The sequence below is a fragment of the Chiloscyllium plagiosum genome, unplaced genomic scaffold, assembly GCF_037043375.1.
Source record: "Chiloscyllium plagiosum isolate Xiang-an unplaced genomic scaffold, Cpla_swu_hap1 HiC_scaffold_53Y, whole genome shotgun sequence".
Taxonomy (NCBI): Eukaryota; Metazoa; Chordata; class Chondrichthyes; order Orectolobiformes; family Hemiscylliidae; genus Chiloscyllium; species Chiloscyllium plagiosum.
Genome location: NW_028270192.1, coordinates 4,022,800 through 4,599,515, shown reverse-complemented (window position 1 = coordinate 4,599,515; position 576,716 = coordinate 4,022,800).

The following is a 576,716-nucleotide window of genomic DNA, read 5'->3' as shown; positions in this document are numbered from 1 at the left end:
TACGGGCTGAAACTGAAGGCGAGAAACAGAGGGCGAGAAACAGAGGGCATGAAACAGAGGGCGAGAAACAGATGGGCTGAAACAGAGGAGCTGAAACAGGGGGCGATAAACAGAGGGTGGGAAACAGAGGGGCTGAAACAGAGGGAGAGAAACAGAGGGTGAGAGAATGCGGGTGAGAAATAGAGGGCGAGAAACAGAGGGGCTGAAACAGAGGGGTTGAAACAGAGGGCGGTAAACAGAGAGGCTAAAACAGTGTGGCTGAAACAGAGTGTCTGAAAAAGAAGGGGTGGAACAGAGTGTGAGGAAACAGAGTGCGAGAAACTGAGGGTGCAAAACAGAGGGCGAGAAACAGAGGGCAAGAAACAGAGTGTGAGAACCAAAGGGGCTAGAACGGAGGGCAAGAAACAGGGTGCGAGAACAGAGGGGTTGAAACAGTGGGCGAGAAACCGAGGGCGATAAACAGAGTACAACAAACAGGGGCTGAAAGAGAGGGCGAGAAACAGATGGGCTGAAACAGAGTGCGAGAAAAAGAGGGGCTGAAACAGAGGGCGATAAACAGAGTGTGAGAAACCGAGGGGTTGAAACAGAGGGGCTGAAACAGAGGGGATGAAAAAATTGGCTGAAATAGAGAGCGAGAAACAGATGGGTTGAAACAGAGGGCGATAAACAGAGTGTGAGAAACAGAGGGGTGAAACAGAGGGGCTGAAACAGAGGGGCTGAAACAGAGGGGCTGAAAATATTGGCTGAAACAGAGGGCGAGAAATAGAGGGGCTGAAACAGTGGGCGAGAAACAGAGGGCGAGAAACTGTGGGCGCGAAACATAGGGCGAGAAACAGAGGGCGAGAAACAGAGGGGGTGAAACAAAGGGTGAGAATTAGAGGGCGAGAAACAGAGGTTCTGAAACAGAGGGCGAGAAACAGATGGGCTGAAACAGAGGGCGAGAAACAGAAGGCTAGAAACAGAGGGCGAGAAACAGATGGGCTGAAACAGAGGGCGAGAAACTGAGGGTCTGAAACAGAGGGCGAGAAACAGAGGGCTAGAAACAGAGGGCGAGAAACAGATGGGCTGAAACAGGGCGAGAAACAGAGGGGCTGAAACAGAGGGCGAGATACCGAGGGCGAGAAACATACAGGCTGAAACAGAACACGAGAAACAGAGGGCGAGAAACAGAGGGCATGAAACAGAGGGTGAGAAACAGATGGGCTGAAACAGAGGGGCTGAAACAGGGGGCGAGAAACAGAGGGTGGGAAACAGAGGGGCTGAAACAGAGGGAGAGAAACAGAGGGTGGGAAACAGAGTGGCTGAAAGAGGGGGCGAGAAACAGAGGGCAGGAAGCAGACGGGCTGAAACAGTGTGTGAGAAACAGAGGGTGATAAACAGAGTGCGAGAAACAGAGGGGCTGAAACAGTGAGCGATAAACAGAGTGTGAGAAACAGAGAGGTGAAACAGAGGGGCTGAAAAAATTGGCTGAAACTGAGGGCGAGAAACAGAGGGGCTGAAACAATGGGCAAGAAACAGAGGGCTAGATACAGAGGGTGAGAAACAGACGGCGAGAAACAGAGGGGCTGAAACAGAGGGCGATAAACAGAGAGTGAGAAACAGAGGGGCTGAAACAGAGCGGCTGAAATAATTGGCTGAAACAGAGGGCGAGAAACAGATGTCCTGGAACAGAGTGCTAGAAACTGAGGGCTAGAAACAGAGGGCGAGAAACAGAGTGCGAGAAACAGAGTGGCTGAAACAGATGGCGAGAAACAGGGGGCGAGAAACAGAGGGCGAGACACATAGGGGCTGAAACAGGGGGGCTGAAACAGAGGGTGCTAAACAAAGGGGAGAAACAGATGGGCTGAAACAGAGGGCGAGAAACAGAAGCCGAGAACCAGAGGGCGAGAAACAGAGGGCTGAGAATCAGAGGTGATGAAACAGAGGGGCTGAAACAGAGGTCGTGAAACACAACGGGCTGCAACAGAGGTGTTGCAACAGAGATGCTTCAACAGAGGGCAAGAAACAGATGGCGAGAAAAAGAGGGTGAGAAACAAAGGCCTAGAATCAGAGGGCGAGAAACAGTGGGGCTGAAACAGAGGGTCTGAAACAGAGGGAGAGAAACAGATGGGCTGAAACAGAGGGTCTGAAACAGAGAGTTGAAACAGATGGCGAGAAACAGAGGGCGAGAAATGGAGGGGCTGAAACAGAGGGACTGAAAAAGATGGGCTAGAACAGAGGTAGAGAAACAGAGGGCAAGAAACAGAGGGCAAGAAATAGAGGGCGAGAAGCAGAGTGTGAGAAACAGTGGGGCTGGAACGGAGGGCGAGAAACAGAGTGCGAGAAACAGAGGGGCTGAAACAGTGGGCGAGAAACAGAGGGTGATAAACAGAGTACAAGAAACAGAGGGGCTGAAACAGAGGGTGAGAAACAGAGGGGCTGGAACGAAGGGCGAGAAACAGAGGGGAGAAACAGAGGGGCTGAAACAGAGGGGTTGAAACAATTGGCTGAAACACAGGGCAAGAAACAGATGGGTTAAAACAGAAGGCGATAAACAGAGTGTGAGAAACAGAGGGGTGAAACAGAGGGGCTGAAACAGAGGGGCTGAAACAGAGGGGCTGAAAAAATTGGCTGAAACAGAGGGCGAGAAACAGAGGGGCTGAAACAGTGGGCGAGAAACAGAGGGCTAGAAACAGAGGGTGAGAAACAGCGGGCGAGAAACTGTGGGTGCAAAACAGAGGGCGAGAAACAGAGGGCGAGAAACAGAGGGGCTGAAACAAAGGGCGAGAATTAGTGGGCGAGAAACAGAGGTTCTGAAACAGAGGGCGAGAAACAGATGGGCTGAAACAGAGGGCGAGAAACAGAGTGGATGAAACAGAGGGCGAGGAACAGATGGGCTGAAACAGAGGGCGAGAAACAGAGGGGCTGAAACAGAGGGCGAGATACAAAGGGCAAGAAACATACGGGCTGAAACTGAAGGCGAGAAACAGAGGGCGAGAAACAGAGGGCATGAAACAGAGGGCGAGAAACAGATGGGCTGAAACAGAGGGGCTGAAACAGGGGGCGATAAACAGAGGGTGGGAAACAGAGGGGCTGAAACAGAGGGAGAGAAACAGAGGGCGAGAGAATGCGGGTGAGAAATAGAGGGCGAGAAACAGAGGGGCTGAAACAGAGGGGTTGAAACAGAGGGCGGTAAACAAAGAGGCTAAAACAGTGTGGCTGAAACAGAGTGTCTGAAAAAGAAGGGGTGGAACAGAGTGTGAGGAAACAGAGTGCGAGAAACTGAGGGTGCAAAACAGAGGGCGAGAAACAGAGGGCAAGAAACAGAGTGTGAGAACCAAAGGGGCTAGAACGGAGGGGAAGAAACAGGGTGCGAGAACAGAGGGGTTGAAACAGTGGGCGAGAAACCATGGGCGATAAACAGAGTACAACAAACAGGGGCTGAAAGAGAGGGCGAGAAACAGATGGGCTGAAACAGAGTGCGAGAAAAAGAGGGGCTGAAACAGAGGGCGATAAACAGAGTGTGAGAAACCGAGGGGTTGAAACAGAGGGGCTGAAACAGAGGGGATGAAAAAATTGGCTGAAACAGAGAGCGAGAAACAGATGGGTTGAAACAGAGGGCGATAAACAGAGTGTGAGAAACAGAGGGGTGAAACAGAGGGGCTGAAACAGAGGGGCTGAAACAGAGGGGCTGAAAATATTGGCTGAAACAGAGGGCGAGAAATAGAGGGGCTGAAACAGTGGGCGAGAAACAGAGGGCGAGAAACTGTGGGCGCGAAACATAGGGCGAGAAACAGAGGGCGAGAAACAGAGGGGGTGAAACAAAGGGTGAGAATTAGAGGGCGAGAAACAGAGGTTCTGAAACAGAGGGCGAGAAACAGATGGGCTGAAACAGAGGGCGAGAAACAGAAGGCTAGAAACAGAGGGCGAGAAACAGATGGGCTGAAACAGAGGGCGAGAAACTGAGGGTCTGAAACAGAGGGCGAGAAACAGAGGGCTAGAAACAGAGGGCGAGAAACAGATGGGCTGAAACAGGGCGAGAAACAGAGGGGCTGAAACAGAGGGCGAGATACCGAGGGCGAGAAACATACAGGCTGAAACAGAACACGAGAAACAGAGGGCGAGAAACAGAGGGCATGAAACAGAGGGTGAGAAACAGATGGGCTGAAACAGAGGGGCTGAAACAGGGGGCGAGAAACAGAGGGTGGGAAACAGAGGGGCTGAAACAGAGGGAGAGAAACAGAGGGTGGGAAACAGAGTGGCTGAAAGAGGGGGCGAGAAACAGAGGGCAGGAAGCAGACGGGCTGAAACAGTGTGTGAGAAACAGAGGGTGATAAACAGAGTGCGAGAAACAGAGGGGCTGAAACAGTGAGCGATAAACAGAGTGTGAGAAACAGAGAGGTGAAACAGAGGGGCTGAAAAAATTGGCTGAAACTGAGGGCGAGAAACAGAGGGGCTGAAACAATGGGCAAGAAACAGAGGGCTAGATACAGAGGGTGAGAAACAGACGGCGAGAAACAGAGGGGCTGAAACAGAGGGCGATAAACAGAGAGTGAGAAACAGAGGGGCTGAAACAGAGCGGCTGAAATAATTGGCTGAAACAGAGGGCGAGAAACAGATGTCCTGGAACAGAGTGCTAGAAACTGAGGGCTAGAAACAGAGGGCGAGAAACAGAGTGCGAGAAACAGAGTGGCTGAAACAGATGGCGAGAAACAGGGGGCGAGAAACAGAGGGCGAGACACATAGGGGCTGAAACAGGGGGGCTGAAACAGAGAGTGCTAAACAAAGGGGAGAAACAGATGGGCTGAAACAGAGGGCGAGAAACAGAAGCCGAGAACCAGAGGGCGAGAAACAGAGGGCTGAGAATCAGAGGTGATGAAACAGAGGGGCTGAAACAGAGGTCGTGAAACACAACGGGCTGCAACAGAGGTGTTGCAACAGAGATGCTTCAACAGAGGGCAAGAAACAGATGGCGAGAAAAAGAGGGTGAGAAACAAAGGCCTAGAATCAGAGGGCGAGAAACAGTGGGGCTGAAACAGAGGGTCTGAAACAGAGGGAGAGAAACAGATGGGCTGAAACAGAGGGTCTGAAACAGAGAGTTGAAACAGATGGCGAGAAACAGAGGGCGAGAAATGGAGGGGCTGAAACAGAGGGACTGAAAAAGATGGGCTAGAACAGAGGTAGAGAAACAGAGGGCAAGAAACAGAGGGCAAGAAATAGAGGGCGAGAAGCAGAGTGTGAGAAACAGTGGGGCTGGAACGGAGGGCGAGAAACAGAGTGCGAGAAACAGAGGGGCTGAAACAGTGGGCGAGAAACAGAGGGTGATAAACAGAGTACAAGAAACAGAGGGGCTGAAACAGAGGGTGAGAAACAGAGGGGCTGGAACGAAGGGCGAGAAACAGAGGGGAGAAACAGAGGGGCTGAAACAGAGGGGTTGAAACAATTGGCTGAAACACAGGGCAAGAAACAGATGGGTTAAAACAGAAGGCGATAAACAGAGTGTGAGAAACAGAGGGGTGAAACAGAGGGGCTGAAACAGAGGGGCTGAAACAGAGGGGCTGAAAAAATTGGCTGAAACAGAGGGCGAGAAACAGAGGGGCTGAAACAGTGGGCGAGAAACAGAGGGCTAGAAACAGAGGGCGAGAAACAGAGGGCGAGAAACTGTGAGCGCAAAACAGAGGGCGAGAAACAGAGGGTGAGAAACAGAGGGGCTGAAACAAAGGGCGAGAATTAGAGGGCGAGAAACAGAGTTCTGAAACAGAGGGCGAGAAACAGATGGGCTGAAACAGAGGGCGAGAAACAGAGGGTATGAAACAGAGGGCGAGGAACAGATGGGCTGAAACAGAGGGCGGGAAACAGAGGGGCTGAAACAGAGGGCGAGATACAGAGGGCGAGAAACATATGGGCTGAAACAGAAGGCGAGAAACAGAGGGTGAAAAACAGAGGGCATGAAACAGAGGGCGAGAAACAGATGGGCTGAAACAGAGGGGCTGAAACAGGGGGCGAGAAACAGAGGGCGGGAAACAGAGGGGCTGAAACAGGGGGAGAGAAACAGAGGGCGGGAAACAGAGTGGCTGAAACGGGGCGAGAAACAGAGGGCGGGAAGCAGAGGGGCTGAAACAGAGGGCGAGAAACAGTGGGTCAGAAGCAGAGGACAAGAAACAGAGGTCGAGAAACAGATGGCGAGAGAATGCGGGTGAGAAACAGAGGGCGAGAAACAGAGAGGCTAAAACAGTGTGGCTGAAACAGAGTGTCTGAAAAAGAAGGGGTGGAACAGAGTGTGAGGAAACAGAGTGCGAGAAACTGAGGGTGCCAAACAGAGGGTGAGAAACAGAGGGCAAGAAACAGAGTGTGAGAAACAAAGGGGCTAGAACGGAGGGCAAGAAACAGGGTGCGAGAACAGAGGGGTTGAAACAGTGGGCGAGAAACCGTGGGCGATAAACAGAGTACAACAAACAGGGGCTGAAAGAGAGGGCGAGAAACAGATGGGCTGAAACAGAGTGCGAGAAAAAGAGGGGCTGAAACAGAGGGCGATAAACAGAGTGTGAGAAACCGAGGGGTTGAAACAGAGGGGCTGAAACAGAGGGGATGAAAAAATTGGCTGAAACAGAGAGCGAGAAACAGATGGGTTGAAACAGAGGGCGATAAACAGAGTGTGAGAAACAGAGGGGTGAAACAGAGGGGCTGAAACAGAGGGGCTGAAACAGAGGGGCTGAAAATATTGGCTGAAACAGAGGGCGAGAAATAGAGGGGCTGAAACAGTGGGCGAGAAACAGAGGGCGAGAAACTGTGGGCGCGAAACATAGGGCGAGAAACAGAGGGCGAGAAACAGAGGGGGTGAAACAAAGGGTGAGAATTAGAGGGCGAGAAACAGAGGTTCTGAAACAGAGGGCGAGAAACAGATGGGCTGAAACAGAGGGCGAGAAACAGAAGGCTAGAAACAGAGGGCGAGAAACAGATGGGCTGAAACAGAGGGCGAGAAACTGAGGGTCTGAAACAGAGGGCGAGAAACAGAGGGCTAGAAACAGAGGGCGAGAAACAGATGGGCTGAAACAGGGCGAGAAACAGAGGGGCTGAAACAGAGGGCGAGATACCGAGGGCGAGAAACATACAGGCTGAAACAGAACACGAGAAACAGAGGGCGAGAAACAGAGGGCATGAAACAGAGGGTGAGAAACAGATGGGCTGAAACAGAGGGGCTGAAACAGGGGGCGAGAAACAGAGGGTGGGAAACAGAGGGGCTGAAACAGAGGGAGAGAAACAGAGGGTGGGAAACAGAGTGGCTGAAAGAGGGGGCGAGAAACAGAGGGCAGGAAGCAGACGGGCTGAAACAGTGTGTGAGAAACAGAGGGTGATAAACAGAGTGCGAGAAACAGAGGGGCTGAAACAGTGAGCGATAAACAGAGTGTGAGAAACAGAGAGGTGAAACAGAGGGGCTGAAAAAATTGGCTGAAACTGAGGGCGAGAAACAGAGGGGCTGAAACAATGGGCAAGAAACAGAGGGCTAGATACAGAGGGTGAGAAACAGACGGCGAGAAACAGAGGGGCTGAAACAGAGGGCGATAAACAGAGAGTGAGAAACAGAGGGGCTGAAACAGAGCGGCTGAAATAATTGGCTGAAACAGAGGGCGAGAAACAGATGTCCTGGAACAGAGTGCTAGAAACTGAGGGCTAGAAACAGAGGGCGAGAAACAGAGTGCGAGAAACAGAGTGGCTGAAACAGATGGCGAGAAACAGGGGGCGAGAAACAGAGGGCGAGACACATAGGGGCTGAAACAGGGGGGCTGAAACAGAGGGTGCTAAACAAAGGGGAGAAACAGATGGGCTGAAACAGAGGGCGAGAAACAGAAGCCGAGAACCAGAGGGCGAGAAACAGAGGGCTGAGAATCAGAGGTGATGAAACAGAGGGGCTGAAACAGAGGTCGTGAAACACAACGGGCTGCAACAGAGGTGTTGCAACAGAGATGCTTCAACAGAGGGCAAGAAACAGATGGCGAGAAAAAGAGGGTGAGAAACAAAGGCCTAGAATCAGAGGGCGAGAAACAGTGGGGCTGAAACAGAGGGTCTGAAACAGAGGGAGAGAAACAGATGGGCTGAAACAGAGGGTCTGAAACAGAGAGTTGAAACAGATGGCGAGAAACAGAGGGCGAGAAATGGAGGGGCTGAAACAGAGGGACTGAAAAAGATGGGCTAGAACAGAGGTAGAGAAACAGAGGGCAAGAAACAGAGGGCAAGAAATAGAGGGCGAGAAGCAGAGTGTGAGAAACAGTGGGGCTGGAACGGAGGGCGAGAAACAGAGTGCGAGAAACAGAGGGGCTGAAACAGTGGGCGAGAAACAGAGGGTGATAAACAGAGTACAAGAAACAGAGGGGCTGAAACAGAGGGTGAGAAACAGAGGGGCTGGAACGAAGGGCGAGAAACAGAGGGGAGAAACAGAGGGGCTGAAACAGAGGGGTTGAAACAATTGGCTGAAACACAGGGCAAGAAACAGATGGGTTAAAACAGAAGGCGATAAACAGAGTGTGAGAAACAGAGGGGTGAAACAGAGGGGCTGAAACAGAGGGGCTGAAACAGAGGGGCTGAAAAAATTGGCTGAAACAGAGGGCGAGAAACAGAGGGGCTGAAACAGTGGGCGAGAAACAGAGGGCTAGAAACAGAGGGCGAGAAACAGAGGGCGAGAAACTGTGAGCGCAAAACAGAGGGCGAGAAACAGAGGGTGAGAAACAGAGGGGCTGAAACAAAGGGCGAGAATTAGAGGGCGAGAAACAGAGTTCTGAAACAGAGGGCGAGAAACAGATGGGCTGAAACAGAGGGCGAGAAACAGAGGGTATGAAACAGAGGGCGAGGAACAGATGGGCTGAAACAGAGGGCGGGAAACAGAGGGGCTGAAACAGAGGGCGAGATACAGAGGGCGAGAAACATATGGGCTGAAACAGAAGGCGAGAAACAGAGGGCGAAAAACAGAGGGCATGAAACAGAGGGCGAGAAACAGATGGGCTGAAACAGAGGGGCTGAAACAGGGGGCGAGAAACAGAGGGCGGGAAACAGAGGGGCTGAAACAGGGGGAGAGAAACAGAGGGCGGGAAACAGAGTGGCTGAAACGGGGCGAGAAACAGAGGGCGGGAAGCAGAGGGGCTGAAACAGAGGGCGAGAAACAGTGGGTCAGAAGCAGAGGACAAGAAACAGAGGTCGAGAAACAGATGGCGAGAGAATGCGGGTGAGAAACAGAGGGCGAGAAACAGAGAGGCTAAAACAGTGTGGCTGAAACAGAGTGTCTGAAAAAGAAGGGGTGGAACAGAGTGTGAGGAAACAGAGTGCGAGAAACTGAGGGTGCCAAACAGAGGGTGAGAAACAGAGGGCAAGAAACAGAGTGTGAGAAACAAAGGGGCTAGAACGGAGGGCAAGAAACAGGGTGCGAGAAACAGAGGGGTTGAAACAGTGGGCGAGAAACCGAGGGCGATAAACAGAGTACGACAAACAGGGTCTGAAAGAGAGGGCGAGAAACAGATGGGCTGAAACAGAGTGCGAGAAAAAGAGGGGCTGAAACAGAGAGCTAGAAACAGAGGGCGGGAAACAGAGGGGCTGAAACAGGGGGCGAGAAACAGAGGGCGGGAAGCAGAGGGGCTGAAACAGTGTGCAAGAAACAGAGGGTGGTAAACAGAGTGCGAAAAACAGAGGGGCTGAAACAGAGGGGTTGAAAAATTGGCTGAAACACAGGGCAAGAAACAGATCGGTTAAAACAGAGGGCGATAAACAGAGTGTGAGAAACAGAGGGGTGAAACAGAGGAGCTGAAACAGAGGGGCAGAAACAGAGGGGCTGAAAAAATTGGCTGAAACAGAGGGCGAGAAACAGAGGGGCTGAAACAGTGGGCGAGAAACAGAGGGCTAGAAACAGAGGGCGAGAAACAGAGGGCGAGAAACTGTGAGCGCAAAACAGAGGGTGAGAAACAGAGAGTGAGAAACAGAGGGGCTGAAACAAAGGGCGAGAATTAGAGGGCGAGAAACAGAGTTCTGAAACAGAGGGCGAGAAACAGATGGGCTGAAACAGAGGGCGAGAAACAGAGGGGATGAAACAGAGGGCGGGGAACAGATGGGCTGAAACAGAGGGCGAGAAACAGAGGGGCTGAAACAGAGGGCGAGATACAGAGGGCGAGAAACATATGAGCTGAAACAGAAGGCGAGAAACAGAGGGCGAGAAACAGTGGGCATGAAACAGAGGGCGAGAAACAGATGGGCTGAAACAGAGGGGCTGAAACAGGGGGCGAGAAACAGAGGGCGGGAAACAGAGGGGCTGAAACAGAGGGAGAGAAACAGAGGGCGGGAAACAGAGTGGCTGAAACGGGGCGAGAAACAGAGGGCGGGAAGCAGAGGGGCTGAAACAGAGGGCGAGAAACAGTGGGTCAGAAGCAGAGGACAAGAAACAGAGGTCGAGAAACAGATGGCGAGAGAATGCGGGTGAGAAATAGAGGGCGAGAAACAGAGGGGCTGAAACACAGGGGTTGAAACAGAGAGCGGTAAACAGAGAGGCTAAAACAGTGCGGCTGAAACAGAGTGTCTGAAAAAGAAGGGGTGGAACAGAGAGTGAGGAAACAGAGTGCGAGAAACTGAGGGTGCCAAACATAGGGTGAGAAACAGAGGGCAAGAAACAGAGTGTGAGAAACAAAGGGGCTAGAACGGAGGGCAAGAAACAGGGTGCGAGAAACAGTGGGGTTGAAACAGTGGGCGAGAAACCGAGGGCGATAAACAGAGTACGACAAACAGGGGCTGAAAGAGAGGGCGAGAAACAGATGGGCTGAAACAGAGTGCGAGAAAAAGAGGGGCTGAAACAGAGGGCTATAAACAGAGGGCGGGAAACAGAGGGGCTGAAACAGGGGGCGAGAAACAGAGGGCGGGAAGCAGAGGGGCTGAAACAGTGTGCGAGAAACAGAGGGTGATAAACAGAGTGCGAGAAACAGAGGGGCTTAAACAGTGAGCGATAAACAGAGTGTGAGAAACAGAGAGGTGAAACAGAGGGGCTGAAAAAATTGGCTGAAACAGAGGGCGAGAAACAGAGGGGCTGAAACAGTGGTCGAGAAACAGAGGGCTAGATAAAGAGGGCGAGAAACAGAGGGCGAGAAACAGAGGGGCTGAAACAGAGGGCGATAAACAGAGTGTGAGAAACAGTGGGGCTGAAACAGAGCGGCTGAAATAATTGGCTGAAACAGAGGGTGAGAAACAGATGGCTTGGATCAGAGTGCTAGAAACTGAGGGCTAGAAACAGAGGGCGAGAAAAAGAGTGCGAGAAACCGAGTGGCTGAAACAGATGGCGAGAAACAGGGGGCGAGAAACAGAGGGCGAGGCACAGAGGGGCTGAAACAGAGCGGCTGAAACAGAGGGCGACAAACAAAGGGCGAGAAACAGATGGGCTGAAACAGAGGGCGAGAAACAGAAGCCGAGAACCAGAGGGCGAGAAACAGAGGGCTGAGAATCAGAGGTGATGAAACCGAGGGGCTGAAACAGAGGTCGTGAAACACAACGGGCTGCAACAGAGGTGTTGCAACAGAGATGCTTCAACAGAGGGCAAGAAACAGATGGCGAGAAAAAGAGGGTGAGAAACAGAGGGCTAGAATCAGAGGGCGACAAACAGTGGGGCTGAAACAGAGGGTCTGAAACAGAGGGAGAGAAACAGATGGGCTGAAACAGAGGGTCTGAAACAGAGAGACTGAAACAGATGGCGAGAAACAGAGGGCGAGAAATGGAGGGGCTGAAACAGAGGGACTGAAAAAGATGGACTAGAACAGAGGTAGAGAAACAGAGGGCGAGAAACAGAGGGCGAGAAACAGAGGGCGAGAAACAGAGTGTGAGAAACAGAGGGGCTGGAACGGAGGGCGAGAAACAGAGTGCGAGAAACAGAGGGGCTGAAACAGTGGGCGAGAAACAGAGGGTGATAAACAGAGTACGAGAAACAGAGGGGCTGAAACAGAGGGTGAGAAACAGAGGGGCTGGAACGGAGGGCGAGAAACAGAGGGGAGAAACAGAGGGGCTGAAAGAGAGGGGTTGAAAAAATTGGCTGAAACACAGGGCAAGAAACAGATGGGTTGAAACAGAGGGCGATAAACAGAATGTGAGAAACAGAGGGGTGAAACAGAGGGGCTGAAACAGAGGAGCTGAAACAGTGGGGCTGAAAAAATTGGCTGAAACAGAGGGCGAGAAACAGAGGGCTAGAAACAGAGGGCGAGAAACAGAGGGCTAGAAACAGAGGGCGAGAAACAGAGGGCGAGAAACTGTGGGCGCGAAACAGGGGGCGAGAAACAGAGGGCGGGAAACAGAGGGGCTGAAACAGAGGGAGAGAAACAGAGGGCGGGAAACAGAGTGGCTGAAACAGGCAGCGAGAAACAGAGGGCGGGAAGCAGAGGGGCTGAAACAGAGGGCGAGAAACAGAGGGTCAGAAGCAGAGGACAAGAAACAGAGGTCGAGAAACAGAGGGCGAGAGAATGCGGGTGAGAAATAGAGGGCGAGAAACAGAGGGGCTGAAACAGAGGGGTTGAAACAGAGGGCGGTAAACAGAGAGGCTAAAACAGTGTGGCTGAAACAGAGTGTCTGAAAAAGAAGTGGTGGAACAGAGTGTGAGGAAACAGAGTGCGAGAAACTGAGGGTGCAAAACAGAGGGCGAGAAACAGAGGGCAAGAAACAGAGTGTGAGAACCAAAGGGGCTAGAACGGAGGGCAAGAAACAGGGTGCAAGAAACAGAGGGGTTGAAACAGTGGGCGAGAAACCGAGGGCGATAAACAGAGTACGACAAACAGGGTCTGAAAGAGAGGGCGAGAAACAAATGGGCTGAAACAGAGTGCGAGAAAAAGAGGGGCTGAAACAGAGGGCGATAAACAGAGTGTGAGAAACAGAGGGGTTGAAACAGAGGAGCTGAATCAGAGGGGATGAAAAAATTGGCTGAAACAGAGGGCGAGAAATAGATGGCCTGAAACAGAGGGCGAGAAACAGAGAGCGAGAAACAGAGTGCGAGAAACAGAGGGGCTGAAACAGAGGGGCTGAAACAGAGGGGCTGAAAAAATTGGCTGAAACAGAGGGCGAGAAACAGATGGGCTGAAACAAAGGGCGAGAAACTGAGGGCTAGAAACAGAGGGTAAGAAGCAGAGGGTGAGAAACAGAGGATGAGAAACAGAGGGCGAGAAACATAGGATGAGAAACAGAGGGGGGAGAAACAGAGGGCGAGAAACATATGGGCTGAAACAGAGGACGAGAAACAGAGGGACTGAAACTGAGGACGAGAACCAAAGGGTCGGAAACAGAGGACGAGAAACAGAATGTGAGAAACAGGGGGCTGGAACGGAGGGCGAGAAACAGAGTGCAAGAAACTGAGTGGCTGAAACAGAGGGGAAGAAACAGAGGGGCGAGAAACAGAGGGGTGGAAACAGAGGGCGAGAAACAGAGGGCGAGATACAGATGGGCTGAACCAGAGTGCAAGAAACAGAGGGGCTGAAACAGAGGGTCTGAAATAGTGAGGCTGAAACAGATGGCGAGAACAGAGGACGAGAAACAGGGCGAGAAACTGAGGGTGGTGAAACAGAGGGGCTGAAACAGGGGGTTGAAGCACAGGGGCTGAAACAGAGGGCGGTAAACTGAGGGGCTAAAACAGTGGGGCTGAAACAGAGCGGCAGAAAAAGATGGGCTGGAACAGAGGGCAAGAAACAGATGGCGAGAAACAGATGGGCTGAAACAGAGGGCAAGAAACAGAGTGCGAGAAACAGAGGGCGAGAAACAGAGGGCGAGAAACAGAGGGGGTGAAACAGTGGGCGAGAAACAGAGGGCGAGAAACAGAGCACGAGAAACAGAGGGGCTGAAACTGAGTGCGAGAAACAGATGGGCTGAAACAGATAGTGAGAAACAGATGGCGAGAAACAGAGTGCGAGAAACAGAGGGGCGAGAAACAGTGGGCGAGAAACAGAGTATGAGAAACAGAGGGGCTGAAACTGAGTGCGAGAAACATTTGGGCTGAAACAGATGGCGAGAAACAGAGGGAGAGAAACAGAGTGCGAGAAACAGAGGGGCTGAAACTGAGAACGAGAAACATAGGGCGAGAAACAGATGGACTAAAACAGAGGGCGAGAAACAGAGGGCGAGAAACAGAGGGGCTGAAACAGAGCGCGATAAACAGAGTGTGAGAAACAGATAGGCTGAAACAGAGGGGCTCAAACAGAGGGGTTGAAAAAATTGGCTGAAACAGAGGGCGAGAAACTGAGGGCAGAAACAGAGGGCGAGATACAGAGGGCTAGATACAGAGGGTGAAAAACAGAGGGTGAGAAACAGAGGGTGAGAAACAGAGGGCGAGAAACATAGGATGAGAAACTGAGGGCGAGAAACTGAGGGCGAGGAACATATGTGCTGAAACAGAGTGCGAGAAACAATGTTTGAGAAACAGAGGGTCTGAAACAGAGGGCGAGAATCAGAGGGCGAGAAACAGATGGCGAGAAACAGAGTGCGAGAAACAGAGGGCGAGAAACAAAAGGGGCTGATACAGCGGGAGAGAAACAGAGGGGCTGAAACAGAGGGCGAGAAACAGAGGGCGAGAAACATATAGGCTGAAACAGAGTCCTAGAAACAGAGAGCGAGATACAGAGGGCAAGAAACACAGGGCGTGACACAGAGGGCGAGAAGCAGACAGACTGAAACAGAGGGTCTGAAACAGTGAGTCTGAAACAGAGGGCGAGAACAGAGGACGAGAAACAGCGCGAGAAACTGAGGGCAAGAAACAGAGGGGCTGAAACATAGGGTTTGAAACAGAGGGGCTGAAACAGAGGTCGGTAAACAGAGGGGCTAAAACAGTTGGGCAGAAACAGAGCAGCTGACAATGATGGGCTGGAACAGAGTGCGAGAAACAGAGGGCAAGAAACAGAGGACGAGAAAAAGAAACGAGAAACAGAGGGCGAGAAACAGAGTGCGAGAAACAGAGGGGCTGAAACAGAGGGCGAGAAACAGAGGGTGAGAAACAGAGGGCGAGCGTCAGAGGGCGAGAAACAGAGGGAGAGAAACAGAGGGGCTGAAACAGCGGGAGAGAAACAGGGGGGCTGAAACAGATGGCGAGAAACAAAGGGCGAGAAACATATGGGCTGAAACAGAGGGCGAGAAACAGAGGACGAGAAACAGAGGGCGAGAAACAGATGGGCTGAAACAGACGGTACGAAACAGACGGCAAGAAACTCAGGGCGAGATACAGATGGGCTGAAACAGATGGGCTGAAACAGAGGGGGAGAATTAGAGGGCGAGAAACAGAGGGTCTGAAACAGAGGGCGAGAAACATATGGGCTGAAACAGAGGGCGAGAAACAGAGGTTAGGAAACAGAGGGCGAGAAACAGAGGGCGAGAAACAGATGGGCTGAAACAGAGGGCGAGAAACAGAGGGCTAGAAACAGAGGGCTAGAAACAGAGGGTGAGAAACAGAGTATGTGAAACAGAGGGCGAGAAACATAGGATGAGAAACAGAGGGGCGAGAAACAGAGGGCGAGAAACATATGGTCTGAAACAGAGGGCGAGAAACAGAGGGTCGGAAACAGAGGGCGAGAAACAGAGGGCGAGAAACAGAGGGGCTGAAACAGCGGGTGAGAAAAAGAGAGCGAGAAACGGAGTGGCTGAAACAGAGGGGTTGAAACAGAAGGGTTGAAACAGAGGGCGGTAAACAGTGAGGCTCAAACATTGGGGCTGAAACAGAGTGGCTGAAAAAGAAGGGGTGGAACAGTGTGTGAGAAACAGATTGCGAGAAACAGAGGGCGCAAAACAGAGTTCGAGAAAAAGAGGGCGAGAAACAGAATGTGAGAAACAAAGGGGCTAGAACGGAGGGCAAGAAACAGGGGGGCTGAAACAGTGTGCGAAATACAGAGGGCGATAAACAGATGGTGAGAAACAGAGGGGCTGACAAAGAGGGCGAGAAACGGATGGGCTGAAACAGAGTGCGAGAAACAGAGGGGCTGGAACAGAGGGCGAAAAACAAAGGGAAAGAAACAGGGCGAAAAACAGAGGGGCTGAAACAGAGTGCGAAAATCAGAGGGCGAGAAACAGAGGGTTTAAATACAGAGTGCGAGAAACAGAGGGGCTGAAACAGAGGACGAGAAACAGGTGGGCTGAAACAGAGGGTGAGAAACAGAGGGCGAGAAACAGATTGCGAGAAACAGAGTGCGAGAAACAGAGGGGCTGAAACAGAGGGCGAGAAACAGAGGGCAAGAAACAGAGGGCGAGAAACAGACGGGCTGAAACAGAGGGGCTGAAACAGAGGGCGAGAAACAGAGGGCGAGAAACATACGGGCTGAAACAGAGGGCGAGAAACAGAGGGGGAGAAACAGATTGCGAGAAACAGAGTGCGAGAAACAGAGGGGCTGAAACAGAGGGCGAGAAACAGATTGACTGAAACAGAGGGCGAGAAACAGAGGGCAAGAAACAGAGGGTGAGAAACAGACGGGCTGAAACAGAGGCGCTGAAACAGAGGGTGAGAAACAGAGGGCGAGAAACAAACGGGCTGAAACAGAGGGCGAGAAACAGAGGGGGAGAAACGAAGGGCGTGAAACAGAGGGCGAGAAACAGAGGGGCTGAAACAGAGGGGTGGAAACAGAGGGCAAGAAACAGAAGGGCTGAAACAGAGGGCGAGAAACAGAGGGCAAGAAACAGAGGGGCTGAAACAGAGGGCGAGAAACAGAGGGCGAGAAACATACGGGCTGAAACAGAGGGCGAGAAACAGAGGGGGAGAAACAAACGGCGTGGAACAGAGGGCGAGAAACAGAGGGGCTGAAACAGAGGGGTGGAAACAGTGGGCAAGAAACAGAATGGCTGAAACAGAGGGGTAGAAACAGGGGGCGAGAAACAGAGGGAGGGAAACAGAGGGGCTGAAACAGAAGGTGAGAAATGGAGGGTCAGAAACAGAGGGCGAGAAAAAGAGTGCGAGATACAGAGGGGCTGAAACAGAGGGGCTGAAATAATTGATTGAAACAGAGGGCGAGAAACAGATGGGCTGAAACAGAGTGCGAGAAACTGAGGGCTAGAAACAGAGGGCGAGAAACAGAGTGTGAGAAACAGAGTGGCTGAAACAGAGGGCGAGAAACATAGGGCGAGAAACAGATGGACTGAAACAGAGGGTGAGAAACCGAGTGCGAGAAACAGAGTGGATGAAACAGATGGCGAGAAACAGTGGGCGAGAAACATATGAGCTGAAACAGATGGTGAGAAACAGAGGGTGAGAAACAGAGGGCGCAAAACAGAGGGCGAGAAACAGAGGGCAAGAAACAGAGTGTGAGAACCAGAGGGGCTGGAACAGAGGGCGAGAAACAGAGGGGCTGAAACAGTGGTCGAGAAACAGAGGGTGATAAACAGAGTGCGAGAAATGGAGGGGCTGAAACAGAGAGCGATAAACAGAGTGTGAGAAACAGAGAGGTGAAACAGAGGGGCAGAAAATTTTTTCTGAAACAGAGGGCGAGAAACAGATGGGCTGAATCAGAGGGCAAGAAACAGAGGGCTAGAAACAGAGGGCAAGAAACAGAGTGTGAGAAACAGTGGGCGAGTAAAAGAGGGCGAGAAACAGAGGGCGAGAAACAGAGGGGCTGAAACAGAGGGCGAGAATTAGAGTGCGAGAAACAGAGGGTCTGAAACAGAGGGCGAGAAACAGAAGAGCTGAAACAGAGAGAGAGAAAAAGAGGGCGAGAAACAGATTGCCAGCAACAGAGATCGAGAAACAGAGGGGCTGAAACAGAGGGCAAGAAACAGATGGGCTGAAACAGAGGGCGAGAAACAGATGGGCTGAAACAGAGGGTGAGAAACAGAGGGGCTGAAACAGAGCGCGAGAAACAGAGGGCGAGAAACATACAGGCTGAAACATAGGATTAGAAACAGAAGGTGAGAAACTGAGTGCGAGAAACATATGGGCTGAAACAGAGGGCGAGAAACAGACGGCGAGAAACAGAGGGGCTGAAACAGAGGGCGAGAAACAGAAGGTCGGAAACAGTGGGCGAGAAACAGAGGGCAAGAAACAGAGGGACTGAAACAGCAGGTGGGAAAAAGAGAGCGAGAAACAGAGGGGCTGAAACAGAGGGGTTGAAACAGATGGACTGAAACAGAGGGTGAGAAACAGAGTGCGAGAAACAGATTGGCTGAAACAGATGGCGAGGAACAGTGGGCGAGAAACATATGAGCTGAAACAGATGGTGAGAAACAGAGTGTGAGAAATGGAGGGGCTGGCATGGAGGGCGAGAAACAGTGTGCGAGAATCAGAGGGGCTGAAATAGTGGGCGAGAAACAGAGTGTGAGAAACAGAGGGGTGAAACAGAGGGGCTGAAACAGTGGGGCTGAAAAATTTGGCTGAAACAGAGGGCGAGAAACAGATGGGCTGAAACAGAGGGTGAGAAACAGAGGGCTAGAAACTGAGGGCGAAAAAAGAGGGCGAGAAACAGTGGGCGAGAAACAGAGGGCGAGAAACAGAGTGTGAGAAACAGAGGGGCTGAAACAGAGGGCGAGAATTAGAGGGCGAGAAACAGAGGGTCTGAAACAGAGGGTGAGAAACAGATGGGCTGAAACAGAGAGCGAGAAACAGAGGGCGAGAAACAGATTGCGAGCAACAGAGTGCGAGAAACAGAGGGTCTGAAACAGAGGGCGAGAAATAGAGGGGCTGAAACAGAGTGCGATAAACAGTGTGTGAGAAACAGATGGGCTGAAACCGAGGGGCTGAAATAATTGGCTGAAACAGAGGGCGAGAAACAGAGGGCGAGAAACATATGGGCTGAAACAGAAAGCGAGAAACAGACGGCGAGAAACAGAGGGGCTGAAACAGAGGGCGAGATACAGAGGGCGAGAAAAATACGGGCTGAAACAGAAGGCGAGAAACAGAGGGCGAGAAACAGAGGGCATGAAACTGAGGGCGAGAAACAGATGGGCTGAAACAGAGGGGCTGAAACAGGGGGCGAGAAACAGAGGGCGGGAAACAGAGGGGCTGAAACAGAGGGAGAGAAAAGAGGGCGGGAAACAGAGAAGCTGAAACTGGAGGCGAGAAACAGAGGGCGGGAAGCAGAGGTGCTGAAACAGTGTGCGAGAAAGAGAGGGTGATAAACAGAGTGCGAGAAACAGAGGGGCTGAAACAGTGAGCGATAAACAGAGTTTGAGAAACAGGGAGGTGAAACAGAGGGGCTGAAAAAATTGGCTGAAACAGAGGGCGAGAAACAGATTGACTGAAACAGTGGGCGAGAAACAGAGGGCTAGATACAGAGGGCGAGAAACAGAGGGCGAGAAACAGAGGGGCTGAAACAGAGGGCGATAAACAGAAAGTGAGAAGTAGAGGGGATGAAACAGTGCGGCTGAAATAATTGGCTGAAACAGAGTGCGAGAAACAGATGGCCTGGAACAGAGTGCTAGAAACTGAGGGCTAGAAACAGAGGGCGAGAAACAGAGTGCGAGAAACAGAGTGGCTGAAACAGATGGCGAGAAACAGGGGGCTAGAAACAGAGGGCGAGGCACAGAGGGGCTGAAACAGAGGGGCTGAAACAGAGGGCGCCAAACAAAGGGCGAGAAACAGATGGGCTGAAACAGACGGCGAGAAACAGAGGGCTGAGAATCAGAGGTGATGAAACAGAGGGGCTGAAACAGAGGTCGTGAAACACAACGGGCTGCAACAGAGGTGTTGCAACAGAGATGCTTCAACACAGGGCAAGAAACTGATGGCGAGAAAAAGAGTGTGAGAAACAGAGGGCTAGAATCAGAGGGCGAGAAACAGTGGGGCTGAATCAGAGGGTCTGAAACAGAGGGAGAGAAACAGATGGGCTGAAACAGAGGGTCTGAAACAGAGAGACTGAAACAGATGGTGAGAAACAGAGGGCGAGAAATGGAGGGGCTGAAACAGAGGGACTGAAAAAGATGGACTAGAACAGAGGTAGAGAAACAGAGGGCGAGAAACAGAGGGCGAGAAACAGAGGGCGAGAAACAGAGGGCGAGAAACAGAGTGTGAGAAACAGAGGGGCTGGAACGGAGGGCGAGAAACAGAGTGCGAGAAACAGAGGGGCAAAAACAGTGGGCGAGAAACAGAGGGTGATAAACAGAGTACGAGAAACAGAGGGGCTGAAACAGAGGGTGAGAAACAGAGGGGCTGGAACGGAGGGCGAGAAACAGAGGGGAGAAACAGAGGGGCTGAAACAGAGGGGTTGAAAAAGTTGGCTGAAACACAGGGCAAGAAACAGATGGGTTGAAACAGAGGGCGATAAACAGAGTGTGAGAAACAGAGGGGTGAAACAGAGGGGCTGAAACAGGGGGGCTGAAACAGAGGGGCTGGAAAAATTAGCAAAAACAGATGGTGAGAATCATAGAGGCTGAAACAGTGGGCGAGAAACAGAGGGCTAGAAACAGAGGGCGAGAAACAGAGGGCGAGAAACTGTGGGCGCGAAACAGGGGGCGAGAAACAGAGGGTGGCAAACAGAGGGGCTGAAACAGAGGGAGAGAAACAGAGGGCGGGAAACAGAGTGCCTGAAACAGGGGGCGAGAAACAGAGGGCGGGAAGCAGAGGGGCTGAAACAGAGCGAGTCAGAAGCAGAGGACAAGAAACAGAGGTCGAGAAACAGAGGGCGAGAGAATGCAGGTGAGAAATAGAGGGCGAGAAACAGAGGGGCTGAAACAGAGGGGTTGAAACAGAGGGCGGTAAACAGAGAGGCTAAAAAAGTGTGGCTGAAACAGAGTGTCTGAAAAAGAAGGGGTGGAACAGAGTGTGAGGAAACAGAGTGCGAGAAACTGAGGGTGCAAAACAGAGGGCGAGAAACAGAGGGCAAGAAACAGAGTGTGAGAAACAAAGGGGCTAGAACGGAGGGCAAGAAACAGGGTGCGAGAAACAGCGGGGTTGAAACAGTGGGCGAGAAACCGAGGGCGATAAACAGAGTACGACAAACAGGGGCTGAAAGAGAGGGCGAGAAACAGATGGGCTGAAACAGAGTGCGAGAAAAAGAGGGGCTGAAACAGAGGGCGATAAACAGAGTGTGAGAAACAGAGGGGTTGAAACAGAGGGGCTGAAACAGAGGGGATGAAAAAATTGGCTGAAACAGACGGCGAGAAATAGATGGCCTGAAACAGAGGGCGAGAAACAGAGAGCGAGAAACAGAGTGCGAGAAACAGAGGGCGAGAAACAGAGGGGCTGAAACAATGGGCGAGAATCAGAGGCGAGAAACAGAGGGTGAGAAACAGAGTCCGAGAAACAGAGGGGCTGAAACAGAGAGCGAGAAACAGATGGGCTGAAACAGAGTGCGAGAAACAGAGGGCGAGAAACAGAATGTGAGAAACAGAGTGCGAGAAACAGAGTGGCTAAAACAGAGGGGCTGAAACAGAGGGCGAGAAACAGAGGTCGAGAAACATATGGGCTGAAACAGAGGGCGAGAAACAGAGGGCGTGAAACAGAGTGCGAGAAAGAGAGGGGCTGAAACAGAGGGGCTGAAACAGAGTGGCTGAAAAAATTGGCTGAAACAGAGGGCGAGAAACAGATGGGCTGAAACAAAGTGCGAGAAACTGAGGGCTAGAAACAGACGGCAAGAAACAGAGGGTGAGAAACAGAGGATGAGAAACAGAGGGCGAGAAACATAGGATGAGAAACAGAGGCGCTGACACGGAGGGCGAGAAACAGTGTGTCGGAAACAGAGGACGAGAAACAGAGTGTGAGAAACAGGGGGCTGGAACGGAGGGAGAGAGACAGAGTGCAAGAAACAGAGTGGCTGAAACAGAGGGCGAGAAACAGAGGGGCGAGATACAGATGGGCTGAAACAGAGTGCAAGAAACAGAGGGGCTGAAACAGAGGGTCTGAAACAGTGAGGCTGAAACAGATGGTGAGAACAGAGGATGAGAAACAGGGCGAGAAACTGAGGGTGGTGAAACAGAGGGGCTGAAACAGAGGGGTTGAAACAGAGGGGCTGAAACAGAGGGCGGTAAACAGAGGGGCTATAACAGTAGGGCTGAAACAGAGCGGCAGAAAAAGATGGGCTGGAACAGAGGGCGAGAAACAGATGGCGAGAAACAGATGGGCTGAAACAGCGGGCGAGAAACAGAGTGCGAGAAACAGAGGGGGTGAAACAGTGGGCGAGAAACAGAGAGCGAGAAACAGAGTACGAGAAACAGAGGGGCTGAAACTGAGTGCGAGAAACAAATGGGCTGAAACAGATGGTGAGAAACAGAGGGCGAGAAACAGAGTGCGAGAAACAGAAGGGCGAGAAACAGTGGGCGAGAAACAGAGTACGAGAAACAGAGGGGCTGAAACTGAGTGCGAGAAACATTTGGGCAGAAACAGATGGCGAGAAACAGAGGGAGAGAAACAGAGTGCGAGAAACAGAGGGGCTGAAACTGAGAACGAGAAACATAGGGCGAGAAACAGATGGACTAAAACAGAGGGCGAGAAACAGAGGGCGAGAAACAGAGGGGCTGAAACAGAGCGCGATAAACAGAGTGTGAGAAACAGAGGGGCTGAAACAGAGGGGCTGAAACAGAGGGGTTGAAAAGATTGGCTGAAACAGAGGGCGAGAAACTGAGGGCAGAAACAGAGGGCGAGATACAGAGGGCTAGATACAGAGGGTGAAAAACAGAGGGTGAGAAACAGAGGGTGAGAAACAGAGGGCGAGAAACATAGGATGAGAAACAGAGGGCGAGAAACTGAGGGCGAGGAACATATGGGCTGAAACAGGGTGCGAGAAACATTGTTTGAGAAACAGAGGGGCTGAAACAGAGAGCGAGAATCAGAGGGCGAGAAACAGATGGCGAGAAACAGAGTGCGAGAAACAGAGGGCGAGAAACAAAGGGGCTGATACAGCGGGAGAGAGACAGAGGGGCTGAAACAGAGGGCGAGAAACAGAGGGCGAGAAACATATAAGCTGAAACAGAGGGCGAGAAACAGAGGGCGAGAAACAGAGGACGAGAAACAGAGGGTGAGAAATAGTTGGGCTGAAACAGAGGGCGAGATACAGAGGGCGAGAAACACAGGCCGTGACACAGAGGGCGAGAAGCAGACAGACTGAAACAGAGGGTCTGAAACAGTGAGTCTGAAACAGAGGGCGAGAACAGAGGATGAGAAACAGGGCGAGAACCTGAGGGCGAGAAACAGAGGGGCTGAAACAGAGGGGTTAAAACAGAGGGGCTGAAACAGAGGTCGGTAAACAGAGGGGCTAAAACAGTTGGGCAGAAACAGAGCGGCTGACAATGATGGGCTGGAACAGAGTGCGAGAAACAGAGGGCAAGAAACAGAGGGCGAGAAAAAGAGGGCGAGAAACAGAGGGCGAAAAACAGAGTGTGAGAAACAGAGGGGCTGAAACAGAGGGCGAGAAACAGAGGGTGAGAAACAGTGGTCGAGAAACCGAGGGCGATAAACAGAGTACGACAAACAGGGGCTGAAAGAGAGGGCGAGAAACAGATGGGCTGAAACAGAGTGCAAGAAAAAGAGGGGCTGAAACAAAGGGCGATAAACAGAGTGTGAGAAACAGAGGGGTTGAAACAGAGGGGCTGAATCAGAGGGGATGAAAAAATTGGCTGAAACAGAGGGCGAGAAATAGATGGCCTGAAACAGAGGGCGAGAAACAGAGAGCGAGAAACAGAGTGCGAGAAACAGAGGGCGAGAAACAGAGGGGCTGAAACAAAGGGCGAGAATCAGAGGGCGAGAAACAGAGGGTGAGAAACAGAGGGCGAGAAACAGAGGGGCTGTAACAGAGAGCGAGAAACAGATGGGCTGAAACAGAGTGCGAGAAACAGAGGGCGAGAAACAGAATGTGAGAAACAGAGTGCGAGAAACAGAGTGGCTAAAACAGAGGGGCTGAAACAGAGGGCGAGAAACAGAGGTCGAGAAACAGATGGGCTGAAACAGAGGGCGAGAAACAGAGGGCGTGAAACAGAGGGGTGGAAACAGAGGGCGAGAAACAGAGGGCGAGATACAGATGGGCTGAAACAGAGTGCAAGAAACAGAGGGGCTGAAACAGAGGGTCTGAAACAGTGAGGCTGAAACAGATGGCGAGAACAGAGGATGAGAAACAGGTCGAGAAACTGATGGTGGTGAAACAGAGGGGCTGAAACAGAGGGGTTGAAACAGAGGGGCTGAAACAGAGGGCGGTAAACAGAGGGGCTAAAACAGTGGGGCTGAAACAGAGCGGCAGAAAAAGATGGGCTGGAACAGAGGGCGAGAAACAGATGGCGAGAAACAGATGGGCTGAAACAGAGGGCAAGAAACAGAGTGCAAGAAACAGAGGGCGAGAAACAGAGGGCGAGAAACAGAGGGGGTGAAACAGTGGGCGAGAAACAGAGGGCGAGAAACAGAGTACGAGAAACAGAGTGCGAGAAACAGATGGGCTGAAACAGATGGTGAGAAACAGAGGGGCGAGAAACAGAGTGCGAGAAACAGGGGCGAGAAACAGTGGGCGAGAAACAGAGGGCGTGAAACAGAGTACGAGAAACAGAGGGGCTGAAACAGAGTGCGAGAAACATTTGGGCTGAAACAGATGGCGAGAAACAGACTGCGAGAAACAGAGTGCGAGAAACAGAGGGGCTGAAACCGAGAACGAGAAACATAGGGCGAGAAACAGATGGACTAAAACAGAGGGCGAGAAACAGAGGGCGAGAAACAGAGGGGCTGAAACAGAGCACGATAAACAGAGTGTGAGAAACAGAGGGGCTGAAACAGAGGGGTTGAAAAAATTGGCTGAAACAGAGGGCGAGAAACAGATGGGCTGAAACAAAGGGCGAGAAACTGAGGGCTAGAAACAGAGGGCAAGAAACAGAGGGTGAGAAACAGAGGATGAGAAACAGAGGGTGAGAAACATAGGATGAGAAACAGAGGGGGGAGAAACAGAGGGCGAGAAACATATGGGCTGAAACAGAGTGCGAGAAACAGAGGGGCTGAAACAGAGGGCGAGAAACAGAGGGTCGGAAACAGAGGACGAGAAACAGAGTGTGAGAAACAGGGGGCTGGAACGGAGGGCGAGAAACAGAGTGCAAGAAACAGAGTGGCTGAAACAGAGGGTTTCGAAACAGAGGGGCGAGAAACAGAGGGGTGGAAACAGAGGGCGAGAAACAGAGGGCGAGATACAGATGGGCGGAAACAGAGTGCAAGAAACAGAGGGGCTGAAACAGAGGGTCTGAAACAGTGAGGCTGAAACAGATGGCGAGAACAGTGGACGAGAAACAGGGCGAGAAACTGATGGTGGTGAAACAGAGGGGCTGAAACAGAGGGGTTGAAACAGAGGGGCTGAAACAGAGGGCGGTAAACAGAGGGGCTAAAACAGTGGAGCTGAAACAGAGCGGCAGAAAAAGATGGGCTGGAACAGAGGGCGAGAAACAGATGGCGAGAAACAGATGGGCTGAAACAGAGGGCAAGAAACAGAGTGCGAGAAACAGAGGGCGAGAAACAGAGGGCGAGAAACAGAGGGGGTGAAACAGTGGGCGAGAAACAGAGGGCGAGAAACAGAGTACGAGAAACAGAGTGAGAGAAACAGAGGGCGAGAAACAGAGGGGCTGAAACAAAGGGCGAGAATCAGAGGGCGAGAAACAGAGGGTGAGAAACAGAGTCCGAGAAACAGAGGGGCTGAAACAGAGAGCGAGAAACAGATGGGCTGAAACAGAGTGTGAGAAACAGAAGGCGAGAAACAGAATGTGAGAAACAGAGTGCGAGAAACAGAGTGGCTAAAACAGAGGGGCTGAAACAGAGGGCGAGAAACAGAGGTCGAGAAACATATGGGCTGAAACAGAGGGCGAGAAACAGAAACACTCCGAGTGTGAGAAACAGAGGGGCTGAAACAGAGGGGCTGAAAAAATTGGCTGAATCAGAGGGCGAGAAACAGATGGGCTGAAACAAAGGGCGAGAAACTGAGGGCTAGAAACAGAGGGCAAGAAACAGAGCGTGAGAAACAGAGGATGAGAAACAGAGGGCGAGAAACATAGGATGAGAAACAGAGGGGGGAGAAACAGAGGGCGAGAAATATATGGGCTGAAACAGAATGCGAGAAACAGAGTGACTTAAACAGAGGGCGAGAAACAGAGGGTCCGAAACAGAGGACGAGAAACAGAGTGTGAGAAACAGGGGGCTGGAACGGAGGGCGAGAAACAGACTGCAAGAAACAGAGTGGCTGAAACAGAGGGCGAGAAACAGAGGTGCGAGAAACAGAGGGGTGGAAACAGAGGGCGAGAAACAGAGGGCGAGATACAGATGGGCTGAAACAGAGTGCAAGAAACAGAGGGGCTGAAACAGAGGGTCTGAAACAGTGAGGCTGAAACAGATGGCGAGAACAGAGGATGAGAAACAGGTCGAGAAACTGATGGTGGTGAAACAGAGGGGCTGAAACAGAGGGGTTGAAACAGAGGGGCTGAAACAGAGGGCGGTAAACAGAGGGGCTAAAACAGTGGGGCTGAAACAGAGCGGCAGAAAAAGATGGGCTGGAACAGAGGGCGAGAAACAGATGGCGAGAAACAGATGGGCTGAAACAGAGGGCAAGAAACAGAGTGCGAGAAACAGAGGGCGAGAAACAGAGGGCGAGAAACAGAGGGGGTGAAACAGTGGGCGAGAAACAGAGGGCGAGAAACAGAGTACGAGAAACAGAGTGCGAGAAACAGATGGGCTGAAACAGATGGTGAGAAACAGAGGGGCGAGAAACAGAGTGCGAGAAACAGGGGCGAGAAACAGTGGGCGAGAAACAGAGGGCGTGAAACAGAGTACGAGAAACAGAGGGGCTGAAACAGAGTGCGAGAAACATTTGGGCTGAAACAGATGGCGAGAAACAGACTGCGAGAAACAGAGTGCGAGAAACAGAGGGGCTGAAACCGAGAACGAGAAACATAGGGCGAGAAACAGATGGACTAAAACAGAGGGCGAGAAACAGAGGGCGAGAAACAGAGGGGCTGAAACAGAGCGCGATAAACAGAGTGTGAGAAACAGAGGGGCTGAAACAGAGGGGTTGAAAAAATTGGCTGAAACAGAGGGCGAGAAACAGATGGGCTGAAACAAAGGGCGAGAAACTGAGGGCTAGAAACAGAGGGCAAGAAACAGAGGGTGAGAAACAGAGGATGAGAAACAGAGGGTGAGAAACATAGGATGAGAAACAGAGGGGGGAGAAACAGAGGGCGAGAAACATATGGGCTGAAACAGAGTGCGAGAAACAGAGGGGCTGAAACAGAGGGCGAGAAACAGAGGGTCGGAAACAGAGGACGAGAAACAGAGTGTGAGAAACAGGGGGCTGGAACGGAGGGCGAGAAACAGAGTGCAAGAAACAGAGTGGCTGAAACAGAGGGTTTCGAAACAGAGGGGCGAGAAACAGAGGGGTGGAAACAGAGGGCGAGAAACAGAGGGCGAGATACAGATGGGCGGAAACAGAGTGCAAGAAACAGAGGGGCTGAAACAGAGGGTCTGAAACAGTGAGGCTGAAACAGATGGCGAGAACAGTGGACGAGAAACAGGGCGAGAAACTGATGGTGGTGAAACAGAGGGGCTGAAACAGAGGGGTTGAAACAGAGGGGCTGAAACAGAGGGCGGTAAACAGAGGGGCTAAAACAGTGGAGCTGAAACAGAGCGGCAGAAAAAGATGGGCTGGAACAGAGGGCGAGAAACAGATGGCGAGAAACAGATGGGCTGAAACAGAGGGCAAGAAACAGAGTGCGAGAAACAGAGGGTGAGAAACAGAGGGCGAGAAACAGAGGGGGTGAAACAGTGGGCGAGAAACAGAGGGCGAGAAACAGAGTACGAGAAAACAGAGTGCGAGAAACAGAGGGCGAGAAACAGAGGGGCTGAAACAAAGGGCGAGAATCAGAGGGCGAGAAACAGAGGGTGAGAAACAGAGTCCGAGAAACAGAGGGGCTGAAACAGAGAGCGAGAAACAGATGGGCTGAAACAGAGTGCGAGAAACAGAGGGCGAGAAACAGAATGTGAGAAACAGAGTGCGAGAAACAGAGTGGCTAAAACAGAGGGGCTGAAACAGAGGGCGAGAAACAGAGGTCGAGAAACATATGGGCTGAAACAGAGGGCGAGAAACAGAGGGCGTGAAACAGAGTGCGAGAAACAGAGGGGCTGAAACAGAGGGGCTGAAAAAATTGGCTGAATCAGAGGGCGAGAAACAGATGGGCTGAAACAAAGGGCGAGAAACTGAGGGCTAGAAACAGAGGGCAAGAAACAGAGGGTGAGAAACAGAGGATGAGAAACAGAGGGCGAGAAACATAGGATGAGAAACAGAGGGGGGAGAAACAGAGGGCAAGAAACATATGGGCTGAAACAGAGGGCGAGAAACAGAGGGACTGAAACAGAGGGCGAGAAACAGAGGGTCCGAAACAGAGGACGAGAAACAGAGTGTGAGAAACAGGGGGCTGGAACGGAGGGCGAGAAACAGAGTGCAAGAAACAGAGTGGCTGAAACAAAGGGCGAGAAACAGAGGTGCGAGAAACAGAGGGGTGGAAACAGAGGGCGAGAAACAGAGGGCGAGATACAGATGGGCTGAAACAGAGTGCAAGAAACATAGGGGCTGAAACAGAGGGTCTGAAACAGTGAGGCTGAAACAGATGGCGAGAACAGAGGATGAGAAACAGGGCGAGAAACTGATGGTGGTGAAACAGAGGGGCTGAAACAGAGGGGTTGAAACACAGGGGCTGAAACAGAGGGCGAGAATCAGAGGGCGAGAAACAGATGGCGAGAAACAGAGTGCGAGAAACAGAGGGCGAGAAACAAAGGGGCTGATACAGCGGGAGAGAAACAGAGGGGCTGAAACAGAGGACGAGAAACAGAGGGTGAGAAATAGTTGGGCTGAAACAGAGGGCGAGATACAGAGGGCGAGAAACACAGGGCGTGACACAGAGGGCGAGAAGCAGACAGACTGAAACAGAGGGTCTGAAACAGTGAGTCTGAAACAGAGGGCGAGAACAGAGGACAAGAAACAGAGCGAGAACTTGAGGGCGAGTAACATACGGGCTGAAACAGTGGGCGAGAAACAGAGGGCGAGAAACAGAGTACGAGAAACAGAGGGGCTGAAACTGAGTGCGAGAAACAGATGGGCTGAAACAGATGGTGAGAAACAGAGGGCGAGAAACAGAGTGCGAGAAACAGAGGGGCGAGAAACAGAGGGCGAGAAACAGAGGGCGTGAAACCGAGTACGAGAAACAGAGGGGCTGAAACAGAGTGCGAGAAACATTTGGGCTGAAACAGATGGCGAGAAACAGAGGGAGAGAAACAGAGTGCGAGAAACAGAAGGGCTGAAACCGAGAACGAGAAACATAGGGCGAGAAACAGATGGACTAAAACAGAGGGCGAGAAACAGAGGGCGAGAAACAGAGGGGCTGAAACAGAGCGCGATAAACAGAGTGTGAGAAACAGAGGGGCTGAAACAGAGGGGTTGAAAAAATTGGCTGAAACAGAGGGCGAGAAACAGATGGGCTGAAACAAAGGGCGAGAAACTGAGGGCTAGAAACAGAGGGCAAGAAACAGAGGGTGAGAAACAGAGGATGAGAAACAGAGGGCGAGAAACATAGGATGAGAAACAGAGGGGGGAGAAACAGAGGGCGAGAAACATATGGGCTGAAACAGAGTGCGAGAAACAGAGGGGCTGAAACAGAGGGCGAGAAACAGAGGGTCGGAAACAGAGGACGAGAAACAGAGTGTGAGAAACAGGGGGCTGGAACGGAGGGCGAGAAACAGAGTGCAAGAAACAGAGTGGCTGAAACAGAGGGTTTCGAAACAGAGGGGCGAGAAACAGAGGGGTGGAAACAGAGGGCGAGAAACAGAGGGCGAGATACAGATGGGCGGAAACAGAGTGCAAGAAACAGAGGGGCTGAAACAGAGGGTCTGAAACAGTGAGGCTGAAACAGATGGCGAGAACAGAGGATGAGAAACAGGGCGAAGAACTGATGGTGGTGAAACAGAGGGGCTGAAACAGAGGGGTTGAAACAGAGGGGCTGAAACAGAGGGCGGTAAACAGAGGGGCTAAAACAGTGGAGCTGAAACAGAGTGCAAGAAAAAGAGGGGCTGGAACGGAGGGCGAGAAACAGTGTGCGAGAATCAGAGGGGCTGAAACAGTGGGCGAGAAACAGAGTGTGAGAAACAGAGGGGTGAAACAGAGGGGCTGAAACAGTGGGGCTGAAAAAATTGGCTGAAACAGAGGGCGAGAAACAGATGGGATGAAACAGAGGGCGAGAAACAGAGGGCTAGAAACAGAGGGTGAGAAACAGAGGGTGAGAAACAGTGGGCGAGAAACAGAGGGCGAGAAACAGAGGGTGAGAAACAGAGGGGCTGAAACAAAGGGCGAGAATTAGAGGGCGAGAAACAGATGGTCTGAAACAGAGGGCGAGAAACAGATGGGCTGAAACAGAGGGCGAGAAACAGAGGGCAAGAAACAGATTGCGAGCAACAGAGTGCGAGAAACAAAGGGGCTGAAACAGAGGGCGAGAAATAGAGGGGCTGAAACAGAGGGCGATAAACAGTGTGTGAGAAACAGAGGGGCTGAAACCGAGGGGCTGAAATAATTGGCTGAAACAGATGGCGAGAAACAGAGGGCGAGAAACAGAGGGCGAGATACAGAGGGCTGGAATGGAGGGCGAGAATCAGAGTGCGATAAACATAGGATGAGAAACAGAGGGCGAGAAACTGAGGGTGAGGAACATATGGGCTGAAACAGGGTGCGAGAAACATTGTTTGAGAAACAGAGGGGCTGAAACAGAGGGCGAGAATCAGAGGGCGAGAAACAGATGGCGAGAAACAGAGTGCGAGAAACAGAGGGCGAGAAACAAAGGGGCTGATACAGCGGGAGAGAAACAGAGGGGCTGAAACAGAGGACGAGAAACAGAGGGTGAGAAATAGTTGGGCTGAAACAGAGGGCGAGATACAGAGGGCGAGAAACACAGGGCGTGACACAGAGGGCGAGAAGCAGACAGACTGAAACAGAGGGTCTGAAACAGTGAGTCTGAAACAGAGGGCGAGAACAGAGGACGAGAAACAGAGCGAGAACCTGAGGGCGAGTAACATACGGGCTGAAACAGAGGGCGAGAAACAGAGGGGGAGAAACAGATCGCGTGAAACAGAGGGCGAGAAACAGAGGGGCTTAAACAGAGGGGTGGAAACAGAGGGCAAGAAACAGAAGGGCTGAAACAGAGGGGTAGAAACAGGGGGCGAGAAACAGAGGGAGGGAAACAGAGGGGCTGAAACAGAAGGTGAGAAACGGAAGGTCAGAAACAGAGGGCGAGAAACAGAGTGCGAGAAACAGTGGAGCTGAAACAGAAGGCGAAAAACAGAGTGTGAGAAACAGAGGGGCTGAAACAGAGGGGCTGAAATAATTGGTTGAAACAGAGGGCGAGAAACAGATGGGCTGAAACAGAGTGCGAGAAACAGAGTGGCTGAAACAGAGGGCGAGAAACATAGGGCGAGAAACAGATGGACTGAAACAGAGGGTGAGAAACAGAGTGCGAGAAACAGAGTGGATGAAACAAATGGCGAGAAACAGTGGGCGAGAAACATATGAGCTGAAACAGATGGTGAGAAACAGAGGGTGAGAAACAGAGGGCGCAAAACAGAGGGCAAGAAACAGAGGGCGAGAAACAGAGTGTGAGAACCAGAGGGGCTGGAACGGAGGGCGAGAAACAGAGTGGCTGAAACAGTGGGCGAGAAACAGAGGGTGATAAACAGAGTGCGAGAAACAGAGGGGCTGAAACAGAGAGCGATAAACAGAGTGTGAGAAACAGAGAGGTGAAACAGAGGGGCAGAAAAAAAATTATGAAACATAGGGCGAGAAACAGATGGGCTGAATCAGAGGGCGAGAAACAGAGGGCTAGAAACAGAGGGCAAGAAACAGAGGGTGAGAAACAGTGGGCGAGAAAAAGAGGGCGAGAAACAGAGGGCGAGAAACAGAGCGGCTGAATCAGAGGGCGAGAATTAGAGTGCGAGAAACAGAGGGTCTGAAACAGATGGGCTGAAACAGAGGGTGAGAAACAGAGGGTGAGAAACAGATTGCGAGCAACAGAGTGCGAGAAACAGAGGGGCTGAAACAGAGGGCGAGAAACAGATGGGCTGAAACAGAGGGCGAGAAACAGATGGGCTGAAACAGAGGGTGAGAAACAGAGGGGCTGAAACAGAGGCGAGAAACAGAGAGCGAGAAACATACATACTGAATCATAGGATGAGAAACAGAGGGCGAGAAACTGAGGGCGAGAAACATATGGGCTGAAACAGAGGGCGAGAAACAGACGGCGAGAAACAGAGGGGCTGAAACAGAGGGCGAGAAACCGAAGGTCGGAAACAGTGGGCGAGAAACAGAGGGCAAGAAACAGAGGGACTGAAACAGCAGGTGAGAAAAAGAGAGCGAGAAACAGAGGGGCTGAAACAGAGGGGTTGAAACAGATGGACTGAAACAGAGGGTGAGAAACAGAGTGCGAGAAACAGAGTGGCTGAAACAGATGGCGAGGAACAGTGGGCAAGAAACATATGAGCTGAAACAGATGGTGAGAAACAGAGTGTGAGAAACGGAGGGGCTGGAACGGAGGGCGAGAAACAGTGTGCGAGAATCAGAGGGGCTGAAACAGTGGGCGAGAAACAGAGTGTGAGAAACAGAGGGGTGAAACAGAGGGGCTGAAACAGTGGGGCTGAAAAAATTGGCTGAAACAGAGGGCGAGAAACAGATGGGATGAAACAGAGGGCGAGAAACAGAGGGCTAGAAACAGAGGGCGAGAAACAGAGGGCGAAAAACAGTGGGCGAGAAACAGAGGGCGAGAAACAGAGGGTGAGAAACAGAGGGGCTGAAACAGAGGGCGAGAATTAGAGGGCGAGAAACAGAGGGTCTGAAACAGAGGGCGAGAAACAGATGGGCTGAAACAGAGGGCGAGAAACAGAGGGCAAGAAACAGATTGCGAGCAACAGAGTGCGAGAAACAAAGGGGCTGAAACAGAGGGCGAGAAACAGAGGGGCTGAAACAGAGGGCGATAAACAGTGTGTGAGAAACAGAGGGGCTGAAACCGAGGGGCTGAAATAATTGGCTGAAACAGAGGGCGAGAAACAGAGGGTGAGAAAGAGAGGGCGTGAAACAGAGGGCGAGAAACATATGGGCTGAAACAGAGGGCGAGAAACAGACGGCGAGAAACAGAGGTGCTGAAACAGAGGGCGAGAAACAGAGGGGCTGAAACAGAGGGCGAGAAACATATGGACTGAAACAGAGGGCGAAAAACAGATAAACTGAAACAGAGGCGAGAAACAGACGGGCTGAAACAGAGGGGCTGAAACAGAGTGCGAGAAACAGAGGGCGAGAAACATACGGGCTGAAACAGAGGGCGAGAAACAGAGGGCAAGAAACAGAAGGGCTGAAACTGAGTGGCAGAAACAGGGGGCGAGAAACAGAGGAAGGGAAACAGAGGGGCTGAAACAGAGGGTGAGAAACGGAGGGTCAGAAACAGAGGGCGAGAAACAGAGTGCGAGAAACAGAGGGCGAGAAACATACGGGCTGAAACAGAGGGCGAGAAACAGAGGGCAAGAAACAGAAGGGCTGAAACTGAGTGGCAGAAACAGGGGGCGAGAAACAGAGGAAGGGAAACAGAGGGGCTGAAACAGAGGGTAAGAAACGGAGGGTCAGAAACAGAGGGTGAGAAACAGAGTGCGAGAAACAGAGGGGCTGAAACAGAGGGGCTGAAATAATTGGCTGAAACAGAGGGCGAGAAACAGATGGGTTGAAACAGAGTGCGAGAAACAGAGGGGCTGAAACAGAGGGGTGGAAACAGAGGGCAGGAAACAGAAGGGCTGAAACAGAGGGGCAGAAACAGGGGGCGAGAAACAGAGGGAGGGAAACAGAGGGGCTGAAACAGAGGGTGAGAAACGGAGGGTCAGAAACAGAGGGCGAGAAACAGAGTGCGAGAAACAGAGGGGCTGAAACAGAGGGCGATAAACAGAGTGTGAGAAACAGAGGGGCTGAAACAGAGGGGCAGAAACAAGGTGCGAGAAACAGAGGGAGGGAAACAGAGGGGCTGAAACAGAAGGTGAGAAACGGAGGGTCAGAAACAGAGGGCGAGAAACAGAGTGCGAGAAACAGAGGGGCTGAAACAGAGGGCGATAAACAGAGTGTGAGAAACAGAGGGGCTGAAACAGAGGGGCTGAAATAATTGGCTGAAACAGAGGATGAGAAACAGATGGGCTGAAACAGAGTGCGAGAAACTGAGGGCTAGAAACAGAGGGCGAGAAACAGAGTGCGAGAAACAGAGTGGCTGAAACAGAGGGCGAGAAACATAGGGCGAGAAACAGATGGACTGAAACAGAGGGTGAGAAACAGAGTGCGAGAAACAGAGTGGCTGAAACAGATGGCGAGAAACAGTGGGCGAGAAACATATGAGCTGAAACAGATGGTAAGAAACAGAGGGTGAGAAACAGAGGGCGCAAAACAGAGAGCGAGAAACAGAGGGCGAGAAACAGAGTGTGAGAACCAAGGGGCTGGAATGGAGGGCGAGAAACAGAGTGTGAGAAACAGAGGGGCTGAAACAGTGTGCGGGAAACATAGGGTGATAATCAGAGTGCGAGAAACAGAGGGGCTGAAACAGAGGGCGATAAACAGAGTGTGAGAAACAGAGGGGCTGAAACAGAGGGGCTGAAATGATTGGCTGAATCAGAGGGCGAGAAACAGATGGGCTGAAACAGAGTGCGAGAAACTGAGGGCTAGAAACAGAAGGTGAGAAACAGAGTGCGAGAAACAGAGTGGCTGAAACAGAGGGTGAGAAACATAGGGCTGAAACAGATGGACTGAAACAGAGGGTGAGAAACAGAGTGCGAGAAACAGAGTGGCTGAAACAGATGGCGAGAAACAGTGGGCGAGAAACATATGAGCTGAAACAGATGGTGAGAAACAGAGGGTGAGAAACAGAGGGCGCAAAACAGAGGGCAAGAAACAGAGGGCGAGAAACAGAGTGTGAGAACCGAGGGGCTGGAATGGAGTGCGAGAAACAGAGTGCGAGAAACAGAGGGGATGAAAAGTGTGCGGGAAACATAGGGTGATAAACAGAGTGCGAGAAACAGAGGGGCTGAAACAGTGAGGAATAAACAGAGTGTGAGAAACAGAGAGGTGAAACAGAGGGGCTGAAACGGAGGGGCTGAAACAGAGGGCGAGAAACAGATGGGCTGAAACAGAGGGCGAGAAACAGAGGGCTAGAAACAGAGGGCGAAAAACAGAGGGCGAGAAACAGTGGGCGAGAAACAGAGGGCGAGAAACAAAGGGTGAGAAAAAGAGGGGCTGAAACAGAGGGTGAGAATGAGAGTGCGAGAAACAGAGGGTCTGAAACAGAGGGCGAGAAACGGATGGGCTGAAACAGAGAGCGAGAAACAGAGGGCGAGAAATAGATTGCGAGCAACAGAGTGCGAGAAACTGAAGGGCTGAAACAGAGGGTGAGAAACAGATGGGCTGAAACAGGGGGCGAGAAACAGAGCGGCTGAAACAGAGGGCGAGAAACAGAGGGCGAGAAACATACGGGCTGAAACATAGGATGAGAAACAGAGGGCGAGAAACTGTGGGCGAGAAACTTATGGGCTGAAACAGAGGGGGAGAAACAGACGGCGAGAAACAGAGGGGCTGAAACAGAGGGCAAGAAACAGAGGATCGGAAACAGAGGGCGAGAAACAGAGGGCAAGAAACAGAGGGACTGAAACAGCAGGTGAGAAAAAGAGTGCGAGAAACAGAGGGCTAGAACCAGAGGGCGAGAAACAGAGGGGCTGAAACAGGGAGCGAGAATCTGAGGGAGGGAATCAGATGGACTGAAACAGAGGGTGAGAAACAGAGTGGCTGAAACAGATGGCGAGGAACAGTGGGCGAGAAACATATGATCTGAAACAGATGGTGAGAAACAGAGGGTGAGAAACAGAGGGCGCAAAACAAAGGGCGATAAACAGAGGTCGAGAAACAGAGTGTGAGAACCAGAGGGGCTGGAACGGAGGGCGAGAAACAGAGTGCGAGAAATAGAGGGGCTGAAACAGTGAGCGAGAAACAGAGGGTGATAAACAGAGTGCGAGAAACAGAGGGGCTGAAACAGAGAGCGATAAACAGAGTGTGAGAAACAGAGAGGTGAAACAGAGGGGCTGAAACAGAGGGGCAGAAAACATTTTCTCAAACAGAGGGGGAGAAACAGATGGGCTGAAACAGAGGGCGAGAAACAGAGGGCTAGAAACAGTGGGCAAGAAACAGAGGGCGAGAAACAGTGGGCGAGAAACAGAGGGGCTGAAACAGAGGGCGAGAATTAGAGTGCGAGAAACAGAGGGTCTGAAACAGAGGGCGAGAAACAGATGGGCTGAAACAGAGAGCGAGAAACAGAGGGCGAGAAACAGTGTGCGAGCAACAGAGTGCGAGAAACAGAGGGGCTGAAACAGAGGGTGAGAAACAGATGGTGAGAAACAGAGGGTGAGAAACAGAGGGCGCAAAACAGAGGGCGAGAAACAGAGGGGCTGAAACAGTGTGCGAGAAACAGAGGGTGATAAACAGAGTGCGAGAAACAGAGGGGCTGAAACAGTGAGCGATAAACAGAGTGTGAGAAACTGAGAGGTGAAAGAGAGGGGCTGAAACAGAGGGGCTGAAAAAATTTTCTGAAACAGAGGGCGAGAAACAGATGGGCTGAAACAGAGGGAGAGAAACAGAGGGCTAGAAACAGAGGGCGAGAAACAGAGGGTGAGAAACAGTGGGTGAGAAACAGAGGGCGAGAAACAGAGGGCAAGAAAAAGAGGGGCTGAAATAGAGGGTGAGATTTAGAGTGCGAGAAACAGAGGGTCTGAAACAGAGGGCGAGAAACAGAGTGTGAGAAACAGAGGGGTGAAACAGAGGGGCTGAAACAGAGGGGCTGAAAAAATTGGCAGAAACAGAGGTCGAGAAACAGATGGGCTGAAACAGAGGGCGAGAAACGGAGGGCTAGAAACAGTGGGCAAGAAACAGAGGGCGAGAAACACTGGGTGAGAAACAGAGGGCGAGAAACAGAGGGTGAGAAACAGAGAGTCTGAAACAGAGGGCGAGAAACAGAGGGCTAGAACCAGAGGGTGAGAAACAGAGGGGCTGAAACAGGGAGCGAGAATCTGAGGGAGGGAATCAGATGGACTGAAACAGAGGGTGAGAAACAGAGTGCGAGAAACAGAGTGGCTGAAACAGTTGGCGAGGAACAGTGGGCGAGAAACATATGATCTGAAACAGATGGTGAGAAACAGAGGGTGAGAAACAGAGGGTGCAAAACAAAGGGCGATAAACAGAGGTCGAGAAACAGAGTGTGAGAACCAGAGGGGCTGGAACGGAGGGCGAGAAACAGGGTGTGAGAAATAGAGGGGCTGAAACAGTGAGCGAGAAACAGAGGGTGATAAACAGAGTGCGAGAAACAGAGGGGCTGAAACAGAGAGCGATAAACAGAGTGTGAGAAACAGAGAGGTGAAACAGAGGGGCTGAAACAGAGGGGCAGAAAACATTTTCTCAAACAGAGGGGGAGAAACAGATGGGCTGAAACAGAGGGTGAGAAACAGAGGGCTAGAAACAGTGGGCAAGAAACAGAGGGCGAGAAACAGTGGGCGAGAAACAGAGGGGCTGAAACAGAGGGCGAGAATTAGAGTGCGAGAAACAGAGGGTCTGAAACAGAGGGCGAGAAACAGATGGGCTGAAACAGAGAGCAAGAAACAGAGGGCGAGAAACAGTGTGCGAGCAACAGAGTGCGAGAAACAGAGGGGCTGAAACAGAGGGTGAGAAACAGATGGTGAGAAACAGAGGGTGAGAAACAGAGGGTGATAAACAGAGTGCGAGAAACAGAGGGGCTGAAACAGTGAGCGATAAACAGAGTGTGAGAAACAGAGAGGTGAAAGAGAGGGGCTGAAACAGAGGGGCTGAAAAAATTTTCTGAAACAGAGGGCGAGAAACAGATGGGCTGAAACAGAGGGCGAGAAACAGAGGGCTAGAAACAGAGGGCGAGAAACAGAGGGCGAGAAACAGTGGGTGAGAAACAGAGGGCGAGAAACAGAGGGCAAGAAAAAGAGGGGCTGAAATAGAAGGTGAGAATTAGAGTGCGAGAAACAGAGGGTCTGAAACAGAGGGCGAGAAACAGAGTGTGAGAAACAGAGGGGTGAAACAGAGGGGCTGAAACAGAGGGGCTGAAAAAATTGGCAGAAACAGAGGTCGAGAAACAGATGGGCTGAAACAGAGGGTGAGAAACGGAGGGCTAGAAACAGAGGGCAAGAAACAGAGGGCGAGAAACACTGGGTGAGAAACAGAGGGCGAGAAACAGAGGGTGAGAAACAGAGAGTCTGAAACAGAGGGCGAGAAACAGAGTGTGAGAACCAGAGGGGCTGGAACGGAGGGCGAGAAACAGAGTGCGAGAAATAGAGGGGCTGAAACAGTGAGCGAGAAACAGAGGGTGATAAACAGAGTGCGAGAAACAGAGGGGCTGAAACAGAGAGCGATAAACAGAGTGTGAGAAACAGAGAGGTGAAACAGAGGGGCTGAAACAGAGGGGCAGAAAACATTTTCTCAAACAGAGGGGGAGAAACAGATGGGCTGAAACAGAGGGCGAGAAACAGAGGGCTAGAAACAGTGGGCAAGAAACAGAGGGCGAGAAACAGTGGGCGAGAAACAGAGGGGCTGAAACAGAGGGCGAGAATTAGAGTGCGAGAAACAGAGGGTCTGAAACAGAGGGCGAGAAACAGATGGGCTGAAACAGAGAGCGAGAAACAGAGGGCGAGAAACAGTGTGCGAGCAACAGAGTGCGAGAAACAGAGGGGCTGAAACAGAGGGTGAGAAACAGATGGTGAGAAACAGAGGGTGAGAAACAGAGGGCGCAAAACAGAGGGCGAGAAACAGAGGGGCTGAAACAGTGTGCGAGAAACAGAGGGTGATAAACAGAGTGCGAGAAACAGAGGGGCTGAAACAGTGAGCGATAAACAGAGTGTGAGAAACTGAGAGGTGAAAGAGAGGGGCTGAAACAGAGGGGCTGAAAAAATTTTCTGAAACAGAGGGCGAGAAACAGATGGGCTGAAACAGAGGGAGAGAAACAGAGGGCTAGAAACAGAGGGCGAGAAACAGAGGGTGAGAAACAGTGGGTGAGAAACAGAGGGCGAGAAACAGAGGGCAAGAAAAAGAGGGGCTGAAATAGAGGGTAAGAATTAGAGTGCGAGAAACAGAGGGTCTGAAACAGAGGGCGAGAAACAGAGTGTGAGAAACAGAGGGGTGAAACAGAGGGGCTGAAACAGAGGGGCTGAAAAAATTGGCAGAAACAGAGGTCGAGAAACAGATGGGCTGAAACAGAGGGCGAGAAACGGAGGGCTAGAAACAGTGGGCAAGAAACAGAGGGCGAGAAACACTGGGTGAGAAACAGAGGGCGAGAAACAGAGGGTGAGAAACAGAGAGTCTGAAACAGAGGGCGAGAAACAGAGGGCTAGAACCAGAGGGTGAGAAACAGAGGGGCTGAAACAGGGAGCGAGAATCTGAGGGAGGGAATCAGATGGACTGAAACAGAGGGTGAGAAACAGAGTGCGAGAAACAGAGTGGCTGAAACAGTTGGCGAGGAACAGTGGGCGAGAAACATATGATCTGAAACAGATGGTGAGAAACAGAGGGTGAGAAACAGAGGGTGCAAAACAAAGGGCGATAAACAGAGGTCGAGAAACAGAGTGTGAGAACCAGAGGGGCTGGAACGGAGGGCGAGAAACAGGGTGTGAGAAATAGAGGGGCTGAAACAGTGAGCGAGAAACAGAGGGTGATAAACAGAGTGCGAGAAACAGAGGGGCTGAAACAGAGAGCGATAAACAGAGTGTGAGAAACAGAGAGGTGAAACAGAGGGGCTGAAACAGAGGGGCAGAAAACATTTTCTCAAACAGAGGGGGAGAAACAGATGGGCTGAAACAGAGGGTGAGAAACAGAGGGCTAGAAACAGTGGGCAAGAAACAGAGGGCGAGAAACTGTGGGCGAGAAACAGAGGGGCTGAAACAGAGGGCGAGAATTAGAGTGCGAGAAACAGAGGGTCTGAAACAGAGGGCGAGAAACAGATGGGCTGAAACAGAGAGCAAGAAACAGAGGGCGAGAAACAGTGTGCGAGCAACAGAGTGCGAGAAACAGAGGGGCTGAAACAGAGGGTGAGAAACAGATGGTGAGAAACAGAGGGTGAGAAACAGAGGGTGATAAACAGAGTGCGAGAAACAGAGGGGCTGAAACAGTGAGCGATAAACAGAGTGTGAGAAACAGAGAGGTGAAAGAGAGGGGCTGAAACAGAGGGGCTGAAAAAATTTTCTGAAACAGAGGGCGAGAAACAGATGGGCTGAAACAGAGGGCGAGAAACAGAGGGCTAGAAACAGAGGGCGAGAAACAGAGGGCGAGAAACAGTGGGTGAGAAACAGAGGGCGAGAAACAGAGGGCAAGAAAAAGAGGGGCTGAAATAGAAGGTGAGAATTAGAGTGCGAGAAACAGAGGGTCTGAAACAGAGGGCGAGAAACAGAGTGTGAGAAACAGAGGGGTGAAACAGAGGGGCTGAAACAGAGGGGCTGAAAAAATTGGCAGAAACAGAGGTCGAGAAACAGATGGGCTGAAACAGAGGGTGAGAAACGGAGGGCTAGAAACAGAGGGCAAGAAACAGAGGGCGAGAAACAGTGGGCGAGAAACAGAGGGCGAGAAACAGAGGGTGAGAAACAGAGAGTCTGAAACAGAGGGCGAGAAACAGACGGGCTGAAACAGAGAGCGAGAAACAGAGGGCAAGAAACAGATTGCGAGCAACAGAGTGCGAGAAACAGAGGGGCTGAAACAGAGTGCGAGAAACAGATGGGCTGAAACAGAGGGCGAGAAACAGAGGGGCTGAAAAAGAGGGTGAGAAACAGAGGGCGAGAAACATACGGGCTGAAACAGAGAGTGAGAAACCGAGGGCGAGAAACAGAGGGCAAGAAACATAGTATGAGAAACAGAGGGGCTGAAACAGAGTGGTTGAAACAGAGGGGCTGAAACAGGGTGCGAGGAACAGAGGGTCGGAAACAGAGGGTGAGAAACAGAGGGCGAGAAACATTGGGACTGAAACAGCGGGTGAGGAAAAGAGAGCGAGAAACAGAGGGGCTGAAACAGAGTGGTTGAAACAGAGGGGCTGAAACAGGGCGTGAGGAACAGATGGAGGGAAACAGAGGGGCTGAAACAGAGGGTGAGAAATAGAGGGTCAGAAACAGAGGACGAGAAACTGAGTGTGAGAAACAGAGGGACTGAAACAGAGGGCGATAAACAGAGTGTGAGAAACAGAGGGGCTGAAACCGAGGGGCTGAAATAATTGGCTGAAACAGAGAGCGAGAAACAGAGGGGCTGAAACAGAGGGCGAGAAACTGAGGGCGAGAAACATATGGGCTGAAACAGAGGTCGAGAAACAGACGGCGAGAAACAGAGGGGCTGAAACAGAGGGCGAGAAACAGAGGGTCTGAAACAGAGGGCGAGAAACAGAGGGTCTGAAACAGAGGTCAAGAAACAGAGGGCGAGAAACAGAGGGACTGAAACAGAGGGGTTGAAACAGAGGGGCAAGAAACTGAGGGAGGGAAACAGATGGACTGAAACAGAGGGCGAGAAACAGAGGGTGAGAATTATAGGGCAAGAAACAGAGGTTCTGAAACAGAGGGTGAGAAACAGATGGGCTGAAACAGAGAGCGAGAAACAGAGGGCGAGAAACAGATTGCGAGCAACAGAGTGCGAGAAACAGAGGGGCTGAAACAGAAGGCAAGAAACAGAGGGGCTGAAACAGAGGACGAGAAACAGAGGGCGAGAAACATACGGGCTGAAACATAGGATGAGAAACAGAGGGCGAGAAACTGAGGGTGAGAAACATATGGGCTGAAACAGAGGGCGAGAAACAGACGGTGAGAAACAGAGGGGCTGAAACAGAGGGCGAGAAACATAAGGTCGGAAACAGAGGGCGAGAAACAGAGGGCAAGAATCAGAGGGACTGAAACAGCAGGTGAGAAAAAGAGAGCGAGAAACAGAGTGGTTGAAACAGAGGGGTTGAAACAGAGGGGCGGAAACAGAGGGTGAGAAACAGAGTGCGAGAAACAGAGTGGCTGAAACAGATGGCGAGGAACAGTGGGCGAGAAACATATGAACTGAAACAGATGGTGAGAAACAGAGGGTGAGAAACAGAGGGGGCAAAACAGAGGGCGAGAAACAGAGGGCGAGAAACAGAGTGTGAGAAATGGAGGGGCTGGAATGGAGGGCGAGAAACAGTGTGCGAGAATCAGAGGGGTTGAAACAGTGGGCGAGAAACAGAGTGTGAGAAACAGAGGGGTGAAACAGAGGGGCTGAAACAGAGGGGCTGAAAAAATTGGCTGAAACAGAGGGCGAGAAACAGATGGGCTGAAACAGAGGGCGAGAAACAGACGGCCTGAAACAGAGGGCGAGAAACAGAGGGCGAGAAACACTGGGTGAGAAACAGAGGGCGAGAAACAAAGGGTGAGAAACAGAGAGTCTGAAACAGCGGGCGAGAAACAGATGGGCTGAAACAGAGAGCGAGAAACAGAGGGCGAGAAACAGATTGCGAGCAACAGAGTGCGAGAAACAGAGGGGCTGAAACAGAGGGTGAGAAACAGATGGGCTGAAACAGAGGGCGAGAAACAGATGGGCTGAAACAGAGGGCGAGAAACAGATGGCCTGAAACAGAGGGCGAGAAACAGAGGGCGAGAAACACTGGGTGAGAAACAGAGGGCGAGAAACAAAGGGTGAGAAACAGAGAGTCTGAAACAGCGGGCGAGAAACAGATGGGCTGAAACAGAGAGCGAGAAACAGAGGGCGAGAAACAGATTGCGAGCAACAGAGTGCGAGAAACAGAGGGGCTGAAACAGAGGGTGAGAAACAGATGGGCTGAAACAGAGGGCGAGAAACAGAGGGGCTGGAACAGAGGGCGAGAAACAGAGGGCGAGAAACATATGGGCTGAAAAACAGGGCGAGAAACCGAGGGCGAGAAACAGAGGGCAAGAAACATAGGATGAGAAACAGAGGGCGAGAAACTGATGGCGAGAAACATATGGGCTGAAACAGAGGGCGAGAAACAGAGGGCGAGAAACAGTGGGGCTAAAACAGAGGGCGAGAAACAGAGGGTCGGAAACAGAGGGCGAGAAACAGAAGGTCGGAAACAGAGGGCAAGAAACAGAGGGCAAGAAACAGAGGGACTGAAACAGCGGGTGAGAAAAAGAGAGCGAGAAACAGAGGGGCTGAAACAGAGTGGTTGAAACAAAGGTGCTGAAACAGGGGGCGAGAAACAGAGGAATGGAAACAGAGGGGCTGAAACAGAGAGTGAGAAATAGATGGTCAGAAACAGAGGGGCTGAAATAATTGGCTGAAACTGTGGGCGATAAACAGAGTGTGAGAAACAGATGGGCTGAAACAGAGTGCTAGAAACTGAGGGCTAGAAACAGAGTGCGAGAAACAGAGTGCGAGAAACAGAGTGGCTGAAACAAATGGCGAGAAACAGAGGGCGAGAAACATATGAGCTGAAACAAAAGGTGAGAAACAGAAGGTGAGAATCAGAGGGCGAGGCACAGAGGACTGAGAATCAGAGGTGATGAAACAGAGGGTCTAAAACAGAGGTCGTGAAACACAACGGGCTGCAACAGAGGTGCTTCAACAGAGGGCAAGAAACAGATGGCGAGAAAAAGAGGGTGATAAACACAGGGCTAGAATCAGAGGGCGAGAAACAGTGGGGCTGAAACAGAGGGTCTGAAACAGAGGGCGAGGAACAGATTTGCTGAAACAGAGGGCGAGAAACAGTGGGCGAGAACCAGAGGGAGAGAAACAGAGGACTGAGAATCAGAGGTGATGAAACAGAGGGGCTGAATCAGAGGTTGTGAGACACAACGGGCTGCAACAGAGGTGCTGCAACAGAGGTGCTTCAACAGAGGGCGAGAAACAGTGGGCGAGAACCAGAGGTCGAGAAACAGAGGACTGAGAATCAGAGGTGAGAAACAGTGGGGCTGAAACAGAGGGTCTGAAACAGAGGGAGAGAAACAGATAGGCTGAAACAGAGGGTCTGAAACAGAGAGACTGAAACAGATGGCGAGAAACAGTGGGCGAGAAATGGAGGGGCTGAAACAGAGGGACTGCACAAACTCTGCTCACTGCACACTGCACAAACTCAGCACACTACACACTGCAAAAACTCTGCACACTACACAAACTTTGCACTACGCACAACGCACATTGCACAAACTCCGCACAACGCACACTGCACTAACTCTGCACAATGCACACTGCACTAACTCCGCACAACGCACACTGCACTAACTCCGCACAATGCACACTGGACAAACTCTGCTCAATGCACAATGGACAAATGACGCATAATGCACACTGGACATTATCTGCACAACCCACACTGCACAAACTCTGCACTACGCACACTGCGCACTGCAAAAACTCCACACTACACACACTGCTCAAACTTCGCACACTGCACACATTCTGCACTACACACACTGCACAAAATCCACACACTGCACACTGCACACACTCCACACTATGCACACTGCACAAACTCTGCACAATGCACACTGCACAAACTCCACACCACACAGTGCACAAACTCCTCACATGGCACACTGCAAAAAATCAGCACTACGCACCATGCACACTGCACAAAATCCTTACACTGCACAAACTCCGCACACCGCACACTGCACAAACTCCACACACCGCACACTGCACAAACTCCGCACAATGCACACTGCACTAACTCAGCACAACGCAGACTGCACTAACTCCGCACACTTCACAAACTCTGCAATACGCACAACGCACACTGCACAAACTCCGCACACTGCACACTGCACAACCTCCGCTCACTGCACACTGCACAAACTCCGCACACTACACACTGTACACTGCACAAACGCTGCACACTGCACAAACTTCGCAATACGCACAACGCACATTGTACAAACTCCGCACAATGCACACTGCACAAATTCCGCACAATGCACACTGCACTAACTCCGCACAACGCACACTGCAGTAACAGCGCAAAACCCACACTGGACAAACTCCGCACAACGCACACTGGACAAATGCCGCACAATGCACACTGGACAATCTCTGCACAACCCACACTGCACAAACTCCGCACACTGCACAAACTCTGCACACTGCACAAACTCTGCATTCCGCACACTGCACTAACTCTGCACTCCACACACTGCACAAACTCCACACTATGCACATTGCACACTGCACAAACTGCGCACGATGCACACTGCACAAACTCCGCACTACGCACACTGCACAGTGGACAAACTCTGCACGCTGCACAAATTCCACACTGCACACTGCACGAACCCCGCACACTGCACACTGCAAAAACACCACACTCTGCATGCTGCTAAACTCCTCACTACGCACACTGCACAAACTCGGCACACTGCACAAAATCTGCACTCCGCACACTGCACAAACTGCAGACTACGCACACTGCACACTGCACCAACTCTGCACTTCGCACACTGCACACTGCACTAACTCCGCAATATGCACACTGCACAAACTCCGCACTACGCACACTGCACAAACTCTGCACACTGCACACTTCACAAACACCGCTCACTGCACACTGCACAAACTCCGCACACTACACACTGCACAAACTCTGCACACTGCACAAACTTCGCACTTCGCACAACGCACATTTCATAAACTCCGCACAATTCGCACTTCACAAACTCCGCACAATGCACACTGCACTAACTCCGCACAACGCACACTGCACTAACTCCGCATAACACACACTGGAAAAACTCTGCACAATGCACACTGGACAATCTCTGCACAACCCACACTGCACAAACTCTGCACTACGCACACTGCAAACTGCAAAAACTCCACACTACGTACACTGCACAAACTTCGCATACTGCACACATTCTGCACTACGCACACTGCACAAAATCTGCACTGAGCACACTGCACACACTCCACACTATGTACACTGCACAAACTCCGCACACTGCACTCTGCACAATCTCCACACTACGCACACTGCACAAACTCCACACTACGCTCACTGCACAAACTCCGCACATGGCACACTGCTCAAACTCCACACTACGCACCATGCACAGTGCACAAACTCCGCACACTGCACAAACTCCGCACACTGCACACTGCAAAAACTCCGCACTACGTACCTTGCACACTACACAAACTCCTCACACTGCACAAACTCCGCACACTGCACACTGCACAAACTCCGGACACCGCTCACTGCACAAACTCCGCACGCTGCACACTGCACGTTCTCTGCACACTGCACACTGCACAAACTCCGCACACTTCACAAACTCCGCAATACGCACAAGGCACACTACACAAACTCCGCACACTGCACACTGCAACAACACCACACTCTGCACGCTGCAGAACCTCCGATCACTGCACACTGCACAAACTCTGAACATTACACACTGCACAAACTCTGCACACTGCACAAACTCCGCACAATGCACACTGCACAAACTCCTCACACTGCACAAACTCGGCACACTGCACAAAATCTGCACTACGCACACTGCACACTGCACCAACTCTGCACTTCGCACACTGCACACTGCACTAACTCCGCAATATGCACACTGCACAAACTCCGCACTACGCACACTGCACAAACTCTGCACACTGCACACTTCACAAACACCGCTCACTGCACACTGCACAAACTCCGCACACTACACACTGCACAAACTCTGCACACTGCACAAACTTCGCACTTCGCACAACGCACATTTCACAAACTCCGCACAATTCGCACTTCACAAACTCCGCACAATGCACACTGCACTAACTCCGCACAACGCACACTGCACTAACTCCGCATAACACACACTGGAAAAACTCTGCACAATGCACACTGGACAATCTCTGCACAACCCACACTGCACAAACTCTGCACTACGCACACTGCAAACTGCAAAAACTCCACACTACGTACACTGCACAAACTTCGCATACTGCACACATTCTGCACTACGCACACTGCACAAAATCTGCACTGAGCACACTGCACACACTCCACACTATGTACACTGCACAAACTCCGCACACTGCACTCTGCACAATCTCCACACTACGCACACTGCACAAACTCCACACTACGCTCACTGCACAAACTCCGCACATGGCACACTGCTCAAACTCCACACTACGCACCATGCACAGTGCACAAACTCCGCACACTGCACAAACTCCGCACACTGCACACTGCAAAAACTCCGCACTACGTACCTTGCACACTACACAAACTCCTCACACTGCACAAACTCCGCACACTGCACACTGCACAAACTCCGGACACCGCTCACTGCACAAACTCCGCACGCTGCACACTGCACGTTCTCTGCACACTGCACACTGCACAAACTCCGCACACTTCACAAACTCCGCAATACGCACAAGGCACACTACACAAACTCCGCACACTGCACACTGCAACAACACCACACTCTGCACGCTGCAGAACCTCCGATCACTGCACACTGCACAAACTCTGAACATTACACACTGCACAAACTCTGCACACTGCACAAACTCCGCACAATGCACACTGCACAAACTCCTCACACTGCACAAACTCCGCACACTGCACACTGCACAAACTCCGGACACCGCTCACTGCACAAACTCAGCAATACGCACAATGCACACTGCACAAACTCCACACACTGCACATTGCAAAAACACCACACTCTGCACGCTGCACAAACTCCACTCACTGCACACTGCACAAACTCTGAAACCTACACACTGCACAAACTCTGCACACTGCACAAACTTCGCAACTACGCAAAACGCACACTGCACAAACTCCGCACAATGCACTCTGCACTAACTCAGCACAACGCACACTGCACAAACTCCACAAAATGCACACTGGACAAACTCCGCACAACACACACTGGACAAACTCTGCACAATCAACACTGCACAAACTCCGCACACTGCACAAACTCTGCACACTGCACAAACTCTGCACTCCGCACACTGCACAAACTCCACACTCTGCACTATGCACACTGCAAACTACACAAACTCCGAACTATGCACACTGCAAACTGCACCAACTCCGCACACTGCACAAACACCACAAACTGCACAAACTCCTCACAATGCACACTGCACAAACTCCGCACACTGCACACTGCAATAACACAAACTCTGCACACTGCAAAAACTCCGCACACTGCACAAACTCTGCACACTGCACAAACTCTGCACTCCGCAAACTGCACAAACTCTGCACTACGCACACTGCACACTGCACCAACTCCGCACACTGCACAAACTCCGCAAACTGCACAAACTCCGCACTACGCACACTGCGCAAACTCTGCACACTGCACACTGCACAAACTCTGCTCACTGCACACTGCACATACTCTGCACACTGCACAAACTTCGCACTACGCATAACGCACATTGCAAAAACTCCGCACAACGCACACTGCACAATCACTGCACGCTGCACTCTGCACAAACTCTGCACGCTGCACACTGCACGAACTCTGCACACTGCACACTGCACAAACTCCTCACACTGCACAAACTCCACACACTGCACATACTCCGTACATTGCACAAACTCCACACTACGCACACTGCACAATCACCGCGCACTGCACACTGCAAAAACACCACACTCTGCACACTGCACATCTCCTCACTACGTACACTGCACAAACTGCACACACTGCACAAACTCCGCACAACACACACTGCACAAAGTCTGTACTACACATACTGCACACTGCACAAACTCCGCACTACGTACACTGCACACTGCACCAACTCCGCACACTGCACAAACTCCGCAAACTGCAAAAATTCCGCACACTGCACACTGCACAAACTCCGCACTACGCACACTGCACAAACTTTGCACTACGCACAACGCACATTGCACAAACTCCGCACAACGCACACTGCACTAACTCTGCACAATGCACACTGCACTAACTCCGCACAACGCACACTGCACTAACTCCGCACAATGCACACTGGACAAACTCTGCTCAACGCACAATGGACAAATGACGCACAATGCACACTGGACATTATCTGCACAACCCACACTACACAAACTCTGCACTACGCACACTGCACACTGCAAAAACTCCACACTACACACACTGCACAAACTTCGCACACTGCACACATTCTGCACTACACACACTGCACAAAATCCGCACACTGCACACTGCACACACTCCACACTATGCACACTGCACAAACTCTGCACAACGCACACTGCACAAACTCCACACCACACAGTGCACAAACTCCTCACATGGCACACTGCAAAAAATCAGCACTACACACCATGCACACTGCACAAAATCCTCACACTGCACAAACTCCGCACACCGCACACTGCACAAACTCCACACACCGCACACTGCACAAACTCCGCACAATGCACACTGCACTAACTCAGCACAACGCAGACTGCACTAACTCCGCACACTTCACAAACTCTGCAATACGCACAACACACACTGCACAAACTCTGCACACTGCACACTGCACAACCTCCGCTCACTGCACACTGCACAAACTCCGCACACTACACATTGCACAAACTCTGCACACTGCACAAACTTCGCAATACGCACAACGCACATTGTACAAACTCCACACAATGCACACTGCACAAATTCCGCACAATGCACATTGCACTAACTCCGCACAACGCACACTGCAGTAACAGCGCAAAACGCACACTGGACAAACTCCGCACAGCGCACACTGGACAAATGCCGCACAATGCACACTGGACAATCTCTGCACAACCCACACTGCACAAACTCCGCACACTGCACAAACTCTGCACACTGCACAAACTCTGCATTCCGCACACTGCACAAACTCTGCACTCCACAAACTGCACAGACTCCACACTATGCACATTGCACACTGCACAAACTGTGCACGATGCACACTGCACAAACTCCGCACTACGCACACGGCACAGTGGACAAACTCTGCACGCTGAACACTGCATGAACACCGCACACTGCACAATGCACAAACTCCTCACACTGCACAAATTCCACACTGCACACTGCACGAACCCCGCACACTGCACACTGCAAAAACACCACACTCTGCACGCTGCTAATCTCCTCACTATGCACACTGCACAAACTCAGCACACTGCACAAAATCTGCACTCCGCACACTGCACAAACTCCAGACTACGCACACTGCACACTGCACCAACTCTGCACTTCGCACTCTGCACACTGCACTAACTCCGCAATATGCACACTGCACAAACTCCGCACTACGCACACTGTACAAACTCTGCACACTGCACACTTCACAAACACCGCGCACTGCACACTGTACAAACTCCGCACACTACACACTGCACAAACTCTGCACACTGCACAAACTTCGCACTTCGCACAACGCACATTTCATAAACTCCGCACAATGCGCACTTCACAAACTCCGCACAATGCACACTGCACAAACTCTGCACACTGCACAAACTTCGCACTTCGCACAACACACATTTCACAAACTCCGCACAACGCACACTGCACTAACTCCGCATAACACACACTGGAAAAACTCTGCACAATGCACACTGGACAATCGCCGCACAATGCACATTGGACAATCTCTGCACAACCCACACTGCACAAACTCTGCACTACGCACACTGCACACTGCAAAAACTCCACACTACGTACACTGCACAAACTTCGCATACTGCACACATTCTGCACTACGCACACTGCACAAAATCTGCACTGAGCACACTGCACAAACTCCACACTATGTACACTGCACAAACTCCGCACACTGCACTCTGCACAATCTCCACACTACGCACACTGCACAAACTCCACACTACGCTCACTGCACAAACTCCGCACACTGCACACTGCAAAAACTCCGCACTACGCACCTTGCACACTGCACAAACTCCTCACACTGCACAAACTCCGCACACTGCACAAACTCTGGACACCGCTCACTGCACAAACTCCGCACGCTGCACACTGCACGTTCTCCGCACACTGCACACTGCACAAACTCCGCACACTTCACAAACTCCGCAATACGCACAAGGCACACTACACAAACTCCGCACACTGCACACTGCAACAACACCACACTCTGCACGCTGCAGAACCTCCGATCACTGCACACTGCACAAACTCTGAACATTACACACTGCACAAACTCTGCACACTGCACAAACTCCGCACAATGCACACTGCACAAACTCCTCACACTGCACAAACTCCGCACACTGCACACTGCACAAACTCCGGACACCGCTCACTGCACAAACTCAGCAATACGCACAATGCACACTGCACAAACTCCACACACTGCACATTGCAAAAACACCACACTCTGCACGCTGCACAAACTCCACTCACTGCACACTGCACAAACTCCGAAACCTACACACTGCACAAACTCTGCACACTGCACAAACTTCGCAACTACGCAAAACGCACACTGCACAAACTCCGCACAATGCACTCTGCACTAACTCAGCACAACGCACACTGCACAAACTCCACAAAATGCACACTGGACAAACTCCGCACAACACACACTGGACAAACTCTGCACAATCAACACTGCACAAACTCCGCACACTGCACAAACTCTGCACACTGCACAAACTCTGCACTCCGCACACTGCACAAACTCCACACTCTGCACTATGCACACTGCAAACTACACAAACTCCGAACTATGCACACTGCAAACTGCACCAACTCCGCACACTGCACAAACACCACAAACTGCACAAACTCCTCACAATGCACACTGCACAAACTCCGCACACTGCACACTGCAATAACACAAACTCTGCACACTGCAAAAACTCCGCACACTGCACAAACTCTGCACACTGCACAAACTCTGCACTCCGCAAACTGCACAAACTCTGCACTACGCACACTGCACACTGCACCAACTCCGCACACTGCACAAACTCCGCAAACTGCACAAACTCCGCACTACGCACACTGCGCAAACTCTGCACACTGCACACTGCACAAACTCTGCTCACTGCACACTGCACATACTCTGCACACTGCACAAACTTCGCACTACGCATAACGCACATTGCAAAAACTCCGCACAACGCACACTGCACAATCACTGCACGCTGCACTCTGCACAAACTCTGCACGCTGCACACTGCACGAACTCTGCACACTGCACACTGCACAAACTCCTCACACTGCACAAACTCCACACACTGCACATACTCCGTACATTGCACAAACTCCACACTACGCACACTGCACAATCACCGCGCACTGCACACTGCAAAAACACCACACTCTGCACACTGCACATCTCCTCACTACGTACACTGCACAAACTGCACACACTGCACAAACTCCGCACAACACACACTGCACAAACTCTGTACTACACATACTGCACACTGCACAAACTCCGCACTACGTACACTGCACACTGCACCAACTCCGCACACTGCACAAACTCCGCAAACTGCAAAAATTCCGCACACTGCACACTGCACAAACTCCGCACTACGCACACTGCACAAACTCTGCACAATGCACACTGCACAAACTCTGCTCACTGCACACTGCACAAACTCAGCACACTACACACTGCACAAACTCTGCACACTACACAAACTTTGCACTACGCACAACGCACATTGCACAAACTCCGCACAACGCACACTGCACTAACTCTGCACAATGCACACTGCACTAACTCCGCACAACGCACACTGCACTAACTCTGCACAATGCACACTGGACAAACTCTGCTCAACGCACAATGGACAAATGACGCACAATGCACACTGGACATTATCTGCACAACCCACACTACACAAACTCTGCACTACGCACACTGCGCACTGCAAAAACTCCACACTACACACACTGCACAAACTTCGCACACTGCACACATTCTGCACTACACACACTGCACAAAATCCGCACACTGCACACTGCACACACTCCACACTATGCACACTGCACAAACTCTGCACAACGCACACTGCACAAACTCCATACCACACAGTGCACAAACTCCTCACATGGCACACTGCAAAAAATCAGCACTACACACCATGCACACTGCACAAAATCCTCACACTGCACAAACTCCGCACACCGCACACTGCACAAACTCCACACACCGCACACTGCACAAACTCCGCACAATGCACACTGCACTAACTCAGCACAACGCAGACTGCACTAACTCCGCACACTTCACAAACTCTGCAATACGCACAACACACACTGCACAAACTCCGCACACTGCACACTGCACAACCTCCGCTCACTGCACACTGCACAAACTCCGCACACTACACATTGCACAAACTCTGCACACTGCACAAACTTCGCAATACGCACAACGCACATTGTACAAACTCCGCACAATGCACACAGCACAAATTCCGCACAATGCACATTGCACTAACTCCGCACAACGCACATTGCAGTAACAGCGCAAAACGCACACTGGACAAACTCCGCACAGCGCACACTGGACAAACGCCGCACAATGCACACTGGACAATCTCTGCACAACCCACACTGCACAAACTCCGCACACTGCACAAACTCTGCACACTGCACACTGCACTAACTCAGCACAACGCAGACTGCACTAACTCCGCACACTTCACAAACTCTGCAATACGCACAACGCACACTGCACAAACTCCGCACAATGCACACTGCACAAATTCCGCACAATGCACACTGCACTAACTCCGCACAACGCACACTGCAGTAACAGCGCAAAACGCACACTGGACAAACTCCACACAATGCACACTGGACAAACGCCGCACAATGCACACTAGACAATCTCTGCACAACCCACACTGTACAAACTCCGCACACTGCACAAACTCTGCACACTGCACAAACTCTGCATTCCGCACACTGCACAAACTCTGCACTCCACAAACTGCACAGACTCCACACTATGCACATTGCACACTGCACAAACTGTGCACGATGCACACTGCACAAACTCCGCACTACGCACACGGCACAGTGGACAAACTCTGCACGCTGCACACTGCATGAACACCGCACACTGCACAATGCACAAACTCCTCACACTGCACAAATTCCACACTGCACACTGCACAAACCCCGCACACTGCACACTGCAAAAACACCACACTCTGCACGCTGCTAATCTCTTCACTATGCACACTGCACAAACTCAGCACACTGCACAAAATCTGCACTCCGCACACTGCACAAACTCCAGACTACACACACTGCACACTGCACCAACTCTGCACTTCGCACACTGCACACTGCACTAACTCCGCAATATGCACACTGCACAAACTCCGCACTACGCACACTGTACAAACTCTGCACACTGCACACTTCACAAACACTGCACACTGTACAAACTCCGCACACTACACACTGCACAAACTCTGCACACTGCACAAACTTCGCACTTCGCACAATGCACATTTCACAAACTCCGCACAATGCGCACTTCACAAACTCTGCACAATGCACACTGCACTAACTCCGCACAACGCACACTGCACTAACTCCGCATAACACACACTGGAAAAACTCTGCACAATGCACACTGGACAAACGCCGCAAAATGCACACTGAACAATCTCTGCACAACCTACACTGCACAAACTCTGCACTACGCACACTGCAAAAACTCCACACTACGTACACTGCACAAACTTCGCATACTGCACACATTCTGCACTACGCACACTGCACAAAATCTGCACTGGGCACACTGCACACACTCCACACTATGTACACTGCACAAACTCCGCACACTGCACTCTGCACAATCTCCACACTACGCACACTGCACAAACTCCACACTACGCTCACTGCACAAACTCCGCACATGGCACACTGCTCAAACTCCACACTACGCACCATGCACAGTGCACAAACTCCGCACACTGCACAAACTCCGCACACTGCACACTGCAAAAACTCCGCACTACGCTCCTTGCACACTGCACAAACTCCTCACACTGCACAAACTCCGCACACTGCACACTGCACAAACTCCGGACACCGCTCACTGCACAAACACCGCACGCTGCACACTGCATGTTCTCCGCACACTGCACACTGCACAAACTCCGCACACTTCACAAACTCCGCAATACGCACAATGCACACTGCACAAACTCCGCACACTGCACACTGCAAAAACACCACACTCTGCACGCTGCAGAACCTCTGATCACTGCACACTGCACAAACTCCGAACATTACACACTGCACAAACTCTGCACACTGCACAAACTTCGCACTACACAAACGCACTCTGCACAAGCTCCGCACAATGCACACTGCATTAACTCCGCACAACGCACACTGCACTAACTCCGCACAACGCACACTGGACAAACTCTGCTCAACGCACAATGGACAAATGACGCACAATGCACACTGGACATTATCTGCACAACCCACACTACACAAACTCTGCACTACGCACACTGCACACTGCAAAAACTCCACACTACACACACTGCACAAACTTCGCACACTGCACACATTCTGCACTACACACACTGCACAAAATCCGCACACTGCACACTGCACACACTCCACACTATGCACACTGCACAAACTCTGCACAACGCACACTGCACAAACTCCACACCACACAGTGCACAAACTCCTCACATGGCACACTGCAAAAAATCAGCACTACACACCATGCACACTGCACAAAATCCTCACACTGCACAAACTCCGCACACCGCACACTGCACAAACTCCACACACCGCACACTGCACAAACTCCGCACAATGCACACTGCACTAACTCAGCACAACGCAGACTGCACTAACTCCGCACACTTCACAAACTCTGCAATACGCACAACACACACTGCACAAACTCTGCACACTGCACACTGCACAACCTCCGCTCACTGCACACTGCACAAACTCCGCACACTACACATTGCACAAACTCTGCACACTGCACAAACTTCGCAATACGCACAACGCACATTGTACAAACTCCACACAATGCACACTGCACAAATTCCGCACAATGCACATTGCACTAACTCCGCACAACGCACACTGCAGTAACAGCGCAAAACGCACACTGGACAAACTCCGCACAGCGCACACTGGACAAATGCCGCACAATGCACACTGGACAATCTCTGCACAACCCACACTGCACAAACTCCGCACACTGCACAAACTCTGCACACTGCACAAACTCTGCATTCCGCACACTGCACAAACTCTGCACTCCACAAACTGCACAGACTCCACACTATGCACATTGCACACTGCACAAACTGTGCACGATGCACACTGCACAAACTCCGCACTACGCACACGGCACAGTGGACAAACTCTGCACGCTGCACACTGCATGAACACCGCACACTGCACAATGCACAAACTCCTCACACTGCACAAATTCCACACTGCACACTGCACGAACCCCGCACACTGCACACTGCAAAAACACCACACTCTGCACGCTGCTAATCTCCTCACTATGCACACTGCACAAACTCAGCACACTGCACAAAATCTGCACTCCGCACACTGCACAAACTCCAGACTACGCACACTGCACACTGCACCAACTCTGCACTTCGCACTCTGCACACTGCACTAACTCCGCAATATGCACACTGCACAAACTCCGCACTACGCACACTGTACAAACTCTGCACACTGCACACTTCACAAACACCGCTCACTGCACACTGTACAAACTCCGCACACTACACACTGCACAAACTCTGCACACTGCACAAACTTCGCACTTCGCACAACGCACATTTCATAAACTCCGCACAATGCGCACTTCACAAACTCCGCACAATGCACACTGCACAAACTCTGCACACTGCACAAACTTCGCACTTCGCACAACACACATTTCACAAACTCCGCACAACGCACACTGCACTAACTCCGCATAACACACACTGGAAAAACTCTGCACAATGCACACTGGACAATCGCCGCACAATGCACATTGGACAATCTCTGCACAACCCACACTGCACAAACTCTGCACTACGCACACTGCACACTGCAAAAACTCCACACTACGTACACTGCACAAACTTCGCATACTGCACACATTCTGCACTACGCACACTGCACAAAATCTGCACTGAGCACACTGCACAAACTCCACACTATGTACACTGCACAAACTCCGCACACTGCACTCTGCACAATCTCCACACTACGCACACTGCACAAACTCCACACTACGCTCACTGCACAAACTCCGCACACTGCACACTGCAAAAACTCCGCACTACGCACCTTGCACACTGCACAAACTCCTCACACTGCACAAACTCCGCACACTGCACAAACTCTGGACACCGCTCACTGCACAAACTCCGCACGCTGCACACTGCACGTTCTCCGCACACTGCACACTGCACAAACTCCGCACACTTCACAAACTCCGCAATACGCACAAGGCACACTACACAAACTCTGCACACTGCACACTGCAAAAACACCACACTCTGCACGCTGCAGAACCTCCGATCACTGCACACTGCACAAACTCTGAACATTACACACTGCACAAACTCTGCACACTGCACAAACTCCGCACAATGCACACTGCACAAACTCCTCACACTGCACAAACTCCGCACACTGCACACTGCACAAACTCCGGACACCGCTCACTGCACAAACTCAGCAATACGCACAATGCACACTGCACAAACTCCACACACTGCACATTGCAAAAACACCACACTCTGCACGCTGCACAAACTCCACTCACTGCACACTGCACAAACTCCGAAACCTACACACTGCACAAACTCTGCACACTGCACAAACTTCGCAACTACGCAAAACGCACACTGCACAAACTCCGCACAATGCACTCTGCACTAACTCAGCACAACGCACACTGCACAAACTCCACAAAATGCACACTGGACAAACTCCGCACAACACACACTGGACAAACTCTGCACAATCAACACTGCACAAACTCCGCACACTGCACAAACTCTGCACACTGCACAAACTCTGCACTCCGCACACTGCACAAACTCCACACTCTGCACTATGCACACTGCAAACTACACAAACTCCGAACTATGCACACTGCAAACTGCACCAACTCCGCACACTGCACAAACACCACAAACTGCACAAACTCCTCACAATGCACACTGCACAAACTCCGCACACTGCACACTGCAATAACACAAACTCTGCACACTGCAAAAACTCCGCACACTGCACAAACTCTGCACACTGCACAAACTCTGCACTCCGCAAACTGCACAAACTCTGCACTACGCACACTGCACACTGCACCAACTCCGCACACTGCACAAACTCCGCAAACTGCACAAACTCCGCACTACGCACACTGCGCAAACTCTGCACACTGCACACTGCACAAACTCTGCTCACTGCACACTGCACATACTCTGCACACTGCACAAACTTCGCACTACGCATAACGCACATTGCAAAAACTCCGCACAACGCACACTGCACAATCACTGCACGCTGCACTCTGCACAAACTCTGCACGCTGCACACTGCACGAACTCTGCACACTGCACACTGCACAAACTCCTCACACTGCACAAACTCCACACACTGCACATACTCCGTACATTGCACAAACTCCACACTACGCACACTGCACAATCACCGCGCACTGCACACTGCAAAAACACCACACTCTGCACACTGCACATCTCCTCACTACGTACACTGCACAAACTGCACACACTGCACAAACTCCGCACAACACACATTGCACAAACTCTGTACTACACATACTGCACACTGCACAAACTCCGCACTACGTACACTGCACACTGCACCAACTCCGCACACTGCACAAACTCCGCAAACTGCAAAAATTCCGCACACTGCACACTGCACAAACTCCGCACTACGCACACTGCACAAACTCTGCACAATGCACACTGCACAAACTCTGCTCACTGCACACTGCACAAACTCAGCACACTACACACTGCACAAACTCTGCACACTACACAAACTTTGCACTACGCACAACGCACATTGCACAAACTCCGCACAACGCACACTGCACTAACTCTGCACAATGCACACTGCACTAACTCCGCACAACGCACACTGCACTAACTCTGCACAATGCACACTGGACAAACTCTGCTCAACGCACAATGGACAAATGACGCACAATGCACACTGGACATTATCTGCACAACCCACACTACACAAACTCTGCACTACGCACACTGCGCACTGCAAAAACTCCACACTACACACACTGCACAAACTTCGCACACTGCACACATTCTGCACTACACACACTGCACAAAATCCGCACACTGCACACTGCACACACTCCACACTATGCACACTGCACAAACTCTGCACAACGCACACTGCACAAACTCCATACCACACAGTGCACAAACTCCTCACATGGCACACTGCAAAAAGTCAGCACTACACACCATGCACACTGCACAAAATCCTCACACTGCACAAACTCCGCACACCGCACACTGCACAAACTCCACACACCGCACACTGCACAAACTCCGCACAATGCACACTGCACTAACTCAGCACAACGCAGACTGCACTAACTCCGCACACTTCACAAACTCTGCAATACGCACAACACACACTGCACAAACTCCGCACACTGCACACTGCACAACCTCCGCTCACTGCACACTGCACAAACTCCGCACACTACACATTGCACAAACTCTGCACACTGCACAAACTTCGCAATACGCACAACGCACATTGTACAAACTCCGCACAATGCACACAGCACAAATTCCGCACAATGCACATTGCACTAACTCCGCACAAAGCACATTGCAGTAACAGCGCAAAACGCACACTGGACAAACTCCGCACAGCGCACACTGGACAAACGCCGCACAATGCACACTGGACAATCTCTGCACAACCCACACTGCACAAACTCCGCACACTGCACAAACTCTGCACACTGCACACTGCACTAACTCAGCACAACGCAGACTGCACTAACTCCGCACACTTCACAAACTCTGCAATACGCACAACGCACACTGCACAAACTCCGCACAATGCACACTGCACAAATTCCGCACAATGCACACTGCACTAACTCCGCACAACGCACACTGCAGTAACAGCGCAAAACGCACACTGGACAAACTCCACACAATGCACACTGGACAAACGCCGCACAATGCACACTAGACAATCTCTGCACAACCCACACTGTACAAACTCCGCACACTGCACAAACTCTGCACACTGCACAAACTCTGCATTCCGCACACTGCACAAACTCTGCACTCCACAAACTGCACAGACTCCACACTATGCACATTGCACACTGCACAAACTGTGCACGATGCACACTGCACAAACTCCGCACTACGCACACGGCACAGTGGACAAACTCTGCACGCTGCACACTGCATGAACACCGCACACTGCACAATGCACAAACTCCTCACACTGCACAAATTCCACACTGCACACTGCACAAACCCCGCACACTGCACACTGCAAAAACACCACACTCTGCACGCTGCTAATCTCTTCACTATGCACACTGCACAAACTCAGCACACTGCACAAAATCTGCACTCCGCACACTGCACAAACTCCAGACTACACACACTGCACACTGCACCAACTCTGCACTTCGCACACTGCACACTGCACTAACTCCGCAATATGCACACTGCACAAACTCCGCACTACGCACACTGTACAAACTCTGCACACTGCACACTTCACAAACACTGCACACTGTACAAACTCCGCACACTACACACTGCACAAACTCTGCACACTGCACAAACTTCGCACTTCGCACAATGCACATTTCACAAACTCCGCACAATGCGCACTTCACAAACTCTGCACAATGCACACTGCACTAACTCCGCACAACGCACACTGCACTAACTCCGCATAACACACACTGGAAAAACTCTGCACAATGCACACTGGACAAACGCCGCAAAATGCACACTGAACAATCTCTGCACAACCCACACTGCACAAACTCTGCACTACGCACACTGCACACTGCAAAAACTCCACACTACGTACACTGCACAAACTTCGCATACTGCACACATTCTGCACTACGCACACTGCACAAAATCTGCACTGAGCACACTGCACACACTCCACACTATGTACACTGCACAAACTCCGCACACTGCACTCTGCACAATCTCCACACTACGCACACTGCACAAACTCCACACTACGCTCACTGCACAAACTCCGCACATGGCACACTGCTCAAACTCCACACTACGCACCATGCACAGTGCACAAACTCCGCACACTGCACAAACTCCGCACACTGCACACTGCAAAAACTCCGCACTACGCTCCTTGCACACTGCACAAACTCCTCACACTGCACAAACTCCGCACACTGCACACTGCACAAACTCCGGACACCGCTCACTGCACAAACACCGCACGCTGCACACTGCATGTTCTCCGCACACTGCACACTGCACAAACTCCGCACACTTCACAAACTCCGCAATACGCACAATGCACACTGCACAAACTCCGCACACTGCACACTGCAAAAACACCACACTCTGCACGCTGCAGAACCTCTGATCACTGCACACTGCACAAACTCCGAACATTACACACTGCACAAACTCTGCACACTGCACAAACTTCGCACTACACAAACGCACTCTGCACAAGCTTCGCACAATGCACACTGCATTAACTCTGCACAACGCACACTGCACTAACTCCGCACAACGCACACTGGACAAACTCTGCTCAACGCACAATGGACAAATGACGCACAATGCACACTGGACATTATCTGCACAACCCACACTACACAAACTCTGCACTACGCACACTGCACACTGCAAAAACTCCACACTACACACACTGCACAAACTTCGCACACTGCACACATTCTGCACTACACACACTGCACAAAATCCGCACACTGCACACTGCACACACTCCACACTATGCACACTGCACAAACTCTGCACAACGCACACTGCACAAACTCCACACCACACAGTGCACAAACTCCTCACATGGCACACTGCAAAAAATCAGCACTACACACCATGCACACTGCACAAAATCCTCACACTGCACAAACTCCGCACACCGCACACTGCACAAACTCCACACACCGCACACTGCACAAACTCCGCACAATGCACACTGCACTAACTCAGCACAACGCAGACTGCACTAACTCCGCACACTTCACAAACTCTGCAATACGCACAACACACACTGCACAAACTCTGCACACTGCACACTGCACAACCTCCGCTCACTGCACACTGCACAAACTCCGCACACTACACATTGCACAAACTCTGCACACTGCACAAACTTCGCAATACGCACAACGCACATTGTACAAACTCCACACAATGCACACTGCACAAATTCCGCACAATGCACATTGCACTAACTCCGCACAACGCACACTGCAGTAACAGCGCAAAACGCACACTGGACAAACTCCGCACAGCGCACACTGGACAAATGCCGCACAATGCACACTGGACAATCTCTGCACAACCCACACTGCACAAACTCCGCACACTGCACAAACTCTGCACACTGCACAAACTCTGCATTCCGCACACTGCACAAACTCTGCACTCCACAAACTGCACAGACTCCACACTATGCACATTGCACACTGCACAAACTGTGCACGATGCACACTGCACAAACTCCGCACTACGCACACGGCACAGTGGACAAACTCTGCACGCTGCACACTGCATGAACACCGCACACTGCACAATGCACAAACTCCTCACACTGCACAAATTCCACACTGCACACTGCACGAACCCCGCACACTGCACACTGCAAAAACACCACACTCTGCACGCTGCTAATCTCCTCACTATGCACACTGCACAAACTCAGCACACTGCACAAAATCTGCACTCCGCACACTGCACAAACTCCAGACTACGCACACTGCACACTGCACCAACTCTGCACTTCGCACTCTGCACACTGCACTAACTCCGCAATATGCACACTGCACAAACTCCGCACTACGCACACTGTACAAACTCTGCACACTGCACACTTCACAAACACCGCTCACTGCACACTGTACAAACTCCGCACACTACACACTGCACAAACTCTGCACACTGCACAAACTTCGCACTTCGCACAACGCACATTTCATAAACTCCGCACAATGCGCACTTCACAAACTCCGCACAATGCACACTGCACAAACTCTGCACACTGCACAAACTTCGCACTTCGCACAACACACATTTCACAAACTCCGCACAACGCACACTGCACTAACTCCGCATAACACACACTGGAAAAACTCTGCACAATGCACACTGGACAATCGCCGCACAATGCACATTGGACAATCTCTGCACAACCCACACTGCACAAACTCTGCACTACGCACACTGCACACTGCAAAAACTCCACACTACGTACACTGCACAAACTTCGCATACTGCACACATTCTGCACTACGCACACTGCACAAAATCTGCACTGAGCACACTGCACAAACTCCACACTATGTACACTGCACAAACTCCGCACACTGCACTCTGCACAATCTCCACACTACGCACACTGCACAAACTCCACACTACGCTCACTGCACAAACTCCGCACACTGCACACTGCAAAAACTCCGCACTACGCACCTTGCACACTGCACAAACTCCTCACACTGCACAAACTCCGCACACTGCACAAACTCTGGACACCGCTCACTGCACAAACTCCGCACGCTGCACACTGCACGTTCTCCGCACACTGCACACTGCACAAACTCCGCACACTTCACAAACTCCGCAATACGCACAAGGCACACTACACAAACTCTGCACACTGCACACTGCAAAAACACCACACTCTGCACGCTGCAGAACCTCCGATCACTGCACACTGCACAAACTCTGAACATTACACACTGCACAAACTCTGCACACTGCACAAACTCCGCACAATGCACACTGCACAAACTCCTCACACTGCACAAACTCCGCACACTGCACACTGCACAAACTCCGGACACCGCTCACTGCACAAACTCAGCAATACGCACAATGCACACTGCACAAACTCCACACACTGCACATTGCAAAAACACCACACTCTGCACGCTGCACAAACTCCACTCACTGCACACTGCACAAACTCCGAAACCTACACACTGCACAAACTCTGCACACTGCACAAACTTCGCAACTACGCAAAACGCACACTGCACAAACTCCGCACAATGCACTCTGCACTAACTCAGCACAACGCACACTGCACAAACTCCACAAAATGCACACTGGACAAACTCCGCACAACACACACTGGACAAACTCTGCACAATCAACACTGCACAAACTCCACACACTGCACAAACTCTGCACACTGCACAAACTCTGCACTCCGCACACTGCACAAACTCCACACTCTGCACTATGCACACTGCAAACTACACAAACTCCGAACTATGCACACTGCAAACTGCACCAACTCCGCACACTGCACAAACACCACAAACTGCACAAATTCCTCACAATGCACACTGCACAAACTCCGCACACTGCACACTGCAATAACACAAACTCTGCACACTGCAAAAACTCCGCACACTGCACAAACTCTGCACACTGCACAAACTCTGCACTCCGCAAACTGCACAAACTCTGCACTACGCACACTGCACACTGCACCAACTCCGCACACTGCACAAACTCCGCAAACTGCACAAACTCCGCACTACGCACACTGCGCAAACTCTGCACACTGCACACTGCACAAACTCTGCTCACTGCACACTGCACATACTCTGCACACTGCACAAACTTCGCACTACGCATAACGCACATTGCAAAAACTCCGCACAACGCACACTGCACAATCACTGCACGCTGCACTCTGCACAAACTCTGCACGCTGCACACTGCACGAACTCTGCACACTGCACACTGCACAAACTCCTCACACTGCACAAACTCCACACACTGCACATACTCCGTACATTGCACAAACTCCACACTACGCACACTGCACAATCACCGCGCACTGCACACTGCAAAAACACCACACTCTGCACACTGCACATCTCCTCACTACGTACACTGCACAAACTGCACACACTGCACAAACTCCGCACAACACACACTGCACAAACTCTGTACTACACATACTGCACACTGCACAAACTCCGCACTACGTACACTGCACACTGCACCAACTCCGCACACTGCACAAACTCCGCAAACTGCAAAAATTCCGCACACTGCACACTGCACAAACTCCGCACTACGCACACTGCACAAACTCTGCACAATGCACACTGCACAAACTCTGCTCACTGCACACTGCACAAACTCAGCACACTACACACTGCACAAACTCTGCACACTACACAAACTTTGCACTACGCACAACGCACATTGCACAAACTCCGCACAACGCACACTGCACTAACTCTGCACAATGCACACTGCACTAACTCCGCACAACGCACACTGCACTAACTCTGCACAATGCACACTGGACAAACTCTGCTCAACGCACAATGGACAAATGACGCACAATGCACACTGGACATTATCTGCACAACCCACACTACACAAACTCTGCACTACGCACACTGCGCACTGCAAAAACTCCACACTACACACACTGCACAAACTTCGCACACTGCACACATTCTGCACTACACACACTGCACAAAATCCGCACACTGCACACTGCACACACTCCACACTATGCACACTGCACAAACTCTGCACAACGCACACTGCACAAACTCCATACCACACAGTGCACAAACTCCTCACATGGCACACTGCAAAAAATCAGCACTACACACCATGCACACTGCACAAAATCCTCACACTGCACAAACTCCGCACACCGCACACTGCACAAACTCCACACACCGCACACTGCACAAACTCCGCACAATGCACACTGCACTAACTCAGCACAACGCAGACTGCACTAACTCCGCACACTTCACAAACTCTGCAATACGCACAACACACACTGCACAAACTCCGCACACTGCACACTGCACAACCTCCGCTCACTGCACACTGCACAAACTCCGCACACTACACATTGCACAAACTCTGCACACTGCACAAACTTCGCAATACGCACAACGCACATTGTACAAACTCCGCACAATGCACACAGCACAAATTCCGCACAATGCACATTGCACTAACTCCGCACAACGCACATTGCAGTAACAGCGCAAAACGCACACTGGACAAACTCCGCACAGCGCACACTGGACAAACGCCGCACAATGCACACTGGACAATCTCTGCACAACCCACACTGCACAAACTCCGCACACTGCACAAACTCTGCACACTGCACACTGCACTAACTCAGCACAACGCAGACTGCACTAACTCCGCACACTTCACAAACTCTGCAATACGCACAACGCACACTGCACAAACTCCGCACAATGCACACTGCACAAATTCCGCACAATGCACACTGCACTAACTCCGCACAACGCACACTGCAGTAACAGCGCAAAACGCACACTGGACAAACTCCACACAATGCACACTGGACAAACGCCGCACAATGCACACTAGACAATCTCTGCACAACCCACACTGTACAAACTCCGCACACTGCACAAACTCTGCACACTGCACAAACTCTGCATTCCGCACACTGCACAAACTCTGCACTCCACAAACTGCACAGACTCCACACTATGCACATTGCACACTGCACAAACTGTGCACGATGCACACTGCACAAACTCCGCACTACGCACACGGCACAGTGGACAAACTCTGCACGCTGCACACTGCATGAACACCGCACACTGCACAATGCACAAACTCCTCACACTGCACAAATTCCACACTGCACACTGCACAAACCCCGCACACTGCACACTGCAAAAACACCACACTCTGCACGCTGCTAATCTCTTCACTATGCACACTGCACAAACTCAGCACACTGCACAAAATCTGCACTCCGCACACTGCACAAACTCCAGACTACACACACTGCACACTGCACCAACTCTGCACTTCGCACACTGCACACTGCACTAACTCCGCAATATGCACACTGCACAAACTCCGCACTACGCACACTGTACAAACTCTGCACACTGCACACTTCACAAACACTGCACACTGTACAAACTCCGCACACTACACACTGCACAAACTCTGCACACTGCACAAACTTCGCACTTCGCACAATGCACATTTCACAAACTCCGCACAATGCGCACTTCACAAACTCTGCACAATGCACACTGCACTAACTCCGCACAACGCACACTGCACTAACTCCGCATAACACACACTGGAAAAACTCTGCACAATGCACACTGGACAAATGCCGCAAAATGCACACTGAACAATCTCTGCACAACCTACACTGCACAAACTCTGCACTACGCACACTGCAAAAACTCCACACTACGTACACTGCACAAACTTCGCATACTGCACACATTCTGCACTACGCACACTGCACAAAATCTGCACTGAGCACACTGCACACACTCCACACTATGTACACTGCACAAACTCCGCACACTGCACTCTGCACAATCTCCACACTACGCACACTGCACAAACTCCACACTACGCTCACTGCACAAACTCCGCACATGGCACACTGCTCAAACTCCACACTACGCACCATGCACAGTGCACAAACTCTGCACACTGCACAAACTCCGCACACTGCACACTGCAAAAACTCCGCACTACGCTCCTTGCACACTGCACAAACTCCTCACACTGCACAAACTCCGCACACTGCACACTGCACAAACTCCGGACACCGCTCACTGCACAAACACCGCACGCTGCACACTGCATGTTCTCCGCACACTGCACACTGCACAAACTCCGCACACTTCACAAACTCCGCAATACGCACAATGCACACTGCACAAACTCCGCACACTGCACACTGCAAAAACACCACACTCTGCACGCTGCAGAACCTCTGATCACTGCACACTGCACAAACTCCGAACATTACACACTGCACAAACTCTGCACACTGCACAAACTTCGCACTACACAAACGCACTCTGCACAAGCTCCGCACAATGCACACTGCATTAACTCCGCACAACGCACACTGCACTAACTCCGCACAACGCACACTGGACAAACTCTGCACAACGCACACTGGACAAACGCCGCACAATGCACACTGGACAATCTCTGCACAATCCACACTGCACAAACCCCACACACTGCACAAACTCTGCACACTGCACAAACTATGCATTCCGCACACTGCACAAACTCTGCACTCTGCACACTGCACAAACTACGCACTATGCACACTGCAAACTGCACAAACTCCGCACTACACATAATGCACACTGCACCAACTCCGCACACTTCACAAACTCCGCAAACTGCACAAACCACTCACACTGCACACTGCACAAACTCCGCACACTGCACACTGCAATAACACCAAATCTGCACTCTGCACAAACTCTGCACACTGCACAAACTCTGCACTCCACACACTGCACAAACTCTGCACTCCGCATACCGCACCAACTCCGCACAATGCACACTGCACACTGCACAAACTCTGCACTACGCACACTGCACAAACTCTGCACACTGCACATCTCCTCACTACGTGCACTGCATAAACTCCACACACTGCACTAACTCCGCACTGCGCACACTGCACAAACTCTGTACTACACATACTGCACACTGCACAAACTCCGCACTACGTACAATGCACACTGCACAAACTCCGCACACTGCACAAACTCCGCAAACTGCAAAAATTCCGCACACTGCACACTGCACAAACTCCGCACAATGCACACTGCACTAACTCTGCACAATGCACACTGCACTAACTCCGCACAACGCATACTGCACTAACTCCGCACAATGCACACTGGACAAACTCTGCTCAACGCACAATGGACAAATGACGCACAATGCACACTGGACAATATCTGACAACCCACACTACACAAACTCTGCACTACGCACACTGCGCACTGCAAAAACTCCACACTACACACACTGCACAAACTTTGCACACTGCACACATTCTGCACTACACACACTGCACAAACTCCGCACACTGCACACTGCACACACTCCACACTATGCACACTGCACAAACTCTGCACAACGCACACTGCACAAATTCCACACCACACAGTGCACAAACTCCTCACATGGCACACTGCAAAAAATCAGCACTACGCACCATGCACACTGCACAAAATCCTCACACTGCACAAACTCCGCACACTGCACACTGCACAAACTCCACACACCGCTCACTGTACAAACTCCGCACGCTGCACACTGCACGTTCTCCGCACACTGCACACTGCACAAACTCCGCACACTTCACAAACTCCGCAATACGCACAATGCACACTGCACAAACTCCGCACACTGCACACTGCAAAAACACCACACTCTGCACGCTGCAGAACCTCCGTTCACTGCACACTGCACAAACTCCAAACATTACACACTGCACAAACTCTGCACACTGCACACTGGACAAACTCCGCACAATGCACACATTCTGCACTACGCACACTGCACAAAATCTGCACTGAGCACACTGCACACACTCCACACTATGTACACTGCACAAACTCCGCACACTGCACTCTGCACAATCTCCACACTACGCACACTGCACAAACTCCACACTACGCTCACTGCACAAACTCCGCACATGGCACACTGCTCAAACTCCACACTACGCACCATGCACAGTGCACAAACTCCGCACACTGCACAAACTCCGCACACTGCACACTGCAAAAACTCCGCACTACGCACCTTGCACACTGCACAAACTCCTCACACTGCACAAACTCCGCACACTGCACACTGCACAAACTCCGGACACCGCTCACTGCACAAACACCGCACCCTGCACACTGCATGTTCTCCGCACACTGCACACTGCACAAACTCCGCACACTTCACAAACTCCGCAATACGCACAATGCACACTGCACAAACTCCGCACACTGCACACTGCAAAAACACCACACTCTGCACGCTGCAGAACCTCCGATCACTGCACACTGCACAAACTCCAAACATTACACACTGCACAAACTCTGCACACTGCACAAACTTCGCACTACGCAAACGCACGCTGCACAAACTCCGCACAATGCACACTGCATTAACTCCGCACAACGCACACTGCACTAACTTCGCACAACGCACACTGGACAAACTCTGCACAACGCACACTGGACAAACGCCGCACAATGCACACTGGACAATCTCTGCACAATCCACACTGCACAAACTCCACACACTGCACAAACTCTGCACACTGCACAAACTATGCATTCCGCACACTGCACAAACTCTGCACTCTGCACACTGCACAAACTACGCACTATGCACACTGCAAACTGCACAAACTCCGCACTACACATAATGCACACTGCACCAACTCCGCACACTGCACAAACTCCGCAAACTGCACAAACCACTCACACTGAACACTGCACAAACTCCGCACACTGCACATTGCAATAACACCAAATCTGCACTCTGCACAAACTCTGCACACTGCACAAACTCTGCACTACACACACTGCACAAACTCTGCACTCCGCATACCACACCAACTCCGCACAATGCACACTTCACACTGCACAAACTCTGCACTACGCACACTGCACAAACTCTGCACACTGCACATCTCCTCACTACGTGCACTGCACAAACTCCACACACTGCACAAACTTGGCACTCCGCACACTGCACAAACTCTGTACTACACATACTGCACACTGCACAAACTCCGCACTACGTACACTGCACACTGCACAAACTCTGCACACTGCACAAACTCCGCAAACTGCAAAAATTCCGCACACTGCACACTGCACAAACTCCGCACAATGCACACTGCACTAACTCTGCACAATGTACACTGCACTAACTCCGCACAACGCACACTGCACTAACTCCGCACAATGCACACTGGACAAACTCTGCTCAACGCACAATGGACAAATGACGCACAATGCACACTGGACAATATCTGCACAACCCACACTACACAAACTCTGCACTACGCACACTGCGCACTGCAAAAACTCCACACTACACACACTGCACAAACTTTGCACACTGCACACATTCTGCACTACACACACTGCACAAACTCCGCACACTGCACACTGCACACACTCCACACTATGCACACTGCACAAATTCTGCACAACGCACACTGCACAAATTCCACACCACACAGTGCACAAACTCCTCACATGGCACACTGCAAAAAATCAGCACTACGCACCATGCACACTGCACAAAATCCTCACACTGCACAAACTCCGCACACTGCACACTGCACAAACTCCACACACCGCTCACTGTACAAACTCCGCACGCTGCACACTGCACGTTCTCTGCACACTGCACAAACTCCGCACACTTCACAAACTCCGCAATACGCACAATGCACACTGCACAAACTCCGCACACTGCACACTGCAAAAACACCACACTCTGCACGCTGCAGAACCTCCGCTCACTGCACACTGACCAAACTCCGAACATTACACACTGCACAAACTCTGCACACTGCACACTGGACAAACTCCGCACAATGCACACTGCACAAACTCCGCACAACGCACACTGGACAAACTCCGCACAACACACACTGGACAAACGCCGCACAATGCACACTGGACAATCTCTGCACAATCAACACTGCACAAATTCCACACACTGCACAAACTCTGCACACTGCACAAACTATGCATTCCGCACACTGCACAAACTCTGCACTCTGCACACTGCACAAACTCCGCACTATGCACACTGCAAACTGCACAAACTCCGCACTACACATAATGCACACTGCACCAACTCCGCAAACTGCACAAACCACTCACACTGCACACTGCACAAACTCCGCACACTGCACACTGCAATAACACCAAATCTGCACACTGCACAAACTCTGCACACTGCACAAACTCTGCACTCCACACACTGCACAAACTCTGCACTCCGCATACCACACCAACTCCGCACAATGCACACTGCACACTGCACAAACTTGGCACTCCGCACACTGCCCAAACTCTGTACTACACATACTGCACACTGCACAAACTCCGCACTACGTACACTGCACACTGCACAAACTCCGCAAACTGCAAAGATTCTGCACACTCTGCAGAATGCACACTGCACTAACTCCGCACAATGCACACTGCACTAACTCCGCACAATGCACACTGGACAAACTCTGCTCAACGCACAATGGACAAATGACGCACAATGCACACTGGACATTATCTGCACAACCCACACTACACAAACTCTGCACTATGCACACGGCGCACTGCAAAAACTCCACACTACACACACTGCACAAACTTCGCACACTGCACACATTCTGCACTACACACACTGCACAAAATCCGCACACTGCACACTGCACACACTCCACACTATGCACACTGCACAAACTCTGCACAACGCACACTGCACAAACTCCACACCACACAGTGCACAAACTCCTCACATGGCACACTGCAAAAAATCAGCACTACGCACCATGCACACTGCACAAAATCCTCACACTGCACAAACTCCGCACACTGCACACTGCACAAATTCCACACACCGCTCACTGCACAAACTCCGCACGCTGCACACTGCACGTTCTCCGCACACTGCACACTGCAAAACTCCGCACACTTCACAAACTCCGCAATACGCACAACGCACACTGCACAAACTCCGCACACTGCACACTGCAAAAACACCACACTCTGCACGCTGCAGAACCTCCGCTCACTGCACACTGCACAAACTCCGAACATTACACACTGCACAAACTCTGCACACTGCACAAACTTCGCACTACGCAAACACACACTGCACAAATTCGGCACAATGCACACTGGACAAACTCCGCACAATGCACACTGCACAAACTCCGCAAAATGCACACTGGACAAACTCCGCACAACACACACTGGACAAACGCCACACAATGCACACTGGACAATCTCTGCACAATCAACACTGCACAAACTCCACACACTGCACAAACTTGGCACTCCGCACACTGCACAAACTCCGCACTACGTACACTGCACTAACTCTGCACAATGCACACTGCACTAACTCCGCACAACGCACACTGCACAAACTCCGCACAATGCACTGTGCGCTAACTCAGCACAATGCACACTGCACAAACTCCGCAAAATGCACACTGGACAAACTCCGCACAACACACACTGGACAAACGCCGCACAATGCACACTGGACAATCTCTGCACAATCAACACTGCACAAACTCCGCACACTGCACAAACTCTGCACATTGCACAAACTCTGCACTCCGCACACTGCACAAACTCCACACTCTGCACTATGCACACTGCAAACTACACAAACTCCGAACTATACACACTGCACACTGCACCGACTCCGCACACTGCACAAACTCCACAAACTGCACAAACTCCTCACAATGCACACTGCACAAACTCCGCACACTGCAGACTGCAATAACACAAACTCTGCACACTGCATAACCTCCACACACTGCACAAACTCTGCACATTGTACAAACTCTGCACTCCGCAAACTGCACAAACTCTGCACTACGCACACTGCACACTTCACCAACTCCGCACACTGCACAAACTCCGCAAACTGCACAAACTCCGCACTACGCACACTGCGCAAAATCTGCACACTGCACACTGCACAAACTCTGCTCACTGCACAATGCACAAACTCCGCACACTACACACTGCACATACTCTGCACACTGCACAAACTTCGCACTACACATAATGCACATTGCAAAAACTCCGCACAACGCACACTGCACAATCACTGCACGCTGCACTCTGCACAAACTCTGCACGCTGCACACTGCACGAACTCCGCACACTGCACACTGCACAAACTCCTCACAGTGCACAAACTCTACACACTGCACATTATCCGTACATTGCACAAACTCCACACTACGCACACTTCACAAACACCGCACACTGCACACTGCAAAAACACCACACTCTGCACACTGCACATCTCCTCACTACGTACACTGCACAAACTCCACACACTGCACAAACTCTGTACTACACATACTGCACACTGCACAAACTCCGCACTACGTACACTGCACACTGCACCAACTCTGCACACTGCACAAACTCCGCAAACTGCAAAAATTCCGCACACTGCACACTGCACAAACCCCACATTACGCACACTGCACAAACTATGCACAATGCACACTGCACAAACTCTGCTCACTGCACACTGCACAAATTCAGCACACTACACACTGCACAAACTCTGCACACTACACAAACTTTGCACTACGCACAACGCACATTGCACAAACTCCGCACAACGCACACTGCACTAACTCTGCACAACACACACTGCACTAACTCTGCACACTTCACAATCTCCGCTATACGCACAATGCACACTGCACAAACTCCGCACACTGCACACTGCAAAAACAATACACTCTGCACGCTGCACAACGTCCGCTCACTGCACACTGCACAAACTCCGCACACCACACACTGCACAAACTCTGCACACTGCACAAACTTCGCACTACGCACAACGCACATTGCACAAACTCCGCACAACACACACTGCACTAACTCTGCTCAATGCACACTGCACTAACTCCGCACAATGCACACTGGACAAACTCTGCTCAACGCACAATGGACAAATGACGCACAATGCACACTGGACAATATCTGCACAACCCACACTACACAAACTCTGCACTACGCTCACTGCGCACTGCAAAAACTCCACACTGCACACACTGCACAAACTTCGCACACTACACACATTCTGCACTACACACACTGCACAAAATCCGCACACTGCACACACTCCACACTATGCACACTGCACAAACTCTGCACAACGCACACTGCACAAACTCCAAACCACACAGTGCACAAACTCCTCACATGGCACACTGCAAAAAATCAGCACTGCGCACCATGCACACTGCACAAAATCCTCACACTGCACAAACTCCGCACACCGCGCACTGCACAAACTCCACACACCGCACACTGCACAAACTCCGCACAATGCACACTGCACTAACTCAGCACAACGTAGACTGCACTAACTCCGCACACTGCACACTGCACAACCTCCGCTCACTGCACCCTGCACAAACTCCGCACACTACACACTGCACAAACTCCGCACACTGCACAAACTCTGCACACTGCACAAACTCTGCATTCCGCCCACTGCACAAACTCTGCACTCCGCACACTGCACAAACTTCACACTATGCACATTGGACACTGCACAAACTGCGCACGATGCACACTGCACAAACTCCGCACTACGCACACGGCACAGTGGACAAACTCTGCACGCTGCACACTGCACGAACTTCGCACACTGCACAATGCACAAACTCCTCACACTGCACAAATTCCACACTGCACATTGCACGAACCCCGCACACTGCACACTGCAAAAACACCACACTCTGCACGCTGCTAAACTCCTCATTACGCACACTGCACAAACTCCGCACACTGCACAAACTCTGGAAACTCCAAAAACTAGGCACACTGCACACTGCACGAACTCCGTACTACGCACACTGCACAAACTCCGCACAATGCACACTGCACTAACTCCGCACAACGCACACTGCACTAACTCCACATAACACACACACTGGAAAAACTCTGCACAATGCACACTGGACAAACGCCGCAAAATGCACACTGGACAATCTCTGCACAACCCACACTGCACAAACTCTGCACTACGCACACTGCACACTGCAAAACCTCCACACTACGTACACTGCACAAACTTCGCATACTGCACACATTCTGCACTCCGCACACTGCACAAAATCTGCACTGAGCACACTGCACACACACCACACTATGTACACTGCACAAACACCGCACACTGCACTCTGCACAACCTCCACATTACGCACACTGCACAAACTCCACACTACGCTCACTGCACAAACTCCGCACATGGCACACTGCTCAAACTCCACACTACGCACCATGCACAGTGCACAAACTCCGCACACTGCACGAACTCCGCACACTGCACACTGCAAAAACTCCGCACTACGCACCTTGCACACTGCACAAACTCCTCACACTGCACAAACTCCGCACACTGCACACTGCACAAACTCCGGACACCGCTTACTGCACAAACTCCGCACGCTGCACACTGCACGTTCTCCGCACACTGCACACTGCACAAACTCCGCACACTTCACAAACTCCGCAATACGCACAATGCACACTGCACAAACTCCGCACACTGCACACTGCAAAAACACCACACTCTGCACGCTGCAGAACCTCCGCTCACTGCACACTGCACAAACTCCGAACATTACACACTGCACAAACTCTGCACACTGCACAAACTTTGCACTACTCAAACGCACACTGCACAAACTCCGCACAATGCACACTGGACAAACTCCGCACAACGCACACTGGACAAACGCCGCACAATGCACACTGGACAATCTCTGCACGATCCACACTGCACAAACTCCGCACACTGCACAAACTCTGCACACTGCACAAACTATGCATTCCGCACACTGCACAAACTCTGCACTCTGCACACTGCACAACCTCCGCACTATGCACACTGCAAACTGCACAAACTCCACACTACACGTAATGCACACTGCACCAACTCCACACACTGCACAAACTCCGCAACTGCACAAACTCCTCACACTGCACACTGCACAAACTCCGCACACTGCACACTGCAATAACACCAAATCTGCACACTGCACAAACTCTGCACACTGCACCAACTCCGCACACTGCACACTGCACAAACTCTGCACTCCGCACACCGCACAAACTCTGCACAATGCACACTGCACAAACTCTGCACTATGCACACTGCACAAACTCTGCACACTGCACACTGCACAAACTCTGCTCACTGCACACTGCACAAACTCCGCACAGTACACACAGCACAAACTCTGCACACTGCACAAACTTCGCACTACACATAACGCACGTTGCACAAACTCTGCACAACGCACACTGCAAAAACACCACACTTTGCACGCTGCTGAACCTCCGCTCACTGCACACTGCACAAACTCCGAACATTACACACTGCACAAACTCTGCACACTGCACAAACTCCGGACACCGCTTACTGCACAAACTCCGCACGCTGCACACTGCACGTTCTCCGCACACTGCACACTGCACAAACTCCGCACACTTCACAAACTCCGCAATACGCACAACGCACACTGCACAAACTCCGCACACTGCACACTGCAAAAACACCACACTCTGCACGCTGCAGAACCTCCGCTCACTGCACACTGCACAAACTCCGAACATTACACACTGCACAAACTCTGCACACTGCACAAACTTTGCACTACTCAAACGCACACTGCACAAACTCCGCACAATGCACACTGGACAAACTCCGCACAACGCACACTGGACAAACGCCGCACAATGCACACTGGACAATCTCTGCACGATCCACACTGCACAAACTCCGCACACTGCACAAACTCTGCACACTGCACAAACTATGCATTCCGCACACTGCACAAACTCTGCACTCTGCACACTGCACAACCTCCGCACTATGCACACTGCAAACTGCACAAACTCCACAATACACGTAATGCACACTGCACCAACTCCACACACTGCACAAACTCCGCAACTGCACAAACTCCTCACACTGCACACTGCACAAACTCCGCACACTGCACACTGCAATAACACCAAATCTGCACACTGCACAAACTCAGCACACTGCACCAACTCTGCACTCCACACACTGCACAAACTCTGCACTCCGCACACCGCACAAACTCTGCACAATGCACACTGCACAAACTCTGCACTACGCACACTGCACAAACTCTGCACACTGCACACTGCACAAACTCTGCTCACTGCACACTGCACAAACTCCGCACAGTACACACAGCACAAACTCTGCACACTGCACAAACTTCGCACTACACATAACGCACGTTGCACAAACTCTGCACAACGCACACTGCAAAAACACCACACTTTGCACGCTGCTGAACCTCCGCTCACTGCACACTGCACAAACTCCGAACATTACACACTGCACAAACTCTGCACACTGCACAAACTTCGCACTACGCAAACGCACACTGCACAAACTCTGCACAATGCAGACTGCACTAACTCCGCACAACGCACACTGCACTAACTCCGCACAACGCACATTGGACAAACTCCGCACAACGCACACTGGACAAATGCCGCACAATGCACTCTGGACAATCTCTGCACAATCCACACTGCACAAACTCCGCACACTGCACAAACTCTGCACACTGCACAAACTATGCATTCCGCACACTGCACAAACTCTACACTCTGCACACTGCACAAACTCCGCACTATGCACACTGCAAACTGCACAAACTCCGCACTACACATAATGCACACTGCACCAACTCCACACACTGCACAAACTCCGCAAACTGCACAAACCCCTCACACTGCACACTGCACAAACTCCGCACACTGCACACTGCAATAACACCAAATCTGCACACTGCATAAACACTGCACACTGCACAAACTCTGCACTCCACACACTGCACAAACTCTGCACACCGCACACCGCACAAACTCCGCACAATGCACACTGCACACTGCACAAACTCTGCACTACGCACACTGCACAAACTCTGCACACTGCACACTGCTCAAACTCTGCTCACTGCACACTTCACAAACTCCGCACAGTACACACTGCACAAACTCTGCACACTGCACAAACTTCGCACTACACATAATGCACATTGCACAAACTCCACACAATGCACACTGCACAATCTCTGCACGCTGACACTGCACAAACTCTGCACGCTACACACTGCACGAACTCAGCACACTGCACACTGCACAAACTCCTCACACTGCACAAACTCCGCACACTTCACACTGCATGAACTCTGCACACTGCACATTGCACATACTCCGTACATTGCACAAACTCCTCACTACGCATACTGCACAAACTCCGCACACTGCACAAACTCTTAACTCCGCATACTGCACAAACTCTGCACTACGTACACTGCACACTGCACAAACTTCGCACACTGCACAAAATCCGCAAACTGCAAAAACTCCGCACACTGCACACTGCACAAACTCAGCACAATGCACACTGCACAAACTCAGCACACTACACACTGCACACATTCTGCACACTGCACAAACTTTGCACAACGCACAATGCACATTGCACAAACTCCCCACAACGCACACTGCACAAACTCCACACAATGCACACTGCACTAACTCTGCACAACGCACACTGCACTAACTCCGCACATCGCACAATGGAAAAACGCCACACACTGCACACTGGACAATACCTGCACAACCCACACTGCACAAACTCTGCACTACGCACACTGTACACTGCACAAACTCCGCACTACGCACACTGCACACTGCACCAACTCAGCACTACGCACAAACTGGGCAAACTGCAAAAACTCTGCACAATGCACACTGCACAAACTCAGCACACTACACACTGCACACACTCTGCACACTGCACAAACTTTGCACAACGCACAATGCACATTGCACAAACTCCCCACAACGCACACTGCACAAACTCCACACAATGCACACTGCACTAACTCTGCACAACGCACACTGCACAAACTCCGCACAATGCACAATGGACAAACGCCGCACACTGCACACTGGACAATACCTGCACAACCCACACTGCACAAACTCTGCACTACGCACACTGTACACTGCACAAACTCCGCACTACGCACACTGCACACTGCACCAACTCCGCACACTGCACAAACTCCGCACGACGCTCACTGCACAAACGCTGCACACTGCACACTGCACAAACTCCGCTCACTGCACACTGCACAAACTCAGCACATTACCCACTGCACAAACTTCACACTACACACAACGCACACTGCACAAACTCCGCACAATGCACACTGCACTAACTCCGCACAACGCACACTGCACTTACTCTGCACAACGCACACTGGCCAAACACCGCACAACGCACACTGGACAAACGCCGCACAATGCACACTGGACAATCTCTGCACAACCCACACTGCACAAACTCTGCTCTACGCACACTGCAAAAACACCACACTACACACACTGCACAAACTCCACACACTGCACACATTCTGCAATAGGCACACTGCACAAAATCCGCACTGAGCACACTGCACACACTCCACACAATGCACACTCCACAAACTCCGCACACTGCACACTGCACAACCTCCACACTACGCACACTGCACAAACTCTACACTACGCACACTGCACAAACTCCGCACATGGCACACTGCACAAACTCCGCACTACACACCATGCACACTACACAAACACCGTACACTGCACAAACTCCGCACAATGCACACCGCAAAAAATCCGCACTACTCACCATGCACACTGCACAAACTCCTCACACTGCACAAACTCCGCACACTGCACACTGCACAAACTCCGGTCACTGCACACTACACAAATTCTGCACGCTGCACACTGCACATTCTCTGCACACTGCACACTGCACATACTCCGCACACTTCACAAACTCCGCAATACGCACAACGCACATTGCACAAACTCCGCACTACGCACACTGCACACTGCACAAACTCCGCACACTGCACAAACTCCTCAAACTGCACAAACTCCTCACACAGGACACTGCACAAACTCTGCACACTGCACACTGCAATGACACCAACTTTGCACACTGCACAAACTCCGCACTACGCACACTGCACACTGCACAAACGTTGCACTACGCACACTGCACACTGGACCAACTCCGCACCCTGCACAAACTCAGCAAACTGCACAAACTCCGCACACTGCACACTGAACAAACTCTGCTCACTGCACACTGCACAAACTCCGCACACTACACACTGCACAAACTGTGCACACTGCACAAACTTCGCACTACGCATAACGCACATTGCACAAACTCCGCACAATGCACACTGCACAAACTCTGCACGCTGCACTCTGCACAAACTCTGCACGCTGCACACTGCATGAACTCTGTGTACTGCGCAAACTCCTCACACTGCACAAACTTCGCACACTGCACACTTCACGAACACCGTACACTGCACACTGCACATACTGCGTACATTGCACAAACTCCGCACTACGCACACTGCACAAACTCCGCACACTGCACACTGCAAAAACACCACACTCTGCACACTGCACAAACTCCTCACTATGCACACTGCACAATCTCTGCACTCCGCACACTGCACAAACTTTGCACTACGCATACTGCACACTGCACAAACTCTGCACTACGTACACTGCACACTGCACCAAGTCTGCACACTGCACAAACTCCGCAAACTGCAAATACTCCGCACACTGCACACTGCACAAACTACGCACTACGCACACTGCACAAACTCTGCACACTGCACACTGCACAAACTCCACTCACTGCACACTGCACAAACTCAGCACACTACACACTGCACAAACTCTGCACACTGCACAAACTTTGCACTACACATGACGCACATTGCACAAACTCCGCACAACGCACACTGCACAAACTCCGCACAATGCACACTGCACTAACTCTGCACTACGCACACTGCAGTAACTCCGCACAACGCACACTGCACTAATTCCGCACACTTCACAAACTCCGCAATATGCACAACTCACACTGCACAAACTCTGCACTCTGCACAAACTCTGCACTCCACACACTGCACAAACTCTGCACTCCGCACACAGCACAAACTTCGCACTACGCACAATGCACTCTGCACAAACTCCGCACAACGCACACTTCACTAACTCCGTACAACGCACACTGTAAAAACTCCGCACAACGCACACTGGACAAATGCCGCACCATGCACACTGGACAATCTCTGCACAACCCACACTGCACAAACTCTGCACACTGCACAAACTCTGCACACTGCGCAATCTCTGCACACTGCACACTGCACAAACTCCGCACACTGCAAAAACTCTGCACACTGCACAAACTCTGCACTCCACACACTGCACAAACTCCGCACTATGCACACTGCACACTGCACAAACTCCGCACACTGCACAAACTCCGCACACTGCACAAACTCCTCACACAGGACACTGCACAAACTCTGCACACTGCACACTGCAATAACACCAACTCTGCACACTGCACAAACTCCGCACTACGCACACTGCACACTGCACAAACTTTGCACTACGCACACTGCACACTGCACCAACTCCGCACCCTGCACAAACTCAGCAAACAGCACAAGCTCCGCACACTGCACACTGAACAAACTCTGCTCACTGCATACTGCACAAACTCCGCACACTACACACTGCACAAACTGTGCACACTGCACAAACTACGCACTACGCATAAGGCACATTGCAAAAACTCCACACTACACACACTGCACAAACATTGCACACTGCACACATTCTGCACTACACACACTGCACAAAATCCGCACACTGCACACACTCCACACTATGCACACTGCACAAACTCTGCACAACGCACACTGCACAAACTCCACACCACACAGTGCACAAACTCCTCACATGGCACACTGCAAAAAATCAGCACTGCGCACCATGCACACTGCACAAAATCCTCACACTGCACAAACTCCGCACACCGCACACTGCACAAACTCCACACACCGCACACTGCACAAACTCCGCACAATGCACACTGCACTAACTCAGCACAACGCAGACTGCACTAACTCCGCACACTGCACACTGCACAACCTCCGCTCACTGCACCCTGCACAAACTCCGCACACTACACACTGCACAAACTCCGCACACTGCACAAACTCTGCACACTGCACAAACTCTGCATTCCGCCCACTGCACAAACTCTGCACTCCGCACACTGCACAAACTTCACACTATGCACATTGGATACTGCACAAACTGCACACGATGCACACTGCACAAACTCCGCACTACGCACACGGCACAGTGGACAAACTCTGCACGCTGCACACTGCACGAACTTCGCACACTGCACAATGCACAAACTCCTCACACTGCACAAATTCCACACTGCACACTCCACGAACCCCGCACACTGCACACTGCAAAAACACCACACTCTGCACGCTGCTAAACTCCTCATTACGCACACTGCACAAACTCCGCACACTGCACAAAATCTGCACTCCGCACACTGCACAAACTCCAGACTACGCACACTGCACACTGCACCAACTCTGCACTTCGCACACTGCACACTGCACTAACTCCGCAATATGCACACTGCACAAACTCCGCACTACGCACACTGTACAAACTCTGCACACTGCATACTTCACAAACACCGCTCACTGCACACTGTACAAACTCCGCACATTACACACTGCACAAACTCTGCACACTGCACAAACTTCGCACTTCGCACAACGCACATTTCACAAACTCCGCACAATGCGCACTTCACAAACTCCGCACAATGCACACTGCACTAACTCCGCACAATGCACACTGCACTAACTCCACATAACACACACTGGAAAAACTCTGCACAATGCACACTGGACAAACGCCGCAAAATGCACACTGGACAATCTCTGCACAACCCACACTGCACAAACTCTGCACTACGCACACTGCACACTGCAAAACCTCCACACTACGTACACTGCACAAACTTCGCATACTGCACACATTCTGCACTCCGCACACTGCACAAAATCTGCACTGAGCACACTGCACACACTCCACACTATGTACACTGCACAAACACCGCACACTGCACTCTGCACAACCTCCACATTACGCACACTGCACAAACTCCACACTACGCTCACTGCACAAACTCCTCACATGGCACACTGCTCAAACTCCACACTACGCACCATGCACAGTGCACAAACTCCGCACACTGCACAAACTCCGCACACTGCACACTGCAAAAACTCCGCACTACGCACCTTGCACACTGCACAAACTCCTCACACTGCACAAACTTCGCACACTGCACACTGCACAAACTCCGGACACCGCTTACTGCACAAACTCCGCACACTTCACAAACTCCGCAATACGCACAATGCACACTGCACAAACTCCGCACACTGCACACTGCAAAAACACCACACACTGCACGCTGCTGAACCTCCGCTCACTGCACACTGCACAAACTCCGAACATTACACACTGCACAAACTCTGCACACTGCACAAACTTTGCACTACTCAAACGCACACTGCACAAACTCCGCACAATGCACACTGGACAAACTCCGCACAACGCACACTGGACAAACGCCGCACAATGCACACTGGACAATCTCTGCACGATCCACACTGCACAAACTCCGCACACTGCACAAACTCTGCACACTGCACAAACTATGCATTCCGCACACTGCACAAACTCTGCATTCTGCACACTGCACAACCTCCGCACTATGCACACTGCAAACTGCACAAACTCCGCACTACACGTAATGCACACTGCACCAACTCCACACACTGCACAAACTCCGCAACTGCACAAACTCCTCACACTGCACACTGCACAAACTCTGCACTACGCATACTGCACACTGCACAAACTCTGCACTATGTACACTGCACACTGCACCAAGTCTGCACACTGCACAAACTCCGCAAACTGCAAATACTCCGCACACTGCACACTGCACAAACTCCGCACTACGCACACTGCACAAACTCAGCACACTACACACTGCACAAACTCTGCACACTGCACAAACTTTGCACTACACATGACGCACATTGCACAAACTCCGCACAACGCACACTGCACAAACTCTGCACAATGCACACTGCACTAACTCTGCACTACGCACACTGCAGTAACTCCGCACAACGCACACTGCACTAATTCCGCACACTTCACAAACTCCGCAATATGCACAACTCACACTGCACAAACTCTGCACTCCGCACAAACTCTGCACTCCACACACTGCACAAACTCTGCACTCCGCACACAGCACAAACTTCGCACTACGCACAATGCACTCTGCACAAACTCCGCACAACGCACACTTCACTAACTCCGTACAACGCACACTGTAAAAACTCCGCACAACGCACACTGGACAAATGCCGCACTATGCACACTGGACAATCTCTGCACAACCCACACTGCACAAACTCTGCACACTGCACAAACTCTGCACACTGCGCAATCTCTGCACACTGCACACTGCACAAACTCCGCACACTGCAAAAACTCTGCACACTGCACAAACTCTGCACTCCACACACTGCACAAACTCCGCACTATGCACACTGCACACTGCACAAACTCCGCACACTGCACAAACTCCGCACACTGCACAAACTCCTCACACAGGACACTGCACAAACTCTGCACACTGCACACTGCAATAACACCAACTCTGCACACTGCACAAACTCCGCACTACGCACACTGCACACTGCACAAACTTTGCACTACGCACACTGCACACTGCACCAACTCCGCACCCTGCACAAACTCAGCAAACAGCACAAGCTCCGCACACTGCACACTGAACAAACTCTGCTCACTGCATACTGCACAAACTCCGCACACTACACACTGCACAAACTGTGCACACTGCACAAACTACGCACTACGCATAACGCACATTGCAAAAACTCCACACTACACACACTGCACAAACTTTGCACACTGCACACATTCTGCACTACACACACTGCACAAAATCCGCACACTGCACACACTCCACACTATGCACACTGCACAAACTCTGCACAACGCACACTGCACAAACTCCACACCACACAGTGCACAAACTCCTCACATGGCACACTGCAAAAAATCAGCACTGCGCACCATGCACACTGCACAAAATCCTCACACTGCACAAACTCCGCACACCGCACACTGCACAAACTCCACACACCGCACACTGCACAAACTCCGCACAATGCACACTGCACTAACTCAGCACAACGCAGACTGCACTAACTCCGCACACTGCACACTGCACAACCTCCGCTCACTGCACCCTGCACAAACTCCGCACACTACACACTGCACAAACTCCGCACACTGCACAAACTCTGCATTCCGCCCACTGCACAAACTCTGCACTCCACACACTGCACAAACTTCACACTATGCACATTGGATACTGCACAAACTGCACACGATGCACACTGCACAAACTCCGCACTACGCACACGGCACAGTGGACAAACTCTGCACGCTGCACACTGCACGAACTTCGCACACTGCACAATGCACAAACTCCTCACACTGCACAAATTCCACACTGCACACTGCACGAACCCCGCACACTGCACACTGCAAAAACACCACACTCTGCACGCTGCTAAACTCCTCATTATGCACACTGCACAAACTCCGCACACTGCACAAAATCTGCACTCCGCACACTGCACAAACTCCAGACTACGCACACTGCACACTGCACCAACTCTGCACTTCGCACACTGCACACTGCACTAACTCCGCAATATGCACACTGCACAAACTCCGCACTACGCACACTGTACAAACTCTGCACACTGCATACTTCACAAACACCGCTCACTGCACACTGTACAAACTCCGCACATTACACACTGCACAAACTCTGCACACTGCACAAACTTCGCACTTCGCACAACGCACATTTCACAAACTCCGCACAATGCGCACTTCACAAACTCCGCACAATGCACACTGCACTAACTCCGCACAATGCACACTGCACTAACTCCACATAACACACACTGGAAAAACTCTGCACAATGCACACTGGACAAACGCCGCAAAATGCACACTGGACAATCTCTGCACAACCCACACTGCACAAACTCTGCACTACGCACACTGCACACTGCAAAACCTCCACACTACGTACACTGCACAAACTTCGCATACTGCACACATTCTGCACTCCGCACACTGCACAAAATCTGCACTGAGCACACTGCACACACTCCACACTATGTACACTGCACAAACACCGCACACTGCACTCTGCACAACCTCCACATTACGCACACTGCACAAACTCCACACTACGCTCACTGCACAAACTCCTCACATGGCACACTGCTCAAACTCCACACTACGCACCATGCACAGTGCACAAACTCCGCACACTGCACAAACTCCGCACACTGCACACTGCAAAAACTCCGCACTACGCACCTTGCACACTGCACAAACTCCTCACACTGCACAAACTTCGCACACTGCACACTGCACAAACTCCGGACACCGCTTACTGCACAAACTCCGCACACTTCACAAACTCCGCAATACGCACAATGCACACTGCACAAACTCCGCACACTGCACACTGCAAAAACACCACACACTGCACGCTGCTGAACCTCCGCTCACTGCACACTGCACAAACTCCGAACATTACACACTGCACAAACTCTGCACACTGCACAAACTTTGCACTACTCAAACGCACACTGCACAAACTCCGCACAATGCACACTGGACAAACTCCGCACAACGCACACTGGACAAACGCCGCACAATGCACACTGGACAATCTCTGCACGATCCACACTGCACAAACTCCGCACACTGCACAAACTCTGCACACTGCACAAACTATGCATTCCGCACACTGCACAAACTCTGCACTCTGCACACTGCACAACCTCCGCACTATGCACACTGCAAACTGCACAATCTCCGCACTACACGTAATGCACACTGCACCAACTCCACACACTGCACAAACTCCGCAACTGCACAAACTCCTCACACTGCACACTGCACAAACTCTGCACTACGCATACTGCACACTGCACAAACTCTGCACTATGTACACTGCACACTGCACCAAGTCTGCACACTGCACAAACTCCGCAAACTGCAAATACTCCGCACACTGCACACTGCACAAACTCCGCACTACGCACACTGCACAAACTCAGCACACTACACACTGCACAAACTCTGCACACTGCACAAACTTTGCACTACACATGACGCACATTGCACAAACTCCGCACAACGCACACTGCACAAACTCCGCACAATGCACACTGCACTAACTCTGCACTACGCACACTGCAGTAACTCCGCACAACGCACACTGCACTAATTCCGCACACTTCACAAACTCCGCAATATGCACAACTCACACTGCACAAACTCTGCACTCCGCACAAACTCTGCACTCCACACACTGCACAAACTCTGCACTCCGCACACAGCACAAACTTCGCACTACGCACAATGCACTCTGCACAAACTCCGCACAACGCACACTTCACTAACTCCGTACAACGCACACTGTAAAAACTCCGCACAACGCACACTGGACAAATGCCGCACTATGCACACTGGACAATCTCTGCACAACCCACACTGCACAAACTCTGCACACTGCACAAACTCTGCACACTGCGCAATCTCTGCACACTGCACACTGCACAAACTCCGCACACTGCAAAAACTCTGCACACTGCACAAACTCTGCACTCCACACACTGCACAAACTCCGCACTATGCACACTGCACACTGCACAAACTCCGCACACTGCACAAACTCCGCACACTGCACAAACTCCTCACACAGGACACTGCACAAACTCTGCACACTGCACACTGCAATAACACCAACTCTGCACACTGCACAAACTCCGCACTACGCACACTGCACACTGCACAAACTTTGCACTACGCACACTGCACACTGCACCAACTCCGCACCCTGCACAAACTCAGCAAACAGCACAAGCTCCGCACACTGCACACTGAACAAACTCTGCTCACTGCATACTGCACAAACTCCGCACACTACACACTGCACAAACTGTGCACACTGCACAAACTACGCACTACGCATAACGCACATTGCAAAAACTCCACACTACACACACTGCACAAACTTTGCACACTGCACACATTCTGCACTACACACACTGCACAAAATCCGCACACTGCACACACTCCACACTATGCACACTGCACAAACTCTGCACAACGCACACTGCACAAACTCCACACCACACAGTGCACAAACTCCTCACATGGCACACTGCAAAAAATCAGCACTGCGCACCATGCACACTGCACAAAATCCTCACACTGCACAAACTCCGCACACCGCACACTGCACAAACTCCACACACCGCACACTGCACAAACTCCGCACAATGCACACTGCACTAACTCAGCACAACGCAGACTGCACTAACTCCGCACACTGCACACTGCACAACCTCCGCTCACTGCACCCTGCACAAACTCCGCACACTACACACTGCACAAACTCCGCACACTGCACAAACTCTGCATTCCGCCCACTGCACAAACTCTGCACTCCACACACTGCACAAACTTCACACTATGCACATTGGATACTGCACAAACTGCACACGATGCACACTGCACAAACTCCGCACTACGCACACGGCACAGTGGACAAACTCTGCACGCTGCACACTGCACGAACTTCGCACACTGCACAATGCACAAACTCCTCACACTGCACAAATTCCACACTGCACACTGCACGAACCCCGCACACTGCACACTGCAAAAACACCACACTCTGCACGCTGCTAAACTCCTCATTATGCACACTGCACAAACTCCGCACACTGCACAAAATCTGCACTCCGCACACTGCACAAACTCCAGACTACGCACACTGCACACTGCACCAACTCTGCACTTCGCACACTGCACACTGCACTAACTCCGCAATATGCACACTGCACAAACTCCGCACTACGCACACTGTACAAACTCTGCACACTGCATACTTCACAAACACCGCTCACTGCACACTGTACAAACTCCGCACATTACACACTGCACAAACTCTGCACACTGCACAAACTTCGCACTTCGCACAACGCACATTTCACAAACTCCGCACAATGCGCACTTCACAAACTCCGCACAATGCACACTGCACTAACTCCGCACAATGCACACTGCACTAACTCCACATAACACACACTGGAAAAACTCTGCACAATGCACACTGGACAAACGCCGCAAAATGCACACTGGACAATCTCTGCACAACCCACACTGCACAAACTCTGCACTACGCACACTGCACACTGCAAAACCTCCACACTACGTACACTGCACAAACTTCGCATACTGCACACATTCTGCACTCCGCACACTGCACAAAATCTGCACTGAGCACACTGCACACACTCCACACTATGTACACTGCACAAACACCGCACACTGCACTCTGCACAACCTCCACATTACGCACACTGCACAAACTCCACACTACGCTCACTGCACAAACTCCTCACATGGCACACTGCTCAAACTCCACACTACGCACCATGCACAGTGCACAAACTCCGCACACTGCACAAACTCCGCACACTGCACACTGCAAAAACTCCGCACTACGCACCTTGCACACTGCACAAACTCCTCACACTGCACAAACTTCGCACACTGCACACTGCACAAACTCCGGACACCGCTTACTGCACAAACTCCGCACACTTCACAAACTCCGCAATACGCACAATGCACACTGCACAAACTCCGCACACTGCACACTGCAAAAACACCACACACTGCACGCTGCTGAACCTCCGCTCACTGCACACTGCACAAACTCCGAACATTACACACTGCACAAACTCTGCACACTGCACAAACTTTGCACTACTCAAACGCACACTGCACAAACTCCGCACAATGCACACTGGACAAACTCCGCACAACGCACACTGGACAAACGCCGCACAATGCACACTGGACAATCTCTGCACGATCCACACTGCACAAACTCCGCACACTGCACAAACTCTGCACACTGCACAAACTATGCATTCCGCACACTGCACAAACTCTGCACTCTGCACACTGCACAACCTCCGCACTATGCACACTGCAAACTGCACAAACTCCGCACTACACGTAATGCACACTGCACCAGCTCCACACACTGCACAAACTCCGCAACTGCACAAACTCCTCACACTGCACACTGCACAAACTCCGCACACTGCACACTGCAATAACACCAAATCTGCACACTGCACTAACAGTGCACACTGCACCAACTCTGCACTCCACACACTGCACAAACTCTGCACTCCGCACACCGTACAAACTCCGCACAATGCACACTGCACACTGCACAAACTCTGCACTACGCACACTGCACAAACTCTGCACACTGCACACTGCACAAACTCTGCTCACTGCACACTGCACAAACTCCGCACAGTACACACTGCACAAACTCTGCACACTGCACAAACTTCGCACTACACATAACGCACGTTGCACAAACTCTGCACAACGCACACTGCAAAAACACCACACTTTGCACGCTGCTGAACCTCCGCTCACTGCACACTGCACAAACTCCGAACATTACACACTGCACAAACTCTGCACACTGCACAAACTTCGCACTACGCAAACGCACACTGCACAAACTCCGCACAATGCACAATAAAAAACGCCGCACACTGCACACTGGACAATACCTGCACAACCCACACTGCACAAACTCTGCACTACGCACACTGTACACTGCACAAACTCCGCACTACGCACACTGCACACTGCACCAACTCCGCACACTGCACAACTCCGCACGACGCTCACTGCACAAACGCTGCACACTGCACACTGCACAAACTCCGCTCACTGCACACTGCACAAACTCAGCACATTACCCACTGCACAAACTTCACACTACACACAACGCACACTGCACAAACTCCGCACAATGCACACTGCACTAACTCCGCACAACGCACACTGCACTTACTCTGCACAACGCACACTGGCCAAACACCGCACAACGCACACTGGACAAACGCCGCACAATGCACACTGGACAATCTCTGCACAACCCACACTGCACAAACTCTGCTCTACGCACACTGCAAAAACACCACACTACACACACTGCACAAACTCCACACACTGCACACATTCTGCAATAGGCACACTGCACAAAATCCGCACTGAGCACACTGCACACACTCCACACAATGCACACTCCACAAACTCCGCACACTGCACACTGCACAACCTCCACACTGCGCACACTGCACAAACTCTACACTACGCACACTGCACAAACTCCGCACATGACACACTGCACAAACTCCGCACTACACACCATGCACACTACACAAACACCGTACACTGCACAAACTCCGCACAATGCACATCGCAAAAAATCCGCACTACGCACCATGCACACTGCACAAACTCCTCACACTGCACAAACTCCGCACACTGCACACTGCACAAACTCCGGTCACTGCACACTACACAAATTCTGCACGCTGCACACTGCACGTTCTCTGCACACTGCACACTGCACATACTCCGCACACTTCACAAACTCCGCAATACGCACAACGCACATTGCACAAACTCCGCACTACGCACACTGCACACTGCACAAACTCCGCACACTGCACAAACTCCTCAAACTGCACAAACCCCTCACACAGGACACTGCACAAACTCTGCACACTGCACACTGCAATAACACCAACTTTGCACACTGCACAAACTCCGCACTACGCACACTGCACACTGCACAAACGTTGCACTACGCACACTGCACACTGGACCAACTCCGCACCCTGCACAAACTCAGCAAACTGCACAAACTCCGCACACTGCACACTGAACAAACTCTGCTCACTGCACACTGCACAAACTCCGCACACTACACACTGCACAAACTGTGCACACTGCACAAAATTCGCACTACGCATAACGCACATTGCACAAACTCCGCACAATGCACACTGCACAAACTCTGCACGCTGCACTCTGCACAAACTCTGCACGCTGCACACTGCATGAACTCTGTGTACTGCGCAAACTCCTCACACTGCACAAACTTCGCACACTGCACACTTCACGAACACCGCACACTGCACACTGCACATACTGCGTACATTGCACAAACTCCGCACTACGCACACTGCACAAACTCCGCACACTGCACACTGCAAAAACACCACACTCTGCACACTGCACAAACTCCTCACTATGCACACTGCACAATCTCTGCACTCCGCACACTGCACAAACTTTGCACTACGCATACTGCACACTGCACAAACTCTGCACTACGTACACTGCACACTGCACCAAGTCTGCACACTGCACAAACTCCGCAAACTGCAAATACTCCGCACACTGCACACTGCACAAACTCCGCACTACACACACTGCACAAACTCTGCACACTGCACACTGCACAAACTCCACTCACTGCACACTGCACAAACTCAGCACACTACACACTGCACAAACTCTGCACACTGCACAAACTTTGCACTACACATGACGCACATTGCACAAACTCCGCACAACGCACACTGCACAAACTCCGCACAATGCACACTGCACTAACTCTGCACTACGCACACTGCAGTAACTCCGCACAACGCACACTGCACTAATTCCGCACACTTCACAAACTCCGCAATATGCACAACTCACACTGCACAAACTCTGCACTCTGCACAAACTCTGCACTCCACACACTGCACAAACTCTGCACTCCGCACACAGCACAAACTTCGCACTACGCACAATGCACTCTGCACAAACTCCGCACAACGCACACTTCACTAACTCCGTACAACGCACACTGTAAAAACTCCGCACAACGCACACTGGACAAATGCCGCACTATGCACACTGGACAATCTCTGCACAACCCACACTGCACAAACTCTGCACACTGCACAAACTCTGCACACTGCGCAATCCCTGCACACTGCACACTGCACAAACTCCGCACACTGCAAAAACTCTGCACACTGCACAAACTCTGCACTCCACACACTGCACAAACTCCGCACTATGCACACTGCACACTGCACAAACTCCGCACACTGCACAAACTCCGCACACTGCACAAACTCCTCACACAGGACACTGCACAAACTCTGCACACTGCACACTGCAATAACACCAACTCTGCACACTGCACAAACTCCGCACTACGCACACTGCACACTGCACAAACTTTGCACTACGCACACTGCACACTGCACCAACTCCGCACCCTGCACAAACTCAGCAAACAGCACAAGCTCCGCACACTGCACACTGAACAAACTCTGCTCACTGCATACTGCACAAACTCCGCACACTACACACTGCACAAACTGTGCACACTGCACAAACTACGCACTACGCATAACGCACATTGCAAAAACTCCACACTACACACACTGCACAAACTTTGCACACTGCACACATTCTGCACTACACACACTGCACAAAATCCGCACACTGCACACACTCCACACTATGCACACTGCACAAACTCTGCACAACGCACACTGCACAAACTCCACACCACACAGTGCACAAACTCCTCACATGGCACACTGCAAAAAATCAGCACTGCGCACCATGCACACTGCACAAAATCCTCACACTGCACAAACTCCGCACACCGCACACTGCACAAACTCCACACACCGCACACTGCACAAACTCCGCACAATGCACACTGCACTAACTCAGCACAACGCAGACTGCACTAACTCCGCACACTGCACACTGCACAACCTCCGCTCACTGCACCCTGCACAAACTCCGCACACTACACACTGCACAAACTCCGCACACTGCACAAACTCTGCACACTGCACAAACTCTGCATTCCGCCCACTGCACAAACTCTGCACTCCGCACACTGCACAAACTCCGCACAACGCACACTGCACTTACTCTGCACAACGCACACTGGCCAAACACCGCACAACGCACACTGGACAAACGCCGCACAATGCACACTGGACAATCTCTGCACAACCCACACTGCACAAACTCTGCTCTACGCACACTGCAAAAACACCACACTACACACACTGCACAAACTCCACACACTGCACACATTCTGCAATAGGCACACTGCACAAAATCCGCACTGAGCACACTGCACACACTCCACACAATGCACACTCCACAAACTCCGCACACTGCACACTGCACAACCTCCACACTGCGCACACTGCACAAACTCTACACTACGCACACTGCACAAACTCCGCACATGACACACTGCACAAACTCCGCACTACACACCATGCACACTACACAAACACCGTACACTGCACAAACTCCGCACAATGCACACCGCAAAAAATCCGCACTACGCACCATGCACACTGCACAAACTCCTCACACTGCACAAACTCCGCACACTGCACACTGCACAAACTCCGGTCACTGCACACTACACAAATTCTGCACGCTGCACACTGCACGTTCTCTGCACACTGCACACTGCACATACTCCGCACACTTCACAAACTCCGCAATACGCACAACGCACATTGCACAAACTCCGCACTACGCACACTGCACACTGCACAAACTCCGCACACTGCACAAACTCCTCAAACTGCACAAACCCCTCACACAGGACACTGCACAAACTCTGCACACTGCACACTGCAATAACACCAACTTTGCACACTGCACAAACTCCGCACTACGCACACTGCACACTGCACAAACGTTGCACTACGCACACTGCACACTGGACCAACTCCGCACCCTGCACAAACTCAGCAAACTGCACAAACTCCGCACACTGCACACTGAACAAACTCTGCTCACTGCACACTGCACAAACTCCGCACACTACACACTGCACAAACTGTGCACACTGCACAAAATTCGCACTACGCATAACGCACATTGCACAAACTCCGCACAATGCACACTGCACAAACTCTGCACGCTGCACTCTGCACAAACTCTGCACGCTGCACACTGCATGAACTCTGTGTACTGCGCAAACTCCTCACACTGCACAAACTTCGCACACTGCACACTTCACGAACACCGCACACTGCACACTGCACATACTGCGTACATTGCACAAACTCCGCACTACGCACACTGCACAAACTCCGCACACTGCACACTGCAAAAACACCACACTCTGCACACTGCACAAACTCCTCACTATGCACACTGCACAATCTCTGCACTCCGCACACTGCACAAACTTTGCACTACGCATACTGCACACTGCACAAACTCTGCACTACGTACACTGCACACTGCACCAAGTCTGCACACTGCACAAACTCCGCAAACTGCAAATACTCCGCACACTGCACACTGCACAAACTCCGCACTACGCACACTGCACAAACTCTGCACACTGCACACTGCACAAACTCCACTCACTGCACACTGCACAAACTCAGCACACTACACACTGCACAAACTCTGCACACTGCACAAACTTTGCACTACACATGACGCACATTGCACAAACTCCGCACAACGCACACTGCACAAACTCCGCACAATGCACACTGCACTAACTCTGCACTACGCACACTGCAGTAACTCCGCACAACGCACACTGCACTAATTCCGCACACTTCACAAACTCCGCAATATGCACAACTCACACTGCACAAACTCTGCACTCTGCACAAACTCTGCACTCCACACACTGCACAAACTCTGCACTCCGCACACAGCACAAACTTCGCACTACGCACAATGCACTCTGCACAAACTCCGCACAACGCACACTTCACTAACTCCGTACAACGCACACTGTAAAAACTCCGCACAACGCACACTGGACAAATGCCGCACTATGCACACTGGACAATCTCTGCACAACCCACACTGCACAAACTCTGCACACTGCACAAACTCTGCACACTGCGCAATCTCTGCACACTGCACACTGCACAAACTCTGCACACTGCAAAAACTCTGCACACTGCACAAACTCTGCACTCCACACACTGCACAAACTCCGCACTATGCACACTGCACACTGCACAAACTCCGCACACTGCACAAACTCCGCACACTGCACAAACTCCTCACACAGGACACTGCACAAACTCTGCACACTGCACACTGCAATAACACCAACTCTGCACACTGCACAAACTCCGCACTACGCACACTGCACACTGCACAAACTTTGCACTACGCACACTGCACACTGCACCAACTCCGCACCCTGCACAAACTCAGCAAACAGCACAAGCTCCGCACACTGCACACTGAACAAACTCTGCTCACTGCATACTGCACAAACTCCGCACACTACACACTGCACAAACTGTGCACACTGCACAAACTACGCACTACGCATAACGCACATTGCAAAAACTCCACACTACACACACTGCACAAACTTTGCACACTGCACACATTCTGCACTACACACACTGCACAAAATCCGCACACTGCACACACTCCACACTATGCACACTGCACAAACTCTGCACAACGCACACTGCACAAACTCCACACCACACAGTGCACAAACTCCTCACATGGCACACTGCAAAAAATCAGCACTGCGCACCATGCACACTGCACAAAATCCTCACACTGCACAAACTCCGCACACCGCACACTGCACAAACTCCACACACCGCACACTGCACAAACTCCGCACAATGCACACTGCACTAACTCAGCACAACGCAGACTGCACTAACTCCGCACACTGCACACTGCACAACCTCCGCTCACTGCACCCTGCACAAACTCCGCACACTACACACTGCACAAACTCCGCACACTGCACAAACTCTGCACACTGCACAAACTCTGCATTCCGCCCACTGCACAAACTCTGCACTCCGCACACTGCACAAACTCCGCACAACGCACACTGCACTTACTCTGCACAACGCACACTGGCCAAACACCGCACAACGCACACTGGACAAACGCCGCACAATGCACACTGGACAATCTCTGCACAACCCACACTGCACAAACTCTGCTCTACGCACACTGCAAAAACACCACACTACACACACTGCACAAACTCCACACACTGCACACATTCTGCAATAGGCACACTGCACAAAATCCGCACTGAGCACACTGCACACACTCCACACAATGCACACTCCACAAACTCCGCACACTGCACACTGCACAACCTCCACACTGCGCACACTGCACAAACTCTACACTACGCACACTGCACAAACTCCGCACATGACACACTGCACAAACTCCGCACTACACACCATGCACACTACACAAACACCGTACACTGCACAAACTCCGCACAATGCACACCGCAAAAAATCCGCACTACGCACCATGCACACTGCACAAACTCCTCACACTGCACAAACTCCGCACACTGCACACTGCACAAACTCCGGTCACTGCACACTACACAAATTCTGCACGCTGCACACTGCACGTTCTCTGCACACTGCACACTGCACATACTCCGCACACTTCACAAACTCCGCAATACGCACAACGCACATTGCACAAACTCCGCACTACGCACACTGCACACTGCACAAACTCCGCACACTGCACAAACTCCTCAAACTGCACAAACCCCTCACACAGGACACTGCACAAACTCTGCACACTGCACACTGCAATAACACCAACTTTGCACACTGCACAAACTCCGCACTACGCACACTGCACACTGCACAAACGTTGCACTACGCACACTGCACACTGGACCAACTCCGCACCCTGCACAAACTCAGCAAACTGCACAAACTCCGCACACTGCACACTGAACAAACTCTGCTCACTGCACACTGCACAAACTCTGCACACTACACACTGCACAAACTGTGCACACTGCACAAAATTCGCACTACGCATAACGCACATTGCACAAACTCCGCACAATGCACACTGCACAAACTCTGCACGCTGCACTCTGCACAAACTCTGCACGCTGCACACTGCATGAACTCTGTGTACTGCGCAAACTCCGCACACTGCACAAACTTCGCACACTGCACACTTCACGAACACCGCACACTGCACACTGCACATACTGCGTACATTGCACAAACTCCGCACTACGCACACTGCACAAACTCCGCACACTGCACACTGCAAAAACACCACACTCTGCACACTGCACAAACTCCTCACTATGCACACTGCACAATCTCTGCACTCCGCACACTGCACAAACTTTGCACTACGCATACTGCACACTGCACAAACTCTGCACTACGTACACTGCACACTGCACCAAGTCTGCACACTGCACAAACTCCGCAAACTGCAAATACTCCGCACACTGCACACTGCACAAACTCCGCACTACGCACACTGCACAAACTCTGCACACTGCACACTGCACAAACTCCACTCACTGCACACTGCACAAACTCAGCACACTACACACTGCACAAACTCTGCACACTGCACAAACTTTGCACTACACATGACGCACATTGCACAAACTCCGCACAACGCACACTGCACAAACTCCGCACAATGCACACTGCACTAACTCTGCACTACGCACACTGCAGTAACTCCGCACAACGCACACTGCACTAATTCCGCACACTTCACAAACTCCGCAATATGCACAACTCACACTGCACAAACTCTGCACTCTGCACAAACTCTGCACTCCACACACTGCACAAACTCTGCACTCCGCACACAGCACAAACTTCGCACTACGCACAATGCACTCTGCACAAACTCCGCACAACGCACACTTCACTAACTCCGTACAACGCACACTGTAAAAACTCCGCACAACGCACACTGGACAAATGCCGCACTATGCACACTGGACAATCTCTGCACAACCCACACTGCACAAACTCTGCACACTGCACAAACTCTGCACACTGCGCAATCTCTGCACACTGCACACTGCACAAACTCCGCACACTGCAAAAACTCTGCACACTGCACAAACTCTGCACTCCACACACTGCACAAACTCCGCACTATGCACACTGCACACTGCACAAACTCCGCACACTGCACAAACTCCGCACACTGCACAAACTCCTCACACAGGACACTGCACAAACTCTGCACACTGCACACTGCAATAACACCAACTCTGCACACTGCACAAACTCCGCACTACGCACACTGCACACTGCACAAACTTTGCACTACGCACACTGCACACTGCACCAACTCCGCACCCTGCACAAACTCAGCAAACAGCACAAGCTCCGCACACTGCACACTGAACAAACTCTGCTCACTGCATACTGCACAAACTCCGCACACTACACACTGCACAAACTGTGCACACTGCACAAACTACGCACTACGCATAACGCACATTGCAAAAACTCCACACTACACACACTGCACAAACTTTGCACACTGCACACATTCTGCACTACACACACTGCACAAAATCCGCACACTGCACACACTCCACACTATGCACACTGCACAAACTCTGCACAACGCACACTGCACAAACTCCACACCACACAGTGCACAAACTCCTCACATGGCACACTGCAAAAAATCAGCACTGCGCACCATGCACACTGCACAAAATCCTCACACTGCACAAACTCCGCACACCGCACACTGCACAAACTCCACACACCGCACACTGCACAAACTCCGCACAATGCACACTGCACTAACTCAGCACAACGCAGACTGCACTAACTCCGCACACTGCACACTGCACAACCTCCGCTCACTGCACCCTGCACAAACTCCGCACACTACACACTGCACAAACTCCGCACACTGCACAAACTCTGCACACTGCACAAACTCTGCATTCCGCCCACTGCACAAACTCTGCACTCCGCACACTGCACAAACTTCACACTATGCACATTGGATACTGCACAAACTGCACACGATGCACACTGCACAAACTCCGCACTACGCACACGGCACAGTGGACAAACTCTGCACGCTGCACACTGCACGAACTTCGCACACTGCACAATGCACAAACTCCTCACACTGCACAAATTCCACACTGCACACTGCACGAACCCCGCACACTGCACACTGCAAAAACACCACACTCTGCACGCTGCTAAACTCCTCATTACGCACACTGCACAAACTCCGCACACTGCACAAAATCTGCACTCCGCACACTGCACAAACTCCAGACTATGCACACTGCACACTGCACCAACTCTGCACTTCGCACACTGCACACTGCACTAACTCCGCAATATGCACACTGCACAAACTCCGCACTACGCACACTGTACAAACTCTGCACACTGCATACTTCACAAACACCGCTCACTGCACACTGTACAAACTCCGCACATTACACACTGCACAAACTCTGCACACTGCACAAACTTCGCACTTCGCACAACGCACATTTCACAAACTCCGCACAATGCGCACTTCACAAACTCCGCACAATGCACACTGCACTAACTCCGCACAATGCACACTGCACTAACTCCACATAACACACACTGGAAAAACTCTGCACAATGCACACTGGACAAACGCCGCAAAATGCACACTGGACAATCTCTGCACAACCCACACTGCACAAACTCTGCACTATGCACACTGCACACTGCAAAACCTCCACACTACGTACACTGCACAAACTTCGCATACTGCACACATTCTGCACTCCGCACACTGCACAAAATCTGCACTGAGCACACTGCACACACTCCACACTATGTACACTGCACAAACACCGCACACTGCACTCTGCACAACCTCCACATTACGCACACTGCACAAACTCCACACTACGCTCACTGCACAAACTCCTCACATGGCACACTGCTCAAACTCCACACTACGCACCATGCACAGTGCACAAACTCCGCACACTGCACAAACTCCGCACACTGCACACTGCAAAAACTCCGCACTACGCACCTTGCACACTGCACAAACTCCTCACACTGCACAAACTTCGCACACTGCACACTGCACAAACTCCGGACACCGCTTACTGCACAAACTCCACACACTTCACAAACTCCGCAATACGCACAATGCACACTGCACAAACTCCGCACACTGCACACTGCAAAAACACCACACACTGCACGCTGCTGAACCTCTGCTCACTGCACACTGCACAAACTCCGAACATTACACACTGCACAAACTCTGCACACTGCACAAACTTTGCACTACTCAAACGCACACTGCACAAACTCCGCACAATGCACACTGGACAAACTCCGCACAACGCACACTGGACAAACGCCGCACAATGCACACTGGACAATCTCTGCACGATCCACACTGCACAAACTCCGCACACTGCACAAACTCTGCACACTGCACAAACTATGCATTCCGCACACTGCACAAACTCTGCATTCTGCACACTGCACAACCTCCGCACTATGCACACTGCAAACTGCACAAACTCCGCACTACACGTAATGCACACTGCACCAACTCCACACACTGCACAAACTCCGCAACTGCACAAACTCCTCACACTGCACACTGCACAAACTCTGCACTACGCATACTGCACACTGCACAAACTCTGCACTACGTACACTGCACACTGCACCAAGTCTGCACACTGCACAAACTCCGCAAACTGCAAATACTCCGCACACTGCACACTGCACAAACTCCGCACTACGCACACTGCACAAACTCTGCACACTGCACACTGCACAAACTCCACTCACTGCACACTGCACAAACTCAGCACACTACACACTGCACAAACTCTGCACACTGCACAAACTTTGCACTACACATGACGCACATTGCACAAACTCCGCACAACGCACACTGCACAAACTCCGCACAATGCACACTGCACTAACTCTGCACTACGCACACTGCAGTAACTCCGCACAACGCACACTGCACTAATTCCGCACACTTCACAAACTCCGCAATATGCACAACTCACACTGCACAAACTCTGCACTCTGCACAAACTCTGCACTCCACACACTGCACAAACTCTGCACTCCGCACACAGCACAAACTTCGCACTACGCACAATGCACTCTGCACAAACTCCGCACAACGCACACTTCACTAACTCCGTACAATGCACACTGTAAAAACTCCGCACAACGCACACTGGACAAATGCCGCACTATGCACACTGGACAATCTCTGCACAACCCACACTGCACAAACTCTGCACACTGCACAAACTCTGCACACTGCGCAATCTCTGCACACTGCACACTGCACAAACTCCGCACACTGCAAAAACTCTGCACACTGCACAAACTCTGCACTCCACACACTGCACAAACTCCGCACTATGCACACTGCACACTGCACAAACTCCGCACACTGCACAAACTCCGCACACTGCACAAACTCCTCACACAGGACACTGCACAAACTCTGCACACTGCACACTGCAATAACACCAACTCTGCACACTGCACAAACTCCGCACTACGCACACTGCACACTGCACAAACTTTGCACTACGCACACTGCACACTGCACCAACTCCGCACCCTGCACAAACTCAGCAAACAGCACAAGCTCCGCAAACTGCACACTGAACAAACTCTGCTCACTGCATACTGCACAAACTCCGCACACTACACACTGCACAAACTGTGCACACTGCACAAACTACGCACTACGCATAACGCACATTGCAAAAACTCCACACTACACACACTGCACAAACTTTGCACACTGCACACATTCTGCACTACACACACTGCACAAAATCCGCACACTGCACACACTCCACACTATGCACACTGCACAAACTCTGCACAACGCACACTGCACAAACTCCACACCACACAGTGCACAAACCCCTCACATGGCACACTGCAAAAAATCAGCACTGCGCACCATGCACACTGCACAAAATCCTCACACTGCACAAACTCCGCACACCGCACACTGCACAAACTCCACACACCGCACACTGCACAAACTCCGCACAATGCACACTGCACTAACTCAGCACAACGCAGACTGCACTAACTCCGCACACTGCACACTGCACAACCTCCGCTCACTGCACCCTGCACAAACTCCGCACACTACACACTGCACAAACTCCGCACACTGCACAAACTCTGCACACTGCACAAACTCTGCATTCCGCCCACTGCACAAACTCTGCACTCCGCACACTGCACAAACTTCACACTATGCACATTGGATACTGCACAAACTGCACACGATGCACACTGCACAAACTCCGCACTACGCACACGGCACAGTGGACAAACTCTGCACGCTGCACACTGCACGAACTTCGCACACTGCACAATGCACAAACTCCTCACACTGCACAAATTCCACACTGCACACTGCACGAACCCCGCACACTGCACACTGCAAAAACACCACACTCTGCACGCTGCTAAACTCCTCATTACGCACACTGCACAAACTCCGCACACTGCACAAAATCTGCACTCCGCACACTGCACAAACTCCAGACTACGCACACTGCACACTGCACCAACTCTGCACTTCGCACACTGCACACTGCACTAACTCCGCAATATGCACACTGCACAAACTCCGCACTACGCACACTGTACAAACTCTGCACACTGCATACTTCACAAACACCGCTCACTGCACACTGTACAAACTCCGCACATTACACACTGCACAAACTCTGCACACTGCACAAACTTCGCACTTCGCACAACGCACATTTCACAAACTCCGCACAATGCGCACTTCACAAACTCCGCACAATGCACACTGCACTATCTCCGCACAATGCACACTGCACTAACTCCACATAACACACACTGGAAAAACTCTGCACAATGCACACTGGACAAACGCCGCAAAATGCACACTGGACAATCTCTGCACAACCCACACTGCACAAACTCTGCACTACGCACACTGCACACTGCAAAACCTCCACACTACGTACACTGCACCAACTTCGCATACTGCACACATTCTGCACTCCGCACACTGCACAAAATCTGCACTGAGCACACTGCACACACTCCACACTATGTACACTGCACAAACACCGCACACTGCACTCTGCACAACCTCCACATTACGCACACTGCACAAACTCCACACTACGCTCACTGCACAAACTCCTCACATGGCACACTGCTCAAACTCCACACTACGCACCATGCACAGTGCACAATCTCCGCACACTGCACAAACTCCGCACACTGCAAAAACTCCGCACTACGCACCTTGCACACTGCACAAACTCCTCACACTGCACAAACTTCGCACACTGCACACTGCACAAACTCCGGACACCGCTTACTGCACAAACTCCGCACACTTCACAAACTCCGCAATACGCACAATGCACACTGCACAAACTCCGCACACTGCACACTGCAAAAACACCACACACTGCACGCTGCTGAACCTCCGCTCACTGCACACTGCACAAACTCCGAACATTACACACTGCACAAACTCTGCACACTGCACAAACTTTGCACTACTCAAACGCACACTGCACAAACTCCGCACAATGCACACTGGACAAACTCCGCACAACGCACACTGGACAAACGCCGCACAATGCACACTGGACAATCTCTGCACGATCCACACTGCACAAACTCCGCACACTGCACAAACTCTGCACACTGCACAAACTATGCATTCCGCACACTGCACAAACTCTGCACTCTGCACACTGCACAACCTCCGCACTATGCACACTGCAAACTGCACAAACTCCGCACTACACGTAATGCACACTGCACCAACTCCACACACTGCACAAACTCCGCAACTGCACAAACTCCTCACACTGCACACTGCACAAACTCTGCACTACGCATACTGCACACAGCACAAACTCTGCACTACGTACACTGCACACTGCACCAAGTCTGCACACTGCACAAACTCCGCAAACTGCAAATACTCCGCACACTGCACACTGCACAAACTCCGCACTACGCACACTGCACAAACTCTGCACACTGCACACTGCACAAACTCCACTCACTGCACACTGCACAAACTCAGCACACTACACACTGCACAAACTCTGCACACTGCACAAACTTTGCACTACACATGACGCACATTGCACAAACTCCGCACAACGCACACTGCACAAACTCCGCACAATGCACACTGCACAAACTCCGCACAACGCACACTTCACTAACTCCGTACAACGCACACTGTAAAAACTCCGCACAACGCACACTGGACAAATGCCGCACTATGCACACTGGACAATCTCTGCACAACCCACACTGCACAAACTCTGCACACTGCACAAACTCTGCACACTGCGCAATCTCTGCACACTGCACACTGCACAAACTCCGCACACTGCAAAAACTCTGCACACTGCACAAACTCTGCACTCCACACACTGCACAAACTCCGCACTATGCACACTGCACACTGCACAAACTCCGCACACTGCACAAACTCCGCACACTGCACAAACTCCTCACACAGGACACTGCACAAACTCTGCACACTGCACACTGCAATAACACCAACTCTGCACACTGCACAAACTCCGCACTACGCACACTGCACACTGCACAAACTTTGCACTACGCACACTGCACACTGCACCAACTCCGCACCCTGCACAAACTCAGCAAACAGCACAAGCTCCGCACACTGCACACTGAACAAACTCTGCTCACTGCATACTGCACAAACTCCGCACACTACACACTGCACAAACTGTGCACACTGCACAAACTACGCACTACGCATAACGCACATTGCAAAAACTCCACACTACACACACTGCACAAACTTTGCACACTGCACACATTCTGCACTACACACACTGCACAAAATCCGCACACTGCACACACTCCACACTATGCACACTGCACAAACTCTGCACAACGCACACTGCACAAACTCCACACCACACAGTGCACAAACTCCTCACATGGCACACTGCAAAAAATCAGCACTGCGCACCATGCACACTGCACAAAATCCTCACACTGCACAAACTCCGCACACCGCACACTGCACAAACTCCACACACCGCACACTGCACAAACTCCGCACAATGCACACTGCACTAACTCAGCACAACGCAGACTGCACTAACTCCGCACACTGCACACTGCACAACCTCCGCTCACTGCACCCTGCACAAACTCCGCACACTACACACTGCACAAACTCCGCACACTGCACAAACTCTGCACACTGCACAAACTCTGCATTCCGCCCACTGCACAAACTCTGCACTCCGCACACTGCACAAACTTCACACTATGCACATTGGATACTGCACAAACTGCACACGATGCACACTGCACAAACTCCGCACTACGCACACGGCACAGTGGACAAACTCTGCACGCTGCACACTGCACGAACTTCGCACACTGCACAATGCACAAACTCCTCACACTGCACAAATTCCACACTGCACACTGCACGAACCCCGCACACTGCACACTGCAAAAACACCACACTCTGCACGCTGCTAAACTCCTCATTACGCACACTGCACAAACTCCGCACACTGCACAAAATCTGCACTCCGCACACTGCACAAACTCCAGACTACGCACACTGCACACTGCACCAACTCTGCACTTCGCACACTGCACACTGCACTAACTCCGCAATATGCACACTGCACAAACTCCGCACTACGCACACTGTACAAACTCTGCACACTGCATACTTCACAAACACCGCTCACTGCACACTGTACAAACTCCGCACATTACACACTGCACAAACTCTGCACACTGCACAAACTTCGCACTTCGCACAACGCACATTTCACAAACTCCGCACAATGCGCACTTCACAAACTCCGCACAATGCACACTGCACTAACTCCGCACAATGCACACTGCACTAACTCCACATAACACACACTGGAAAAACTCTGCACAATGCACACTGGACAAACGCCGCAAAATGCACACTGGACAATCTCTGCACAACCCACACTGCACAAACTCTGCACTACGCACACTGCACACTGCAAAACCTCCACACTACGTACACTGCACAAACTTCGCATACTGCACACATTCTGCACTCCGCACACTGCACAAAATCTGCACTGAGCACACTGCACACACTCCACACTATGTACACTGCACAAACACCGCACACTGCACTCTGCACAACCTCCACATTACGCACACTGCACAAACTCCACACTACGCTCACTGCACAAACTCCTCACATGGCACACTGCTCAAACTCCACACTACGCACCATGCACAGTGCACAAACTCCGCACACTGCACAAACTCCGCACACTGCACACTGCAAAAACTCCGCACTACGCACCTTGCACACTGCACAAACTCCTCACACTGCACAAACTTCGCACACTGCACACTGCACAAACTCCGGACACCGCTTACTGCACAAACTCCGCACACTTCACAAACTCCGCAATACGCACAATGCACACTGCACAAACTCCGCACACTGCACACTGCAAAAACACCACACACTGCACGCTGCTGAACCTCCGCTCACTGCACACTGCACAAACTCCGAACATTACACACTGCACAAACTCTGCACACTGCACAAACTTTGCACTACTCAAACGCACACTGCACAAACTCCGCACAATGCACACTGGACAAACTCCGCACAACGCACACTGGACAAACGCCGCACAATGCACACTGGACAATCTCTGCACGATCCACACTGCACAAACTCCGCACACTGCACAAACTCTGCACACTGCACAAACTATGCATTCCGCACACTGCACAAACTCTGCACTCTGCACACTGCACAACTTCCGCACTATGCACACTGCAAACTGCACAAACTCCGCACTACACGTAATGCACACTGCACCAACTCCACACACTGCACAAACTCCGCAACTGCACAAACTCCTCACACTGCACACTGCACAAACTCCGCACACTGCACACTGCAATAACACCAAATCTGCACACTGCACAAACTCTGCACACTGCACCAACTCCGCACACTGCACACTGCACAAACTCTGCACTCCGCACACCGTACAAACTCCGCACAATGCACACTGCACACTGCACAAACTCTGCACTACGCACACTGCACAAACTCTGCACACTGCACACTGCACAAACTCTGCTCACTGCACACTGCACAAACTCCGCACAGTACACACTGTACAAACTCTGCACACTGCACAAACTTCGCACTACACATAACGCACGTTGCACAAACTCTGCACAACGCACACTGCAAAAACACCACACTTTGCACGCTGCTGAACCTCCGCTCACTGCACACTGCACAAACTCCGAACATTACACACTGCACAAACTCTGCACACTGCACAAACTTCGCACTACGCAAACGCACACTGCACAAACTCCGCACAATGCAGACTGCACTAACTCCGCACAACGCACACTGCACTAACTCCGCACAACGCACATTGGACAAACTCCGCACAACGCACACTGGACAAACGCCGCACAATGCACACTGGACAATCTCTGCACAATCCACACTGCACCAACTCCACACACTGCACAATCTCCGCAAACTGCACAAACCCCTCACACTGCACACTGCACAAACTCCGCACACTGCACACTGCAATAACACCAAATCTGCACACTGCATAAACTCTGCACACTGCACAAACTCTGCACTCCACACACTGCACAAACTCTGCACACTGCACAAACTATGCATTCCGCACACTGCACAAACTCTGCACTCTGCACACTGCACAACTTCCGCACTATGCACACTGCAAACTGCACAAACTCCGCACTACACGTAATGCACACTGCACCAACTCCACACACTGCACAAACTCCGCAACTGCACAAACTCCTCACACTGCACACTGCACAAACTCCGCACACTGCACACTGCAATAACACCAAATCTGCACACTGCACAAACTCTGCACACTGCACCAACTCCGCACACTGCACACTGCACAAACTCTGCACTCCGCACACCGTACAAACTCCGCACAATGCACACTGCACACTGCACAAACTCTGCACTACGCACACTGCACAAACTCTGCACACTGCACACTGCACAAACTCTGCTCACTGCACACTGCACAAACTCCGCACAGTACACACTGTACAAACTCTGCACACTGCACAAACTTCGCACTACACATAACGCACGTTGCACAAACTCTGCACAACGCACACTGCAAAAACACCACACTTTGCACGCTGCTGAACCTCCGCTCACTGCACACTGCACAAACTCCGAACATTACACACTGCACAAACTCTGCACACTGCACAAACTTCGCACTACGCAAACGCACACTGCACAAACTCCGCACAATGCAGACTGCACTAACTCCGCACAACGCACACTGCACTAACTCCGCACAACGCACATTGGACAAACTCCGCACAACGCACACTGGACAAACGCCGCACAATGCACACTGGACAATCTCTGCACAATCCACACTGCACCAACTCCACACACTGCACAATCTCCGCAAACTGCACAAACCCCTCACACTGCACACTGCACAAACTCCGCACACTGCACACTGCAATAACACCAAATCTGCACACTGCATAAACTCTGCACACTGCACAAACTCTGCACTCCACACACTGCACAAACTCTGCACACCGCACACCGCACAAACTCCGCACAATGCACATTGCACACTGCACAAACTCTGCACTACGCACACTGCACAAACTCTGCACACTGCACACTGCTCAAACTCTGCTCACTGCACACTTCACAAACTCCGCACAGTACACATTGCACAAACTCTGCACACTGCACAAACTTCGCACTACACATAATGCACATTGCACAAACTCCACACAATGCACACTGCACAATCTCTGCACGCTGACACTGCACAAACTCTGCACGCTACACACTGCACGAACTCGGCACACTGCACACTGCACAAACTCCTCACACTGCACAAACTCCGCACACTTCACACTGCACGAACTCTGCACACTGCACATTGCACATACTCCGTACATTGCACAAACTCCTCACTACGCATACTGCACAAACTCCGCACACTGCACAAACTCTTAACTCCGCATACTGCACAAACTCTGCACTACGTACACTGCACACTGCACAAACTTCGCACACTGCACAAAATCCGCAAACTGCAAAAACTCCGCACACTGCACACTGCACAAACTCAGCACAATGCACACTGCACAAACTCAGCACACTACACACTGCACACATTCTGCACACTGCACAAACTTTGCACAACTCACAATGCACATTGCACAAACTCCCCACAACGCACACTGCACAAACTCCACACAATGCACACTGCACTAACTCTGCACAACGCACACTGCACTAACTCCGCACAACGCACAATGGAAAAACGCCACACACTGCACACTGGACAATACCTGCACAACCCACACTGCACAAACTCTGCACTACGCACACTGTACACTGCACAAACTCCGCACTACGCACACTGCACACTGCACCAACTCAGCACTACGCACAAACTCCGCAAACTGCAAAAACTCTGCACAATGCACACTGCACAAACTCAGCACACTACACACTGCACACACTCTGCACACTGCACAAACTTTGCACAACGCACAATGCACATTGCACAAACTCCCCACAACGCACACTGCACAAACTCCACACAATGCACACTGCACTAACTCTGCACAACGCACACTGCACAAACTCCGCACAATGCACAATGGACAAACGCCGCACACTGCACACTGGACAATACCTGCACAACCCACACTGCACAAACTCTGCACTACGCACACTGTACACTGCACAAACTCCGCACTACGCACACTGCACACTGCACCAACTCCGCACACTGCACAAACTCCGCACGACGCTCACTGCACAAACTCTGCACACTGCACACTGCACAAACTCCGCTCACTGCACACTGCACAAACTCAGCACACTACCCACTGCACAAACTTCACACTACACACAATGCACACTGCACTAACTCCGCACAACGCACACTGCACTTACTCTGCACAACGCACACTGGCCAAACACCGCACAATGCACACTGGACAAACGCCGCACAGTGCACTCTGGACAATCTCTGCACAACCCACACTGCACAAACTCTGCTCTACGCACACTGCAAAAACACCACACTACACACATTGCACAAACTCCACACACTGCACACATTCTGCAATAGGCACACTGCACAAAATCCGCACTGAGCACACTGCACACACTCCACACAATGCACACTCCACAAACTCCGCACACTGCACACTGCACAACCTCCACACTGCGCACACTGCACAAACTCTACACTACGCACACTGAACAAACTCCGCACATGACACACTGCACAAACTCCGCACTACACACCATGCACACTACACAAACACCGTACACTGCACAAACTCCGCACAATGCACACCGCAAAAAATCCGCACTACGCACCATGCACACTGCACAAACTCCTCACACTGCACCAACTCCGCACACTGCACACTGCACAAACTCCGGACACTGCACACTACACAAATTCCGCACGCTGCACACTGCACGTTCTCTGCACACTGCACACTGCACATACTCCGCACACTTCACAAACTCCGCAACACACACAACGCACATTGCACAAACTCCGCACTACGCACACTGCACACTGCACAAACTCCGCACAATGCACACTGCACTAACTCCGCACAACGCACACTTCACTAACTCCGCACAACGCACACTGTAAAAACTCCGCACAACGCACACTGGACAAATGCCGCACTATGCACACTGGACAATCTCTGCACAACCCACACTGCACAAACTCCGCACACTGCACAAACTCTGCACACTGCGCAATCTCTGCACACTGCACACTGCACAAACTCCGCACACTGCAAAAACTCTGCACACTGCACAAACTCTGCACTCCACACACTGCACAAACTCTGCACTCCGCACACTGCACAAACTCCGCACTATGCACACCGCACACTGCACAAACTCCGCACACTGCACCAACTCCGCACACTGCACAAACCCCTCACACAGGACACTGCACAAACTCTGCACACTGCACACTGCAATAACACCAACTTTGCACACTGCACAAACTCCGCACTACGCACACTGCACACTGCACAAACTTTGCACTACGCACACTGCACACTGGACCAACTCCGCACCCTGCACAAACTCAGCAAACTGCACAAACTCCGCACACTGCACACTGAACAAACTCTGCTCACTGCACACTGCACAAACTCCGCACACTACACACTGCACAAACTGTGCACACTGCACAAACTTCGCACTACGCATAACGCACATTGCACAAACTCCGCACAATGCACACTGCACAAACTCTGCACGCTGCACTCTGCACAAACTCTGTGCACTGCGCAAGCTCCTCACACTGAACAAACTTCGCACACTGCACACTTCACGAACACGGCACACTGCACACTACACATACTCCGTACATTGCACAAACTCCGCACTACCCACACTGCACAAACTCCGCACACTGCACACTGCAAAAACACCACACTCTGCACACTGCACAAACTCATCACTATGCACACTGCACAATCTCTGCACTCAGCACACTGCACAAACTCTGCACTATGCATACTGCACACTGTACAAACTCTGCACTACGTACACTGCACACTGCACCAACTCTGCACACTGCACAAACTCTGCAAACTGCAAAAACTCCGCACACTGCACTTTTCACAAACTCCGCACTACGCACACTGCACAAACTCTGCACACTGCACACTGCACAAACTCCGCTCACTGCACACTGCACACACTCAGCACACTACACACTGCACAAACTCTGCACACTGCACAAACTTTGCACTACGCACGACGCACACTGCACAAACTCCACTCAACGCACACTGCACAAACTCCGCACAACCCACACTGCACCAACTCAGCACCCTGTTCAAACTCAGCAAACAGCACAAGCTCCGCACACTGCACACTGAACAAACTCTGCTCACTGCATACTGCACAAACTCCGCACACTACACACTGCACAAACTGTGCACACTGCACAAACTTCGCACTACGCATAACGCACATTGCCCAACTCCGCACAATGCACACTGCACAAACTCTGCGCACTGCACAAACTCTGCACCCCGCACACTGCACAAACTCTGCACTATGCACACTGCACACTGCACAAACTCCGCACTACGCACACTGCACACTGCACTAACTCCGCACACTACACAAACTCCGCAAACTGCACAAACTTCGCACACTGCACACTGCACAAACTCCGCACTATGCACACTGCACAATCTCTGCACACTGCACACTGCACAAACTCCGCACACTGCACAAACTCTGCACACTGCACAAACTCTGCACTCCGCACAGTGCACAAACTCTGCACTATGCACACTGCACAAACTCCGCACTACTCACACTGCACACTGCACCAACTCCGCACACTGCACAAACTCTGCAAACTGCAAAAGCTCTTCGCACTGTGCACTGCACAAACTCCGCTCACTGCACACTGCACAAACTCAGCACACTACACACTGCACAAACTCTGCACACTGCACAAACTTTGCACTACGCGCAACGCACATTGCACAAACTCGCACTACGCACACTGCACAAACTCCGCACAATGCACAATACACTAACTCCGCACAACGCACACTGCACTAATTCCGCACCCTTCACAAACTCTGCAATATGCACAACTCACACTGCACAAACTCTGCACTCTGCACAAACTCTGCACTCCACACACTGCACAAACTCTGCACTCCGCACACAGCACAAACTTCGCACTACGCACAAAGCACACTGCACAAACTCCGCACAATGCACACTGCACTAACTCCGCACAACGCACACTTCACTAACTCCGCACAACGCACACTGTAAAAACTCCGCACAACGCACACTGGACAAATGCCGCACTATGCACACTGGACAATCTCTGCACAACCCACACTGCACAAACTCCGCACACTGCAAAAACTCTGCACACTGCACAAACTGTGCACTCCACACACTGCACAAACTCTGCACTCCGCACACTGCACAAACTCCGCACTATGCACACCGCACACTGCACAAACTCTGCACACTGCACCTACTCCGCACACTGCACAAACCCCTCACACAGGACACTGCACAAACTCTGCACACTGCACACTGCGATAACACCAACTCTGCACACTGCACAAACTCCGCACTACGCACACTGCACACTGCACAAACTTTGCACTACGCACACTGCACACTGCACCAACTCCGCACCCTGCACAAACTCAGCAAACAGCACAAGCTCCGCACAATGCACACTGAACAAACTCTGCTCACTGCATACTGCACAAACTCCGCACACTACACACTGCACAAATTGTGCACACTGCACAAACTTCGCACTACGCATAACGCACATTGCACAAACTCCGCACAATGCACACTGCACAAACTCTGCACGCTGCACTATGCACAAACTCTGCACGCTGCACACTGCATGAACTCTGCGCACTGCGCAAACTCCTCACACTGAACAAACTTCGCACACTGCACACTTCACGAACACGGCACACTGCACACTGCACATACTCCGTACATTGCACAAACTCCGCACTACCCACACTGCACAAACTCCGCACACTGCACACTGCAAAAACACCACACTCTGCACACTGCACAAACTCCTCACTACGCACACTGCACAATCTCTGCACTCAGCACACTGCACAAACTCTGCACTATGCATACTGCACACTGCACAAATTCTGCACTACGTACACTGCACACTGCACCAACTCTGCACACTGCACAAACTCTGCAAACTGCAAAAACTCCGCACACTGCACACTGCACAAACTCCGCACTACGCACACTGCACAAACTCTGCTCACTGCACACTGCACAAACTCCGCTCACTGCACACTGCACACACTCAGCACACTACACACTGCACAAACTCTGCACACTGCACAAACTTTGCACTACGCACGACGCACATTGCACAAACTCCACACAACGCACACTGCACAAACTCCGCACAACCCACACTGCACCAACTCCGCACCCTGCACAAACTCAGCAAACAGCACAAGCTCCGCACACTGCACACTGAACAAACTCTGCTCACTGCATACTGCACAAACTCCGCACACTACACACTGCACAAACTGTGCACACTGCACAAACTTCGCACTACGCATAACGCACATTGCACAAACTCCGCACAATGCACACTGCACAAACTCTGCACGCTGCACTCTGCACAAACTCTGCACGCTGCACACTGCATGAACTCTGCGCACTGCGCAAACTCCTCACACTGAACAAACTTCGCACACTGCACACTTCACGAACACGGCACACTGCACACTGCACATACTCCGTACATTGCACAAACTCCGCACTACCCACACTGCACAAACTCCGCACACTGCACACTGCAAAAACACCACACTCTGCACACTGCACAAACTCCTCACTACGCATACTGCACAATCTCTGCACTCAGCACACTGCACAAACTCTGCACTATGCATACTGCACACTGCACAAACTCTGCACTACGTACACTGCACACTGCACCAACTCTGCACACTGCACAAACTCTGCAAACTGCACAAACTCCGCACACTGCACACTGCACAAACTCCGCACTACGCACACTGCACAAACTCTGCACACTGCACACTGCACAAACTCCGCTCACTGCACACTGCACACACTCAGCACACTACACACTGCACAAACTCTGCACACTGCACAAACATTGCACTACGCACGAGGCACATTGCACAAACTCCACACAATGCACACTGCACAAACTCCGCACAACCCACACTGCACCAACTCCGCACCCTGCACAAACTCAGCAAACAGCACAAGCTCCGCACACTGCACACTGAACAAACTCTGCTCACTGCATACTGCACAATCTCCGCACACTACACACTGCACAAACTGTGCACACTGCACAAACTTCGCACTACGCATAATGCACATTGCACAAGCTCCGCACAATGCACACTTCACAAACTCTGCGCACTGCACAAACTCTGCACCCCGCACACTGCACAAACTCTGCACTATGCACACTGCACACTGCACAAACTCCGCACTACGCACACTGCACACTGCACTAACTCCGCACACTACACAAACTCCGCAAACTGCACAAACTTCACACACGGCACACTGCACAAACTCCGCACTACGCACACTGCACAATCTCTGCACACTGCACACTGCACAAACTCCGCACACTGCACAAACTCTGCACACTGCACAAACTCTGCACTCCGCACAGTGCACAAACTCTGCACTATGCACACTGCACAAACTCCGCACTACGCACACTGCACACTGCACCAACTCCGCACACTGCACAAACTCTGCACACTGCACAAACATTGCACTATGCACGACGCACATTGCACAAACTCCACACAATGCACACTGCACAAACTCCGCACAACCCACACTGCACCAACTCCGCACCCTGCACAAACTCAGCAAACAGCACAAGCTCCGCACACTGCACACTGAACAAACTCTGCTCACTGCATACTGCACAATCTCCGCACACTACACACTGCACAAACTGTGCACACTGCACAAACTTCGCACTACGCATAATGCACATTGCACAAGCTCCGCACAATGCACACTTCACAAACTCTGCGCACTGCACAAACTCTGCACCCCGCACACTGCACAAACTCTGCACTATGCACACTGCACACTGCACAAACTCCGCACTACGCACACTGCACACTGCACTAACTCCGCACACTACACAAACTCCGCAAACTGCACAAACTTCGCACACGGCACACTGCACAAACTCCGCACTACGCACACTGCACAATCTCTGCACACTGCACACTGCACAAACTCCGCACACTGCACAAACTCTGCACACTGCACAAACTCTGCACTCCGCACAGTGCACAAACTCTGCACTATGCACACTGCACAAACTCCGCACTACGCACACTGCACACTGCACCAACTCCGCACACTGCACAAACTCTGCAAACTGCAAAAGCTCTTCGCACTGTGCACTGCACAAACTCCGCTCACTGCACACTGCACAAACTCAGCACACTACACACTGCACAAACTCTGCACACTGCACAAACTTTGCACTACGCGCAACGCACATTGCACAAACTCGCACTACGCACACTGCACAAACTCCGCACAATGCACAATACACTAACTCCGCACAACGCACACTGCACTAATTCCGCACACTTCACAAACTCCGCAATATGCACTACACACACTGCACAAACTCTGCACTCTGCACAAACTCTGCACTCCACACACTGCACAAACTCTGCACTCCGCACACAGCACAAACTTCGCACTACGCACAATGCACACTGCACAAACTCCGCACAATGCACACTGCACTAACTCCGCACAACGCACACTTCACTAACTCCGCACAACGCACACTGTAAAAACTCCGCACAACGCACACTGGACAAATGCCGCACTATGCACACTGGACAATCTCTGCACAACCCACACTGCACAAACTCCGCACACTGCACAAACTCTGCACACTGCGCAATCTCTGCACACTGCACACTGCACAAACTCCGCACACTGCAAAAACTCTGCACACTGCACAAACTCTGCACTCCACACACTGCACAAACTCTGCACTCCGCACACTGCACAAACTCCGCACTATGCACACCGCACACTGCACAAACTCCGCACACTGCACCAACTCCGCACACTGCACAAACCCCTCACACAGGACACTGCACAAACTCTGCACACTGCACACTGCAATAACACCAACTCTGCACACTGCACAAACTCCGCACTACGCACACTGCACACTGCACAAACTTTGCACTACGCACACTGCACACTGCACCAACTCCGCACCCTGCACAAACTCAGCAAACAGCACAAGCTCCGCACACTGCACACTGAACAAACTCCGCTCACTGCATACTGCACAAACTCCGCACACTACACACTGCACAAACTGTGCACACTGCACAAACTTCGCACTACGCATAACGCACATTGCACAAACTCCTCACAAGGCACACTGCACAAACTCTGCACGCTGCACTCTGCACAAACTCTGCACGCTGCACACTGCATGAACTCTGCGCACTGCGCAAACTCCTCACACTGAACAAACTTCGCACACTGCACACTTCACGAACACGGCACACTGCACACTGCACATACTCCGTACATTGCACAAACTCCGCACTACGCACACTGCACAAACTCCGCACACTGCACACTGCAAAAACACCACACTCTGCACACTGCACAAACTCCTCACTACGCACACTGCACAATCTCTGCACTCAGCACACTGCACAAACTCTGCACTATGCATACTGCACACTGCACAAACTCTGCACTACGTACACTGCACACTGCACCAACTCTGCACACTGCACAAACTCTGCAAACTGCAAAAACTCCGCACACTGCACACTGCACAAACTCCGCACTACGCACACTGCACAAACTCTGCACACTGCACACTGCACAAACTCCGCTCACTGCACACTGCACACACTCAGCACACTACACACTGCACAAACTCTGCACACTGCACAAACTTTGCACTATGCATGACGCACATTGCACAAACTCCACACAACGCACACTGCACAAACTCCGCACAACCCACACTGCACCAACTCTGCACCCTGCACAAACTCAGCAAACAGCACAAGCTCCGCACACTGCACACTGAACAAACTCTGCTCACTGCATACTGCACAAACTCCGCACACTACACACTGCACAAACTGTGCACACTGCACAAACTTCGCACTACGCATAACGCACATTGCACAAACTCCGCACAATGCACACTGCACAAACTCTGCACGCTGCACTCTGCACAAACTCTGCACGCTGCACACTGCATGAACTCTCCGCACTGCGCAAACTCCTCACACTGAACAAACTTCGCACACTGCACACTTCACGAACACGGCACACTGCACACTGCCGTTTTTGCAGTGTGCATTGTGCGGAGTTAATGCAATGTGCATTGTGCGTAGTGCGAAGTTTGTGCAGTGTGCAGAGTTTGTGCAGTGTGTATTGCACAGAGTTTGTGCAGTTTGCAGTGAGCAGTGTTTGTGCAGTGTGCAGTGTGCAGAGTTTGTGCAGTGTGCGTAGTGCGGAGTTTGTGCAGTGTGCAGTGTGCCAAGTACGTGCAGTGTGCAGTGTGCGGAGTTTGTGCACTGTGCAGAGTTTGTGCAGTGTGTAGTGTGCGGAGTTTGTGCAGTGTGTAGTGTGCGGAGTTTGTGCAGTGTGCAGTGTGCAGTGAGCGGAGTTTGTGCAGTGTGCGGAGTTCCTGCAGTGTGCAGTGAGCAGAATTTTTGCAGTGTGCAGCGTGCAGATTTTATGCATTGTGCGTTGTGTGGAGTTGTGCAACATGCGTGGTTAGTAGTGCGAAGTTTGTGCAGTGTGCAGAGATTGTGCAGTGTGTAGTGTGCGGAGTTTGTGCAGTGTGCAGTGAGCGGAGTTTGTGCAGTGTGCAGTGTGCGGAGTTTGTGCAGTTTGCGGAGTTTGTCCAGTGTGCGGAGTTGGTGCAGTGTGCATAGTGCAGAATTTGTGCAGTGTGCAGTGTGCGTAGTGCGGAGTTTGTGCAGTGTGCATAGTGAGAAGTTTGTGCAATGTACGGAGTTTGTGCAGTGTGCAGTTTGCGGAGTTCCTGCAGTGTGCAGCGAGCAGAATTTTTGCTGTGTGCAGCGTGCAGATTTTATGCAGTGTGCGTTGTGTCGAGTTTGTGCATTGGGCGTGGTGCGTAGTGCGAAGTTTGTGTAGTGTGCAGAGTTTGTGCAGTGTGCAGTGTGCGGAGTTTGTGCAGTTTGCAGTGTGCGGAGTTCGTGCAGTGTGCAGTGTGCAGAGTTTGTCCAGTGTGCGGGTTTGGTGCAGTGTGCGTAATGCAGAGTTTGCGCAGTGTGCAGTGTGCGTAGTGCGGAGTTTGTGCAGTGTGCATAGTGAGGAGTTTGTGCAATGTACGGAGTTTGTGCAGTGTGTAGTGTGCGGATTTTGTGCAGTGTGCAGTGAGCGGAGTTTGTGCAGTGTTCAGTGTGCGGAGTTTGTGCAGTTTGCGGAGTTTGTCCAGTGTGCGGATTTGGTGCAGTGTGCGTAGTGCAGAGTTTGTGCAGAGTGCAGTGTGCGTAGTGCGGAGTTTGTGCAGTGTGCATAGTGAGGAGTTTGTGCAATGTACGGAGTTTGTGCAGTGTGCAGTGTGCGGAGTTCGTGCAGTGTGCAGTGTGCGGAGTTTGTGCAGTGTGGGGAGTTTGTGCCGTGTGCAGTGTGCGTAGTGCGGAGTTTGTGCAGAGTGCAGAGTTTGTGCAGTGTGCGTAGTGCAGAGTTTTTGTGCAATGTACGGAGTTTGTGCAGTGTGCAGTGTGTGGAGTTTGTGCAGTGTGCAGTGTGCAGAGTTTGTGCATTGTGAGAAGTTTGTGCAGTATGCAGCGAGCAGAGTTTGTGCAGTGTGCAGCATGCAGAGTTTGTGCAGTATGCAGATTTTGTGCAGTGTGCGGAGTTTGTGCAATGTGGGTTGTGCAGAGATTGTCCAGTGTGCATTGTGCGGCATTTGTCCAGTGTGCGTTGTGCGGAGTTAGTCCAGTGTGCGTTGTGCAGAGTTAGTGAAGTGTGCATTGTGCGGAGTTAGTGCAATGTGCATTGTGCGGAGTTTGTGCAGTGTGCGTTGTGCTTAGTGCGAAGTTTGTGCAGTGTGCGGAGTGCAGAGTTTGTGCATTATGTGGAGTGCAGAGTTTGTGCAGAGTGCAGAGTTTGTGCAGTGTGAGTTGTGCATATTGCGGAGTTTGTGAAGTGTGCGGAATTAGTGCAGTGTGTGTTGTGCGGAGTTAGTGCTGTGTGCATTGTGCGGAGTTTGTGCAGTGTGCATAGTGCGGAGTTTGTGCAATGTGCGTTGCGCGTAGTGCAAAGTTTGTGCAGTGTGCAGAGTTTGTGCAGTGTGAGGTGTGCTGAGTTTGAGCAGTGTGCAGTGAGCGGCGGTTGTGCAGTGTGCAGTGCGAAGTGCTTTTGCAGTTTGCAGAGTTTGTGCAGTGTGCGGAGTTGGTGCAGTGCGCAGTGTGCGTAATGCGGAGTTTGTGCAGTGTGCAGTGAGCGGAGTATATGCAGTGTGCAGTGTGCAGAGTTTGTGCAGTGTGCAGTGTGCGGAGTTTATGCAGTGTGCAGTGTGCGGAGTTTGTGCAGTTTGCGGAGTTTGTGCAGTGTGCGGAATTCGAGCAGTGTGCAGTGTGCAGAGTTTGTGCAGTGTGCATAGTGCGGAGCTTGTGCAGTGTGCAGTGTATGGAGTTTGTGCAGTTTGCAGAGTTTGTGCAGTGTGCGGAGTTGGTGCAGTGTGCGTAGTGCAGAGTTTGTACAGTGTGCAGTGTGCGGAGTTCCTGCAGTGTGCAGCGAGCAGAAATTTTGCAGTGTGCAGCGTGCACATTTCATGCAGTGTGCGTTGTGCGGAGTTTGTTCAATGTGCGTGGTGCGTAGTGCAAAGTTTGTGAAGTGTGCAGAGTTTGTGCAGTGTGTAGTGTGCTGAGATTGTGCAGTGTGCAGTGAGCGGAGTTTGTGCAGTGTTCAGTGTGTGGAGTTTGTGCAGTTTGCGGAGTTTGTCCAGTGTGCGGATTTGGTGCAGTGTGCGTAGTGCAGAGTTTGTGCAGAGTGCAGTGTGCGTAGTGCGGAGTTTGTGCAGTGTGCATAGTGAGGAGTTTGTGCAATGTACGGAGTTTGTGCAGTGTGCAGTGTGCGGAGTTCGTGCAGTGTGCAGTGTGCGGAGTTTGTGCAGTGTGAGGAGTTTGTGCCGTGTGCAGTGTGCGAAGTGCGGTGTTTGTGCAATGTACGGAGTTTTTGCAGTGTGCAGTGTGTGGAGTTTGTGCAGTGTGCAGAGTTTGTGCAGTGTGAGGAGTTTGTGCAGTGTGCAGCGAGCAGAGTTTGTGCAGTGTGCAGCATGCAGAGTTTGTACAGTATGCAGATTTTGTGCAGTGTGCGGAGTTTGTGCAATGTGGGTTGTGCAGAGATTGTCCAGTGTGCATTTTGCGGCATTTGTCCAGTGTGCGTTGTGCGGAGTTAGTCCAGTGTGCGTTGTGCGGAGTTAGTGAAGTGTGCGTAGTGTGGAGTTAGTGCAATCTGCATTGTGCGGAGTTTGTGCAGTGTGCGTTGTGCGTAGTGCGAAGTTTGTGCAGTGTGCGGAGTGCAGAATTTGTGCATTATGTGGATTGCAGAGTTTGTGCAGAGTGCAGAGTTTGTGCAGTGTGAATTGTGTATATTGCGGAGTTTGTGAAGTGTTCGGAATTAGTGCAGTGTGCGTTGTGCGGAGTTAGTGCTGTGTGCATTGTGCGGAGTTTGTGCAGTGTGCATAGTGCGGAGTTTGTGCAATGTGCGTTGCGCGTAGTGCAAAGTTTGTGCAGTGTGCAGAGTTTGTGCAGTGTGAGGTGTGCTGAGTTTGTGCAGTGTGCAGTTCGAAGTGCTTTTGCAGTTTACAGAGTTTGTGCAGTGTGCGGAGTTGGTGCAGTGTGCAGTGTGCGTAGTGCGGAGTTTGTGCAGTGTGCAGTGAGCGGAGAATGTGCAGTGTGCAGTGTGCAGAGTTTGTGCAGTGTGCAGTGTGCGGAGTTTATGCAGTGTGCAGTGTGCGGAGTTTGTGCAGTTTGCGGAGATTGTGCAGTGTGCGGAATTGGTGCAGTGTGCAGTGTGCGTAGTGCCGAGTTTGAGCAGTGTGCAGTGTGCGTAGTGCGGAGTTTGTGCAGTGTGCGTAGTGAGAAGTTTGTGCAGCGTGCAGAGTGTGGTGTTTTTGCAGTGTGCAGTGTGCGTTGTGCGTAGTTCGGAGTTTGTGCAATGTACGGAGTTTGTGCAGTGTGCAGTGTGCGGAGTTTGTGCAGTGTGCAATGAGCAGAGTTTGTGCAGTGTGCAGCGTGCAGATTTTATGCAGTGTGCATTGTGCGGAGTTTGTGCAATGTGCGTGGTGCGTAGTGCGAAGTTTGTGCAGTGTGTAGTGTGCGGAGTTTGTGCAGTGTTCAGTGAGCGGAGTTTGTGCAGTGTGCAGTGTGCAGAGGTTGTGCAGTGTGCATAGTGCGGAGCTTGTGCAGAGTGCAGTGTGCGGAGTTTGTGCAGTTTGCGGAGTTTGTGCAGTGTGCGGAGTTGGTGCAGTGTGCGTTGTGCAGAGTTCGTGCAGTGTGCGTAGTGAGGAGTTTGTGCAATGTACAGAGTTTGTGCAGTTGCAGTGTGCGGAGTTCGTACAGTGTGCAGTGTGCGGAGTTTGTGCAGTGTGAGGAGTTTGTACAGTGTGCAGTGTGCGTAGTGCGGAGTTTGTGCAGTGTGTGGAGTTTGTGCAGTGTGCGTAGTGCGTAGTTTGAGCAGTGTGCAGTGTGCGGAGTGCGGAATTTGTGCAGTGTGCGTAGTGAGGAGTTTGTGCAGCGTGCAGAGTGTGGTGTTTTTGCAGTGTGCAGTGTGCGTTGTGCGTAGTTTGGAGTTTGTGCAATGTACGGAGTTTGTGCAGTGTGCAATGAGCAGAGTTTGTTCTGTGTGCAGCGTGCAGATTTTATGCAGTGTGCATTGTGCGGAGTTTGTGCAATGTGCGTGGTGCGTAGTGCGAAGTTTGTGCAGTGTGTAGTGTGCGGAGTTTGTGCAGCATTCAGTGAGCGGAGTTTGTGCAGTGTGCAGTGTGCAGAGGTTGTGCAGTGTGCATAGTGCGGAGCTTGTGCAGAGTGCAGTGTGCGGAGTTTGTGCAGTTTGCGGAGTTTGTGCAGTGTGCGGAGTTGGTGCAGTGTGCGTTGTGCAGAGTTCGTGCAGTGTGCGTAGTGAGGAGTTTGTGCAATGTACAGAGTTTGTGCAGTTGCAGTGTGCGGAGTTCGTACAGTGTGCAGTGTGCGGAGTTTGTGCAGTGTGAGGAGTTTGTACAGTGTGCAGTGTGCGTAGTGCGTTGTTTGTGCAGTGTGTGGAGTTTGTGCAGTGTGCGTAGTGCGTAGTTTGAGCAGTGTGCAGTGTGCGTAGTGTGGAGTTTGTGCAGTGTGCGTAGTGAGGAGTTTGTGCAGCGTGCAGAGTGTGGTGTTTTTGCAGTGTGCAGTGTGTGTTGTGCGTAGTTCGGAGTTTGTGCAATGTACGGAGTTTGTGCAGTGTGCGTAGTGCCCAGTTTGTGCAATGTATGGAGTTTGTGCAGTGTGCAGTGTGCCGAGTTCGTGCAGTGTGCAGTGTGCGGAGTTTGTGCAGTGTGAGGAGTTTGTGCAGTGTGCGTAGTGCGGATTTTGTGCAATGTACGGAGTTTGTGCAGTGTGCGTAGTGCGGATTTTGTGCAATGTACGGAGGTTGTGCAGTGTGCAGTGTGTGGAGTTCGTACAGTGTGCAGTGTGCAGAGTTTGTGCAGAGTGAGGAGTTTGTGCAGTGTGCATCGTGCAGAGTTTGTGCAGTGTGCATTGTGCGGAGTTCGTTCAATGTGCGTGGTGCATAGTGCGAAGTTTGTGCAGTGTGCAGAGTTTGTGCAGTGTGTAGTGTGCGGAGTTTGTGCAGTGTGCAGTGAGCGGAGTTTGTGCAGTGTGCAGTGTGCAGAGTTTGTGCAGTGTGCGTAGTGCGGAGTTTGTGCAGTGTGCAGTGTGCGGAGTTTGTGCAGTTTGCGGAGATTTGTGCAGTGTGCGGAGTTGGTGCAGTGTGCAGTGTGCATAGTGCGGAGTTTGTGCAGTGTGCAGTGTGCGTAGTGCGGAGTTTGTGCAGTGTGCGGAGTTTGTGCAGTGTGCATGGTGCGTAGTGCGGAGTTTGTTCAGTGTGCCATGTGCGGAGTTTGTGCACTGTGTGTATGTGGAGATTGTGCAGTGAGCATAGCGCTGATTTGTGCAGTGTGCAATGTGCGGAGTTTGTGCAGTGCGCGTAGTGCGGAGATTGTGCAGTGTGCGTAGTGCCGTGTTTGTGCAATGTATGGAGTTTGTGCAGTGTGCAGTGTGCCGAGTTCGTGCAGTGTGCAGTGTGCGGAGTTTGTGCAGTGTGAGGAGTTTGTGCAATGTGCGTAGTGCGGATTTTGTGCAATGTACGGAGTTTGTGCAGTTTGCGTAGTGCGGATTTTGTGCCATGTACAGAGGTTGTGCAGTGTGCAGTGTGTGGAGTTCGTACAGTGTGCAGTGTGCAGAGTTTGTGCAGAGTGAGGAGTTTGTGCAGTGTGCATCGTGCAGAGTTTGTACAGTGTGCATTGTGCGGAGTTCGTTCAATGTGCGTGGTGCATAGTGCGAAGTTTGTGCAGTGTGCAAAGTTTGTGCAGTGTGTAGTGTGCGGAGTTTGTGCAGTGTGCAGTGAGCGGAGTTTGTGCAGTGTGCAGTGTGCAGAGTTTGTGCAGTGTGCGTAGTGCGGAGTTTGTGCAGTGTGCAGTGTGCGGAGTTTGTGCAGTTTGCGGAGTTTTGTGCAGTGTGCGGAGTTGGTGCAGTGTGCAGTGTGCATAGTGCGGAGTTTGTGCAGTGTGCAGTGTGCGTAGTGCGGAGTTTGTGCAGAGTGCGGAGTTTGTGCAGTGTGCGTAGTTAGAAGTTTGTGCACTGCGCGTTGTGCGGAGTTTGTGCAATGTGCGTTGTGCATAGTGCGAAGTTTGTGCAGTGTGCAGAGTTGGTGCAGTGTGTAGTGTGCGGAGTTTGTGCAGTGTGCAGTGAGCGGAGATTGTGCAGTATGCAGTGTGCAGAGTTTTTGCAATGTGCGTAGTGCGGAGTTTGCGTAGTGTGCAGTGTGTGTGGAGATTGTGCAGTGTGCGGAGTTTGTGCAGTGTGCATGGTGCGTAGTGCGGAGTTTGTGCAGTGTGCCATGTGCGGAGTTTGTGCACTGTGTGTAGTTTGGCGTTTGTGGAGTGTGCGTAGTGCGGATTTTGTGCAGTGTGCAATATGCAGAGTTTGTGCAGTGTGCATAGTGTGGAGTGTCTGCAGTGTGCTCAGTGTGGATTTTGTGCAGTGTGCGTAGCGCAGAATGTGTGCAGTGTGCGAAGTGTGTGCACTGTGTGTAGCGTGGAGTTTTTGCAGTGTGCAGTGTGCAGTGTGCGTACTGCAAAGTTTGTGCAGTGTGGGTTGTGCAGAGATTGTCCAGTGTTTATTTTGTGCCGTTTGTCCAGTGTTCATTGTCCAGTGTGCGTTGTGTGGAGTTAGTGCAGTGTGTGTTTGCGGAGTCAGTGCAGTGTGCATTGTGCGGAGTTTGTGCAGTGTGCATTGTGTTGAGTTTGTGCAATGCGCATTGTGCGTAGTGCGAAGTTTGTGCAGTGTGCAGAGTTTGTGCAGTGTGTAGTGTGCGGAGTTTGTGCAATGTGCAGTGAGCGGAGTTTGTGCAGTGTGCAGTGTGCAGAGTTTGTGCAGTGTGCGTAGTGCGGAGTTTGTGCAGTGTGCGGAGTTTGTGCAGTGTGCATGGTGCGTAGTGCGGTGTTGGTGCAGTGTGCCATGTGCGGAGTTTGTGCACTGTATGTATGTGGAGATTGTGCAGTGAGCGTAGTTCGGATTTGTGCAGTGTGCAATGTACGGAGTTTGTGCAGTGTGCATAGTGTGAAGTGTGTGCAGTGTGCTCAATGCGGATTTTGTGTAGTGTGCGTAGTGCAGATTGTGTGCAGTGTGCGAAGTTTGTGCAGTGTGTGTAGTGTGGATTTTTTGCAGTGTGCAGTGTGCGTAGTGCAGAGTTTGTGCAGTGTGGATTGTGCAGAGATTGTCCAGTGTGCATTGTGCGGCGTTTGTCCAGTGTGCGTTGTGCGGAGTTTGTCCAATGTGCGTTGTGCGGAGTTAGTGCAGTGTGCGTTGTGCGGAGTTAGTGCAGTGTGCATTGTGCGGAGTTTGTGCAGTGTGCATTGTGCGGAGTTAGTGCAATGTGCTTTGTGCGTAGTGCGAAGTTTGTGCAGTGTGCAGAGTTTGTGCAGTGTGTATTGCGTGGAGTTTGTGCAGTGTGCAGTGAGCGGAGTTTGTGCAGTGTGCAGTGTGCAGAGTTTGTGCAGTGTGCGTAGTGCGGAGTTTATGCAGTGTGCAGTGTGCGGAGTTTGTGCAGTTTGCGGAGTTTGTGCAGTGTGCGGAATTGGTGCAGTGTGCATTGTGCGTAGTGCGGAGTTTGAGCAGTGTGCAGTGTGCGTAGTGCGGAGTTTGAGCAGTGTGCGTAGTGAGGAGTTTGTGCAGTGTGCAGAGTGTGGTGTTTTTGCAGTGTGCAGAGTGCGTTGTGCATAGTTCAGAGTTTGTGCAATGTACGGAGTTTGTGCAGTGTGCAGTGTGTGGAGTTTGTGTAGTGTGCAATGAGCAGAGTTTGTGCAGTGTGCAGCGTGCAGATTTTATGCAGTGTGCATTGTGCGGAGATTGTGCAATGTGCGTGGTGCGTAGTGCAGAGTTTGTGCAGTGTGTAGTGTGCGGAGTTTGTGCAGTGTTCAGTGAGCAGAGTTTGTGCAGTGTGCAGTGTGCAGAGTTTGTGCAGTGTGCGTAGTGCGGAGTTTGTGCAGTGTGCAGTGTGCAGTGTGCGGAGTTTGTGCAGTTTACGGAGTTTGTGCAGTGTGTGGAGTTGCTGCAGTGTGCGTAGTGCAGAGTTTGTGCAGTGTGCAGTGTGCATAGTGCGGAGTTTGTGCAGTGTGCGTAGTGAGGCGTTTGTGCAATGTACGGAGTTTGTGCAGTTTGCAGTGTGTGGAGTTTGTGCAGTGTGCAGTGTGCGGAGTTTGTGCAGTGTGCAGTGTGCAGAGTTTGTGCAGTGTGCGTAGTGCGGAGTTTATGCAGTGTGCAGTGTGCGGAGTTTGTGCAGTGTGCGGAATTGGTGCAGTGTGCAGTGTGCGTAGTGCGGAGTTTGAGCAGTGTGCAGTGTGCGTAGTGCGGAGTTTGAGCAGTGTGCGTAGTGAGGAGTTTGTGCAGTGCGCAGAGTGTTGTGTTTTTGCAGTGTGCAGAGTGCGTGGTGCATAGTTCAGAGTTTGTGCAATGTACGGAGTTTGTGCAGTGTGCAGTGTGTGGAGTTTGTGTAGTGTGCAATGAGCAGAGTTTGTGCAGTGTGCAGCGTGCAGATTTTTTGCAGTGTGCATTGTGCTGAGTTTGTGCAATGTGCGTGGTGCATAGTGCAGAGTTTGTGCAGTGTGTAGTGTGTGGAGTTTGTGCAGTGTTCAGCGAGCAGAGTTTGTGCAGTGTGCAGTGTGCAGAGTTTGTGCAGTGTGCGTAGTGCGGAGTTTGTGCAGTGTGCAGTGTGCGGAATTTGTGCAGTTTACGGAGTTTGTGCAGTGTGTGGAGTTGCTGCAGTGAGCGTAGTGCAGAGTTTGTGCAGTGTGCAGTGTGCATAGTGCGGAGTTTGTGCACTGTGCGTAGTGAGGCATTTGTGCAATGTACGGAGTTTGTGCAGTTTGCAGTGTGTGGAGTTTGTGCAGTGTGCAGTGTGCGGAGTTTGTGCAGTGTGAGGAGAATGTGCAGTGTGCAGTGTGCGTAGTGCGAAGTTAGTGCAGTGTGCGGAGTTTGTGCAGTGTGCGTAGTGCGGAGATTGAGCAGTGTGCAGTGTGCATAGTGCGGAGTTTGTGCAGTGTGCTTAGTGAGGAGTTTGTGCAGCGTGCAGAATGTGGTGTTTTTGCAGTGTGCGTTGTGCCTAGTTCGGAGTTTGTGCAATGTACGGAGTTTTTGCAGTGTGCAGTGTGCGGCGTTCCTGCAGTGCGCAGCGATCAGAATTTTTGCAGTGTGCAGCGTGCAGAGTTTACGCAGTGTGCGTTGTGAGGAGCTTGTGCAATGTGCGTGGTGCGTAATGCGAAGTTTGTGCAGTGTGCAGAGTTTGTGCAGTGTGTAGTGTGCGGAGTTTGTGCAGTGTGCAGTGAGCAGAGTTTGTGCAGTGTGCAGTGTGCGGAGTTTGTGCAGTTTGCGGAGTTTGTCCAGTGTGCGGAGTTGGTGCAGTGTGCGTAGAGCAGAGTTTGTGCAGTGTGCAGTGTGCGTAGTGCGGAGTTTGTGCAGTGAGCGTAGTGAGGAGTTTGTGCAATGCACGGAGTTTGTGCAGTGTGCAGTGTGCGGAGTTCGTGCAGTGTGCAGTGTGCGGAGTTTGTGCATTGTGAGGAGTTTGTGCCGTGTGCAGTGTGCGTAGTGCGGAGTTTGTGCTGTGTGCAGAGTTTGTGCAGTGTGCGTAGTGCAGAGGTTGTGCAATGTACGGAGTTTGTGCAGTGTGCAGTGTGCAGAGTTTGTGCAGTGTGAGGAGTTTGTGCAGTGTGCAGCGAGCAGAGTTTGTGCAGTGTGCAGCATGCAGAGTTTTTGCAGTGTGCGTTGTGCGGAGTTTGTTCAATGTGCGCAGTGCGTAGTCCGAAATTTGTGCAGTGTGCAGAGTTTGTGCAGAGTGTAGTGTGCGGAGTTTGTGCAGTGTGCAGTGAGCAGAGTTTGTGCAGTGTGCAGTGTGCACTGTGCAGAGTTTGTGCAGTGTGCGTAGTGCGGAGTTTGTGCAGTGTGCAGTGTGCTGAGTTTGTGCAGTGTGTAGTGTGCGTAGTGTGGAGTTTGTGCAGTGTGCGGAGTTTGTGCAGTGTGCGTTGTTAGGAGTTTGTGCAGTGCGCGTTGTGCCGAGTTTGTGCAATGTGCATGGAGCGTAGTGCGAAGTTTGTGCAGTACGCAGAGTTTGTGCAGTGTGTAGTGTGTGGAGTTTGTGCAGTGTGCATTGAGCGGAGTTTGTGCAGTGTGCAGTGTGCAGAGTTTGTGCAGTGTGCGTAGTGCGGAGTTTGTGCAGTGTGCAGTGTGTGGAGTTAGTGCAGCTTGCGGAGTTTGTGCAGTGTGCGGAGTTGGTGCAGTGTGCAGTGTGCAGTGTGCATAGTGCGGAGTTTGTGCAATGTACGGAGTTTGTGCAGTTTGCAGTGTGCGGCGTTCTTGCAGTGTGCAGCAAGCAGAATTTTTGCAGTGTGCAGCATGCAGATTTTATGCAGTGTGCGTTGTGCGGAGTTTGTGCAATGTGCGTGGTGCGTAGTGCGAAGTTTGTGCAGTGTGCAGAGTTTGTGCAGTGTGTAGTGTGCGGAGTTTGTGCAGTGTGCAGTGAGCAGAGTTTGTGCAGTGTGCAGTGTGCGGAGTTTTTGCAGTTTGCGGAGTTTGTCCAGTGTGCGGATTTGGCGCAGTGTGCGTAGTGCAGAGTTTGTGCAGTGTGCAGTGTGCGTATTGCGGAGTTTGTGCAGTGTGCATAGTGAGGAGTTTGTGCAATGTACGGAGTTTGTGCAGTGTGCAGTGTGCGGAGTTCGTGCAGTGTGCAGTGTGGGGAGTTTGTGCAGTGTGAGGAGTTTGTGCCGTGTGCAGTGTGCGTAGTGCGGAGTTTGTGCAGTGTGTGGAGATTGTGCAGTGTGCAGTGTATAGAGTTTGTGCAATGTACGGAGTTTGTGCAGTGTGCAGTTTGTGGAGTTTGTGCAGTGTGCAGTGTGCAGAGTTTGTGCAGTGTGAGGAGTTTGTGCAGTGTGCAACGAGCAGAGTTTGTGCAGTGTGCAGAGTGCAGAATTTATGCAGTCTGCGTTGTGCGGAGTTTGTGCAATGTGCGTGGTGCGTAGTGCGAAGTTTGTGCAGTGTGCAGAGTTTGTGCAGTGTGTAGTGTGCGGAGTTTGTGCAGTGTGCAGTGAGCGGAGTTTGTGCTGTGTGCAGTGTGCCAAGTTTGTGCAGTTTGCGGAGTTTGTCAAGTGTGCGGATTTGGTGCAGAGTGCGTAGTGCAGAGTTTGTGCAGTGTGCAGTGTGCGTAGTGCGAAGTTTGTGCAGTGTGCATAGTGAGGAGTTTGTGCAATGTATGGAGTTTGTGCAGTGTGCATTGTGCCGAGTTCGTGCAGTGTGCAGTGTGCGGAGTTTGTGCAGTGTGAGGAGTTTGTGCCGTGTGCAGTGTGCGTAGTGCGGAGTTTGTGCAGTGTGCGGAGATTATGCAGTGGGCAGTGTGCAGAGTTTGTGCAATGTACGGAGTTTGTGCAGTGTGCAGTGTGTGGAATTTGTGCAGTGTGCAGTGTGCAGAGTTTGTGCAGTGTGAGGAGTTTGTGCAGTGTGCAGCGAGCAGAGTTTGTGCAGTGTGCAGCATGCAGAGATTGTGCAGTGTGCGTTGTGCGGAGTTTGTTCAATGTGCGCGGTGCGTAGTGCGAAATTTGTGCAGTGTGCAGAGTTTGTGCAGTGTGTAGTGTGCGGAGTTTGTGCAGTGTGCAGTGAGCAGAGTTTGTGCAGTGTGCAGTGTGCACTGTGCAGAGTTTGTGCAGTGTGCGTAGTGCAGAGTTTGTGCAGTGTGCAGTGTGCGGAGTTTGTGCAGCGTGCAGTGTGCGTAGTGTGGAGTTTGTGCAGTGTGCGGAGTTTGAGCAGTGTGCGTTGTTAGGAGTTTGTGCAGTGCGCGTTGTGCGGAGTTTGTGCAATGTGCGTTGTGCGTAGTGCGAAGTTTGTGCAGTGTGCAGAGTTGGTGCAGTGTGTAGTTTGCGGAGATTGTGCAGTGTGCAGTGAGCGGAGATTGTGCAGTGTGCAGTGTGCAGAGTTATTGCAGTGTGTGTAGTGCGGAGTTTGTGTAGTGTGCAGTGTGCGGAGTTTTTTCAGTGTGCGGAGTTTGTGCAGTGTGCGGAATTGGTGCAGTGTGCAGTGTGCGTAGTGCGGAGTTTGAGCAGTGTGCAGTGTGCGTAGTGCGGAGTTTGAGCAGTGTGCGTAGTGAGGAGTTTGTGCAGTGCGCAGAGTGGGGTGTTTTTGCAGTGTGCAGAGTGCGTTGTGCATAGTTCAGAGTTTGTGCAATGTATGGAGTTTGTGCAGTGTGCAGTGTGTGGAGTTTGTGTAGTGTGCAATGAGCAGAGATTGTGCAGTGTGCAGCGTGCAGATTTTATGCAGTGTGCATTGTGCGGAGTTTGTGCAATGTGCGTGGTGCATATTGCAGACTTTGTGCAGTGTGTAGTGTGCGGAGTTTGTGCAGTGTTCAGTGAGCAGAGTTTGTGCAGTGTGCAGTGTGCAGAGTTTGTGCAGTGTGCGTAGTGCGGAGTTTGTGCAGTGTGCAGTGTGCGGAGTTTGTGCAGTTTACGGAGTTTGTGCAGTGTGTGGAGTTTCTGCAGTGTGCGTAGTGCAGAGTTTGTGCAGTGTGCAGTGTGCATAGTGCGGAGTTTGTGCACTGTGCGTAGTGAGGAGTTTGTGCAATGTACGGAGTTTGTGCAGTTTGCAGTGTGTGGAGTTTGTGCAGTTTGCAGTGTGCGGAGTTTGTGCAGTGTGAGGAGAATGTGCAGTGTGCAGTGTGCGTAGTGCGAAGTTAGTGCAGTGTGCGGAGTTTGTGCAGTGTGCGTAGTGCGGAGTTTGAGCAGTGTGCAGTGTGCATAGTGCGGAGATTGTGCAGTGTGCTTAGTGAGGAGTTTGTGCAGCGTGCAGAATGTGGTGTTTTTGCAGTGTGCGTTGTGCCTAGTTCGGAGTTTGTGCAATGTACGGAGTTTTTGCAGTGTGCAGTGTGCGGCGTTCCTGCTGTGCGCAGCGATCAGAATTTTTGCAGTGTGCAGCGTGCAGAGTTTACGCAGTGTGCGTTGTGAGGAGCTTGTGCAATGTGCGTGGTGCGTAATGCGAAGTTTGTGCAGTGTGCAGAGTTTGTGCAGTGTGTAGTGTGCGGAGTTTGTGCAGTATGCAGTGAGCGGAGTTTGTGCAGTGTGCGGTGTGCGGAGTTTGTGCAGTGTGCGGAGTTTGTCCAGTGTGCGGAGTTGGTGCAGTGTGCATAGTGCAGAGTTTGTGCAGTGTGCAGTGTGCATAGTGCGGAGTTTGTGCAGTGTGCGTAGTGAGGAGTTTGTGCAATGTACAGAGTTTGTGCAGTGTGCAGTGTGCGGAGTTCGTGCAGTGTGCAGTGTGCAGAGTTTGTGCATTGTGGAGTTTGTGCCGTGTGCAGTGTGCGTAGTGCGGAGTTTGTGCTGTGTGCGGAGTTTGTGCAGTGTGCGTAGTGCAAAGGTTGTGCAATGTACGGAGTTTGTGCAGTGTGCAGTGTGTGGAGTTTGTGCAGTGTGCAGTGTGCAGAGTTTGTGCAGTGTGAGGAGTTTGTGCAGTGTGCAGCGAGCAGAGTTTGTGCAGTGTGCAGCGTGCAGAGTTTGTGCAGTGTGCGTTGTGCGGAGTTTGTTCAATGTGCGTGGAGCGTAGTGCGAAGTTTGTGCAGTGTGCAGAGTTTGTGCAGTGTGTAGTGTGCAGAGTTTGTGCAGTGTGCAGTGTGCAGAGTTTGTGCAGTGTGCGTAGTGCGGAGTTTGTGCAGTGTGCAGTGTGCGGAGTTAGTGCAGTGTGCGGAGTTTGTGCAGTTTGCAGAGTTTGTGCAGAGTGCGGAGTTGGTGCAGTGTGCAGTGTGCAGTGTGCATAGTGCGGAGTTTGTGCAATGTACGGAATTTGTGCAGTTTGCAGTGTGCGGCGTTCCTGCAGTGTGCAGCGAGCAGAATGTTTGCAGTGTGCAGCGTGCAGATTTTATGCAGTGTGCGTTGTGCAGAGTTTGTGCAATGTGCGTGGTGCGTAGTGCAAAGTTTGTGCAGTGTGCAGAGTTTGTGCAGTGTGTAGTGTGCGGTGTTTGTGCAGTGTGCAGTGAGCAGAGTTTGTGCAGTGTGCAGTGTGCGGAGTTTGTGCAGTTTGCGGAGTTTGTGCAGGGTGTGGATTTGGTGCAGTGTGCGTAGTGCATAGTTTGTGCAGTGTGCAGTGTGCGTACTGCGGAGTTTGAGCAGTGTGCATAGTGAGGAGTTTGTGCAATGTATGGAGTTTGTGCAGTGTGCGTTGTGTGGAGTTCGTGCAGTGTGCAGTGTGCGGAGATTGTGCAGTGTGAGGAGTTTGTGCCATGTGCAGTGTGTGTAGTGCGGAGTTTGTGCAGTGTGTGGAGATTGTGCAGTGTGCAGTGTGCAGAGTTTGTGCAATGTACGGTGTTTGTGCAGTGTGTAGTGTGCGGAGTTTGTGCAGTGTGCAGTGAGCGGAGTTTGTGCTGTGTGCAGTGTGCCAAGTTTGTGCAGTTTGCGGAGTTTGTCCAGTGTGCAGATATGTTGCAGAGTGCGTAGTGCAGAGTTTGTGCAGTGTGCAGTGTGCGTAGTGCGGAGTTTGTGCAGTGTGCATAGTGAGGAGTTTGTGCAATGTATGGAGTTTGTGCAGTGTGCAGTGTGCCGAGTTCGTGCAGTGTGCAGTGTGTGGAGTTTGTGCAGTGTGAGGAGTTTGTGCCGTGTGCAGTGTGCATAGTGCGGAGTTTGTGCAGTGTGCGGAGATTATGCAGTGTGCAGTGTGCAGAGTTTGTGCAATGTACGGAGTTTGTGCAGTGTGCAGTGTGTGGAGTTTGTGCAGTGTGCAGTGTGCAGAGTTTGTGCAGTGTGAGGAGTTTGTGCAGTGTGCAGCGAGCAGAGTTTGTGCAGTGTGCAGCATGCAGAGTTTGTGCAGTGTGCGTTGTGTGGAGTTTGTTCAATGTGCGCGGTGCGTAGTGCGAAATTTGTGCAGTGTGCAGAGTTTGTGCAGTGTGTAGTGTACGGAGTTTGTGCAGTGAGCAGAATTTGTGCAGTGTGCAGTGTGCACTGTGCAGAGTTTGTGCAGTGTGCGTAGTGCGGAGTTTGTACAGTGTGCAGTGTGCGGAGTTTGTGCAGTGTGCAGTGTGCGTAGTGTGGAGTTTGTGCAGTGTGCGGAGTTTGCGCAGTGTGCGTTGTTAGGAGTTTGTGCAGTGCGCGTTGTGCGGAGTTTGTGCAATGTGCGTTGTGCGTAGTGCGAAGTTTGTGCAGTGTGCAGAGTTGGTGCAGTGTGTAGTGTGCGGAGTTTGTGCAGTGTGCAGTGAGTGGAGATTGTGCAGTGTGCAGTGTGCAGAGTTATTGCAGTGTCGGTAGTGCAGAGTTTGTGTAGTGTGCAGTGTGAGGAGTTTTTTCAGTGTGCGGAGTTTGTGCAGTGTGCATGGTGCGTAGTGCGGAGTTTGTGCAGTGTGCCATGTGCGGAGTTTGAGCACTGTGTGTAGTTTGGAGTTTGTGGAGTGTGCGTAGTGCGGATTTTGTGCAGTGTGCAATGTGCAGAGTTTGTGCAGTGTGCATAGTGTGGAGTGTGTGCAGTGTGCTCAGTGCGGATTTTGTGCAGTGTGCATAGCGCAGAATGTGTGCAGTGTGCGAAGTTTGTGCAGTGTGTTGTGTGGAGTTTTTGCTGTGTGCAGTGTGTGTACTGCAGAGTTTGTGCAGTGTGGGTTGTGCAGAGATTGTCCAGTGTTTATTGTGCGGCGTTTGTCCAGTGTTCTTTGTGCAGAATTTGTCCAGTGTGCGTTGTGTGGAGTTAGTGCAGTGTGTGTGGTGCGGAGTCAGTGCAGTGTGCATTGTGCGGAGATTGTGCAGTGTGCATTGTGCGGAGTTTGTGCAGTGTGCAGTGTGCGCAGTGCGGAGTTTGAGCAGTGTGCAGTGTGCGTAGTGCGGAGTTTGTGCAGTGTGCGTAGTGAGGAGTTTGTGCAGCGTGCAGAGTGTGGTGTTTTTGCAGTGTGCAGTGTGCATTGTGCGTAATTCGGAGTTTGTGCAATGTACGGAGTTTGTGCAGTGTGCAGTGTGTGGAGTTTGTACAGTGTGCAATAAGCAGAGATTGTGCAGTGTGCAGCGTGCAGATTTTCTGTACTGTGCATTGTGCGGAGTTTGTGCAATGTGCGTGGTGCGTATTGCGAAGTTTGTGCAGTGTGCATAGTGCTGAGTTTGTGCAATGTACGGAATTTGTGCAGTTTGCAGTGTGCGGCGTTCCTGCAGTGTGCAGCGAGCAGAATTTTGGCAGTGTGCGGCGTGCAGATTTTATGCAGTGTGCGTTGTGCAGAGTTTGTGCAATGTGCGTGGTGCGAAGTGCAAAGTTTGTGCAGTGTGCAGAGTTTGTGCAGTGTGTAGTGTGCGGTGTTTGTGCAGTGTGCAGTGAGCAGAGTTTGTGCAGTGTGCAGTGTGCGGAGTTTGTGCAGTTTGCGGAGTTTGTCCAGTGTGCGGATTTGGTGCAGTGTGCGTAGTGCATAGTTTGTGCAGTGTGCAGTGTGCGTACTGCGGAGTTTGAGCAGTGTGCATAGTGAGGAGTTTGTGCAATGTATGAAGTTTGTGCAGTGTGCGTTGTGCGGAGTTCGTGCAGTGTGCAGTGTGCGGAGATTGTGCAGTGTGAGGAGTTTGTGCCATGTGCAGTGTGCGTAGTGCGGAGTTTGTGCAGTGTGTGGAGATCGTGCAGTGTGCAGTGTGCAGAGTTTGTGCAATGTACGGTGTTTGTGCAGTGTGCAGTGTGTGGAGTTTGTGCAGTGTGCAGTGTGCAGAGTTTGTGCAGTGTGAGGAGTTTGTGCAGTGTGCAGCGAGCAGAGTTTGTGCAGTGTGCAGCGTGCAGAATGTATGCAGTCTGCGTTGTGCGGAGTTTGTGCAATGTGCGTGGTGCGTAGTGCGAAGTTTGTGCAGTGTGCAGAGATTGTGCAGTGTGTAGTGTGCGGAGTTTGTGCAGTGTGCAGTGAGCGGAGTTTGTGCTGTGTGCAGTGTGCCAAGTTTGTGCAGTTTGCGGAGTTTGTCCAGTGTGCGGATTTGTTGCAGAGTGCGTAGTGCAGAGTTTGTGCAGTGTGCAGTGTGCGTAGTGCGGAGTTTGAGCAGTGTGCATAGTGAGGAGTTTGTGCAATGTATGGAGTTTGTGCAGTGTGCAGTGTGCCGAGTTCGTGCAGTGTGCAGTGTGTGGAGTTTGTGCAGTGTGAGGAGTTTGTGCCGTGTGCAGTGTGCATAGTGCGGAGTTTGTGCAGTGTGCGGAGATTATGCAGTGTGCAGTGTGCAGAGTTTGTGCAATGTACGGAGTTTGTGCAGTGTGCAGTGTGTGGAGTTTGTGCAGTGTGCAGTGTGCAGAGTTTGTGCAGTGTGAGGAGTTTGTGCAGTGTGCAGCGAGCAGAGTTTGTGCAGTGTGCAGCATGCAGAGTTTGTGCAGTGTGCGTTGTGCGGAGTTTGTTCAATGTGCGCGGTGCGTAGTGCGAAATTTGTGCAGTGTGCAGAGTTTGTGCAGTGTGTAGTGTACGGAGTTTGTGCAGTGAGCAGAATTTGTGCAGTGTGCAGTGTGCACTGTGCAGAGTTTGTGCAGTGTGCGTAGTGCGGAGTTTGTACAGTGTGCAGTGTGCGGAGTTTGTGCAGTGTGCAGTGTGCGTAGTGTGGAGTTTGTGCAGTGTGCGGAGTTTGCGCAGTGTGCGTTGTTAGGAGTTTGTGCAGTGCGCGTTGTGCGGAGTTTGTGCAATGTGCGTTGTGCGTAGTGCGAAGTTTGTGCAGTGTGCAGAGTTGGTGCAGTGTGTAGTGTGCGGAGTTTGTGCAGTGTGCAGTGAGTGGAGATTGTGCAGTGTGCAGTGTGCAGAGTTATTGCAGTGTCGGTAGTGCAGAGTTTGTGTAGTGTGCAGTGTGCGGAGTTTTTTCAGTGTGCGGAGTTTGTGCAGTGTGCATGGTGCGTAGTGCGGAGTTTGTGCAGTGTGCCATGTGCGGAGTTTGAGCACTGTGTGTAGTTTGGAGTTTGTGGAGTGTGCGTAGTGCGGATTTTGTGCAGTGTGCAATGTGCAGAGTTTGTGCAGTGTGCATAGTGTGGAGTGTGTGCAGTGTGCTCAGTGCGGATTTTGTGCAGTGTGCATAGCGCAGAATGTGTGCAGTGTGCGAAGTTTGTGCAGTGTGTTGTGTGGAGTTTTTGCTGTGTGCAGTGTGTGTACTGCAGAGTTTGTGCAGTGTGGGTTGTGCATAGATTGTCCAGTGTTTATTGTGCGGCGTTTGTCCAGTGTTCATTGTGCAGAATTTGTCCAGTGTGCGTTGTGTGGAGTTAGTGCAGTGTGTGTGGTGCGGAGTCAGTGCAGTGTGCATTGTGCGGAGATTGTGCAGTGTGCATTGTGCGGAGTTTGTGCAGTGTGCAGTGTGCGCAGTGCGGAGTTTGAGCAGTGTGCAGTGTGCGTAGTGCGGAGTTTGTGCAGTGTGCGTAGTGAGGAGTTTGTGCAGCGTGCAGAGTGTGGTGTTTTTGCAGTGTGCAGTGTGCATTGTGCGTAGTTTGGAGTTTGTGCAATGTACGGAGTTTGTGCAGTGTGCAGTGTGTGGAGTTTGTACAGTGTGCAATAAGCAGAGATTGTGCAGTGTGCAGCGTGCAGATTTTCTGTACTGTGCATTGTGCGGAGTTTGTGCAATGTGCGTGGTGCGTATTGCGAAGTTTGTGCAGTGTGCAGAGTTTGTGCAGTGTGTAGTGTGCGGAGTTTGTGCAGTGTGCATACTGCGGAGCTGGTGCAGAGTGCAGTGTGCGGAGTTTGTGCAGTGTGCGTAGTGCAGAGTTTGTGCAGTGTGCGTAGTGAGGAGTTTGTGCTATGTACGGAGTTTGTGCAGTGTGCAGTGTGCGGAGTTCGTGCAGTGTGCAGTGTGCGGAGTTTGTGCAGTGTGAGGAGTTTGTACAGTGTGCAGTGTGCGCAGTGCGGAGGTTGTGCAGTGTGCGGAGTTTGTGCAGTGTGCGTAGTGCGTAGTTTGAGCAGTGTGCAGTGTGCGTAGTGCGGAGTTTGTGCAATGTACGGAGTTTTTGCAGTGTGCAGTGTGCGGCGTTCCTGCAATGCGCAGCGATCAGAATTTTTGCAGTGTGCAGCGTGCAGAGTTTACGCAGTGTGCGTTGTGAGGAGCTTGTGCAATGTGCGTGGTGCATAATGCGAATTTTGTGCAGTGTGCAGAGTTTGTGCAGTGTGTAGTGTGCGGAGTTTGTGCAGTGTGCAGTGAGCGGAGTTTGTGCAGTGTGCGGTGTGCGGAGTTTGTGCAGTGTGCGGAGTTTGTCCAGTGTGCGGAGTTGGTGCAGTGTGCGTAGTGCAGAGTTTGTGCAGTGTGCAGTGTGCATAGTGCGGAGTTTGTGCAGTGTGCGTAGTGAGGAGTTTGTGCAATGTACAGAGTTTGTGCAGTGTGCAGTGTGCAGAGTTCGTGCAGTGTGCAGTGTGCAGAGTTTGTGCATTGTGGAGTTTGTGCCGTGTGCAGTGTGCGTAGTGCGGAGTTTGTGCTGTGTGCGGAGTTTGTGCAGTGTGCGTAGTGCAAAGGTTGTGCAATGTACGGAGTTTGTGCAGTGTGCAGTGTGTGGAGTTTGTGCAGTGTGCAGTGTGCAGAGTTTGTGCAGTGTGAGGAGTTTGTGCAGTGTGCAGCGAGCAGAGTTTGTGCAGTGTGCAGCGTGCAGAGTTTGTGCAGTGTGCGTTGTGCGGAGTTTGTTCAATGTGCGTGGAGCGTAGTGCGAAGTTTGTGCAGTGTGCAGAGTTTGTGCAGTGTGTAGTGTGCGGAGTTTGTGCAGTGTGCAGAGTTTGTGCAGTGGGCGTAGTGCGGAGTTTGTGCAGTGTGCAGTGTGCGGAGTTAGTGCAGTTTGCGGAGTTTGTGCAGTGTGCGGAGTTGGTGCAGTGTGCAATGTGCAGTGTGCATAGTGCGGAGTTTGTGCAATGTACGGAATTTGTGCAGTTTGCAGTGTGCGGCGTTCCTGCAGTGTGCAGCGAGCAGAATTTTTGCAGTGTGCAGCGTGCAGATTTTATGCAGTGTGCGTTGTGCAGAGTTTGTGCAATGTGCGTGGTGCGTAGTGCAAAGTTTGTGCAGTGTGCAGAGTTTGTGCAGTGTGTAGTGTGCGGAGTTTGTGCAGTGTGCAGTGAGCAGAGTTTGTGCAGTGTGCAGTGTGCGGAGTTTGTGCAGTTTGCGGAGTTTGTCCAGTGTGCGGATTTGGTGCAGTGTGCGTAGTGCATAGTTTGTGCAGTGTGCAGTGTGCGTACTGCGGAGTTTGTGCAGTGTGCATAGTGAGGGGTTTGTGCAATGTATGGAGTTTGTGCAGTGTGCGTTGTGCGGAGTTCGTGCAGTGTGCAGTGTGCAGTGTGCGGAGATTGTGCAGTGTGAGGAGTTTGTGCCATGTGCAGTGTGCGTAGTGCGGAGTTTGTGCAGTGTGTGGAGATTGTGCAGTGTGCAGTGTGCAGAGTTTGTGCAATGTACGGTGTTTGTGCAGTGTGCAGTGTGTGGAGTTTGTGCAGTGTGCAGTGTGCAGAGTTTGTGCAGTGTGAGGAGTTTGTGCAGTGTGCAGCGAGCAGAGTTTGTGCAGTGTGCAGCGTGCAGAAGGTATGCAGTCTGCGTTGTGCGGAGTTTGTGCAATGTGCGTGGTGCGTAGTGCGAAGTTTGTGCAGTGTGCAGAGATTGTGCAGTGTGTAGTGTGCGGAGTTTGTGCAGTGTGCAGTGAGCGGAGTTTGTGCTGTGTGCAGTGTGCCAAGTTTGTGCAGTTTGCGGAGTTTGTCCAGTGTGCGGATTTGTTGCAGAGTGCGTAGTGCAGAGTTTGTGCAGTGTGCAGTGTGCGTAGTGCGGAGTTTGTGCAGTGTGCATAGTGAGGAGTTTGTGCAATGTATGGAGTTTGTGCAGTGTGCAGTGTGCCGAGTTCGTGCAGTGTGCAGTGTGTGGAGTTTGTGCAGTGTGAGGAGTTTGTGCCGTGTGCAGTGTGCATAGTGCGGAGTTTGTGCAGTGTGCGGAGATTATGCAGTGTGCAGTGTGCAGAGTTTGTGCAATGTACGGAGTTTGTGCAGTGTGCAGTGTGTGGAGTTTGTGCAGTGTGCAGTGTGCAGAGTTTGTGCAGTGTGAGGAGTTTGTGCAGTGTGCAGCGAGCAGAGTTTGTGCAGTGTGCAGCATGCAGAGTTTGTGCAGTGTGCGTTGTGCAGAGTTTGTTCAATGTGCGCGGTGCGTAGTGCGAAATTTGTGCAGTGTGCAGAGTTTGTGCAGTGTGTAGTGTACGGAGTTTGTGCAGTGAGCAGAGTTTGTGCAGTGTGCAGTGTGCACTGTGCAGAGTTTGTGCAGTGTGCGTAGTGCGGAGTTTGTACAGTGTGCAGTGTGCGGAGTTTGTGCAGTGTGCAGTGTGCGTAGTGTGGAGTTTGTGCAGTGTGCGGAGTTTGCGCAGTGTGCGTTGTTAGGAGTTTGTGCAGTGCGCGTTGTGCGGAGTTTGTGCAATGTGCGTTGTGCGTAGTGCGAAGTTTGTGCAGTGTGCAAAGTTGGTGCAGTGTGTAGTGTGCGGAGTTTGTGCAGTGTGCAGTGAGTGGAGATTGTGCAGTGTGCAGTGTGCAGAGTTATTGCAGTGTCGGTAGTGCAGAGTTTGTGTAGTGTGCAGTGTGCGGAGTTTTTTCAGTGTGCGGAGTTTGTGCAGTGTGCATGGTGCGTAGTGCCGAGTTTGTGCAGTGTGCCATGTGCGGAGTTTGAGCACTGTGTGTAGTTTGGAGTTTGTGGAGTGTGCGTAGTGCGGATTTTGTGCAGTGTGCAATGTGCAGAGTTTGTGCAGTGTGCATAGTGTGGAGTGTGTGCAGTGTTCTCAGTGCGGATTTTGTGCAGTGTGCGTAGCGCAGAATGTGTGCAGTGTGCGAAGTTTGTGCAGTGTGTTGTGTGGAGTTTTTGCTGTGTGCAGTGTGTGTACTGCAGAGTTTGTGCAGTGTGGGTTGTGCAGAGATTGTCCAGTGTTTATTGTGCGGCGTTTGTCCAGTGTTCATTGTGCAGAATTTGTCCAGTGTGCGTTGTGTGGAGTTAGTGCAGTGTGTGTGGTGCGGAGTCAGTGCAGTGTGCATTGTGCGGAGATTGTGCAGTGTGCATTGTGCGGAGTTTGTGCAGTGTGCAGTGTGCGTAGTGCGGAGTTTGAGCAGTGTGCAGTGTGCGTAGTGCGGAGTTTGTGCAGTGTGCGTAGTGAGGAGTTTGTGCAGCGTGCAGAGTGTGGTGTTTTTGCAGTGTGCAGTGTGCATTGTGCGTAGTTCGGAGTTTGTGCAATGTACGGAGTTTGTGCAGTGTGCAGTGTGTGGAGTTTGTACAGTGTGCAATAAGCAGAGATTGTGCAGTGTGCAGCGTGCAGATTTTCTGTGCTGTGCATTGTGCGGAGTTTGTGCAATGTGCGTGGTGCGTAGTGCGAAGTTTGTGCAGTGTGCAGAGTTTGTGCAGTGTGTAGTGTGCGGAGTTTGTGCAGTGTGCATACTGCGGAGCTTGTGCAGAGTGCAGTGTGCGGAGTTTGTGCAGTTTGCGGAGTTTGTGCAGTGTGCGGAGTTAGTGCAGTGTGCGTAGTGCAGAGTTTGTGCAGTGTGCGTAGTGAGGAGTTTGTGCTATGTACGGAGTTTGTGCAGTGTGCAGTGTGCGGAGTTCGTGCAGTGTGCAGTGTGCGGAGTTTGTGCAGTGTGAGGAGTTTGTACAGTGTGCAGTGTGCGCAGTGCGGAGGTTGTGCAGTGTGCGGAGTTTGTGCAGTGTGCGTAGTGCGTAGTTTTAGCAGTGTGCAGTGTGCGTAGTGCGGAGTTTGTGCAGTGTGTGTAGTGAGGAGTTTGTGCAGCGTGCAGAGTGTGGTGTTTTTGCAGTGTGCAGTGTGCGTTGTGCGTAGTTCGGAGTGTTCATTGTTCATTGCAGTGCAGAGTGTGCAGTGTTCATTGTCCAGTGTGCATTGTGTGGAGTTAGTGCAGTGTGTGTTGTGCGGAGTCAGTGCAGTGTGCATTGTGTGGAGTTTGTGCAGTGTGCGTTGTGTTGAGTTTGTGCAATGCGCGTTGTGCATAGTGCGAAGTTTGTGCAGTGTGCAGAGTTTGTAGTGCGGAGTTAGTGCAGTGTGCGGAGTTTGTGCAGTGTGCGTAGTGCGGAGTTTGAGCAGTCTGCAGTGTGAGTAGTGCGGAGATTGTGCAGTGTGCTTAGTGAGGAGTTTGTGCAGCGTGCAGAGTGTGGTGTTTTTGCAGTGTGCGTTGTGCGTAGTTTGGAGTTTGTGGAATGTACGGAGTTTGTGCAGTGTTAAATGTGCGGAGTTCCTGCAGTGTGCAGCGAGCAGAATTTTTGCAGTGTGCAGCGTGCAGATTTTACGCAGTGTGCGTTGTGTGGAGTTTGTGCAATGTGCGTGGTGCGTAGTGCGAAGTTTGTGCAGTGTGCAGAGTTTGTGCAGTGTGTAGTGTGCGGAGTTTGTGCAGTGTGCAGTGAGCGGAGTTTGTGCAGTGTGCGGAGTTTATGCAGTTTGCGGAGTTTGTCCAGTGTGCGGAGTTGGTGCAGTGTGCGTAGTGCAGAGTTTGTGCAGTGTGCAGTGTGCGTAGTGCGGAGTTTGTGCAGTGTGCGTAGTGAGGAGTTTGTGCAATGTACGGAGTTTGTGCAGTGTGCAGTGTGCGGAGTTCGTGGAGTGTACAGTGTGCGGAGTTTGTGCATTGTGAGTAGTTTGTGCCGTGTGCAGTGTGCGTAGTGCGGAGTTTGTGCTGTGTGCGGAGTTTGTGCAGTGTGCGTAGTGCGGAGGTTGTGCAATGTACGGAGTTTCTGCAGTGTGCAGTGTGTGGAGTTTGTGCAGTGTGCAGAGATTGTGCAGTGTGAGGAGTTTGTGCAGTGTGCAGCGAGCAGAGTTTGTGCAGTGTGCAGCGTGCAGAGTTTGTGCAGTGTGCGTTGTGCGGAGTTTGTTCAATGTGCGGACTTTGTGCAGATTGCAGTGTGCGGAGTTCCTGCAGTGTGCAGCGAGCAGACTTTTTGCAGTGTGCAGCGTGCAGATTTTATGCAGTGTGCATTGTGCATTGTTTGTGCAATGTGTTTTCTGCGTAGTGCGAAGTTTGTGCAGTGTGCAGATTTTGTGCCGTGTGTAGTGTGTGGAGTTTGTGCAGTGTGCAGTGTGCAGAGATTGTGCAGTGTGAGGAGTTTGTGCAGTGTGCAGCGAGCAGAGTTTGTGCAGTGTGCAGCGTGCAGAGTTTGTGCAGTGTGCGATGTGCGGAGTTTGTTCAATGTGCGTGGAGCGTAGTGCGAAGTTTGTGCAGTGTGCAGAGTTTGTGCAGTGTGTAGTGTGCGGAGTTTGTGCAGTGTGCAGTGAGCGGAGTTTGTGCAGTTTGCAGTGTGCAGAGTTTGTGCAGTGTGCGTAGTGCGGAGTTTGTGCAGTGTGCAGTGTGCGGAGTTAGTGCAGTTTGCGGAGTTTGTGCAGTGTGTGGAGTTGGTGCAGTGTGCAGTGTGCATAGTGCGGAGTATGTGCAATGTACGGAGTTTGTGCAGATTGCAGTGTGCGGAGTTCCTGCAGTGTGCAGCGAGCAGACTTTTTGCAGTGTGCAGCGTGCAGATTTTATGCAGTGTGCATTGTGCAAAGTTTGTGCATTGTGTTTTGTGCGTAGTGCGAAGTTTGTGCAGTGTGCAGATTTTGTGCAGTGTGTAGTGTGCGGAGTTTGTGCAGTGTGCAGTGAGCGGAGTTTGTGCAGTGTGCAGTGTGCGGAGTTTGTGCAGTTTGCAGAGTTTGTCCAGTGTGCGGATTTGGTGCAGTGTGCGTTGTGCGGAGTTTGTTCAATGTGCGGAGTTTGTGCAGATTGCAGTGTGCGGAGTTCCTGCAGTGTGCAGCGAGCAGACTTTTTGCAGTGTGCAGCGTGCAGATTTTATGCAGTGTGCATTGTGCATTGTTTGTGCAATGTGTTTTGTGCGTAGTGCGAAGTTTGTGCAGTGTGCAGATTTTGTGCCGTGTGTAGTGTGTGGAGTTTGTGCAGTGTGCAGTGTGCAGAGATTGTGCAGTGTGAGGAGTTTGTGCAGTGTGCAGCGAGCAGAGTTTGTGCAGTGTGCAGCGTGCAGAGTTTGTGCAGTGTGCGATGTGCGGAGTTTGTTCAATGTGCGTGGAGCGTAGTGCGAAGTTTGTGCAGTACGCAGAGTTTGTGCAGTGTGTAGTGTGCGGAGTTTGTGCAGTGTGCAGTGAGCGGAGTTTGTGCAGTTTGCAGTGTGCAGAGTTTGTGCAGTGTGCGTAGTGCGGAGTTTGTGCAGTGTGCAGTGTGCGGAGTTAGTGCAGTTTGCGGAGTTTGTGCAGTGTGTGGAGTTGGTGCAGTGTGCAGTGTGCATAGTGCGGAGTATGTGCAATGTACGGAGATTGTGCAGATTGCAGTGTGCGGAGTTCCTGCAGTGTGCAGCGAGCAGACTTTTTGCAGTGTGCAGCGTGCAGATTTTATGCAGTGTGCATTGTGCATTGTTTGTGCATTGTGTTTTGTGCGTAGTGCGAAGTTTGTGCAGTGTGCAGATTTTGTGCAGTGTGTAGTGTGCGGAGTTTGTGCAGTGTGCAGTGAGCGGAGTTTGTGCAGTGTGCAGTGTGCGGAGTTTGTGCAGTTTGCAGAGTTTGTCCAGTGTGCGGATTTGGTGCAGTGTGCGTAGTGCAGAGTTGTGCAGTGTGCAGTGTGCGTAGTGCGGAGTTTGTGCAGTGTGCATAGTGAGGAGTTTGTGCGTAGTGCGGAGTTTGAGCAGTGTGCAGTGTGCGGAGTTCGTGCAGTGTGCAGTGTGCAGAGTTTGTCCAGTGTGCGGGTTTGGTGCAGTGTGCGTAATGCAGAGTTTGCGCAGTGTGCAGTGTGCGTAGTGCGGAGTTTGTGCAGTGTGCATAGTGAGGAGTTTGTGCAATGTACGGAGTTTGTGCAGTGTGCGTAGTGCGGAGTTTGTGCAGTGTGCAGTGTGCGGAGTTTGTGCAGTTTGCAGTGTGCGGAGTTCGTGCAGTGTGCAGTGTGCAGAGTTTGTCCAGTGTGCGGGTTTGGTGCAGTGTGCGTAATGCAGAGTTTGCGCAGTGTGCAGTGTGCGTAGTGCGGAGTTTGTGCAGTGTGCATAGTGAGGAGTTAGTGCAATGTACGGAGTTTGTGCAGTGTGCGTAGTGCGGAGTTTGTGCAGTGTGCGTACTGCCCAGTTTGTGCAATGTATGGAGTTTGTGCAGTGTGCAGTGTGCCGAGTTCGTGCAGTGTGCAGTGTGCGGAGTTTGTGCAGTGTGAGGAGTTTGTGCAGTGTGCGTAGTGCAGATTTTGTGCAATGTACGGAGTTTGTGCAGTGTGCGTAGTGCGGATTTTGTGCAATGTACGGAGGTTGTGCAGTGTGCAGTGTGTGGAGTTCGTACAGTGTGCAGTGTGCAGAGTTTGTGTAGTGTGAGGAGTTTGTGCAGAGTGCAGCGAGCAGAGTTTGTGCAGTGTGCATCGTGCAGAGTTTGTGCAGTGTGCATTGTGCGGAGTTCGTTCAATGTGCGTGGTGCATAGTGCGAAGTTTGTGCAGTGTGCAGAGTTTGTGCAGTGTGTAGTGTGCGGAGTTTGTGCAGTGAGCAGTGAGCGGAGTTTGTGCAGTGTGCAGTGTGCAGAGTTTGTGCATTGTGCGTAGTGCGGAGTTTGTGCAGTGTGCGGTGTGCGGAATTTGTGCAGTTTGCGGAGTTTGTGCAGTGTGCGGAGTTGGTGCAGTGTGCAGTGTGCATAGTGCGGAGTTTGTGCAGTGTGCAGTGTGCGTAGTGCCGGGTTTGTGCAGTGTGCGGAGTTTGTGCAGTGTGCGTAGTTAGAAGTTTGTGCAGCGCGCGTTGTGCGGAGTTTGTGCAATGTGCGTTGTGCGTAGTGCGAAGTTTGTGCAGTGTGCAAAGTTGGTGCAGTGTGTAGTTTGCGGAGTTTGTGCAGTGTGCAGTGAGCGGAGTTTGTGCAGTATGCAGTGTGCAGACTTTTTGCAGTGTGCGTAGTTCGGAGTTTGTGTAGTGTGCAGTGTGCGGAGATTGTGCAGTGTGCAGAGTTTGTACCGTGTGCATGGTGCGTAGTGCGGAGTTTTTGCAGTGTGCCATGTGCGGAGTTTGTGCACTGTGTGTAGTTTGGAGTTTGTGGAGTGTGCGTAGTGCGGATTTTGTGCAGTGTGCAATGTGCAGAGTTTGTGCAGTGTGCATAGTGTGGAGTGTGTGCAGTGTGCTCAGTGCGGATTTTGTGCAGTGTGCGTAGTGCAGAATGTGTGCAGTGTGCGAAGTTTGTGCACTGTGTGTAGCGTGGAGTTTTTGCAGTGTGCAGTGTGCGTACTGCAAAGTTTGTGCAGTGTGGGTTGTGCAGAGATTGTCCAGTGTTTATTGTGTGGCGTTTGTCCAGTGCTCATTGTCCAGTGTGCTTTGTGTGGAGTTAGTGCAGTGTGTGTTGTGCGGAGTCAGTGCAGTGTGCATTGTGCGGAGTTTGTGCAGTGTGCGTTGTGTTGAGTTTGTGCAATGCGCGTTGTGCATAGTGCAAAGTTTGTGCAGTGTGCAGAGTTTGTGCAGTGTGTAGTGTGCGGAGTTTGTGCAATGTGCAGTGAGCGGAGTTTGTGCAGTGTGCAGTGTGTAGAGTTTGTGCAGTGTGCGTAGTGCGGAGTTTATGCAGTGTGCAGTGTGCGGAGTTTGTGCAGTTTGCGGAGTTTGTGCAGTGTGCGGAATTGGTGCAGTGTGCAGTGTGCGTAGTGCGGAGTTTGAGCAGTGTGCGTAGTGAGGAGTTTGTGCAGTGCGCAGAGTGTGGTGTTTTTGCAGTGTGCATAGTGCGTTGAGCATAGTTCGGAGTTTGTGCAATGTACGGAGTTTGTGCAGTGTGCAGTGTGTGGAGTTTGTGTAGTGTGCAATGAGCAGAGTTTGTTCTGTGTGCAGCGTGCAGATTTTATGCAGTGTGCATTGTGCGGAGTTTGTGCAATGTGCGTGGTGCGTAGTGCGAAGTTTGTGCAGTGTGCAGAGTTTGTGCAGTGTGTAGTGTGCAGAGTTTGTGCAGTGTGCATGGTGCGTAGTGCGGAGTTTGTGCAGTGTGCCATGTGCGGAGTTTGTGCATTGTGTGTAGTGTGGAGATTGTGCAGTGAGCGTAGTGCGGATTTTGTGCAGTGTGCAATGTGCGGAGTTTGTGCAGTGTGCATAGTGTGAAGTGTGTGCAGTGTGCTCAATGCGGATTTTGTGCAGTGTGCGTAGTGCAGATTGTGTGCAGTGTGCGAAGTTTGTGCAGTGTGTGTAGTGTGGAGTTTTTGCAGTGTGCAGTGTGCGTAGTGCAGAGTTTGTGCAGTGTAGATTGTGCAGAGATTGTCCAGTGTGCGTTGTGCGGAGTTTGTCCAATGTGCATTGTGCGGAGTTAGTGCAGTGTGCGTTGTGCGGAGTTAGTGCAGTGTGCATTGTGCGGAGTTTGTGCAGTGTGCATTGTGCGGAGTTAGTGCAATGTGCGTTGTGCGTAGTGCGAAGTTTGTGCAGTGTGCAGAGTTTGTGCAGTGTGTAGTGCGCGGAGTTTGTGCAGTGTGCAGTGAGCAGAGTTTGTGCAGTATGCAGTGCGTAGAGTTTGTGCAGTGTGCGTATTGCGGAGTTTATGCAGTGTGCAGTGTGCGGAGTTTGTGCAGTTTGTGGAGTTTGTGCAGTGTGCGGAATTGGTGCAGTATGCAGTGTGCGTAGTGTGGAGTTTGAGCAGTGTGCGTAGTGAGGAGTTTGTGCAGTGCGCAGAGTGTGGTGGTTTTGCAGTGTGCATAGTGCGTTGTGCATAGTTCGGAGTTTGTGCAATGTACGGAGTTTGTGCAGTGTGCAGTGTGTGGAGTTTGTGTAGTGTGCAATGAGCAGAGTTTGTTCTGTGTGCATCGTGCAGATTTTATGCAGTGTGCATTGTGCGGAGTTTGTGCAATGTGCGTGGTGCGTAGTGCGAAGTTTGTGCAGTGTGCAGAGTTTGTGCAGTGTGTAGTGTGCGGAGTTTGTGCAGAATTCAGTGAGCAGAGTTTGTGCAGTGTGCAGTGTGCAGAGTTTATGCAGTGTGCATTGTGCGGAGTTTGTGCAATGTGCGTGGTGCGTAGTGCGAAGTTTGTGCAGTGTTCAGAGTTTGTGCAGTGTGTGGTGTGCGGAGTTTGTGCAGTGTTCAGTGAGCAGACTTTGTGCAGTGTGCAGTGTGCAGAGTTTGTGCAGTGTGCGTAGTGCGGTGTTTGTGGAGCGTGCAGTGTGCGGAGTTTGTGCAGTTTATGGAGTTTGTGCAGTGTGTGGAGTTCCTGCAGTGTGCGTAGTGCAGAGTTTGTGCAGTGTGCAGTGTGCGTAGTGCGGAGTTTGTGCAGTGTGCGTAGTGAGGAGTTTGTGCAATGTACGGAGTTTGTGCAGTTTGCAATGGGTGGAGTTCATTTACTGTGCAGTGTGCGGAGTTTGTGCAGTGTGAGGAGAATGTGCAGTGTGCAGTGTGCGTAGTGTGGAGTTAGTGCAGTGTGCGGAGTTTGTGCAGTGTGCGTAGTGCGGAGTTTGAGCAGTCTGCAGTGTGCGTAGTGCAGAGTTTGTGCAGTGTGCTTAGTGAGGAGTTTGTGCAGCGTGCAGAGTATGGTGTTTTTGCAGTGTGCATAGTGCGTTGTGCATAGTTCGGAGTTTGTGCAATGTACGGAGTTTGTGCAGTGTGCAGTGTGTGGAGTTTGTGTAGTGTGCAATGAGCAGAGTTTTTTCTGTGTGCAGCGTGCAGATTTTATGCAGTGTGCATTGTGCGGAGTTTGTGCAATGTGCGTGGTGCGTAGTGCGAAGTTTGTGCAGTGTGCAGAGTTTGTGCAGTGTGTAGTGTGCGGAGTTTGTGCAGAATTCAGTGAGCAGAGTTTGTGCAGTGTGCAGTGTGCAGAGTTTGTGCAGTGTGCGTAGTGCGGAGTTTGTGGAGCGTGCAGTGTGCGGAGTTTGTGCAGTTTACGGAGTTTGTGCAGTGTGTGGAGTTGCTGCAGTGTGCGTAGTGCAGAGTTTGTGCAGTGTGCAGTGTGCGTAGTGCGGAGTTTGTGCAGTGTGCGTAGTGAGGAGTTTGTGCAATGTACGGAGTTTGTGCAGTTTGCAGTGTGTGGAGTTCGTGCAGTGTGCAGTGTGCGGAGTTTGTGCAGTGTGAGGAGAATGTGCCGTGTGCAGTGTGCGTAGTGCGGAGTTAGTGCAGTGTGCGGAGTTTGTGCAGTGTGCGTAGTGCGGAGTTTGAGCAGTCTGCAGTGTGCGTAGTGCAGAGTTTGTGCAGTGTGCTTAGTGAGGAGTTTGTGCAGCGTGCAGAGTATGGTGTTTTTGCAGTTTGTGTTGTGCGTAGTTCGGAGTTTGTGCAATGTACGGAGTTTTTGCAGTGTGCAGTGTGCGGAGTTCCTGCAGTGTGCAGCGAGCAGAATTTTTGCAGAGTGCAGCGTGCAGATTTTACGCAGTGTGCGTTGTGAGGAGTTTGTGCAATGTGCGTGGTGCGAAGTGCGAAGTTTGTGCAGTGTGCAGAGTTTGTGCAGTGTGTAGGGTGTGGAGTTTGTGCAGTGTGCAGTGAGCGGAGTTTGTGCAGTGTGCAGTGTGTGGAGTTTATGCAGTTTGCGGAGTTTGTCCAGTGTGCGGAGTAGGTGCAGTGTGCGTAGTGCAGAGTTTGTGCAGTGTGCAGTGTGCGTAGTGCGGAGTTTGTGCAGTGTGCGTAGTGAGGAGTTTGTGCAATGTACGGAGTTTGTGCAGTGTGCAGTGTGCGGAGTTCGTGCAGTGTGCAGTGTGCGGAGTTTGTGCATTGTGAGGAGTTTGTGCCGTGTGCAGTGTGCGTAGTGCGGAGTTTGTGCTGTGTGCGGAGTTTGTGCAGTGTGCGTAGTGCAGATGTTGTGCAATGTACGGAGTTTGTGCAGTGTGCAGTGTGTGGAGTTTGTGCAGTGTGCAGTGTGCAGAGATTGTGCAGTGTGTGGAGTTTGTGAAGTGTGCAGTGAGCAGAGTTTGTGCAGAGTGCAGCGTGCAGAGTTTGTGCAGTGTGCGTTGTGCGGAGTTTGTTCAATGTGCGTGGAGCGTAGTGCGAAGTTTGTGCAGTATGCAGAGTTTGTGCAGTGTGTAGTGTGCGGAGTTTGTGCAGTGTGCAGTGAGCGGAGTTTGTGCAGTGTGCAGTGTGCAGAGTTTGTGCAGTGTGCGTAGTGCGGAGTTTGTGCAGTGTGCAGTGTGCGGAGTTAGTGCAGTTTGCGGAGTTTGTGCAGTGTGTGGAGTTGGTGCAGTGTGCGTAGTGCAGAGTTTGTGCAGTGTGCAGTGTGCGTAGTGCGGAGTTTGTGCAGTGTGCATAGTGAGGAGTTTGTGCAATGTACGGAGTTTGTGCAGTGTGCAGTGTGCGGAGTTCGTGCAGTGTGCAGTGTGCGGAGTTTGTGCAGTGTGAGGAGTTTGTGCCGTGTGCAGTGTGCGTAGTGCGGACTTTGTGCAGTGTGCGGAGATTGTGCAGTGTGCAGTGTGCAGAGTTTGTGCAATGTACGGAGTTTGTGCAGTGTGCAGTGTGCGGAGTTCGTGCAGTGTGCAGTGTGCGGAGTTTGTCCAGTGTGCGGATTTGGTGCAGTGTGCGTAGTGCAGAGTTTGTGCAGTGTGCAGTGTGCGTAGTGTGGAGTTTGTGCAGTGTGCATAGTGAGGAGGTTGTGCAATGTACGGAGTTTGTGCAGTGTGCAGTGTGCGGAGTTCGTGCAGTGTGCAGTGTGCGGAGTTTGTCCAGTGTGCGGATTTGGTGCAGTGTGCGTAGTGCAGAGTTTGTGCAGTGTGCAGTGTGCGTAGTGCGGAGTTTTTGCAGTGTGCATAGTGAGGAGTTTGTGCAATGTACGGAGTTTGTGCAGTGTGCAGTGTGCGGAGTTCGTGCAGTGTGCAGTGTGCGGAGTTTATGCAGTGTGAGGAGTTTGTGCCGTGTGCAGTGTGCGTAGTGCGGACTTTGTGCAGTGTGCGGAGATTGTGCAGTGTGCAGTGTGCAGAGTTTGTGCAATGTACGGAGTTTGTGCAGTGTGCAGTGTGTGGAGTTTGTGCAGTGTGCAGTGTGCAGAGTTTGTGCAGTGTGAGGAGTTCCTGCAGTGTGCAGCGAGCAAAGTTTGTGCAGTGTGCAGCATGCAGAGTTTGTGCAGTGTGCATTGTGCGGAGTTTGTTCAATGTGCGTGGTGCGTAGTGCGAAATTTGTGCAGTGTGCAGAGTTTGTGCATTGTGTAGTGTGCGGAGTTTGTGCAGTGTGCAGTGAGCAGAGCTTGTGCAGTGTGCAGTGTGCAGAGTTTGTGCAGTGTGTGTAGTGCGGAGTTTGTGCAGTGTGCAGTGTGCGGAGTTTGTGCAGTTTGCCGAGTTTGTGCAGTGTGCGGAGTTGGTGCAGTGTGCAGTGTGCATAGTGCGGAGTTTGTGCAGTGTGCAGTGTGCGTAGTGTGAAGTTTGTGCAGTGTGCGGAGTTTGTGCAGTGTGCGTTGTTAGGAGTTTGTGCTGTGCGCATTGTGCGGAGTTTGTGCATTGTGCGGTGTGCGTTGTTAGGAGTTTGTGCAGTGCGCGTTGTGCGGAGTTTGTGCATTGTGCGTTGTGCGTAGTGTGAAGTTTGTGCCGTGTGCAGAGTTGGTGCAGTGTGTAGTGTGCGGAGTTTGGGCAGTGTGCAGTGAGCGGAAATTGTGCAGTGTGCAGTGTGCAGAGGTTTTGCAGTCTGCATAGTGCAGAGTTTGTGTAGTGTGCAGTGTGCGGAGTTTGTGCAGTGTGCGGAGTTTGTGCAGTGTGCATGGTGCGTAGTGCGGAGTTTGTGCAGTGTGCCATGTGCGGAGTTTGAGCACTGTGTGTAGTTTGGAGTTTGTGGAGTGTGCGTAGTGCGGATTTTGTGCAGTGTGCAATGTGCAGAGTTTGTGCAGTGTGCATAGTGTGGAGTGTGTGCATTGTGCTCAGTGCGGATTTTGTGCAGTGTGCGTAGTGCAGAATGTGTGCAGTGTGCGAACTTTGTGCAGTGTGTGTAGTGTGGCGTTTTTGCAGTGTGCAGTGTGCGTAGTGCAGAGTTTGTGCAGTGTGGGTTGTGCAGAGATTGTCCATTGTTTATTGTGTGGCGTTTGTCCAGTGTTCGTTGTGCGGAATTTGTCCAGTGTGCATTGTGTGGAGTTAGTGCAGTGTGCATTGTGCGGAGTTTGTGCAGTGTGCGTTGTGTGGACTTTGTGCAATGTGCATTGTGCGTAGTGCGAAGTTTGTGCAGTGTGCAGAGTTTGTGCAGTGTGTAGTGTGCGGAGTTTGTGCAGAGTGGGTAGTGCGGAGTTTGTGCAGTCTGCAGTGTGCGGAGTTTGAGCAGTTTGCGGAGTTTGTGCAGTGTGCGGTATTGGTGCAGTGGGAAGTGTGCATATTGCGGAGTTTGTGCAGTGTGCAATGTGCGTAGAGCGGAGATTGTGCCGTGTGCGGAGTTGGTGTAGTGTGCAGTGTGCGTAGAACGGAGTTTGTGCAGTGTGCGGAGTTTGTGCAGTGTGCATAGTGTGGAGTTAATGCAGTTTGCGTTGTGCGGAGTTTGTGCAATGAGCGATGTGCGTAGTGCGAAGTTTGTGCAGTGTGCAGAGTTTGTGCAGTGTGTAGTGTGTGGAGTTTGTGCAATGTGCAGTGAGCAGAGTTTGTGCAGTGTGCAGTGTGCAGAGTTTGTGCAGTGTGCAGTGTGTGGTGTTTGTGCAGTGTGCGGAGTTTGTGCAGTGTGCATGGTGCGTAGTGCGGAGTTTGTGCAGTGTGCGTAGTGCGGAGTTTGTGCACTGTGTGTAGTGAGGAGATTGTGCAGTGAGCGTAGTGCGGAGTTAGTGCAGTGCGCAGTGAGCGGAGTTAGTGCAGTGTGCGTTGTGCAGAGTTAGTGCAGTGTGCATATTGCGGAGTTTGTGCAGCGTGCATTGTGCGGAGTTTGTGCAATGTGCGTTGTGCGTAGTGCGAAGTTTGTGCAGTGTGCAGAGTTTGTGCAGTGTGTAGTGTGCGGAGTTTGTGCAGTGTGCAGTGAGCGGAGTTTGTGCAGTGTGCAGAGTTTGTGCAGTGTGCGTAGTGCGGAGTTTGTGCAGTGTGCAGTGTGCGGAGTTTGTAGTTTGCGGAGTTTGTGCAGTGTGCGGAGTTGGTGCAGTGTGCAGTGTGCATAGTGCGGAGTTTGTGCAGTGTGCGTAGTGTGGAGTGTGTGCAGTGTGCAGAGTTTGTGCAATGTGCGTAGTTAGGAGTTTGTGCTGTGCACGTTGAGCGGAGTTTGTGCAATGTGCATTGTGCGTAGTGCGAAGTTTGTGCAGTGTGCAGAGTTTGTGCAGTGTGTAGTGTGCGGAGTTTTTACAGTGTGCAGTGAGCGGAGATTGTGCAGTGTGCAGTGTGCAGAGTTTGTGCAGTGTGCAGTGTGCGGAGTTTGTGCAGTGTGCAGAGTTTGGGCAGTGTGCGGAGTTGGTGCAGTGTGCGTAGTGCAGAGTTTGTGCAGTGTGCAGTGTGCGTAGTGTGGAGTTTGTGCAATGTACGGAGTTTGTGCAGTGTGCTGTGTGCGTAGTGCGGAGTTTGTGCAGTGTGTGGAGTTAGTGCAGTGTGTAGTATGCGGAGTTTGTGCAGTGTGCAGTGAGCGGAGATAGTGCAGTGTGCAGTGTGCAGAGTTTGTGCAGTGTGCATAGTGTGGAGTATGTGCAGTGGGCAGTGTGTAGAGTTTGTGCAGTTTGCGGAGATTGTGCAGTGTGGGAATTGGTGCAGTGTGCGTAGTGCAGAGATTGTGCAGTGTGCAGAGTTTATGCAGTGTGTAGTATGCGGAGTTTGTGCAGTGTGCAGTGAGCGGAGATAGTGCAGTGTGCAGTGTGCAGAGTTTGTGCAGTGTGCATAGTGTGGAGTATGTGCAGTGGGCAGTGTGTAGAGTTTGTGCATTTTGCGGAGATTGTGCAGTGTGCGGAATTGGTGCAGTGTGCGTAGTGCAGAGTTTGTGCAGTGTGCAGTGTGCGTAGTGAGGAGTTTGTGCAATGTACGGAGTTTGTGCAGTGTGCAGTGTGCGGAGTTCGTGCAGTGTGTAGTGTGCGGACTTTGTGCAGTGTGCAGTGAGCGGAGTTTGTGCACTGTGTGTAGTGAGGAGATTGTGCAGTGAGCTTAGTGCGGATTTTGTGCAGTGTGCAATGTGCGGAGTTTGTGCAGTGTGCGTAGTGCAGTTTGTGTGCAGTGTGCGAAGTTTGCACAGTTTGTGTAGTGTGGAGTTTTTGCAGTGTGCAGTGTGCGTAGTGCAGAGTTTGTGCAGTGTGGATTGTGCAGAGATTTTCCAGTGTGCATTGTGCAGCGTTTGTCCAGTGTGCGTTGTGCGGAGTTTGTCCAGTGTGCGTTGTGCGGAGTTTGTCCAATGTCGTTGTGCGGAGTTAGTGCAGTGTGCGTTGTGCAGAGTTAGTGCAGTGTGCATTGTGCAGAGTTTGTGCAGTGTGCATTGTGCGGAGTTTGTGCAATGTGCGTTGTGCGGAGTTTGTCCAATGTCGTTGTGCGGAGTTAGTGCAGTGTGCGTTGTGCAGAGTTAGTGCAGTGTGCATTGTGCAGAGTTTGTGCAGTGTGCATTGTGCGGAGTTTGTGCAATGTGCGTTGTGCGTAGTGCGAAGTTTGTGCAGTGTGCAGAGTTTGTGCAGTGTGTAGTATGCGGAGTTTGTGCAGTGCGCAGTGAGCGGAGTTAGTGCAGTGTGCGTTGTGCAGAGTTAGTGCAGTGTGCATATTGCGGAGTTTGTGCAGTGTGTATTGTGCGGAGTTTGTGCAATGTGCGTTGTGCGTAGTGCGAAGTTTGTGCAGTGTGCAGAGTTTGTGCAGTGTGTAGTGTGCGGAGTTTGTGCAGTGTGCAGTGAGCGGAGTTTGTGCAGTGTGCAGAGTTTGTGCAGTGTGCGTAGTGCGGAGTTTGTGCAGTGTGCAGTGTGCGGAGTTTGTAGTTTGCGGAGTTTGTGCAGTGTGCGGAGTTGGTGCAGTGTGCAGTGTGCATATTGCGGAGTTTGTGCAGTGTGCATTGTGCGGAGTTTGTGCAATGTGCGTTGTGCGTAGTGCGAAGTTTGTGCAGTGTGCAGAGTTTGTGCAGTGTGTAGTGTTCGGAGTTTGTGCAGTGTGCAGTGAGCGGAGTTTTTGCACTGTGCAGAGTTTGTGCAGTGTGCGTAGTGCGGAGTTTGTGCAGTGTGCAGTGTGCAGAGTTTGTAGTTTGCGGAGTTTATGCAGTGTGCGGAGTTGGTGCAGTGTGCAGTGTGCATAGTGCGGAGTTTGTGCAGTGTGCAGTGTGCGTAGTGTGGAGTTTGTGCAGTGTTCAGAGTTTGTGCAATGTGCGTAGTTAGGAGTTTGTGCTGTGCACGTTGAGCGGAGTTTGTGCAATGTGCATTATGCGTAGTGCGAAGTTTGTGCAGTGTGCCGAGTTGGTGCAGTGTGTAGTGTGCGGAGTTTTTGCAGTGTGCAGTGAGCGGAGATTGTGCAGTGTGCAATGTGCAGAGTTTGTGCAGTGTGCACTGTGCGGAGTTTGTGCAGTGTGCGGAGTTTGGGCAGTGTGCGGAGTTGGTGCAGTGTGCGTAGTGCAGAGTTTGTGCAGTGTGCAGTGTGCGTAGTGTGGAGTTTGTGCAATGTACGGAGTTTGTGCAGTGTGCTGTGTGCGTAGTGCGGAGTTTGTGCAGTGTGTGGAGTTAGTGCAGTGTGCATTGTGCGGAGTTTGTGCAATGTGCGTTGTGCGTAGTGCGAAGATTGTGCAGTGTGCAGAGTTTATGCAGTGTGTAGTATGCGGAGTTTGTGCAGTGTGCAGTGAGCGGAGATAGTGCAGTGTGCAGTGTGCAGAGTTTGTGCAGTGTGCATAGTGTGGAGTATGTGCAGTGGGCAGTGTGTAGAGTTTGTGCATTTTGCGGAGATTGTGCAGTGTGCGGAATTGGTGCAGTGTGCGTAGTGCAGAGTTTGTGCAGTGTGCAGTGTGCGTAGTGAGGAGTTTGTGCAATGTACGGAGTTTGTGCAGTGTGCAGTGTGCGGAGTTCGTGCAGTGTGTAGTGTGCGGACTTTGTGCAGTGTGCAGTGAGCGGAGATTGTGCAGTGTGCTGTGTGCAGAGTTTTTGCAGTGTGTGTAGTGCGGAGTTTGTGCAGTGTGCGTAGTGCGGAGTTTGTGCAGTGTGCAGTGTGCGGGGTTTGTGCAGTTTGCGGAGTTTGTACAGTGTGCGGAGTTGGTGCAGTGTGCAGAGTGCATAGTGTGGAGTTTGTGCAGTGTGCAGTGTGCGTAGTGTGGAGTTTGTGCAGAGTGCAGAGTTTGTGCAATGTGCGTAGTTAGGAGTTTGTGCAGTGCGCGTTGTGCGGAGTTTGTGCAATGTGCATTGTGCGTAGTGCGAAGTTTTTGCAGTGTGCAGAGTTGGTGCAGTGTGTAGTGTGCGGAGTTTGTGCAGTGTGCAGTGAGCGGAGATAGTGCAGTGTGCAGTGTGCAGAGTTTGTGCAGTGTGCGTAGTGCGGAGTTTGTGCAGTGTGCAGTGTGTGGAGTTTGTGCAGTTTGCGGAGTTTGTGCAGTGTGCTGAATTGGTGCAGTGTGCGTAGTGCGGAGTTTGAGCAGTGTGCATTGTGCTTAGTGCGGAGTTTGTGCAGTGTGCGTAGTGAGGAGTCTGTGCACCGTGCAGAGTGTGGTGTTTTTGCAGTGTGCAGTGTGCGTTGAGCGTAGTGCGGAATTTGTGCAATGTACGGAGTTTGTGCAGTGTGCAGTGTGCAGAGTTCCTGCAGTGTGCAGCGAGCAGAGATTGTGCATTGTGCAGCGTGCAGATTTTACGCAGTGTCCATTGTTTGGAGTTTGTGCAATGTGCGTGGTGCGTAGTGCGAAGTTTGTGCAGTGTGCAGAGTTTGTGCAGTGTATTGTGTGCAGAGATTGTGCAGTGTTCAGTGAGCGGAGTTTGTGCAGTGTGCAGTGTGCAGAGTTTGTGCAGTGTGCGTAGTGCGGAGATTGTGCAGTGTGCAGTGTGCGGAGTTGGTGCAGTGTGCGTAGTGCAGAGTTTGTGAAGTGTGCAGTGTGCGTAGTGAGGAGTTTGTGCAATGTACGGAGTTTGTGCAGTGTGCAGTGTGCGTAGTTCGTGCAGTGTGCAGTGTGCGGAGTTTGTGCAGTGTGAGGAGTTTGTGCAGTGTGCAGTGTGCGTAGTGCGGAGTTTGTGCAGTGTGCGGAGACTGTGCAGTGTTCAGTGTGCCGAGTTTGTGCAGTGTGCAGTGTGCAGAGTTTGTGCAGTGTGCTTAGTGCCGAGTTTGTGCAATGTATGGAGTTTGTGCAGTGTGCAGTGTGCCGAGTTTGTGCAGTGTGCAGTGTGCAGAGTTTGTGCAGTGTGAGGAGTTTGTGCAGTGTGCGTAGTGCGGAGTTTGTGCAGTGTGCAGTGTGTGGAGTTTGTGCAGTTTGCGGAGTTTGTGCAGTGTGCTGAATTGGTGCAGTGTGCGTAGTGCGGAGTTTGAGCAGTGTGCAGTGTGCTTAGTGCGGAGTTTGTGCAGTGTGAGGAGCCTGTGCACCGTGCAGAGTGTGGTGTTTTTGCAGTGTGCAGTGTGCGTTGAGCGTAGTGCGGAATTTGTGCAATGTACGGAGTTTGTGCAGTGTGCAGTGTGCAGAGTTCCTGCAGTGTGCAGCGAGCAGAGATTGTGCATTGTGCAGCGTGCAGATTTTACGCAGTGTCCATTGTTTGGAGTTTGTGTAACGTGCGTGGTGCGTAGTGTGAAGTTTGTGCAGTGTGCAGAGATTGTGCAGTGTATTGTGTGCAGAGATTGTGCAGTGTTCAGTGAGCGGAGTTTGTGCAGTGTGCAGTGTGCAGATTTTGTGCAGTGTGCGTAGTGCGGAGATTGTGCAGTGTGCAGTGTGTGGAGTTTGTGCAGTTTGCGGAGTTTGTGCAGTGTGCGGAGTTGGTGCAGTGTGCGTAGTGCAGAGTTTGTGAAGTGTGCAGTGTGCGTAGTGAGGAGTTTGTGCAATGTACGGAGTTTGTGCAGTGTGCAGTGTGCAGAGTTCGTGCAGTGTGCAGTGTGCGGAGTTTGTGCAGTGTGAGGAGTTTGTGCAGTGTGCAGTGTGCGTAGTGCGGAGTTTGTGCAGTGTGCGGAGATTGTGCAGTGTGCAGTGTGCGGAGTTTGTGCAGTGTGCTTAGTGCCGAGTTTGTGCAATGTATGGAGTTTGTGCAGTGTGCAGTGTGCCGAGTTTGTGCAGTGTGCAGTGTGCAGAGTTTGTGCAGTGTGAGGAGTTTGTGCAGTGTGCGTAGTGCGGATTTTGTGCGTTGTGCGAAGTTTGAGCAGTGTGCGTAGTGCGGATTTTGTGCAATGTAAGGAGGTTGTGCAGTGTGCAATGTATGGAGTTCGAACAGTGTGCAGCGTGCAGAGTTTGTGCAGTGTGAGGAGTTTGTGCAGTGTGCAACGAGCAGAGTTTGTGCAGTGTGCAGCGTGCAGAGTTTGTGCAGTGTGCATTGTGCGGAGTTCGTTCAATGTGCGTGGTGCATAGTGCGAAGTTTATGCAGTGTGTAGTGTGCGGAGTTTGTGCAGTGTGCAGGGAGCGGAGTCTGTGCAGTGTGCAGTGTGCAGAGTTTGTGCAGTGTGCATAGTGCGGAGTTTGTGCAGTGTGCAGTGTGCGGAGTTTGTGCAGTTTGCGGAGTTTGTGCAGTGTGCGGAGTTGGTGCAGTGTGCAGTGTGCATAGTGCGGAGTTTGTGCAGTGTGCAGTGTGCGTAGTGCGGAGTTTGTGCAGTGTGCAGAGTTTGTGCAGTTTGCGTAGTTAGAAGTTTGTGCAGTGCGCGTTGTGCGGAGTTTGTGCAATGTGTGTTGTGCGTAGTGCGAAGTTTGTGCAGTGTGCAGAGTTGGTGCAGTGTGTAGTGTGCGGAGTTTGTGCAGTGTGCAGTGAGCGGAGATTGTGCAGTATGCAGTGTGCAGAGTTTTTGCAGTGTGCGTAGTGCGGAGTTTGTGTAGTGTGCAGTGTGCGGAGATTGTGCAGTGTGCGGAGTTTGTGCAGTGTGCATGGTGCGTAGTGCGGAGTTTGTGCAGTGTGCCATGTGCGGAGTTTGTGCACTGTGTGTAGTTTGGAGTTTGTGGAGTGTGCGTAGTGCGGATTTTGTGCAGTGTGCAATGTGCAGAGTTTGTGCAGTGTGCATAGTGTGGAGTGTGTGCAGTGTGCTCAGTGCGGATTTTGTGCAGTGTGCTGAATTGGTGCAGTGTGCGTAGTGCGGAGTTTGAGCAGTGTGCAGTGTGCTTAGTGCGGAGTTTGTGCAGTGTGCGTAGTGAGGAGTCTGTGCACCGTGCAGAGTGTGGTGTTGTTGCAGTGTGCAGTGTGTGTGGTGCGTAGTGCGGAATTTGTGCAAAGTACGGAGTTTGTGCAGTGTGCAGTGTGCGGAGTTCCTGCAGTGTGCAGCGAGCAGAGAATGTGCATTGTGCAGCGTGCAGATTTTACGCAGTGTCCATTGTTCGGAGTTTGTGCAATGTGCGTGGTGCGTAGTGTGAAGTTTGTGCAGTGTGCAGAGTTTGTGCAGTGTATTGTGTGCGGAGTTTGTGCAGTGTTCAGTGAGCGGAGTTTGTGCAGTGTGCAGTGTGCAGAGTTTGTGCAGTGTGCGTAGTGCGGAGATTGTGCAGTGTGCAGTGTGCGGAGTTTGTGCAGTTTGCGGAGTTTGTGCAGTGTGCAGTGTGCATAGTGCGGAGTTTGTGCAGTGTGCGGAGTTTGTGCAGTGTGCGTAGTGAGGAGTTTGAGCAGTGTGCAGTGTGCGTAGTGCAGAGTTTGTGCAGTGTGCGCTGTGAGGAATTTGTGCAGCGTGCAGAGTGTGGTGTTTTTGCCGTGTGCAGTGTGCGTTGTGCATAGTTCGGAGTTTGTGCAATGTACGTAGTTTGTGCAGTGTGCAGAGTGCGGAGTTTGTGCACTGTGAGGAGTTTGTGCAGTGTGCAGTGTGCAGTGTGCATAGTGCGGAGTTTGTTCAGTGTGCGGAGTTTGTGCAGTGTGCGTAGTGAGGAGTTTGAGCAGTGTGCAGTGTGCATAGTGCAGAGTTTGTGCAGTGTGCGCTGTGAGGAATTTGTGCAGCGTGCAGAGTGTGGTGTTTTGGCAGTGTGCAGTGTGCGTTGTGCGTAGTTCGGAGTTTGTGCAATGTACGTAGTTTGTGCAGTGTGCAGTGTGCGGAGTTCCTGCAGTGTGCAGCGAGCAGAGTTTTTGCAGTGTGCAGCGAGCAGATTTTATGCAGTGTGCGTTGTGCGGAGTTTGTGCAATGTGCGTGGTGCGTAGTGCGAAGTTTCTGCAGTGTGCAGAGTTTGTGCAGTGTGTAGTGTGCGGAGTTTGTGCAGTGTGCAGTGTGCGGAGTTAGTGCAGTGTGCCGAGTTTGTGCAGTGTGTAGTGTGCGGAGTTTGTGCAGTGTTCAGTGAGCGGAGTTTGTGCAGTGTGCTGTGTGCAGAGTTTGTGCAGTGAGCGTAGTGCAGAGTTTGTGCAGTGTGCATTGCAGTTTGCGGAGTTTGTGCAGTGTGCTGAATTGGTGCAGTGTGCGTAGTGCGGAGTTTGATCAGTGTGCAGTGTGCTTAGTGTGGAGTTTGTGCAGTGTGCGTAGTGAGGAGTCTGTGCACTGTGCAGAGTGTGGTGTTTTTGCAGTGTGCAGTGTGCGTTGTGCGTAGTGCGGAATTTGTGCAATGTACGGAGTTTGTGCAGTGTGCAGTGTGCGGAGTTCCTGCAGTGTGCAGCGAGCAGAGATTGTGCAGTGTACAGCGTGCAGATTTTACGCAGTGTCCATTGTTCGGAGTTTGTGCAATGTGCGTGGTGCGTAGTGCGAAGTTTGTGCAGTGTGCAGAGTTTGTGCAGTGTGTAGTGTGCGGAGTTTGTGCAGTGTTCAGTGAGCGGAGTTTGTGCAGTGTGCAGTGTGCAGAGTTTGTGCAGTGTGCGTAGTGCGGAGATTGTGCAGTGTGCAGTGTGCGGAGTTTGTGCAGTTTGCGGAGTTTGGGCAGTGTGCGGAGTTGGTGCAGTGTGCGTAGTGCAGAGATTGTGCAGTGTGCAGTGTGCATAGTGAAGAGTTTGTGCAATGTACAGAGTTTGTGCAGTGTGCAGAGTTCGTGCAGTGTGTAGTGTGCGGAGTTTGTGCAGTGTGAGGAGTTTGTGCATTGTGCAGTGTGCGTAGTGCGGAGTTTGTGCAGTGTGCGGAGTTTGTGCAGTGTGCGTAGTGCGGAGTTTGAGCAGTGTGCAGTGTGCATAGTGCAGAGTTTGTGCAGTGTGCGTAGTGAGGAATTTGTGCTGCGTGCAGAGTGTGGTGTTTTTGCAGTGCGCAGTGTGTGTTGTGCTTAGTTTGGAGTTTGTGCAATGTACAGAGTTTGTGCAGTGTGTAGTATGCGGAGTTTGTGCAGTGTGCAGAGTTTGTGCAGTGTGTAGTGTGCGGAGTTTGTGCAGTGTTCAGTGAGCGGAGTTTGTGCAGTGTGCAGTGTGCAGAGTTTGTGCAGTGTGCGTAGTGCGGAGATTGTGCAGTGTGCAGTGTGCGGAGTTTGTGCAATTTGCGGAGTTTGGGCAGTGTGCGGAGTTGGTGCAGTGTGCGTAGTGCAGAGATTGTGCAGTGTGCAGTGTGCGTAGTGAGGAGTTTGTGCAATGTACAGAGTTTGTGCAGTGTGCAGTGTGCAGAGTTCGTGCAGTGTGCAGTGTGCGGAGTTTGTGCAGTGTGAGGAGTTTGTGCATTGTGCAGTGTGCGTAGTGCGGAGTTTGTGCAGTGTGCGGAGTTTGTGCAGTGTGCGTAGTGCGGAGTTTGAGCAGTGTGCAGTGTGCATAGTGCAGAGTTTGTGCAGTGTGCATAGTGAGGAATTAGTGCAGCGTGCAGAGTGCGTTGTGCGTAGTGCGGAATTTGTGCAATGTACGGAGTTTGTGCAATGTGCAGTGTGCGGAGCTCCTGCAGTGTCCAGCGAGCAGAGATTGTGCATTGTGCAGCGTGCAGATTTTACGCAGTGTCCATTGTTCGGAGTTTGTGCAATGTGCGTGGTGCGTAGTGCGAAGTTTGTGCAGTGTGCAGAGTTTGTGCAGTATGTAGTGTGCGGAGATTGTGCAGTGTTCAGTGAGCGGAGTTTGTGCAGTGTGCAGTGTGCAGAGTTTGTGCAGTGTGCGTAGTGCGGAGATTGTGCAGTGTGCAGTATGTGGAGTTTGTGCAGTTTGCGGAGTTTGTGCAGTGTGTGGAGTTGGTGCAGTGTGCGTAGTGCAGAGTTTGTGCAGTGTGCAGTGTGCGTAGTGAGGAGTTTGAGCAACGTACGGAGTTCATGCAGTGTGCAGTGTGCAGAGTTCATGCAGTGTGCAGTGTGCGGAGTTTGTGCAGTGTGAGGAGTTTGTGCACTGTGCACTGTGTGTAGTGCAGAGTTTGTGCAGTGTGCGGAGTTTGTGCAGTGTGCGTAGTGCGGAGTTTGAGCAGTGTGCAGTGTGCGTAGTGAGGAATTTGTGCAGCGTGCAGAGTGTGGTGTTTTTGCAGTGTGCAGTGTGCAGTGTGCGTTGTGCGTAGTTCGGAGTTTGTGCAATGTACGGAGTTTGTGTAGTGTGCAGTGTGCGGAGTTCCTGCAGTGTGCAGCGAGCAGAGTTTTTCCAGTGTGCAGTGAGCAGATTTTATGCAGTGTGCGTTGTGCGGAGTTTGTTCAATGTGCGTGGTGTGCAGTGCAAAGATTCTGCAGTGTGGAGATTTTGTGCAGTGTGTAGTGTGCGGAGTTTGTGCAGTGTGCAGTGTGCGGAGTTTGTGCAGTGTGCAGAGTTTGTGCAGTGTGTAGTGTGCGGAGTTTGTGCAGTGTTCAGTTTTCGGAGTTTGTGCAGTGTGCTGTGTGCAGAGTTTGTGCAGTGTGCGTAGTGCGGAGTTTGTGCAGTGTGCATTGTTTGGAGTTTGTGCAGTTTGCGGAGGTTGTGCAGTGTGCGGAGTTGCTGCAGTGTGCGTAGTGCAGAGTTTGTGCAGTGTGCAGTGTGCGTAGTGCGGAGTTTGTGCAGTGTGCGTAGTGAGGAGTTTGTGCAATGTACGGAGTTTGTGCAGTGTGCAGTGTGCTGAGTTCGTGCAGTGTGCAGTGTGTGGAGTTTGTGCAGTGTGAGGAGTTTGTGCAGTGTGCAGTGTGTTTAGTGTGGAGTTTGTGCAGTGTACGGAGTTTGTGCAGTGTGCGTAGTGCAGAGTTTGTGCAATGTACGGAGTTTGTGCAGTGTGCAGTGTGTGGAGTTCGTGCAGTGTGCAGTGTGCAGAGTGCAGAGTTTGTGCAGTGTGAGGAGTTTGTGCAGTGTGCAGCGAGCAGAGATTGTGCAGTGTGCAGTGTGCTGAGTTTGTGCAGTGTGCAGTGTGCGGAATTTGTGCAGTGTGAGGAGTTTGTGCAGTGTGCGTAGTGCGGAGTTTGTGCAATGTACGGAGTTTGTGCAGTGTGCAGTGTGTGGAGTTCGTGCAGTGTGCTGAGTTTGTGCAGTGTCAGGAGTTTGTGCAGTGTGCAGTGTGCAGAGTTTGTGCAGTGTGCATAGTGCGGAATTTGTGCAGTGTGCATAGTGTGGAGTTTGTGCAGTGTGCTGAGTTTGTGCAATGTGCGTGGTGCGTAGTTAGGAGTTTGTGCAGTGCGCATTGTGCGAAGTTTGTGCAATGTGCATTGTGCATAGTGCGAAGTTTGTGCAGTGTGCAGAGTTGGTGCAGTGTGTAGTGTGCAGAGTTTGTGCAGTGTGCAGTGAGCGTAGATTGTGCAGTGTGCAGGGTTTTTGCAGTGTGCGTAGTGCGGAGTTTGTGTAGTGTGCAGTGTGCGGAGTTTGTGCAATGTGCAGTGTGCAGAGTTTGTGCAGTGTGCAGTGTGCAGAGTTTGTGCAGTTTGCGGAGTTTGTCCGGTGTGCGGAGTTGGTGCAGTGTGCGTAGTGCAGAGTTTGTGCAGTGTGCAGTGTGCGTAGTGCGGATTTTGTGCAGTGTGCGTAGTGAGGAATTTGTGCAATGTACGGAGTTTGTGCAGTGTGCAGTGTGCGGAGTTCGTGCAGTGTGCAGTGTGCGGAGTTTGTGCAGTGTGAGGAGTTTGTGCAGTGTGCTGTGTGCGTAGTGCGGAGTTTGTGTAGTGTATGGAGTTAGTGCAGTGTGCATTGTGCGGAGTTTGAGCAGTGTGCATTGTGCGGAGTTTGTGCAATGTGCGTTGTGCGTAGTGCGAAGATTGTGCAGTGTGCAGAGTTTGTGCAGTGTGTAGTATGCGGAGTTTGTGCAGTGTGCAGTGAGCGGAGATAGTGCAGTGTGCAGTGTGCAGAGTTTGTGCAGTGTGCGTAGTGCGGAGTTTGTGCAGTGTGCAGTGTGTGGAGATTGTGCAGTTTGCGGAGTTTGTGCAGTGTGCTGAATTGGTGCAGTGTGCATAGTGCGGAGTTTGAGCAGTGTGCAGTGTGCTTAGTGTGGAGTTTGTGCTGTGTGCGTAGTGAGGAGTCTGTGCACTGTGCAGAGTGTGGTGTTTTTGCAGTGTGCAGTGTGCGTTGTGCGTAGCGCGGAATTTGTGCAATGTACGGAGTTTGTGCAGTGTGCAGTGTGCGGAGTTCCTGCAGTGTGCAGCGAGCAGAGATTGTGCAGTGTGCAGCGTGCAGATTTTACGCAGTGTCCATTGTTCGGAGTTTGTGCAATGTGCGTGGTGCGTAGTGCGAAGTTTGTGCAGTGTGCAGAGTTTGTGCAGTGTGTAGTGTGCGGAGTTTGTGCAGTATTCAGTGAGCGGAGTTTGTGCAGTGTGCAGTGTGCAGAGTTTGTGCAGTGTGCGTAGTGCGGAGATTGTGCAGTGTGCAGTGTGCGGAGTTTGTGCAGTTTGCGGAGTTTGTGCAGTGTGCGGAGTTGGTGCAGTGTGCGTAGTGCAGAGATTGTGCAGTGTGCAGTGTGCATAGTGAAGAGTTTGTGCAATGTACAGAGTTTGTGCAGTGGGCAGAGTTCGTGCAGTGTGCAGTGTGCGGAGTTTGTGCAGTGTGAGGAGTTTGTGCATTGTGCAGTGTGCGTAGTGCGGAGTTTGTGCAGTGTGCGGAGTTTGTGCAGTGTGCATAGTGCGGAGTTTGAGCTGTGTGCAGTGTGCATAGTGCAGAGTTTGTGCAGTGTGCGTAGTGAGAAATTTGTGCAGCGTGCAGAGTGTGGTGTTTTTGCAGTGCGCAGTGTGTGTTGTGCTTAGTTTGGAGTTTGTGCAATGTACAGAGTTTGTGCAGTGTGTAGTATGCGGAGTTTGTGCAGTGTGCAGAGTTTGTGCAGTGTGTAGTGTGCGGAGTTTGTGCAGTGTTCAGTGAGCGGAGTTTGTGCAGTGTGCAGTGTGCAGAGTTTGTGCAGTGTGCGTAGTGCGGAGATTGTGCAGTGTGCAGTGTGCGGAGTTTGTGCAGTTTGCGGAGTTTGGGCAGTGTGCGGAGTTGGTGCAGTGTGCGTAGTGCAGAGATTGTGCAGTGTGCAGTGTGCGTAGTGAGGAGTTTGTGCAATGTACAGAGTTTGTGCAGTGTGCAGTGTGCAGAGTTCGTGCAGTGTGCAGTGTGCGGAGTTTGTGCAGTGTGAGGAGTTTGTGCATTGTGCAGTGTGCGTAGTGCGGAGTTTGTGCAGTGTGCGGAGTTTGTGCAGTGTGCGTAGTGCGGAGTTTGAGCAGTGTGCAGTGTGCATAGTGCAGAGTTTGTGCAGTGTGCGTAGTGAGGAATTTGTGCAGCGTGCAGAGTGCGTTGTGCGTAGTGCGGAATTTGTGCAATGTACGGAGTTTGTGCAATGTGCAGTGTGCGGAGCTCCTGCAGTGTCCAGCGAGCAGAGATTGTGCATTGTGCAGCGTGCAGATTTTACGCAGTGTCCATTGTTCGGAGTTTGTGCAATGTGCGTGGTGCGTAGTGCGAAGTTTGTGCAGTGTGCACAGTTTGTGCAGTGTGTAGTGTGCGGAGTTTGTGCAGTGTTCAGTGAGCGGAGTTTGTGCAGTGTGCGTAGTGCGGAGATTGTGCAGTGTGCAGTATGTGGAGTTTGTGCAGTTTGCGGAGTTTGTGCAGTGTGTGGAGTTGGTGCAGTGTGCGTAGTGCAGAGTTTGTGCAGTGTGCAGTGTGCGTAGTGAGGAGTTTGAGCAACGTACGGAGTTTGTGCAGTGTGCAGTGTGCAGAGTTCGTGCAGTGTGCAGTGTGCGGAGTTTGTGCAGTGTGAGGAGTTTGTGCACTGTGCACTGTGCGTAGTGCAGAGTTTGTGCAGTGCGCGTTGTGCGGAGTTTGTGCAATGTGCGTTGTGCATAGTGCGGAGTTTGTGCAGTGTGCGGAGTTTGTGCAGTGTGCGTAGTGCGGAGTTTGAGCAGTGTGCAGTGTGCATAGTGCAGAGTTTGTGCAGTGTGCGTAGTGAGGAATTTGTGCAGCGTGCAGAGTGCGTTGTGCGTAGTGCGGAATTTGTGCAATGTACGGAGTTTGTGCAATGTGCAGTGTGCGGAGCTCCTGCAGTGTCCAGCGAGCAGAGATTGTGCATTGTGCAGCGTGCAGATTTTACGCAGTGTCCATTGTTCGGAGTTTGTGCAATGTGCGTGGTGCGTAGTGCGAAGTTTGTGCAGTGTGCAGAGTTTGTGCAGTGTGTAGTGTGCGGAGTTTGTGCAGTATTCAGTGAGCGGAGTTTGTGCAGTGTGCAGTGTGCAGAGTTTGTGCAGTGTGCGTAGTGCGGAGATTGTGCAGTGTGCAGTGTGCGGAGTTTGTGCAGTTTGCGGAGTTTGTGCAGTGTGCGGAGTTGGTGCAGTGTGCGTAGTGCAGAGATTGTGCAGTGTGCAGTGTGCATAGTGAAGAGTTTGTGCAATGTACAGAGTTTGTGCAGTGGGCAGAGTTCGTGCAGTGTGCAGTGTGCGGAGTTTGTGCAGTGTGAGGAGTTTGTGCATTGTGCAGTGTGCGTAGTGCGGAGTTTGTGCAGTGTGCGGAGTTTGTGCAGTGTGCATAGTGCGGAGTTTGAGCTGTGTGCAGTGTGCATAGTGCAGAGTTTGTGCAGTGTGCGTAGTGAGAAATTTGTGCAGCGTGCAGAGTGTGGTGTTTTTGCAGTGCGCAGTGTGTGTTGTGCTTAGTTTGGAGTTTGTGCAATGTACAGAGTTTGTGCAGTGTGTAGTATGCGGAGTTTGTGCAGTGTGCAGAGTTTGTGCAGTGTGTAGTGTGCGGAGTTTGTGCAGTGTTCAGTGAGCGGAGTTTGTGCAGTGTGCAGTGTGCAGAGTTTGTGCAGTGTGCGTAGTGCGGAGATTGTGCAGTGTGCAGTGTGCGGAGTTTGTGCAGTTTGCGGAGTTTGGGCAGTGTGCGGAGTTGGTGCAGTGTGCGTAGTGCAGAGATTGTGCAGTGTGCAGTGTGCGTAGTGAGGAGTTTGTGCAATGTACAGAGTTTGTGCAGTGTGCAGTGTGCAGAGTTCGTGCAGTGTGCAGTGTGCGGAGTTTGTGCAGTGTGAGGAGTTTGTGCATTGTGCAGTGTGCGTAGTGCGGAGTTTGTGCAGTGTGCGGAGTTTGTGCAGTGTGCGTAGTGCGGAGTTTGAGCAGTGTGCAGTGTGCATAGTGCAGAGTTTGTGCAGTGTGCGTAGTGAGGAATTTGTGCAGCGTGCAGAGTGCGTTGTGCGTAGTGCGGAATTTGTGCAATGTACGGAGTTTGTGCAATGTGCAGTGTGCGGAGCTCCTGCAGTGTCCAGCGAGCAGAGATTGTGCATTGTGCAGCGTGCAGATTTTACGCAGTGTCCATTGTTCGGAGTTTGTGCAATGTGCGTGGTGCGTAGTGCGAAGTTTGTGCAGTGTGCAGAGTTTGTGCAGTGTGTAGTGTGCGGAGTTTGTGCAGTGTTCAGTGAGCGGAGTTTGTGCAGTGTGCGTAGTGCGGAGATTGTGCAGTGTGCAGTATGTGGAGTTTGTGCAGTTTGCGGAGTTTGTGCAGTGTGTGGAGTTGGTGCAGTGTGCGTAGTGCAGAGTTTGTGCAGTGTGCAGTGTGCGTAGTGAGGAGTTTGAGCAACGTACGGAGTTTGTGCAGTGTGCAGTGTGCAGAGTTCGTGCAGTGTGCAGTGTGCGGAGTTTGTGCAGTGTGAGGAGTTTGTGCACTGTGCACTGTGCGTAGTGCAGAGTTTGTGCAGTGCGCGTTGTGCGGAGTTTGTGCAATGTGCGTTGTGCATAGTGCGGAGTTTGTGCAGTGTGCGGAGTTTGTGCAGTGTGCGTAGTGCGGAGTTTGAGCAGTGTGCAGTGTGCATAGTGCAGAGTTTGTGCAGTGTGCGTAGTGAGGAATTTGTGCAGCGTGCAGAGTGCGTTGTGCGTAGTGCGGAATTTGTGCAATGTACGGAGTTTGTGCAATGTGCAGTGTGCGGAGCTCCTGCAGTGTCCAGCGAGCAGAGATTGTGCATTGTGCAGCGTGCAGATTTTACGCAGTGTCCATTGTTCGGAGTTTGTGCAATGTGCGTGGTGCGTAGTGCGAAGTTTGTGCAGTGTGCAGAGTTTGTGCAGTGTGTAGTGTGCGGAGTTTGTGCAGTATTCAGTGAGCGGAGTTTGTGCAGTGTGCAGTGTGCAGAGTTTGTGCAGTGTGCGTAGTGCGGAGATTGTGCAGTGTGCAGTGTGCGGAGTTTGTGCAGTTTGCGGAGTTTGTGCAGTGTGCGGAGTTGGTGCAGTGTGCGTAGTGCAGAGATTGTGCAGTGTGCAGTGTGCATAGTGAAGAGTTTGTGCAATGTACAGAGTTTGTGCAGTGGGCAGAGTTCGTGCAGTGTGCAGTGTGCGGAGTTTGTGCAGTGTGAGGAGTTTGTGCATTGTGCAGTGTGCGTAGTGCGGAGTTTGTGCAGTGTGCGGAGTTTGTGCAGTGTGCATAGTGCGGAGTTTGAGCTGTGTGCAGTGTGCATAGTGCAGAGTTTGTGCAGTGTGCGTAGTGAGAAATTTGTGCAGCGTGCAGAGTGTGGTGTTTTTGCAGTGCGCAGTGTGTGTTGTGCTTAGTTTGGAGTTTGTGCAATGTACAGAGTTTGTGCAGTGTGTAGTATGCGGAGTTTGTGCAGTGTGCAGAGTTTGTGCAGTGTGTAGTGTGCGGAGTTTGTGCAGTGTTCAGTGAGCGGAGTTTGTGCAGTGTGCAGTGTGCAGAGTTTGTGCAGTGTGCGTAGTGCGGAGATTGTGCAGTGTGCAGTGTGCGGAGTTTGTGCAGTTTGCGGAGTTTGGGCAGTGTGCGGAGTTGGTGCAGTGTGCGTAGTGCAGAGATTGTGCAGTGTGCAGTGTGCGTAGTGAGGAGTTTGTGCAATGTACAGAGTTTGTGCAGTGTGCAGTGTGCAGAGTTCGTGCAGTGTGCAGTGTGCGGAGTTTGTGCAGTGTGAGGAGTTTGTGCATTGTGCAGTGTGCGTAGTGCGGAGTTTGTGCAGTGTGCGGAGTTTGTGCAGTGTGCGTAGTGCGGAGTTTGAGCAGTGTGCAGTGTGCATAGTGCAGAGTTTGTGCAGTGTGCGTAGTGAGGAATTTGTGCAGCGTGCAGAGTGCGTTGTGCGTAGTGCGGAATTTGTGCAATGTACGGAGTTTGTGCAATGTGCAGTGTGCGGAGCTCCTGCAGTGTCCAGCGAGCAGAGATTGTGCATTGTGCAGCGTGCAGATTTTACGCAGTGTCCATTGTTCGGAGTTTGTGCAATGTGCGTGGTGCGTAGTGCGAAGTTTGTGCAGTGTGCACAGTTTGTGCAGTGTGTAGTGTGCGGAGTTTGTGCAGTGTTCAGTGAGCGGAGTTTGTGCAGTGTGCGTAGTGCGGAGATTGTGCAGTGTGCAGTATGTGGAGTTTGTGCAGTTTGCGGAGTTTGTGCAGTGTGTGGAGTTGGTGCAGTGTGCGTAGTGCAGAGTTTGTGCAGTGTGCAGTGTGCGTAGTGAGGAGTTTGAGCAACGTACGGAGTTTGTGCAGTGTGCAGTGTGCAGAGTTCGTGCAGTGTGCAGTGTGCGGAGTTTGTGCAGTGTGAGGAGTTTGTGCACTGTGCACTGTGCGTAGTGCAGAGTTTGTGCAGTGCGCGTTGTGCGGAGTTTGTGCAATGTGCGTTGTGCATAGTGCGGAGTTTGTGCAGTGTGCGGAGTTTGTGCAGTGTGCGTAGTGCGGAGTTTGAGCAGTGTGCAGTGTGCATAGTGCAGAGTTTGTGCAGTGTGCGTAGTGAGGAATTTGTGCAGCGTGCAGAGTGCGTTGTGCGTAGTGCGGAATTTGTGCAATGTACGGAGTTTGTGCAATGTGCAGTGTGCGGAGCTCCTGCAGTGTCCAGCGAGCAGAGATTGTGCATTGTGCAGCGTGCAGATTTTACGCAGTGTCCATTGTTCGGAGTTTGTGCAATGTGCGTGGTGCGTAGTGCGAAGTTTGTGCAGTGTGCAGAGTTTGTGCAGTGTGTAGTGTGCGGAGTTTGTGCAGTGTTCAGTGAGCGGAGTTTGTGCAGTGTGCGTAGTGCGGAGATTGTGCAGTGTGCAGTATGTGGAGTTTGTGCAGTTTGCGGAGTTTGTGCAGTGTGTGGAGTTGGTGCAGTGTGCGTAGTGCAGAGTTTGTGCAGTGTGCAGTGTGTGTAGTGAGGAGTTTGAGCAACGTACGGAGTTTGTGCAGTGTGCAGTGTGCAGAGTTCATGCAGTGTGCAGTGTGCGGAGTTTGTGCAGTGTGAGGAGTTTGTGCACTGTGCACTGTGCGTAGTGCAGAGTTTGTGCAGTGCGCGTTGTGCGGAGTTTGTGCAATGTGCGTTGTGCATAGTGCGAAGTTTGTGCAGTGTGCAGAGTTGGTTCAGTGTGTAGTGTGCGGAGTTTGTGCAGTGTGCAGTGAGCGTAGATTGTGCAGTGTGCAGGGTTTTTGCAGTGTGCGTAGTGCGGAGTTTGTGTAGTGTGCAGTGTGCGGAGTTTGTGCAGTGTGCAGTGTGCAGAGTTTGTGCAGTGTGCGTAGTGCGGAGTTTGTGCAGTGTGCAGTGTGCAGAGTTTGTCCAGTGTGCGGAGTTGGTGCAGTGTGCGTAGTGCAGAGTTTGTGCAGTGTGCAGTGTGCGTAGTGCGGATTTTGTGCAGTGTGCGTAGTGAGGAATTTGTGCAATGTACGGAGTTTGTGCAGTGTGCAGTGTGCGGAGTTCGTGCAGTGTGCAGTGTGCGGAGTTTGTGCAGTGTGAGGAGTTTGTGCAGTGTGCAGTGTTCGTAGTGAGGAGTTTGTGCAGTGTGCAGAGTTTGTGCATTGTGCGTAGTGCGGAGTTTGTGCAATGTACGGAGTTTGTGCAGTGTGCAGTGTGAGGTGTTTGTGCAGTGTGCAGAGTTAGTGCAGTGTGAGGAGTTTGTGCAGTGTGCAGCGAGCAGAGTTTGTGCAGTGTGCAGCGTGCCGAGTTTGTGCAGTGTGCGTTGTGCAGTGTTTGTTCACTGTGCATGGTGCGTAGTGCGAAGTTTTTGCAGTGTGCAGAGTTTGTGCAGTGTGCGTAGTGCGGAGTTTGTGCAGTGTGCGAAATTGGTGCAGTGTGCGTAGTGCAGAGTTTATGCAGGGTGCAGTGTGCGTAGTGAGGAGTTTGTGCAATGTACGGAGTTTGTGCAGTGTGCAGTGTGCGGAGTTCGTGCAGTGTGCAGTGTGCGGAGTTTGTGCAGTGTGAGGAGTTTGTGCAGTGTGCTGTGTGCGTAGTGCGGAGTTTGTGCAGTGTATGGAGTTAGTGCAGTGTGCATTGTGCGGAGTTTGAGCAGTGTGCATTGTGCGGAGTTTGTGCAATGTGCGTTGTGCGTAGTGCGAAGATTGTGCAGTGTGCAGAGTTTGTGCAGTGTGTAGTATGCGGAGGTTGTGCAGTGTGCAGTGAGCGGAGATAGTGCAGTGTGCAGTGTGCAGAGTTTGTGCAGTGTGCGTAGTGCGGAGTTTGTGCAGTGTGCAGTGTGTGGAGTTTGTGCAGTTTGCGGAGTTTGTGCAGTGTGCTGAATTGGTGCAGTGTACGTAGTGCAGAGTTTGAGCAGTGTGCAGTGTGCTTAGTGTGGAGTTTGTGCAGTGTGCGTAGTGAGGAGTCTGTGCACTGTGCAGAGTGTGGTGTTTTTGCAGTGTGCAGTGTGCGTTGTGCGTAGTGCGGAATTTGTGCAATGTACGGAGTTTGTGCAGTGTGCAGTGTGCGGAGTTCCTGCAGTGTGCAGCGAGCAGGGATTGTTCAGTGTGCAGCGTGCAGATTTTACTCAGTGTCCATTGTTCGGAGTTTGTGCAATGTGCGTGGTGCGTAGTGCGAAGTTTGTGCAGTGTGCAGAGTTTGTGCAGTGTGTAGTGTGCGGAGTTTGTGCAGTGTTCAGTGAGCGGAGTTTGTGCAGTGTGCAGTGTGCAGAGTTTGTGCAGTGTGCGTAGTGCGGAGATTGTGCAGTGTGCAGTGTGCGGAGTTTGTGCAGTTTGCGGAGTTTGTGCAGTGTGCGGAGTTGGTGCAGTGTGCGTAGTGCAGAGATTGTGCAGTGTGCAGTGTGCGTAGTGAAGAGTTTGTGCAATGTACAGAGTTTCTGCAGTGTGCAGAGTTCGTGCAGTGTGCAGTGTGCGGCGTTTGTGCAGTGTGAGGAGTTTGTGCATTATGCAGTGTGCGTAGTGCGGAGTTTGTGCAGTGTGCGGAGTTTGTGCAGTGTGCGTAGTGCGGAGTTTGAGCAGTGTGCAGTGTGCATAGTGCAGAGTTTGTGCAGTGTGCGTAGTGAGAAATTTGTGCAGCGTGCAGAGTGTGGTGTTTTTGCAGTGCGCAGTGTGTGTTGTGCTTAGTTTGGAGTTTGTGCAAGGTACAGAGTTTGTGCAGTGTGTAGTATGCGGAGTTTGTGCAGTGTGCAGAGTTTGTGCAGTGTGTAGTGTGCGGAGTTTGTGCAGTGTTCAGTGAGCGGAGTTTGTGCAGTGTGCAGTGTGCAGAGTTTGTGCAGTGTGCGTAGTGCGGAGATTGTGCAGTGTGCAGTGTGCGGAGTTTGTGCAATTTGCGGAGTTTGGGCGGTGTGCGGAGTTGGTGCAGTGTGCGTAGTGCAGAGATTGTGCAGTGTGCAGTGTGCGTAGTGAGGAGTTTGTGCAATGTACAGAGTTTGTGCAGTGTGCAGTGTGCAGAGTTCGTGCAGTGTGCAGTGTGCGGAGTTTGTGCAGTGTGAGGAGTTTGTGCATTGTGCAGTGTGCGTAGTGCGGAGTTTGTGCAGTGTGCGGAGTTTGTGCAGTGTGCGTAGTGCGGAGTTTGAGCAGTGTGCAGTGTGCATAGTGCAGAGTTTGTGCAGTGTGCGTAGTGAGGAATTTGTGCAGCGTGCAGAGTGCGTTGTGCGTAGTGCGGAATTTGTGCAATGTACGGAGTTTGTGCAATGTGCAGTGTGCGGAGCTCCTGCAGTGTCCAGCGAGCAGAGATTGTGCATTGTGCAGCGTGCAGATTTTACGCAGTGTCCATTGTTCGGAGTTTGTGCAATGTGCGTGGTGCGTAGTGCGAAGTTTGTGCAGTGTGCCGAGTTTGTGCAGTGTGTAGTGTGCGGAGTTTGTGCAGTGTTCAGTGAGCGGAGTTTGTGCAGTGTGCAGTGCGCAGAGTTTGTGCAGTGTGCGTAGTGCGGAGATTGTGTAGTGTGCAGTATGTGGAGTTTGTGCAGTTTGCGGAGTTTGTGCAGTGTGTGGAGTTGGTGCAGTGTGCAGTGTGCGTAGTGAGGAGTTTGTGCAACGTACGGAGTTTGTGCAGTGTGCAGTGTGCAGAGTTCATGCAGTGTGCAGTGTGCGGAGTTTGTGCAGTGTGAGGAGTTTGTGCACTGTGCACTGTGCGTAGTGCAGATTTTGTGCAGTGTGCGGAGTTTGTGCAGTGTGCGTAGTGCGGAGTTTGAGCAGTGTGCAGTATGCGTAGTGAGGAATTTGTGCAGCGTGCAGAGTGTGGTGTTTTTGCAGTGTGCAGTGTGCATTGTGCGTAGTTCGGAGTTTGTGCAGTGTGCAGTGTGCGGAGTTTGTGCAGTGTTCAGTTTTCGGAGATTGTGCAGTGTGCTGTGTGCAGAGTTTGTGCAGTGTTCAGTTTTCGGAGTTTGTGCAGTGTGCTGTGTGCAGAGTTTGTGCAGTGTGCGTAGTGCGGAGTTTGTGCAGTGTGCATTGTGTGGAGTTTGTGCAGATTGCGGAGGTTGTGAAGTGTGCGGAGTTGCTGATATGTGCGTAGTGCAGAGTTTGTGCAGTGTGCAGTGTGCGTAGTGCGGAGTTTGTGCCGTGTGCGTAGTGAGGAGTTTGTGCAATGTACGGATTTTGTGCAGTGTGCAGTGTGCTGAGTTCGTGCAGTGTGCAGTGTGTGGAGTTTGTGCAGTGTGAGGAGTTTGTGCAGTGTGCAGTGTGTTTAGTGTGGAGTTTGTGCAGTGTACGGAGTTTGTGCAGTGTGCGTAGTGCAGAGTTTGTGCAATGTACGGAGTTTGTGCAGTGTGCAGTGTGTGGAGTTCGTGCAGTGTGCAGTGTGCAGAGTTTGTGCAGTGTGAGGAGTTTGTGCAGTGTGCAGCGAGCAGAGATTGTGCAGTGTGCAGTGTGCTGAGTTTGTGCAGTATGCAGTGTGCGGAATTTGTGCAGTGTGAGGAGTTTGTGCAGTGTGCGTAGTGCGGAGTTTGTGCAATGTACGGAGTTTGTGCAGTGTGCAGTGTGTGGAGTTCGTGCAGTGTGCTGAGTTTGTGCAGTGTCAGGAGTTTGTGCAGTGTGCAGTGTGCAGAGTTTGTGCAGTGTGCATAGTGCGGAATTTGTGCAGTGTGCATAGTGTGGAGTTTGTGCAGAGTGCTGAGTTTGTGCAATGTGCGTGGTGCGTAGTTAGGAGTTTGTGCAGTGCGCGTTGTGCGGAGTTTGTGCAATGTGCGTTGTGCATAGTGCGAAGTTTGTGCAGTGTGCAGAGTTGGTGCAGTGTGTAGTGTGCGGAGTTTGTGCAGTGTGCAGTGAGCGTAGATTGTGCAGTGTGCAGGGTTTTTGCAGTGTGCGTAGTGCGGAGTTTGTGTAGTGTGCAGTGTGCGGAGTTTGTGCAGTGTGCAGTGTGCAGAGTTTGTGCAGTGTGTGTAGTGCGGAGTTTGTGCAGTGTGCAGTGTGCAGAGTTTGTGCAGTTTGCGGAGTTTGTCCAGTGTGCGGAGTTGGTGCAGTGTGCGTAGTGCAGAGTTTGTGCAGTGTGCAGTGTGCGTAGTGCGGATTTTGTGCAGTGTGCGTAGTGAGGAATTTGTGCATTGTACGGAGTTTGTGCAGTGTGCAGTGTGCGGAGTTCGTGCAGTGTGCAGTGTGCGGAGTTTGTGCAGTGTGAGGAGTTTGTGCAGTGTGCAGTGTTCGTACTGAGGAGTTTGTGCAGTGTGCAGAGTTTGTGCATTGTGCGTAGTGCGGAGTTTGTGCAATGTACGGAGTTTGTGCAGTGTGCAGTGTGAGGTGTTTGTGCAGTGTGCAGAGTTTGTGCAGTGTGAGGAGTTTGTGCAGTGTGCAGCGAGCAGAGTTTGTGCAGTGTGCAGCGTGCAGAGTTTGTGCAGTGTGCGTTGTGCAGTGTTTGTTCAATGTGCGTGGTGCGTAGTGCGAAGTTTTTGCAGTGTGCAGAGTTTGTGCAGTGTGCGTAGTGCGGAGTTTGTGCAGTGTGCGAAATTGGTGCAGTGTGCGTAGTGCAGAGTTTGTGCAGTGTGCAGTGTGCGTAGTGAGGAGTTTGTGCAATGTACGGAGTTTGTGCAGTGTGCAGTGTGCGGAGTTCGTGCAGTGTGCAGTGTGCGGAGTTTGTGCAGTGTGAGGAGTTTGTGCAGTGTGCTGTGTGCGTAGTGCGGAGTTTGTGCAGTGTATGGAGTTAGTGCAGTGTGCATTGTGCGGAGTTTGAGCAGTGTGCATTGTGCGGAGTTTGTGCAATGTGCGTTGTGCGTAATGCGAAGATTGTGCAGTGTGCAGAGTTTGTGCAGTGTGTAGTATGCGGAGTTTGTGCAGTGTGCAGTGAGCGGAGATAGTGCAGTGTGCAGTGTGCAGACTTTGTGCAGTGTGCGTAGTGCGGAGTTTGTGCAGTGTGCAGTGTGTGGTGTTTGTGCAGTTTGCGGAGTTTGTGCAGTGTGCTGAATTGGTGCAGTGTACGTAGTGCGGAGTTTGAGCAGTGTGCAGTGTGCTTAGTGTGGAGTTTGTGCAGTGTGCGTAGTGAGGAGCCTGTGCACTGTGCAGAGTGTGGTGTTTTTGCAGTGTGCAGTGTGCGTTGTGCGTAGTGCGGAATTTGTGCAATGTACGGAGTTTGTGCAGTGTGCAGTGTGCGGAGTTCCTGCAGTGTGCAGCGAGCAGGGATTGTTCAGTGTGCAGCGTGCAGATTTTACGCAGTGTCCATTGTTCGGAGTTTGTGCAATGTGCGTGGTGCGTAGTGCGAAGTTTGTGCAGTGTGCAGAGTTTGTGCAGTGTGTAGTGTGCGGAGTTTGTGCAGTGTTCAGTGAGCAGAGTTTGTGCAGTGTGCAGAGTTTGTGCAGTGAGCGTAGTGCGTAGATTGTGCAGTGTGCAGTGTGCGGAGTTTGTGCAGTTTGCGGAGTTTGGGCAGTGTGCGGAGTTGGTGCAGTGTGCGTAGTGCAGAGATTGTGCAGTGTGCAGTGTGCGTAGTGAAGAGTTTGTGCAATGTACAGAGTTTGTGCAGTGTGCAGAGTTCGTGCAGTGTGCAGTGTGCGGAGTTTGTGCAGTGTGAGGAGTTTGTGCATTGTGCAGTGTGCATAGTGCGGAGTTTGTGCAGTGTGCGGAGTTTGTGCAGTGTGCGTAGTGCGGAGTTTGAGCAGTGTGCAGTGTGCATAGTGCAGAGTTTGTGCAGTGTGCGTAGTGAGAAATTTGTGCAGCGTGCAGAGTGTGGTGTTTTTGCAGTGCGCAGTGTGCGTTGTGCTTAGTTTGGAGTTTGTGCAATGTACAGAGTTTGTGCAGTGTGTAGTATGCGAAGTTTGTGCAGTGTGCAGAGTTTGTGCAGTGTGTAGTGTGCGGAGTTTGTGCATTGTTCAGTGAGCGGTGTTTGTGCAGTGTGCAGTGTGCAGAGTTTGTGCAGTGTGCGTAGTGCGGAGATTGTGCAGTGTGCAGTGTGCAGAGTTTGTGCACTTTGCGGAGTTTGGGCAGTGTGCGGAGTTGGTGCAGTGTGCGTAGTGCAGAGATTGTGCAGTGTGCAGTGTGCGTAGTGAGGAGTTTGTGCAATGTACAGAGTTTGTGCAGTGTGCAGTGTGCAGAGTTCGTGCAGTGTGCAGTGTGCGGAGTTTGTGCAGTGTGAGGAGTTTGTACATTGTGCAGTGTGCGTAGTGCAGAGTTTGTGCAGTGTGCGGAGTTTGTGCAGTGTGCGTAGTGCGGAGTTTGAGCAGTGTGCAGTGTGCATAGTGCAGAGTTTGTGCAGTGTGCATAGTTAGGAATTTGTGCAGCGTGCAGAGTGCGTTGTGCGTAGTGCGGAATTTGTGCAATGTACGGAGTTTGTGCAATGTGCAGTGTGCGGAGCTCCTGCAGTGTCCAGCCAGCAGAGATTGTGCATTGTGCAGCGTGCAGATTTTACGCAGTGTCCATTGTTCGGAGTTTGTGCAATGTGCGTGGTGCGTAGTGCGAAGTTTGTGCAGTGTGCAGAGTTTGTGCAGTGTGTAGTGTGCGGAGTTTGTGCAGTGTTCAGTGAGCGGAGTTTGTGCAGTGTGCAGTGCGCAGAGTTTGTGCAGTGTGCGTAGTGCGGAGATTGTGCAGTGTGCAGTATGTGGAGTTTGTGCAGTTTGCGGAGTTTGTGCAGTGTGTGGAGTTGGTGCAGTGTGCGTAGTGCAGAGTTTGTGCAGTGTGCAGTGTGCGTAGTGAGGAGTTTGTGCAACGTACGGAGTTTGTGCAGTGTGCAGTGTGAGGAGTTTGTGCACTGTGCACTGTGCGTAGTGTAGAGTTTGTGCAGTGTGCGGAGTTTGTGCAGTGTGCGTAGTGCTGAGTTTGAGCAGTGTGCAGTGTGCGTAGTGAGGAATTTGTGCAGCGTGCAGAGTGCAGTGTGCGTTGTGCGTAGTTCGGAGTTTGTGCAATGTACGGAGTTTGTGCAGTGTGCAGTGTGCGGAGTTCCTGCAGTGTGCAGCGAGCAGAGTTTTTCCAGTGTGCAGTGAGCAGATTTTATGCAGTGTGCGTTGTGCAGAGTTTGTGCAATGTGCGTGGTGTGTAGTGCAAAGATTCTGCAGTGTGGAGATTTTGTGCAGTGTGTAGTGTGCGGAGTTTGTGCAGTGTGCAGTGTGCGGAGTTTGTGCAGTGTGCAGAGTTTGTGCAGTGTGTAGTGTGCGGAGTTTGTGCAGTGTTCAGTTTTCGGAGTTTGTGCAGTGTGCTGTGTGCAGAGTTTGTGCAGTGTGCATAGTGCGGAGTTTGTGCAGTGTGCATTGTGTGGAGTTTGTGCAGTTTGCGGAGATTGTGCAGTGTGCGGAGTTGCTGCAGTGTGCGTAGTGCAGAGTTTGTGCAGTGTGCAGTGTGCGTAGTGCGGAGTTTGTGCAGTGTGCGTAGTGAGGAGTTTGTGCAATGTACGGAGTTTGTGCAGTGTGCAGTGTGCTGAGTTCGTGCAGTGTGCAGTGTGTGGAGTTTGTGCAATGTGAGGAGCTTGTGCAGTGTGCAGTGTGTTTAGTGTGGAGTTTGTGCAGTGTACGGAGTTTGTGCAGTGTGCGTAGTGCAGAGTTTGTGCAATGTACGGAGTTTGTGCAGTGTGCAGTGTGTGGAGTTCGTGCAGTGTGCAGTGTGCAGAGTTTGTGCAGTGTGAGGAGTTTGTGCAGTGTGCAGCGAGCAGAGATTGTGCAGTGTGCAGTGTGCTGAGTTTGTGCAGTGTGCAGTGTGCGGAATTTGTGCAGTGTGAGGAGTTTGTGCAGTGTGCGTAGTGCGGAGTTTGTGCAATGTACGGAGTTTGTGCAGTGTGCAGTGTGTGGAGTTCGTGCAGTGTGCAGAGTTTGTGCAGTGTCAGGAGTTTGTGCAGTGTGCAGTGTGCAGAGTTTGTGCAGTGTGCATAGTGCGGAATTTGTGCAGTGTGCATAGTGTGGAGTTTGTGCAGTGTGCTGAGTTTGTGCAATGTGCGTGGTGCGTAGTTAGGAGTTTGTGCAGTGCGCGTTGTGTGGAGTTTGTGCAATGTGCGTTGTGCATAGTGCGAACTTTGTGCAGTGTGCAGAGTTGGTGCAGTGTGTAGTGTGCGGAGTTTGTGCAGTGTGCAGTGAGCGTAGATTGTGCAGTGTGCAGGGTTTTTGCAGTGTGCGTAGTGTGGAGTTTGTGTAGTGTGCAGTGTGCGGAGTTTGTGCAGTGTGCAGTGTGCAAAGTTTGTGCAGTGTGCGTAGTGTGGAGTTTGTGCAGTGTGCAGTGTGCAGAGTTTGTGAAGTTTGCGGAGTTTGTCCAGTGTGCGGAGTTGGTGCAGTGTGCGTAGTGCAGAGTTTGTGCAGTGTGCAGTGTGCGTAGTGCGGATTTTGTGCAGTGTGCAAAGTTTGTGCAGTGTGCGTAGTGCGGAGTTTGTGCAGTGTGCAGTGTGCAGAGTTTGTGCAGTTTGCGGAGTTTGTCCAGTGTGCGGAGTTGGTGCAGTGTGCGTAGTGCAGAGTTTGTGCAGTGTGCAGTGTGCGTAGTGCGGATTTTGTGCAGTGTGCGTAGTGAGGAATTTGTGCAATGTACGGAGTTTGTGCAGTGTGCAGTGTGCGGAGTTCGTGCAGTGTGCATTGTGCGGAGTTTGTGCAGTGTGAGGAGTTTGTGCAGTGTGCAGTGTTTGTAGTGAGGAGTTTGTGCAGTGTGCAGAGTTTGTGCATTGTGCGTAGTGCGGAGTTTGTGCAATGTACGGAGTTTGTGCAGTGTGCAGTGTGCAGTGTGAGGTGTTTGTGCAGTGTGAGGAGTTTGTGCAGTGTGCAGTGTTTGTAGTGAGGAGTTTGTGCAGTGTGCAGAGTTTGTGCATTGTGCGTAGTGCAGAGTTTGTGCAATGTACGGAGTTTGTGCAGTGTGCAGTGTGAGGTGTTTGTGCAGTGTGAGGGGTTTGTGCAGTGTGAGGAGTTTGTGCAGTGTGCAGCGAGCAGAGTTTGTGCAGTGTGCAGCGTGCAGAGTTTGTGCAGTGTGCGTTGTGCAGTGTTTGTTCAATGTGCGTGGTGCGTAGTGCGAAGTTTTTGCAGTGTGCAGAGTTTGTGCAGTGTGCGTAGTGCGGAGTTTGTGCAGTGTGCAGTGTGCAGAGTTTGTGCAGTTTGCGGAGTTTGTCCAGTGTGCGGAGTTGGTGCAGTGTGCGTAGTGCAGAGTTTGTGCAGTGTGCAGTGTGCGTAGTGCGGATTTTGTGCAGTGTGCGTAGTGAGGAATTTGTGCAATGTACGGAGTTTGTGCAGTGTGCAGTGTGCGGAGTTCGTGCAGTGTGCAGTGTGCGGAGTTTGTGCAGTGTGAGGAGTTTGTGCAGTGTGCAGTGTTTGTAGTGAGGAGTTTGTGCAGTGTGCAGAGTTTGTTCATTGTGCGTAGTGCGGAGTTTGTGCAATGTACGGAGTTGTGCAGTGTGCAGTGTGAGGTGTTTGTGCAGTGTGAGGAGTTTGTGCAGTGTGCAGTGTTTGTAGTGAGGAGTTTGTGCAGTGTGCAGAGTTTGTGCATTGTGCGTAGTGCGGAGTTTGTGCAATGTACGGAGTTTGTGCAGTGTGCAGTGTGAGGTGTTTGTGCAGTGTGAGGTGTTTGTGCAGTGTGAGGAGTTTGTGCAGTGTGCAGCGAGCAGAGTTTGTGCAGTGTGCAGCGTGCAGAGTTTGTGCAGTGTGCGTTGTGCAGTGTTTGTTCAATGTGCGTGGTGCGTAGTGCGAAGTTTTTGCAGTGTGCAGAGTTTGTGCAGTGTGCGTAGTGCGGAGTTTGTGCAGTGTGCAGTGTGCGGAGTTTGTGCAGTTTGCGGAGTTTGTGCAGTGAGCGGAGTTGGTGCAGTGTGCAGTGTGCATAGTGCGGAGTTTGTGCAGTGTGCAGTGTGCGTTGTGTGGAGTTTGTGCAGTGTGCGGAGTTTGTGCAGTGTGCATAGTTAGGAGTTTGTGCAGTGCGCGTTGTGTGGAGTTTGTGCAATGAGCGTTGTGCGTAGTGCGAAGTTTGTGCAGTGTGCAGAGTTGGTGCAGTGTGTAGTGTGCGGAGTTTGTGCAGTGTGCAGTGAGCGGAGATTGTGCAGTGTGCAGTGTGCGGAGTTTGTGCAGTTTGAGGAGTTTGTGCAGTGTGCAGAGTTGGTGCAGTGTGCGTAGTGCAGAGTTTGTGCAGAGTCCAGTGTGCGTAGTGAGGAGTTTGTGCAATGTATGGAGTTTGTGCAGTGTGCAGTGTGCGTAGTGCGGAGTTTGAGCAGTGTGCAGTGTGCTTAGTTTGTGCAGTGTGCGTAGTGTGGAGTTTGAGCAGTGTGCAGTGTGCATAGTGCGGAGTTTGTGCAGTGTGCGTAGTGAGCAGTTTGTGCAGCGTGCAGAGTGTGGTGTTTTTGCAGTGTGCAGTGTGCGTTGTGCGTAGTTCAGAGTTTGTGCAATGTACGGAGTTTGTGCAGTATGCAGTGTGCGGAGTTCCTACAGTGTGCAGCGAGCAGAGATTTTGCAGTGTGCAGCGAGCAGATTTTATGCAGTGTGCGTTATGCAGAGTTTGTGCAATGTGCGTGGTACGTAGTGCGACATTTCTGCAGTGTGCAGAGTTTGTGCAGTGTGTAGTGTGCGGAGTTTGTGCAGTGTGCGGTGAGCGGAGTTTGTGCAGTGTGCAGTGTGCAGAGCTGGTGCAGTGCACGAAGTGCGGAGTTTGTGCAGTGTGCAATGTGCGGAGTTTGTGCAGTTTGCGGAGTTTGTGCAGTGTGCGGAGTTGGTGCAGTGTGCGTAGTGCAGAGTTTGTGCAGTGTGCAGTGGTCATAGTGCGGAGTTTGTGCAGTGTGCGTAGTGAGGTGTTTGTGCAATGTACGGAGTTTGTGCAGTGTGCAGTGTACTGAGTTTGTGCAGTGTGCAGTGTGCGGAATTTGTGCTGTGTGAGGAGTTTGTGCAGGGTGCGTAGTGTGGAGTTTGTGCAATGTACGGAGTTTGTGCAGTGTGCAGTGTGTGGAGTTCGTGCAGTGTGCAGAGTTTGTGCAGTGTGAGGAGTTTGTGCAGTGTGCAGCGAGCAGAGTTTGTGCAGTGTGCAGCGTGTAGATTTTGTGCAGTGTGCATTGTGCGGAGTTTGTGCAATATGCGTGGTGCGTAGTGCGAAGTTTGTGCAGTGTGCAGAGTTTGTGCAGTGTGTAGTGTGCGGAGTTTGTGCAGTGTGCAGTGAGCGGAGTTTGTGCAGTGTGCAGTGGGCAGAGATTGTGCAGTGTGCGTAGTGCGGAGTTTTTGCAGGGTGCAGTGTGCGGAGTTTGTGCAGTTTGCCGAGTTTGTGCAGTGTGCGGAGTTGGTGCAGTGTGCAGTGTGCATAATGCGGAGTTTGTGCAGTGTGCAGTGTGTGTAGTGTGGAGTTTGTGCAGTGTGCGGAGTTTGTGCAGTGTGCGTAGTTAGGAGTTTGTGCAATGCGTGTTGTGTGGAGTTTGTTCAATGTGCGTTGTGCGTAGTGCAAAGTTTGTGCAGTGTGCAGAGTTGGTCCTGTGTGTAGTGTGCGGAGTTTGTGCAGTGTGCAGTGAGCGGAGATTGTGATGTGTGCAGTGTGCAGAGCTTTTGCAGTGTGCGTAGTGCGGAGTTTGTGTAGTGTGCAGTGTGCGGAGTTTGTGCAGTGTGCAGTGTGCAGAGTTTGTGCAGTGTGCGTAGTGCAGAGTTTGTGCAGTGTGCATAGTGCGGAGTTTGTGCAGTGTGCGTAGAGAGCAGTTTGTGCAGCGTGCAGAGTGTGGTGTTTTTGCAGTGTGCAGTGAGCAGAGATTTTGCAGTGTGCAGCGAGCAGATTTTATGCAGTGTGCGTTGTGCAGAGTTTGTGCAATGTGCGTGGTACGTAGTGCGACATTTCTGCAGTGTGCAGAGTTTGTGCAGTGTGTAGCATGCGGAGTTTGTGCAGTGTGCAGGGAGTGGAGTTTGTGCAGTGTGCGGTGTGCAGAGTTTGTGCAGTGTGCGTAGTGCGGAGTTTGTGCAGTGTGCAATGTGCGGAGTTTGTGCAGTTTGCGGAGTTTGTGCAGTGTGCGGAGTTGGTGCAGTGTGCGTAGTGCAGAGTTGTGCAGTGTGCAGTGTGCATAGTGCGGAGTTTGCGCAGTGTGCGTAGTGAGGAGTTTGTGTAATGTACGGAGTTTGTGCAGTGTGAGGAGTTTGTGCAGTGTGCAGTGTGCGGAATTTGTGCAGTGTGAGGAGTTTGTGCAGTGTGCATAGTGCGGAGTTTGTGCAATGTACGGAGTTTGTGCAGTGTGCAGTGTGTGGAGTTTGTGTAGTGTGCAATGAGCAGAGTTTGTTCTGTGTGCAGCGTGCAGATTTTATGCAGTGTGCATTGTGCGGAGTTTGTGCAATGTGCGTGGTGCGTAGTGCGAAGTTTGTGCAGTGTGCAGAGTTTGTGCAGTGTGTAGTGTGCAGAGTTTGTGCAGTGTGCATGGTGCGTAGTGCGGAGTTTGTGCAGTGTGCCATGTGCGGAGTTTGTGCATTGTGTGTAGTGTGGAGATTGTGCAGTGAGCGTAGTGCGGATTTTGTGCAGTGTGCAATGTGCGGAGTTTGTGCAGTGTGCATAGTGTGAAGTGTGTGCAGTGTGCTCAATGCGGATTTTGTGCAGTGTGCGTAGTGCAGATTGTGTGCAGTGTGCGAAGTTTGTGCAGTGTGTGTAGTGTGGAGTTTTTGCAGTGTGCAGTGTGCGTAGTGCAGAGTTTGTGCAGTGTAGATTGTGCAGAGATTGTCCAGTGTGCGTTGTGCGGAGTTTGTCCAATGTGCATTGTGCGGAGTTAGTGCAGTGTGCGTTGTGCGGAGTTAGTGCAGTGTGCATTGTGCGGAGTTTGTGCAGTGTGCATTGTGCGGAGTTAGTGCAATGTGCGTTGTGCGTAGTGCGAAGTTTGTGCAGTGTGCAGAGTTTGTGCAGTGTGTAGTGTGCGGAGTTTGTGCAGTGTGCAGTGAGCGGAGTTTGTGCAGTGTGCAGTGTGCGGAGATTGTGCAGTTTGCAGAGTTTGTGCAGTGTGCGGAGTTGGTGCAGTGTGCACTGTGTGTAGTGCAGAGTTTGTGCAGTGTGCGGAGTTTGTGCAGTGTGCGTAGTGCGGAGTTTGTGCAGTGTGCAATGTGCGGAGTTTGTGCAGTTTGCGGAGTTTGTGCAGTGTGCGGAGTTGGTGCAGTGTGCGTAGTGCAGAGTTGTGCAGTGTGCAGTGTGCATAGTGCGGAGATTGCGCAGTGTGCGTAGTGAGGAGTTTGTGTAATGTACGGAGTTTGTGCAGTGTGAGGAGTTTGTGCAGTGTGCAGTGTGCGGAATTTGTGCAGTGTGAGGAGTTTGTGCAGTGTGCATAGTGCGGAGTTTGTGCAATGTACGGAGTTTGTGCAGTGTGCAGTGTGTGGAGTTCGTGCAGTGTGCAGAGTTTGTGCAGTGTGAGGAGTTTGTGCAGTGTGCAGCGAGCAGAGTTTGTGCAGTGTGCATTGTGCGGAGTTTGTGCAATATGCGTGGTGCGTACTGCGAATTTTGTGCAGTGTGCAGAGTTTGTGCAGTGTGTAGTGTGCGGAGTTTGTGCAGTGTGCAGTGAGCGGAGTTTGTGCAGTGTGCAGTGTGCGGAGATTGTGCAGTTTGCAGAGTTTGTGCAGTGTGCGGAGTTGGTGCAGTGTGCAGTGTGCATAGTGCGGAGTTCGTGCAGTGTGCAGTGTGCGTAGTGTGGAGTCTGTGCAGTGTGCGGAGTTTGTGCAGTTTGCGTAGTTAGGAGTTTGTGCAGTGCGCTTTGTGCGGAGTTTGTGCAATGTGCGTTGTGCGGAGTGCGAAGTTTGTGCAGTGTGCAGAGTTTGTGCAGTGTGTAGTGTGCGGAGTTTGTGCAGTGTGCAGTGAGCGGAGTTTGTGCAGTGTGCAGTGTGCGGAGTTTGTGCAGTTTGCAGAGTTTGTTCAGTGTGCGGAGTTGGTGCAGTGTGCAGTGTGCATAGTGCGGAGTTCGTGCAGTGTGCAGTGTGCGTTGTGTGGAGTCTGTGCAGTGTGCGGAGTTTGTGCAGTGTGCGTAGTTAGGAGTTTGTGCAGTGCGCTTTGTGCGGAGTTTGTGCAATGTGCGTTCTGCGGTTTGCGAAGTTAGTTCAGTGTGCAGAGTTTGTGCAGTGTGTAGTGTGCGGAGTTTGTGCAGTGTGCAGTGAGCGGAGTTTGTGCAGTGTGCAGTGTGCGGAGTTTGTGCAGTTTGCAGACTTTGTGCAGTGTGCGGAGTTGGTGCAGTGTGCAGTGTGCATAGTGCGGAGTTCGTGCAGTGTGTGTTGTGCGTAGTGCGGAGTTCCTGCAATGTGCAGCGAGCAGAGTTTGTGAAGTGAGCAGCGTGCAGATTTTATGCAGTGTGCATTGTGCGGAGTTTGTGCAATGTGCGTGGTGCGTAGTGCGAAGTTTGTGCAGTGTGCAGAGTTTGTGCAGTGTGTAGTGTGCGGAGTTTGTGCAGTGTTCAGTGAGCGGAGTTTATGCAGTGTGCAGTGTGCAGAGTTTGTGCAGTGTGCGTAGTGCGGAGTTTGTGCAGTGAGCAGTGTGCAGAGTTTGTGCAGTTTGCGGAGTTTGTGCAGTGTGCGGAGTTGGTGCAGTGTGCATAGTGCGGAGTTCGTGCAGTGTGCAGTGTGCGTTGTGTGGAGTTTGTGCAGTGTGCAGAGTTTGTGCAGTTTGCGTAGTTAGGAGTTTGTGCAGTGCGCTTTGTGCGGAGTTTGTGCAATGTGCGTTGTGCGGAGTGCGAAGTTTGTGCAGTGTGCAGAGTTGTTGCAGTGTGTAGTGTGCGGAGTTTGTGCAGTGTGCAGTGGGCGGAGATTGTGCAGTGTGCAGTGTGCAGAGTTTTTTCAGTGTGCGTAGTGCGGAGTTTGTGTAGTGTGCAGTGTGCGGAGTTTTGCAGTGTGCGGAATTGGTGCAGTGTGCGTAGTGCGTAGTGCGGAGTTTGAGCAGTGTGCAGTGTGCGTAGTGCAGAGTTTGTCTAGTGTGCGTAGTGAGGAGTTTGTGCAGCGTGCAGAGTGTGGTGTTTTTGCAGTGTGCAGTGTGCGTTGTGCGTAGTGCGGAGTTTGTGGAATGTACGGAGTTTGTGTAGTGTGCGGAGTTCCTGCAATGTGCAGTGAGCAGAGTTTGTGAAGTGAGCAGCGTGCAGATTTTATGCAGTGTGCATTGTGCGGAGCTTGTGCAATGTGCGTGGTGCGTAGTGCGAAGTTTGTGCAGTGTGCAGTGTTTGTGCAGTGTGTAGTGTGCGGAGTTTGTGCAGTGTTCAGTGAGCGGAGTTTGTGCAGTGTGCAGTGTGCAGAGTTTGTGCAATGTGCCTAGTGCGAAGTTTGTGCAGTGTGCAGTGTGCAGAGTTTGTGCAGTTTGCGGAGTTTGGGCAGTGTGCGGAGTTTGTGCAGTGTGCGTAGTGCCAGAGTTTGTGCAGTGTGCAGTGTGCGTTGTGAGGAGTTTGTGCAATGTACGGAGTTTGTGCAGTGTGCAGTGTGCAGAGATCGTGCAGTGTGCAGTGCGCAGAGTTTGTGCAGTGTGCAGCGTGCAGAGTTTGTGCAGTGAGCAGTGTGCGTAGTGCGGAGTTTGTGCAGTGTGCAGTGTGCGTAGTGCGGAGTTTGTGCAGTGTGCGGAGTTTGTGCAGTGTGCGTAGTGAGGAGTTTGTGGAGTGTGCGTTGTGCGGAGTTTGTGCAATGTGCGTTGTGCGTAGTGCGAAGGTTGTGCAGTGTGCAGAGTTTGTGCAGTGTGTAGTATGCGGCGTTTGTGCAGAGTGCAGTGAGCGGAGGTTGTGCAGCGTGCAGCGAGTGGTGGTTTTGCAGTGTGCAGTGTGCGGAGTTTGTGCAGTGTGCGTTGTGCATATTGAGGACTTTGTGAACAGTGCGGAGTTAGTGCAGTGTGTGTTGTGCGGAGTTCGTGCAGTGTGCAGCGTGCGGAGTTTGTGCAGTGTGCGTACTGAGGAGTTTGGGTAGTTTGCAGAGATTGTGCAGTGTGCGGAGTTGGTGCAGAGTGCAGTGTGCATAGTGTGGAGTTTGTGCAGAGTGCGGAGTTTGTGCAGTGTGCGTAGTGAAGAGTTTATGCAGTGTGCATAGTGCGGAGTTGGTGCAGTGTGCAGAGTGTAGAGTTTGTGCAGTGTGCGTACTGAGGAGTTTGTGCAGTGTGCAGATGTTGTGCAGTGTGGGGAGTTTGTGCAGTCTGGGTTGTGCAGAGATTGTCCAGTGTGTATTGTGTGGCATATGTCCAGTGTTGCATTGTGCGGAGTTTGTCCAATGTGCATTGTGCGTAAGTTGTGCAGTGTGCATTGTGTGGAGTTAGTGCAGTGTGCATTGTGCGGAGTTTGAGCAGTGTGCGTTGTGCGGAGTTTGTACAACATGCGTTGTGCGTAGTGCGAAGTTTGTGCAGTGTGCAGAATTTGTGCAGTGTGTAGTGTGTGGTGTTTTTGCAGTGTGCAGTGTGCAGAGTTTGTGCAGTGTGCGTTGTGCATATTGTGGAGTTTGTGAAGTGTGCAGAGTTAGTACAGTGCATTGTGCGGAGTTTGTCCAGTGTGCGTGGTGCGGAGGTTGTCCAGTGTGATTTTTGCGGAGTTAGTACAGTGTGCATTTTGCGGAGTTCATGCGGTGTGCAGCGTGCGGAGTTTGTGCAGTGTGTGGTGTGGGGAGTTTGTGCAGTATGCAGTGTGCGGAGTTTGTGCAGTGTGCGGAGTTTGTGCAGTTTCCATGGTGTGTAGTGCGGAGTTTGTGCAGTGTGCCATGTGCGGAGTTTGTGCACTGTGTGTAGTGTGGAGTTTGTGCAGTGTGCGTAGTGCAGAGGTTGTGCACACTGCACAAACTCCGCACATTGCACACTGCATTAACTCCGCAAAAATCACACTGGACAACCTCCGCACCACGCACACTGGACAAACTCCGCACAATGCACATTGCACGAACTCCGCACTACGCACACTGCACAAACTCCGCTCACTGCACATTGCACAAAGTCCACACACTACATGCTGCACTAACTGTGCACACTGCACAATCTTCACACTACGCACAATGCACACTGTACAAACTCCGCACATTGCACACTGCACTAACTCCGCAAAAATCACACTGGACAACCTCCGCACCACGCACACTGGACAAACTCCGCACACTGCACACTGTACAAACTCCGCACTACGCACACTGCACAAACTCCGCTCACTGCACATTGCACAAAGTCCACACACTACATGCTGCACTAACTGTGCACACAGCACAATCTTCGCACTACGCACAATGCACACTGCACAAACTGGGCACATTGCACACTGCAATATCTCCGCACAAGGCACACTGGACAACCTCCGCACAATGCACACTGGACAAACTCCGCACACTGCACACTGCACAAACTCCGCACTACGCACACTGCACAAACTCTGCACACTGCACACTGCACAAACTCTGCTCACTGCACATTGAACAAAGTCCGCACACTACACGCTGCACTAACTGTGCACACTGCACAATCTACACACTACGCACAACACACACTGCACAAACTTCGCACAATGCACACTGCACTAACTCCGCACAACGCACACTGGACAAACTCCGCAAACTGCACACTGCACAAACTCCGCTCATGGCACAGTGCACAAACTCCGCGCACTACACGCTGCACCAACTCTGCACACTGCACAAACTCCGCACTACGCACACTGCACAAACTCTGCACACTGCACACTGCACAAATTCTGATCACTGCACACTGCACAAACTCAGCGCACTACACGCTGCACCAACTCTGCACACTGCACAAACTCCGCACTATGCACACTGCACAAACTCTGCACACTGCACAATGCACAAACTCCGCTCACTGCACACTGCTCAAACTCCGCACACCACACACTGCCCAAACTCTGCACTCTGCACACTGCACGAACTCTGCACACTGCACACTGCACAAACTCCACACATTGCACAAACTCCGCACTACGTAAACACACACTGCAAAAACTCCGCACAATGCACACTGCACTAACTCCGCACTACGCACACTGCACTAACTCCGCACACAACACACTGCACAAACTCCGCACTGCGTACACTGCACAAACTCTGCACAATGCACACTGCACAAACTCCGCACACTGCACACTCCCCAACTCCGCACTCTGCACACTGCACGAACTCTGCACACTGCACACTGCACAAACTCCGCACATTGCACAAACTCCGCACTACGTAAACGCACACTGCAAAAACTCCGCACAATGCACACTGCACTAACTCCGCACTACGCACACTGCACTAACTCCGCACACAACACACTGCACAAACTCCGCACTGCGTACACTGCACAAACTCTGCACAATGCACACTGCACAAACTCCGCACACAACACACTCCCCAACTCCGCACTCTGCACACTGCACGAACTCTGCACACTGCACACTGCACAAACTCCGCACATTGCACAAACTCCGCACTACGTAATCGCACACTGCACAAACTCCGCACAATGCACACTGCACTAACTCCCCACTACGCACACTGCACTAACTCTCACAATGCACACCGGACAAACTCCGCACAACGCACACTGGACAAACGCCGCACAATGCACACTGGACAATCTCTTCACAACGCACACTGCAAAACTCCGCACATTGCACACTGCACTAACTCCGCAAAAAGCACACTGGACAACCTCCGCGCAACGCACACTGGACAAACTCCGCACACTACATGCTGCACTAACTGTGCACACTGCACAAACTGCGCACTACGCACACTGCACAAACTCTGCACACTGCACACTGCACAAACTCCGCTCACTGCACATTACACAAAGTTCGCACACTACATGCTGCACTAACTGTGCACACTGCACAATCTTCGCACTACGCACAACGCACACTGCACAAACTCCGCAGACTGCACAAACTCCGCACACTGCACACTGCACAAGCTCCGCACTACGCACACTGCACAAACTCTGCACTACGCACACTGCACAAACTCCGCTCACTGCACACTGCACAAACTCCGCACACTACACACTGCACAAACACTGCACACTGCACAAACTTCGCACTACGCACCACGCACATTGCAAAAACTCCGCACAATGCACACTGCATAAAATCTGCACGCTGCACACTGCACAAACTCTCTTCATTGCACACTGCACAAACTCTGCACACTGCACACTGCACAAACTCCGTAGATTGCAAAAACTCCGATCTATGCACAATGCACACAGCACACTGCTAAAACACCACACTCTGCACGCTGCACAAACTCCTCACTACGCACACTGCACAAACTCCGCACTACGCACACTGCACTCTGCTCGAAATCCGCATTACGCACACTGCACACTGCACCCATTCCGCACACTGCACAAACTCCGCAAACAGCACAAACTCCGCACACTGCACACTGCATAAACTCCGCACTACGCACACTGCACAAACTCTGCACACTGCACACTGCACAAATTCCGCTCACTGCACACTGCACAAACTCCGCACACTGCACACTGCACAAACTCCGCACACTGCACACTGCACGAACTCTGCATACTGCACACTGCACAAACTCCGCACATTGCACAAACTCCGCACTACATAAACGCACACTGCACAAACTCCGCACAATGCATACTGCACTAACTCCGCACTACGCACACTGCACAAACTCCGCAAACTGCACAAACTCCGCACACTGCACACTGCATAAACTCCGCACTACGCACACTGCACAAACACTGCACACTGCACACTGCACAAACTCCGCTCACTGCACACTGCACAAACTCTGCACACTACACACTGCACAAACTGTGCACACTGCACAAACTTCGCACTACGCACAACGCACATTTCACTAACTCCGCACAATGCTAACTGCACAAACTCCGCACAATGCACACTGCACTAACTCCGCACAACGCACACTGCACTAACTCCGCACAATGCACATTGGACAAACTCCGCACAACGCACACTGGACAAACGCTGCACAATGCACACTGGACAATCTCTGCACAATCCACACTGCACAAACTCTGCACTACGCACACTGCACACTGCAAAAACTCCACACTACACACAGAGCACAAACTTCGCACACTGCACACATCTGCATGATGCACACTGCACAAAATCCGCATTGAGCACACTGCATACACTCCACACTATGCACACTGCACAAACTCCGCATATTGCACACTGCACAACCTCTGCACTACGCACACTGCACAAACTCCACACTACACACAGTGCACAAACTCCGCACATGGCACACTGCACAAACTCCACACTACGCACCATTCACTCTGCACATCTCCGCACACAGCACAAACACCGCACACGGCACACTGCACAATCTCCACACTACGCACACTGCACAAACTCTGCACACTGCACACTGCACAAACTCCGCTCACTGCACATTGCAAAAACTCCGCACACTGCACACTCCACAAACTCTGCACACTGCACAAACTTCGCACTACGCACATCGCACATTGCACAAACTCCGCACAACGCACACTGCATAAACTCCTCACTACGCACACTGCACAAACTCCGCACACTGCACAAACTCCGCACTACGCACACTGCACACTGCACAAACTCCGCACTATGCACACTGCACACTGCACACTGCACCAACTCCGCACACTGCACAATCTCCGCACTACGCACACTGCACACTGCACAAACTCCGAAATAAGCACACTGCACACTGCAACAATTCCGCACACTGCACAAACTCTGCAAATTGCACAAACTCCGCACACTGCAGACTGCACAAACTCCGCACTACGCACACTGCACAAACTCGGCCTACAGCACACTGCACAAACTCTGCTCACTGCACCCTTCACAAACTCCGCACACTACACAAACTTCGCACTATGCACAACGCACATTGCACAAACTCCGCACAACGCACATGCATAAACTCCGCACACTGCACACTGCACAACCTCTGCACTACGCACACTGCACAAACTCCACACTACACACAGTGCACAAACTCCGCACATGGCACACTGCACAAACTCCGCACTACACACCATGCACACTGCACAAACTCTGCACACTGCACAAAATCCGCCCACTGCACACTGCACAAACTCCCCACACCACTCACTGCACAAACTCCGCACGCTGCACACCGCACGAACTCCGCACAATGCACACTATACTAACTCTGCACACTTCACAAACTCCACAATACGCACAACGCACACTGCACAAACTCTGCACACTGCACACTGCAAAAACACCACACACTACACACTGCACAAATTCTGCACACTGCACAAACTTCGCACTACGCACAACGCATGTTGTACAAACTCCGCACAACGCACACTGCACAAACTCCGCACAATTCACACTGCACTAACTCCGCACAACGCACACTGCACAACTTACGCACAACGCACACTGGACAAACTCCGCACAATGCTACACTGGACAAATGCCACACAATACACACTGGACAATCTCTGCACAATCCACACTGCACAAACTCCCCTCACTGCACAACATCTGCACACTGCACAAACTCCTCAGGATGCACACTGCACAAACTCTGCACTCCGCACACTGCATAAACTCCGCACTATGCACACTGCACACTGCACAATCTCCACACTATGCACACTGCATGCTGCACCAACTCCGCACACTGCACAAACTCTGCACACTGCACAAACTCTGCACTCCGCACACTGCACAATCTCTGCACACTACCCAAACTCCTCATTACGCACACTGCCCAAACTCCGCACGCTGCACACTGCACGAACTCCGCACAACACACACTGCACTACCTCCGCACACTTCACAAACTCCTCAATATGCACAATGCACACTGCACAAACTCCGCACAATGCACACTGCAAAAACACCACTCCCTGCACGCTGCACAACCTCCGCTCACTGCACTCTGCACAAACTCCGCACACTACACACTGCACAAACTCTGCACACTGCACAAACTTCGCACAACGCACATTGCACAAACTCTGCACAACGCACACTCCACAAACTCCTCACTACGCACACTGCACAAACTCCGCACACTGCACAGACTCCGCACTACGCACACTGCACACTGCACAAACTCCGCACTATGCACCCAGCTCACTGCACAAACTCTGCACGCTGCACACTGCACAAACTCTGCGCAATGCACACTGCACAAACTCCACACAAAACACCCTGCACAAACTCCGCACATTGCACACTGCACTAACTCCGCACAATGCACACTGGACAACTTCCGCACAACGCACACTGCATGAACTCCGCACACTGCACACTGCACAAACTCCTCACACTACACAAACTCCGCACACTGCACAAACTTCGCACTACGCACTACGCACATTGCACAAACTCTGGACAATGCACACTGCACAAACCCCACACACAACACACTGCACAAACTCCGCACTGCGCACACTGCACAAACTCTGCACAATGCACACTGCACAAACTCAGCACACTGCACACTGCCCAAACTCCGCACTCTGCACACTGCACGAACTCTGCACACTGCACACTGCACTAACTCCGCAAAAAGCACACTGGACAACCTCCGCACAACGCACACTGGCCAAACTCCGCACACTGCACACTGCACAAACTCCGCACTACGGACACTGCACAAACTCCGCACATTGCACACTGCACTAAATCCGCAAAAAGCACACTGGACAACCTCCGCACAACGCACACTGGCCAAACTCCGCACACTGCACACTGCACAAACTCCGCACTACGCACACTGCACAAACTCTGCACACTGCACACTGCACAAACTCCGCTCACTGCACATTGCATAAAGTCCGCACACTACATGCTGCACTAACTGTGCACACTGCACAATCTTCAGCACACTGCACACTGCACAAACTCCGCTCACTGCACATTGCATAAAGTCCGCACACTACATGCTGCACTAACTGTGCACACTGCACAATCTTCACACTACACACAACGCACACTGCACAAACTCCGCACAATGCTCACTGCACAAACTCCGCACATTGCACACTGCACTAACTCCGCACAACGCACACTGGACAACTTCCGCACAACGCACACTGGACAAACTCCGCACACTGCACACTGCACAAACTCCGCACTACGCACACTGCACAAACTCTGCACACTGCGCACTGCACAAACTCTGCTCACTGCACATTGCACAATGTCCGCACACTACACGCTGCACTAACTGTGCACACTGCACAATCAACACACTACGCACAATGCACACTGCACAAACTTCGCACAATGCACACTGCACTAACTCCGCACAACGCACACTGGACAACCTCCGCACAACGCACACTGGCCAACTCCGCAAACTGCACACTGCACAAAATCCGCTCATGGCACAGTGCACAAACACCGCGCACTACACGCTGCACCAACTCTGCACACTGCACAAACTCCGCACTACACACTGCACCAACTCTGCACACTGCACAAACTTCGCACTACGCACAACGCACATTGCACAAACTCTGCAAAACGCACACTGCACAAACTCCTCATTATGCACACAGCACAAACTCCGCACACTGCACTAACTCCGCACTATGCACGCTGCACACTGCACAAACTCTGCACTACGCACACTGCACACTGCACCAACTCCACACACTGCACAAACTACGCAAACTGCACAAACTCCACACTACGCACACTGCACAAACTCCGCTCACTGCAAACTGCACAAACTCCGCACACTACACACTGCACAAACTCTGCATACTGCACAAACGTCGCACTACGCACCACACACATTGCACAAACTCCGCACAATGCACACTGCATAAAATCTGCACGCTGCACACTGCACAAACTCTGCTCATTGCACACTGCACAAACTCTGCACACTGCACACTGCACAAACTCCGTACATTGCACAAACTCCGAACTACGCACAACGCACACTGCACACTGCACAAACTTCGCACATGCTGCATGCTGCACAAACTCCTCACTACGCACACTGCATAAACTCCACACTACGCACACTGCACTCTGCTCAAACCCCACACTACGCACACAGCACACTGCACCAATTCCGCACACTGCACAAAATCCGCAAACTGCACAAACTCCGCACACTGCACACTGCATAAACTCCGCACTACGCACACTGCACAAACTCTGCACACTGCACAAACTCTGCACACTGCACATTGCACAAACTCCGCTCACTGCACACTGCACAAACTCCGCACACTACACACTGCACAAACTGTGCACACTGCACTAACTTCGCACTACGCACAACGCATTAACTCCGCACAATGCACACGGCACAAATCTCCGCACAATGCACACTGCACTAACTCCGCACAACACACACTGCACTAACTCCGCACAACGCACATTGGTCAAACTCCGCACAACGCACACTGGACAAACGGCGCACAATGCACACTGGACAATCTCTGCACAATCCACACTGCACAAACTCTGCACTACGCACACTGCACACTGCAAAAACTCCTCACTACGCACACTGCACAAACTCCGCACACTGCACAGACTCGGCACTACGCACACTGCACACTGCACAAACTCTGCACTACGCATACTGCTCACTCCACAAACTCTGCACGCTGCACACTGCACAAACTCTGCGCACTGCACACTGCACGAACTCCGCACACTGCACACTGCACAAACTCCTCACACTACACAAACTCCGCAAACTACACACTGCACAAACTTCGCACTACGCACAACGCACATTGCACAAACTCTGGACAATGCACACTGCACAAACTCCGCACACTGCACACTGCACAAACTCCGCCCACCACACACTGCACAAACTCTGCACAATGCACACTGCACAAACTCCGCACTGCGCACACTGCACAAACTCCACACTCTGCACACTGCACGAACTCTGCACACTGCACACTGCACAAACTCCGCACATTGCACAAACTCCACACTACGTAAATGCACACTGCACAAACTCCGCACAATGCACACTGCACTAACTCCGCACTACGCACACTGCACTAACTCCGCACAATGCACACTGGACAATCTCCGCACAACGCACACTGGACAAACGCCGCACAATGCACACTGGACAATCTCTCCACAACGCACACTGCACAAACTCCGCACATTGCACACTGCACTAACTCCGCAAAAAGCACACTGGACAACCTCCGCACAACGCACACTGGACAAACTCCGCACACTGCACACTGCACAAACTCCGCACTACGCACACTGCACAAACTCTGCACACTGCACACTGCACAAACTCCGCTCACTGCACATTGCACAAAGTCCGCACACTACACGCTGCACTAACTGTGCACACTGCACAATCTTCGCACTACGCACAACGCACACTGCACAAACTCCGCACATTGCACACTGCACTAACTCCGCACAACGCACACTGGACAACTTCCGCACAACGCACACTGCATGAACTCCGCACACTGCACACTGCACAAACTCCTCACACTACACAAACTCCGCACATGCACAAACTTCGCACTACACACAACGCACATTGCACAAACTCTGGACAATGCACACTGCACAAACCCCACACACAACACACTGCACAAACTCCGCACTGCGCACACTGCACAAACTCTGCACAATGCACACTGCACAAACTCCGCACACTGCACACTGCACAAACTCCGCACTCTGCACACTGCACGAACTCTGCACACTGCACACTGCACAAACTCCGCACATTGCACAAACTCCGCACTACGTAAACGCACACTGCACAAACTCCGCACAATGCACATTGCACTAACTCCGCACTACGCACACTGCACTAACTCTGCACAATGCACACTGGACAAACTCCGCTCAACGCACACTGGACAAACGCCGCACAATGCACACTGGACAATCTCTGCACAACGGACACTGCACAAACTCTGCACATTGCACACTGCACTAACTCCTCAAAAAGCACACTGGACAACCTCCGCACAACGCACACTGGCCAAACTCCGCACACTGCACACTGCACAAACTCCGCACTACGCACACTGCACAAACTCTGCACACTGCACACTGCACAAACTCCGCTCACTGCACATTGCATAAAGTCCGCACACTACATGCTGCACTAACTGTGCACACTGCACAATCTTCACACTACACACAACGCACACTGCACAAACTCCATACAATGCTCACTGCACAAACTTCGCACATTGCACACTGCACTAACTCCGCACAACGCACACTGGACAACTTCCGCACAACGCACACTGGACAAACTCCGCACACTGCACACTGCACAAACTCCACACTACGCACACTGCACAAACTCTGCACACTGCGCACTGCACAAACTCTGCTCACTGCACATTGCACAATGTCCGCACACTACACGCTGCACTAACTGTGCACACTGCACAATCTACACACTACGCACAATGCACACTGCACAAACTTCGCACAATGCACACTGCACTAACTCCGCACAACGCACACTGGACAACCTCCGCACAACGCACACTGGCCAACTCCGCAAACTGCACACTGCACAAAATCCGCTCATGGCACAGTGCACAAACACCGCGCACTACACGCTGCACCAACTCTGCACATTGCACAAACTCCGCACTACACGCTGCACCAACTCTGCACACTGCACAAACTTCGCACTACGCACAACGCACATTGCACAAACTCTGCACAACGCACACTGCACAAACTCCTCATTATGCACACAGCACAAACTCCGCACACTGCACTAACTCCGCACTATGCACGCTGCACACTGCACAAACTCTGCACTACGCACACTGCACACTGCACCAACTCCACACACTGCACAAACTACGCAAACTGCACAAACTCCGCACTACGCACACTGCACAAACTCCGCTCACTGCAAACTGCACAAACTCCGCACACTACACACTGCACAAACTCTGCATACTGCACAAACGTCGCACTACGCACCACACACATTGCACAAACTCCGCACAATGCACACTGCATAAAATCTGCACGCTGCACACTGCACAAACTCCGCACATTGCACAAACTCCACACTACGTAAATGCACACTGCACAAACTCCGCACAATGCACACTGCACTAACTCCGCACTACGCACACTGCACTAACTCCGCACAATGCACACTGGACAATCTCCGCACAACGCACACTGGACAAACGCCGCACAATGCACACTGGACAATCTCTCCACAACGCACACTGCACAAACTCCGCACATTGCACACTGCACTAACTCCGCAAAAAGCACACTGGACAACCTCCGCACAACGCACACTGGACAAACTCCGCACACTGCACACTGCACAAACTCCGCACTACGCACACTGCACAAACTCTGCACACTGCACACTGCACAAACTCCGCTCACTGCACATTGCACAAAGTCCGCACACTACACGCTGCACTAACTGTGCACACTGCACAATCTTCGCACTACGCACAACGCACACTGCACAAACTCCGCACATTGCACACTGCACTAACTCCGCACAACGCACACTGGACAACTTCCGCACAACGCACACTGCATGAACTCCGCACACTGCACACTGCACAAACTCCTCACACTACACAAACTCCGCACATGCACAAACTTCGCACTACACACAACGCACATTGCACAAACTCTGGACAATGCACACTGCACAAACCCCACACACAACACACTGCACAAACTCCGCACTGCAAACACTGCACAAACTCTGCACAATGCACACTGCACAAACTCCGCACACTGCACACTGCCCAAACTCCGCACTCTGCACACTGCACGAACTCTGCACACTGCACACTGCACAAACTCCGCACATTGCACAAACTCCGCACTACGTAAACGCACACTGCACAAACTCCGCACAATGCACATTGCACTAACTCCGCACTACGCACACTGCACTAACTCTGCACAATGCACACTGGACAAACTCCGCTCAACGCACACTGGACAAACGCCGCACAATGCACACTGGACAATCTCTGCACAACGGACACTGCACAAACTCTGCACATTGCACACTGCACTAACTCCGCAAAAAGCACACTGGACAACCTCCGCACAACGCACACTGGCCAAACTCCGCACACTGCACACTGCACAAACTCCGCACTACGCACACTGCACAAACTCTGCACACTGCACACTGCACAAACTCCGCTCACTGCACATTGCATAAAGTCCGCACACTACATGCTGCACTAACTGTGCACACTGCACAATCTTCACACTACACACAACGCACACTGCACAAACTCCGCACAATGCACACTGCACTAACTCCGCACTACGCACACTGCACTAACTCCGCACAATGCACACTGGACAATCTCCGCACAACGCACACTGGACAAACGCCGCACAATGCACACTGGACAATCTCTCCACAACGCACACTGCACAAACTCCGCACATTGCACACTGCACTAACTCCGCAAAAAGCACACTGGACAACCTCCGCACAACGCACACTGGACAAACTCCGCACACTGCACACTGCACAAACTCCGCACTACGCACACTGCACAAACTCTGCACACTGCACACTGCACAAACTCCGCTCACTGCACATTGCACAAAGTCCGCACACTACACGCTGCACTAACTGTGCACACTGCACAATCTTCGCACTACGCACAACGCACACTGCACAAACTCCGCACATTGCACACTGCACTAACTCCGCACAACGCACACTGGACAACTTCCGCACAACGCACACTGCATGAACTCCGCACACTGCACACTGCACAAACTCCTCACACTACACAAACTCCGCACATGCACAAACTTCGCACTACACACAACGCACATTGCACAAACTCTGGACAATGCACACTGCACAAACCCCACACACAACACACTGCACAAACTCCGCACTGCAAACACTGCACAAACTCTGCACAATGCACACTGCACAAACTCCGCACACTGCACACTGCCCAAACTCCGCACTCTGCACACTGCACGAACTCTGCACACTGCACACTGCACAAACTCCGCACATTGCACAAACTCCGCACTACGTAAACGCACACTGCACAAACTCCGCACAATGCACATTGCACTAACTCCGCACTACGCACACTGCACTAACTCTGCACAATGCACACTGGACAAACTCCGCTCAACGCACACTGGACAAACGCCGCACAATGCACACTGGACAATCTCTGCACAACGGACACTGCACAAACTCTGCACATTGCACACTGCACTAACTCCGCAAAAAGCACACTGGACAACCTCCGCACAACGCACACTGGCCAAACTCCGCACACTGCACACTGCACAAACTCCGCACTACGCACACTGCACAAACTCTGCACACTGCACACTGCACAAACTCCGCTCACTGCACATTGCATAAAGTCCGCACACTACATGCTGCACTAACTGTGCACACTGCACAATCTTCACACTACACACAACGCACACTGCACAAACTCCACACAATGCTCACTGCACAAACTTCGCACATTGCACACTGCACTAACTCCGCACAACGCACACTGGACAACTTCCGCACAACGCACACTGGACAAACTCCGCACACTGCACACTGCACAAACTCCGCACTACGCACACTGCACAAACTCTGCACACTGGGCACTGCACAAACTCTGCTCACTGCACATTGCACAATGTCCGCACACTACACGCTGCACTAACTGTGCACACTGCACAATCTACACACTACGCACAATGCACACTGCACAAACTTCGCACAATGCACACTGCACTAACTCCGCACAACGCACACTGGACAACCTCCGCACAACGCACACTGGCCAACTCCGCAAACTGCACACTGCACAAAATCCGCTCATGGCACAGTGCACAAACACCGCGCACTACACGCTGCACCAACTCTGCACACTGCACAAACTCCGCACTACACGCTGCACCAACTCTGCACACTGCACAAACTTCGCACTACGCACAACGCACATTGCACAAACTCTGCACAACGCACACTGCACAAACTCCTCATTATGCACACAGCACAAACTCCGCACACTGCACTAACTCCGCACTATGCACGCTGCACACTGCACAAACTCCGCACTACGCACACTGCACACTGCACCAACTCCACACACTGCACAAACTACGCAAACTGCACAAACTCCGCACTACGCACACTGCACAAACTCCGCTCACTGCAAACTGCACAAACTCCGCACACTACACACTGCACAAACTCTGCATACTGCACAAACGTCGCACTACGCACCACACACATTGCACAAACTCCGCACAATGCACACTGCATAAAATCTGCACGCTGCACACTGCACAAACTCTGCTCATTGCACACTGCACAAACTCTGCACACTGCACACTGCACAAACTCCGTACATTGCACAAACTCCGAACTACGCACAACGCACACTGCACACTGCACAAACTTCGCACACGCTGCATGCTGCACAAACTCCTCACTACGCACACTGCATAAACTCCACACTACGCACACTACACTCTGCTCAAACCCCACACTACGCACACAGCACACTGCACCAATTCCGCACACTGCACAAAATCCGCAAACTGCACAAACTCCGCACACTGCACACGGCATAAACTCCGCACTACGCACACTGCACAAACTCTGCACACTGCACAAACTCTGCACACTGCACATTGCACAAACTCCGCTCACTGCACACTGCACAAACTCCGCACACTACACACTGCACAAACTGTGCACACTGCACTAACTTCGCACTACGCACAACGCATTAACTCCGCACAATGCACGCGGCACAAACTCCGCACAATGCACACTGCACTAACTCCGCACAACGCACACTGCACTAACTCCGCACAAAGCACATTGGTCAAACTCCGCACAACGCACACTGGACAAACGGCGCACAATGCACACTGGACAATCTCTGCACAATCCACACTGCACAAACTCTGCACTACGCACACTGCACACTGCAAAAACTCCTCACTACGCACACTGGACAAACTCCGCACACTGCACAGACTCGGCACTACGCACACTGCACACTGCACAAACTCTGCACTACGCATACTGCTCACTCCACAAACTCTGCACGCTGCACACTGCACAAACTCTGCGCACTGCACACTGCACGAACTCCGCACACTGCACAGTGCACAAACTCCTCACACTACACAAACTCCGCAAACTACACACTGCACAAACTTCGCACTACGCACAACGCACATTGCACAAACTCTGGACAATGCACACTGCACAAACTCCGCACACTGCACACTGCACAAACTCCGCCCACCACACACTGCACAAACTCTGCACAATGCACACTGCACAAACTCCGCACTGCGCACACTGCACAAACTCCACACTCTGCACACTGCACGAACTCTGCACACTGCACACTGCACAAACTCCGCACATTGCACAAACTCCACACTACGTAAATGCACACTGCACAAACTCCGCACAATGCACACTGCACTAACTCCGCACTACGCACACTGCACTAACTCCGCACAATGCACACTGGACAATCTCCGCACAACGCACACTGGACAAACGCCGCACAATGCACACTGGACAATCTCTCCACAACGCACACTGCACAAACTCCGCACATTGCACACTGCACTAACTCCGCAAAAAGCACACTGGACAACCTCCGCACAACGCACACTGGACAAACTCCGCACACTGCACACTGCACAAACTCCGCACTACGCACACTGCACAAACTCTGCACACTGCACACTGCACAAACTCCGCTCACTGCACATTGCACAAAGTCCGCACACTACACGCTGCACTAACTGTGCACACTGCACAATCTTCGCACTACGCACAACGCACACTGCACAAACTCCGCACATTGCACACTGCACTAACTCCGCACAACGCACACTGGACAACTTCCGCACAACGCACACTGCATGAACTCCGCACACTGCACACTGCACAAACTCCTCACACTACACAAACTCCGCACATGCACAAACTTCGCACTACACACAACGCACATTGCACAAACTCTGGACAATGCACACTGCACAAACCCCACACACAACACACTGCACAAACTCCGCACTGCGCACACTGCACAAACTCTGCACAATGCACACTGCACAAACTCCGCACACTGCACACTGCACAAACTCCGCACTCTGCACACTGCACGAACTCTGCACACTGCACACTGCACAAACTCCGCACATTGCACAAACTCCGCACTACGTAAACGCACACTGCACAAACTCCGCACAATGCACATTGCACTAACTCCGCACTACGCACACTGCACTAACTCTGCACAATGCACACTGGACAAACTCCGCTCAACGCACACTGGACAAACGCCGCACAATGCACACTGGACAATCTCTGCACAACGGACACTGCACAAACTCTGCACATTGCACACTGCACTAACTCCTCAAAAAGCACACTGGACAACCTCCGCACAACGCACACTGGCCAAACTCCGCACACTGCACACTGCACAAACTCCGCACTACGCACACTGCACAAACTCTGCACACTGCACACTGCACAAACTCCGCTCACTGCACATTGCATAAAGTCCGCACACTACATGCTGCACTAACTGTGCACACTGCACAATCTTCACACTACACACAACGCACACTGCACAAACTCCATACAATGCTCACTGCACAAACTTCGCACATTGCACACTGCACTAACTCCGCACAACGCACACTGGACAACTTCCGCACAACGCACACTGGACAAACTCCGCACACTGCACACTGCACAAACTCCACACTACGCACACTGCACAAACTCTGCACACTGCGCACTGCACAAACTCTGCTCACTGCACATTGCACAATGTCCGCACACTACACGCTGCACTAACTGTGCACACTGCACAATCTACACACTACGCACAATGCACACTGCACAAACTTCGCACAATGCACACTGCACTAACTCCGCACAACGCACACTGGACAACCTCCGCACAACGCACACTGGCCAACTCCGCAAACTGCACACTGCACAAAATCCGCTCATGGCACAGTGCACAAACACCGCGCACTACACGCTGCACCAAGTCTGCACACTGCACAAACTCCGCACTACACGCTGCACCAACTCTGCACACTGCACAAACTTCGCACTACGCACAACGCACATTGCACAAACTCTGCACAACGCACACTGCACAAACTCCTCATTATGCACACAGCACAAACTCCGCACACTGCACTAACTCCGCACTATGCACGCTGCACACTGCACAAACTCTGCACTACGCACACTGCACACTGCACCAACTCCACACACTGCACAAACTACGCAAACTGCACAAACTCCGCACTACGCACACTGCACAAACTCCGCTCACTGCAAACTGCACAAACTCCGCACACTACACACTGCACAAACTCTGCATACTGCACAAACTTCACACTACGCACCACACACATTGCACAAACTCCGCACAATGCACACTGCATAAAATCTGCACGCTGCACACTGCACAAACTCTGCTCATTGCACACTGCACAAACTCTGCACACTGCACACTGCACAAACTCCGTACATTGCACAAACTCCGAACTACGCACAACGCACACTGCACACTGCACAAACTTCGCACACGCTGCATGCTGCACAAACTCCTCACTACGCACACTGCATAAACTCCACACTACGCACACTACACTCTGCTCAAACCCCACACTACGCACACAGCACACTGCACCAATTCCGCACACTGCACAAAATCCGCAAACTGCACAAACTCCGCACACTGCACACGGCATAAACTCCGCACTACGCACACTGCACAAACTCTGCACACTGCACAAACTCTGCACACTGCACATTGCACAAACTCCGCTCACTGCACACTGCACAAACTCCGCACACTACACACTGCACAAACTGTGCACACTGCACTAACTTCGCACTACGCACAACGCATTAACTCCGCACAATGCACGCGGCACAAACTCCGCACAATGCACACTGCACTAACTCCGCACAACGCACACTGCACTAACTCCGCACAAAGCACATTGGTCAAACTCCGCACAACGCACACTGGACAAACGGCGCACAATGCACACTGGACAATCTCTGCACAATCCACACTGCACAAACTCTGCACTACGCACACTGCACACTGCAAAAACTCCTCACTACGCACACTGCACAAACTCCGCACACTGCACAGACTCGGCACTACGCACACTGCACACTGCACAAACTCTGCACTACGCATACTGCTCACTCCACAAACTCTGCACGCTGCACACTGCACAAACTCTGCGCACTGCACACTGCACGAACTCCGCACACTGCACAGTGCACAAACTCCTCACACTACACAAACTCCGCAAACTACACACTGCACAAACTTCGCACTACGCACAACGCACATTGCACAAACTCTGGACAATGCACACTGCACAAACTCCGCACACTGCACACTGCACAAACTCCGCCCACCACACACTGCACAAACTCTGCACAATGCACACTGCACAAACTCCGCACTGCGCACACTGCACAAACTCCACACTCTGCACACTGCACGAACTCTGCACACTGCACACTGCACAAACTCCGCACATTGCACAAACTCCACACTACGTAAATGCACACTGCACAAACTCCGCACAATGCACACTGCACTAACTCCGCACTACGCACACTGCACTAACTCCGCACAATGCACACTGGACAATCTCCGCACAACGCACACTGGACAAACGCCGCACAATGCACACTGGACAATCTCTCCACAACGCACACTGCACAAACTCCGCACATTGCACACTGCACTAACTCCGCAAAAAGCACACTGGACAACCTCCGCACAACGCACACTGGACAAACTCCGCACACTGCACACTGCACAAACTCCGCACTACGCACACTGCACAAACTCTGCACACTGCACACTGCACAAACTCCGCTCACTGCACATTGCACAAAGTCCGCACACTACACGCTGCACTAACTGTGCACACTGCACAATCTTCGCACTACGCACAACGCACACTGCACAAACTCCGCACATTGCACACTGCACTAACTCCGCACAACGCACACTGGACAACTTCCGCACAACGCACACTGCATGAACTCCGCACACTGCACACTGCACAAACTCCTCACACTACACAAACTCCGCACATGCACAAACTTCGCACTACACACAACGCACATTGCACAAACTCTGGACAATGCACACTGCACAAACCCCACACACAACACACTGCACAAACTCCGCACTGCGCACACTGCACAAACTCTGCACAATGCACACTGCACAAACTCCGCACACTGCACACTGCACAAACTCCGCACTCTGCACACTGCACGAACTCTGCACACTGCACACTGCACAAACTCCGCACATTGCACAAACTCCGCACTACGTAAACGCACACTGCACAAACTCCGCACAATGCACATTGCACTAACTCCGCACTACGCACACTGCACTAACTCTGCACAATGCACACTGGACAAACTCCGCTCAACGCACACTGGACAAACGCCGCACAATGCACACTGGACAATCTCTGCACAACGGACACTGCACAAACTCTGCACATTGCACACTGCACTAACTCCTCAAAAAGCACACTGGACAACCTCCGCACAACGCACACTGGCCAAACTCCGCACACTGCACACTGCACAAACTCCGCACTACGCACACTGCACAAACTCTGCACACTGCACACTGCACAAACTCCGCTCACTGCACATTGCATAAAGTCCGCACACTACATGCTGCACTAACTGTGCACACTGCACAATCTTCACACTACACACAACGCACACTGCACAAACTCCATACAATGCTCACTGCACAAACTTCGCACATTGCACACTGCACTAACTCCGCACAACGCACACTGGACAACTTCCGCACAACGCACACTGGACAAACTCCGCACACTGCACACTGCACAAACTCCACACTACGCACACTGCACAAACTCTGCACACTGCGCACTGCACAAACTCTGCTCACTGCACATTGCACAATGTCCGCACACTACACGCTGCACTAACTGTGCACACTGCACAATCTACACACTACGCACAATGCACACTGCACAAACTTCGCACAATGCACACTGCACTAACTCCGCACAACGCACACTGGACAACCTCCGCACAACGCACACTGGCCAACTCCGCAAACTGCACACTGCACAAAATCCGCTCATGGCACAGTGCACAAACACCGCGCACTACACGCTGCACCAACTCTGCACACTGCACAAACTCCGCACTACACGCTGCACCAACTCTGCACACTGCACAAACTTCGCACTACGCACAACGCACATTGCACAAACTCTGCACAACGCACACTGCACAAACTCCTCATTATGCACACAGCACAAACTCCGCACACTGCACTAACTCCGCACTATGCACGCTGCACACTGCACAAACTCTGCACTACGCACACTGCACACTGCACCAACTCCACACACTGCACAAACTACGCAAACTGCACAAACTCCGCACTACGCACACTGCACAAACTCCGCTCACTGCAAACTGCACAAACTCCGCACACTACACACTGCACAAACTCTGCATACTGCACAAACGTCGCACTACGCACCACACACATTGCACAAACTCCGCACAATGCACACTGCATAAAATCTGCACGCTGCACACTGCACAAACTCCGCACATTGCACAAACTCCACACTACGTAAATGCACACTGCACAAACTCCGCACAATGCACACTGCACTAACTCCGCACTACGCACACTGCACTAACTCCGCACAATGCACACTGGACAATCTCCGCACAACGCACACTGGACAAACGCCGCACAATGCACACTGGACAATCTCTCCACAACGCACACTGCACAAACTCCGCACATTGCACACTGCACTAACTCCGCAAAAAGCACACTGGACAACCTCCGCACAACGCACACTGGACAAACTCCGCACACTGCACACTGCACAAACTCCGCACTACGCACACTGCACAAACTCTGCACACTGCACACTGCACAAACTCCGCTCACTGCACATTGCACAAAGTCCGCACACTACACGCTGCACTAACTGTGCACACTGCACAATCTTCGCACTACGCACAACGCACACTGCACAAACTCCGCACATTGCACACTGCACTAACTCCGCACAACGCACACTGGACAACTTCCGCACAACGCACACTGCATGAACTCCGCACACTGCACACTGCACAAACTCCTCACACTACACAAACTCCGCACATGCACAAACTTCGCACTACACACAACGCACATTGCACAAACTCTGGACAATGCACACTGCACAAACCCCACACACAACACACTGCACAAACTCCGCACTGCAAACACTGCACAAACTCTGCACAATGCACACTGCACAAACTCCGCACACTGCACACTGCCCAAACTCCGCACTCTGCACACTGCACGAACTCTGCACACTGCACACTGCACAAACTCCGCACATTGCACAAACTCCGCACTACGTAAACGCACACTGCACAAACTCCGCACAATGCACATTGCACTAACTCCGCACTACGCACACTGCACTAACTCTGCACAATGCACACTGGACAAACTCCGCTCAACGCACACTGGACAAACGCCGCACAATGCACACTGGACAATCTCTGCACAACGGACACTGCACAAACTCTGCACATTGCACACTGCACTAACTCCGCAAAAAGCACACTGGACAACCTCCGCACAACGCACACTGGCCAAACTCCGCACACTGCACACTGCACAAACTCCGCACTACGCACACTGCACAAACTCTGCACACTGCACACTGCACAAACTCCGCTCACTGCACATTGCATAAAGTCCGCACACTACATGCTGCACTAACTGTGCACACTGCACAATCTTCACACTACACACAACGCACACTGCACAAACTCCACACAATGCTCACTGCACAAACTTCGCACATTGCACACTGCACTAACTCCGCACAACGCACACTGGACAACTTCCGCACAACGCACACTGGACAAACTCCGCACACTGCACACTGCACAAACTCCGCACTACGCACACTGCACAAACTCTGCACACTGGGCACTGCACAAACTCTGCTCACTGCACATTGCACAATGTCCGCACACTACACGCTGCACTAACTGTGCACACTGCACAATCTACACACTACGCACAATGCACACTGCACAAACTTCGCACAATGCACACTGCACTAACTCCGCACAACGCACACTGGACAACCTCCGCACAACGCACACTGGCCAACTCCGCAAACTGCACACTGCACAAAATCCGCTCATGGCACAGTGCACAAACACCGCGCACTACACGCTGCACCAACTCTGCACACTGCACAAACTCCGCACTACACGCTGCACCAACTCTGCACACTGCACAAACTTCGCACTACGCACAACGCACATTGCACAAACTCTGCACAACGCACACTGCACAAACTCCTCATTATGCACACAGCACAAACTCCGCACACTGCACTAACTCCGCACTATGCACGCTGCACACTGCACAAACTCCGCACTACGCACACTGCACACTGCACCAACTCCACACACTGCACAAACTACGCAAACTGCACAAACTCCGCACTACGCACACTGCACAAACTCCGCTCACTGCAAACTGCACAAACTCCGCACACTACACACTGCACAAACTCTGCATACTGCACAAACGTCGCACTACGCACCACACACATTGCACAAACTCCGCACAATGCACACTGCATAAAATCTGCACGCTGCACACTGCACAAACTCTGCTCATTGCACACTGCACAAACTCTGCACACTGCACACTGCACAAACTCCGTACATTGCACAAACTCCGAACTACGCACAACGCACACTGCACACTGCACAAACTTCGCACACGCTGCATGCTGCACAAACTCCTCACTACGCACACTGCATAAACTCCACACTACGCACACTACACTCTGCTCAAACCCCACACTACGCACACAGCACACTGCACCAATTCCGCACACTGCACAAAATCCGCAAACTGCACAAACTCCACACACTGCACACGGCATAAACTCCGCACTACGCACACTGCACAAACTCTGCACACTGCACAAACTCTGCACACTGCACATTGCACAAACTCCGCTCACTGCACACTGCACAAACTCCGCACACTACACACTGCACAAACTGTGCACACTGCACTAACTTCGCACTACGCACAACGCATTAACTCCGCACAATGCACGCGGCACAAACTCCGCACAATGCACACTGCACTAACTCCGCACAACGCACACTGCACTAACTCCGCACAAAGCACATTGGTCAAACTCCGCACAAGGCACACTGGACAAACGGCGCACAATGCACACTGGACAATCTCTGCACAATCCACACTGCACAAACTCTGCACTACGCACACTGCACACTGCAAAAACTCCTCACTACGCACACTGCACAAACTCCGCACACTGCACAGACTCGGCACTACGCACACTGCACACTGCACAAACTCTGCACTACGCATACTGCTCACTCCACAAACTCTGCACGCTGCACACTGCACAAACTCTGCGCACTGCACACTGCACGAACTCCGCACACTGCACAGTGCACAAACTCCTCACACTACACAAACTCCGCAAACTACACACTGCACAAACTTCGCACTACGCACAACGCACATTGCACAAACTCTGGACAATGCACACTGCACAAACTCCGCACACTGCACACTGCACAAACTCCGCCCACCACACACTGCACAAACTCTGCACAATGCACACTGCACAAACTCCGCACTGCGCACACTGCACAAACTCCACACTCTGCACACTGCACGAACTCTGCACACTGCACACTGCACAAACTCCGCACATTGCACAAACTCCGCACTACGTAAATGCACACTGCAAAAACTCCGCACAATGCACACTGCACTAACTCCGCACTACGCACACTGCACTAACTCCGCACAACGCACACTGGACAAACGCCGCACAATGCACACTGGACAATCTCTCCACAACGCACACTGCACAAACTCCGCACATTGCACACTGCACTAACTCCGCAAAAAGCACACTGGACAACCTCCGCACAATGCACACTGGACAAACTCCACACACTGCACACTGCACAAACTCCGCACTACGCACACTGCACCAACTCTGCACACTGCACACTGCACAAACTCCGCTCACTGCACATTGCACAAAGTCCGCACACTAAACGCTGCACTAACTGTGCACACTGCACAATCTTCGCACTACGCACAACGCACACTGCACAAACTCCGCACAACGCACACTGCACTAACTCCGCACAATGCACACTGGACAAACTCCGCACAGCGCACACTGGACAAACGCCGCACAATGCACACTGGACTATCTCTGCACAACGGACACTGCACAAACCCCGCACATTGCACACTGCACTAACTCCGCAAAAAGCACACTGGACAACCTCCGCACAACGCACACTGGCCAAACTCCGCACACTGCACACTGCACAAACTCCGCACTACGCACACTGCACAAACTCTGCACACTGCACACTGCACAAACTCCGCTCACTGCACATTGCATAAAGTCCGCACACTACATGCTGCACTAACTGTGCACACTGCACAATCTTCACACTACACACAACGCACACTGCACAAACTCCGCACACTGCACACTGCACAAACTCCGCCCACCACACACTGCACAAACTCTGCACAATGCACACTGCACAAACTCCGCACTGCGCACACTGCACAAACTCCACACTCTGCACACTGCACGAACTCCGCACACTGCACACTGCACAAACTCCGCACATTGCACAAACTCCACACTACGTAAATGCATACTGCACAAACTCCGCACAATGCACACTGCACTAACTCCGCACTACGCACACTGCACTAACTCCGCACAATGCACACTGGACAATCTCCGCACAACGCACACTGGACAAACGCCGCACAATGCACACTGGACAATCTCTCCACAACGCACACTGCACAAACTCCGCACATTGCACACTGCACTAACTCCGCAAAAAGCACAATGGATAACCTCCGCACAACGCACACTGGACAAACTCCGCACACTGCACACTGCACAAACTCCGCACTACGCACACTGCACAAACTCTGCACACTGCACACTGCACAAACTCTGCTCACTGCACATTGCACAAAGTCCGCACACTACACGCTGCACTAACTGTGCACACTGCACAATCTTCGCACTACGCACAACGCACACTGCACAAACTCCGCACATTGCACACTGCACTAACTCCGCACAACGCACACTGGACAACTTCCGCACAACGCACACTGCATGAACTCCGCACACTGCACACTGCACAAACTCTGCGCACTGCACACTGCACGAACTCCGCACACTGCACACTGCACAAACTCCTCACACTACACAAACTCCGCAAACTACACACTGCACAAACTTCGCACTACGCACAACGCACATTGCACAAACTCTGGACAATGCACACTGCACAAACTCCGCACACTGCACACTGCACAAACTCCGCCCACCACACACTGCACAAACTCTGCACAATGCACACTGCACAAACTCCGCACTGCGCTCACTGCACAAACTCCACACTCTGCACACTGCACGAACTCTGCACACTGCACACTGCACAAACTCCGCACATTGCACAAACTCCACACTACGTAAATGCACACTGCACAAACTCCGCACAATGCACACTGCACTAACTCCGCACTACGCACACTGCACTAACTCCGCACAACGCACACTGGACAAACGCCGCACAATGCACACTGGACAATCTCTCCACAACGCACACTGCACAAACTCCGCACATTGCACACTGCACTAACTCCGCAAAAAGCACACTGGACAACCTCCGCACAATGCACACTGGACAAACTCCACACACTGCACACTGCACAAACTCCGCACTACGCACACTGCACCAACTCTGCACACTGCACACTGCACAAACTCCGCTCACTGCACATTGCACAAAGTCCGCACACTAAACGCTGCACTAACTGTGCACACTGCACAATCTTCGCACTACGCACAACGCACACTGCACAAACTCCGCACAACGCACACTGCACTAACTCCGCACAATGCACACTGGACAAACTCCGCACAGCGCACACTGGACAAACGCCGCACAATGCACACTGGACTATCTCTGCACAACGGACACTGCACAAACCCCGCACATTGCACACTGCACTAACTCCGCAAAAAGCACACTGGACAACCTCCGCACAACGCACACTGGCCAAACTCCGCACACTGCACACTGCACAAACTCCGCACTACGCACACTGCACAAACTCTGCACACTGCACACTGCACAAACTCCGCTCACTGCACATTGCATAAAGTCCGCACACTACATGCTGCACTAACTGTGCACACTGCACAATCTTCACACTACACACAACGCACACTGCACAAACTCCGCACACTGCACACTGCACAAACTCCGCCCACCACACACTGCACAAACTCTGCACAATGCACACTGCACAAACTCCGCACTGCGCACACTGCACAAACTCCACACTCTGCACACTGCACGAACTCCGCACACTGCACACTGCACAAACTCCGCACATTGCACAAACTCCACACTACGTAAATGCATACTGCACAAACTCCGCACAATGCACACTGCACTAACTCCGCACTACGCACACTGCACTAACTCCGCACAATGCACACTGGACAATCTCCGCACAACGCACACTGGACAAACGCCGCACAATGCACACTGGACAATCTCTCCACAACGCACACTGCACAAACTCCGCACATTGCACACTGCACTAACTCCGCAAAAAGCACAATGGATAACCTCCGCACAACGCACACTGGACAAACTCCGCACACTGCACACTGCACAAACTCCGCACTACGCACACTGCACAAACTCTGCACACTGCACACTGCACAAACTCTGCTCACTGCACATTGCACAAAGTCCGCACACTACACGCTGCACTAACTGTGCACACTGCACAATCTTCGCACTACGCACAACGCACACTGCACAAACTCCGCACATTGCACACTGCACTAACTCCGCACAACGCACACTGGACAACTTCCGCACAACGCACACTGCATGAACTCCGCACACTGCACACTGCACAAACTCTGCGCACTGCACACTGCACGAACTCCGCACTCTGCACACTGCACAAACTCCTCACACTACACAAACTCCGCAAACTACACACTGCACAAACTTCGCACTACGCACAACGCACATTGCACAAACTCTGGACAATGCACACTGCACAAACTCCGCACACTGCACACTGCACAAACTCCGCCCACCACACACTGCACAAACTCTGCACAATGCACACTGCACAAACTCCGCACTGCGCTCACTGCACAAACTCCACACTCTGCACACTGCACGAACTCTGCACACTGCACACTGCACAAACTCCGCACATTGCCCAAACTCCGCACCACGTAAATGCACACTGCAAAAACTCCGCACAATGCACACTGCACTAACTCCGCACTACGCACACTGCACTAACTCCGCACAACGCACACTGGACAAACGCCGCACAATGCACACTGGACAATCTATCCACAACGCACACTGCACAAACTCCGCACATTGCACACTGCACTAACTCCGCAAAAAGCACACTGGACAACCTCCGCACAACGCACACTGGACAAACTCCGCACACTGCACACTGCACAAACTCCGCACTACGCACACTGCACAAACTCTGCACACTGCACACTGCACAAACTCCGCTCACTGCACATTGCACAAAGTCCGCACACTAAACGCTGCACTAACTGTGCACACTGCACAATCTTCGCACTACGCACAACGCACACTGCACAAACTCCGCACAATGCACACTGCACTAACTCCGCACAATGCACACTGGACAAACTCCGCACAACGCACACTGGACAAACGCCGCACAATGCACACTGGACAATCTCTGCACAACGGACACTGCACAAACCCCGCACATTGCACACTGCACTAACTCCGCAAAAAGCACACTGGACAACCTCCGCACAACGCACACTGGCCAAACTCCGCACATTGCACACTGCACAAACTCCGCACTACGCACACTGCACAAACTCTGCACACTGCACACTGCACAAACTCCGCTCACTGCACATTGCATAAAGTCCGCACACTACATGCTGCACTAACTGTGCACACTGCACAATCTTCACACTACACACAATGCACACTGCACAAACTCCGCACACTGCACAAACTCCGCCCACCACACACTGCACAAACTCTGCACAATGCACACTGCACAAACTCCGCACTGCGCACACTGCACAAACTCCACACTCTGCACACTGCACGAACTCTGCACACTGCACACTGCACAAACTCCGCACATTGCACAAACTCCACACTACGTAAATGCACACTGCACAAACTCCGCACAATGCACACTGCACTAACTCCGCACTACGCACACTGCACTAACTCCGCACAATGCACACTGGACAATCTCCGCACAACGCACACTGGACAAACGCCGCACAATGCACACTGGACAATCTCTCCACAACGCAAACTGCACAAACTCCGCACATTGCACACTGCACTAACTCCGCAAAAAGCACAATGGACAACCTCCGCACAACGCACACTGGACAAACTCCGCACACTGCACACTGCACAAACTCCGCACTACGCACACTGCACAAACTCTGCACACTGCACACTGCACAAACTCCGCTCACTGCACATTGCACAAAGTCCGCACACTACACGCTGCACTAACTGTGCACACTGCACAATCTTCGCACTACGCACAACGCACACTGCACAAACTCCGCACATTGCACACTGCACTAACTCCGCACAACGCACACTGGACAACTTCCGCACCACGCACACTGCATGAACTCCGCACACTGCACACTGCACAAACTCCCCTCACTGCACAACATCTGCACACTGCACAAACTCCTCAGGATGCACACTGCACAAACTCTGCACTCCGCACACTGCATAAACTCCGCACTATGCACACTGCACACTGCACAATCTCCACACTATGCACACTGCATGCTGCACCAACTCCGCACACTGCACAAACTCTGCACACTGCACAAACTCTGCACTCCGCACACTGCACAATCTCTGCACACTACCCAAACTCCTCATTACGCATACTGCCCAAACTCCGCACGCTGCACACTGCACGAACTCCGCACAACACACACTGCACTACCTCCGCACACTTCACAAACTCCTCAATATGCACAATGCACACTGCACAAACTCCGCACAATGCACACTGCAAAAACACCACTCTCTGCACGCTGCACAACCTCCGCTCACTGCACTCTGCACAAACTCCGCAGACTACACACTGCACAAACTCTGCACACTGCACAAACTTCGCACAACGCACATTGCACAAACTCTGCACAACGCACACTCCACAAACTCCTCACTACGCACACTGCACAAACTCCGCACACTGCACAGACTCCGCACTACGCACACTGCACACTGCACAAACTCCGCACTATGCACCCAGCTCACTGCACAAACTCTGCACGCTGCACACTGCACAAACTCTGCGCACTGCACACTGCACAAACTCCACACAAAACACCCTGCACAAACTCCGCACATTGCACACTGCACTAACTCCGCACAACGCACACTGGACAACTTCCGCACAACGCACACTGCATGAACTCCGCACACTGCACACTGCACAAACTCCTCACACTACACAAACTCCGCACACTGCACAAACTTCGCACTACGCACTACGCACATTGCACAAACTCTGGACAATGCACACTGCACAAACCCCACACACAACACACTGCACAAACTCTGCACTGCGCACACTGCACAAACTCTGCACAATGCACACTGCACAAACTCCGCACACTGCACACTGCCCAAACTCCGCACTCTGCACACTGCACGAACTCTGCACACTGCACACTGCACTAACTCCGCACATTGCACAAACTCCGCACTACGTAAACGCACACTGCACAAACTCCGCACAATGCACATTGCACTAACTCCGCACTACGCACACTGCACTAAATCTGCACAATGCACACTGGACAAACTCCGCTCAACGCACACTGGACAAATGCCGCACAAGGCACACTGGACAATCTCTGCACAACGGACACAGCACAAACTCTGCACATTGCACACAGCACTAACTCCGCAAAAAGCACACTGGACAACCTCCGCACAACGCACACTGGCCAAACTCCGCACACTGCACACTGCACAAACTCCGCACTACGCACACTGCACAAACTCTGCACACTGCACACTGCACAAACTCCGCTCACTGCACATTGCATAAAGTCCGCACACTACATGCTGCACTAACTGTGCACACTGCACAATCTTCACACTACACACAACGCACACTGCACAAACTCCGCACAATGCTCACTGCACAAACTCCGCACATTGCACACTGCACTAACTCCGCACAACGCACACTGGACAACTTCCGCACAACGCACACTGGACAAACTCCGCACACTGCACACTGCACAAACTCCGCACTACGCACACTGCACAAACTCTGCACACTGCGCACTGCACAAACTCTGCTCACTGCACATTGCACAATGTCCGCACACTACACGCTGCACTAACTGTGCACACTGCACAATCAACACACTACGCACAATGCACACTGCACAAACTTCGCACAATGCACACTGCACTAACTCCGCACAACGCACACTGGACAACCTCCGCACAACGCACACTGGCCAACTCCGCAAACTGCACACTGCACAAAATCCGCTCATGGCACAGTGCACAAACACCGCGCACTACACGCTGCACCAACTCTGCACTCTGCACAAACTCCGCACTACACGCTGCACCAACTCTGCACACTGCACAAACTTCGCACTACGCACAACGCACATTGCACAAACTCTGCACAACGCACACTGCACAAACTCCTCATTATGCACACAGCACAAACTCCGCACACTGCACTAACTCCGCACTATGCACGCTGCACACTGCACAAACTCTGCACTACGCACACTGCACACTGCACCAACTCCACACACTGCACAAACTACGCAAACTGCACAAACTCCGCACTACGCACACTGCACAAACTCCGCTCACTGCAAACTGCACAAACTCCGCACACTACACACTGCACAAACTCTGCATACTGCACAAACGTCGCACTACGCACCACACACATTGCACAAACTCCGCACAATGCACACTGCATAAAATCTGCACGCTGCACACTGCACAAACTCTGCTCATTGCACACTGCACAAACTCTGCACACTGCACACTGCACAAACTCCGTACATTGCACAAACTCCGAACTACGCACAACGCACACTGCACACTGCACAAACTTCGCACATGCTGCATGCTGCACAAACTCCTCACTACGCACACTGCATAAACTCCACACTACGCACACTGCACTCTGCTCAAACCCCACACTACGCACACAGCACACTGCACCAATTCCGCACACTGCACAAAATCCGCAAACTGCACAAACTCCGCACACTGCACACTGCATAAACTCCGCACTACGCACACTGCACAAACTCTGCACACTGCACAAACTCTGCACACTGCACATTGCACAAACTCCGCTCACTGCACACTGCACAATCTCCGCACACTACACACTGCACAAACTGTGCACACTGCACTAACTTCGCACTACGCACAACGCATTAACTCCGCACAATGCACACGGCACAAAACTCCGCACAATGCACACTGCACTAACTCCGCACAACGCACACTGCACTAACTCCGCACAACGCACATTGGTCAAACTCCGCACAACGCACACTGGACAAACGGCGCACAATGCACACTGGACAATCTCTGCACAACGGACACTGCACAAACTCTGCACATTGCACACTGCACTAACTCCGCAAAAAGCACACTGGACAACCTCCGCACAACGCACACTGGCCAAACTCCGCACACTGCACACTGCACAAACTCCGCACTACGCACACTGCACAAACTCTGCACACTGCACACTGCACAAACTCCGCTCACTGCACATTGCATAAAGTCCGCACACTACATGCTGCACTAACTGTGCACACTGCACAATCTTCACACTACACACAACGCACACTGCACAAACTCCGCACAATGCACACTGCACAAACTCCGCACATTGCACACTGCACTAACTCCGCACAACGCACACTGGACAACTTCCGCACAATGCACACTGGACAAACTCCGCACACTGCACACTGCACAAACTCCGCACTACGCACACTGCACAAACTCTGCACACTGCGCACTGCACAAACTCTGCTCACTGCACATTGCACAATGTCCGCACACTACACGCTGCACTAACTGTGCACACTGCACAATCTACACACTACGCACAATGCACACAGCACAAACTTCGCACAATGCACACTGCACTAACTCCGCACAACGCACACTGGACAACCTCCGCACAACGCACACTGGCCAACTCCGTAAACTGTACACTGCACAAAATCCGCTCATGGCACAGTGCACAAACACCGCGCACTACACGCTGCATCAACTCTGCACACTGCACAAACTCCGCACTACACGCTGCACCAACTCTGCACACTGCACAAACTTCACACTACGCACAACGCACATTGCACAAACTCTGCACAACGCACACTGCACAAACTCCTCATTATGCACACAGCACAAACTCCGCACACTGCACTAACTCCGCACTATGCACGCTGCACACTGCACAAACTCCGCACTACGCACACTGCACACTGCACCAACTCCACACACTGCACAAACTACGCAAACTGCACAAACTCCGCACTACGCACACTGCACAAACTCCGCTCACTGCAAACTGCACAAACTCCGCACACTACACACTGCACAAACTCTGCATACTGCACAAACGTCGCACTACGCACCACACACATTGCACAAACTCCGCACAATGCACACTGCATAAAATCTGCACGCTGCACACTGCACAAACTCTGCTCATTGCACACTGCACAAACTCTGCACACTGCACACTGCACAAACTCCGTACATTGCACAAACTCCGAACTACGCACAACGCACACTGCACACTGCAAAAACACCACACGCTGCATGCTGCACAAACTCCTCACTACGCACACTGCATAAACTCCACACTACGCACACTGCACTCTGCTCAAACCCCAGACTACGCACACAGCACACTGCACCAATTCCGCACACTGCACAAAATCCGCAAACTGCACAAACTCTGCACACTGCACACTGCATAAACTCCGCACTACGCACACTGCACAAACTCTGCACACTGCACAAACTCTGCACACTGCACATTGCACAAACTCCGCTCACTGCACACTGCACAAACTCCGCACACTACACACTGCACAAACTGTGCACACTGCACTAACTTCGCACTACGCACAACGCATTAACTCCGCACAATGCACGCGGCACAAACTCCGCACAATGCACACTGCACTAACTCCGCACAACGCACACTGCACTAACTCCGCACAACGCACATTGGTCAAACTCCGCACAACGCACACTGGACAAACGGCGCACAATGCACACTGGACAATCTCTGCACAATCCACACTGCACAAACTCTGCACTACGCACACTGCACACTGCAAAAACTCCTCACTACGCAAACTGCACAAACTCCGCACACTGCACAGACTCGGCACTACGCACACTGCACACTGCACAAACTCTGCACTACGCATACTGCTCACTCCACAAACTCTGCACGCTGCACACTGCACAAACTCTGCGCACTGCACACTGCACGAACTCCGCACACTGCACACTGCACAAACTCCTCACACTACACAAACTCCGCAAACTACACACTGCACAAACTTCGCACTACGCACAACGCACATTGCACAAACTCTGGACAATGCACACTGCACAAAATCCGCACACTGCACACTGCACAAACTCCGCCCACCACACACTGCACAAACTCTGCACAATGCACACTGCACAAACTCCGCACTGCGCACACTGCACAAACTCCACACTCTGCACACTGCACGAACTCTGCACACTGCACACTGCACAAACTCCGCACATTGCACAAACTCCGCACTACGTAAACGCACACTGCACAAACTCCGCACAATGCACACTGCACTAACTCCGCACTACGCACACTGCACTAACTCCGCACAATGCACACTGGACAATCTCCGCACAACGCACACTGGACAAACGCCGCACAATGCACACTGGACAATCTCTCCACAACGCACACTGCACAAACTCCGCACATTGCACACTGCACTAACTCCGCAAAAAGCACACTGGACAACCTCCGCACAACGCACACTGGACAAACTCCGCACACTGCACACTGCACAAACTCCGCACTACGCACACTGCACAAACTCTGCACACTGCACACTGCACAAACTCCGCTCAATGCACATTGCACAAAGTCCGCACACTACACGCTGCACTAACTGTGCACACTGCACAATCTTCGCAATACGCACAACGCACACTGCACAAACTCCGCACAACGCACCCTGCAAAATCTCAGCACATTGCACACTGCACTAACTCCGTACAACGCACACTGGACAACCTCCGCACAACGCACACTGGACAAACTCCGCACACTGCACACTGCACAAACTCCGCACTACGCACACTGCACAAACTCTGCACACTGCACACTGCACAAACTCTGCTCACTGCACATTGCACTAAGACCGCACACTACACGCTGCACTAACTGTGCACACTGCACAATCTACACACTACGCACAATGCACACTGCACAAACTTCGCACAATGCACACTGCACTAACTCCGCACAACGCACACTGGTCAACCTCCGCACAACGCACACTGGACAAACTCAGCAAACTGCACACTGCACAAACTCCGCTCATGGCACAGTGCACAAACTCCGCGCACTACACGCTGCACCAACTCTGCACACTGCACAAACTCCGCACTACACGCTGCACCAACTCTGCACACTGCACAAACTTCGCACACTGCACTAACTCCGCACTACGCACACTGCACAAACTCCGCACACTGCACTAACTCCGCACTATGTACGCTGCACACTGCACAAACTCCGCACTACGCACACTGCACACTGCACCAACTCCTCACACAACTCAAACTCCGCACACTGCACAAACTTCGCACTACGCACAACGCACATTGCACTAACTCTGGACAATGCACACTGCACAAACCCCACACACAACACACTGCACAAACTCCGCACTGCGCACACTGCACAAACTCTGCACACTGCACACTGCACAAACTCCGCACATTGCACAAACTCCGCACTACGTAAACGCACACTGCACAAACTCCGCACAATGCACACTGCACTAACTCTGCACAACGCACACTGCACTAACTCCACACAATGCACACTGGACAAACTCCGCACAACGCACTCTGGACAATCGCCGCACAATGCACACTGGACAATCTCTGCACAACGGACACTGCACAAACTCCGCACATTGCACACTGCACTAACTCCACAAAAAGCACACTGGACAACCTCCGCACAACGCACACTGGACAAACTCCGCACACTGCACACTGCACAAACTCCGCACTACGCACACTGCACAAACACTGCACACTGCACAAACTCCGCTCACTGCACATTGCATAAAGTCCGCACACTACATGCTGCACTAACTGTGCACACTGCACAATCTTCACACTACGCACAACGCACACAGCACAAACTCCGCACAACGCACACTGCACAAACTCCGCACATTGCACACTGCAGTAACTCCGCACAACGCACACTGGACAACTTCCGCACAACGCACACTGGACAAACTCTGCACACTGCACACTGCACAAACTCCGCACTACGCACACTGCACAAACTCTGCACACTGCGCACTGCACAAACTCTGCTCACTGCACATTGCACAAAGTCCGCACACTACACGCTGCACTAACTGTGCACACTGCACAATCTTCACACTACGCACAACGCACACAGCACAAACTCCGCACAACGCACACTGCACAAACTCCGCACATTGCACACTGCACTAACTCCGCACAACGCACACTGGTCAACTTCCGCACAACGCACACTGGACAAACTCTGCACACTGCACACTGCACAAACTCCGCACTACGCACACTGCACAAACTCTGCACACTGCGCACTGCACAAACTCTGCTCACTGCACATTGCACAAAGTCCGCACACTACACGCTGCACTAACTGTGCACACTGCACAATCTACACACTACGCACAACGCACACTGCACAAACTTCGCACAATGCACACTGCACTAACTCCGCACAACGCACACTGGACAACCTCCGCACAACGCACACTGCACAAACTCCGCAAACTGCACACTGCACAAACTCCGCTCATGGCACAGTGCACAAACTCCGCGCACTACACGCTGCACCAACTCTGCACACTGCACAAACTCTGCACTACACGCTGCACCAACTCTGCACACTGCACAAACTTCGCACTGCGCACAACCCACATTGCACAAACTCTGCACAACGCACACTGCACAAACTCCTCATTATGCACACAGCACAAACTCTGCACACTGCACTAACTCCGCACTATGCACGCTGCACACTGCACAAACTCCGCACTACGCACACTGCACACTGCACCAACTCCGCACACTGCACAAACTAGGCAAATTGCACAAACTCCGCACTACGCACACTGCACAAACTCCGCTCACTGCACACTGCACAAACTCCATACACTACACACTGCACAAACTCTGCATACTGCACAAACGTCGCACTACGCACCACACACATTGCACAAACTCCGCACAATGCACACTGCACCAACTCCGTACATTGCACAAACTCCGAACTACGCACAACGCACACTGCAAAAACACCAGACGCTGCATGCTGCACAAACTCCTCACTACGCACACTGCATAAACTCCACACTACGCACACTGCACTCTGCTCAAACCCCACACTACGCACACAGCACACTGCACCAATTCCGCACACTGCACAAACTCCGCAAACTGCACAAACTCCGCACACTGCACACTGCATAAACTCCGCACTACGCACACTGCACAAACTCTGCACACTGCACACTGCACAAACTCCGCTCACTGCACACTGCACAAACTCCGCACACTACACACTGCACAAACTGTGCACACTGCACTAACTTCGCACTATGCACAACGCACATTGCACTAACTCCGCACAATGCACACGGCACAAACTCCGCACAACGCACACTGCACTAACTCCGCACAACGCACACTGCACTAACTCCGCACAATGCACATTGGACAAACTCCGCACAAAGCACACTGGACAAACGGCGCACAATACACACTGGACAATCTCTGCTCAATCCACACTGCACAAACTCTGCACCACGCACACTGCACTCTGCAAAAACTCCTCACTACGCACACTGCACAAACTCCGTACACTGCACAAACTCGGCACTACGCACACTGCACACTGCACAAACTCCGCACTACGCACACTGCTCACTCCACAAACTCTGCACGCTGCACACTGCACAAACTCTGCACACTGCACACTGCACGAACTCCGCACACTGCACACTGCACAAACTCCTCACACTACACAAACTCCACAAACTACACACTGCACAAACTTTGCACACTGCGCAAACTTCGCACTACGCACAACGCACATTGCACAAACTCTGGACAATGCACACTGCACAAACTCCGCACACAAAACACTGCACAAACTCCGCACTGCGCACACTGCACAAACTCTGCACAATGCACACTGCACAAACTCCGCACTGCGCACACTGCACAAACTCCGCACTCTACACACTGCACGAACTCTGCACACTGCACACTGCACAAACTCCGCACATTGCACAAACTCCGCACTACGTAAACGCACACTGCACTAACTCCGCACAATGCACACTGGACAAACTCCGCACAACGCACACTGGACAAACGCCGCACAATGCACACTGGACAACCTCTGCACAACGCACACTGCACAAACTCCACACATTGCACACTGCACTAACTCCGCAAAAAGCACACTGGACAACCTCCGCACAACGCACACTGGACAAACTCCGCACACTGCACACTGCACAACGTCCGCACTACGCACACTGCACAAACTCTGCACACTGCACAAACTCCGCTCACTGCACATTGCACAAAGTCCGCACACTACACGCTGCACTAACTGTGCACACTGCACAATTTTCGCACTACGTACAACGCACACTGCTAAAACTCCGCACAACGCACACTGCAAAATCTCAGCACATTGCACACTGCACTAACTCTGACCAACGCACACTGGACAACTTCCGCACAACGCACACTGGACAAACTCCGCACACTGCACACTGCACAAACTCCGCACTACGTAAATGCACACTGCACAAACTCTGCACAATGCAGACTGCACTAACTCCGCACTACGCACACTGCACTAACTCCGCACAATGCTCACTGGACAAACTCCGCACAATGCACACTGGACAAACGCCGCACAATGCACACTGGACAATCTCTGCACAACGCACACTGCACTAACTCCGCACATTGCACACTGCACTAACTCCGCAAAAAGCACACTGGACAACCTCTGCACACTGCACACTGGACAAACTCCGCACACTGCACACTGCACAAACTCCGCACTACACACACTGCACAAACTCTGCACACTGCACATTGGACAAACTCCGCTCACTGCACATTGCACAAAGTCCGCACACTACATGCTGCACTAACTGTGCACAATGCACAATCTTCGCACTACGCACAACGCACACTGCACAAACTCCGCACAACGCACACTGCACAAACTCCTTACATTGCACACTGCACTAACTCCGCACAAAGCACACTGGACAACCTCCACACAATGCACACTGGACAAACTCCGCACACTGCACACTGCACAAACTCCGCACTATGCACACTGCACAAACTCTGCACACTGCACACTGCACAAACTCTGCTCACTGCACAAACACCGCACACTGCACAAACTCCACACTACGCACACTGCACAAACTCTGCACATTGCACACTGCACAAACTCCGCACACTGCGCACTGCACAAACTCTTCACACTGCACAAACATCGCACTACGCACATCGCACATTGCACAAACTCCGCACACTGCATACTGCATAAACTCCTCACTACGCACACTGCACACTGCACAAATTCCGCACTACGCATACTGCACACTGCACCAACTCCGCACACTGAACAATCTCCGCACTACGCACACTTCACATTGCACAAACTCTGCAATATGCACACTGCACACTGCACCAATTCCGCACACTGCACGAACTCTGCAAATTGCACAAACTCCGCACACTGCAGACTGCACCAACTCCGCACTACGCACACTGCTCAAACTCTGCCTACAGCACACTGCACAAACTCCGCTCACTGCACACTTCACAACCTCCGCACACTACACAAACTTCGCACTATGCACAATGCACATTGCACAAACTCCGCCCAACACACATGCACAAACTCCGCACACTGCACACTGCACAACCTCCGCACTACGCACACTGCAACAAACTCCACACTACACACAGTGCACAAACTCCGCACATGGCACACTCCACAAACTCCGCACTACACACCATGCACACTGCACAAACTCCGCACACTGCACAAACTCCGCACACTCCGCAAACTCTGCAATATTCACACTGCATGCTGCACCATTTCCGCACACTGCACAAACTCTGCAAATTGCATAAACTCCTCACTACGCACACTGGACAAACTCCGCACACTGCACAAACTCCGCACTACGCACACTGCACACTGCACAAATTCCGCACTAGGCACACTGCACACTGCACCAACTCCGCACACTGCACAATCTCCGCACTACGCACACTGCACATTGCACAAATTCCGCAATATGCACACTGCACACTGCACCAATTCCGCACACTGCACGAACTCTGCAAATTGCACAAACTCCGCACACTGCAGACTGCACAAACTCCGCAATACGCACACTGCACAAACTCTGCCTACAGCACACTGCACAAACTCCGCTCACTGCACACTTCACAACCTCCGCACACTACACAAACTTCGCACTATGCACAATGCACATTGCACAAACTCCGCACAATGCACATGCACAAACTCCGCACACTGCACACTGCACAACCTCCACACTACGCACACTGCAACAAACTCCACACTACACACAGTGCACAAACTACGCACATGGCACACTGCACAAACTCCGCACTACACACCATGCACACTGCACAAACTCCGCACACTGCACAAACTCCGCACACTGAACACTGCACAAACTCCCCACACCACACACTGCACAAACTCCGCACGCTGCACACTGCACGAACTCCGGACAATGCACACTGCAATAACTCTGCACACTTCACAAACTCCACAATACGCACAACGCACACTGCACAAACTCTGCACACTGCACACTGCAAAAACACCACACTCTGCACGCTGCACAACCTCCGCTCACTGCAAACTGCACAAACTCCACACACTACGCACTGCACAAATTCTGCACACTGCACAATCTTCGCACTACGCACAATGCATGTTTTACAAACTCCGCACAATGCATAATGCACAAACTCCGCACAATGCACACTGCACTAACACCGCACAATGCACACTGCACAACTTATGCACAACGCACACTGGACAAACTCCGCAAAACGCAACACTGGACAAACGCCACACAATGCAAACTGGACAATCTCTGCACAACCCACACTGCACAACCTCTGGACACTGCACAAACTCCTCAGTAGGCACACTGCACAAACTCTGCACTCCGCACACTGCACAAACTCCGCACTATGCACACTGCACACTGCACAAACTCCACAATATGCACACTGCACTCTGCACCAACTCTACACACTACACAAATTTTGCACACTGCACAAAGTCCGCACGCTGCTCACTGCACGAACTCCGCACAACACACACTGCACTAACTCCGCTCACTTCACAAACTCCTCAATATGCACAACGCACACTGCACAAACTCCGCACACTGCACACTGCACGAACTCTGCACACTGCACAAACTCCGCACATTGCACAAACTCCGCACTACGTAAACGCACACTGCACAACCTCCGCGCAATGCACACTGCACTAACTCTGCACTACGCACACTGCACTAACTCAGCACAATGCACACTGGACAAACTCCGCACAACGCACACTGGACAAACGCTGCACAATGCACACTGGACAATCTCTGCACAACGCACACTGCACAAACTCCGCACATTGCTCACTGCACTAACTCCGCAAAAAGCACACTGGACAACCTCCGCACAACGCACACTGGACAAACTCCGCACACTGCACACTGCACAAACTCCGCACTACGCACACTGCACAAACTCTGCACACTGCACACTGCACAAACTCCGCTCACTGCACATTGCACAAAGTCCGCACACTACACGCTGCACTAACTGTGCACACTGCACAATCTTCGCACTACGCACAATGCACACTGCACTAACTCCGCACAATGCACACTGGACAACCTCCACACAACGCACACTGGACAAACTCCGCAAACTGCACACTGCACAAACTCTGCTCACTGCACACTGCACAAACTCCGCACACTACACGCTGCACCAACTCTACACACTGCACAAACTCCGCACTACGCACACTGCACAAACTCTGCGCACTGCACACTGCACAAACTCCGCTCACTGCACACTGCACAAACTCCACACACTACACGCTGCACCAACTCTGCACACTGCACAAACTTCGCACTACGCACAACGCACATTGCACAAACTCTGCACAACGCACACTGCACAAACTCCTCATTATGCACACTGCACAACCTCCGCATACTGCACTAACTCCGCACTACGCACACTGCACACTGCACAAACTCTGCACTACGCACACTGCACACTGCACCAACTCCGCACATTGCACAAACTCCGCAAACTGCACATACTCCGCACTACGCACACTGCACAAACTCTGCACACTGCACACTGTACAAACTCCGCTCACTGCACACTGCACAAACTCTGCCCACTACACACTGCACAAATTGTGCACACTGCACAAACTTGGCACTACGCACCACGCACATTGCACAAACTCCGCACAACGCACACTGCACAAAATCCACACTACGCACACTGCACAATCTCAACACTACACACAGTGCACTAACTCCGCACATGGCACACTGCACAAACTCCGCACTACACACCATGCACACTGCACAAACTCTGCACAATGCACACTGCACAAACTCCACACACAACACACTGCACAAACTCCGCACTGCGCACACTGCACAAACTCTGCACAATGCACACTGCACAAACTCTGCGCACCGCACACTGCCCAAACTCCGCACTCTGCACACTGCACAAACTCCACACATTGCACATACTCCGCACTACGTAAACGCACACTGCACAAACTCCTAACAATGCACACTGCACTAACTCCGCACTACTCACACTGCACTAACCCAGCACAATGCACACTGGACAAACTCGGCACAAAACCACTGGACAAACGCCGCACAATGCACACTGGAAAATCTCTGCACAGCGCACACTGCACAAACTTCGCACATTGCACACTGCACTAACTTCGCACAACGCACACTGGACAACCTCCGAACAACGCACACTGGACAAATTCCGCACACTGCACACTGCACAAACTCCGCTCACTGCACTTTGCACAAAGTCCGCACACTACACGCTGCACTAACTGGGCACACTGCACAATCTTCACACTACGCACAACGCACACTGCACAAACTCTGCACAATGCACACTGGACAACCTCCGCACAACGCATACTGGACAAACTCCGCAAACTGCACACTGCACAAACTTCGCACTCACTGCACCCTGCACAAACTCTGCGCACTACACGCTGCACCAACTCTGCACACTGCACAAACTCCGCACTACGCACACTACACAAACACTGCACACTGCACACTGCACAAACTCCGCTCTCTGCACACTGCACAAACTCCGCACACTACACGCTGCAACAACTCTGCACACTGCACAAACTTCGCACTACGCACAATACACATTGCACAAACTCTGCACAACGCACACTGCACAAACTCCTCATTACGCACACTGCACAAACCCTGCACACTGCACTAACTCCGCACTACGCACACTGCAAAAAACTCTGCACACTGCACACTGCACAAACTCCGCTCACTGCACACTGCACAAACTCCGCACACTACACACTGCACAAACTCTGCACACTGCAATAACTTCGCACTACGCACCCCGCACATTGCACAAACTCAACAAAACGCACACTGCACAAACTCCGCACTACACACCATGCACACTGCACAAACTCTGCACTCTGCACACTGCACAAACTCCGCACTACACACACTGCACACTGCACCAACTCTGCACACTGCACAAACTCCGCACTACACACACTGCACACTGCACCAACTCCGCACACTGCACAAACTCCGCAAACTGCACAAACTCCACACTACGCACACTGCACAAACTCTGCACACTGCACACTGCACAAACTCCGCTCACTGCACACTGCACAAACTCTGCACACTACACACTGCACAAACTCTGCACACTGCACAAACCTCGCACTACGAACCACGCACATTGCACAAACTCCGCACAACGCACACTGCACAAACTCCGCACTACACACCATGCACACTGCACAAACTCCGCACACTGCACAAACTCCGAACACCACACACTGCACAAACTCCGCACGCTGCACACCGCACAAACTCCGCACAACGCACATTGCACTAACTCCGCACACTTCACAAACTCCACAATACACACAACGCACACTGCACAAACTCAGCACTACACACAACGCACACTGCACAAACTCTGCACTACGCACAATGCACACTGCACAAACTCTGCACGCTGCGCACTGCACAAACTCTGCGCACTGCACAATGCATGAACTCCTCACACTGCACACTGCACAAACTCCTCACACTACACAAACTCCGCACACTGCACACTGCACAAACTCCGTACATTGCACAAACTCCGCACTACACACACTGCACAAACTCTGCACACTGCACACTGCAAAAACACTACACTCTGCACACTGCACAAACTCCTCACTACGCACACTGCACACACTCCGCACACTGCGCATACTCTGCACTCCGCACACTGCACAAACTCCGCACTATGCACTCCGCACACTGCACAAACTCCGCACTAAGCACACTGCACACTGCACAAACTCCGCACACTGCACAAACTCCGGAAACTGCAAAAACTCTGCACACAGCACACTGCACGATCTCCGCACTACGCACACTGCACAAACTCTGCACACTGCGCACTGCACAAACTCCGCTCACTGCACACTGCACAAACTTCGCACACTATACACTGCACAAACTCTGCACACTGCACAAACTTTGCACTACGCACAAAGCACATTGCACAAACTCTGTACAATGCACACTGCACAAACTCCGCACACAATACACTGCACAAACGTCGCACAACGCACACTGCACAAACTCTGCACAATGCACACTGCACAAACTCCACACACCGCACACTGCACAAACTCCGCACTCTGCACACTGCACAAACTCTGCACACTGCACAGTGCACAAACTCCGCACATTTCACAAACTCCGCACTATGCACAATGCACACTGCACAAACTCCGCACAATGCACACTGCAATAACTCCGCACAACGCACACTGCAGTAACTCCGCACAATGCACACTGGACAAACTCCGCACATTCACACTGGACAAACGCCGCACAATGCACACTGGACAATCTCTGCACAACCCACACTGCACAAACTCTGCACAACGCACACTGCACACTGCACACTGCAAAAACACCACACTACGCACATTGCACAAACTTCAAGCACTGCACACATTCTGCACAACGCACACTGCACAAAATCCGCACTGAGCACACTGCACACACTCCACACTATGCACACTGCACAAACTCTGCACTCTGCACACTGCACAAACTCCGCACTACACACACTGCACACTGCACCAACTCTGCACACTGCACAAACTCCGCACTACACACACTGCACACTGCACCAACTCCGCACACTGCACAAACTCCGCAAACTGCACAAACTCCGCACTACGCACACTGCACAAACTCTGCACACTGCACACTGCACAAACTCCACTCACTGCACACTGCACAAACTCTGCACACTACACACTGCACAAACTCTGCACACTGCACAAACCTCGCACTACGAACCACGCACACCGCACAAACTCCGCACAACGCACACTGCACTAACTCCGCACACTTCACAAAATCCACAATACACACAACGCACACTGCACAAACTCAGCACTACACACAACGCACACTGCACAAACTCTGCACTACGCACACTGCACACTGCACAAACTCTGCGCACTGCACAATGCATGAACTCCTCACACTGCACACTGCACAAACTCCTCACACTACACAAACTCCACACACTGCACACTGCACAAACTCCGTACATTGCACAAACTCCGCACTACACACACTGCACAAACTCTGCACACTGCACACTGCAAAAACACTACACTCTGCACACTGCACAAACTCCTCACTATGCACACTGCACACACTCCGCACACTGCGCATACTTTGCACTCCGCACACTGCACAAACTCCGCACTATGCACTCCGCACACTGCACAAACTCCGCACTAAGCACACTGCACACTGCACAAACTCCGCACACTGCACAAACTCCGGAAACTGCAAAAACTCTGCACACAGCACACTGCACGATCTCCGCACTACGCACACTGCACAAACTCTGCACACTGCGCACTGCACAAACTCCGCTCACTGCACACTGCACAAACTTCGCACACTATACACTGCACAAACTCTGCACACTGCACAAACTTTGCACTACGCACAAAGCACATTGCACAAACTCTGTACAATGCACACTGCACAAACTCCGCACACAATACACTGCACAAACGTCGCACTACGCACACTGCACAAACTCTGCACAATGCACACTGCACAAACTCCACACACCGCACACTGCACAAACTCCGCACTCTGCACACTGCACAAACTCTGCACACTGCACAGTGCACAAACTCCGCACATTTCACAAACTCCGCACTATGCACAATGCACACTGCACAAACTCCGCACAATGCACACTGCAATAACTCCGCACAACGCACATCGCACATTGCACAAACGCTGCACAACGCACACTGCATAAACTCCTCACTACGCACACTGCACACTGCACAAACTCCACACTACGCACACTGCACAAACTCCGCACACTGCACAATCTCCGCACCACGCACACTGCACACTGCACAAACTCCGCTAACTCCACAAACTCCGCACACTGCACACTGCACAAACTACGCACTACGCACACTGCACAAACTCTGCACCAACTCCGCACACTACACACTGCACAAACTCTGCACACTGCACAAACTTCGCACTACGTACCACGCACATTGAACAAACTCCACACACTGCACAAACTCCGCACACTGCACAAACTCCACACTACGCACACTGCTCACTGCACAAACTCCGCACTATGCACACTGCACACTGCACCAATTCCGCACACTGCACAAACTCCGCACTACGCACACTGCAAAACCTCTGCACACTGCACACTGCACAATCTCCGCTCACTGCACACTGCACAAACTCCGCACACTACACACTGCACCAACTCTGCACACTGCACAAACATCGCACTACGCACAACGCACATTTCACAAACTCCGCACAACGCACACTGCACAAACTCCGCACACTGCCCAAACTCCACACTACGCACACTGCACACTGCACAAACTCCGCACTATGCACACTGCACACTGCACCAACTCCGCACACTGCACAAACTCCGCTAACTGCACAAACTCCGCACACTGCACACTGCACAAACTACGCACTACGCACACTGCACAAACTCTGCACCAACTCCGCACACTACACACTGCATAAACTCTGCACACTGCACAAACTTCGCACTACGCACCACGCACATTGAACAAACTCCACACACTGCACAAACTCCGCACACTGCACAAACTCCACACTACACACACTGCACACTGCACAAACTCTGCACTATGCACACTGCACACTGCACCAATTCCGCACACTGCACAAACTCCGCAAACTGCACAAACTCCGCACACTGCACACTGCACAAACTCCGCACTACGCACACTGCACAAACTCTGCACACAGCACACTGCACAAACTCCGCTCACTGCACACTGCACAAACTCCGCACACTACACTCTGCACAAACTCTGCACACTGCACAAACTTCGCACTACGCACAACGCACAATGCACACTGCACAAACTCCGCACAATGCACACTGCACTAACTCCGCACAACGCACACTGCACTAACTCCGCACAATGCACATTGGACAAACTCCGCACAATGCACACTGGACTAACGCCGCACAATGCACACTGGACAATCTCTGCACAATCCACACAGCACAAACTCTGCACTACGCGCACTGCACACTGCAAACACTCCACACTACACACACTGCACAAACTTCGCACTATGCACATCGCACATTGCACAAACGCTGCACAACGCACACTGCATAAACTCCTCACTACGCACACTGCACACTGCACAAACTCCACACTACGTACACTGCACAATCTCCGCACACTGCACAATCTCCGCACCACGCACACTGCACACTGCACAAACTCCGCAATATGCACACTGCACACTGCACCAATTCCGCACACTGAACGAACTCCGCAAATTGCACAAACTCCGCACACTGCAGACTGCACAAACTCCGCACACTGCACACTGCACAAACTCCGTACATTGCACAAACTCCGCACTACGCACACTGCACAAACTCTGCACACTGCACACTGCAAAAACACTACACTCTGCACACTGCACAAACTCCTCACTACGCACACTGCACACACTCCGCACACTGCACAAACTCTGCACTCCGCACACTGCACAAACTCCGCACTATGCACTCCGCACACTGCACAAACTCCGCACTAAGCACACTGCACACTGCACAAACTCCGCACACTGCACAAACTCCGGAAACTGCAAAAACTCTGCACACAGCACACTGCACGAACTCCGCACTACGCACACTGCACAAACTCTGCACACTGCGCACTGCACAAACTCCGCTCACTGCACACTGCACAAACTTCGCACACTATACACTGCACAAACTCTGCACACTGCACAAACTTTGCACTACGCACAAAGCACATTGCACAAACTCTGTACAATGCACACTGCACAAACTCCGCACACAATACACTGCACAAACGTCGCACTACGCACACTGCACAAACTCTGCACAATGCACACTGCACAAACTCCACACACCGCACACTGCAGAAACTCCGCACTCTGCACACTGCACAAACTCTGCACACTGCACAGTGCACAAACTCTGCACATTGCACAAACTCCGCACTATGCACACTGCAATAACTCCGCACAACGCACACTGCAGTAACTCCGCACAATGCACACTGGACAAACGTCGCACTACGCACACTGCACAAACTCTGCACAATGCACACTGCACAAACTCCACACACCGCACACTGCACAAACTCTGCACACTGCACAGTGCACAAACTCCGCACATTTCACAAACTCCGCACTATGCACAATGCACACTGCACAAACTCCGCACAATGCACACTGCAATAACTCCGCACAACGCACACTGCAGTAACTCCGCACAATGCACACTGGACAAACTCCGCACATTCACACTGGACAAACGCCGCACAATGCACACTGGACAATCTCTGCACAACCCACACTGCACAAACTCTGCACTACGCACACTGCACACTGCACACTGCAAAAACACCACACTACGCACATTGCACAAACTCCGAGCACTGCACACATTCTGCACAACGCACACTGCACAAAATCCGCACTGAGCACACTGCACACACTCCACACTATGCACACTGCACAAACTCCGCACACTGCACAACCTCCGCACTACGCACACTGCACAAACTCCACATTACTCACACTGCACAAACTCCTCCAATGGCACACTGCACAAACTCCGCACACTGCACAAACTCCGCACACTGCACACTGCACAAAGTTTGCACACCGCACACTGCACAAACTCTGCACGCTGCACACTGCACTAACTCCACACAACGCACACTGGTCAAACTCCGCACAACGAACACTGGACAAACGCCACACAATAAACACTGGACAATCTCTGCACAACCCACACTGCACAAACTCTGCAATACGCACACTGCACACTGCAAAAACTCCACACTACACACACTGCACAAACTTCGCACACTGCACACATTCAGCACTATGCACACTGCACAAAATCCGCACTGAGCACACTGCACACACTCCACACTATGCACACTGCACAAACTCTGCACATTGCACACTGCACAAAATCCGCACTACGCACAATCTCCACAAACTCCAAACTACACACAGTGCACAAACTCCACACATGGCACACTGCACAAACTCCGCACTATGCACCATGCACACTGCACAAACTCCGCACTCTGCACACTACACATTCTCCGCACTACGCACGCTGCAAAACCTCTGCACACTGCACACTGCACAATCTCCGCTCACTGCACACTGCACAAACTCCGCACACTAAACACTGCACCAACTCTGCACACTGCACAAACTCCGCACACTGCACACTGCACAAACTCCGCACACCACACACTGCACAAACTCCACACGCTGCACACCACACAAACTCCGCACAACGCACACTGCACTAACTCCGCACACTTCACAAACTCCACAATACGCACAACGCACACTGCACAAACTCCGCACTACACACATCGCACACTGGACAAACTCTGCACTACGCACACTGCACACTGCACAAACTCTGCACGCTGAACACTGCACAAACTCTGCGCACTGCACAATGCATGAACTCCTCACACTGCACACTGCACAAACTCCTCACACTACACAAACTCCGCACACTGCACACTGCACAAACTCCGTACATTGCACAAACTCCGCACTACGCACACTGCACAAACTCTGCACACTGCACACTGCAAAAACACTACACTCTGCACACTGCACAAACTCCTCACTACGCACACTGCACACACTCCGCACACTGCACAAACTCTGCACTCCGCACACTGCACAAACTCCGCACTATGCACTCCGCACACTGCACAAACTCCGCACTAAGCACACTGCACACTGCACAAACTCCGCACACTGCACAAACTCCGGAAACTGCAAAAACTCTGCACACAGCACACTGCACGAACTCCGCACTACGCACACTGCACAAACTCTGCACACTGCGCACTGCACAAACTCCGCTCACTGCACACTGCACAAACTTCGCACACTATACACTGCACAAACTCTGCACACTGCACAAACTTTGCACTACGCACAAAGGACATTGCACAAACTCTGTACAATGCACACTGCACAAACTCCGCACACAATACACTGCACAAACGTCGCACTACGCACACTGCACAAACTCTGCACAATGCACACTGCACAAACTCCGCACTCTGCACACTGCACAAACTCTGCACACTGCACAGTGCACAAACTCCGCACATTGCACAAACTCCGCACTATGCACACTGCAATAACTCCGCACAATGCACACTGCAGTAACTCCGCACAATGCACACTGGACAAACTCCGCACATTCACACTGGACAAACGCCGCACAATGCACACTGGACAATCTCTGCACAACCCACACTGCACAAACTCTGCACTACGCACACTGCACACTGCACACTGCAAAAACACCACACTACGCACATTGCACAAACTCCGAGCACTGCACACATTCTGCACAACGCACACTGCACAAAATCCGCACTGAGCACACTGCACACACTCCACACTATGCACACTGCACAAACTCCGCACACTGCACAACCTCCGCACTACGCACACTGCACAAACTCCACATTACTCACACTGCACAAACTCCTCCAATGGCACACTGCACAAACTCCGCACACTGCACAAACTCCGCACACTGCACACTGCACAAAGTTTGCACACCGCACACTGCACAAACTCTGCACGCTGCACACTGCACTAACTCCACACAACGCACACTGGACAAACTCCGCACAACGAACACTGGACAAACGCCACACAATAAACACTGGACAATCTCTGCACAACCCACACTGCACAAACTCTGCAATACGCACACTGCACACTGCAAAAACTCCACACTACACACACTGCACAAACTTCGCACACTGCACACATTCAGCACTATGCACACTGCACAAAATCCGCACTGAGCACACTGCACACACTCCACACTATGCACACTGCACAAACTCTGCACATTGCACACTGCACAAAATCCGCACTACGCACAATCTCCACAAACTCCAAACTACACACAGTGCACAAACTCCACACATGGCACACTGCACAAACTCCGCACTATGCACCATGCACACTGCACAAACTCCGCACACTGCACACTACACAAACTCCGCACTACGCACACTGCAAAACCTCTGCACACTGCACACTGCACAATCTCCGCTCACTGCACACTGCACAAACTCCGCACACTACACACTGCACCAACTCTGCACACTGCACAAACTCCGCACAACGCACACTGCACTAACTCCGCACACTTCACAAACTCCACAATACGCACAACGCAAACTGCACAAACTCCGCACACCACACACTGCACAAACTCCGCACGCTGCACACCGCACAAACTCCGCACAACGCACACTGCACTAACTCCGCACACTTCACAAACTCCACAATACGCACAACGCAAACTGCACAAACTCTGCACTACGCACACTGCACACTGCACAAACTCTGCACGCTGAACACTGCACAAACTCTGCGCACTGCACAATGCATGAACTCCTCACACTGCACACTGCACAAACTCCTCACACTACACAAACTCCGCACACTGCACACTGCACAAACTACGTACATTGCACAAACTCCGCACTACGCACACTGCACAAACTCTGCACACTGCACACTGCAAAAACACTACACTCTGCACACTGCACAAACTCCTCACTACGCACACTGCACACACTCCGCACACTGCACAAACTCTGCACTCCGCACACTGCACAAACTCCGCACTATGCACTCCGCACACTGCACAAACTCCGCACTAAGCACACTGCACACTGCACAAACTCCGCACACTGCACAAACTCCGGAAACTGCAAAAACTCTGCACACAGCACACTGCACGAACTCCGCACTACGCACACTGCACAAAATCTGCACACTGCGCACTGCACAAACTCCGCTCACTGCACACTGCACAAACTTCGCACACTATACACTGCACAAACTCTGCACACTGCACAAACTTTGCACTACGCACAAAGCACATTGCACAAACTCTGTACAATGCACACCGCACAAACTCCGCACACAATACACTGCACAAACGTTGCACTACGCACACTGCACAAACTCTGCACAATGCACACTGCACAAACTCCACACACCGCACACTGCAGAAACTCCGCACTCTGCACACTGCACAAACTCTGCACACTGCACAGTGCACAAACTCCGCACATTGCACAAACTCCGCACTATGCACAATGCACACTGCACAAACTCCGCACAATGCACACTGCAATAACTCCGAACAACGCACACTGCAGTAACTCCGCACAATGCACACTGGACAAACTCCGCACATTCACACTGGACAAACGCCGCACAATGCACACTGGACAATCTCTGCACAACCCACACTGCACAAACTCTGCACTACGCACACTGCACACTGCACACTGCAAAAACACCACACTACGCACATTGCACAAACTCCGAGCACTGCACACATTCTGCACAACGCACACTGCACAAAATCCGCACTGAGCACACTGCACACACTCCACACTATGCACACTGCACAAACTCCGCACACTGCACAACCTCCGCACTACGCACACTGCACAAACTCCACATTACTCACACTGCACAAACTCCTCCAATGGCACACTGCACAAACTCCGCACACTGCACAAACTCCGCACACTGCACACTGCACAAAGTTTGCACACCGCACACTGCACAAACTCTGCACGCTGCACACTGCACTAACTCCACACAACGCACACTGGACAAACTCCGCACAACGAACACTGGACAAACGCCACACAATAAACACTGGACAATCTCTGCACAACCCACACTGCACAAACTCTGCACACTGCACAAACTTCGCACTACGCACAACGCACAATGCACACTGCACAAACTCCGCACAATGCACACTGCACTAACTCCGCACAACGCACAATGCACTAACTCCGCACAACGCACATTGGACAAACTCCGCACAATGCACACTGGACTAACACCGCACAATGCACACTGGACAATCTCTGCACAATCCACACAGCACAAACTCTGCACTACGCGCACTGCACACTGCAAAAACTCCACACTACACACACTGCACAAACTTCGCACTATGCACATCGCACATTGCACAAACGCTGCACAACGCACACTGCATAAACTCCTCACTACGCACACTGCACACTGCACAAACTCCACACTACGTACACTGCACAAACTCCGCAATATGCACACTGCACACTGAACGAACTCCGCAAATTGCACAAACTCCGCACACTGCAGACTGCACAAACTCCGCACACTGCACACTGCACAAACTCCGTACATTGCACAAACTCCGCACTACGCACACTGCACAAACTCTGCACACTGCACACTGCAAAAACACTACACTCTGCACACTGCACAAACTCCTCACTACGCACACTGCACACACTCCGCACACTGCACAAACTCTGCACTCCGCACACTGCACAAACTCCGCACTATGCACTCCGCACACTGCACAAACTCCGCACTAAGCACACTGCACACTGCACAAACTCCGCACACTGCACAAACTCCGGAAACTGCAAAAACTCTGCACACAGCACACTGCACGAACTCCGCACTACGCACACTGCACAAACTCTGCACACTGCGCACTGCACAAACTCCGCTCACTGCACACTGCACAAACTTCGCACACTATACACTGCACAAACTCTGCACACTGCACAAACTTTGCACTACGCACAAAGCACATTGCACAAACTCTGTACAATGCACACTGCACAAACTCCGCACACAATACACTGCACAAACGTCGCACTACGCACACTGCACAAACTCCGCACAATGCACACTGCACTAACTCCGCACAACGCACACTGCACTAACTCCGCACAATGCACATTGGACAAACTCCGCACAATGCACACTGGACTAACGCCGCACAATGCACACTGGACAATCTCTGCACAATCCACACAGCACAAACTCTGCACTACGCGCACTGCACACTGCAAACACTCCACACTACACACACTGCACAAACTTCGCACTATGCACATCGCACATTGCACAAACGCTGCACAACGCACACTGCATAAACTCCTCACTACGCACACTGCACACTGCACAAACTCCACACTACGTACACTGCACAAACTCCGCACACTGCACAATCTCCGCACCACGCACACTGCACACTGCACAAACTCCGCAATATGCACACTGCACACTGCACCAATTCCGCACACTGAACGAACTCCGCAAATTGCACAAACTCCGCACACTGCAGACTGCACAAACTCCGCACACTGCACACTGCACAAACTCCGTACATTGCACAAACTCCGCACTACGCACACTGTACAAACTCTGCACACTGCACACTGCAAAAACACTACACTCTGCACACTGCACAAACTCCTCACTACGCACACTGCACACACTCCGCACACTGCACAAACTCTGCACTCCGCACACTGCACAAACTCCGCACTATGCACTCCGCACACTGCACAAACTCCGCACTAAGCACACTGCACACTGCACAAACTCCGCACACTGCACAAACTCCGGAAACTGCAAAAACTCTGCACACAGCACACTGCACGAACTCCGCACTACGCACACTGCACAAACTCTGCACACTGCGCACTGCACAAACTCCGCTCACTGCACACTGCACAAACTTCGCACACTATACACTGCACAAACTCTGCACACTGCACAAACTTTGCACTACGCACAAAGCACATTGCACAAACTCTGTACAATGCACACTGCACAAACTCCGCACACAATACACTGCACAAACGTCGCACTACGCACACTGCACAAACTCTGCACAATGCACACTGCACAAACTCCACACACCGCACACTGCAGAAACTCCGCACTCTGCACACTGCACAAACTCTGCACACTGCACAGTGCACAAACTCCGCACATTGCACAAACTCCGCACTATGCACACTGCAATAACTCCGCACAACGCACACTGCAGTAACTCCGCACAATGCACACTGGACAAACTCCGCACATTCACACTGGACAAACGCCGCACAATGCACACTGGACAATCTCTGCACAACCCACACTGCACAAACTCTGCACTACGCACACTGCACACTGCACACTGCAAAAACACCACACTACGCACATTGCACAAACTCCGAGCACTGCACACATTCTGCACAACGCACACTGCACAAAATCCGCACTGAGCACACTGCACACACTCCACACTATGCACACTGCACAAACTCCGCACACTGCACAACCTCCGCACTACGCACACTGCACAAACTCCACATTACTCACACTGCACAAACTCCTCCAATGGCACACTGCACAAACTCCGCACACTGCACAAACTCCGCACACTGCACACTGCACAAAGTTTGCACACCGCACACTGCACAAACTCTGCACGCTGCACACTGCACTAACTCCACACAACGCACACTGGTCAAACTCCGCACAACGAACACTGGACAAACGCCACACAATAAACACTGGACAATCTCTGCACAACCCACACTGCACAAACTCTGCAATACGCACACTGCACACTGCAAAAACTCCACACTACACACACTGCACAAACTTCGCACACTGCACACATTCAGCACTATGCACACTGCACAAAATCCGCACTGAGCACACTGCACACACTCCACACTATGCACACTGCACAAACTCTGCACATTGCACACTGCACAAAATCCGCACTACGCACAATCTCCACAAACTCCAAACTACACACAGTGCACAAACTCCACACATGGCACACTGCACAAACTCCGCACTATGCACCATGCACACTGCACAAACTCCGCACACTGCACACTACACAAACTCCGCACTACGCACGCTGCAAAACCTCTGCACACTGCACACTGCACAATCTCCGCTCACTGCACACTGCACAAACTCCGCACACTACACACTGCACCAACTCTGCACACTGCACAAACTCCGCACACTGCACACTGCACAAACTCCGCACACCACACACTGCACAAACTCCACACGCTGCACACCACACAAACTCCGCACAACGCACACTGCACTAACTCCGCACACTTCACAAACTCCACAATACGCACAACGCACACTGCACAAACTCCGCACTACACACATCGCACACTGGACAAACTCTGCACTACGCACACTGCACACTGCACAAACTCTGCACGCTGAACACTGCACAAACTCCGCGCACTGCACAATGCATGAACTCCTCACACTGCACACTGCACAAACTCCTCACACTACACAAACTCCGCACACTGCACACTGCACAAACTCCGTACATTGCACAAACTCCGCACTACGCACACTGCACAAACTCTGCACACTGCACACTGCAAAAACACTACACTCTGCACACTGCACAAACTCCTCACTACGCACACTGCACACACTCCGCACACTGCACAAACTCTGCACTCCGCACACTGCACAAACTCCGCACTATGCACTCCGCACACTGCACAAACTCCGCACTAAGCACACTGCACACTGCACAAACTCCGCACACTGCACAAACTCCGGAAACTGCAAAAACTCTGCACACAGCACACTGCACGAACTCCGCACTACGCACACTGCACAAACTCTGCACACTGCGCACTGCACAAACTCCGCTCACTGCACACTGCACAAACTTCGCACACTATACACTGCACAAACTCTGCACACTGCACAAACTTTGCACTACGCACAAAGCACATTGCACAAACTCTGTACAATGCACACTGCACAAACTCCGCACACAATACACTGCACAAACGTCGCACTACGCACACTGCACAAACTCTGCACAATGCACACTGCACAAACTCCGCACTCTGCACACTGCACAAACTCTGCACACTGCACAGTGCACAAACTCCGCACATTGCACAAACTCCGCACTATGCACACTGCAATAACTCCGCACAACGCACACTGCAGTAACTCCGCACAATGCACACTGGACAAACTCCGCACATTCACACTGGACAAACGCCGCACAATGCACACTGGACAATCTCTGCACAACCCACACTGCACAAACTCTGCACTACGCACACTGCACACTGCACACTGCAAAAATACCACACTACGCACATTGCACAAACTCCGAGCACTGCACACATTCTGCACAACGCACACTGCACAAAATCCGCACTGAGCACACTGCACACACTCCACACTATGCACACTGCACAAACTCCGCACACTGCACAACCTCCGCACTACGCACACTGCACAAACTCCACATTACTCACACTGCACAAACTCCTCCAATGGCACACTGCACAAACTCCGCACACTGCACAAACTCCGCACACTGCACACTGCACAAAGTTTGCACACCGCACACTGCACAAACTCTGCACGCTGCACACTGCACTAACTCCACACAACGCACACTGGACAAACTCCGCACAACGAACACTGGACAAACGCCACACAATAAACACTGGACAATCTCTGCACAACCCACACTGCACAAACTCTGCAATACGCACACTGCACACTGCAAAAACTCCACACTACACACACTGCACAAACTTCGCACACTGCACACATTCAGCACTATGCACACTGCACAAAATCCGCACTGAGCACACTGCACACACTCCACACTATGCACACTGCACAAACTCTGCACATTGCACACTGCACAAAATCCGCACTACGCACAATCTCCACAAACTCCAAACTACACACAGTGCACAAACTCCACACATGGCACACTGCACAAACTCCGCACTATGCACCATGCACACTGCACAAACTCCGCACACTGCACACTACACAAACTCCGCACTACGCACACTGCAAAACCTCTGCACACTGCACACTGCACAATCTCCGCTCACTGCACACTGCACAAACTCCGCACACTACACACTGCACCAACTCTGCACACTGCACAAACTCCGCACAACGCACACTGCACTAACTCCGCACACTTCACAAACTCCACAATACGCACAACGCAAACTGCACAAACTCCGCACACCACACACTGCACAAACTCCGCACGCTGCACACCGCACAAACTCCGCACAACGCACACTGCACTAACTCCGCACACTTCACAAACTCCATAATACGCACAACGCAAACTGCACAAACTCTGCGATACGCACACTGCACACTGCACAAACTCTGCACGCTGAACACTGCACAAACTCTGCGCACTGCACAATGCATGAACTCCTCACACTGCACACTGCACAAACTCCTCACACTACACAAACTCCGCACACTGCACACTGCACAAACTACGTACATTGCACAAACTCCGCACTACGCACACTGCACAAACTCTGCACACTGCACACTGCAAAAACACTACACTCTGCACACTGCACAAACTCCTCACTACGCACACTGCACACACTCCGCACACTGCACAAACTCTGCACTCCGCACACTGCACAAACTCCGCACTATGCACTCCGCACACTGCACAAACTCCGCACTAAGCACACTGCACACTGCACAAACTCCGCACACTGCACAAACTCCGGAAACTGCAAAAACTCTGCACACAGCACACTGCACGAACTCCGCACTACGCACACTGCACAAAATCTGCACACTGCGCACTGCACAAACTCCGCTCACTGCACACTGCACAAACTTCGCACACTATACACTGCACAAACTCTGCACACTGCACAAACTTTGCACTACGCACAAAGCACATTGCACAAACTCTGTACAATGCACACTGCACAAACTCCGCACACAATACACTGCACAAACGTTGCACTACGCACACTGCACAAACTCTGCACAATGCACACTGCACAAACTCCACACACCGCACACTGCAGAAACTCCGCACTCTGCACACTGCACAAACTCTGCACACTGCACAGTGCACAAACTCCGCACATTGCACAAACTCCGCACTATGCACAATGCACACTGCACAAACTCCGCACAATGCACACTGCAATAACTCCGCACAACGCACACTGCAGTAACTCCGCACAATGCACACTGGACAAACTCCGCACATTCACACTGGACAAACGCCGCACAATGCACACTGGACAATCTCTGCACAACCCACACTGCACAAACTCTGCACTACGCACACTGCACACTGCACACTGCAAAAACACCACACTACGCACATTGCACAAACTCCGAGCACTGCACACATTCTGCACAACGCACACTGCACAAAATCCGCACTGAGCACACTGCACACACTCCACACTATGCACACTGCACAAACTCCGCACACTGCACAACCTCCGCACTACGCACACTGCACAAACTCCACATTACTCACACTGCACAAACTCCTCCAATGGCACACTGCACAAACTCCGCACACTGCACAAACTCCGCACACTGCACACTGCACAAAGTTTGCACACCGCACACTGCACAAACTCTGCACGCTGCACACTGCACTAACTCCACACAACGCACACTGGACAAACTCCGCACAACGAACACTGGACAAACGCCACACAATAAACACTGGACAATCTCTGCACAACCCACACTGCACAAACTCTGCAATACGCACACTGCACACTGCAAAAACTCCACACTACACACACTGCACAAACTTCGCACACTGCACACATTCAGCACTATGCACACTGCACAAAATCCGCACTGAGCACACTGCACACACTCCACACTATGCACACTGCACAAACTCTGCACATTGCACACTGCACAAAATCCGCACTACGCACAATCTCCACAAACTCCAAACTACACACAGTGCACAAACTCCACACATGGCACACTGCACAAACTCCGCACTATGCACCATGCACACTGCACAAACTCCGCACACTGCACACTACACAAACTCCGCACTACGCACACTGCAAAACCTCTGCACACTGCACACTGCACAATCTCCGCTCACTGCACACTGCACAAACTCCGCACACTACACACTGCACCAACTCTGCACACTGCACAAACTCCGCACAACGCACACTGCACTAACTCCGCACACTTCACAAACTCCACAATACGCACAACGCAAACTGCACAAACTCCGCACACCACACACTGCACAAACTCCGCACGCTGCACACCGCACAAACTCCGCACAACGCACACTGCACTAACTCCGCACACTTCACAAACTCCACAATACGCACAACGCAAACTGCACAAACTCTGCACTACGCACACTGCACACTGCACAAACTCTGCACGCTGAACACTGCACAAACTCTGCGCACTGCACAATGCATGAACTCCTCACACTGCACACTGCACAAACTCCTCACACTACACAAACTCCGCACACTGCACACTGCACAAACTACGTACATTGCACAAACTCCGCACTACGCACACTGCACAAACTCTGCACACTGCACACTGCAAAAACACTACACTCTGCACACTGCACAAACTCCTCACTACGCACACTGCACACACTCCGCACACTGCACAAACTCTGCACTCCGCACACTGCACAAACTCCGCACTATGCACTCCGCACACTGCACAAACTCCGCACTAAGCACACTGCACACTGCACAAACTCCGCACACTGCACAAACTCCGGAAACTGCAAAAACTCTGCACACAGCACACTGCACGAACTCCGCACTACGCACACTGCACAAAATCTGCACACTGCGCACTGCACAAACTCCGCTCACTGCACACTGCACAAACTTCGCACACTATACACTGCACAAACTCTGCACACTGCACAAACTTTGCACTACGCACAAAGCACATTGCACAAACTCTGTACAATGCACACTGCACAAACTCCGCACACAATACACTGCACAAACGTTGCACTACGCACACTGCACAAACTCTGCACAATGCACACTGCACAAACTCCACACACCGCACACTGCAGAAACTCCGCACTCTGCACACTGCACAAACTCTGCACACTGCACAGTGCACAAACTCCGCACATTGCACAAACTCCGCACTATGCACAATGCACACTGCACAAACTCCGCACAATGCACACTGCAATAACTCCGAACAACGCACACTGCAGTAACTCCGCACAATGCACACTGGACAAACTCCGCACATTCACACTGGACAAACGCCGCACAATGCACACTGGACAATCTCTGCACAACCCACACTGCACAAACTCTGCACTACGCACACTGCACACTGCACACTGCAAAAACACCACACTACGCACATTGCACAAACTCCGAGCACTGCACACATTCTGCACAACGCACACTGCACAAAATCCGCACTGAGCACACTGCACACACTCCACACTATGCACACTGCACAAACTCCGCACACTGCACAACCTCCGCACTACGCACACTGCACAAACTCCACATTACTCACACTGCACAAACTCCTCCAATGGCACACTGCACAAACTCCGCACACTGCACAAACTCCGCACACTGCACACTGCACAAAGTTTGCACACCGCACACTGCACAAACTCTGCACGCTGCACACTGCACTAACTCCACACAACGCACACTGGACAAACTCCGCACAACGAACACTGGACAAACGCCACACAATAAACACTGGACAATCTCTGCACAACCCACACTGCACAAACTCTGCACACTGCACAAACTTCGCACTACGCACAACGCACAATGCACACTGCACAAACTCCGCACAATGCACACTGCACTAACTCCGCACAACGCACAATGCACTAACTCCGCACAACGCACATTGGACAAACTCCGCACAATGCACACTGGACTAACACCGCACAATGCACACTGGACAATCTCTGCACAATCCACACAGCACAAACTCTGCACTACGCGCACTGCACACTGCAAAAACTCCACACTACACACACTGCACAAACTTCGCACTATGCACATCGCACATTGCACAAACGCTGCACAACGCACACTGCATAAACTCCTCACTACGCACACTGCACACTGCACAAACTCCACACTACGTACACTGCACAAACTCCGCAATATGCACACTGCACACTGAACGAACTCCGCAAATTGCACAAACTCCGCACACTGCAGACTGCACAAACTCCGCACACTGCACACTGCACAAACTCCGTACATTGCACAAACTCCGCACTACGCACACTGCACAAACTCTGCACACTGCACACTGCAAAAACACTACACTCTGCACACTGCACAAACTCCTCACTACGCACACTGCACACACTCCGCACACTGCACAAACTCTGCACTCCGCACACTGCACAAACTCCGCACTATGCACTCCGCACACTGCACAAACTCCGCACTAAGCACACTGCACACTGCACAAACTCCGCACACTGCACAAACTCCGGAAACTGCAAAAACTCTGCACACAGCACACTGCACGAACTCCGCACTACGCACACTGCACAAACTCTGCACACTGCGCACTGCACAAACTCCGCTCACTGCACACTGCACAAACTTCGCACACTATACACTGCACAAACTCTGCACACTGCACAAACTTTGCACTACGCACAAAGCACATTGCACAAACTCTGTACAATGCACACTGCACAAACTCCGCACACAATACACTGCACAAACGTCGCACTACGCACACTGCACAAACTCTGCACAATGCACACTGCACAAACTCTGCACACCGCACACTGCACAAACTCCGCACTCTGCACACTGCACAAACTCTGCACACTGCACAGTGCACAAACTCCGCACATTGCACAAACTCCGCACTATGCACACTGCAATAACTCCGCACAACGCACACTGCAGTAACTCCGCACAATGCACACTGGACAAACTCCGCACATTCACACTGGACAAACGCCGCACAATGCACACTGGACAATCTCTGCACAACCCACACTGCACAAACTCTGCACTACGCACACTGCACACTGCAAAAACACCACACTACGCACATTGCACAAACTCCGAGCACTGCACACATTCTGCACAACGCACACTGCACAAAATCCGCACTGAGCACACTGCACACACTCCACACTATGCACACTGCACAAACTCCGCACACTGCACAACCTCCGCACTACGCACACTGCACAAACTCCACATTACTCACACTGCACAAACTCCTCCAATGGCACACTGCACAAACTCCGCACACTGCACAAACTCCGCACACTGCACACTGCACAAAGTTTGCACACCGCACACTGCACAAACTCTGCACGCTGCACACTGCACTAACTCCACACAACGCACACTGGTCAAACTCCGCACAACGAACACTGGACAAACGCCACACAATAAACACTGGACAATCTCTGCACAACCCACACTGCACAAACTCTGCAATACGCACACTGCACACTGCAAAAACTCCACACTACACATACTGCACAAACTTCGCACACTGCACACATTCAGCACTATGCACACTGCACAAAATCCGCACTGAGCACACTGCACACACTCCACACTATGCACACTGCACAAACTCTGCACATTGCACACTGCACAAAATCCGCACTACGCACAATCTCCACAAACTCCAAACTACACACAGTGCACAAACTCCACACATGGCACACTGCACAAACTCCGCACTATGCACCATGCACACTGCACAAACTCCGCACACTGCACACTACACAAACTCCGCACTACGCACACTGCAAAACCTCTGCACACTGCACACTGCACAATCTCCGCTCACTGCACACTGCACAAACTCCGCACACTACACACTGCACCAACTCTGCACACTGCACAAACTCCGCACACTGCACACTGCACAAACTCCGCACACCACACACTGCACAAACTCCGCACGCTGCACACCGCACAAACTCCGCACAACGCACACTTCACAAACTCCACAATACTCCACAATACGCACAACGCACACTGAACACTGCACAAACTCTGCGCACTGCACAATGCATGAACTCCTCACACTGCACACTGCACAAACTCCTCACACTACACAAACTCCGCACACTGCACACTGCACAAACTACGTACATTGCACAAACTCCGCACTACGCACACTGCACAAACTCTGCACACTGCACACTGCAAAAACACTACACTCTGCACACTGCACAAACTCCTCACTACGCACACTGCACACACTCCGCACACTGCACAAACTCTGCACTCCGCACACTGCACAAACTCCGCACTATGCACTCCGCACACTGCACAAACTCCGCACTAAGCACACTGCACACTGCACAAACTCCGCACACTGCACAAACTCCGGAAACTGCAAAAACTCTGCACACAGCACACTGCACGAACTCCGCACTACGCACACTGCACAAAATCTGCACACTGCGCACTGCACAAACTCCGCTCACTGCACACTGCACAAACTTCGCACACTATACACTGCACAAACTCTGCACACTGCACAAACTTTGCACTACGCACAAAGCACATTGCACAAACTCTGTACAATGCACACCGCACAAACTCCGCACACAATACACTGCACAAACGTTGCACTACGCACACTGCACAAACTCTGCACAATGCACACTGCACAAACTCCACACACCGCACACTGCAGAAACTCCGCACTCTGCACACTGCACAAACTCTGCACACTGCACAGTGCACAAACTCCGCACATTGCACAAACTCCGCACTATGCACAATGCACACTGCACAAACTCCGCACAATGCACACTGCAATAACTCCGAACAACGCACACTGCAGTAACTCCGCACAATGCACACTGGACAAACTCCGCACATTCACACTGGACAAACGCCGCACAATGCACACTGGACAATCTCTGCACAACCCACACTGCACAAACTCTGCACTACGCACACTGCACACTGCACACTGCAAAAACACCACACTACGCACATTGCACAAACTCCGAGCACTGCACACATTCTGCACAACGCACACTGCACAAAATCCGCACTGAGCACACTGCACACACTCCACACTATGCACACTGCACAAACTCCGCACACTGCACAACCTCCGCACTACGCACACTGCACAAACTCCACATTACTCACACTGCACAAACTCCTCCAATGGCACACTGCACAAACTCCGCACACTGCACAAACTCCGCACACTGCACACTGCACAAAGTTTGCACACCGCACACTGCACAAACTCTGCACGCTGCACACTGCACTAACTCCACACAACGCACACTGGACAAACTCCGCACAACGAACACTGGACAAACGCCACACAATAAACACTGGACAATCTCTGCACAACCCACACTGCACAAACTCTGCACTACGCACACTGCACACTGCAAAAATACCACACTACGCACATTGCACAAACTCCGAGCACTGCACACATTCTGCACAACGCACACTGCACAAAATCCGCACTGAGCACACTGCACACACTCCACACTATGCACACTGCACAAACTCCGCACACTGCACAACCTCCGCACTACGCACACTGCACAAACTCCACATTACTCACACTGCACAAACTCCTCCAATGGCACACTGCACAAACTCCGCACACTGCACAAACTCCGCTCACTGCACACTGCACAAAGTTTGCACACCGCACACTGCACAAACTCTGCACGCTGCACACTGCACTAACTCCACACAACGCACACTGGACAAACTCCGCACAACGAACACTGGACAAACGCCACACAATAAACACTGGACAATCTCTGCACAACCCACACTGCACAAACTCTGCAATACGCACACTGCACACTGCAAAAACTCCACACTACACACACTGCACAAACTTCGCACACTGCACACATTCAGCACTATGCACACTGCACAAAATCCGCACTGAGCACACTGCACACACTACACACTATGCACACTGCACAAACACTGCACATTGCACACTGCACAAAATCCGCACTACGCACAATCTCCACAAACTCCAAACTACACACAGTGCACAAACTCCACACATGGCACACTGCACAAACTCCGCACTATGCACCATGCACACTGCACAAACTCCGCACACTGCACACTACACAAACTCCGCACTACGCACACTGCAAAACCTCTGCACACTGCACACTGCACAATCTCCGCTCACTGCACACTGCACAAACTCCGCACACTACACACTGCACCAACTCTGCACACTGCACAAACTCCGCACACTGCACACTGCACAAACTCCGCACACCACACACTGCACAAACTCCGCACGCTGCACACCGCACAAACTCCGCACAACGCACACTGCACTAACTCCGCACACTTCACAAACTCCACAATACGCACAACGCACACTGCACAAACTCCGCACTACACACAACGCACACTGCACAAACTCTGCACTACGCACACTGCACACTGCACAAACTCTGCACGCTGAACACTGCACAAACTCTGCGCACTGCACAATGCATGAACTCCTCACACTGCACACTGCACAAACTTCTCACACTACACAAACTCCGCACACTGCACACTGCACAAACTACGTACATTGCACAAACTCCGCACTACGCACACTGCACAAACTCTGCACACTGCACACTGCAAAAACACTACACTCTGCACACTGCACAAACTCCTCACTACGCACACTGCACACACTCCGCACACTGCACAAACTCTGCACTCCGCACACTGCACAAACTCCGCACTATGCACTCCGCACACTGCAAAAACTCCGCACTAAGCACACTGCACACTGCACAAACTCCGCACACTGCACAAACTCCGGAAACTGCAAAAACCCTGCACACAGCACACTGCACGAACTCCGCACTACGCACACTGCACAAACTCTGCACACTGCGCACTGCACAAACTCCGCTCACTGCACACTGCACAAACTTCGCACACTATACACTGCACAAACTCTGCACACTGCACAAACTTTGCACTACGCACAAAGCACATTGCACAAACTCTGTACAATGCACACTGCACAAACTCCGCACACAATACACTGCACAAACGTTGCACTACGCACACTGCACAAACTCTGCACAATGCACACTGCACAAACTCCACACACCGCACACTGCAGAAACTCCGCACTCTGCACACTGCACAAACTCTGCACACTGCACAGTGCACAAACTCCGCACATTGCACAAACTCCGCACTATGCACAATGCACACTGCACAAACTCCGCACAATGCACACTGCAATAACTCCGAACAACGCACACTGCATAACTCCGCACAATGCACACTGGACAAACTCCGCACATTCACACTGGACAAATGCCGCACAATGCACACTGGACAATCTCTGCACAACCCACACTGCACAAACTCTGCACTACGCACACTGCACACTGCACACTGCAAAAACACCACACTACGCACATTGCACAAACTCCGAGCACTGCACACATTCTGCACAACGCACACTGCACAAAATCCGCACTGAGCACACTGCACACACTCCACACTATGCACACTGCACAAACTCTGCACACTGCACAACCTCCGCACTACGCACACTGCACAAACTCCACATTACTCACACTGCACAAACTCCTCCAATGGCACACTGCACAAACTCCGCACACTGCACAAACTCCGCACACTGCACACTGCACAAAGTTTGCACACCGCACACTGCACAAACTCTGCACGCTGCACACTGCACTAACTCCACACAACGCACACTGGACAAACTCCGCACAACGAACACTGGACAAACGCCACACAATAAACACTGGACAATCTCTGCACAACCCACACTGCACAAACTCTGCAATACGCACACTGCACACTGCAAAAACTCCACACTACACACACTGCACAAACTTCGCACACTGCACACATTCAGCACTATGCACACTGCACAAAATCCGCACTGAGCACACTGCACACACTCCACACTATGCACACTGCACAAACTCTGCACATTGCACACTGCACAAAATCCGCACTACGCACAATCTCCACAAACTCCAAACTACACACAGTGCACAAACTCCACACATGGCACACTGCACAAACTCTGCACTATGCACCATGCACACTGCACAAACTCCGCACACTGCACACTACACAAACTCCGCACTACGCACACTGCAAAACCTCTGCACACTGCACACTGCACAATCTCCGCTCACTGCACACTGCACAAACTCCGCACACTACACACTGCACCAACTCTGCACACTGCACAAACTTCGCACTACGCACAACGCACATTGCACAAACTCCGCACAACGCGCACTGCACAAACTCCGCACACTGCCCAAACTCCACACTACGCACACTGCACACTGCACAAACTCCGCACTATGCACACTGCACACTGCACCAACTCCGCACACTGCACAAACTCCACTAACTGCACAAACTCCGCACACTGCACACTGCACAAACTACGCACTACGCACACTGCACAAACTCTGCACCAACTCCGCACACTACACACTGCATAAACTCTGCACACTGCACAAACTTCGCACTACGCACCACGCACATTGAACAAACTCCACACACTGCACAAACTCTGCACACAGCACACTGCACAAACTCCGCTCACTGCACACTGCACAAACTCCGCACACTACACTCTGCACAAACTCTGCACACTGCACAAACTTCGCACTACGCACAACGCACAATGCACACTGCACAAACTCCGCACAATGCACACTGCACTAACTCCGCACAACGCACACTGCACTAACTCCGCACAACGCACATTGGACAAACTCCGCACAATGCACACTGGACTAACGCCGCACAATGCACACTGGACAATCTCTGCACAATCCACACAGCACAAACTCTGCACTACGCGCACTGCACACTGCAAAAACTCCACACTACACACACTGCACAAACTTCGCACTATGCACATCGCACATTGCACAAACGCTGCACAACGCACACTGCATAAACTCCTCACTACGCACACTGCACACTGCACAAACTCCACACTACGTACACTGCACAAACTCCGCACACTGCACAATCTCCGCACCACGCACACTGCACACTGCACAAACTCCGCAATATGCACACTGCACACTGCACCAATTCCGCACACTGAACGAACTCCGCAAATTGCACAAACTCCGCACACTGCAGACTGCACAAACTCCGCACACTGCACACTGCACAAACTCCGTACATTGCACAAACTCCGCACTACGCACACTGCACAAACTCTGCACACTGCACACTGCAAAAACACTACACTCTGCACACTGCACAAACTCCTCACTACGCACACTGCACACACTCCGCACACTGCACAAACTCTGCACTCCGCACACTGCACAAACTCTGCACTATGCACTCCGCACACTGCACAAACTCCGCACTAAGCACACTGCACACTGCACAAACTCCGCACACTGCACAAACTCCGGAAACTGCAAAAACTCTGCACACAGCACACTGCACGAACTCCGCACTACGCACACTGCACAAACTCTGCACACTGCGCACTGCACAAACTCCGCTCACTGCACACTGCACAAACTTCGCACACTATACACTGCACAAACTCTGCACACTGCACAAACTTTGCACTACGCACAAAGCACATTGCACAAACTCTGTACAATGCACACTGCACAAACTCCGCACACAATACACTGCACAAACGTCGCACTACGCACACTGCACAAACTCTGCACAATGCACACTGCACAAACTCCACACACCGCACACTGCACAAACTCCGCACTCTGCACACTGCACAAACTCTGCACACTGCACAGTGCACAAACTCCGCACATTGCACAAACTCCGCACTATGCACACTGCAATAACTCCGCACAACGCACACTGCAGTAACTCCGCACAATGCACACTGGACAAACTCCGCACATTCACACTGGACAAACGCCGCAAAATGCACACTGGACAATCTCTGCACAACCCACACTGCACAAACTCTGCACTACGCACACTGCACACTGCAAAAATACCACACTACGCACATTGCACAAACTCCGAGCACTGCACACATTCTGCACAGCGCACACTGCACAAAATCCGCACTGAGCACACTGCACACACTCCACACTATGCACACTGCACAAACTCCGCACACTGCACAACCTCCGCACTACGCACACTGCACAAACTCCACATTACTCACACTGCACAAACTCCGCACTAAGCACACTGCACAAACTCCGCACACTGCACAAACTCCGCACACTGCACACTGCACAAAGTTTGCACACCGCACACTGCACAAACTCTACACGCTGCACACTGCACTAACTCCACACAACGCACACTGGACAAACTCCGCACAACGAACACTGGACAAACGCCACACAATAAACACTGGACAATCTCTGCACAACCCACACTGCACAAACTCTGCAATACGCACACTGCACACTGCAAAAACTCCACACTACACACACTGCACAAACTTCGCACACTGCACACATTCAGCACTATGCACACTGCACAAAATCCGCACTGAGCACACTGCACACACTCCACACTATGCACACTGCACAAACTCTGCACATTGCACACTGCACAAAATCCGCACTACGCACAATCTCCACAAACTCCAAACTACACACAGTGCACAAACTCCACACATGGCACACTGCACAAACTCCGCACTATGCACCATGCACACTGCACAAACTCCGCACACTGCACACTACACAAACTCCGCACTACGCACACTGCAAAACCTCTGCACACTGCACACTGCACAATCTCCGCTCACTGCACACTGCACAAACTCCGCACACTGCACACTGCACAAACTCCGCACACCACACACTGCACAAACACCGCACGCTGCACACCGCACAAACTCCGCACAACGCACACTGCACTAACTCCGCACACTTCACAAACTCCACAATACGCACAACGCACACTGCACAAACTCCGCACTACACACATCGCACACTGGACAAACTCTGCACTACGCACACTGCACACTGCACAAACTCTGCACGCTGAACACTGCACAAACTCTGCGCACTGCACAATGCATGAACTCCTCAAACTGCACACTGCACAAACTCCTCACACTACACAAACTCCGCACACTGCACACTGCACAAACTCCGTACATTGCACAAACTCCTCACTACGCACACTGCACAAACTCTGCACACTGCACACTGCAAAAACACTACACTCTGCACACTGCACAAACTCCTCACTACGCACACTGCACACACTCCGCACACTGCACAAACTCTGCACTCCGCACACTGCACAAACTCCGCACTATGCACTCCGCACACTGCACAAACTCCGCACTAAGCACACTGCACACTGCACAAACTCCGCACACTGCACAAACTCCGGAAACTGCAAAAACTCTGCACACAGCACACTGCACGAACTCCGCACTACGCACACTGCACAAACTCTGCACACTGCGCACTGCACAAACTCCGCTCACTGCACACTGCACAAACTTCGCACACTATACACTGCACAAACTCTGCACACTGCACAAACTTTGCACTACGCACAAAGCACATTGCACAAACTCTGTACAATGCACACTGCACAAACTCCGCACACAATACACTGCACAAACGTCGCACTACGCACACTGCACAAACTCTGCACAATGCACGCTGCACAAACTCCACACACCGCACACTGCACAAACTCCGCACTCTGCACACTGCACAAACTCTGCACACTGCACAGTGCACAAACTCCGCACATTGCACAAACTCCGCACTATGCACACTGCAATAACTCCGCACAACGCACACTGCAGTAACTCCGCACAATGCACACTGGACAAACTCCGCACATTCACACTGGACAAACGCCGCACAATGCACACTGGACAATCTCTGCACAACCCACACTGCACAAACTCTGCACTACGCACACTGCACACTGCAAAAATACCACACTACGCACATTGCACAAACTCCGAGCACTGCACACATTCTGCACAACGCACACTGCACAAAATCCGCACTGAGCACACTGCACACACTCCACACTATGCACACTGCACAAACTCCGCACACTGCACAACCTCCGCACTACGCACACTGCACAAACTCCACATTACTCACACTGCACAAACTCCTCCAATGGCACACTGCACAAACTCCACACACTGCACAAACTCCGCACACTGCACACTGCACAAAGTTTGCACACCGCACACTGCACAAACTCTGCACGCTGCACACTGCACTAACTCCACACAACGCACACTGGACAAACTCCGCACAACGAACACTGGACAAACGCCACACAATAAACACTGGACAATCTCTGCACAACCCACACTGCACAAACTCTGCAATACGCACACTGCACACTGCAAAAACTCCACACTACACACACTGCACAAACTTCGCACACTGCACACATTCAGCACTATGCACACTGCACAAAATCCGCACTGAGCACACTGCACACACTCCACACTATGCACACTGCACAAACTCTGCACATTGCACACTGCACAAAATCCACACTACGCACAATCTCCACAAACTCCAAACTACACACAGTGCACAAACTCCACACATGGCACACTGCACAAACTCCGCACTATGCACCATGCACACTGCACAAACTCCGCACACTGCACACTACACAAACTCCGCACTACGCACACTGCAAAACCTCTGCACACTGCACACTGCACAATCTCCGCTCACTGCACACTGCACAAACTCCGCACACTACACACTGCACCAACTCTGCACACTGCACAAACTCCGCACACTGCACACTGCACAAACTCCGCACACCACACACTGCACAAACTCCGCACGCTGCACACCGCACAAACTCCGCACAACGCACACTGCACTAACTCCGCACACTTCACAAACTCCACAATACGCACAACGCACACTGCACAAACTCCGCACTACACACAACGCACACTGCACAAACTCTGCACTACGCACACTGCACACTGCACAAACTCTGCACGCTGAACACTGCACAAACTCTGCGCACTGCACAATGCATGAACTCCTCACACTGCACACTGCACAAACTCCTCACACTACACAAACTCCGCACACTGCACACTGCACAAACTACGTACATTGCACAAACTCCGCACTACGCACACTGCACAAACTCTGCACACTGCACACTGCAAAAACACTACACTCTGCACACTGCACAAACTCCTCACTACGCACACTGCACACACTCCACACACTGCACAAACTCTGCACTCCGCACACTGCATAAACTCCGCACTATGCACTCCGCACACTGCACAAACTCCGCACTAAGCACACTGCACACTGCACAAACTCCGCACACTGCACAAACTCCGGAAACTGCAAAAACTCTGCACACAGCACACTGCACGAACTCCGCACTACGCACACTGCACAAACTCTGCACACTGCGCACTGCACAAACTCCGCTCACTGCACACTGCACAAACTTCGCACACTATACACTGCACAAACTCTGCACACTGCACAAACTTTGCACTACGCACAAAGCACATTGCACAAACTCTGTACAAAGCACACTGCACAAACTCCGCACACAATACACTGCACAAACGTTGCACTACGCACACTGCACAATCTCTGCACAATGCACACTGCACAAACTCCACACACCGCACACTGCAGAAACTCCGCACTCTGCACACTGCACAAACTCTGCACACTGCACAGTGCACAAACTCCGCACATTGCACAAACTCCGCACTATGCACAATGCACACTGCACAAACTCCGCACAATGCACACTGCAATAACTCCGAACAACGCACACTGCAGTAACTCCGCACAATGCACACTGGACAAACTCCGCACATTCACACTGGACAAACGCCGCACAATGCACACTGGACAATCTCTGCACAACCCACACTGCACAAACTCTGCACTACGCACACTGCACACTGCACACTGCAAAAACACCACACTACGCACATTGCACAAACTCCGAGCACTGCACACATTCTGCACAACGCACACTGCACAAAATCCGCACTGAGCACACTGCACACACTCCACACTATGCACACTGCACAAACTCCGCACACTGCACAACCTCCGCACTACGCACACTGCACAAACTCCACATTACTCACACTGCACAAACTCCTCCAATGGCACACTGCACAAACTCCGCACACTGCACAAACTCCGCACACTGCACACTGCACAAAGTTTGCACACCGCACACTGCACAAACTCTGCACGCTGCACACTGCACTAACTCCACACAACGCACACTGGACAAACTCCGCACAACGAACACTGGACAAACGCCACACAATAAACACTGGACAATCTCTGCACAACCCACACTGCACAAACTCTGCAATACGCACACTGCACACTGCAAAAACTCCACACTACACACACTGCACAAACTTCGCACACTGCACACATTCAGCACTATGCACACTGCACAAAATCCGCACTGAGCACACTGCACACACTCCACACTATGCACACTGCACAAACTCTGCACATTGCACACTGCACAAAATCCGCACTACGCACAATCTCCACAAACTCCAAACTACACACAGTGCACAAACTCCACACATGGCACACTGCACAAACTCCGCACACTGCACACTGCACAAACTCCGCACACCACACACTGCACAAACTCCGCACGCTGCACACCGCACAAACTCCGCACAACGCACACTGCACTAACTCCGCACACTTCACAAACTCCACAATACGCACAACGCTCACTGCACAAACTCCGCACTACACACAACGCACACTGCACAAACTCTGCACTACGCACACTGCACACTGCACAAACTCTGCACGCTGAACACTGCACAAACTCTGCGCACTGCACAATGCATGAACTCCTCACACTGCACACTGCACAAACTCCTCACACTACACAAACTCCGCACACTGCACACTGCACAAACTACGTACATTGCACAAACTCCGCACTACGCACACTGCACAAACTCTGCACACTGCACACTGCAAAAACACTACACTCTGCACACTGCACAAACTCCTCACTACGCACACTGCACACACTCTGCACACTGCACAAACTCTGCACTCCGCACACTGCACAAACTCCGCACTATGCACTCCGCACACTGCACAAACTCCGCACTAAGCACACTGCACACTGCACAAACTCCGCACACTGCACAAACTCTGGAAACTGCAAAAACTCTGCACACAGCACACTGCACGAACTCCGCACTACGCACACTGCACAAACTCTGCACACTGCGCACTGCACAAACTCCGCTCACTGCACACTGCACAAACTTCGCACACTATACACTGCACAAACTCTGCACACTGCACAAACTTTGCACTACGCACAAAGCACATTGCACAAACTCTGTACAATGCACACTGCACAAACTCCGCACACAATACACTGCACAAACGTTGCACTACGCACACTGCACAAACTCTGCACAATGCACACTGCACAAACTCCACACACCGCACACTGCAGAAACTCCGCACTCTGCACACTGCACAAACTCTGCACACTGCACAGTGCACAGATTCCGCACATTGCACAAACTCCGCACTATGCACAATGCACACTGCACAAACTCCGAACAATGCGCACTGCAATAACTCCGAACAACGCACACTGCAGTAACTCCGCACAATGCACACTGGACAAACTCCGCACATTCACACTGGACAAACGCCGCACAATGCACACTGGACAATCTCTGCACAACCCACACTGCACAAACTCTGCACTACGCACACTGCACACTGCACACTGCAAAAACACCACACTACGCACATTGCACAAACTCCGAGCACTGCACACATTCTGCACAACGCACACTGCACAAAATCCGCACTGAGCACACTGCACACACTCCACACTATGCACACTGCACAAACTCTGCACATTGCACACTGCACAAAATCCGCACTACGCACAATCTCCACAAACGCCAAACTACACACAGTGCACAAACTCCACACATGGCACACTGCACAAACTCCGCACTATGCACCATGCACACTGCACAAACTCCGCACACTGCACACTACACAAACTCCGCACTACGCACACTGCAAAACCTCTGCACACTGCACACTGCACAATCTCCGCTCACTGCACACTGCACAAACTCCGCACACTACACACTGCACCAACTCTGCACACTGCACAAACTCCGCACACTGCACACTGCACAAACTCCGCACACCACACACTGCACAAACTCCGCACGCTGCACACCGCACAAACTCCGCACAACACACACTGCACTAACTCCGCACACTTCACAAACTCCACAATACGCACAACGCACACTGCACAAACTCCGCACTACACACAACGCACACTGCACAAACTCTGCACTACGCACACTGCACACTGCACAAACTCTGCACGCTGAACACTGCACAAACTCTGCGCACTGCACAATGCATGAACTCCTCACACTGCACACTGCACAAACTCCTCACACTACACAAACTCCGCACACTGCACACTGCACAAACTACGTACATTGCACAAACTCTGCACTACGCACACTGCACAAACTCTGCACACTGCACACTGCAAAAACACTACACTCTGCACACTGCACAAACTCCTCACTACGCACACTGCACACACTCCGCACACTGCACAAACTCTGCACTCCGCACACTGCACAAACTCCGCACTATGCACTCCGCACACTGCACAAACTCCGCACTAAGCACACTGCACACTGCACAAACTCCGCACACTGCACAAACTCCGGAAACTGCAAAAACTCTGCACACAGCACACTGCACGAACTCCGCACTACGCACACTGCACAAACTCTGCACACTGCGCACTGCACAAACTCCGCTCACTGCACACTGCACAAACTTCGCACACTATACACTGCACAAACTCCGCACACTGCACAAACTTTGCACTACGCACAAAGCACATTGCACAAACTCTGTACAATGCACACTGCACAAACTACGCACACAATACACTGCACAAACGTTGCACTACGCACACTGCACAAACTCTGCACATTGCACACTGCACAAAATCCGCACTACGCACAATCTCCACAAACGCCAAACTACACACAGTGCACAAACTCCACACATGGCACACTGCACAAACTCCGCACTATGCACCATGCACACTGCACAAACTCCGCACACTGCACACTACACAAACTCCGCACTACGCACACTGCAAAACCTCTGCACACTGCACACTGCACAATCTCCGCTCACTGCACACTGCACAAACTCCGCACACTACACACTGCACCAACTCTGCACACTGCACAAACTCCGCACACTGCACACTGCACAAACTCCGCACACCACACACTGCACAAACTCCGCACGCTGCACACCGCACAAACTCCGCACAACACACACTGCACTAACTCCGCACACTTCACAAACTCCACAATACGCACAACGCACACTGCACAAACTCCGCACTACACACAACGCACACTGCACAAACTCTGCACTACGCACACTGCACACTGCACAAACTCTGCACGCTGAACACTGCACAAACTCTGCGCACTGCACAATGCATGAACTCCTCACACTGCACACTGCACAAACTCCTCACACTACACAAACTCCGCACACTGCACACTGCACAAACTACGTACATTGCACAAACTCTGCACTACGCACACTGCACAAACTCTGCACACTGCACACTGCAAAAACACTACACTCTGCACACTGCACAAACTCCTCACTACGCACACTGCACACACTCCGCACACTGCACAAACTCTGCACTCCGCACACTGCACAAACTCCGCACTATGCACTCCGCACACTGCACAAACTCCGCACTAAGCACACTGCACACTGCACAAACTCCGCACACTGCACAAACTCCGGAAACTGCAAAAACTCTGCACACAGCACACTGCACGAACTCCGCACTACGCACACTGCACAAACTCTGCACACTGCGCACTGCACAAACTCCGCTCACTGCACACTGCACAAACTTCGCACACTATACACTGCACAAACTCCGCACACTGCACAAACTTTGCAATACGCACAAAGCACATTGCACAAACTCTGTACAATGCACACTGCACAAACTACGCACACAATACACTGCACAAACGTTGCACTACGCACACTGCACAATCTCTGCACAATGCACACTGCACAAACTCCACACACCGCACACTGCAGAAACTCCGCACTCTGCACACTGCACAAACTCTGCACACTGCACAGTGCACAAACTCCGCACATTGCACAAACTCCGCACTATGCACAATGCACACTGCACAAACTCCGCACAATGCACACTGCAATAACTCCGAACAACGCACACTGCAGTAACTCCGCACAATGCACACTGGACAAACTCCGCACATTCACACTGGACAAACGCCGCACAATGCACACTGGACAATCTCTGCACAACCCACACTGCACAAACTCTGCACTACGCACACTGCACACTGCACACTGCAAAAACACCACACTACGCACATTGCACAAACTCCGAGCACTGCACACATTCTGCACAACGCACACTGCACAAAATCCGCACTGAGCACACTGCACACACTCCACACTATGCACACTGCACAAACTCCGCACACTGCACAACCTCCGCACTACGCACACTGCACAAACTCCACATTACTCACACTGCACAAACTCCTCCAATGGCACAGTGCACAAACTCCGCACACTGCACAAACTCCGCACACTGCACACTGCACAAAGTTTGCACACCGCACACTGCACAAACTCTGCACGCTGCACACTGCACTAACTCCACACAACGCACACTGGTCAAACTCCGCACAACGAACACTGGACAAACGCCACACAATAAACACTGGACAATCTCTGCACAACCCACACTGCACAAACTCTGCAATAGGCACACTGCACACTGCAAAAACTCCACACTACACACACTGCACAAACTTCGCACACTGCACACATTCAGCACTATGCACACTGCACAAAATCCGCACTGAGCACACTGCACACACTCCACACTATGCACACTGCACAAACTCTGCACATTGCACACTGCACAAAATCCGCACTACGCACAATCTCCACAAACTCCAAACTACACACAGTGCACAAACTCCACACATGGCACACTGCACAAACTCCGCACTATGCACCATGCACACTGCACAAACTCCGCACACTGCACACTACACAAACTCCGCACTACGCACACTGCAAAACCTCTGCACACTGCACACTGCACAATCTCCGCTCACTGCACACTGCACAAACTCCGCACACTACACACTGCACCAACTCTGCACACTGCACAAACTCCGCACACTGCACACTGCACAAACTCCGCACACCACACACTGCACAAACTCCGCACGCTGCACACCGCACAAACTCCGCACAATGCACACTGCACTAACTCCGCACACTTCACAAACTCCACAATACGCACAACGCACACTGCACAAACTCCGCACTACACACAACGCACACTGGACAAACTCTGCACTACGCACACTGCACACTGCACAAACTCTGCACGCTGAACACTGCACAAACTCTGCGCACTGCACAATGCATGAACTCCTCACACTGCACACTGCACAAACTCCTCACACTACACAAACTCCGCACTACACACACTGCACAAACTCTTCACACTGCACACTGCAAAAACACTACACTCTGCACACTGCACAAACTCCTCACTACGCACACTGCACACACTCCGCACACTGCACAAACTCTGCACTCCGCACACTGCACAAACTCCGCACTATGCACTCCGCACACTGCACAAACTCCGCACTAAGCACACTGCACACTGCACAAACTCCGCACACTGCACAAACTCCGGAAACTGCAAAAACTCTGCACACAGCACACTGCACGAACTCCGCACTACGCACACTGCACAAACTCTGCACACTGCGCACTGCACAAACTCCGCTCACTGCACACTGCACAAACTTCGCACACTATACACTGCACAAACTCTGCACACTGCACAAACTTTGCACTACGCACAAAGCACATTGCACAAACTCTGTACAATGCACACTGCACAAACTCCGCACACAATACACTGCACAAACATTGCACTACGCACACTGCACAAACTCTGCACAATGCACACTGCACAAACTCCACACACCGCACACTGCAGAAACTCCGCACTCTGCACACTGCACAAACTCTGCACACTGCACAGTGCACAAACTCCGCACATTGCACAAACTCCGCACTATGCACACTGCAATAACTCCGCACAACGCACACTGCAGTAACTCCGCACAATGCACACTGGACAAACTCCGCACATTCACACTGGACAAACGCCGCACAATGCACACTGGACAATCTCTGCACAACCCACACTGCACAAACTCTGCACTACGCACACTGCACAAACTCCACATTACTCACACTGCACAAACTCCTCCAATGGCACACTGCACAAACTCCGCACACTGCACACACTCCGCACACTGCACACTGCACAAAGTTTGCACACCGCACACTGCACAAACTCTGCACGCTGCACACTGCACTAACTCCACACAACGCACACTGGACAAACTCCGCACAACGAACACTGGACAAACGCCACACAATAAACACTGGACAATCTCTGCACAACCCACACTGCACAAACTCTGCACTACGCACACTGCACACTGCAAAAATACCACACTACGCACATTGCACAAACTCCGAGCACTGCACACATTCTGCACAGCGCACACTGCACAAAATCCGCACTGAGCACACTGCACACACTCCACACTATGCACACTGCACAAACTCCGCACACTGCACAACCTCCGCACTACGCACACTGCACAAACTCCACATTACTCACACTGCACAAACTCCGCACTAAGCACACTGCACAAACTCCGCACACTGCACAAACTTCGCACACTGCACACTGCACAAAGTTTGCACACCGCACACTGCACAAACTCTACACGCTGCACACTGCACTAACTCCACACAACGCACACTGGACAAACTCCGCACAACGAACACTGGACAAACGCCACACAATAAACACTGGACAATCTCTGCACAACCCACACTGCACAAACTCTGCAATACGCACACTGCACACTGCAAAAACTCCACACTACACACACTGCACAAACTTCGCACACTGCACACATTCAGCACTATGCACACTGCACAAAATCCGCACTGAGCACACTGCACACACTCCACACTATGCACACTGCACAAACTCTGCACATTGCACACTGCACAAAATCCGCACTACGCACAATTTCCACAAACTCCAAACTACACACAGTGCACAAACTCCACACATGGCACACTGCACAAACTCCGCACTATGCACCATGCACACTGCACAAACTCCGCACACTGCACACTACACAAACTCCGCACTACGCACACTGCAAAACCTCTGCACACTGCACACTGCACAATCTCCGCTCACTGCACACTGCACAAACTCCGCACACTACACACTGCACCAACTCTGCACACTGCACAAACTCCGCACACTGCACACTGCACAAACTCCGCACACCACACACTGCACAAACTCCGCACGCTGCACACCGCACAAACTCCGCACAACGCACACTGCACTAACTCCGCACACTTCACAAACTCCACAATACGCACAACGCTCACTGCACAAACTCCGCACTACACACAACGCACACTGCACAAACTCTGCACTACGCACACTGCACACTGCACAAACTCTGCACGCAGAACACTGCACAAACTCTGCGCACTGCACAATGCATGAACTCCTCACACTGCACACTGCACAAACTCCTCACACTACACAAACTCCGCACACTGCACACTGCACAAACTACGTACATTGCACAAACTCCGCACTACGCACACTGCACAAACTCTGCACACTGCACACTGCAAAAACACTACACTCTGCACACTGCACAAACTCCTCACTACGCACACTGCACACACTCCGCACACTGCAAAAACTCTGCACTCCGCACACTGCACAAACTCCGCACTATGCACTCCGCACACTGCACAAACTCCGCACTAAGCACACTGCACACTGCACAAACTCCGCACACTGCACAAACTCTGGAAACTGCAAAAACTCTGCACACAGCACACTGCACGAACTCCGCACTACGCACACTGCACAAACTCTGCACACTGCGCACTGCACAAACTCCGCTCACTGCACACTGCACAACTTCGCACACTATACACTGCACAAACTCTGCACACTGCACAAACTTTGCTCTACGCACAAAGCACATTGCACAAACTTTGTACAATGCACACTGCACAAACTCCGCACACAATACACTGCACAAACGTTGCACTACGCACACTGCACAAACTCTGCACAATGCACACTGCACAAACTCCACACACCGCACACTGCAGAAACTCCGCACTCTGCACACTGCACAAACTCTGCACACTGCACAGTGCACAAACTCCGCACATTGCACAAACTCCGCACTATGCACAATGCACACTGCACAAACTCCGCACAATGCACACTGCAATAACTCCGAACAACGCACACTGCAGTAACTCCGCACAATGCACACTGGACAAACTCCGCACATTCACACTGGACAAACGCCGCACAATGCACACTGGACAATCTCTGCACAACCCACACTGCACAAACTCTGCACTACGCACACTGCACACTGCACACTGCAAAAACACCACACTACGCACATTGCACAAACTTCGAGCACTGCACACATTCTGCACAACGCACACTGCACAAAATCCGCACTGAGCACACTGCACACACTCCACACTATGCACACTGCACAAACTCTGCACATTGCACACTGCACAAAATCCGCACTACGCACAATCTCCACAAACGCCAAACTACACACAGTGCACAAACTCCACACATGGCACACTGCACAAACTCCGCACTATGCACCATGCACACTGCACAAACTCCGCACACTGCACACTACACAAACTCCGCACTACGCACACTGCAAAACCTCTGCACACTGCACACTGCACAATCTCCGCTCACTGCACACTGCACAAACTCCGCACTACACACAACGCACACTGCACAAACTCTGCACTACGCACACTGCACACTGCACAAACTCTGCACGCTGAACACTGCACAAACTCTGCGCACTGCACAATGCATGAACTCCTCACACTGCACACTGCACAAACTCCTCACACTACACAAACTCCGCACACTGCACACTGCACAAACTACGTACATTGCACAAACTCCGCACTACGCACACTGCACAAACTCTGCACACTGCACACTGCAAAAACACTACACTCTGCACACTGCACAAACTCCTCACTACGCACACTGCACACACTCCGCACACTGCACAAACTCTGCACTCCGCACACTGCACAAACTCTGCACTATGCACTCCGCATACTGCACAAACTCCGCACTAAGCACACTGCACACTGCACAAACTCCGCACACTGCACAAACTCCGGAAACTGCAAAAACTCTGCACACAGCACACTGCACGAACTCCGCACTACGCACACTGCACAAACTCTGCACACTGCGCACTGCACAAACTCCGCTCACTGCACACTGCACAAACTCCGCACACTGCACAAACTCCGGAAACTGCAAAAACTCTGCACACAGCACACTGCACGAACTCCGCACTACGCACACTGCACAAACTCTGCACACTGCGCACTGCACAAACTCCGCTCACTGCACACTGCACAAACTTCGCACACTATACACTGCACAAACTCTGCACACTGCACAAACTTTGCACTACGCACAAAGCACATTGCACAAACTCTGTACAATGCACACTGCACAAACTCCGCACACAATACACTGCACAAACGTTGCACTACGCACACTGCACAAACTCTGCACAATGCACACTGCACAAACTCCACACACCGCACACTGCAGAAACTCCGCACTCTGCACACTGCACAAACTCTGCACACTGCACAGTGCACAAACTCCGCACATTGCACAAACTCCGCACTATGCACAATGCACACTGCACAAACTCCGCACAATGCACACTGCAATAACTCCGAACAACGCACACTGCAGTAACTCCGCACAATGCACACTGGACAAACTCCGCACATTCACACTGGACAAACGCCGCACAATGCACACTGGACAATCTCTGCACAACCCACACTGCACAAACTCTGCACTACGCACACTGCACACTGCACACTGCAAAAACACCACACTACGCACATTGCACAAACTCCGAGCACTGCACACATTCTGCACAATGCACACTGCACAAAATCCGCACTGAGCACACTGCACACACTCCACACTATGCACACTGCACAAACTCCGCACACTGCACAACCTCCGCACTACGCACACTGCACAAACTCCACATTACTCACACTGCACAAACTCCTCCAATGGCACACTGCACAAACTCCGCACACTGCACAAACTCCGCACACTGCACACTGCACAAAGTTTGCACACCGCACACTGCACAAACTCTGCACGCTGCACACTGCACTAACTCCACACAACGCACACTGGTCAAACTCCGCACAACGAACACTGGACAAACGCCACACAATAAACACTGGACAATCTCTGCACAACCCACACTGCACAAACTCTGCAATACGCACACTGCACACTGCAAAAACTCCACACTACACACACTGCACAAACTTCGCACACTGCACACATTCAGCACTATGCACACTGCACAAAATCCGCACTGAGCACACTGCACACACTCCACACTATGCACACTGCACAAACTCTGCACATTGCACACTGCACAAAATCCGCACTACGCACAATCTCCACAAACTCCAAACTACACACAGTGCACAAACTCCACACATGGCACACTGCACAAACTCCGCACTATGCACCATGCACACTGCACAAACTCCGCACACTGCACACTACACAAACTCCGCACTACGCACACTGCAAAACCTCTGCACACTGCACACTGCACAATCTCCGCTCACTGCACACTGCACAAACTCCGCACACTACACACTGCACCAACTCTGCACACTGCACAAACTCCGCACACTGCACACTGCACAAACTCCGCACACCACACACTGCACAAACTCCGCACGCTGCACACCGCACAAACTCCGCACAATGCACACTGCACTAACTCCGCACACTTCACAAACTCCACAATACGCACAACGCACACTGCACAAACTCCGCACTACACACAACGCACACTGGACAAACTCTGCACTACGCACACTGCACACTGCACAAACTCTGCACGCTGAACACTGCACAAACTCTGCGCACTGCACAATGCATGAACTCCTCACACTGCACACTGCACAAACTCCTCACACTACACAAACTCCGCACTACGCACACTGCACAAACTCTGCACACTGCACACTGCAAAAACACTACACTCTGCACACTGCACAAACTCCTCACTACGCACACTGCACACACTCCGCACACTGCACAAACTCTGCACTCCGCACACTGCACAAACTCCGCACTATGCACTCCGCACACTGCACAAACTCCGCACTAAGCACACTGCACACTGCACAAACTCCGCACACTGCACAAACTCCGGAAACTGCAAAAACTCTGCACACAGCACACTGCACGAACTCCGCACTACGCACACTGCACAAACTCTGCACACTGCGCACTGCACAAACTCCGCTCACTGCACACTGCACAAACTTCGCACACTATACACTGCACAAACTCTGCACACTGCACAAACTTTGCACTACGCACAAAGCACATTGCACAAACTCTGTACAATGCACACTGCACAAACTCCGCACACAATACACTGCACAAACGTTGCACTACGCACACTGCACAAACTCTGCACAATGCACACTGCACAAACTCCACACACCGCACACTGCACAAACTCTGCACGCTGCACACTGCACTAACTCCACACAACGCACACTGGACAAACTCCGCACAACGAACACTGGACAAACGCCACACAATAAACACTGGACAATCTCTGCACAACCCACACTGCACAAACTCTGCACACTGCACAAACTTCGCACTACGCACAACGCACAATGCACACTGCACAAACTCCGCACAATGCACACTGCACTAACTCCGCACAACGCACACTGCACTAACTCCGCACAACGCACATTGGACAATCTCTGCACAATCCACACAGCACAAACTCTGCACTACGCGCACTGCACACTGCAAAAACTCCACACTACACACACTGCACAAACTTCGCACTATGCACATCGCACATTGCACAAACGCTGCACAACGCACACTGCATAAACTCCTCACTACGCACACTGCACACTGCACAAACTCCACACTACGTACACTGCACAAACTCCGCACACTGCACAATCTCCGCACCACGCATACTGCACACTGCACAAACTCCGCAATATGCACACTGCACACTGCACCAATTCCGCACACTGAATGAACTCCGCAAATTGCACAAACTCCGCACACTGCAGACTGCACAAACTGGGCACACTGCACAATGCACAAACTCCGTACATTGCACAAACTCCGCACTACGCACACTGCACAAACTCTGCACACTGCACACTGCAAAAACACTACACTCTGCACACTGCACAAACTCCTCACTACGCACACTGCACACACTCCGCACACTGCACAAACTCTGCACTCCGCACACTGCACAAACTCCGCACTATGCACTCCGCACACTGCACAAACTCCGCACTAAGCACACTGCACACTGCACAAACTCCGCACACTGCACAAACTCCGGAAACTGCAAAAACTCTGCACACAGCACACTGCACGAACTCCGCACTACGCACACTGCACAAACTCTGCACACTGCGCACTGCACAAACTCCGCTCACTGCACACTGCACAAACTTCGCACACTATACACTGCACAAACTCTGCACACTGCACAAACTTTGCACTACGCACAAAGCACATTGCACAAACTCTGTACAATGCACACTGCACAAACTCCACACACAATACACTGCACAAACGTCGCACTACGCACACTGCACAAACTCTGCACAATGCACACTGCACAAACTCCACACACCGCACACTGCACAAACTCTGCACGCTGCACACTGCACTAACTCCACACAACGCACACTGGACAAACTCCGCACAACGAACACTGGACAAACGCCACACAATAAACACTGGACAATCTCTGCACAACCCACACTGCACAAACTCTGCAATACGCACACTGCACACTGCAAAAACTCCACACTACACACACTGCACAAACTTCGCACACTGCACACATTCAGCACTATGCACACTGCACAAAATCCGCACTGAGCACACTGCACACACTCCACACTATGCACACTGCACAAACTCTGCACATTGCACACTGCACAAAATCCGCACTACGCACAATCTCCACAAACTCCAAACTACACACAGTGCACAAACTCCACACATGGCACACTGCACAAACTCCGCACTATGCACCATGCACACTGCACAAACTCCGCACACTGCACACTACACAAACTCCGCACTACGCACACTGCAAAACCTCTGCACACTGCACACTGCACAATCTCCGCTCACTGCACACTGCACAAACTCCGCACACTACACACTGCACCAACTCTGCACACTGCACAAACTCCGCACACTGCACACTGCACAAACTCCGCACACCACACACTGCACAAACTCTGCACGCTGCACACCGCACAAACTCCGCACAATGCACACTGCACTAACTCCGCACACTTCACAAACTCCACAATACGCACAACGCACACTGCACAAACTCCGCACTACACACAACGCACACTGGACAAACTCTGCACTACGCACACTGCACACTGCACAAACTCTGCACGCTGAACACTGCACAAACTCTGCGCACTGCACAATGCATGAACTCCTCACACTGCACACTGCACAAACTCCTCACACTACACAAACTCCGCACACAGCACACTGCACAAACTCTGCACACTGCACACTGCAAAAACACTACACTCTGCACACTGCACAAACTCCTCACTACGCACACTGCACACACTCCGCACACTGCACAAACTCTGCACTCCGCACACTGCACAAACTCCGCACTATGCACTCCGCACACTGCACAAACTCCGCACTAAGCACACTGCACACTGCACAAACTCCGCACACTGCACAAACTCCGGAAACTGCAAAAACTCTGCACACAGCACACTGCACGAACTCCGCACTACGCACACTGCACAAACTCTGCACCCTGCGCACTGCACAAACTCCGCTCACTGCACACTGCACAAACTTCGCACACTATACACTGCACAAACTCTGCACACTGCACAAACTTTGCACTACGCACAAAGCACATTGCACAAACTCTGTACAATGCACACTGCACAAACTCCGCACACAATACACTGCACAAACGTCGCACTACGCACACTGCACAAACTCTGCACAATGCACGCTGCACAAACTCCACACACCGCACACTGCACAAACTCCGCACTCTGCACACTGCACAAACTCTGCACACTGCACAGTGCACAAACTCCGCACATTGCACAAACTCCGCACTATGCACACTGCAATAACTCCGCACAACGCACACTGCAGTAACTCCGCACAATGCACACTGGACAAACTCCGCACATTCACACTGGACAAACGCCGCACAATGCACACTGGACAATCTCTGCACAACCCACACTGCACAAACTCTGCACTACGCACACTGCACAAACTCCACATTACTCACACTGCACAAACTCCTCCAATGGCACACTGCACAAACTCCGCACACTGCACAAACTCCGCACACTGCACACTGCACAAAGTTTGCACACCGCACACTGCACAAACTCTGCACGCTGCACACTGCACTAACTCCACACAACGCACACTGGACAAACTCCGCACAACGAACACTGGACAAACGCCACACAATAAACACTGGACAATCTCTGCACAACCCACACTGCACAAACTCTGCACACTGCACAAACTTCGCACTACGCACAACGCACAATGCACACTGCACAAACTCCGCACAATGCACACTGCACTAACTCCGCACAACGCACACTGCACTAACTCCGCACAACGCACATTGGACAAACTCCGCACAATGCACACTGGACTAACGCCGCACAATGCACACTGGACAATCTCTGCACAACCCACACTGCACAAACTCTGCAATACGCACACTGCACACTGCAAAAACTCCACACTACACACACTGCACAAACTTCGCACACTGCACACATTCAGCACTATGCACACTGCACAAAATCCGCACTGAGCACACTGCACACACTCCACACTATGCACACTGCACAAACTCTGCACATTGCACACTGCACAAAATCCGCACTACGCACAATCTCCACAAACTCCAAACTACACACAGTGCACAAACTCCACACATGGCACACTGCACAAACTCCGCACTATGCACCATGCACACTGCACAAACTCCGCACACTGCACACTACACAAACTCCGCACTACGCACACTGCAAAACCTCTGCACACTGCACACTGCACAATCTCCGCTCACTGCACACTGCACAAACTCCGCACACTACACACTGCACCAACTCTGCACACTGCACAAACTCCGCACACTGCACACTGCACAAACTCCGCACACCACACACTGCACAAACTCCGCACGCTGCACACCGCACAAACTCCGCTCAATGCACACTGCACTAACTCCGCACACTTCACAAACTCCACAATACGCACAACGCACACTGCACAAACTCCGCACTACACACAACGCACACTGGACAAACTCTGCACTACGCACACTGCACACTGCACAAACTCTGCACGCTGAACACTGCACAAACTCTGCGCACTGCACAATGCATGAACTCCTCACACTGCACACTGCACAAACTCCTCACACTACACAAACTCCGCACACTGCACACTGCACAAACTCTGCACACTGCACACTGCAAAAACACTACACTCTGCACACTGCACAAACTCCTCACTACGCACACTGCACACACTCCGCACACTGCACAAACTCTGCACTCCGCACACTGCACAAACTCCGCACTATGCACTCCGCACACTGCACAAACTCCGCACTAAGCACACTGCACACTGCACAAACTCCGCACACTGCACAAACTCCGGAAACTGCAAAAACTCTGCACACAGCACACTGCACGAACTCCGCACTACGCACACTGCACAAACTCTGCACACTGCGCACTGCACAAACTCCGCTCACTGCACACTGCACAAACTTCGCACACTATACACTGCACAAACTCTGCACACTGCACAAACTTTGCACTACGCACAAAGCACATTGCACAAACTCTGTACAATGCACACTGCACAAACTCCGCACACAATACACTGCACAAACGTCGCACTACGCACACTGCACAAACTCTGCACAATGCACGCTGCACAAACTCCACACACCGCACACTGCACAAACTCCGCACTCTGCACACTGCACAAACTCTGCACACTGCACAGTGCACAAACTCCGCACATTGCACAAACTCCGCACTATGCACACTGCAATAACTCCGCACAACGCACACTGCAGTAACTCCGCACAATGCACACTGGACAAACTCCGCACATTCACACTGGACAAACGCCGCACAATGCACACTGGACAATCTCTGCACAACCCACACTGCACAAACTCTGCACTACGCACACTGCACAAACTCCACATTACTCACACTGCACAAACTCCTCCAATGGCACACTGCACAAACTCCGCACACTGCACAAACTCCGCACACTGCACACTGCACAAAGTTTGCACACCGCACACTGCACAAACTCTGCACGCTGCACACTGCACTAACTCCACACAACGCACACTGGACAAACTCCGCACAACGAACACTGGACAAACGCCACACAATAAACACTGGACAATCTCTGCACAACCCACACTGCACAAACTCTGCACACTGCACAAACTTCGCACTACGCACAACGCACAATGCACACTGCACAAACTCCGCACAATGCACACTGCACTAACTCCGCACAACGCACACTGCACTAACTCCGCACAACGCACATTGGACAAACTCCGCACAATGCACACTGGACTAACGCCGCACAATGCACACTGGACAATCTCTGCACAATCCACACAGCACAAACTCTGCACTACGCGCACTGCACACTGCAAAAACTCCACACTACACACACTGCACAAACTTCGCACTACGCACATCGCACATTGCACAAACGCTGCACAACGCACACTGCATAAACTCCTCACTACGCACACTGCACACTGCACAAACTCCACACTACGTACACTGCGCAAACTCCGCACACTGCACAATCTCCGCACCACGCACACTGCACACTGCACAAACTCCGCAATATGCACACTGCACACTGCACCAATTCCGCACACTGAACGAACTCCGCAAATTGCACAAACTCCGCACACTGCTGACTGCACAAACTCCGCACACTGCACACTGCACAAACTCCGTACATTGCACAAACTCCGCACTACGCACACTGCACAAACTCTGCACACTGCACACTGCAAAAACACTACACTCTGCACACTGCACAAACTCCTCACTACGCACACTGCACACACTCCGCACACTGCACAAACTCTGCACTCCGCACACTGCACAAACTCCGCACTATGCACTCCGCACACTGCACAAACTCCGCACTAAGCACACTGCATACTGCACAAACTCCGCACACTGCACAAACTCCGGAAACTGCAAAAACTCTGCACACAGCACACTGCACGAACTCCGCACTACGCACACTGCACAAACTCTGCACACTGCGCACTGCACAAACTCCGCTCACTGCACACTGCACAAACTTCGCACACTATACACTGCACAAACTCTGCACACTGCACAAAGTTTGCACTACGCACAAAGCACATTGCACAAACTCTGTACAATACACACTGCACAAACTCCACACACAATACACTGCACAAACGTCGCACTACGCACACTGCACAAACTCTGCACAATGCACACTGCACAAACTCCACACACCGCACACTGCACAAACTCCGCACTCTGCACACTGCACAAACTCTGCACACTGCACAGTGCACAAACTCCGCACATTGCACAAACTCCGCACTATGCACACTGCAATAACTCCGCACAACGCACACTGCAGTAACTCCGCACAATGCACACTGGACAAACTCCGCACATTCACACTGGACAAACGCCGCACAATGCACACTGGACAATCTCTGCACAACCCACACTGCACAAACTCTGCACTACACACACTGCACACTGCACACTGCAAAAACACCACACTACGCACATTGCACAAACTCCGAGCACTGCACACATTCTGCACAACGCACACTGCACAAAATCCGCACTGAGCACACTGCACACACTCCACACTATGCACACTGCACAAACTCCGCACACTGCACAACCTCCGCACTACGCACACTGCACAAACTCCACATTACTCACACTGCACAAACTCCTCCAATGGCACACTGCACAAACTCCGCACACTGCACAAACTCTGCACGCTGCACACTGCACTAACTCCACACAACGCACACTGGACAAACTCCGCACAACGAACACTGGACAAACGCCACACAATAAACATTGGACAATCTCTGCACAACCCACACTGCACAAACTCTGCAGTATGCACACTGCACACTGCAAAAACTCCACACTACACACACTGCACAAACTTCGCACACTGCACACATTCAGCACTATGCACACTGCACAAAATCCGCACTGAGCACACTGCACACACTCCACACTATGCACACTGCACAAACTCTGCACATTGCACACTGCACAAAATCCGCACTACGCACAATCTCCACAAACTCCAAACTACACACAGTGCACAAACTCCACACATGGCACACTGCACAAACTCCGCACTATGCACCATGCACACTGCACAAACTCCGCACACTGCACACTACACAAACTCCGCACTACGCACACTGCAAAACCTCTGCACACTGCACACTGCACAATCTCCGCTCACTGCACACTGCACAAACTCCGCACACTACACACTGCACCAACTCTGCACACTGCACAAACTCCGCACACTGCACACTGCACAAACTCCGCACACCACACACTGCACAAACTCCGCACGCTGCACACCGCACAAACTCCGCACAATGCACATTGCACTAACTCCGCACACTTCACAAACTCCACAATACGCACAACGCACACTGCACAAACTCCGCACTACACACAACGCACACTGGACAAACTCTGCACTACGCACACTGCACACTGCACAAACTCTGCACGCTGAACACTGCACAAACTCTGCGCACTGCACAATGCATGAACTCCTCACACTGCACACTGCACAAACTCCTCACACTACACAAACTCCGCACACTGCACACTGCACAAACTCTGCACACTGCACACTGCAAAAACACTACACTCTGCACACTGCACTAACTCCTCACTACGCACACTGCACACACTCCGCACACTGCACAAACTCTGCACTCCGCACACTGCACAAACTCCGCACTATGCACTCCGCACACTGCACAAACTCCGCACTAAGCACACTGCACACTGCACAAACTCCGCACACTGCACAAACTCCGGAAACTGCAAAAACTCTGCACACAGCACACTGCACGAACTCCGCACTACGCACACTGCACAAACTCTGCACACTGCACACTGCACAAACTTCGCACACTATACACGGCACAAACTCTGCACACTGCACAAACTTTGCACTACGCACAAAGCACATTGCACAAACTCTGTACAATGCACACTGCACAAACTCTGCACACAATACACTGCACAAACGTCGCACTACGCACACTGCACAAACTCTGCACAATGCACGCTGCACAAACTCCACACACCGCACACTGCACAAACTCCGCACTCTGCACACTGCACAAACTCTGCACACTGAACAGTGCACAAACTCCGCACATTGCACAAACTCCGCACTATGCACACTGCAATAACTCCGCACAACGCACACTGCAGTAACTCCGCACAATGCACACTGGACAAACTCCGCACATTCACACTGGACAAACGCCGCACAATGCACACTGGACAATCTCTGCACAACCCACACTGCACAAACTCTGCACTACGCACACTGCACAAACTCCACATTACTCACACTGCACAAACTCCTCCAATGGCACACTGCACAAACTCCGCACACTGCACAAACTCCGCACACTGCACACTGCACAAAGTTTGCACACCGCACACTGCACAAACTCTGCACGCTGCACACTGCACTAACTCCACACAACGCACAATGGACAAACTCCGCACAACGAACACTGGACAAACGCCACACAATAAACACTGGACAATCTCTGCACAACCCACACTGCACAAACTCTGCACACTGCACAAACTTCGCACTACGCACAACGCACAATGCACACTGCACAAACTCCGCACAATGCACACTGCACTAACTCCGCACAACGCACACTGCACTAACTCCGCACAACGCACATTGGACAAACTCCGCACAATGCACACTGGACTAACGCCGCACAATGCACACTGGACAATCTCTGCACAATCCACACAGCACAAACTCTGCACTACGTGCACTGCACACTGCAAAAACTCCACACTACACACACTGCACAAACTTCGCACTATGCACATCGCACATTGCACAAACGCTGCACAACGCACACTGCATAAACTCCTCACTACGCACACTGCACACTGCACAAACTCCACACTACGTACACTGCACAAACTCCGCACACTGCACAATCTCCGCACCACGCACACTGCACACTGCACAAACTCCGCAATATGCACACTGCACACTGCACCAATTCCGCACACTGAACAAACTCTGCAAATTGCACAAACTCCGCACACTGCAGACTGCACAAACTCCGCACACTGCACACTGCACAAACTCCGTACATTGCACAAACTCCGCACTACGCACACTGCACAAACTCTGCACACTGCACACTGCAAAAACACTACACTCTGCACACTGCACAAACTCCTCACTACGCACACTGCACACACTCCGCACACTGCACAAACTCCGCACTATGCACTCCGCACACTGCACAAACTCCACACTAAGCACACTGCACACTGCACACACTCCGCACACTGCACAAACTCTGCACTCCGCACACTGCACAAACTCCGCACTATGCACACCGCACACTGCACAAACTCCGCACTAAGCACACTGCACACTGCACAAACTCCGCACGCTGCACAAACTCCGGAAACTGCAAAAACTCTGCACACAGTACACTGCACGAACTCCGCACTACGCACACTGCACAAACACTGCACACTGCGCACTGCACAAACTCCGCTCACTGCACACTGCACAAACTTCGCACACTATACACTGCACAAACTCTGCACACTGCACAAACTTTGCACTACGCACAAAGCACATTGCACAAACTCTGTACAATGCACACTGCACAAACTCCGCACACAATACACTGCACAAACGTCGCACTACGCACACTGCACAAACTCTGCACAATGCACACTGCACAAACTCCACACACCGCACACTGCACAAACTCCGCACTCTGCACACTGCACAAACTCTGCACACTGCACAGTGCACGAACTCCGCACTACGCACACTGCACAAACACTGCACACTGCGCACTGCACAAACTCCGCTCACTGCACACTGCACAAACTTCGCACACTATACACTGCACAAACTCTGCACACTGCACAAACTTTGCACTACGCACAAAGCACATTGCACAAACTCTGTACAATGCACACTGCACAAACTCCACACACAATACACTGCACAAACGTCGCACTACGCACACTGCACAAACTCTGCACAATGCACACTGCACAAACTCCACACACCGCACACTGCACAAACTCCGCACTCTGCACACTGCACAAACTCTGCACACTGCACAGTGCACAAACTCCGCACATTGCACAAACTCCGCACTATGCACACTGCAATAACTCCGCACAACGCACACTGCAGTAACTCCGCACAATGCACACTGGACAAACTCCGCACATTCACACTGGACAAACGCCGCACAATGCACACTGGACAATCTCTGCACAACCCACACTGCACAAACTCTGCACTACGCACACTGCACACTGCACACTGCAAAAACACCACACTACGCACATTGCACAAACTCCGAGCACTGCACACATTCTGCACAACGCACACTGCACAAAATCCGCACTGAGCACACTGCACACACTCCAAACTATGCACACTGCACAAACTCCGCACACTGCACAACCTCCGCACTACGCACACTGCACAAACTCCACATTACTCACACTGCACAAACTCCTCCAATGGCACACTGCACAAACTCCGCACACTGCACAAACTCCGCACACTGCACACTGCACAAAGTTTGCACACCGCACACTGCACAAACTCTGCACGCTGCACACTGCACTAACTCCACACAACGCACACTGGTCAAACTCCGCACAACGAACACTGGACAAACGCCACACAATAAACACTGGACAATCTCTGCACAACCCACACTGCACAAACTCTGCAATACGCACACTGCACACTGCAAAAACTCCACACTACACACACTGCACAAACTTCGCACACTGCACACATTCAGCACTATGCACACTGCACAAAATCCGCACTGAGCACACTGCACACACTCCACACTATGCACACTGCACAAACTCTGCACATTGCACACTGCACAAAATCCGCACTACGCACAATCTCCACAAACTCCAAACTACACACAGTGCACAAACTCCACACATGTCACACTGCACAAACTCCGCACTATGCACCATGCACACTGCACAAACTCCGCACACTGCACACTACACAAACTCCGCACTACGCACACTGCAAAACCTCTGCACACTGCACACTGCACAATCTCCGCTCACTGCACACTGCACAAACTCCGCACACTGCACACTGCACAAACTCCGCACACCACACACTGCACAAACTCCGCACGCTGCACACCGCACAAACTCCGCACAATGCACACTGCACTAACTCCGCACACTTCACAAACTCCACAATACGCACAACGCACACTGCACAAACTCCGCACTACACACATCGCACACTGGACAAACTCTGCACTACGCACACTGCACACTGCACAAACTCTGCACGCTGAACACTGCACAAACTCTGCGCACTGCACAATGCATGAACTCCTCACACTGCACACTGCACAAACTCCTCACACTACACAAACTCCGCACACTGCACACTGCACAAACTCCGTACATTGCACAAACTCCGCACTACGCACACTGCACAAACTCTGCACACTGCACACTGCAAAAACACTATACTCTGCACACTGCACAAACTCCTCACTACGCACACTGCACACACTCCGCACACTGCACAAACTCTGCACTCCGCACACTGCACAAACTCTGCACTATGCACTCCGCACACTGCACAAACTCCGCACTAAGCACACTGCACACTGCACAAACTCCGCACACTGCACAAATTCCGGAAACTGCAAAAACTCTGCACACAGCACACTGCACGAACTCCGCACTACGCACACTGCACAAACTCTGCACACTGCGCACTGCACAAACTCCGCTCACTGCACACTGCACAAACTTCGCACACTATACACTGCACAAACTCTGCACACTGCACAAACTTTGCACTACGCACAAAGCACATTGCACAAACTCTGTACAATGCACACTGCACAAACTCCGCACACAATACACTGCACAAACGTCGCACTACGCACACTGCACAAACTCTGCACAATGCACGCTGCACAAACTCCACACACCGCACACTGCACAAACTCCGCACTCTGCACACTGCACAAACTCTGCACACTGCACAGTGCACAAACTCCGCACATTGCACAAACTCCGCACTATGCACACTGCAATAACTCCGAACAACGCACACTGCAGTAACTCCGCACAATGCACACTGGACAAACTCCGCACATTCACACTGGACAAACGCCGCACAATGCACACTGGACAATCTCTGCACAACCCACACTGCACAAACTCTGCACTACGCACACTGCACACTGCAAAAACACCACACTACGCACATTGCACAAACTCCGAGCACTGCACACATTCTGCACAACGCACACTGCACAAAATCCGCACTGAGCACACTGCACACACTCCACACTATGCACACTGCACAAACTCCGCACACTGCACAACCTCCGCACTACGCACACTGCACAAACTCCACATTACTCACACTGCACAAACTCCTCCAATGGCACACTGCACAAACTCTGCACACTGCACAAACTCCGCACACTGCACAAAGTTTGCACACCGCACACTGCACAAACTCTGCACGCTGCACACTGCACTAACTCCACACAACGCACACTGGACAAACTCCGCACAACGAACACTGGACAAACGCCACACAATAAACACTGGACAATCTCTGCACAACCCACACTGCACAAACTCTGCAATACGCACAAACTCCACACTGCAAAAACTCCACACTACACACACTGCACAAACTTCGCACACTGCACACATTCAGCACTATGCACACTGCACAAAATCCGCACTGAGCACACTGCACACACTCCACACTATGCACACTGCACAAACTCTGCACATTGCACACTGCACAAAATCCGCACTACGCACAATCTCCACAAACTCCAAACTACACACAGTGCACAAACTCCACACATGGCACACTGCACAAACTCTGCACTATGCACCATGCACACTGCACAAACTCCGCACACTGCACACTACACAAACTCCGCACTACGCACACTGCAAAACCTCTGCACACTGCACACTGCACAATCTCCGCTCACTGCACACTGCACAAACTCCGCACACTGCACACTGCACAAACTCCGCACACCACACACTGCACAAACTCCGCACGCTGCACACCGCACAAACTCCGCACAACGCACACTGCACTAACTCCGCACACTTCACAAACTCCACAATACGCACAACGCACACTGCACAAACTCCGCACTACACACATCGCACACTGGACAAACTCTGCACTACGCACACTGCACACTGCACAAACTCTGCATGCTGAACACTGCACAAACTCTGCGCACTGCACAATGCATGAACTCCTCACACTACACACTGCACAAACTCCTCACACTACACAAACTCCGCACACTGCACACTGCACAAACTCCGTACATTGCACAAACTCCGCACTACGCACACTGCACAAACTCTGCACACTGCACACTGCAAAAACACTACACTCTGCACACTGCACAAACTCCTCACTACGCACACTGCACACACTCCGCACACTGCACAAACTCTGCACTCCGCACACTGCACAAACTCTGCACTATGCACTCCGCACACTGCACAAACTCCGCACTAAGCACACTGCACACTGCACAAACTCCGCACACTGCACAAACTCCGGAAACTGCAAAAACTCTGCACACAGCACACTGCACAAACTCCGCTCACTGCACACTGCACAAACTTCGCACACTATACACTGCACAAACTCTGCACACTGCACAAACTTTGCACTACGCACAAAGCACATTGCACAAACTCTGTACAATGCACACTGCACAAACTCCGCACACAATACACTGCACAAACGTCGCACTACGCACACTGCACAAACTCTGCACAATGCACGCTGCACAAACTCCACACACCGCACACTGCACAAACTCCGCACTCTGCACACTGCACAAACTCTGCACACTGCACAGTGCACAAACTCCGCACATTGCACAAACTCCGCACTATGCACACTGCAATAACTCCGAACAACGCACACTGCAGTAACTCCGCACAATGCACACTGGACAAACTCCGCACATTCACCCTGGACAAACGCCGCACAATGCACACTGGACAATCTCTGCACAACCCACACTGCACAAACTCTGCACTACGCACACTGCACACTGCAAAAATACCACACTACGCACATTGCACAAACTCCGAGCACTGCACACATTCTGCACAACGCACACTGCACAAAATCCGCACTGAGCACACTGCACACACTCCACACTATGCACACTGCACAAACTCCGCACACTGCACAACCTCCGCACTACGCACACTGCACAAACTCCACATTACTCACACTGCACAAACTCCTCCAATGGCACACTGCACAAACTCCGCACACTGCACAAACTCCGCACACTGCACAAAGTTTGCACACCGCACACTGCACAAACTCTGCATGCTGCACACTGCACTAACTCCACACAACGCACACTGGACAAACTCCGCACAACGAACACTGGACAAACGCCACACAATAAACACTGGACAATCTCTGCACAACCCACACTGCACAAACTCTGCAATACGCACAAACTCCACACTGCAAAAACTCCACACTACACACACTGCACAAACTTCGCACACTGCACACATTCAGCACTATGCACACTGCACAAAATCCGCACTGAGCACACTGCACACACTCCACACTATGCACACTGCACAAACTCTGCACATTGCACACTGCACAAAATTCGCACTACGCACAATCTCCACAAACTCCAAACTACACACAGTGCACAAACTCCACACATGGCACACTGCACAAACTCCGCACTATGCACCATGCACACTGCACAAACTCCGCACACTGCACACTACACAAACTCCGCACTACGCACACTGCAAAACCTCTGCACACTGCACAATCTCCGCTCACTGCACACTGCACAAACTCCGCACACTACACACTGCACCAACTCTGCACACTGCACAAACTCCGCACACTGCACACTGCACAAACTCCGCACACCACACACTGCACAAACTCCGCACGCTGCACACCGCACAAACTCCGCACAACGCACACTGCACTAACTCCGCACACTTCACAAACTCCACAATACGCACAACGCACACTGCACAAACTCCGCACTACACACAACGCACACTGGTCAAACTCTGCACTACGCACACTGCACACTGCACAAACTCTGCACGCTGAACACTGCACAAACTCTGCGCACTGCACAATGCATGAACTCCTCACACTGCACACTGCACAAACTCCTCACACTACACAAACTCCGCACACTGCACACTGCACAAACTCTGCACACTGCACACTGCAAAAACACTACACTCTGCACACTGCACAAACTCCTCACTACGCACACTGCACACACTCCGCACACTGCACAAACTCTGCACTCCGCACACTGCACAAACTCCGCACTATGCACTCCGCACACTGCACAAACTCTGCACTAAGCACACTGCACACTGCACAAACTCCGCACACTGCACAAATTCCGGAAACTGCAAAAACTCTGCACACAGCACACTGCACGAACTCCGCACTACGCACACTGCTCAAACTCTGCACACTGCGCACTGCACAAACTCCGCTCACTGCACACTGCACAAACTTCGCACACTATACACTGCACAAACTCTGCACACTGCACAAACTTTGCACTACGCACAAAGCACATTGCACAAACTCTGTACAATGCACACTGCACAAACTCCGCACACAATACACTGCACAAACGTCGCACTACGCACACTGCACAAACTCTGCACAATGCACGCTGCACAAACTCCACACACCGCACACTGCACAAACTCCGCACTCTGCACACTGCACAAACTCTGCACACTGCACAGTGCACAAACTCCGCACATTGCACAAACTCCGCACTATGCACACTGCAATAACTCCGCACAACGCACACTGCAGTAACTCCGCACAATGCACACTGGACAAACTCCGCACATTCACACTGGACAAACGCCGCACAATGCACACTGGACAATCTCTGCACAACCCACACTGCACAAACTCTGCACTACGCACACTGCACAAACTCCACATTACTCACACTGCACAAACTCCTCCAATGGCACACTGCACAAACTCCGCACACTGCACAAACTCCGCACACTGCACACTGCACAAAGTTTGCACACCACACACTGCACAAACTCTGCACGCTGCACACTGCACTAACTCCACACAACGCACACTGGACAAACTCCGCACAACGAACACTGGACAAACGCCACACAATAAACACTGGACAATCTCTGCACAACCCACACTGCACAAACTCTGCACACTGCACAAACTTCGCACTACGCACAACGCACAATGCACACTGCACAAACTCCGCACAATGCACACTGCACTAACTCCGCACAACGCACACTGCACTAACTCCGCACAACGCATATTGGACAAACTCCGCACAATGCACACTGGACTAACGCCGCACAATGCACACTGGACAATCTCTGCACAATCCACACAGCACAAACTCTGCACTACGCGCACTGCACACTGCAAAAACTCCACACTACACACACTGCACAAACTTCGCACTATGCACATCGCACATTGCACAAACGCTGCACAACGCACACTGCATAAACTCCTCACTACGCACACTGCACACTGCACAAACTCCACACTACGTACACTGCACAAACTCCGCACACTGCACAATCTCCGCACCACGCACACTGCACACTGCACAAACTCCGCAATATGCACACTGCACACTGCACCAATTCCGCACACTGAACGAACTCCGCAAATTGCACAAACTCCGCACACTGCAGACTGCACAAACTCCGCACACTGCACACTGCACAAACTCCGTACATTGCACAAACTCCGCACTACGCACACTGCACAAACTCTGCACACTGCACACTGCAAAAACACTACACTCTGCACACTGCACAAACTCCTCACTACGCACACTGCACACACTCCGCACACTGCACAAACTCTGCACTCCGCACACTGCACAAACTCCGCACTATGCACTCCGCACACTGCACAAACTCCGCACTAAGCACACTGCACACTGCACACACTCCGCACACTGCACAAACTCTGCACTCCGCACACTGCACAAACTCCGCACTATGCACTCCGCACACTGCACAAACTCCGCACTAAGCACACTGCACACTGCACAAACTCCGCACACTGCACAAACTCCGGAAACTGCAAAAACTCTGCACACAGCACACTACACGAACTCCGCACTACGCACACTGCACAAACTCTGCACACTGTGCACTGCACAAACTCCGCTCACTGCACACTGCACAAACTTCGCACACTATACACTGCACAAACTCTGCACACTGCACAAACTTTGCACTACGCACAAAGCACATTGCACAAACTCTGTACAATGCACACTGCACAAACTCCGCACACAATACACTGCACAAACGTCGCACTACGCACACTGCACAAACTCTGCACAATGCACACTGCACAAAATCCACACACCGCACACTGCACAAACTCCGCACTCTGCACACTGCACAAACTCTGCACACTGCACAGTGCACAAACTCTGCACATTGCACAAACTCCGCACTATGCACACTGCAATAACTCCGCACAACGCACACTGCAGTAACTCCGCACAATGCACACTGGACAAACTCCGCACATTCACACTGGACAAACGCCGCACAATGCACACTGGACAATCTCTGCACAACCCACACTGCACAAACTCTGCACTACGCACACTGCACTACGCACACTGCAAAAACACCACACTACACACATTGCACAAACCCCGAGCACTGCACACATTCTGCACAACGCACACTGCACAAAATCCGCACTGAGCACACTGCACACACTCCACACTATGCACACTGCACAAACTCCGCACACTGCACAACCTCCGCACTACGCACACTGCACAAACTCCACATTACTCACACTGCACAAACTCCTCCAATGGCACACTGCACAAACTCCGCACACTGCACAAACTCTGCACGCTGCACACTGCACTAACTCCACACAACGCACACTGGACAAACTCCGCACAACGAACACTGGACAAACGCCACACAATAAACACTGGACAATCTCTGCACAACCCACACTGCACAAACTCTGCAGTATGCACACTGCACACTGCAAAAACTCCACACTACACACACTGCACAAACTTCGCACACTGCACACATTCAGCACTATGCACACTGCACAAAATCCGCACTGAGCACACTGCACACACTCCACACTATGCACACTGCACAAACTCTGCACATTGCACACTGCACAAAATCCGCACTACGCACAATCTCCACAAACTCCAAACTACACACAGTGCACAAACTCCACACATGGCACACTGCACAAACTCCGCACTATGCACCATGCACACTGCACAAACTCCGCACACTGCACACTACACAAACTCCGCACTACGCACACTGCAAAACCTCTGCACACTGCACACTGCACAATCTCCGCTCACTGCACACTGCACAAACTCCGCACACTACACACTGCACCAACTCTGCACACTGCACAAACTCCGCACACTGCACACTGCACAAACTCCGCACACCACACACTGCACAAACTCCGCACGCTGCACACCGCACAAACTCCGCACAATGCACACTGCACTAACTCCGCACACTTCACAAACTCCACAATACGCACAACGCACACTGCACAAACTCCGCACTACACACAACGCACACTGGACAAACTCTGCACTACGCACACTGCACACTGCACAAACTCTGCACGCTGAACACTGCACAAACTCTGCGCACTGCACAATGCATGAACTCCTCACACTGCACACTGCACAAACTCCTCACACTACACAAACTCCGCACACTGCACACTGCACAAACTCTGCACACTGCACACTGCAAAAACACTACACTCTGCACACTGCACAAACTCCTCACTACGCACACTGCACACACTCCGCACACTGCACAAACTCTGCACTCCGCACACTGCACAAACTCCGCACTATGCACTCCGCACACTGCACAAACTCCGCACTAAGCACACTGCACACTGCACAAACTCCGCACACTGCACAAACTCCGGAAACTGCAAAAAATCTGCACACAGCACACTGCACGAACTCCGCACTACGCACACTGCACAAACTCTGCACACTGCACACTGCTCAAACTCCGCTCACTGCACACTGCACAAACTTCGCACACTATACACTGCACAAACTCTGCACACTGCACAAACTTTGCACTACGCACAAAGCACATTGCACAAACTCTGTACAATGCACACTGCACAAACTCCGCACACAATACACTGCACAAACGTCGCACTACGCACACTGCACAAACTCTGCACAATGCACGCTGCACAAACTCCACACACCGCACACTGCACAAACTCCGCACTCTGCACACTGCACAAACTCTGCACACTGCACAGTGCACAAACTCCGCACATTGCACAAACTCCGCACTATGCACACTGCAATAACTCCGCACAACGCACACTGCAGTAACTCCGCACAATGCACACTGGACAAACTCCGCACATTCACACTGGACAAACGCCGCACAATGCACACTGGACAATCTCTGCACAACCCACACTGCACAAACTCTGCACTACGCACACTGCACAAACTCCACATTACTCACACTGCACAAACTCCTCCAATGGCACACTGCACAAACTCCGCACACTGCACAAACTCCGCACACTGCACACTGCACAAAGTTTGCACACCGCACACTGCACAAACTCTGCACGCTGCACACTGCACTAACTCCACACAACGCACACTGGACAAACTCCGCACAACGAACACTGGACAAACGCCACACAATAAACACTGGACAATCTCTGCACAACCCACACTGCACAAACTCTGCACACTGCACAAACTTCGCACTACGCACAACGCAGAATGCACACTGCACAAACACCGCACAATGCACACTGCACTAACTCCGCACAACGCACACTGCACTAACTCCGCACAACGCACATTGGACAAACTCCGCACAATGCACACTGGAATAACGCCGCACAATGCACACTGGACAATCTCTGCACAATCCACACAGCACAAACTCTGCACTACGCGCACTGCACACTGCAAAAACTCCACACTACACACACTGCACAAACTTCGCACTATGCACATCGCACATTGCACAAACGCTGCACAACGCACACTGCATAAACTCCTCACTACGCACACTGCACACTGCACAAACTCCACACTACGTACACTGCACAAACTCCGCACACTGCACAATCTCCGCACCACGCACACTGCACACTGCACAAACTCCGCAATATGCACACTGCACACTGCACCAATTCCGCACACTGAACGAACTCCGCAAATTGCACAAACTCCGCACACTGCAGACTGCACAAACTCCGCACACTGCACACTGCACAAACTCCGTACATTGCACAAACTCCGCACTACGCACACTGCACAAACTCTGCACACTGCACACTGCAAAAACACTACACTCTGCACACTGCACAAACTCCTCACTACGCACACTGCACACACTCCGCACACTGCACAAACTCTGCACTCCTCACACTGCACAAACTCCGCACTATGTACTCCGCACACTGCACAAACTCCGCACTAAGCACACTGCACACTGCACACACTCCGCACACTGCACAAACTCTGCACTCCGCACACTGCACAAACTCCGCACTATGCACTCCGCACACTGCACAAACTCCGCACTAAGCACACTGCACACTGCACAAACTCCGCACACTGCACAAACTCCGGAAACTGCAAAAAATCTGCACACAGCACACTGCACGAACTCCGCACTACGCACACTGCACAAACTCTGCACACTGTGCACTGCACAAACTCCGCTCACTGCACACTGCACAAACTTCGCACACTATACACTGCACAAACTCTGCACACTGCACAAACTTTGCACTACGCACAAAGCACATTGCACAAACTCTGTACAATGCACACTGCACAAACTCCGCACACAATACACTGCACAAACGTCGCACTACGCACACTGCACAAACTCTGCACAATGCACGCTGCACAAACTCCACACACCGCACACTGCACAAACTCCGCACTCTGCACACTGCACAAACTCTGCACACTGCACAGTGCACAAACTCCGCACATTGCACAAACTCCGCACTATGCACACTGCAATAACTCCGCACAACGCACACTGCAGTAACTCCGCACAATGCACACTGGACAAACTCCGCACATTCACACTGGACAAACGCCGCACAATGCACACTGGACAATCTCTGCACAACCCACACTGCACAAACTCTGCACTAAGCACACTGCACACTGCAAAAATACCACACTACGCACATTGCACAAACTCCGAGCACTGCACACATTCTGCACAACGCACACTGCACAAAATCCGCACTGAGCACACTGCACACACTCCACACTATGCACACTGCACAAACTCCGCACACTGCACAACCTCCGCACTACGCACACTGCACAAACTCCACATTACTCACACTGCACAAACTCCTCCAATGGCACACTGCACAAACTCCGCACACTGCACAAACTCCGCACACTGCACACTGCACAAAGTTTGCACACCGCACACTGCACAAACTCTGCACGCTGCACACTGCACTAACTCCACACAACGCACACTGGACAAACTCCGCACAACGAACACTGGACAAACGCCACACAATAAACACTGGACAATCTCTGCACAACCCACACTGCACAAACTCTGCACACTGCACAAACTTCGCACTACGCACAACGCACAATGCACACTGCACAAACTCCGCACAATGCACACTGTACTAACTCCGCACAACGCACACTGCACTAACTCCGCACAACGCACATTGGACAAACTCCGCACAATGCACACTGGACTAACGCCGCACAATGCACACTGGACAATCTCTGCACAATCCACACAGCACAAACTCTGCACTACGCGCACTGCACACTGCAAAAACTCCACACTACACACACTGCACAAACTTCGCACTATGCACATCGCACATTGCACAAACGCTGCACAACGCACACTGCATAAACTCCTCACTACGCACACTGCACACTGCACAAACTCCACACTACGTACACTGCACAAACTCCGCACACTGCACAATCTCCGCACCACGCACACTGCACACTGCACAAACTCCGCAATATGCACACTGCACACTGCACCAATTCCGCACACTGAACAAACTCCGCACACCGCACAACCTCCGCACTACGCACACTGCACAAACTCCACATTACTCACACTGCACAAACTCCTCCAATGGCACACTGCACAAACTCCGCACACTGCACAAACTCCGCACACTGCACACTGCACAAAGTTTGCACACCGCACACTGCACAAACTCTGCACGCTGCACACTGCACTAACTCCACACAACGCACACTGGACAAACTCTGCACAACGAACACTGGACAAACGCCACACAATAAACACTGGACAATCTCTGCACAACCCACACTGCACAAACTCTGCAATACGCACAAACTCCACACTGCAAAAACTCCACACTACACACACTGCACAAACTTCGCACACTGCACACATTCAGCACTATGCACACTGCACAAAATCCGCACTGAGCACACTGCACACACTCCACACTATGCACACTGCACAAACTCTGCACATTGCACACTGCACAAAATCCGCACTACGCACAATCTCCACAAACTCCAAACTACACACAGTGCACAAACTCCACACATGGCACACTGCACAAACTCCGCACTATGCACCATGCACACTGCACAAACTCCGCACACTGCACACTACACAAACTCCGCACTACGCACACTGCAAAACCTCTGCACACTGCACACTGCACAATCTCCGTTCACTGCACACTGCACAAACTCCGCACACTACACACTGCACCAACTCTGCACACTGCACAAACTCCGCACACTGCACACTGCACAAACTCCGCACACCACACACTGCACAAACTCCGCACGCTGCACACCGCACAAACTCCGCACAACGCACACTGCACTAACTCCGCACACTTCACAAACTCCACAATACGCACAACGCACACTGCACAAACTCCGCACTACACACAACGCACACTGCACAAACTCTGCACTACGCACACTGCACACTGCACAAACTCTGCACGCTGAACACTGCACAAACTCTGCGCACTGCACAATGCATGAACTCCTCACACTGCACACTGCACAAACTCCTCACACTACACAAACTCCGCACACTGCACACTGCACAAACTACGTACATTGCACAAACTCCGCACTACGCACACTGCACAAACTCTGCACACTGCACACTGCAAAAACACTACACTCTGCACACTGCACAAACTCCTCACTACGCACACTGCACACACTCCGCACACTGCACAAACTCTGCACTCCGCACACTGCACAAACTCCGCACTATGCACTCCGCACACTGCACAAACTCCGCACTAAGCACACTGCACACTGCACAAACTCCGCACACTGCACAAACTCCGGAAACTGCAAAAACTCTGCACACAGCACACTGCACGAACTCCGCACTACGCACACTGCACAAACTCTGCACACTGCGCACTGCACAAACTCCGCTCACTGCACACTGCACAAACTTCGCACACTATACACTGCACAAACTCTGCACACTGCACAAACTTTGCACTACGCACAAAGCACATTGCACAAACTCTGTACAATGCACACTGCACAAACTCCGCACACAATACACTGCACAAACGTTGCACTACGCACACTGCACAAACTCTGCACAATGCACACTGCACAAACTCCACACACCGCACACTGCAGAAACTCCGCACTCTGCACACTGCACAAACTCTGCACACTGCACAGTGCACAAACTCCGCACATTGCACAAACTCCGCACTATGCACAATGCACACTGCACAAACTCCGCACACTGCACACTGCAATAACTCCGAACAACGCACACTGCAGTAACTCCGCACAATGCACACTGGACAAACTCCGCACATTCACACTGGACAAACGCCGCACAATGCACACTGGACAATCTCTGCACAACCCACACTGCACAAACTCTGCACTACGCACACTGCACACTGCACACTGCAAAAACACCACACTACGCACATTGCACAAACTCCGAGCACTGCACACATTCTGCACAACGCACACTGCACAAAATCCGCACTGAGCACACTGCACACACTCCACACTATGCACACTGCACAAACTCCGCACACCGCACAACCTCCGCACTACGCACACTGCACAAACTCCACATTACTTACACTGCACAAACTCCTCCAATGGCACACTGCACAAACTCCGCACACTGCACAAACTCCGCACACTGCACACTGCACAAAGTTTGCACACCGCACACTGCACAAACTCTGCACGCTGCACACTGCACTAACTCCACACAACGCACACTGGACAAACTCCGCACAACGAACACTGGACAAACGCCACACAATAAACACTGGACAATCTCTGCACAACCCACACTGCACAAACTCTGCAATACGCACACTGCACACTGCAAAAACTCCACACTACACACACTGCACTAACTTTGCACACTGCACACATTCAGCACTATGCACACTGCACAAAATCCGCACTGAGCACACTGCACACACTCCACACTATGCACACTGCACAAACTCTGCACATTGCACACTGCACAAAATCCGCACTACGCACAATCTCCACAAACTCCAAACTACACACAGTGCACAAACTCCACACATGGCACACTGCACAAACTCCGCACTATGCACCATGCACACTGCACAAACTCCGCACACTGCACACTACACAAACTCCGCACTACGCACACTGCAAAACCTCTGCACACTGCACACTGCACAATCTCCGCTCACTGCACACTGCACAAACTCCGCACACTACACACTGCACCAACTCTGCACACTGCACAAACTTCGCACTACGCACAACGCACATTGCACAAACTCCGCACAACGCGCACTGCACAAACTCCGCACACTGCCCAAACTCCACACTACGCACACTGCACACTGCACAAACTCCGCACTATGCACACTGCACACTGCACCAACTCCGCACACTGCACAAACTCCGCTAACTGCACAAACTCCGCACACTGCACACTGCACAAACTACGCACTACGCACACTGCACAAACTCTGCACCAACTCCGCACACTACAAACTGCACAAACTCTGCACACTGCACAAACTTCGCACTACGCACCACGCACATTGAACAAACTCCACACACTGCACAAACTCCGCACACTGCACAAACTCCACACTACGCACACTGCACACTGCACAAACTCCGCACTATGCACACTGCACACTGCACCAACTCCGCACACTGCACAAACTCCGCTAACTGCACAAACTCCGCACACTGCACACTGCACAAACTCCGCACTACGCACACTGCACAAACTCTGCACCAACTCCGCACACTACACACTGCACAAACTCTGCACACTGCACAAACTTTGCACTACGCACCACGCACATTGAACAAACTCCACACACTGCACAAACTCCGCACACTGCACAAACTCCACACTATGCACACTGCACACTGCACAAACTCCGCACTATGCACACTGCACACTGCACCAATTCCGCACACTGCACAAACTCCGCAAACTGCACAAACTCCGCACACTGCACACTGCACAAACTCCGCACTACGCACACTGCACAAACTCTGCACACAGCACACTGCACAAACTCCGCTCACTGCACACTGCACAAACTCCGCACACTACACTCTGCACAAACTCTGCACACTGCACAAACTTCGCACTACGCACAACGCACAATGCACACTGCACAAACTCCGCACAATGCACACTGCACTAACTCCGCACAACGCACACTGCACTAACTCCGCACAACGCACATTGGACAAACTCCGCACAATGCACACTGGACTAACGCCGCACAATGCACACTGGACAATCTCTGCACAATCCACACAGCACAAACTCTGCACTACGCGCACTGCACACTGCAAAAACTCCACACTACACACACTGCACAAACTTCACACACTGCACACAATCTGCACTATGCACACTGCACAAAATCCGCATTGAGCACACTGCACACACTCCACACTATGCACACTGCACAAACTCCACACATTGCACACTGCACAAAATCTGCACCACGCTCACTGCACAATCTCCACGCTACACACAGTGCACAAACTCCGCACATGGCACTCTGCACAAACTCCACACTACGCACCATGCACACTGCACAAACACCGCACACTGCACACTGCACAAACTCCGCACTACGCACACTGCACAAACTCTGCACACTGCACACTGCACAAATTCCGCTCACTGCACATTGCACAAACTCCGCACACTGCACACTGCACAAACTCTGCACACTGCACAAACTTCGCACTACGCACATCGCACATTGCACAAACGCTGCACAACGCACACTGCATAAACTCCTCACTACGCACACTGCACACTGCACAAACTCCACACTACGCACACTGCACAAACTCCGCACACTGCACAATCTCCGCACCACGCACACTGCACACTGCACAAACTCCGCTAACTCCACAAACTCCGCACACTGCACACTGCACAAACTACGCACTACGCACACTGCACAAACTCTGCACCAACTTCGCACACTACACACTGCACAAACTCTGCACACTGCACAAACTTCGCACTACGCACCACGCACATTGAACAAACTCCACACACTGCACAAACTCCGCACACTGCACAAACTCCACACTACGCACACTGCTCACTGCACAAACTCCGCACTATGCACACTGCACACTGCACCAATTCCGCACACTGCACAAACTCCGCAAACTGCACAAACTCCACACACTGCACACTGCACAAACTCCGCACTACGCACACTGCACAAACTCTGCACACAGCACACTGCACAAACTCCGCTCACTGCACACTGCACAAACTCCGCACACTACACTCTGCACAAACTCTGCACACTGCACAAACTTCGCACTAAGCACAAAGCACAATGCACACTGCACAAACTCCGCACAATGCACACTGCACTAACTCCGCACAACGCACACTGCACTAACTCCGCACAACGCACATTGGACAAACTCCGCACAATGCACACTGGACTAACGCCGCACAATGCACACTGGACAATCTCTGCACAATCCACACAGCACAAACTCTGCACTACGCGCACTGCACACTGCAAAAACTCCACACTACACACACTGCACAAACTTCACACACTGCACACAATCTGCACTATGCACACTGCACAAAATCCTCATTGAGCACACTGCACACACTCCACACTATGCACACTGCACAAACTCCACACATTGCACACTGCACAAAATCTGCACCACGCTCACTGCACAATCTCCACACTACACACAGTGCACAAACTCCGCACATGGCACTCTGCACAAACTCCACACTACGCACCATGCACACTGCACAATCACCGCACACTGCACACTGCACAAACTCCGCACTACGCACACTGCACAAACTCTGCACACTGCACACTGCACAAATTCCGCTCACTGCACATTGCACAAACTCCGCACACTGCACACTGCACAAACTCTGCACACTGCACAAACTTCGCACTACGCACATCGCACATTGCACAAACGCTGCACAACGCACACTGCATAAACTCCTCACTACGCACACTGCACACTGCACAAACTCCACACTACACACACTGCACAAACTTCGCACACTGCACAATCTCCGCACCACGCACACTGCACACTGCACAAACTCCGCAATATGCACACTGCACACTGCACCAATTCCGCACACTGCACGAACTCCGCAAATTGCACAAACTCCGCACACTGCAGACTGCACAAACTCCGCACACTGCACACTGCACAAACTCCGTACATTGCACAAACTCCGCACTACGCTCACTGCACAAACTCTGCACACTGCACACTGCAAAAACACTACACTCTGCACACTGCACAAACTCCTCACTACGCACACTGCACACACTCCGCACACTGCACAAACTCTGCACTCCGCACACTGCACAAACTCCGCACTATGCACTCCGCACACTGCACAAACTCTGCACTAAGCACACTGCACACTGCACAAACTCCGCACACTGCACAAACTCCGGAAACTGCAAAAACTGCAAAAAGCACATTGCACAAACTCTGTACAATGCACACTGCACAAACTCCGCACACAATACACTGCACAAACGTCGCACTACGCACACTGCACAAACTCTGCACAATGCACACTGGACAAACTCCACACAACGCACACTGGACAAACGATGCACAATGCACAATGGACAATCTCTGCACAACCCACACTGCACAAACTCTGCACTATGCACACTGCACACTGCACACTGCAAAAACACCACAGTACGCACATTGCACAAACTCCGAGCACTGCACACATTCTGCACAACGCACACTGCAATAAAATCCGCACTGAGCACACTGCACACACTCCACACTATGCACACTGCACAAACTCCGCACACTGCACAACCTCCGCACTACGCACACTGCACAAACTCCACATTACTCACACTGCACAAACTCCTCCAATGGCACACTGCACAAACTCCGCACACTGCACAAACTCCGCACACTGCACACTGCACAAAGTTTGCACACCGCACACTGCACAAACTCTGCACGCTGCACACTGCACTAACTCCACACAACGCACACTGGACAAACTCCGCACAACGAACACTGGACAAACGCCACACAATAAACACTGGACAATCTCTGCACAACCCTACTGCACAAACTCTGCAATACGCACACTGCACAAACTCCGCACACTGCCCAAACTCCACACTACGCACACTGCACACTGCACAAACTCCGCACTATGCACACTGCACACTGCACCAACTCCGCACACTGCACAAACTCCGCTAACTGCACAAACTCCGCACACTGCACACTGCACAAACTACGCACTATGCACACTGCACAAACTCTGCACCAACTCCGCACACTACACACTGCACAAACTCTGCACACTGCACAAACTTCGCACTACGCACCACGCACATTGAACAAACTCCACACACTGCACAAACTCCGCACACTGCACAAACTCCACACTACGCACACTGCACACTGCACAAACTCCGCACTATGCACACTGCACACTGCACCAATTCCGCACACTGCACAAACTCCGCAAACTGCACAACCTCCGCACACTGCACACTGCACAAACTCCGCACTACGCACACTGCACAAACTCTGCACACAGCACACTGCACAAACTCCGCTCACTGCACACTGCACAAACTCCGCACACTACACTCTGCACAAACTCTGCACACTGCACAAACTTCGCACTACGCACAACGCACAATGCACACTGCACAAAATCCGCACAATGCACACTGCACTAACTCCGCACAACGCACAATGCACTAACTCCGCACAACGCACATTGGACAAACTCCGCACAATGCACACTGGACTAACGCCGCACAATGCACACTGGACAATCTCTGCACAATCCACACTTGTCAAACTCGGCACTACGCGCACTGCACATTGCACAAACTCCGCTCACTGCACACTGCACAAACTCCGCACACTAAACTCTGCACAAACTCTGCACACTGCACAAACTTCGCACTACGCACAACGCACAATGCACACTGCACAAACTCCGCACAATGCACACTGCACTAACTCCGCACAACGCACACTGCACTAACTCCGCACAACGCACATTGGACAAACTCCGCACAATGCACACTGGACTAACGCCGCACAATGCACACTGGACAATCTCTGCACAATCCACACAGCACAAACTTCGCACTACGCACATCGCACATTGCACAAACGCTGCACAACGCACACTGCATAAACTCCTCACTACGCACACTGCACACTGCACAAACTCCACACTACGCACACTGCACAAACTCCGCACACTGCACAATCTCCGCACCACGCACACTGCACACTGCACAAACTCCGCAATATGCACACTGCACACTGCACCAATACCGCACACTGCACGAACTCCACAAATTGCACAAACTCCGCACACTGCAGACTGCACAAACTCCGCACACTGCACACTGCACAAACTCCATACATTGCACAAACTCCGCACTACGCACACTGCACAAACTCTGCACACTGCACACTGCAAAAACACTACACTCTGCACACTGCACAAACTCCTCACTACGCACACTGCACACACTCCGCACACTGCACAAACTCTGCACTCCGCACACTGCACAAACTCAGCACTATGCACTCCGCACACTGCACAAACTCCGCACTAAGCACACTGCACACTGCACAAACTCCGCACACTGAACAAACTCCGGAAACTGCAAAAACTCTGCACACAGCACACTGCATGAACTCCGCACACCACACACTGCACAAACTCCGCACGCTGCACACCGCACAAACTCCGCACAACGCACACTGCACTAACTCCGCACACTTCACAAACTCCACAATACGCACAACGCACACTGCACAAACTCCGCACTACACACAACGCACACTGCACAAACTCTGCACTACGCACACTGCACACTGCACAAACTCTGCACGCTGAACACTGCACAAACTCTGCGCACTGCACAATGCATGAACTCCTCACACTGCACACTGCACAAACTCCGTACATTGCACAAACTCCGCACTACGCACACTGCACAAACTCTGCACACTGCACACTGCAAAAACACTACACTCTGCACACTGCACAAACTCCTCACTACACACACTGCACACACTCCGCACACTGCACAAACTCTGCACTCCGCACACTGCACAAACTCCGCACTATGCACTCCGCACACTGCACAAACTCCGCACTAAGCACACTGCACACTGCACAAACTCCGCACACTGCACAAACTCTGGAAACTGCAAAAACTCTGCACACAGCACACTGCACGAACTCCGCACTACGCACACTGCACAAACTCTGCACACAGCACACTGCACAAACTCCGCTCACTGCACACTGCACAAACTCCGCACACTACACTCTGCACAAACTCTGCACACTGCACAAACTTCGCACTACGCACAAAGCACAATGCACACTGCACAAACTCCGCACAATGCACACTGCACTAACTCCGCACAACGCACACTGCACTAACTCCGCACAACGCACATTGGACAAACTCCGCACAATGCACACTGGACTAACGCCGCACAATGCACACTGGACAATCTCTGCACAATCCACACAGCACAATCTCTGCACTACGCGCACTGCACACTGCAAAAACTCCACACTACACACACTGCACAAACTTCACACACTGCACACAATCTGCACTATGCACACTGCACAAAATCCGCATTGAGCACACTGCACACACTCCACACTATGCACACTGCACAAACTCCACACATTGCACACTGCACAAAATCTGCACCACGCTCACTGCACAATCTCCACACTACACACAGTGCACAAACTCCGCACATGGCACTCTGCACAAACTCCACACTACGCACCATGCACACTGCACAATCACCGCACACTGCACACTGCACAAACTCCGCACTACGCACACTGCACAAACTCTGCACACTGCACACTGCACAAATTCCGCTCACTGCACATTGCACAAACTCCGCACACTGCACACTGCACAAACTCTGCACACTGCACAAACTTCGCACTACGCACATCGCACATTGCACAAACGCTGCACAACGCACACTGCATAAACTCCTCACTACGCACACTGCACACTGCACAAACTCCACACTACACACACTGCACAAACTTCGCACACTGCACAATCTCCGCACCACGCACACTGCACACTGCACAAACTCCGCAATATGCACACTGCACACTGCACCAATTCCGCACACTGCACGAACTCCGCAAATTGCACAAACTCCGCACACTGCAGACTGCACAAACTCCGCACACTGCACACTGCACAAACTCCGTACATTGCACAAACTCCGCACTACGCTCACTGCACAAACTCTGCACACTGCACACTGCAAAAACACTACACTCTGCACACTGCACAAACTCCTCACTACGCACACTGCACACACTCCGCACACTGCACAAACTCTGCACTCCGCACACTGCACAAACTCCGCACTATGCACTCCGCACACTGCACAAACTCTGCACTAAGCACACTGCACACTGCACAAACTCCGCACACTGCACAAACTCCGGAAACTGCAAAAACTGCAAAAAGCACATTGCACAAACTCTGTACAATGCACACTGCACAAACTCCGCACACAATACACTGCACAAACGTCGCACTACGCACACTGCACAAACTCTGCACAATGCACACTGGACAAACTCCACACAACGCACACTGGACAAACGATGCACAATGCACAATGGACAATCTCTGCACAACCCACACTGCACAAACTCTGCACTATGCACACTGCACACTGCACACTGCAAAAACACCACAGTACGCACATTGCACAAACTCCGAGCACTGCACACATTCTGCACAACGCACACTGCAATAAAATCCGCACTGAGCACACTGCACACACTCCACACTATGCACACTGCACAAACTCCGCACACTGCACAACCTCCGCACTACGCACACTGCACAAACTCCACATTACTCACACTGCACAAACTCCTCCAATGGCACACTGCACAAACTCCGCACACTGCACAAACTCCGCACACTGCACACTGCACAAAGTTTGCACACCGCACACTGCACAAACTCTGCACGCTGCACACTGCACTAACTCCACACAACGCACACTGGACAAACTCCGCACAACGAACACTGGACAAACGCCACACAATAAACACTGGACAATCTCTGCACAACCCTACTGCACAAACTCTGCAATACGCACACTGCACAAACTCCGCACACTGCCCAAACTCCACACTACGCACACTGCACACTGCACAAACTCCGCACTATGCACACTGCACACTGCACCAACTCCGCACACTGCACAAACTCCGCTAACTGCACAAACTCCGCACACTGCACACTGCACAAACTACGCACTACGCACACTGCACAAACTCTGCACCAACTCCGCACACTACACACTGCACAAACTCTGCACACTGCACAAACTTCGCACTACGCACCACGCACATTGAACAAACTCCACACACTGCACAAACTCCGCACACTGCACAAACTCCACACTACGCACACTGCACACTGTACAAACTCCGCACTATGCACACTGCACACTGCACCAATTCCGCACACTGCACAAACTCCGCAAACTGCACAACCTCCGCACACTGCACACTGCACAAACTCCGCACTACGCACACTGCACAAACTCTGCACACAGCACACTGCACAAACTCCGCTCACTGCACACTGCACAAACTCCGCACACTACACTCTGCACAAACTCTGCACACTGCACAAACTTCGCACTACGCACAACGCACAATGCACACTGCACAAAATCCGCACAATGCACACTGCACTAACTCCGCACAACGCACAATGCACTAACTCCGCACAACGCACATTGGACAAACTCCGCACAATGCACACTGGACTAACGCCGCACAATGCACACTGGACAATCTCTGCACAATCCACACTGCACAAACTCGGCACTACGCGCACTGCACACTGCACAAACTCCGCTCACTGCACACTGCACAAACTCCGCACACTAAACTCTGCACAAACTCTGCACACTGCACAAACTTCGCACTACGCACAACGCACAATGCACACTGCACAAACTCCGCACAATGCACACTGCACTAACTCCGCACAACGCACACTGCACTAACTCCGCACAACGCACATTGGACAAATTTTTGGGCGGCACGGTGGCACAGTGGTTAGCACTGCTGCCTCACAGCGCCTGAGACCCGGGTTCAATTCCCGCCTCAGGCGACTGACTGTGTGGAGTTTGCACGTTCTCCCCGTGTCTGCGTGGGTTTCCTCCGGGTGCTCCGGTTTCCTCCCACAGTCCAAAAGATGTGCAGGTCAGGTGAATTGGCCATGCTAAATTGCCTGTAGTGTTAGGTAAGGGGTAAATATAGGGGGGTATGGGTGGGCTTCGCTTCGGCGGGTCGGTGTGGACTTGTTGGGCCGAAGGGCCTGTTTCCACACTGTAATGTAATCTAATCTAATGAAACTCCGCACAATGCACACTGGACTAACGCCGCACAATGCACACTGGACAATCTCTGCACAATCCACACAGCACAAACTTCGCACTACGCACATCGCACATTGCACAAACGCTGCACAACGCACACTGCATAAACTCCTCACTACGCACACTGCACACTGCACAAACTCCACACTACGCACACTGCACAAACTCCGCACACTGCACAAACTCCGCAATATGCACACTGCACACTGCACCAATTCCGCACACTGCACGAACTCCGCAAATTGCACAAACTCCGCACACTGCAGACTGCACAAACTCCGCACACTGCACACTGCACAAACTCCATACATTGCACAAACTCCGCACTACGCACACTGCACAAACTCTGCACACTGCACACTGCAAAAACACTACACTCTGCACACTGCACAAACTCCTCACTACGCACACTGCACACACTCCGCACACTGCACAAACTCTGCACTCCGCACACTGCACAAACTCAGCACTATGCACTCCGCACACTGCACAAACTCCGCACTAAGCACACTGCACACTGCACAAACTCCGCACACTGCACAAACTCCGGAAACTGCAAAAACTCTGCACACAGCACACTGCATGAACTCCGCACACCACACACTGCACAAACTCCGCACGCTGCACACCGCACAAACTCCGCACAACGCACACTGCACTAACTCCGCACACTTCACAAACTCCACAATACGCACAACGCACACTGCACAAACTCCGCACTACACACAACGCACACTGCACAAACTCTGCACTACGCACACTGCACACTGCACAAACTCTGCACGCTGAACACTGCACAAACTCTGCGCACTGCACAATGCATGAACTCCTCACACTGCACACTGCACAAACTCCTCACACTACACAAACTCCGCACACTGCACACTGCACAAACTCCGTACATTGCACAAACTCCGCACTACGCACACTGCACAAACTCTGCACACTGCACACTGCAAAAACACTACACTCTGCACACTGCACAAACTCCTCACTACGCACACTGCACACACTCCGCACACTGCACAAACTCTGCACTCCGCACACTGCACAAACTCCGCACTATGCACTCCGCACACTGCACAAACTCCGCACTAAGCACACTGCACACTGCACAAACTCCGCACACTGCAAAAACTCTGGAAACTGCAAAAACTCTGCACACAGCACACTGCACGAACTCCGCACTATGCACACTGCACAAACTCTGCACACTGCGCACTGCACAAACTCCGCTCACTGCACACTGCACAAACTTCGCACACTATACACTGCACAAACTCTGCACACTGCACAAACTTTGCACTACGCACAAAGCACATTGCACAAACTCTGTACAATGCACACTGCACAAACTCCGCACACAATACACTGCACAAACGTCGCACTACGCACACTGCACAAACTCCACACACCGCACACTGCACAAACTCCGCACTCTGCACACTGCACAAACTCTGCACACTGCACAGTGCACAAACTCCGCACATTGCACAAACTCCGCACTATGCACACTGCAATAACTCCGCACAACGCACACTGCAGTAACTCCGCACAATGCACACTGGACAAACTCCGCACATTCACACTGGACAAACGCCGCACAATGCACACTGGACAATCTCTGCACAACCCACACTGCACAAACTCTGCACTACGCACACTGCACACTGCACACTGCAAAAATACCACACTACGCACATTGCACAAACTCCGAGCACTGCACACATTCTGCACAACGCACACTGCACAAAATCCGCACTGAGCACACTGCACACACTCCACACTATGCACACTGCACAAACTCCGCACACTGCACAACCTCCGCACTACGCACACTGCACAAACTCCACATTACTCACACTGCACAAACTCATCCAATGGCATACTGCACAAACTCCGCACACTGCACAAACTCCGCACACTGCACACTGCACAAAGTTTGCACACCGCACACTGCACAAACTCTGCACGCTGCACACTGCACTAACTCCACACAACGCACACTGGACAAACTCTGCACAATGAACACTGGACAAACGCCACACAATAAACACTGGACACTCTCTGCACAACCCACACTGCACAAACTCTGCAATACGCACAAACTCCACACTGCAAAAACTCCACACTACACACACTGCACAAACTTCGCACACTGCACACATTCAGCACTATGCACACTGCACAAAATCCGCACTGAGCACACTGCACACACTCCACACTATGCACACTGCACAAACTCTGCACATTGCACACTGCACAAAATCCGCACTACGCACAATCTCCACAAACTCCAAACTACACACAGTGCACAAACTCCACACATGGCACTCAGCACAAACTCCGCACTATGCACCATGCACACTGCACAAACTCCGCACACTGCACACTACACAAACTCCGCACTACGCACACTGCAAAACCTCTGCACACTGCACACTGCACAATCTCCGCTCACTGCACACTGCACAAACTCCGCACACTACACACTGCACCAACTCTGCACACTGCACAAACTTCGCACTACGCACAACGCACATTGCACAAACTCCGCACAACGCGCACTGCACAAACTCCGCACACTGCCCAAACTCCACAGAACGCACAATGCACACTGCACAAACTCCGCACTATGCACACTGCACACTGCACCAACTCCGCACACTGCACAAACTCCGCTAACTGCACAAACTCCGCACACTGCACACTGCACAAACTACGCACTACGCACACTGCACAAACTCTGCACCAACTCCGCACACTACACACTGCATAAACTCTGCACACTGCACAAACTTTGCACTACGCACCACGCACATTGAACAAACTCCACACACTGCACAAACTCCGCACACTGCACAAACTCCACACTACGCACACTGCACACTGCACAAACTCCGCACTATGCACACTGCACACTGCACCAATTCCGCACACTGCACAAACTCCGCAAACTGCACAAACTCCGCACACTGCACACTGCACAAACTCCGCACTACGCACACTGCACAAACTCTGCACACAGCACACTGCACAAACTCCGCTCACTGCACACTGCACAAACTCCGCACACTACACTCTGCACAAACTCTGCACACTGCACAAACTTCGCACTACGCACAACGCACAATGCACACTGCACAAACTCCGCACAATGCACACTGCACTAACTCCGCACAACGCACACTGCACTAACTCCGCACAACGCACATTGGACAAACTCCGCACAATGCACACTGGACTAACGCCGCACAATGCACACTGGACAATCTCTGCACAATCCACACAGCACAAACTCTGCACTACGCGCACTGCACACTGCAAAAACTCCACACTACACACACTGCACAAACTTCACACACTGCACACAATCTGCACTATGCACACTGCACAAAATCCGCATTGAGCACACTGCACACACTCCACACTATGCACACTGCACAAACTCCACACATTGCACACTGCACAAAATCTGCACCACGCTCACTGCTCAATCTCCACACTACACACAGTGCACAAACTCCGCACATGGCACTCTGCACAAACTCCACACTACGCACCATGCACACTGCACAAACACCGCACACTGCACACTGCACAAACTCCGCACTACGCACACTGCACAAACTCTGCACACTGCACACTGCACAAATTCCGCTCACTGCAAATTGCACAAACTCCGCACACTGCACACTGCACAAACTCTGCACACTGCACAAACTTCGCACTACGCACATCGCACATTGCACAAACGCTGCACAACGCACACTGCATAAACTCCTCACTATGCACACTGCACACTGCACAAACTCCACACTACGCACACTGCACAAACTCCGCACACTGCACAATCTCCGCACCACGCACACTGCACACTGCACAAACTCCGCAAAATGCACACTGCACACTGCACCAATTCCGCACACTGCACGAACTCCGCAAATTGCACAAACTCCGCACACTGCAGACTGCACAAACTCCGCACTACGTACACTGCACAAACTCTGCCTACAGCATACTGCACAAACTCCGCTCACTGCACACTTCACAAACTCCGCACACTACACAAACTTTGCACAACGCACAATGCACATTGTACAAACTCCGCATAAAGCACACTGCACAAACTCCACACTACACACAGTGCACAAACTCCAACACAAGGCACACTGCACAAACTCCGCACTACACACCATGCACACTGCACAAACTCCGCACACTGCACAAACCCCGCACACTGCACACTGCACACTCTCCCCACACCACACACTGCACAAACTCCGCACGCTGCACACAGCACAAACTCCGCACAAAGCACACTGCACTAACTCTGCACACTTCACGAACTCCACAATACGCACAATGCACACTGCACAAACTCTGCACACTGCACACTGCAAAAACACCACACTCTGCACGCTGCAGAATCTCCACTCACTGCACACTGCACAAACTCCACACACCACACACTGCACAAATTCTGCACACTGCACAAACTTCGCACTCCGCACAACGCACACTGCACAAACTCTGCACAATGCACACTGCACTAACTCCGCACAACGCACACTGCACTAACTATGCACAACGCACACTGGAAAAACACCGCACAACGCAACACTGGACACACGCCGCACAATGCACACTGGACAATCTCTGCAAAACCCACACTGCACAAACTCCGCACGCTGCACAACCTCTGCACACTGCACAAACTCCTCAGTACGCACACTGCACAAACTCTGCTCTCCGCACACTGCACAAACTGCGCACTATGCACACTGCACACTGCACAAACTCCGCACTATGCACACTGCACACTGCACCAACTCCGCACACTGCACAAACTCTGCACACTGCACAAACTCTGCACTCCGCACACTGCACAATCTCTGCACACTGCACAAACTCCTCAGTATGCACACTGCACAAACTCCGCACGCTGCACACTGCACGAACTCCGCACAACACACACTGCACTAACTCCGCACACTTCACAAACTCCTCAATACGCACAACGCACACTGCACAAACTCCCCACACTGCACAACCTCTGCACACTGCACAAACTCCTCAGTAGGCACACTGCACAAACTCTGCACTCCGCACACTGCACAAACTCCGCACTATGCACACTGCACACTGCACAAACTCCACACTATGCACACTGCACTCTGCACCAACTCTACACACTACACAAATTTTGCACACTGCACAAACTCTGCACTCCGCACACTGCACAATCTCTGCACACTACCCAAACTCCTCAGTACGCACACTGCACAAAGTCCGCACGCTGCACACTGCACGAACTCTGCACAACACACACTGCACTAACTCCGCACACTTCACAAACTCCTCAATATGCACAACGCACACTGCACAAACTCCGCACACTGCACACTGCACGAACTCTGCACACTGCACAAACTCCGCACATTGCACAAACTCCGCACTACGTAAATGCACACTGCACAAACTCCGCACAATGCACACTGCACTAACTCTGCACTACGCACACTGCACTAACTCAGCACAATGCACACTGGACAAACTCCGCACAACACACACTGGACAAACGCTGCACAATGCACACTGGACAATCTCTGCACAACGCACACTGCACAAACTCCGCACATTGCACACTGCACTAACTCCGCAAAAAGCACACTGGACAACCTCCGCACAACGCACACTGGACAAACTCCGCACACTGCACACTGCACAAACTCCGCACTACGCACACTGCACAAACTCTGCACACTGCACAAACTCCGCTCACTGCACACTGCACAAACTCCACACTATGCACACTGCACTCTGCACCAACTCTACACACTACACAAATTTTGCACACTGCACAAACTCTGCACTCCGCACACTGCACAATCTCTGCACACTACCCAAACTCCTCAGTACGCACACTGCACAAAGTCCGCACGCTGCACACTGCACGAACTCCGCACAACACACACTGCACTAACTCCGCACACTTCACAAACTCCTCAATATGCACAACGCACACTGCACAAACTCCGCACACTGCACACTGCACGAACTCTGCACACTGCACAAACTCCGCACATTGCACAAACTCCGCACTACGTAAACGCACACTGCACAAACTCAGCACAATGCACACTGGACAAACTCCGCACAACACACACTGGACAAACGCTGCACAATGCACTCTGGACAATCTCTGCACAACGCACACTGCACAAACTCCGCACATTGCATACTGCACTAACTCCGCAAAAAGCACACTGGACAACCTCCTCACAACGCACACTGGACAAACTCCGCACACTGCACACTGCACAAACTCCGCACTACGCACACTGCACAAACTCTGCACACTGCACACTGCACAAACTCCGCTCACTGCACATTGCACAAAGTCCGCACACTACACGCTGCACTAACTGTGCACACTGCACAATCTTCGCACTACGCACAATGCACACTGCACTATCTCCACACAACGCACACTGGACAAACTCCGCAAACTGCACACTGCACAAACTCCGCACACAATACACTGCACAAACCCCGCACTGCGCACACTGCACAAACTCTGCACACTGCACACTGCACAAACTCCGCTCACTGCACACTGCACAAACTCCGCACACTACACACTGCACAAACTCTGCACAATGCACAAACTTTGCACTACGCACAACCCACATTTCACTAACTCTGTACAATGCACACTGCACAAACTCCGCATAATGCACACTGCACTAACTCCGCACAACGCACACTGCACTAACTCCGCACAACGCACATTGGACAAACTCCGCACAATGCACACTGGACAAACGCCGCACAATGCACACTGGACAATCTCTGCACAATCCACACTGCACAAACTCTGCACAAACTCTGCACAAAAACCACACACTGCACACTGCACAAACTCCGCACTACGCACACTGCACAAACTCTGCACACTGCACACTGCACAAACTCCGCTCACTGCAAATTGCACAAACTCCGCACACTGCACACTGCACAAACTCTGCACACTGCACAAAATTCACACTACACACATCGCACATTGCACAAACTCTGCACAACGCACACTGCATAAACTCCTCACTACGCACACTGCACACTGCACAAACTCCGCACACTGCACAAACTCCGCACTAGGCACACTGCACACTGCACAAACTCCGCACTACGCACACTGCACACTGCACCAACTCCGCACACTGCACAATCTCCACACTACGCACACTGCAGTCTGCACAAACTCCGCAATATGCACACTGCACACTGCACCAACTCCGCACACTGCACAAACTCTGCACTCTTCACAAACTCCACAATACGCACTACGCACACTGCACAAACTCTGCACACTGCACACTGCAAAAACACTACACTCTGCATGCTGCAGAACCTCCGCTCACTGCACACTGCACAAACTCCACACACTGCACAAATTCTGCACACTGCACAAACTTCGCACTCCGCACAACGCACACAGCACAAACTCCGCACACTGCACACTGCACAAACTCCGCTCAGTGCACACTGCACAAACTCCGCACACTACACACTGCACAAACTCTGCACACTGCACAAACTTTGCACTACGCACAACCCACATTTCACTAACTCTGCACAATGCACACTGCACAAACTCCGCATAATGCACACTGCACTAACTCCGCACAATGCACATTGGACAAACTCCGCACAATGCACACTGGACAAATGCCACACAATGCACACTGGACAATCTCTGCACAATCCACACTGCACAAACTCTGCACTATGCACACTGCACACTGCAAAAACTCCACACTACGCACACTGCAAAAACTTCGCACAATGCACACAATCTGCACTACGCACACTGCACAAAATCCGCATTGAGCACACTGCACACCCTCCACACTATGCACACTGCACAAACTCCGCACATTGCACACTGCACAAAATCTGCACCACGCTCACTGCACAATCTCCACACTACACACAGTGCACAAACTCCGCACATGGCACTCTGCACAAACTCCACACTATGCACCATGCACACTGCACAAACTCCGCACACTGCACAAAAACCGCACACTGCACACTGCACAAACTCTGGAATATGCACACTGCACAAACTTGCACACTGCACACTGCACAAACTCCGCTCACTGCACATTGCACAAACTCCGCACACTGCACACTGCACAAACTCTGCACACTGCACAAAATTCACACTAAGCACATCGCACATTGCACAAACTCTGCACAACGCACACTGCATAAACTCCTCACTACGCACACTGCACAAACTCCGCACACTGCACAAACTCCGCACTACGCACACTGCACACTGCACCAACTCCGCACACTGCACAATCTCCGCACTACGCACACTGCACACTGCACAAACTCTGCAATATGCACACTGCACACTGCACCAACTCCGCACACTGCACGAACTCTGCACACTTCACAAACTCCACAATACGCACTACGCACACTGCACAAACTCTGCACACTGCAATAACACCACACTCTGCATGCTGCAGAACCTCCGCTCACTGCACACTGCACAAACTCCACACACCACACACTGCACAAATTCTGCACACTGCACAATCTTCGCACTCCGCACAACGCACACAGCACAAACTCCGCACAATGCACACTGCACTAACTCCGCACAACGCACACTGCACTAACTATGCACAACGCACACTGGAAAAACACCGCACAACGCAACACTGGACAAACGCCGCGCAATGCACACTGGACAATCTCTGCAAAACCCACACTGCACAAACTCTGCACTCCGCACACTGCACAAACTCCGCACTATGCACACTGCACACTGCACAAACTCCGCACTATGCACACTGCACACTGCACCAACTCCGCACACTGCACAAACTCTGCACACTGCACAAACTCTGCACTCCGCACACTGCACAATCTCTGCACACTGCACAAACACCTCAGTACGCACACTGCATAAACTCTGCACGCTACACACTGCACGAGCTCGCACAACACACACTGCACTAACTCCGCACACTTCACAAACTCCTCAATACGCACAACGCACACTGCACAAACTCCGCACACAGCACACTGCAAAAACACCACTCTCTGCACACTGCACACCCTCCGCTCACTGCACTCTGCACAAACTCCGCACACTACACACTGCACAAACACTGCACACTGCACAACCTTCGCACTATGCACAACGCACATTGCACAAACTCTGCACTCCGCACACTGCACGAACTCCGCACAACACACACTGCACTAACTCCGCACACTTCACAAACTCCTCAATACGCACAACGCACACTGCACAAACTTCGCACACAGCACACTGCAAAAACACCACTCTCTGCACACTGCACAACCTCCGCTCACTGCACTCTGCACAAACTCTGCACACTACACACTGCACAAACACTGCACACTGCACAACCTTCGCACTATGCACAACGCACATTGCACAAACTCCGCACAACGCACACTGCACAAACTCCTCACTACGCACACTGCACAAACTCCGCACACTGCACAAACTCCGCACTACGCATACTGCACACTGCACAAACTCCGCAGTACGCACACTGCTCACTACACAAACTCTACACGCTGCACACTGCACAAACTCTGCGCACTGCACACTGCACGAACTCCGCACACTGCACACTACACAAACTCCTCACACTACACAAACTCCGCACACTACACACTGCACAAACTCTGCACACTGCACAAAATTTGCACTACGCACAATGCGCATTGCACAAACTCTGCACAATGCACATTGCACAAACTCCTCACTTTGCACCCTGCACAAACTACGCACTACGCACAATGCACACAGCACAATCTCCGCACTACGCACACTGCACAAACTCTGAACGCTGCACACTGCACAAAATCTGCGCACTGCACACTACACAAACTCTGCACACTGCACACTGCACAAACTCCGCACACTGCACACTGCAAAATCATCTCACTCCGCACACTGCACATACAGTTATAGCTGGGGTCAGGGAAATTATGATGCGGTGAGGCATGACTTAGGATGTGTGGCTTGGAAAAGTAGACTCCAAGGCAAGAGTGTAAATGATATGTGGAGCTTGTTCAAGGAGCAACTATTGAGTGTCCTTGATAATTATGTACCTGTCAGGCAGGGAGGAAAGGGTCGTGCGAGGGAGCCGTGGTTTTATAAGGAATTGGAATCCCTTGTTAAATGGAAGAGGGCGGCTTATCTCAAGATGAGACGTGAAGGTTCAATTGGGGCGATTGAGAGTTATAGGGTAGCCAGGAAGGACCTGAAGAGAGAGCTAAGAGCAGCAAGGAGGGGACATGAAAGGTCCTTAGTCGGTAGGATTAGGGAAAACCCTAAGGCTTTCTATAGGTATGTTAGGAATAAAAGAATGACTAGGGTAGGAATAGGTCCAGTCAAGGATAGTAGTGGGAAGTTGCGTGTGGAGGCGGAAGAGATTGGGGAGACACTGAATGAATACTTTTCTTCAGTATTTACTCAGGAACTGGGCATTGTCGTCGATGTGAATACTGAGTCACAAATAAGTAGAATGGATAGCTTTGAGGTATGTAGAGAAGAGGTGTTGGAAATCCTGGAAAAGGTGAAAATAGATAAGTCCCCTGGGCCTGATGGCATTTATCCTAGGATTCTCTGGGAAGCAAGGGAGGAGATTGCAGAGCCATTGGCCTTGATTTTTATGTCCTCTTTGTCTACTGGAGTAGTGCCAGAAGACTGGAGGATAGCAAATGTGGTTCCCTTGTTCAAAAAGGGGAGTAGGGATAACCCTGGTAACTATAGGCCGGTGAGTCTCACTTCTGTTGTGGACAAAGCCTTAGAGAGAATTGTAAGGGATAGGATTTATGCACATCTGGATAGGAATAATGTGATCAAGGATAGTCAGCATGGTTTTGTGAAGGGCAGGTCGTGCCTCACAAACCTTATTGAATTCTTTGAAAAGGTGACGAAGGAGGTTGATGAGGGGAAAGCGGTAGATGTGGTATATATGGATTTTAGTAAGGCGTTTGATAAGGTTCCCCATGGTAGGCTACTGCAGAAAATACGGAGATATGGCATTGAGGGTGAGTTGGAGGTTTGGATTAGGAATTGGCTGGATGGAAGAAGACAGAGGGTAGTAGTTGATGGCAAAGTTTCTTCATGGAGTGCCGTCACTAGCGGTGTTCCGCAAGGATCTGTTTTGGGACCATTGCTGTTTGTCATTTTTATAAATGACCTGGAAGAGGGGTTAGAAGGTTGGGTGAGCAAGTTTGCGGATGATACAAAAGTCGGAGGAATTGTTGACAGTGAGGAAGGATGTGGCAGGTTACAGCAGGATATAGAGAAGCTGCAGAGCTGGGCAGAAAGGTGGCAAATGGAATTCAATGTAGCGAAGTGTGAGGTGATTCACTTTGGGAAGAAAAACCAAAAGATGGGTACTGGGCTAATGGTCGTATACTTGGTAGTGTGGATGAGCAGAGGGATCTTGGTGTCCATGTACACAGATCTCTGAAAGTTGCCACCCAGGTAAATACTGCAGTGAGGAAGGCATATGGCGTACTGGCTTTTATTGGTAGAGGAATTGAGTTCCGGAGTCCTGAGGTCATGATGCAGTTGTATAAGACTCTGGTGTGGCCGCATCTGGAATATTGTGTGCAGTTTTGGTCGCCATACTATAGGAAGGATGTGGAGGCACTGGAACGGGTGCAGAGGAGGTTTACCAGGATGTTGCCTGGTATGGAAGGAAGATCGTATGAGGAAAGACTGAGACACTTGGGGCTGTTTTCATTAGAGAAAAAAAGGTTTAGGGGTGACTTGATTGAGGTATACAAGATGATTAGGGGGTTAGATAGGGTTGACAGTGTGAACCTTTTCCCGCGTATGGAGTCGGGTAGTACAAGGGGGCATAGCTTTAAATTAAGGGGGAGTAGATATAGGACTGAAGTTAGGGGTAGGTTCTTCACTCAGCGAGTCGTAAGTTCATGGAATGCCCTGCCAGTAGCAGTGGTGGACTCTCCCTCATTATGGGCATTTAAGCGGGCATTGGATAGGTATATGGAGGATAGTGGGTTAGTATAGGTTAGGTGGGCTTGGATCGGCGCAACATCGAGGGCCAAAGGGCCTGTACTGCGCTGTATTCTTCTATGTTCTATGTTCTATGTTCCCCACTACGTACACTGCACAAACTCCGCACACTGCACAAACTCTGCACTCCGCACACTGCACAAACTCCGCACTACGCACACTGCACACTGCGCAAACTCCGCACTAGGCACACTGCACACTGCACTAACTCCGCACACTGCACAAACTCCGGAAACTGCAAAACCTCTGCACACTGCACACTGCACGAACTCCGCACTACGCACACTGCACAAACTCTGCACACTGCACACTGCACAAACTTCGCTCACTGCACACAACACAAAATTCGCACACCATACACTGCACAAACTCTGCACACTGCACAAACTTCGCACTACGCACAACGCACATTGCACAAACTCTGGACAATGCACACTGCACAAACTCCGTACACAACACACTGCACAAACTCCGCACTGCGCACACTGCACAAACTCTGCACAATGCACACTGCACAAACTCCGCACACTGCACACAGCCCAAACTCCGCACTCTGCACACTGCACGAACTCTGCACACTGCACACTGCACAAACTCCGCACATTGCTCAAACTCCGCACTACGTAAACGCACTCTGCACAAACTCCGCACAATGCACACTGCACTAACTCCGCACTACGCACACTGCACTAACTCAGCACAATGCACACTGGACAAACTCCGCACAACGCACACTGGACAAACGCCGCACAATGCACACTGGACAATCTCTGCACAACGCACACTGCACAAACTCCACACTATGCACACTGCACTAACTCCGCACAACGCACACTGGACAACCTCCGCATAACGCACACTGGACAAACTCCACACACTGCACACTGCACAAACTCCGCACTATGCACACTGCACAAACTCCGCTCACTGCACATTGCACAAAGTCCGCACACTACATGCTGCACTAACTGTGCACACAGCACAATCTTCTCACTACGCACAACGCACACTGCACAAACTCCGCGCAATGCACACTGCACTAACTCCGCACAACACACACTGGACAACCTCCGCACAACGCACACTGGACAAACTCCGCAAACTGCACACTGCACAAACTCTGCTCACTGCACACTGCACAAACTCCGCACACTACACGCTACACCAACTCTGCACACTGCACAAACTCCGCACTACGCACACTGCACAAACTCTGCACACTGCACACTGCACAAACTCCGCTCACTGCACATTGCACAAACTCCGCACACTACACGCTGCACCAACTCTGCACACTGCACAAACTTCGCACTACGCACATCGCACATTGCACAAACTCTGCACAACGCACACTGCACAAACTCCGCACTAGGCACACTGCACACTGCACAAACTCCGCACACTGCACACTGCACGAACTCCGCACAACGCACACTGCATAAAATCTGCACACTGCACAACCTCCGCTCACTGCGCACTGCACAAACTCTGCACACTGCACTCTGCACAAACTCCGCACACTGCACCCTGCAAAATCACCACACTCCGCACACTGCACATACTCCTCATTCCGCACACTGCACAAACTCCGCACACTGCACAAACTCCGCACACTGCACTAACTTCGCACTACGCACTACGCACACTGCACAAACTCCGCACTACGCACACTGCACACTGCTCAAACTCCGCACTACGCACACTGCACAAACTCCGCACTAGGCACACTGCACACTGCACAAACTCCGCACAATGCACACTGCACGAACTCCGCACAACGCACACTGCTTAAACACTGCACACTGCACAACCTCCGCTCACTGCGCACTGCACAAACTCTGCACACTGCACTCTGCACAAACTCCGCACACTGCACCCTGCAAAATCTCCACACTCCGCACACTGCACATACTCCTCATTCCGCACACTGCACAAACTCCGCACACTGCACAAACTCTGCACTCCGCACACTGCACAAACTCCGCACTACGCACACTGCACACTGCGCAAACTCCGCACTAGGCACACTGCACACTGCACTAACTCCGCACACTGCACAAACTCCGGAAACTGCAAAACCTCTGCACACTGCACACTGCACGAACTCCGCACTACGCACATTGCACAAACTCTGCACACTGCACACTGCACAAACTTCGCTCACTGCACACAACACAAAATTCGCACACCATACACTGCACAAACTCTGCACACTGCACAAACCTCGCACTACGCACAACACACATTGCACAAACTCTGGACAATGCACACTGCACAAACTCCGTACACAACACACTGCACAAACTCCGCACTGCGCACACTGCACAAACTCTGCACAATGCACACTGCACAAACTCCGCACACTGCACACAGCCCAAACTCCGCACTCTGCACACTGCACGAACTCTGCACACTGCACACTGCACAAACTCCGCACATTGCACAAACTCCGCACTACGTAAACGCACTCTGCACAAACTCCGCACAATGCACACTGCACTAACTCCGCACTACGCACACTGCACTAACTCAGCACAATGCACACTGGACAAACTCCGCACAACACACACTGGACAAAGGCCGCAGAATGCTCACTGGACAATCTCTGCACAACGCACACTGCACAAACTCCACACTGTGCACACTGCACTAACTCCGCACAACGCACACTGGACAACCTCCGCATAACGCACACTGGACAAACTCCACACACTGCACACTGCACAAACTCCGCACTATGCACACTGCACAAACTCTGCACTCCGCACACTGCACAAACTCCGCACTACGCACACTGCACACTGCGCAAACTCCGCACTAGGCACACTGCACACTGCACTAACTCCGCACACTGCACAAACTCCGGAAACTGCAAAACCTCTGCACACTGCACACTGCACGAACTCCGCACTACGCACACTGCACAAACTCTGCACACTGCACACTGCACAAACTTCGCTCACTGCACACAACACAAAATTCGCACACCATACACTGCACAAACTCTGCACACTGCACAAACTTCGCACTACGCACAACACACATTGCACAAACTCTGGACAATGCACACTGCACAAACTCCGTACACAACACACTGCACAAACTCCGCACTGCGCACACTGCACAAACTCTGCACAATGCACACTGCACAAACTCCACACACTGCACACAGCCCAAACTCCGCACTCTGCACACTGCACGAACTCTGCACACTGCACACTGCACAAACTCCGCACATTGCTCAAACTCCGCACTACGTAAACGCACTCTGCACAAACTCCGCACAATGCACACTGCACTAACTCCGCACTACGCACACTGCACTAACTCAGCACAATGCACACTGGACAAACTCCGCACAACGCACACTGGACAAACGCCGCACAATGCACACTGGACAATCTCTGCACAACGCACACTGCACAAACTCCACACTATGCACACTGCACTAACTCCGCACAACGCACACTGGACAACCTCCGCATAACGCACACTGGACAAACTCCACACACTGCACAATGCACAAACTCCGCACTATGCACACTGCACAAACTCCGCTCACTGCACATTGCACAAAGTCCGCACACTACATGCTGCACTAACTGTGCACACAGCACAATCTTCTCACTACGCACAACGCACACTGCACAAACTCCGCGCAATGCACACTGCACTAACTCCGCACAACACACACTGGACAACCTCCGCACAACGCACACTGGACAAACTCCGCAAACTGCACACTGCACAAACTCTGCTCACTGCACACTGCACAAACTCTGCACACTACACGCTGCACCAACTCTGCACACTGCACAAACTCCGCACTACGCACACTGCACAAACTCTGCACACTGCACACTGCACAAACTCCGCTCACTGCACATTGCACAAACTCCGCACACTACACGCTGCACCAACTCTGCACACTGCACAAACTTCGCACTACGCACATCGCACATTGCACAAACTCTGCACAACGCACACTGCACAAACTTCTCATTACGCACACTGCACAAACTCCGCACACTGCACTACCTTCGCACTACGCACTACGCACACTGCACAAACTCCGCACTACGCACACTGCACACTGCTCAAACTCCGCACTACGCACACTGCACAAACTCCGCACTAGGCACACTGCACACTGCACAAACTCCGCACACTGCACACTGCACGAACTCCGCACAACGCACACTGCATAAACACTGCACACTGCACAACCTCCTCTCACTGCACACTGCACAAACTCTGCACACTGCACTCTGCACAAACTCCGCACACTGCACCCTGCAAAATCACCACACTCCGCACACTGCACATACTCCTCATTCCGCACACTGCACAAACTCCGCACACTGCACAAACTCTGCACTCCGCACACTGCACAAACTCCGCACTACGCACACTGCACACTGCACAAACTCCGCACTACGCACACTGCACACTGCACCAACTCCGCATTACGCACACTGCACTAACTCCGCACAATGCACACTGGACAAACTCCGCACAACGCACACTGGACAAATGCCGCACAATGCACACTGGAAAATCTATGCACAACGCACACTGCACAAACTCCGGAAACTCCAAAAACTAGGCACACTGCACACTGCATGAACTCCGCACTACGCACACTGCACAAACTCTGCAAACAGCACAAACTTCGCTCACTGCACGCTACACAAGCTTCACACACTATACACTGCACAAACTCTGCACACTGCACAAACTTCGCACTACGCACAACGCACATTGCACAAACTCTGCACAATGCACACTGCCCAAACTCCGCACACAACACACTGCACAAACTCCGCACAGCGCACACTGCACAAACTGCACAATGCACACTGCATAAACTCCGCACACCGCACACTGCACAAACTCCGCACTCTGCACACTGCACGAACTCTGCACACTGCACACTGCACAAACTCCGCACATTGCACAAACTCCGCACTACGTAAACACACACTGCACAAACTCCGCACAATGCACACTGCACTAACTCTGCACTACGCACACTGCACTAACTCCGCACAATGCACACTGGACAAGCTCCGCACAACGCACACTGGACAAATGCCGCACAATGCACTCTGGACAATCTCTGCACAACGCACACTGCACAAACTTCACACTACGCACAATGCACTAACTCCGCACAACGCACACTGGACAACCTCCGCACAATGCACACTGGACAAACTCCGCACACTGCACACCGCACAAACTCCACAATATGCACACTGTACAAACTCCGCACACAACACACTGCACAAACTCCGCACTGCGCACACTCCACAAACGCTGCACAATGCATACTGCTCAAACTCCGCACACCACACACTGCCTAAACTCTGCACTCTGCACACTGCACGAACTCTGCACACTGCACACTGCACAAACTCCGCACATTGCACAAACTCCGCACTACGTAAATGCATACTGCACAAACTCCGCACAATGCACACTGCACTAACTCCGCACTACGCACACTGCACTAACTCAGCACAATGCACACTGGACAATCTCTGCACAACGCACACTAAACAAACTCTGCACATTGCACACTGCACTAACTCCGCACAGCACACACTGGACAACCTCCGCACAATGCACACTGGACAAACTCCACACACTGCACACTGGACAAACTCCGCACTATGCACACTGCACAAACTCTGCACACTGCACACTGCACAAACTCCACTCACTGCACATTGCACAAAGTCCGCACACTACACGCTGCACTAACTGTGCACACTGCACAATCTTCGCACTACGCACAACGCACACTGCACAAACTCCGCGCAATGCACACTGCACTAACTCCACACAACGCACACTGGACAACCTCCGCACAACGCACACTGGATAAACTCCGCAAACTGCACACTGCACAAACTCCGCTCACTGCACACTGCACAAACTCCGCACACTACACGCTGCACCAACTCTGCACATTGCACAAACTCCGCACACTACACGCTGCTCCAACTCTGCACACTGCACAAACTTCGCACTATGCACAACGCACATTGCACAAACTCTACACAACGCAAACTGCACAAACTCCTCATTACGCACACTGCACAAACTCTGCACACTGCACTAACTCCGCACTGCGCACACTGCACACTGCACAAACTCCGCACTACGCACACTGCACACTGCACCACTCCGCACTATGCACACTGCACACTGCACAAACTCCGCACTAGACACACTGCACACTGCACAAACTCCGCACACTGCACACTGCATGAACTCCGCACTACGCACACTGCATAAACACTGCACACTGCACAAACCCCGCTCGCTGCACACTACACCAACTTCGCACACTATACACTGCACAAACTCTGCACACTGCACAAACTTCGCACTATGCACAATGCACATTGCACAAACTCTGGACAATTCACACTGCACAAACTCCGCACACAACACACTGCACAAACTCCGCACTGCGCATACTGCACAAACTCTGCACAATGCACACTGCACAAACTCCGCACACCGCACACTGCCCAAACTCCGTACTCTGCACACTGCACGAACTCTGCACGCTGCACACTGCACAAACTCCGCACATTGCACAAACTCCGCACTACGTAAATGCACACTGCACAAACACCGCACAATGTACACTGCACTAACTCCGCACTACGCACACTGCACTAACTCAGCATAATGCACACTGGACAAACTCCGCACAACGCACACTGGACAAATGCCGCACAATGCACACTGGACAATCTCTGCACAACGCACACTGCACAAACTCCGCACATTGCACACTGCCCCAACTCTGAACAACGCACACTGGACAACCTCCGCACAACGCACACTGGACAAACTCCGCACACTGCTCTAACTCCACACTACGCACACTGCACAAACTCTGCACACTGCACACTGCACAAACTCCGCTCACTGCACATTGCAGAATGTCCGCACACTACACGCTGCACTAATTGTGCACACTGCACAATCTTCACACTAAGCACAACGCACACTGCACAAACTCCGCGCAATACACACTGCACTAACTCCGCACAACGCACACTGGACAACCTCCGAACAATGCACACTGGACAAACTCCGCAAACTGCACACGGCACAAACTCCGCTCACTGCACACTGCACAAACTCCGCACACTACACGCTGCACCAACTCTGCACACTGCACAAACTCCGCACTACGCACACTGCACAAACTCTGCACACTGCACTCTGCACAAACTCCGCTCACTGCAAACTGCACAAACTCCGCACACTACACGCTGCACCAACTCTGCACACTGCACAAACTTCGCACTACGCACAACGCACATTGCACAAACTCTGCACAACGCACACTGCACAAACTCCTCATTACGCACACTGCACAAACTCCGCACACTGCACTAACTCCGCACTGCGCACACTGCACAAACTCCGCACTACGCACACTGCACACTGCACCAACTCCGCACTACGCACACTGCACACTGCACAAATGCCGCACTAGGCACACTGCACACTGCACAAACTCCGCACACTGCACAAACTCCAGAAACTCCAAAAACTAGGCACACTGCACACTGCACGAACTCCACACTACGCACACTGCACAAACTCTGCACACTGCACACTGCACAAACTCCGCTCACTGCACACTACACAAACTTCACACACTATGCACTGCACAAACTCTGCACACTGCACAAACTTCGCACTACGCACAACGCACATTGCACAAACTCTGCACAATGCACACTGCCCAAACTCCACACACAACACACTGCTCAAACTCCGCACAGCGCACACTGCACAAACTGCACAATGCACACTGCACAAACCCCGCACACCGCACACTGGCCAAACTCCGCACTCTGCACACTGCACGAACTCTGCACACTGCACACTGCACAAACTCCGCACATTGCACAAACTCCACACTACGTAAACGCACACTGCACAAACTCCGCACAATGCACACTGCATTAACTCCGCACTACGCACACTGCACTACCTCCGCACAATGCACACTGGACAAACTCCGCACAACGAACACTGGAAAAAAGCCACACATTGCACACTGGTCAATCTCTGCACATCGCACATTGCACAATCTCCACACTACGCACACTGCACTAACTCCGCACAACGCACACTGGACAACTTCCGCACAACGCACACTGGACAAACTCCGCACACTGCACACTGCACAAACTCCGCACTATGCACACTGCACAAACTCTGCACACTGCACACTGCACAAACTCCGCTCACTGCACATTGCACAAAGTCCACACACTACACGCTGCACTAACTGTGCACACTGCACAATCTTTGCACTACGAACAACGCACACTGCACAAACTCTGCACAATGCACACTGCACTAACTCCGCACAACGCACACTGGAAAACCTCCGCACAATGCACACTGGACAAACTCCGCAAACTGCACACTGCACAAACTCCGCTCAATGCACACTGCACAAACTCCGCGCACTACACGCTGTACCAACTCTGCACACTGCACAAACTCCGCACTGCGCACACTGCACAAACTTGCACACTGCACACTGCACAAACTCCGCTCACTGCACACTGCACAAACTCCGCACACTACACGCTGCACCAACTCTGCACGCTGCACAAACTTCGCACTACGCACAACGCACATTGCACACACTCTGCACAACGCACATTGCACAAACTCCTCATTACGCACACTGCACAAACTCCGCACACTGCACTAACTCCACACTACGCACACTGCACACTGCACAAACTCCACACTACGCACACTGCACACTGCACCAACTCCGCACTCTGCAAAACTCCGCAAACTTCACAAACTCCGCACTATGCACACTGCACAAACTCTACACACTGCACACTGCACAAATTCCGCTCACTGTACACTGCACAAACTCCGCACACTACACACTGCACAAACTCTGCACACTGCACAAACTTCGCACTACGCACCACGCACATTGCACAAACTCAGCACAATGCACACTGCACAAACTCCGCACTACACACCATGCACACTGCACAAACTCCGCACACTGCACAAACTCCGCACACTGCACAAACTCCGCACACTGCATACTGCACAAACTCCGCACACCACACACTGCACAAACTCCGCACGCTGCACACTGCACAAACTCCGCACATAGCACACTGCACTAACTCCGCACACTTCACAAACTCCACAATACGCACAATGCACACTGCACAAACTCCGCACTACGCACACTGCACACTGCACAAACTCTGCACGCTGCACACTGCACAAACTCTGCGCACAACGCACACTGCATGAACTCCGCACACTGCACACTGCACAAACTCCTCCAACTACTCCATCTCCGCACACTGCACATGGCACAAACTCTGCACACTGCACACTGCACAAACTCCGTACATTGCACAAACTCCGCACTACGCACACTGCTCAAAATCCACACACTGCACACTGCAAAAACAACACACTCTGCACACTGCACAAACTCCGCACAATGCACACTGCAATAACTCCGCACAACGCACACTGCACTAACTCCGCACAATGCACACTGGACAAACTCCGCACTACTCACAATGTACAAACGCCGCACAATGCACACTGGACAATCTCTGCTCAACCCACACTGCACAAACTCTGAACTACGCACACTGCACACTGCACACTGCAAAAACACCACACTACGCACACTGCACAAACTCCACGCACTGCACACATTCTGCACAACGCACACTGCACAAAATCCGCACTGAGCACACTGCACAAACTTCTCTCACTGCACACTGCACAAACTCCGCACACTACACACTGCACAAACTCTGCACACTGCACAAACTTCGCACTACGCACAACGCACATTGCACTAACTTCGCACAATGCACACTGCACAAACTCCGCACAATGTACACTGCACTAACTCCGCACAACGCACACTGCACTAACTCTGCACAACGCACATTGGACAAATTCCGCAAAACGCACACTGGACAAACGCGGCACAATGCACACTGGACAATCTCTGCACAATCCACACTGCACAAACTCTGCACTACGCGCACTGCACACTGCAAAAATTCCACAATAAACACACTGCACAAACTTCGCACACTGCACACAATCTGCACTACGCACACTGCACAAAATCTGTATTGAGCACACTGCACACACTCCACACTATGCACACTGCACAAACTCCGCACATTGCACACTGCACAAAATCTGCACCAAGCTCACTGCACAATCTCGACACTACACACAGTGCACAAACTCCGCACATGGCACTCTGCACAAACTCCACACTACGCACGATGCACACTGCACAAACTCCGCACACTGCACAAACACCGCACACTGCACACTGCACAAACTCCGCACTACGCACACTGCACAAACTCTGCACACTGCACAAACTCTGTTCACTGCACATTGCACAAACTCCGCACACTGCACACATTCTGCACAACGCACACTGCACAAAATCCGCACTGAGCACACTGCACAAACTCCGCTCACTGCACACTGCACAAACTCTGCACACTACACACTGCACAAACTCTGCACACTGCACAAACGTCGCACTACGCACAACGCACATTGCACAAACTCTGCATAACGCACGCTGCACAAACTCCTCATTACGCACACTGCACAAACTACGCACACTGCACAAAATCCGCATGAGCACATTGCACAAACTCCGCTCACTGCACACTGCACAATCTTCGCACTACGCACAACGCACATTGCACTAACTCCGCACAATGCACACTGCACAAACTCCGCACAATGCACCCTGCACAAACTCCGCACTCCGCACAATGCACACAGCACAAACTCCGCACTACGCACACTGCACAAACTCTGCACACTGCACACTGCACAAACTCCGTACATTGCACAAACTCCACACTATGCACACTGCACAAACTCCGCACACTGCACACTGCAAAAGCTACACACTCTGCACACTGCACAAACTCCGCACAATGCACACTGCAATAACTCCGCACAATGCACACTGCACTAACTCCGCACAATGCACACTGGACAAACTCCGCACTACTCACAATGGAGAAACGCCGCACAATGCACACTGGACAATCTCTGCTCAACCCACACTGCACAAACTCTGAACTACGCACACTGCACACTGCAAAAACACCACACTACGCACACTGCACAAACTCCACGCACTGCACACATTCTGCACAACGCACACTGCACAAAATCCGCACTGAGCACACTACACAAACTCCGCTCACTGCACACTGCACAAACTCCGCACACTACACACTGCACAAACTCTGCATACTGCACAAACTTCACACTACGCACAACGCACATTGCACTAACTCCGCACAATGCACACTGCACAAACTCCGCACAATGCACACTGCACTAACTCCGCACAACGCACACTGCACTAACTCCGCACAACGCACATTGGACAAACTCCGCACAACGCACACTGGACAAACGCCGCACAATGCACATTGGACAATCTCTGCACAATCCACACTGCACAAACTCTGCACTACGCGCACTGCACACTGCAAAAATTCCACAATACACACACTGCACAAACTTCGCACACTGCACACAATCTGCACTACGCACACTGCACAAAATCTGCATTGAGCACACTGCACACACGCCACACTATGCACACTGCACAAACTCCGCACATTGCACACTGCACAAAATCTGCACCACGCTCACTGCACAATCTCGACACTACACACAGTGCACAAACTCCGCACATGGCACTCTGCACAAACTCCACACTAGGCACGATGCACACTGCACAAACTCCGCACACTGCACAAAAACCGCACACTGCACACTGCACAAACTCCGCACTATGCACATCGCACATTGCACAAACTCTGCACAACGCACACTGCATAAACTCCTCTCTACGCACACTGCACAAACTCCGCACACTGCACAAACTCCGCACTACGCACACTGCACACTGCACAAACTCCTCACTACGCACACTGGACAACCTCCGCATAACGCACACTGGACAAACTCCACACACTGCACACTGCACAAACTCCGCACTATGCACACTGCACAAACTCCGCTCACTGCACATTGCACAAAGTCCGCACACTACATGCTGCACTAACTGTGCACACAGCACAATCTTCTCACTACGCTCAACGCACACTGCACAAACTCCGCACAACGCACACTGCACTAACTCTGCACAACACACACTGGACAACCTCCGCACAACGCACACTGGACAAACTCCGCAAACTGCACACTGCACAATCTCTGCTCACTGCACACTGCACAAATTCCGCACACTACACGCTGCACCAACTCTGCACACTGCACAAACTCCGCACTACGCACACTGCACAAACTCTGCACACTGCACACTGCACAAACACCGCACACTGCACACTGCACAAACTCTGCACACTGCACAAACTTCGCACTACGCACATCGCACATTGCACAAACTCTGCACAACGCACACTGCATAAACTCCTCTCTATGCACACTGCACAAACTCCGCACACTGCACAAACTCCGCACAACGCACACTGCACACTGCACAAACTCCGCACTATGCACACTGCACAAACTCCGCTCACTGCACATTGCACAAAGTCCGCACACTACATGCTGCACTAACTGTGCACACAGCACAATCTTCTCACTACGCTCAACGCACACTGCACAAACTCCGTGCAATGCACACTGCACTAACTCTGCACAACACACACTGGACAACCTCCGCACAACGCACACTGGACAAACTCCGCAAACTGCACACTGCACAAACTCTGCTCACTGCACACTGCACAAACTCCGCACACTACACGCTGCACCAACTCTGCACACTGCACAAACTCCGCACTACGCACACTGCACAAACTCTGCACACTGCACACTGCACAAACTCCGCACACTGCACACTGCACAAACTCTGCACACTGCACAAACTTCGCACTACGAACATCGCACATTGCACAAACTCTGCACAACGCACACTGCATAAACTCCTCTCTACGCACACTGCACAAACTCCGCACACTGCACAAACTCCGCACAACGCACACTGCACACTGCACAAACTCCGCACTACGCACACTGGACAACCTCCGCATAACGCACACTGGACAAACTCCACACACTGAACACTGCACAAACTCTGCTCACTGCACACTGCACAAACTCCGCACACTACACGCTGCACCAACTCTGCACACTGCACAAACTCTGCACTACGCACACAGCACAAACTCTGCACACTGCACACTGCACAAACTCCGCACACTGCACACTGCACAAACTCTGCACACTGCACAAACTTCGCACTACGCACATCGCACATTGCACAAACTCTGCACAACGCACACTGCATAAACTCCTCTCTACGCACACTGCACAAACTCCGCACACTGCACAAACTCCGCACAATGCACACTGCACACTGCACAAACTCCGCACTATGCACACTGCACAAACTCCGCTCACTGCACATTGCACAAAGTCCGCACACTACATGCTGCACTAACTGTGCACACAGCACAATCTTCTCACTACGCTCAACGCACACTGCACAAACTCCGTGCAATGCACACTGCACTAACTCTGCACAACACACACTGGACAACCTCCGCACAACGCACACTGGACAAACTCCGCAAACTGCACACTGCACAAACTCTGCTCACTGCACACTGCACAAACTCCGCACACTACACGCTGCACCAACTCTGCACACTGCACAAACTCCGCACTACGCACACAGCACAAACTCTGCACACTGCACACTACACAAACTCCGCACACTGCACACTGCACAAACTCTGCACACTGCAGAAACTTCGCACTACGCACATCGCACATTGCACAAACTCTGCACAACGCACACTGCATAAACTCCTCTCTACGCACACTGCACAAACTCCGCACACTGCACAAACTCCGCACAACGCACACTGCACACTGCACAAACTCCGCACTACGCACACTGGACAACCTCCGCATAACGCACACTGGACAAACTCCACACACTGAACACTGCACAAACTCCGCAAAATGCACACTGCACAAACTCCGCTCACTGCACATTGCACAAAGTCCGCACACTACATGCTGCACTAACTGTGCACACAGCACAATCTTCTCACTACGCACAATGCACACTGCACAAACTCCGCGCAATGCACACTGCACTAACTCCGCACAACACACACTGGACAACCTCCGCACAACGCACACTGGACAAACTCCGCAAACTGCACACTGCACAAACTCTGCTCACTGCACACTGCACAAACTCTGCACACTACACGCTGCACCAACTCTGCACACTGCACAAACTCCGCACTACGCACACTGCACAAACTCTGCACACTGCACACTGCACAAACTCCGCTCACTGCACATTGCACAAACTCCGCACACTACACGCTGCACCAACTCTGCACACTGTACAAACTTCGCACTACGCACATCGCACATTGCACAAACTCTGCACAACGCACACTGCACAAACTCCTCATTACGCACACTGCACAAACTCCGCACACTGCACTAACTTCGCACTACGCACTACGCACACTGCACAAACTCCGCACTAGGCACACTGCACACTGCACAAACTCCGCACACTGCACACTGCACGAACTCCGCACAATGCACACTGCATAAACACTGCACACTGCACAACCTCCGCTCACTGCGCACTGCACAAACTCTGCACACTGCACTCTGCACAAACTCCGCACACTGCACCCTGCAAAATCACCACACTCCGCACACTGCACATACTCCTCATTCCGCACACTGCACAAACTCCGCACACTGCACAAACTCTGCACTCCGCACACTGCACAAACTCCGCACTACGCACACTGCACACTGCACAAACTCCGCACTACGCACACTGCACACTGCACCAACTCCGCACTACGCACACTGCACTAACTCCGCACAATGCACACTGGACAAACTCCGCACAACGCACACTGGACAAATGCCGCACAATGCACACTGGACAATCTATGCACAACGCACACTGCACAAACTCCGGAAACTCCAAAAACTAGGCACACTGCACACTGCATGAACTCCGCACTACGCACACTGCACAAACTCTGCACACAGCACAAACTTCGCTCACTGCACGCTACACAAACTTCACACACTATACACTGCACAAACTCTGCACACTGCACAAACTTCGCACTACGCACAACGCACATTGCACAAACTCTGCACAATGCACACTGCCCAAACTCCGCACACAACACACTGCACAAACTCCGCACAGCGCACACTGCACAAACTGCACAAAGCACACTGCATAAACTCCGCACACCGCACACTGCCCAAACTCCGCACTCTGCACACTGCACGAACTCTGCACACTGCAAACTGCACAAACTCCGCACATTGCTCAAACTCCGCACTACGTAAACACACACTGCACAAACTCCGCACAATGCACACTGCACTAACTCTGCACTACACACACTGCACTAACTCCGCACAATGCACACTGGACAAGCTCCGCACAACGCACACTGGACAAATGCCGCACAATGCACTCTGGACAATCTCTGCACAACGCACACTGCACAAACTCCACACTACGCACAATGCACTAACTCCGCACAACGCACACTGGACAACCTCCGCACAATGCACACTGGACAAACTCCGCACACTACACACCGCACAAACTCCACAATATGCACACTGTACAAACTCCGCACACAACACACTGCACAAACTCCGCACTGCGCACACTCCACAAACGCTGCACAATGCATACTGCTCAAACTCCGCACACCACACACTGCCTAAACTCTGCACTCTGCACACTGCACGAACTCTGCACACTGCACACTGCACAAACTCCGCACATTGCACAAACTCCGCACTACGTAAATGCATACTGCACAAACTCCGCACAATGCACACTGCACTAACTCCGCACTACGCACACTGCACTAACTCAGCACAATGCACACTGGACAAACTCCGCACAACGCACACTGGACAATCTCTGCACAACGCACACTAAACAAACTCTGCACATTGCACACTGCACTAACTCCGCACAGCACACACTGGACAACCTCCGCACAACGCACACTGGACAAACTCCACACACTGCACACTGCACAAACTCCGCACTATGCACACTGCACAAACTCTGCACACTGCACACTGCACAAACTCCGCTCACTGCACATTGCACAAAGTCCGCACACTACACGCTGCACTAACTGTGCACACTGCACAATCTTCGCACTATGCACAACGCACACTGCACAAACTCCGCGCAATGCACACTGCACTAACTCCGCACAACGCACACTGGACAACCTCCGCACAACGCACACTGGATAAACTCCGCAAACTGCACACTGCACAAACTCCGCTCACTGCACACTGCACAAACTCCGCACACTACACGCTGCACCAACTCTGCACATTGCACAAACTCCGCACACTACACGCTGCACGAACTCTGCACACTGCACAAACTTCGCACTATGCACAACGCACATTGCACAAACTCTACACAACGCACACTGCACAAACTCCTCATTACGCACACGGCACAAACTCTGCACACTGCACTAACTCCGCACTGCGCACACTGCACACTGCACAAACTCCGCATTACGCACACTGCACACTGCACAAACTCTGCACTATGCACACTGCACACTGCACAAACTCCGCACTAGACACACTGCACACTGCACAAACTCCGCACACTGCACACTGCATGAACTCCGCACTACGCACACTGCATAAACACTGCACACTGCACACTGCACAAACCCCGCTCACTGCACACTACACCAACTTCGCACACTATACACTGCACAAACTCTGCACACTGCACAAACTTCGCACTATGCACAATGCACATTGCACAAACTCTGGACAATTCACACTGCACAAACTCCGCACACAACACACTGCACAAACTCCGCACTGCGCATACTGCACAAACTCTGCACAATGCACACTGCACAAACTCCGCACACCGCACACTGCCCAAACTCCGTACTCTGCACACTGCACGAACTCTGCACACTGCACAAACTCCGCACATTGCACAAACTCCGCACTACGTAAATGCACACTGCACAAACACCGCACAATGCACACTGCACTAACTCCGCACTACGCACACTGCACTAACTCAGCATAATGCACACTGGACAAACTCCGCACAACGCACACTGGACAAATGCCGCACAATGCACACTGGACAATCTCTGCACAACGCACACTGGACAAACTCCGCAAACTGCACACTGCACAAACTCTGCTCACTGCACACTGCACAAACTCTGCACACTACACGCTGCACCAACTCTGCACACTGCACAAACTCCGCACTACGCACACTGCACAAACTCTGCACACTGCACACTGCACAAACTCCGCTCACTGCACATTGCACAAACTCCGCACACTACACGCTGCACCAACTCTGCACACTGTACAAACTTCGCACTACGCACATCGCACATTGCACAAACTCTGCACAACGCACACTGCACAAACTCCTCATTACGCACACTGCACAAACTCCGCACACTGCACTAACTTCGCACTACGCACTACGCACACTGCACAAACTCCGCACTAGGCACACTGCACACTGCACAAACTCCGCACACTGCACACTGCACGAACTCCGCACAATGCACACTGCATAAACACTGCACACTGCACAACCTCCGCTCACTGCGCACTGCACAAACTCTGCACACTGCACTCTGCACAAACTCCGCACACTGCACCCTGCAAAATCACCACACTCCGCACACTGCACATACTCCTCATTCCGCACACTGCACAAACTCCGCACACTGCACAAACTCTGCACTCCGCACACTGCACAAACTCCGCACTACGCACACTGCACACTGCACAAACTCCGCACTACGCACACTGCACACTGCACCAACTCCGCACTACGCACACTGCACTAACTCCGCACAATGCACACTGGACAAACTCCGCACAACGCACACTGGACAAATGCCGCACAATGCACACTGGACAATCTATGCACAACGCACACTGCACAAACTCCGGAAACTCCAAAAACTAGGCACACTGCACACTGCATGAACTCCGCACTACGCACACTGCACAAACTCTGCACACAGCACAAACTTCGCTCACTGCACGCTACACAAACTTCACACACTATACACTGCACAAACTCTGCACACTGCACAAACTTCGCACTACGCACAACGCACATTGCACAAACTCTGCACAATGCACACTGCCCAAACTCCGCACACAACACACTGCACAAACTCCGCACAGCGCACACTGCACAAACTGCACAAAGCACACTGCATAAACTCCGCACACCGCACACTGCCCAAACTCCGCACTCTGCACACTGCACGAACTCTGCACACTGCAAACTGCACAAACTCCGCACATTGCTCAAACTCCGCACTACGTAAACACACACTGCACAAACTCCGCACAATGCACACTGCACTAACTCTGCACTACGCACACTGCACTAACTCCGCACAATGCATACTGGACAAGCTCCGCACAACGCACACTGGACAAATGCCGCACAATGCACTCTGGACAATCTCTGCACAACGCACACTGCACAAACTCCACACTACGCACAATGCACTAACTCCGCACAACGCACACTGGACAACCTCCGCACAATGCACACTGGACAAACTCCGCACACTGCACACCGCACAAACTCCACAATATGCACACTGTACAAACTCCGCACACAACACACTGCACAAACTCCGCACTGCGCACACTCCACAAACGCTGCACAATGCATACTGCTCAAACTCCGCACACCACACACTGCCTAAACTCTGCACTCTGCACACTGCACGAACTCTGCACACTGCACACTGCACAAACTCCGCACATTGCACAAACTCCGCACTACGTAAATGCATACTGCACAAACTCCGCACAATGCACACTGCACTAACTCCGCACTACGCACACTGCACTAACTCAGCACAATGCACACTGGACAAACTCCGCACAACGCACACTGGACAATCTCTGCACAACGCACACTAAACAAACTCTGCACATTGCACACTGCACTAACTCCGCACAGCACACACTGGACAACCTCCGCACAACGCACACTGGACAAACTCCACACACTGCACACTGCACAAACTCCGCACTATGCACACTGCACAAACTCTGCACACTGCACACTGCACAAACTCCGCTCACTGCACATTGCACAAAGTCCGCACACTACACGCTGCACTAACTGTGCACACTGCACAATCTTCGCACTATGCACAACGCACACTGCACAAACTCCGCGCAATGCACACTGCACTAACTCCGCACAACGCACACTGGACAACCTCCGCACAACGCACACTGGATAAACTCCGCAAACTGCACACTGCACAAACTCCGCTCACTGCACACTGCACAAACTCCGCACACTACACGCTGCACCAACTCTGCACATTGCACAAACTCCGCACACTACACGCTGCACGAACTCTGCACACTGCACAAACTTCGCACTATGCACAACGCACATTGCACAAACTCTACACAACGCACACTGCACAAACTCCTCATTACGCACACGGCACAAACTCTGCACACTGCACTAACTCCGCACTGCGCACACTGCACACTGCACAAACTCCGCATTACGCACACTGCACACTGCACAAACTCTGCACTATGCACACTGCACACTGCACAAACTCCGCACTAGACACACTGCACACTGCACAAACTCCGCACACTGCACACTGCATGAACTCCGCACTACGCACACTGCATAAACACTGCACACTGCACACTGCACAAACCCCGCTCACTGCACACTACACCAACTTCGCACACTATACACTGCACAAACTCTGCACACTGCACAAACTTCGCACTATGCACAATGCACATTGCACAAACTCTGGACAATTCACACTGCACAAACTCCGCACACAACACACTGCACAAACTCCGCACTGCGCATACTGCACAAACTCTGCACAATGCACACTGCACAAACTCCGCACACCGCACACTGCCCAAACTCCGTACTCTGCACACTGCACGAACTCTGCACACTGCACAAACTCCGCACATTGCACAAACTCCGCACTACGTAAATGCACACTGCACAAACACCGCACAATGCACACTGCACTAACTCCGCACTACGCACACTGCACTAACTCAGCATAATGCACACTGGACAAACTCCGCACAACGCACACTGGACAAATGCCGCACAATGCACACTGGACAATCTCTGCACAACGCACACTGCACAAACTCCGCACATTGCACACTGCCCCAACTCTGAACAACGCACACTGGACAACCTCCGCACAACGCACACTGGACAAACTCCGCACACTGCACAAACTCCACACTACGCACACTGCACAAACTCAGCACACTGCACACTGCACAAACTCTGCTCACTGCACATTGCACAAAGTCCGCACACTACACGCTGCACTAATTGTGCACACTGCACAATCTTCACACTAAGCACAACGCACACTGCACAAACTCCGTGCAATGCACACTGCACTAACTCCGCACAACGCACACTGGACAACCTCCAAACAATGCACACTGGACAAACTCCGCAAACTGCACACTGCACAAACTCCGCTCACTGCACACTGCACAAACTCCGCACACTACACGCTGCACCAACTCTGCACACTGCACAAACTCCGCACTACGCACACTGCACAAACTCTGCACACTGCACTCTGCACAAACTCCGCTCACTGCAAACTGCACAAACTCCGCACACTACACGCTGCACCAACTCTGCACACTGCACAAACTTCGCACTACGCACAACGCACATTGCACAAACTCTGCACAACGCACACTGCACAAACTCCTCATTACGCACACTGCACAAACTCCGCACACTGCACTAACTCCGCACTGCGCACACTGCACACTGCACAAACTCCGCACTACGCACACTGCACAAACTCTGCACACTGCACTCTGCACAAACTCCGCTCACTGCAAACTGCACAAACTCCGCACACTACACGCTGCAACAACTCTGCACACTGCACAAACTTCGCACTACGCACAACGCACATTGCACAAACTCTGCACAACGCACACTGCACAAACTCCTCATTACGCACACTGCACAAACTCCGCACACTGCACTAACTCCGCACTGCGCACACTGCACACTGCACAAACTCCGCACTACGCACACTGCACACTGCACCAACTCCGCACTACGCACACTGCACACTGCACAAATGCCGCACTAGGCACACTGCACACTGCACAAACTCCGCACACTGCACAAACTCCAGAAACTCCAAAAACTAGGCACACTGCACACTGCACGAACTCCGCACTACGCACACTGCACAAACTCTGCACACTGCACACTGCACAAACTCCGCTCACTGCACACTACACAAACTTCACACACTATACACTGCACAAACTCTGCACACTGCACAAACTTCGCACTACGCACAACGCACATTGCACAAACTCTGCACAATGCACACTGCCCAAACTCCACACACAACACACTGCTCAAACTCCGCACAGCGCACACTGCACAAACTGCACAATGCACACTGCATAAACCCCGCACACCGCACACTGGCCAAACTCCGCACTCTGCACACTGCACGAACTCTGCACACTGCACACTGCACACTGCACAAACTCCGCACATTGCACAAACTCCACACTACGTAAACGCACACTGCACAAACTCCGCACAATGCACGCTGCACTAACTCCGCACTACGCACACTGCACTAACTCCGCACAATGCACACTGGACAAACTCCGCACAACGAACACTGGAAAAAAGCCACACAATGCACACTGGACAATCTCTGCACATCGCAAATTGCACAAACTCCACACTACGCACACTGCACTAACTCCGCACAACGCACACTGGACAACTTCCGCACAACGCACACTGGACAAACTCCGCACACTGCACACTGCACAAACTCCGCACTACGAACACTGCACAAACTCTGCACACTGCACACTGCACAAACTCCGCTCACTGCACATTGCACAAAGTCCACACACTACACGCTGCACTAACTGTGCACACTGCAAAATCTTTGCACTACGAACAACGCACACTGCACAAACTCTGCACAATGCACACTGCACTAACTCCGCACAACGCACACTGGAAAACCTCCGCACAATGCACACTGGACAAACTCCGCAAACTGCACACTGCACAAACTCCGCTCAATGCACACTGCACAAACTCCGCGCACTACACGCTGTACCAACTCTGCACACTGCACAAACTCCGCACTGCGCACACTGCACAAACTTGCACACTGCACACTGCACAAACTCCGCTCACTGCACACTGCACAAACTCCGCACACTACACGCTGCACCAACTCTGCACGCTGCACAAACTTCGCACTACACACAACGCACCTTGCACAAACTCTGCACAACGCACATTGCACAAACTCCTCATTACGCACACTGCACAAACTCCGCACACTGCACTAACTCCGCACTACGCACACTGCACACTGCACAAACTCCGCACTACGCACACTGCACACTGCACCAACTACGCACTCTGCAAAACTCCGCAAACTTCACAAACTCCGCACTATGCACACTGCACAAACTCTACACACTGCACACTGCACAAATTCCGCTCACTGTACACTGCACAAACTCCGCACACTACACATTGCACAAACTCTGCACACTGCACAAACTTCGCACTACGCACCACGCACATTGCACAAACTCAGCACAACGCACACTGCACAAACTCCGCACTACACACCATGCACACTGCACAAACTCCGCACACTGCACAAACTCCGCACACTGCACAAACTCCGCACACTGCATACTGCACAAACTCCGCACACCACACACTGCACAAACTCCGCACGCTGCACACCGCACAAACTCCGCACATAGCACACTGCACTAACTCCGCACACTTCACAAACTCCACAATACGCACAATGCACACTGCACAAACTCCACACTATGCACACTGCACACTTCACAAACTCTGCACGCTGCACACTGCACAAACTCTGCGCACAACGCACACTGCATGAACTCCGCACACTGCACACTGCACAAACTCCTCCAACTACTCCATCTCCGCACACTGCACATGGCACAAACTCTGCACACTGCACACTGCACAAACTCCGTACATTGCACAAACTGCGCACTACGCACACTGCTCAAAATCCACACACCGCACACTGCAAAAACAACACACTCTGCACACTGCACAAACTCCGCACAATGCACACTGCAATAACTCTGCACAACGCACACTGCACTAACTCAGCATAATGCACACTGGACAAACTCCGCACAACGCACACTGGACAAATGCCGCACAATGCACACTGGACAATCTCTGCACAACGCACACTGCACAAACTCCGCACATTGCACACTGCATAAACCCCGCACACCGCACACTGGCCAAACTCCGCACTCTGCACACTGCACGAACTCTGCACACTGCACACTGCACACTGCACAAACTCCGCACATTGCACAAACTCCACACTACGTAAACGCACACTGCACAAACTCCGCACAATGCACGCTGCACTAACTCCGCACTACGCACACTGCACTAACTCCGCACAATGCACACTGGACAAACTCCGCACAACGAACACTGGAAAAAAGCCACACAATGCACACTGGACAATCTCTGCACATCGCAAATTGCACAAACTCCACACTACGCACACTGCACTAACTCCGCACAACGCACACTGGACAACTTCCGCACAACGCACACTGGACAAACTCCGCACACTGCACACTGCACAAACTCCGCACTACGAACACTGCACAAACTCTGCACACTGCACACTGCACAAACTCTGCTCACTGCACATTGCACAAAGTCCACACACTACACGCTGCACTAACTGTGCACACTGCAAAATCTTTGCACTACGAACAACGCACACTGCACAAACTCTGCACAATGCACACTGCACTAACTCCGCACAACGCACACTGGAAAACCTCCGCACAATGCACACTGGACAAACTCCGCAAACTGCACACTGCACAAACTCCGCTCAATGCACACTGCACAAACTCCGCGCACTACACGCTGTACCAACTCTGCACACTGCACAAACTCCGCACTGCGCACACTGCACAAACTTGCACACTGCACACTGCACAAACTCCGCTCACTGCACACTGCACAAACTCCGCACACTACACGCTGCACCAACTCTGCACGCTGCACAAACTTCGCACTACACACAACGCACATTGCACAAACTCTGCACAACGCACATTGCACAAACTCCTCATTACGCACACTGCACAAACTCCGCACACTGCACTAACTCCGCACTACGCACACTGCACACTGCACAAACTCCGCACTACGCACACTGCACACTGCACCAACTACGCACTCTGCAAAACTCCGCAAACTTCACAAACTCCGCACTATGCACACTGCACAAACTCTACACACTGCACACTGCACAAATTCCGCTCACTGTACACTGCACAAACTCCGCACACTACACATTGCACAAACTCTGCACACTGCACAAACTTCGCACTACGCACCACGCACATTGCACAAACTCAGCACAACGCACACTGCACAAACTCCGCACTACACACCATGCACACTGCACAAACTCCGCACACTGCACAAACTCCGCACACTGCACAAACTCCGCACACTGCATACTGCACAAACTCCGCACACCACACACTGCACAAACTCCGCACGCTGCACACCGCACAAACTCCGCACATAGCACACTGCACTAACTCCGCACACTTCACAAACTCCACAATACGCACAATGCACACTGCACAAACTCCGCACTATGCACACTGCACACTTCACAAACTCTGCACGCTGCACACTGCACAAACTCTGCGCACAACGCACACTGCATGAACTCCGCACACTGCACACTGCACAAACTCCTCCAACTACTCCATCTCCGCACACTGCACATGGCACAAACTCTGCACACTGCACACTGCACAAACTCCGTACATTGCACAAACTGCGCACTACGCACACTGCTCAAAATCCACACACCGCACACTGCAAAAACAACACACTCTGCACACTGCACAAACTCCGCACAATGCACACTGCAATAACTCTGCACAACGCACACTGCACTAACTCAGCATAATGCACACTGGACAAACTCCGCACAACGCACACTGGACAAATGCCGCACAATGCACACTGGACAATCTCAGCACAACGCACACTGCACAAACTCCGCACATTGCACACTGCCCCAACTCTGAACAACGCACACTGGACAACCTCCGCACAACGCACACTGGACAAACTCCGCACACTGCACAAACTCCACACTACGCACACTGCACAAACTCAGCACACTGCACACTGCACAAACTCTGCTCACTGCACATTGCACAAAGTCCGCACACTACACGCTGCACTAATTGTGCACACTGCACAATCTTCACACTAAGCACAACGCACACTGCACAAACTCCGTGCAATGCACACTGCACTAACTCCGCACAACGCACACTGGACAACCTCCAAACAATGCACACTGGACAAACTCCGCAAACTGCACACTGCACAAACTCCGCTCACTGCACACTGCACAAACTCCGCACACTACACGCTGCACCAACTCTGCACACTGCACAAACTCCGCACTACGCACACTGCACAAACTCTGCACACTGCACTCTGCACAAACTCCGCTCACTGCAAACTGCACAAACTCCGCACACTACACGCTGCACCAACTCTGCACACTGCACAAACTTCGCACTACGCACAACGCACATTGCACAAACTCTGCACAACGCACACTGCACAAACTCCTCATTACGCACACTGCACAAACTCCGCACACTGCACTAACTCCGCACTGCGCACACTGCACACTGCACAAACTCCGCACTACGCACACTGCACAAACTCTGCACACTGCACTCTGCACAAACTCCGCTCACTGCAAACTGCACAAACTCCGCACACTACACGCTGCAACAACTCTGCACACTGCACAAACTTCGCACTACGCACAACGCACATTGCACAAACTCTGCACAACGCACACTGCACAAACTCCTCATTACGCACACTGCACAAACTCCGCACACTGCACAAACTCCGCACTGCGCACACTGCACACTGCACAAACTCCGCACTACGCACACTGCACACTGCACCAACTCCGCACTACGCACACTGCACACTGCACAAATGCCGCACTAGGCACACTGCACACTGCACAAACTCCGCACACTGCACAAACTCCAGAAACTCCAAAAACTAGGCACACTGCACACTGCACGAACTCCGCACTACGCACACTGCACAAACTCTGCACACTGCACACTGCACAAACTCCGCTCACTGCACACTACACAAACTTCACACACTATACACTGCACAAACTCTGCACACTGCACAAACTTCGCACTACGCACAACGCACATTGCACAAACTCTGCACAATGCACACTGCCCAAACTCCACACACAACACACTGCTCAAACTCCGCACAGCGCACACTGCACAAACTGCACAATGCACACTGCATAAACCCCGCACACCGCACACTGGCCAAACTCCGCACTCTGCACACTGCACGAACTCTGCACACTGCACACTGCACACTGCACAAACTCCGCACATTGCACAAACTCCACACTACGTAAACGCACACTGCACAAACTCCGCACAATGCACGCTGCACTAACTCCGCACTACGCACACTGCACTAACTCCGCACAATGCACACTGGACAAACTCCGCACAACGAACACTGGAAAAAAGCCACACAATGCACACTGGACAATCTCTGCACATCGCAAATTGCACAAACTCCACACTACGCACACTGCACTAACTCCGCACAACGCACACTGGACAACTTCCGCACAACGCACACTGGACAAACTCCGCACACTGCACACTGCACAAACTCCGCACTACGAACACTGCACAAACTCTGCACACTGCACACTGCACAAACTCCGCTCACTGCACATTGCACAAAGTCCACACACTACACGCTGCACTAACTGTGCACACTGCAAAATCTTTGCACTACGAACAACGCACACTGCACAAACTCTGCACAATGCACACTGCACTAACTCCGCACAACGCACACTGGAAAACCTCCGCACAATGCACACTGGACAAACTCCGCAAACTGCACACTGCACAAACTCCGCTCAATGCACACTGCACAAACTCCGCGCACTACACGCTGTACCAACTCTGCACACTGCACAAACTCCGCACTGCGCACACTGCACAAACTTGCACACTGCACACTGCACAAACTCCGCTCACTGCACACTGCACAAACTCCGCACACTACACGCTGCACCAACTCTGCACGCTGCACAAACTTCGCACTACACACAACGCACATTGCACAAACTCTGCACAACGCACATTGCACAAACTCCTCATTACGCACACTGCACAAACTCCGCACACTGCACTAACTCCGCACTACGCACACTGCACACTGCACAAACTCCGCACTACGCACACTGCACACTGCACCAACTACGCACTCTGCAAAACTCCGCAAACTTCACAAACTCCGCACTATGCACACTGCACAAACTCTACACACTGCACACTGCACAAATTCCGCTCACTGTACACTGCACAAACTCCGCACACTACACATTGCACAAACTCTGCACACTGCACAAACTTCGCACTACGCACCACGCACATTGCACAAACTCAGCACAACGCACACTGCACAAACTCCGCACTACACACCATGCACACTGCACAAACTCCGCACACTGCACAAACTCCGCACACTGCACAAACTCCGCACACTGCATACTGCACAAACTCCGCACACCACACACTGCACAAACTCCGCACGCTGCACACCGCACAAACTCCGCACATAGCACACTGCACTAACTCCGCACACTTCACAAACTCCACAATACGCACAATGCACACTGCACAAACTCCGCACTATGCACACTGCACACTTCACAAACTCTGCACGCTGCACACTGCACAAACTCTGCGCACAACGCACACTGCATGAACTCCGCACACTGCACACTGCACAAACTCCTCCAACTACTCCATCTCCGCACACTGCACATGGCACAAACTCTGCACACTGCACACTGCACAAACTCCGTACATTGCACAAACTGCGCACTACGCACACTGCTCAAAATCCACACACCGCACACTGCAAAAACAACACACTCTGCACACTGCACAAACTCCGCACAATGCACACTGCAATAACTCTGCACAACGCACACTGCACTAACTCCGCACAATGCACACTGGACAAACTCCGCACAACTCACAATGGACAAACGCCGCACAATGCACACTGGACAATCTCTGCTCAACCCACACTGCACAAACTCTGAACTACGCACACTGCACACTGCACACTTCAAAAACACCACACTACGCACACTGCACAAACTCCACGCACTGCACACATTCTGCACAACGCACACTGCACAAAATCCGCACTGAGCACACTGCACAAACTCCGCTCACTGCACACTGCACAAACTCCGCACACTACACACTGCACAATCTCTGCACACTGCACAAACTTCGCAGTACGCACAACGCACATTGCACTAACTCCGCACAATGCACACTGCACAAACTCCGCACAATGTACACTGCACTAACTCCGCACAACGCACACTGCACTAACTCTGCACAACGCACATTGGACAAATTCCGCAAAACGCACACGGGACAAACGCCGCACAATGCACACTGGACAATCTCTGCACAATCCACACTGCACAAACTCTGCACTACGCGCACTGCACACTGCAAAAATTCCACAATACACACACTGAACAAACTTCGCACACTGCACACAATCTGCACTATGCACACTGCACAAAATCTGTATTGAGCACACTGCACACACTCCACACTATGCACACTGCACAAACTCCGCACATTGCACACTGCACAAAATCTGCTCCAAGCTCACTGCACAATCTCGACACTACACACAGTGCACAAACTCCGCACGTGGCACTCTGCACAAACTCCACACTACGCACGATGCACACTGCACAAACTCCGCACACTGCACAAACACCACACACTGCACACTGCACAAACTCCGCACTACGCACACTGCACAAACTCTGCACACTGCACAAACTCTGTTCACTGCACATTGCACAAACTTCGCACACTGCACACTGCACAAACTCTGCACACTGCACAAACTTCGCACTACGCACATCGCACATTGCACAAACTCTGCACAACGCACACTGCATAAACTCCTCTCTACGCACACTGCACAAACTCCGCACACTGCACAAACTCCGCACTATGCACACTGCACAAACTCCACGCACTGCACACATTCTGCACAACGCACACTGCACAAAATCCGCACTGAGCACACTGCACAAACTCCGCTCACTGCACACTGCACAAACTCCGCACACTACACACTGCACAAACTCTGCACACTGCACAAACTTCACACTACGCACAATGCACATTGCACAAACTCTGCATAACACACACTGCACAAACTCCTCATTACGCACACTGCACAAACTACGCACACTGCACAAAATCCGCACTGAGCACACTGCACAATCTCCGCTCACTGCACACTGCACAAACTCCGCACACTACACACTGCACAAACTCTGCACACTGCACAATCTTCGCACTACGCACAACGCACATTGCACTAACTCCGCACAATGCACACTGCACAAACTCCGCACAATGCACCCTGCACAAACTCCGCACTACGCACAATGCACACAGCACAAACTCCGCACTACGCACACTGCACAAACTCTGCACACTGCACACTGCACAAACTCCGTACATTGCACAAACTCCGCACTATGCACAATGCACACTGCACAAACTCCGCACAATGCACACTGCAATAACTCCGAACAACGCACACTGCACTAACTCCGCACAATGCACACTGGACAAACTCCGCACTACTCACAATCGACAAACGCCGCACAATGCACACTGGACAATCTCTGCTCAACCCACACTGCACAAACTCTGAACTACGCACACTGCACACTGCACACTGCAAAAACACCACACTACGCACACTGCACAAACTCCACGCACTGCACACATTCTGCACAACGCACACTGCACAAAATCCGCACTGAGCACACTGCACAAACTCTGTTCACTGCACATTGCACAAACTCCGCACACTGCACACTGCACAAACTCTGCACACTGCACAAACTTCGCACTACGCACATCGCACATTGCACAAACTCTGCACAACGCACACTGCATAAACTCCTCTCTACGCACACTGCACAAACTCCGCACTACGCACACTGCACACTGCACAAACTCCGCACTACGCACACTGCACACTGCACCAACTCCGCACACTGCACAATCTCCACACTACGCACACTGCACACTGCACAAACTCCCCAAATGCACACTGCACACTGCACCAATTCTGCACACTGCACGAACTCCGCAAATTGCACAAACTCCGCACACTGCAGACTGCACAAACTCCACACTACGCACACTGCACAAACTCTGCCTACAGCACACTGCACAAACTCTGCTCACTGCACACTTCACAAACTCCGCACACTACACAAACTTCACACTATGCACAACGCACATTGCACAAACTCCGCACAACGCAAACTGCACAAACTCTGCACACTGCACAACCTCCGCACTACGCACACTGCACAAACTCCACACTACACACAGTGCACAAACTCCGCACGTGGCACACGGCACAAACTCCACACTACACACCATGCACACTGCACAAACTCCGCACACTGCACAAACCCGGCACACTGCAAACTGCACAAACTCCCCACACCACACACTGCACAAACTCCGCACGCTGCACACCGAACGAACTCCGCACAAAGCACACTGCACTAACTCTGCACACTTCACGAACTCCACAATACACACTATGCACACTGCACACTGCAAAAACACCACACTCTGCACGCTGCAGAACCTCCGCTCACTGCACACTGCACAAACTCCACACACCACACACTGCACAAATTCTGCAGACTGCACAAACTTCGCACTATGCACAACGCACACTGCACAAACTCCGTACAATGCACACTGCACTAACTCCGCACTACGCACACTGCACAAACTCTGCACACTGCACCCTGCACAAACTCCGCTAACTGCACATTGCACAAACTCCGCACACTGCACACTGCACAAACTCTGCACACTGCACAAACTTCACACTACGCACATTGCACATTGCACAAACTGTGCTCAATGCACACTGCATAAACTCCTCACTACGCACACAGCACAAACTCCGCACACTGCATAAACTCCGCACTACGCACACTGCACACTGCACAAACTCCGCACTACACACACTGCACACTGCACCAACTCCGCACACTGCACAATCTCCGCACTACGCACACTGCACACTGCACAAACTCCGCAATATGCACACTGCACACTGCACCAATTCCGCACACTGCACGAACTCTGCACACTTCACAAACTCCATAATACGCATTACGCACACTGCACAAACTCTGCACACTGCACACTGCAAAAACACCACACTCTGCATGCTGCAGAACCTCCGCTCACCGCACACTGCACAAACTCCACACACCACACACTGCACAAATTCTGCACACTGCACAAATTCGCACTCCACACAACGCACACTGCACAAACTCCGCACAATGCAAACTGCACTAACTCCGCACAACGCACACTGCACTAACTACGCACAACGCACACTGGAAAAACACCGCACAACGCAACACTGGACAAACGCCGCACAATGCACACTGGACAATCTCTGCAAAACCCACACTGCACAAACTCCGCACACTGCACAACCTCTGCACACTGCACAAACTGCTCAGTACGCACACTGCACAAACTCTGCACTCCGCACACTGCACAAACTTCGCACTATTCACACTGCACACTGCACGAACTCCGCACTATGCACACTGCACACTGCACCAAATCCGCACACTGCACAATCTCTGCACACTGCACAAATTCCTCAGTACGCACACTGCACAAACTCTGCACACTGCACACTGCAAAAACACCACACTCTGCATGCTGCAGAACCTCCGCTCACCGCACACTGCACAAACTCCACACACCACACACTGCACAAATTCTGCACACTGCACAAATTCGCACTCCACACAACGCACACTGCACAAACTCCGCACAATGCAAACTGCACTAACTCCGCACAACGCACACTGCACTAACTACGCACAACGCACACTGGAAAAACACCGCACAACGCAACACTGGACAAACGCCGCACAATGCACACTGGACAATCTCTGCAAAACCCACACTGCACAAACTCCGCACACTGCACAACCTCTGCACACTGCACAAACTGCTCAGTACGCACACTGCACAAACTCTGCACTCCGCACACTGCACAAACTTCGCACTATTCACACTGCACACTGCACGAACTCCGCACTATGCACACTGTACACTGCACCAAATCCGCACACTGCACAATCTCTGCACACTGCACAAATTCCTCAGTACGCACACTGCACAAACTCCGCACACTTCACACTGCAAAATCACCACACTCCGCACACTGCACATACTCCTCACTACGCACACTGCACAAACTCTGCACTCCGCACACTGCACGAACTCCGCACAACACACACTGCACTAACTCCACACACTTCACAAACTCCTCAATACGCACAACGCACACTGCACAAACTCCGCAAACTGCACACTGCAAAAACACCACTCTCTGCACGCTGCACAACCTCTGCTCACTGCACTCTGCACAAACTCCGCACACTACACACTGCACAAACACTGCACACTGCACAACCTTCGCACTACGCACAACGCACATTGCACAAACTCCGCAAAACGCACACTGCACAAACTCCTCACTACGCATACTGCACAAACTCCGCACACTGCACAAACTCCACACTACGCACACTGCACACTGCACAAACTCCGCAGTACACACACTGCTCACTGCACAAACTCTACACGCTGCACAGTGCACAAAGTCTACGCACTGCACACTGCACGAACTCCGCACACTGCACACTACACAAACTACTCACACTACACAAACTCCGCACACTACACACTGCACAAACTCTGCACAGTGCACAAAATTCGCACTACGCACAACGCGCATTGCACAAACTCTGCACAATGCACATTGCACAAACTCCTCACTATGCACCCTGCACAAACTCCGCACTACGCACAATGCACACAGCACAAACTCCGCACTACGCATACTGCACACTGCACAAACTCTGAACGCTGCACACGGCACAAACTCTGCGCACTGCACACTGCACGAACTCCGCATACTGCACACTGCACAAATTCCTCACACTACACAAACTTCGCACACTGCACACAGCACAAACTCCGCACACTGCACACTGCACAAACTCCATACATTGCACAAACTCCGCACAATGCACACTGCAAAAAACTCCTTACACTGCACACTGCAAAATCACCACACTCCGCACACTGCACATACTCCTCACTACGCACACTGCACAAACTCCGCACACTGCACAAACTCCGCACAATGCAAACTGCACTAACTCCGCACAACGCACACTGCACTAACTACGCACAACGCACACTGGAAAAACACTGCACAACGCAACACTGGACAAACGCCGCACAATGCACACTGGACAATCTCTGCAAAACCCACACTGCACAAACTCCGCACACTGCACAACCTCTGCACACTGCACAAACTGCTCAGTACGCACACTGCACAAACTCTGCACTCCGCACACTGCACAAACTCCGCACTATTCACACTGCACACTGCACGAACTCCACACTATGCACACTGCACACTGCACCAAATCCGCACACTGCACAATCTCTGCACACTGCACAAATTCCTCAGTACGCACACTGCACAAACTCCGCACACTTCACACTGCAAAATCACCACACTCCGCACACTGCACATACTCCTCACTACGCACACTGCACAAACTCTGCACTCCGCACACTGCACGAACTCCGCACAACACACACTGCACTAACTCCACACACTTCACAAACTCCTCAATACGCACAACGCACACTGCACAAACTCCGCAAACTGCACACTGCAAAAACACCACTCTCTGCACGCTGCACAACCTCCGCTCACTGCACTCTGCACAAACTCCGCACACTACACACTGCACAAACACTGCACACTGCACAACCTTCGCACTACGCACAACGCACATTGCACAAACTCCGCACAACGCACACTGCACAAACTCCTCACTACGCACACTGCACAAACTCCGCACACTGCACAAACTCCACACTACGCACACTGCACACTGCACAAACTCCGCAGTACGCACACTGCTCACTGCACAAACTCTACACGCTGCACAGTGCACAAAGTCTACGCACTGCACACTGCACGAACTCCGCACACTGCACACTACACAAACTACTCACACTACACAAACTCCGCACACTACACACTGCACAAACTCTGCACAGTGCACAAAATTCGCACTACGCACAACGCGCATTGCACAAACTCTGCACAATGCACATTGCACAAACTCCTCACTATGCACCCTGCACAAACTCCGCACTATGCATACTGCACACTGCACAAACTCTGAACGCTGCACACGGCACAAACTCTGCGCACTGCACACTGCACGAACTCCGCATACTGCACACTGCACAAATTCCTCACACTACACAAACTTCGCACACTGCACACAGCACAAACTCCGCACACTGCACACTGCACAAACTCCATACATTGCACAAACTCCGCACAATGCACACTGCAAAAAACTCCTCACACTGCACACTGCAAAATCACCACACTCCGCACACTGCACATACTCCTCACTACGCACACTGCACAAACTCCGCACACTGCACAAACTCTGCACTCCGCACACTGCAAAAACTCCGCACTACGCACACTGCACACTGCACAAACTCTGCACTATGCACACTGCACAAACTCCGCACACTGCACAAACTCCGGAAACTGCAAACACTCTGCACACTGCACACTGCACGAACTCCGCACTACGCACACTGCACAAACTCAGCACACTGCACAAACTTCGCTGACTGCACACTACACAAACTTCACACACTATACACTGCACAAACTCTGCACACTGCACAAAATTCGCACTAAGCACAAGGCACATTGCACAAACTCTAGACAATGCACACTGCACAAACTCCGCACACAACACACTGCACAAACTCCGCACTGCGCACACTGCACAAACTCTGCACGTTGCACACTGCACTAACTCCGCACTACGCACACTGCACTAACTCAGCACAATGCACACTGGACAAACTCCGCACAATGCACACTGGACAAACGCTGCACAATGCACACTGGACAATCTCTGCACAATCCACACAGCACAAACTCTGCACTACGCACACTGCACACTACACAAACTCCGCAATATGCACACAGCACACTGCACCAATTCCGCACACTGCACGAACTCTGCACACTTCACAAACTCCACAATACGCACTACGCACACTGCACAAACTCTGCACACTGCACACTGCAAAAACACCACACTCTGCATGCTGCAGAACCTCTGCTCACTGCACACTGCACAATCTCCACACACCACACACTGCACAAATTCTGCACACTGCACAAATTCGCACTTCGCACAACGCACACTGCACAAACTCCGCACAATGCAAACTGCACTAACTCCGCACAACGCACACTGCACTAACTACGCACAACGCAGACTGGAAAAACACCGCACAACGCAACACTGGACAAACGCCGCACAATGCACACTGGACAATCTCTGCAAAACCCACACTGCACAAACTCTGCACACTGCACAAACTCCTCAGTACGCACACTGCACAAACTCTGCACTCCGCACACTGCACAAACTCCGCACTATGCACACTGCACACTGCACAAACTCCGCACTATGCACACTGCACACTGCACCAACTCTGCACACTGCACAATCTCTGCACACTGCACAAACGCCTCAGTACGCACACTGCACAAACTCCGTACACTGCACACTGCAAAATCACCACACTCCGCACACTGCACATACTCCTCACTACACACACTGCACAAATTCTGCACTCCGCACACTGCACGAACTCCGCACAACACACACTGCACTAACTCCGCACACTTCACAAACTCCTCAATACGCACAACGCACACTGCACAAACTCCGCAAACTGCACACTGCAAAAACACCACTCTCTGCACGCTGCACAACCTCCGCTCACTGCACTCGGCACAAACTCCGCACACTACACACTGCACAAACACTGCACACTGCACAACCTTCGCACTACGCACAACGCACATTGCACAAACTCCGCACAACGCACACTGCACAAACCCCTCACTACGCACACTGCACAAACTCCGCACACTGCACAAACTCCGCACTACGCACACTGCACACTGCACAAACTCCGCAGTACGCACACTGCTCACTGCACAAACTCTATACGCTGCACACTGCACAAAATCTGTGCACTGCACACTGCACGGACTCCGCACACTGCACACTACACAAACTACTCACACTACACAAACTCCGCACACTACACACTGCACAAACTCTGCACAGTGCACAAAATTCGCACTACGAACAATGCGCATTGCACAAACTCTGCACAATGCACATTGCACAAACTCCTCACTATGCACCCTGCACAAACTCCGCACTACGCACAATGCACACAGCACAAACTCCGCACTAAGTACAATGCACACTGCACAAACTCTGAACGCTGCACACTGCACAAACACTGCGCACTGCGCACTGCACGAACTCCGCATACTGCACACTGCACAAACTCCTCACACTACACAAATTCCGCACACTGCACACTGCACAAACTCCGCACACTGCACACAGCACAAACTCCATACATTGCACAAACTCCGCACAATGCACTCTGCAAAAAACTCCTCACACTGCACACTGCAAAATCACCACACTCCGCACACTGCACATACTCCTCACTACGCACACTGCACAAACTCCGGACACTGCACAAACTCTGCACTCCGCACACTGCACAAACTCCGCACTACGCACACTGCACACTGCACAAACTCTGCACTATGCACACTGCACACTGCACAAACTCCGCACACTGCACAAACTCCGGAAACTGCAAAAACTCTGCACACTGCACACTGCACGAACTCCGCACTACGCACACTGCACAAACTCTGCACACTGCACAAACTTCGCACTACGCACAACACACATTGCACAAACTCTGGACAATGCACTCTGCACAAACTCCGCACACAACACACTGCACAAACTCCGCACTGCGCACACTGCACAAACTCTGCACAATGCACAGTGCACAAACTCCGCACACCGCACACTGCCCAAACTCCGCACTCTGCACACTGCACGAACTCTGCACACTGCACACTGCACAAACTCCGCACATTGCACAAACTCCGCACTACGTAAACGCACACTGCACAAACTCCGCACAATGCACACTGCACTAACTCCGCACTACGCACACTGCACTAACTCAGCACAATGCACACTGCACAAACTCCACACAACGCACACTGGACAAATGTCGCACAATGCACACTGGACAATCTCTGCACAATGCACACTGCACAAACTCCGCACATTGCACACTGCACTAACTCCGCACAATGCACACTGGACAACCTCCGCACAACGCACACTGGACAACCTCCGCACACTGCACACTGCAAAACTCTGCACTACGCACACTGCACAAACTCTGCACACTGCACACTGCACAAACGCCGCTCACTGCACATTGCACAAATGCGCACATTACACGCTGCACTAACTGTGCACACTGCACAATCTTCGCACCACGCACAACGCACACTGCACAAACTCCGCGCAATGCACACTGCACTAACTCCGCACAACACACACTGGACAACCTCCGCACAACGCACACTGGACAAACTCCGCAAACTGCACACTGCACAAACTCCGCTCACTGCACACTGCACAAACTCCGCACACTACACGCTGAACCAACTCTGCACACTGCCTAAACTCCGCACTACGCACACTGCACAAACTCTGCACACTGCACACTGCACAAACTCCGCTCACTGCACACTGCACAAACTCCGCACACTACACACTGCACCAACTCTGCACACTGCACAAAATTCACACTACGCACAATGCACATTGCACAAACTCTGCACAACGCACACTGCTCAAACTCCTCATTACGCACACTGCACAAACTTCGCACACTGCACTAACTCCGCACTACGCACACTGCACACTGCACAAACTCCGCACTACGCACACTGCACAAACTCCGCACACTGCACACAGCACAAACTCCATACATTGCACAAACTCCGCACAATGCACACTGCAAAAAACTCCTCACACTGCACACTGCAAAATCACCACACTCCGCACACTGCACATACTCCTCACTACGCACACTGCACAAACTCCGGACACTGCACGAACTCTGCACTCCGCACACTGCACAAACTCCGCACTACGCACACTGCACACTGCACAAACTCTGCACTATGCACACTGCACACTGCACAAACTCCGCACACTGCACAAACTCCGGAAACTGCAAACACTCTGCACACTGTACACTGCACGAACTCCGCACTACGCACACTGCACAAACTCTGCACACTGCACAAACTTCGCACTACGCACAACACACATTGCACAAACTCTGGACAATGCACTCTGCACAAACTCCGCACACAACACACTGCACAAACTCCGCACTGCGCACACTGCACAAACTCTGCACAATGCACAGTGCACAAACTCCGCACACCGCACACTGCCCAAACTCCGCACTCTGCACACTGCACGAACTCTGCACACTGCACACTGCACAAACTCCGCACATTGCACAAACTCCGCACTACGTAAACGCACACTGCACAAACTCCGCACAATGCACACTGCACTAACTCCGCACTACGCACACTGCACTAACTCAGCACAATGCACACTGCACAAACTCCACACAACGCACACTGGACAAATGTCGCACAATGCACACTGGACAATCTCTGCACAATGCACACTGCACAAACTCCGCACATTGCACACTGCACTAACTCCGCACAATGCACACTGGACAACCTCCGCACAACGCACACTGGACAAACTCCGCACACTGCACACTGCAAAACTCTGCACTACGCACACTGCACAAACTCTGCACACTGCACACTGCACAAACGCCGCTCACTGCACATTGCACAAATGCGCACATTACACGCTGCACTAATGTGCACACTGCACAATCTTCGCACCACGCACAACGCACACTGCACAAACTCCGCGCAATGCACACTGCACTAACTCCGCACAACACACACTGGACAACCTCCGCACAACGCACACTGGACAAACTCCGCAAACTGCACACTGCACAAACTCCGCTCACTGCACACTGCACAAACTCCGCACACTACACGCTGAACCAACTCTGCACACTGCCTAAACTCCGCACTACGCACACTGCACAAACTCTGCACACTGCACACTGCACAAACTCCGCTCACTGCACACTGCACAAACTCCGCACACTACACACTGCACCAACTCTGCACACTGCACAAATTTCACACTACGCACAATGCACATTGCACAAACTCTGCACAACGCACACTGCTCAAACTCCTCATTACGCACACTGCACAAACTTCGCACACTGCACTAACTCCGCACTACGCACACTGCACACTGCACAAACTCCGCACTACGCACACTGCACAAACTCCGCACACTGCACACAGCACAAACTCCATACATTGCACAAACTCCGCACAATGCACACTGCAAAAAACTCCTCACACTGCACACTGCAAAATCACCACACTCCGCACACTGCACATACTCCTCACTACGCACACTGCACAAACTCCGGACACTGCACGAACTCTGCACTCCGCACACTGCACAAACTCCGCACTACGCACACTGCACACTGCACAAACTCTGCACTATGCACACTGCACACTGCACAAACTCCGCACACTGCACAAACTCCGGAAACTGCAAACACTCTGCACACTGTACACTGCACGAACTCCGCACTACGCACACTGCACAAACTCTGCACACTGCACAAACTTCGCACTACGCACAACACACATTGCACAAACTCTGGACAATGCACACTGCACAAACTCCGCACACAACACACGGCACAAACTCCGCACTGCGCACACTGCACAAACTCTGCACAATGCACACTGCACAAACTCCGCACACCGCACACTGCCCAAACTCCGCACTCTGCACACTGCACGAACTCTGCACACTGCACACTGCACAAACTCCGCACATTGCACAAACTCCGCACTACATAAACGCACACTGCACAAACTCCGCACAATGCACACTGCACTAACTCCGCACTACGCACACTGCACTAACTCAGCACAATGCACACTGCACAAACTCCGCACAACGCACACTGGACAAATGCCGCACAATGCACACTGGACAATCTCTGCACAATGCACACTGCACAAACTCCGCACATTGCACACTGCACTAACTCCGCACAATGCACACTGGACAACCTCCGCACAACGCACTCTGGACAAACTCCGCACACTGCACACTGCAAAACTCTGCACTACGCACACTGCACAAACTCTGCACACTGCACACTGCACAAACGCCGCTCACTGCACATTGCACAAATGCGCACATTACACGCTGCACTAACTGTGCACACTGCACAAACTTCGCACCACGCACAACGCACACTGCACAAACTCCGCGCAATGCACACTGCACTAACTCCGCACAACACACACTGGACAACCTCCGCACAACGCACACTGGACAAACTCCGCAAACTGCACACTGCACAAACTCCGCTCACTGCACACTGCACAAACTCCGCACACTACACGCTGCACCAACTCTGCACACTGCCTAAACTCCGCACTACGCACACTGCACAAACTCTGCACACTGCACACTGCACAAACTCCGCTCACTGCACACTGCACAAACTCCGCACACTACAAACTGCACCAACTCTGCACACTGCACAAAATTCACACTACGCACAACGCACATTGCACAAACTCTGCACAACGCACACTGCTCAAACTCCTCATTACGCACACTGCACAAACTTCGCACACTGCACTAACTCCGCACTACGCACACTGCACACTGCACAAACTCCGCACTACGCACACTGCACAAACTCCGCACACTGCACACAGCACAAACTCCATACATTGCACAAACTCCGCACAATGCACACTGCAAAAAACTCCTCACACTGCACACTGCAAAATCACCACACTCCGCACACTGCACATACTCCTCACTACGCACACTGCACAAACTCCGGACACTGCACGAACTCTGCACTCCGCACACTGCACAAACTCCGCACTACGCACACTGCACACTGCACAAACTCTGCACTATGCACACTGCACACTGCACAAACTCCGCACACTGCACAAACTCCGGAAACTGCAAAAACTCTGCACACTGCACACTGCACGAACTCCGCACTACGCACACTGCACAAACTCTGCACACTGCACAAACTTCGCACTACGCACAACACACATTGCACAAACTCTGGACAATGCACACTGCACAAACTCCGCACACAACACACTGCACAAACTCCGCACTGCGCACACTGCACAAACTCTGCACAATGCACACTGCACAAACTCCGCACACCGCACACTGCCCAAACTCCGCACTCTGCACACTGCACGAACTCTGCACACTGCACACTGCACAAACTCCGCACATTGCACAAACTCCGCACTACGTAAACGCACACTGCACAAACTCCGCACAATGCACACTGCACTAACTCCGCACTACGCACACTGCACTAACTCAGCACAATGCACACTGCACAAACTCCGCACAACGCACACTGGACAAATGCCGCACAATGCACACTGGACAATCTCTGCACAATGCACACTGCACAAACTCCGCACATTGCACACTGCACTAACTCCGCACAATGCACACTGGACAACCTCCGCACAACGCACACTGGACAAACTCCGCACACTGCACACTGCAAAACTCTGCACTACGCACACTGCACAAACTCTGCACACTGCACACTGCACAAACGCCGCTCACTGCACATTGCACAAATGCGCACATTACACGCTGCACTAACTGTGCACACTGCACAATCTTCGCACCACGCACAACGCACACTGCACAAACTCTGCGCAATGCACACTGCACTAACTCCGCACAACACACACTGGACAACCTCCGCACAACGCACACTGGACAAACTCCGCAAACTGCACACTGCACAAACTCCGCTCACTGCACACTGCACAAACTCCGCACACTACACGCTGCACCAACTCTGCACACTGCCTAAACTCCGCACTACGCACACTGCACAAACTCTGCACACTGCACGCTGCACAAACTCCGCTCACTGCACACTGCACAAACTCCGCACACTACACACTGCACCAACTCTGCACACTGCACAAAATTCACACTACGCACAACGCACATTGCACAAACTCTGCACAACGCACACTGCTCAAACTCCTCATTACGCACACTGCACAAACTTCGCACACTGCACTAACTCCGCACTACGCACACTGCACACTGCACAAACTCCGCACTACGCACACTGCACAAACTCCGCACACTGCACACAGCACAAACTCCATACATTGCACAAACTCCGCACAATGCACACTGCACAAAACTCCTCACACTGCACACTGCAAAATCACCACACTCAGCACACTGCACATACTCCTCACTACGCACACTGCACAAACTCCGGACACTGCACGAACTCTGCACTCCGCACAATGCACAAACTCCGCACTACGCACACTGCACACTGCACAAACTCTGCACTATGCACACTGCACACTGCACAAACTCCGCACACTGCACAAACTCCGGAAACTGCAAAAACTCTGCACACTGCACACTGCACGAACTCCGCACTACGCACACTGCACAAAATCTGCACACTGCACAAACTTCGCACTACGCACAACACACATTGCACAAACTCTGGACAATGCACACTGCACAATCTCCGCACACAACACACTGCACAAACTCCGCACTGCGCACACTGCACAAACTCTGCACAATGCACACTGCACAAACTCCGCACACCGCACACTGCCCAAACTCCGCACTCTGCACACTGCACGAACTCTGCACACTGCACACTGCACAAACTCCGCACATTGCACAAACTCCGCACTAAGTAAACGCACACTGCACAAACTCTGCACAATGCACACTGCACTAACTCCGCACTACGCACACTGCACTAACTCAGCACAATGCACACTGCACAAACTCCGCACAACGCACACTGGACAAATGCCGCACAATGCACACTGGACAATCTCTGCACAATGCACACTGCACAAACTCCGCACACCGCACACTGCCCAAACTCCGCACTCTGCACCCTGCACGAACTCTGCACACTGCACACTACACAAACTCCGCACATTGCACAAACTCCGCACAATGCAACCTGCACTAACTCCGCACTACACACACTGCACTAACTCAGCACAATGCACACTGCACAAACTCCGCACAACGCACACTGGACAAATGCCGCACAATGCACACTGGACAATCTCTGCACAATGCACACTGCACAAACTCCGCACATTGCACACTGCACTAACTCCGCACAATGCACACTGGACAACCTCCGCACAACGCACACTGGACAAACTCCGCAAACTGCACACTGCACAAACTCGGCACTATGCACACTGCACAAACTCTGCACACTGCACACTGCACAAACGCCGCTCACTGCACATTGCACAAATGCGCACTTTACACGCTGCACTAACTGTGCACACTGCACAATCTTCGCACCACGCACAACGCACACTGCACAAACTCCGCGCAATGCACACTGCACTAACTCCGCACAACACACACTGGACAACCTCCGCACAACGCACACTGGACAAACTCTGCAAACTGCACACTGCACAAACTCCGCTCACTGCACACTGCACAAACTCCACACACTACACGCTGCACCAACTCTGCACACTGCCTAAACTCCGCACTACGCACACTGCACAAACTCTGCACACTGCACACTGCACAAACTCCGTTCACTGCACACTGCACAAACTCCGCACACTACACGCTGCACCAACTCTGCACACTGCACAAACTTCACACTACGCACAACGCACATTGCACAAACTCTGCACAAAGCACACTGCACAAACTCCTCATTACGCACACTGCACAAACTTCGCACACTGCACTAACTCCGCACTACGCACACTGCACACTGCACAAACTCCGCACTACGCACTCTGCATACTGCACCAACTCCGCAAAACGCACACTGCACACTGCACAAACTCCGCACACTGCACACTTCACACTGCACAAACTCCGCACACTGCACACTGCACGAACTCCGCACTACGCACACTGCATAAACACTGCACACTGCACTCTGCACAAACTCCGCTCACTGCACACTACACCAACTTCGCACACTATACACTGCACAAACTCTGCACACTGCACAAACTTCGCACTACGCACATCGCAGATTGCACAAACTCTGCACAATGCACACTGCACAAACTCCTCATTACGCACACTGCAAAAACTCCGCACAGTGCACTAACTTCGCACGACGCACTACGCACACTGCACAAACTCCGCACACTGCACTAACTCCGCACTGCACACACTGCACACTGCACAAACTCCGCACTACGCACACTGCACACTGCACAAACTCCGCACTAGGCACAATGCACACTGCACAAACTCCGCACACTGCACAAACTCCGGAAACTCCAAAAACTAGGCACACTGCACACTGCATGAACTCCGTACTACGCACACTGCACAAACTCCGCACTACGCACACTGCACACTGCACAAACTCTGCACTATGCACACTGCACACTGCACAAACTCCGCACACTGCACAAACTCCGGAAACTGCAAAAACTCTGCACACTGCACACTGCACGAACTCCGCACTACGCACACTGCACAAACTCTGCACACTGCACAAACTTCGCACTACGCACAACACACATTGCACAAACTCTGGACAATGCACACTGCACAATCTCCGCACACAACACACTGCACGAACTCCGCACTGCGCACACTGCACAAACTCTGCACAATGCACACTGCACAAACTCCGCACACCGCACACTGCCCAAACTCCGCACTCTGCACACTGCACGAACTCTGCACACTGCACACTGCACAAACTCCGCACATTGCACAAACTCCGCACTACGTAAACGCACACTGCACAAACTCCGCACAATGCACACTGCACTAACTCCGCACTACGCACACTGCACTAACTCAGCACAATGCACACTGCACAAACTCCGCACAACGCACACTGGACAAATGCCGCACAATGCACACTGGACAATCTCTGCACAATGCACACTGCACAAACTCCGCACATTGCACACTGCACTAACTCCGCACAATGCACACTGGACAACCTCCGCACAACGCACACTGGACAAACTCCGCACACTGCACACTGCAAAACTCTGCACTACGCACACTGCACAAACTCTGCACACTGCACACTGCACAAACGCCGCTCACTGCACATTGCACAAATGCGCACATTACACGCTGCACTAACTGTGCACACTGCACAATCTTCGCACCACGCACAACGCACACTGCACAAACTCCGCGCAATGCACACTGCACTAACTCCGCACAACACACACTGGACAACCTCCGCACAACGCACACTGGACAAACTCTGCAAACTGCACACTGCACAAACTCCGCTCACTGCACACTGCACAAACTCCACACACTACACGCTGCACCAACTCTGCACACTGCCTAAACTCCGCACTACGCACACTGCACAAACTCTGCACACTGCACACTGCACAAACTCCGTTCACTGCACACTGCACAAACTCCGCACACTACACGCTGCACCAACTCTGCACACTGCACAAACTTCACACTACGCACAACGCACATTGCACAAACTCTGCACAAAGCACACTGCACAAACTCCTCATTACGCACACTGCACAAACTTCGCACACTGCACTAACTCCGCACTACGCACACTGCACACTGCACAAACTCCGCACTACGCACTCTGCATACTGCACCAACTCCGCAAAACGCACACTGCACACTGCACAAACTCCGCACACTGCACACTTCACACTGCACAAACTCCGCACACTGCACACTGCACGAACTCCGCACTACGCACACTGCATAAACACTGCACACTGCACACTGCACAAACTCCGCTCACTGCACACTACACCAACTTCGCACACTATACACTGCACAAACTCTGCACACTGCACAAACTTCGCACTACGCACATCGCAGATTGCACAAACTCTGCACAATGCACACTGCACAAACTCCTCATTACGCACACTGCACAAACTCCGCACAGTGCACTAACTTCGCACGACGCACTACGCACACTGCACAAACTCCGCACACTGCACTAACTCCGCACTGCACACACTGCACACTGCACAAACTCCGCACTACGCACACTGCACACTGCACAAACTCCGCACTAGGCACAATGCACACTGCACAAACTCCGCACACTGCACAAACTCCGGAAACTCCAAAAACTAGGCACACTGCACACTGCATGAACTCCGTACTACGCACACTGCACAAACTCCGCACTACGCACACTGCACACTGCACAAACTCTGCACTATGCACACTGCACACTGCACAAACTCCGCACACTGCACAAACTCCGGAAACTGCAAAAACTCTGCACACTGCACACTGCACGAACTCCGCACTACGCACACTGCACAAACTCTGCACACTGCACAAACTTCGCACTACGCACAACACACATTGCACAAACTCTGGACAATGCACACTGCACAATCTCCGCACACAACACACTGCACGAACTCCGCACTGCGCACACTGCACAAACTCTGCACAATGCACACTGCACAAACTCCGCACACCGCACACTGCCCAAACTCCGCACTCTGCACACTGCACGAACTCTGCACACTGCACACTGCACAAACTCCGCACATTGCACAAACTCCGCACTACGTAAACGCACACTGCACAAACTCCGCACAATGCACACTGCACTAACTCCGCACTACGCACACTGCACTAACTCAGCACAATGCACACTGCACAAACTCCGCACAACGCACACTGGACAAATGCCGCACAATGCACACTGGACAATCTCTGCACAATGCACACTGCACAAACTCCGCACATTGCACACTGCACTAACTCCGCACAATGCACACTGGACAACCTCCGCACAACGCACACTGGACAAACTCCGCACACTGCACACTGCAAAACTCTGCACTACGCACACTGCACAAACGCCGCTCACTGCACATTGCACAAATGCGCACATTACACGCTGCACTAACTGTGCACACTGCACAATCTTCGCACCACGCACAACGCACACTGCACAAACTCCGCGCAATGCACACTGCACTAACTCCGCACAACACACACTGGACAACCTCCGCACAACGCACACTGGACAAACTCCGCAAACTGCACACTGCACAAACTCCGCTCACTGCACACTGCACAAACTCCGCACACTACACGCTGCACCAACTCTGCACACTGCCTAAACTCCGCACTACGCACACTGCACAAACTCTGCACACTGTACACTGCACAAACTCCGCTCACTGCACACTGCACAAACTCCGCACACTACACACTGCACCAACTCTGCACACTGCACAAAATTCACACTACGCACAACGCACATTGCACAAACTCTGCACAACGCACACTGCTCAAACTCCTCATTACGCACACTGCACAAACTTCACACACTGCACTAACTCCGCACTACGCACACTGCACACTGCACAAACTCCGCACTACGCACACTGCACAAACTCCGCACACTGCACACAGCACAAACTCCATACATTGCACAAACTCCGCACAATGCACACTGCAAAGAACTCCTCACACTGCACACTGCAAAATCACCACACTCCGCACACTGCACATACTCCTCACTACGCACACTGCACAAACTCCAGACACTGCACGAACTCTGCACTCCGCACACTGCACAAACTCCGCACTACGCACACTGCACACTGCACAAACTCTGCACTATGCACACTGCACACTGCACAAACTCCGCACACTGCACAAACTCCGGAAACTGCAAAAACTCTGCACACTGCACACTGCACGAACTCCGCACTACGCACACTGCACAAACTCTGCACACTGCACAAACCTCGCACTACGCACAACACACATTGCACAAACACTGGACAATGCACACTGCACAAACTCCGCACACAACACACTGCACAAACTCCGCACTGCGCACACTGCACAAACTCTGCACAATGCACACTGCACAAACTCCGCACACCGCACACTGCCCAAACTCCGCACTCTGCACACTGCACGAACTCTGCACACTGCACACTGCACAAACTCCGCACATTGCACAAACTCCGCACTACGTAAACGCACACTGCACAAACTCCGCACAATGCACACTGCACTAACTCCGCACTACGCACACTGCACTAACTCAGCACAATGCACACTGCACAAACTCCGCACAACGCACACTGGACAAATGCCGCACAATGCACACTGGACAATCTCTGCACAATGCACACTGCACAAACTCCGCACACCGCACACTGCCCAAACTCCGCACTCTGCACACTGCACGAACTCTGCACACTGCACACTGCACAAACTCCGCACATTGCACAAACTCCGCACAATGCAACCTGCACTAACTCCGCACTACACACACTGCACTAACTCAGCACAATGCACACTGCACAAACTCCGCACAACGCACACTGGACAAATGCCGCACAATGCACACTGGACAATCTCTGCACAATGCACACTGCACAAACTCCGCACATTGCACACTGCACTAACTCCGCACAATGCACACTGGACAACCTCCGCACAACGCACACTGGACAAACTCCGCACACTGCACCCTGCACAAACTCGGCACTATGCACACTGCACAAACTCTGCACACTGCACACTGCACAAACGCCGCTCACTGCACATTGCACAAATGCGCACTTTACACGCTGCACTAACTGTGCACACTGCACAATCTTCGCACCACGCACAACGCACACTGCACAAACTCCGCGCAATGCACACTGCACTAACTCCGCACAACACACACTGGACAACCTCCGCACAACGCACACTGGACAAACTCTGCAAACTGCACACTGCACAAACTCCGCTCACTGCACACTGCACAAACTCCACACACTACACGCTGCACCAACTCTGCACACTGCCTAAACTCCGCACTACGCACACTGCACAAACTCTGCACACTGCACACTGCACAAACTCCGTTCACTGCACACTGCACAAACTACGCACACTACACGCTGCACCAACTCTGCACACTGCACAAACTTCACACTACGCACAACGCACATTGCACAAACTCTGCACAAAGCACACTGCACAAACTCCTCATTACGCACACTGCACAAACTTCGCACACTGCACTAACTCCGCACTACGCACACTGCACACTGCACAAACTCCGCACTACGCACTCTGCATACTGCACCAACTCCGCAAAACGCACACTGCACACTGCACAAACTCCGCACACTGCACACTTCACACTGCACAAACTCCGCACACTGCACACTGCACGAACTCCGCACTACGCACACTGCATAAACACTGCACACTGCACACTGCACACTGCACAAACTCCGCTCACTGCACACTACACCAACTTCGCACACTATACACTGCACAAACTCTGCACACTGCACAAACTTCGCACTACGCACAACGCACATTGCACAATCTCTGGACAATGCACACTGCACAAACTCCGCACACTGCACACTGCACAAACTCCACACTGCGCACACTGCACAAACTCTGCACAATGCACACTGCACAAACTCCGCACACCGCACACTGCCCAAACTCCGCACTCTGCACACTGCACGAACTCTGCACACTGCACACTGCACAAACTCCGCACATTGCACAAACTCCGCACTACGTAAATGCACACTGCACAAATTGCGCACAATGCACACTGCACTAACTCCGCACTACGCACACTGCACTAACTCAGCATAATGCACACTGGACAAACTCCGTACAATGCACACTGGAAAAAAGCCGCACAATGCACACTGGACAATCTCTGCACAACGCACACTGCACAAACTCCGCACATTGCACACTGCCGCAACTCTGCACAACGCACACTGGACAACCTCCGCACAACGCACACTGGACAAACTCCGCACTACGCACACTGCACAAACTCTGCACACTGCACACTGCACAAACTCCGCTCACTGCACATTGCACAAAGTCCGCACACTACACGCTGCACTATCTGTGCACACTGCACAATCTTCGCACTACGCACAACCCACACTGCACAAACTCAGCGCAATGCACACTGCACTAACTCCGCACAACGCACACTGGACAAACTCCGCACTACCCTCACTGCACAAACTGTGCACACTGCACACTGCACAAACTCCGCTCACTGCACACTACACCAACTTCGCACACTATACACTGCACAAACTCTGCACACTGCACAAACTTCGCACTACGCACAACGCACATTGCACAATCTCTGGACAATGCACACTGCACAAACTCCGCACACTGCACACTGCACAAACTCCACACTGCGCACACTGCACAAACTCTGCACAATGCACACTGCACAAACTCCGCACACCGCACACTGCCCAAACTCCGCACTCTGCACACTGCACGAACTCTGCACACTGCACACTGCACAAACTCCGCACATTGCACAAACTCCGCACTACGTAAATGCACACTGCACAAATTGCGCACAATGCACACTGCACTAACTCCGCACTACGCACACTGCACTAACTCAGCATAATGCACACTGGACAAACTCCGTACAATGCACACTGGAAAAAAGCCGCACAATGCACACTGGACAATCTCTGCACAACGCACACTGCACAAACTCCGCACATTGCACACTGCCCCAACTCTGCACAACGCACACTGGACAACCTCCGCACAACGCACACTGGACAAACTCCGCACTACGCACACTGCACAAACTCTGCACACTGCACACTGCACAAACTCCGCTCACTGCACATTGCACAAAGTCCGCACACTACACGCTGCACTAACTGTGCACACTGCACAATCTTCGCACTACGCACAACCCACACTGCACAAACTCAGCGCAATGCACACTGCACTAACTCCGCACAACGCACACTGGACAACCTCCGAACAACGCACACTGGACAAACTCGCAAACTGCACACTGCACAAACTCCGCTCACTGAACACTGCACAAACTCCGCACACTACACGCTGCACCAACTCTGCACACTGCACAAACTCCGCACTACGCACACTGCACAAACTCTGCACACTGCACACTGCACAAACTCCGCTCACTGCACAAACTCCACACACTGCACACTGCACAAACTCCGCTCACTGCACACTGCACAAACTCCGCACACTACAAGCTGCACCAACTCTGCACACTGCACAAACTTCGCACTACGCACAACGCACATTGCACAAACTCTGCATAACGCACACTGCACAAACTCCTCATTACACACACTGCACAAACTCCGCACACTGCACTAACTCCGCACTGCGCAGACTGCACACTGCACAAACTCCGCACTACGCTCACTGCACACTGCACCAATTCCGCACTACGCTCACTGCACACTGCACAAACTCCGCACTAGGCACAATGCACACTGCACAAACTCCGCACACTGCACAAACTCCGGAAACTCCAAAAACTAGGCACACTGCACACTGCACGAACTTCATACTACGCACACTGCACAAACCCCTCACAATGCACACTGCACTAACTCCGCACAATGCACACTGCACTAACTCTGCACAATGCACACTGGACAAACTCCGCACAAAGCACTCTGGACAAACACCGCACAATGCACACTGGACAATCTCTGCGCAACGCACACTGCACAAACTCCACACTACGCACACTGCACTAACTCCGCACAACGCACACTGAACAACCTCCGCACAACGCACACTGGACAAACTCCGCACACTGTATACTGCACAAACTCTGCACTACGCACACTGCACAAACTCTGCACACTGCACACTGCACAAACTCCGCTCACTGCACATTGCACAAAATCCACACACTACACGCTGCACTAACTGTGCACACTGCACAATCTTCGCACTACGCACAACTCACAATGCACAAACTCCGCTCAATGCACACTGCAGTAACTCCACACAATGCACACTGGACAACCTCCGAACAACGCACACTGGACAAACTCCGCAAACTGCACACTGCATAAACTCCGCTCACTGAACACTGCACAAACTCCGCACACTACACGCTGCACCAACTCTGCACACTGCACACACTCCGCACTACGCACACTGCACAAACTCTGCACACTGCACACTGCATAAACTCCGCTCACTGCACACTGCACAAACTCCGCACACTGCACACTGCACAAACTCCGCTCACTGCACACTGCACAAACTCCGCACTCTGCAAGCTGCACCAACTCTGCACACTGCACAAACTTCGCACTACGCACAACGCACATTGCACAAACTCTGCATAACGCACACTGCACAATCTCCTCATTACGCACACTGCACAAACTCCGCACACTGCACTAACTCCGCACTGCGCACACTGCACACTGCACAAACTCGGCACTACGCACACTGACACTGCACCAACTCCGCACTAGGCACAATGCACACTGCACAAACTCCGCACACTGCACAAACTCCGGAAACTCCAAAAACTAGGCACACTGCACACTGCACGAACTCCGTACTACGCACACTGCACAAACTCCGCACAATGCACACTGCACTAACTCCGCACAACGCACACTGCACTAACTCCGCACAATGCACACTGGACAAACTCCGCAGAACGCACACTGGACAAACGCCGCACAACGCACACTGGACAACCTCCGCACAACGCACACTGGACAAACTCCGCACACTGTACACTGCACAAACTCCGCACTACGCACACTGCACAAACTCTGCACACTGCACAAACTCCGCTCACTGCACATTGCACAAAGTCCACACACTACACGCTGCTCTAACTGTGCACACTGCACAATCTTCGCACTACGCACTACGCACACTGCACAAACTCTGCACAATGCACACTGCACAAACTCCGCTCACTGCACACTGCACAAACTCCGCACACTACACGCTGCACCAACTCTGCACACTGCACAAACTTCGCACTAAGCACAACGCACATTGCACAAACTCAGCACAACACACACTGCACAAACTCCTCATTACGCACACTGCACAAACTCTGCACACTGCATTAACTCCGCACTACGCACACTGCACACAGCACAAACTCCACACTGCACACACTGCACACTGCACCAACTCCGCACTCTGCACAAACTCCGCAAACTGCACACACTCCGCACTACGCACACTGCACAAACTCTACACACTGCACACTGCACAAACTCCGCTCACTGTACACTGAACAAACTCCACACACTACACACTACACAAACTCTGCACACTGCACAAACTTCGCACTATGCACCACGCACATTGCACAAACTCCGCACAACGCACACTGCACTAACTCCGCACAACGTACACTGCACTAACTACGCAAAACGCACACTGGAAAAACACCGCACAACGCAACACTGGACAAACGCCGCACAATGCACACTGGACAATCTCTGCAAAACCCACACTGCACAAACTCCTCACACTGCACAACCTCTGCACACTGCACAAACTACTCAGTACGCACACTGCACAAACTCTGCACTCCGCACACTGTACAAACTCCGCACTATGCACACTGCACACAGCACAAACTCCGCACTATGCACACTGCACACTGCACCAACTCCGCACACTGCACAAACTCCGCAAACTGCACACACTCCGCACTACGCACACTGCACAAACTCTACACACTGCACACTGCACAAACTCCGTTCACTGTACACTGCACAAACTCCGCACACTGCACAAACTCCGGAAACTCCAAAAACTAGGCACACTGCACACTGCACGAACTCCGTACTACGCACACTGCACAAACTCCGCACAATGCACACTGCACTAACTCCGCACAACGCACACTGCACTAACTCCGTACAATGCACACTGGACAAACTCCACAGAACGCACACTGGACAAACGCCGCACAACGCAACACTGGACAAACGCCGCACAATGCACACTGGACAATCTCTGCAAAACCCACACTGCACAAACTCCTCACACTGCACAACCTCTGCACACTGCACAAACTACTCAGTACGCACACTGCACAAACTCTGCACTCCGCACACTGTACAAACTCCGCACTATGCACACTGCACACAGCACAAACTCCGCACTATGCACACTGCACACTGCACCAACTCCGCACACTGCACAAACTCCGCAAACTGCACACACTCCGCACTACGCACACTGCACAAACTCTACACACTGCACACTGCACAAACTCCGTTCACTGTACACTGCACAAACTCCGCACACTGCACAAACTCCGGAAACTCCAAAAACTAGGCACACTGCACACTGCACGAGCTCCGTACTACGCACACTGCACAAACTCCACACAATGCACACTGCACTAACTCCGCACAACGCACACTGCACTAACTCCGTACAATGCACACTGGACAAACTCCACAGAACGCACACTGGACAAACGCCGCACAACTCACACTGGACAACCTCCGCACAACGCACACTGGACAAACTCCGCACACTGTACACTGCACAAACTCCGCACTACGCACACTGCACAAACTCTGCACACTGCACAAACTCCGCTCACTGCACATTGCACAAAGTCCACACACTACACGCTGCACTAACTGTGCACACTGCACAATCTTCGCACTACGCACTACGCACACTGAACAAACTCTGCACAATGCACACTGCACAAACTCCGCTCACTGCACACTGCACAAACTCCGCACACTACACGCTGCACCAACTCTGCACACTGCACAATCTTCGCACTACGCACAACGCACATTGCACAAACTCAGCACAACACACACTGCACAAACTCCTCATTACGCACACTGCACAAACTCCGCACACTGCATTAACTCCGCACTACGCACACTGCACACTGCACAAACTCCACACTGCACACACTGCACACTGCACCAACTCCGCACTCTGCACAAACTCCGCAAACTGCACACACTCCGCACTATGCACACTGCACAAACTCTACACACTGCACACTGCACAAACTCCGCTCACTGTACACTGAACAAACTCCACACACTACACACTACACAAACTCTGCACACTGCACAAACTTCGCACTATGCACCACGCACATTGCACAAACTCCGCACAATGCACACTGCACTAACTCCGCACAATGTACACTGCACTAACTACACAAAACGCACACTGGAAAAACACCGCACAACGCAACACTGGACAAACGCCGCACAATGCACACTGGACAATCTCTGCAAAACCCACACTGCACAAACTCCTCACACTGCACAACCTCTGCACACTGCACAAACTACTCAGTATGCACACTGCACAAACTCTGCACTCCGCACACTGTACAAACTCCGCACTATGCACACTGCACACTGCACAAACTCCGCACTATGCACACTGCACCAACTCCGCACACTGCACAAACTCCGCAAACTGCACACACTCCGCACTACGCACACTGCACAAACTCCGCACTACGCACACTGCACACTGCACAAACTCTGCACTATGCACACTGCACACTGCACAAACTCCGCACACTGCACAAACTCCGGAAACTGCAAAAACTCTGCACACTGCACACTGCACGAACTCCGCACTACGCACACTGCACAAACTCTGCACACTGCACAAACTCCGCTCACTGCACATTGCACAAAGTCCACACACTACACGCTGCACTAACTGTGCACACTGCACAATCTTCGCACTACGCACTACGCACACTGCACAAACTCTGCACAATGCACACTGCACAAACTCCGCTCACTGCACACTGCACAAACTCCGCACACTACACGCTGCACCAACTCTGCACACTGCACAAACTTCGCACTACGCACAACGCACATTGCACAAACTCAGCACAACACACACTGCACAAACTCCTCATTACGCACACTGCACAAACTCTGCACACTGCATTAACTCCGCACTACGCACACTGCACACAGCACAAACTCCACACTGCACACACTGCACACTGCACCAACTCCGCACTCTGCACAAACTCCGCAAACTGCACACACTCCGCACTACGCACACTGCACAAACTCTACACACTGCACACTGCACAAACTCCGCTCACTGTACACTGAACAAACTCCACACACTACACACTACACAAACTCTGCACACTGCACAAACTTCGCACTATGCACCACGCACATTGCACAAACTCCGCACAACGCACACTGCACTAACTCCGCACAACGTACACTGCACTAACTACGCAAAACGCACACTGGAAAAACACCGCACAACGCAACACTGGACAAACGCCGCACAATGCACACTGGACAATCTCTGCAAAACCCACACTGCACAAACTCCTCACACTGCACAACCTCTGCACACTGCACAAACTACTCAGTACGCACACTGCACAAACTCTGCACTCCGCACACTGTACAAACTCCGCACTATGCACACTGCACACAGCACAAACTCCGCACTATGCACACTGCACACTGCACCAACTCCGCACACTGCACAAACTCCGCAAACTGCACACACTCCGCACTACGCACACTGCACAAACTCTACACACTGCACACTGCACAAACTCCGTTCACTGTACACTGCACAAACTCCGCACACTGCACAAACTCCGGAAACTCCAAAAACTAGGCACACTGCACACTGCACGAACTCCGTACTACGCACACTGCACAAACTCCGCACAATGCACACTGCACTAACTCCGCACAACGCACACTGCACTAACTCCGCACAATGCACACTGGACAAACTCCACAGAACGCACACTGGACAAACGCCGCACAACTCACACTGGACAACCTCCGCACAACGCACACTGGACAAACTCCGCACACTGTACACTGCACAAACTCCGCACTACGCACACTGCACAAACTCTGCACACTGCACAAACTCCGCTCACTGCACATTGCACAAAGTCCACACACTACACGCTGCACTAACTGTGCACACTGCACAATCTTCGCACTACGCACTACGCACACTGAACAAACTCTGCACAATGCACACTGCACAAACTCCGCTCACTGCACACTGCACAAACTCCGCACACTACACGCTGCACCAACTCTGCACACTGCACAATCTTCGCACTACGCACAACGCACATTGCACAAACTCAGCACAACACACACTGCACAAACTCCTCATTACGCACACTGCACAAACTCCGCACACTGCATTAACTCCGCACTACGCACACTGCACACTGCACAAACTCCACACTGCACACACTGCACACTGCACCAACTCCGCACTCTGCACAAACTCCGCAAACTGCACACACTCCGCACTATGCACACTGCACAAACTCTACACACTGCACACTGCACAAACTCCGCTCACTGTACACTGAACAAACTCCACACACTACACACTACACAAACTCTGCACACTGCACAAACTTCGCACTATGCACCACGCACATTGCACAAACTCCGCACAATGCACACTGCACTAACTCCGCACAATGTACACTGCACTAACTACACAAAACGCACACTGGAAAAACACCGCACAACGCAACACTGGACAAACGCCGCACAATGCACACTGGACAATCTCTGCAAAACCCACACTGCACAAACTCCTCACACTGCACAACCTCTGCACACTGCACAAACTACTCAGTATGCACACTGCACAAACTCTGCACTCCGCACACTGTACAAACTCCGCACTATGCACACTGCACACTGCACAAACTCCGCACTATGCACACTGCACCAACTCCGCACACTGCACAAACTCCGCAAACTGCACACACTCCGCACTACGCACACTGCACAAACTCCGCACTACGCACACTGCACACTGCACAAACTCTGCACTATGCACACTGCACACTGCACAAACTCCGCACACTGCACAAACTCCGGAAACTGCAAAAACTCTGCACACTGCACACTGCACGAACTCCGCACTACGCACACTGCACAAACTCTGCACACTGCACAAACTTCGCACTACGCACAACACACATTGCACAAACTCTGGACAATGCACTCTGCACAAACTCCGCACACAACACACTGCACAAACTCCGCACTGCGCACACTGCACAAACTCTGCACAATGCACACTGCACAAACTCCGCACACCGCACACTGCCCAAACTCCGCACTCTGCACACTGCACGAACTCTGCACACTGCACACTGCACAAACTCCGCACTACGTAAACGCACACTGCACAAACTCCGCACAATGCACACTGCACTAACTCCGCACTACGCACACTGCACTAACTCAGCACAATGCACACTGCACAAACTCCGCACAACGCACACTGGACAAATGCCGCACAATGCACACTGGACAATCTCTGCACAATGCACACTGCACAAACTCCGCACATTGCACACTGCACTAACTCCGCACAATGCACACTGGACAACCTCCGCACAACGCACACTGGACAAACTCCGCACACTGCAAAACTCTGCACTACGCACACTGCACAAACTCTGCACACTGCACACTGCACAAACGCCGCTCACTGCACATTGCACAAATGCGCACATTACATGCTGCACTAACTGTGCACACTGCACAATCTTCGCACCACGCACAACGCACACTGCACAAACTCCGCGCAATGCACACTGCACTAACTCCGCACAACACACACTGGACAACCTCCGCACAACGCACACTGGACAAACTCCGCAAACTGCACACTGCACAAACTCCGCACACTGCACACTGCACAAACTCCGCACACTACACGCTGCACCAACTCTGCACACTGCCTAAACTCCGCACTACGCACACTGCACAAACTCTGCACACTGCACACTGCACAAACTCCGCTCACTGCACACTGCACAAACTCCGCACACTACACACTGCACCAACTCTGCACACTGCACAAAATTCACACTACGCACAACGCACATTGCACAAACTCTGCACAACGCACACTGCTCAAACTCCTCATTACGCACACTGCACAAACTTCACACACTGCACTAACTCCGCACTACGCACACTGCACACTGCACAAACTCCGCACTACGCACACTGCACAAACTCCGCACACTGCACACAGCACAAACTCCATACATTGCACAAACTCCGCACAATGCACACTGCAAAGAACTCCTCACACTGCACACTGCAAAATCACCACACTCCGCACACTGCACATACTCCTCACTACGCACACTGCACAAACTCCGGACACTGCACGAACTCTGCACTCCGCACACTGCACAAACTCCGCACTACGCACACTGCACACTGCACAAACTCTGCACTATGCACACTGCACACTGCACAAACTCCGCACACTGCACAAACTCCGGAAACTGCAAAAACTCTGCACACTGCACACTGCACGAACTCCGCACTACGCACACTGCACAAACTCTGCACACTGCACAAACCTCGCACTACGCACAACACACATTGCACAAACTCTGGACAATGCACACTGCACAAACTCCGCACACAACACACTGCACAAACTCCGCACTGCGCACACTGCACAAACTCTGCACAATGCACACTGCACAAACTCCGCACACCGCACACTGCCCAAACTCCGCACTCTGCACACTGCACGAACTCTGCACACTGCACACTGCACAAACTCCGCACATTGCACAAACTCCGCACTACGTAAACGCACACTGCACAAACTCCGCACAATGCACACTGCACTAACTCCGCACTACGCACACTGCACTAACTCAGCACAATGCACACTGCACAAACTCCGCACAACGCACACTGGACAAATGCCGCACAATGCACACTGGACAATCTCTGCACAATGCACACTGCACAAACTCCGCACACCGCACACTGCCCAAACTCCGCACTCTGCACACTGCACGAACTCTGCACACTGCACACTGCACAAACTCCGCACATTGCACAAACTCCGCACAATGCAACCTGCACTAACTCCGCACTACACACACTGCACTAACTCAGCACAATGCACACTGCACAAACTCCGCACAACGCACACTGGACAAATGCCGCACAATGCACACTGGACAATCTCTGCACAATGCACACTGCACAAACTCCGCACATTGCACACTGCACTAACTCCGCACAATGCACACTGGACAACCTCCGCACAACGCACACTGGACAAACTCCGCACACTGCACCCTGCACAAACTCGGCACTATGCACACTGCACAAACTCTGCACACTGCACACTGCACAAACGCCGCTCACTGCACATTGCACAAATGCGCACTTTACACGCTGCACTAACTGTGCACACTGCACAATCTTCGCACCACGCACAACGCACACTGCACAAACTCCGCGCAATGCACACTGCACTAACTCCGCACAACACACACTGGACAACCTCCGCACAACGCACACTGGACAAACTCTGCAAACTGCACACTGCACAAACTCCGCTCACTGCACACTGCACAGACTCCGCACACTACACGCTGCACCAACTCTGCACACTGCCTAAACTCCGCACTACGCACACTGCACAAACTCTGCACACTGCACACTGCACAAACTCCGTTCACTGCACACTGCACAAACTCCGCACACTACACGCTGCACCAACTCTGCACACTGCACAAACTTCACACTACGCACAACGCACATTGCACAAACTCTGCACAAAGCACACTGCACAAACTCCTCATTACGCACACTGCACAAACTTCGCACACTGCACTAACTCCGCACTACGCACACTGCACACTGCACAAACTCCGCACTACGCACTCTGCATACTGCACCAACTCCGCAAAACGCACACTGCACACTGCACAAACTCCGCACACTGCACACTTCACACTGCACAAACTCCGCACACTGCACACTGCACGAACTCCGCACTACGCACACTGCATAAACACTGCACACTGCACACTGCACACTGCACAAACTCCGCTCACTGCACACTACACCAACTTCGCACACTATACACTGCACAAACTCTGCACACTGCACAAACTTCGCACTACGCACAACGCACATTGCACAATCTCTGGACAATGCACACTGCACAAACTCCGCACACTGCACACTGCACAAACTCCACACTGCGCACACTGCACAAACTCTGCACAATGCACACTGCACAAACTCCGCACACCGCACACTGCCCAAACTCCGCACTCTGCACACTGCACGAACTCTGCACACTGCACACTGCACAAACTCCGCACATTGCACAAACTCCGCACTACGTAAATGCACACTGCACAAATTGCGCACAATGCACACTGCACTAACTCCGCACTACGCACACTGCACTAACTCAGCATAATGCACACTGGACAAACTCCGTACAATGCACACTGGAAAAAAGCCGCAAAATGCACACTGGACAATCTCTGCACAACGCACACTGCACAAACTCCGAACATTGCACACTGTCCCAACTCTGCACAACGCACACTGGACAACCTCCGCACAACGCACACTGGACAAACTCCGCACTACGCACACTGCACAAACTCTGCACACTGCACACTGCACAAACTCCGCTCACTGCACATTGCACAAAGTCCGCACACTACACGCTGCACTATCTGTGCACACTGCACAATCTTCGCACTACTCACAACCCACACTGCACAAACTCAGCGCAATGCACACTGCACTAACTCCGCACAACGCACACTGGACAACCTCTGAACAACGCACACTGGACAAACTCGCAAACTGCGCACACTGCACAAACTCTGCACACTGCACACTGCACAAACTCCGCTCACTGCACATTGCACAAAGTCCGCACACTACACGCTGCACTAACTGTGCACACTGCACAATCTTCGCACTATGCACAACCCACACTGCACAAACTCAGCGCAATGCACACTGCACTAACTCCGCACAATGCACACTGGACAACCTCCGAACAACGCACATTGCACAAACTCCGCACACTACACGCTGCACCAACTCTGCACACTGCACAAACTTCGCACTACGCACATCGCACATTGCACAAACTCTGCACAATGCACACTGCACAAACTCCTCATTACGCACACTGCACAAACTCCGCACAGTGCACTAACTTCGCACGACGCACTACGCACACTGCACAAACTCCGCACACTGCACTAACTCCGCACTGCACACAGTGCACACTGCACAAACTCTGCACTACGCACACTGCACACTGCACAAACTCCGTACTAGGCACAATGCACACTGCACAAACTCCGCACACTGCACAAACTCCGGAAACTCCAAAAACTAGGCACACTGCACACTGCACGAACTCCGTACTACGCACACTGCACAAACTCCGCACACTGCACACTGCACTAACTCCGCACAACGCACACTGCACTAACTCCGCACAATGCACACTGGACAAACTCCGCAGAACGCACACTGGACAAACGCCGCACAACGCACACTGGACAACCTCCGCACAACGCACACTGGACAAACTCCGCACACTGTACACTGCACAAACTCCGCACTACGCACACTGCACAAACTCTGCACACTGCACACTGCACAAACTCCGCTCACTGCACATTGCACAAAGTCCGCACACTACACGCTGCACTAACTGTGCACACTGCACAATCTGCACTACGCACAACGCACACTGCACAAACTCCGCACACTGCACACTTCACCCTGCACAAACTCCGCACACTGCACACTGCACGAACTCCGCACTACGCACACTGCATAAACACTGCACACTGCACACTGCACAAACTCCGCTCACTGCACACTACACCAACTTCGCACACTATACACTGCACAAACTCTGCACACTGCACAAACTTCGCACTACGCACAACGCACATTGCACAATCTCTGGACAATGCACACTGCACAAACTCCGCACACTGCACACTGCACAAACTCCACACTGCGCACACTGCACAAACTCTGCACAATGCACACTGCACAAACTCCGCACACCGCACACTGCCCAAACTCCGCACTCTGCACACTGCACGAACTCTGCACACTGCACACTGCACAAACTCCGCACATTGCACAAACTCCGCACTACGTAAATGCACACTGCACAAATTGCGCACAATGCACACTGCACTAACTCCGCACTACGCACACTGCACTAACTCAGCATAATGCACACTGGACAAACTCCGTACAATGCACACTGGAAAAAAGCCGCACAATGCACACTGGACAATCTCTGCACAACGCACACTGCACAAACTCCGCACATTGCACACTGCCCCAACTCTGCACAACGCACACTGGACAACCTCTGCACAACGCACACTGGACAAACTCCGCACTACGCACACTGCACAAACTCTGCACACTGCACACTGCACAAACTCCGCTCACTGCACATTGCACAAAGTCCGCACACTACACGCTGCACTAACTGTGCACACTGCACAATCTTCGCACTACGCACAACCCACACTGCACAAACACAGCGCAATGCACACTGCACTAACTCCGCACAACGCACACTGGACAACCTCCGAAAAACGCACACTGGACAAACTCGCAAACTGCGCACACTGCACAAACTCTGCACACTGCACACTGCACAAACTCCGCTCACTGCACATTGCACAATGTCCGCACACTACACGCTGCACTAACTGTGCACACTGCACAATCTTCGCACTACGCACAACCCACACTGCACAAACTCAGCGCAATGCACACTGCACTAACTCCGCACAACGCACACTGGACAACCTCCGAACAACGCACACTGGACAAACTCGCAAACTGCACACTGCACAAACTCCGCTCACTGAACACTGCACAAACTCCGCACACTACACGCTGCACCAACTCTGCACACTGCACAAACTCCGCACTACGCACACTGCACAAACTCTGCACACTGCACACTGCACAAACTCCGCTCACTGCACAAACTCCACACACTGCACACTGCAAAAACTCCGCTCACTGCACACTGCACAAACTCCGCACACTACAAGCTGCACCAACTCTGCACACTGCACAAACTTCGCACTACGCACAACGCACATTGCACAAACTCTGCATAACGCACACTGCACAAACTCCTCATTACACACACTGCACAAACTCCGCACACTGCACTAACTCCGCACTGCGCAGACTGCACACTGCACAAACTCCACACTACGCTCACTGCACACTGCACCAATTCCGCACTACGCACACTGCACACTGCACAAACTCCGCACTAGGCACAATGCACACTGCACAAACTCCGCACACTGCACAAACTCTGGAAACTCCAAAAACTAGGCACACTGCACACTGCACGAACTTCATACTACGCACACTGCACAAACCCCGCACAATGCACACTGCACTAACTCCGCACAATGCACACTGCACTAACTCTGCACAATGCACACTGGACAAACTCCGCACAAAGCACTCTGGACAAACGCCGCACAATGCACACTGGACAATCTCTGCGCAACGCACACTGCACAAACTCCACACTACGCACACTGCACTAACTCCGCACAACGCACACTGAACAACCTCCGCACAACGCACACTGGACAAACTCCGCACACTGTATACTGCACAAACTCTGCACTACGCACACTGCACAAACTCTGCACACTGCACACTGCACAAACTCCGCTCACTGCACATTGCACAAAATCCACACACTACACGCTGCACTAACTGTGCACACTGCACAATCTTCGCACTACGCACAACTCACAATGCACAAACTCCGCTCAATGCACACTGCAGTAACTCCACACAACGCACACTGGACAACCTCCGAACAACGCACACTGGACAAACTCCGCAAACTGCACACTGCACAAACTCCGCTCACTGAACACTGCACAAACTCCGCACTACGCACACTGCACAAACTCTGCACACTGCACACTGCATAAACTCCGCTCACTGCACACTGCACAAACTCCGCACACTGCACACTGCACAAACTCCGCTCACTGCACACTGCACAAATTCCGCACTCTGCAAGCTGTACCAACTCTGCACACTGCACAAACTTCGCACTATGCACAACGCACATTGCACAAACTCTGCATAACGCACACTGCACAATCTCCTCATTACGCACACTGCACAAACTCCGCACACTGCACAAACTCCGCACTACGCACACTGCACACTGCACAAACTCCGCACTACGCACACTGACACTGCACAAACTCCGCACTAGGCACAATGCACACTGCACAAACTCCGCACACTGCACAAACTCCGGAAACTCCAAAAACTAGGCACACTGCACACTGCACGAACTCCGTACTACGCACACTGCACAAACTCCGCACAATGCACACTGCACTAACTCCGCACAACGCACAATGCACTAACTCCGCACAATGCACACTGGACAAACTCCGCAGAACGCACACTGGACAAACGCCGCACAACGCACACTGGACAACCTCCGCACAACGCACACTGGACAAACTCCGCACACTGTACACTGCACAAACTCCGCACTACGCACACTGCACAAACTCTGCACACTGCACAAACTCCGCTCACTGCACATTGCACAAAGTCCACACACTACACGCTGCACTAACTGTGCACACTGCACAATCTTCGCACTACGCATTACGCACACTGCACAAACTCTGCACAATGCACACTGCACAAACTCCGCTCACTGCACACTGCACAAACTCCGCACACTACACGCTGCACCAACTCTGCACACTGCACAAACTTCGCACTACGCACAACGCACATTGCACAAACTCAGCACAACACACACTGCACAAACTCCTCATTACGCACACTGCACAAACTCTGCACACTGCATTAACTCCGCACTACGCACACTGCACACAGCACAAACTCCACACTGCATACACTGCACACTGCACCAACTCCGCACTCTGCACAAACTCCGCAAACTGCACACACTCCGCACTACGCACACTGCACAAACTCTACACACTGCACACTGCACAAACTCCGTTCACTGTACACTGCACAAACTCCGCACACTGCAGAAACTCCGGAAACTCCAAAAACTAGGCACACTGCACACTGCACGAACTCCACACTACGCACACTGCACACTGCACAAACTCCGCAGTACACACACTGCTCACTGCACAATCTCTACATGCTGCACACTGCACAAACTCTGCGCACTGCACACTGCACGAACTCCGCACACTGCACACTACACAAACTACTCACACTACACAAAACTCCGCACACTACACACTGCACAAACTCTGCACAGTGCACAAAATTCGCACTACGCACAACGCGCATTGCACAAACTCTGCACAATGCACATTGTACAAACTCCTCACTATGCACCCTGCACAAACTCCGCACTACGCACAATGCACACAGCACAAACTCCGCACTACTCACACTGCACACTGCACAAACTCTGAACGCTGCCCACTGCACAAACTCTGCGCACTGCACACTGCACGAACTCCGCATACTGCACACTGCACAAACTCCTCACTACACAAACTCCGCACACTGCACACTGCACAAACTCCGCACACTGCACACTGCACAAACTCCATACATTGCACAAACTCCGCACAATGCACACAGCACAGACTCCGCACACTGCACTCTGCAAAATCACCACACTCCGCACACTGCACATACTCCTCACTACGCACACTGCACAAACTCCGCACACTGCACAAACTCCGGAAACTGCAAAAACTCTGCACACTGCACACTGCACGAACTCCGCACTACGCACACTGCACAAACTTTGCACACTGCACACTGCACAAACTTCGCTCACTGCACACTACACAAACTTCGCACACTATACACTGCACAAACTCTGCACACTGCACAAACTTCGCACTACGCACAACGCACATTGAACAAACTCTTGACAATGCACACTGCACAAACTCTGCAGACAACACACTGCACAAACTCCGCACTGCACACACTGCACAAACTCTGCACAATGCACACTGCACAAACTCCGCACACCGCACACTGCCCAAACTCCGCAATCTGCACACTGCACAAACTCCGCTCACTGTACACTGAACAAACTCCACACACTACACACTACACAAACTCTGCACACTGCACAAACTTCGCACTATGCACCACGCACATTGCACAAACTCCGCACAACGCACACTGCACTAACTCTGCACAACGTACACTGCACTAACTACGCAAAACGCACACTGGAAAAACACCGCACAACGCAACACTGGACAAACGCCGCACAATGCACACTGGACAATCTCTGCAAAACCCACACTGCACAACCTCTGCACACTGCACAAACTACTCAGTACGCACACTGCACAAACTCTGCACTCCGCACACTGTACAAACTCCGCACTATGCACACTGCACACTGCACAAACTCCGCACTATGCACAAACTCCGGAAACTGCAAAAACTCTGCACACTGCACACTGCACGAACTCCGCACTACGCACACTGCACAAACTTTGCACACTGCACACTGCACAAACTTCGCTCACTGCACACTACACAAACTTCGCACACTATACACTGCACAAACTCTGCACACTGCACAAACTTCGCACTACGCACAACGCACATTGAACAAACTCTTGACAATGCACACTGCACAAACTCTGCAGACAACACACTGCACAAACTCCGCACTGCACATACTGCACAAACTCCGCACTACGCACACTGCACAAACTCCGCACACTGCACACTGCACACACTCTGCTCACTGCACACGGGGCAAACTCCGCACAATGTACAATGCACAAACTCTGCACTATGCATGCTGCACAATCTCTGTACATTGCACAAACTCTGCTCACTGCTCACTGCACAAACTCTGTACACTACACACTGCACAAATTCTGCACACTGCACAAACATCGCACTATGCACAACGCACATTGCACAAAATCCGCACAATGCACACTGCACAAACTCTGCACGCTGCACACTGCACAAACTCTGCACGCTGCACACTGCACGAACACCGCACACTGCACACTGCACAAAGTCCGCACACTGCACAAACTCTGCACTAAGCACAATGCACACTGCACAAACTCCGCACTCTGAACCATGCAATAACACCAACGCTGCACAAACTCCGCACAACGCACACTGCAAAAACTCCGCACAATGCACACTGGACAAATTCGCACACTGCACAAACTCTGCACTTTGCACACTGCACAATCTTCGCAAACTGGACAAACTCCGCCTACTGCACACTGCACAAACGCCGCATGCTGCACACTGCACAAACTCTGCACACTGCACAAACTCTGCACTATACAAACTGACAAACTCTGCACAATTCACCCTGCACTAACTCCCCACAACGCACACTGCATGAACTCCGCACACTGCACATGGCACAAACTCTTCACACTACACAAACTCCGCACACTACACTTAGCACAAACTCTGCATACTGCACAAACTTCGCACTACACACAACGCACATTGCACAAACTCCGCACAACGCACACTGCACAAACTCTGCACAATGCACACTGCACTAACTCCCCACAACGCACACTGCACGAACTCCGCACACTGCACACGGCACAAACTCTTCACACTACACAAACTCCGCACACTACACACTGCACAAACTCTGCACACTGCACAAACTTCGCACTACGCACAATGCACACTGCACTAACTCCGCACAACGCAAACTGCACTAACTGCGCACAATGTACAATGCACAAACTCTGCACTATGCATGCTGCACAATCTCTGTACATTGCACAAACTCTGCTCACTGCTCACTGCACAAACTCTGTACACTACACACTGCACAAATTCTGCACACTGCACAAACATCGCACTATGCACAACGCACATTGCACAAAATCCGCACAATGCACACTGCACAAACTCTGCACGCTGCACACTGCACAAACTCTGCACGCTGCACACTGCACGAACACCGTACACTGCACACTGCACAAAGTCCGCACACTGTACATACTCTGCACTAAGCACAATGCACACTGCACAAACTCCGCACTCTGCACCATGCAATAACACCAACGCTGCACAAACTCCGCACAACGCACACTGCACAAACTCCGCACAATGCACACTGCACTAACTCCGCACAACGCACACTGCACTAACTCCGCACTACGCACAGTGGACAAACTCCGCACAACGCACACTGGGCAAACTCTGCACAATGCACACTGCACTAATTCTGCACAACACACTCTGCACTTACTCTTCACTACGCACACTGGACAAACTCCGCACAACACACACTGGACAAACCCCGCACAATGCACACTGGACAATCTCTGCACAACGCACACTGCACAAACTCTGCACCATGCACACGGCACACTGCAAAAACTCCACACTACACACACTGCACAAACTTCGCACACGGCACACATTCTGCACTACGCACACTGCACAAAATCCGCACTGAACACACTGCACACACTCCACACTATGCACACTGCACAAACTCCGCACACTGCACACTGCACAACCTCCGCACTACACACACTGCACAAACTCCACACTACACACAGTGCACAAACTCTGCACATGGCACACTGCACAAACTCCGCACTACGCACCTTCGCACACTGCACAAACTCCGCACACTGCACAAACTCCGCACACTGCACACTGCAAAAACACCACAATCTGCACGCTGCACAACCTCCACTCACTGCACACTGCACGAATTCTGCACACTGCACAAACTTCGCACTACGCACAACGCACATTGCACATACTCCGCACAATGCACACTGCACAAACTCTGCACAATGCACACTGCACTAACTCCGCACATCGCAAACTGCACTAATTCCGCACAACGCACACTGCACAAACTCCGCACTATGCACACTACACAAACTCTGCACACTGCACAATGCAGAAACTCCGCTCACTTCACACTGCACAAACTCCGCACACTACACACTGCACAACCTCTGCACACTGCACAAACTTACACTACACACAATGCACATTACACAAACTCTGCACAATGCTCACTGCACAAACTCTGCATACTGCACACTGCAAAAACACCAAACTCTGCACGCTGCACAAACTCCTCACTAAGCACACTGCACTAACTCCACACAAGGCACACTGGACAAACTCTGCACATTGCACAAACTCCGCACTACGCACAACCACACTGCACAAACTCAGCAAACTGCACATTGCAAAAACAGCACATTCTGCACGCTGCACAAAATCCCCACTACGCACTCTGCACAAACTCTGCACTCTGCACACTGCACAAACTCCGCACTACGCACACTGCACACTGCACAAACTCCGCACTACACACACTGCACACTGCGCCAACTCCATACTACGCACACTGCACAAACTGTGCTCACTTCACACTGCACAAACTCCGCACACTGCATACTGCACCAACTCCGCACACTGCACAAACTCCACAAACTGCACAAACTCCGCACACTGCACACTGCACAAACTCTGCACTACGTACACTGCACAAACTCTGCACACTGCACACTGCACAAATTCCGCACACTACACACTGCACAAACTCTGCACAATGCACAAACTTTGCACTACGCACAACGCACATTGCACAAAATCCACTCAATGCACAATGCACAAACTCCACACACTGCACACTGCACAAACTCCGCACTACGCACACTGCACAAACTCCGCACACTGCACACTGCACAAACTCCGCACAATGCACACTGCACTAACTCCGCACATCGCAAACTGCACTAATTCCGCACAACGCACACTGCACAAACTCCGCACTATGCACACTACACAAACTCTGCACACTGCACAATGCAGAAACTCCGCTCACTTCACACTGCACAAACTCCGCACACTACACACTGCACAAACTCTGCACACTGCACAAACTTACACTACACACAATGCACATTACACAAACTCTGCACAATGCTCACTGCACAAACTCTGCATACTGCACACTGCAAAAACACCAAACTCTGCACGCTGCACAAACTCCTCACTACGCACACTGCACTAACTCCACACAAGGCACACTGGACAAACTCTGCACATTGCACAAACTCCGCACTACGCACAACCACACTACACAAACTCAGCAAACTGCACATTGCAAAATCAGCACACTCTGCACGCTGCACAAAATCCCCACTACGCACACTGCACAAACTCTGCACTCTGCACACTGCACAAACTCCGCACTACGCACACTGCACACTGCACAAACTCCGCACTACACACACTGCACACTGCGCCAACTCCATACTACGCACACTGCACAAACTGTGCTCACTTCACACTGCACAAACTCCGCACACTGCATACTGCACCAACTCCGCACACTGCACAAACTCCGCAAACTGCACAAACTCCGCACACTGCACACTGCACAAACTCTGCACTACGTACACTGCACAAACTCTGCACACTGCACACTGCACAAATTCCGCACACTACACACTGCACAAACTCTGCACAATGCACAAACTTTGCACTACGCACAACGCACATTGCACATAATCCACTCAATGCACAATGCACAAACTCCACACACTGCACACTGCACAAACTCCGCACTACGCACACTGCACAAACTCCGCACACTACACACTGCACAAACTCCGCACACTGCACACTGCACAATCTCCGCCCTATGCACGCTGCACAATCTCTGCACACTGTACATTGCACAAACTCTGCTTACTGCTCACTGCACAAACTCCGTACACTACACACTGCACAAATTCTGCACACTGCACAAACTCTGCACTAAGCACAATGCACACTGCACAAACTCTGCACATTGCACACTGCAATAACACCAACGCTGCACAAACTCTGCACTACGCACAACGCGCACTGCACAAACTCCGCACACTGCACACTGCAAAAACACCACACTCTGCACGCTGCACAAACTCTGCAATCTGCACACTGCACAAACTCCGCACTACGCACACAGCACACTGCAAAAACTCCACACACTGCACACTGCACACACTCTGCTCACTGCACACTGCGCAAACTCCGCACACTGTACACTGCACAAACTCTGCACTATGCATGCTGCACAATCTCTGCACACTGTACATTGCACAAACTCTGCTCACTGCTCACTGCACAAACTCTGTACACTACACACTGCACAAATTCTGCACACTGCACAAATTTTGCACTATGCACAACGCACATTGCACAAAATCCGCACAATGCACACTGCACAAACTCTGCACGCTGCACACTGCACAAACTCTGCACGCTGCACACTGCACGAACTCCGCACACTGCGCACTGCACAAATTCTGCCCACTGCACAAACTCTGCACTAAGCACAATGCACACTGCACAAACTCCGCACTCTGCACCATGCAATAACAGCAACGCTGCACAAATTCCGCACAACGCACACTGCACAAACTCCGCACAATGCACACTGCACAAAATCGCACACTGCACAAACTCTGCACTTTGCACACTGTACAATCTCCGCAAACTGCACAAACTCCGCCTACTGCACACTGCACAAACTCCGCACGCTGCACACTGCACAAACTCTGCACACTGCACAAACTCTGCACTATACACACTGACAAACTCTGCACAATTCACCCTGCACTAACTCCCCACAACGCACACTGCACGAACTCCGCACACTGCACACTGCACAAACTCTTCACACTACACAAACTCCGCACATTACACATAGCACAAACTCTGCATACTGCACAAACTTCGCACTACGCACAACGCACATTGCACAAACTCCGCACAACGCAAACTGCACTAACTCCGCACAATGCACACTGCAAAAACACCACACTCTGCACACTGCGCCAAACCCACACTACGCACACTGCACAAACTGTGCTCACTTCACACTGCACAAACTCCGCACACTGCACACTGCACCAACTCCGCACACTGCACAAACTCCGCAAACTGCACAAACTCCGCACACTGCACACTGCACAAACTCTGCACTACGCACACTGCACAAACTCTGCACACTGCACACTGCACAAATTCCGCACACTACACACTGCACAATCTCTGCACAAGGCACAAACTTTGCACTACGCACAACGCACATTGCACAAACTCCACACAATGCACAATGCACAAACTCCACACACTGCACACTGCACAAACTCCGCACTACGCACACTGCACAGACTTTGCACACTGCACACTGCACACTCTCTGCTCACTGCACACTGCACAAACTCCGCACACTGTACACTGCACAAACTCCGCACTATGCATGCTGCACAATCTCTGCACACTGTACATTGCACAAATTCTGCTCACTGCTCACTGCACAAACTCCGTACACTACACACTGCACAAATTCTGCACACTGCACAAACTCTGCAGTAAGCACAATGCACACTGCACAAACTCCGCACACTGCACACTGCAATAACACCAACGCTGCACAAACTCCGCACAACGCACACTGCACAAACTCCGCACACTGCACACTGCAAAAACTCCACACTCTGCACGCTGCACAAACTCCTCACTACGCACACTGCACTAACTCCACACAAGGCACACTGGACAAACTCTGCACACTGCACAAACTCCGCACTACTCACAACGCACACTGCACAAACTCCGCACACTGAACACTGCAAAAACACCACACTCTGCACGCTGCTCAAAATCCCCACTACGCACACTGCACAAACTCTGCACAATGCACAAACTCTGCACTCCGCACACTGCACAAACTCTGCACACTGCACACTGCACAAATTCCGCACACTACACACTGCACAATCTCTGCACAATGCACAAACTTTGCACTACGCACAACGCACATTGCACAAACTCCACACAATGCACAATGCACAAACTCCACACACTGCACACTGCACAAACTCCGCACTACGCACACTGCACAGACTTTGCACACTGCACACTGCACACTCTCTGCTCACTGCACACTGCACAAACTCCGCACACTGTACACTGCACAAACTCCGCACTATGCATGCTGCACAATCTCTGCACACTGTACATTGCACAAATTCTGCTCACTGCTCACTGCACAAACTCCGTACACTACACACTGCACAAATTCTGCACACTGCACAAACTCTGCAGTAAGCACAATGCACACTGCACAAACTCCGCACACTGCACACTGCAATAACACCAACGCTGCACAAACTCCGCACAACGCACACTGCACAAACTCCGCACACTGCACACTGCAAAAACTCCACACTCTGCACGCTGCACAAACTCCTCACTACGCACACTGCACTAACTCCACACAAGGCACACTGGACAAACTCTGCACACTGCACAAACTCCGCACTACTCACAACGCACACTGCACAAACTCCGCACACTGCACACTGCAAAAACACCACACTCTGCACGCTGCTCAAAATCCCCACTACGCACACTGCACAAACTCTGCACAATGCACAAACTCTGCACTCCGCACACTGCACAAACTCCGCACTATGCACACTACACACTGCACAAACTCCGCACTTCGCACACTGCACACTGCACCAACTCCGCACTATGCACACTGCACAAAATCTGCTCACTTCACACTGCAGAAACTCCGCGCACTGCACACTGCACCAAATCCGCACACTGCACAAACTCCGCAAACTGCACAATCTCCGCACACTGCACAATGCACAAAATCTGCACTACGCACACTGCACAAACTCCGAAATCTGCACAAACTACGCACACTGCACACTGCAAAAACACGACACTCTGCACGCTGCACAAACTCCTCACTATGCACAACGCACACTGCACAAACTCCGCAAACTGCACACTGCACAAACTCTGCACTCCGCACACTGCACACTGCATACACTCTGCTCACTGCACACTGCGCAAACTCCGCACACTGTACACTGCACAATCTCCGCCCTATGCACGCTGCACAATCTCTGCACACTGTACATTGCACAAACTCTGCTTACTGCTCACTGCACAAACTCCGTACACTACACACTGCACAAATTCTGCACACTGCACAAACTCTGCACTAAGCACAATGCACACTGCACAAACTCTGCACATTGCACACTGCAATAACACCAACGCTGCACAAACTCTGCACTACGCACAACGCGCACTGCACAAACTCCGCACACTGCACACTGCAAAAACACCACACTCTGCACGCTGCACAAACTCTGCAATCTGCACACTGCACAAACTCCGCACTACGCACACAGCACACTGCAAAAACTCCACACACTGCACACTGCACACACTCTGCTCACTGCACACTGCGCAAACTCCGCACACTGTACACTGCACAAACTCTGCACTATGCATGCTGCACAATCTCTGCACACTGTACATTGCACAAACTCTGCTCACTGCTCAATGCACAAACTCTGTACACTACACACTGCACAAATTCTGCACACTGCACAAATTTTGCACTATGCACAACGCACATTGCACAAAATCCGCACAATGCACACTGCACAAACTCTGCACGCTGCACACTGCACAAACTCTGCACGCTGCACACTGCACGAACTCCGCACACTGCGCACTGCACAAATTCTGCCCACTGCACAAACTCTGCACTAAGCACAATGCACACTGCACAAACTCCGCACTCTGCACCATGCAATAACAGCAACGCTGCACAAATTCCGCACAACGCACACTGCACAAACTCCGCACAATGCACACTGCAAAAACACCACACTCTGCACACTGCGCCAAACCCACACTACGCACACTGCACAAACTGTGCTCACTTCACACTGCACAAACTCCGCACACTGCACACTGCACCAACTCCGCACACTGCACAAACTCCGCAAACTGCACAAACTCCGCACACTGCACACTGCACAAACTCTGCACTACGCACACTGCACAAACTCTGCACACTGCACACTGCACAAATTCCGCACACTACACACTGCACAATCTCTGCACAAGGCACAAACTTTGCACTACGCACAACGCACATTGCACAAACTCCACACAATGCACAATGCACAAACTCCACACACTGCACACTGCACAAACTCCGCACTACGCACACTGCACAGACTTTGCACACTGCACACTGCACACTCTCTGCTCACTGCACACTGCACAAACTCCGCACACTGTACACTGCACAAACTCCGCACTATGCATGCTGCACAATCTCTGCACACTGTACATTGCACAAATTCTGCTCACTGCTCACTGCACAAACTCCGTACACTACACACTGCACAAATTCTGCACACTGCACAAACTCTGCAGTAAGCACAATGCACACTGCACAAACTCCGCACACTGCACACTGCAATAACACCAACGCTGCACAAACTCCGCACAACGCACACTGCACAAACTCCGCACACTGCACACTGCAAAAACTCCACACTCTGCACGCTGCACAAACTCCTCACTACGCACACTGCACTAACTCCACACAAGGCACACTGGACAAACTCTGCACACTGCACAAACTCCGCACTACTCACAACGCACACTGCACAAACTCCGCACACTGAACACTGCAAAAACACCACACTCTGCACGCTGCTCAAAATCCCCACTACGCACACTGCACAAACTCTGCACAATGCACAAACTCTGCACTCCGCACACTGCACAAACTCTGCACACTGCACACTGCACAAATTCCGCACACTACACACTGCACAATCTCTGCACAATGCACAAACTTTGCACTACGCACAACGCACATTGCACAAACTCCACACAATGCACAATGCACAAACTCCACACACTGCACACTGCACAAACTCCGCACTACGCACACTGCACAGACTTTGCACACTGCACACTGCACACTCTCTGCTCACTGCACACTGCACAAACTCCGCACACTGTACACTGCACAAACTCCGCACTATGCATGCTGCACAATCTCTGCACACTGTACATTGCACAAATTCTGCTCACTGCTCACTGCACAAACTCCGTACACTACACACTGCACAAATTCTGCACACTGCACAAACTCTGCAGTAAGCACAATGCACACTGCACAAACTCCGCACACTGCACACTGCAATAACACCAACGCTGCACAAACTCCGCACAACGCACACTGCACAAACTCCGCACACTGCACACTGCAAAAACTCCACACTCTGCACGCTGCACAAACTCCTCACTACGCACACTGCACTAACTCCACACAAGGCACACTGGACAAACTCTGCACACTGCACAAACTCCGCACTACTCACAACGCACACTGCACAAACTCCGCACACTGCACACTGCAAAAACACCACACTCTGCACGCTGCTCAAAATCCCCACTACGCACACTGCACAAACTCTGCACAATGCACAAACTCTGCACTCCGCACACTGCACAAACTCCGCACTATGCACACTACACACTGCACAAACTCCGCACTTCGCACACTGCACACTGCACCAACTCCGCACTATGCACACTGCACAAAATCTGCTCACTTCACACTGCAGAAACTCCGCGCACTGCACACTGCACCAAATCCGCACACTGCACAAACTCCGCAAACTGCACAATCTCCGCACACTGCACAATGCACAAAATCTGCACTACGCACACTGCACAAACTCCGAAATCTGCACAAACTACGCACACTGCACACTGCAAAAACACGACACTCTGCACGCTGCACAAACTCCTCACTATGCACAACGCACACTGCACAAACTCCGCAAACTGCACACTGCAAAAACACCACACTCTGCACGCTGCACAAAATCCCCACTACGCACACTGCACAAAATCTGCACACTGCACAAACTCTGCACTCCGCACACTGCACAAACTCCACACTATGCACACTGCACACTGCACCAACTCCGCACTACGCACACTGCACAAACTCTGCTCATTTCACACTGCAGAAACTCCGCACACTGCACACTGCGCCAACTCCGCACACTGCACAAACTCCGCGAACTGCACAAACTTGGCACACTGCACAAACTCTGCACTACACACACTGCACAAACTCCGCAAACTGCACAAACTCCGCACACTGCACACTGCAAAAACACCACACTCTGCACGCTGCACAAACTCCTCACTACGCACACTGCACTAACTCCACACAAGGCACACTGGACAAACTCTGCACATTGCACAAACTTCGCACTACGCACAATGCACACTGCACAAACTCCGCACACTGCACACTGCAAAAACACCCCACTCTTCACGCTGCACAAAATCCCCACTACGCATAATGCACAAACTCTGCACACTGCACAAACTCTGCACTCCGCACACTGCACAAACTCCGCACTACGCACACTGCACACTGCACCAACTCCTCACTGCGCACACTGCACAAACTCTGCTCACTTCACACTGCACAAACTCCGCACACTGCTCACTGCACCAACTCCGCACACTGCACAAACTCCACAAACTGCACAAACTCCGCACACTGCACACTGCACAAACTCCGCACACTGTACACTGCACAAACTCCGCACTATGCACGCTACACAATCTCTGCGCACTGTACATTGCACAAACTCTGCTCACTGCTCACTGCACAACTCCGTACACTACACACTGCACAAATTCTGCCCACTGCACAAACTCTGCACTACGCACAACGCACACTGCACAAACTCCGCACACTGCACACTGCAAAAACACCACACTCTACACGCTGCACAAACTCCTCACTACGCACACTGCACTAACTCCACACAAGGCACACTGGACAAACTCTGCACATTGCACAAACTCCGCACTACGCACAACGCACACTGCACAAAGTCCGCACACTGCACATTGCAAAAACACCACACTCTGCACGCTGCACAAAATCCCTACTACGCACACTGCACAAACTCTGCACACTGCACAATCTCTGCACTCCGTACACTGCACAAACTCCGCACTACGCACACTACACACTGCACAAACTCCGCACTTCGCACACTGCACACTGCACCAACTCCGCACACTGCACAAACGCCACAAACTGCACAAACTCCGCACACTGCACACTGCACAAACTCTGCACTACGCAAACTGCACAAACTCAGCAAACTGCACAAACTCCGCACACTGAACACTGCAAAAACACCACACTCTGCATGCTGCACAAACTCCTCACTATGCACACTGCACTAGCTCCACACAAGGCACACTTGTCAAACTCTGCACATTGCACAAACTCCGCACTACACACAACACACACTGCACAAACTCCGCACACTGCACACTGCAAAAACACCACACTCTGCACGCTGCACAAAATCCCCACTACGCACACTGCACAAACTCTGCACACTGCACAAACTCTGCACTCCGCACACTGCACAAACTCCGCACTATGCACACTGCACACTGCACCAACTCCGTTCTGCGCACACTACACAAACTCTGCTCACTTCACACTGCACAAACTCCGCACACTGCACACTGCACCAACACGGCACACTGCACAAACTCCACAAACTGCACAAACTCCGCACACTGCACACTGCACAAACTCCGCACACTGTATACTGCACAAACTCTGCACTATGCACGCTGCACAATCTCTGCACACTGTACAACGCACAAACTCTGCTCACTGCTCACTGCACAACTCCGTACACTACACACTGCTCAAATTCTGCCCACTGCACAAACTCTGCACTAAGCACAATGCACACTGCACAAACTCCGCACACTGCACACTGCAATAACACGAACGCTGCACAAACTCCGCACAACGCACACTGCACAAACTCCGCACACTGCACACTGCAAAAACACCACACTCTGCACGCTGCACAAACTCCTCACTATGCACACTGCACTAATTCCACACAAGGCACACTGGACAAACTCTGCACATTGCACAAACTCCGCACTACGCACAACGCACACTGCACAAACTCCGCACACTGCATATTGCAAAAACACCACACTCTGCACGCTGCACAAAATCCCCACTACGCACACTGCACAAACTCTGCACACTGCACAAACTCTGCACTCCGCACACTGCACCAACTCCGCACTACGCACACTGCACAAACTCCGCACACTGCACACTGCTCTAACTCCGCACAACACACACTGCACTAACTCCACTCAACGCACATTGGACAAACTCTGTACATTGCACAAACTCCGCACTACGCACAACGCACACTGCACAAACTCCGCACACTGCACACTGCAAAAACACCACACTCTGCACGCTGCACAAACTCCTCACTACGCACAGAGCACTAACTCCACACAAGGCACACTGGACAAACACTGCACACTGCACAAACTCCGCACTACGCACAACGCACACTGCACAAACTCCGCAAACTGCACAGTGCAAAAACAGCACACTCTGCACGCTGCACAAAATCCCCACTACGCACACTGCACAAACTCTGCACTCTTCACACTGCACAAACTCCGCACTACGCACACTGCACACTGCACAAACTCTGCACTACACACACTGCACACTGCGCCAAACCCACACTACGCACACTGCACAAACTGTGCTCACTTCACACTGCACAAACTCCGCACACTGCACACTGCACCAACTCCGCACACTGCACAAACTCCGCAAACTGCACAAACTCCGCACACTGCACACTGCACAAACTCTGCACACTGCACACTGCACAAATTCCGCACACTACACACTGCACAAACTCTGCACAATGCACAAACTTTGCACTACGCACAACGCACATTGCACAAACTCCACACAATGCACAATGCACAAACTCCACACACTGCACACTGCACAAACTCCGCACTACGCACACTGCACAAACTCCGCACACTGCACACTGCATACACTCTGCTCACTGCACACTGCGCAAACTCCGCACACTGTACACTGCACAAACTCCGCCCTATGCACGCTGCACAATCTCTGCACACTGTACATTGCACAAACTCTGCTTACTGCTCACTGCACAAACTCCGTACACTACACACTGCACAAATTCTGCACACTGCACAAACTCTGCACTAAGCACAATGCACACTGCACAAACTCTGCACATTGCACACTGCAATAACACCAACGCTGCACAAACTCTGCACTACGCACAACGCACACTGCACAAACTCCGCACACTGCACACTGCAAAAACACCACACTCTGCACGCTGCACAAACTCTGCACTCCGCACACTGCACAAACTCTGCACACTGCACAAACTCTGCAATCTGCACACTGCACAAACTCCGCTCTACGCACACAGCACACTGCAAAAACTCCGCACTACGCACACTGCACACTGCACAAACTCCGCACTACGCACACTGCACACTGCACCAACTCCGCACTACGCACACTGCACAAATTCTGCTCACTTCACACTGCACAAACTCCGCACACTGCACCAACTCCGCACACTGCACAAACTCCACAAACTGCACAAACTCCGCACACTGCACACTGCACAAACTCTGCACTACGCACACTGCACAAACTCTGCACACTGCACACTGCACAAATTCCGCACACTACACACTGCACAAACTCTGCACAATGCACAAACTTTGCATTACGCACAACGCACATTGCACAAACACCACACAATGCACAATGCACAAACTCCACACACTGCACACTGCGCAAACTCCGCACTACACACACTGCACAAACTCCGCACACTGCACACTGCACACACTCTGCTCACTGCACACTGCGCAAACTCCGCACACTTTACACTGCACAAACTCTGCACTATGCATGCTGCACAATCTCTGTACATTGCACAAACTCTGCTCACTGCTCACAGCACAAATTCTGCACACTGCACAAACATCGCACTATGCACAACGCACATTGCACAAAATCCGCACAATGCACACTGCACAAACTCTGCACGCTGCACACTGCACAAACTCTGCACGCTGCACACTGCACGAACTCCGCACACTGCACACTGCACAAAGTCCACACACTGCACAAACTCTGCACTAAGCACAACGCACACTGCACAAACTCCGCACAATGCACACTGGACAAATTCGCACACTGCACAAACTCTGCACTTTGCACACTGCACAATCTCTGCAAACTGTTCAAACTCCGCCTACTGCACACTGCACAAACTCCGCACGCTGCACATTGCACAAACTCTGCACACTGCACAAACTCTGCATTATACACACAGACAAACTCTGCACAATTCACCCTGCACTAACTCCCCACAACGCACACTGCACGAACTCCGCACACTGCACACTGCACAAACTCTTCACACTACACAAACTCCGCACACTACACACTGCACAAACTCTGCACACTGCACAAACTTCGCACTACGCACAACGCACATTGCACAAACTCCGCACAACGCACACTGCACAAACTCTGCACAATGCACACTGCACTAACTCCGCACAACGCAAACTGCACTAACTCCGCACAATGCACACTGCACTAACTCCGCACAATGCACACTGCACTAACTCCGCACTACGCACAGTGCACAAACTCTGCACATGGCACACTGCACAAACTCCGCACTACGCACCTTCGCACACTGCACAAACTCCGCACACTGCACAAACTCCGCACACTGCACACTGCAAAAACACCACACTCTGCACGCTGCACAACCTCCGCTCACTGCACACTGCACAAACTCCGCACACTGCACACTGCACAACCTCCACTCACTGCACACTGCACAAACTCCACACACTACACACTGCACAAACTCTGCACACTGCACAAACTTCGCACTACGCACAACGCACATTGCACAAACTCCGCACAACGCACACTGCACAACCTCTGCACTATGCACACTGCACTAACTCCGCACATCGCAAACTGCACTAATTCTGCACAACGCACACTGCACAAACTCCGCACAATGCACACTACACAAACTCTGCACACTGCACAATGCACAAACTCCGCTCACTTCACACTGCACAAACTCCGCACACTACACACTGCACAAACTCTGCACACTGCACAAACTTACACTACACACAATGCACATTACACAAACTCTGCACAATGCTCACTGCACAAACTCTGCATACTGCACACTGCAAAAACACCAAACTCTGCACGCTGCTCAAACTCCTCACTACGCACACTGCACTAACTCCACACAAGGCACACTGGACAAACTCTGCACATTGCACAAACTCCGCACTATGCACAACGCACACTGCACAAACTCCGCAAACTGCGCATTGCAAAAACAGCACACTCTGCACGCTGCACAAAATCCCCACTACGCACACTGCACAAACTCTGCACTCTGCACACTGCACAAACTCCGCACTACGCACACTGCACACTGCACAAAGTCCGCACTACACACACTGCACACTGCACCAACTCCACACTACGCACACTGCACAAACTGTGCTCACTTCACATTGCACAAACTCCGCACACTGCACACTGCACCAACTCTGCACACTGCACAAACTCCACAAACTGCACAAACTCCGCACACAGCACACTGCACAAACTCTGCACTAAGCACACTGCACAAACTCTGCACACTGCACACTGCACAAATTCCGCACACTACACACTGCACAAACTCTGCACAATGCACAAACTTTGCACTACGCACAACGCACATTGCACAAACTCCACCCAATGCACAATGCACAAACTCCACACACTGCATACTGCACAAACTCCGCACTACGCACACTGCACAAACTCCGCACACTGCACACTGCACACACTCTGCTCACTGCACACGGCGCAAACTCCGCACAATGTACAATGCACAAACTCTGCACTATGCATGCTGCACAATCTCTGTACATTGCACAAACTCTGCTCACTCCTCACTGCTCACTGCACAAACTCTGTACACTACACACTGCACAAATTCTGCACACTGCACAAACATCGCACTATGCACAACGCACATTGCACAAAATCCGCACAATGCACACTGCACAAACTCTGCACGCTGCACACTGCACAAACTCTGCACGCTGCACACTGCACGAACACCGCACACTGCACACTGCACAAAGTCCGCACACTGCACAAACTCTGCACTAAGCACAATGCACACTGCACAAACTCCGCACTCTGAACCATGCAATAACACCAACGCTGCACAAACTCCGCACAACGCACACTGCAAAAACTCCGCACAATGCACACTGGACAAATTCGCACACTGCACAAACTCTGCACTTTGCACACTGCACAATCTTTGCAAACTGGACAAACTCCGCCTACTGCACACTGCACAAACGCCGCACGCTGCACACTGCACAAACTCTGCACACTGCACAAACTCTGCACTATACAAACTGACAAACTCTGCACAATTCACCCTGCACTAACTCCCCACAACGCACACTGCACGAACTCCGCATACTGCACACGGCACAAACTCTTCACACTACACAAACTCCGCACACTACACATAGCACAAACTCTGCATACTGCACAAACTTCGCACTACGCACAACGCACATTGCACAAACTCCGCACAACGCACACTGCACAAACTCTGCACAATGCACACTGCACTAACTCCCCACAACGCACACTGCATGAACTCCGCACACTGCACACGGCACAAACTCTTCACACTACACAAACTCTGCACACTACACACTGCACAAACTCTGCACACTGCACAAACTTCGCACTACGCACAACGCACATTGCACAAACTCCGCACAACGCACACTGCACAAACTCTGCACAATGCACACTGCACTAACTCCGCACAACGCAAACTGCACTAACTGCGCACAATGTACAATGCACAAACTCTGCACTATGCATGCTGCACAATCTCTGTACATTACACAAACTCTGCTCACTGCTCACTGCACAAACTCTGTACACTACACACTGCACAAATTCTGCACACTGCACAAACATCGCACTATGCACAACGCACATTGCACAAAATCCGCACAATGCACACTGCACAAACTCCGCACACTGCACACTGCACAAACTCTGCACACTGCACACTGCACAAATTCCGCACACTACACACTGCACAAACTCTGCACAATGCACAAACTTTGCACTACGCACAACGCACATTGCACAAACTCCACACAATGCACAATGCACAAACTCCACACACTGCACACTGCACAAACTCCGCACTACGCACACTGCACAAACTCCGCACACTGCACACTGCATACACTCTGCTCACTGCACACTGCGCAAACTCCGCACACTGTACACTGCACAAACTCCGCCCTATGCACGCTGCACAATCTCTGCACACTGTACATTGCACAAACTCTGCTTACTGCTCACTGCACAAACTCCGTACACTACACACTGCACAAATTCTGCACACTGCACAAACTCTGCACTAAGCACAATGCACACTGCACAAACTCTGCACATTGCACACTGCAATAACACCAACGCTGCACAAACTCTGCACTACGCACAACGCACACTGCACAAACTCCGCACACTGCACACTGCAAAAACACCACACTCTGCACGCTGCACAAACTCTGCACTCCGCACACTGCACAAACTCTGCACACTGCACAAACTCTGCAATCTGCACACTGCACAAACTCCGCTCTACGCACACAGCACACTGCAAAAACTCCGCACTACGCACACTGCACACTGCACAAACTCCGCACTACGCACACTGCACACTGCACCAACTCCGCACTACGCACACTGCACAAATTCTGCTCACTTCACACTGCACAAACTCCGCACACTGCACCAACTCCGCACACTGCACAAACTCCACAAACTGCACAAACTCCGCACACTGCACACTGCACAAACTCTGCACTACGCACACTGCACAAACTCTGCACACTGCACACTGCACAAATTCCGCACACTACACACTGCACAAACTCTGCACAATGCACAAACTTTGCATTACGCACAACGCACATTGCACAAACACCACACAATGCACAATGCACAAACTCCACACACTGCACACTGCGCAAACTCCGCACTACACACACTGCACAAACTCCGCACACTGCACACTGCACACACTCTGCTCACTGCACACTGCGCAAACTCCGCACACTTTACACTGCACAAACTCTGCACTATGCATGCTGCACAATCTCTGTACATTGCACAAACTCTGCTCACTGCTCACAGCACAAATTCTGCACACTGCACAAACATCGCACTATGCACAACGCACATTGCACAAAATCCGCACAATGCACACTGCACAAACTCTGCACGCTGCACACTGCACAAACTCTGCACGCTGCACACTGCACGAACTCCGCACACTGCACACTGCACAAAGTCCACACACTGCACAAACTCTGCACTAAGCACAACGCACACTGCACAAACTCCGCACAATGCACACTGGACAAATTCGCACACTGCACAAACTCTGCACTTTGCACACTGCACAATCTCTGCAAACTGTTCAAACTCCGCCTACTGCACACTGCACAAACTCCGCACGCTGCACATTGCACAAACTCTGCACACTGCACAAACTCTGCATTATACACACAGACAAACTCTGCACAATTCACCCTGCACTAACTCCCCACAACGCACACTGCACGAACTCCGCACACTGCACACTGCACAAACTCTTCACACTACACAAACTCCGCACACTACACACTGCACAAACTCTGCACACTGCACAAACTTCGCACTACGCACAACGCACATTGCACAAACTCCGCACAACGCACACTGCACAAACTCTGCACAATGCACACTGCACTAACTCCGCACAACGCAAACTGCACTAACTCCGCACAATGCACACTGCACTAACTCCGCACAATGCACACTGCACTAACTCCGCACTACGCACAGTGCACAAACTCTGCACATGGCACACTGCACAAACTCCGCACTACGCACCTTCGCACACTGCACAAACTCCGCACACTGCACAAACTCCGCACACTGCACACTGCAAAAACACCACACTCTGCACGCTGCACAACCTCCGCTCACTGCACACTGCACAAACTCCGCACACTGCACACTGCACAACCTCCACTCACTGCACACTGCACAAACTCCACACACTACACACTGCACAAACTCTGCACACTGCACAAACTTCGCACTACGCACAACGCACATTGCACAAACTCCGCACAACGCACACTGCACAACCTCTGCACTATGCACACTGCACTAACTCCGCACATCGCAAACTGCACTAATTCTGCAGAACGCACACTGCACAAACTCCGCACAATGCACACTACACAAACTCTGCACACTGCACAATGCACAAACTCCGCTCACTTCACACTGCACAAACTCCGCACACTACACACTGCACAAACTCTGCACACTGCACAAACTTACACTACACACAATGCACATTACACAAACTCTGCACAATGCACAAACTTTGCACTACGCACAACGCACATTGCACAAACTCCACCCAATGCACAATGCACAAACTCCACACACTGCATACTGCACAAACTCCGCACTACGCACACTGCACAAACTCCGCACACTGCACACTGCACACACTCTGCTCACTGCACACGGCGCAAACTCCGCACAATGTACAATGCACAAACTCTGCACTATGCATGCTGCACAATCTCTGTACATTGCACAAACTCTGCTCACTCCTCACTGCTCACTGCACAAACTCTGTACACTACACACTGCACAAATTCTGCACACTGCACAAACATCGCACTATGCACAACGCACATTGCACAAAATCCGCACAATGCACACTGCACAAACTCTGCACGCTGCACACTGCACAAACTCTGCACGCTGCACACTGCACGAACACCGCACACTGCACACTGCACAAAGTCCGCACACTGCACAAACTCTGCACTAAGCACAATGCACACTGCACAAACTCCGCACTCTGAACCATGCAATAACACCAACGCTGCACAAACTCCGCACAACGCACACTGCAAAAACTCCGCACAATGCACACTGGACAAATTCGCACACTGCACAAACTCTGCACTTTGCACACTGCACAATCTTTGCAAACTGGACAAACTCCGCCTACTGCACACTGCACAAACGCCGCACGCTGCACACTGCACAAACTCTGCACACTGCACAAACTCTGCACTATACAAACTGACAAACTCTGCACAATTCACCCTGCACTAACTCCCCACAACGCACACTGCACGAACTCCGCATACTGCACACGGCACAAACTCTTCACACTACACAAACTCCGCACACTACACATAGCACAAACTCTGCATACTGCACAAACTTCGCACTACGCACAACGCACATTGCACAAACTCCGCACAACGCACACTGCACAAACTCTGCACAATGCACACTGCACTAACTCCCCACAACGCACACTGCATGAACTCCGCACACTGCACACGGCACAAACTCTTCACACTACACAAACTCTGCACACTACACACTGCACAAACTCTGCACACTGCACAAACTTCGCACTACGCACAACGCACATTGCACAAACTCCGCACAACGCACACTGCACAAACTCTGCACAATGCACACTGCACTAACTCCGCACAACGCAAACTGCACTAACTGCGCACAATGTACAATGCACAAACTCTGCACTATGCATGCTGCACAATCTCTGTACATTACACAAACTCTGCTCACTGCTCACTGCACAAACTCTGTACACTACACACTGCACAAATTCTGCACACTGCACAAACATCGCACTATGCACAACGCACATTGCACAAAATCCGCACAATGCACACTGCACAAACTCTGCACGCTGCACACTGCACAAACTCTGAACGCTGCACACTGCACGAACACCGTACACTGCACACTGCACAAAGTCCGCACCCTGCACATAGTCTGCACTAAGCACAATGCACACTGCACAAACTCCGCACTCTGCACCATGCAATAACACCAACGCTGCACAAACTCCGCACAACGCACACTGCACAAACTCCGCACAATGCACACTGGACAAATTCGCACACTGCACAAACTCTGCACTTTGCACACTGCACAATCTTCGCAAACTGGACAAACTCCGCCTACTGCACACTGCACAAACTCCGCACGCTGCACACTGCACAAACTCTGCACACTGCACAAACTCTGCACAAACTGCACGCATTCATTCAACGATACAGACTGTACGCCTTAATTCAATGGTAGAACTTCTCTCAATCTTTCAACGTGTCAAGCTTTACGCTTTAATTCAATCAAGCAAGCTGCATTCCATTGATTCATTGAATCAAACATTATACGTTATTTCAGTGCAACAAACTTAACACACTTATTTAGTGATTCATATTGCACACGTTCATTCAAACAAAGACCACGGCATTTGTCAATTCAATGAGTAGAGCTACTCTCATTCATTCAATTCCACAAGTTTCACACATTGGCTGAATCATACTGCACACATTCACTGCACAAACTCCGCACACTACACACTGCACAACCTCTGCACACTGCACAAACTTACACTACACACAATGCACATTACACAAACTCTGCACAATGCTCACTGCACAAACTCTGCATACTGCACACTGCAAAAACACCAAACTCTGCACGCTGCACAAACTCCTCACTACGCACACTGCACTAACTCCACACAAGGCACACTGGACAAACTCTGCACATTGCACAAACTCCGCACTACGCACAACCACACTGCACAAACTCAGCAAACTGCACATTGCAAAAACAGCACACTCCGCACTACACACACTGCACACTGCACCAACTCCACACTACGCACACTGCACAAACTGTGCTCACTTCACATTGCACAAACTCCGCACACTGCACACTGCACCAACTCTGCACACTGCACAAACTCCACAAACTGCACAAACTCCGCACACAGCACACTGCACAAACTCTGCACTAAGCACACTGCACAAACTCTGCACACTGCACACTGCACAAATTCCGCACACTACACACTGCACAAACTCTGCACAATGCACAAACTTTGCACTACGCACAACGCACATTGCACAAACTCCACCCAATGCACAATGCACAAACTCCACACACTGCATACTGCACAAACTCCGCACTACGCACACTGCACAAACTCCGCACACTGCACACTGCACACACTCTGCTCACTGCACACGGCGCAAACTCCGCACAATGTACAATGCACAAACTCTGCACTATGCATGCTGCACAATCTCTGTACATTGCACAAACTCTGCTCACTCCTCACTGCTCACTGCACAAACTCTGTACACTACACACTGCACAAATTCTGCACACTGCACAAACATCGCACTATGCACAACGCACATTGCACAAAATCCGCACAATGCACACTGCACAAACTCTGCACGCTGCACACTGCACAAACTCTGCACGCTGCACACTGCACGAACACCGCACACTGCACACTGCACAAAGTCCACACACTGCACAAACTCTGCACTAAGCACAATGCACACTGCACAAACTCCGCACTCTGAACCAAGCAATAACACCAACGCTGCACAAACTCCGCACAACGCACACTGCAAAAACTCCGCACAATGCACACTGGACAAATTCGCACACTGCACAAACTCTGCACTTTGCACACTGCACAATCTTTGCAAACTGGACAAACTCCGCCTACTGCACACTGCACAAACGCCGCACGCTGCACACTGCACAAACTCTGCACACTGCACAAACTCTGCACTATACAAACTGACAAACTCTGCACAATTCACCCTGCACTAACTCCCCACAACGCACACTGCACGAACTCCGCATACTGCACACGGCACAAACTCTTCACACTACACAAACTCCGCACACTACACATAGCACAAACTCTGCATACTGCACAAACTTCGCACTACGCACAACGCACATTGCACAAACTCCGCACAACGCACACTGCACAAACTCTGCACAATGCACACTGCACTAACTCCCCACAACGCACACTGCATGAACTCCGCACACTGCACACGGCACAAACTCTTCACACTACACAAACTCTGCACACTACACACTGCACAAACTCTGCACACTGCACAAACTTCGCACTACGCACAACGCACATTGCACAAACTCCGCACAACGCACACTGCACAAACTCTGCACAATGCACACTGCACTAACTCCGCACAACGCAAACTGCACTAACTGCGCACAATGTACAATGCACAAACTCTGCACTATGCATGCTGCACAATCTCTGTACATTACACAAACTCTGCTCACTGCTCACTGCACAAACTCTGTACACTACACACTGCACAAATTCTGCACACTGCACAAACATCGCACTATGCACAACGCACATTGCACAAAATCCGCACAATGCACACTGCACAAACTCTGCACGCTGCACACTGCACAAACTCTGAACGCTGCACACTGCACGAACACCGTACACTGCACACTGCACAAAGTCCGCACCCTGCACATAGTCTGCACTAAGCACAATGCACACTGCACAAACTCCGCACTCTGCACCATGCAATAACACCAACGCTGCACAAACTCCGCACAACGCACACTGCACAAACTCCGCACAATGCACACTGGACAAATTCGCACACTGCACAAACTCTGCACTTTGCACACTGCACAATCTTCGCAAACTGGACAAACTCCGCCTACTGCACACTGCACAAACTCCGCACGCTGCACACTGCACAAACTCTGCACACTGCACAAACTCTGCACTATACACACTGACAAACTCTGCACAATTCACCCTGCACTAACTCCCCACAACGCACACTGCTCGAACTCCGCACACTGCACACTGCACTAACTCTTCACACTACACAAACTCCGCACACTACACACTGCACAAACTCTGCACACTGCACAAACTTCGCACTACGCACAACGCACATTGCACAAACTCCGCACAACGCACACTGCACAAACTCTGCACAATGCACACTGCTCTAACTCCGCACAACGCAAACTGCACTAACTCCGCACAATGCACACTGCACTAACTCCGCACAACGCACACTGCACTAACTCCGCACTACGCACAGTGGACAAACTCCGCACAACGCACACTGGGCAAACTCTGCACAATGCACACTGCACTAATTCTGCACAACACACTCTGCACTTACTCTGCACTACGCACACTGGACAAACTCCGCACAACACACACTGGACAAACCCCGCACAATGCACACTGGACAATCTCTGCACAACGCACACTGCACAAACTCTGCACCATGCACACTGCACACTGCAAAAACTCCACACTACACACACTGCACAAACTTCGCACACGGCACACATTCTGCACTACGCACACTGCACAAAATCCGCACTGAACACACTGCACACACTCCACACTATGCACACTGCACAAACTCCGCACACTGCACACTGCACAACCTCCGCACTACACACACTGCACAAAATCCACACTACACACAGTGCACAAACTCTGCACATGGCACACTGCACAAACTCCGCACTACGCACCTTCGCACACTGCACAAACTCCGCACACTGCACAAACTCCGCACACTGCACACTGCAAAAACACCACACTCTGCACGCTGCACAACCTCCACTCACTGCACACTGCACGAATTCTGCACACTGCACAAACTTCGCACTACGCACAACGCACATTGCACATACTCCGCACAATGCACACTGCACAAACTCTGCACAATGCACACTGCACTAACTCCGCACATCGCAAACTGCACTAATTCCACACAACGCACACTGCACAAACTCCGCACTATGCACACTACACAAACTCTGCACACTGCACAATGCAGAAACTCCGCTCACTTCACACTGCACAAACTCCGCACACTACACACTGCACAAACTCTGCACACTGCACAAACGTACACTACACACAATGCACATTACACAAACTCTGCACAATGCTCACTGCACAAACTCTGCATACTGCACACTGCAAAAACACCAAACTCTGCACGCTGCACAAACTCCACACTACGCACACTACACTAACTCCACACAAGGCACACTGGACAAACTCTGCACATTGCACAAACTCCGCACTACGCACAACCACACTGCACAAACTCAGCAAACTGCACATTGCAAAAACAGCACACTCTGCACGCTGCACAAAATCCCCACTACGCACACTGCACAAACTCTGCACTCTGCACACTGCACAAACTCCGCACTACGCACACTGCACACTGCACAAACTCCGCACTACACACACTGCACACTGCGCCAACTCCATACTACGCACACTGCACAAACTGTGCTCACTTCACACTGCACAAACTCCGCACACTGCATACTACACCAACTCCGCACACTGCACAAACTCCACAAACTGCACAAACTCCGCACACTGCACACTGCACAAACTCTGCACTACGTACACTGCACAAACTCTGCACACTGCACACTGCACAAATTCCGCACACTACACAATGCACAAACTTTGCACTACACACAACGCACATTGCACAAAATCCACTCAATGCACAATGCACAAACTCCACACACTGCACACTGCACAAACTCCGCACTACGCACACTGCACAAACTCCGCACACTGCACACTGCACAAACTCCGCACTACGCACACTGCACAAACTCCGCACACTGCACACTGCATACACTCTGCTCACTGCACACTGCGCAAACTCCGCACACTGTACACTGCACAATCTCCGCCCTATGCACGCTGCACAATCTCTGCACACTGTACATTGCACAAACTCTGCTTACTGCTCACTGCACAAACTCCGTACACTACACACTGCACAAATTCTGCACACTGCACAAACTCTGCACTAAGCACAATGCACACTGCACAATCTCTGCACATTGCACACTGCAATAACACCAACGCTGCACAAACTCTGCACTACGCACAACGCGCACTGCACAAACTCCGCACACTGCACACTGCAAAAACACCACACTCTGCACGCTGCACAAACTCTGCAATCTGCACACTGCACAAACTCCGCACACTGTACACTGCACAAACTCTGCACTATGCATGCTGCACAATCTCTGCACACTGTACATTGCACAAACTCTGCTCACTGCTCACTGCACAAACTCTGCACACTACACACTGCAGAAATTCTGCACACTGCACAAATTTTGCACTATGCACAACGCACATTGCACAAAATCCGCACAATGCACACTGCACAAACTCTGCACGCTGCACACTGCACAAACTCTGCACAATGCACACTGCACTAACTCCGCACATCGCAAACTGCACTAATTCCGCACAACGCACACTGCACAAACTCCGCACTATGCACACTACACAAACTCTGCACACTGCACAGTGCAGAAACTCCGCTCACTTCACACTGCACAAACTCCGCACACTACACACTGCACAACCTCTGCACACTGCACAAACTTACACTACACACAATGCACATTACACAAACTCTGCACAATGCTCACTGCACAAACTCTGCATACTGCACACTGCAAAAACACCAAACTCTGCACGCTGCACAAACTCCTCACTACGCACACTGCACTAACTCCACACAAGGCACACTGGACAAACTCTGCACATTGCACAAACTCCGCACTACGCACAACCACACTGCACAAACTCAGCAAACTGCACATTGCAAAAACAGCACACTCTGCACGCTGCACAAAATCCCCACTACGCACTCTGCACAAACTCTGCACTCTGCACACTGCACAAACTCCGCACTACGCACACTGCACACTGCACAAACTCCGCACTACACACACTGCACACTGCGCCAACTCCATACTACGCACACTGCACAAACTGTGCTCACTTCACACTGCACAAACTCCGCACACTGCATACTGCACCAACTCCGCACACTGCACAAACTCCACAAACTGCACAAACTCCGCACACTGCACACTGCACAAACTCTGCACTACGTACACTGCACAAACTCTGCACACTGCACACTGCACAAATTCCGCACACTACACACTGCACAAACTCTGCACAATGCACAAACTTTGCACTACGCACAACGCACATTGCACAAAATCCACTCAATGCACAATGCACAAACTCCACGCACTGCACACTGCACAAACTCCGCACTACACACACTGCACAAACTCCGCACACTGCACACTGCACAAACTCCGCACTACGCACACTGCACAAACTCCGCACACTGCACACTGCATACACTCTGCTCACTGCACACTGCGCAAACTCCGCACACTGTACACTGCACAATCTCCGCCCTATGCACGCTGCACAATCTCTGCACACTGTACATTGCACAAACTCTGCTTACTGCTCACTGCACAAACTCCGTACACTACACACTGCACAAATTCTGCACACTGCACAAACTCTGCACTAAGCACAATGCACACTGCACAATCTCTGCACATTGCACACTGCAATAACACCAACGCTGCACAAACTCTGCACTACGCACAACGCGCACTGCACAAACTCCGCACACTGCACACTGCAAAAACACCACACTCTGCACGCTGCACAAACTCTGCAATCTGCACACTGCACAAACTCCGCACACTGTACACTGCACAAACTCTGCACTATGCATGCTGCACAATCTCTGCACACTGTACATTGCACAAACTCTGCTAACTGCTCACTGCACAAACTCTGCACACTACACACTGCAAAAATTCTGCACACTGCACAAATTTTGCACTATGCACAACGCACATTGCACAAAATCCGCACAATGCACACTGCACAAACTCTGCACGCTGCACACTGCACAAACTCTGCACAATGCACACTGCACTAACTTCGCACATCGCAAACTGCACTAATTCCGCACAACGCACACTGCACAAACTCCGCACTATGCACACTACACAAACTCTGCACACTGCACAGTGCAGAAACTCCGCCCACTTCACACTGCACAAACTCCGCACACTACACACTGCACAACCTCTGCACACTGCACAAACTTACACTACACACAATGCACATTACACAAACTCTGCACAATGCTCACTGCACAAACTCTGCATACTGCACACTGCAAAAACACCAAACTCTGCACGCTGCACAAACTCCTCACTACGCACACTGCACTAACTCCACACAAGGCACACTGGACAAACTCTGCACATTGCACAAACTCCGCACTACGCACAACCACACTGCACAAACTCAGCAAACTGCACATTGCAAAAACAGCACACTCTGCACGCTGCACAAAATCCCCACTACGCACACTGCACAAACTCTGCACTCTGCACACTGCACAAACTCCGCACTACGCACACTGCACACTGCACAAACTCCGCACTACACACACTGCACACTGCGCCAACTCCATACTACGCACACTGCACAAACTGTGCTCACTTCACACTGCACAAACTCCGCACACTGCATACTGCACCAACTCCGCACACTGCACAAACTCCGCAAACTGCACAAACTCCGCACACTGCACACTGCACAAACTCTGCACTACGTACACTGCACAAACTCTGCACACTGCACACTGCACAAATTCCGCACACTACACACTGCAAAAACTCCACACACTGCACAAACTTTGCACTACGCACAACGCACATTGCACATAATCCACTCAATGCAAAATGCACAAACTCCACACACTGCACACTGCACAAACTCCGCACTACGCACACTGCACAAACTCCGCACACTGCACACTGCACAAACTCCGCACACTGCACACTGCATACACTCTGCTCACTGCACACTGCGCAAACTCCGCACACTGTACACTGCACAATCTCCGCCCTATGCACGCTGCACAGTCTCTGCACACTGTACATTGCACAAACTCTGCTTACTGCTCACTGCACAAACTCCGTACACTACACACTGCACAAATTCTGCACACTGCACAAACTCTGCACTAAGCACAATGCACACTGCACAAACTCTGCACATTGCACACTGCAATAACACCAACGCTGCACAAACTCTGCACTACGCACAACGCGCACTGCACAAACTCCGCACACTGCACACTGCAAAAACACCACACTCTGCACGCTGCACAAACTCTGCAATCTGCACACTGCACAAACTCCGCACTACGCACACTGCACACTGCAAAAACTCCACACACTGCACACTGCACACACTCTGCTCACTGCACACTGCGCAAACTCCGCACACTGTACACTGCACAAACTCTGCACTATGCATGCTGCACAATCTCTGCACACTGTACATTGCACAAATTCTGCTCACTGCTCACTGCACAAACTCTGTACACTACACACTGCACAAATTCTGCACAATGCACAAACTTTGCACTACGCACAACGCACATTGCACAAAATCCACTCAATGCACAATGCACAAACTCCACGCACTGCACACTGCACAAACTCCGCACTACACACACTGCACAAACTCCGCACACTGCACACTGCACAAACTCCGCACTACGCACACTGCACAAACTCCGCACACTGCACACTGCATACACTCTGCTCACTGCACACTGCGCAAACTCCGCACACTGTACACTGCACAATCTCCGCCCTATGCACGCTGCACAATCTCTGCACACTGTACATTGCACAAACTCTGCTTACTGCTCACTGCACAAACTCCGTACACTACACACTGCACAAATTCTGCACACTGCACAAACTCTGCACTAAGCACAATGCACACTGCACAATCTCTGCACATTGCACACTGCAATAACACCAACGCTGCACAAACTCTGCACTACGCACAACGCGCACTGCACAAACTCCGCACACTGCACACTGCAAAAACACCACACTCTGCACGCTGCACAAACTCTGCAATCTGCACACTGCACAAACTCCGCACACTGTACACTGCACAAACTCTGCACTATGCATGCTGCACAATCTCTGCACACTGTACATTGCACAAACTCTGCTAACTGCTCACTGCACAAACTCTGCACACTACACACTGCAAAAATTCTGCACACTGCACAAATTTTGCACTATGCACAACGCACATTGCACAAAATCCGCACAATGCACACTGCACAAACTCTGCACGCTGCACACTGCACAAACTCTGCACAATGCACACTGCACTAACTTCGCACATCGCAAACTGCACTAATTCCGCACAACGCACACTGCACAAACTCCGCACTATGCACACTACACAAACTCTGCACACTGCACAGTGCAGAAACTCCGCCCACTTCACACTGCACAAACTCCGCACACTACACACTGCACAACCTCTGCACACTGCACAAACTTACACTACACACAATGCACATTACACAAACTCTGCACAATGCTCACTGCACAAACTCTGCATACTGCACACTGCAAAAACACCAAACTCTGCACGCTGCACAAACTCCTCACTACGCACACTGCACTAACTCCACACAAGGCACACTGGACAAACTCTGCACATTGCACAAACTCCGCACTACGCACAACCACACTGCACAAACTCAGCAAACTGCACATTGCAAAAACAGCACACTCTGCACGCTGCACAAAATCCCCACTACGCACACTGCACAAACTCTGCACTCTGCACACTGCACAAACTCCGCACTACGCACACTGCACACTGCACAAACTCCGCACTACACACACTGCACACTGCGCCAACTCCATACTACGCACACTGCACAAACTGTGCTCACTTCACACTGCACAAACTCCGCACACTGCATACTGCACCAACTCCGCACACTGCACAAACTCCGCAAACTGCACAAACTCCGCACACTGCACACTGCACAAACTCTGCACTACGTACACTGCACAAACTCTGCACACTGCACACTGCACAAATTCCGCACACTACACACTGCAAAAACTCCACACACTGCACAAACTTTGCACTACGCACAACGCACATTGCACATAATCCACTCAATGCAAAATGCACAAACTCCACACACTGCACACTGCACAAACTCCGCACTACGCACACTGCACAAACTCCGCACACTGCACACTGCACAAACTCCGCACACTGCACACTGCATACACTCTGCTCACTGCACACTGCGCAAACTCCGCACACTGTACACTGCACAATCTCCGCCCTATGCACGCTGCACAGTCTCTGCACACTGTACATTGCACAAACTCTGCTTACTGCTCACTGCACAAACTCCGTACACTACACACTGCACAAATTCTGCACACTGCACAAACTCTGCACTAAGCACAATGCACACTGCACAAACTCTGCACATTGCACACTGCAATAACACCAACGCTGCACAAACTCTGCACTACGCACAACGCGCACTGCACAAACTCCGCACACTGCACACTGCAAAAACACCACACTCTGCACGCTGCACAAACTCTGCAATCTGCACACTGCACAAACTCCGCACTACGCACACTGCACACTGCAAAAACTCCACACACTGCACACTGCACACACTCTGCTCACTGCACACTGCGCAAACTCCGCACACTGTACACTGCACAAACTCTGCACTATGCATGCTGCACAATCTCTGCACACTGTACATTGCACAAATTCTGCTCACTGCTCACTGCACAAACTCTGTACACTACACACTGCACAAATTCTGCACACTGCACAAATTTTGCACTATGCACAACGCACATTGCACAAAATCCGCACAATGCACACTGCACAAACTCTGCACGCTGCACACTGCACAAACTCTGCACGCTGCACACTGCACGAACTCCGCACACTGCGCACTGCACAAATTCTGCCCACTGCACAAACTCTGCACTAAGCACAATGCACACTGCACAAACTCCGCACTCTGCACCATGCAATAACAGCAACGCTGCACAAATTCCGCACAACGCACACTGCACAAACTCCGCACAATGCACACTGCACGAACTCCGCACACTGCACAAACTCTGCACTTTGCACACTGTACAATCTCCGCAAACTGCACAAACTCCGCCTACTGCACACTGCACAAACTCCGCACGCTGCACACTGCACAAACTCTGCACACTGCACAAACTCTGCACTATACACACTGACAAACTCTGCACAATTCACCCTGCACTAACTCCCCACAACGCACACTGCACGAACTCCGCACACTGCACACTGCACAAACTCTGCATACTGCACAAACTTCGCACTACGCACAACGCACATTGCACAAACTCCGCACAACGCAAACTGCACTAACTCCGCACAATGCACACTGCAAAAACACCACACTCTGCACACTGCGCCAAACCCACACTACGCACACTGCACAAACTGTGCTCACTTCACACTGCACAAACTCCGCACACTGCACACTGCACCAACTCCGCACACTGCACAAACTCCGCAAACTGCACAAACTCCGCACACTGCACACTGCACAAACTCTGCACTACGCACACTGCACAAACTCTGCACACTGCACACTGCACAAATTCCGCACACTACACACTGCACAATCTCTGCACAATGCACAAACTTTGCACTACGCACAACGCACATTGCACAAACTCCACACAATGCACAATGCACAAACTCCGCACACTGCACACTGCACAAACTCTTCACACTACACAAACTCCGCACAATACACATAGAACAAACTCTGCATACTGCACAAACTTCGCACTACGCACAACGCACATTGCACAAACTCCGCACAACGCACACTGCACAAACTCTGCACAATGCACACTGCACTAACTCCGCACAACGCAAACTGCACTAACTCCGCACAATGCACACTGCAAAAACACCACACTCTGCACACTGCGCCAAACCCACACTACGCACACTGCACAAACTTTGCTCACTTCACACTGCACAAACTCCGCACACTGCACACTGCACCAACTCCGCACACTGCACAAACTCCGCAAACTGCACAAACTCCGCACACTGCACACTGCACAAACTCTGCACTACGCACACTGCACAAACTCTGCACACTGCACACTGCACAAATTCCGCACACTACACACTGCACAATCTCTGCACAATGCACAAACTTTGCACTACGCACAACGCACATTGCACAAACTCCACACAATGCACAATGCACAAACTCCACACACTGCACACTGCACAAACTCCGCACTACGCACACTGCACAGACTTTGCACACTGCACACTGCACACTCTCTGCTCACTGCACACTGCACAAACTCCGCACACTGTACACTGCACAAACTCCGCACTATGCATGCTGCACAATCTCTGCACACTGTACATTGCACAAATTCTGCTCACTGCTCACTGCACAAACTCCGTACACTACACACTGCACAAATTCTGCACACTGCACAAACTCTGCAGTAAGCACAATGCACACTGCACAAACTCCGCACACTGCACACTGCAATAACACCAACGCTGCACAAACTCCGCACAACGCACACTGCACAAACTCCGCACACTGCACACTGCAAAAACTCCACACTCTGCACGCTGCACAAACTCCTCACTACGCACACTGCACTAACTCCACACAAGGCACACTGGACAAACTCTGCACACTGCACAAACTCCGCACTACTCACAACGCACACTGCACAAACTCCGCACACTGCACACTGCAAAAACACCACACTCTGCACGCTGCTCAAAATCCCCACTACGCACACTGCACAAACTCTGCACAATGCACAAACTCTGCACTCCGCACACTGCACAAACTCCGCACTTCGCACACTGCACACTGCACCAACTCTGCACTATGCACACTGCACAAAATCTGCTCACTTCACACTGCAGAAACTCCGCGCACTGCACACTGCACCAAATCCGCACACTGCACAAACTCCGCAAACTGCACAATCTCCGCACACTGCACAATGCACAAAATCTGCACTACGCACACTGCACAAACTCCGCAAACTGCACAAACTACGCACACTGCACACTGCAAAAACACCACACTCTGCACGCTGCACAAACTCCTCACTATGCACACTGCACTAACTCCGCACACTGGACAAACTCTGCACATTGCACAAACTCCGCACTATGCACAACGCACACTGCACAAACTCCGCAAACTGCACACTGCAAAAACACCACACTCTGCACGCTGCACAAAATCCCCACTACACACACTGCACAAAATCTGCACACTGCACAAACTCTGCACTCCGCACACTGCACAAACTCCACACTATGCACACTGCACACTGCACCAACTCCGCACTACGCACACTGCACAAACTCTGCTCATTTCCCACTGCAGAAACTCCGCACACTGCACACTGCGCCAACTCCGCACACTGCACAAACTCCGCGAACTGCACAAACTCCGCAAACTGCACAAACTCCGCACACTGCACACTGCAAAAACACCACACTCTGCACGCTGCACAAACTCCTCACTACACACACTGCACTAACTCCACACAAGGCACACTGGACAAACTCTGCACATTGCACAAACTCCGCACTACGCACAATGCACACTGCACAAACTCCGCACACTGCACACTGCAAAAACACCCCACTCTTCACGCTGCACAAAATCCCCACTACGCACACTGCACAAACTCTGCACACTGCACAAACTCTGCACTCCGCACACTGCACAAACTCCGCACTACGCACACTGCACACTGCAACAACTCCGCACTGCGCACACTGCACAAACTCTGCTCACTTCACACTGCACAAACTCCGCACACTGCTCACTGCACCAACTCCGCACACTGCACAAACTCCACAAACTGCACAAACTCCCCCCACTGCACACTGCACAAACTCCGCACACTGTACACTGCACAAACTCCGCACAATGCACGCTGCACAATCTCTGCACACTGTACATTGCACAAACTCTGCTCACTGCTCACTGCACAACTCCGTACACTACACACTGCACAAATTCTGCCCACTGCACAAACTCTGCACTACGCACAACGCACACTGCACAAACTCCGCACACTGCACACTTCAAAAACACCACACTCTGCACGCTGCACAAACTCCTCACTACGCACACTGCACTAACTCCACACAAGGCACACTGGACAAACTCTGCACATTGCACAAACTCCGCACTACGCACAACGCACACTGCACAAAGTCCGCACACTGCACATTGCAAAAACACCACACTCTGCACGCTGCACAAAATCCCTACTACGCACACTGCACAAACTCTGCACACTGCACAATCTCTGCACTCCGTACACTGCACAAACTCCGCACTACGCACACTACACACTGCACAAACTCCGCACTTCGCACACTGCACACTGCACCAACTCCGCACACTGCACAAACTCCACAAACTGCACAAACTCCGCACACTGCACACTGCACAAACTCTGCACTACGCAAACTGCACAAACTCAGCAAACTGCGCAAACTCCGCACACTGCACACTGCAAAAACACCACACTCTGCATGCTGCACAAACTCCTCACTATGCACACTGCACTAGCTCCACACAAGGCACACTTGTCAAACTCTGCACATTGCACAAACTCCGCACTACACACAACACACACTGCACAAACTCCGCACACTGCACACTGCAAAAACACCACACTCTGCACGCTGCACAAAATCCCCACTACGCACACTGCACAAACTCTGCACACTGCACAAACTCTGCACTCCGCACACTGCACAAACTCCGCACTATGCACACTGCACACTGCACCAACTCCGCACTGCGCACACTACACAAACTCTGCTCACTTCACACTGCACAAACTCCACACACTGCACACTGCACCAACACGGCACACTGCACAAACTCCACAAACTGCACAAACTCCGCACACTGCACACTGCACAAACTCCGCACACTGTATACTGCACAAACTCCGCACTATGCATGCTGCACAATCTCTGCACACTGTACAACGCACAAACTCTGCTCACTGCTCACTGCACAACTCCGTACACTACACACTGCACAAATTCTGCCCACTGCACAAACTCTGCACTAAGCACAATGCACACTGCACAAACTCCGCACACTGCACACTGCAATAACACGAACGCTGCACTAACTCCGCACAACGCACACTGCACAAACTCCGCACACTGCACACTGCAAAAACACCACACTCTGCACGCTGCACAAACTCCTCACTATGCACACTGCACTAACTCCACACAAGGCACACTGGACAAACTCTGCACATTGCACAAACTCCGCACTACGCACAACGCACACTGCACAAACTCCGCACACTGCATATTGCAAAAACACCACACTCTGCACGCTGCACAAAATCCCCACTGCGCACACTGCACAAACTCTGCACACTGCACAAACTCTGCACTCCGCACACTGCACCAACTCCGCACTACACACACTGCACAAACTCCGCACACTGCACACTGCAAAAACACCACACTCTGCACGCTGCACAAACTCCTCACTATGCACACTGCACTAGCTCCACACAAGGCACACTTGTCAAACTCTGCACATTGCACAAACTCCGCACTACGCACAACGCACACTGCACAAACTCCGCACACTACACACTGCACAAACTCCGCACTACGCACACTGCACAGTGCACCACCTCCGCACTACGCACACTGCACAAACTCTGCTCACTTCACACTGCAGAAAATCCGCACACTGCACACTGCACCAACTCCGCAAACTGCACAAACTCCGCAAACTGCACAAACTCTACACACTGCACACTGCACAAACTCCGCAAACTGCACAAACTCCACACACTGCACACTGCAAAAACACCACACTCTGCACGCTGCACAAACTCCTCACTACGCACACTGCACTAACTCCACACAAGGCACACTGGACAAACTCTGCACATTGCACAAACTCCGCACTACGCACAACGCACACTGCACAAACTCCGCACACTGCACACTGCAAAAACACCACACTCTGCACGCTGCACAAAATCCCCACTACGCACACTGCACAAACTCTGCACACTGCACAAACTACGCACTACACACACTGCACACTGCACCAACTCCGCACTACGCACACTGCACAAACTCTGCTCACTTCACACTTCACAAACTCCGCACACTGCACACTGCACCAACTCCGCACACTGCACATACTCCACAAACTGCACAAACTCTGCACAACACACACTGCACAAACTCCGCACACTGCACACTGCAAAAACACCACACTCTTCACGCTGCACAAACTCCTCACTACGCACACTGCACTAACTCCACACAAGGCACACTGGACAAACTCTGCACATTGCACAAACTCCGCACTACGCACATCACACACTGCACAAACTCCGCACACTGCACACTGCAAAAACACCACACTCTGCACGCTGCACAAATTCCCACTACGCACACTGCACATACTCTGCACACTGCAAAAACTCTGCACTGCGCACACTGCACAAACTCCGCACTACACACGCTGCACAATCTCTGCACACTGTACATTGCACAAACTCTGCTCACTGCTCACTGCACAAACTCCATACACTACACACTGCACAAATTCTGCACACTGCACAAACTCTGCACTAAGCACAATGCACACTGCACAAACTCCACACACTGCACACTGCAATAACACCAATGCTACACAAACTCCGCACAACGCACACTGCACAAACTCCGCACAATGCACACTGGACAAACTCCACACACTGCACAAAATCTGCACACTGCACAATCTCTGCACACTGCACAAACTCTGCACTCCGCACACTGCACAATCTCCACACTATGCACACTGCACAATGCACAAACTCTGCACACTGCACAAACTCTGCACTCCGCACACTGCACAAACTCCGCACGCTGCACACTGCACAAACTCTGCACAACGCACACTGCACTAACTCCGCACACTTCACAAACTCCGTAATACGCACAACGCACACTGCACAAACTCTGCACACTGCACGCTGCAAAAACACCACACTCTGCATGCTGCACAACCTCCGCTCACTGCACACGGCACAAACTCCGCACACTACACACTGCACAAACTCTGCACACTGCACAAACTTCGCACTACACTCAACGCACATTGCACAAACACCGCACAACGCACAATGCACCAACTCCTTACAATGCACACTGCACTAACTCCGCACAACGCTCACTGCACTAACTCTGCACTATGCACACTGGACAAACTCCGCACAACGCACACTGTTCAAACGCCGCACAATACACACTGGACAATCTCTGCACAACCCACACTGCACAAACTCCGTACACTGCACAAACTCTGTACAGTGCACAAACTCTGCACTCCGCACACTGCACAAACTCCGCACTATGCACACTGCACACTGCACAAACTCTGCACATCGCACACTGCACACTGCACCAACTCTGCACACTGCACCATCTCCGCAAACTGCACAAACTCCGCACACTGCACACTGCACAAACTCCGCACTACGCACACTGCACAAACTCTGCACACTGCACACTGCACAAACTCCGCTCACTGCACACTGCACAAACTCCGCACACTGCACAAACTTTGTACTATGCACAATGCACATTGCACCAACTCCGCACACTGCACACTGCACAAACTCCGCACACTGCACACTGCACCAACTCCGCACTACGCACACTGCACAAACTCCGCACACTGCACACTGCAAAAACATCACACTCTGCACACTGCACAAACTCCTCACTATGCACACTGTACTAGCTCCACACAAGGCACACTTGTCAAACTCTGCACATTGCACAAACTCCGCACTACGCACATCGCACACTGCACAAACTCCGCACACTGCACAAACTCTGCACTCCGCACACTGCACAAACTCCGCACTACGCAAACTGCACAAACTCTGCTCACTTCACACTGCACAAACTCCGCACACTGCACACTGCACCAACTACGCATACTGCACAAACTCCGCACACTACACACTGCACAAACTCCGCACTTCGCACAATGCACAGTGCACCAACTCCGCACTACGCACACTGCACAAACTCTACTCACTTCACACTGCAGAAACTCCGCGCACTGCACACTGCACAAACGCCGCACACTGCACAAACTCCGCAAACTGCACAAACTCTGCACACTGCACACTGCACAAACTCCGCAAACTGCACAAACTCCGCACACTGCACACTGCAAAAACACCACACTCTGCACGCTGCACAAACTCCTCACTATGCACACTGCATTAACTCCACACAAGGCACACTGGACAAACTCTGCACATTGCACAAACTCCGCACTACGCACAACGCACACTGCACAAACTCCGCACACTGCACACTGCAAAAACGCCACACTCTGCACGCTGCACAAAATCCCCATTACGCACACTGCACAAACTCTGCACACTGCACAAACTCTGCACTCTGCACACTGCACAAACTCCGCACTACGCACACTGCACACTGCACAAACTCCGCACTACGCACACTGCACACTGCACCAACTCCGCACTACGCACACTGCACAAACTATGCTCACTTCACACTGCACAAACTCCGCACACTGCACACTGCACCAACTCCGCACACTGCACAAACTCCACAAACTGCACAAACTCTGCACAACACACACTGCACAAACTCCGCACACTGCACACTGCAAAAACACCACACTCTATACGCTGCACAAACTCCTCACTACGCACACTGCACTAACTCCACACAAGGCACACTGGACAAACTCTGCACATTGCACAAACTCCGCACTACGCACAATGCACACTGCACAAACTCCGCACACTGCACACTGCAAAAACACCCCACTCTTCACGCTGCACAAAATCCCCACTACGCACACTGCACAATCTCTGCACACTGCACAAACTCTGCACTCCGCACACTGCACAATCTCCGCACTACGCACACTGCACACTGCACCAACTCCGCACTGCGCACACTGCACAAACTCTGCTCACTTCACACTGCACAAACTCCGCACACTGCTCACTGCACCAACTCCGCACACTGCACAAACTCCACAAACTGCACAAACTCCGCACACTGCACACTGCACAAACTCCGCACACTGTACACTGCACAAACTCCGCACAATGCACGCTGCACAATCTCTGCACACTGTACATTGCACAAACTCTGCTCACTGCTCACTGCACAACTCCGTACACTACACACTGCACAAATTCTGCCCACTGCACAAACTCTGCACTACGCACAACGCACACTGCACAAACTCCGCACACTGCACACTGCAAAAACACCACACTCTGCACGCTGCACAAACTCCTCACTACGCACACTGCACTAACTCCACACAAGGCACACTGGACAAACTCTGCACATTGCACAAACTCCGCACTACGCACAACGCACACTGCACAAAGTCCGCACACTGCACATTGCAAAAACACCACACTCTGCACGCTGCACAAAATCCCTACTACGCACACTGCACAAACTCTGCACACTGCACAATCTCTGCACTCCGTACACTGCACAAACTCCGCACTACGCACACTACACACTGCACAAACTCCGCACTTCGCACACTGCACACTGCACCAACTCCGCACACTGCACAAACTCCACAAACTGCACAAACTCCGCACACTGCACACTGCACAAACTCTGCACTACGCAAACTGCACAAACTCAGCAAACTGCACAAACTCCGCACACTGAACACTGCAAAAACACCACACTCTGCATGCTGCACAAACTCCTCACTATGCACACTGCACTAGCTCCACACAAGGCACACTTGTCAAACTCTGCACATTGCACAAACTCCGCACTACACACAACACACACTGCACAAACTCCGCACACTACACACTGCACAAACTCCGCACTACGCACACTGCACAGTGCACCACCTCCGCACTACGCACACTGCACAAACTCTGCTCACTTCACACTGCAGAAAATCCACACACTGCACACTGCACCAACTCCGCAAACTGCACAAACTCTGCAAACTGCACAAACTCTACACACTGCACACTGCACAAACTCCTCACACTGCAAAAACTCCGCACACTGCACAAACTCTGCACACTGCACAAACTCTGCACTCCGCACACTGCACCAACTCCGCACTACACACACTGCACAAACTCCGCACACTGCACACTGCAAAAACACCACACTCTGCACGCTGCACAAACTCCTCACTATGCACACTGCACTAGCTCCACACAAGGCACACTTGTCAAACTCTGCACATTGCACAAACTCCGCACTACACACAACGCACACTGCACAAACTCCGCACACTACACACTGCACAAACTCCGCACTACGCACACTGCACAGTGCACCACCTCCGCACTACGCACACTGCACAAACTCTGCTCACTTCACACTGCAGAAAATCCACACACTGCACACTGCACCAACTCCGCAAACTGCACAAACTCCGCAAACTGCACAAACTCTACACACTGCACACTGCACAAACTCCGCAAACTGCACAAACTCCACACACTGCACACTGCAAAAACACCACACTCTGCACGCTGCACAAACTCCTCACTACGCACACTGCACTAACTCCACACAAGGCACACTGGACAAACTCTGCACATTGCACAAACTCCGCACTACGCACAACGCACACTGCACAAACTCCGCACACTGCACACTGCAAAAACACCACACACTGCACGCTGCACAAAATCCCCACTACGCACACTGCACAAACTCTGCACACTGCACAAACTACGCACTACGCACACTGCACACTGCACCAACTCCGCACTACGCACACTGCACAAACTCTGCTCACTTCACACTGCACAAACTCCGCACACTGCACACTGCACCAACTCCGCACACTGCACATACTCCACAAAATGCACAAACTCTGCACAACACACACTGCACAAACTCCGCACACTGCACACTGCAAAAACACCACACTCTTCACGCTGCACAAACTCCTCACTACGCACACTGCACTAACTCCACACAAGGCACACTGGACAAACTCTGCACATTGCACAAACTCCGCACTACGCACATCACACACTGCACAAACTCCGCACACTGCACACTGCAAAAACACCACACTCTGCACGCTGCACAAATTCCCACTACGCACACTGCACATACTCTGCACACTGCACAAACTCTGCACTGCGCACACTGCACAAACTCCGCACTACACACGCTGCACAATCTCTGCACACTGTACATTGCACAAACTCTGCTCACTGCTCACTGCACAAACTCCATACACTACACACTGCACAAATTCTGCACACTGCACAAACTCTGCACTAAGCACAATGCACACTGCACAAACTCCACACACTGCACACTGCAATAACACCAATGCTACACAAACTCCGCACAACGCACACTGCACAAACTCCGCACAATGCACACTGGACAAACTCCACACACTGCACAAATTCTGCACACTGCACAAACTCTGCACACTGCACAAACTCTGCACTCCGCACACTGCACAATCTCCACACTATGCACACTGCACAATGCACAAACTCTGCACACTGCACAAACTCTGCACTCCGCACACTGCACAAACTCCGCACGCTGCACACTGCACAAACTCTGCACAACGCACACTGCACTAACTCCGCACACTTCACAAACTCCGTAATACGCACAACGCACACTGCACAAACTCTGCACACTGCACGCTGCAAAAACACCACACTCTGCATGCTGCACAACCTCCGCTCACTGCACACGGCACAAACTCCGCACACTACACACTGCACAAACTCTGCACACTGCACAAACTTCGCACTACACTCAACGCACATTGCACAAACACCGCACAACGCACAATGCACCAACTCCTTACAATGCACACTGCACTAACTCCGCACAACGCTCACTGCACTAACTCTGCACTATGCACACTGGACAAACTCCGCACAACGCACACTGTTCAAACGCCGCACAATACACACTGGACAATCTCTGCACAACCCACACTGCACAAACTCCGTACACTGCACAAACTCTGTACAGTGCACAAACTCTGCACTCCGCACACTGCACAAACTCCGCACTATGCACACTGCACACTGCACAAACTCTGCACATCGCACACTGCACACTGCACCAACTCTGCACACTGCACCATCTCCGCAAACTGCACAAACTCCGCACACTGCACACTGCACAAACTCCGCACTACGCACACTGCACAAACTCTGCACACTGCACACTGCACAAACTCCGCTCACTGCACACTGCACAAACTCCGCACACTGCACAAACTTTGTACTATGCACAATGCACATTGCACCAACTCCGCACACTGCACAAACTCCGCACACTGCACACTGCACCAACTCCGCACTACGCACACTGCACAAACTCCGCACACTGCACACTGCAAAAACATCACACTCTGCACACTGCACAAACTCCTCACTATGCACACTGTACTAGCTCCACACAAGGCACACTTGTCAAACTCTGCACATTGCACAAACTCCGCACTACGCACAACGCACACTGCACAAACTCCGCACACTGCACAAACTCTGCACTCCGCACACTGCACAAACTCCGCACTACGCAAACTGCACAAACTCTGCTCACTTCACACTGCACAAACTCCGCACACTGCACACTGCACCAACTACGCATACTGCACAAACTCCGCACTACGCACACTACACACTGCACAAACTCCGCACTTCGCACAATGCACAGTGCACCAACTCCGCACTACGCACACTGCACAAACTCTACTCACTTCACACTGCAGAAACTCCGCGCACTGCACACTGCACAAACGCCGCACACTGCACAAACTCCGCAAACTGCACAAACTCTGCACACTGCACACTGCACAAACTCCGCAAACTGCACAAACTCCGCTCACTGCACACTGCAAAAACACCACACTCTGCACGCTGCACAAACTCCTCACTACGCACACTGCATTAACTCCACACAAGGCACACTGGACAAACTCTGCACATTGCACAAACTCCGCACTACACACAACGCACACTGCACAAACTCCGCACACTGCACACTGCAAAAACGCCACACTCTGCACGCTGCACAAAATCCCCATTACGCACACTGCACAAACTCTGCACACTGCACAAACTCTGCACTCTGCACACTGCACAAACTCCGCACTACGCACACTGCACACTGCACAAACTCCGCACTACGCACACTGCACACTGCACCAACTCCGCACTACGCACACTGCACAAACTATGCTCACTTCACACTGCACAAACTCCGCACACTGCACACTGCACCAACTCCGCACACTGCACAAACTCCACAAACTGCACAAACTCTGCACAACACACACTGCACAAACTCCGCACACTGCACACTGCAAAAACACCACACTCTATACGCTGCACAAACTCCTCACTACGCACACTGCACTAACTCCACACAAGGCACACTGGACAAACTCTGCACATTGCACAAACTCCGCACTACGCACAACGCACACTGCACAAACTCCGCACACTGCACACTGCAAAAACACCACACTCTGCACGCTGCACAAAATCCCCACTACACACACTGCACATACTCTGCACACTGCACATACTCTGCACTCCGCACACTGCACAAACTCTGCACTACACACGCTGCACAATCTCTGCACACTGTACATTGCACAAACTCTGCTCACTGCTCACGGCACAAACTCCATACACTACACACTGCACAAATTCTGCACACTGCACAAACTCTGCACTAAGCACAATGCACACTGCACAAACTCCGCACACTGCACACTGCAATAACACCAACGCTGCACAAACTCCGCACAACGCACACTGCACAAACTCCGCACAATGCACACTGGACAAACTCCACACACTGCACAAACTCTGCACACTGCACAAACTCTGCACACTGCACAAACTCTGCACTCCGCACACTGCACAATCTCCGCACTATGCACACTGCACAATGCACAAACTCTGCACACTGCACAAACTCTGCACTCCGCACACTGCACAAACTTTGTACTATGCACAATGCACATTGCACCAACTCCGCACACTGCACACTGCACAAACTCCGCACACTGCACACTGCACCAACTCCGCACTACGCACACTGCACAAACTCCGCACACTGCACACTGCAAAAACATCACACTCTGCACACTGCACAAACTCCTCACTATGCACACTGCACTAGCTCCACACAAGGCACACTTGTCAAACTCTGCACATTGCACAAACTCCGCACTACGCACAACGCACACTGCACAAACTCCGCACACTGCACAAACTCTGCACTCCGCACACTGCACAAACTCTGCACTACGCAAACTGCACAAACTCTGCTCACTTCACACTGCACAAACTCCGCACACTGCACACTGCACCAACTACGCATACTGCACAAACTCCGCACTACGCACACTACACACTGCACAAACTCCGCACTTCGCACAATGCACAGTGCACCAACTCCGCACTACGCACACTGCACAAACTCTGCTCACTTCACACTGCAGAAACTCCGCGCACTGCACACTGCACAAACTCCGCACACTGCACAAACTCCGCGAACTGCACAAACTCTGCACACTGCACACTGCACAAACTCCGCAAACTGCACAAACTCCACACACTGCACACTGCAAAAACACCACACTCTGCACGCTGCACAAACTCCTCACTACGCACACTGCATTAACTCCACACAAGGCACACTGGACAAACTCTGCACATTGCACAAACTCCGCACTACGCACAACGCACACTGCACAAACTCCGCACACTGCACACTGCAAAAACACCACACTCTGCACGCTACACAAAATCCCCACTACGCACACTGCACAAACTCTGCACACTGCACACTGCAAAAACATCACACTCTGCACACTGCACAAACTCCTCACTATGCACACTGCACTAGCTCCACACAAGGCACACTTGTCAAACTCTGCACATTGCACAAACTCCGCACTACGCACAACGCACACTGCACAAACTCCGCACACTGCACACTGCACAAACTCCGCACTACGCACACTGCACACTGCACAAACTCCGCACTACGCACACTGCACACTGCACCAACTCCGCACTACGCACACTGCACAAACTATGCTCACTTCACACTGCACAAACTCCGCACACTGCACACTGCACCAACTCCGCACACTGCACAAACTCCACAAACTGCACAAACTCTGCACAACACACACTGCACAAACTCCGCACACTGCACACTGCAAAAACACCACACTCTATACGCTGCACAAACTCCTCACTACGCACACTGCACTAACTCCACACAAGGCACACTGGACAAACTCTGCACATTGCACAAACTCCGCACTACGCACAACGCACACTGCACAAACTCCGCACACTGCACACTGCAAAAACACCACACTCTGCACGCTGCACAAAATCCCCACTACACACACTGCACATACTCTGCACACTGCACATACTCTGCACTCCGCACACTGCACAAACTCCGCACTACACACGCTGCACAATCTCTGCACACTGTACATTGCACAAACTCTGCTCACTGCTCACGGCACAAACTCCATACACTACACACTGCACAAATTCTGCACACTGCACAAACTCTGCACTAAGCACAATGCACACTGCACAAACTCCGCACACTGCACACTGCAATAACACCAACGCTGCACAAACTCCGCACAACGCACACTGCACAAACTCCGCACAATGCACACTGGACAAACTCCACACACTGCACAAACTCTGCACACTGCACAAACTCTGCACACTGCACAAACTCTGCACTCCGCACACTGCACAATCTCCGCACTATGCACACTGCACAATGCACAAACTCTGCACACTGCACAAACTCTGCACTCCGCACACTGCACAAACTTTGTACTATGCACAATGCACATTGCACCAACTCCGCACACTGCACACTGCACAAACTCCGCACACTGCACACTGCACCAACTCCGCACTACGCACACTGCACAAACTCCGCACACTGCACACTGCAAAAACATCACACTCTGCACACTGCACAAACTCCTCACTATGCACACTGCACTAGCTCCACACAAGGCACACTTGTCAAACTCTGCACATTGCACAAACTCCGCACTACACACAACGCACACTGCACAAACTCCGCACACTGCACAAACTCTGCACTCCGCACACTGCACAAACTCTGCACTACGCAAACTGCACAAACTCTTCTCACTTCACACTGCACAAACTCCGCACACTGCACACTGCACCAACTACGCATACTGCACAAACTCCGCACTACGCACACTACACACTGCACAAACTCCGCACTTCGCACAATGCACAGTGCACCAACTCCGCACTACGCACACTGCACAAACTCTGCTCACTTCACACTGCAGAAACTCCGCGCACTGCACACTGCACAAACTCCGCACACTGCACAAACTCCGCGAACTGCACAAACTCTGCACACTGCACACTGCACAAACTCCGCAAACTGCACAAACTCCGCACACTGCACACTGCAAAAACACCACACTCTGCACGCTGCACAAACTCCTCACTACGCACACTGCATTAACTCCACACAAGGCACACTGGACAAACTCTGCACATTGCACAAACTCCGCACTACGCACAACGCACACTGCACAAACTCCGCACACTGCACACTGCAAAAACACCACACTCTGCACGCTACACAAAATCCCCACTACGCACACTGCACAAACTCTGCACACTGCACACTGCAAAAACATCACACTCTGCACACTGCACAAACTCCTCACTATGCACACTGCACTAGCTCCACACAAGGCACACTTGTCAAACTCTGCACATTGCACAAACTCCGCACTACGCACAACGCACACTGCACAAACTCCGCACACTGCACAAACTCTGCACTCCGCACACTGCACAAACTCCGCACTACGCAAACTGCACAAACTCTGCTCACTTCACACTGCACAAACTCCGCACACTGCACACTGCACCAACTACGCATACTGCACAAACTCCGCACTACACACACTACACACTGCACAAACTCCGCACTTCGCACAATGCACAGTGCACCAACTCCGCACTACGCACACTGCACAAACTCTGCTCACTTCACACTGCAGAAACTCCGCGCACTGCACACTGCACAAACTCCGCACACTGCACAAACTCCGCGAACTGCACAAACTCTGCACACTGCACACTGCACAAACTCCGCAAACTGCACAAACTCCGCACACTGCACACTGCAAAAACACCACACTCTGCACGCTGCACAAACTCCTCACTACGCACACTGCATTAACTCCACACAAGGCACACTGGACAAACTCTGCACATTGCACAAACTCCGCACTACGCACAACGCACACTGCACAAACTCCGCACACTGCACACTTCAAAAACACCACACTCTGCACGCTACACAAAATCCCCACTACGCACACTGCACAAATTCTGCACACTGCACAAACTCTGCACTCTGCACACTGCACAAACTCCGCACTACGATCACTGCACACTGCACAAACTCTGCACTACGCACACTGCACACTGCACCAACTCCGCACTACGCACACTGCACAAACTATGCTCACTTCACACTGCACAAACTCCGCACACTGCACACTGCACCAACTCCGCACACTGCACAAACTCCACAAACTGCACAAACTCTGCACAACACACACTGCACAAACTCCGCACACTGCACACTGCAAAAACACCACACTCTTCACGCTGCACAAACTCCTCACTGCGCACACTGCACTAACTCCACACAAGGCACACTGGACAAACTCTGCACATTGCACAAACTCCGCACTACGCACAACGCACACTGCACAAACTCCGCACACTGCACACTGCAAAAACACCACACTCTGCACGCTGCACAAAATCCCCACTACGCACACTGCACAAACTCTGCACACTGCACAAACTCTGCACTCCGCACACTGCACAAACTCCGCACTACACACGCTGCACAATCTCTGCACACTGTACATTGCACAAACTCTGCTCACTGCTCACGGCACAAACTCCATACACTACACACTGCACAAATTCTGCACACTGCACAAACTCTGCACTAAGCACCATGCACACTGCACAAACTCCGCACACTGCACACTGCAATAACACCAACGCTGCACAAACTCCGCACAACGCACACTGCACAAACTCCGCACAATGCACACTGGACAAACTCCACACACTGCACAAACTCTGCACACTGCACAAACTCTGCACACTGCACAAACTCTGCACTCCGCACACTGCACAATCTCCGCACTATGCACACTGCACAATGCACAAACTCTGCACACTGCACAAACTCTGCACTCCGCACACTGCACAAACTCTGCACGCTGCACACTGCACAAACTCTGCACAACGCACACTGCACAAACCCCGCACACTTCACAAACTCCGTAATACGCACAACGCAACCTGCACAAACTCTGCACACTGCACGCTGCAAAAACACCACACTCTGCATGCTGCACAACCTCCGCTCACTGCACACGGCACAAACTCCGCACACTACACACTGCACAAACTCTGCACACTGCACAAACTTCGCACTATGCTCAACGCACATTGCACAAACTCCGCACAACGCACAATGCACCAACTCCTTACAATGCACACTGCACTAACTCCGCACAACGCTCACTGCACTAACTCTGCACTATGCACACTGGACAAACTCCGCACAACGCACACTGTTCAAATGCCGCACAATACACAATGGAATATCTCTGCACAACCCACACTGCACAAACTCCGCACACTGCACAAACTCTGTACACTGCACAAACTCTGCACTCCGCACACTGCACAAACTCTGCACTCCGCACACTGCACAAACTCCGCACTATGCACACTGCACACTGCACAAACTCCGCACATCGCACACTGCACACTGCACCAACTCCGCACACTGAACAAACTCCGCAAACTCCACAAACTCCGCACACTGCACACTGCACAAACTCCGCACTACGCACACTGCACAAACTCTGCACACTGCACACTGCACAAACTCCACTCACTGCACACTGCACAAACTCCGCACACTGCACAAACTTTGTACTATGCACAATGCACATTGCACCAACTCCGCACACTGCACCCTGCACAAACTCCGCACACTGCACACTGCACAAACTCCACACGTTGCACAAACTCTGCACTACCCACGCTGCACATCTCCACACTGAGCACACTGCACACACTCCACACTATGCATGCTGCACACTGCACAAACTCTGCAAACTGCACACTGCATAACCTCCGCATTACGCACACTGCACAAACTCCACACTACGCAGACTGCAAATACTCCGCACACTGCACACTGCATATACTCTGCATGCTGCACACTGCACAAACTCTGCACGCTGCACAATACACGAACTCCGCACACTGCACAAACTCCGCACACTGCACAAACTCCGCACAACGCACACTGTACAAACGCCGCATAATACACACTGGACAATCTCTGCACAACCCACACAGCACAAAGTCCGCACACTGCACAAACTCTGTACACTGCACAAACTCTGCACTCCGCACACTGCACAAACTCTGCACTCCGCACACTGCACAAACTCCGCACTATGCACACTGCACACTGCACAAACTCCGCACATCGCACACTGCACACTGCACCAACTTCGCACACTGCACAAACTCCGCAAACTGCACAAACTCCGCACACTGCACAAACTCCGCACTACGCACACTGCACAAACTCTGCACACTGCACACTGCACAAACTCCGCTCACTGCACACTGCACAAACTCCGCACACTGCACAAACTTTTTACTATGCACAATGCACATTGCAACAACTCCGCACACTGCACACTGCACAAACTCCGCACACTGCACACTGCACAAACTCCACACATTGCACAAACTCTGCACTACCCACACTGCACAAACTCCACACTGAGCACACTGCACACACTCCACACTGTGCACGCTGCACACTGCACAAACTCTGCAAACTGCACACTGCATAACCTCCGCATTACGCACACTGCACAAACTCCACACTACGCAGACTGCAAATACTCCGCACACTGCACACTACATATACTCTGCATGCTGCACACTGCACAAACTCTGCACGCTGCACACTACACGAACTCCGCACACTGCACAAACTCCGCACACTGCACAAACTCCGCACTGAGCACAATGCACAGACTCCACATTATGCACACTGCTCACTGCACAAACTCCGCACACTGCACACTGCATAAGCTCCGCATTACGCACACTGCACAAACTCCGACTATGCACCATGCACACTGCACAAACTCCGCACACTGCTGAAACTCCGCACACTGCACACTGCAAAAAAATCCGCACTACGCACCATGAACACTGCACAAACTCCTCACACTGCACAAACTGCCGCACACTGCACACTGCAAAAAATCCGCACTACGCACCATGCACACTGCACAAACTCCTCACGCTGCACAACTTCCGTACACTGCACACTGCCCAAACTCCGCACACTACACACTGCGCAAACTCTGCACACTGCACAAACTTTGCACTATGCACAATGCACATTTCACAAACTCCGCACAATGCACACTGCACAAACTCCGCACACTGCACACTGCACAAACTCCGCTCACTGCACACTGCACAAACTCCTCACACTGCACAAACTCTGCACACTGCACACTGCACCAACTCCGCACACTACACACTGTACAAACTCTGCACACTGCACAAACTTTGCACTACGCACAATGCAGATTTCACAAATTCCGCACAATGCACACTGCACAAACTCTGCACACTGCACACTGCACAAACTCCGCTCACTGCACACTGCACAAACTCCGCACACTACACACTGCACAAACTCTGCACACTGCACATACTTCGCACTATGCACAACGCAATTTTCACAAACTCTGCACACTGCACACTGCACAAACTCCGCACAATGCACACTGCACTAACTTCGCACAACACACACTGGAAAAACTCCACACAATGCACACTGGACATTCTCTGCACAACCCACACGGCACAACTCCGCACTACGCACCATGCACACTGCACAATCTCCGCACACTGCACAAACTCCGCACATTACACACTGCACAAACTCTGCACACTGGAAAAACTCCGCACAACGCACACTGGACAAACGCCGCACAATGCACACTGGACAATCTCTGCACAACCCACACTGCACTAACTCCACACACTGCACAAACTCTGCACACTGCACAAACTCTGCACTCCGCACACTGCACAAACTCCGCAATATGCACACTGCAAACTGGACCAACTCTGTACACTGCACAAACTCCGCAAACTGCACAAACTCCGCACACTGCACACTGCACAAACTCCGCACTCTGCACAAACTCTGCACTCCGCACTCTGCACAAACTCTGCACTCCGCACACTGCACAAACTCCGCACTATGCAAACTGCACACTGCACAAACTCCGCACTACGCACACTGCACACTGCACCAACTCCGCACACTGCACAAACTCCGCAAACTGCACAAACTCCGCACACTGCACACTGCACAAACTCCGCACTACGCACACTACACAAACTCTGCACACTGCACAATGCACAAACTCCGCTCACTTCACACTGCACAACTCCGCACACTGCACAAACTCCGCAAACTGCACAAACTCCGCACACTGCACACTGCACAAACTCCGCACTACGCACACTACACAAACTCTGCACACTACACACTGCACAAACTCTGCACACTGCACAAACTTACACTACACACAACGCACATTGCACAAACTCTGCACAATGCTCACTGCACAAATTCTGCATACTGCACACTGCATGAACTCCGCACACTGCACAAACTCCGCACATTGCACAAACTCCGCACTACGCACAACGCACACTGCACAAACTCCGCACACTGCACACTGCTCTAACTCTAACTCCACACAACACACACTGCACTAACTCCACACAAGGCACACTGGACACACTCTGCACATTGCACAAACTCCGCACTACGCACAACACACACTGCACAAACTCCGCACACTGCACTCTGCAAAAACATCACACTCTGCACGCTGCACAAACTCCCCACTATGCACACTGCACAAACTCTGCACACTGCACAAACTCTGCACTATGCACACTGCACACTGCACCAACTCCACTCCACGCACACTGCACAAACTCTGCTCACTTCACACTGCACAAACTCCGCACACTGCACACTGCACCAACTCCGCACACTGCACAAAATCCGCAAACTGCACAAACTCCGCACACTGCACAATGCACACTGCACAAACTCTGCACACTGCACACTGCACAAATTCAGCACACTACCCACTGCACAAACTCTGCACAATGCACAAACTTTGCACTACGCACAACGCACATTGCACAAACTCCATACAATGCACAATGCACAAGCTCCACACACTGCACACTGCACAAACTCCGCACTACGCACACTGCACAAACTCCGCACACTGCACACACTCTGCTCACTGCACACTGCACGAACTCCGCACACTGCACACTGCACAAAGTCCGCACTCTGCACAAACTCTGCACTAAGCACAATGCACACTGCACAAACTCCGCACACTGCACACTGCAATAACACAATGCTGCACAAACTCCGCACAATGCACACTGCACAAACTCTGCACAATGCACACTGGACAAATTCCGCACACTGCACATACTCTGCACTTTGCACACTGCACAATTTCTGCAAACTGCACAAACTCCGCCTACTGCACACTGTACAAACTCTGCACGCTGCACACTGCACAAACTCTGCACACTGCACACTGCACAAACTCCGCAATATGCAAACTGCACACTGCACAAACTCCGCACTATGCACACCGCACACTGCACCATCTCCGCACACTGCACAAACTCCGCAAACTGCACAAACTTCATACACTACACACTGCACAAACTCTACACACTGCACAAACTTCGCACGACGCACAACGCACATTGCACAAACTCTGCACAACGCACAATGCACAAACTCCGCACATTGCACACTGCACTAACTCCGCACACTGCACACTGCAAAAACTCTGCACACTGCATGAACTCCGCACACTGCACACTGCACAAAGTCCGCACACTGCACAAACTCCTCTAAGCACAATAGCACACTGCACAAACTCCGCACACTGCACACTGCAATAACACCAACGCTGCAAAAACTCCGCACAACGCACACTGCACAAACTCCGCACAATGCACACTGGACAAATTCCGCACACTGCACAAACTCCGCACTATGCACACTGCACCAACTCCACTCCACGCACACTGCACAAACTCTGCTCACTTCACACTGCACAAACTCCGCACACTGCACACTGCACCAACTCCGCACACTGCACTAACTCCGCAAACTGCACAAACTCCGCACACTGCACAATGCACACTGCACAAACTCTGCACACTGCACACTGCACAAATTCAGCACACTACCCACTGCACAAACTCTGCACAATGCACAAACTTTGCACTACGCACAACGCACATTGCACAAACTCCATACAATGCACAATGCACAAGCTCCACACACTGCACACTGCACAAACTCCGCACTACGCACACTGCACAAACTCCGCACACTGCACACACTCTGCTCACTGCACACTGCACGAACTCCGCACACTGCACACTGCACAAAGTCCGCACACTGCACAAACTCTGCACTAAGCACAATGCACACTGCACAAACTCCGCACACTGCACACTGCAATAACACAATGCTGCACAAACTCCGCACAATGCACACTGCACAAACTCTGCACAATGCACACTGGACAAATTCCGCACACTGCACATACTCTGCACTTTGCACACTGCACAATTTCTGCAAACTGCACAAACTCCGCCTACTGCACACTGTACAAACTCTGCACGCTGCACACTGCACAAACTCTGCACACTGCACACTGCACAAACTCCGCAATATGCAAACTGCACACTGCACAAACTCCGCACTATGCACACCGCACACTGCACCATCTCCGCACACTGCACAAACTCCGCAAACTGCACAAACTTCATACACTACACACTGCACAAACTCTACACACTGCACAAACTTCGCACTACGCACAACGCACATTGCACAAACTCTGCACAACGCACAATGCACAAACTCCGCACAATGCACACTGCACTAACTCCGCACACTGCACACTGCAAAAACTCTGCACACTGCATGAACTCCGCACACTGCACACTGCACAAAGTCCGCACACTGCACAAACTCCTCTAAGCACAATGCACACTGCACAAACTCCGCACACTGCACACTGCAATAACACCAACGCTGCACAAACTCCGCACAACGCACACTGCACAAACTCCGCACAATGCACACTGGACAAATTCCGCACACTGCACAAACTCCGCCTACAGCACACTGCACAAACTCCGCACGCTGCACACTGCACACTGCACAAACTCCTATCACTGCACACTGCACAAACTCTGCACTATGCACACTGACAAACTCCGCTCACTTCACACTGCACAAACTCCGCACACTACACACTGCACAAACTGTGCACACTGCACAAACTTACACTACACACAATGCACATTGGACAAACTCGGCACAATGAACACTGCATAAACTCTGCACACTGCACACTGCACAAACTCCACACAACGCACACTGCACAAACTCCGCACACTACACACTGCACAAACTCTGCACACTGCAAAAACTTACACTACACTCAACGCACATTGCTCAAATTCTGCACAATGCTCACTGCACAAACTCTGCATACTGCACACTGCATGAACTCCGCACACTGCACAAACTGTGCACATTGCACAAACTCCGCACTACGCGCAACGCACACTGCACAAACTCCGCACACTGCACACTGCTCTAACTCCGCACAACACACACTGCACTAACTCCACACAAGGCACCCTGGACAAACTCTGCACATTGCACAAACTCCGCACTACGCACAACACACACTGCACAAACTCCGCACACTGCACTCTGCAAAAACATCACACTCTGCACGCTGCACAAACTCCCCACTATGCACACTGCACAAACTCTGCACACTGCACAAACTCCACACTACGCACAATGCACAAACTCTGCTCACTTCACACTGCACAAACTCCGCACATTGCACACTGCACCAACTCCGCACACTGCACAAACTCTGCAAACTGCACAAACTCTGCACACTGCACACTGCACAAACTCTGCACAATGCACTCTGCACAAACTCTGCACACTGCACACTGCACAAATTCAGCACACTACCCACTGCACAAACTCTGCACACTGCACAAACTTCACACTACGCACAACGCACATTGCACAAACTCCGCACAACGCACAATGCACAAACTCCTTACAATGCACACTGCACTAACTCCGCACAACGCTCACTGCACTAACTCCACACTACACACACTGGACAAACTCCGCACAACGCACACTGGACAAACGCCACACAATACACACTGGACAAGCTCTGCACAACCCACACTGCACAAACTCTGCACACTGCACAAACTCTGGACAGTGCACAAACTCTGCACTCTGCACACTGCACAAACTCTGCACTCCGCACACTGCACAAACTCCACACTAGCACACAGCACGCTGCACACTGCACAAACTCCGCACACTGCACAAACTCCGCAAACTGCACAAACTCTGCACACTGGACAAGCTCTGCACAACCCACACTGCACAAACTCCGCACACTGCACAAACTCTGTACACTGCACAAACTCTGCACTCCGCACACTGCACAAACTCTGCACTCCGCACACTGCACAAACTCCGATCAACGCACACTGCACACTGCACCAACACCGCACACTGCACAAACTCTGCAAACTGCACAAACTCTGCACACTGCACACTGCTCAAACTCCGCACACAGCACACTGCACAAACTCTGCACACTACACACTGCACAAACTCTGCACACTGCACAATCTTCACAATACACACAACGCACATTGCACGAAATCCGCACAATACTCACTGCACAAACACTGCATGCTGCACACTGCACAAAATCTGCACTCCGCACACTGCACAAACTCCACACTAGCACACAGCACGCTGCACACTGCACAAACTCCGCACACTGCACAAACTCCGCAAACTGCACAAACTCTGCACACTGGACAAGCTCTGCACAACCCACACTGCACAAACTCCGCACACTGCACAAACTCTGTACACTGCACAAACTCTGCACTCCGCACACTGCACAAACTCTGCACTCCGCACACTGCACAAACTCCGATCAACGCACACTGCACACTGCACCAACACCGCACACTGCACAAACTCTGCAAACTGCACAAACTCTGCACACTGCACACTGCTCAAACTCCGCACACAGCACACTGCACAAACTCTGCACACTACACACTGCACAAACTCTGCACACTGCACAATCTTCACAATACACACAACGCACATTGCACGAAATCCGCACAATACTCACTGTCCAAACACTGCATGCTGCACACTGCACAAAATCTGCACGCGACCCACTGCACAAACTTCACACACTACACAGTGCATAAACTCTGCACATTGCACAATCTTTGCACTATGCACAATGCGCATTGCACATACTCCGCACACTGCACACTGCACAAACTCCACACACTACACACTGCACAAACACTGCACTTTGCACACTGCACAATCTCCACAAACTGCACAAACTCCGCATACTGCACACTGCACAAACTCCGCACGCTGCACACTGCACAAACTCTGCACACTGCACAAACTCTGCACTATACACACTGACAAACTCTCCACAATTCACCCTGCACTATCTCCCCACAACGCACACTGCACGAACTCCGCACACTTCACACTGCACAAACTCTTCACACTACACAAACTCCGCACACTACACACTGCACAAACTCTGCACACTGCACAAACTTCGCAGTACGCACAACGCACATTGCACAAACTCCGCACAACGCACACTGCACTAACTCTGCGCTATGCACACTGACAAACTCTGCACAATTCACCCTGCACTATCTCCCCACAACGCACACTGCACGAACTCCGCACACTTCACACTACACAAACTCTTCACACTACACAAACTCCGCACACTACACACTGCACAAACTCTGCACACTGCACAAACTTCGCAGTACGCACAACGCACATTGCACAAACTCCGCACAACGCACACTGCACTAACTCTGCGCTATGCACACTGACAAACTCTGCACAATTCACCCTGCACTAACTCCCCACAACGCACACTGCACGAACTCCGCACACTGCACACTGCACAAACACTTCACACTACACAAACTCCGCACACTACACACTGCACAAACTCTGCACACTGCACAAACTTCGCACTACGCAAAACGCACATTGCACAAACTCCGCACAACGCACACTGCACAAACTCTGCACAATGCACACTGCACTAACTCCGCACAACGCAAACTGCACTAACTCTGCACAATGCACACTGCACTAACTCCGCACTACGCACAGTGGACAAACTCCGCACAATGCACACTGGGCAAACTCTGCACAATGCACACTGCACTAACTCTGCACAACGCACTCTGCACTTACTCTGCACTACGCACACTGGACAAACTCCGCACAACACACACTGGACAAACCCCGCACAATGCACACTGGACAATCTCTGCACAACGCACACTGCACAAACTCTGCACCATGCACACTGCACACTGCAAAAACTCCACACTACACACACTGCACAAACTTCGCACACGGCACACATTCTGCACTACGCACACTGCACAAACTCCGCACACTGCACACTGCACAACCTCCGCACTACACAAACTGCACAAACTCCACACTACACACAGTGCACAAACTCTGCACATGGCACACTGCACAAACTCCGCACTACGCACCTTCGCACACTGCACAAACTCCGCACACTGCACAAACTCCGCACACTGCACACTGCAAAAACACCACACTCTGCAAACTGCACAACCTCCGCTCACTGCACACTGCACAAACTCCACACACTACACACTGCACAAACTCTGCACACTGCACAAACTTCACACTACGCACAACGCATATTGCACATACTCTGCACAATGCACACTGCACTAACTCCGCACATCGCAAACTGCACTAATTCCGCACAACGCACACTGCACAAACTCCGCACTATGTACACTACACAAACTCTGCACACTGCACAATGCACAAACTCCGCTCACTTCACACTGCACAAACTCCGCACACTACACACTGCACAAACTCTGCACACTGCACAAACTTACACTACACACAACGCACATTGCACAAACTCTGCACAACGCACACTGCACAAACTCTGCACTATGCACACTGACAAACTCTGCACAATTCACCCTGCACTAACTCCCCACAACGCACACTGCACGAACTCCGCACACTGCACAAACTCCTCACAATACACAAACTCTGCACACTACACACTGCACAAACTCTGCACACTGCACAAACTTCGCAGTACACACAACGCACATTGCACAAACTCCGCACAACGCACACTGCACAAACTCTGCACTATGCACACTGACAAACTCTGCACAATTCACCCTGCTCTAACTCCCCACAACGCACACTGCACGAACTCCGCACACTGCACAAACTCCTCACACTACACAAACTCCGCACACTACACACTGCACAAACTCTGCACACTGCACAAACTTCGCACTACGCACAACGCACATTGCACAAACTCCGCACAACGCACACTGCACAAACTCTGCACAATACACACTGCACTAACTCCGCACAACGCAAACTGCACTAACTCTGCACAATGCACACTGCACTAACTCCGCACTACGCACAGTGGACAAACTCCGCACAATGCACACTGGGCAAACTCTGCACACTGCACACTGCACAAACTCTGCACAATGCACTCTGCACAAACTCTGCACACTGCACACTGCACAAATTCAGCACACTACCCACTGCACAAACTCTGCACACTGCACAAACTTCACACTACGCACAACGCACATTGCACAAACTCCGCACAACGCACAATGCACAAACTCCTTACAATGCACACTGCACTAACTCCACACAACGCTCACTGCACTAACTCCACACTACACACACTGGACAAACTCCGCACAACGCACACTGGACAAACGCCACACAATACACACTGGACAAGCTCTGCACAACCCACACTGCACAAACTCCGCACACTGCACAAACTCTGGACAGTGCACAAACTCTGCACTCTGCACACTGCACAAACTCTGCACTCCGCACACTGCACAAACTCCACACTAGCACACAGCACGCTGCACACTGCACAAACTCCGCACACTGCACAAACTCCGCAAACTGCACAAACTCTGCACACTGGACAAGCTCTGCACAACCCACACTGCACAAACTCCGCACACTGCACAAACTCTGTACACTGCACAAACTCTGCACTCCGCACACTGCACAAACTCTGCACTCCGCACACTGCACAAACTCCGATCAACGCACACTGCACACTGCACCAACACCGCACACTGCACAAACTCTGCAAACTGCACAAACTCTGCACACTGCACACTGCTCAAACTCCGCACACAGCACACTGCACAAACTCTGCACACTACACACTGCACAAACTCTGCACACTGCACAATCTTCACAATACACACAACGCACATTGCACGAAATCCGCACAATACTCACTGCACAAACACTGCATGCTGCACACTGCACAAAATCTGCACTCCGCACACTGCACAAACTCCACACTAGCACACAGCACGCTGCACACTGCACAAACTCCGCACACTGCACAAACTCCGCAAACTGCACAAACTCTGCACACTGGACAAGCTCTGCACAACCCACACTGCACAAACTCCGCACACTGCACAAACTCTGTACACTGCACAAACTCTGCACTCCGCACACTGCACAAACTCTGCACTCCGCACACTGCACAAACTCCGATCAACGCACACTGCACACTGCACCAACACCGCACACTGCACAAACTCTGCAAACTGCACAAACTCTGCACACTGCACACTGCTCAAACTCCGCACACAGCACACTGCACAAACTCTGCACACTACACACTGCACAAACTCTGCACACTGTACAAACTTCACAATACACACAACGCACATTGCACGAAATCCGCACAATACTCACTGTCCAAACACTGCATGCTGCACACTGCACAAAATCTGCACGCGACCCACTGCACAAACTTCACACACTACACAGTGCATAAACTCTGCACATTGCACAATCTTTGCACTATGCACAATGCGCATTGCACATACTCCGCACACTGCACACTGCACAAACTCCACACACTACACACTGCACAAACACTGCACTTTGCACACTGCACAATCTCCACAAACTGCACAAACTCCGCATACTGCACACTGCACAAACTCCGCACGCTGCACACTGCACAAACTCTGCACACTGCACAAACTCTGCACTATACACACTGACAAACTCTGCACAATTCACCCTGCACTATCTCCCCACAACACACACTGCACGAACTCCGCACACTTCACACTGCACAAACTCTTCACACTACACAAACTCCGCACACTACACACTGCACAAACTCTGCACACTGCACAAACTTTGCAGTACGCACAACGCACATTGCACAAACTCCGCACAACGCACACTGCACTAACTCTGCGCTATGCACACTGACAAACTCTGCACAATTCACCCTGCACTATCTCCCCACAACGCACACTGCACGAACTCCGCACACTTCACACTACACAAACTCCGCACACTACACACTGCACAAACTCTGCACACTGCACAAACTTCGCAGTACGCACAACGCACATTGCACAAACTCCGCACAACGCACACTGCACTAACTCTGCGCTATGCACACTGACAAACTCTGCACAATTCACCCTGCACTAACTCCCCACAACGCACACTGCACGAACTCCGCACACTGCACACTGCACAAACACTTCACACTACACAAACTCTGCACACTACACACTGCACAAACTCTGCACACTGCACAAACTTCGCACTACGCAAAACGCACATTGCACAAACTCCGCACAACGCACACTGCACAAACTCTGCACAACGCAAACTGCACTAACTCTGCACAATGCACACTGCACTAACTCCGCACTACGCACAGTGGACAAACTCCGCACAATGCACACTGGGCAAACTCTGCACAATGCACACTGCACTAACTCTGCACAACGCACTCTGCACTTACTCTGCACTACGCACACTGGACAAACTCCGCACAACACACACTGGACAAACCCCGCACAATGCACACTGGACAATCTCTGCACAACGCACACTGCACAAACTCTGCACCATGCACACTGCACACTGCAAAAACTCCACACTACACACACTGCACAAACTTCGCACACGGCACACATTCTGCACTACGCACACTGCACAAACTCCGCACACTGCACACTGCACAACCTCCGCACTACACAAACTGCACAAACTCCACACTACACACAGTGCACAAACTCTGCACATGGCACACTGCACAAACTCCGCACTACGCACCTTCGCACACTGCACAAACTCCGCACACTGCACAAACTCCGCACACTGCACACTGCAAAAACACCACACTCTGCAAACTGCACAACCTCCGCTCACTGCACACTGCACAAACTCCACACACTACACACTGCACAAACTCTGCACACTGCACAAACTTCACACTACGCACAACGCATATTGCACATACTCTGCACAATGCACACTGCACTAACTCCGCACATCGCAAACTGCACTAATTCCGCACAACGCACACTGCACAAACTCCGCACTATGTACACTACACAAACTCTGCACACTGCACAATGCACAAACTCCGCTCACTTCACACTGCACAAACTCCGCACACTACACACTGCACAAACTCTGCACACTGCACAAACTTACACTACACACAATGCACATTGCACAAACTCTGCACAACGCACACTGCACAAACTCTGCACTATGCACACTGACAAACTCTGCACAATTCACCCTGCACTAACTCCCCACAACGCACACTGCACGAACTCCGCACACTGCACAAACTCCTCACAATACACAAACTCTGCACACTACACACTGCACAAACTCTGCACACTGCACAAACTTCGCAGTACACACAACGCACATTGCACAAACTCCGCACAACGCACACTGCACAAACTCTGCACTATGCACACTGACAAACTCTGCACAATTCACCCTGCTCTAACTCCCCACAACGCACACTGCACGAACTCCGCACACTGCACAAACTCCTCACACTACACAAACTCCGCACACTACACACTGCACAAACTCTGCACACTGCACAAACTTCGCACTACGCACAACGCACATTGCACAAACTCCGCACAACGCACACTGCACAAACTCTGCACAATACACACTGCACTAACTCCGCACAACGCAAACTGCACTAACTCTGCACAATGCACACTGCACTAACTCCGCACTACGCACAGTGGACAAACTCCGCACAATGCACACTGGGCAAACTCTGCACAATGCACACTGCACTAACTCTGCACAACGCACTCTGCACTTACTCTGCACTACGCACACTGGACAAACTCCGCACAACACACACTGGACAAACCCCGCACAATGCACACTGGACAATCTCTGCACAACGCACACTGCACAAACTCTGCACTATGCACGCTGCACAATATCTGCACACTGTACATTGCACAAACTCTGCTCACTGCTCACTGCACAAACTCTGCACGCTGCACACTGCACAAACTCTGCACGCTGCACACTGCACGAACTCCGCACACTGCACACTGCACAAAGTCCGCACACTGCTCAAACTCTGCACTAAGCACAATGCACACTGCACAAACTTCGCACTCTGCACACTGCAATAAGACCAACGCAGCACAAACTCCGCACAACGCACACTGCACAAACTCCGCACACTGCACACTGGACAAATTCCGCACACTGCACAACCTCTGCACTTTGCACACTGCACAATCTCCACAAACTGCACAAACTCCGCATACTGCACACTGCACAAAGTCCGCACGCTGCACACTGCACAAACTCTGCACACTGCACAAACTCTGCACTATACACACTGACAAACTCTCCACAATTCACCCTGCACTATCTCCCCACAACGCACACTGCACGAACTCCGCACACTTCACACTGCACAAACTCTTCACACTACACAAACTCCGCACACTACGCACTGCACAAACTCTGCACACTGCACAAACTTTGCAGTACGCACAACGCACATTGCACAAACTCCGCACAACGCACACTGCACTAACTCTGCGCTATGCACACTGACAAACTCTGCACAATTCACCCTGCACTATCTCCCCACAACGCACACTGCACGAACTCCGCACACTTCACACTACACAAACTCTTCACACTACACAAACTCCGCACACTACACACTGCACAAACTCTGCACACTGCACAAACTTCGCAGTACGCACAACGCACATTGCACAAACTCCGCACAACGCACACTGCACTAACTCTGTGCTATGCACACTGACAAACTCTGCACAATTCACCCTGCACTAACTCCCCACAACGCACACTGCACGAACTCCGCACACTGCACACTGCACAAACACTTCACACTACACAAACTCCGCACACTACACACTGCACAAACTCTGCACACTGCACAAACTTCGCACTACGCAAAACGCACATTGCACAAACTCCGCACAACGCACACTGCACAAACTCTGCACAATGCACACTGCACTAACTCCGCACAACGCAAACTGCACTAACTCTGCACAATGCACACTGCACTAACTCCGCACTACGCACAGTGGACAAACTCCGCACAATGCACACTGGGCAAACTCTGCACAATGCACACTGCACTAACTCTGCACAACGCACTCTGCACTTACTCTGCACTACGCACATTGGACAAACTCCGCACAACACACACTGGACAAACCCCGCACAATGCACACTGGACAATCTCTGCACAACGCACACTGCACAAACTCTGCACCATGCACACTGCACACTGCAAAAACTCCACACTACACACACTGCACAAACTTCGCACACGGCACACATTCTGCACTACGCACACTGCACAAACTCCGCACACTGCACACTTCACAACCTCCGCACTACACAAACTGCACAAACTCCACACTACACACAGTGCACAAACTCTGCACATGGCACACTGCACAAACTCCGCACTACGCACCTTCGCACACTGCACAAACTCCGCACACTGCACAAACTCCGCACACTGCACACTGCAAAAACACCACACTCTGCAAACTGCACAACCTCCGCTCACTGCACACTGCACAAACTCCACACACTACACACTGCACAAACTCTGCACACTGCACAAACTTCACACTACGCACAACGCATATTGCACATACTCTGCACAATGCACACTGCACTAACTCCGCACATTGCAAACTGCACTAATTCCGCACAACGCACACTGCACAAACTCCGCACTATGTACACTACACAAACTCTGCACACTGCACAATGCACAAACTCCGCTCACTTCACACTGCACAAACTCCGCACACTACACACTGCACAAACTCTGCACACTGCACAAACTTACACTACACACAACGCACATTGCACAAACTCTGCACAACCCACACTGCACAAACTCTGCACTATGCACACTGACAAACTCTGCACAATTCACCCTGCACTAACTCCCCACAACGCACACTGCACGAACTCCGCACACTGCACAAACTCCTCACAATACACAAACTCCGCACACTACACACTGCACAAACTCTGCACACTGCACAAACTTCGCACTACGCACAACGCACATTGCACAAACTCCGCACAACGCACACTGCACAAACTCTGCACAATACACACTGCACTAACTCCGCACAACGCAAACTGCACTAACTCTGCACAATGCACACTGCACTAACTCCGCACTACGCACAGTGGACAAACTCCGCACAATGCACACTGGGCAAACTCTGCACAATGCACACTGCACTAACTCTGCACAACGCACTCTGCACTTACTCTGCACTACGCACACTGGACAAACTCCGCACAATTCACCCTGCACTAACTCCCCACAACGCACACTGCACGAACTCCGCACACTGCACAAACTCCTCACAATACACAAACTCTGCACAATACACACTGCACTAACTCCGCACAACGCAAACTGCACTAACTCTGCACAATGCACACTGCACTAACTCCGCACTACGCACAGTGGACAAACTCCGCACAATGCACACTGGGCAAACTCTGCACAATGCACACTGCACTAACTCTGCACAACGCACTCTGCACTTACTCCGCACAACACACACTGGACAAACCCCGCACAATGCACACTGGACAATCTCTGCACAACGCACACTGCACAAACTCTGCACCATGCACACTACACACTGCAAAAACTCCACACTACACACACTGCACAAACTTCGCACACGGCACACATTCTGCACTACGCACACTGCACAAAATCCGCAATGAACACACTGCACACACTCCACACTATGCACACTGCACAAACTCCGCACACTGCACACTGCACAACCTCCGCACAACACACACTGCACAAACTCCACACTACACACAGTGCACAAACTCTGCACATGGCACACTGCACAAACTCCACACTACGCACCTTCGCACACTGCACCAACTCCGCACACTGCACAAACTCCGCACACTGCACACTGCAAAAACACTGCACTATGCACACTGCACAACCTCCGCTCACTGCACACTGCACAAACTCCACAAACTACACACTGCACAAACTCTGCACACTGCAAAAACTTCGCACTATGCACAACGCACATTGCACATAATCCGCACAATGCACACTGCACAAACTCTGCACAATGCACACTGCACTAACTCCGTACATCGCAAACTGCACTAATTCCGCACAACGCACACTGCACAAACTCCGCACTATGCACACTACACAAACTCTGCACACTGCACAATGCACAAACTCCGCTCACTTCACACTGCACAAACTCCGCACACTACACACTGCACAAACTCTGCACACTGCACAAACTTACACTACACACAACGCACATTGCACAAACTCTGCGCAATGCTCACTGCACAAACTCTGCATACTGTACACTGCATGAACTCCGCACACTGCACAAACTCCGCACATTGCACAAACTCTGCACTACGCACAATGCACACTTCACAAAAACCGCACACTGCACACTGCGCTAACTCCGCACAAAGCACACACTGCACTAACTCCACACAATGCACATTGGACAAACTCTGCACATTGCACAAACTCCGCACTACGCACAACGCACACTGCACAAACTCCGCACACTGCACACTGCACAAACTCCGCACACTACACACTGCACAAACTCTGCACACTGCACAAACTTTGCACTACGCACAATGCACATTTCACAAACTCCGCACAATGCACACTGCACAAATTCTGCACTCTGCACACTGCACAAACTCCGCTCACTGCACACTGCACAAACTCCGCACACTACACACTGCACAAACTCTGCACACTGCACATACTTCGCACTATGCACAACGCACTTTGCACAAACTCTGCACACTGCACACTGCACAAACTCCGCACAATACACACTGCACTAACTCCGCACAACGCAAACTGCACTAACTCTGCACAATGCACACTGCACTAACTCCGCACTACGCACAGTGGACAAACTCCGCACAATGCACACTGGGCAAACTCTGCACAATGCACACTGCACTAACTCTGCACAACGCACTCTGCACTTACTCTGCACTACGCACATTGGACAAACTCCGCACAACACACACTGGACAAACCCCGCACAATGCACACTGGACAATCTCTGCACAACGCACACTGCACAAACTCTGCACCATGCACACTGCACACTGCAAAAACTCCACACTACACACACTGCACAAACTTCGCACACGGCACACATTCTGCACTACGCACACTGCACAAACTCCGCACACTGCACACTTCACAACCTCCGCACTACACAAACTGCACAAACTCCACACTACACACAGTGCACAAACTCTGCACATGGCACACTGCACAAACTCCGCACTACGCACCTTCGCACACTGCACAAACTCCGCACACTGCACAAACTCCGCACACTGCACACTGCAAAAACACCACACTCTGCAAACTGCACAACCTCCGCTCACTGCACACTGCACAAACTCCACACACTACACACTGCACAAACTCTGCACACTGCACAAACTTCACACTACGCACAACGCATATTGCACATACTCTGCACAATGCACACTGCACTAACTCCGCACATTGCAAACTGCACTAATTCCGCACACTACACACTGCACAAACTCCGCACTATGTACACTACACAAACTCTGCACACTGCACAATGCACAAACTCCGCTCACTTCACACTGCACAAACTCCGCACACTACACACTGCACAAACTCTGCACACTGCACAAACTTACACTACACACAACGCACATTGCACAAACTCTGCACAACCCACACTGCACAAACTCTGCACTATGCACACTGACAAACTCTGCACAATTCACCCTGCACTAACTCCCCACAACGCACACTGCACGAACTCCGCACACTGCACAAACTCCTCACAATACACAAACTCCGCACACTACACACTGCACAAACTCTGCACACTGCACAAACTTCGCACTACGCACAACGCACATTGCACAAACTCCGCACAACGCACACTGCACAAACTCTGCACAATACACACTGCACTAACTCCGCACAACGCAAACTGCACTAACTCTGCACAATGCACACTGCACTAACTCCGCACTACGCACAGTGGACAAACTCCGCACAATGCACACTGGGCAAACTCTGCACAATGCACACTGCACTAACTCTGCACAACGCACTCTGCACTTACTCTGCACTACGCACACTGGACAAACTCCGCACAATTCACCCTGCACTAACTCCCCACAACGCACACTGCACGAACTCCGCACACTGCACAAACTCCTCACAATACACAAACTCTGCACAATACACACTGCACTAACTCCGCACAACGCAAACTGCACTAACTCTGCACAATGCACACTGCACTAACTCCGCACTACGCACAGTGGACAAACTCCGCACAATGCACACTGGGCAAACTCTGCACAATGCACACTGCACTAACTCTGCACAACGCACTCTGCACTTACTCCGCACAACACACACTGGACAAACCCCGCACAATGCACACTGGACAATCTCTGCACAACGCACACTGCACAAACTCTGCACCATGCACACTACACACTGCAAAAACTCCACACTACACACACTGCACAAACTTCGCACACGGCACACATTCTGCACTACGCACACTGCACAAAATCCGCAATGAACACACTGCACACACTCCACACTATGCACACTGCACAAACTCCGCACACTGCACACTGCACAACCTCCGCACAACACACACTGCACAAACTCCACACTACACACAGTGCACAAACTCTGCACATGGCACACTGCACAAACTCCACACTACGCACCTTCGCACACTGCACCAACTCCGCACACTGCACAAACTCCGCACACTGCACACTGCAAAAACACTGCACTATGCACACTGCACAACCTCCGCTCACTGCACACTGCACAAACTCCACAAACTACACACTGCACAAACTCTGCACACTGCAAAAACTTCGCACTACGCACAACGCACATTGCACATAATCCGCACAATGCACACTGCACAAACTCTGCACAATGCACACTGCACTAACTCCGTACATCGCAAACTGCACTAATTCCGCACAACGCACACTGCACAAACTCCGCACTATGCACACTACACAAACTCTGCACACTGCACAATGCACAAACTCCGCTCACTTCACACTGCACAAACTCCGCACACTACACACTGCACAAACTCTGCACACTGCACAAACTTACACTACACACAACGCACATTGCACAAACTCTGCGCAATGCTCACTGCACAAACTCTGCATACTGTACACTGCATGAACTCCGCACACTGCACAAACTCCGCACATTGCACAAACTCTGCACTACGCACAATGCACACTTCACAAAAACCGCACACTGCACACTGCGCTAACTCCGCACAAAGCACACACTGCACTAACTCCACACAATGCACATTGGACAAACTCTGCACATTGCACAAACTCCGCACTACGCACAACGCACACTGCACAAACTCCGCACACTGCACACTGCACAAACTCCGCACACTACACACTGCACAAACTCTGCACACTGCACAAACTTTGCACTACGCACAATGCACATTTCACAAACTCCGCACAATGCACACTGCACAAATTCTGCACTCTGCACACTGCACAAACTCCGCTCACTGCACACTGCACAAACTCCGCACACTACACACTGCACAAACTCTGCACACTGCACATACTTCGCACTATGCACAACGCACTTTGCACAAACTCTGCACACTGCACACTGCACAAACTCCGCACAATACACACTGCACTAACTCCCCACAACGCACACTGCACGAACTCCGCACACTTCACACTGCACAAACTCTTCACACTACACAAACTCCGCACACTACGCACTGCACAAATTCTGCACACTGCACAAACTTTGCAGTACGCACAACGCACATTGCACAAACTCCACACAACGCACACTGCACTAACTCTGCGCTATGCACACTGACAAACTCTGCACAATTCACCCTGCACTAACTCCCCACAACGCACATTGCACGAACTCCGCACACTGCACACTGCACTAACTCTTCACACTACACAAACTCCGCACACTACACACTGCACAAACTCTGCACACTGCACAAACTTCGCACTACGCACAACGCACATTGCACAAACTCCGCACAACGCACACTGCACAAACTCTGCACAATGCACACTGCACTAACTCCGCACAACGCAAACTGCACTAACTCTGCACAATGCACACTGCACTAACTCCGCACTACGCACAGTGGACAAACTCCACACAATGCACACTGGGCAAACTCTGCACAATGCACACTGCACTAACTCTGCACAACGCACTCTGCACTTACTCTGCACTACGCACACTGGACAAACTCCGCACAACACACACTGGACAAACCCCGCACAATGCACACTGGACAATCTCTGCACAACGCACACTGCACAAACTCTGCACCATGCACACTGCACACTGCAAAAACTCCACACTACACACACTGCACAAACTTCGCACACGGCACACATTCTGCACTACGCACACTGCACAAAATCCGCACTGAACACACTGCACACACTCCGCACTACACAAACTGCACAAACTCCGCACACTGCACACTGCACAACCTCCGCACAACACAAACTGCACAAACTCCACACTACACACAGTGCACAAACTCTGCACATGGCACACTGCACAAACTCCGCACTACGCACCTTCGCACACTGCACAAACTCCGCACACTGCACAAACTCCGCACACTGCACACTGCAAAAACACCACACTCTGCACACTGCACAACCTCCGCTCACTGCACACTGCACAAACTCCACACACTACACACTGCACAAACTCTGCACACTGCACAAACTTCGCACTACGCACAACGCACATTGCACATACTCTGCACAATGCACACTGTACTAACTCCGCACATCGCAAACTGCACTAATTCCGCACAACGCACACTGCACAATCTCCGCACTATGCACACTACACAAACTCTGCACACTGCACAATGCACAAACTCCGCTCACTTCACACTGCACAAACTCCGCACACTACACACTGCACAAACTCTGCACACTGCACAAACTTACACTACACACAACGCACATTGCACAAACTCTGCACAACTCACACTGCACAAACTCTGCACTATGCACACTGACAAACTCTGCACAATTCACCCTGCACTAATTCCCCACAACGCACACTGCACGAACTCCGCACACTGCACAAACTCCTCACACTACACAAACTCCACACACTACACACTGCACAAACTCTGCACACTGCACAAACTTCGCAGTACACACAACGCACACTGCACAAACTCCACACACTGCACACTGCAAAAACACCACACTCTGCACGCTGCACAAACTCTGCACAACGCACACTGCACAAACTCTGCACACTGCACAAACTCTGCACTCTGCACACTGCACAAACTCCGCACTATGCACACTGCACACTGCAAAAACTCCGCACTACGCACACTGCACACTGCACCAACTCCGCACTACGCACACTGCACAAACTATGCTCACTTCACACTGCACAAACTCCGCACACTGCACACTGCACCAACTCCGCACACTGCACAAACTCCACAAACTGCACAAACTCCGCACACTGAACACTGCACAAACTCTGCACTACGCACACTGCACAAACTCTGCACACTGCACACTGCACAAATTCCGCACACTACACACTGCACAAACTCCACTCAATGCACAAACTTTGCACTACGCACAACGCACATTGCACAAACTCCACACAATGCACAATGCACAAACTCCACACACTGCACACTGCACAAACTCCGCACTACACACACTGCACAAACTCCGCACACTGCACACTGCACACACTCTGCTCACTGCACACTGCGCAAACTCCGCACACTGTACACTGCACAAACTCTGCACTATGCACGCTGCACAATATCTGCACACAGTACATTGCACAAACTCTGCTCACTGCTCACTGCACAAACTCTGCACGCTGCACACTGCACAAACTCTGCACGCAGCACACTGCACGAACTCCGCACACTGCACACTGCACAAAGTCCGCACACTGCACAAACTCTGCACTAAGCACAATGCACACTGCACAAACTCCGCACTCTGCACACTGCAATAACACCAACGCAGCACAAACTCCGCACAACGCACACTGCACAAACTCCACACAATGCACAAACTCCGCACATTACATACTGCACAAACTCTGCACACTGGAAATACTCCACACAACGCACACTGGACAAACGCCACACAATGCACACTGGACAATCTCTGCACAACCCACACTGCACTAACTCCGCACACTGCACAAACTCTGCACACTGCACAAACTCTGTACTCCGCACACTGCACAAACTCGCAATATGCACACTGCAAACTGCACCAACTCCGCACACTGCACAAACTCCGCAAACTGCACAAACTCCGCACACTGCACAAACTCCACACACTGCACAAACTCCGCACTATGCAAACTGCACACTGCACAAACTCCGCACTACGCACACTGCACACTGCACCAACTCCGCACACTGCACAAACTCCGCACACTGCACACTGCACAAACTCCGCACTACGCACACTACACAAACTCTGCACACTGCACAATGCACAAACTCCGCTCACTTCACACTGCACAAAGTCCGCACACTGCACAAACTCCGCACTATGCAAACTGCACACTGCACAAACTCCGCACTACGCACACTGCACACTGCACCAACTCCGCACACTGCACAAACTCCGCAAACTGCACAACTCCGCACACTACACACTGCACAAACTCTGCACACTGCACAAACTTACACCACACACAACGCACATTGCACAAACTCTGCACAATGCTCACTGCACAAACTCTGCATACTGCACACTGCATGAACTCCGCACACTGCACAAACTCTGCACATTGCACAAACTCCGCACTACGCACAACGCACACTGCACAAACTCCGCACACTGCTCAAACTCCGCACAACACACACTGCACTAACTCCACACAACGCACACTGCACAAACTCTGCACACTGCACAAACTCCGTACACCGCACACTGCACACTGCAAAAAACCACACTCTGCACGCTGCACAAACTGCTCACTACGCACACTGCACTAGCTCCACACAAGGCACACTGGACAAACTCTGCACTTTGCAAAAACTCCGCACTACGCACACTGCACACTGCACAAACTCCGCACTACACACACTGCACACTGCACCAACTCCGCACTACGCACACTGCACAAACTCTGCTCACTTCACACTGCACAAACTCCGCACACTGCACACTGCACACTGCACCAACTCTGCACACTGCACAAACTCCACAAACTGCACAAACTCTGCACACTGCACACTGCACAAACTCTGCACTACGCACACTGCACAAACTCTGCACACTGCACACTGCACACTGCACAAATTCCGCACACTACACACTGCACAAACTCTGCACAATGCACAAACTTCGCTCTACGCACAACGCACATTGCACAAACTCCACACAATGCACAATGCACAAACTCCACACACTGCACGCTGCACAAACTCCGCACTACACACACTGCACAAACTCCGCACACTGCACACTGCACACACTCTGCTCACTGCACACTGCGCAAACTCCGCACACTGTACATTGCACAAACTCAACACTATGCACGCTGCAAAATCTCTGCACACTGTACATTGCACAAACTCTGCTCACTGCTCACTGCACAAACTCTGTACACTACACACTGCACAAACTCTGCACACTGCACAAACTTCGCACTACGCACAACGCACATTGCACTTACTCCGCACAATGCACACTGCACAAATTCTGCACAATGCACACTGCACTAACTCCGCACATCGCAAACTGCACTAATTCTACACAACGCACACTTAACAAACTCTGCACTATGCACACTACACAAACTCTGCACACTGCACAATGCACAAACTCCGCTCACTTCACACTGCACAAACTCCGCACACTACACACTGCACAAACTCTGCACACTGCACAAACTTACACTACACACAATGCACATTACACAAACTCTGCACAATGCTCACTGCACAAACTCTGCATACTGCACACTGCATGAACTCCGCACACTGCACAAACTCCGCACATTGCACAAACTCCGCACTACGCACAACGCACACTGCACAAACTCCGCAAACTGCACACTGCTCTAACTCCGCACAACACGCACTGCACTAACTCCACTCAATGCACATTGGACAAACTCTGCACATTACACAAACTCCGCACTACGCACAACGCACAATGCACAAACTCCACACACTGCACACTGCACAAACTCCGCACTACACACACTGCACAAACTCCGCACACTGCACACTGCACACACTCTGCTCACTGCACACTGCGCAAACTCCGCACACTGTACACTGCACAAACTCTGCACTATGCACGCTGCACAATATCTGCACACAGTACATTGCACAAACTCTGCTCACTGCTCACTGCACAAACTCTGCACGCTGCACACTGCACAAACTCTGCACGCAGCACACTGCACGAACTCCGCACACTGCACACTGCACAAAGTCCGCACACTGCACAAACTCTGCACTAAGCACAATGCACACTGCACAAACTCCGCACTCTGCACACTGCAATAACACCAACGCAGCACAAACTCCGCACAACGCACACTGCACAAACTCCACACAATGCACAAACTCCGCACATTACATACTGCACAAACTCTGCACACTGGAAATACTCCACACAACGCACACTGGACAAACGCCACACAATGCACACTGGACAATCTCTGCACAACCCACACTGCACTAACTCCGCACACTGCACAAACTCTGCACACTGCACAAACTCTGTACTCCGCACACTGCACAAACTCGCAATATGCACACTGCAAACTGCACCAACTCCGCACACTGCACAAACTCCGCAAACTGCACAAACTCCGCACACTGCACAAACTCCACACACTGCACAAACTCCGCACTATGCAAACTGCACACTGCACAAACTCCGCACTACGCACACTGCACACTGCACCAACTCCGCACACTGCACAAACTCCGCACACTGCACACTGCACAAACTCCGCACTACGCACACTACACAAACTCTGCACACTGCACAATGCACAAAATCCGCTCACTTCACACTGCACAAAGTCCGCACACTGCACAAACTCCGCACTATGCAAACTGCACACTGCACAAACTCCGCACTACGCACACTGCACACTGCACCAACTCCGCACACTGCACAAACTCCGCAAACTGCACAACTCCGCACACTACACACTGCACAAACTCTGCACACTGCACAAACTTACACCACACACAACGCACATTGCACAAACTCTGCACAATGCTCACTGCACAAACTCTGCATACTGCACACTGCATGAACTCCGCACACTGCACAAACTCTGCACATTGCACAAACTCCGCACTACGCACAACGCACACTGCACAAACTCCGCACACTGCTCAAACTCCGCACAACACACACTGCACTAACTCCACACAACGCACACTGCACAAACTCTGCACACTGCACAAACTCCGTACACCGCACACTGCACACTGCAAAAAACCACACTCTGCACGCTGCACAAACTGCTCACTACGCACACTGCACTAGCTCCACACAAGGCACACTGGACAAACTCTGCACTTTGCAAAAACTCCGCACTACGCACACTGCACACTGCACAAACTCCGCACTACACACACTGCACACTGCACCAACTCCGCACTACGCACACTGCACAAACTCTGCTCACTTCACACTGCACAAACTCCGCACACTGCACACTGCACACTGCACCAACTCTGCACACTGCACAAACTCCACAAACTGCACAAACTCTGCACACTGCACACTGCACAAACTCTGCACTACGCACACTGCACAAACTCTGCACACTGCACACTGCACACTGCACAAATTCCGCACACTACACACTGCACAAACTCTGCACAATGCACAAACTTCGCTCTACGCACAACGCACATTGCACAAACTCCACACAATGCACAATGCACAAACTCCACACACTGCACGCTGCACAAACTCCGCACTACACACACTGCACAAACTCCGCACACTGCACACTGCACACACTCTGCTCACTGCACACTGCGCAAACTCCGCACACTGTACATTGCACAAACTCAACACTATGCACGCTGCAAAATCTCTGCACACTGTACATTGCACAAACTCTGCTCACTGCTCACTGCACAAACTCTGTACACTACACACTGCACAAACTCTGCACACTGCACAAACTTCGCACTACGCACAACGCACATTGCACTTACTCCGCACAATGCACACTGCACAAATTCTGCACAATGCACACTGCACTAACTCCGCACATCGCAAACTGCACTAATTCTACACAACGCACACTTAACAAACTCTGCACTATGCACACTACACAAACTCTGCACACTGCACAATGCACAAACTCCGCTCACTTCACACTGCACAAACTCCGCACACTACACACTGCACAAACTCTGCACACTGCACAAACTTACACTACACACAATGCACATTACACAAACTCTGCACAATGCTCACTGCACAAACTCTGCATACTGCACACTGCATGAACTCCGCACACTGCACAAACTCCGCACATTGCACAAACTCCGCACTACGCACAACGCACACTGCACAAACTCCGCACACTGCACACTGCTCTAACTCCGCACAACACGCACTGCACTAACTCCACTCAATGCACATTGGACAAACTCTGCACATTACACAAACTCCGCACTACGCACAACGCACACTGCACAAACTCCGCACACTGCACACTGCAAAAACACTACACTCTGCACGCTGCACAAACTCCTCACTACGCACACTGCACTAACTCCACACAAGGCACACTGGACAAACTCTGCACATTGCACAAACTCCGCACTACGCACAACGCACACTGCACAAACTCCGCAAACTGCACACTGCATAACCTCCGCATTACGCACACTGCACAAACTCCACAATACGCAGACTGCAAATACTCCGCACACTGCACACTGCACATACTCTGCACGCTGCACACTACACGAACTCTGTACACTGCACAAACTCCGCACACTGCACAAACTCCGCACTACGCACACTGCACAAACTCCGCACTGAGCACACTGCACACACTCCACATTATGCACACTGCACACTACACAAACTCCGCACACTGCACACTGCATAACCTCCACATTACGCACACTGCAAAAACTCCGACTACGCACCATGCACACTGCACAAACTCCGCACACTGCACACTGCAAAAAACCCGCAATACGCACCATGAGCACTGCACAAACAACTCACACTGCACAACTTCCGCACACTGCACACTGCCCAAACTCCACACACTACACACTGCACAAACTCTGCACACTGCACAAATTTTGCACTACGCACAATGCACATTTCACAAACTCCGCACAATGCACACTGCACAAACTCCGCACAATGCACACTGCACAAACTCCGCAAACTGCACACTGCATAACCTCCGCATTACGCACACTGCACAAACTGCACACTACGCAGACTGCAATTACTCCGCACACTGCACACTGCACATACTCTGCACGCTGCACACTACACGAACTCCGCACACTGCACAAACTCCGCACACTGCACAAACTCCGCACTACGCACACTGCACAAACTCCGCACTGAGCACACTGCACACACTCCACATTATGCACACTGCACACTACACAAACTCCGCACACTGCACACTGCATAACCTCCGCATTACGCACACTGCACAAACTCCGACTACGCACCATGCACACTGCACAAACTCCGCACACTGCACACTGCAAAAAATCCGCACTACGCACCATGAACACTGCACAAACTCCTCACACTGCACAAACTGCCGCACACTGCACACTGCAAAAAATCCGCACTACGCACCATGCACACTGCACAAACTCCTCACACTGCACAACTTCCGCACACTGCACACTGCCCAAACTCCGCACACTACACACTGCACAAACTCTGCACACTGCACAAATTTTGCACTACGCACAATGCACATTTCACAAACTCCGCACAATGCACACTGCACAAACTCCGCACACTGCACACTGCACAAACACCGCTCACTGCACAAACTCCGCACACTGCACACTGCACATTCTCCACACACTACACACTGCACAAACTCTGCACACTGCACAAACTTTGCACTACACACAATGCACATTTTACAAACTCCGCACAATGCACACTGCACAAATTCTGCACACTGCACACTGCACAAACTCCTCACACTGCACAACTTCCGCACACTGCACACTGCCAAAACTCCGCACACTACACACTGCACAAACTCTGCACACTGCACAAACTTTGCACTATGCACAATGCACATTTCACAAACTCCGCACAATGCACACAGCACAAACTCCGAACACTGCACACTGTTCAAACACTGCTCACTGCACACTGCACAAACTCCTCACACTGCACAAACTCCGCACACTGCACACTGCACAAACTCCGCACACTACACACTGCACAAACTCTGCACACTGCACAAACTTTACACTACGCACAATGTACATTTCACAAACTCCGCACAATGCACACTGCACAAATTCTGCACACTGCACAAACTCCGCTCACTGCACACTGCACAAACTCTGCACACTACACACTGCACAAACTCTGCACACTGCACATACTTTGCACTACGCACAACGCACTTTGCAAAAACTCTGCACACCGCACACTGCACAAACTCCACACAATGCACACTGCACTAACTCCGCATAACGCACACTGGAAAAACTCTGCACAATGCACACTGGACAATCTCTGCACAACCCACACTGCACAACTCCGCACTACGCACCATGCATACTGCACAATCTCCGCACGCTGCACAAACTCCGCACATTACACACTGCACAAACTCTGCACACTGGAAATACTCCACACAACGCACACCGGACAAACGCCGCACAATGCACACTGGACAATCTCTGCACAACCCACACTGCACTAACTTCGCACACTGCACAAACTCTGCACACTGCACAAACTCTGTACTCCGCACACTGCACAAACTCGCAATATGCACACTGCAAACTGCACCAACTCCGCACACTGCACAAACTCCGCAAACTGCACAAACTCCGCACACTTCACACTGCACAAACTCCGCACACTGCACAAACTCCGCACTATGCAAACTGCACACTGCACAAACTCAGCACTACGCACACTGCACACTGCACTAACTCCGCACACTGCACAAACTCCACAAACTGTACAAATTCCGCACACTGCACACTGTACAAACTCCGCACTACACACACTACACAAACTCTGCTCACTTCACACTGCACAAACTCCGCACACTGCACAAACTCCGCACTATGCAAACTGCACACTGCAGAAATTCCGCACTACGCACACTGCACACTGCACCAACTCCGCACACTGCACAAACTCCGCAAACTGCACAACTCCGCACACTACACACTGCACAAACTTACACTACACACAACGCACATTGCACAAACTCTGCAAAATGCTCACTGCACAAACTCTGCATACTGCACACTGCATGAACTCCGCACACTGTACAAACTCCGCACATTGCACAAACTCCGCCCTACGCACAACGCACACTGCACAAACTCCGCACACTGCACACTGCTCTAACTCCACACAACGCACACTGGACAAACTCTGCACATTGCACAAACTCCGCACTACGCACAACGCACACTGCACAAACTCCGCACACTGCACACTGCAAAAACACCACACTCTGCACGCTGCACAAACTCTGCACAACGCACACTGCACAAACTCTGCACACTGCACAAACTCTGCACTCTGCACACTGCACAAACTCCGCACTACGCACACTGCACACTGCACAAACTCCGCACTACGCACACTGCACACTGCACCAACTCCGCACTACGCACACTGCACAAACTGTGCTCACTTCACACTGCACAAACTCCGCACACTGCACACTGCACCAACTCCGCACACTGCACAAACTCCACAAACTGCACAAACTCCGCACACTGCACACTGCACAAATTCCGCACACTACACACTGCACAAACTCTGCTCAATGCACAAACTTTGCACTATGCACAACGCACATTGCACAAACTCCACACAATGCACAATGCACAAACTCCACACACTGCACACTGCACAAACTCCGCACTACACACACTGCACAAACTCCGCACACTGCACACACTCTGCTCACTGCACACTGCGCAAACTCCGCACACTGTACACTGCACAAACTCTGCACTATGCACGCTGCACAATATCTGCACACTGTACATTGCACAAACTCTGCTCACTGCTCACTGCACAAACTCTGCACGCTGCACACTGCACAAACTCTGCACGCTGCACACTGCACGAACTCCGCACACTGCACACTGCACAAAGTCCGCACACTGCTCAAACTCTGCACTAAGCACAATGCACACTGCACAAACTTCGCACTCTGCACACTGCAATAACACCAACGCAGCACAAACTCCGCACAACACACACTGCACAAACTCCGCACACTGCACACTGGACAAATTCCGCACACTGCACAAACTCTGCACTTTGCACACTGCACAATCTCCACAAACTGCACAAACTCCGCATACTGCACACTGCACAAACTCCGCACGCTGCACACTGCACGAACTCTGCACACTGCACAAACTCTGCACTATACACACTGACAAACTCTGCACAATTCACCCTGCACTATCTCCCGACAACGCACACTGCACGAACTCCGCACACTTCACACTGCACAAACTCTTCACACTACACAAACTCCGCACACTACACACTGCACAAACTCTGCACTACGCACAACGCAAACTGCACAAACTCCGCACACTGCACACTGCACAAACTCCGCACACTACACACTGCACAAACTCTGCACACTGCACAAACTTTGCACTACGCACAATGCACATTTCACAAACTCCGCACAATGCACACTGCACAAATTCTGCACACTGCACACTGCACAAACTCCGCTCACTGCACACTGCACAAACTCCGCACACTACACACTGCACAAACTCTGCACACTGCACATACTTCGCACTATGCACAACGCACTTTGCACAAACTCTGCACACTGCACACTGCACAAACTCCGCACAATACACACTGAACTAACTCCCCACAATGCACACTGCACGAACTCCGCACACTTCACACTGCACAAACTCTTCACACTACACAAACTCCGCACACTACACACTGCACAAACTCTGCACACTGCACATACTTCGCACTATGCACAACGCACTTTGCACAAACTCTGCACACTGCACACTGCACAAACTCCGCACAATACACACTGAACTAGCTCCCCATAACGCACACTGCACGAACTCCGCACACTTCACACTGCACAAACTCTTCACACTACACAAACTCCGCACACTACACACTGCACAAACTCTGCACACTGCACAAAACGCACTACGCACAACGCACATTGCACAAACTCCACACAATGCACACTGCACTAACTCTGTGCTATGCACACTGACAAACTCTGCACAATTCACCCTGCACTAACTCCCCACAACGCACTCTGCACGAACTCCGTACACTGCACACTGCACAAACTCTTCACACTACACAAACTCCGCACACTACACACTGCACAAACTCTGCACACTGCACAAACTTCGCACTACGCACAACGCACATTGCACAAACTCCGCACAACGCACACTGCACAAACTCTGCACAATACACACTGCACTAACTCCGCACAACGCAAACTGCACTAACTCTGCACAATGCACACTGCACTATCTCCGCACTACGCACAGTGGACAAACTCCGCACAATGCACACTGGGCAAACTCTGCACAATGCACACTGCACTAACTCTGCACAACGCACTCTGCACTTACTCTGCACTACGCACACTGGACAAACTCCGCACAACACACACTGGACAAACCCCGCACAATGCACACTGGACAATCTCTGCACAACGCACACTGCACAAACTCTGCACCATGCACACTGCACACTGCAAAACCTCCACACTACACACACTGCACAAACTTCACACACGGCACACATTCTGCACTACGCACACTGCACAAAATCCGCACTGAACACACTGCACACACTCCACACTATGCACACTGCACAAACTCCGCACACTGCACACTGCACAACCTCCGCACAACACAAACTGCACAAACTCCACACTACACACAGTGCACAAACTCTGCACATGGCACACTGCACACACTCCACACTATGCACACTGTACAAACTCCGCACACTGCACACTGCACAACCTCCGCACAACACACACTGCACAAACTCCACACTACACACAGTGCACAAACTCTGCACATGGCACACTGCACAAACTCCGCACTACGCACCTTCGCACACTGCACAAACTCCGCACACTGCACAAACTCCGCACACTGCACACTGCAAAAACACCACACTCTGCACACTGCACAACCTCCGCTCACTGCACACTGCACAAACTCCACACACTACACACTGCACAAACTCTGCACACTGCAAAAACTTCGCACTACGCACAACGCACATTGCACATACTCCGCACAATGCACACTGCACAAACTCTGCACAATGCACACTGCACTAACTCCGCACATCGCAAACTGCACTAATTCCGCACAACGCACACTGCACAAACTCAGCACTACGCACACTGCACACTGCACTAACTCCGCACACTGCACAAACTCCACAAACTGCACAAATTCCGCACACTGCACAATGTACAAACTCCGCACTACACACACTACACAAACTCTGCACACTGCACAATGGACAAACTCCGCTCACTTCACACTGCACAAACTCCGCACACTGCACAAACTCCGCACTATGCAAACTGCACACTGCACAAATTCCGCACTACGCACACTGCACACTGCACCAACTCCGCACACTGCACAAACTCCGCAAACTGCACAACTCCGCACACTACACACTGCACAAACTTACACTACACACAACGCACATTGCACAAACTCTGCAAAATGCTCACTTCACAAACTCTGCATACTGCACACTGCATGAACTCCGCACACTGTACAAACTCCGCACATTGCACAAACTCCGCCCTACGCACAACGCACACTGCACAAACTCCGCACACTGCACACTGCTCTAACTCCACACAACGCACACTGGACAAACTCTGCACATTGCACAAACTCCGCACTACGCACAACACACACTGCACAAACTCCGCACACTGCACACTGCAAAAACACCACACTCTGCACGCTGCACAAACTCCTCAATACGCACACTGCACTAGGTCCACACAAGGCACACTGGACAAACTCTGCACATTGCACAAACTCCGCACTACGGACAACGCACACTGCACAAACTCCGCACACTGCACACTGCAAAAACACCACACTCTGCACGCTGCACAAACTCTGCACAACGCACACTGCACAAACTCTGCACACTGCACAAACTCTGCACTCTGCACACTGCACAAACTCCGCACTACGCACACTGCACAAACTCCGCACTACGCACACTGCACACTGCACCAACTCCGCACTACGCACACTGCACAAACTATGCTCACTTCACACTGCACAAACTCCGCACACTGCACACTGCACCAACTCCGCACACTGCACAAACTCCACAAACTGCACAAACTCCGCACACTGCACACTGCACAAATTCCGCACGCTACACACTGCACAAACTCTGCTCAATGCACAAACTTTGCACTATGCACAACGCACATTGCACAAACTCCACACAATGCACAATGCACAAACTCCACACACTGCACACTGCACAAACTCCGCACTACACACACTGCACAAACTCCGCACACTGCACACACTCTGCTCACTGCACACTGCGCAAACTCCGCACACTGTACACTGCACAAACTCTGCACTATGCACGCTGCACAATATCTGCACACTGTACATTGCACAAACTCTGCTCACTGCTCACTGCACAAACTCTGCACGCTGCACACTGCACAAACTCTGCACGCTGCACACTGCACGAACTCCGCACACTGCACACTGCACAAAGTCCGCACACTGCTCAAACTCTGCACTAAGCACAATGCACACTGCACAAACTTCGCACTCTGCACACTGCAATAACACCAACGCAGCACAAACTCCGCACAATGCACACTGCACAAACTCCGCACACTGCACACTAGACAAATTCCGCACACTGCACAAACTCTGCACTTTGCACACTGCACAATCTCCACAAACTGCACAAACTCCGCATACTGCACACTGCACAAACTCCGCATGCTGCACACTGGACAAACTCTGCACATTGCACAAACTCCGCACTACGCACAACACACACTGCACAAACTCCCCACTACACACAGTGCACAAACTCTGCACATGGCACACTGCACAGACTCCGCACTACGCACCTTCGCACTCTGCACCAACTCCGCACACTGCACAAACTCCGCACACTGCACACTGCAAAAACACCACACTCTGCACACTGCACAACCTCCGCTCACTGCACACTGCACAAACTCCACACACTACACACTGCACAAACTCTGCACACTGCAAAAACTTCGCACTACGCACAACGCACATTGCACATACTCCGCACAATGCACACTGCACAAACTCTGCACAATGCACAATGCACTAACGCCGCACATCGCAAACAGCACTAATTCCGCACAACGCACACTGCACAAACTCCGCACTATGCACACTACACAAACTCTGCAGACTGCACAATGCACAAACTCCGCTCACTTCACACTGCACAAACTCCGCACACTACACACTGCACAAACTCTGCACACTGCACAAACTTACACTACACACAACGCACATTGCACAAACTCTGCGCAATGCTCACTGCACAAACTCTGCATACTGTACACTGCATGAACTCCGCACACTGCACAAACTCCGCACATTGCACAAACTCTGCACTACGCACAATGCACACTTCACAAAAACCGCACACTGCACACTGCTCTAACTCCGCACAAAGCACACACTGCACTAACTCCACACAATGCACATTGGACAAACTCTGCACATTGCACAAACTCCGCACTACGCACAACGCACACTGCACAAACTCCGCACACTGCACACTGCACAAACTCCGCACACTACACACTGCACAAACTCTGCACACTGCACAAACTTTGCACTACGCACAATGCACATTTCACAAACTCCGCACAATGCACACTGCACAAATTCTGCACACTGCACACTGCACAAACTCCGCTCACTGCACACTGCACAAACTCCGCACACTACACACTGCACAAACTCTGCACACTGCACATACTTCGCACTAAGCACAATGCACTTTGCACAAACTCTGCACACTGCACACTGCACAAACTCCGCTCACTGCACACTGCACAAACTCCGCACACTACACACTGCACAAACTCTGCACACTTCACACTGCACAAACTCTTCACACTACACAAACTCCGCACACTACGCACTGCACAAACTCTGCACACTGCACAAACTTCGCAGTACGCACAACGCACATTGCACAAACTCCACACAATGCACACTGCACTAACTCTGCGCTATGCACACTGACAATCTCTGCACAATTCACCCTGCACTAACTCCCCACAACGCACACTGCACGAACTCCGTACACTGCACACTGCACAAACTCTTCACACTACACAAACTCCGCACACTACACACTGCACAAACTCTGCTCACTGCTCACTGCACAAACTCTGCACGCTGCACACTGCACAAACTCTGCACGCTGCACACTGCACGAACTCCGCACACTGCACACTGCACAAAGTCCGCACACTGCTCAAACTCTGCACTAAGCACAATGCACACTGCACAAACTTCGCACTCTGCACACTGCAATAACACCAACGCAGCACAAACTCCGCACAACGCACACTGCACAAACTCCGCACACTGCACACTGGACAAATTCCGCACACTGCACAAACTCTGCACTTTGCACACTGCACAATCTCCACAAACTGCACAAACTCCGCATACTGCACACTGCACAAACTCCGCACGCTGCACACTGCACAAACTCTGCACACTGCACAAACTCTGCACTATACACACTGACAAACTCTGCACAATTCACCCTGCACTATCTCCCCACAACGCACACTGCACGAACTCCGCACACTTCACACTGCACAAACTCTTCACACTACACAAACTCCGCACACTACACACTGCACAAACTCTGCACACTGCACAAACTTCGCAGTACGCACAACGCACATTGCACAAACTCCGCACAACGCACACTGCACTAACTCTGCGCTATGCACACTGACAAACTCTGCACAATTCACCCTGCACTAACTCCCCACAATGCACACTGCACGAACTCCGCACACTGCACACTGCACAAACACTTCACACTACACAAACTCCGCACACTACACACTGCACAAACTCTGCACACTGCACAAACTTCGCACTATGCACAACGCACATTGCACAAACTCCACACAACGCACACTGCACAAACTCTGCACAATGCACACTGCACTAACTCCGCACAACGCAAACTGCACTAACTCTGCACAGTGCACACTGCACTAACTCCGCACTACGCACAGTGGACAAACTCTGCACAATGCACACTGGGCAAACTCTGCACAATGCACACTGCACTAACTCTGCACAACGCACTCTGCACTTACTCTGCACTATGCACACTGGACAAACTCCGCACAACACACACTGGACAAATCCCGCACAATGCACACTGGACAATCTCTGCACAACGCACACTGCACAAACTCTGCACCATGCACACTGCACACTGCAGAAACTCCACACTACACACACTGCACAAACTTCGCACACGGCACACATTCTGCACTACGCACACTGCACAAAATCCGCACTGAACACACTGCACACACTCCACACTATGCACACTGTACAAACTCCGCACACTGCACACTGCACAACCTCCGCACAACACACACTGCACAAACTCCACACTACACACAGTGCACAAACTCTGCACATGGCACACTGCACAAACTCCGCACTACGCACCTTCGCACACTGCACCAACTCCGCACACTGCACAAACTCCGCACACTGCACACTGCACACTGCAAAAACACCACACTCTGCACACTGCACAACCTCCGCTCACTGCACACTGCACAAACTCCACACACTACACACTGCACAAACTCTGCACACTGCAAAAACTTCGCACTACGCACAACGCACATTGCACATACTCCGCACAATGCACACTGCACAAACTCTGCACAATGCACACTGCACTAACTCCGCACATCGCAAACTGCACTAATTCCGCACAACGCACACTGCACAAACTCCGCACTATGCACACTACACAAACTCTGCACACTGCACAATGCACAAACTCCGCTCACTTCACACTGCACAAACTCCGCACACTACACACTGCACAAACTCTGCACACTGCACAAACTTACACTACACACAACGCACATTGCACAAACTCTGCGCAATGCTCACTGCACAAACTCTGCATACTGTACACTGCATGAACTCCGCACACTGCACAAACTCCGCACATTGCACAAACTCTGCACTACGCACAATGCACACTTCACAAAAACCGCACACTGCACACTGCTCTAACTCCGCACAAAGCACACACTGCACTAACTCCACACAATGCACATTGGACAAACTCTGCACATTGCACAAACTCCGCACTACGCACAACGCACACTGCACAAACTCCGCACACTGCACACTGCACAAACTCCGCACACTACACACTGCACAAACTCTGCACACTGCACAAACTTTGCACTACGCACAATGCACATTTCACAAACTCCGCACAATGCACACTGCACACTGCACACTGCACAAACTCCGCTCACTGCACACTGCACAAACTCCGCACACTACACACTGCACAAACTCTGCACACTGCACATACTTCGCACTATGCACAACGCACTTTGCACAAACTCTGCACACTGCACACTGCACAAACTCCGCACAATACACACTGAACTAACTCCCCACAACGCACACTGCACGAACTCCGCACACTTCACACTGCACAAACTCTTCACACTACACAAACTCCGCACACTACACACTGCACAAACTCTGCACACTGCACAAACTTCGCACTAAGCACAACGCACATTGCACAAACTCCGCACAACGCACACTGCACAAACTCTGCACAATGCACACTGCACTAACTCCGCACAACGCAAACTGCACTAACTCTGCACAATGCACACTGCACTAACTCCGCACTACGCACAGTGGACAAACTCCGCACAATGCACACTGGGCAAACTCTGCACAATGCACACTGCACTAACTCTGCACAACGCACTCTGCACTTACTCTGCACTACGCACACTGGCCAAACTCCGCACAACACACACTGGACAAACCCCGCACAATGCACACTGGACAATCTCTGCACAACGCACACGGCACAAACTCTGCACCATGCACACTGCACACTGCAAAAACTCCACACTACACACACTGCACAAACTTCGCACACGGCACACATTCTGCACTATGCACACTGCACAAAATCCGCACTGAACACACTGCACACACTCCACACTATGCACACTGCACAAACTCCGCACACTGCACACTGCACAACCTCCGCACTACACAAACTGCACAAACTCCACACTACACACAGTGCACAAACTCTGCACATGGCACACTGCACAAACTCCGCACTACGCACCTTCGCACACTGCACCAACTCCGCACACTGCACAAACTCCGCACACTGCACACTGCAAAAACACCACACTCTGCACACTGCATGAACTCCGCACAATGCACACTGCACAAACTCCGCACAATGCACATTGCACTAACTCCGACAACGCACACTGCACAAACTATGCACACTGCACAAACTCGGCAAACTGCACAAACTCCGCACACTGCACACTGCTCAAACTCTGCACTACGCACACTGCACGAACTCTGCACACTGCACACTGCACAAATTCCGCACACGACACACTGCACAAACTCTGCACACTGCACAAACTCCGCACTATGCAAACTGCACACTGCACAAACTCCGCACTACGCACACTGCACACTGCAGCAACTCCGCACACTGCACAAACTCCGCAAACTGCACACATTCCGCACACTGCACACTGCACAAACTCCGCACTACGCACACTGCACAAACTCTGCACACTACACACTGCACAAACTCCTCACACTGCACAAACATTGCACTACGCACAATGGACATTTCACAAACTCCGCACAATGCACACTGCACAAACTCCGCATATTGCACACTGCACAAACTCCGCACACTACACACTGCACAAACTCTGCACACTGCACATACTTCGCACTACGCACAACGCACATTGCACAAACTCCGCACAATGCACACTGCACTAACTCCGACAACGCACACTGGACAAACTCCGCACAATGCACACTGGACAATTTCTGCACAACCCACACTGCACAAACTCCGCACACTACACACTGCACAAATTCTGCACATTGGACAAACGCCGCACAACGCACACTGGCCAAATGCTGCACAATGCTCACTGGACAATCTCTGCACAACCCACACTGCACAAACTCTGCACACTGCACAAACTCTGAACACTGCACAAACTCTGCACACTGCACACTGCACAAACTCCGCAGACTGCACAATCTCCTCACACAGCACAAACTCTGCACACTGCACAAACTCAGTATGCTGCACACTGCACAAACTCTGCACGCTGCAAACTGCATGAATTCCGCACACTGCACACTGCACAAACTCCGCACACTGCACAAACTCCGCACACTGCACAAACTCCACACTAAGCACAACACACACTGCACAAACTCCGCACGCTGCACACTGCATGAACTCCGCACAATGCACACTGCACAAACTCCGCACAATGCACACTGCACTAACTCCGACAACGCACACTGCACAAACTATGCACACTGCACAAACTCGGCAAACTGCACAAACTCCGCACACTGCACACTGCTCAAACTCTGCACTACGCACACTGCACGAACTCTGCACACTGCACACTGCACAAATTCCGCACACTACACACTGCACAAACTCTGCACACTGCACAAACTTTGCACTACACACAACGCACATTGCACAAACTCCTCACAATGCACACTGCACAAACTACACACACGGCACACTGCACAAACTCTGCACAATGCACACTGCACAAACTCTGCTCACTGCACACTGCACAAACTCTGCACTATGCACGCTGCCCAATCTCTTCACACTGTAAACTGCACAAACTCCGCTCACTGCACACTGCACAAACTCCGTACACTACACACTGCACAAATTCTGCACACTGCAAAACTACGCACTACGCACAACGCCAATTGCACAAAATCCACACAATGCACACTGCACAAACTCCGCACACTGCACACTGCACTAACTCTAACAACGCACACTGGACAAACTCCGCACAATGCACACTGGACAATTTCTGCACAACCCACACTGCACAAACTCCGCACTACGCACCATACACACTGCACAATCTCCGCACACTGCACAAACTCCGCACACTACACACTGCACAAATTCTGCACATTGGACAAACCCCGCACAATGCACACTGGCCAAATGCTGCACAATGCTCACTGGACAATCTCTGCACAACCCACACTGCACAAACTCCGCACACTGCACAAACTCTGAACACTGCACAAACTCTGCACACTGCACACTGCACAAACTCCGCAGATTGCACAATCTCCTCACACAGCACAAAGTCTGCCCACTGCACAAACTCAGCATGCTGCACACTGCACAAACTCTGCACGCTGCACACTGCACAAACTCCGCACACTGCACAAACTCCGCACACTGCACAAACTCCACACTAAGCACAACGCACACTGCACAAACTCCGCACGCTGCACACTGCATGAACTCCGCACAATGAACACTGCACAGACTCCGCACAATGCACACTGCACTAACTCCAACAACGCACACTGCACAAACTCCGCACACTGCACAAACTCGGCAAACTGCACAAACTCCGCACACTGCACACTGCACAATCTCTGCACTACGCACACTGCACGAAGTCTGCACACTGCACACTGCACAAATTCCGCACACTGCACAAACTCCACACACTGCACAAACTCCACACTAAGCACAACGCACACTGCACAAACTCCGCACGCTGCACACTGCATGAACTCCGCACAATGCACACTGCACAGACTCCGCACAATGCACACTGCACTAACTCCGACATCGCACACTGCACAAACTCCGCACACTGCACAAACTCGGCAAACTGCACAAACTCCGCACACTGCACACTGCTCAAACTCTGCACTACGCACACTGCACGAAGTCTGCACACTGCACACTGCACAAATTCCGCACACTACACACTGCACAAACTCTGCACACTGCACAAACTTTGCACTACGCACAACGCACATTGCACAAACTCCTCACAGTGCACACTGCACAAACTACACACACGGCACAATGCACAAACTCTGCACACTGCACACTGCACAAACTCTGCTCATTGCACACTGCACAAACTACGCACACTGTACACTGCACAAACTCTGCACTATGCACGCTGCCCAATCTCTTCACACTGTAAACTGCACAAACTCCGCTCACTGCACACTGCAAAAACTCCGCAGACTACACACTGCACAAACTCTGCACACTGCACAAACTTTGCACTACGCACAACGCACATTGCACAAAATCCGCACAATGCACACTGCACAAACTCAGCACGCTGCACACTGCACAAACTCTGCACGCTGCACACTGCACAAACTCCGCACACTACACACTGCACAAACTCTGCACACTGCACATACTTCGCACTACGCACAACGCACATTGCACAAACTCCGCACAATGCACACTGCACAAACTCCGCACAATGCACACTGCACTAACTCTGCACAATGCAAACTGGACAAACTCCGCACAATGCACACTGGACAATTTCTGCACAACCCACACTGCTCAAACTCCGCACTACGCACCATACACACTGCACAATCTCTGCACACTGCACAAACTCCGCACACTACACACTGCACAAATTCTGCACATTGGACAAATGCCGCACATCGCACATTGGCCAAATGCTGCACAATGCACACTGGACAATCTCTGCACAACCCACACTGCACAAACTCCGCACACTGCACAAACTCTGCACACTGCACAAACTCTGCACACTGCACAAACTCCGCACACTGCACAAACTCCTCACACAGCACAAACTCATCACACTGCACAAACTCAGCACGCTGCACACTGCACAAACTCTGCACGCTGCACACTGCATGAACTCTGCACACTGCACACTGCACTAACTCCGCACACTGCACACTGCAATAACACCAACGCTGCACAAACTCCGCACAACGCAAACTGCACAAACTCCGCACAATGCACACTGGACAAACTCCACACGCTGCACAAACTCTGCACTTTGCACACTGCACAAACTCCGCACTATGCAAACTGCACACTGCACAAACTCTGCACTACGCACACTGCACACTGCACAAACTCCGAACACTGCACAAACTCCGCAAACTGCACAAACTCCACACACTGCACACTGCACAATCTCCACACTACGCACACTGCACAAACTCTGCACACTGCACACTGCAGCAACTCTGCATACTGCACAAACTCCGCAAATTGCACAAACTCCGCACACTGCACACTGCACAAACTTCGCACTATGCACGCTGCACAAACTCTGCACACTGCACACTGAACAAACTCCGCACACTACACACTGCACAAACTCTGCACACTGCACAAACTTCACAATACACACAACGCACAATGCACAAACTCTGCACAATGCTCACTGCACAAACACTGCATGCTGCACACTGCACAAACTCCGCACACTGCACGAATTCCGCACACTGCACACTGCAAAAACTCCCCACTACGCACCATGCACACTGCACAAACTCCTCACACTGCACAAACTCCGCACACTGCACGCTGCACAAACTACGCACACTACACACTGCACAAACTCCGCACACTGCACACTGCACAAACTCCGCACCCTGCACACTGCACAAACTCCGCACACTACACACTGCACAGACTCTGCACACTGCACCAACTTCGCACTACGCACACTGCACACTGTACAAACTCCGCACACTGCACAAACATTGCACTACGCACAATGGACATTTCACAAACTCCGCACAATGCACACTGCACAAACTCCGCATATTGCACACTGCACAAACTCCGCACACTACACACTGCAAAAACTCTGCACACTGCACATACTTCGCACTATGCACAACGCACATTGCACAAACTCCGCACAATGCACACTGCACAAACTCCGCACAATGCACACTGCACTAACTCCGACAATGCACACTGGACAAACTCCGCACAATGCACACTGGACAATTTCTGCACAACCCACACTGCACAAACTCCGCACACTACACACTGCACAAATTCTGCACATTGGACAAACGACGCACAACGCACACTGGCCAAATGCTGCACAATGCTCACTGGACAATCTCTGCACAACCCACACTGCACAAACTCTGCACACTGCACAAACTCTGATCACTGCACAAACTCTGCACACTGCACACTGCACAAACTCCGCAGACTGCACAATCTCCTCACACAGCACAAACTCTGCACACTGCACAAACTCAGTATGCTGCACACTGCACAAACTCTGCACGCTGCACACTGCATGAACTCCGCACACTGCACACTGCACAAACTCCGCACACTGCACAAACTCCGCACACTGCACAAACTCCCCACTAAGCACAACACACACTGCACAAACTCCGCACGCTGCACACTGCATGAACTCCGCACAATGCACACTGCACAAACTCCGCACAATGCACACTGCACTAACTCCGACAACGCACACTGCACAAACTATGCACACTGCACAAACTCGGCAAACTGCACAAACTCCGCACACTGCACACTGCTCAAACTCTGCACTACGCACACTGCACGAACTCTGCACACTGCACAAATTCCGCACACTACACACTGCACAAACTCTGCACACTGCACAAACTTTGCACTACCCACAACGCACATTGCACAAACTCCTCACAATGCACACTGCACAAACTACACACACGGCACACTGCACAAACTCTGCACACTGCACACTGTACAAACTCTGCTCACTGCACACTGCACAAACTCTGCACTATGCACGCTGCCCAATCTCTTCACACTGTAAACTGCACAAACTCCGCTCACTGCACACTGCACAAACTCCGTACACTACACACTGCACAAATTCTGCACACTGCAAAACTACGCACTACGCAAAACGCCAATTGCACAAAATCCGCACAATGCACACTGCACAAACTCCGCACACTGCACACTGCACTAACTCTAACAACGCACACTGGACAAACTCCGCACAATGCACACTGGACAATTTCTGCACAACCCACACTGCACAAACTCCGCACTACGCACCATACACACTGCACAATCTCCGCACACTGCACAAACTCCGCACACTACACACTGCACAAATTCTGCACATTGGACAAACCCCGCACAATGCACACTGGCCAAATGCTGCACAATGCTCACTGGACAATCTCTGCACAACCCACACTGCACAAACTCCGCACACTGCACAAACTCTGAACACTGCACAAACTCTGCACACTGCATACTGCACAAACTCCGCAGATTGCACAATCTCCTGACACAGCACAAAGTCTGCCCACTGCACAAACTCAGCATGCTGCACACTGCACAAACTCTGCACGCTGCACACTGCACAAACTCCGCACACTGCACAAACTCCGCACACTGCACAAACACCACACTAAGCACAACGCACACTGCACAAACTCCGCACGCTGCACACTGCATGAACTCCGCACAATGAACACTGCACAGACTCCGCACAATGCACACTGCACTAACTCCGACAACACACACTGCACAAACTACGCACACTGCACAAACTCTGCAAACTGCTCAAACTCCGCACACTGCACACTGCACAAACTCTGCACTACGCACACTGCACGAAGTCTGCACACTGCACACTGCACAAATTCCGCACACTGCACAAACTCCGCACACTGCACAAACTCCACACTAAGCACAACGCACACTGCACAAACTCCGCACGCTGCACACTGCATGAACTCCGCACAATGCACACTGCACAGTCTCCGCACAATGCACACTGCACTAACTCCGACAATGCACACTGCACAAACTCCGCACACTGCACAAACTCGGCAAACTGCACAAACTCCGCACACTGCACACTGCACAAACTCTGCACTACGCACACTGCACGAAGTCTGCACACTGCACACTGCACAAATTCCGCACACTACACACTGCACAAACTCTGCACACTGCACAAACTTTGCACTACGCACAACGCACATTGCACAAACTCCTCACAGTGCACACTGCACAAACTACACACACGGCACAATGCACAAACTCTGCACACTGCACACTGCACAAACTCTGCTCATTGCACACTGCACAAACTCCGCACACTGTACACTGCACAACCTCTGCACTATGCACGCTGCCCAATCTCTTCACACTGTAAACTGCACAAACTCTGCTCACTGCACACTGCACAAACTCGGTACACTACACACTGCACAAATTCTGCACACTGCAAAACTTCGCACTACGCACAACGCACATTGCACAAAATCCGCACAATGCACACTGCACAAACTCAGCACGCTGCACACTGCACAAACTCTGCACGCTGCACACTGCACAAACTCCGCACACTACACACTGCACAAACTCTGCACACTGCACATACTTGGCACTACGCACAACGCACATTGCACAAACTCCGCACAATGCACACTGCACAAACTCCGCACAATGCACACTGCACTAACTCTGCACAATGCAAACTGGACAAACTCCGCACAATGCACACTGGACAATTTGTGCACAACCCACACTGCACAAACTCCGCACTACGCACCATACACACTGCACAATCTCCGCACACTGCACAAACTCCGCACACTACACACTGCACAAATTCTGCACATTGTACAAACGCCGCACATCGCACACTGGCCAAATGCTGCACAATGCACACTGGACAATCTCTGCACAACCCACACTGCACAAACTCCGCACACTGCACAAACTCTGCACACTGCACAAACTCTGCACACTGCACAAACTCCGCACACTGCACAAACTCCTCACACAGCACAAACTCTGCACACTGCACAAACTCAGCACGCTGAACACTGCACAAACTCTGCACGCTGCACACTGCATGAACTCTGCACACTGCACACTGCACAAACTCCGCACACTGCACTATGCAATAACACCAACGCTGCACAAACTCCGCACAACGCAAACTGCACAAACTCCGCACAATGCACACTGGACAAACTCCACACGCTGCACAATCTCTGCACTTTGCACACTGCACAAACTCCGCACTATGCAAACTGCTCACTGCACAAACTCTGCACTACGCACACTGCACACTGCACAAACTCCGCACACTGCACAAACTCCGCAAACTGCACAAACTCCACACACTGCACACTGCACAATCTCCACACTACGCACACTGCACAAACTCTGCACACTGCACACTGCAGCAACTCTGCATACTGCACAAACTCCGCAAACTGCACAAACTCCGCACACTTCACACTGCACAAACTTCGCACTATGCACGCTGCACAAACTCTGCACACTGCACACTGCACAAACTCCGCACACTACACACTGCACAAACTCTGCACACTGCACAAACTTCACAATACACACAACGCACAATGCACAAACTCTGCACAATGCTCACTGCACAAACACTGCATGCTGCACACTGCACAAACTCCGCACACTGCACGAATTCCGCACACTGCACACGGCAAAAACTCCCCACTACGAACCATGCACACTGCAGAAACTCCTCACACTGCACAAACTCCGCACACTGCACGCTGCACAAACTACGCACACTACACACTGCACAAACTCCGCACACTGCAGACTGCACAAACTCCGCACACTGCACACTGCACAAACTCCGCACACTACACACTGCACAGACTCTGCACACTGCACCAACTTCTAACTACGCACACTGCACACTGTACAAACTCCGCACACTGCACAAACTCTGCACACTGCACAAACTCTGCACACTGAACGAATTCCCACATTGCACAAACTCCTCACACAGCACAAACTCTGCACTCCGCCCACTGCACAAACTCCGCACTATGCAAACTGCACACTGCACAAACTCCGCACTACACACACTGCACACTGCACAAACTCCGCACACTGCACAAACTCCGCAAACTGTATAAACTCCACACACTGCACACTGCACAATCTCCACACTACGTACACTGCACAAACTCTGCACACTGCACAAACTCTGCACACTGCATAAACTCTGCACACTGCACACTGCACAAACTCCGCTCACTGCACACTGCACAAACTCCGCACACTACACAATGCACAAACTCTGCACACTGCACAAACTTCACACTACACACAAAACACATTCGACAAATTTCCACAATGCTCACTGTCCAAACACTGCATGTTGCACACAGCACAAACTCTGCAGGCGGCACACTGCACGAACTCTGCACACTGCACACTGCACACTGCACTAACTCCGCACATTGCACAAACTCCGCACTACGCACTCTGCACATTGCACAAACTCCGCACACTGCACACTGCTCTAACTCCGCACAACGCACACTGAACTAACTCCGCACAACGCACACTGCAAACACTCCGCACACTGCACACTGCAAAAACACCACACTCTGCACGCTGCACAAACTCCTCACTACGCACACTGCACAAACTCTGCACACTGCACAAACTCTGCACTCTGCACACTGCACAAACTCTGCATTATGCACACTGCACACTGCACAAACTCCGCACACTGCACAAACTCCGCACACTGCACACTGTACAAACTCCGCTCACTGCACACTGCACAAACTCCGCACACTACACACTGCACAAACTCTGCACACTGCACATACTTCGCACTACGCACAACGCACATTGCACAAACTCCGCACAATGCACACTGCACAAACTCCGCACAATGCACACTGCACTAACTCCGCTCAATGCACACTGGACAAACTCCGGACAATGCTCACTGGACAATCTCTGCACAACCCACACTGCACAAACTCCGCACTACGCACCATACACACTGCACAATCTCCGCACACTGCACAAACTCCGCACACTACACACTGCACAAACTCTGCACATTGGACAAACTCCGCACAATGCACACTGGCCAAACGCTGCACAATGCACACTGCACAAATTTCCACACTGCAGAAACTACTCACACAGCACAAACTCTGCACTCCGCACACTGCACAAACTCTGCACGCTGCACACTGCACAAACTCCGCACTATGCAAACTGCATACTGCACAAACTCCGCACTACGCACACTGCACACTGCACCAACTCCGCAAACTGCACAAACTCCGCAAACTGCATAAACTCCACACACTGCACACTGCACAATCTCCACACTACGCACACTGCACAAACTCCGCACACTGCACAAACTCTGCACACTGCATAAACTCTGCACACTGCACACTGCACAAACTCCGCACAATGCACAAACACTGCACACTGCATAAACTCTGCACACTGCACACTGCACAAACTCCACTCACTGCACACTGCACAAACTCCGCACACTACACAATGCACAAACTCTGCACACTGCACAAACTTCACACTACACACAAAACACATTGGACAAATTTCCACAATGCTCACTGCACAAACACTGCATGTTGCACACAGCACAAACTCTGCACGCGGCACACTGCATGAACTCCGCACACTGCACACTGCACAAACTCCGCACATTGCACAAACTCCGCACTACGCACACTGCACATTGCACAAACTCCGCACGCTGCACACTGCTCTAACTCCGCACAACGCACACTGAACTAACTCCGCACAACGCACACTGCAAACACTCCGCACACTGCACACTGCAAAAACACCACACTCTGCACACAGCACTAACTCCGACAACGCACACTGGACAAACTCCGCACAATGCACACTGGACAATTTCTGCACAACCCACACTGCACAAACTCCGCACTACGCACCATACACACTGCACAATCTCCGCACACTGCACAAACTCCGCACACTACACACTGCACAAATTCTGCACATTGGACAAACGCCGCACATCGCACACTGGCCAAATGCTGCACAATGCACACTGGACAATCTCTGCACAACCCACACTGCACAAACTCCGCACACTGCACAAACTCTGCACACTGCACAAACTCTGCACACTGCACAAACTCCGCTCACTGCACAAACTCCTCACACAGCACAAACTCTGCACACTGCACAAACTCAGCACGCTGCACACTGCACAAACTCCGCACGCTGCACACTGCAATAACACCAATGCTGCACAAACTCCGCACAACGCAAACTGCACAAACTCCGCACAATGCACACTGGACAAACTCCACACGCTGAACAAACTCTGCACTTTGCACACTGCACAAACTCCGCACTATGCAAACTGCACACTGCACAATCTCTGCACTACGCACACTGCACACTGCACCAACTCCGCACACTGCACAAACTCCGCAAACTGCACAAACTCCACACACTGCACACTGCACAATCTCCACACTACGCACACTGCACAAACTCTGCACACTGCACACTGCAGCAACTCCGCATACTGCACAAACTCCACAAACTGCACAAACTCCGCACACTGCACACTGCACAAACTTCGCACGCAGTTTGCAGTGTGCAATAACACCAACGCTGCACAAACTACGCACAACGCAAACTGCACAAACTCCGCACAATGCACACTGGACAAACTCCACATGCTGCACAAACTCTGCACTTTGCACACTGCACAAACTCCGCACTATGCAAACTGCACACTGCACAAACTCTGCACTACGCACACTGCACACTGCAGCAACTCCACACACTGCACAAACTCCGCAAACTGCACAAACTCCACACACTGCACACTGCACAATCTCCACACTACGCACACTGCACAAACTCTGCACACTGCACACTGCAGCAACTCCGCATACTGCACAAACTCCACAAACTGCACAAACTCCGCACACTGCACACTGCACAAACTTCGCACTACGCACGCTGCACAAACTCTGCACACTGCACACTGCACAAACTCCGCACAGTACACACTGCACAAACTCTGCACACTGCACAAACTTCACAATACACACAACGCACAATGCACAAACTCTGCACACTGCACAAACTTTGCACTGCGCACAACGCACATTGCACAAACTCCTCACAATGCACACTGCACAAACTACACACACGGCACAATGCACAAACTCTGCACACTGCACACTGCACAAACTCTGCTCATTGCACACTGCACAAACTCCGCACACTGTACACTGCACAAACTCTGCACTATGCACGCTGCCCAATCTCTTCACACTGTAAACTGCACAAACTCTGCTCACTGCACACTGCACAAACTCCGCACACTACACACTGCACAAACTCTGCACACTGCACATACTTCGCACTACGCACAACGCACATTGCACAAACTCCGCACAATGCACACTGCACAAACTCCGCACAATGCACACTGCACTAACTCCGCACAATGCACACTGGACAAACTCCGCACAATGCACACTGGACAATTTCTGCACAACCCACACTGCACAAACTCCGCACTACGCACCATACACACTGCACAATCTCCGCACACTGCACAAACTCCGCACACTACACACTGCACAAACTCTGCACATTGGACAAACTCCGCTCAATGCACACTGGCCAAACGCTGCATAATGCACACTGCACAAATTCCCACACTGCAGAAACTACTCACACAGCACAAACTCTGCACTCCGCACACTGCACAAACTCTGCACGCTGCACACTGCACAAACTCCGCAGTATGCAAACTGCATGCTGCACAAACTCCGCACTACGCACACTGCACACTGCACCAACTCCGCACACTGCACAAACTCCGCAAACTGCATAAACTCCACACACTGCACACTGCACAATCTCCACACTACGCACACTGCACAAATTCCCACACTGCAGAAACTACTCACACAGCACAAACTCTGCACTCCGCACACTGCACAAACTCTGCACGCTGCACACTGCACAAACTCCGCACTATGCAAACTGCATACTGCACAAACTCCGCACTACGCACACCGCACACTGCACAAACTCCGCACACTGCACAAACTCTGCACACTGCATAAACTCTGCACACTGCACCCTGCACAAACTCCGCACACTGCACAAACTCTGCACACTGCATAAACTCTGCACACTGCACACTGCACAAACTCCGCTCACTGCACACTGCACAAACTCCGCACACTACACAATGCATAAACTCTGCACACTGCACAAACTTCACACTACACACAAAACACATTGGACAAATTTCCACAATGCTCACTGCACAAACACTGCATGTTGCACACAGCACAAACTCTGCACGCGGCACACTGCACAAACTCCGCACACTACACACTGCACAAACTCTGCATACTGCACATATGTGGCACTACGCACAATGCACATTGCACAAACTCCGCACAATGCACACTGCACAAACTCCGCACAATGCACACTGCACTAACTCCGACAACGCACACTGGACAAACTCCGCACAATGCACACTGGACAATTTCTGCACAACCCACACTGCACAAACTCCGCACTACGCACCATACACACTGCACAATCTCCGCACACTGCACAAACTCCGCACACTACACACTGCACAAATTCTGCACATTGGACAAACGCCGCACATCGCACACTGGCCAAATGCTGCACAATGCACACTGGACAATCTCTGCACAACCCACACTGCACAAACTCCGCACACTGCCCAATCTCTTCACACTGTAAACTGCAAAAACTCTGCTCACTGCACACTGCACAAACTCCGCACACTACACACTGCACAAACTCTGCACACTGCACATACTTCGCACTACGCACAACGCACATTGCACAAACTCCGCACAATGCACACTGCACAAACTCCGCACAATGCACACTGCACTAACTCCGCACAATGCACACTGGACAAACTCCGGACAACGCTCACTGGACAATCTCTGCACAACCCACACTGCACAAACTCCGCACTACGCACCATACACACTGCACAATCTCCGCACACTGCACAAACTCCGCACAATACACACTGCACAAACTCTGCACATTGGACAAACTCCGCACAATGCACACTGGGCAAACGCTGCACAATGCACACTGCACAAATTCCCACACTGCAGAAACTACTCACACAGCACAAACTCTGCACTCCGCACACTGCACAAACTCTGCACGCTTCACACTGCACAAACTCCGCACTATGCAAACTGCATACTGCACAAACTCCGCACTACGCACACTGCACACTGCACCAAAGCCGCACACTGCACAAACTCCGCAAACTGCGTAAACTCCACACACTGCACACTGCACAATCTCCACACTACGCACACTGCACAAATTCCCACACTGCAGAAACTACTCACACAGCACAAACTCTGCACGCCGCACACTGCACAAACTCTGCACGCTGCACACTGCACAAACTCCGCACTATGCAAACTGCATACTGCACAAACTCCGCACTACGCACACTGCACACTGCACAAACTCCGCACACTGCACAAACTCTGCACACTGCATAAACTCTGCACACTGCACACTGCACAAACTCCGCACACTGCACAAACTCTGCACACTGCATAAACTCTGCACACTGCACACTGCACAAACTCCGCTCACTGCACACTGCACAAACTCCGCACACTACACAATGCACAAACTCTGCACACTGCACAAACTTCACACTACACACAAAACACATTGGACAAATTTCCACAATGCTCACTGCACAACCACTGCAGTTGCACACAGCACAAACTCTGCACGCGGCACAATGCATGTAATAGATAATAAAATGTTCCTTGTGCGCTCCAGGGCTGTGATATCACAAAATGTGACAGTGAGCCACATATTTAACGGCAATATCTCCATCTTAATTCTGGACTGTTCTTGGAGAGAGACAACTAGCGGTGGTTTACTCTGAGGGACAATACACTGCATTTGAGCAGAGGGGATGCAAAGACGAGTCATTAGTGGTAACCTGGCCGATTTAATCATGAGGAAAAGTGGAAAACTGCTCCGAGAAAGAGTTTGCTTTTCAGAAATGTCTTCAAAGAGGAAAATGTAGCGTTCATGTTCCAACAAACAGCAAAGTTTCCTGCCATTGATGAAAGACAGTTTGCAAACTTGCTCCTTTTTCCGGAGGCGCTCTGATATTCTCGGTGACATTAACTGTTCCGAGATATTGATTCCCGTCAGATCGACTCAGATTTTGCAGTTGTGACAGTCAGGAATAATAAATATGAATTTTCTCATCTGCATTCGGAACCTGCGAAGTGGTATTAAAAGCGCCGAAACCGACACAGTGTATGACCAGGGATGGAGGCAAGACAGCCTTCATCGTTAGGTAAGGAAACAGCGTTAGGTTTTTATAATATTCAATGGCGATAAGTTTCTCCACTAATATTTTAGAGTCATCGAGGTTATAAAATACTGACAACAACCCATCGTCCTGGTTTCCAGCACTTGGCCTGTATACTTGAGTGCTCTGCAGTTCCGAGTGGTCATCTCAATAATATTTTCCCTGGAACATTTTATACCCAAATGATACAATAAGTTGGACTGAACTTTGAGTTGGGAAACAAAGCAGAATTTGCTGAAAAGTTCTGCGGCACACTGCACGAACTCCGCACACTGCACACTGCACAAACTCCGCACATTGCACAAACTCCGCACTACGCACACTGCACATTGCACAAACCCCGCACACTGCACACTGAACTAACTCCGCACAACGCACACAGCAAACACTCCGCACACTGCACACTGCAAAAACACCACACTCTGCACACTGCACTAACTCCGACAACGCACACTGGACAAACTCCGCACAATGCACACTGGACAATTTCTGCACAACCCACACTGCACAAACTCCGCACTACGCACCATACACACTGCACAATCTCCGTACACTGCACAGACTCCGCACACTACACACTGCACAAATTCTGCACATTGGACAAACGCCGCACATCGCACACTGGCCAAATGCTCCACAATGCACACTGGACAATCTCTGCACAACCCACACTGCACAAACTCCGCACACTGCACAAACTCTGCACACTGCACAAACTCTGCACACTGCACAAACTCCGCACACTACACACTGCACAAACTCCTCACACAGCACAAACTCTGCACACTGCACAAACTCAGCACGTGGCACACTGCACAAACTCCGCACGCTGCACACTGCATGAACTCTGCACACTGCACACTGCACAAACTCCGCACACTGCACACTGCAATAACACCAACGCTGCACAAACTCCGCACAACGCAAACTGCACAAACGCCGCACAATGCACACTGGACAAACTCCACACGCTGCACAAACTCTGCACTTTGCACACTGCACAAACTCCGCACTATGCAAACTGCACACTGCACAAACTCTGCACTACGCACACTGCACACTGCACCAACTCAGCACACTGCACAAACTCCGCAAACTGCACAAACTCCACACACTGCACACTGCACAATCTCCACACTACGCACACCTTGCACAAACTCTGCACACTGCACACTGCAGCAACTACGCATGCTGCACAAACTCCACAAACTGCACAAACTCCGCACACTGCACACTGCACAAACTTCGCACTATGCACGCTGCACAAACTCTGCACACTGCACACTGCACAAACTCCGCACACTACACACTGCACAAACTCTGCACACTGCACAAACTTCACAATACACACAACGCACAATGCACAAACTCTGCACACTGCACAAACTTTGCAATACGCACAACGCACATTGCACAAACTCCTCACAATGCACACTGCACAAACTACACACACGGCACAATGCACAAACTCTGCACACTGCACACTGCACAAACTCTGCTCATTGAACACTGCACAAACTCCGCACACTGTACACTGCACAAACTCTGCACTATGCACGCTGCCCAATCTCTTCACACTGTAAACTGCACAAACTCTGCTCACTGCACACTGCACAAACTCCGTACACTACACACTGCACAAATTCTGCACACTGCAAAACTTCGCACTACGCACAACGCACATTGCACAAAATCCGCACAATGCACACTGCACAAACTCAGCACGCTGCACACTGCACAAACTCTGCACGCTGCACACTGCACGAACTCCGCACACTACACACTGCACAAACTCTGCACACTGCACATACTTCGCACTACGCACAACGCACATTGCACAAACTCCGCACAATGCACACTGCACAAACTCCGCACAATGCACACTGCACTAACTCTGCACAATGCAAACTGGACAAACTCCGCACAATGCACACTGGACAATTTCTGCACAACCCACACTGCACAAACTCCGCACTACGCACCATACACACTGCACAATCTCCGCACACTGCACAAACTCCGCACACTACACACTGCACAAATTCTGCACATTGGACAAACGCCGCACATCGCACACTGGCCAAATGCTGCACAATGCACACTGGACAATCTCTGCACAACCCACACTGCACAAACTCCGCACACTGCACAAACTCTGCACACTGCACAAACTCTGCACACTGCACAAACTCTGCACGCTGCACACTGCATGAACTCCGCACACTGTACACTGCACAAATTCCGCACACTGCACACTGCAATAACACCAACGCTGCACAAACTCCGCACAACGCAAACTGCACAAACTCAGCACACTGCACACTGCACAAACTCTGCACGCTGCACACTGCACAAACTCCGCACACTACACACTGCACAAACTCTGCGCACTGCACATACTTGGCACTACGCACAACGCACATTGCACAAACTCCGCACAATGCACACTGCACAAACTCCGCACAATGCACACTGCACTAACTCCGACAACGCACACTGGACAAACTCCGCACAATGCACACTGGACAATTTCTGCACAACCCACACTGCACAAACTCCGCACTACGCACCATACACACTGCACAATCTCCGCACACTGCACAAACTCCGCACACTACACACTGCACAAATTCTGCACATTGGACAAACGCCGCACATCACACACTGGCCAAATGCTGCACAATGCACACTGGACAATCTCTGCACGACCCACACTGCAGAAACTCCGCACACTGCACAAACTCCGCACACTGCACACTGCACAAACTCCGCTCACTGCACACTGCACAAACTCAGCACGTGGCACACTGCACAAACTCCGCACGCTGCACACTGCATGAACTCTGCACACTGCACACTGCACAAACTCCGCACACTGCACACTGCAATAACAGCAACGCTGCACAAACTCCGCACAACGCAAACTGCACAAACTCCGCACAATGCACACTGGACAAACTCCACACGCTGCACAAACTCTGCACTTTGCACACTGCACAAACTCCGCACTATGCAAACTGCACACTGCACAAACTCTGCACTACGCACACTGCACACTGCACCAACTCCGCACACTGCACAAACTCCGCAAACTGCACAAACTCCACACACTGCACACTGCACAATCTCCACACTACGCACACTGCACAAACTCTGCACACTGCACACTGCAGCAACTACGCATGCTGCACAAACTCCACAAACTGCACAAACTCCGCACACTGCACACTGCACAAACTTCGCACTATGCACGCTGCACAAACTCTGCACACTGCACACTGCACAAACTCCGCAATACACACCACGCAAAATGCACAAACTCTGCACACTGCACAAACTTTGCAATACGCACAACGCACATTGCACAAACTCCTCACAATGCACACTGCACAAACTACACACACGGCACAATGCACAAACTCTGCACACTGCACACTGCACAAACTCTGCTCATTGAACACTGCACAAACTCCGCACACTGTACACTGCACAAACTCTGCACTATGCACGCTGCCCAATCTCTTCACACTGTAAACTGCACAAACTCTGCTCACTGCACACTGCACAAACTCCGTACACTACACACTGCACAAATTCCGCACACTGCAAAACTTCGCACTACGCACAACGCACATTGCACAAAATCCGCACAATGCACATTGCACAAACTCAGCACGCTGCACACTGCACAAACTCTGCACGCTGCACACTGAACGAACTCCGCACACTACACACTGCACAAACTCTGCACACTGCACACACTTCGCACTACGCACAACGCACATTGCACAAACTCCGCACAATGCACACTGCACAAACTCCGCACAATGCACACTGCACTAACTCTGCACAATGCAAACTGGACAAACTCCGCACAATGCACACTGGACAATTTCTGCACAACCCACACTGCACAAACTCCGCACTACGCACCATACACACTGCACAATCTCCGCACACTGCACAAACTCCGCACAATACACACTGCACAAACTCTGCACATTGGACAAACTCCGCACAATGCACACTGGGCAAACGCTGCACAATGCACACTGCACAAATTCCCACACTGCAGAAACTACTCACACAGCACAAACTCTGCACTCCGCACACTGCACAAACTCTGCACGCTTCACACTGCACAAACTCCGCACTATGCAAACTGCATACTGCACAAACTCCGCACTACGCACACTGCACACTGCACCAAAGCCGCACACTGCACAAACTCCGCAAACTGCGTAAACTCCACACACTGCACACTGCACAATCTCCACACTACGCACACTGCACAAATTCCCACACTGCAGAAACTACTCACACAGCACAAACTCTGCACGCCGCACACTGCACAAACTCTGCACGCTGCACACTGCACAAACTCCGCACTATGCAAACTGCATACTGCACAAACTCCGCACTACGCACACTGCACACTGCACAAACTCCGCACACTGCACAAACTCTGCACACTGCATAAACTCTGCACACTGCACACTGCACAAACTCCGCACACTGCACAAACTCTGCACACTGCATAAACTCTGCACACTGCACACTGCACAAACTCCGCTCACTGCACACTGCACAAACTCCGCACACTACACAATGCACAAACTCTGCACACTGCACAAACTTCACACTACACACAAAACACATTGGACAAATTTCCACAATGCTCACTGCACAACCACTGCAGTTGCACACAGCACAAACTCTGCACGCGGCACAATGCATGTAATAGATAATAAAATGTTCCTTGTGCGCTCCAGGGCTGTGATATCACAAAATGTGACAGTGAGCCACATATTTAACGGCAATATCTCCATCTTAATTCTGGACTGTTCTTGGAGAGAGACAACTAGCGGTGGTTTACTCTGAGGGACAATACACTGCATTTGAGCAGAGGGGATGCAAAGACGAGTCATTAGTGGTAACCTGGCCGATTTAATCATGAGGAAAAGTGGAAAACTGCTCCGAGAAAGAGTTTGCTTTTCAGAAATGTCTTCAAAGAGGAAAATGTAGCGTTCATGTTCCAACAAACAGCAAAGTTTCCTGCCATTGATGAAAGACAGTTTGCAAACTTGCTCCTTTTTCCGGAGGCGCTCTGATATTCTCGGTGACATTAACTGTTCCGAGATATTGATTCCCGTCAGATCGACTCAGATTTTGCAGTTGTGACAGTCAGGAATAATAAATATGAATTTTCTCATCTGCATTCGGAACCTGCGAAGTGGTATTAAAAGCGCCGAAACCGACACAGTGTATGACCAGGGATGGAGGCAAGACAGCCTTCATCGTTAGGTAAGGAAACAGCGTTAGGTTTTTATAATATTCAATGGCGATAAGTTTCTCCACTAATATTTTAGAGTCATCGAGGTTATAAAATACTGACAACAACCCATCGTCCTGGTTTCCAGCACTTGGCCTGTATACTTGAGTGCTCTGCAGTTCCGAGTGGTCATCTCAATAATATTTTCCCTGGAACATTTTATACCCAAATGATACAATAAGTTGGACTGAACTTTGAGTTGGGAAACAAAGCAGAATTTGCTGAAAAGTTCTGCGGCACACTGCACGAACTCCGCACACTGCACACTGCACAAACTCCGCACATTGCACAAACTCCGCACTACGCACACTGCACATTGCACAAACCCCGCACACTGCACACTGAACTAACTCCGCACAACGCACACAGCAAACACTCCGCACACTGCACACTGCAAAAACACCACACTCTGCACACTGCACTAACTCCGACAACGCACACTGGACAAACTCCGCACAATGCACACTGGACAATTTCTGCACAACCCACACTGCACAAACTCCGCACTACGCACCATACACACTGCACAATCTCCGTACACTGCACAGACTCCGCACACTACACACTGCACAAATTCTGCACATTGGACAAACGCCGCACATCGCACACTGGCCAAATGCTCCACAATGCACACTGGACAATCTCTGCACAACCCACACTGCACAAACTCCGCACACTGCACAAACTCTGCACACTGCACAAACTCTGCACACTGCACAAACTCCGCACACTACACACTGCACAAACTCCTCACACAGCACAAACTCTGCACACTGCACAAACTCAGCACGTGGCACACTGCACAAACTCCGCACGCTGCACACTGCATGAACTCTGCACACTGCACACTGCACAAACTCCGCACACTGCACACTGCAATAACACCAACGCTGCACAAACTCCGCACAACGCAAACTGCACAAACGCCGCACAATGCACACTGGACAAACTCCACACGCTGCACAAACTCTGCACTTTGCACACTGCACAAACTCCGCACTATGCAAACTGCACACTGCACAAACTCTGCACTACGCACACTGCACACTGCACCAACTCAGCACACTGCACAAACTCCGCAAACTGCACAAACTCCACACACTGCACACTGCACAATCTCCACACTACGCACACCTTGCACAAACTCTGCACACTGCACACTGCAGCAACTACGCATGCTGCACAAACTCCACAAACTGCACAAACTCCGCACACTGCACACTGCACAAACTTCGCACTATGCACGCTGCACAAACTCTGCACACTGCACACTGCACAAACTCCGCACACTACACACTGCACAAACTCTGCACACTGCACAAACTTCACAATACACACAACGCACAATGCACAAACTCTGCACACTGCACAAACTTTGCAATACGCACAACGCACATTGCACAAACTCCTCACAATGCACACTGCACAAACTACACACACGGCACAATGCACAAACTCTGCACACTGCACACTGCACAAACTCTGCTCATTGAACACTGCACAAACTCCGCACACTGTACACTGCACAAACTCTGCACTATGCACGCTGCCCAATCTCTTCACACTGTAAACTGCACAAACTCTGCTCACTGCACACTGCACAAACTCCGTACACTACACACTGCACAAATTCTGCACACTGCAAAACTTCGCACTACGCACAACGCACATTGCACAAAATCCGCACAATGCACACTGCACAAACTCAGCACGCTGCACACTGCACAAACTCTGCACGCTGCACACTGCACGAACTCCGCACACTACACACTGCACAAACTCTGCACACTGCACATACTTCGCACTACGCACAACGCACATTGCACAAACTCCGCACAATGCACACTGCACAAACTCCGCACAATGCACACTGCACTAACTCTGCACAATGCAAACTGGACAAACTCCGCACAATGCACACTGGACAATTTCTGCACAACCCACACTGCACAAACTCCGCACTACGCACCATACACACTGCACAATCTCCGCACACTGCACAAACTCCGCACACTACACACTGCACAAATTCTGCACATTGGACAAACGCCGCACATCGCACACTGGCCAAATGCTGCACAATGCACACTGGACAATCTCTGCACAACCCACACTGCACAAACTCCGCACACTGCACAAACTCTGCACACTGCACAAACTCTGCACACTGCACAAACTCTGCACGCTGCACACTGCATGAACTCCGCACACTGTACACTGCACAAATTCCGCACACTGCACACTGCAATAACACCAACGCTGCACAAACTCCGCACAACGCAAACTGCACAAACTCAGCACACTGCACACTGCACAAACTCTGCACGCTGCACACTGCACAAACTCCGCACACTACACACTGCACAAACTCTGCGCACTGCACATACTTGGCACTACGCACAACGCACATTGCACAAACTCCGCACAATGCACACTGCACAAACTCCGCACAATGCACACTGCACTAACTCCGACAACGCACACTGGACAAACTCCGCACAATGCACACTGGACAATTTCTGCACAACCCACACTGCACAAACTCCGCACTACGCACCATACACACTGCACAATCTCCGCACACTGCACAAACTCCGCACACTACACACTGCACAAATTCTGCACATTGGACAAACGCCGCACATCACACACTGGCCAAATGCTGCACAATGCACACTGGACAATCTCTGCACGACCCACACTGCAGAAACTCCGCACACTGCACAAACTCCGCACACTGCACACTGCACAAACTCCGCTCACTGCACACTGCACAAACTCAGCACGTGGCACACTGCACAAACTCCGCACGCTGCACACTGCATGAACTCTGCACACTGCACACTGCACAAACTCCGCACACTGCACACTGCAATAACAGCAACGCTGCACAAACTCCGCACAACGCAAACTGCACAAACTCCGCACAATGCACACTGGACAAACTCCACACGCTGCACAAACTCTGCACTTTGCACACTGCACAAACTCCGCACTATGCAAACTGCACACTGCACAAACTCTGCACTACGCACACTGCACACTGCACCAACTCCGCACACTGCACAAACTCCGCAAACTGCACAAACTCCACACACTGCACACTGCACAATCTCCACACTACGCACACTGCACAAACTCTGCACACTGCACACTGCAGCAACTACGCATGCTGCACAAACTCCACAAACTGCACAAACTCCGCACACTGCACACTGCACAAACTTCGCACTATGCACGCTGCACAAACTCTGCACACTGCACACTGCACAAACTCCGCAATACACACCACGCAAAATGCACAAACTCTGCACACTGCACAAACTTTGCAATACGCACAACGCACATTGCACAAACTCCTCACAATGCACACTGCACAAACTACACACACGGCACAATGCACAAACTCTGCACACTGCACACTGCACAAACTCTGCTCATTGAACACTGCACAAACTCCGCACACTGTACACTGCACAAACTCTGCACTATGCACGCTGCCCAATCTCTTCACACTGTAAACTGCACAAACTCTGCTCACTGCACACTGCACAAACTCCGTACACTACACACTGCACAAATTCCGCACACTGCAAAACTTCGCACTACGCACAACGCACATTGCACAAAATCCGCACAATGCACATTGCACAAACTCAGCACGCTGCACACTGCACAAACTCTGCACGCTGCACACTGAACGAACTCCGCACACTACACACTGCACAAACTCTGCACACTGCACACACTTCGCACTACGCACAACGCACATTGCACAAACTCCGCACAATGCACACTGCACAAACTCCGCACAATGCACACTGCACTAACTCTGCACAATGCAAACTGGACAAACTCCGCACAATGCACACTGGACAATTTCTGCACAACCCACACTGCACAAACTCCGCACTACGCACCATACACACTGCACAATCTCCGCACACTGCACAAACTCCGCACAATACACACTGCACAAACTCTGCACATTGGACAAACTCCGCACAATGCACACTGGGCAAACGCTGCACAATGCACACTGCACAAATTCCCACACTGCAGAAACTACTCACACAGCACAAACTCTGCACTCCGCACACTGCACAAACTCTGCACGCTTCACACTGCACAAACTCCGCACTATGCAAACTGCATACTGCACAAACTCCGCACTACGCACACTGCACACTGCACCAAAGCCGCACACTGCACAAACTCCGCAAACTGCGTAAACTCCACACACTGCACACTGCACAATCTCCACACTACGCACACTGCACAAATTCCCACACTGCAGAAACTACTCACACAGCACAAACTCTGCACGCTGCACACTGCACAAACTCTGCACGCTGCACACTGCACAAACTCCGCACTATGCAAACTGCATACTGCACAAACTCCGCACTACGCACACTGCACACTGCACAAACTCCGCACACTGCACAAACTCTGCACACTGCATAAACTCTGCACACTGCACACTGCACAAACTCCGCACACTGCACAAACTCTGCACACTGCATAAACTCTGCACACTGCACACTGCACAAACTCCGCTCACTGCACACTGCACAAACTCCGCACACTACACAATGCACAAACTCTGCACACTGCACAAACTTCACACTACACACAAAACACATTGGACAAATTTCCACAATGCTCACTGCACAACCACTGCAGTTGCACACAGCACAAACTCTGCACGCGGCACAATGCATGTAATAGATAATAAAATGTTCCTTGTGCGCTCCAGGGCTGTGATATCACAAAATGTGACAGTGAGCCACATATTTAACGGCAATATCTCCATCTTAATTCTGGACTGTTCTTGGAGAGAGACAACTAGCGGTGGTTTACTCTGAGGGACAATACACTGCATTTGAGCAGAGGGGATGCAAAGACGAGTCATTAGTGGTAACCTGGCCGATTTAATCATGAGGAAAAGTGGAAAACTGCTCCGAGAAAGAGTTTGCTTTTCAGAAATGTCTTCAAAGAGGAAAATGTAGCGTTCATGTTCCAACAAACAGCAAAGTTTCCTGCCATTGATGAAAGACAGTTTGCAAACTTGCTCCTTTTTCCGGAGGCGCTCTGATATTCTCGGTGACATTAACTGTTCCGAGATATTGATTCCCGTCAGATCGACTCAGATTTTGCAGTTGTGACAGTCAGGAATAATAAATATGAATTTTCTCATCTGCATTCGGAACCTGCGAAGTGGTATTAAAAGCGCCGAAACCGACACAGTGTATGACCAGGGATGGAGGCAAGACAGCCTTCATCGTTAGGTAAGGAAACAGCGTTAGGTTTTTATAATATTCAATGGCGATAAGTTTCTCCACTAATATTTTAGAGTCATCGAGGTTATAAAATACTGACAACAACCCATCGTCCTGGTTTCCAGCACTTGGCCTGTATACTTGAGTGCTCTGCAGTTCCGAGTGGTCATCTCAATAATATTTTCCCTGGAACATTTTATACCCAAATGATACAATAAGTTGGACTGAACTTTGAGTTGGGAAACAAAGCAGAATTTGCTGAAAAGTTCTGCGGCACACTGCACGAACTCCGCACACTGCACACTGCACAAACTCCGCACATTGCACAAACTCCGCACTACGCACACTGCACATTGCACAAACCCCGCACACTGCACACTGAACTAACTCCGCACAACGCACACAGCAAACACTCCGCACACTGCACACTGCAAAAACACCACACTCTGCACACTGCACTAACTCCGACAACGCACACTGGACAAACTCCGCACAATGCACACTGGACAATTTCTGCACAACCCACACTGCACAAACTCCGCACTACGCACCATACACACTGCACAATCTCCGTACACTGCACAGACTCCGCACACTACACACTGCACAAATTCTGCACATTGGACAAACGCCGCACATCGCACACTGGCCAAATGCTCCACAATGCACACTGGACAATCTCTGCACAACCCACACTGCACAAACTCCGCACACTGCACAAACTCTGCACACTGCACAAACTCTGCACACTGCACAAACTCCGCACACTACACACTGCACAAACTCCTCACACAGCACAAACTCTGCACACTGCACAAACTCAGCACGTGGCACACTGCACAAACTCCGCACGCTGCACACTGCATGAACTCTGCACACTGCACACTGCACAAACTCCGCACACTGCACACTGCAATAACACCAACGCTGCACAAACTCCGCACAACGCAAACTGCACAAACGCCGCACAATGCACACTGGACAAACTCCACACGCTGCACAAACTCTGCACTTTGCACACTGCACAAACTCCGCACTATGCAAACTGCACACTGCACAAACTCTGCACTACGCACACTGCACACTGCACCAACTCAGCACACTGCACAAACTCCGCAAACTGCACAAACTCCACACACTGCACACTGCACAATCTCCACACTACGCACACCTTGCACAAACTCTGCACACTGCACACTGCAGCAACTACGCATGCTGCACAAACTCCACAAACTGCACAAACTCCGCACACTGCACACTGCACAAACTTCGCACTATGCACGCTGCACAAACTCTGCACACTGCACACTGCACAAACTCCGCACACTACACACTGCACAAACTCTGCACACTGCACAAACTTCACAATACACACAACGCACAATGCACAAACTCTGCACACTGCACAAACTTTGCAATACGCACAACGCACATTGCACAAACTCCTCACAATGCACACTGCACAAACTACACACACGGCACAATGCACAAACTCTGCACACTGCACACTGCACAAACTCTGCTCATTGAACACTGCACAAACTCCGCACACTGTACACTGCACAAACTCTGCACTATGCACGCTGCCCAATCTCTTCACACTGTAAACTGCACAAACTCTGCTCACTGCACACTGCACAAACTCCGTACACTACACACTGCACAAATTCTGCACACTGCAAAACTTCGCACTACGCACAACGCACATTGCACAAAATCCGCACAATGCACACTGCACAAACTCAGCACACTGCACACTGCACAAACTCTGCACGCTGCACACTGCACGAACTCCGCACACTACACACTGCACAAACTCTGCACACTGCACATACTTCGCACTACGCACAACGCACATTGCACAAACTCCGCACAATGCACACTGCACAAACTCCGCACAATGCACACTGCACTAACTCTGCACAATGCAAACTGGACAAACTCCGCACAATGCACACTGGACAATTTCTGCACAACCCACACTGCACAAACTCCGCACTACGCACCATACACACTGCACAATCTCCGCACACTGCACAAACTCCGCACACTACACACTGCACAAATTCTGCACATTGGACAAACGCCGCACATCGCACACTGGCCAAATGCTGCACAATGCACACTGGACAATCTCTGCACAACCCACACTGCACAAACTCCGCACACTGCACAAACTCTGCACACTGCACAAACTCTGCACACTGCACAAACTCTGCACGCTGCACACTGCATGAACTCCGCACACTGTACACTGCACAAATTCCGCACACTGCACACTGCAATAACACCAACGCTGCACAAACTCCGCACAACGCAAACTGCACAAACTCAGCACACTGCACACTGCACAAACTCTGCACGCTGCACACTGCACAAACTCCGCACACTACACACTGCACAAACTCTGCGCACTGCACATACTTGGCACTACGCACAACGCACATTGCACAAACTCCGCACAATGCACACTGCACAAACTCCGCACAATGCACACTGCACTAACTCCGACAACGCACACTGGACAAACTCCGCACAATGCACACTGGACAATTTCTGCACAACCCACACTGCACAAACTCCGCACTACGCACCATACACACTGCACAATCTCCGCACACTGCACAAACTCCGCACACTACACACTGCACAAATTCTGCACATTGGACAAACGCCGCACATCACACACTGGCCAAATGCTGCACAATGCACACTGGACAATCTCTGCACGACCCACACTGCAGAAACTCCGCACACTGCACAAACTCCGCACACTGCACACTGCACAAACTCCGCTCACTGCACACTGCACAAACTCAGCACGTGGCACACTGCACAAACTCCGCACGCTGCACACTGCATGAACTCTGCACACTGCACACTGCACAAACTCCGCACACTGCACACTGCAATAACAGCAACGCTGCACAAACTCCGCACAACGCAAACTGCACAAACTCCGCACAATGCACACTGGACAAACTCCACACGCTGCACAAACTCTGCACTTTGCACACTGCACAAACTCCGCACTATGCAAACTGCACACTGCACAAACTCTGCACTACGCACACTGCACACTGCACCAACTCCGCACACTGCACAAACTCCGCAAACTGCACAAACTCCACACACTGCACACTGCACAATCTCCACACTACGCACACTGCACAAACTCTGCACACTGCACACTGCAGCAACTACGCATGCTGCACAAACTCCACAAACTGCACAAACTCCGCACACTGCACACTGCACAAACTTCGCACTATGCACGCTGCACAAACTCTGCACACTGCACACTGCACAAACTCCGCAATACACACCACGCAAAATGCACAAACTCTGCACACTGCACAAACTTTGCAATACGCACAACGCACATTGCACAAACTCCTCACAATGCACACTGCACAAACTACACACACGGCACAATGCACAAACTCTGCACACTGCACACTGCACAAACTCTGCTCATTGAACACTGCACAAACTCCGCACACTGTACACTGCACAAACTCTGCACTATGCACGCTGCCCAATCTCTTCACACTGTAAACTGCACAAACTCTGCTCACTGCACACTGCACAAACTCCGTACACTACACACTGCACAAATTCCGCACACTGCAAAACTTCGCACTACGCACAACGCACATTGCACAAAATCCGCACAATGCACACTGCACAAACTCAGCACGCTGCACACTGCACAAACTCTGCACGCTGCACACTGAACGAACTCCGCACACTACACACTGCACAAACTCTGCACACTGCACACACTTCGCACTACGCACAACGCACATTGCACAAACTCCGCACAATGCACACTGCACAAACTCCGCACAATGCACACTGCACTAACTCTGCACAATGCAAACTGGACAAACTCCGCACAATGCACACTGGACAATTTCTGCACAACCCACACTGCACAAACTCCGCACTACGCACCATACACACTGCACAATCTCCGCACACTGCACAAACTCCGCACACTACACACTGCACAAATTCTGCACATTGGACAAACGCCGCACATCGCACACTGGCCAAATGCTGCACAATGCACACTGGACAATCTCTGCACAACCCACACTGCACAAACTCCGCACACTGCACAAACTCTGCACACTGCACAAACTCTGCACACTGCACAAACTCTGCACGCTGCACACTGCATGAACTCCGCACACTGTACACTGCACAAATTCCGCACACTGCACACTGCAATAACACCAACGCTGCACAAACTCCGCACAACGCAAACTGCACAAACTCAGCACACTGCACACTGCACAAACTCTGCACGCTGCACACTGCACAAACTCCGCACACTACACACTGCACAAACTCTGCACACTGCACATACTTCGCACTACGCACAACGCACATTGCACAAACTCCGCACAATGCACACTGCACAAACTCCGCACAATGCACACTGCACTAACTCCGAAAACGCACACTGGACAAACTCCGCACAATGCACACTGGACAATTTCTGCACAACCCACACTGCACAAACTCCGCACTACGCACCATACACACTGCACAATCTCCGCACACTGCACAAACTCCGCACACTACACACTGCACAAATTCTGCACATTGGACAAACGCCGCACATCGCACACTGGCCAAATGCTGCACAATGCACACTGGACAATCTCTGCACTACCCACACTGCACAAACTCCGCAGACTGCACAAACTCCGCACACTGCACACTGCACAAACTCCGCTCACTGCACACTGCACAAACTCAGCACGTGGCACACTGCACAAACTCCGCACGCTGCACACTGCATGAACTCTGCACACTGCACACTGCACAAACTCCGCACACTACACACTGCACAAACTCTGCACACTGCACATACTTGGCACTACGCACAACGCACATTGCACAAACTCCGCACAATGCACACTGCACAAACTCCGCAAAATGCACACTGCACTAACTCCGCAAAATGCACACTGGACAAACTCCGGACAACGCTCACTGGACAATCTCTGCACAACCCACACTGCACAAACTCCGCACTACGCACCATACACACTGCACAATCTCCGCACACTGCACAAACTCCGCACAATACACACTGCACAAACTCTGCACATTGGACAAACTCCGCACAATGCACACTGGCCAAACGCTGCACAATGCACACTGCACAAATTCCCACACTGCAGAAACTACTCACACAGCACAAACTCTGCACTCCGCACACTGCACAAACTCTGCACGCTGCACACTGCACAAACTCCGCACTATGCAAACTGCATACTGCACAAACTCCGCACTACGCACACTGCACACTGCACCAACTCCGCACACTGCACAAACTCCGCAAACTGCATAAACTCCACACACTGCACACTGCACAATCTCCACACTACGCACACTGCACAAACTCTGCACACTGCACACTGCACAAACTCCGCACACTGCACAAACTCTGCACACTGCATAAACTCTGCACACTGCACACTGCACAAACTCCGCACACTGCACAAACTCTGCACACTGCATAAACTCTGCACACTGCACACTGCACACTGCACAAACTCCGCTCACTGCACACTGCACAAACTCCGCACACTACACAATGCACAAACTCTGCACACTGCACAAACTTCACACTACACACAAAACACATTCGACAAATTTCCACAATGCTCACTGCACAAACACTGCATGTTGCACACAGCACAAACTCTGCACGCGGCACACTGCACGAACTCCGCACACTGCACACTGCACAAACTCCGCACATTGCACAAACTCCGCACTACGCACACTGCACATTGCACAAACCCCGCACACTGCACACTGCTCTAACTCCGCACATCGCACACTGAACTAACTCCGCACACTGCACACTGCAAAAACACCACACTCTGCACACTGCACTAACTCCGACAACGCACACTGGACAAACTCCGCACAATGCACACTGGACAATTTCTGCACAACCCACACTTCACAAACTCCGCACTACGCACCATACACACTGCACAATCTCCGCACACTGCACAAACTCCGCACACTACACACTGCACAAATTCTGCACATTGGACAAACGCCGCACATCGCACACTGGCCAAATGCTGCACAATGCACACTGGACAATCTCTGCACAACCCACACTGCACAAACTCCGCACACTGCACAAACTCTGCACACTGCACAAACTCCACACACTACACACTGCACAAACTCCTCACACAGCACAAACTCTGCACACTGCACAAACTCAGCACGTGGCACACTGCACAAACTCCGCACGCTGCACACTGCATGAACTCTGCACACTGCACACTGCACAAACTCCGCACACTGCACACTGCAATAACACCAACGCTGCACAAACTCCGCACAACACAAACTGCACAAACTCTGCACAATGCACACTGGACAAACTCCACACGCTGAACAAACTCTGCACTTTGCACACTGCACAAACTCCGCACTATGCAAACTGCACACTGCACAAACTCTGCACTACGCACACTGCACACTGCACCAACTCCGCACACTGCACAAACTCCGCAAACTGCACAAACTCCACACACTGCACACTGCACAATCTCCACACTACGCACACTGCACAAACTCTGCACACTGCACACTGCAGCAAATCCGCATACTGCACAAACTCCACAAACTGCACAAACTCCGCACACTGCACAAACTTCGCACTATGCACGCTGCACAAACTCTGCACACTGCACACTGCACAAACTCCGCACACTACACACTGCACAAACTCTGCACACTGCACAAACTTCACAATACACACAACGCACAATGCACAAACTCTGCACACTGCACAAACTTTGCACTACGCACAACGCACATTGCACTAACTCCTCACAATGCACACTGCACAAACTACACACACGGCACAATGCACAAACTCTGCACACTGCACACTGCACAAACTCTGCTCATTGCACACTGCACAAACTCCGCACACTGTACACTGCACAAACTCTGCACTATGCACGCTGCCCAATCTCTTCACACTGTAAACTGCACCAACTCTGCTCACTGCACACTGCACAAACTCCGTACACTACACACTGCACAAATTCTGCACACAGCAAAACTTCGCACTACGCACAACGCACATTGCACAAAATCCGCACAATGCACACTGCACAAACTCAGCACGCTGCACACTGCACAAACTCTGCACGCTGCACACTGCACAAACTCCGCACACTACACACTGCACAAACTCTGCATACTGCACATACTTGGCACTACGCACAACGCACATTGCACAAACTCCGCACAATGCACACTGCACAAACTCCGCACAATGCACACTGCACTAACTCCGACAACGCACACTGGACAAACTCCGCACAATGCACACTGGACAATTTCTGCACAACCCACACTGCACAAACTCCGCACTACGCACCATACACACTGCACAATCTCCGCACACTGCACAAACTCCGCACACTACACACTGCACAAATTCTGCATATTGGACAAACGCCGCACATCGCACACTGGCCAAATGCTGCACAATGCACACTGGACAATCTCTGCACAACCCACACTGCACAAACTCCGCACACTGCACAAACTCCGCACACTGCACACTGTACAAACTCCGCTCACTGCACACTGCACAAACTCCGCACACTACACACTGCGCAAACTCTGCACACTGCACATACTTCGCACTACGCACAACGCACATTGCACAAACTCCGCACAATGCACACTGCACAAACTCCGCACAATGCACACTGCACTAACTCCGCACAATTATCACTGGACAAACTCCGGACAACGCTCACTGGACAATCTCTGCACAACCCACACTGCACAAACTCCGCACTACGCACCATACACACTGCACAAGCTCCGCACACTGCACAAACTCCGCACACTACACACTGCACAAACTCTGCACATTGGACAAACTCCGCACAATGCACACTGGCCAAACGCTGCATAATGCACACTGCACAAATTCCCACAATGCAGAAACTACTCACACAGCACAAACTCTGCACTCCGCACACTGCACAAACTCTGCACGCTGCACACTGCACAAACTCCGCACTATGCAAACTGCATACTGCACAAACTCCGCACTACGCACACTGCACACTGCACCAACTCCGCACACTGCACAAACTCTGCACACTGCATAAACTCCACACACTGCACACTGCACAATCTCCACACTACGCACACTGCACAAACTCCGCACACTGTACACTGCACAAATTCCGCACACTGCACACTGCAATAACACCAACGCTGCACAAACTCCGCACAACGCAAACTGCACAAACTCAGCACACTGCACACTGCACAAACTCTGCACGCTGCACACTGCACAAACTCCGCACACTACACACTGCACAAACTCTGCACACTGCACATACTTCGCACTACGCACAACGCACATTGCACAAACTCCGCACAATGCACACTGCACAAACTCCGCACAATGCACACTGCACTAACTCCGAAAACGCACACTGGACAAACTCCGCACAATGCACACTGGACAATTTCTGCACAACCCACACTGCACAAACTCCGCACTACGCACCATACACACTGCACAATCTCCGCACACTGCACAAACTCCGCACACTACACACTGCACAAATTCTGCACATTGGACAAACGCCGCACATCGCACACTGGCCAAATGCTGCACAATGCACACTGGACAATCTCTGCACTACCCACACTGCACAAACTCCGCAGACTGCACAAACTCCGCACACTGCACACTGCACAAACTCCGCTCACTGCACACTGCACAAACTCAGCACGTGGCACACTGCACAAACTCCGCACGCTGCACACTGCATGAACTCTGCACACTGCACACTGCACAAACTCCGCACACTACACACTGCACAAACTCTGCACACTGCACATACTTGGCACTACGCACAACGCACATTGCACAAACTCCGCACAATGCACACTGCACAAACTCCGCAAAATGCACACTGCACTAACTCCGCAAAATGCACACTGGACAAACTCCGGACAACGCTCACTGGACAATCTCTGCACAACCCACACTGCACAAACTCCGCACTACGCACCATACACACTGCACAATCTCCGCACACTGCACAAACTCCGCACAATACACACTGCACAAACTCTGCACATTGGACAAACTCCGCACAATGCACACTGGCCAAACGCTGCACAATGCACACTGCACAAATTCCCACACTGCAGAAACTACTCACACAGCACAAACTCTGCACTCCGCACACTGCACAAACTCTGCACGCTGCACACTGCACAAACTCCGCACTATGCAAACTGCATACTGCACAAACTCCGCACTACGCACACTGCACACTGCACCAACTCCGCACACTGCACAAACTCCGCAAACTGCATAAACTCCACACACTGCACACTGCACAATCTCCACACTACGCACACTGCACAAACTCTGCACACTGCACACTGCACAAACTCCGCACACTGCACAAACTCTGCACACTGCATAAACTCTGCACACTGCACACTGCACAAACTCCGCACACTGCACAAACTCTGCACACTGCATAAACTCTGCACACTGCACACTGCACACTGCACAAACTCCGCTCACTGCACACTGCACAAACTCCGCACACTACACAATGCACAAACTCTGCACACTGCACAAACTTCACACTACACACAAAACACATTCGACAAATTTCCACAATGCTCACTGCACAAACACTGCATGTTGCACACAGCACAAACTCTGCACGCGGCACACTGCACGAACTCCGCACACTGCACACTGCACAAACTCCGCACATTGCACAAACTCCGCACTACGCACACTGCACATTGCACAAACCCCGCACACTGCACACTGCTCTAACTCCGCACATCGCACACTGAACTAACTCCGCACACTGCACACTGCAAAAACACCACACTCTGCACACTGCACTAACTCCGACAACGCACACTGGACAAACTCCGCACAATGCACACTGGACAATTTCTGCACAACCCACACTTCACAAACTCCGCACTACGCACCATACACACTGCACAATCTCCGCACACTGCACAAACTCCGCACACTACACACTGCACAAATTCTGCACATTGGACAAACGCCGCACATCGCACACTGGCCAAATGCTGCACAATGCACACTGGACAATCTCTGCACAACCCACACTGCACAAACTCCGCACACTGCACAAACTCTGCACACTGCACAAACTCCACACACTACACACTGCACAAACTCCTCACACAGCACAAACTCTGCACACTGCACAAACTCAGCACGTGGCACACTGCACAAACTCCGCACGCTGCACACTGCATGAACTCTGCACACTGCACACTGCACAAACTCCGCACACTGCACACTGCAATAACACCAACGCTGCACAAACTCCGCACAACACAAACTGCACAAACTCTGCACAATGCACACTGGACAAACTCCACACGCTGAACAAACTCTGCACTTTGCACACTGCACAAACTCCGCACTATGCAAACTGCACACTGCACAAACTCTGCACTACGCACACTGCACACTGCACCAACTCCGCACACTGCACAAACTCCGCAAACTGCACAAACTCCACACACTGCACACTGCACAATCTCCACACTACGCACACTGCACAAACTCTGCACACTGCACACTGCAGCAAATCCGCATACTGCACAAACTCCACAAACTGCACAAACTCCGCACACTGCACAAACTTCGCACTATGCACGCTGCACAAACTCTGCACACTGCACACTGCACAAACTCCGCACACTACACACTGCACAAACTCTGCACACTGCACAAACTTCACAATACACACAACGCACAATGCACAAACTCTGCACACTGCACAAACTTTGCACTACGCACAACGCACATTGCACTAACTCCTCACAATGCACACTGCACAAACTACACACACGGCACAATGCACAAACTCTGCACACTGCACACTGCACAAACTCTGCTCATTGCACACTGCACAAACTCCGCACACTGTACACTGCACAAACTCTGCACTATGCACGCTGCCCAATCTCTTCACACTGTAAACTGCACCAACTCTGCTCACTGCACACTGCACAAACTCCGTACACTACACACTGCACAAATTCTGCACACAGCAAAACTTCGCACTACGCACAACGCACATTGCACAAAATCCGCACAATGCACACTGCACAAACTCAGCACGCTGCACACTGCACAAACTCTGCACGCTGCACACTGCACAAACTCCGCACACTACACACTGCACAAACTCTGCATACTGCACATACTTGGCACTACGCACAACGCACATTGCACAAACTCCGCACAATGCACACTGCACAAACTCCGCACAATGCACACTGCACTAACTCCGACAACGCACACTGGACAAACTCCGCACAATGCACACTGGACAATTTCTGCACAACCCACACTGCACAAACTCCGCACTACGCACCATACACACTGCACAATCTCCGCACACTGCACAAACTCCGCACACTACACACTGCACAAATTCTGCATATTGGACAAACGCCGCACATCGCACACTGGCCAAATGCTGCACAATGCACACTGGACAATCTCTGCACAACCCACACTGCACAAACTCCGCACACTGCACAAACTCCGCACACTGCACACTGTACAAACTCCGCTCACTGCACACTGCACAAACTCCGCACACTACACACTGCGCAAACTCTGCACACTGCACATACTTCGCACTACGCACAACGCACATTGCACAAACTCCGCACAATGCACACTGCACAAACTCCGCACAATGCACACTGCACTAACTCCGCACAATTATCACTGGACAAACTCCGGACAACGCTCACTGGACAATCTCTGCACAACCCACACTGCACAAACTCCGCACTACGCACCATACACACTGCACAAGCTCCGCACACTGCACAAACTCCGCACACTACACACTGCACAAACTCTGCACATTGGACAAACTCCGCACAATGCACACTGGCCAAACGCTGCATAATGCACACTGCACAAATTCCCACAATGCAGAAACTACTCACACAGCACAAACTCTGCACTCCGCACACTGCACAAACTCTGCACGCTGCACACTGCACAAACTCCGCACTATGCAAACTGCATACTGCACAAACTCCGCACTACGCACACTGCACACTGCACCAACTCCGCACACTGCACAAACTCTGCACACTGCATAAACTCCACACACTGCACACTGCACAATCTCCACACTACGCACACTGCACAAACTCTGCACACTGCACACTGCACACTGCACAAACTCCGCACACTGCACAAACTCTGCACACTGCATAAACTCTGCACACTGCACACTGCACAAACTCCGCACACTGCACAAACTCTGCACACTGCATAAACTCTGCACACTGCACACTGCACAAACTCCGCTCACTGCACACTGCACAAACTCCGCACACTACACAATGCACAAACTCTGCACACTGCACAAACTTCACACTACACACAAAACACATTGGACAAATTTCCACAATGCTCACTGCACAAACACTGCATGTTGCACACAGCACAAACTCTGCACACGGCACACTGCACGAACTCCGCACATTGCACAAACTCCGCACTACGCACACTGCACATTGCACAAACCCCGCACACTGCACACTGCTCTAACTCCGCACATCGCACACTGACCTAACTCCGCACAACGCACACTGCAAACACTCCGCACACGGCACACTGCAAAAACACCACACTCTGCACACTGCACTAACTCCGACAACGCACACTGGACAAACTCCGCACAATGCACACTGGACAATTTCTGCACAACACACACTTCACAAACTCCGCACTACGCACCATACACACTGCACAATCTCCGCACACTGCACAAACTCCGCACACTACACACTGCACAAATTCTGCACATTGGACAAACGCCGCACATCGCACACTGGCCAAATGCTGCACAATGCACACTGGACAATCTCTGCACAACCCACACTGCACAAACTCCGCACACTGCACAAACTCTGCACACTGCACAAACTCTGCACACTACACAAACTCCGCACACTACACACTGCACAAACTCCTCACACAGCACAAACTCTGCACACTGCACAAACCCAGCACGTGGCACACTGCACAAACTCCGCACGCTGCACACTGCATGAACTCTGCACACTGCACACTGCACAAACTCCGCACACTGCACACTGCAATAACACCAACGCTGCACAAACTCCGCACAACGCAAACTGCACAAACTCCGCACAATGCACACTGGACAAACTCCACACGCTACACAAACTCTGCACTTTGCACACTGCACAAACTCCGCACTATGCAAACTGCACACTGCACAAACTCTGCACTACGCACACTGCACACTGCACCAACTCCGCACACTGCACAAACTCCGCAAACTGCACAAACTCCACACACTGCACACTGCACAATCTCCACACTACGCACACTGCGGAAAATCTGCACACTGCACACTGCAGCAACTCCGCATGCTGCACAAACTCCACAAACTGCACAAATTCCGCACACTGCACACTGCACAAACTTCGCACTATGCACGCTGCACAAACTCTGCACTCTGCACACTGCACAAACTCCGCACACTACACACTGCACAAACTCTGCACACTGCAGAAACTTCACAATACACACAACGCACAATGCACAAACTCTGCACACTGCACAAACTTTGCACTACGCACAACGCACATTGCACAAACTCCTCACAATGCACACTGCACAAACTACACACACGGCACAATGCACAAACTCTGCACACTGCACACTGCACAAACTCCGCACACTGTACACTGCACAAACTCTGCACTATGCACGCTGCCCAATCTCTTCACACTGTAAACTGCACAAACTCTGCTCACTGCACACTGCACAAACTCCGTACACTACACACTGCACAAATTCTGCACACTGCAAAACTTCGCACTAAGCACAACGCACATTGCACAAAATCCGCACAATGCACACTGCACAAACTCAGCATGCTGCATACTGCACAAACTCTGCACGCTGCACACTGCACGAACTCCGCACACTACACACTGCACAAACTCTGCACACTGCACATACTTCGCACTACGCACAACGCACATTGCACAAACTCCGCACAATGCACACTGCACAATCTCCGCACAATGCACACTGCACTAACTCCGACAGCGCACACTGGACAAACACCGCACAATGCACACTGGACAATTTCTGCACAACCCACACTGCACAAACTCCGCACTACGCACCATACACACTGCACAATCTCCGCACACTGCACAAACTCCGCACACTACACACTGCACAAATTCTGCACATTGGACAAACGCCGCACAACGCACACTTGCCAAATGCTGCACAATGCACACTGGACAATCTCTGCACAACCCACACTGCACAAACTCCGCACACTGCACAAACTCTGCACACTGCACAAACTCTGCACACAGCACAAACTCCGCACACTGCACAAACTCCTCACACAGCACAAACTCTGCACACTGCACAAACTCAGCACGCTGCACACTGCACAAACTCCGCACGATGCACACTGCATGAACTCTGCACACTGCACACTGCACAAACTCCGCACACTGCACACTGCAATAACACCAACGCTGCACAAACTCCGCACAACGCAAACTGCACAAACTCTGCACTACGCACACTGCACACTGCACCAACTCCGCACACTGCACAAACTCCGCAAACTGCACAAACTCCACACACTGCACAAACTCTGCACACTGCACACTGCACAAACTCCGCACACTACACACTGCACAAACTCTGCACACTGCACAACCTTCACAATACACACAACGCACAATGCACAAACTCTGCACAATGCTCACTGCACAAACACTGCATGCTGCACACTGCACAAACTCTGCACACTGCACGAATTCCGCACACTGCACACTGCAAAAACTCCGCACTACACACCATGCACACTGCACAAACTCCTCACACTGCACAAACTCCGCACACTGCACGCTGCACAAACTCCGCACACTACACACTGCACAAACTCCGCAAACTGCACACTGCACAAACTCCGCACACTGCACACTGCACAAACTCCACACACTACACACTGCACAGACTCTGCACACTGCACATACTTCGCACTACGCACAAGGCACTTTGCACAAACTCCGCACACTGCACAAACTCTGCACACTGCACAAACTCTGCACACTGCACGAATTCCCACATTGCACAAACTCCTCACACAGCAAAAACTCTGCACTCCGCACATTGCACAAACTCTGCACTCCGCCCACTGCACAAACTCCGCACTATGCAAACTGCACACTGCATAAACTCTGCACACTGCACACTGCACAAACGCCGCTCACTGCACACTGCACAAACTCCGCACACTACACAATGCACAAACTCTGCACACTGCACAAACTTCACACTAGACACAAAACACATTCGACAAATTTCCACAATGCTCACTGCACAAACACTGCATGTTGCACACAGCACAAACTCTGCACGCGGCACACTGCACGAACTCCGCACACTGCACACTGCACAAACTCCGCACATTGCACAAACTCCGCACTATGCACATTGCACAAACTCCGCACACTGCACACTGCTCTAACTCCGCACAACGCACACTGAACTAACTCCGCACAACGCACACTGCAAACACTCCGCACACTGCACACTGCAAAAACACCACACTCTACACGCTGCACAAACTCCTCACTACGCACACTGCACAAACTCTGCACACTGCACAAACTCTGCACTCTGCACACTGCACAAACTCTGCATTACGCACACTGCACACTGCACAAACACCGCACACTGCACAAACTCCGCACACTGCACACTGCACAATCTCCGCTCACTGCACACTGCACAAACTCCGCACACTACACACTGCACAAACTCTGCACATTGGACAAACTCCGCACAATGCACACTGGCCAAACGCTGCACAATGCACACTGCACAAATTCCCACACTGCAGAAACTACTCACACAGCACAAACTCTGCACTCCGCACACTGCACAAACTCTGCACGCTGCACACTGCACAAACTCCGCACTATGCAAACTGCATACTGCACAAACTCCGCACTACGCACACTGCACACTGCACCAACTCCGCACACTGCACAAACTCCGCAAACGGAATAAACTCCACACACTGCACACTGCACAATCTCCACACTACGCACACTGCACAAACTCTGCACACTGCACACTGCACAAACTCCGCACACTGCACAAACTCTGCACACTGCATAAACTCTGCACACTGCACACTGCACAAACTCCGCACACTGCACAAACTCTGCACACTGCATAAACTCCGCTCACTGCACACTGCACAAACTCCGCTCACTGCACACTGCACAAACTCCGCACACTACACAATGCACAAACTCTGCACACTGCACAAACTTCACACTACACACAAAACACATTGGACAAATTTCCACAATGCTCACTGCACAAACACTGCATGTTGCACACAGCACAAACTCTGCACGCGGCACACTGCACGAACTCCACACACTGCTCTAACTCCGCTCAACGCACACTGCACTAACTCCGCACAACGCACACTGCACAAACTCCGCACACTGCACACTGCAAAAACACCACACTCTGCACGCTGCACAATCTCCTCACTACACACACTGCACAAACTCCGCAAACTGCACAAACTCCGCACACTGCACACTGCACAAACTCCGCACAATGCTCACTGCACAAACACTGCATGCAGCACACTGCACAAACTCCGCACACTGCACGAATTCCGCACACTGCACACTGCAAAAACTCCACACTATGCACCATGCACACTGCACAAACTCCTCACACTGCACAAACTCCGCACACTGCACACTGCAAAAAATCCGCACTACGCACAATGCACACTGCACAAACTCAGCACATTACACCACACTGCACAAACTCTGCACACTGCACAAACTTCGGACCACGCACAACACACACTGCACAAACGCTGCACTTTGCACACTGCACAAACTCCGCACACTGCACAAACTCTGCACTCCGCACCCTGCACAAACTCCGCACTACGCACACTGCACACTGCACAAACTACGCACTACGCACACTGCACACTGCACCAACTCCGCACACTGCACAAACTCCGCAAACTGCACAAACTCTGCACACTGCACAAACTCCGCACACTGCACACTGCAATAACACCAACGCTGCACAAGCTCCGCACAACGCACACTGCACAAACTCTGCACAATGCACCCTGGACAAACTCCACACACTGCACAAACGCTGCACTTTGCACACTGCACAAACTCCGCACTACGCACACTGCACACTGCACAATCTCCGCATTACGCACACTGCACAAACTCCACACTACGCACACTGCAAAACCTCCGCACACAGCACACTGCACAAACTCCTCACTACGCACCATTCACACTTCACTATCACCGCACACTGCACAAACTCCGCACACTGCACACTGCAGAATATCCACACTACGCACCATGCACACTGCACAAATTCTTCACACTGTACAAACTTTGCACGCTGCACACTGCATGAACTCCGCACACTGCACACTGCACAAACTCCGCACACTGCACCAACTCCACACTAAGCACAATGCACACTGCACAAGCTCCGCACGCTGCACACTGCATGAACTCTGCACACTGCACGAATTCCCACATTGCACAAACTCCTCACACAGCAAAAACTCTGCACTCCGCACATTGCACAAACTCTGCACTCCGCCCACTGCACAAACTCCGCACTATGCAAACTGCACACTGCATAAACTCTGCACACTGCACACTGCACAAACGCCGCTCACTGCACACTGCACAAACTCCGCACACTACACAATGCACAAACTCTGCACACTGCACAAACTTCACACTAGACACAAAACACATTCGACAAATTTCCACAATGCTCACTGCACAAACACTGCATGTTGCACACAGCACAAACTCTGCACGCGGCACACTGCACGAACTCCGCACACTGCACACTGCACAAACTCCGCACATTGCACAAACTCCGCACTACGCACACTGCACATTGCACAAACTCCGCACACTGCACACTGCTCTAACTCCGCACAACGCACACTGAACTAACTCCGCACAACGCACACTGCAAACACTCCGCACACTGCACACTGCAAAAACACCACACTCTACACGCTGCACAAACTCCTCACTACGCACACTGCACAAACTCTGCGCACTGCACAAACTCTGCACTCTGCACACTGCACAAACTCTGCATTACGCACACTGCACACTGCACAAACTCTGCACACTGCACAAACTCCGCACACTGCACACTGCACAATCTCCGCTCACTGCACACTGCACAAACTCCGCACACTACACACTGCACAAACTCTGCACATTGGACAAACTCCGCACAATGCACACTGGCCAAACGCTGCACAATGCACACTGCACAAATTCCCACACTGCAGAAACTACTCACACAGCACAAACTCTGCACTCCGCACACTGCACAAACTCTGCACGCTGCACACTGCACAAACTCCGCACTATGCAAACTGCATACTGCACAAACTCCGCACTACGCACACTGCACACTGCACCAACTCCGCACACTGCACAAACTCCGCAAACTGCATAAACTCCACACACTGCACACTGCACAATCTCCACACTACGCACACTGCACAAACTCTGCACACTGCACACTGCACAAACTCCGCACACTGCACAAACTCTGCACACTGCATAAACTCTGCACACTGCACACTGCACAAACTCCGCACACTGCACAAACTCTGCACACTGCATAAACCCCGCTCACTGCACACTGCACAAACTCCGCTCACTGCACACTGCACAAACTCCGCACACTACACAATGCACAAACTCTGCACACTGCACAAACTTCACACTACACACAAAACACATTGGACAAATTTCCACAATGCTCACTGCACAAACACTGCATGTTGCACACAGCACAAACTCTGCACGCGGCACACTGCACGAACTCCGCACACTGCTCTAACTCCGCTCAACGCACACTGCACTAACTCCGCACAACGCACACTGCACAAACTCCGCACACTGCACACTGCAAAAACACCACACTCTGCACGCTGCACAATCTCCTCACTACACACACTGCACAAACTCCGCAAACTGCACAAACTCCGCACACTGCACACTGCACAAACTCCGCACAATGCTCACTGCACAAACACTGCATGCAGCACACTGCACAAACTCCGCACACTGCACGAATTCCGCACACTGCACACTGCAAAAACTCCACACTATGCACCATGCACACTGCACAAACTCCTCACACTGCACAAACTCCGCACACTGCACACTGCAAAAAATCCGCACTACGCACAATGCACACTGCACAAACTCAGCACATTACACCACACTGCACAAACTCTGCACACTGCACAAACTTCGGACCACGCACAACACACACTGCACAAACGCTGCACTTTGCACACTGCACAAACTCCGCACACTGCACAAACTCTGCACTCCGCACCCTGCACAAACTCCGCACTACGCACACTGCACACTGCACAAACTACGCACTACGCACACTGCACACTGCACCAACTCCGCACACTGCACAAACTCCGCAAACTGCACAAACTCTGCACACTGCACAAACTCCGCACACTGCACACTGCAATAACACCAACGCTGCACAAGCTCCGCACAACGCACACTGCACAAACTCTGCACAATACACCCTGGACAAACTCCACACACTGCACAAACGCTGCACTTTGCACACTGCACAAACTCCGCACTACGCACACTGCACACTGCACAATCTCCGCATTACGCACACTGCACAAACTCCACACTACGCACACTGCAAAACCTCCGCACACAGCACACTGCACAAACTCCTCACTACGCACCATTCACACTTCACAATCACCGCACACTGCACAAACTCCACACACTGCACACTGCAGAAAATCCACACTACGCACCATGCACACTGCACAAATTCTTCACACTGTACAAACTTTGCACGCTGCACACTGCATGAACTCCGCACACTGCACACTGCACAAACTCCGCACACTGCACCAACTCCACACTAAGCACAATGCACACTGCACAAGCTCCGCACGCTGCACACTGCATGAACTCCGAACAATGCATACTGCACAAACTCCGCACAATGCACACTGCACTAACTCCGACAACGCACACTGCACAAACTCCGCACACTGCACAAACTCGGCAAACTTCACAAACTCCGCACACTGCACACTGCTCAAACTATTGCACTACGCACAATGCACGAATTCTGCACACTGCACACTGCACAAATTCCGCACACTACACACTGCACAAACTCTGCACACTGCACAAACTTTGCACTACGCACAACACACATTGCACAAACTCCTCACAATGCACACTGCACAAACTACACACACGGCACAATGCACAAACTCTGCTCACTGCACACTGCACAAACTCCGCACACTGTACACTGCACAAACTCTGCACTATGCAAGCTACCCAATCTCTTCTCACTGTAAACTGCACAAACTCTGCTCACTGCACACTGCACAAACTCCGTACACTACACACTGCACAAATTCTGCACACTGCAAAACTTCGCACTATGCACAACGCACATTGCACAAAATCCACACAATGCACACTGCACAAACTCAGCACGCTGCACACTGCACAAACTCTGCAAGCTGCACACTGCACGAACTCCACACACTACACACTGCACAAACTCTGCACACTGCACATACTTCGCACTACGCACATCGCACATTGCACAAACTCCGCACAATGCACACTGCACAAACTCCGCACAATGCACACTGCACTAACTCCGACAACGCACACTGGACAAACTCCGCACAATGCACACTGGAAAATTTCTGCACGACCCACACTGCACAAACTCCGCACTACACACCATACACACTGCACAATCTCCGCACACTGCACAAACTCTGCACACTACACACTGCACAAACTCCGCACACTGCACAAACTCCGCACACTGCACACTGCACAAACTCCGCACACTACACACTGCACAGACTCTGCACACTGCACATACTTCGATAACGCACAAGGCACTTTGCACAAACTCCGCACACTGCACAAACTCTGCACACTGCACAAACCCTGCACACTGCACGAATTCCCACATTGCACAAACTCCTCACACAGCACAAACTCTGCACTCCGCACATTGCACAAACTCTGCACTCCGCCCACTGCACAAACTCCGCACTATGCAAACTGCACACTGCACAAACCCCGCACTACTCACACTGCACACTGCACAAACTCCGCACACTGCACAAACTCCGCAAACTGCATAAACTCCACACACTGCACACTGCACAATCTCCACACTACGCACACTGCACAAACTCTGCACACTGCACACTGCACAAACTCCGCACACTGCACAGACTCTGCACACTGCATAAACTCTGCACACTGCACACTGCACAAACTCCGCTCACTGCACACTGCACAAACTCCGCACACTACACAATGCACAAATTCTGCTCGCTGCACAAACTTCGCACTACACACAAAACACATTCAACAAATTTCCACAATGCTCACAGCACAAATACTGCATGTTGCACACAGCACAGACTCTGCACGCGGCACACTGCACGAACTCCGCACACTGCACACTGCACAAACTCCGCACATTGCACAAACTCCGCACTACGCACACTGCACATTGCACAAACTCCGCACACTGCACACTGCTCTAACTCCGCACAACGCACACTGAACTAACTCCGCACAACGCACACTGCAAACACTCCGCACACTGCACACTGCAAAAACACCACACTCTGCACGCTGCACAAACTCCTCACTACGCACACTGCACAAACTCTGCACACTGCACAAACTCTGCACTCTGCACACTGCACAAACTCTGCATTACGCACACTGCACACTGCACAAACTCCGCACACTGCACAAACTCCGCACACTGCACACTGCACAAACTCCGCTCACTGCACACTGCACAAACTCCGCACACTACACACTGCACAAACTCTGCACACTGCACATACTTCGCACTACACACAACGCACATTGCACAAACTCCGCACAATGCACACTGCACAAACTCCGCACAATGCACACTGCACTAACTCCGCACAATGCACACTGGACAAACTCCGCACAACGCACACTGGACAATCTCTGCACAACCCACACTGCACAAACTCTGCACTACGCACCATACACACTGCACAATCTCCGCACACTGCACAAACTCCGCACACTACACACTGCACAAACTCTGCACATTGGACAAACTCCGCACAATGCACACTGGCCAAACGCTGCACAATGCACACTGCACAAATTCCCACACTGCAGAAACTACTCACACAGCACAAACTCTGCACTCCGCACACTGCACAAACTCTGCACACTGCACACTGCACAAACTCTGCACTATGCACGCTGCCCAATCTCTTCACACTGTAAACTGCACAAACTCTGCTCACTGCACACTGCACAAACTCCGTACACTACACACTGCACAAATTCTGCACACTGCAAAACTTCGCACTAAGCACAACGCACATTGCACAAAATCCGCACAATGCACACTGCACAAACTCAGCATGCTGCATACTGCACAAACTCTGCACGCTGCACACTGCACGAACTCCGCACACTACACACTGCACAAACTCTGCACACTGCACATACTTCGCACTACGCACAACGCACATTGCACAAACTCCGCACAATGCACACTGCACAATCTCCGCACAATGCACACTGCACTAACTCCGACAGCGCACACTGGACAAACACCGCACAATGCACACTGGACAATTTCTGCACAACCCACACTGCACAAACTCCGCACTACGCACCATACACACTGCACAATCTCCGCACACTGCACAAACTCCGCACACTACACACTGCACAAATTCTGCACATTGGACAAACGCCGCACAACGCACACTTGCCAAATGCTGCACAATGCACACTGGACAATCTCTGCACAACCCACACTGCACAAACTCCGCACACTGCACAAACTCTGCACACTGCACAAACTCTGCACACAGCACAAACTCCGCACACTGCACAAACTCCTCACACAGCACAAACTCTGCACACTGCACAAACTCAGCACGCTGCACACTGCACAAACTCCGCACGATGCACACTGCATGAACTCTGCACACTGCACACTGCACAAACTCCGCACACTGCACACTGCAATAACACCAACGCTGCACAAACTCCGCACAACGCAAACTGCACAAACTCTGCACTACGCACACTGCACACTGCACCAACTCCGCACACTGCACAAACTCCGCAAACTGCACAAACTCCACACACTGCACAAACTCTGCACACTGCACACTGCACAAACTCCGCACACTACACACTGCACAAACTCTGCACACTGCACAACCTTCACAATACACACAACGCACAATGCACAAACTCTGCACAATGCTCACTGCACAAACACTGCATGCTGCACACTGCACAAACTCTGCACACTGCACGAATTCCGCACACTGCACACTGCAAAAACTCCGCACTACACACCATGCACACTGCACAAACTCCTCACACTGCACAAACTCCGCACACTGCACGCTGCACAAACTCCGCACACTACACACTGCACAAACTCCGCAAACTGCACACTGCACAAACTCCGCACACTGCACACTGCACAAACTCCACACACTACACACTGCACAGACTCTGCACACTGCACATACTTCGCACTACGCACAAGGCACTTTGCACAAACTCCGCACACTGCACAAACTCTGCACACTGCACAAACTCTGCACACTGCACGAATTCCCACATTGCACAAACTCCTCACACAGCAAAAACTCTGCACTCCGCACATTGCACAAACTCTGCACTCCGCCCACTGCACAAACTCCGCACTATGCAAACTGCACACTGCATAAACTCTGCACACTGCACACTGCACAAACGCCGCTCACTGCACACTGCACAAACTCCGCACACTACACAATGCACAAACTCTGCACACTGCACAAACTTCACACTAGACACAAAACACATTCGACAAATTTCCACAATGCTCACTGCACAAACACTGCATGTTGCACACAGCACAAACTCTGCACGCGGCACACTGCACGAACTCCGCACACTGCACACTGCACAAACTCCGCACATTGCACAAACTCCGCACTACGCACACTGCACATTGCACAAACTCCGCACACTGCACACTGCTCTAACTCCGCACAACGCACACTGAACTAACTCCGCACAACGCACACTGCAAACACTCCGCACACTGCACACTGCAAAAACACCACACTCTACACGCTGCACAAACTCCTCACTACGCACACTGCACAAACTCTGCACACTGCACAAACTCTGCACTCTGCACACTGCACAAACTCTGCATTACGCACACTGCACACTGCACAAACACCGCACACTGCACAAACTCCGCACACTGCACACTGCACAATCTCCGCTCACTGCACACTGCACAAACTCCGCACACTACACACTGCACAAACTCTGCACATTGGACAAACTCCGCACAATGCACACTGGCCAAACGCTGCACAATGCACACTGCACAAATTCCCACACTGCAGAAACTACTCACACAGCACAAACTCTGCACTCCGCACACTGCACAAACTCTGCACGCTGCACACTGCACAAACTCCGCACTATGCAAACTGCATACTGCACAAACTCCGCACTACGCACACTGCACACTGCACCAACTCCGCACACTGCACAAACTCCGCAAACGGAATAAACTCCACACACTGCACACTGCACAATCTCCACACTACGCACACTGCACAAACTCTGCACACTGCACACTGCACAAACTCCGCACACTGCACAAACTCTGCACACTGCATAAACTCTGCACACTGCACACTGCACAAACTCCGCACACTGCACAAACTCTGCACACTGCATAAACTCCGCTCACTGCACACTGCACAAACTCCGCTCACTGCACACTGCACAAACTCCGCACACTACACAATGCACAAACTCTGCACACTGCACAAACTTCACACTACACACAAAACACATTGGACAAATTTCCACAATGCTCACTGCACAAACACTGCATGTTGCACACAGCACAAACTCTGCACGCGGCACACTGCACGAACTCCGCACACTGCTCTAACTCCGCTCAACGCACACTGCACTAACTCCGCACAACGCACACTGCACAAACTCCGCACACTGCACACTGCAAAAACACCACACTCTGCACGCTGCACAATCTCCTCACTACACACACTGCACAAACTCCGCAAACTGCACAAACTCCGCACACTGCACACTGCACAAACTCCGCACAATGCTCACTGCACAAACACTGCATGCAGCACACTGCACAAACTCCGCACACTGCACGAATTCCGCACACTGCACACTGCAAAAACTCCACACTATGCACCATGCACACTGCACAAACTCCTCACACTGCACAAACTCCGCACACTGCACACTGCAAAAAATCCGCACTACGCACAATGCACACTGCACAAACTCAGCACATTACACCACACTGCACAAACTCTGCACACTGCACAAACTTCGGACCACGCACAACACACACTGCACAAACGCTGCACTTTGCACACTGCACAAACTCCGCACACTGCACAAACTCTGCACTCCGCACCCTGCACAAACTCCGCACTACGCACACTGCACACTGCACAAACTACGCACTACGCACACTGCACACTGCACCAACTCCGCACACTGCACAAACTCCGCAAACTGCACAAACTCTGCACACTGCACAAACTCCGCACACTGCACACTGCAATAACACCAACGCTGCACAAGCTCCGCACAACGCACACTGCACAAACTCTGCACAATGCACCCTGGACAAACTCCACACACTGCACAAACGCTGCACTTTGCACACTGCACAAACTCCGCACTACGCACACTGCACACTGCACAATCTCCGCATTACGCACACTGCACAAACTCCACACTACGCACACTGCAAAACCTCCGCACACAGCACACTGCACAAACTCCTCACTACGCACCATTCACACTTCACTATCACCGCACACTGCACAAACTCCGCACACTGCACACTGCAGAATATCCACACTACGCACCATGCACACTGCACAAATTCTTCACACTGTACAAACTTTGCACGCTGCACACTGCATGAACTCCGCACACTGCACACTGCACAAACTCCGCACACTGCACCAACTCCACACTAAGCACAATGCACACTGCACAAGCTCCGCACGCTGCACACTGCACGCTGCACACTGCACGAATTCCCACATTGCACAAACTCCTCACACAGCAAAAACTCTGCACTCCGCCCACTGCACAAACTCCGCACTATGCAAACTGCACACTGCATAAACTCTGCACACTGCACACTGCACAAACGCCGCTCACTGCACACTGCACAAACTCCGCACACTACACAATGCACAAACTCTGCACACTGCACAAACTTCACACTAGACACAAAACACATTCGACAAATTTCCACAATGCTCACTGCACAAACACTGCATGTTGCACACAGCACAAACTCTGCACGCGGCACACTGCACGAACTCCGCACACTGCACACTGCACAAACTCCGCACATTGCACAAACTCCGCACTACGCACACTGCACATTGCACAAACTCCGCACACTGCACACTGCTCTAACTCCGCACAACGCACACTGAACTAACTCCGCACAACGCACACTGCAAACACTCCGCACACTGCACACTGCAAAAACACCACACTCTACACGCTGCACAAACTCCTCACTACGCACACTGCACAAACTCTGCACACTGCACAAACTCTGCACTCTGCACACTGCACAAACTCTGCATTACGCACACTGCACACTGCACAAACTCTGCACACTGCACAAACTCCGCACACTGCACACTGCACAATCTCCGCTCACTGCACACTGCACAAACTCCGCACACTACACACTGCACAAACTCTGCACATTGGACAAACTCCGCACAATGCACACTGGCCAAACGCTGCACAATGCACACTGCACAAATTCCCACACTGCAGAAACTACTCACACAGCACAAACTCTGCACTCCGCACACTGCACAAACTCTGCACGCTGCACACTGCACAAACTCCGCACTATGCAAACTGCATACTGCACAAACTCCGCACTACGCACACTGCACACTGCACCAACTCCGCACACTGCACAAACTCCGCAAACTGCATAAACTCCACACACTGCACACTGCACAATCTCCACACTACGCACACTGCACAAACTCTGCACACTGCACACTGCACAAACTCCGCACACTGCACAAACTCTGCACACTGCATAAACTCTGCACACTGCACACTGCACAAACTCCGCACACTGCACAAACTCTGCACACTGCATAAACTCCGCTCACTGCACACTGCACAAACTCCGCTCACTGCACACTGCACAAACTCCGCACACTACACAATGCACAAACTCTGCACACTGCACAAACTTCACACTACACACAAAACACATTGGACAAATTTCCACAATGCTCACTGCACAAACACTGCATGTTGCACACAGCACAAACTCTGCACGCGGCACACTGCACGAACTCCGCACACTGCTCTAACTCCGCTCAACGCACACTGCACTAACTCCGCACAACGCACACTGCACAAACTCCGCACACTGCACACTGCAAAAACACCACACTCTGCACGCTGCACAATCTCCTCACTACACACACTGCACAAACTCCGCAAACTGCACAAACTCCGCACACTGCACACTGCACAAACTCCGCACAATGCTCACTGCACAAACACTGCATGCAGCACACTGCACAAACTCCGCACACTGCACGAATTCCGCACACTGCACACTGCAAAAACTCCACACTATGCACCATGCACACTGCACAAACTCCTCACACTGCACAAACTCCGCACACTGCACACTGCAAAAAATCCGCACTACGCACAATGCACACTGCACAAACTCAGCACATTACACCACACTGCACAAACTCTGCACACTGCACAAACTTCGGACCACGCACAACACACACTGCACAAACGCTGCACTTTGCACACTGCACAAACTCCGCACACTGCACAAACTCTGCACTCCGCACCCTGCACAAACTCCGCACTACGCACACTGCACACTGCACAAACTACGCACTACGCACACTGCACACTGCACCAACTCCGCACACTGCACAAACTCCGCAAACTGCACAAACTCTGCACACTGCACAAACTCCGCACACTGCACACTGCAATAACACCAACGCTGCACAAGCTCCGCACAACGCACACTGCACAAACTCTGCACAATACACCCTGGACAAACTCCACACACTGCACAAACGCTGCACTTTGCACACTGCACAAACTCCGCACTACGCACACTGCACACTGCACAATCTCCGCATTACGCACACTGCACAAACTCCACACTACGCACACTGCAAAACCTCCGCACACAGCACACTGCACAAACTCCTCACTACGCACCATTCACACTTCACAATCACCGCACACTGCACAAACTCCACACACTGCACACTGCAGAAAATCCACACTACGCACCATGCACACTGCACAAATTCTTCACACTGTACAAACTTTGCACGCTGCACACTGCATGAACTCCGCACACTGCACACTGCACAAACTCCGCACACTGCACCAACTCCACACTAAGCACAATGCACACTGCACAAGCTCCGCACGCTGCACACTGCATGAACTCCGAACAATGCATACTGCACAAACTCCGCACAATGCACACTGCACTAACTCCGACAACGCACACTGCACAAACTCCGCACACTGCACAAACTCGGCAAACTTCACAAACTCCGCACACTGCACACTGCTCAAACTATTGCACTACGCACAATGCACGAATTCTGCACACTGCACACTGCACAAATTCCGCACACTACACACTGCACAAACTCTGCACACTGCACAAACTTTGCACTACGCACAACACACATTGCACAAACTCCTCACAATGCACACTGCACAAACTACACACACGGCACAATGCACAAACTCTGCTCACTGCACACTGCACAAACTCCGCACACTGTACACTGCACAAACTCTGCACTATGCAAGCTGCCCAATCTCTTCTCACTGTAAACTGCACAAACTCTGCTCACTGCACACTGCACAAACTCCGTACACTACACACTGCACAAATTCTGCACACTGCAAAACTTCGCACTATGCACAACGCACATTGCACAAAATCCACACAATGCACACTGCACAAACTCAGCACGCTGCACACTGCACAAACTCTGCAAGCTGCACACTGCACGAACTCCACACACTACACACTGCACAAACTCTGCACACTGCACATACTTCGCACTACGCACATCGCACATTGCACAAACTCCGCACAATGCACACTGCACAAACTCCGCACAATGCACACTGCACTAACTCCGACAACGCACACTGGACAAACTCCGCACAATGCACACTGGAAAATTTCTGCACGACCCACACTGCACAAACTCCGCACTACACACCATACACACTGCACAATCTCCGCACACTGCACAAACTCTGCACACTACACACTGCACAAACTCCGCACACTGCACAAACTCCGCACACTGCACACTGCACAAACTCCGCACACTACACACTGCACAGACTCTGCACACTGCACATACTTCGATAACGCACAAGGCACTTTGCACAAACTCCGCACACTGCACAAACTCTGCACACTGCACAAACCCTGCACACTGCACGAATTCCCACATTGCACAAACTCCTCACACAGCACAAACTCTGCACTCCGCACATTGCACAAACTCTGCACTCCGCCCACTGCACAAACTCCGCACTATGCAAACTGCACACTGCACAAACCCCGCACTACTCACACTGCACACTGCACAAACTCCGCACACTGCACAAACTCCGCAAACTGCATAAACTCCACACACTGCACACTGCACAATCTCCACACTACGCACACTGCACAAACTCTGCACACTGCACACTGCACAAACTCCGCACACTGCACAGACTCTGCACACTGCATAAACTCTGCACACTGCACACTGCACAAACTCCGCTCACTGCACACTGCACAAACTCCGCACACTACACAATGCACAAATTCTGCTCGCTGCACAAACTTCGCACTACACACAAAACACATTCAACAAATTTCCACAATGCTCACAGCACAAATACTGCATGTTGCACACAGCACAGACTCTGCACGCGGCACACTGCACGAACTCCGCACACTGCACACTGCACAAACTCCGCACATTGCACAAACTCCGCACTACGCACACTGCACATTGCACAAACTCCGCACACTGCACACTGCTCTAACTCCGCACAACGCACACTGAACTAACTCCGCACAACGCACACTGCAAACACTCCGCACACTGCACACTGCAAAAACACCACACTCTGCACGCTGCACAAACTCCTCACTACGCACACTGCACAAACTCTGCACACTGCACAAACTCTGCACTCTGCACACTGCACAAACTCTGCATTACGCACACTGCACACTGCACAAACTCCGCACACTGCACAAACTCCGCACACTGCACACTGCACAAACTCCGCTCACTGCACACTGCACAAACTCCGCACACTACACACTGCACAAACTCTGCACACTGCACATACTTCGCACTACACACAACGCACATTGCACAAACTCCGCACAATGCACACTGCACAAACTCCGCACAATGCACACTGCACTAACTCCGCACAATGCACACTGGACAAACTCCGCACAACGCACACTGGACAATCTCTGCACAACCCACACTGCACAAACTCTGCACTACGCACCATACACACTGCACAATCTCCGCACACTGCACAAACTCCGCACACTACACACTGCACAAACTCTGCACATTGGACAAACTCCGCACAATGCACACTGGCCAAACGCTGCACAATGCACACTGCACAAATTCCCACACTGCAGAAACTACTCACACAGCACAAACTCTGCACTCCGCACACTGCACAAACTCTGCACACTGCACACTGCACAAACTCCGCACTATGCAAACTGCATACTGCACAAACTCCGCACTACGCACACTGCACACTGCACCAACTCCGCACACTGCACAAACTCCGCAAACTGCATAAACTCCACACACTGCACACTGCACAATCTCCACACTACGCACACTGCCCAAACTCTGCACACTGCACACTGCACAAACTCCGCACACTGCACAAAATCTGCACACTGCATAAACTCTGCACACTGCACACTGCACAAACTCCGCACACTGCATAAACTCTGCACACTGCATAAACTGTGCACACTGCACACTGCACAAACTCCGCTCACTGCACACTGCACAAACTCCGCACACATACACAATGCACAGACTCTGCACACTGCACAAACTTCACACTACACACAAAACACATTGGACAAATTTCCACAATGCTCACTGCACAAACACTGCATGTTGCACACAGCACAAACTCTGCACGCGGCACACTGCACGAACTCCGCACACTGCTCTAACTCCGCTCAACGCACACTGCACTAACTCCGCACAACGCACACTGCACAAACCCCGCACACTGCACACTGCAAAAACACTACACTCTGCACGCTGCACAATCTCCTCACTACACACACTGCACAAACTCCGCAAACTGAACAAACTCCGCACACTGCACACTGCACAAACTCCGCACTAGGCACACTGCACCAACTCTGCTCATTGCACACTGCACAAACTCCGCACATTACACACTGCACAAACTCTGCACACTGCACAAACTTCGGACCACGCACAACACACTTTGCACAACCTCAGCACTACGCACACTGCACAAACTCCGCACACTGCACAAACTCTGCACTCCGCACCCTGCACAAACTCCGCACTACGCACACTGCACACTGCACAAACTACGCACTACGCACACTGCACACTGCACCAACTCCGCACACTGCACAAACTCCGCAAACTGCACAAACTCTGCACACTGCACAAACTCCGCACACTGCACACTGCAATAACACCAACTTTGCACAAGCTCCGCACAACGCACACTGCACAAACTCCGCACAATGCACACTGGACAAACTCCACACACTGCACAAACTCTGCACTTTGCACACTGCACAAACTCCGCACTACGCACACTGCACACTGCACTATCTCCGCATTACGCACACTGCACAAACTCCACACTACGCACACTGCAAAACCTCCGCACACAGCACACTGCACAAACTCCTCACTACGCACCATTCACACTGCACAATCACCGCACACTGCACAAACTCCGCACACTGCACACTGCAGAAAATCCTCACTACGCACCATGCACACTGCACAAATTCTTCACACTGCACAAACTCTGCACACTGCACACTGCACAATCTCCACACGCTGCACACTGCACGAACGCTGCGCAGTGCCACTGCACAAATTCCGCACATTGCACAAACTCCGCACTACGCACAACGCACTCTGCACAAACTCCGCACTACGCACACTGCAAAAACACCACACGCTGCATGCTGCACAAACGCCTCACTACGCTCACTGCACAAACTCCGCACTACGCACACTGCACACTGCAGCAACTCCGCACACTGCACGAACTCCGCAAACTGCACAATCTCCGCACACTGCACACTGCACAAACTCCGCACTACGCACACTGCACAAACTCTGCACACTGCACACTGCACAAACTCTGCACACTGCACATACTTCGCACTACACACAACGCACATTGCACAAACTCCGCACAATGCACACTGCACTAACTCCGCACAATGCACACTGGACAAACTCCACACAACGCACACTGGACAATCTCTGCACAACCCACACTGCACAAACTCCGCACTACGCACCATACACACTGCACAATCTCCGCACACTGCACAAACTCCGCACACTACACACTGCACAAACTCTGCACATTGGACAAACTCCGCATAATGCACACTGGCCAAACGCTGCACAATGCACACTGCACAAATTCCCACACTGCAGAAACTACTCACACAGCACAAACTCTGCACTCCGCACACTGCACAAACTCTGCACACTGCACACTGCACAAACTCCGCACTATGCAAACTGCATACTGCACAAACTCCGCACTACGCACACTGCACACTGCACCAACTCCGCACACTGTACAAACTCCGCAAACTGCATAAACTCCACACACTGCACACTGCACAATCTCCACACTACGCACACTGCACAAACTCTGCACACTGCACACTGCACAAACTCCGCACACTGCACAAACTCTGCACACTGCATAAACTCTGCACACTGCACACTGCACAAACTCCTCACACTGCACAAACTCTGCACACTGCATAAACTCTGCACACTGCACACTGCACAAACTCCGCTCACTGCACACTGCACAAACTCCGCACACATACACAATGCACAAACTCTGCACACTGCACAAACTTCACACTACACACAAAACACATTGGACAAATTTCCACAATGCTCACTGCACAAACACTGCATGTTGCACACAGCACAAACTCTGCACGCGGCACACTGCACGATCTCTGAACACTGCTCTAACTCCGCTCAACGCACACTGCACTAACTCCGCACAACGCACACTGCACAAACTCCGCACACTGCACACTGCAAAAACACCACACTCTGCACGCTGCACAAACTCCTCACTACACACACTGCACAAACTCCGCAAACTGCACAAACTCCGCACACTGCACACTGCACAAACTCCGCACTAGGCACACTGCACCAACTCTGATCATTGCACACTGCACAAACTCCGCACATTACACACTGCACAAACTCTGCACACTGCACAAACTTCGGACCACGCACAACACACTTTGCACAACCTCCGCACTACGCACACTGCACAAACTCCGCACACTGCACAAACTCTGCACTCCGCACCCTGCACAAACTCCGCACTACGCACACTGCACACTGCACAAACTACGCACTACGCACACTGCACACTGCACCAACTCCGCACACTGCACAAACTCCGCAAACTGCACAAACTCTGCACACTGCACAAACTCCGCACACTGCACACTGCAATAACACCAACGCTGCACAAGCTCTGCACAACGCACACTGCACAAACTCCGCACAATGCACACTGGACAAACACCACACACTGCACAAACTCTGCACTTTGCACACTGCACAAACTCCGCACTACGCACACTGCACACTGCACTATCTCCGCATTACGCACACTGCACAAACTCCACACTACGCACACTGCAAAACCTCCGCACACAGCACACTGCACAAACTCCTCACTACGCACCATTCACACTGCACAATCACCGCACACTGCACAAACTCCGCACACTGCACACTGCAGAAAATCCTCACTACGCACCATGCACACTGCACAAATTCTTCACACTGCACAAACTCTGCACACTGCACACTGCACAATCTCCACACGCTGCACACTGCACGAACGCTGCGCAGTGCCACTGCACAAATTCCGCACATTGCACAAACTCCGCACTACGCACAACGCACATTGCACAAACTCTGCACTACGCACACTGCAAAAACACCACACGCTGCATGCTGCACAAACGCCTCACTACGCTCACTGCACAAACTCCGCACTACGCACACTGCACACTGCAGCAACTCCGCACACTGCACGAACTCCGCAAACTGCACAATCTCCGCACACTGCACACTGCACAAACTCCGCACTACGCACACTGCACAAACTCTGCACACTGCACACTGCACAAACTCTGCACACTGCACAAACTTCCCAATACACACAACGCACATTGCACAAACTCCGCACAATGCTCACTGCACAAACACTGCATGCAGCACACTGCACAAACTCCGCACACTGCACGAATTCCGCACACTGCACACTGCAAAAACTGCACACTATGCACCATGCACACTGCACAAACTCCTCACACTGCACAAACTCCGCACACTGCACACTGCAAAAAATCCGCACTAGGCACCATGCACACTGCACAAACTCCTCACACTGCACAAACTCCGCACACTGCACACTGCACAAACTCCACAAACTACACACTGCACAAACTCTGCACACTGCAGAAACTTTGCACTACGCACAATGCATATTGCACAAACTCTGCACAATGCACACTGCACAAACTCCGCACACTGCACACTGCACAAACTCCACTCACTGCACACTGCACAAACTCCGCACACTGCACAAACTCTGCACACTGCACATACTTCGCACTACGCACAACGCACACTGCACAAACTCCGCACTACGCACACTGCAAAAACACCACACGCTGCATGCTGCACAAACGCCTCACTACGCTCACTGCACCAGCTCCGCACTACGCACAATGCACACTGCACAAACTCCGCACATTACACCACACTGCACAAACTCTGCACACTGCACAAACTTCGGACCACGCACAACACACATTGCACAAACTCCGCACTACACACACTGCACAAACTCCGCACACTGCACAAACTCTGCACTCCGCACCCTGCACAAACTCCGCACTACGCACACTGCACACTGCACAAACTACGCACTACGCACACTGCAAACTGCACCAACTCCACACACTGCACAAACTCCGCAAACTGCACAAACTCTGCACACTGCACAAACTCCGCACACTGCACACTGCAATAACACCAATGCTGCACAAGCTCCGCACAATGCACACTGCACAAACTCTGCACAATGCACACTGGACAAACTCCACACACTGCACAAACTCTGCACTTTGCACACTGCACAAACTCCGCACACTGCACAAACTCTGCACACTGCACAAACTCCACTCACTGCACACTGCATAAACTCCGCACACTACACAATGCACAAACTCTGCACACTGCACAAACTTCACACTACACACAAAACACATTCGACAAATTTCCACAATGCTCACTGCACAAACACTGCATGTTGCACACAGCACAAACTCTGCACGCGGCACACTGCACGAACTCCGCACACTGCACACTGCACAAACTCCGCACATTGCACAAACTCCGCACTACGCACACTGCACATTGCACAAATTCCGCACACTGCACACTGCTCTAACTCCGCACAACGCACACTGAACTAACTCCGCACAACGCACACTGCAAACACTCCGTACACTGCACACTGCAAAAACACCACACTCTGCACGCTGCACAAACTCCTCACTACGCACACTGCACAAACTCTGCACACTGCACAAACTCTGCACTCTGCACACTGCACAAACTCTGCATTACGCACACTGCACACTGCACAAACTCCGCACACTGCACAAACTCCGCACACTGCACACTGCACAAACTCCGCTCACTTCACACTGCACAAACTCCGCACACTACACACTGCACAAACTCTGCACACTGCACATACTTCGCACTACGCACAACGCACATTGCACAAACTCCGCACAATGCACACTGCATAAACTCCGCACAATGCACACTGCACTAACTCCGCACAATGCACACTGGACAAACTCCGCACAACGCACACTGGACAATCTCTGCACAACCCACACTGCACAAACTCCGCACTACGCACCATACACACTGCACAATCTCCGCACACTGCACAAACTCCGCACACTACACACTGCACAACCTCTGCACATTGGACAAACTCCGCACAATGCACACTGGCCAAACGCTGCACAATGCACACTGCACAAATTCCCACACTGCAGAAACTACTCACACAGCACAAACTCTGCACTCCGCACACTGCACAAACTCTGCACGCTGCACACTGCACAAACTCCGCACTATGCAAACTGCACACTGCACCAAATCCGCACACTGCACAAACTCCGCAAACTGCATAAACTCCACACACTGCACACTGCACAATCTCCACACTACGCACACTGCACAAACTCTGCACACTGCACACTGCACAAACTCCGCACACTGCACAAACTCTGCACACTGCATAAACTCTGCACACTGCACACTGCACAAACTCCACACACTGCACAAACTCTGCACACTGCATAAACTCTGCACACTGCACACTGCACAAACTCCGCTCACTGCACACTGCACAAACTCCGCACACTACACAATGCACAAACTCTGCACACTGCACAAACTTCACACTACACACAAAACACATTGAACAAATTTCCACAATGGTCACTGCACAAACACTGCATGTTGCACACAGCACAAACTCTGCACGCGGCACACTGCACGAACTCCGCACACTGCTCTAACTCCACTCAACGCACACTGCACTAACTCCGCACAACGCACACTGCACAAACTCCGCACACTGCACACTGCAAAAACACCACAATCTGCACGCTGCACAAACTCCTCACTACACACACTGCACAAACTCCGCAAACTGCACAAACTCCGCACACTGCACACTGCACAAACTCCGCACTAGGCACACTGCACCAACTCTGCTCATTGCACACTGCACAAACTCCGCACATTACACACTGCACAAACTCTGCACACTGCACAAACTTCGGACCACACACAACACACTTTGCACAACCTCCGCACTACGCACACTGCACAAACTCCGCACACTGCACAAACTCTGCACTCCGCACCCTGCACAAACTCCGCACTACGCACACTGCACACTGCACAAACTACGCACTACGCACACTGCACACTGCACCAACTCCGCACACTGCACAAACTCCGCAAACTGCACAAACTCTGCACACTGCACAAACTCCGCACACTGCACACTGCAATAACACCAACGCTGCACAAGCTCCGCACAATGCACACTGCACAAACTCCGCACAATGCACACTGGACAAACACCACACACTGCACAAACTCTGCACTTTGCACACTGCACAAACTCCGCACTACGCACACTGCACACTGCACTATCTCCGCATTACGCACACTGCACAAACTCCACACTACGCACACTGCAAAACCTCCGCACACAGCACACTGCACAAACTCCTCACTACGCACCATTCACACTGCACAATCACTGCACACTGCACAAACTCCGCACACTGCACACTGCAGAAAATCCTCACTACGCACCATGCACACTGCACAAATTCTTCACACTGCACAAACTCTGCACACTGCACACTGCACAATCTCCACACGCTGCACACTGCACGAACGCTGCGCAGTGCCACTGCACAAATTCCGCACATTGCACAAACTCCGCACTACGCACAACGCACACTGCACAAACTCCGCACTACGCACACTGCAAAAACACCACACGCTGCATGCTGCACAAACGCCTCACTACGCTCACTGCACAAACTCCGCACTACGCACACTGCACACTGCAGCAACTCCGCACACTGCACGAACTCCGCAAACTGCACAATCTCCGCACACTGCACACTGCACAAACTCCGCACTATGCACACTGCACAAACTCTGCAACTGCACACTGCACAAACTCTGCACACTGCACATACTTCGCACTACACACAACGCACATTGCACAAACTCCGCACAATGCACACTGCACAAACTCCGCACAATGCACACTGCACTAACTCCGCACAATGCACACTGGACAAACTCCGCACAACGCACACTGGACAATCTGTGCACAACCCACACTACACAAACTCCGCACTACGCACCATACACACTGCACAATCTCCGCACACTGCACAAACTCCGCACACTACACACTGCACAAACTCTGCACATTGGACAAACTCCGCACAATGCACACTGGCCAAACGCTGCACAATGCACACTGCACAAATTCCCACACTGCAGAAACTACTCATACAGCACAAACTCAGCACTCCGCACACTGCACAAACTCTGCACACTGCACACTGCACAAACTCCGCACTATGCAAACTGCATACTGCACAAACTCCGCACTACGCACACTGCACACTGCACCAACTCCGCACACTGCACAAACTCCGCAAACTGCATAAACTCCACACACTGCACACTGCACAATCTCCACACTATGCACACTGCACAAACTCTGCACACTGCACACTGCACAAACTCCGCACACTGCACAAACTCTGCACACTGCATAAACTCTGCACACTGCACAAACTCCGCACACTGCACAAACTCTGCACACTGCATAAACTGTGCACACTGCACACTGCACAAACTCCGCTCACTGCACACTGCACAAACTCCGCACACATACACAATGCACAAACTCTGCACACTGCACAAACTTCACAATACACACAAAACACATTGGACAAATTTCCACAATGCTCACTGCACAAACACTGCATGTTGCACACAGCACAAACTCTGCACGCGGCACACTGCACGAACTCCGCACACTGCTCTAACTCCGCTCAACGCACACTGCACTAACTCCGCACAACGCACACTGCACAAACTCCGCACACTGCACACTGCAAAAACACCACACTCTGCACGCTGCACAAACTCCTCACTACACACACTGCACAAACTCCGCAAACTGCACAAACTCCGCACACTGCACACTGCACAAACTCCACACTAGGCACACTGCACCAACTCTGCTCATTGCACACTGCACAAACTCCGCACATTACACACTGCACAAACTCTGCACACTGCACAAACTTCGGACCACGCACAACACACTTTGCACAACCTCCGCACTACGCACACTGCACAAACTCCGCACACTGCACAAACTCTGCACTCCGCACCCTGCACAAACTCCGCACTACGCACACTGCACACTGCACAAACTACGCACTACGCACACTGCACACTGCACCAACTCCGCACACTGCACAAACTCCGCAAACTGCACAAACTCTGCACACTGCACAAACTCCGCACACTGCACACTGCAATAACACCAACGCTGCACAAGCTCCGCACAACGCACACTGCACAAACTCCGCACAATGCACACTGGACAAACACCACACACTGCACAAACTCTGCACTTTGCACACTGCACAAACTCCGCACTACGCACACTGCACACTGCACTATCTCCGCATTACGCACACTGCACAAACTCCACACTACGCACACTGCAAAACCTCCGCACACAGCACACTGCACAAACTCCTCACTACGCACCATTCACACTGCACAATCACCGCACACTGCACAAACTCCCCACATTGCACACTGCAGAAAATCCTCACTACGCACCATGCACACTGCACAAATTCTTCACACTGCACAAACTCTGCACACTGCACACTGCACAATCTCCACACGCTGCACACTGCACGAACGCTGCGCAGTGCCACTGCACAAATTCCGCACATTGCACAAACTCCGCACTACGCACAACGCACATTGCACAAACTCTGCACTACGCACACTGCAAAAACACCACACGCTGCATGCTGCACAAACGCCTCACTACGCTCACTGCACAAACTCCGCACTACGCACACTGCACACTGCAGCAACTCCGCACACTGCACGAACTCCGCAAACTGCACAATCTCCGCACACTGCACACTGCACAAACTCCGCACTACGCACACTGCACAAACTCTGCACACTGCACACTGCACAAACTCTGCACACTGCACAAACTTCCCAATACACACAACGCACATTGCACAAACTCCGCACAATGCTCACTGCACAAACACTGCATGCAGCACACTGCACAAACTCCGCACACTGCACGAATTCCGCACACTGCACACTGCAAAAACTGCACACTATGCACCATGCACACTGCACAAACTCCTCACACTGCACAAACTCCGCACACTGCACACTGCAAAAAATCCGCACTAGGCACCATGCACACTGCACAAACTCCTCACACTGCACAAACTCCGCACACTGCACAAACTCCACAAACTACACACTGCACAAACTCTGCACACTGCAGAAACTTTGCACTACGCACAATGCATATTGCACAAACTCTGCACAATGCACACTGCACAAACTCCGCACACTGCACACTGCACAAACTCCGCTCACTGCACACTGCACAAACTCCGCACACTGCACAAACTCTGCACACTGCACATACTTCGCACTACGCACAACGCACACTGCACAAACTCCGCACTACGCACACTGCAAAAACACCACACGCTGCATGCTGCACAAACGCCTCACTACGCTCACTGCACCAGCTCCGCACTACGCACAATGCACACTGCACAAACTCCGCACATTACACCACACTGCACAAACTCTGCACACTGCACAAACTTCGGACCACGCACAACACACATTGCACAAACTCCGCACTACACACACTGCACAAACTCCGCACACTGCACAAACTCTGCACTCCGCACCCTGCACAAACTCCGCACTACGCACACTGCACACTGCACAAACTACGCACTACGCACACTGCAAACTGCACCAACTCCACACACTGCACAAACTCCGCAAACTGCACAAACTCTGCACACTGCACAAACTCCGCACACTGCACACTGCAATAACACCAATGCTGCACAAGCTCCGCACAATGCACACTGCACAAACTCTGCACAATGCACACTGGACAAACTCCACACACTGCACAAACTCTGCACTTTGCACACTGCACAAACTCCGCACACTGCACAAACTCTGCACACTGCACAAACTCCACTCACTGCACACTGCACAAACTCCGCACACTACACAATGCACAAACTCTGCACACTGCACAAACTTCACACTACACACAAAACACATTCGACAAATTTCCACAATGCTCACTGCACAAACACTGCATGTTGCACACAGCACAAACTCTGCACGCGGCACACTGCACGAACTCCGCACACTGCACACTGCACAAACTCCGCACATTGCACAAACTCCGCACTACGCACACTGCACATTGCACAAATTCCGCACACTGCACACTGCTCTAACTCCGCACAACGCACACTGAACTAACTCCGCACAACGCACACTGCAAACACTCCGTACACTGCACACTGCAAAAACACCACACTCTGCACGCTGCACAAACTCCTCACTACGCACACTGCACAAACTCTGCACACTGCACAAACTCTGCACTCTGCACACTGCACAAACTCTGCATTACGCACACTGCACACTGCACAAACTCCGCACACTGCACAAACTCCGCACACTGCACACTGCACAAACTCCGCTCACTTCACACTGCACAAACTCCGCACACTACACACTGCACAAACTCTGCACACTGCACATACTTCGCACTACGCACAACGCACATTGCACAAACTCCGCACAATGCACACTGCACAAACTCCGCACAATGCACACTGCACTAACTCCGCACAATGCACACTGGACAAACTCCGCACAACGCACACTGGACAATCTCTGCACAACCCACACTGCACAAACTCCGCACTACGCACCATACACACTGCACAATCTCCGCACACTGCACAAACTCCGCACACTACACACTGCACAACCTCTGCACATTGGACAAACTCCGCACAATGCACACTGGCCAAACGCTGCACAATGCACACTGCACAAATTCCCACACTGCAGAAACTACTCACACAGCACAAACTCTGCACTCCGCACACTGCACAAACTCTGCACGCTGCACACTGCACAAACTCCGCACTATGCAAACTGCACACTGCACCAAATCCGCACACTGCACAAACTCCGCAAACTGCATAAACTCCACACACTGCACACTGCACAATCTCCACACTACGCACACTGCACAAACTCTGCACACTGCACACTGCACAAACTCCGCACACTGCACAAACTCTGCACACTGCATAAACTCTGCACACTGCACACTGCACAAACTCCACACACTGCACAAACTCTGCACACTGCATAAACTCTGCACACTGCACACTGCACAAACTCCGCTCACTGCACACTGCACAAACTCCGCACACTACACAATGCACAAACTCTGCACACTGCACAAACTTCACACTACACACAAAACACATTGAACAAATTTCCACAATGGTCACTGCACAAACACTGCATGTTGCACACAGCACAAACTCTGCACGCGGCACACTGCACGAACTCCGCACACTGCTCTAACTCCGCTCAACGCACACTGCACTAACTCCGCACAACGCACACTGCACAAACTCCGCACACTGCACACTGCAAAAACACCACAATCTGCACGCTGCACAAACTCCTCACTACACACACTGCACAAACTCCGCAAACTGCACAAACTCCGCACACTGCACACTGCACAAACTCCGCACTAGGCACACTGCACCAACTCTGCTCATTGCACACTGCACAAACTCCGCACATTACACACTGCACAAACTCTGCACACTGCACAAACTTCGGACCACACACAACACACTTTGCACAACCTCCGCACTACGCACACTGCACAAACTCCGCACACTGCACAAACTCTGCACTCCGCACCCTGCACAAACTCCGCACTACGCACACTGCACACTGCACAAACTACGCACTACGCACACTGCACACTGCACCAACTCCGCACACTGCACAAACTCCGCAAACTGCACAAACTCTGCACACTGCACAAACTCCGCACACTGCACACTGCAATAACACCAACGCTGCACAAGCTCCGCACAATGCACACTGCACAAACTCCGCACAATGCACACTGGACAAACTCCACACACTGCACAAACTCTGCACTTTGCACACTGCACAAACTCCGCACTACGCACACTGCACACTGCACTATCTCCGCATTACGCACACTGCACAAACTCCACACTACGCACACTGCAAAACCTCCGCACACAGCACACTGCACAAACTCCTCACTACGCACCATTCACACTGCACAATCACTGCACACTGCACAAACTCCGCACACTGCACACTGCAGAAAATCCTCACTACGCACCATGCACACTGCACAAATTCTTCACACTGCACAAACTCTGCACACTGCACACTGCACAATCTCCACACGCTGCACACTGCACGAACGCTGCGCAGTGCCACTGCACAAATTCCGCACATTGCACAAACTCCGCACTACGCACAACGCACACTGCACAAACTCCGCACTACGCACACTGCAAAAACACCACACGCTGCATGCTGCACAAACGCCTCACTACGCTCACTGCACAAACTCCGCACTACGCACACTGCACACTGCAGCAACTCCGCACACTGCACGAACTCCGCAAACTGCACAATCTCCGCACACTGCACACTGCACAAACTCCGCACTATGCACACTGCACAAACTCTGCAACTGCACACTGCACAAACTCTGCACACTGCACATACTTCGCACTACACACAACGCACATTGCACAAACTCCGCACAATGCACACTGCACAAACTCCGCACAATGCACACTGGACAAACTCCGCACAACGCACACTGGACAATCTGTGCACAACCCACACTACACAAACTCCGCACTACGCACCATACACACTGCACAATCTCCGCACACTGCACAAACTCCGCACACTACACACTGCACAAACTCTGCACATTGGACAAACTCCGCACAATGCACACTGGCCAAACGCTGCACAATGCACACTGCACAAATTCCCACACTGCAGAAACTACTCATACAGCACAAACTCAGAACTCCGCACACTGCACAAACTCTGCACACTGCACACTGCACAAACTCCGCACTATGCAAACTGCATACTGCACAAACTCCGCACTACGCACACTGCACACTGCACCAACTCCGCACACTGCACAAACTCCGCAAACTGCATAAACTCCACACACTGCACACTGCACAATCTCCACACTACGCACACTGCACAAACTCTGCACACTGCACACTGCACAAACTCCGCACACTGCACAAACTCTGCACACTGCATAAACTCTGCACACTGCACAAACTCCGCACACTGCACAAACTCTGCACACTGCATAAACTGTGCACACTGCACACTGCACAAACTCCGCTCACTGCACACTGCACAAACTCCGCACACATACACAATGCACAAACTCTGCACACTGCACAAACTTCACAATACACACAAAACACATTGGACAAATTTCCACAATGCTCACTGCACAAACACTGCATGTTGCACACAGCACAAACTCTGCACGCGGCACACTGCACGAACTCCGCACACTGCTCTAACTCCGCTCAACGCACACTGCACTAACTCCGCACAACGCACACTGCACAAACTCCGCACACTGCACACTGCAAAAACACCACACTCTGCACGCTGCACAAACTCCCCACTACACACACTGCACAAACTCCGCAAACTGCACAAACTCCGCACACTGCACACTGCACAAACTCCACACTAGGCACACTGCACCAACTCTGCTCATTGCACACTGCACAAACTCCGCACATTACACACTGCACAAACTCTGCACACTGCACAAACTTCGGACCACGCACAACACACTTTGCACAACCTCCGCACTACGCACACTGCACAAACTCCGCACACTGCACAAACTCTGCACTCCGCACCCTGCACAAACTCCGCACTACGCACACTGCACACTGCACAAACTACGCACTACGCACACTGCACACTGCACCAACTCCGCACACTGCACAAACTCCGCAAACTGCACAAACTCTGCACACTGCACAAACTCCGCACACTGCACACTGCAATAACACCAACGCTGCACAAGCTCCGCACAATGCACACTGCACAAACTCCGCACAATGCACACTGGACAAACTCCACACACTGCACAAACTCTGCACTTTGCACACTGCACAAACTCCGCACTACGCACACTGCACACTGCACTATCTCCGCATTACGCACACTGCACAAACTCCACACTACGCACACTGCAAAACCTCCGCACACAGCACACTGCACAAACTCCTCACTATGCACCATTCACACTGCACAATCACTGCACACTGCACAAACTCCGCACACTGCACACTGCAGAAAATCCTCACTACGCACCATGCACACTGCACAAATTCTTCACACTGCACAAACTCTGCACACTGCACACTGCACAATCTCCACACGCTGCACACTGCACGAACGCTGCGCAGTGCCACTGCACAAATTCCGCACATTGCACAAACTCCGCACTACGCACAACGCACACTGCACAAACTCCGCACTACGCACACTGCAAAAACACCACACGCTGCATGCTGCACAAACGCCTCACTACGCTCACTGCACAAACTCCGCACTACGCACACTGCACACTGCAGCAACTCCGCACACTGCACGAACTCCGCAAACTGCACAATCTCCGCACACTGCACACTGCACAAACTCCGCACTATGCACACTGCACAAACTCTGCAACTGCACACTGCACAAACTCTGCACACTGCACATACTTCGCACTACACACAACGCACATTGCACAAACTCCGCACAATGCACACTGCACAAACTCCGCACAATGCACACTGGACAAACTCCGCACAACGCACACTGGACAATCTGTGCACAACCCACACTACACAAACTCCGCACTACGCACCATACACACTGCACAATCTCCGCACACTGCACAAACTCCGCACACTACACACTGCACAAACTCTGCACATTGGACAAACTCCGCACAATGCACACTGGCCAAACGCTGCACAATGCACACTGCACAAATTCCCACACTGCAGAAACTACTCATACAGCACAAACTCAGCACTCCGCACACTGCACAAACTCTGCACACTGCACACTGCACAAACTCCGCACTATGCAAACTGCATACTGCACAAACTCCGCACTACGCACACTGCACACTGCACCAACTCCGCACACTGCACAAACTCCACAAACTGCATAAACTCCACACACTGCACACTGCACAATCTCCACACTACGCACACTGCACAAACTCTGCACACTGCACACTGCACAAACTCCGCACACTGCACAAACTCTGCACACTGCATAAACTCTGCACACTGCACAAACTCCGCACACTGCACAAACTCTGCACACTGCATAAACTGTGCACACTGCACACTGCACAAACTCCGCTCACTGCACACTGCACAAACTCCGCACACATACACAATGCACAAACTCTGCACACTGCACAAACTTCACAATACACACAAAACACATTGGACAAATTTCCACAATGCTCACTGCACAAACACTGCATGTTGCACACAGCACAAACTCTGCACGCGGCACACTGCACGAACTCCGCACACTGCTCTAACTCCGCTCAACGCACACTGCACTAACTCCGCACAACGCACACTGCACAAACTCCGCACACTGCACACTGCAAAAACACCACACTCTGCACGCTGCATAAACTCCTCACTACACACACTGCACAAACTCCGCAAACTGCACAAACTCCGCACACTGCACACTGCACAAACTCCACACTAGGCACACTGCACCAACTCTGCTCATTGCACACTGCACAAACTCCGCACATTACACACTGCACAAACTCTGCACACTGCACAAACTTCGGACCACGCACAACACACTTTGCACAACCTCCGCACTACGCACACTGCACAAACTCCGCACACTGCACAAACTCTGCACTCCGCACCCTGCACAAACTCCGCACTACGCACACTGCACACTGCACAAACTACGCACTACGCACACTGCACACTGCACCAACTCCGCACACTGCACAAACTCCGCAAACTGCACAAACTCCGCACACTGCACAAACTCCGCACACTGCACACTGCAATAACACCAACGCTGCACAAGCTCCGCACAACGCACACTGCACAAACTCCGCACAATGCACACTGGACAAACTCCACACACTGCACAAACTCTGCACTTTGCACACTGCACAAACTCCGCACTACGCACACTGCGCACTGCACTATCTCCGCATTACGCACACTGCACAAACTCCACACTACGCACACTGCAAAACCTCCGCACACAGCACACTGCACAAACTCCTCACTACGCACCATTCACACTGCACAATCACCGCACACTGCACAAACTCCGCACACTGCACACTGCAGAAAATCCTCACTACGCACCATGCACACTGCACAAATTCTTCACACTGCACAAACTCTGCACACTGCACACTGCACAATCTCCACACGCTGCACACTGCACGAACGCTGCGCAGTGCCACTGCACAAATTCCGCACATTGCACAAACTCCGCACTACGCACAACGCACACTGCACAAACTCCGCACTACGCACACTGCAAAAACACCACACGCTACATGCTGCACAAACGCCTCACTACGCTCACTGCACAAACTCCGCACTACGCACACTGCACACTGCAGCAACTCCGCACACTGCACGAACTCCGCAAACTGCACAATCTCCGCACACTGCACACTGCACAAACTCCGCACTACGCACACTGCACAAACTCTGCACACTGCACACTGCACAAACTCTGCACACTGCACAAACTTCACAATACACACAATGCACACTGCACAAACTCCGCACAATGCTCACTGCACAAACACTGCATGCAGCACACTGCACAAACTCCGCACACTGCACGAATTCCGCACACTGCACACTGCAAAAACTCCACACTATGCACCATGCACACTGCACAAACTCCTCACACTGCACAAACTCCGCACACTGCACACTGCAAAAAATCCGCACTACGCACAATGCACACTGCACAAACTCCGCACATTACACCACACTGCACAAACCCTGCACACTGCACAAACTTCGGACCACGCACAACACACATTGCACAAACTCCGCACTACACACACTGCACAAACTCCGCACACTGCACAAACTCTGCACTCCGCACCCTGCACAAACTCCGCACTACGCACACTGCACACTGCACAAACTACGCCCTACGCACACTGCAAACTGCACCAACTCCGCACACTGCACAAACTCCGCAAACTGCACAAACTCTGCACACTGCACAAACTCCGCACACTGCACACTGCAATAACACCAACGCTGCACAAGCTCCGCACAATGCACACTGCACAAACTCTGCACAATGCACACTGGACAAACTCCACACACTGCACAAACTCTGCACTTTGCACACTGCCCAAACTCCGCACACTGCACAAACTCTGCACACTGCATAAACTCTGCACACTGCACACTGCACAAACTCCACTCACTGCACACTGCACAAACTCCGCACACTACACAATGCACAAACTCTGCACACTGCACAAACTTCACACTACACACAAAACACTTTCGACAAATTTCCACAATGCTCACTGCACAAACACTGCATGTTGCACACAGCACAAACTCTGCACGCGGCACACTGCACGAACTCCGCACACTGCACACTGCAAAAACTCCGCACATTGCACAAACTCCGCACTACGCACACTGCACATTGCACAAACTCCGCACACTGCACACTGCTCTAACTCCGCACAACGCACACTGAACTAACTCCGCACAACACACACTGCAAACACTCCGTACACTGCACACTGCAAAAACACCACACTCTGCACGCTGCACAAACTCCTCACTACGCACACTGCACAAACTCTGCACACTGCACAAACTCTGCCCTCTGCACACTGCACAAACTCTGCATTACGCACACTGCACACTGCACAAACTCCGCACACTGCACAAACTCCGCACACTGCACACTGCACAAACTCCGCTCACTGCACACTGCACAAACTCCGCACACTACACACTGCACAAACTCTGCACACTGCACATACTTCGCACTACGCACAATGCACATTGCACAAACTCCGCACAATGCACACTGCACAAACTCCGCACAACGCACACTGGACAATCTCTGCACAACCCACACTGCACAAACTCCGCACTACGCACCATACACACTGCACAATCTCCGCACACTGCACAAACTCCGCACACTACACACTGCACAACTTCTGCACATTGGACAAACTCCGCACAATGCACACTGGCCAAACGCTGCACAATGCACACTGCACAAATTCCCACACTGCAGAAACTACTCACACAGCACAAACTCTGCACTCCGCACACTGCACAAACTCTGCACGCTGCACACTGCACAAACTCCGCACTATGCAAACTGCACACTGCACCAAATCCGCACACTGCACAAACTCCGCAAACTGCATAAACTCCACACACTGCACACTGCACAATCTCCACACTACGCACACTGCACAAACTCTGCACACTGCACACTGCACAAACTCCGCACACTGCACAAACTCTGCACACTGCATAAACTCTGCACACTGCACACTGCACAAACTCCACACACTGCACAAACTCTGCACACTGCATAAACTCTGCACACTGCACACTGCACAAACTCCGCTCACTGCACACTGCACAAACTCCGCACACTACACAATGCACAAACTCTGCACACTGCACAAACTTCACACTACACACAAAACACATTGGACAAATTTCCACAATGCTCACTGCACAAACACTGCATGTTGCACACAGCACAAACTCTGCACGCGGCACACTGCACGAACTCCGCACACTGCTCTAACTCCGCTCAACGCACACTGCACTAACTCCGCACAACGCACACTGCACAAACTCCGCACACTGCACACTGCAAAAACACCACAATCTGCACGCTGCACAAACTCCTCACTACACACACTGCACAAACTCCGCAAACTGCACAAACTCCGCACACTGCACACTGCACAAACTCCGCACTAGGCACACTGCACCAACTCTGCTCATTGCACACTGCACAAACTCCGCACATTACACACTGCACAAACTCTGCACACTGCACAAACTTCGGACCACGCACAACACACTTTGCACAACCTCCGCACTACGCACACTGCACAAACTCCGCACACTGCACAAACTCCGCACTACGCACACTGCACACTGCACAAACTACGCACTACGCACACTGCACACTGCACCAACTCTGCACACTGCACAAACTCCGCAAACTGCACAAACTCTGCACACTGCACAAACTCCGCACACTGCACACTGCAATAACACCAACGCTGCACAAGCTCCGCACAACGCACACTGCACAAACTCCGCACAATGCACATTGGACAAACTCCACACACTGCACAAACTCTGCACTTTGCACACTGCACAAACTCCACACTATGCACACTGCACACTGCACTATCTCCGCATTACGCACTCTGCACAAACTCCACACTACGCACACTGCAAAACCTCCGCACACAGCACACTGCACAAACTCCTCACTACGCACCATTCACACTGCACAATCACCGCACACTGCACAAACTCCGCACACTGCACACTGCAGAAAATCCTCACTACGCACCATGCACACTGCACAAATTCTTCACACTGCACAAACTCTGCACACTGCACACTGCACAATCTCCACACGCTGCACACTGCACGAACGCTGCGCAGTGCCACTGCACAAATTCCGCACATTGCACAAACTCCGCACTACGCACAACGCACACTGCACAAACTCCGCACTACGCACACTGCAAAAACACCACACGCTGCATGCTGCACAAACGCCTCACTACGCTCACTGCACAAACTTCGCACTACGCACACTGCACACTGCAGCAACTCCGCACACTGCACGAACTCCGCAAACTGCACAATCTCCGCACACTGCACACTGCACAAACTCCGCACTATGCACACTGCACAAACTCTGCACACTGCACACTGCACAAACTCCGCACACTACACACTGCACAAACTCTGCACACTGCACAAACTTCACAATACACACAACGCACATTGCACAAACTCCGCACAATGCTCACTGCACAAACACAGCATGCAGCACACTGCACAAACTCCGCACACTGCATGAATTCCGCACACTGCACACTGCAAAAACTCCACACTATGCACCATGCACACTGCACAAACTCGTCACACTGCACAAACTCCGCACACTGCAGACTGCAAAAAATCTGCACTACGCACAATGCACACTGCACAAACTCCGCACATTACACCACACTGCACAAACTCTGCACACTGCACAAACTTCGGACCACGCACAACACACATTGCACAAACTCCGCACTACACACACTGCACAAACTCCGCACACTGCACAAACTCTGCACTCCGCACCCTGCACAAACTCCGCACTGCGCACACTGCACACTGCACAAACTACGCACTACGCACACGGCACACTGCACCAACTCCGCACACTGCACAAACTCCGCAAACTGCACAAACTCTGCACACTGCACAAACTCCGCACACTGCACACTGCAATAACACCAACGCTGCACAAGCTCCGCACAATGCACACTGCACAAACTCTGCACAATGCACACTGGACAAACTCCACACACTGCACAAACTCTGCACTTTGCACACTGCACACTGCACTATCTCCGCATTACGCACACTGCACAAACTCCACACTACGCACACTGCAAAACCTCCGCACACAGCACACTGCACAAACTCCACACTACGCACCATTCACACTGCACAATCACTGCACACTGCACAAACTCCGCACACTGCATACTGCAGAAAATCCACACTACGCACCATGCACACTGCACAAATTCTTCACACTGCACAAACTCTGCACGCTGCACACTGCATGAACTCCGCACACTGCACACTGCACAAACTCCGCACACTGCACAAACTCCGCACTAAGCACAACGCACACTGCACAAACTCCGCACGCTGCACACTGCATGAACTCCGAACAATGCATACTGCACAAACTCCGCACAATGCACACTGCACTAACTCCGACAACGCACACTGCACAAACTCCGCACACTGCACAAACTCGGCAAACTTCACAAACTCCGCACACTGCACACTGCTCAAACTCTGCACTACGCACACTGCACGAACTCTGCACACTGCACACTGCACAAATTCCGCACACTACACACTGCACAAACTCTGCACACTGCACAAACGTTGCACTACGCACAACACACATTGCACAAACTCCTCACAATGCACACTGCACAAACTACACACACGGCACAATGCACAAACTCTGCTCACTGCACACTGCACAAACTCCGCACACTGTACACTGCACAAACTCTGCACTATGCACGCTGCCCAATCTCTTCACACTGTAAACTGCACAAACTCTGCTCACTGCACACTGCACAAACTCCGTACACTACACACTGCACAAATTCTGCACACTGCAAAACTTCGCACTACGCACAACGCACATTGCACAAATTCCGCACAATGCACACTGCACAAACTCAGCACGCTGCACACTGCACAAACTCTGCACGCTGCACAACGCACGAACTCCGCACACTACACACTGCACAAAGTCTGCACACTGCACATACTTCGCACTACGCACAATGCACATTGCACAAACTCCGCACAATGCACACTGCACAAACTCCGCACAATGCACACTGCACTAACTCCGACAACGCACACTGGACAAACTCCGCACAATGCACACTGGACAATTTCTGCACAACCCACACTGCACAAACTCCGCACTACACACCATACAGACTGCACAATCTCCGCACACTGCACAAACTCCGCACACTACACACTGCACAAATTCTGCACATTGGACAAACGCCGCACATCGCACACTGGCAAAATGCTGCACAATGCACACTGGACAATCTCTGCACAACCCACACTGCACAAACTCCGCACACTGCACAAACTCAGCACACTGCACAAACTCTGCACACTGCACAAACTACTCACACAGCACAAACTCTGCACACTGCACAAACTCAGCACGCTGCACACTGCATGAACTCCGCACACTGCACACTGCACAAAGACCACACACTGCACACTGCAATAACACCAACGCTGCACAAACTCCGCACAACGCAAACTGCACAAACTCCACACGCTGCACAAACTCTGCACTTTGCACACTGCACAAACTCCGCACTATGCAAACTGCACACTGCACAAACTCTGCACTACGCACACTGCACACTGCACCAACTCCGCACACTGCACAAACGCCGCAAACTGCACAAACTCCACACACTGCACACTGCACAATCTCCACACTAGGCACACTGTACAAACTCTGCACACTGCACCCTGCAGCAACTCCGCACACTGCACAAACTCCGCAAACTGCACAAACTCTGCACACTGCACACTGCACAAACTCCGCACTATGCACGCTGCACAAACTCTGCACACTGCACACTGCACAAACTCTGCACACTGCACAAACTTCACAATACACACAACGCACATTGCACAAACTCTGCCCAATGCTCACTGCAAAAACACTGCATGCTGCACACTGCACAAACTCCGCACACTGCACGAATTCCGCACACTGCACACTGCAAAAACTCCCCACTACGCACCATGCACACTTCACAAACTCCTCACACTGCACAAACTCCGCACACTGCACACTGCAAAAAATCCGCACTACGCACCATGCACACTGCACAAACTCCTCACACTGCACAAACTCCGCACACTGCACGCTGCACAAACTCCGCACACTGCACACTGCACAAACTCCGCACACTACACACTGCACAGACTCTGCACACTGCACATACTTCGCACTACGCACAAGGCACTTTGCACAAACTCCGCACACTGCACAAACTCTGCACACTGCACAAACTCTGCACACTGCACGAATTCCCACTTTGCACAAACTCCTCACACAGCACAAACTCTGCACTCCGCACATTGCACAAACTCTGCACTCTGCACACTGCACAAACTCCGCACTATGCAAACTGCACACTGCACAAACTCCGCACTACGCACACTGCACACTGCACAAACTCCGCATACTGCACAAACTCCGCAAACTGCATAAACTCCAAACACTGCACACTGCACAATCTCCACAATGCACAAACTCTGCACACTGCACAAACTCCGCACACTGCACAAACTCCACAAACTGCACAAACTCCGCACACTGCACACTGCACAAACTCCGCACATTGCACAAACTCCGCACAACGCACACTGCACATTGCACAAACTCCGCACACTGCACACTGCTCTAACTCCGCACAACGCACACTGAACTAACTCCGCACAATGCACACTGCAAACACTCCGCACACTGCACACTGCAAAACACCACACTCTGCACGCTGCACAAACTCCTCACTACGCACACTGCACAAACTCTGCACACTGCACAAACTCTGCACTCTGCACGCTGCACAAACTCCGCACTACGCACACTGCACACTGCACAAACTCCGAACACTGCACAAACTCCGCAAACTGCACAAACTCCGCACACTGCACACTGCACAAACTCCGCACTAGGCACACTGCACCAACTCTGCTCACTGCACACTGCACAAACTCCACACACTACACACTGCGCAAACTCTGCACACTGCACAAACTTCGGACCACGCACAACACACTTTGCACAAACTCCGCGCTACACACAATGCACAAACTCTGCACACTGCACAAACTCTGCACACTGCACAATCTCTGCACTACGCACACTGCACACTGCACAAACTACGCACTACGCACACTTGGCACACTGCACCAACTCCGCACACTGCACAAACTCCGCAAACTGCACAAACTCAGCACACTGCACACTGCACAAACTCCGCACTACGCACACTGCACAAACTGTACACATTGCTCACTGCACAAACTCTGCTCACTGCACAATGCACAAACTCCGCACACTGTACACTGCACAAACTCCGCACTATGCATGCTGCCCAATCTCTGCACACTGTAAACTGCACAAACTCTGCTCACTGCACACTGCACAAACTCCGTACACTATACACTGCACAAATTCTGCACACTGCAAAACTTCGCACTACGCACAACGCACATTGCACAAAATCCGCACAATGCACACTGCAAAATATCAGCACGCTGCACACTGCACAAACTCTGCACGCTGCACACTGCACGAACTCCGCACACTGCACACTGCACAAACTCTGCACACTGCACAAACTCCGCACTAAGCACAACGCACACTGCACAAACTCCGCACACTGCACACTGCAATAACACCAACGCTGCACAAACTCCGCACAACGCACACTGCACAAACTCCGCACAATGCACACTGGACAAACTCCACACACTGCACAAACTCTGCACTTTGCACACTGCACATCTCCGCACTACGCACACTGCACACTGCACAAAATCCACACAACGCACACTGCATATTGCACCAACTCCGCACACTGCACACTGCACAATCTCCGCATTATGCACACTGCACAAAATCCACACTTCGCACACTGCAAAAACTCCGCACACAGCACACTGCACAAACTCCTCACTACGCACCATTCACACTGCACATTCACCGCACACTGCACAAACTCCGCACACTGCACACTGCAGAAAATCCTCACTACGCACCATGCACACTCCACAAAATCTTCCCACTGCACAAACTCCGCACACTGCACACTGCACAATCTCCACATGCTGCACACTGCACAAACTCTGCGCAGTGCCCACTACACAAACTACGCACATTGCACAAACTCCGCACTACGCACAACGCACACTGCACAAACTCCGCACACTGCACACTGCAAAAACACCACACGCTGCACGCTGCACAAACTCCTCACTACACTCACTGCACAAACTCCGCACTACGCACACTGCACACTGCACAAACTCCGCACACTGCACAAACTCCGCAAACTGCACAAACTCCGTACACTGCACAAACTCCGCACTACGCACACTGCACAAACTCTGCACACTGCACACTGCACAAACTCCGCACACTACACACTGCACAAACTCAGCACACTGCACAAACTTCACAATACACACAACGCATATTGCACAAACTCCGCTCAATGCTCACTGCACAAACACTGCATGCTGCACACTGCACAAACTCCGCACACTGCACGAATTCCGCACACTGCACACTGCAAAAACTCCGCACTACGCACCATGCACACTGCACAAACTCCACACACTGCACAAACTCCGCACACTGCACACTGCACAAACTCTGCACACTACACACTGCACAAACTCTGCACACTGCACAAACTTTGCACTACGCACAATGGACATTTCACAAACTCCGCACAATGCACACTGCACAAACTCCGCACACTGCACACTGCACAAACTCCGCACACTACACACTGCACAAACTCTGCACACTGCACATACTTCGCACTACGCACAATGCACATTGCACAAACTCCGCACAATGCACACTGCACAAACTCCGCACAATGCACACTGCACTAACTCCGACAACGCACACTGGACAAACTCCGCACAATGCACACTGGACAATTTCTGCACAACCCACACTGCACAAACTCTGCACTACGCACCATACAGACTGCACAATCTCTGCACACTGCACAAACTCCGCACACTACACACTGCACAAATTCTGCACATTGGACAACGCTGCGCAACGCACACTGGCCAAATGCTGCACAATGCTCATTGGACAATCTCTGCACAACCCACACTGCACAAACTCCGCACGCTGCACAAACTCTGCACACTGCACAAACTCTGCACACTTCACACTGCACAAACTCTGCACTATGCAAACTGCATACTGCACAAACTCCGCACTACGCACACTGCACACTGCACCAACTCCGCACACTGCACAAACTCCGCAAACTGCATAAACTCCACACACTGCACACTGCACAATCTCCACACTACGCACACTGCACAAACTCTGCACACTGTACACTGCACAAACTCCGCACACTGCACAAACTCCGCAAACTGCACAAACTCAGCACACTGCACACTGCACAAACTCCGCACTACGCACACTGCACAAACTGTACACATTGCTCACTGCACAAACTCTGCTCACTGCACAATGCACAAACTCCGCACACTGTACACTGCACAAACTCCGCACTATGCATGCTGCCCAATCTCTGCACACTGTAAACTGCACAAACTCTGCTCACTGCACACTGCACAAACTCCGTACACTATACACTGCACAAATTCTGCACACTGCAAAACTTCGCACTACGCACAACGCACATTGCACAAAATCCGCACAATGCACACTGCAAAATATCAGCACGCTGCACACTGCACAAACTCTGCACGCTGCACACTGCACGAACTCCGCACACTGCACACTGCACAAACTCTGCACACTGCACAAACTCCGCACTAAGCACAACGCACACTGCACAAACTCCGCACACTGCACACTGCAATAACACCAACGCTGCACAAACTCCGCACAACGCACACTGCACAAACTCCGCACAATGCACACTGGACAAACTCCACACACTGCACAAACTCTGCACTTTGCACACTGCACATCTCCGCACTACGCACACTGCACACTGCACAAAATCCACACAACGCACACTGCATATTGCACCAACTCCGCACACTGCACACTGCACAATCTCCGCATTATGCACACTGCACAAAATCCACACTTCGCACACTGCAAAAACTCCGCACACAGCACACTGCACAAACTCCTCACTACGCACCATTCACACTGCACATTCACCGCACACTGCACAAACTCCGCACACTGCACACTGCAGAAAATCCTCACTACGCACCATGCACACTCCACAAAATCTTCCCACTGCACAAACTCCGCACACTGCACACTGCACAATCTCCACATGCTGCACACTGCACAAACTCTGCGCAGTGCCCACTACACAAACTACGCACATTGCACAAACTCCGCACTACGCACAACGCACACTGCACAAACTCCGCACACTGCACACTGCAAAAACACCACACGCTGCACGCTGCACAAACTCCTCACTACACTCACTGCACAAACTCCGCACTACGCACACTGCACACTGCACAAACTCCGCACACTGCACAAACTCCGCAAACTGCACAAACTCCGTACACTGCACAAACTCCGCACTACGCACACTGCACAAACTCTGCACACTGCACACTGCACAAACTCCGCACACTACACACTGCACAAACTCAGCACACTGCACAAACTTCACAATACACACAACGCATATTGCACAAACTCCGCTCAATGCTCACTGCACAAACACTGCATGCTGCACACTGCACAAACTCCGCACACTGCACGAATTCCGCACACTGCACACTGCAAAAACTCCGCACTACGCACCATGCACACTGCACAAACTCCACACACTGCACAAACTCCGCACACTGCACACTGCACAAACTCTGCACACTACACACTGCACAAACTCTGCACACTGCACAAACTTTGCACTACGCACAATGGACATTTCACAAACTCCGCACAATGCACACTGCACAAACTCCGCACACTGCACACTGCACAAACTCCGCACACTACACACTGCACAAACTCTGCACACTGCACATACTTCGCACTACGCACAATGCACATTGCACAAACTCCGCACAATGCACACTGCACAAACTCCGCACAATGCACACTGCACTAACTCCGACAACGCACACTGGACAAACTCCGCACAATGCACACTGGACAATTTCTGCACAACCCACACTGCACAAACTCTGCACTACGCACCATACAGACTGCACAATCTCTGCACACTGCACAAACTCCGCACACTACACACTGCACAAATTCTGCACATTGGACAACGCTGCGCAACGCACACTGGCCAAATGCTGCACAATGCTCATTGGACAATCTCTGCACAACCCACACTGCACAAACTCCGCACGCTGCACAAACTCTGCACACTGCACAAACTCTGCACACTTCACACTGCACAAACTCTGCACTATGCAAACTGCATACTGCACAAACTCCGCACTACGCACACTGCACACTGCACCAACTCCGCACACTGCACAAACTCCGCAAACTGCATAAACTCCACACACTGCACACTGCACAATCTCCACACTACGCACACTGCACAAACTCTGCACACTGTACACTGCACAAACTCTGCACACTGCACAAACTCTGCACACTGCATAAACTCTGCACACTGCACACTGCACAAACTCCTCACACAGCACAAACTCTGCACTCTGCACAAACTCTGCACACTGCACACTGCACAAACTCCGCACTATGCAAACTGCATACTGCACAAACTCCGCACTACGCACACTGCACACTGCACCAACTCCGCACACTGCACAAACTCCGCAAACTGCATAAACTCCACACACTGCACACTGCACAATCTCCACACTACGCACACTGCACACACTCTGCACACTGTACACTGCACAAACTCTGCACACTGCACAAACTCTGCACACTGCATAAACTCTGCACACTGCACACTGCACAAACTCCTCACACAGCACAAACTCTGCACACTGCACAAACTCAGCATGCTGCACACTGCACAAACTCTGCACGCTGCACACTGCATGAACTCCGCACACTGCACATTGCACAAACTCCGCACACTGCACAAACTCCGCACACTGCACAAACTCCACACTAAGCACAACGCACACTGCACCAACTCCGCACGCTGCACACTGCATGAACTCCGCACAATGCACACTGCACAAACTCCACACAATGCACACTGCACTAACTCTGACAAAGCACACTGCACAAACTCCTCACACTGCACAAACTCGGCAAACTGCACAAACTCCGCACACTGCACACTGCTCAAACTCTGCACTACGCACACTGCCCGAAATCTGCACACTGCACCCTGCACAAATTCCGCACACTACACACTGCACAAACTCTGCACACTGCACAAACTTTGCACTACGCACAACGCACATTGCATAAACTCCTCACAATGCACACTGCACAAACTACACACATGGCACACTGCACAAACTCCGCACTACGCACACTGCACAAACTCTGCACACTGCACACTGCACAAACTCTGCTCACTGCACACTGCACAAACTCCGCACACTGTACACTGCACAAACTCTGCACTATGCACGCTGCCCAATCTCTGCACACTGTAAACTGCACAAACTCTGCTCCCTGCACACTGCACAAACTCCGTACACTACACACTGCACAAATTCTGCACACTGCAAAACTTCGCACTACGCACAACGCACCTTGCACAAAATCCGCACAATGCACACTGCACAAACTCAGCATGCTGCACACTGCACAAACTCTGCACGCTGCACACTGCACAAACTCCGCACAATGCAAACTGCATACTGCACAAACTCCGCACTACGCACACTGCACACTGCACCAACTCCGCACACTGCACAAACTCCGCAAACTGCATAAACTCCACACACTGCACACTGCACAATCTCCACACTACGCACACTGCACAAACTCTGCACACTGCACACTGCACAAACTCTGCACACTGCACAAACTCTGCACACTGCATGAACTCTGCACACTGCACACTGCACAAACTCCTCACACAGCACAAACTCTGCACACTGCACAAACTCAGCATGCTGCACACTGCACAAACTCTGCACGCTGCACACTGTATGAACTCCGCACACTGCACATTGCACAAACTCCGCTCACTGCACAAACTCCGCACACTGCACAAACTCCACACTAAGCACAACACACACTGCACAAACTCCGCACGCTGCACACTGCATGAACTCCGCACAATGCACACTGCACAAACTCCACACAATGCACACTGCACTAACTCTGACAACGCACACTGCACAAACTCCTCACACTGCACAAACTCGGCAAACTGCACAAACTCCGCACACTGCACACTGCTCAAACTCTGCACTACGCACACTGCCCGAAATCTGCACACTGCACACTGCACAAATTCCGCACACTACACACTGCACAAACTCTGCACACTGCACAAACTTTGCACTACGCACAACGCACATTGCTTAAACTCCTCACAATGCACACTGCACAAACTACACACATGGCACACTGCACAAACTCCGCACTACGCACACTGCACAAACTCTGCACACTGCACACTGCACAAACTCTGCTCACTGCACACTGCACAAACTCCGCACACTGTACACTGCACAAACTCTGCACTATGCACGTTGCCCAATCTCTGCACACTGTAAACTGCACAAACTCTGCACCCTGCACACTGCACAAACTCCGTACACTACACACTGCACAAATTCTGCACACTGCAAAACTTCGCACTATGCACAACGCACCTTGCACAAAATCCGCACAATGCACACTGCACAAACTCAGCACGCTGCACACTGCACAAACTCTGCACGCTGCACACTGGACGAACTCCGCACACTGCACACTGCACAAACTCCGCACACTGCACATCTCCGCACTAAGCACAACGCACACTGCACAAACTCCGCACACTGCACACTGCAATAACACCAACGCTGCACAAACTCCGCACAACGCACACTGCACAAACTCGGCACAATGCACACTGGACAAACTCCACACACTGCACAAATTCTGCACTTTGCACACTGCACAAACTCCGCACTACACACACTGAACACTGCACAAACACCACACAACGCACACTGCACACTGCACCAACTCCGCACACTGCACACTGCACAATCTCCGCATTACGCACACTGCACAAACTCCACACTACGCACACTGCAAAAACTCCGCACACAGCACACTGCACAAACTCCTCACTACGCACCATGCACACTGCACAATCACCGCACACTGCACAAACTCCGCACACTGCACAACTGCACACTGCACAAACTCCACTCACTGCACACTGCTCTAACTCCGCACAACGCACACTGAACTAACTCCACACAACGCACACTGCAAACACTCCGCACACTGCACACTGCAAAAACACCACACTCTGCACGCTGCACAAACTCCTCACTACGCACACTGCACAAACTCTGCACACTGCACAAACTCTGCACTACGCACACTGCACAAACTCCGCACTACGCACACTGCACACTGCACAAACTCCGCACACCGCACAAACTCCGCAAACTGCACAAACTCCGCACATTGCACACTGCACAAACTCCGCACTAGGCACACTGCACCAGCTCTGCTGACTGCACACTGCACAATCTCCACACACTACACACTGCACAAACTCTGCAAACTGCACAAACTTCGGACCACGCACAACACACATTGCACAAACTCCGCGCTACGCACTGCACAAACACTGCATGTTGCACACAGCACAAACTCTGCACGCAGCACACTGCACGAACTCCGCACACTGCTCTAACTCCGCTCAACGCACACTGCACTAACTCCGCACAACGCACACTGCACAAACTCCGCACACTGCACACTGCAAAAACACCACACTCTGCACGCTGCACAAACTCCTCACTACACACACTGCACAAACTCCGCAAACTGCACAAACTCCGCACACTGCACACTGCACAAACTCCGCACAATGCTCACTGCACAAACACTGCATGCAGCACACTGCACAAACTCCGCACACTGCACGAATTCCGCACACTGCACACTGCAAAAACTCCACACAATGCTCACTGCACAAACACTGCATGCAGCACACTGCACAAACTCCGCACACTGCACGAATTCCGCACACTGCACACTGCAAAAACTCCACACTATGCACCATGCACACTGCACAAACTCCTCACACTGCACAAACTCCGCACACTGCACACTGCACAAACTCCGCACACTACACACTGCACAGACTCTGCACACTGCACATACTTCGCACTACGCACAAGGCACTTTGCACAAACTCCGCACACTGCACAAACTCTGCACACTGCATAAACTCTGCACAATGCACGAATTCCCACATTGCACAAACTCCTCACACAGCACAAACTCTGCACTCCGCACATTGCACAAACTCTGCACTCTGCACACTGCACAAACTCCGCACTATGCAAACTGCACACTGCACAAACTCCGCACTACGCACACTGCACACTGCACAAACTCCGCACACTGCACAAACTCCGCAAACTGCATAAACTCCACACACTGCACACTGCACAATCTCCACACTGCACAAACTCTGCACACTGCACAAACTCCGCACACTGCACAAACTCTGCACACTGCATAACCTCTGCACACTGCGCACTGCACAAACTCCGCTCACTGCACACTGCACAAACTCCGCACACTACACAATGCACAAACTCTGCACACTGCACAAACTTCACACTACACACAAAACACATTGGACAAATTCCGCACAATTCTCACTGCACAAACACTGCATGTTGCACACAGCACAAACTCTGCACGTGGCACACTGTACGAACTCCGCACACTGCACACTGCACAAACTCCGCACATTGCACAAACTCCGCACTACGCACACTGCACATTGCACAAACTCCGCACACTGCACACTGCTCTAACTCCGCACAACGCACACTGAACTAACTCCGCACAACGCACACTGCAAACACTCCGCACACTGCACACTGCAAAAACAACACACTCTGCACGCTGCACAAACTCCTCACTACGCACACTGCACAAACTCTGCACACTGCACAAACTCTGCACTCTGCACACTGCACAACTCCGCACTACGCACACTGCACACTGCACAAACTCCGCACACTGCACAAACTCCGCAAACTGCACAAACTCCGCACACTGCACACTGCACAAACTCCGCACTAGGCACACTGCAGCAACTCTGCTCACTGCACTCTGCACAAACTCCACACACTACACACTGCGCAAACTCTGCACACTGCACAAACTTCGGACCACGCACAACACACATTGCAAAAACTCCGCGCTACACACAATGCACAAATTCCGCACACTGCACAAACTCTGCACACTGCACAAACTCTGCACTACGCACACTGCACACTGCACAAACTACGCACTACGCACACTTGGCACACTGCACCAACTCCGCACACTGCACAAACTCCCCAAACTGCACAAACTCAGCACACTGCACACTGCACAAACTCCGCACTACGCACACTGCACAAACTCTGCACACTGCTCACTGCACAAACTCTGCTCACTGCACAATGCACAAACTCCGCACACTGTACACTGCACAAACTCCGCACTATGCATGCTGCCCAATCTCTGCACACTGTAAACTGCACAAACTCTGCTCACTGCACACTGCACAAACTCCGTACACTATACACTGCACAAATTCTGCACACTGCAAAACTTCGCACTACGCACAACGCACATTGCACAAAATCCGCACAATGCACACTGCAAAATATCAGCACGCTGCACACTGCACAAACTCTGCACGCTGCACACTGCACGAACTCCGCACACTGCACACTGCACAAACTCCGCACACTGCACAAACTCCGCACTAAGCACAACGCAGACTGCACAAACTCCGCACACTGCACACTGCAATAACACCAACGCTGCACAAACTCCGCACAACGCACACTGCACAAACTCCGCACAATGCACACTGGACAAACTCCACACACTGCACAAACTCTGCACTTTGCACACTGCACATCTCCGCACTACGCACACTGCACACTGCACAAAATCCACACAACGCACACTGCATATTGCACCAACTCCGCACACTGCACACTGCACAATCTCCGCATTACGCACACTGCACAAAATCCACACTTCGCACACTGCAAAAACTCCGCACACAGCACACTGCACAAACTCCTCACTACGCACCATTCACACTGCACAATCACCGCACACTGCACAAACTCCGCACACTGCACACTGCAGAAAATCCTCACTACGCACCATGCACACTCCACAAATTCTTCACACTGCACAAACTCCGCACACTGCACACTGCACAATCTCCACACGCTGCACACTGCACAAACTCTGCGCAGTGCCCACTACACAAACTACGCACATTGCACAAACTCCGCACTACGCACAACGCACACTGCACAAACTCCGCACACTGCACACTGCAAAAACACCACACGCTGCACGCTGCACAAACTCCTCACTACGCTCACTGCACAAACTCCGCACTACGCACACTGCACACTGCAGCAACTCCGCACACTGCACAAACTCCGCAAACTGCACAAACTCCGTACACTGCACAAACTCCGCACTACGCACACTGCACAAACTCTGCACACTGCACACTGCACAAACTCCGCACACTGCACACTGCACAAACTCAGCACACTGCACAAACTTCACAATACACACAACGCATATTGCACAAACTCCGCTCAATGCTCACTGCACAAACACTGCATGCTGCACACTGCACAAACTCCGCACACTGCACGAATTCCGCACACTGCACACTGCAAAAACTCCGCACTACGCACCATGCACACTGCACAAATTCCTCACACTGCACAAACTCCGCACACTGCACACTGCACAAACTCTGCACACTACACACTGCACAAACTCTGCACACTGCACTAACTTTGCACTACGCACAATGGACATTTCACAAAATCCGCACAATGCACACTGCACAAACTCCGCACACTGCACACTGCACAAACTCCGCACACTACACACTGCACAAACTCTGCACACTGCACATACTTCGCACTACGTACAATGCACATTGCACAAACTCCGCACAATGCACACTGCACAAACTCCGCACAATGCACACTGCACTAACTCCGACAACGCACACTGGACAAACTCCGCACAATGCACACTGGACAATTTCTGCACAACCCACACTGCACAAACTCCGTACACTACACACTGCACAAATTCTGCACACTGCAAAACTTCGCACTACGCACAACGCACCTTGCACAAAATCCACACAATGCACACTGCACAAACTCAGCACGCTGCACACTGCACAAACTCTGCACGCTGCACACTGCACGAACTCCGCACACTGCACACTGCACAAACTCCGCACACTGCACAAACTCCGCACTAAGCACAACGCACACTGCACAAACTCCGCACACTGCACACTGCAATAACACCAACGCTGCACAAACTCCGCACAACGCACACTGCTCAAACTCCGCACAATGCACACTGGACAAACTCCACACACTGCACAAATTCTGCACTTTGCACACTGCACAAACTCCGCACTACACACACTGAACACTGCACAAACACCACACAACGCACACTGCACACTGCACCAACTCCGCACACTGCACACTGCACAATCTCCGCATTAAGCACACTGCACAAACTCCACACTACGCACACTGCAAAAACTCCGCACACAGCACACTGCACAAACTCCTCACTACGCACCATGCACACTGCACAATCACCGCACACTGCACAAACTCCGCACACTGCACACTGCACACTGCACAAACTCCGCTCACTGCACACTGCTCTAACTCCGCACAACGCACACTGAACTAACTCCACACAACGCACACTGCAAACACTCCGCACACTGCACACTGCAAAAACACCACACTCTGCACGCTGCACAAACTCCTCACTACGCACACTGCACAAACTCTGCACACTGCACAAACTCTGCACTACGCACACTGCACAAACTCCGCACTACGCACACTGCACACTGCACAAACTCCGCACACCGCACAAACTCCGCAAACTGCACAAACTCCGCACACTGCACACTGCACAAACTCCGCACTAGGCACACTGCACCAGCTCTGCTGACTGCACACTGCACAATCTCCACACACTACACACGGCACAAACTCTGCACACTGCACAAACTTCGGACCACGCACAACACACATTGCACAAACTCCGCGCTACGCACTGCACAAACACTGCATGCTGCACACAGCACAAACTCTGCACGCGGCACACTGCACGAACTCCGCACACTGCTCTAACTCTGCTCAACGCACACTGCACTAATTCCGCACAACGCACACTGCACAAACTCCGCACACTGCACACTGCAAAAACACCACACTCTGCACGCTGCACAAACTCCTCACTACACACACTGCACAAACTCCGCAAACTGCACAAACTCTGCACACTGCACACTGCACAAACTCCGCACAATGCTCACTGCACAAACACTGCATGCAGCACACTGCACAAACTCCGCACACTGCACGAATTCCGCACACTGCACACTGCAAAAACTCCACACTATGCACCATGCACACTGCACAAACTCCTCACACTGCACAAACTCCGCACACTGCACACTGCAAAAAATCCGCACTACGCACAATGCACACTGCACAAACTCCGCACATTACACCACACTGCACAAACTCTGCACACTGCACAAACTTCGGACCACGCACAACACACTTTGCACAAACTCCGCACTACACACCCTGCACAAACTCTGCACTACGCACACTGCACACTGCACAAACTACGCACTATGCACACTGCACACTGCACCAACTCCGCACACTGCACAAACACCGAAACTGCACAAACTCCGCACACTGCACAAACCCTGCACACTGCACACTGCACAATCTCTGCTCACTGCACACTGCACAAAGTCCGCACACTGTACACTGCACAAACTCCGCACTATGCATGCTGCCCAATCTCTGCACACTGTAAACTGCACAAACTCGGCTCACTGCACACTGCACAAACTCCGTACACTACACACTGCACAAATTCTGCACACTGCAAAACTTCGCACTACGCACAACGCACATTGCACAAAATCCGCACAATGCACACTGCACAAACTCCGCAAGCTGCACACTGCACAAACTCTGCACGCTGCACACTGCACGAACTCCGCCCACTGCACACTGCCCAAACTCCGCACACTGCACAAACTCCGCACTAAGCACAACGCACACTGCACAAACTCCGCACACTGCACACTGCAATAACACCAACGCTGCACAAACTCCGCACAACGCACACTGCACGAACTCCGCACAATACACACTGGACAAACTCCACACACTGCACAAACTCTGCACTTTGCACACTGCACAACTCCGCACTACGCACACTGCACACTGCACAAAATCCACACAACACACACTGCACACTGCACTAACTCCGCACATTGCACACTGCACAATCTCCGCATTACGCACATTGCACAAACTCCATTCTACGCACACTGCAAAAACTCCGCACACAGCACACTGCACAAACTCCTCACTACGCACCATGCACACTGCACAATCACCGCACACTGCACAAACTCCGCACACTGCACACTGCAGAAAATCCTCACTACGCACCATGCACACTCCACAAATTCTTCACACTGCACAAACTCCGCACACTGCACACTGCACAATCTCCACACGCTGCACACTGCACAAACTCTGCGCAGTGCCCACTGCATAAACTACGCACATTGCACAAACGCCGCACTACACACAACGCACACTGCACAAACTCCGCACACTGCACACTGCAAAAACACCACACGCTGCACGCTGCACAAACTCCTCACTACACTCACTGCACAAACTCCGCACTACGCACACTGAACACTGCAGCAACTCCGCACACTGCACAAACTCCGCAAACTGCACAAACTCCGTACACTGCACAAACTCCGCACTACGCACAATGCACAAACTCTGCACACTGCACACTGCACAAACTCCGCACACTACACACTGCACAAACACTGCACACTGCACAAACTTCACAATACACACAACGCACACTGTACAAACTCCGCACACTGCACGAATTCTGCACACTGCACACTGCAAAAACTCCGCACTACGCACCATGCACACTGGACAACCTCCTCACACTGCACAAACTCTGCACACTGCACACTGCAAAAAGTCCGCACTACGCACCATGCACACTGCACAAACTCCTCACACTGCACAAACTCCGCACACTGCAAACTGCACAAACTCTGCACACTACACACTGCACAAACTCTGCACATTGCACAAACTTTGCACTACGCACAATGGACATTTCACAAACTCCGCACACTGCACAAACTCTGCACTCCGCACCCTGCACAAACTCCGCACTACGCACACTGCACACTGCACAAACTACGCACTACGCACACTGCACACTGCACCAACTCCGCACACTGCACAAATTCCGCAAACTGCACAAACTCTGCACACTGCACAAACTCCGCACACTGCACACTGCAATAACACCAACACTGCACAAGCTCCGCACAACGCACACTGCACAAACTCCGCACAATGCACACTGGACAAACTCCACACACTGCACAAACTCTGCACTTTGCACACTGCACAAACTCCGCACTACGCACACTGCACACTGCACTATCTCCGCATTACGCACACTGCACAAACTCCTCACTACGCACCATTCACACTGCACAATCACTGCACACTGCACAAACTCAGCACACTGCACACTGCAGAAAATCCTCACTACGCACCATGCACACTGCACAAATTCTTCACACTGCACAAACTCTGCACACTGCACACTGCACAATCTCCACACGCTGCACACTGCACGAACGCTGCGCAGTGCCACTGCACAAATTCCGCACATTGCACAAACTCCGCACTACGCACAACGCACACTGCACAAACTCCGCACTACGCACACTGCAAAAACACCACACGCTGCATGCTGCACAAACGCCTCACTACGCTCACTGCACAAACTCCGCACTACGCACACTGCACACTGCAGCAACTCCGCACACTGCACGAACTCCGCAAACTGCACAATCTCCGCACACTGCACACTGCACAAACTCCGCACTACGCACACTGCACAAACTCCGCACACTACACACTGCCCAAACTCTGCACACTGCACAAACTTCACAATACACACAACGCACATTGCACAAACTCCGCACAATGCTCACTGCACAAACACTGCATGCAGCACACTGCACAAACTGCGCACACTGCACGAATTCCGCACACTGCACACTGCAAAAACTCCACACTATGCACCATGCACACTGCACAAACTCCTCACACTGCACAAACTCCGCACACTGCACACTGCAAAAAATCCGCACTACGCACAATGCACACTGCACAAACTCCGCACATTACACCACACTGCACAAACTCTGCACACTGCACAAACTTCGGACCACGCACAACACACATTGCACAAACTCCGCACTACACACACTGCACAAACTCCGCACACTGCACAAACTCTGCACTCCGCACCCTGCACAAACTCCGCAGTACGCACACTGCACACTGCACAAACTACGCACTATGCACACTGCACACTGCACCAACTCCGCACACTGCACAAACTCCGCAAACTGCACAAACTCTGCACACTGCACAAACTCCGCACACTGCACACTGCAATAACACCAACGCTGCACAAGCTCCGCACAACGCACACTGCACAAACTCTGCACAATGCACCCTGGACAAACTCCACACACTGCACAAACTCTGCACTTTGCACACTGCACAAACTCCGCACTACGCACACTGCACACTGCACAATCTCCGCATTACGCACACTGCACAAACTCCACACTACGCACACTGCAAAACCTCCGCACACAGCACACTGCACAAACTCCTCACTACGCACCATTCACACTGCACAATCACCGCACACTGCACAAACTCCGCACACTGCACACTGCAGAAAATCCTCACTACGCACCATGCACACTGCACAAATTCTTCACACTGCACAAACTCTGCACACTGCACACTGCATGAACGCCGCACACTGCACACTGCACAAACTCCGCACACTGCAAAAACTCCACACTAAGCACAACGCACACTGCACAAACTCCGCACGCTGCACACTGCATGAACTCCGAACAATGCATACTGCACAAACTCCGCACAATGCACACTGCACTAACTCCGACAACGCACACTGCACAAATTCCGCACACTGCACAAACTCGGCAAACTTCACAAACTCCGCACACTGCACACTGCTCAAACTATTGCACTATGCACACTGCACGAACTCTGCACACTGCACACTGCACAAATTCCGCACACTACACACTGCACAAACTCTGCACACTGCACAAACTTTGCACTACGCACAACACACATTGCACAAACTCCTCACAATGCACACTGCACAAACTACACACACGGCACAATGCACAAACTCTGCTCACTGCACACTGCACAAACTCCGCACACTGTACGCTGCACAAACTCCTCACTACGCACACTGCACAAACTCTGCACACTGCACAAACTCTGCACACTGCACGAATTCGCACATTGCACAAACTCCTCACACAGCACAAACTCTGCACTCCGCACATTGCACAAACTCTGCACTCTGCACACTGCACAAACTCCGCACTATGCAAACTGCACACTGCACAAACTCCACACTACGCACACTGCACACTGCACAAACTCCGCACACTGCACAAACTCCGCAAACTGCATAAACTCCACACACTGCACACTGCACAATCTCCACACTGCACAAACTCTGCACACTGCACACTGCACAAACTCCGCACACTGCACAAACTCTGCACACTGCATAAACTCTGCACACTGCACACTGCACAAACTCCGCTCACTGCACACTGCACAAACTCCGCACACTACACAATGCACAAACTCTGCACACTGCACAAACTTCACACTACACACAAAACACATTGGACAAATTCCGCACAATTCTCACTGCACAAACACTGCATGTTGCACACAGCACAAACTCTGCACGTGGCACACTGTACGAACTCCGCACACTGCACACTGCAAAAACTCCGCACATTGCACAAACTCCGCACTACGCACACTGCACATTGCACAAACTCCGCACACTGCACACTGCTCTAACTCCGCACAACGCACACTGAACTAACTCCGCACAACGCACACTGCAAACACTCCGTACACTGCACACTGCAAAAACACCACACTCTGCACGCTGCACAAACTCCTCACTACGCACACTGCACAAACTCTGCACACTGCACAAACTCTGCACTCTGCACACTGCACAAACTCCGCACTAAGCACACTGCACACTGCACAAACTCCGCACACTGCAGAAACTCCGCAAACTGCACAAACTCCGCACACTGCACACTGCACAAACTCCGCACTAGGCACACTGCACCATGTCTGCTCACTGCACACTGCACAAACTCCACATACTACACACTGCGCAAACTCTGCACACTGCACAAACTTCGGACCACGCACAACACACATTGCACAAACTCCGCACTACGCACAATGCACAAACTCCGCACACTGCACAAACTCTGTACTA